Consider the following 487,587-nt stretch of genomic DNA (forward strand, 5'->3'; position numbering starts at 1 on the left):
TGACGCGTTTCTTTGTTGAAATATCTGTAATAAACGTAACTTCGATGAAAATTGTTGAACGAAGGAAATCCTCGTACCGCCTAGCCGTTTAAACCTCGTCAAGTCTTCCTACCCGAATTAGTAAACTAATTTAAAAAATCCTCGCTTACCTCTCACCCCCTACAAGTCACGGTGTCACAAATTCACTACACACCCAACACACGGGGGAAACTCTCTCTCTCTCTCTCTCACACACTTAGGTACTCACGTATCTCTAATGTGTGCGCCTCTGTGTGCGTGTGTGCGTTCTTCACTCACTCGCGGCTGGCAGTCAGGCAGGAGGTTTGGCGTGCACGCACGTACGCACGCACGGACATACACACAGTCACAGACACGCGTGCGCGCACCACTCTTTATTATTATTAATATATAAGGAGTAGTGGACAGCAGCTGAGCGACTGCCGATTATTTATGTAAGACACATATTTGGTTATACTTGTCAAACGATTCGATACGACGTGTGATCACACGCGGACACTCTCGGCGATATTTAATACTAAATTACACCTCGGTACCAAACGGACAAAATCTCTTCTCGCCTGCTCCATCAGCGACAACAACAAATATGGCGAGTGAAGTGAGCGGAGGAACGAACCTCCTGCCCGAAGAGCAATTATCCGGTACGCTTAGCAGATGGCGTCACCTACGCGTCGCTTAGGGACTGACTGCTACTCTGGATTGTCTGGATTCACACGAGTCGCAGAAGCGCGGCTCTGGTGAGCATTCATTCAACTACAATCGATACGTAATATCGATTGGTAGGAGAATTGTTTCAAATAAAACTGCGGTGTTTATCTTTTAGATATTCCCGCGCAACAGGTCCGTAACCAACCCCCTGTGGTTCGCAAAATATCCCTCGATACTGCCGCCAATTTCCACCACTAGTGGCGCTAGTAGTTACCTGACGAGCTTGCGCGCGGTCAGCGAGGGCAGCGAACGTGTCAGAAGTCTACCAGGAGTCTACTAGCGCCACGTAGAGGAACTAAAAAACGGACAAGGCGCGTACAATTTTTTAGTATACGAGCAGTGGTCAGTGTCAGGGGGCTGTCCGTAACCTTGCACGTCTGGATTGAATGCGTAATACTATTTTACACCGTTTTTTAACAACGATCTGAGGGAGATCAGAGGTGAATATTAACGATTGGAGAATATGTCCGGCACAATGAATCGCGGGGATGATAGACCCGAGGAAGACGTCTTCAAAATTCTAATTGCAACCGACTGTCATCTTGGTTATGAAGAAAAATCCAACAGAGGTTTGCACGTGATTTACATGCATTTTTCACGTCGATTGATACAAGCATGAATTATTTCGTCACAAGCTTACAAATTATAGAAATTAACATTTTTGCGTAGCGGTGAAATGTATTCACGCTTTTACAGATTGACTATGTATATGCTGTCCAAGCACCGTGCACACGTGTAATTTTTTTTCTTCATTCCATAGGGGAGGATAGTTTTACAACTTTCGAGGAGATTTTGAAATATGGAAAACTGCACAGTGTAGATTTTATTCTACTTGGTGGTGATTTATTCCATGATAATAAGCCCTCTCAAGCCACGGTGATGAAATGCATGAATCTACTGCGCAAATATTGCCTAGGTACAAAGTGCGTAACCAAATATTCGTAATCCTTTTCACTGCCCTGATAAAAATGTTTATTGATGTAATACCAACAACAAATCGTCAATAAGTACGTAATTTCTATTACAGAATCTTTCTTCTTTCAGGCCCAACAAGTTTCAATTCTTAAGTGACCCCAAGATGATTTTTAAACACTGTTTGAACAAAACAGTCAACTTTGAAGATGCTAATCTTAATGTTGAAATACCCGTGTTTTCTATACACGGAAATCACGACGATCCAAGTGGTAAGACTCTACTAAGAATTGCGTATCTAGAATCTATCAAGTAAAAATTTGCACCCTCGCACATAACTTCTAAACTAATCTTCAACAGGACCTGGTCAGATAGGAAGTTTAGACTTGCTATCGGTCACTGGACTGGTCAACTATTTTGGTAAATGGACGAATCTGAACGAAGTCCAACTAGCCCCTTTGTTATTCAGAAAAGGATGTACCAATCTAGCTTTGTATGGCCTCAGCTACATCAAGGATCAAAGACTTTCAAGGCTCATGAGAGATGGAAAAGTGAGTAACGGCAGTAATCGTTGCCATAATTATCTTCCATATCTATTTTTGTCCAACTTTATTTATGTACAGCGATCGTAATCACTGAATTCTTTATTAGGTGCACATGCTTCGTACCAATGAAATCGATGATTGCTTCAACATATTTGTACTCCATCAAAATCGTGCTAAGCACGCAGAAAATGCGTTTGTCCCAGAAGAAGATTTACCAAATTTTTTTGATTTCGTATTGTGGGGACACGAGCACGAATGTCGTATCGAAACAGAGCAAGTTGGAAAAAAACACTACCACATTTGTCAGCCTGGTATATTTGTTGTTCTTGTGTTTTGTAAAGCAAATAAACTTGAGAATAGCCTTATTATTTTGTTTGATTATTCGCATTTAATAATTCAAAATATAATTGTAGGAAGTCCTGTTGCAACTTCGCTATGCCAAGGTGAAGCTGTTCCCAAACACATAGGCATTTTGAAAGTTTACAAGACAGGTTTTCAACTACAGAAACACAAGTTGAAAACAGTGAGGCCATTTGTCTTTGATACAATAAATGTTGATGACAACAATGACATAAAAATTCAACCGTTGGAAAAACTTTGTAATACAATCGAATACTATGTTGACAATTATATCGAAAATGTTATGATGCAAACAGCAGCAGCCCAGCTATCTGGTAAGTGAAACATACTTTTTATTAAATGTTCACCAAGCTTACATTAAAATGAATATTAAATTAAATTTAAAAATTTTCTTGTCACAGGAGATCCACGTCAACCAACACTACCCCTACTGCGACTTCGTGTATTTTATACAGAGGAGGAGCAGAAGTTCGATACGTTTAGGTGAAGTAATTTTAAGTACCCTCTGTTTTCAGAGACCCAACATGTGTCTGGAATATTTCTGGCCTTATTCAAACTCCAAATTACTAACCATCTACAGATATTGTTTATTGTTTCTTGTACATAGATTAGAGCAAAAGTATGTTGATCAAGTTGCTAATTCAGGTGAGATTATTCGTCTGCGCAAAAAAAAAAGTGGATGGGCCAAGAAAGTAGACTTTGATGACTGTGATGATGATACTGATGCTATTATGGAAGAAGCTCTAGGATGTGATGAGGTAAATTGCAAAATAATATCACATATGTCAAATACCGACAAATAAAATGATTGTCCAATTCCTAATTGAAAAAAATGTTCTCAGGACGAGCCTGAATGGAACAAAACAGTTCAAGGAGGAATACGAAAGTATTTTGCAGCAGGAAATAAAAAACACAAATTAACTGTATTGTCTCTGACTGGTCTCAATGAAGCCTTGTCCCAGTTTGTAAATAAAGGAGACTCGAATGCATTCGATGATATAATTGAGTGAGTTGAGAAAAAGAAATGGTGATGATCAAATCTGTTTGTGAAACGAGAGAACTATCTGTGTATCGAGTTAGGCAGAAAAGGATTTACTTCTGTACATTAAAGAAATAAGGGGAAAAGTTATGGGATTCTTTGTTATCCACATTCCAATTGTTAAACTGATGCATGAATACTTTTTACAGGCATCAAATGAAAAAAACTCTTGAATATATAAGCAGTAAAGAGTTAGAAACCCGTGAAGAAATAGCGGATGTAATTCAAGAATTTCGAAACGAAAGGGACAACACAAATGAAAATGAAGAAAACCAGGTTGGATTTTTGATGACTGATTTTCAATTTGAGGAAAGATTGTGTCCATTATCTGTGAATAATTTCCTAGCAAATGCAATAAAATATATCTGGCGTGGTCGAAGAAACAAATCACAAGGATTATGTTTACTCATTTTTAATGCAATGTACCTGATGATAGGTACGTGACTTCCTGAATTCTTCGACTCGTCGGGTTCGTCAGCCAGCTGCTAATTTAGATGTCGACGATACAGCAGAAGATGACTGTGCTACCAAAAGTAATGAAGACAATGCTGTCAGAGGAAGAGGTAGGGGAAGACGAGCAAGAGGTCGGGTAGGTGCTGCTTCTGGGAGGGGCAGGGCAAAAGCTCCTGCAAGTATATCAGCTAGTAAAACTGTGCTTATTGACAGTCCGACAAAATCTACTAGAGCAACAAAGACAAAGCTGACAGAGAGTGCAGTGAGTTTCATTATTCCTGAAAGATTTCATTCTGAGTCATTGAGATCTGCAATTTTAAAATGTGCTTTAACATGAATTACATTTGTCATAACACGTATCTTTTCAACAGATGCAGCCTGCAAAGCAGACAAGCATAGCTGCTCATTTTCCAAAAAGTCAGAAAGCTTCGAGTAAACCGATATACATATCCGATTCGGATTCCAACTCCGACTAAGCTTCCATTCAAGTTGTTTAAGTTTTTGTATTAACATTTTTTAAATTTACTGTAAACTATTCCAAGTAATTAGGACTGTATACTTATCATCAACATAATAAAGAATTTTACATGTAAACTATTCTCCTTGGTTGTGGAATTCATTCGTCGTAAAAATTTAACAATAATTTTGCGCCTTGAAGTTTTTCAACGAAGAAGAATTTTCTGAATTTGCATTTTAGGCAAAGTCAAAAAGATAGACATCAGAGTCAGCCTGGAATCGCAATGTCAAAGCAAAACAAAAGAGTCACAAATAGTAGATAATTTCACATACAAAATTTTTCTGACACAAAACCCAAAATTTTCAAGTCAATCATTTTGTCATTAAAAGTAAATCCTCAACAAAATCAAAGTAACATAATTTGGAAACGAAAGTTGTGCGCAAATAATTTCTCACAATGTGTTCAAGTGACAGAAACGTAGCTCTCAAACCGAAGAGCCTGTGCAAACGCATGCCATGGGTAATGTGTTACCAGTATTCTCTTATAAAATGCACAACAGTACGAGTTTATGTATTCACTTGCTATATGCAGATGATGCGATTGGAAGATCAATTAATCCCTGACAACCAACTTGGCGCAGCTTATCAGAAAACACGTATAGACCATGAAATGCTTTTGAATGTGAACAGTGATCCAAAGATCGCCAGACTAACAGGAATAATGGTAACTCTAGGTAATTTTCGTAAGTCTGTAGTCAAAACAGTTGTAACAGTTCCAACTCATACCTGTACCGATATTCCACTCTACTTGCGTTAGGAGAGAAAAATTCCCATCCAATGGGAATAACTGATATTGTTTTGTCGGGGGCTGACATGGTGAGAATGAACATGTCGCACAAAGAACATACGTGGCATGCTGTAAGTGTACAATCTATCAGAGAAGCTGGAAACAGAATTCATCGGTGTCGTCGCGAAGTATTTCCCTTAGCTGTTGCAATGGATTTACGTGGACCTGAAATACGTACAGGGCTTTTTAATGGAGCGGAAGACTCGATGGTGAAGATTTGTATATTATTGGATATTTTCGAAGTGCCCCTAGTGCATAGAGAGTAATCGACCCCCTCTAACGGGTCCTAATTGTACTTAAAATTAGAGGATCATCGACTATTACAGGGATATGCAGAATTCAAAGAAGGCAATTTTGTGAAATTGCTAGTCGAGGATAATATGAAACGAACTGGTTGTGACAAGTGTTTCTGGGTGTCTTATCCCGATCTGCCTAGATTTTGTAAGGTCGGTGATAAAATTTACATCGATCGAGGTGCAGTTATCTTAGAAACTACTTGTGTAGGTTTGTAATCTTAGAAATTAATTCAGTGTCGATTAAAGATGTATTGGTTGATGATAATCACGTTACATTAATATTTACTATTGCAGTGGAGTGTACTGTAACGTGCAAAGTAGCGAAAGGTGGAATTGTCAGGAATGAGAAGCTGGTGCAATTAGTCGATGGAATTCCAGAGATACCTCAAGTGTCCGGGCAAGATGATGCCGACATTGGTCTAGCCCTGGACTTTGAATGTGATCTTTTGATAGTGTCTCACGTGCGAAATGGACAAATGATATGCGCTGTCAAAGACAGAATAAAACAAATTGGTAAATGAATTATAATTGTCTTCATTTATTCATTAGGATTCGCAGTACGTACCTTATACACTGACCGCATTCTCTTATATCAGGAACACGGCCCATTTGTGTTGTGGCGAAAATCTCATGTAATCAAGGTCTTGAGGCTTTCGATGATATCCTAACAGTAGCAGACGCAATCATGATTGATAGAGCTGGAATTGAAGTAGATATCCGACCTGAGAAAGTGTTTTTAGCACAAAAATGTATAATTTCAAAATGTAACAGAGTAAGCTGAATTGATTATGTTCATTTGCTACTCCTATAATTAGTAGATAGATATTCCTTGTCTTCTCAGTTCATCATTGACGTTTGCATCTACAGGTGGGCAAACCAGTTATCGTAGCCGTTCGCATAAAAGGAACTGAACCATCGTACACAGACATGAATGATATTTCCTGCGCAGTTCTTGATGGTGTTGATTCCATATTTCTTGCAACAGGAGCACTGAGTGTGGACGAAACTGTGAAAGTTGTTAAGAACGTTGATATCGCTTGTAGAGAAGCCGAGTGCGCCCGATGGCAGAGACAGAATTTTGAAGAACTCAGTTACAAAGTTAGTCTTTTTAATCCAGAAAATTCATCTCATAAAAGTGTTGAATCCCTGATCACACGTTTTCTTTCCCTCGCCTATGTATTGAATCCTTCCAAGTTTTGTTATTATTTGCACTTGTAATTTCGTGAAAAAAGGCTCTGATACCCCTCGATCCCACGCATTCTATTGCTGTCGCTGCCATCGAAACATCTATGAAGTGCAATGCAGCTGCGATAATTGTTACTACAACAACTGGACGTTCGGCAATGATGCTGTCTATTTATCGTCCACGTTGTCCCATCATTGCTATCACTAGGTACGGTATTGTGGCACGCTGGCTGCAAGTGTATTTTGGGGTACACCCAATCCATTACAGAAGTGAGTTACTGTATATTTCACTTTTCCCAAAACAATTATCGATCAACCAGTAATTTATGCCGATAGTATTTATATGACATTAATATTTCAGATCCACCATATCCAGATTGGAGTAAGGATATGGATTACCGAATACAACATGCAATGAATTACTCTCGTAGTCATAAATTTGTGGAAGTTGGAAATGCAGTTGTAATAGTTAGCGGATGGCGTCAAGGCTCAGGGTTTACAAATTGCATACGTATCGTTTATGCTTCACCTGGAAATATCCCAAACTTGTCTGAAGACTTTGAGGAGTCTTGGTGATAACGTCGTTTTTGTGTACTGTCAAATGTCATTGTTAGCAACAAGTCGTCATAATATTTAAATCCAAATCATACTAACTGATTACGTATTTAACGGTTTTGAAAGACTCACTTTTTGGAACCATGTGCATACATTATAACTAAAGAATAAAACAAAACAAATTTTCACAAAGAAGATATTGAAAGCTAAAATCCGAATTGTTTCATATCTATTTGCATCGTAGATTCATTGCAATAATTTATTCATAGACTATAATTATAATATAAGTTCTATGTTCACAGCTGGTTACATATACATTCTAGGTGCGTGTCACTTTTGTAGTTCCACTACAGTACGGATTTTCACTACAAAATCTAGCGTACGCGAAATAAACACCGGTAGTAATAAAAATAGTAGTGGTAGTAATAGTAGCAGCAGGTATCCGAAGTGCGAAGACACTGTTATTTGCTCATATGCGGACAGATACACGTAATTGAAGTAAGAAACTTCCCGGAGCAGATGGATCTCAACTCCAACGCGAATCGTAGCAACAGGATACCTAGTGACCAATTCTGCGATGATCAAATGCTTAGTCCACCTTCCTGTAAGACAAAATTAAAAAAAAAATACTAGCTGAAATTAGAATTGCGCAATATAAAGACAGAGAATCCATTAGAGTGACAACAGGATCAAGTATAGGTAAAGCTGGAAGGTAAGGGAAGTGTAATAAGCGGGATAAATTTGCATGCAGTGTAGTGGATCTTGCGGTAAAACAGTTAATTAAGTATAACAATACAGCTATACTAGTAAAGACTTTGTATAACTGCCCGATCAGTGGCGTCACTTCCTGGTAGACTTGAAACTGTATTAATACGAAAAGTACTCGTAATTTACAAATAAATATGGTCAAACTATTTCAACTGTTTCATTTAAATTTATGAGGTATACTTTGATAAATCGGGATAAATTAAACATTGAATACTGTTGTAGAAGAAAATCTGTCGTAACATACAGGTTCGATAATAAGAATGAGTGAATAATTTGAAAACGAATGATCGTTAACAACATGTAAATCAGGTAACACGAAAATTCTGGAACCAATAATAAAGGAACAACAACCATTATATTATAGGTAAGTTTCACGCAGAGGATCAAATTGTGATATCTTCATAGGAATCGGAGTCACTCTCAATGGCACAAATTGGTTTCTCGCTGGTAAATTCCGGTTCTACATACACAACACGAAGGGTATTCGTGAAACCAGAGCCCTGTTTCCAACCAGTAACAACAACGACAGTGTCGCCGGTCTGAATAAAGCCACGACCTTTGCCAAAGTTCAGACCGTACTGTACACGCACATCGACATCCTTCAACCAGTCAGGAAGTGGGGATTCTGCAAAAACATCAATGTGTGTAAATAAGAAATCACGATATAAGTTGGATGAGTCATGTTGCAACTGATCTAAGAATATCACAAAATATTTTTAGCCGTTTTAACATACTGCACTTGTTAAATCGAATTTCAAATACACTTTACAAAATTGTTTACCTGAGTAGTGAAGTGGCAGAATACCACGATACAGATGGCCTTGCCGCGCGACTTGTTCGAACCTGGTGACAGTAATAATTGGACACCTTGGTCTGTACTTGGAGATTAAATGTGCCGAGCGTCCTGAGGTAGTGATGACGATAATTGCAGAAGCTAGACATTTGATGGAAGCTTCGACAGAAGCAATTGCAACCGAGTGAGTAGCGTCGATGGGTGGTAATACATTTCTGCAAAGATCAGCGAAAATCTGGTTATGCCAGATTGCAGCTTCGGCCTCCTTACAGATATTGGCCATGGTCCGGACACATTCAAGAGGGTAGTCACCCTTTGCTGTCTCTCCTGAAATCCAAAATAACGTATACTGAAGTTCATAAGTGGCTTTATACAATGAATCAATTTAATGAGCAAGGTGAGACATATTTGCTATTCAAACTAGTTATTACGCAAGACTGGAGAGAATGTCTTTTACCTGAAAGCATGACACAGTCTGCTCCGTCCAGAATGGCATTTGCAACATCTGAAGTTTCAGCACGAGTTGCTCTGGGCTTCTTGATCATCGATTCCAACATCTGAGTGGCGCAAATTACAGGTTTTCCCTGCCTGTTACACCTGCTGATCATGCTTTTCTGTGCTAAGAATACTTTCTCTGGTGGTATTTCAATACCAAGGTCACCACGTGCCACCATGATACCGTCGGAGGCCTCTATGATCTCATCCAGATTGACCATGCCTTGCTGGTTCTCGATTTTTGAAATAATCTTTATGTTCTTCCCTGCTTCGCCGAGGATACCACGAATTTCTGTTAGTGCAGCTCCGTCGCGGATGAATGAAGCGAAGATCATGTCTACTCCCTGATCAACACCAAACTGAAGATCGGACTTATCCTTCTCTGAGACAGCTGGCAAGTCAACGGGAACTCCTGGTAAGTTGACTCCCTTACGAGAGCCCAAACTGCCGCCATTTTCAACAGTGCACGTAATCTGGTTGGAGCCTGAAGGAATGAGTCATTGTAAATTGATAAGGAATGTTTTTCGCCTTTATGTGGTTAGAAGAAAGTAATATTTCCGCAATTACTTACTGACTTGGGTGGCAATAAGAGAGATCAAGCCGTCGTCAACAAAGATGCGGTTTCCAACTTTGACTACTTTTGATATATTTTCATAGTCAACCCACACAATCTGTGCATTCCCTTTTTCTAAGTAAGCTTTGTCGGTGGTGAATTTGAATGTCTGTCCTTTCTGGAGTTCCACTTCTGCAGAACCACCCTAAAGAATGAAGGATTCAAAAATTAGAGTAATAATTATAGGTAAAATGTTGGGGAATTCTGAATCATACGGCTGTGTAAAACCTGCTTAACTTACACCCTCCAAAAGTCCAGTACGTATTTCGGGTCCCTTTGTGTCCAGAGCTATGCCTACTGGTACACTTGTCTTGGTGCGTTCCGAAACATTCTTCTGAGCCTGTCTCACATTAGCAATGGTTTCAGCATGGTACTCATGGGATCCATGAGAGAAGTTCATACGAGCAATGTTCATTCCAGTTTCAATCATTTTCTCAAGAGTTTCAACAGACCGGGATGCTGGTCCGATGGTACAAATGATGCCAGACAAACGGACGAAGGAAGCATGGGGCTCGATGTCAAGGGCACACATGTGCTCTAAATGACTTTGCGCATTGAGTGCAATGGTATTTGGCTTTCCTGCCATCTAAGTGTGAAAAAGGAAATATCTTTAGAAAAAAAAATGTACACTACTTTCACTGTAGCAAAATTGAAAAATAGTGTTTACGTGTTATAATCATAATTTTGCCGCAACAACGTGCTGTAGCAATTAGCCATCTTATCTACATGAGATGATAGCGAGTGTACAATCAGGTCAAGCTGGCAGTACTAACGAATGCACCTATCGCTGATTATTGCATTGTGGATGAGTTTTCAAGCAGCTTCCATGTAACGATCATGCAATGGTGCTGTTCGTACATGAAGCCATACGAGTTTAAATTTCATAACTCCTCTTTTTAATAAAACTGAGATGACCTCTGTTGTGAATTATTTAATGAAGTTTTGTATTTGCAGAGTTTTTTTCATGTCGGGCATATTTATATAAATATCAGATTGTTTTCAAAACGACGAATTCTCATCCACTGACAGATGTAAATGCTAAATATATACATCATCCCGCTTTACAAAACATAGATACATTTGAATTATCTCCTCTTATACTTCTTAAACCTCCTTACCCGTTCATGGCAATTCTGGGACATAAAAGGAAAAAGAAAAGCTAGACAATAAGAAACATCGATGTGAATTTATACCGTGTATGAAAGCAAAACATTTACTACAACAGTGTGAATAGTTCAATTTAATTGGCACGTTACCCAAGGCTAGTTCATTACACCGGTGCTGTAATGATTATATTAAAGGTTTATTTTTACACATGCACATGTATATAAACGTACATCCTAACTCACAATGAGCTGTCGTTGATCTAGCAATGTATCATTGGACCAATAGCATAAAAATGACACCAAGACTCATTGTTAGAGTGGGTTTGCTAAAAGTTGAATGAAAAGCGCTACAAGACAGCTGATTACATAAAGTAGGTGACGCTTTGTACATAAATGCATACTAAGCCTCTATGTATTTATAATATATAAAAAATTTCAAAAATTTTTAATCAGCGTACCAACTTGCACAAACAAGCGTAAAGAAAAGATTTTGAACTAGAAGAAAAAAAAAACTTTCCAATCTGCCTGTACATACAATTGTACATGTATAATGTACTATATATAAACTTACATCGTAAAGTTAATTTGTATCATGCTCTCATCTACATATACGTATAATACACTGAAAACCGCGTAATTGAATGATTGTTATCGTAAAAAAATTTAAAAAAAAAAAAATATATATATATATATATACATAAGCGTTCATCTCTATAAGAATAAACTATCCATGATCAATCCAGGGAGACGGTACGAAAAAATTATACCTTATCGTCGTCGGTACTCCAGACCATATCGGTGCGCTGCGTGAACAAAGTAGAAGCACGAATTAATGATAAACTATCAGTCTTCGGATATCGAGTAGGCGAGAAGTGTGCGACGAATGTAACGCGATGACGGACTGGCGTTGTGTTCCAAAGGCAGGTGATAAACGACAATCGCGTGAACGCAGACCGGAAGCTTTTCTTGCAATACAACACGAGACGCATCGATCTTCAAAAGGAGGGTCGCGGTAACTTCGCACAGAGAATCGTCGGCGCTGGTAGATCAGGGTGCGATATACCCGAGCCGTAGCTGGTGCTCGGATGGCAAAAATAACCGATCAGCATCACCGAAATTTGGCCGGAGGTCCACCCCGCCGCCACCACACTTGCAGGCATTGAGCTGTCTTCACTTTGAACACCTCTGTCATTGGAACACGGCATATTTTTACATAATTTCATTGCGAATCTTCAGCTGATCTACTCGCGGCGGCACGCAGTCGTCGGCGATCGTGCATCGAGGACAGTATTTTCTAATCGTTCTTCCACGTGCGGCACACGACCCTCCTTTTTTACATCGCATATGCAATGTACGATCGATTGAAATGATAACGGTGAGCGGAATGTCGTGTGAAGATTCTTTCTTCAAACCAACAAATTTCGGAACTGACAGATTCATCGTATTGGAGTTATTAAGGTTATCGTAACGACGATTCATGCTGAGGAAAAAGCGTTATTTCGTGATTTTCGAATTGTCTGAAAATCAGTAAACCGTAATAAAACAAAACACACTCATACTTCGAAATCTTAGTCTAGTTCCTTAAAAATCATTGTAAAATTAGGAAAATAGTGATTTTTCCCTAATGTTTCGTTACGATAGCATTACTAACTTCAACCTCGTACAGATTCGCCAGAAATTGAAATAAATCCGTACGTTTGTTCTCCAGTTTTCAATTTTCTTAATTTCAAACCCAAGTGGAATAGGGTTCGTGTATTTCGCGGTCACGTACTCAGCACGTGAACTTTATTTGTTTTGGCAACGTCGCGTTATTTTAAAATTTTTTTTATCAGATTTGAAAATGAGCATACACAGAAAAAGAGAAAAACATCGAACCACTCCGAATCACCGAATCAAAGAAAAATCTTAATGCCACGCCGAAAATCTGAGTATCGTTGCTAGATGTGAATTGGTGATCTTGAAATTAAATACGTCAGTTTAAATTTAGCCTCGATAACAAGGAGGCAATGGCATTCGCATAAGAAAATACTGCCGGCGGAAATTGACCTAGATTATGGCGGTGCGCCTACAAACCCTATGTGATAGAGTTAATTGTTACTATAACACGCTGCATCTACTAGTGATGTAACGAATATTCGCGTTCGCATTCGCATTCGCATTTGGAAAAATTTTACGAATATTTTTAGAATGTAATTGTCACAAATACTTCATATTTTGATTGTAAAAATTGTGAAAATAATATTAAATAAGACAAAAAACATTATATCGATACTGAACATTTGTTATAAAAGTTTGTCGTCACGTTTGAATCACACTCTAACCTCGAAATAATTTGTTTCTGTTATCAATTTATCGTTGAATAATCAAACAATCGGTTTAGTTCGGATCAGCTCGGCAATTTCCGGAATAAGATGCAAACCACGAAGTGACTTGAACAGTGTACCTGTCAGTCAATCAGTTGTCAATTTTTAGCCATAGAGAAATGGTGCTATGAATGGATTTAAAAATCTATATTCACATTCTCATTCGCGAATTCTTCAAAATTTACATTCGTTAGATTTCTAATATCTACTGTAAAATAGCACGTCGTCAGGATTTCGCCTCTTGATTCGGTCGGCCTCTAGATGGCCTCAGGATTGAGTCTCTTACTATGCATATAGCAAATTGACTGGATTTCACTGGTGTGTTGTGGATTGTAATAACGGTACAGGAAGAAGCTTGTAACTGCCTAATCTCAGACTTGTTATATGACGTTAGCGGGAAATAAAAGAAGAACATTTTCAAGCTTTGGGCTGATTGTAATTATATCATACCGAGAGGATTCCTTAAAAGGAAACGACCGTGCATTTAATTTTTGGTATATTGGTAATCATGGGGCCGACTGCCGCTGACAGGGACTCCGAAAACAGAGGATACAGCTTGCGCTGTCAAAAATTAAGCTTTGTAAAAGTGTTCATCGAATCTGGTACATTTGGACATGATTATCTTATGGTAAGTCGAATTGTAAATCAACGTTTTTATTACAACGATAAAGTACTCGGAGAACTTGTTCCTGTGTGGATCCTACATTATTTTTGCAGCAAACTGCGTCGCAACGTGAGCTAGGTCAAAACCTGTCCTAAGAAATTCACCGCTGGAATTTGCAAAGTTATGGAGATGCCACACATAAATCGCTGAATGATGTCAAAATGCATCTAGCTTTATTGGAATTTTGGATTTGCTTGTTTTTGGGCAAATACTTGTATGGCGATTGCGAATCTTGCAAGAGAAATAAAAACCGAGTAGGGGTACTATACATGTATATATATATATATGTGACCACGATAAGTTGTATCAATCCCTGCATTAAATATGTGACCTGTTCAGCTTCTTGAAAGTAATTTTGAGATTATCGGTTATCACTCTTACATACCGACATATCAGTTGCACGCGGAATTGATAAAAGCATTTTTCTCTTGGCAATTCACGATAAAATTGTTATACGCATAATTTCCTTGATCGTAATAACGTCAGTATAATTTTTGCCCACTTTGTACAGAAAAATGATAGTGTACTTATAACTGTATGCAATACTCTCAACAATCTTGCACAATAATGTGTCGTGTTATACTGGATTGATTTTATTGCCTTTCACGTTTGTACAGGATCAAGTCATTTGAACTCTCGACAGATTTGTATTCTTGACTAAACTTCAACACAGAAGAAGACTTTTGAGTTAATAGGGTTAACAAGATTACCTCTTTTATTAACAGTGTAGCACGTTTGCTATACGCCTCGTCAAATTTCGTTTATATACAGATATCATTTAACGCATTTCAATACCGGTTTCCATACACCAATTCATTCCCAAATTAAATTATTCAATTTGTCTGCATCTTTTTTCACTGTAATAATTTTGGCCTTTCGTTTCCCGATTATCAATATTTAGATTTGATACATAGTATAAATTAGTGTTGAACAGCGTTATCGATTCCTAGGAATTCATTTCTGGGTGTCGAATGTCCGCTAACTACAACATAATGTGTGCCGTGTAGAGAAATTTTACTCTTCCACCAGCATAGTAGTTAATTATTGTTAACACAAATCTATGTAACTATACATTTAATCAGTGTAGCTGATGTCACTCACACCAAGAAACCATTACGTTTCCCTTACGTGTAGATAAGGCGCACTTGCATGGGTCTTGACACTCAATTTCATATTGGTGTTAATAGATTACAGGGCCACTAAGGGCACATCGATGAGACAATTAGTCTTCGATATCTTGGCACATTACGAGAAGAACCAACGTAGATATTACAAATGGAATAAAGAGCTAAAAGCGTTCAGCATCGCGTATAAGAAACTGTTGGCAGCTAATCTTATTAGAGATATAAGAAAAGCCTCGTGGTGAAAAAAAAAAAATACATCATAGATATTACTATCGATAGTTGATATTGAATTCTAAGTGATGTTGACCTTGGCGACAATTGGTTAAGGTCACTGAACGGCACGAAATGGAGGCTATGATAAGTGAACCCCCATTCTGCTGAGTGTGTGTGCCGCAACTTTGTGGTAACATTCATCGAAAAGGGAAATAATGGCATGTAAATTTGTATCTGTCCCCATTTTCTTTGTTTTGAATTCGCACGTGGCAAATCACACTTTACATAACGATTCACCCGTAACAAAATGCATCAACAATACAATCATCATAGCTAATTTTCGTGTATACACAGCATAATGTAAACCAATTGCGTTGACTGAAGATATCGTAATATGGTACCGTTTAGTGGCTGGTATTATTTAGCCAGAAGTATTTTTGTTTGAAAGAGTGTTTTAATGGTTGCACAAGTGGCTACCTTGTATCAATGGAAACTTTGAATGTGACCACAAAGCAGATGCCGGCTAATCGTAAACGAATTCGAGATGATGGGATCGCAGTAACAGGTAAATTCTTTCCAAACGGATGTGACAACGTGTATGGACCGTCGGTTTCGTCAGCCGGATAGGGCCGCCGAATAGTTCAGATTGTCGTTATTCAACACGAGGAAGACAACGTGATTTTCTGTCAGACATCCGAATTCCTGTTCGTGCGCGTATCTGAGTTTGGTAAAAAGCGAATCGGCGTGCCGCTTTTCGCGGCAGCCCAATAACGTCTCGAATAAATATTTTCTAAACCGCCGATGAATGAATGAGAGGTGATGGACGGTAATGCGTTAGAAATCAAGACGTCTTCTCCTCCGATACTCCGATCGAGAAATGTATCGGTGCGTTACAATGAATAGAACAGTAATTGCGAGGGAATTATTTCCTCGACAATGATCAGAAGCGGAGATTTATTTACCTTGGGTTTCTTCGGGTCCGTTGAAGCTCGATGAATCGGGGAACGAGAGAATCGACGATTTCACGGGGCCGTGGCTCGTGTCAGACTGAAGCTGAGGACACGGAAGGTCACCACCACTTCTACCGACACCGTTCCGTGTTCAACGTGACAACCGACAGCGCCCTCTCCTACACGGTGACTCCTTGCCGCTGCGATCGATAGGGAGGAACGTGGCGATAAGAACGCAGCTAGACCTGAAAAGTTCAAAATCCTGTTGGAATTTAGAGATTTGCTTCTCACCGACATCGCATGTATTTACAAAAAGCCTAGTGTGAAAGCTCGCAGATAAAAGACGCTTCTACGTCGCCCTGGATTTTATAAAAAATTTCGAAAGACGCGCTATTTGATTAGATATCTCGTAATGGCACATTTTTTTCTTTTTTTTTTTTTTCTTTCATTCAACATCTTACATCAGGTTTAACTCTATAAGACTGATTTATTATTTAATTCTCTTTCCGCAACTTTACGCATGTTTACTGTTATCAGGGTCGGAATCTTACCTGTTACTGCTGATCTCTATATATTCGATATATCTGCAGCAAGCGAATTTTTAGAAGTTTGTTTGAATTCACAGTTATCTCTGGTTATACGAGTAGGGCAGCTCGCTGATTTGAAAACTACAATACTTGCCGGGTGGCAACGGCCGACTGAAAATCATACGTGTGTGCGTGCAATGGGTAATAAAATAGACGACTCGTACGATGGATTATTGGCAGTGAACATAATATATGTATATGGCTTCTGAGATTAAATATATCGATATTTATCATTGATCTTTCACGCTAGTCTATCGTGCGATTTGTGTCATTTTTTGTCCTCGATATCAGCTGTTTCGCAAGCGAAAACTAACTCGTAGAGAAAATTCGCATCTAGTAATTGGAAGTAACTTTTCTGTGTTCGTACGCCGCGCATACCTATGTATATTTCGTCTCAACTCTGTACACATGGATCGTATAATTGATTTACATGCGCGCGTAGGTAGTCACTGTATATATGGACTTGATACAAACGCAAGGTATAGCTTTACGTAACAGGCCAGGAGGGAGCGTTTTTTCTCACGACCTCACGTGAGGATATACAGTGACGTTAACGATCGGTGAGATCCAATATCGCCCTGATAAGAATTATACTGGTTCGCGATCGACAAGGGTCAAGCCTTGGCGAGTAGTTACTAGATGCGAATTGAATTAAGCGATCTGTTACGTCAAACTACGTATATCTATATGTGATATTCGTACGTACGTAAGCAACGTATGAGAGGCGGTCGGAAAGTTCACTGGCGGTAGAGGCGTGATGAATACAAAGCCTCTCCTGTTGCCGCTTCACGATCTGATTACGCAAATCTAGCGTTCAGCTGCAAACAAGGTTTAATCCCAACCTAACAAATTGAGTAATGGTGTTCAAATATCGTGCAACGCAACAGTTTATTTATCTAACAAACGGCGCTTCACAAATTACGGTTGTTCCCTACGCTTATTAACGCTCTACTCGAGATGCACGTGCAGCAAGTTGACTGCAAGTCTTCTATACCGACTGAGCATAACCTCCTTAGGCTGAATTTTCACGGGCGCTGGATTGACGCTACGGCAGCGCCACGCCGTCGGCGGCAAAAAGACGCTCACAAGAATGGGTACCGACGCAACGGCAAAATGCCCCGCATTGGAACCCACATGATTAGGTCAATAGATCTCAATTACATTGTTATTCGGAGAATTTAAAAATCTGGATGTGTTTATTGGGAATGTGAAAAAATGAAGAAAATGAAAAAGCAAAATGAAGCAGCTTATGGCTTATTCGAATCGCTCGCAATCGATACCTTTCGTAAAGTTACGTCGATGTAGTGTATCACAAAATCGATTCCAGGATTGTTCAAAATCGTCAAAATTTTTAACAAAAATCCGAACGGGTTGGCATTACTCTTTTCACGATTTTTTAAGCAGAAAACTTTTCATCCCTGAATCTATTCATACGACTGTTTCTAGATTAATCGGTCTTCAAGGATTCCAAAAAAGGCGTATAAATCCTCGTGTGACCAATTGCGGACAAAATGCAAAAAATTATGCGAAAGTTCAATAATTTATACATTTCAATCCAAGTTGCATAAAATATTAACAATATTTTTCATATCCTGCTTATGATAATGTACATCGCACTCCTGTGTCCTGTTATAATAATCAGCATTGTTATGTAATGTTTCGTCATACTTTTGCATTTCTTTTTGTCTTTCCCTTTTAGACTATTTAGTAACTTGTTAAATTACAACACACTGGCACACAAACACTTATACTAGAATGAAGGCATATTGAATAAATAGCTGAAACTTGGTAGCTATAAATTTGTGATCTATCTTCCCCACCTTTTCAAAAACTCTGTGTAAATTTCATGTATTTTATCCGTAACTCTTGATCCATTGTTGGAAGTTAGCCTTACTTTTATTTGTGGGCAAAAAATATTTCGTCTCGGATTCGATTTGTATGACCCTTTCGTGAGACTCATTGGACCATCAGAAACGCAGAAAAGACCTCAAAAAGAGCTTAGGACCAACAGTAATGAAAATACGAACGAAGTCTTACATTGCTCAGCTGTAACTTTTGATAACTTGCTCGCAGCATATTCCATGGAGCTTGTCTAATACGTATAATACATAATATGACTCAGTCAACGTATTTTATTCGGCTAGAAGTCACCGGAAAATTTTAACCTATTGACGCCCGACCCGCGTGAAATTGGCAATTCTTTGAACTCTTACCGCGTTATGCGCAGATCGCATAGCATTCCAAGCTTTGACTATTCGGGACATAGCCGAGCATCGATATCTTATGATTAAAAAAAAAAACAGCTGTGTAACGCTGTTCGATCAGTGTATTTCCACTAAACTCACAATGAATAATAGACGAACGGCATGCAGCGTATGGCCCATGAAAGTTCCAAGTTACTGAAATAAAAACAGCCTGCGAAATGGAAGAGGAGTTTTGTGTTTCAAACTTTCATTCTTTAATGCACCTTCAGATCTTAGCGATTTCGATTCTCGACTCTCTGCATCGTGTATCGTTTGTTATTGTTTGTGCGGCTGACTTGCGATAAGTGCCAGCTACAACACAAAAATTGCGAATGGGCTTGGAATCGAGTATAATTATGACGCTTACGATTCCAATGGTGACGTGATTACAAGTTAGAACTCAATAATGATACCCTCTAATTCAGATGTATGAACATGCGTTTTACGTGTTCTTGATTAAGTAGCGTTCTCTGACACGGAATAGGTTATTGGAACTGGTTTTCAAGACGCCTGGAAGGTGAATGCACATACGGTTGATATAAAATCTTCCTATCAAAATACGACCATTTCCAAATCTACATTCGTATACATAGTGATGTACAAACACGTAATCAGCGATGTTATTTTGTTGTTTCAGTACTATGTTCATGCATCGACAGAAGAGGAGGACGGAGATTTTTCTCATATTTCCTTTAGGTTTGCGGATATTTTACGTTGACAGAATGTATCTTCAGTCGATTGTATTTTATTCGGCCGGAAGTTACCAGAAAACTTCAATTGTCGCCGAAGGCCGCGTGCAACAGTAATGTTTCGACCGGTTGGGCTTGTCTCCGAGCGCAGCACGCGTCAGTCGGTTCCGAGCAGCCGTAGTGAAGCTATACAAGCAGTAAGTCAAGAATTCAGATTGCCATTTACAGGCTTTGTACTTATTCGGGACGTGGCCAAGCACTGATACGTTATGGTGAAAAAAGAAGGCTGTGTGAGGTTATTCGATCAGTGTATTCCCACGAAAGTGATTGCGAATAATATACAAACGGCATGCAGCGTATGGCCCATGAAAGAGCGGAGTTACTGAAAATCAGCCTGCGACATCAAAGGTAAGTTTCGTGTTTCAAAGTTTCATTCTAGTGTGCAACTTCAGGTTTTAGCGATTTCGATTCGCGACTGTCTGCGTCGAGTGTCGTTTGTTATTGTTTGTGCGGCTGACTTTCGGTAAGTGCGTCGTTGCATTGATAGCAAGTTTAACTCAGTCCATTTAGGCAACCAGCTACGACACGAAAAATGGGAATGGGCTTGAAATCGAGTTGAATTATTCCGCTGCAGATTTTTAGAATTTAGCTTTCCAAAACCCGTTGAACAGGTTATTGACAAATTGAAATTGCTCTTGGGCAGACTTTTGACTCGTCGCAAACGTTTTGTGGCAAGAAAATGCTCCGATAATCTTCCGTTGTGGTTTTCTTTCTAACATTCTGAAAACTCGGGCCTTGCGAGAGGTGACCTTCGTGCGAGTTGTCTGTGATTTCGGTTCGCGGATCGCGTCTCTTACGTAGACACGTTTGTGAAATGAAATGAATGTTACTGCGTAGTGAATTTTGGTGTCGTTTCTTACGTAACAAAAAACTGTAAGTGGTTGCATCTGTTTCCGAATTTTTTTTTCTGAATATCAAGCGGTAGACGGATCCTCGATTTTGTAATTCTTTATTACCATGTAACAAAAGCTAACGCATCACGGTGTTACTATCGTTTCGAAAGTTCGAGTGAATCTAAATCGTCAACTGTTATTGATTCCTCAAACCTGTCATGTTTTGGACAGCTATGGGGAATTTTGAATACTATTGAAATTGTTATTAAAGTTACATTAAGTACTAACAAAATATTGTGTTATCTTATCTGATTGCAGAAAGAAACTGCAACAATGTTGATTGCCGTTAGTGATTACATAGATCGAAAGTTCCTGTCAATAAATCTTGGAAGACATCAGTGGGTAGCAGAACTGATGAATTTATTGCATATAAACAACAGGTATAAAACAATCCCAATCATTTCGCACTTTTTTATGTGAGGGATATGATTTTCCAAAGTTTGGCATAAAACCAAAATTACACGTGTTTAAAAATTGAGTAAATGGTTGTTGAATTAGATCAAATATTGACAAAATTTTTCACCTGATTACAGAATTGAACTACTGCATAAATGATCGAGGTTTGCGAGTATCCGCATTAAGTGACCCCGGTAATACAATGTTGGAAAACTAAATGCAGAAGCTGAACAGGCCGTAATTTTGTAGAAGACTAGAGAACAGGTACACATTTGAAATCATTCTAGATTATACTTTTGGGTTATTTTAAATTCAAAAGATTTGTCAGTCAATTGAAATTAATAGGTTTTCAGTTTTTCATTATGTTAAAAAAAAATAATAGTAATTTTTCAACGCCTTATATATTATTTCTGCAAAACAAATACTAATAAAATGTTATTTCTTATGTGTTTACAGGGGCACACTACATTGTAGCACTATCGACCACATTAAGTGATGATCCAAATAATGTAACCCAATCAATCGATATCTGACAAGAAACTAAAAATTAAACCACATGCTAGGCAGTGAATAGAACTGAAAGGTACATATTCGATATGATTTTTAATTACCATATCCCTTTTGACAGTAAATAATTTTAGCTGGTCACTAATTTTAGGCATTTTTTCAGTATCTGTTCTTGTTTTGTTAGACCCCTAGTATTTATTTCTGCAGATCATTTATAAATGAATCAGAAATCACTGAAATATCATCCAAATAACTTATTTTGACACAGACAATTTGTAGTGACATAAAATCTGATCCAAGTACATTGTGCGAGTAACATTTTATCATAGTCTTATTGCAGTGTGAAAAGTGTGTCCAACCACCATACAACCTGAGATGCTACAAGAAGTACTACACATACATGCAAAGTGCGGAGCAACCCGGAGGAGGTGAGAAAATTTATTTTAATTATTGTTTGATAATTCAGTATGGTACATTTGAAACCTAACTTTTGTCATTGCGTAGCATGTGTTGAATATATATAAAAATAGACAACAACAACAATTTATCTGAGAACTAATAAACCAGTTTGCTAAATTAATTCGAGCTTCCTTTTTCGCTTTTTCAGAGTTAAGCAGAGACATCCGAGTAACTTCTCCATTACTCAGCAACATTGGTGAGTTTGCATGTGTTAGGTTACGGGTATTTCCCTGGGACTCCTCCATCCCGTGGCGTGGCGGTAACACTGTTACACGAATCTGCGATTTCTTAGATGCATGGATAGGCTCATTCATGATCGCAACGATGCTTGACTTCAAGTTGAATCGTTTTTTCTTTTTGTGCAGTAGACCTATTCTACCATAGTGACTCAATGTTAGAAATTTTGCACGTTGCTGAAAGTGGAATGAGCATCGCGGCAGGTTACCATCACTTACTCGGTGTTCGCGAAAACATGTATGTTTAGCTACAAATATAAGTACCTACCTGTGTTTGAATTTTCAAATGACGTCGTTTAAGTGGTGGATACACCTGAGGCTTAAACATATTCCAATGATTGTTTAATCAATAACATTTCAAAGTCTGAAAGAACGTAACATATTCAACTTGCATGATATATTTTGAATCATTTTCAATTTTTTAATACTCTGCAACTGTCGTACAACCACAGGCTTAGCCCGCTTAGAAAAATGCTGATTAGCATACAGGATGTCTTTAATCCGTCTTACAAAAGGTTGATGTACCGGTAGTCAGCCAGCAATCACTAAAATAGTACTTTCGCTGACTTACGGTACAAAAACATTTTTCTCCCGACAGATAACTAATGAAAAAGTAAGTCACAGTGACCACGGCGCAAATGAGGAAGAATGATGTGTGTTGGAAAGAATGGAGAATCGTTTAGAGCGAATATAGGTAATCGGGTAGGTAGGTGGTCGTTTTGATATCCGTCGTGGGGTTTAATGTAGATGTGCGTGTGAATCTCTTTTCAACATTTCCGTTGGGTGGTTCCGTTGGGAATCAGGCAAGGGTAGGAAGGTCGCGACGTACCGCGATGTTTCTAACTTTTGTAATCCACAGCGTCAAACGATCACAGTAATTTTCCTCCAGAAGCACGTGAAATACTCGGTATAAGAGTCTCCAAACTATTAGTGAGATTTCCAATTTTAACGAAGTTCAATTACCCATTTTTTGTCGCTCTGCAATCATTTTCCAGTCGTTATTCAATTTAATTACTCAGTCAGCATCGATAACTAAACCAATCAATTGATCTCTGTGATCGTCTGAATGGGCAAAACACATCTCTGGACCATCTATCGCGTTCCGTGGTACGCTGGATGGGGAGAGATGCTGAGCTCGAAGACTTCGCGTCGAAGAGGACCGCCGACCGTCACGCCACACAATAATGCATGTCCTCCAACCTCCCTCCCGGACTTGACTCGCATCTCAGAAAAACAATTCGCATCGCAATGTGTCGGATGCAAAAAGACGCAGATGCGGATTGGGTTTCTACCAAATTTTGCGACAGGTCCTAGATATTTAAGGTTTTTGACAGGTTAATCGGTCGCGCCGTTTTGCGCGTAGATTAATCACGGAAATCGGACGCGTCATTTGCTCGATGATTGATAATCAGGGTGGCAACAGATCGGGAACACCGGGGAAACCGGGAATAGTCGGGGAATTTTTTCCATCGGGCAAAATCAGGGAATTATGATGGACCGTAGGGAAGAACGCACTTTTTTATAAATTGCTTTCAAACTCCAGCAATTCTTCGTAAATTCAACTGAGCTAACCGTCGGAAATGGTATTGTTCAATTTCTAATCATTCGTGTGAAACGAAGCAAAGCTGTGTTTATTAGATCCAAATTTATATATTTAAGGTGCACAACTTCTGGATTTTTTGGCTGTAAAGGCTGCCCATCATTATCTAAGTTTCGTGGGTAAACGTCGGGGACTTCTAAATTTTTTGACGGGAAAAGTCAAGGAAAAGTCAAGGAAGGAATATTATACTTGAGCAAAATTGTCGCCACCCTGATAATGCTAATCGAACGATCGCGCCTTTTGCTTAGCGATTTCGTAAACGATGTATAAAAAGTGTGAAGTACTGTCGATGTGTTAAGCCTGTAACTTTTCAATCACTTTTTTTTACCATCAATCGAGTTTTCAAGTTTCAATTCATCGCGCCTGTTGCGCGTTGACTTAATACTTTTTGGTTCTGAGAGAAGACGCGGCATTGTCAGGCCGGCGGCCAATTCACGAGGATAAAAATCGCGGAGTGTATAGTGATAATAAAGAACCTTATCGTAAGTATGTATAAAACGTATCAGAGGTGTACAAAAGTATATATTTTTTTTTAGTGATTGTCTTGGCTCTTGTTTCAGGGCAACGGAATAATTTTTTATACAAGTTTATCGACAAACATTGAGTCTTCACCCAAACGTATTTATTTCAATAGTTCCAGGTAGAAAATTTATTTTTATTGAAAAAATGTATAATATTTTCTTCAGTCATAAGAATGATGGAGTAGAAGACTGTTTTCGCAATGTTGACGTTGGGTTCGACATAGTTTTCGTCGGTGCACGTACGTTTGTCATATTGTGCTAATCGTAATTTCGTCTGTTTCAGGTAATGGAACCTTTTGTTTGTTTCAGCCTATCAAACCTCTTGTCTGTTTCAGCCAATCAAACCTTCTGTCTGTTTCAGCCATCCAGTCCGTTTTCTGTTTCACCTAATCAAACCATTTTTCTGTTCCAGGCAATCAAACTTTATGTCTGTTTCAACCAACCAATCCTAGTGTGTTTTAACTAACTAAACCTATTATCTGTTTCAGTGAACCAAATATTTTGTCTCTTTCAGATAATCAAATCTTTTGCCTGTTTCCGCTAATCCAACCTTTTGTTTGTTTCAGCTAACCAAACCTTTTTTTTATGTTCGAGGCAACTAAACATTTTGTCTGTTTCAGCTAACCAATTAATTGAGTATTATTGTGTCAGAATGACGCGATTGCTTTATTCGTCGCGTACGGAGAAGCGCTTGTACGTACAATGAAAAACAATGAAAATTTCGCAGTCAATTTTCCTCTTAATTATTCTTGCTGCATCATCATTTGTTAATATATTTGTGATTTATGTTGTTACGACCACTACAGCGGCACTTCGCCATGGTAACCACGTTCTGTATTATCTACTGAGCTACAGTCTGCTACAGTGAGGCCAGAAATTAGTTGGAAAAATTTATGTCCTGTTGTTGGACGTTACAACATCGTGTTATACCAGAGAGAAACTTTTCGCACGCATTGCATGCAGCAAACTTCAACTTGTAGCAGAAGTAAACAAATCCTGATTAACCGTCTTCACGATATAACACCGTGCATGAAACTGATTGAAGGGTAGTGTTCACATGACAGTTAATGCAAATGCGTATAGAGCAAATTAATATTGAATCGAGTCATCAAACACAAACCCACTAAAAAACGAAATGGAAATCGATTCCAACTGCGGAATAGTCAAATCACTGCAAATAGTGTCCAATCCCGACTCGCACATTGTCAATCGTGAAGTTGACGATACCACAGTTAAAGTCTTACTGATTTCACGAAGGAAAACGCAAACACTAGTTACTCTTAGTATACACGATAAAGATTGCACTATGCTGGATCTGCTAATTAAGGTAGCTTATTTCGCTGTAGAAACAGTCTTGTAAACTTCAATTCTCTGAACGTATCTTCCATAACTTATTCAGATGGATATATCACCGAATAGGCCTTCGAAAATTTATCTTGTAAAAGACAAGTCAGTGGATTTGGACTACATAGTTGAAGATTCACAGCCAGGAAATTATTTGAACTCTGATCAAGGGTACAGTCAAGAAAGCACAAATCAAAATTCTACAACTCATGTATCTAGGCGAGTACATTGTCGGCAAAGGATTATTTTCTATAATCTGTAATATTTTTGTGGTAATCAATGGTACGGTGATCGCATACTCTTTTAGCTAGTATTGTAGAGCACAACAGGATGAAAGTTACCTGAGAAAAATGCTTATTCTGAGTCATTCATGTTTTACAGTGAGTTTGAAGAAAACCTCAACTGTTTCAAGAAAACTCATAAGGTAGGCTGAAACGATGGCTTGACGATCAAGAGACAAAATCTTACAAGCTCAACCACGATTATCTACAAAGGTCTGGGCACTACGTCTCTAAAACCGTGACGAAAGTAAAACCGATGTTGTATATTTTTGTCACTAGCGCTAGTGAGGGGGAGGCGTACTGCCCTGTTATTCTTCTTTGTTGCACATTGTAGCACACCAGCTTCCGAGATTGCAGCACACTGGTCTTTGGTGCACAATCTAAGAAACACAGGCTTTAAAATCGTTATGCACTGTTCCATAGTAAGGGGATAGGAGTGCCCAGACCCGTGTAGAAGACTGCTCGACTAATGACATGAACGGTATTTCATAATCTTTATCTAGAAAATCAAAATCAAATTAAAAAGATACTCTTTTGCAAACTTACCAATTGGAAAAAAAGTTGTATGTACATTCATTTTTATACCTAGATGCTGATATCTTTCTATATGCTAATACCAGGATATTGTATATTATTAATAGTTAAAAAAATGAACTCAACTTTCTAATGCTATTCAATGAAGTATAACAATGTAGCTTTATTATGACTTTAATATTTCCGCAGCAATTTTATTCAAATAATAATGAAGACAACCAGTCTCTGAAATCTGAACGAAATGAATCGAAAGCTTACAAGAGAGACAGAAAACAAGATTATCAACAGTTCACAGTCAACACAGATCTTATCGATGAGTCAGGTAAAGTAGTGAAGTATGTAAGAATTGATCTGGACCTCGTGAAAGTAGTAAAGTAACGAAGAGTGATGAAAATATGTCAAAATAATATTAACTACGATACACATTAATCAAGCCTAATTTAATCTATGATGAACTTTTTTTCAGATACCTCAACAGATTCATCGAACGATGAGATATTTCCAACACACAATCTATGTAAAAGTAATTTCACATCACTCAAAGTTGTGAATGCCAAAGAAAATACTAGAATAAAATTAATGCCAAAAAAGGAAGTAAACAGTACATGTGATTCTATTTGTAGTGGTAGCAACCACAAATTTGGCAACAATGAAAATGTTGAAGGTACTTAATGTGTATACCCTAAAAACATACTGTAGGTTAAATTTCAAGTTCACTGACATGCCTAGAAAGAAAAGCGGGTAACGAAATTGATCAAATTTTACACAGTCAATATTCTTTATTTCGTTTTCCCTTTAAATTTGTTCACAATAGGTAATAAAATCGCAAGACTAAGAGAATTTCATTTCTCTAATTCATTTACAGATGAAAGCGTGGAGTCTGAAATTGAAAACATGACAGATGATTCAAATCAGGTACCTTGCGTATCTCTGATGTGTAAAAGAGTGTTCATAGGATCTTATCATTACGGTCCCAATGAAACAGTAATTATATCGCAAAAAGGGATGGAAATGCGAGTTCCACTTCCCAATGACAGTGAGTACACTTTAATTCGAATGAACACATCATTGGCTGCATTTTCGATAAATTAATAAATGTTTCTTTTCATTTAACAGGTACGACCATTATTATGCTAAATATTAAATTCGAACATCTTTTAAAAGTACTTTTCTATTCTGGTGAAACTATACCGTCTCTGATTTTTTGGGTAGCGTCAAAAGCAGGGCATATTGTTCGTGAAGAGTTGGGGATGAAAGATCCAAAAGGTCCTTATTACAATTCAGTTGGCAAAGGTAGATTTTTTCCATCTCTGATAATGAAAGTGTGTACCACTGTCTTATTGTTAATACTGACTGGTAGAATTCTTTTTATTGTGCCAGATGACAGATGTCGACGGATAATACTCCTACTTCACAAAGTAACCAAGGAAACAAAATTGATATTGGAGTCCTTATTTACACCAAATAATGCCTTACTTGTGTTGAATTTTTCGGATACCAAAACCATTCTTGGATATTCATTACCTGCAAAGGTAATTAGTTTCAATATTTCACACCTATTCAAAATTTATACAATCTGTCTATAAATATCATGATTCAGTTTTACTTTTGTCATCTACACAGATTTGGAAACCGATAAAAAAATCACTGCAAACGACCAAAAAGTATGCATCAAGAGTCAAAAATTCTGTGACCAGTAAACTGCAATCATCCTTCAAAGAGTCGCAAAATCATATAACATTGTCTCTACAGACACCATCATCAGTTGAGAAATCAATAGCTAATAAGATTAAAACACCTAAACAACTTCCAAGTTATGCAAATGAATCTGTGGCGAAAATATCAGCAATCGCAAATTCCAATAACGAAGATTCTGAGAATGACGATTCTGCACATAGATCTATACAAACGTAAGTAGTAAATATATTTCTGTGATGGTGGTTTGAAATTTTAAAGCCTTTAGAGTTAAGGAAATGAGTAATGCTCGATTGATAAGAAAAACATGAAATCAATACCAAACTGTGCTGGCTTCTTTCACTTTAAATTTGTAATTATGTAGTTAAGTGATAAATCAATACGATAGCTAAGTGGATGCATGGGCCATGGTTCGAAGAATTTAATAGTTGAATATCTTGACGTTGGCTGAGAAAAAGTATATTTTTGCAGAATATTAATTTACCCTCCCGCACCAGCCAGAGATGCGATTACAATAAATGACCGAGATTGTGCTTGCCTTGGGAAAGATAAATTTCTAAATGACGTTATCATTGACTTCTATCTGAAATACCTCTCTCTGGAGGTTTTGTTAAAGGAGGATCAGAAGAGAACTTACGTGTTTTCTTCCCATTTCTATAAAAGATTGACACATTCGCACGTGTCAGATGCAAACAATCGACTTCTCCGAGCTACTAAACGACATTCCGGCGTTCAAAAGTGGACGAAAGATGTGAATATATTTGAAAAAGACTTTATCATTATTCCAATTAATGAACGGTATTTATGAATTCAGTTAGTTTGTAACGTAATACAGACCAAGTATTTTAATGGACGAGTGGAATGAACAGGGAAATCAAGGTTGAAAATGAATATTTCAGCTCACATTGGATTGTGGCCATAATCTGCTTTCCTGGCCTTGCTGGCGAGGTGGATGTTCATCGATCAGCAGCAGATGATGGCATGGTGGAAACAAGAAGCTCTAAAACTGAAATTCCAATGACAAGGAAGTTACAAAGTGCTCGTAAATCAACGCAAGAAGTCTGGAAACTGTGAGTTTTCAGAGCGTACTTTTCCGCACCTGCACAAAAAGTTGATTTACGAAATAACAACCTCATTTATTATTATTTGCTAATAGCACTATGAAAGTTTCACCAAGAGTTGCCTATTAATATACATTGAGAATATGTTTCAGGCCTTGCATATTGATTTTTGATTCGTTGCACGGATTCGGAGGCTACACCAAAGTTTTATTAGCACTGCAAGAATACTTGAGTTGTGAATACTTGGCTAAAACTGGTATAAAAGATACTTTCTTCCTAAACATGACAAATGCAGTGTGTCCTGAAGTTCCACAGCAGTCTAATTCCAGTGATTGTGGTATCTATCTGCTGCACTATGTTGAACGCTTCTTTCAAGTAAGCAGCTGCTATGTCTTACACCAAATTGTTTGAAACAATCGAAAGAGCAATGCCAATCCCATGGAAAAAATTAGCATCACCATTTAAAAGCAGAAATTTTTTCTCAGGACCCCATCAAGGACTACAACTTACCGATAAAAGGGCTGAAAGAGTGGTTTGACAAAAGTGCTATTGTTCATAAAAGAAAAGAAATTTATGATTTAATAATGAGTCGAAGGTAGTGTATATCTGTTTCAATTCCCATATTGTTCCCAATACAAGTCAACGGTTTTTTGTTGCTAACATGATCCCTGAAAATCATCCTCGACTCATATGTGGGGTCTACTTATATTCAGGATTTTTAGGAAATTTACCTTACAGACTAAAATTGTCTCTTATGAATAGTTCAATCGTCAAATTAGATCAATGAAATTCACGCTGCGATATTTTAATCCACCTAAGTTCTATTAATAAATACACCTACTTAAAAAAATTGCAACTTATCAGTTAGTATGTAAATATAATTTTGTAATATCAAATTTGTCATAAAAGGCGACTTACGTTCATTACCTAAAAAAAAAATACGTCTGAAATGCAAACTGAAGACTAGAGGTCTTACTTAAATCTTGAATTTATGTCAAGGGTCGACTTATCTGTGGAACAATACGGTAATTGCTTCATCATACACTCTCTTTCTTTGCATTCTCCACTACAATTTTCATTCAGCGTATTATATAAACCTGTGTATTAAATGGCATTTATTCGGCAGTTCTTATTTTCATTCATTGATTTTTTCCAGTCTAGCTTCTCAAACTCTCACACTTAAATTGTGCTGGGACAATCATAATTATCAGTTTTGCAATAATTCATGTTTCATGATTGTTGAGTTTTGAATATTCTTACTTGGGTAAGTATATGTACACTGAAAGAGATTGGTCGAACTAAATTTTCAAGGATTGAACTCATCGTTCCACATCTTACTTTTCTTGCAAAAGTTGAATGTATCTGTTTGAAATGTTACGTTTTATTTATGATCTTTGCTTGATTTAGGAGGTATGAAGTCAACTCACATACCTATGTATCTCATATATTTATAGAATAAAGTATATTTATTTTAATTTTCTGTTATAAAATATAAATATTTTGAAATGCTGGACTGTTATCTATTGGTTTTTAATCATCACAGGCGATAAAGACCGAACCGTAACATATCTCAGTGGCACAAGTAAACTTTTTTCAGTTCAAAATCACGTAGTTGATAAAATTCCCTACCGATGTCACTGATCTCCGGGCGTACAACTGAGTAACCGCGACGTCATTGCCACGTGCCACCAAACAGGTAGTTTATGACGATCACGTGTTTACACGTTTCAAATTTTTACATAAATTGTAAAATCATCATCTCTTCAAAGAAAAATATGAATTTCATATTTATTTCGGTCTCGTTCTACGGAATCTTTTTTTTATTCTATTCACGGGATTATAGATAATTCAAGTCGTGTCATATGTATTTTAATATCGCGTATAACCAATTTCGCGCAGCTATTTCACCGTATAAAAATCTGTAATTTACGGGATTTGGCTACAAGATGCAGGATTAAATTATTTTAATGTCATTCTATGTACAGGATTAATTTTTTCAGCGACTGTTTTTGTTAATCTCGATCAACCCGCGGTATCATAACTTTGTATACCGATTATACAGATGCGGGTGGTAAGTAGTTGCGTGTACGCGTATCTGTAAAAAATGAAAACAATATCGCCTGCGCCGGATAATTAGCTAATACGGTTCACAGCGTCAGGATGTTATTCTCCGACATATCGCGGGACATACTTTCAGTGTACATGAGTTTGGCAGAGCCAATCATCTGTTCAGACCCATTCACGCGAAAACAGCTGGTGCAATGCACCGGGGGGGGGGGGGGGTAATAGTTGCAAGATTAAAAGTGAAATGACAAATTGAATTGAGTCTCAGTTGAAATTATTTGATACTTAAACGAACCGTGTTACCGGCGTATGCCTGTGGAACACCCTGGATCATGGATGTACTACACGGCTGCAGCTGACTGTTTTTGAAACTGGAAATTGCATTCCCTCCCCCCTCCGGCGTTGCTGCATCGCGCTTGCGAGAGGAATAAAAAAATAGCATAAGTAAAAAGTGACGACACGCACGCGAAACGTCAGAATTCAGGCGTCGCCTTTCGGCTTTGATCGGCCTCGCCTGCGAAATACTTTGATGAGCTAATCGCGTTTTATATTCCGTATCGAAGTCGGTCAGGCAGCTTGCGCGAATTTAAACCTCTTTTTTTACCTCTTCCGTATCATTTGTGCAAGCGTGTTGAGCGGTAGTCGAGACCAGGCATTGTCAGTTCACGAGGCTCATCCACAGCACAACAGCCAACGATGACGGACACGGCGAATAACTCCTCCTCTGGTGTCATCAACTTCGGCGCAGGCCCAGGAAAACTTCCGCGAAAGGTACCATTTATTCAATTCTTGCGAACAGAGGGTCGTGATATTGTTTGGGTTTAGAGAGAATTGCAACACTCTTTTTTGCCTCTTCGGAATAGTCATTCGGTACCGACGGAAGAGCGAATTTTAACGGTGGACGATGTGCAATTTAGAATACAATATTTATTATCAAAGACAATTTTGTTTTGCTCGGTGAATCTGTACGTACAATTGTACTAATACGATGCGAATTTTCAATCAATTGGGATTGCCGCTGGCGTTGATTTACCGTCTGAAAATGTGATTGCCTAACGGGCTTGTTGCGACACTCGGAAGATAAGTATACGTATATGTATGTATTGAAGTCACATTCACGTAATTCATACGCATAGAGTATTACAGTTTAGTTTTGTTTTTATTTGTCGTAAATAATCCATGATGGTATCAGTGCTCGGATATTTACTTCTGTTCTTACAATCTGTTGGATCATGAAGAAAAATGAAATAAGAAAACAAAACTTACGTAGGCGGTCAGCAAGCTAAGCAATAGTAATAAGTAATAAATAATTATACATTATACGTACGTATGTTATATGCATCAAGAGAAACTCGATATGCAAGCTGCACATAGCGAGCTGGTCAGAGTTTGAAATAGTATTGTAATTCATCTGACTGGAACAATCAAAACACAATTCCCAATAGAATAAATGATCACGTTTTTTCTTATTTTCCAGTTTTTTGTCTGGCATATTTTGAACACCAATGCGACGTGTGCCTTTATTTACTTTTTCAATGCAATGAAGAAATAATCATAACATCATATCAACTTCAAGCTCAACTTTCAGTTTTTGGATTCCAGCTTTTTACCTTGAGTTTTCGATTATGTGTATAACTAAATCAAGCTGGGTCAATGTTTGATGCAAATAAGTGAAACCAGTTCTTTGAATAGCTGACGTTATGTTTTATTCAAATCTAGTGTTGAACAGTATTACATGATTATATAAGTCAAAGGCTGTATGATTAAAATTCATGCAACAGGAAATAACCTGATACCATCCAGCGTTGCCAACGATTTATATCAGAGGCATTAAACTTAGTTGCGATTACTGCCGAGGAATGGTAGAAATAATCATGTAAGTCTCTATGAATCTGTATTTCTTTATAGGTACTGAAAGACGTGCAAGACGAACTCCTTAGCTATGCCAACACTAAAATCAGCGTTCTCGAGCTCAGCCATAGGTCAGGTGATTTCAAGAAAATCATTGAAGACGCTCAAGCAAGCGTACGGGATCTCTTGTAAGTAGCAAAAAAATTCATTGATATGAGAATTGGAATTGTTTGCCATTTACACTTTTTTGGAGAAGTTTCAATTTTCCTGATAGATTTATGAAATAAATGAATTTAAATAAATACTAATATCACTATACATACAAAGATTTTATTCACTTATGGCCGCTGCTATTATTTAAGTATAAATTTTCAAACGCACAACATGAGTTCCTCTAATGGACTTAACTGGTTAGTTAACATTTTCAATTCAACCTTGTTAACTGCCAATTGAAAGTCGTAGCTTTTCTCCAAGTCTGCAGTTAGCGTCATTCGCAGTGCATTATTTTATTGTAAAAACACATTTAATAATATTGTTGATGTACATCAGCGTATAATGCAGACGTAATGTGTAAATATGATTTTTCGAAATCGAACAACACAACTGTAATTGCGAAACAAGATGAAAATAGCTGGAATATAAATATCGTCGAATAACATATTTGTACAGAAGCTGCGTTATGTGCCTCAAGTTTAACGCAACTCCAACTTTCCACAACAAAAATTTTTATTTCTCAAATATTTTAATTCACCTTTATTTCAGTTATTGACAAACAAGCTTATTTTTTAACATTCGTACACAGATAAGCAGCTGTATACACTGCTCAATTGTTTGTTCAGTCATTGAAATTTACGAACAAAACTAGTTGACTCATCTTATTTGATTTCATTATCATAGATGTAAAAAACAAACTTTTAGTTAATAAAACTTATCGCGTAGATATCATTTATATCACCAGCTGCAATCAGAAGTCACATTAAGTACCAGCCAAAACTGGATTCGTTGATCACGCAAGGCCTAAATACTTTATCTATATCAACATGGCTTTTATTGAGACACTCACATTATTCATGATTTGGTAAATTAATGATAAAACATCTGAATTAGAGATACCAAATGAGAGTTGATGGTACGACATAACGAATTTCAGATAAGAAGTGATGGAAGTTTGAAAACTTTCCTGAATAACGCATGCACATTTTGCATCAAAATTACAGTAATGCTTGCAAAGTATTTTTATTAAAATTAAAATGAATTATTTGCCAAAAGCAAGCAATCCTTGCTACGCTATTAAATAACATAACAATTATTTGTTGCGAAAAAATTATTCACAAGAATTCGGGAAGAAAACAAGAATTATAGCAAGTGGAATAGATTTTTTACATACTTGGTTATCTCGGTTATGAGAATAATAGTCAGAGCTACATTTCACCAGTTTCAAAATTTTTTTTTTAAATTTCATTATTCACATTTCCTGTCTAGCTTGTAGTCAATATCAATAAGGTTATCAGTTATTAGATAAATAGTGCAACCAAAATTCATATGGTCTTGTTGAAAAGATAATTCGCATTTTAACTTGTGTGGCAATTAGCCGACACATTCATTAATGGAGATAAATTGGATGAAATTTACAGCGAGAATTACCTTTCTTTGATAATCTTTGATTTGATTACAACTTTTGTGAAGTGATAACTCGCGTTTCTATTTATGTGGCAGTCACCTGATACTTTCATGAATGAAATTAGATTGTGCCAAATTTACAAGCATGAATTACCTTTGCCTGATAATCTTTGAGTTTATTAAAAATGACTCCTCTAAACCAATGTTGAACTCGGTCATCACAAAATCATCAATGCAGGAGATAAACTGATAACTGTCAACTGAATTGCTGAAACATTGCATGAATACGCAGATTTTTGTCGGAACTTTTGATAATATCTTATTGATAATGCACAATTGATTTTACATGAATGGAACTTATTTTCACAGAAAAATTCCGGATAACTACAAGGTCTTATTTCTTCAAGGAGGTGGAACTGGTATGTTCGCAGCTGTGCCTTTGAATCTACTAAACGAAGCGGGAACAGCTGACTATATTGTTACTGGTAAATTATCTGTGTTTCAAAACTGATTGCGAGGTGCAAAAAAACATTCTGAAGACGAGCACCAGGATAATATATATCCTACAACCTTAATTTCAGGTTCGTGGTCTGCTAAGGCAGCCAAAGAAGCAGCAAAATATGCTAAAGTGAACTTGGTACTTCCCAAGGTCAACAAGTACACAGATATCCCCGATCCATCAACTTGGAATTTGAATCCAAAAGCTTCTTACGTTTATTACTGTGCCAACGAAACGGTTCATGGTAATAAAAAATTTTATGGACTTTACTTTTCTCCATCAAATTTCAGGCACTTACAAACTTCATATAGATAATTCTTTATTCCTGTTATCCAGGCATCGAGTTTAACTACGTCCCTGAAGTTGGGGATGTTCCTTTGGTAGCTGATATGTCCTCAAATATGTTGTCCCGTCCGATTGACATTTCAAAGGTGAAAAAAAATAGGGAATTCAAATGAACTAATGCTACGAAAATTGCTGAAAACTTTTCCATAGCGTAAACATTATTAGTATATTAAGTTAAATTCAATCTTCTCATTAAAGTTTGCAGTCATATTTGCTGGTGCTCAGAAGAACATCGGACCAGCAGGTGTTACTCTTGTCATAGTCCGCGATGACGTGCTTGGACATCCTAAATCAATCTGCCCATCAGTATTGGACTTCTCTATCATGGCAACGGATAATTCTGTCCATAATACACCACCAACATTCCAGTTAGTATTCATAGTGTAAACAAGCGATCGCATCTCCTTGCAGTTCAATAAAGAAAGGGTGATGAGATCACGATATATTATAATTTCATTTCTTTTGTCATGTGTTGAAAAATATTTCTCCGACAACTGTGAGTCAGAATCTAGGTCATAAATTCCGACTATTTATTACAGAATATACGTTGTGGGTCGAGTTTTCGACTGGATTAAAGAAAACGGTGGAGTCGAAGGCATGGAGAAACTGGCGATAGCAAAGAGCAAAGCTATATATGATGTGATCGATAACTCAAATGGATTTTATCACTGCCCGATAAGACGTGATGCTCGTAGCCGAATGAATATTCCATTCAGAATTGGTGGCGATGACGAAGACTTGGAAAATACTTTCTTAACTGGGGCTTCAGCTCGTGGAATGCTTCAGCTCAAGGGTCACAGGTTAGTCTTCATCGGACAAAATTGAGAAAAACGAAGCAACAGGGAACGTCTACTGAGAATTAACGAACTGCGTTACAATTTGTTTATCGCAGATCCGTTGGTGGTATACGTGCCTCATTGTACAACGCAGTGACTATGGAAGATGTCCAAGCATTAGTAACCTACATGAATTATTTTTACCGTCTACATCGCAAACAGAAAGACTAGAAAAAAGGATTAGGTATGATCTCACGATTACATAAATTCATTCGCAAAATATATTATTTTATGTTATAAATTATATCTGTGATTTTTTGGCAGTTTTTCATAACGAAAATTAAACTTACGAAATGTAAATAATCTCTTCGCTTGTGAAAGTTTTCTTGTGATATAGTTTATATTTCTAATTCAGTGCAATTTTGCAAAAGAATTCTATAAACTACAGTCTCTATCTTCACTATACCAGTTTAATATTAATCGTTAAATTAGGTGGCTAGATTTTCTAGTGCTGCATAACAGTTTCAGAGCTTCTATAATTTCTTTGTCAGATTGTGGAAGGTTAGCAGTATCTTTAAACTCAGGTCGCTTTAAAATCTGACTGCGAAGACGCTCGATAGTAATAGCCTGAGGTATTTTTAAAACTCGCAACCAATCAGCCTGCATATAATCAACCAAGAGCTGGAAGCAAAATTGGTTACAACATTAAGTTCTGTAATACTAAGAAAAGAACACCCAATGACAAAGTCAAAAAACGCGTATATACCTGGTCAAATGGTTTACTTCCAATATGAAACATCATGTGTAAGAGAGGCTTTGGTGCTGGCGGTTTTCCAGGCGAATTTGGAATATACTTTGGAGCCTCAGTCATTGTCGACGTTTCTTCAATTCCCAAACAATTTAATATCCAATCAGAGCCATGGACCACGTATTCATGTATCACCTGCAAATTGTGATATTAATCATGATACTTTACCTTTGTTGAAATTTTACCTTTATGGCAAGCCGGCCTTCAGAAGTGAGTAATAGCTCATCGGCGTAAGCTTGGGCCACAACATATGGCATACCTTCAGGATCTATCCCGGGCCATCTTAGATCATCAGATTCTAGCCTGGAGATGAAAGAGAGAATAATGTTGTACCAAAATGATGAGTTGACTGAGGGTTAACGCAACAAAAAAAAAAAAATGAAAGTACCAGTGTTATGATTTGATAATTCAACAGCTTGATGCTGATATCGAACAGATGTGAGTTAATTTTACCTCTCGTTGATTGAACTGAGAAGTGAATTTATTTGCAGTGTATGCTTATCATCTTCATCGATGCTGCAGATAGCTTCACCTAAAGCAATCGCCAAGGAAACAGTATCATTACGATCAAGACCAGCAACCAACTGAGGTTCGTTCGACGAAGTAGATGCCGTAGAATTAGTACTGGGGTCAGCTCTCACTTTTGAGAAATTAGTGTACAGAGCAGCGCACATGATTTGGAGAAGGACTGAACCACCTATGGGGTGGCAGTTCGCAGGAATATTATTGTTTATCCTCGAAGCTGTACGCAGTAAGCCTGCCGGTGCGCAAATGTACAATTCGCTGAAGCAGGCGAGGGCCAGTGACATTGTTTGGTAAATACTAGCTCCTGTCTATCAAGTGTAATAGTGTATGGTTTAGGTAACGATGAGGCACTTCAGATGGGTAAATCATGCATAGCACACTTACCTTGATTGCGTCCAGCAGAGTTGTGATAATGGGTACCATGATGGGATACAGAGGTGTAATAAGAGCGTGTAGCCATGGCGGTCTGATTTGATTCCAAACCTTGAATGTCCCGAGAAATGACCGATTAACTGTGAGCAGGATACTATCAGTCAATTCTTTACAAACATTACCTGATGTCTGTCTAAGCAGTTGGACCAGTCAGAATCTTGTAGCAGTGCTGGAATAATAACAATCATCGCATCCATGTCTGCAATTATTGAGATATAGGTAAGGCTGTAAGCCCACAAAGCTGGACTACAAGCAGGGCGAGAGCAGGTTTGTCCTGAGCACAAAAAACCTCCGCAACCCTCCTGTTCTTTTGCATCAACTTTGCTCTTTTCTTTTCTAGTAAAACTGTCATCAGATTTATAGCCATTGCTCTGTTTGACAAATTCTTGAAATAGAAGCGCTGATATTTTATGTTCCCGCATCAGTAAGATCTGCAAAACAGAGGTCTCGCTTTTGTAAAAGTCATACTGTAGAGTGCAGTAACGATATATGGAATCACAGGCTTTCGCGTTACCTTCATCAACTGACCCCAATCAGGCTGCGGTTGTGCTCTGAGTATTTTTATCTCAAGCGCTATCGAAGGGCCATCAGCTAGTTGTTTTAAATTATCAATATTTTCCGATGAAGGTGGCAGTAGATGTGGGCTACTCATGATGAGCCATGGGGCAGGCCCTCGACGTGGCAACAATATGTTCAAGTTTTCTAAACCATTGCGGAGAACCTGGATCAGCATAAGGATTTTGAAATTCGTTAGGTTCAGGAATAGTTTTGCAATGTGTTTCTAATTTATACCTGATATAGTATGTTTAATGGCGTTCCTCTTAGTAACAGAGAAACTAGCAATTCTCCGCACTTTGCATGTATATCTCTTGAAATAATTGACAATCTGGTCACATTGAACCCGACCAGTTCATTTGCATTGACAAATGTGGCTAGCGACAAGTTTGCCGTGCAACACAAAACGTTGAAAACATCTGCCCAAAATTGTTGACAGCGAGCAAGACTGGGACGACCCTAAATAGCGTAATTGGATGTTCTTGTGTACTTGAATGGAAGATAAAGTTATAATTTAAGAGAATTTTTTATTATTACGTGAACAAAGCGGACGGTAAGGATAGTCAGGGACTCGTCCAACATTCCTGAAAAAACGCGCTGCGCCATTTTTGGAGGAACTGTGTTCCACAAGTCTTCTTTTGTGCCTAAAATAATGGATATGCTGAAAGTCATCACAAGGACTCTGGCGTTCTGCTGAGTATTATGTGTACCTTGCATATACAGCCACCACATTTGAATCACATAAGAACAGCGTTCTTTTTCAAAGAATGGCTGATTGGATTGCCAGTCGAGGGAATTGGCTTCAGTTAAAATATACAATGAAATTAGTCGGCAATGTAGATCGAGTAGTCTCTCAGCCAGTGCTTCGGCCATTTCTTGATACGATTTGAACCATTTGTGTAGTTTGCTGCTACAAATTAAAGAAAATAGATCCAATAACTCAAGACGGTTTCGATTAATTTACTCTGAAATATTTTCGTGTTAAGTTAATTTTACCATGCCTGTGCTGAAACCACTGTTTTTACTTTTTTGTTGTAATTCCATAAACAATTTCGTACTAGAGCTGCGGCCCCCAACGTAGCCGTTAGGACAGTTAAATCAGCATGATCTAAAGCTTCCTGAGTCAAGGTGTGCAGGTGTTCTGCAATGTATAGAAAAAATTGTTGCTTTGTCGAAAACCAGATGAATAAATTATGCGGGAGTCACCTAAAAGTTGTTCCGATGTGTCAACTATCATGGCAACAAACTCGGACGGCTCTGAATGCTTGACTACTTCCGTGCAATCAGCTGCTTCCGTGTGTTCTTTAGATGTAAAACTGAGTCCAGATGACTCTTTAAATGTTGTAGTAAATTCTGCTTCCCACCATGCGACAATCTTAGTTGACGCAAAGGAAGCGTGTCTTGGAAAGTCCAGTTTTCCACCACTTATCCCTACGCATATAGGTTCACTCAACACCATCTGCTTTTCCTGACACACAATTTTTGAATTACTTCCTGAAAGGGTCTGGTCAATAATTCTTAATCATTGAGCACATCAAGTAATCCTTCATCTTTCTGATACTGACAACGATATAAGGTCAAATTTATTCCTGTTTATTACCTGATAGTACTTCATGTCTCTTTGGAGCAATATTCGAACTCTATCTACTAAATTTCCATCTTCCATAATCTCCATCTGCAATACAATAGTCGAGGTATTGGAATCAGATAATTGTATTGTTTGAAAATTTTAGGTCAGTGAGAGTTGATGTGCAGTGACTTTAAAAGTGTAGACATGGAAATTGTTACTCTGAAAATGCGTGCAGTGAAAAAAAGAACTATCAACTTGTGTTATACTCTTTTACTCGCTCATCTTTTTGTAAATTTACATAGAAACAAATTAACATATGTGTGGAAAAGTAATTTAAAAGTATACAGGCAGGCAACGTACGTTTATTGCAATATAAATATCGATTTGAACGATGTGTATACAAATAAGATTCACAATGAAAATTGCTATTTCCCAGAAGTGCAAGGATGAAGATTAGTCAGGAATAGAACTGGGTAAGCCTTTATCAGAATATTGTTCTTTCCCGCTATAAGAACATCGGTCGAATGATGCCTGGTTTCTTATAATTGCTGGTATTTCCTTGTTTAGGAGATCGTGCAAGGTTTTTCCGTCGTGCTTATACACCCATTTCCCATCAACGAAATCATATCGTTTCGGTCCAGACTTCGGAGAGGATAGCCAAATCTGTTTATTGGGAGTTTGGCGATTTATGACATAGGTCCCGTCCTTCTTTCCAAATTTCACAGTCAGCACACCGTCCTGAAAAATTTGAACTTACTTAAGCAATCGAATAAAAATGCCTGCTCACTTGGAGCTAAAAATATCAAGAGACGGAACTCACTCCGTATGAAACGTCGGCATCTTCCAAATGACCCGCCTTTTCTATCAGCTCATCGAAGTACTCCGTAAGCGATTCCAATGTGTCGCTGCTTATCTTATCAAACTGCACAGAATTGAGTTCCCTATAATAGTTACGATTCTAAGGCCCCAACGGTACATATTGTAGATATAAATTGTTAATTAGTGTTGCGAAGAGGGGTACCATAAGATTTAATCGAACGTCGATTGGCTGTCTCGATAAATTATATGTGGTAAATAGAGTATGATGTCTAGATTTAACTTATTAGAATTATAGAAGTGTTGTAATATTTTTGGAAAAAAAATTGCAGGTTCAACTTACAATTCAGGTTCGTACGTTGGAGGTGTTTGCGAGGAATAATGAGCGTTAGTGGATATCAGTCCCAAAGTCTTGTACCGAAGACTAGAATATCTTCCAACAGTTTGTTTCACATAACCTTCAAATGAGTGAAAACTCTTTTGAAAATTTGAAACCTCTCTCGCACATGTACGATGCGTAATATTTGATGCAGTCTTGATTAGTGTCTTGAGAATTGGTTTGCTTCTCACTATTCGCGATATCATTGTAAATTTGACCTGATTTTCGTTTTATTGATCAAACAAGTCTTTCGGACGTTGCGTCGTCTGTAAATTACAACTCATAATAAGTGATAATCATAATATCGTTCACGGATTATGCGATCTCTGTTTTATCTACAGACGGTAACTAAAATGATAACACTGCATCCAGGATTAAAGAACTGCCGAATTCATCAACGATTTGATTTGAATTTCTTGAATGGCATCATTATGTAAAAAACAGATACGAGGGCTCTTCCCCAATCGGGGTACCTGGCTTTGTGACATTTACAACTCAATGCTGAAAAACGTTAACATATATTCGAAGAGTAAGCACAAATACTTTGTGAAATTATGCATATTATAGCTATCGTTGTCCCATACAGCCATTTTTCGATAGGTTCCAAATTGAATATTGTGCAGAATATAAGATAAGAAAGATATAAATGATTTTTCCCGATGTGATTCGATTGAATTCCCCAACTAATATCATTTATAGTTAAAAATCCTGGAATAACGGTTCCACCGCAATTTGTAGTTTCGTTTATCAATTCATTATGTCAAAGTCGGATATATAGCCTCATCCGTGTTCTTTAACGTTACACTATGGCGGCAAAAAACATGTCCATTATTCTTTCAGAGCATTCGACCGGTGGTCCGACTGTATGGATAATATAACGCGGATATACGGCTATTGTAAACCAGGAGGTATAATCGAGTGAAAACCGCTGTGCTGTTGTTACGGTAAAAATTTAATCCCTATACATTTTTAAAGACGAAGGTTCCCGAGATTTTCTGCCGAATACCGTTAACATCGATATTTCACAATTTCGTTTACTCAGTTCATCAATAACAATCTGAAAATTGAAATCACGCAATTACGCTTTCGCTGAATCGCAAATTTCTGCAATAGTATTTTTTTCTTCCATTTTTAACACATTCGTCTGACAAAAAATATCGTAATATCTCACCCACGCATCTGCGTTATATACGTACTAAATAATTTTTCACCCCACTCGCGATATGTGATCTTGCATGTATAACTTTATACGCATAAAGGATCAGAGTTTTCGACGCGTGATGCATTATCGTACAATTTTGCGAAATTCTACTGGCATACATAACAAACCCGTCGGTTTTTTGTAGGCGAACTTGAATCCATTGTGTGAAAATCTGTGGCATTATGCTGAAATTCTCACACCCTGACGGTAAATTCTGACTTTGTGCTTTCCGTCCCTCGCTCGAACTTTGACCCGAAATTAGCGAGATCAGTTATTATTCAACTAGGCACCGTGCAAGTTCTTGCACGGCTCTGAATTTCAAGTACCGTCTATACCAACACATCGTTATTATCATACCTCATACGTGCACGCATATGCGGGGGAAAATTTTGACGATTTTTTTTGTCCGGTATGGTAAATGTATAAACGTAACGCAAGCATCGAGTAAATGATTGATTTTAGAGACCAGCGCGTTATTCGGTGGGACACAGTTCGCAATTATGTCTGGCTTATCAACATAATATCTGCGCAGCTTATATATTGCCGAAATGAGTTCGCAAATACTTTCATTCCATCAACTGATCGGCGTGTCACGTTTCGTTCCGCGGGTGAATTAATATTTCCATCACTTTTTTGTTCCTTGCACGTTTCTGACAACCCATGTGGCGTTTAATTGATGTTCGGCATCGTTACGCAAAAGTGTAAACATCTGTCCTTTCGTATCGACTAAATAATTATAAATCAGGATTCGGCCATTTTAGCATGGGTATGGGATGAAAGGGTGATTTTTTTCAAACACGCACGCGAGAGCAAGAAATCGGTCGAAAGACGGCAAACTCTCATAATTTGCATACATCCTATCGATCTGCGTTCAGTGCAAGTCAACATTTCACTTTCATCTTCGTGTTCAGATCATTGTTAGGCGTCGGGAATAGTTAGTCGGTAATATTGCCGCAGTAATTAAACTGCGATTGAAATGTAATTATCAATTCAGAAATAACAAGCTAATCACCCCTTTCTCTTTCTCTCTCTCTCTCTCTCTCAACGCAAAAGCTGAATTGTGCGTTACGATCGTCCCGGTCATCTCGTTTAACGTATCAACAATATGTGTCAGTACGGATATGTCGTAACAATATAATGCGAATATACCCTTTTCAAATACCGATCCTGAAACCTCCGCAAAATTGGCTTATATAAAACCATCCCTTGCGCGCCTTTACTTTTATCCCCCCCTCTTCATTCAATCCTCGTCGACGTTCGCGACGATTTAATGATATAATAACAAAGGCAATACCATGAAAAAGTATTCCGTTTGTATAATCTTCGAATGAAAATACAAGTAGCCGTGATTGAGAATGTATAATATTATATACCTCGTCTTCAATTATCCGCGTGGCTGATGGAATACATTAGCAATTAGTCGATCCTCCGCTTCCCAAGCAAAAGAGAATTACAAGTGTCTGTTATACCGATAAATTTTCATACGTCTGTTAATTCACAACGAGCGGAACAGGATTCCTCGAGTTTTCCGAGGCTGAAATATCTGCACAGTTACGAAACATATTAATACGTCGTCCTGCAGATAAACGATAAGGAATTAGAGAAAACACTAGGTATAGAGACCTGCAGCAACAGCGGACACGGTGATAATGTTGTCGGTTCAGTTTCACCTAATCCTTTAATATATGGCTTAAGCTATTCGTTAAACACTCGAACAGGGTGACTGATACGCGCGGTTGATCGCTGATTAGTGTTAATCTGATTTTTTGTTCGTACAAGGCTCGTGCGGATAATCCGTCGTAGTTCCTGCTTGCACGCCCAGCTCTCGACGCTTCGCGGCATGTGTGCAAAACTTTACAACGCATGGAGTTATATGTACCCGCAAAATCCCGTATACTGATCAATTCTCCTCCACATGGTGCAATTTAACGTATGTTTTTATATCCGCGAGGGCGTGCCGAGCACAATTTATGCAGAATCCATAACTCCGATCCCTCGTCCCTTGCTCGTAAGTAATAATCGCTGAGAGGAAAAAAAGTTCCCATCACGTACACGAGTAGAACAAAAAATTGTTGTTAAAAATTGCCGTTGTGGAAATTGTAAAATAGTATTTTTGTCCGTTTGTTTTGAAATTTAGCACCAGTCAGTGTTAAATTGACGTCATATTGTATCCTATAAAAAAGTCTCTATACCGATATTTTTTTCATAGTGTAGCGACGATTTTGTCGTTCGAAATTAAAAAAGGATTGAAATTTTCTTCGAATTTATTCCAGTTTTTCAATTTTTTTTTTTTCCCCTCTCTTATTAACGTATAATGGCGTTGCAGTTGATTTGTCGGCATCGGTATCGTAGTATTAGTTCTGTGAGAATTGATCAGAAGAGATTGAGTGCTGTGATCACAATTCAACAACGAGACGGTAAACAGTTCGATACATAGAAAACGAACCGCGCTGCCTAGAAGATATTGACTTAAGAAAGTGCAGGGAAAATGTTTGCCAAAGGAAAGATCAGACTTTGCAAATCAGCCATAATATCCTTTTGCTGCAATCGAGTATCACTGGTGGAAAAAAATTTAACCGAACATAATGTCCCAGTAGATCCAGTTTATATTTGCATCATTTGTCACATTTCTGTTATTGAATTTAATACTTTTTTTTTCACTTATTGTTAGTCATACAACAAAAAATGGTTAAATGAACCCAAAAATTTTAGTGCACCTATTGGGATATTTTTTTTTTTTTTCGATCTCTGTATGGGGCGAAATATCCACGAATAGGCGATGAACAAACAGCCGTGGCACGATTATCGATTCAACCTTCGTTCCGATCCGTCGAATTTACGTCAGAATTTGATAAACGAATGCAGATATCGTCAAAGGTGTGTCCGTGTTTCGATTGCTATTTGACAACGTGACCGATATTTTTTTTAAATCTTTTCTAATTATACTCGCCGAGCGGATCAACAGCATTTCACAACTTAAGGAAGAAAACAATCCTTCGTCATTTCCGCCGGGTGAATACATGTCCATCCCTCTATACGCTGGGTCCAATCATCCGATTGGAGGCAATTAAAGGCGCGGTACTAACGCTATTCGACCCGCCTAATACAGCATGATACAGCTCGTGAATGTTTAAACTTTCGTGCAATCGCGGCGTACGTCTTGACCATGCAGGGCTCGGAGTCACGCAGCTCATCAAATAGTCACGAACACCCTGAATCCTCGACACCCCAATTAAGGCGACTTGCCTTCTTCCTAATTCTGGAGTCCGGCTAGGCGACGTTATGCATCTATGCAATGCAATCTACCGTGACCCGTGTTAATTATAATCACGCGTCTCCGACGTCGCGGCATTGTTATTGCCGTTCATTACAAACGAAGTTGCGACGTTACTCATACGGTCTGTACGGTGTATATATATGTGGTATTCCATGCGAACCCAACCAACGTATGATCCTAATCAGTTTTGATTTTGTTGAAAAAGAATTTTCTGCAAATGTCCCAACTCCGAAACAGTATCCTGAATTTTTTCAGATTTTTTATACGACTGATCGATTGTTTATAAGTATTGAGAATAATTTTGACAACGACCTTTTTTAAATTTCTCGATATAAATTTCGAAACTCTTCGAAGTCTGATTGTGAAGTCGATAAAATAAATTGAATGTGCCAATAAAATAGAGGAAAATCGCTCCATGGTGGAATCGGTCTAGAAATGTTCTAAGAGAAAAACAGAAGTTTTGAGAATTTTTTGGGAATTTTCAGACCGTCCAAACAATGTTTTAGTTGACCAAAAAAATAGAAGGTACGAAAGATGGAAAAAAATGGAAAAAAATTGGCCCATCATGGGTCCAGTCTTGAAATGTTTGGAATAGAAAATAGAGTTTCATTGAGGTTTTTGAGATTTTTGAAAAAGGTTCCTTTCAAAATCATTTCAAATATTTATAAATAATTGAGCAGCTGTATAAAAAATCTGGAAAAATTCAAGGTACTGTTTCAACGTTGGGACTATTGTAGAAGATTTTTTTTAAACAAAATCAGAAATGGTGAGGGTTGGACATTGGTCGGGTTTGCGTGGAATTCCCCATATATACTTAAGTTACATAATTCTCTTGGCGAATTATCAAGGGTATATAAAATGCGTTATTTCCCTCCTTACACTTTGTAACTTATACGTAAACTTTTACCCTGGCATCCATCATACTCTTCGACGTTATTTCTTACATATTGACGTATGTACAACTTTCCTCATCAAACGAACACGTATGGATTACTCTGATATCGCAGGGTACGTCCTCGAGTTTCCGCATGCTTTTCATCTTTCGTCTTATCAGTACGGAAACTCGTTAAGATATTAATGGAAGTATAAAAACCGAACGAAATTCGGCGAAAAGAAACTAGTACAAAAAAATCAGGCAGTGAATAGACTTACGTATGGTCGAATCGTACGTTCTATTCTTTTTTTTTTTCGTTGTGAGTAATAATTAATTGGAAGGACCTAATTCTTTTCCCTTTCATCCTCCCTCCGCGCATAATTATTTATATCCTGTAATACGTAATATATATATATCATTTGGTTAATTAAGAAATTGCTTTAAACCGCGGGCAAACAATTACATACGCGTATTATATACGGTCGTAATGTATAACTCAATATGTATAACGCGCACCGTCATTAACTCTTTGTCTATATTTATCCAATCCAATGATATACGTGTTATATGGCAATTAACACAGCCGTCAGCCGTCACTCGACTCTCGACTCTCGACTCTCGTACCTACATCCATTATAGGTGTAACGCATATACGGATGTTTATAGGAGCATTAGGGATAACTAGGGCCAGCGAGTCGAGTGGAGGTTATTTATATTGTCCAAACACGGTTTTACGCCGGCAAATTATTTCCCGATTATTCGTATTATATATATATTAGGGTGATTCAGGCAAAAATAATTTGCGATTTTCCATCATGGTAGCTCCTGAAACGATTATTTAGGTTGAGTGAAAGGTTCTGGCAAAAGATGAGAGTTTTACGTTATGTGGAAGATCGCGATCAGTCGATTTTATTAATTTTATACATGTTTTTGAATTTATGAAGTATCGTGAATCAAAATTTTTTTCTTTTATTGCTCACATCAATCATAATATAAATTTACGTCACTGAGAAGACCCAGACTTGTAATATCGAGTCTCCAGTTGATGTTTGAGCAGTGGATCTGACGAATTTTTCATTATTAATTCAATCTCATCAAATATTTATAATTCAATATGAACTTTTAATTTAGGAGAACAAGATTGCTGGATAACATATCGTTGTGTTATAGATCGTGTTCTTTATCTTGAATATAAATTTCAGGGAAGAAGTAAGGATTGAAGTGCTATAACGTGTTTCTTCAGAATTCCAAAAAAATGTGAATAAAAGTGAAGAAACAAATGAGCGCGATCTTCCCCATAACGTAAAACGCTCATCCTTTCACAGAATCTTTCTTTTAACCTAAACGATCTTTTTAGAGGGAGCCACGGTGGAAAATAGTAAATTATTTTTTTTATCAACACTCTAATATAAATTTATACACATTTGCCTGGCGAAATCAATCCAAAACCTTGGCATATTACAAATCACAAATGTCTGATTTTTTCTTATTCATGTGTACTCATAACCTGTGTCTGAACTTCACATTCCAAGTTCAATTTTCCTTAAAACATAATATATAGTTGATGATAGCTCGAGGGATAAATATTAAATTTTCTGCAGATTTTCTTTCAACTGTTGAATAATCGTACATTTTAAAAAGTAAAATGGATTCGAAGGTGCCAGCTGAAACGTTTTTTTCGATTTACCAATTTAAAATTTTCCCAAAATACTGGAATCAACTTTCCATGCTGGAGCTAATATTCACTCACAAACTACAAAGCTTGGCTTTTTTAGGTCGTCGTTTATTTCGTTCAATTATGCAAAATTAATCCACGTATATGTATAAAATACGGTACACCCCGTTTCACATTACAATTGATTTACTTTTACATGTAATACGTAATATAAAAGGCCTCACACGAACAAAGAGAAACTCGAGGATACCGTTTATTTATTCATTAACCAGAAAAACAAAATTCTGCACTAATCAGGCTAAAAGCGCACCCATGCTTGCGACTAATTTCACCTAAGTACTTTTTTCGTTTCTGTTGACATCGCGGAAATGGAATAAGAGGAAAAAAAGAAATTCAAACTATCCCTACCATAGCTCAAACAATTTCTCTTCTTTTTCTTACTCAATAAAAATTCAACACTCATTGACTCGAACTTCTTGACGAAATCCGCGGGAGGTAAAAAATGTATTCCAGTATTTCGATTCACAGCTTATTATATATATTAGGGTGGTCCTTAATAGGCTCGTTTTTGAATTTTTATGCTCACAGGGGTTTAAACGCTTTAAAATTAATAAAAAAAAAAAAAAATTCTCTAAAAATCTGAGCGCTCTGTATCAACTCTAAGATAGTTCACTTTGTGATCGAAGTATCTTACCGAAAAAAAATTGGGAAAAACTTTTTTTGATTTTTGAAATTTTACAATTCGTTGACAAATATACCGAAAATTATGAGAGATACATATTTTTGTACATAATTGAACGCTCTGGACAAAATTTCCGATGCATAAAATTTGTAAATAAAATCGTTCACATGTAAATTAACGAATTCGATTAAACTTCGAACGTTTATTAAGAAAAACGTTTGTTACGGTAGTGCCAGATTTTTGTGCGGAAATTTAGCGTATCTTCGGTGCTCGCAGGGCTCGAGATTTGAGTTTGCCGAGGAGAAGAACGCGTGCGCGTAGCGAAAACGTGCGTCCAACAGCCACCTGTGCGCCCTCATCCCCTAAGCCGTCTGCCTCCTATTTATATAAAGGGAGCCGAGCCTTCGCCACAGTTCATAATAATACCATCCCGGTGACTGTGTGCAACCCCCAGATCCAGCTGACATCCGTCGAGAAGTTGAAGGACCTTATAAATCCCGGTTGCAAATTATTGCAGTCAGGTAATCCTAACCATTCGCTAAGTTTTTTGCCAGTATATATTTATACAATTGTGCTTGTTGTAAAATTTACGAATTTCTTCGTCGCGTCAAAAAATACCACCGAGATTTTTATTACGTTGTATGATACGATATGCGGTGAGATTTTTCTTGTATTTTCTTGTTTTTTTTTTTTGAAATTCTTTCACGTTTTCTTTTTCACAAAGAATTACGAAGAAAAATGCGTTGAATTTATCGAGGGATGTGTTTCAGTCCCCGGATCTTCGTTGTTGTCAAATTTATAATAAATCGTGAAATTTATACCCTTCGCAGTTGAATCTTTATCTTTATAAAGCGTCGATGTGTCGAAGATACAGAGAGGAAATTTGTCAAACGTATAACAACGCTGCGTCGGGTCGAACCGCGAATAACGAGATTATAATCAAATTATATGCTACAAGAGCGAAGAGGCGAGCTTGCGGTTTGGGTGAAGTTCGCAGAATACACGCTGCACATTTGAAATAATTACGCGGACGATCGACGGGAATAGGGATGAGCTGAAATCGCGATGAAATATTAATAGGCATGTAAACTACAGCCGAGGTTTAATTTTCGGTTAAATATGGTACGCGTTCGATCGTAAATTTCGTCACAGCGATGAAACGACTAATTTATACGCTAACGCGGTTTCAATTCACCTTTGATAGTTTCGGAAATTTTCAGCGTCGTCGACTCGACTTCGGATGATTAAAATTTCACGGTGACATTACCGTCCGGAAAATGCTCGTCTGATTAATTATCATATTATCAGCAAGTGGGCCGAGAGATGAGGATGGGGGGTAAAAGGAAAAAAATGGTAAAAATTAAAGTGCCGAGGTCTTTTTTTTTCAAACGCTCTTATTTTCTTGCCGTTCACGTTGCAGAGGCGAAATGAAAGTGGCTAATTTCACTGTCGCTGAAAAAGAATAGGAGAAGGAAAATAAATAGGGAAAAAAAACCCGGTGAAAACAACGAGAAGAACGAAACATGATGTACAAATTATTTAAGCGGATCCTTCGTTAATTTTTAATACTCGAGATTAATTATTCAGCGTCGACCTTGGCAGGGTTAACTTTTTTTCATACTTTCTTCCGTTTCTTCTTTTTCCTCTCTCTTTCTCTCAGTTTCTCTCTCGCATATCGTTCGATACTGAACATGATTCAGATTGAATGATCGTGCGCTGAAATATACCATCGAATCCTGAGGTCGGGGGCTCTTGTTCTAACTATTTACACACTGTATGCAGCATTGAAACCTCCGTAAGTTGCACGAGGTTCTTTTGTTTTTTTCTAAGGGTAAGGGAAGTTGGTTCGCTCATAATTTCCGGCTCGCTTTAATTTTTTACAACAGGTTCACCTTTCGGTACTATACGTACCGATATGAAACTTGATATACACGTTTTAACGCTTCGTCTCAATGAATTTTCATAGCAATGTATGTATCGTACATCGTACCTATGTATATAACGTCGTTGTACAGCGTATACTTTAACGCACGCCAGGTAACATTATTATTACGCTCAGCGTGATAATAACGAAAGAAAAGAAAGTGAAAAAAATTCATAATTATATATTCTGCATAAAGTACAACGATAAGAATGACGATAATAATAATTATCATTATTATTTATAATGATAATAACGCGAGTTTTACGGTGCCGTATTTATTTATTCCACTCGAGTTTCGGAATTTTATCACGTGACAAACTCAGACGTGACTAACGATGAAAGATCCGTGCGGAAAATGTAACGGGACAAAATGACACGGAAGTTTGTTATACGTATAATAACAGGAGGGGGGGGGGGGCTGAAATGAAAAATTTTTACAATTCAAACAAAATTCTAATATATTCACAGCATGTGTACATATGAGTTATTGTATGTTATATTATACGCCATTCTTTTTAAGCATTGCAGTAACGTCGCAGAATTAACAAATACGAATGACAATCGACCGAAACAATAACCGTAAACCGCGAGGCAATTTTCAAATGTGTTGAATTTCGCCGGGAGCCGAGAAACAAAGTTACACGAGGATTAGCCAGCGGTATTCGAATTCATCGGGGTTTATTTGCTAATGCCGAACGAGCTTAGGTGTACTTAGGCACGGTCTCATAGTTTCGAATATTTCTATGCATTATCTTTTGAACAGTTGTTAATACTTATATGTATGCACATGTATAAGCGTAAATTTGTAAATTCAGCCTGCGTATTAACCCGACATAATATCCGAGGATCTAGTATAATTTTTGGATGGAAAATATGAATGTAATTATATATGATTTATTCATATATATATATATATGTTTCCGGGTGCGTGTGACATTTTTTCCCCCTGCATTAGAAAGAGAATGTACCAGAGGAAACAGAGAAACGAAATGGAAGAAAATGGTGAAGAAAGTAATTATACAAGTAATCTAACTGCGTTTCAATTAGTCCCACGCTTTGATCCACCGATTGGTACGGATGCAAATGCCCAAAGAGTTGCGAGTGTAATACGTGCGTTCAAAGTATACATATACGTAAAATCTCCGCGGTACGTGTACATGCATACAAACACGGTGTATAAATTCCCTGATTGAAAGACTTCACGGTTCGAAACGTGTATCAGATATATACATATATATATATAGGTATATATATATATAGGTATGTAGGTATACACAAGAGGGTGTTTCTGCACGATAACGAACCTGCAGAGTATGAAAGGAAGAATCCCAGGGGTCTCATTCCGCGAATGTCTTTTGAGTCTAATGCCTTTCGCAAAGTAGAAAGACAAAAGGGAAAAAAAAACCCGGGGGGGGGGGGGGGGGAACAAAAATAAAAATAAAACAAACGAAAAGTTGAAAAAGATAGAAGAGAGCAATAGAAACCTCGTCAGCAAGTAATTCACCGATTCAATTAGTTACGCATTAATTTCGTAAAAGAAGCTCAATCAACCGTGTAGCAAAAGTTTGTTTAATTTTATTGTAAATTTTGTTATTGTTTTCTTCTTTGGAAATTCAAGGAAACAGTAGCTAACGAACGAATCAAACGCTGCTTGTTTCTTCTCTCCTTTGGAACTTTATAACCTTTGACATTTTCTTTCACACTGTCCGATTCTCGGATCTAAATTTCTCTCCAAACTTCATTTCGCGAATGCATACGTTTAACATTTGCTTGATACATCGTACGCGTGTCTACACACGTAAGGCTTACCTGCATACGCGTCCCATTGAATCCAGTCGTATGTATGCATGGACGTGTCTGGCCTGAGAAACGCTGTTACTACTTGTCGAGCGTCTTTTCATATCCGGGATGAATCTCCGGCGATTGCCTGCTTAGCCGGTGTTGGGAGATCTTTGGACGAAGATTGGAACAGAGTTCGGTTTGTTAAGGGGGACGGAAAATTTGCGGCTCGTCCGAAGGTTGGTTGAAAGCGACGGTTAACCTATTTTCGTCGCATTTTAGAAGGTGGAAAGACTCGTCGAGCAGTCGCTGTGAGGCGTGAATTAATACATACACACAGACATGCCGGAGGTATTACACACCGTCTTCTTCGCGTGCAAAGTTGTATAATGAGACCTAATAATATATCCCGCTGACGTTAATTATCGGATTATGTTATTGAAAAGGAAATAAATTCGACGCGTTGTTTAAGAAATTTTTTCACCTATTTCATCGTTTCGTTCCTTGCGAGCGTATAAATTTTAAATTAAGCACGCGTAGTTTTTCCGTTTCAGTTCATAGCGGATATTAGTGCGACGGAAGAGTGGAAGTAACGACGAGGAGAAAATAAAAATTGAACGTAAAAACACAGGATACCTAGCAACCGTACACGCGTTATAAAATTAATTAAAGTAGATGAGAATGTAAAGGCGTTGATTAAAATGATTTCTTCTTTTTTCTTTTTTCCTCATCCTTCTTCCAATTCCCGTTAGATTTCTCATTAGCAAACGCGTTGTGCGTGTCTATCGATTGATCGGTGCTGCATATTCTTATCTATGTTGGTATATATATATATATACGCGTCTCCGCTCGATGATGGCAACACTCCGATATGCTTGAAAATTTACACTCATTTTTCTACCGGCCTGTGTGTAATGCCTCCATGTATTATGCACGCGTCGGTAATAAAAACCGTGGCCTCAGATTCCTATCATTTGATTAATATTGAACGTGCAGGTTTTCGAGAAAATAGGTGAAGCTTGTACCTGGCTATTAATATCGTGTGTGCAATTTTATACGTATTCAGGGAGATTAATCGCAAACAATTATTAGCTTCTCCTTTGTTTAATTCGGGTCTTATTCATTTGTTCAACTTCTTCACGCCATTGCCGTAAAAAGAAAGAAAGAAAAAAGCAATCGGTGCTGTTTGAAAATTGAAGAAAATTCTTCTCCACCCCGTTTCGTTACACGATAATAATTATATTCATTGAAAACAAACTCCTGTCAAAGAAGATTCATGGAGGGGCCATCAATCCTCTACGTATCGTGTACGAAGTTTCGTGAAAATGCGGTTAAATAATTGGAAACTTATCACACGAAGAAATAAAAAAAACAAGTAAGAAAACGGGAAGATACGAACCTCCTCGCCAGTAAATCAATCAAATTATTCTTACGCATACACAACGAGAGTGATTACAATTCCACGCGAATTGAACAACATTCGGAATACTTTCCATGTCAATCTATCTGAAAATCTGAAGAACTTTGAATAGGCCGGGATTTTCTATTTAACATAGAAAAAAATTATGAAAATGTCTATTATATATTATATCATTTTAACCATATACCGAACATACCTGCATAATAATTAGTATACGTGTACATGTATTATACACGCGTGATTCAGCTTCTAATGAAAAACTTGCACAATTTTTAACACAGCGTTTAATTTTCTTGTGCGTTATTTTATCTTTTATGGATACACAAGGTATCCGGAGGAATACAACATTGTGTTTGAAAAAACTGGAGAAGTCAGGAAATTCAAAACGTCAACTCTGCCACGTCAGGTTCTGTTCGTCATTATTTTACGACTGGTTGGATGTGTTGTGCCGGTGTAACGGGCCCCTTGGCACAAACGTCACGTTTTATCATTCGCAAATGTATATCCATCCCATCCGTTGTACGGTCTATGCGTGTGAAGGGGCGGATGGAGATTTGCGATCAGGAATAAATAGTAACGGCCCGGCACAGTTTTCGCTAATACAGTTCGGCAGTTATACCCATAACGCAAAGTATTCATGGTCCTAAAATTCGCTAAAGGCCGAAAGCGTGTAACGGACGGGCTGCACTATTAGGCTGTAAAATAAAATATTGTAGGTACTTTTTTTTTTATTCACCCGTATATCGGGGCAAAGGGACCGTCGCTAAGCCAAAGTGGAACCCTGTGTTATTGAATAGTAATGTATGCGTTGGGCCACACATTTGCTTGTAATATTTACCGCTATCGTAAATAGGTGTGATATATTTAGCGATCATTCGGGGATCGAAGTCGCAGTTTATAGAATTTGGCGAGAGAAGGATAAAAATGTTTTTATCACTGTTTCAACGAAGCGGGTACAATGTACCAGATTTTTGTTTTTTTTTTGATTACATTCTTGTACGATTACAATAGATTCGCGGTTTAACGTGATTTCAAAGAGTCCTTTTATTACTATCAGGTACCTATAGGCACCTATACGTGTACGTACGTACCGCATCGAGAATGGCGGAAGAGTAATTTCCGGTAGGTAAATAAGCCGTTCTGCCGTGCAAGGTAGACGTTCTTATTATTCTTCAAATAACATTACTCGCGCGTGAACGGAAATTGGGTTTACAGGGCGATAATATTTACCTGCCTAATGGAACTTCGAATCTAGCCTAGGCGTAAGAAATGTTATACATGTATATATATATATGTATACGCGAAATATGAGCTAGCCACGTTTTTCTTTTGTTTTTTCTTCTTCTTTATCATGCAGCTGTCACGTACGTCTTCATTTATATAATAATATATACGTATGCGCGCGTGTGTGTCTGTGTCGTGTGTACTCACATACCTAATGCAATTTGCTTCGAACCCTTTCGTTCCAATCTATATGCTATATGTACCATTAAGCGTATATCTATAATATAAGAACCAATGGAATGAATGTTTTTTGAATCGCTACAGTTTTTAACCACAGCTCATCTGGTTCACGACGATACGTATACTATATGCACGAGGTGTAATTTCGTTGAAAGAATTCGTTGAAAGAATTCCTTTCGAGTTCAAAAGGATTCGCGACATAAAAATTACAAGCTTTTTTTCCACCGAACGTATAATCTCGTATGCTTTGAAAATTTTCTCTCCAATTTTTCAGACTCGTACGACTGTCCGCACACATATACGGTGTATAACATACGTTTTTGAATATTATTATTTTTATTATTATCATGATTATTATTATCATTACACGTGTCTTTGAATTTTTTTCTCATCGTTCTTTTTCCGCTCAATTTACGAGAATGTGAAATTTTTCGATTCTGTCAAATTCTGTAGTGAGAGAAATTTTGATATGTAAAATACTTTTTGCAGCACTGTTGGATCAGTTCAATTTGAAAGGTTTTTTTTTTACAGAATCAGTTGCGTCTAAACACGCGTACAAGGACTGATTTTGATTTTCCAAGATTTGTCAGAATTGGGTATGCCGGTGAACTTTCACTCCTCCAACCTCCCCGTGAAATATCTCCGTAGGCATAATCACGCGCGAATCGTAGGTTATTATACCGCCAGAAATTCTCCTTTGACTGACTGACTTCAGACCCAGAATAGGTACGAGGAATTAGATTATCAATCTCAGAGAAGCCGAGTATACAATAATAGTCACTAGCAACGCGGATTCGCATACGTCAAGAGAAATTTCTAGTTGCAACGGATATACTATTCAGACCTTATAAATTACTTTAATCCTTTATCATAACCGAAAAATATGACTCTGCAATTCGTGTATACGAAGAGAAATTGAATAATATAGTTCATTCTTTTTTATATCACGCGGTCACTTTTACTTAACTACTCACAAATATATTCTTGTGCAGCGATTAATTGGTTTTGAGGTCTTACTTGACTGTTAACAATATAGCCAACTGGACGAAAATATTTAATGTTGTAATACCAAGTAGAAAATGTACGGTAATGACAATTATAATTACCTGAGTGTTTCAGAACAAAATAGTTTGCAATTTTCCATCATGGTACCGCCTAAAAAGTATGGTCAGGCTAACAGACATGTTCTGTGATTAGATGAGTGTTTTACGTTACATGGAAGATCGCGATCAATTGATTCTTTACTTTTATACATTTTATTAAATTTGTGAAGTATCGTGAATAAAAATTTTTCTCTTATTGCTCACATCAATCATAATATAAATTTACGCCTCAAAGAAGATCCAGACTTGTAATATCAAGTCTCCAGTTGATGTTTGAGCAGTGGATCTGACGAATTTTTCATTATTAATTCAATCTTATAAAATATTTATAATTCAATATGAACTTTTAATTTAGGAGAACAAAATTCCTGGATGATATATCGTTGTGTTTTAGATCGTGATCTTTAGCTTTAACATAAATCTAGGAGAAGAAGTAAGAATTAAATTGCTACAACGTGTTTCTTGACAATTTGAAAAAAATGTGTGAAAAAAGTGAAAAACCAAACGAGCGTCATCTTCCACGTAACTTAGAACGCTCATCTTATCGCAGAATCTTTCTTTTAATGTAAACGATGTTTGTAGGGGTTGCCAGGGTGGCAAATCGTAAATTACTTTTTTCTGAAACACGCTAATAACTACACTGTAAATACAGTTATTTGCGTCCACGCAAATTTTCCTATAAATTCATCAATAATAAAACAGATACGAATATTAAAATACATTAAAGATACAAATTTCAATTAGTGCATTTTGACACCCGTTATATACCAACTTGGGCCATTATTCGCAATCGTTATACGCGTTAGCACCTCGTTCATCATCGGGTCAATTGATAAATTCACTTATGTTCATATAAACGAGTGTCCCACGTACCTTATGCCTATGAATACACCATAAAATATCTGCAAAATTTGCACAACACGTACGGAACATCGACAATCTGTGAACGTATGACGGCTAAAATCCCGACTGTTACGTACAATATCCCTGATCGATTTTTAAAGATAACGAGCCGTACGCTGCGGCCGTAGGGAAAATCGTAAACGCGTGTGAAAATGTGCGGGTGAAGTCCGAGAAAGATTCGAGGTTATATATAATTCTTTTCCCAACCCTATTATCGTTTTATAATAATTTATATACAATGTGTTCTTGACCCAAGTTTAATTAAACATTATTTCAGGTCCCACGACCCGCTGTCTCAATTTCCTGTTAACAATTCTCCGTTTCTTCATTCAATTACAGTGCCAATTATGACAGCCCCCAAAAGCTACGTTGCCGCGATGTTACTCGTCGTTGTTATCGTCTCGGATGTTCATACAGCCGAATACGCCGATTACGACGGTAAGCTGACCCATACGCTTCGATTCTTCCCATAATACCATTTTTTCCTCTTTTTTTCCTCACTCAGTTTTTTTTTCTTTTTTTTTTTTTTTTTACCACAGTGTAACGGGTTTTCTTTTTTATATTTTCTTATCGACTTTCCTTCGTTTATTCCCGATCAAATTTACATTAGCTTTTTTCCGTTTTTATCACCAGGGCCGTTATATACTACTTAATTAGAATATTTATTTCACGTGTATATAATACAATATGATACCCGAAAAAAATTCTCATACCGATAAGGATCTTGTTCATTAAGTCCAAAGCCCTCTTTTTCTTATCGCTGAATATTAAAAGGGGAATTTTGAACATTGTTATATATTTTTTCGAAAAACGATACCTTTTTTTTTTTTTTTTCTTCTTTCTTTTTAATCGACAAAAAAGTTAGTTCAACGTTCACGTTTCGTTTTTCACATTTATTTTTTGTCGGGGGTGAAAACTTTCGATAACTAATTATTGCATATTCCCCTCATGCACATGGAAGGTGTTTCTTCTTCGTTATCATCTAGTTCCATCAATCTATTTCTCATGAAATTCGTCTTCCTCCAGCAGCCCTGCACGAAATTTCATCACCAGCAATCGCTTTGCACGCAGGGCAGCGAATTCCCCAGCGGCCATTTCATTAATCGTTTCGGTTGCCCTTATATACCACTGTGCTGATGTCCTTTTCAACCGCGTCCCGCAGAGTTAACTTTAGGCAACGTCAATGCACCAACGTTAACTCTCTCTCTCTCTCTCTCTCTCTCTCTCTCTCTCTCTCTCTCTCTCTCTCTCTCTCTCTCTCTCTCTCTCTCAAGTCGTCTTGGTGTTTCATACATTATAATATTAGGGTTTGCGACGCGACGAGCCTTGGCTAACAGGTATACTCGTAATAAGCAAAATTAGCACCACGGCTGAGTGCCTGGTATACCTACTGAGTTTCAAGTATTATAATTACGACTGGAATTGTTCAACTCGTTGGAAGGATCGCTCTCTGTTTTGCAAGGATCTGCTCCTGCGGTAGGAGATATATTCGCGTCTAGATTCTAGATGTGAGAAAAGTTTTTTGTCCAGGCTATAAAAACCTGTAGGCTTGTACGTTTGGAAGGAAGTTTATATTTTTCACTTACACTTGGAATTTTTTTTTTTTTAAATTATAGTAAAAACGATCTCGTAGCTGAAGGATATTTGATCAGAAACTTAATATAAAAAAAAAAAAATCATCCTTCAATACGATATTTTCTTGCTTGAACAACGTGGGGAAGAATTCAAATTTTTTTTTTCGAACTTTTGTTTTCACCGGACGCTTTTAATGATACGTAATCGATACTGGAAGCATTTTTTACAGTGAATTAAATTCTTTATGAAAATGTCACGTAAATATTTCCTGTAAAGTCAACAGCTTAGCCACTACAGACATCAAAAGGATGACTTTTTGGGTTACGTTGGGTATAAATTTTCATTGAACCCAGTTTGAGCTCCAGTTTTGCTGAATCGACAAATTTATATAAAATAGTATAATTCTCTGTTAAATGATTCCAGTATCAAGTTGGTACAAAATTGAATGGGGCTGAATGCTTACAATTTAAAAGACAGAAGAAAAACCAATTCTCCTCACACGTATTATTTAAATAGGAAAACTCGCAAATTTTGTCGACCTTTCAAAATTGAACTCAAAATATATTCCGCAGAATAGTCTCGTTACGTAAAAAAAATTCCTAGAAATGCTCTTCCGATGTCAAAAGTTGAGTCACGTCGACCTGAGTTCGGCGAGTTGAGTATCGACGACGTCCCCAAATGGGGATGAAAAGAGAAAAAAAAGGAAAATAAGAACTCGAAGGTCTCTCTCAGCTCGGCATGTATTCCTTGGCTGAGGGTCTGCAGGGCGTCGTATGAGCTATCCATCCCACCCTAACTTGCTTATGCAAAACCGGTGGACTGTGTGTTCTCTTGGACGTGGGTCGTCCTCTCAACCCTCCACTGTGCTCTTAGCGATCCCCTGCAGTGTACCTACGTTATATGTATATATATATATATATATAATGTATACATATACATATACATATACATACATATATAGATATATATATACATATATGTATATATATATCCAAGCTCGTTTTGAACCTGTTACCCGGTTTACACCCTGGACAAGAGGAGTTTGGAAATGTGAACGTTTAGACCATGATCGGAGTTTGTTGAGGTGTAAATCGTTGTGTTTTTTTTTTTTTATCTTCATTTTTGCGGGTTCGTTTAAAAGTTTTTTCATTTGTCACATGGTAATTATTTTTGCAAAGAATTTTCGTTAGCCCGTTCGATAGTAATTATTATACTCGGACTGCAACATATTATTTGGATTGTTTATCAGGGATGAACTCGAGACTTCATTCAATTTTCTTTTGTTCTTTCAACAGTATTAATGCGGCGATTAAATAATGGTTCGCCCCCTTTTCGTTCTCTCATTGTTGAAACGGTTATCGCAGAATATAGTAGCTTACACTTAACTCGATTCCTACTCACTGTATTTAATTGTTTAGCACTTTCATTACATTTGATTTCAAACCCGTCCTTAAGGGGCGAAAGAGTGATTTCAAGTCACCCTTTTACCCTTGGAGAAAATTGGGCTTATAATTGTCACGGGGCGAGAACGGGGTGTAAGTTCGACGAGGAATCAGAGTGTTTCTCATCCCGATATTTTTTCCCTTTTTTTTCACCCCGTTCTTCCGCCTCATTAAGCTCGATAAAGATGCAACTCAATTATCTCACAATCATGTCATTTTCTTGAATATTTTGCTCTCCTCGCGTTATTCTTCTTAAATGGTTGCAACGAGGATAATATTTTTTACCACTTTTTCCACGCAATCGATCATTGAGCTTCATGCACTTCCTTTCAATTTCTTATTCGCACAGCTGGCGGAGACTCGATTCTGCTTTTTTACATCAAACTTTCATTCAATTTTCCTTCCATTTGACACTGTATAGCTGGTCGAGCCGATCCATGACTGGAAAAATTCAAGGCGAAAGCTTTTGCAAGGAATTATTAATACGTTCAGCGGAGAGGAACTTGTATCGTAAAAAACCTACAAAGCTTTGTCGTTCATCGCAGGTATGTCGTCGGATTCCGATGGGCACGATGCTCGTGACTTGTACAACGCACTCCAGCAACAGGAGGACCCGAATGCCGTAAAATTATGGAATATTCCAATCCAGCATTTAATGGTTCGCAAATCTCAGCGTTCACCTTCGTTCCGACTCCGATTTGGCCGCCGTTCCGACCCTCTAATGTCCGTAAGTCGAATTCACATTTTTCAATGTGTGAAAATTCAACCAAGATATATTCAACTTATTGACACGTTATTTGTATTTGTTTTTTTTTGCTTTGCCAAAACTTGTCATTTGTTTCAAAACTTGTTCGTATTCGCAGAACGATATTTCGGGCCAAGATAATTCCGTTGAGAGAAAATCCGTGAGGTCGCCTTCTTACAGGCTACGATTTGGTCGGCGCAGCGATCCTGAACTTTCGGTAACCGTTTACACGATTATTTGAGATATATTTGCACGAAGCATGATTTACCTTTTGCACCAATTATCAGGAAATTTATTGGAATGTTTTACGCTGACGAATGGTTTTTCAGGAGGATTTTATGGCGAGAAAACCAAGCAGGTCGCCATCTTTTAGACTGAGATTCGGACGTCGGAGCGATCCCCTTATAAATGTGCGTGAAATGTCTTTGGTTTGATTATTAATATTTTTCATCGGTGCGTGAGTTTATTGTGTCTGGTAAAAGAAACTATATTCATAAATTACTTTACACGGAGAGTTTAACAGATTTTCGATGTCCACTAATATTACCGAAACGAGTAACAAGGTGGAATAAAATTTATAGTAAACCACGCTCGGACCAGTTAAATTGAATTTATTTATTGACAAATTGACGGCGGGCAAGTTGAGAATAGTTACCGAGAATGATGAGTTGTTCACTTGAAAAGATCGCGCAGTATCTACTTGCGATGTAAAATCAATTAGAAATTAGAGGAAAATATTTATCTTCGAAAAGTTCGTACAAAGTCAATTTCAAGCACTGATTCCATTTCTCGGGAGAAAAAAGCCTCAAAATTTATCTAACAATTGCAGCATGATCTTGCGAGCTCGTTTCCCGGCGAGGACTACTTAGACAGAAAGATAGTCAGATCACCGTCTTACAGACTTCGTTTCGGCAGGCAGAGTGGCTCGGTTGATTCGGTACGTCAGAATTCGAAATTGTTTTTTCCCAAACAGGGATGAATGGCCGTTCGTTTTTATTTTCTTCTTTCATTTCGATTCCCTTTATTTTTTTGCACGTCCGTTTCGCCCCGAATTTCATTGCTTTTACAGATAGATTTTGGTATTTTAGTTCTCATTCACTTTTGTCAGTGACGATATTGTTTCACAAAGCATCGATCGTTCGATATGTGTTTAGACGGAAGTTCAACCTGGTACGACATCAGAAAAGGAATCAGCAGCGGTGGTTGAAGAGAATTAATTGCGCAACGTAAAGAAAGAAAATTATCTCCGTCTTCTAACGTTATCATTATATATTACATACCTACACATAAACATTATAATGCAGCTGCAGAAACTTTGCTATTAACGATATACTTGTCTTCTTTCTGATCTGCATATTTTTCAGCCGAACATTTATAATAATAATAAGGATGATAATGATAATAACTACATTAATAATACTAATATATACAAACACATCTATTACCTGTGTGCAGTGCATATAATGTTGATGAATTCAATTTGTTTGTAATTGAGAAAAAATCAAACTATACAGATCAATGTAAAGTTTATTTACTTCAAATTCATTTACGCTATTCCTGGGAATGTTTTTTTTCCGTATCGGTTATTATTTTTTGCCTGTGCAATTATTATTTGTCCACATGAACGTATAAATTGAAAAAAATTGTGCCAAATTAATCCAAATATAAATTTTTGTGTACATGATTCATTGTCATAGTATGAATTATATGTAACGCTCCACGTTTTCACGCATCTGGGTTCAAACCACGTGGAATTGATTTCACACTGTATTGTATATTATAATTTCGTGGAAAAGTATTTTTGATACATATAACGAACTTGCTTTGAGTAAATGTATTATATTAATTGTATGTCAATAAGTTAGCACGTTAAATGCACAAATAGGATTCGTCGCAGACGGGAGATAGTCTTTTTATGCAATTGCAATTTTTCCTCGTCTCCTTGCACTGTTTCGCAAATATACTATCAAGCGTATTTTCCAAGGCTGAATTTGTTCCACGACAATTGTCCACGACTTTTTTTGCCCACTGGAAACAAGAATATCGGTTATAAAAAGATCCAAAGACCACGATAAAAAAAAAGCTACATGCACACGAGAAAATGATCGTTAAAAATTTGCACGGATAGAACCAGTAGGGTAATATTTACGTAAAGCAAACGGTGTCGATTCCCAAATTTATAAAATATGTTTATAATAGCTCAGTCGCTATGTAGAAAAAAGATACCCGAAACTGCAATTTTTCTACACCACTATTGCCTTTCTCTAATTGTTAGGTGGGAAGCGTCATTGATAGTCGATGGTCAGAATTTCGACAAGATTTTGCAGTAGTTTAGGCTGCCATCTAGAATTTATGGTTTAACAAGTCGGAAAGTATCGATCGTAGACAACAAATTTTCATAACCAAAGTTGTAGAGAATTAAAATTCCTACAAGTTTAGTCCAACCAGTTTTTAGTCAAACGTTAAAAATGGGCGAGTTATTTGACAAAAACAAATACCCTCATAAATTCAAGATGGCGGACGAAGCTACTACGGAATCTGGTCGAATGTCTGGATTCAGATTACACTTGATGTGAAACCTCCCCTCCCATCGATTCGAAAGAGGAAAAGAGTGGTATCGACAAAATTGCAATTCCGACTGGATTCTAGGCTGCACCTGAAAGTATTCCCTGACTCTTATATCGCTCCATCCTAGCGGCGGACTCTTCTGAATATCGCGCAAGTTGTAAATCTTATCGGCCAACGTGACCAGTTTGGCTCGATCGCTTCGGCTCGTTGCGTTTTCAATTTGCAAACGTTTCCTCTCTGCCTTGGGAAGACTTTTGTCGTCCGTCACCTCGGCGACAACTTTCCGCACCGTTTCCCCGAACTCTTTCTCTATCTCTTCGAACGAAGTTTCCGTGTCTTCGACCGTGTCGTGAAGCAAAGCTGCGAGTATCACGATCGGATCGTAGACGCTTCCCTCGTTTGCCAGAATATTCGCGACCCCTGAAACAGCGGAATTAAGGATCGGACGATTAATCCTCACGATCGGTAAGGAAAAAGATTAAAAGATAAAGGCGTAATCCGACGAAGATAAAAATATCAGCCCTTTGAACGCTGCAACAACGTTTGTTCCTTCAAATTTTGATTTTTCTCACCCAAGGGATGATTTATGTACGGTGTTTCAGCGGCGTCTTTTCTCCTTTGATTGCTGTGCTTCTCGGCGGCAAAATTCGCGCACTTCAACACCATCGACAGAAGTTCCTCTTTCGTTGTAGGTTTCAAGCAGGATCCACACTCGCCGGGTATTACCAGCGGATCGTTGATCGTATCTCTGTCGGCGTTGCAGCTGTCTTCGGATTTTTTACACTCCTCTTCCGCATCTGCGGCTAATTCCTTGTCCGCGTATCGGTTCAGGAAAGATCCTTTGTCAACGCGGAAATTCATCGCTTGATGTTAGAAGAGTGAAATATCGCAATTCGCTATCCGTAACGGATTACGAAATTTTATAAATAAAATATGCATACACCGCCTTGTGCAAATGTCACACGACACTAATATTAAACCGCGTGTTACGAATTTCAAGCTTTTGCATCAAGAGCGAACACTCTGTCAAGAATTTTAGGCGGCAGTATATGTATAACTCACAGCGTCATCTTGCCAACGAAATATCGCACTAGAGATTTAAGATAAGCTGGCCGATTTTTCTACCCTCGGTAAAAACTACAGAGCATTCGTTAACAACGAATATTTGTAATTTCTGGGAGAATAAGCCGCGAATACAATATAGTATAATTATTATCAAAGAAGAAATTAACACTTGTACAGGGTATTCGAAAAAAATTTGAACTATCATCGTTTCTATCGTTTTTATCGTTTTACAATATTTCTACGAACGGTTATAGCTAGACCTTGTGAACAATCAGGTGTTGATAATCTACTCGATGGATAACTAACACGTTGCTGGCATCTGACCGACGGTCGAATAGTTTTCTGTTTTACCTTTTTGTTTCTGTACGACTAGTGTAATCAGCAATTGAATTTGTTGTTTGATATGGAAAAGAATTGAACAAAATCTTATAGTCAAGTTCAGATTCGGCTTTTCATTTATTTTTCATACCGTTTTTGTCGCAGGCATTTTTTAATCTGTATTAACTTGATTAAAAAAATAAATACCCTTTATATAACAAATTATTGGCGAAGGATATTATCAATGCGGAACATGCGAATGCGAGTGTATAATGTTCGTAATGCGTCATGACGCGTGTCTCATGTTTCTGCGAAAATCATGATACGAGGGGGAGAAATTAACCTTCGCTTCGATGAATTTGAAACTAATCACCAGTGTCAATAAAAGGCGGAAGACCTGCACGTTTTCGATCATCGTTCCTGCTCTCCACGTTCATTGAACCGACTTCGTACACTGCAATTCCCTAGGGAGATGCAAAAAGCTGGCGAAGAAAGGGAGGGTTGGAAAAAAAAAAACTGGAGGTGGGGACGGAATAATTGCGTTATAAATAATCATCAGTAATTACAAGCAAGTGATACAAAGTACAAGATATTCCACAATTATTGAATAAAAACAAAAAAAAAAAAATTTGGCATTATTTTTCAATACAATTATGTAATTGTTTTATAAAAATTGTCTGAAAATAGAAGTACAGAAAGATAATTTACTGATTTGTTCCGAACTTTCTGTAACAAACTGCTTCGAATTGTCTCTATACTAATTATAATTAGTTTATGATATATACTGATTTGATGCGATAATTTATGAACTGAACTGCGTTATTACACATAGGTTTATTAAGTTGCAGAATTTTACGAAGGCAGTAGAAGGTTCCCACCCTGCACCCGAACGCGATCAATTATAGGTGGTGATGATGATGATGCAGTGCCAAAATCCCCAGCGTACTCACTACCGGCCTGATTAAATAGGCTTAATTCAATCGTCGGGGGTCTCGAGTGTCGAACGTGGATCGCCGCATGTCGCGTGCCCCGATCTCGAGTGCGTTTCGCTTCTTTAGTCCTGTGCCAAAAAGAGAAATAGAAGGGGAAATAGAGGAAGAGAGAGAGAGATGCGATGAAACGTTTCTATTATTCAGCTGAGCGGATTTCACTCGTAGTAAACAAGCAAATCGATTTAGACACCGCGGCACGCGCATGATTCGCTTTGTCGAAAGACCGGCTTATTATTCGACTCGGCTGCTCTTTATTATAATTCATGTCAAATTAATCCATGCATTCTTGATTTCGAACAAACGGAAACGCGTCGTCTATACTCGAGGCATATTATGTTATACGTCTCGATTCCCTCGACGATCATGTCCGACTGCACAAACGGCCTTGTTCGCTTTCGTTGAAAATGCCGTGTGATGTATAATGTAATTCTGCGGGGGAGAACAACTCGGCGAATTGGCGTGTCAATTTCCGGTTTGATTATTCACAACAATCCCGAATTGTTGAGAATTATCTCGAACGGAATGCGAATCGATTTGTTGAATTAGTGTCGTAGATAATTTCTTGAACGATGTGAAAATTTTCAAAGATCTCTCCACAGTATTATTACAATGTAACAAAATTGATCGAATCGGGTAAATTGATCGAAGTAAAATAAATTGAGTATTATAGGTTCGTCAGCTGAAAAATAATACGATTTGAGATGGTCAGACGTTGATTGTTTATCAAATTAAAACATTCGATAACTATCCTGATTTCTGTTGTTTATCATGTTGGTATCGTTGAATATTTAATTTTTCAAAATTGTATAGACATTGATTTTGATCGAAAAAATTTAGCAAAATATTGAAATATTGAAAAATGAAAGAATATACGATTCGGTGTATTTGTGAGAAACAATGACTTTCGACTGAAATTTTACCAGTCTGTTTTTGTCGCCGTTGAGCGGTTTGAAATGAAAAATCCACATCGATAAAATCTCAGCTTGAGATATTCTTTTTTTATATTTACATTTCTACATGAAACGAGAATAACCGTAACTCACGGATGTTTTGATTCGATACCAGTATTGATTTTCAAGTCTAAAACCACGAAATCGGGAGATTTTTAATTTTAGGCAAGAATCTTCCGCCCATGTTAAACCCCGGCTTGCAAGAACTCGAATAAAAATTCTGCCATCACATATGCGCGACTCCCCATCACATGACTAAGATTGAAAAGAGAACCGAGCTTAAAAAGCCGGAACAGAGAGTCCATGTTTCTAATAATATCCCCCGGGATCAGAGGCGCACGTTGCCAGTGGTTTTTACCTGGGTGTAATCCGGGTGTTTTCGCGAGGACATGCAGCCCGTGCTATTAACTCGGGAGTTCTCTTCGACCCGGAGTTTAGGGGTCTGGTGTTTCGGCGAGCTATTCTTACTCTTGAATCGAGGAGTCGATTTGGCTCCGTCGGGCTCAATAGACTTCCGCAAGACCACCCCGGTCGCCGATCAAACAGACCCATTCTGCCCCGCTTCCACGCCGTCGTCGGGAAAGGTATTCCCTAAAATCCCGTTGGCTATTCTGTCCCCGGCGTGGTTTCTTCCTCCCGAGCAGCGTGCGCCCTTCGCTAAACAACGGATCTATATACACCATAAATAAACGAGTCGAGACGTTGCGAGCAATCCCATTGTCATGCGTAAAGGATTTACGCGGGCCGCTTTTCGAAACGGGCCTGTAACACGAAATCGGACAAATTTATACAGTCGCACCTTCGCTATCTCCGAATTAAACGGAAGTTTGTTTAATATACGGGACGAAGGTTTTCAGAAGATTCTCGTACGGAATTGTCTGTATCATAGAACGATAGAAATTTTACAAATTTGATTTATATATGTAGTAAAGTAGTTTTCGCTCACATTTTCTTGTTAATCATTTTCCGGGATCGAATTGTCTTCGTGGATTTAAGAAAGCGTGTGATCGGCTCGTACATTTTTTCTACTATCCTTTTTCCCCGCCATTCCTGGCGGTATGAATGTAATACGTATAGAAGTTTATCGACAGCTCGCCGTTAATTGCTGGACACCTGTCCGAAGATGATGACTCGGTGTGATTGAACTCATAGATATAATATTATAAACGCAGGTAAAATCCGTTAACTTATACGATACCCGGAAGAGCATATGGTCGAGGATATTCACCGGAGTTTAAAGCTCAATTTTTCGTCTTATTGTATAATTTTCATAACGCAACGAAGAACGGAGATATTTGTGGTATCTATCGTACTTACCGAGGCGTGATATCGGCCGGTAAAGTTTTTCAAATTCTGAATTTTTTGGTGGCAAAACTTAAAGTAAAGAAATCAAACTTTGACGAAACATCAAAAGTTGGAAGTAATTCGGAATCAGGCATTTTCTTAACTTTTCAAATTCGGAACTTAAACCTCCCCCTCCCACCAATCAAAAGGTCCGCGCTTATTCTCACAATTGCGGGACGAACGTTAGAAACGACAGACGTTATCGAAGCTTCGGGTTTTCCACCGTCATCGAATCAGTCACAGGCGTCTTTCGGACGTCCGAATGTCGGCATACGTCTGCTGCGACGGAAGGTTACATCTACGTTTATACCTATTATACCGAGATGGGGAGTTACAGGTGCATCGTTGGCGCAGGGGCTGAAAGTGCCCGTGTTGAATGTGTGCCTGACAAATTTCGAACGAGCGATTGTATTTATCGGTTGATGCGGCTTTGGAGATAGGATTATTTCGAGCTTCGCGTTATCCCAGAGCCTTGTTTCACCGAGGTAAAGAAAGACGCCGAAATATTTGCCGCGCGTGTTTAACGAATTTAAATAAACGACCAATCTCCACGATCTTTACCTCCCCTCGCCTGTACCTTCTTATACCACTCGTATGCTTCATTCCACGTATTTTGACAGTGCTGCTGCTACTTCGGCGCACTAGGCACGCGCAAAGATCCCTCTTTCTCTCTTGTTTCTCGATCGAAAAATGAACAAGAAACAACCAATTGTCCCTTATCTTGATCCCGCCTTCATCCCGGGTTCTGCATGCCTGCCTCTTCCCAGGCTCGAACTAACTGCCGGAGACAGTAATTCTTCTCTTATCTCATACTCCCCGCTTATTACCCGTAAAATTCGAAAAATCTTTGAGAACATTTGTGAAGAAACCTTTTCACAATTCAGGGACTTGGCCGAAAAGGGGCCTTTCGGATCGAAACTTCAATTTGCGTCAATAGCAGTCAACTTTGACGAAACATAAAATGAACAGAATTTTTCACTTACACCCTTTTTTTTCACTTATCGCGATTCTCACCTGCGAAATTAATCAGCATCGGCTAGTCTGTGCAGGATAGATTAATTTACAACTCTTTAGCAATATTCGATTAATAGAAAGACATGTTACTCTTCTGCTCTTTCGTGTAACTTTCAACGATATTAGCCACTTTGAATTCCTAGGCTGGAAAGGTTGCAGCCAATGTCTGAATCGGCACCTCGTTATACCCTAGTTTTGTGGATCCTGCAGGTTTGCATTCCCCATAGTGGAACCTTTCGGCACCTAAATACAGCGGAAGTTTACCATCCCGTGGCTGCTGATTTTTACCGCACACCTCGACTCGGAGAATTTCAAAGTCCGCAGATACGGTGGGAAAAAAAAAGAGTAAAGGAAAAAATTGGTAATACGGGCAGTTCATAACACAATTAACGGGCTCTGAAGATCGGAGATTATGGAAACCAAAGCGAATACATTCGCTGTATAGGGAGTAAAGACGCAGTTCCGAAGACGAGCAGACAACAAGCTCTCCGGCATAGCGTGTGTCGGGCAAGTAGGTAGTCGTAATAAAACGAGAATGCATCCTAGGAGAGGGCATTGCGCCTGCCTTTGTAGGTATACGTACACTGCGGAGGTAAAAGGGTGCCGTATACGTACCCGAAGCCCGTTCAGGTGTTATTAGCGTTTAAACCGCTCCGTCTGAAGATTTATACCGCAACTTGTCCGTAAATTTACTCGAGGCGTAATTTGCCCTAAACAATCCATAAAACGAGCAAAGGGTCCATCCGCGGTTGAACGGGGATGAGGGAGAAGACGACGAGGATCACGGATCCTCGGATTTTGGACCTCGGGAAGACGAGGTTTTGTCATCGCATCCCGTCTTCCTATTCTGTCTCTTCTCACCGCGTATTAGCATTTTCGCAATCCCTCCTTTTGTTCTTCCACTAGATACATATAACATACAGATAATCAACGGCAGATGCCCGAGAGATTTCGGGGACCTTCCCGCACTTTTACTATACTACCTCGGGAGGACGGAGGACGGATCGTGCGCTACTAAATTTATGGTTGGCGCCCCCGGTCCCTCGTAGGGCCCCGACCACCGAACTTCGCTCTCCCAGACCCCTGCTGCACGTCTCTGGCGACGACGTTTTCTCTCTTATATATACCTACCAACGATCCAGACTTTTCACGAAGGTGCGGGGAAGAAGGGAAGACGATGGAAGAACCTTCGAGAGGACGGGATATGGTACAAACTCATCTTCCTAGACGATAATGTATCGAACGAGTTGACATTTTTTTTATATCGTACATTGTTTCGTTTTGCAAGTCTTGCTTCTAGGGTCCAATCAACTGCTTTTCGTTCCATCGCATCGCGGTATATTTACCTTTATTCCGCTCCTGATCGAATAAATAATAAACTGTCTAATCAGATATTTAATTACTGTGCGCACGACTGTTGTACTGTCGAAAAATAAATTAAGCGCCTGAATCCGCAGTATCAGAAGTAAGTTTGTGAAAAATAGACGCGTTAATCTTTATCGTCAGAAGCAGAAAAATGAATTCTTGGAGTACGAATTAATTAGAATGTATTTCGGCAACGAGTAATTAATTTCTATTCTTTATCACAATTCGTTGTGTAAGAAAAATGTTTTAAATTCCGCGAAGAAAAATGTACATGAAAATCGGATCTGTAAATTATTTAGATAATTGAACACTCTTCTGGATGTGCCGTACGATCATAATTATCGATTTGAAAAATTGACTTATTTTTTTTTCACGATCAATCTTCACCTGTATTTTCGTAAATAGTTCGAATACATTCGAGGAACAACCGAACCACCGGTTGAAACATTACGTGTCACGAATAGACGGGAATGCAGGGAGCAACAGCCCCCTGCGGTGTGTCCTGAAGGGTAAAGCCACGCACGCAGCTACCGGTAACCAATCACCCACAGTTTTTCCTTCTCCTTGTAAGAATCCGTCCCCCAAAGCAGATAGGAAACGTATTTTATACACTTGAGTAATATCTGAGATGCCGGTATACAAGTATAAATATATGCGTGGATGCCCGTTTGTGACATAATGGCTGCTTTGCCAAGCCACCTCCCGCGGTTTGTTTTGAAGGGTGATGACTACGTACTTAACGAACAGCGGATCTGGATTCTAAACCCTCGTAAAGGCGGCAGTTTATTGAACGCCATTTGCATTTCCGTGGTTGTTTTTTTTTCCTATTTTTTTTTTTTTTTTTGTTTTTCATCCAACTCAAAGTTTTCCATCAATCTGCTGTAAGGAATTTCTTCTATCTCCGAGTGCAAATGTCGTCGGTAAAATTTTGTGCTTGTTGCGTATTTGATCAATTGTACAATTTGCAACTTATAGCTTTTCGCAATTCGATTCCAAAAGGCTTAATGCGAACCTGCGCATTCAATGATATTGTTTATCTCGTCCTAATGCTCGTCGCGAGAGAAAATATTCTCTTCAACTCGAAATGAGCCTCGCGGTTTCGAGTGTACGTTCTTGGTCTTCTTGCAGGTGATTTAAATCTGTACCAATTAAGTGAATGGAAATCAAAGATCGCGCGCTCAGCGGGTTCCTCGCTTTATCTCAGATCGTGGTTAAAAGCCGTCAGGACGGGGGGAGAACGGTTCCTGAAGAACAGGTAATCCGATTATATCTCTTTAGGGTTATCAAGATTCGGAATTTTCACCGCGCTGCTTATCGGTGAAACGATCATCTTCCGAAAAGCCGGAGCAAAAATATGACGTAGTTTGTTGGACGGTTTTCGGAGAGAAATAAGAAAAAAATTCAGACACGTCCGCGCGAGCTACGCGATCCGCAAGAAATAAAATGAGCGTAAAAAAAAATTTGCACGCCTTGACAAATTCACTCGCATAAAATACCAGGCAAGTAGAAACGAATACGGGAAGATAAAGGGAACACGAGTTTTCATTGGAATCCCCGTAAAATCGAGGGAATAACGCGCGGCCAGGTGGAAGAGAAATTATTTCGATTTGGGGAGTGAGCGGTGATATATGTATCGTCAAATTGGAACCGGTTACGAGGAATTAGCTTCCTGCTGCGTGGCGCTTTTCAAAATCTTGCGAACCGAATTCACGCACGCCCGTCACTATCATCCCGAACCACGTTGCGAACCGTTTCCTCTTCCTCGGCTGTCCGCGGGACTCCCGATGCGTGGTTCGTATTTCGCTCGAAATCCTGCAGATCCCACGGGAGGACAGGGACCCCCGTCGGCGCATCCCGCCTCGATTCATTGTCCAATCTCTGTGTGTTGCCGTCGTCGAGTACATCAAAGCTTCGTGTGAGTTCCGACCGGGTATTTCAAAAAAAAAAAAAAGAAAAAATCATCCACACACACACGTAAAGAAGTGTGCAAGGGTTCAGGAATGGTTACTCTTCAAGTTTCACCGAAACGCAGAGCTTGTCGTGTGTAACTGAAGTTCGCTACATTCAAAATAAAATTAAAATAAACTCACACGACGTAGTTTACTCAACGAGTGGGTGTGAAAAATCAGAAAAACCAAAAATCCGAAACAAAGAAGGATCAAAGTGATGCAATTTCACCAAGTCGGAAATTTACAAAACTGGTAATCATCGATCACTCGAAATTTCGATGTTACAGACTTTTAAATTTTTTCGTTTTCGCATTTTCGGAACTTTGACTTGTCGGAGTTACGTCCTTTCGGCACTCTGCACTTTCGGAATTTTGAGCTTCGGGTTTCGGACCATTCCAAACTTTGATGCGTCGTCAAAGTTTGATTCCTTTACTTCAAGTATCAGCACGAAATATTCAAAATTTAGCGCGTTCGGAACGCTTGAAACTCGGAAATTCAACCCGCCCCGTTTGTTTTGATACGGCAGAGTCGAACCTTCGGACAGTCGCTCGTTTCTTCAGTCGAATATTGACCGTGAACAGTTTGACGTCGGTGACGTTAGTTTAGTGATGGTGCCGATCGACGGAGGCTTCGAATTGGCAGCTGCGTCGGAGTTTCCGGTGAGTACGAGTATATCGCATATTACAGTGGCTGGCTCGGTCTAATTGTCGATGGATTCAATTCGGGTGCAGGGTGACTGCTTCCATTGTTCATCTAGTGTGTTATACGCCTACACACTATGTCTTCGTCAATTAGGGCAGTGACGTACGCGTCTGACAGATTCATACAGGTATAATGCCTAGCCGTTGCGCGGAATAAAATTCCCAGGTTTCCTTCCTTCGCGCGATGATAGGACCGAGTTAATGCCTCTGAGAGATGGGAGGAGGACGAAGCAGCGCTTACCTCGTCAAAATATCAATAGGCACGCTTAGAAATAACCGGCCGATCATCGCCGTCCTCGTCGAAGCCTCTGCTATTAAGTGGATCAGACGGATTAGGGTTTTCTGCTCGCGCTTTATAATTATCGGTGATTAAAAGCTGCCTGCTTATGGCTTCAGGTATCCCGACGCGCCGTTTTCGGCCCATTTTAAAAAGCTCGCAAGTCACTCGACGCCCGGGATCTTCCCCGTTCGTTTACAATTATTTACTCTCACGCGGAGCGGGTCTTTCACTATTTGCAAAATCGAGACGAGATTATTCACTGCGCTCTCAATCGCGGAAGCTGCAATTCCGACGATGCGATGCTCGGTTATACCGCGAGTCTTTTTGAGAGAAAAAAGTGGAAAATCGGGGAAAGGATTGGCCGGTTGAAGGCTCTCGCTGAGTGCATCTTCCCAACATCTCGGACCGACTTTTTTTGTACCCTTGTCTAAGGTAATAGCCGACCCATCCTGCTCGCCTTACCTGAGTGGGTCCTTGGACCGGCGGTTGAACTTATTCGCATCTCATTAACCACGGCAAAACTTAGGTACCTGGAGTATTGAATGCGCCGGATCAAGCCTTTGAAAAAACGAAGTAAAAGACCATCGTTTACACGCGGTAATATAGTTGCTTTTTCAATATTTAGCTCCTTTCTCGTCACTTATTTCGTATTATGAACTCTGGATGAAAGAAAAAGAATATCAGGGCACAGGAGTATGCCAAAATCGACTTTACGACGCGATGGAGGAATCCTTGAGAAATCACATTGTGAGAATTAACCGTCTGTGAGAAATCGCGGTGCGGATCAGGGTTAGTACATCGCGTGGTGACCGATGGAGGTCATTCGGGTTCAAGGGTCAAGACGTTAAAGTCACTCCGAGTACCGGTAAAACGATTTGTAAACGAAGACTTGAGAGAGAACGCCCATAGTCTTATTCGGGAATTGTGGTGGAGGAAAAAAAAAAAAGAAAATGAAAAAATCTCTCCGCGAACGAGGAAATTGGTATAATTTGAGGAGATGCGCGTCTGTAGTGTGAACATCTATAATACAGTTTCGGAACCTATTCACGCGTGGCGAAATAGGTACATACTTGCATACCTTAAACCAGACATGGAATAATGTCTGAGTAGTGAATTTCACTCGACCTTATGTGCGGCAAGGATGTTGAGCCTGCGGATGAGATAGTAAAACGGTAATAACCTAGAAGCAAATGTACAAAAAAAGGCGGTAAGGAAAGGTAAAGAACCGAGAACTTGGAGTTGAAGTATGTGCTGCAGAAGTGTCGGACGAGCTTAGAAACTCGACTATAACTATTATTCGGTTCACGAATAACGCATTACGGGTAAAGCTTGAACCACTTTGCGACGCAGCGTGAACGTGTATCTCAGCGATTTCTCGGGCCGTAACTTTACTCGTAAATTTACTAATAACTCCTCGAGGTGAAGTTCACTCCTTGCGGCAACTATCGTGCCCGCGATACGTGGCGCCAGATAAACGAATTATCGCCGATTTCAATTGCCCGCTAAATAATTTTATCCAATATTATCTGTGCTACTGGTTCCCACTTTATTTTTTATCCAATTTCCACGCATTAGACGTTATTTTGTACTTCGGTTGAATTCGACAAACCCGTGTTGGATTAATTTTGTGCTCAGTTTCGGAGGAATTTTTTCACCAACATTTATAACCACGCACTAATTCTTCCGTATTTGACCTTTACCGCGTTCTAGGAGAACTTGACACATTTCTACTTGCAGGGTTAAATTTTAAACAACGGTCAACTCGCGCTTGTCCAAATTCTGGATAGAACTAACCAACTTCGCCCCGAGCTTTACTCTGAAAATTTGCACGACTTCGTTCCACGCGCATTTTCAAAGTCATATAGTTGATTCTCGGAACGGAATTGCTTGGTTGAGAAATTTTTCCCGAAGAAATCGCCGCTGCGTGTTTTCCAGCTCTAGAATCTAGATTATAGCCGGAGCCGGGTGGGCAAGACTCGGACATTGTAACGACGAAGATTTCCTTTATTGCGCAAGGTTGAATTAGAGAGTAGTAAAGCTTAATTTCTCTCCTAATCCTCGGCATCAGCGCGTTGCATATTCACGTGTAAATCTGCAAATCGCTGCAGCTCTCATGCGCCGCGCTACGCTCAGAGACTCTTCCTTCCGCTCTTACAAGTTCCATTCAATTAGATACTGCACGGAACTCGTAAAGATGCGTGCAGTTTCACGACGAATCGTAAATGTTTCGCACCCTGCACCGCCGTATTAAACCTCCTGTTACTTTGCTCTCGAAGTAACGATTCTCCACGCGTTATACATACTATACGTATGTATAAGCGTCCCTCTTCTCCCGGGAAGATATTTTACTCCTTAAAAGGATCATTTTTCCACTACCCAGATTATCTCTCACGGTCATGGATGTTTCCAACGAATTATCTTTCACATAGAACGTCGAGATTTTGACTCGAATTTGGAAAAATTTTACTACTGCAAAAATTTGGGAGATTTTTTAACAAAATGGTAAATAATTTACAGCTTAATTTTCATTGTCTGTACAGAATGGAAATCAATTGTACGATATATGGGTTTTGAGAAAAGAGAAAAAGAAATTCTCTGATACGATTGAAGAGAAGATTGAATATTCTCAGGAAAATGACACAATGTTCGGGCTTGGATATAAAACTGACTAGAATTCAAAAAACGTCAAACCTGTCGATGAAAAATTCAAAGTTTTCGGTGCCCTGCGTAAACTTGTTTCTTAAAATACGGCAATTTCCTGGGGGTCGGTAAAGCATTCGAAAACCTTTTACGCGTAAGGATAGTTGTGAAAACGGAAATGATACAGGCGTACGAAGGAAAAAGAGAAATGTGAACGAAAGCTGCCGCGGGAGGTGGTCTATGGTTTCCATGCTGGAAGTGGGAACTCTTACAGGACTCTATAAGACACGCGGCTACGAAGATAGAAAATAACACATCCGAGGAAGTTTTTCCGGCTCGTTTAGTCACGTGTCAAAATTTGTAAAGGTTCGTGCGGTCAAGAGGATCCGGACTCGGGCGATCTCGGTTGGCAGTCGTCTCGAATTTGTGTCAAACGGTGGGACGAATCGACGTGCGGTGCCGCAAGGTCTTCGACGACGAACTTGAGGAAGAGCCGGTTCGCTTGCGGTAAGGACTGGAGGGTCCTCTCTACACGGGGAACCTGTAGCACCTCGACAGGAAGCGGGCAGCAGAGTTCTTAATTATAATATCTGACCTGCACGCTGGGTGTTACTTAACTTTCGATAAATACTGCTTCTCCCGCCGGGCCCGCGTGTACGAGGCGCGTTTCCTATACTCGAAAAATACTCACTGCCAGGGGGATTTCAGGGCGGGTTATAACCCGCGGGGCGAAACGGGGTGCGGGAGACTTGTAGAGGCTCTCAAATTGCGATGAAACCTGGCACCAATGTGTCTCACCGGGTTTCGGGTGACAACGGGACCACCGATGTTGCTGCTTGTCTTTCAAATATCCTTCCTTCTTAACTCAAACGGCCGGCGAGCTACGCTGGAAATATACCCTATCCCCGCGCAATATTGGAGTACCACTTTATCACTGCGTGGATTGTTCCGGTAATTGATTATCCAGAATTAAGAGTCCTCCGTGTCCTCTTATAATTCTCGATTGGCAAAAGTCGGAAGTGGAATATTAACTCTGTGGTAGGAAGGCCTAATTACAGTCCTCTCGGTCAAAAGATCCGCTCCAACAATGGAGAACTCCAGGTATCCAGAATTCTCCTCGGGTCCTTTTTTTTTCTCATTTCCGAGACAAGGAATTACGACAGCTCCTCCAATTTTCGCTCTGCGAGGAAAATTCAAATTGCGACGGAGATTGTACGATGTTTGAAATTTTTCTGGGATAAATGTATCATCGTACGACGGGATTGTAAAGAGACGAATTTCACCTTTGCCTTTTAGTTATATGTTTTATTTCTCTCAGTCTCGTACGGAATGTTGAAAGTTACTTTCGTCACGTTATATAAATATACATCTAGCCTAGGTCGCTTATTTCGTATTTTACTCAATCATAATAGTATGTTATACATAAACGCTTGAGATTTTTCCTTATAAACTACGTTACCAAAATAATCTGCGTATACGCAAAAACGATATGATACAATATTTACACCGCTGGTCTGGACCGGCCTATGTTATACTTTACAGATCAGGTATTCTATTTACATAAATGGCTTATATAAAAAATATACATACATATATATATATCCATATATCGATTTTCAGTGCGTTATCATTAATTTCAAATTCCGCGTGTCTCTTTTTCATTTTATCTTGCTTACACTCTAAGCAAATTACGTACATATACAATAATGTACGTAAAATACGAATGGCTGAATAATTGTCAGGTGCAGTTTTTAGCGTATCACAGGAGTCTTAAAATAAGAATTTGTATATACTGGCACTACGTACTGCGTATAATATAAACGTACGTCGAACGTACGCGTGATCAAAAAAGAAAAAAAAATGGGAAACCAACAACAAGAACAACAACAAACTCGCGCGAATCGTGCTATTGAAGCAAGTCGTAGAGCGCAGTTATGTACGATTGGGCCATCTGCAGGGTCTCGTACTTGGAGAGTTGCCTGTCATTTCCGAGAGACGGAAGATAGGTGCGAAGTCTGTCGAAGGCCTTGTTGAGGTTCTGCATCCGGCGTCGCTCCCTGGCATTCGCCGCGAGTCTTCTCTTCCGAACAACCGTCGTGCTAACGTCCTTTCCTCTCCTTGCAGGCTCGCTGCAGGACTCTTGTTCCATGTCGCTGTCCTCGGCGTCGCTCTCCTCGAGGTCCATCCTGTCCGAAAGACCGCCACTGCTGGTGCTCACGACGCTCTGCCTCGAGGACGACATCTTATCCGTTTCAATTCTCGTCACGGATCTCTCGAGCAGATCGTTCGTCATGGTCGTAGGATTTTTAGCCGGAACCAACAACGTCTTGTACTTCTTGTCCTGCTGCGAGGCGCACGTCTCCGATTCCGAGGATACCGATGTCGTGGCCGGGCTTATGGACCTCAGACTCGCCGCTGGACTCGGTGTGTGCCAACCGTCGCTGTTGTGGTCGTAGGCGAGACACTGAGACGTCGATAATGCGCCGAGGGTGCTCACCGGTGGCAATCCGTTCTTCTCCTTGATGTACGTGTAGCTTGGAAGCTCGAGGTAAGTCGCGAGGACGTCTTCCTGGGGTGGGAAGAGGTATCCGTATCGGAACATTTCTTGCAATTCCATGACAACCACTCGCACTTATCTCCACGACTTTGTTGTTTACGATTGTATACTTATTGGTCTTTATGTAGTTGAAGTGTCCTTTGTACGATATATTATCAGATCCAAACGTCAACTCCGCGCACTGGCTTTAAGGACATGAGACAAATATCTCGCGAGCTTTATTCTGGCCGACTTAGGTACGGTGGAACAAGATCGAGCTTATGCTCCAGTTTTTACGACGACAAGGTACCGACTACTACTATACTCAACACCGCAGCTCGACTAACGAAGGGATTCTGAGCGGCCTCGGGAGTCTCGCCAGGATTTATGCGATCCCAGGACGAGGCACCCTTACGCAGCACGTGCCGCAGAACCAATCGGATGCCACGATTTTCCCCACTTCGTGTTCCGTCGAGTTTGGGGACGCCCAGAGGTAATGCAACAGGTGGTCTGGCGCCTCGATCCTCTCGCGCCTTGATCTTCACTGCAGGCACTACGGCCACCCTATAACGCCCATTTCTATCCATACACCCATGGCATCTATGTCCCCCCCCTGCTCTGTGCACTTGCGCGAGGAAGTCGATCGTAGGTAAAAGTGTCGGCAGGTACATTGAGGAGCTCATTCAAGGCCCGAGACTCCGCTACCTGTTCAGGGTGCCTTGTTTTTTACCCTTACATCAATCGACGGGCACCCCTGTCCACCTTGTGCGATTCGCATCAAAATTCATATGTTCATTCGTACGCGTATGATTGATTTTCAGTTTCACAGTGTGAAAAATAAAGGACCAGCTGACTACATCCAGATTTCGAAGGGATCTTGTGACCGAAACTGCGGAGCAATGATCAGCTTGGACGAGTGACTTCTAGTGCCGACAAAACGAACAACCAACAAGGTGAGTTTTGAAACCCTGAATCATCGTCCGTGGATGTTCTCATTTTTTTCTGATCAAGTGCCGAACAACTTTATTTTTGCAGGCCATTCACCGTGATGGGATCAACTGTCGGAGGATACGAGGTTGAACATTTGTTCGATAACCTTTCGTATACGCATACCTAAAGTCATAGGTGCGCAGCACGTGTTTGAACCTCGTCTTCCAAGTGCTTACACGACGCGGTCGCAGGTATCCTCTCGGGTCAATCGCGATGCGTTATTAGAGAGAAGAACGAGGCGCGGAATAACACTTGAGAATTACCGCGAAGGTGTGTATTATGTGGCTGTGTAGATGTGGGTCTATTTTAACCTGCAGTCAGCCGAGAAAAAATCGAGTTGACTGTCTCTCGGACCTTGCGGGATGAAAGAATTCGAATCGTAGGTATACTTCACATGAAACTCCATTTTTGAAACAAGTCGTAAGCGTTACTCTCTATGTTTTTATTCTTTTCTTTTTCATACTGCGACTTGGACGGACCCGATGCGTCATCGCCTGATAACATCCTGCGATTCATTATTTCCGCGAACACCGCTTTGACGTAGACAACTGTGGGAGGCGTGGTTATAGATATATGTAGACGCTTTTGAGGTATGCATTTCGAATCACACACCTATAAAAATATTAAAAACTCTTCAAAACCCGGCCCCAACTCGACCCTCGAAATATTGATTTAAAAAACAGGAATTCTTATAGCAGATTCACGATGTTACTTCCATACATTGTGATCCGTGACCGGTTTGAATTTAGAGATTTTTCTCACGGTTACGTATTTCAAATGTCCTTGCAGGTGTGTTTTTCTTGTTTTTTATATCGAAAATATCGAGAGGTGGACGAATTCATCCGAGGACAATGCGACAAGAAGTATGCCTGTCATAAGTAGATTCTCTGGTCTTGTAATGAATGTGCAAATATGATTCATTGTCAAATTTCGCTACTGGAACAGATGGTTCCCGATGTTTGACTGCTCGATCCACTGTAATTTTTCAGTTCCGTACTTACCATCGAAGTAGGTTTGATGTTCCCGAGAAAGAGAAATTTACGACCACGGATGGAACCGCACGGAGTTAATCATTCCGGAATCTTTTGTGTAAACAGTCGTTTGGTATGACTTTGGGGGAGACGGCAAATTTTGTGAAATTTCTGTTTCACCCTAAATTATCTACGTGAAAATATTTTCGTCAGTGTGTTTGGAGACGAGCTATTGTGAGGCCGTACTTGCGGGACGGTTAGTAAATTACGAATTAAGATCTGTAGGTGAAATCAGAATGATCCCAGAGGCGTAAGAAAATACTGGACAGCCATCTGTCATTAGCATATACGCGACGCCAAAGATCAAGAGAAATTCTTGAAAATTCCGTCATGCGAGCTTGCTCGTCGGTCCTTTGTGGTATAAAATAATAGCTACAACACAATGCACATCTCGCCGCGAAATGACGAGAGGCCCGAGTTCGCCGCTCTTCCCGTAGGCATCTTATTAGGTCTATTGTGATTTAGATCAATCTCCGAGGGCATTTCTGCCCACATCTTTACCTACAGTGGCATTATATCTTACATGTGTATGTATATATATATACATATATATATATATTTTTTTATTTTTCCGTGACACCGGTCTCTTTGATTCCGAAAAATACTAAAATTCCATGGTGTATGGTATTCAATTTGCGTTCCGCGGCACGTGCGAATTCCAATTTCTGCTAACGAGCTCCTGAAAGGCTTCAAATTTACGGCATGCGCTCCGCCGCGCTGCATTTATGTACTTATCGACTTTGCCCGCGTGTTTCGGCCGCTAGCTGGCCATACCTTGGCGTATTTCCCGCGATTCTATGCACGATCTCGCGGGCACGTGTATATCCAGACTTCTCCGCAAATTGTTATACCCGGAGACCCTTCTTTCGGTCCCTAATGGAGTCCGCGGGTAATTGGTCCAGAAGAGCCTAATAGAAGGAAAAAAGAGCCCGAGCGCAGGCAAATTTATACCTATACCTACGTATACGCCGTAGAGGAAGGCTAGTAAACACCCGGCTGTAACAAAGGGAGGAAAATAATAGATCTGCGTTGAAATACACTTTGAGATACAGAAGGTTATTTGAAGCGAGAGGAAAAAAAAAATACACTCCGGCTACGAGCAACGGATTAACCTGGTTTAATCCTCTGTCCTTCGGAAATATAATAGAGGAGGTTCACTCTCCGTGCGGCTCCAGACAATGCAAGTGAATTGACTACATCTGCAAAAAGGGTGCAAATACCTGGGCAGAACCAAGGTCCAGTTACATCCTTACTCGCTCAATTAGCGAAAACAGGCACAGGTATAAGGGCTGAGGTTCTCCCCGTTGAAATGTCGCGACGCTACGCTTATACGGTGGTCCCTCCTCCTCCTCCTCCTCCTGCACCAGGGAACCCGATCTCTGTCATTCCCGAATATCTTCGTCTCTCTCCCACGCCTCGTCTTGGGTTTCGCGATCGCCTCGTCCTTCTCAAAACCCAAAAACTCGCGCAAAGTAGGCTGGGTTTAGATCAATCAGATCAGGGGATCGAGGAAGAAGCAGTGCTCCTGGGAGAAGAGAGTCCGAAACACCGAGGACGAAACGGATAACTAAACTCTTTTTCCGCAACGCGTACAGATTAGGATGATTAAGCCTCGCTCGACTTACGAATTTATTAGGTCCATCAGTTAAGTTTCGCCCATAGAAGGATACAGGATTCCCGTATACGAAACCGGCAATTATAACCCGCAGCTCTGATCCGGCCCACTTCGTTCAGACCGAAGCCACCATGGCACACGGAAATCTTTCTACAAGCGTTTAAACTGCATTATATATACATATATATAATACGCCGCGGTTTGCGAAGTGGGCAGAGCGCCAGGCTGTTCACCAAACTCCTGTTGTATAGTTACTAGGTACTACATCCCTATGAGAAACGACGCTCTTATACGCCTTTAAGCTTCTCTTTGACCGCAGGTCGGAGCATCGCGGCGGTCTTCGATCGTCCGTGCAGGACACGCCCTGCTGGGCGTGAGTTGAGTAATTAAATAGAATGTGAACTCATTTGTGAAACGCGGTGGCAAATAACACAGTACTTGGCAACGATTCGTTATTTATTATACCGCGTGCACCGCCGCGCTTATTATTCACGTCCTCCCGCAACGACTCATTTATACCAAAGAAAGAAACGCGGGTATAAAGAGGCAGGCGTTTGGAACCTCGAGGGAAAAACAGGGAACAGGGAAAACGGTCTTTCTCCCGCAGGTTAATTGAATACCGAAACGCTGCCCTTGATCACCTTGAAATGAGAAATCCGACTAGGATCCTAATTATATGAAGAGTGTATATAGGCATGATATAGAAGTTCAAATCCGTGATCGAATGGAAAATAAGAACTGATCTTGCGTAGGGTGGCCATGTATACCACACACGCGGCTCGATGGGGGATCTCGGCATGGGGTTGGTTTTCCAATCCATTCTACCGACCTGTTTTCGTTAAATATTACGAATCATACAGTTTTTAATTGACAGCTATTATGCGACGGAGTGCAGCGGTGCTGAAATTAGAGAAGAGTCTTAATACCTACGGAGATGTCTTCGTGCCCAATCGATGATTTCGTCGCTTCGTTCATTCCCACGAAAGTTGAACGTCTTTGTCTACTTGCAGCGTATTACTGATCTTGCAATTGGAGACTCGTCGTAACTTTGGAAAGCTTTGTTATTGAACAGGGTTTTATATACCTGTAGTCCCAAGCTTTGTACCAAAGGACTCCGAGGTCTAATATTCTTTGGAGAGGGTATCAGTCGAAGTTTCAGTCTAAAATTTTGAGATACTTTACGTCCACCGAAAGCCGGTCCATCGCAGCTTCCGTTCCACAGGTTCTAATCACTTTTAAATTGCCACACCGCAGGGCTTGTTGGTACCTCGTGTTTTCTATGGTTCGCAATTCTCAATGTCAAAATGTCGTCGAGGTCGTTTCAGGATTCACCGATAGTACCGATTTTTCTTTCATTCGTCAGAACCTACCGCTGTTTCGTTACACTGAAATCTGCGATAATTCTTTTTACTAGCGATGACGCATTCGACGCGGTTTCGATGTCGATCCCGTTTGTCATTTTCCTTGGACTACGAGGTGCGAGTTTCTGTTCTGTGAGATGAAAAAACCCTTTCAACATTTGCCGCGTGGTTTTTTTTAGTTTCTCAGTCTCCTGAAATTTCGAGCAGCGACACCTCGACAGTAACAACCCTCATTAGCCACGGCGGAATTTCTCTGAGCTAGAAAAATCGTGATCCCTTCTTGATCCTCTGTGAAAAAATAGTGACACTGAAACGTGGAATTATCATCTCATCGCGTTCCCTTGCTGGTTCGAAAAAAATAACAAACCTCGTTGGAGAGTTCGAGAGCTTACGCGGAATTAGAGTTGGTACCGAATGTCTGCTCGTCATTGTATCGACGACAGTGCGATTCACGTTATAAGAGACATCAGCATGTTTGAGATTCAAAGTTTATCGCAATCCAATTTTTGTGTTCACTGGGAAGCCCGATGAAATTGTCATTTTGGTTTAAGATACGGGCACAAAGATCAAAATGCATATCCGTCAACTCGAATAGTCATTGATTAGACGGTTGGGGAAACAAGAAGCTTGCAAAAACAAAAAAACCATACGAGAAGAAATGGGCCGCTGCCGAGGTCCCCTAATAGTCGGATCCGCAGGGTTAATGGTATTATAAATGTTTGACGCTCTAGTTTTTGATTTAAGTGTAGTGATTTGATTGTTCAACCGTAGCGAGTTGGCGACTATGTAAGCACCGCACACTGGAAACCGGCCGTCAGTGTACGCATATAGGTGCAGATGAAAGAGTGGAGGAAATAAGGTGGGAAAGATGAGAAACGAAGTCAACTGCCGCGAGACGTTGCCTTGAGGAACGGATGCGATATACGATGCGGTGTGAGAAAATCAAGCCTTGTTATTACTGCTCTCTGACTTTCCGACACTTTTTTTCAATGCTTTTTTCCACGAACCTGACGCCATTTTTTCTTCAATTTTTTCACTCCTTGGCCTTTTTTTTCCCTCCCCCCTCTTCAAGAGTAGACACCGCGTACCAAAATATCAACCCTGGATTGACGGCGTTATAATTGGGTGACCGTGATCTGTGACTAACGTTAGCGTGATGCAGCGTATCTGGGTCAAGTCCAGATTTTAATACGTGTACTATAAGAAAAATAGTCGTATCAACGTCAGTGAACAAGATCCTGAAATGTTGAAAAATTTCATAAAAGTGAAACTGCAGAACCGCAGGCTGATGGTTGGCTCTAGGCTGGTTTTCAAAATTGAGGTGGTCTAGTTAGCAAAATGATCCTCACGGCCTTGTCGCAATCGGTGTTATTATGCTTCAGGTCCACGCGCGGCGAGCTTAAAAAGCTCCGTGGCTAGTTAAACGATTACCTTCCACCCTCGGTCGGACTGCCCGCAAGCCGAAACGGAGCTCTGGTCATTCCCACTTCCACTTTCCTTTCGCTTTCCTCTTCTCGCATAGTCGCATCCTTTGGTCCTTGTCGGCGGCGCGTCTTCGTGGTGGTCATTGCCACACGCGTGGATACCCATTTCGCATTCTGTCGGGTAACGAAGACGAGGATTTGAGCAACGCGATGGGTACTTCAAAAGCTTTGCACCGTAAAAAATAGTCGCGTATAAATTCACCAAAATCTACTTGAAACCATTTTTATAGTCAATGGGGAAATTCAACATCACGTAGCGTTAGATAGTTGACACCATAAAGTATACAGTCTACATCGAAGTTCACACCTTTTTTCCTTACAGTCTACTTCAAAGATGCTTCTTTTTACCTTCTCAAATCCGACAAACAATACCGGAGTGCCGAGTTGAGGATCAGGAAAGTGTTAAGAATTAAGACTACGTATAAATTCTGTTCGATGAACTTTCATCGAAACGTCCATTCGCGTTGAGCTTTTGTAAGGGAAACCGTAGCGGATAATGGGGTTCGAAAAAATAAATTTCAATCCTCTTGGAGATCGTTACAACTTCCTTTGTTGGATACATTTGACTGAAGCCGTTTGGTCGGTGTTTTAAATTAGTAAATCGTATTCGAGCGGATGTGCGCTGGTGTAGGCGGGAAGAGCCGCCACGCGGGTTGGCAGAAGGAAGGTTTTACGATCGGTTGGTCAGTCTCAGTTAGAGTAATCGCCTAAAGTCTTTATTCCGTACGTAAACGAGCTCTGTTACCTACCACGTATGAAAAAATACAATACAACGAAAGAAGATTGGAAATGAATTTTCACAGCTTTGCAAACACCGCAAAGAGCGGGCAGACGATAATGTCAAAGTTATACGTTTTGTACACAACGACGTGTATATCACTCACCGATCATTATGCGCCATTATCCTGGACCACACCGTAGATATCTCGTTATAATTAACTTAAGGCTAATAGAGCGTTTAGCGTGTAGCGTTTTGGGTAGGTCAGTTGCATTAGCATAAATCAAAAAAGGCCAAGAGTTTCGGGTATGCCTACCTACGGTAATGAGATGCGGTTCATCATGCCAGCGGAACTATTAAGTGGTTTATAGGTCATCACGTCAACTATATGTTATGCAAACGCGCTGGCTACTACGACTTGTTTAATCGGTATTTTTACTCACGGAATTGAGCACCAAGTATCATGTTCCGAGTTCCGCGGTACGTACTTATAAAAATGCGAAGGCTGCGGCGCGCACATTACAATGTATGATCGACCGGGGAATTTATACATGTATTCGCGCTGTTTGATATTCGATCGAGAAATTGAATATGATGTTACCAATGATTGCAATGCACGGGGAGGGCAGCTCTTATGCAAAAATATAATATGGTGATCGACGTCTTGTGTGGTCTCGAAAATTCCCATAATAAACAACACGACGTGCACGGACGTTATGCGTACGCATATACGTGTTATATCCAGCGTTGATGTATACCAGGCCTCGGTATATCCGCAACTTTTATGTAAAACGTTGTATAATACCAACATAAACGGTTTACCTGTATATAAAAGTGAGAAAAAAAAAATCAAGGGACGCTTACTTTTCAATTTCACGTTAATTCGTTTTCAGATATTGTAATTCGAACGTGATTACGCCGATTTCATTACCGACATCCGCCAACTTAACTCACGATCGCGGTCGATTGTAGGTCCGAATGTTTTATAGTTTAACATTATTTTTCTTATTCCACCCTACTTTCCAAAGAATTTTGAAATTTTTCTTAACGATCGCACGGCGCTATCAATTTTTATAGTTATTCTCATCGAGCCGAATCGAAACGAAGTGTGACCCAGTTTTGATTGAAAATTGGGAAAGGTTCGTCGTATCCCGAGGGTCTCAGTCCAGGTATCCCATAATACCAGGAAAAGTATATCTCTCGAAGCTCGCCGTTTCTGTTTCACCGAAAACCATAAAACGGAACCGCTTCGAAATTAACCCTGAGCTTATAGGAATCCCGAGGTATATAATATCTCTCTTTCTCTCCCTCTCTCCATATTTATCCATACACGTAGGTATAACGAAACCGCTTTCGCGTTTTGTGGAAAGCTGAAACGTAATTAAATTTAATACTGCGCTTTTCTCAAACCGAAAACCCAATGTAATTTATATTATATAATTAGCAGTTCTTTTCTCATTTCCGAATGGCTTTTCACCCGTGCGAAACAATCATTCGGTATCCCGGTAGAACAATCGATCCATTGAAAGTTTTAAACGCAGCATCCGTAACATCGTTATGCCTATACATGTGTGTATATGTATAAGGTGCAGCGATACTGTGCCGTATACCCATAGGCAAAATACAATGGCCGACAGGGCGGGATAGAATTGCCTTCCGTGGTCACGTGCACCGTGGTATACATAACTACAACGTGTGTCTATATATACCGCGAAAACTTGACTAAGGACCGACCAATTTTCACTCAAGCCGTATACCACAGTAAAAGAAACACAATACCGCAGGCAATAACTGACACTCGGTTGGGGGATTCATCAAAGAAACCGACCGTCTCTCTGCGTAACTACCTGTAATTTATATTACCCTGTATTGTATAAGCGTATCTATACGCTATACGTCCGCCTGACTCGTCGTCGACAAACGGACGAATTGCTCGTATATCATTGTAAAATCGTCGAAAATCCATCGGATCTAATTGGAGCCGACAGGCGTAATTGAGACCAAGAGAATACGGCGGAGGTTAACACTGATCGTTGCGTGCGTGGGTTTTATTGACCTTATTTTTTCTCGTGTAAGAGCTTCTTTGGATTTACATGTCAGGAGAAATGAACCGATAAAAGCTCATACACCGAGGATCGTTATCTTCAAATACAATAACGGGATGGTTCCGTCGCGTGTTCATAGTCGAGGACACATCATACACTTTGTAACTTGAAAGTTCCGTTCGCATGGGAGTATACATAATACCGTAAGGTAGACGCACAATGCAAATGGATAAACTGCGCTAGTAATGGCTGGCTGTCCGGTAAACGGTACGGTTAGCAAACGATGACCAGTGTGTTACTTGCGGTACTAAATTGCACGTTATGTTGCGGCACCTTGTATCCGTCGTGCGTACAGAAGTAGCCGATAAAAAGCCTCGAGTCGATTCGCAAAAATCGCCGTCGTCCGTCAGGACCTGTTCAACGATCGTATAACTGCTTCGAAGCAGAGTCGATAAACCAGGATTAGTTGGTCATCGTTGCGAACGAGAGGAACGAGAGAAGGACTTTTCAGCGAGGAGTATCGACGAATCGCACGAACACTTTGGAAAGCAAGTTTGCAAAGCAGGCTCGCCTTATCATTCGCGCATATCCTTGGCTCTTGGCAATTACGCAATTACGCTTTTACTTTGAACGGAGAACAGCGAACTTGCGGTTGAATAGACTCAACCGGTTTACTGCGACAGGTAGGCACGTATTATGCACCCATCTTCAGGTAACGTTTAGATCATACGTTTATGATCACCGTTTCCCGCCGCATCGTAACGGGACGCTATTGTATAATCTTTTGCCGCACGTATGACTCTTCAAGGTGCATTTATCCCATAAGAATCGTTTGCAAACCAAGGATCTCCGTTATTCGCTATCAGTTCTCGACGGTGAGAATGGAATTTGAAAAGTCAGACGGGTTGCAGAACTCCGGTGTACACTATGGACCAAATCCGACAAGATCGCTTGTGATCTCGGAAATTTTTGAAATCATACAACATCTTTGGAGATCATGCAATCTTAAGATCATGTGCAGGTACACACACGAACTGTTGATTGGTCAACCCTTCGTCCGGCGGTTTTAAAGGGCGTAAAAAATCGGATGAAACCTTGCCACTGCCTTTTAGTCGGGAATTATTTCTGCGAGGTTGAGTTTGTCGGGTGTGTGCAGTCGTGAAGTGTATCGTTTTGGTTGTGGCGTTGCAGTTTACCGCTGAAACCTTTCAAGCGCAGTGCCGCTACGCCGGGGGATTTTGGGTCGTTGAATCGAGGCGTTGGCTGTTTGAAATACGCGGTATTCTTCTAGTCGCTAGATAATTTGACGAGGCTCGCTCCCCCATGACGATCACCGCTTGAAGAGTCTTAAGGGTGCCTGGATCGGGAGATCGGTGGGAAAATTCAACCCCAGCTGCGTCCCGCCAACGTAGGTGGAATCAATATGCATATAATACGAGCGGAGGTTCATGCTTTACCAATTACCGGTTCACACCTCGTAACCTGCACCTCCGACCTCTTTGGGTCGGTGAATTTCTCCTAAATAGATACCAAGGGCGAACTTATCCCACTTTAATAACCGTCCAGGTTCTTTAACCAGGATGATATATGCTCGATCCGGAGGTGAAATTTACATAATTAGTTTACCTCGTAATGCGACCTGATTTATAACCCGGGTTTCCTACTTCGTCCGGTTACTCGCCGATGCAGGTATATTTAAATATCGCCCTGGGTCAACACGCATGCCCTAAAAATCGATAATTAATATATACCTACCCCTGCATCTTTACCCTTCTGTATCAACTCGTTTTTACCCATGAAAATTACCCTACCCTGACCGACTCTGATTTCCCATGCAGAGATATTTCTTTCTTCTCACAAAGCAGACAGATTCGGGACTCTCGAATTCTCGTTCGCTATATATAAGTTGGTTGGCTGTTAGTGTAGTTCGTACGTTTTAGCAACGCCTAAAAAGTATAAACTACTTTCAAAATCGGAATAAAATTTGACAAATGAAACGAGTTTCAGCCTCCTGACCCTCGACACGACGTCGCAAACAAAAATGGGCATATCTTCGGACCGTAGCTTTCCCGCTTGTCCATCGTGGGCAGATGGATAAATTTCACTGCAACGATTCAACAACGTTGGATGAAACGCTGAAGAGACAAAGGAACATTTGAACTCCTTGCTTTCCTGTGAAAAGATAAAATCCAACCAACAGGTACCGTATAAACTCCGTGCAACGCGCATCGAAATTTCCGATTCGAGATTCCAAAACAGTCGAGGAAAGGAGGAAGCGGTTCTTCTCGATTGGTCCGGATAGCCAAGAGTACCTGTCGCGTATCGAGACGTGACGCGTGTGAGGGCAAATGCGTGCACACGGGTCACGCAAAGCGGAGTGTGTCGATGGAGAGGCGAAACGCGGGGCGTAGGGCTTAGGCTCGCATGTTTACAAAGCGTAACCAAGCCGAACCAATGATCGGTGGCAGTGCCAGGGCTACGGAAGGGCGAGAGAGGACCAGGGGGAAGACAGCACGCGCCGGCCACACTCCACGTTCCACACTCCACGCTTCACTCCTCATGCGCACCTGGGACAGTTGGCAAGCGAGGGACCCTTCGTTTCTCCTCTTCTTCGCCGTCCGCGTATCTCACTTTTACTTTTTCCCTTTTTCCCCTGTTTTCCGCTTCTGCAACGGCGACTATCCTTCCGTTTCTCGTCAAACAAACGATTAAAATCTCTCGTTCTTTCATAATACACGAATAAGAAAATCCGACCACTCACTCCTGTCGTCGACTTTTACCTGCAGATTTTTCGCCCACTCGATCCGGCCTCCTTATGATTTTTTCTCGCTCCGTTCATCGGGACTTGCGAACCGATTGGCCGAGGTTCGGAAATACGTTAATTGGAACGTCCGTCGACAACGAGGAAATCTAATTTCTTATACTCGGCCACTGGTTTTACAAGCCGTTGTAGTCCTGGATTTTTACGCATTTGTTAAACGAGAGTTTCGGTCGACCGTAACTAATGCTTGAGGGATGTGAAATAAGTATAACATTGATGAAAATATACGGCGCAACTAACCATTACAACCATCACCTGTAATTGACGGATGTCCGGAAGTCAGGACTTGAAAATTCCAGGTAATATTGGGAGAAATGTAACGCTTTTATCGGGAATTGATGTATCGGTGAGTGGAGCTGTTATGAACAACAATGGTGAGGTAATGTATCAACTAAGTCCGAATTCCATTTTGCTCGAAGAGAGTCGTCGACTTTTGCCACGTGCTAATACGTCAACACAAACAGATTGAACAAATTCTCGAGTTTCTTTTATACCTTTTCCTTTTACGCCATCTGTTCCTGTAATATCAAACCTTGGATGGATTCAAAGAAGTTCCTAACGTCAAAAATACATTTTCGAATTCTGTGAATGCGTGAAACAGCAAATTTCAGAAAGCGGTAGAATTTTGCAGCATGCGCAGGGTACATATTTGTCTTTTCAACGAGTCGAAGAATCTTATTATAAATCGACGCGTCGCTCTTTACAAAATGCCTTTTAAATACATAACTCCAGCGAGAATTGTAAAAAACAAGCTACACTTTTTGAACACTTTTTTGTTCGACGAGGACTAACTTCCTGTTACCCAGCGGTGATTTGTGATGCTGTGCTAGTTTAACCGAACTATAAGCATGCAGCGGAGGAAGAAAGTAAGAGTGAGTGATAAATTAAACGATTAATTTGAATTTGAATCAGAGTATAACCACCTTTGTTTCCGTCCTATTAATCAGCTCATTATTACATCGGCACATACAGCCGTTCGCGTAAGCTTGGATAAACATTTTTAAAAAAATGGAGACTAATCTTCTTTCTATCTAAAAACTCACCCGTCGACCATGTGTGTGTATGTCTGCGGAGTGAGGATGCAAAAAAAAAAAAATTTAAATATGTAATACGTATACAATTCCACCAACCTCTCTCACGTGATATTATCTCAAGATCGAAGCACACCTCGAGAAACGATAGCCGTGTATACCGTGTATAGGTAACTTGTTATCCATATACGTATATTTTCGTATCTGGTAGTATACGTATAGTCGAGTAATGAGTATGGTTTGCGCAATCGAAGGTCTTGCTATTAACGTAAGTAGAGGAGATTTTTGGTAACAATGGGAAACAATTGTACTCCGTGGTTGCGGGTGACTTGGACAATGGGTCGAAGAGAGAATTCAAGAGGGGGGGAGGGGGAAGAGAGACAGGGACACCCCCTTTGGAAAGCCGGAGTGGTATAAGACGCAAATAGCCACCTGATTTTTTCGACAGTAGTTTGTCAGTAGATTAAACCCTTGAGGGAGAGGGAGTAGTCTGCTCGCCGTATGCTCCCCATATGGCGGCCTCCCTCTGATGCGGCCCGCGCGCGCCCTCGACTATTACCCACTTTCTGCCTCCTTCTTCCTTCTTCTTTTATCTCCTCACCTCGGGCTCGCTCTCCTTCTTTTGCGCTCATCTCGGCTCCCGCCAACCCCCGACAAAACCACCCCAAAACACACCTTCGTGGATGAGGAGGAGGAGGAGGAGGAGGAGGACTGTCGGTTCGTTCGATCAGGAAGACCAACGCCATGTCGTATCAAACTTGGAGAACTGTCAGGGTTTGTTGTACGTATACGAGGAGATCGGAAACTCTGTCTACCAAGCGAACGACGGAATGAAAACTATCCGTTTGTCTGTCTGTTTGTTTGTTTGTTTGTTTGTTTGTTTGTTTGTTTGAGGTAAAATCGTAGGGGATAAGGGGGAGAAGGTCTACCAAGTTTCCGTTTTCGTAATGGGTTTCTTGTGAATTAATGAATCGCCAAGGAGTTTCTATACGGTCGTTTCGAGGAGCACCGAACGCGTAGCCTTCGCCTCTATTCAGCCGGGATGAATGGACAACGGTACCGATGCCAGTTGGCGCGCAATCCGACTGACAGCTTCAAGATTTCATCCCTGCCGCTGGATGATCCTTCCGAAGGATGCCTGCCTGGTTCCGATGACGAGATCCCATGTGACGCGTGACTTTCCAAAAAGTTAATTTTTTCACCGTGGTGAATCGACCCCGCGCAACCCTTCTACGAAACCCGCGTCGAAACGATCGCTGGGAGAGGTTGAAAGAAAAAAAGAAAAATAAAAAAAAAATAAAGAAACAAAGGTATACGGTATATTATGACAATATGTCAAGAAATTTTCGACCGGAAGTTAGGATATCGTAAAAAAAGATCTTTCGATCGTTTCTGTTTTCACGATGCATATAATATATCCATATAGGTATATATGTATGTACCATGTACCCGTTTCGTAGATCGGTTACAGTTCATTCGGGGAGAATAGACTATCGCTTTCAATCCTGTCGGATGTACGTATAATGCGACCGCTCATCGATAAATCGATCATATTCGCGTGGTAAGTGTTGAGAAAAAGTTGGGATTAGGCGAAAATCGGTACGGAAATCGAACGAGTTACACGGTACGAGGATCATCGGCATGCGACAGAGAAGGGCTGAATGAACTTGCATGAATGAAAGTTACGGGGAGGGGGTCGAGTTACGTAATGGAAACGTGGACCCTTGGGAAGAGGAGCGTGGTATACGCATTGTGAGTAGTACGGGACGAGGCTGTACGCCGGAGAGATTTTAGTGCGGATAAATGAGGCGGGTTCCGAGACTTACGACTCAGAGATCCGTTACCGCAGCGTGGTTTTTGGAGCAGGTTATTCCCGTATAGAAAATTGGCCCCGCAGACGATCGGAGATTTATTGCAGCCCAATTATGATAGCGAACGGATCACGGGCCGGATCACGCGGGGGTAAACGGAGTTAATTACGTCAGTAAAACCAACAAACATTTACCGATATATGGCTGACGCCCGACTGGCGGATGTGGGCGTCCCTCGAATCCGGAGCAACCCCGAATTCGACAGTTTACCCTCGATTAAGCCATTATCTCGATGTATACTCGGCGCCAAATTTTTCGGGAACGGTGCGGCTGATGATTTCTTTCTTTTTTTTTCGTATTTTCTTTTCATTCTTTTTTTTTTTTTATACACAGTTATTACGATCCGGCTGGCTATCCGAAATAATATCGTATATTTTCCGTTCGTCTCCTCTTCGTTGAGAACCTTCGCAAATTTTCCGTAACGCGGTCAGAAGTCGCAACTGATTGCGGCTAATTTTTAGCACGAGGGTCGGAGAAACTGACCGCGCAGCGTCGGGAGGGAACGATTTTCTACGGTGTTGAAAAGCCTCGTTCAGGTTAATTGTCTTGGCGCAAATATTGCCGTCTCATTCAGGAATGAAAACAGCGCGGTTACTGTTTGCTCAAGAAATTCGGAAGCACTTGTGAACTTTAGAAAATTCACCGCGGCTGTCCGGCTCTCGGGTCCGAGAGGTACTTGAACGCGGTAAAAGACTCTCGTCTTTTTTCTCCTCTTATAATATGCCCCCCCCCCCTCCCCGTAAATATCAATTACCGGTCAGAGCGTTTGTGTGAACCGAAAACTCGTTTCGTGGGAATTCCCGATGGCGAGAGCGAGCTCCTTCGGTTCGGTAACGAATTCCAAAGAGTTGCGTGGATTTCGCTCGTTGGGGAAAACTCGAGGAAAAAAAGATGGAAGCAAAGGGGGAGAAAAATGATCACGTCCAATTTGACGCGAGTCGAATTTTCGGATAGTATCGTTCTCCCACAGTGTAATATATGGTTAAACCTCGAGGAGGAATGTCGCCGCGATATTGTGGAAGCATTTATCGCACCGTGTAAAACACGGACGGGTCCTGTTGTAAAACAATTAATGGTCCAAGATCCAGATCACGGTCAGACCGTTCGGCCCTTGAGGACGGGCGGGTGAAATGGTGCCTAAAATCCTCGTTTAGGAGACAAATACCGGCTGATTCGATCCTCGATAAAGCCGTGTTGAAATAGGTGCGAAGACGAGGCGACCGAATGATAGTTTGGGACGACTACGGTGTTTACCCATCGTGTTTCTATGGTGTTGCCACAGTGTTTTTAAACCTGATTAACGTGATCAGATTACCACCGCATAATGTTCGGCTACAGCCAGGACTAAAAAGAGATTTACCATTTCCACCCTCAACTTCTTCGTTTCCTTTCCTTTCCTCAGCTCCGTGTACAAAAGTGGAATTAGGCACTGAATATGCATCGGTTTAACAAACTGTCACTAACAACTCTCGGATACCGAACGGATTCACCATAGCCGTGGATATACGTCCAGTCGCACCTTCTTCAGGATTCTCGAAAGTTCAACAATTTTCACACACAGAGTCGATCGATTAATCAATCCTCCAGGTTTACGCGTCGATCGAATCGAGGTCTGGGTGGTAAAGTAGCGCTGCAGCTTCCTAAGCAGGCCGTCGTGTAATCCGTTGTTTCTTAATTCTGTGGGTAAATAATACGGCATATTTTGGATAGGCTGAGGCACGCTTGAATCAGGCGCAGGCTTACTCGGACAGCAACGGCAGCGGCAACAGCAGCACTGCCTAAACAGAGCGTGTCTACCATTAATGCTTACAGGTGTTAACATTCCTCCTTCGACACTGGACACCGCAGGCGCGGCGTCCTTCCAATCACCGAAGGTGTATACCTACGTACCTCCAAATACCGCACGGGTGGTCCCAGCTTCCTTATACCTCCTTATCCGCTGCACACGATCTCACACCGAGAGCCGATCTCTGTACCAGAAGCTTGTTTCAAGGAGCCGTAATCGCCGGAATTCGGTGACCGGGGTCCAAAGTCGGGCTGAAGGGGTAAAAAATCACGAGTCTACAAAGTCTGTTTCTCTCAATTCACCCCCGATCAGAGCGCGGTAAGTTCCGTTCGAGATGAGCCAGCTAACGACGCAGGGAGCCGGACTTCATGGGTGGGCCTTGTGCGTCCAGAAAGAGGGAAAAATTCATGTATAAAACCGCCTTCTGTATACATGAATTAACGCGGGGAAAATTTATGCCCTTCTCTCTCGGTGGAAAACAATGGATGTGGCTTGGAACGATTAGGAGGAGTGGCTAATGCGAAAGTAAATGCGGTGTGACGTTTTACAGGTTAATTTAGAACCGGGATGTCCGCCAAAATCATTAACTCACGTGCTTCGGGTAATTAAGAACGAACGGAAAAGCGTTTCCGAACTTCGCCACCTTCGGGCAAAACTCTATTCTCACCATTCTCCGGCTGCTTTCCACAAAAATAAGACACACGAGCTCGCCAACGGCTATTTTGCTGCTGGAATAATGACCATCGTGCTCTGCGGGTTTTCCGGGTCGTGAAAATATCAACGCAACGTCGAGTATAAGAAACAGGAGATGGAAAAAGAATGCCAAATTATCGGCCGTTTGCCGGTGTCTAATATACTCTGGGAGACCATGTAATTACTCTATTAATTGATCTATGCGAAAAAAGTCTTTGTAGGCTCGAAGAGACTTGCGGGAGAGAAAATGGAGGAAATAATAATTGGACGGATTATGGCACAGGTACCTGAAACCTGGTAATTATACATCCAGCGGAGACAAGAGACAAAAATTGAGGTTTCCCTCTTTTTCAAAATAGCTGGTAATTGGTTGAAACAAGTCCGAAAGGTCATGGTCTAGGTACAAGTCTCTTCGGTTATTAGGAGCGGATCCTAAAACGGTCCTTTGAGGTATTAGCCACAGTCTATTAAAGACAAAGGCTGATTCGAGCCGCGAGTGGGAAGCAGAACCGATCTTGGGGTAAAATTTTTTGGAAAATGTGACAAAACCGATGACCCGAAACGTCACGGTCAGTTCGCCGGGAAAAAGCCGACAAAGGTTTTCCCCACTTTTGCCTGACACAACTCATAAATATAGCTGAAGCTAGACTCGTATTGTCAGATCCTTTCGACGCGTCTATATAAAACGAAACACCTAGACTCGCGAACGAGGCGCGTTAACCCAACGCAGACGGGATATTTCGCTGGTTCGCTTCTCTCATAAATACACATACACCGAAGTAAAAAATTCACACTGCAACCTATCACAAGCTCCTCGGTCATTAGATTAGCCCTTTCGGCTATTAGACCCGGTTTGATTTACGGCCAAAGATCCAAATTAGGGACTTGATGGCGGAAATTAAGGAATAGGGGTGAGGGGGAGGAAATTCGGACAGAAACGATTGAAGAGAAAAGATATTTTCACGCTGCAAACACTGAAGGATTATACTTGTGTGAAACATTAAGTGACACGGACCTGGCGCGGTAAAATGAAACAAAATAATTGCGCTTTTACCAATTAGCACGCAGTGTTGGGCAAAATTGTAATAAAAAATTAACAATTACAAATCACTAAGGATAATTTTTAATGACATCGAATTCCATTAAAATTATTTTCAGTAATAATAATTGAATCGGAGTTCAGTGAAATTACTTTTGATAATTGTATTTGACTCAGAGTCCATCGAAATTATTTCCAGTAATTGTAATTGAATTGGATTTCATTAAAAATACACTGAGTAATTTGAATTTAATCAAAGTTTATCAAAATTACTTTCAGTGATTGGAATTTAATCAGAAATCATTTCAATTATCCTCAGTGATTGTAATTAAATCAGACATTATTAAAATTCTTTTGAGTAATTGTAAACCACACGATGTGGTCCAATTGAATTTTTTTCTCTAACGTTATTCCTGTGAAATAATAACAAATAGACAAATAAATTTACTCCGTTTTTGGAGTATTCAAATGGTGTGATCGGAACGAGTCTTTTACAGTCAATATGTGAATGGGCTATGGTTACCAAAGTTTTTTGGGTAGCTGATCAAGGATTTCACATTACTTTGAAAAATTAATTTGTTTAAATAATTTGCTTGACCAGTCAATGTGAATATGTAAGCTCCATGAAGTTCCCGATGTTTTCGGAATTTGAAATTATGTTGAGAATTCGACATTACGTTTCCAAAGGTAATTTGTTTAAATAAATTATGAAAAACAATTGAAATTTGAAAAAAAAACATAATCATTTCCATTAATTGTAATGGATAACAGAAAAATTACAATTGTTCCAAGTAATTGTAATTAGTAGCAAAAAAATTACAATTTTTTCAAGTAATTTTAATTGACAACAAAAAAATTACAATTATTTCGAGTAATTGTAGTTGATAATCATAAAATTACAATTGTTTATACTAACTGTAATTGGTAAATCAAAATTTATAATTATTTCCCGCAATTGTAATTAGTTACTAAATATTACAGTTATTCACAGTAATTGTAATTTACGGGTAATGAAATGACGAAAGTAATTTCTGCTGCCCAATTCTGTTAGCACGAAGCTCGTCGGTCTTTGAGAGGCGAAATCGCCCTCGGATGCTTCTCCGGATCCCTTCGAACACGGTCTGGCCGAACGACGATCCTTGGGTTCCGCAATGTCTAACGGCCCAAGGCTTAAGTCTTCCTTGCGTCTTACGGAAGGTCGGTATTTGTCTATATGTATATATAAGAGCGGCGGGTGGTTCCGGTGAGCAACTCATTTGTATAATCAAGCGGCAAGCAGCATCTGTGCGATCCGGCGATCCAGCAGGTGCCCAAAAGCCTTTTGTCGCGGCGCTATGTTATACGGCTTCCTGTCCCATATGGACCAAGCGCTCCGAATTATGGCCAAAGTCCAGTTTCGACTTTCGTTCACCGGGGGAGAGCGAGAAGACGAAAGAGCGTAAGAAAAAGTTTAAAAAGGCAAACGTTAACCTCGGCATGCCGCGCACCCAACGCACACGTACACGCTCCATTATCAACGACACACTCGATTGACTTTCGGTGTTAGGTATTATAATAAAAATTCGACACCATATCTTGCGGTTATTCAAATTAACATTTTTCTACTCGCTTACTCTCCGCTTGTTCACGCTTATTCACCTGCTGTAACTTTATCTCGCCATCACCTCCTGTACGACGCATAATTTTTCATTTAATTAAACAATAATATAACAACGTGAATAATACCGGGCAACGAAAAATTTCATGAGTATTTATTTGTTTAAAAAAAATATTGCCTACAATTTCTTCTCCTACTTCGCCATTGCACGACGTGCCTCGCGAGGTGGGCAATATCAGCGCGTGCGGTGGGCGAGGTGGGAAAATGAAGACACCCAAGTATAATTAGCTGCGAATGAGAAGCGGTGTAAAATTCGTAACCCACAGCAATTTGTTTCTGGTCACAAATCACGCGAACTCGTAGCTCGGTGGTGAGTTTGAACCGAGGTTTGAGTAACACGTGTATACATACAGTATTAATGCACGTTATGTTTCAACGGTGGAAATAAAATGAAATATCGCACAAGGCGTAAGGACGAGGCGAAACGCCTACGTCGTTTACGACATACTTTTAACGGTTTGCCTTGTACTGCTGGTCGGTACGTTATACAAAATGTTCAATTCAGAGTACAGCTCATAAAGTGACGATGGTCGAACGTTAATTTCTCAGCGAATTATGCGATGTTACGCAATTCACTGTATTTTAATATTTGCCGATTATTAATCGATGCTTTAATTGCTTAAAATTGAAGTTTGTATCTTTATTGAATAAGTTGATTAGTTTTTTTTTTTTTTTTAACTATGCTTATCGCTTTTACAAAAGTACGGAATTCCGCTGGAAATGTCGGACTCAATTAGTATCGGCACCTAACGTTTTAATTGCGTGTAAACTATAGAACGGTTCAAATTACTTGAACACCGACTACATCCTCTCCGGACTGAACGTAACTCGGCAGCATTCGATATCTTCCTAAATTCTTGCCGTGTACTTTTTCAATCCCAAAGGTTACCGCAGTGTCAACCTCATGGTGAGAAATTGGTCGAGGCCAAATTGAACTCAAGTTGAAGAATGTATCTATGGTCGGGATCGCTGCTGCGTATTGTGTATTTATTATATTGTTGAAAAGCATGTATTCACGGTCACGCGAGCTTAATGCATTATCGTATAACGCATCAGGTAAAATTTGAGGCAGACGGTGCAAGACGACTCTGGGTTTGGTTCGCGGAGAGGTGATCGGCTAATCTAATAAAGCAATTAAGGTTAAGTTGTTGGGAGAAGGCTGTTATTATATATTCCCTCTAATTATACGAAGCTAGATCGAGTCGGCATCAGTGTTATTTGATAGTCCGATAAAACGCTTATAAACCAACAAAGGGGCGTTCCTTCGTGCTTTTTCATTATCTTATTCTTTAACCTTGGATCCGATGAACTTGCGTTTATTTTCGTCCTGCCGGCGCGTAAAGTAAGAGGGAAAAATTTCGCACGAATTATAATTCCCCTCGAAAAACCGTCTCGGTGAATAATTCGTTCGAGTATTTTCCTCCCTGCTCTCCGTTTTGACGAAACTTGAATGAGGATCGATAATTTACGAATCAATAAGAGAGCTAATCGGTCGAGTACAAGATTACGGTGGATAATTGAATAAATATTTGATGATAGCTATAACTGGTGTATAATACCGTTTAAGAATTGGCCCGAATGCAGAACGAAACGATACCTATGCTGCTGCGTCCAGGGCGTTGGTTTAGTAAATTGGGGTGCAGCGTTTGTATTAGCATTACAGATTTCTCCCCGCGTAGTCCCTACGAGTTATTTGTTTTTCAGCCGGTTGTTAACCCTGATTATAAACCGCCTTAGGCGTCGCCAAAACCCGTTCAGCTCTTATACATACATATATGTATAACACATTGTATTATACGTACCGAATTGTCGTATCGACGTCGCACTTCGCGTCTGATTATACAATATGCATGAAGCAACTTTCGCGTTGGATGAAAAAAATTATCAAATTTGTCCAACGATATAATTTAATGCATTTATAATAAACCCAGCACGTTCATTTCGGCACGTGTTTATACACAGGCCTGCGGGTTTAATTGTTCGCTCATCATTATACCTGCGTGTAAACCGGGCACTATGACAGGAATGCTTTTCTAGACCACGTGCAGCGGTGAAACCCCGAGATCCAAACACGTGTCCGAATTATTTCAGAGCACTGAACGAACGGCAAATATCGGAAGTCTCGAATGCTCGACGTAATTAGTTTCGCATCTCCCTCGGCCTTTCCAAATTATTAAACCGTTGCTCGTTGCAAGCTCGTGTGGCAATTATGAAATCTTGCTGCAACCGAAGACGCAGTTCGCACCTTGAAACGCGATACTTTGCTCACGCGTTATACGGGCGGCTGCATATCGTACGCTGATTACCAGGTAATTGGACCACTTCCTCACGCTCAAGACGAGTCCTTTTGATTAGTTAATTCTTGTTTATTCACGTTAAATTGGTTGCACATACGGTTTTCCCAGTCTGCTTAGAATTTACTTACTTTAATCATCTAATGAATCTTATCCCGTGTATTGTGTATTTTGTAATTATCATATTTGTTGTGTTTTGTCTTTGGACGAACTTAGCCCAGTCCTAAAAATTATGGTTAGAGTGTAAATGGTTTGAGAGGAGGACAAGGAGAAGGGGAGGGTCCTTTTGATTCTGCCTCATTCCGAACGAATTTTGGCCATAACTTTGTTCCATTGCGTGTGAAAGAGAATATATGTATATAATAACGTTAAACTGGCCAACGGCCAGATGCTTATGACGTTGTTAATATAACGTACACACGCACGAGATATAACGAAGCAATTAAATTTTCTTAACAAACAGTTTTTTTTTTTTTTTCTTTTTTTCTGTTTGCTTTTCATCGCGTGAAGAAGGTCACCCTTGGATCTGTGGCTGTATACGCTTTCGCTGCAGCCTGTTATTATACGCGTATAACGAAAGAATCGAACGCGTTTAATATCGGAAAAAGGGTATACCGCGATATTAACTTGTCAAATACGTGAAATCTCACGTCAATGGGTGATAATTACACTGTGTTCTCCGATAAGTTATAATGGTTTTCAGAGCTATGCCTTCAGGATTGTGAAGGTGGAAAATGGGCGCAACTTTGTATGCGAGATCACGGAAAGAAACGACGACGTGTCTGATCGCGGAGAATTTTGGGCGAAAGTAGTTCTGTGTTTGGGCGGGTTTTCGGTATAATTAAAAATAGAGCATAAACTTCTTTCTACGTCCGTATAAGGTATGGTACCTACACCAAAAAAATAGCTGCGTTCTGACCGAAACTCAAAGTTATTTATGAGATAGGTCAAAAACTAGTTGATGATTCCGGGGGCGGCTGCCTGCTAAGATTTCAGTTTGCAAATAGAGATGTTATAGCGTCTATGCTTATGAATTATTAAATACCACGTGGGTGGCCAGCGCTCAAGGGAAAAAAAACTCTTAAGAATCACTCAGAATTTTTGATTAAGTGACCGTTGACCGTGTCGTTATATCGATGTTCGAAATTCGCGACATCGGATGCTTCGAGCAAATTACATACGGACCAACGTAAAATTATTACACTGGGACATTTTTGCAACTCTAAGGCAAAATTTTTCGCTCCTGCACCGCCGACCCGATCGATTATTAATTTTTAAATCAACGAAGTAGCTGAGAGTCGCGTAACTCGGTATGTTTTGGGCTGATTCTTGCTAAAGCATAAATGCATGGTACAAGTAGAATTACCCTATATTACAGAATTACGGATCGAGTCGATTTGTCACCGTGAGGTACATAGGACAACGCTAGTATGAAACTCACCTGCTGTTTCCGACAAATGTATCAAAAGATAAGCGAATATGTTAGCATAATTTTGCATGATACGCGCAAGCTTTCATCGTTGAATTAAAATACAATGCCCTGGGTCCACCTGCTATTATATACCGAAGCTGTGCAGTGCTCGAGTTACGTTCACAAATTATACATATTACGATAACTCCGAATGTATTCGAACCTTTCGGAATCTCCGACGCGACTTTGCTCCCGATTATTTATCAGATATGTTCATAATATAATTAGTTGTAACGTCGGAACCCGCGTAACGCACGTAACTCATGCACTTTGACGTATGCATATAATAAAGGCAACGGTATTACAAAAACAAGGATAACACGGAACGATTCGGCGCATTAGTCACGTTAAATTCTAATAAAATCCATTAAACTGTACAAATTTATAATACGCGGCTCGATGACAAACGTGTGGTGAAAATTATTACGGTATATTATATCGGTTTCATCTTTACAACGTTCTTTTATTTCGTTAATATCGCATTCAGGTTGCTTCCTGAATTATTACCTCTCCTGCAAGAAAAAGAAGCAGCCCTTTGATCGGAGCGCCACTGACTTCGAGACTCGCATATTGTTAGATCCGGATCCTTATAAGTCCTATGATTTATGCAGATGCAACTAATAATCCGTTCACACGGTTCAGCTTCTCTCCTGCACCCTAAGCCGGTTCTTCTTATGTCCCACCGCTGACCCCCTTCTATCTATCTCTCTCTCTCTCTCTCTCTCTCTCTTTCTATTTCTCTCTTTCACTCTTCCTGGACAAAGAACTTACGCTACAGTTGTCGCCAGGAATTATACCTTTACAACACTGTCTGATTATCCGGTAAAAACGAGTTAATATTCAGCCATAGAACTGTGGTCTGTCGGCTAAGGAGTGAGATAAAAAAAAAAAAAGTCAAGGGCTTTAAGCTCCGGTCAATTTTCTTTCAGATCACTTAATCACGGTATATTTTTATCCCGTATTTCCATTTCACTCCAAGGTACACGTACGAGTTGCGAAATAAAAACGAATTATGAAACCTGACGATAATTCGTAAGAATGAAAAAACCCGATGATCCCCGTTGCCAGCGATCAACATCCACTATCGCTTTACACCCTCGTCACGTGGTACCAAAGCATCCCCTCGTATCGACACCCCTTCGCTCCATTGTTCCGAAGCTAAACAACGGGCAGCGAATAATATTTGCGAACGCATTGTTGATACAAGGGTCGAAGAAATCTCGTCACAGAACAGAGTACCTTTGGTACAAATTTTCGTATACTACACCCATACCTGTGCAACTGTGCAATATGTGTTTGTTATCGAACATGCAGTCCGGTGGCAGAACGATGGTGCTCTCTCTTTATTTCTCTCCGTTTATCGAGTGCCGGCAATTACGCCACTCAACGCTCCGGCCATTGTTCGTATAACAGATGAGAAGGTGGTAGGTCGTTACTTTCAACCGAACGTACATCGTGCCGTGATTCATTCCATGCATGCACTCACCTCAATGGTCCAATTTTTCGTAACACGCTCGCGATGCTTCTGCCTCCCTTGTGCTCGTGCACGTATCACCAGCTATGTACTCGCATGCGAAGGCACCGCGGTGTGCGTACTGGTTCGTTGAACACTTTGTACAAGTAATCGAGTCGCGCGTACAGGTAGTACCTACATATAACCCAATATGCCTGCGAGTTTTACGTGCGAACGAGCTTCTTGAAACTCAACAATCCCTCCTCACAGGTATTTTCCCAGCGATGATCAATCGGGCGTTAACCATATCGCGTTGAGCAAAGAACGCCACTTACGGTGCAAGCACGGTGTTAATGAACTCGGACCAAGTTTGGTGCACGGGTACCGCGAAGAAAGCTTCTTAATAACACTTGAAGAATTTTCTCACCCACGGTCGGCTGGAGCTGCGTTTGTAAAGGCGTTTGATGCCAAGGTGCACCGGGCAGAGTAACAGCTACGTGTAGAAAGAAATGGCAAAAGAAATGACCGTCAACGCGATCGACTCATTCGAATCCAAGACCAGGCCCGAACAATGTACCGATTTTATCTGACCTTTATTTACCCCGCAGTCCGAAGGTGTATTCTGGAGTTAGAGGTTTTTGGGGTCATGTTCGCTCGGTTTCTGGTCCAGGATGACCTGGGTTGACTTACTTCTCATTGAGATACGATCTCACGGTTGTCGACCACCCGAGGACCACCCGCGATATTTTGGGCATCGATCGGCTCGGCTACGGGTGGTGTGTCGACACTGGAGGGTGTTGGGTGTCCCTCTGATCAAGGAATGTCCGAACTTGAAACAAACTCTCTCGTCGTGTAGTTTAGAAGCTGACACCGGCGGTCGCATAGTGTTACTGACTTACTCGCTGGACCAAATAATCGACTCGCCGAGAGGCTCGCGGGGATGAGAAGAGAGAGAGAGAGAGAGAGAAGGAGAGAACCACGCAATAGCCGGCGAACGTGTAAACGAGAGGGAAGAAGACGGTACGAGGAATAAAAAATCTCATGCCAAATTCTTCGCACGTCTTAACGCCACTGAATCAAACTCAGCGACAGAACTAAAAAGAAGAGTTCTTGTCTGGCCCTTTTTGTTGGATGTTCGGGTCTGCTCGTGACGCGATGAGTCCCGAACACCCTGCAACCTCGGTTTGAGGATCGATTCTAAAATGTTAAAAATCATCACTGCGGGAGAAAGGAAAATGAGACGGTCAAACGACGTCTAGGTATGGGTCGGAGCTCGTAAGGGGGTGCACACTGGACAACCTTTCAGCACCGGTGCAGCTTCTACAATTCACAATATACGGCGTTTGATCGATCCTCATTCGAAATGCGGTGTATATTTAGCATATCCCATAACTGACAGCGTGTTATTTCAACAACAAATAACAAGCAAGCGCCATTATGAGGTAGTCAGCGATCCCGCGTATAACCACCCTCAAAACTCTCTTCTATAGATACCTGCAAAAAATACACGGGGAAACGGGTGTTGGCCGATGCGTAAAGGATCCGAGCGACGAAGAAGAGGAAAAAAGAAACTGGCGCGTCTTTGGCTACCTGGAAGAAAAATAATAATAATCATGATTATTCCTTCTCCGATACAACGTCTCTTATTGAATTAAAAAGGCACACGTGATCTGTGCGAATTGAAAATCGTTTTGTGACGGGTGAAAAACGCGCGTGCGCCGAATGAAAAGGAACGGCGGTAAGGTAATTTTGTAAAATTTTCAACCGACCGCAGAAGGACACTAACGTATCCGTATCGCGGGGTTCGGAGAGATGAGAGAATAAGTTATAAATAAGGGTTGGCCAGTGGCAATATATCTGCTGGACCGCTGGCCGCACGAACAGATATATATTACAAGATCTGAACCAGTGGGCATTAGGGAACCATTTATCAGAAGGTGCGCCTGGCTGCCCCCACATAAGTCAGCGGCAAGCGACCTTTGATAGATCGACCCACCGCACTTCATCAAATAATGAACGCGATTTATTAATAAATAGAGAGAAATTTTTTGAGAAAAAGGAATGGAAGCAGCGAGGAGTCAGGATATAATAATGCACTCGGTCAAGGGGTGAAATTAACCCTACTCCGGACCTCACGGTGATAATTATAACACCCTGCAGGAAGGGAATTGAAAACCTTGCTTTTCACCTTGCCTTTAGAAAAAGAAGCACGCGTATACGCGTGTAATATTCACATGTGTGCGCGGTAGTGGGTGGAATACAATCTGGTAGAAAAGTTTAACGCTATGGCTGGGAAACGACGAGACTCGAGGAGACTTATTGCTGGGTTTTACCATAACGGAGACATAATCGTCAGCGTGACTCTTCTTATCTCGCGGCATCGACGTCGCGGGCCCCACGGCAACCCATGAAAGTTTCTCAAATTAATCTCACAGTGTGGCGGCGGTGACTTACGTCGCAAGGCGATGTCTTATTTAATGTCACCTCGGTAGTCGGACAATGATTAATAAGAGGACCGGGGGGGGGGGTGAACAGCTTGGAACGAGTCGAGATTCCGACTTCACCCCTTCCTCTGCGTCCGTTTCGGATACGTAAGAAAAACTCCACCGGTCTTCGGGGAAATGTTTCCGATTTATTTGACGAAATTTCGATTTAATCCGCTTAACCCCTTCCCCCCCCCCCCCCCCCCCCCCGTCAAATACTTCAGCTATTTTATATTCTGGATTTTACCAGGGTACATAAAAGCGGTGCGGACTTATCTGCTCATCTTAAATTGCACGAGTCCATGGGAATCGTCGGTTGGACTTTGTGCGTGATGTTGCCTCGGAAGACGGATTTTGCTTCCTCAAAAGTAAAAAAATATAAAAATAAAAACGACGAAGAGGAGTGAAAAAGAAAAAATGGGGACCTGCCGCACTAAAACTCGATCACTGCGTGAAGCTTCGTGGGAGTGTCCGTCGACTATAAATAAAAGTTGCGTGCGAAATCTTTGGAAGGGTAGAAACGCACAAAGGACCGAAGGGGTGGAGACCCCGGATTTTGTGGGAAGGACCAGTTCAAATTTTACCACCAAATACTATTAATTTTCACTCGTCGTGGGTGATCCTGTTGTGCCTACAAACTTTTGCCTGTACAATTATTCACCGCTTTTATTTTTACATCTCGCTGCGCGATTTCAGGGGTTTCAATGTATCAGGGTTGCAGCTTCGGTTCCAACGTTTAGCATTTCAATCTCGTTATTAATATAAAACTGAATACAAAATGTTACAACGCATCGTGCCAATATTATCCGAGCAAATGTTTGGCAACATGCAAATCGGAGATGGAGATAATAATGAGCTGACGGGCAGAGTGAGCGCCCATCAGATCAATGAAATATTAATGAACCAGCTTGATACGTGATCGTTGAATTCCCGCGGCATTTACTCAGGCGAATTATGCGGGTGATGTTAATTCACGAAATCGGAGCATAGATCTGTGTGAAAACTTTGAAAGGTATGCCCTAAATTTATAACACAGCGACGAGGGAAGACGGGCAGAAAGGAAATCCGCCCCAGAAAACGAGATTTTTGAAACTGGGAGCTACCCTTTGAGAAATCACTGGTCGAAGTTCGAATTAGCGTTGGGGTAGTGATTAGGGTTGGTAAAGTGCAGCTCGAAACGAGGGGGTGGGACCTTCCCTGGGAGCGCCATGACAGTTACAGATGTTCACAGGAAGTCGCTTGCTAGTTACGACGGAAAGAAGTAAATTTTAAGAGCAGGTAATCAATTTCCCTCGTCTTCTCTGTCTCGGACTCGAAGCAGCAGAACGCGTACGAATATCGCATACCTAAGACAGGCTTAGATTTACATCCCTTTTAGTCGCGCTCCCAGCTTCCCTCAAAATTCCCGTCGGGATCATTATTCGTCTTGAATTCCCTGCGTAGTTTCATTTTTTTCATCTTTCGATGCTCCGCACTGTACATAATGTTTATACTTGTTTATACATACGTATACCTACACCGAGATAAATTTTTCGTTCCGGTTACCGCTTAGTCCATAACTATTTTCATTTTTTACCACAATCGAAAAATATAGTTCTAGGTGAAAATGAAAATTGGTTTTCTAGCTGTTATCGGAAAGTCTAGTATCCGTTACTATTCTTTCTCATTACGATCATTGTTACTACATTTTCTTGCAACTGTTGCTAGAATTTAACGGTTGTGCAACAATAAATTGACGTTAAAGCCTTGTTTAACTAAAAAAGTAGAGTAAGCCGAACAAACTGATTTTGCATTGCAATCACCAAAAAAGGATCGGTAATAGCGCAAAATGGTTACGCGTACCTCGTTTTTCGTAATTTTAACAATATTCAAACAGTTTTTTTTAACGATACCTGTTTTACTGAATTTTTTTAGTTACTGTAACAAATGAAATTTTTCTCAGTGTACTATGATTTTTAACAGATTGTATTTCTGCCATGTTTTAAAATACGGAAAGAAAATTGTGAACAATGCTTTTGTTTGACCGCATAGAATTTTTTTTTTTTACCAGTGAAATATATCGCACACAGCTGCGGGTGATCCTTGACGAATCGTCGAGTAAAAATTGAAGAACCACCGCTTCTATTCGACGCGCACTTATCAATTTAGTATACGATTTATAAAGCTTTGGAAATTGGATCTCCGAAACTGTTTCCGCAAAATTTCTATTTCTAGTCTCGAAAATTATCGATCGATCCACGTAGAATAGAGGGACAGCAACGCACGTCGGCAGAAAAATTCATCAATTTCAATTCGGTTTCATTATAATGGGTGGCAGAAAGCGAGACCCCCACAAACAATTTTTCACCACCATTTTTTTTCCGGCGAGAAATTTTTCACCGCTTCCGGTGCCAGTGCAAAAGAAAAGATAATCGATAATGAACCTTGTGACGCAGTAATTCTTCTTATAAAATAACATTAATCCCGGCAGAAGATGATTTTTGTTCAATTGAAATTCGAGCATCTCAATTGATAATAAGAAACAAAATTTGCCAATCAGCATCAACGTGTCGTCATCGTTTGTACTTTATCTCGCAGGTAGATTTTCACCCTGCGCGTGTATTATAATAAAACTACATAGCTGTAACAAATTTAAACACTCCGACGCCCAATTGCATCCGCTCTTTTTTTTCGGCCTAATCATAACCTTCGGCATATTCATCGGTGCCTCCTACTATCCTCATCTGTATACCTTAACACGTGTTGCATACAAGCATTTGTTAGTACCTGGGTAAGCTGAGCACGCAGCGTACGGTAATTGGGCACGAGAAATAAGCAATTACTATATTTTGGTTCGGCAAATATTATAATAACGGGCTGCGAGGGTTTACCGGTTTTATCAGCCCCGCGATCGACGGTCCTGGCGCCTTCAACAGCGCTAAAACCATCACCATTTCCCCGATATTACTAATATCTTACCTCTAGACTCACTTGATGACCTCCCTCGTCTTGCTTGTGTATATATACACACCGCCTCTAATTGTGAGCTTGTAATTTTACCGAAAACGGCGGTAAGCTTAAACGCGTTTGCTCATACCCGCATACGCAACTCTCACCTCTTAAATTACCCTAATTGCAAGGGCATGACGTAGCCCCTGCAGTTTTGTTCATTTTTTTTTTCTTTTTTAATCTTCTTTTTTCTCTTTTTTTCACACAATTTTCCGACATCTTCTGCGACCTGTAATCGACGGTGGAAATAATGACGCTATTATCAAATAAATCAGGAAAAAAATGGTAGCATCTTGATGATTTTTTTTTTTTTTTTTTGGAAGTGGCTTGTTCGGACGCACGTATTTCCGAGAGATGCTGGGCTGGACCGGTGGGTTCTTTTTCGGGAACCTCACAATTCCCACGTCGAGTTCTTGCGGAGGATGAATGAGCCCAGGGGAACCTTTACTTCCTCCCATATATCTAATGCGACTTTAATGTCATTTGTCCTTTTTCAATTTCCCAACATTCCTGGAGGCATTTTCGTTTGTTTGGTGCTCAATTATGTAACCCCCCCCCCCCCCTGACTTTGCTGTCTCCTTTGCTGCAGTGTCATTCGGTAGAAAATAGGCTTCGGGGCCTCTCGCTGAACCGTCTGGTTATAATTGAATTAGATTTGATTTGACGTAGGTACCGTTTCCTAAATGGCCTTCGATAAATCTTGGATATTATTTCACACCCTCGTAAGAGAGAAAAAATAAAAATAAGAAAACTTTGCTTTTCCTGATGATGTTTCTCAGAAATTTTATGGAGCGGGAAAAATGATACGCACTTAATAGAGATATTAGGTATAGGTCAGGTGACTTTGCCGGCACGGGGTCGAAATTTGAGAAAATGGAAAACAATTTTTTTATAGACTGAAAGAGGTGTTCGTACATATCAATTGAACGGATCTAATCAAATTGATTATTATACCTATAAGCTGTATATTACGGTTGTGAGACGAAGGCTCGGGGTAAGCGGATATATTGAAATGGAAGGTGATTGCATCGCTGATTGCTGCCATGACCTACCGCAGCTTCCGACGTTATACCTGCAGACACTGTTATTAAATGAACGGTACCCGTCTCAATATCCCCGTGAAATAAGCCGGCTTTCATTTCTTCACGGCGTCTACAAAGCTGCAGGTCTCTGCCGAAGATCAACTTTCAATTTCTATTCTCTCTACCCTTTGGCTCGGTGTCTCGGTTAATTTGAACAAATTTCGGGCTCCTATTACTTCATTCTCAGCTAATTCGCATCGCTGTAATAATTCCATTTGATACAGAATTTCTATTTTCGCTTCCCAAAATCGAGAACGAAAGTTAAATTAGTCCGCATTATATTTTGCAATGAAAAATATGAAATTACGTTTCGAAAGTGTTTCGCGAAGCCTGGTTATTGAAGGAACTGCGTGTCGCTGGTCTCAGCTGAGGGTTCCAAGGACATCCGCTCGATTAAATTCATTTCCTAAGATGACGTACAAGTTTTATTTCACCATATCGTCATGGACTCATAGCTATCGCAGTCTTCGCGATCTAGTAAGGCTTCCACTTTGACGCCTTTTTCATCCCAAAGTTCGAAGTGAAGAATACGCACGCCTGCAGGCTAATACCTGTATATTAAGAATCCATATTTTTTGCAGTGTCAACACGTCGATGGATACGTTATATTAAACCTATATCACTTGTACATTGATATTGCGACTTATCAATTCGCACGTCGTAAAAATCGACTCGCTAACAATTAATCTATAAGCTCGAAATCTCACACCAAACAGAGAGGCTCCGCGATAGCGACAGTTTTTCACGTATAACGTGCAAAGTAAAGCAAGTATTTTGCGAAAAGCCAACGAGGTACGTATAAGGAAAGCTCAACTTGAACACCGATTCGCGGTCTTATTGATGGCAAAATTTGCTTTCCGGATTTCCGGAATATCCTCAATTTCGCGGTCATAATTTGTTAATAATTGTGCATTAGCTCGTTGGCTCCCTCGCTGGCCAACTGGCCCCAACTGGCCCAGGTGTGCGCTCGAGAAGCGTGGCCGACGCGTGGCGTGGCTTGGGCCACACTTTGGGTCTCGTTGGACTTTGGCTCTTTGGTTTTTGATTCCGCGTCTCTTTCTTTCTCGCCTCGCCCGCCTAAGGCTCGCTTCGAAGTAACGAGAAAACCGCCAGCTACATGCCGTATCCTCTCCGCATGGCAATAACTCTTCGAAGAAGACACGAACAAACGATGTGACCTTGCTAAAGGTCAAAGACGATGACGAGGGGTGAAAAGAATTGAGTTACGGAAAGTCGAAGGGAAACTTTTGTGATGCAGGATATTGCGAAGAAGCGATGCGATACGTACGTACTTTTGACGTAGGTATTTGAATATCGAATCTTCGAAATGTCTAAAGAAATTTGGCGAGAAACAAAAGTTTTATCATAATACGTAATTCTTTAGCTTTTTAAACACCGTACCGTACAACTGCAGTTAAAAGTATACGTGTACGTATATGCAAAAGTTGTGCCATGCTCGTTGCGTTGGAGGAGAAAATTTGGGAACTGATTCGCGTTGATCTTTGAACTTGGTTCGGGAATTTGCATTTATAGAAAGGTAGCAATTAACTATCCACAGAATAATATAATTATCAAATTAACTCTCACACTCCCACACAATTACTTGCAGCTCTGGAGGCATTTAAGTGGATAATTATTGGGGAGCGTGGGTCAAGCGGTCAGAATTTGGCAACGTCACGTGGCGTGTACCTCTACAGTGGCACCATGTAATTTATATGGGGGCCAAATTCTCGTCGATACGATCAGGTACGCCTTAGACAAGCCGATCAGGGTACCTACGTACTTATCCAACGGAGAAAGTCGCTTTGGAAGATGCGACTTGTTTTTACCGAACGAAATTCTAACGGCAATGCTTGCGCGATTCCACGTCCGTCTCTTCCATACCATTTTTCGCGCTTTCCATCCAGCTCGTAAGATTTTCGAATCCGACATCTCTCGCAGATACCTGCATCCCACGTCAATTGAAACAATAAGAGAATAGTATTTCGGCCTGCCGCGTTTCATTGAGAACTGTTTGGACGCGCTGTCGGGGTTCCGACGCGGTGCGGCTTTTTTCCCCATTGTCCCGACGGCTGGATTTCATTATTCAAATTGTTTTCCCGGCTTGGCCATGCCGCGTTTTTATATTCTTTCCATTGTAATTGGAAATTAGCAACGCTGACGTAAACATCCAGCGTTTGCGATTTCTTTCAAAGTTTTCCCGAACGAATTTTTTCAATATTCTTTCGCAATTGACCGTGAAGATCCGAGTAACGAGCCAGATAATCAAATTTCGTTCGGCAACTCGGATACATCAGATTTAGTCGATTTGTTAAAGGTTGAAAAAACTCTGATTTATATTGAAACTATTAATTATTCTTTCACTAGGAGTCTAATACCTGCCCGCCGCTAATTGTATTCCATTATTCAACTTTCATGAATCAATTATTACATACAATACATTAAAAGATTTCGGCATTTTACCTTTTCCTTTAATTTATAAACTGTATAATTTTCTGGTTTCGGCTAATGAGACCTCTGAGTTTTCACTGCCTTTCTTAACTTCGTAATCACGGAAAAACACGAACGGTTAATGGTACCCCAAATGATTCGAGCAGAATATACGAGAACGCCCTGTCGACTTCCGGTTCTTAACAAGCCGACCGTGTTCACGGTCTTGTTTGTCGGGAGTGTCACCAAGACAATTAGAAAAATTGCTCGGATATTTTCTTTGATTTGGACCATGAGATCCATCTCGTCCACTCCACTGATCTCTACGCTGCTCAGAGTAGACTTGTACCCTGATGGGTATCCACGAAAACGCATGGTATGTATAACCGTTAACGGAACATCCACTTCAGTCTTATAAGAAGAGAAACATGTAATAGTTTTGAAATATCAATAGGTTCATGTCAGATGAGCAAAAATTGGAATTCACCTGCTACTTCGTTCTTCGGAAGCCATCAAGTTGAATTTCGTTCGAAAAGTCTGCGGAACATTTCCATTTCTGTAACTCCAATCAAGCTCTGACTTTCTGGTTTTCCATGAATGAGAAGTCCGCCGGGAAGGTCGATATTTGATCGGAATAAAACTGTCATGTTTCATTTGGCGACCTTTCGGCTGGACCCAGCCAGCCATCATCAGAGTTAAAAGACATTCCTAAGCGTTTGGATGTTCATAGTACGATTTTCTGGTTTTCCCTAAATTCTAAGTTTGCCGCAACAAATTATAACACAATTGTTCATTAGATTTAAGAACATATGATTTAATGACCTCATGGTAGAATACATGGTCGACATATGGAATATGCATTGATGGGGAGTCCGCTCGTTAGTTTATATCGTGTCTGGAATATGCCTATTTGACTTCGGCATAAGAAGGGTAATCGTACAATTCAACAATGCTTATGTTTATATGAAAATTTACGGTTTCCACAGTTTGAGAAGTCCGTCTTCACTGTATGAGCAGAGCAAGTTTTGATGCGGATGATGAGCTAACCCGATTACATCTTTTTCATGGATCTGCGAAAAACAATATTGACAATAGTTTTATCTCTTGCAAGTTTAATATTAAGATAAATCGAATAACAGGGCTTACGTTTGAAATTTCTAGGAAACGAGGTATTCGTTTCAATAAATCAATGACATTAGTTGTACTCACGTTGAGGGTTCGCTCAAGTTTTCCCGACGAAGTGGAGAAACAATACAAAACGAGATCCTCTCCAACACAGTATATGAATTCTCCACGCGGGCTAACACAGGCGCAAACGAAATCTCCACCTTCTCGTTTTCCACTGGAGAAGGATCTGACTATTTGTCCTTGCATGTTCATTATTACCACAGTGTTTGATCGATTACAAACGACAAAATGTTCCGGATTGCGAGGTAACGGATGGATACTGTTGACAGTAAGATCTGCAGCTCCCAAAGATTTGTATGTGCCTATGCACTCTGTTGTTTTCAAGCCCCAGAGCTTGACTGTTCCATCTGAGGAAGCACTGCAGATCAAAAATGTTTATTAATTTTCAATCAGTTTGAAGAAGCAGACTATGTGTTGGGAAAAAACTTAATTTTGTCACATAAATTTTTCACCTTATTATGCTGTGACCGTCCGGGGTGAAAACTACTTCATTGACAAATGAGATATGGCCTCGGAATTCTTTCAATGTCTTTCCAGACTTTAACCCGTGTATCCTGCAACAAAAAATTGTCAAACGTGAAAATAAATGTAATGGTTATGCGAAAGAAATTCTGCCAAAGTTTATCATTTCTATTTTTACAAAATGACGTACCTTATAGTGGTGTCGAATGATGCGGATAGTATCTGACTGTTGTCTCTACTGAACTGAAGACAAGTGACACCTTTGGCATGTGCTTTTTCGAATCTGCGGAGGCATTGGCCACTTTGAACACGCCAAACTTTCATTTTCCCGTCTTGGCCACCACCGGCAAGCATTTCGCTATCGCGGCTAAATGACATTGATAAAACGGCTTGTTCCATCATCATGAAGTTATCCTGTGCCTGGTACTTCAAATCTTTTCGTATTTTTCCAGTAGTAAAGTTCCACACCTCTATAAACCCGTCGACGGAGCCTGTTACCAAATATTGTCCATCTGGTGAAAATCTCGCACACTCAACATGTGACTTTTGCCCAAACTTAATTTGCTTAGATAACTGAGTTGGGTATTTTTCATCTTCCTGATCTCGAACAGCTGCTTTGCCTCTGAACAAATCTATGGTTGTGCCAGGAGGCAAGAGCCCTTGGTGCTGCTGCCATTTCAAAGCTTGTCCGAGCAAAGCTAGCAGCCTGCTGGATGGTACGACTGATACTTCACCCGCCAAAGCAGTTGCTATATGAGCTCTTCGCTTTTCCTTTGTACTTCCATCAGGGTATGCTTCCCTTGGGTCAAAGTAGGACCGTGCCAAAAGATTTTCTGGAGAAAAGTGGAAGGTGAGAAAAATTATTCAATTGAAAATTAAATAAACATCTGTAGCTTGTCAGTTAAGAAACTAGTTATGAAAGTTGTATTAGTTATTCTGTTTTACCAAGATGGATGTATCTTTCAGGTTCCTGCTGCTTCATCATTATCATCGGGTCAGTTTGCCTCAGCAGAGATCTAGCTGCGCCCAATTCTCTTAGTTCAATTAGTTCTAAAACAACCTGTGAATAAACATTTGTGATATCGGATTTCTGTTATAGGTTTGACAGTTCACCTGACTTTCTACGTCTTTGAAAACATATGTAAACAATGAAAGTTGTTAAATACCTGTTCGTACAAATCAATGAGTTTTTTATCAGGCAATTTGAGGGACTGTGTCGCTTTAAGCACAGTATCCCAATGTCCATTGTTAATATCCGTAACAAATCCGTCAACGCTGTCAACTGTATTCAACGAGACACCAGTTTCCTCCTGGTTAAGTATTTAGAGGATTAAATTAACAGTTTGATCAATTAACAAGGAGTATTTCCTCGTAGGATTATGAATAAATTTAATATTACCTGCAAGGTTTGTAGTGTTTTTACAAGATTAGACTCCTTCAAGTACTGTTGAATCAGTCGTATAACACTGAAATAAGAAGATATTGTAGTTTGATCGGGACTAATAATTAATTATGTACAGAGTAGATACGTACTCAGCGGATTCAATTTCGATTGACATTTTTACGAGCGAACAACTATTTATTTACTTGCTGTCACAATGTTTACTTCGGTCAAAAGTTTAATACCATCCTAACCCTAAATAGCAGTCGGTAATAGAATGGCAGGCACTTGATATCGCGGCATTAAGTGCGGAACAACGTAGACGAGCGTTTCAGTAGTTGCAGAAAATTCCGCTAGGAAGACAATCATCAGTATCTATCTAAATATCTAGTCAATGACTTCGTTCCGTGGAAATATTATTATCAAGTTTATTATCAATTTAGTTTTGAATAACCCACGGTGTTCTTGTTGCATGTTGATCACGTTCGAATGAAAACACCTGTCTTCTGTCCTTCGGGTGACAAACGTTGATGTATCGTTCGAATTCGAGCAATAAACAAAATCTGTAAATTCGTAAATAAAAACAGCAAAAATGAGTAATTCAACTATTTCAGATCAATCCCTGATGGATAAATCAATGCGGAGTGTTTTTGGTAATTATGAATTAACTTTTTTTTAAATTATGACGCAATGAATTGTTAACCGGATAATTCAGTCGCCCAAAAATACGATTGCAATTAATTTTCAGTCGGAAATATTCCGTATGAAGCAACAGAGGAGAATTTAAAGGACATATTCAGCGAAGTTGGACCAGTTCTCTCATTCAAGTAAGTATGCTCCGTAACGTTCTTTACCCTAACCTCAAACAGTCTTTTATTGTGAAACAAAAAAAAAAAAAAATACAATTACTTTACAGGAATTGGCAGGAAAAATCCATTAAAAAGTTTTAATTTATCTAACACTTTATTAGCATCTCATTATTTCCATAGTGAAAAATACTTATTATTGATTTATTTTGAAACTTGTGTATATCTTCTCGTATCTTTTTCTCAGGCTGGTTTTTGACCGAGAAACTGGAAAGCCGAAAGGATATGGATTTTGCGAGTATAAGGATCAAGAGACAGCGCTTAGCGCAATGCGTAACCTGAATGGCTATGAAATAGGTGGAAGGACACTGAGAGTGGACAATGCTTGCACAGAAAAAAGTCGGATGGAAATGCAAAGCCTGCTTCAGGGACAGAACACTGAAAATCCTTATGGCGAGGCAGTTCAAGCAGACAAGGCACCAGAGGCTATAAGCAAAGCAGTTGCATCGTTACCTCCTGAACAGATGTTTGAATTGATGAAGCAGATGAAGCTATGCGTGCAAAATAATCCAAACGAAGCACGACAAATGCTACTACAGAACCCGCAGCTTGCTTATGCCTTGCTTCAGGCCCAAGTTGTGATGAGAATTGTCGACCCTCAAACTGCAGTCAATATGCTACATAAAGCCAACCCGATTCCTGGTGTTATTTTACCAAATGATAAGCCACCGCTGCATCCTATTGTTCCAAGAATCGAAGAACCCTGGACTCCTAGACCTGCACCAACACCAGTTAATCCACCTGCTCCAATTTTTGCAGGTGAATATAGCCAGATTTCCTGATACTCATTTCAAATATTTATTCTCAGAAAGTCATTCGTCGTGACCCAATTTTAGTGGAACTTAATTTTTTTCTGTAATTTACCCATCGAGTATCGACTTTTAGGTTGAAAGTTCAATTATATGATTTCTAATTATTCATTAAATTTATAGGGCAGGATGTGGATCTGCGTACTTTAGATAGACAAATTGATCCAAGGCTGGCTAGAATGGATCAAGACTTACGAGGGCCACCCCAAGTCCCTCCTGTTCCTGTCAGCGCTCCAGTTATAGCTCCTCCATCAGATCCCAGAGCTGTATCACAGAGCTTTGCTCTTCCAGAACCGTTAGTATAATTATAAATTGGGTTCTGTTTCCAATGGGATATTAAATAATCAATAATTTGCGTTCTTTTACAGCACTCTTCCAGCGGAGGGTATAGAGAGGTGTTACTATTATACTTGTCGTGAATGTAGCCCAATAACTTATCATTGTTCGGTAACTTCAATATTCGTTCTAGTTTCGGTCGTGATCCGAGAGCTGACAGATTCGGACGAGAACCACGAGACCCACGTGACCCTAGGATGCCAGTTGATCCTCGAATTCCCAAAATTAATCGTAAGCATCAAATCAGAGTTTTAATTTCCACTATTAACTTATCAGAACTCAGTGCTAGCAGTAACTTTTGTGAAAAAGTGATTTTCTAAGTAACTGTCGAAAGTTGCATGAGAATTTGAAGATGGTTCCTGGTTATGCATATCTACTGTAAAATTTGAAACGATCACGATTAGATGAAGCGATACATTCTCCTCATTCATATAATTTCATTCTGAAGAGTTTTTTCATATAGTTTGTGGATTATGATTAAAAATCGAACGCATAGAGATGTATAATTTATTTCATTCTTAAAGAAGATTTTAAGATTCGCTTGTACAGTATCGTTCGCTATTGCGGCAATGCATTATGCTATGCTGTTGACTTACCCTCGCCACATTTCATGAGATAAATTTAACTCTGATTACGATTTAGTTTCGTGTTCCTTTAACGAGATTATGAATTTTTCCAGATCAATTCTTGTTTGTGATGTTACAGCACCGGCTCCTGGGGTCACGTCTGTCGCACCCAGACCCATTGTGGCAACACCGGTGCCACCCCCTACAACAAGTGGTATTAACCCTACTAATCCACTGAGTCTCTCAACACCCAGTACTGCTACCTCAAGGTTAATGGCGGGGATGTCGCCTGCTGGTAACATTCCAAGTGGTGCTTCTGACCAGGAAAAGGTACTAAAGACTTTCCAATGTTCAAATTTACAATGTCATAGTATGTGATTTTATGAAAGGCTCCTGCTATGTAAGCCTTCCCTGCACTCACCAAAAGATTAGACTGTTGACCTAACTTCATCTAAGACGTGAAGAATATAAACATATTACAACTTTTTGTGTCTTTACATGTATATAACATTTCTTGAAATTGTTTTCATTCTATGTTACAGGCGGCATTGATCATGCAAGTGTTACAATTATCAGATGAGCAGATTGCTATGCTTCCTCCGGAACAAAGGCAGAGTATCCTAGTGCTCAAAGAACAAATAGCGAAAAGCACTCAACGTTGAGAACATCTTCTCACGGAATGATAATAATTGTATTTTACACGAAAAAAACTCATCAATTTTAATATTTAAGTATGTCACTGAACATTATGTTGGGTGTACTAGGTCTAGATTGTTTAAGATTCAATATGTTTCATTATATTACTTGACTTGTCTAAGCAGAGGGTGTGAAAATAAAAATTTGATTAACTGACGTGCGATTTTTTGTAAATATCATGATGATTTTGTGAATACGAAAACTCTGTATACACCACTTGACGAGAAGCACAGATTTTCTGGCAAATAACGTCTTGAAATTTCAAAACGAATTAAAATAGTGGTTAAAAAAAGGTTGGTAGAACCGGCCTTATGTGCGCAGAAGGCCGATGATTTCTAGGTTTAGTTGAACAGCGTATGACGTTGACTCCTGTCTATGGATTCAATCTACTACGAATTTTTTTCAAAATAAACCAAAAACTGGTTTTTTTGGTCACGAAATCTCTTATTAATCAATCCGATCTCAACCTCCGATTGTTGCACTGATCTGCTGAAACTTGGAAACCATTGGTCGCAGCTTACCGGAACTATGTGCAATTATGTTCTCTCGCAAGGTTGCGTCCAAATGGTGCATGAAAGATGGAACATTATTTGAAATCTGCCACATTTCAACGGAAAAATTTCAAGCAGTTTTTGAAGACAGAATGTTCATTCTCAAATTCGATTCAAAGGATCCTTATAAGACTAATTGCCACAATTAATTTATTCCAGCACTTTTCAAAATCGCGAAAATTTTCGCCAAAAATACAAAGGGGTTAGCCTTCCTTTTTTTTTGACCAAAAAATTTTTCGTCTCAGAATTGATTCGTATGACTCTTTCCCGACCAATCGAACCCCAAGGAACTCAGAAAACGCAGCGAAAAGAGCGTGGGATCAACAGGAGAGAAGATACGAGGAAAAAAGCACCTGCTGAAAAATGTCGAAAATTCAGGTTTTCGTTTTGTGGCTGTAACTTCCGATGCGTTGATCGCAGCGTATTGGGACTGCGCCCAATCGATTTCTCTCGCAAAATTACGTCGGAATAGTGCCACTATTAATTATTTCCAGCACTTTTGAAAATCGCGAAAATTTTCGCCAAAAATACAAAGGGGTTAACCTTCCTTTTTTTTTGACCAAAAAATTTTTCGTCTCAGAATTGATTCGTATGACTCTTTTCCGACCAATCGGACCCCAAGGAACTCAGAAAACGCAGCAAAAGAAGCGTGGGATCAACGGGTGAGAAGATACGAGGAAAAAAGCACCTGCTGAAAAATGTCAAAAATTCAGGTTTTCGTTTTTTGGCTTTAACTTTCGATGAGTTGATCGCAGCGTATTGGGACTGCGCCCCGTCGATTTCTCTCGCAAAATTACGTCCAAATAGTGCCACAATTAATTTATTCCAGCACTTTTGAAAATCGCGAAAATTTTCGCCAAAAATACAAAGGGGTTAGCCTTCCTTTTTTTTTGACCAAAAAATTTTTCGTCTCAGAATTGATTCGTATGACTCTTTCCCGACCAATTGGACCCCAAGGAACTCAGAAAACGCAGCAAAAGGAGCGTGGGATCAACGGGTGAGAAGATACGAGGAAAAAAGCACCTGCTGAAAAATGTCGAAAATTCAGGTTTTTGTTTTTTGGCTGTAACTTTCGATGCGTTGATCGCAGCGTATTGGGACTGCGCCCAATCGATTTCTCTCGCAAAATTACGTCGGAATAGTGCAGGCAAGAATTTATTCCAGCACTTTTCAAAATCGCGAAAATTTTCGCCAAAAATGCAAAAAAATGCCTTACTTTTTCTTCATTTTTGAAGCCGAAAATTTTTGGTCTCGGATTCGATTCAAATGACCCTTACCTGAATAATTGGACCCTCAGGAACTAGGAAAACGCAGCGAAAGGAACGTGAGATCAACAGGAGAGAAATGGCGAACGAAAAAGCACCTGCTGAAAAATTTCGAGAACACAGGTTTTCGTTTTTTGGTTGTAACTTTGGACGCGCCGATCGGAGCCTATTGGAACTGCGCCTTATCGATTGCTCTCGCAAAATCACGTCCGAATAGTGCATGAAAGAATTTATTCCAGCACTTTTCCGAATCGCAAAAATTTCCGCCAAAAATGCAAAGGGGTTAGCCTTACTTTTTCTTCATTTTTTGAGCGGAAAATTTTTTGTTTCGGATTCGATTCAAATGACCCGTACCTGATTTATTGGACCCTCAGGAACTCAGAAAACGCAGCGAAAACAGCGTAGTGATTTAAAGTCCTAGAAAGGTGATAGGGAGAGAAAGAACGACGCTTCTTAACACTTCGAGTGTATTTTAACACACATTTGAAAGATACGAGCGAAATTTTTCATCATCCAACTGTCGCAGAACGGCAGCGTTATTAGCCGACCCGTTCACTGAAGAATACATCTTCAGTCAACGGCTGACGATCGAAGGGCCTGGCCGCTTGAGTCTGGAATCGGCAGGAGAGATAAAGTGTGTATTTCTTGTATGAAATGTGAAAGCTAAAATCATTATACATCATATCATATCATCATACATCATACATCATACATCATACATCATACATCATACATCGTACATCATACATCATCATACATAGTATCAAAGTTCGAAACCATAGTTTGGATGTCGGATGTTCAGAAAGTGACGTCACCAATTCAGAATCAGCTAGCCGAATTCCTCAGTCGGGAAACAACCGCGCAGTAGAGCGGACGGATGAGAGTCGAGCTCCGCAAATTTCGAGTAAGGGTTCTCAACCTCCCGATCCCGCGCTTCGGGTCCGCTACGTATTTCGAGTACCGGGTTCTCAACCTTCCGGATCCCGCGCTTCGGGTTCGCTACGCGGTGAAACTCGACTTCCAGGATAAGCGCTCCGTGGTTCCTGGTTCATGTTTACAATAAATTATTTCAATTCGTTTTTCGTGCAAGCCCATATTCAGTAGCTGTCAGTCCGCTAATAAAATTTCTCGACTTCCAGGATAAGCGCTCCGTGGTTCCTGGTTCATGTTTACAATAAATTATTTCAATTCGATTTTCGCGCAAGCCCAAATTCAGTAGCTGTTAGTCCGCTAATAAAATTTCTCGACTTCCAGGATAAGCGCTCCGTGGTTCCTGGTTCATGTTTACAATAAATTATTTCAATTCGATTTTCGCGCAAGCCCAAATTCAGTAGCTGTTAGTCCGCTAATAAAATTTCTCGACTTCCAGGATAAGCGCTCCGTGGTTCCTGGTTCATGTTTACAATAAATTATTTCAATTCGTTTTTCGCGCAACCCCAAATTCGGTAGCTGTCAGTCCGCTAATAAAATTTCTCGACTTCCAGGATAAGCGCTCCGTGGTTCCTGGTTCATGTTTACAATAAATTATTTCAATTCGTTTTTCGTGCAAGCCCATATTCAGTAGCTGTCAGTCCGCTAATAAAATTTCTCGACTTCCAGGATAAGCGCTCCGTGGTTCCTGGTTCATGTTTACAATAAATTATTTCAATTCGATTTTCGCGCAAGCCCAAATTCAGTAGCTGTTAGTCCGCTAATAAAATTTCTCGACTTCCAGGATGAGCGCTCCGTGGTTCCTGGTTCATGTTTACAATAAATTATTTCAATTCGATTTTCGCGCAAGCCCAAATTCAGTAGCTGTTAGTCCGCTAATAAAATTTCTCGACTTCCAGGATAAGCGCTCCGTGGTTCCTGGTTCATGTTTACAATAAATTATTTCAATTCGTTTTTCGTGCAAGCCCATATTCAGTAGCTGTCAGTCCGCTAATAAAATTTCTCGACTTCCAGGATAAGCGCTCCGTGGTTCCTGGTTCATGTTTACAATAAATTATTTCAATTCGATTTTCGCGCAAGCCCAAATTCAGTAGCTGTTAGTCCGCTAATAAAATTTCTCGACTTCCAGGATAAGCGCTCCGTGGTTCCTGGTTCATGTTTACAATAAATTATTTCAATTCGATTTTCGCGCAAGCCCAAATTCAGTAGCTGTTAGTCCGCTAATAAAATTTCTCGACTTCCAGGATGAGCGCTCCGTGGTTCCTGGTTCATGTTTACAATAAATTATTTCAATTCGATTTTCGCGCAAGCCCAAATTCAGTAGCTGTTAGTCCGCTAATAAAATTTCTCGACTTCCAGGATAAGCGCTCCGTGGTTCCTGGTTCATGTTTACAATAAATTATTTCAATTCGTTTTTCGCGCAACCCCAAATTCGGTAGCTGTCAGTCCGCTAATAAAATTTCTCGACTTCCAGGATAAGCGCTCCGTGGTTCCTGGTTCATGTTTACAATAAATTATTTCAATTCGTTTTTCGGGCAAGCCCATATTCAGTAGCTGTCAGTCCGCTAATAAAATTTCTCGACTTCCAGGATAAGCGCTCCGTGGTTCCTCGTTCATGTTTACAATAAATTATTTCAATTCGATTTTCGCGCAAGCCCAAATTCAGTAGCTGTTAGTCCGCTAATAAAATTTCTCGACTTCCAGGATAAGCGCTCCGTGGTTCCTGGTTCATGTTTACAATAAATTATTTCAATTCGTTTTTCGCGCAACCCCAAATTCGGTAGCTGTCAGTACGCTAATAAAATTTCTATAACTTCATAATCTTCTCATAATCTTTCTGGTAGATTATATCGATAAAAAAATTATATCAAACCTTACACATTATTTTTGATTTGTTCTCACGCTGAAAATATTTATTAGTATTCGGGGTACAACTCGAGGTGGTTGAAGGTGGTCGGAGGTGGACGAGGAGGAGGACGAGGAGGACGAGGATTTGTGCTGGGTGAGTAAAACACTTTTATAATATTTGATGGCAATTATAATTATATTTCATCTGAAATATTACAAACTTGTCACGTTTACAATATATTATTTCAATTCATTTTTCGTGCAAGCACATATTCAGTAGCTATGAATAATCTTATACAATTTATTATATTATTAATTAATTAATTAATATTCTTATAATATTTAATGGCAATTGTAATTATATTTCATCTGAAATATTACAAACTTGTCACGTTTACAATAAATTATTTCAATTCATTTTTCGTGCAAGCACATATTCAGTAGCTATGAATAATCTTATACAATTTATTATATTATTAATTAATTAATTAATATTCTTATAATATTCAATGGCAATTGTAATTATATTTCATCTGAAATATTACAAACTTGTCACGTTTACAATAAATTATTTCAATTCATTTTTCGTGCAAGCACATATTCAGTAGCTATGAATAATCTTATACAATTTATTATATTATTAATTAATTAATTAATATTCTTATAATATTTAATGGCAATTGTAATTATATTTCATCTGAAATATTACAAACTTGTCACGTTTACAATAAATTATTTCAATTCATTTTTCGTGCAAGCACATATTCAGTAGCTATGAATAATCTTGTACAATTTATTATATTATTAATTAATTGATTAAATACATTAATCCTTACACAATATTTTCGATGTCTTCCTATACTAAAAATATTCATTACTATTCCAGGTATTACCCGAGGTGGTCGGAGGTGGACGAGGAGGAGGACGAGCTGGACGAGGAGGAGGACCAGGTGGACGAGGAGGAGGACGAGGTGGACGAGGAGGAGGCGGGGTGGGTCGTGGGAGAGGACCTCTCCTCCCCTCAGAGGAGAGGAGGGGGAGGGGCAGGGAAGGGGGAGAGGTGGGCGGGGAGGGGGAAGGGATGGGAAGGGGAGGGGAGGGCGGCGGGGAGGGGAGGGTGGTGGGGGGGGAGGGCGGCGGGGAGGGGGAAGGGGAGGGGAGGGGAGGGTGGCGGGAGGGTGGCGGGCGGGCGGGCGGGTGGGAGGGAGAGGGAGGGAGGGAGAGGGAGGGAGGGCGGGAGGGAGGGAGGGAGGGAGGGAGGGAGGGAGGGAGAGAGTGGGGGACGGATGTCGATGCGAGCCCGTTAGAGTTAATAGAGCAGTACCCCCCCCCCCCCCCTCCTGCGCCCTCCCTCCCTCCTTCCCTCCCTCCCTCCCTCCCTCCCTCCCACCCGCCCGCCCGCCCGCCCGCCCGCCACCCTCCCCTCCCCGCCGCCCTCCCCTCCCAGCCGCCCTCCCCTCCCCACCACCCTCCCCTCCCCGCCGCCCTCCCCTCCCCTTCCCATCCCTTCCCCCTCCCCGCCCACCTCTCCCCCTTCCCTGCCCCTCCCCCTCCTCTCCTCTGAGGGGAGGAGAGGTCCTCTCCCACGACGCACCCCGCCTCCTCCTCGTCCACCTCGTCCTCCTCCTCGTCCACCTGGTCCTCCTCCTCGTCCAGCTCGTCCTCCTCCTCGTCCACCTCCGACCACCTCGGGTAATACCTGGAATAGTAATGAATATTTTTAGTATAGGAAGACATCGAAAATAATGTGTAAGGATTAATGTATTTAATCAATTAATTAATAATATAATAAATTGTACAAGATTATTCATAGCTACTGAATATGTGCTTGCACGAAAAATGAATTGAAATAATTTATTGTAAACGTGACAAGTTTGTAATATTTCAGATGAAATATAATTACAATTGCCATTAAATATTATAAGAATATTAATTAATTAATTAATAATATAATAAATTGTATAAGATTATTCATAGCTACTGAATATGTGCTTGCACGAAAAATGAATTGAAATAATTTATTGTAAACGTGACAAGTTTGTAATATTTCAGATGAAATATAATTACAATTGCCATTAAATATTATAAGAATATTAATTAATTAATTAATAATATAATAAATTGTATAAGATTATTCATAGCTACTGAATATGTGCTTGCACGAAAAATGAATTGAAATAATTTATTGTAAACGTGACAAGTTTGTAATATTTCAGATGAAATATAATTATAATTGCCATCAAATATTATAAAAGTGTTTTACTCACCCAGCACAAATCCTCGTCCTCCTCGTCCTCCTCGTCCTCCTCCTCGTCCACCTCCGACCACCTTCAACCACCTCGAGTTGTACCCCGAATACTAATAAATATTTTCAGCGTGAGAACAAATCAAAAATAATGTGTAAGGTTTGATATAATTTTTTTATCGATATAATCTACCAGAAAGATTATGAGAAGATTATAAAGTTATAGAAATTTTATTAGCGTACTGACAGCTACCGAATTTGGGGTTGCGCGAAAAACGAATTGAAATAATTTATTGTAAACATGAACCAGGAACCACGGAGCGCTTATCCTGGAAGTCGAGAAATTTTATTAGCGGACTAACAGCTACTGAATTTGGGCTTGCGCGAAAATCGAATTGAAATAATTTATTGTAAACATGAACCAGGAACCACGGAGCGCTCATCCTGGAAGTCGAGAAATTTTATTAGCGGACTAACAGCTACTGAATTTAGGCTTGCGCGAAAATCGAATTGAAATAATTTATTGTAAACATGAACCAGGAACCACGGAGCGCTTATCCTGGAAGTCGAGAAATTTTATTAGCGGACTAACAGCTACTGAATTTGGGCTTGCGCGAAAATCGAATTGAAATAATTTATTGTAAACATGAACCAGGAACCACGGAGCGCTTATCCTGGAAGTCGAGAAATTTTATTAGCGGACTGACAGCTACTGAATATGGGCTTGCACGAAAAACGAATTGAAATAATTTATTGTAAACATGAACCAGGAACCACGGAGCGCTTATCCTGGAAGTCGAGAAATTTTATTAGCGGACTAACAGCTACTGAATTTGGGCTTGCGCGAAAATCGAATTGAAATAATTTATTGTAAACATGAACCAGGAACCACGGAGCGCTCATCCTGGAAGTCGAGAAATTTTATTAGCGGACTAACAGCTACTGAATTTAGGCTTGCGCGAAAATCGAATTGAAATAATTTATTGTAAACATGAACCAGGAACCACGGAGCGCTTATCCTGGAAGTCGAGAAATTTTATTAGCGGACTGACAGCTACTGAATATGGGCTTGCACGAAAAACGAATTGAAATAATTTATTGTAAACATGAACCAGGAACCACGGAGCGCTTATCCTGGAAGTCGAGAAATTTTATTAGCGGACTAACAGCTACTGAATTTGGGCTTGCGCGAAAATCGAATTGAAATAATTTATTGTAAACATGAACCAGGAACCACGGAGCGCTCATCCTGGAAGTCGAGAAATTTTATTAGCGGACTGACAGCTACTGAATATGGGCTTGCACGAAAAACGAATTGAAATAATTTATTGTAAACACGAACCAGGAACCACGGAGCGCTTATCCTGGAAGTCGAGTTTCACCGCGTAGCGAACCCGAAGCGCGGGATCCGGAAGGTTGAGAACCCGGTACTCGAAATACGTAGCGGACCCGAAGCGCGGGATCGGGAGGTTGAGAACCCTTACTCGAAATTTGCGGAGCTCGACTCTCATCCGTCCGCTCTACTGCGCGGTTGTTTCCCGACTGAGGAATTCGGCTAGCTGATTCTGAATTGGTGACGTCACTTTCTGAACATCCGACATCCAAACTATGGTTTCGAACTTTGATACTATGTATGATGATGTATGATGTACGATGTATGATGTACGATGTATGATGTATGATGTATGATGTATGATGATATGATATGATGTATAATGATTTTAGCTTTCACATTTCATACAAGAAATACACACTTTATCTCTCCTGCCGATTCCAGACTCAAGCGGCCAGGCCCTTCGATCGTCAGCCGTTGACTGAAGATGTATTCTTCAGTGAACGGGTCGGTTAATAACGCTGCCGTTCTGCGACAGTTGGATGATGAAAAATTTCGCTCGTATCTTTCAAATGTGTGTTAAAATACACTCGAAGTGTTAAGAAGCGTCGTTCTTTCTCTCCCTATCACCTTTCTAGGACTTTAAATCACTACGCAGCGTTAAATACTGTCTCATATACGAAGCATCCATTTCATCTTGTTCAGAATTAGCGCATCCGTTATGTATTGCAGTTACTCTGAATTTTTTTCCATCCGAATACTTTTCGAAAAACAATTCCGCTTCTCCACCCAACGCAGATGCTTCACTTGCGACCAGCTAAAACAGCGTTTCGATTCTATGCCTATGAAAATTCAAGATCGAGAGAGCAAATGAAAAGTTGTTGGAATAATTGTGAAGACTAATGTTATGGAATACATCGAGCGCGCGTCGAATAGAATCCCATTTCGAAATGAATAATTCTTCTCTTTTCATATCATAGCTAATCTAGTAATGTAGGTAAATAGGATGGTTGGAGGTGTTCGGAAATGGTAGGACATTTCAAAAGTTAAAGTCGACGATGATCCCGTGCATCAGTTTTATCGTTACAGATTTTCTTTTTCCATGAGGCATAGAGTATTCAACAACGATAATGCAGTCCTTAAAATTCATCATTCATCTCTGTCTGGAAAGCTAATTCGCAAGGCGTGGTGTTCTATTCTATTTGCATTATTAGAAAAATACCCGTACTCTACATACACTGTTTCTAATCTTTTGCTACATTTGGTTTAATCCCCGCACGAATAGTCGGAAATGTTTTTGATTATCCATAATAAAATAAAAGAAGTAACAAAGCTTAAATTTATTGTGAAAGCTCTAATGAATACATCAAACTGCGGTCGAATCAATTCATTTATTATTTGCACATGACCTCTGGATATTTGATAAATTATTCCTCAATACATTGAAACATACGTATTTATAATGAAATATCATGCAAAGGGGTTAACCTTCCTTTTTTTTTGACCAAAAAATTTTTCGTCTCAGAATTGATTCGTATGACTCTTTCCCGACCAATTGGACCCCAAGGAACTCAGAAAACGCAGCAAAAGGAGCGTGGGATCAACGGGAGAGAAGATACGAGGAAAAAAGCACCTGCTGAAAAATGTCGAAAATTCAGGTTTTCGTTTTTTGGCTGTAACTTTCGATGCGTTGATCGCAGCGTATTGGGACTGCGCCCAATCGATTTCTCTCGCAAAATTACGTCGGAATAGTGCCACAATTAATTTATTCTAGCACTTTTGAAAATCGCGAAAATTTTCGCCAAAAATACAAAGGGGTTAGCCTTCCTTTTTTTTTTGACCAAAAAATTTTTCGTCTCAGAATTGATTCGTATGACTCTATCCCGACCAATCGGACCCCAAGGAACTCAGAAAACGCAGCAAAAGGAGCGTGGGATCAACGGGTGAGAAGATACGAGGAAAAAAGCACCTGCTGAAAAATGTCGAAAATTCAGGTTTTCGTTTTTTGGCTCTAACTTTCGATGCGTTGATCGCAGCGTATTGGGACTGCGCCCAATCGATTTCTCTCGCAAAATTACGTCGGAATAGTGCAACAATTAATTTATTCCAGCACTTTTGAAAATTGCGAAAATTTTTGCCAAAATCCATAGAGGTTCCTCAACCACAGGTTCAGAGAACAGCATAGAACAGTTGTATATTCATTTGATATCTCTTAAAGTGATCTACAAAATTTCTTACATGTATTACGTCTTTTTGAGCACTTTTTTTGGATATAATTATCATGGCAGAACTAGTTTAAGTGGAGAAGGAAAAAATAACTTCCAGTTGGCTGAAGGAATTGTGAAAATTGTCATGTGCGCTTTATTCAACATAATCTTACACGAAATAACTAATGTCTTGAATAAAACTAATAGAATATCATAGAATGAAAGTAATACGATTATATATTATAAATTGTAATCGCACTTATGCAAATCTGACTCATCTGAGTGAACATGTCCTAGTACAGTCCTACTTTGGTGGGCAATGAAACTAAAAAATCTGTCACAATATCTCAGTCATTGTGTAATCATTCATATATCATGTCCGGAAATAAAACTCTGTTGTTACTTAGAAAAAAACTAAAAGATCACAAATTTGTTTGGCCTATCAGAACTTCTGAATTACTCCTGCACTATTTTAAACACACCGTCTTGTATTAGGTTTTCGTAGAGCAGCCTATTGCATTCATCATCAGAGTACAGCTCCACATCCAATTTATTAGAACAACGATTCTGGAACAGCGATGAGTAAATAGTTATTGCAAAATTAATCATTAGTTGACGAAGCGTCAAGTAAAAAAATAAACATAGTTTATTCAGCAGTCAATCAAATTCGGGATCACCTTACGTACCTTGACTTTAGCTTTTACAACTCCGCTATAAAATACATGTTCAACTTTCTGAACCATCACCGGTAGAGATATTTCCGCATCCTGATCTTGATGAATATTCCATAATTTACATCGATAAGTCATGACAGGTACATCCAGCCAGTCTTTCTTCAATGAATGTATTCTGGGGTAATAAAAAATTGTAACGATTATTCAAGTGTGTAATTCAGAAAAGAAAAGAGTTTCTCACAAAATGTCATTCAATCTTTGATTTACAATATTAATGAAAAATTATAAAATTATTCAACTACCGATTAAAAAATAATGATAAACTAACTTTCCAATGTACTGGTGTTCCTCGTCTCCATAGTCCATGTACATTACTTTGACACGTTCAGTATCAGGTTCAATTTCAGTTATAGAAGCTCGGTACCATATACCATTACTTCCATACTTGGCGCAGCACGGAGCACCTGTAATAATATGACAGAGTGACACTTGTTGCAGTTCAGAATCGGGATGGAGATAATAAAAAAAAAAAAAAATAATAATATTGTGCTGTCCCAGATTAGAAAAAAAAGAGGTAATCATTACAAGTGTAATTACCTAATCTTACTTCTTTGAGCACTGGTTGATCACATGCTTCTTCTTGCATATCATTTTCAACACGTTTGAGTTCTTGGTGACACATACTTAGAAACTGTGAAAGATTAATATAGTATTTGGAAAATTGTTATTAAGGTATAATTTGCATAGAGTATGTTCAAGAACTGCATCAGAGTGGGGCGAAACAATGTCTAAAAATGTGACATATGAGGTAAATGACCGTTAAATGTGATTTTAGAAACGACTTTTAATGAGGAAGAATATGATATTCACAAAGATAGCTTTGCAGGAATCTCACAGTTTCAAGTTTTGTCAGAATTAACTTTTTTCAATTTATTTTCCGTGAAACATCATATTACGAGTAAGTGTACCAAGAAAAAAAAGTGGGAGATATTAAATTTTAATAAGATGCTGTTTTGACCGATAGAAAATATGGAATTACTATACTTAGATACCTCGAGTTCGGAGGAAGGGTGGAGCTGTGCACAGAACTCAGTGGCGGTTATCATATGGCAGGGATCAAGATTTATAATTTCTACATGATTTGGAATATCGAACATATAATAATTTTGAGGGCAAACGTTATTATCTTCAGATTCTTCGTCATGACCGCCATCATCGACTTCATTTTGTGGAGTAGAAGATACAGTAATTGATTCTTTAGAATCCTGTAAACATAAACACAACGAATGATTCGTATATTCCATTGATATTATATTTGAATGAAGAGTCATTTATAAACTAACATTCGTGGTAATATGGTTCTGTATTCCAGAGATGTCAAGCGAACCAGAAATTATTTTATCGAAATTTGCAGGTTTCATTTCTGGAGATTTGGATTGAAGACTCGTAGACAGTTGAAACATCGGCTCTGAAGTACTTCTGGGATCACAGCCTTCAATGCTTCCTTCAATAATCACATCCGCATCATCCGAACTGTCGTGACGAGAATCTACGTCCAATTCACGGATTCGGAAATGCAGAGTGTATCGTAAATAACAAATTAAATCTATTCCTTGGAATTCTCTAAGGTTTATTGATATCTGCAATGTAAATAATGGAATCAAGGAGACGTACATTTAAAAAATTCATTATTTAATATTATGGATGGATGTTCACTAGCTCACAACAAGGTGATCCGATTTTCTATCCAGAATCGTAATGTCGTTCTTTTTGTCAACTACCAGTGCGTGGATTGTATCTAAATTGGATATACTCCACTTATCGTCGGGTGTATCCTGAAAGTAAAATGTTTGAATAAAGTGCATGGATTTTAAAGATGCATACCATATTTTTCAAAGAAATTCGCCGCCATCTATATATTGGATACAGCTAAGAAGTGATACCTGTCATGATTGTAAAATAAAACTTACTGGGATTAGACCGTGTACCACACATTTTGTAGCTTGAATTGGAATGTGTTCCATAATCACCCGTTTTCTCAATGTACCAAGTTTGCATTCATCTACATTTCCATAATCTACAAAGACCACCTGTGAAAAGTAGAAAAATGCAGTAATGTTTTGTAGAGTGTTTAATTCTGGATAAAAAAATATCAAAAACATCATTCAACTATGATAAATAACTGAATGGAATACCTTGACTTCATCATTCTCTAAGAGTTCAAGAACTTGAGCTCTGTACCACTTCTTGTCAACATGATATTGAGCAATACAAAGGTCATTTGGTGCCCAAAACATGTCACATGCCTGCGGTTTTGAATCTTTGAAGTGGGCTTGCAGCGCAGCATCGATATGTGCCAATGTATAGCCATCTGATGAGTAATTAGAAATTAAAAATTAGAGCGCATAGGTTTAATAACTGGATTACACCAGTTGCAGCAGTAAACATGTATCGGTCAGTTGTGTTTCTCAGCAGAACTACAGTCGTTATTTTGATGGTAACAGCAACGTACTTTGTTTTGGTGAGTGTAGATATATGGTGCAGTTAAGGTCCACATAAGTGGAAAATGCACAGAATTTATCATCTATGATCGGAGATGCTGGTATCCAGGCTGAAAAGGGGGGAGGTATCGGATATTCATCTTCAGATTCGTCATTTTCTTCTCTGCTTGCAGTATCAGACTCTGACATATTGATTGAGAAAGGGGCTACTGATGCATCACTCATTACATCTGAATGGGAACCGTGCATTCTGTTTTTTGCCACCCATTCAACATCGGTGAAATGTTGTTTTTCATCATTTTGTTGCAACTGCTGTCTCAAGTCAACAGCCAATACTTTCTCTTCCTCATCTTTGTATCTAAGAATTTCAAAACAATAAAAAAAACTTTATTATCTTGGGCACGAAGCAAGTATGTTAATAGATTGAGAAGAAAAAGCTGAAAAATAAATTGAATTAATTGATTCATATTTGAAATTTGTCTGTAGTGTCTGTATTTGAAGTATAAAATACCTAAGCTTAGAATTACTTTTTCTTTAAACACGTTTTCGTACGTCTGCAATACTCACCCTCTGACTGGCAGAGCAACGCCTTTCTTAATCAGCATTTGATTGACTGAATTGATTTCAACAATAGTTGGAGCCAATGCCCCTTCCAGTCTTGTTTCTCGAACCCAAAGCACAACGCATATAGCATCATCTTCTATGCCTGCCTGAACAATGATCAAAATAAATTTCATTACATAGTTTTGGAATGAACTGATATGTTTGATTACACTTTGACAGTAAAGTTTTTTACATACCACTTTGGATATATAAAATAGCGAATGTTGATTTTCGTTTATAATATCAGTTAGCACTTGGCAAGACGAAGAAACCCATGTTGCTGATCCGCCACAGGGAAGAATTCCAGCTAATTTAACTTTAAATGCCCGTGATGGTATATTTGCATAGTCTGGGTGTAAGGTTTGCAAATCTTGAATTCCCACTGTCTCTGTAATGCCGATATCATACAAGAACACCACGACTTTTGTTGGCGAAGCAATTTCGATTATTTTCGCACGGTGGTAAAATTTATCCTTAGCAGAATAAGCTACACAAACGTCGTTTTGCTTCCACTCTTCGCTTTCTCCAGATTTATACGCATTATAAAACTGTTGCAATTTTTCCATCATGTCTTTTATAACTTTTGTACAGCTCACGTCACCAACATAAATGCAATCCGGAGATACCACATGTAATACGTTTACACACATTCTAAATGGATCTGGTTCTGCCAGATCATTTGCCAAATATTCATCGTCAACATTCTCAGAAACTTGACTGTATTTTTTAGCCTTATTGCCTTTTTTCTTTCGCTTTTTTGTCACAGTTTTTGGCATATTCATAAACTTTGAGCTATTTGCAAATAAACAAGAAAATTAGTAATATATTTAACTAACGCCAAAAACACATGTTTTTGTAATACAGTGGCCTTCCAGAGATAATCTGCTTCGAAATGATATGGTGCCGGAAACATTCCTGGCAATGCTATCCCCACTCTGTTCGTACGGACAGTGTACTGTGATGTCACACCCAGATAGTAGGGAGTTGAGGAGTAGGATGTAGTGCAAATTGCAATATGTACACCATATGAAATCCGAAACTGAGCGGCTAAGCTAGTCACTTTCAATCAGGATCAGGTGTCTTGGAATAGCAACATCGGAATAACCAAGTCCAATAGTTTTGAATATTGTTTCTACATGCTTAAAGTAAATTCAAAAAAATTTTCATGATACTGCCTGCCTGCAGGGAATAGGAGACTAAAATAAAAATGATCTATCTATAAACTTATGGTAGTAAGCTTGTTCTTATTCATCTCTTTTGTCATTGTTCATAAAAATATTCACAGCGTGCGACAAATTTAGCCCAGCAAGGAATCAATTAAATTTATGTCCTAGAATAGCCTCTTCTAAGATGAGTTAGATATTGTGTTATCCTTGGAAGACCAGCACTTTTACTTTCTGATAATAGGAGTATAAAAAACGTACCTAGTCCCAGTGCTAATGGCGTATCCTTTTTCAACTAACATAGCGTTGAAGTTGACATCGTTATTTTCCATTGGGATGTAAAGAGCAACTTTAAAGCAATCACTTTCCTTTGAGAATACAAATATTTTTAACATTCGAGATTCCAAGGTTTCGATCATAAATTTCTGTGTCTCCAAGATTGTTTCGCTGTCATTCACAGGTACGACATCCTTCAGTGATATTTTGAATGCCTAAGACGTAAAATTTCTTAATTCCCACAGAGTAGATACCAGAAAGGAAATACTTTAATTGGCAGAAATTCCGCAACAATTTTCATCGATATAGGTTCACTCACCAAAGCAGTGAGAGACATAAATTGATTATGGAGCCTTCTGATTTGGTCATACTCATATTCACGTTTACATCCAATATCAACAGAGAACACTTCCACTTTCCGATTTCCAAGTAAGTTAGTGACTCTTCCTCGATACCACATACCATCATTGGACAACACAGCACAAGGCATACCTAAGAAATGTTAGCATAATTTGACACTTATATCAAAACAACATCGACTCGAAATGTTACAGAGATTATCAATTAATTCAAACCATAAAGTTTATTAATACCTATTTGTGGTGTATAAATTATCCCTTTATTTATTCCGATCTTTCCATATTCGATCGTCATGTCGTTAGTCAGTTTTGTCAAATGCATCTGACCATCGCCGATCTGTAAGATATAACTTAAAGTTGAAAAGGTCTCATAAATAAAATAAGTATTTATAAAATCTCATTGAAACCTGAATTCACTTAGACAAACATCAATCAAATACAAACCTTTTGTACGTATAAACAATCTGGCGACTCTATATAAGTCGCATAAACGTCGTAAGAATTTTCAATCGCTATTTCTTCTTCAAAGAATTTCCTCAATGATTCGGGATTAGTTCTCTGTAAATTGAAAACACATGTATTAATTTTACGAATAACATTATTTTATGATTTGGTTTTTTTCCCCATCTTAAGAGTATTGTTAAATAAATACTGCAAACTTTACCTTCAATCTTTCGTTTGTTATGAAACAGCCGTACTCCAGAAAGATAAGAGCATCCCGAATCGAAACAGGACGATCCCCATCACCTGCCGATATTTTTGTAATGTCGACATTACAAATACCGTTGCACACTTTATACACGTGCATGACCGTATGCGATTTACTGAAACGAAATTGAGAAGTTTTAAAAATAGTGAAATTTTAAAGGACATACACAATTTTAAAGATATTTTCTAATCGCAGCAAATATTCACGTATACTTTCAGTATACACAAAGTTGTTCACAGTTGGAACTTATTAGGGCACAATAATTGATTAAGTGAAGGGATGCAGTTGACGACATAAAACAGAAGCATTGAAAACTTACCCGCCGACCATTTCGTACATAGCTTTGTTAGCATCTATTGACCACTGACCATCTTTTGGGACAATGTCGTACAGAGCGCACAGTCTGGCCATAACAGGTACGAGGGAACTTTGTACCGTCATATTTCTCATTCTAGAAAGGGGAACTAAAATTTCCGTATTCCCATAGTCTATGTAAAAAACGTCACCGACCTGAGAACCATTTTTATCCAAATACAGCTTTACGATACGACCCCGATACCATTTCATATCATTTCCGTACTGAACCAGATATAATTTATCTGTAACAGAAACAGAATTAATGATGTAACGCCTTATGCGTCTTAGGCGCATAATAACGTCACTAACATCATCCCTCACTCGACCCGCACAAGCTATCAGCTTATAGGGACATACCTGAAACGGTATGGCGGTACTGAAGTGTTTATTGTTATTATCATATTATCATTATAATATCGTGTTCAATTCTTTTCAAAGTTAAGCTTGGCAATTTCTTACTCAATTCTAATTCTGCAGGTAAGGCTGAAGTAGCTGCTTGTTTCGCGAGTGCTTTGTGCAGTTGAACCAATTCTGAGCTACGGGACAATGGTTGAGTATAAAAATACGATGGATCCTTGATGTACGGAATTGTAACATTCTCACTAACACCTGAAATATATTATTATTTTCTCTTATCTAATAATCATATACGTATTAGAAATACCGATTGATACAATAATTGATTTTGAAATATAATGCATATCGACACGATACCTTCCATAAGACCGTTGTTCATGTTTGGATCAGATGCTAATAGTGAAGAAGTACTGATGGCTGTTAAACTTCTATTCAAACTTATCGGAGACGATTTCAAAGTAGGTATCCCAGGCTCTGCAAAAAAGAAAAGAAAAACAGTAGGATCAATACATACAAAAATATGGATGACTATAATTCAGAATTGTTGACATAGATAGCTGTGACATTGCCAACTACATTGCCAGATTTAGTACACAGTTCTTAATATATGAGAAAAAAGACAGAATGATGTAAATTTCACCATCATGTTCGAATACGAATATTTCTAAAATGTACTGTAAATAATTTTTGAACAGTTTACTTTTTGGTAATGTGATTTCCTCGCGATTAATCGGTTCTATTTCGTAGTCTTCTGGCAATTCTTCAGTCTTTAATAAGCAATAATTCGGAATAGGTGGGACTTCAACACAGCAGTGTTCCTTGAGAGATTCAGTTATGGTTTCGTCGATATGCAGTCTAGAAAATGAGAGCGCAAGTCAAATTTACAGCATACAAACAAGACAAACAATAACAAAGAAAACTCATCAAGAACGTATGATATTGAGGTCAAATTTTCATCTTACGAAAATTTCTCGCCGGGGACAGAGTTACGAAAAAGATGACAAGGCAAATCTAAAATCTGCTCTAGTTTATCGATAATTGCTGTCATATTTACGGCAGAATCACTTTCTTGTAATGCTACTGTTCCTGCCTGTGAGAAAAAAAAAAGTAATTAACAAGCTTGTAATGACAATGATAGCTTGACTAGAGTAAAAAGAGAAAGGTAAAATAAAAATTTCTTCAACAACAAGTAAAATAAGGCAATTTCAAGTAAAACCTAAACGTAAAAGCGTACATTCAATCCATTTTCAATTTCATTTTTCTGTTCTTTTAGTCGTTCCTTTATCGCGGCAATATTACTTCCAACAAAATTCTGCTGCTCCTGTAGCTGGTTGATCAAACGGTGTTCAATATTTTGCAAAACACCGTGTAGGTAAGTAAAATGTTGGATAAGTGCGGCTTCGACTTTTTCTCTATCCGTATCACTGCCGTATGATGTGTCGAGGACGGGTAGAGGTTTCGACAATTTCTGAAACAGAAAAAGAATATACCATGTAAATAATTTTACCGTCTTCTTCACTGAAACATGGGGATAAAAAATTTTGGATACAGCTGTGTCAAAAAGTGATCGCAAAGCCCTGCTGCGGAAATCGAGAACCGCGATTCACGTATAATTACATATTTCATCAGTTATTTTATTTTTGTACAATTTAAGAAGTAAAGTTACGCCGACCAATCTCCTGGGAATAATGAGAATCCTGAAACTTGCGAAAAAGGGCGGAAGAAAAGATGAAGATAGGTATATACAAACACAGGCACGCATCTGAGGAAACGTAAAAGAAAGTCGCAGAGAGCAGCAGGTGAGTTGGTACCTTCTTTTCAACTGGGTCAAGTCGCGCCAGCAATTAAATGTAGTTGAAAAACTATCTCGTTCTTAACGGTACTATGAACAGACGTAAATCATTTAAGACGCCACAGCCTCCTCACAGAACCGTTTACCTCGCACGTCGTAGATGCGACGAGAAAAGCATTTTTTTTCACCAAGTGCAGCAAAAAAGGAAAGGAAAAAAAACCTTGATAAAAAAAAAAAAAAAATTGTTGAAGCATTTTTTTCTGTTGATAAAATCAACGGATATTTGAAAGAAAAATCCCTACATGGGAATTTAAAAATACTTGTGAAGTATCGAGTTACTTCGTAAGCACGATGTTGAAGTAACGTGACGAACTTGAATCTGGTGATAATTGAGACAAAACGAGTGTGGTAGTAGAAAAAGGTAAAATATGTCGTAGGAATAGTTATAACGATAGAAACGATCGTCGCGAACAGAAAGTGACATTCGTTAAAGCCGGCTGAGCATCGAAGGAAGCCGCGTTTAATTTCCAAGGCGATTATAATGATAAGAGTAAATCGTGATTCGTATCGAATCCTCCTCCCAAGGAGCCTGCAAGGTACGCACACGGTGTAAGATTCTTTCGATCGTTGATCGAGACCGAGGAACAAGGCTGCTATTGGAATGCCTCGGTAAGGTAGAATGAAACGAACCGTACATCGTCGTGTCTACCTAACGATGAAAGAGGAACTCGGAGGCCAGCAGCACTCCCTCCAATGCATTCTGCCGGCCGATGAGCGTTCAGCTTCAGTCTTTCTCGTTCCTACAGGCAGCCAAGACGCGGTTTTAAAACGAATCAAGCCGAGAAGAGGCTCTGAAAAATATTTCGCGTAGATCGTTATAGAAACGACGAGAGGGTTCCGCGATAACGTCGAATAGAATACGTGATTGGGGTTGCTTCGATTTCGAGGAATGATGCAGCGTCCGATCGGTTCGCGAAAATCGTGAAAATCGCACGAATTTTCATACGATTCTCTCTTTAAGTGAACAGAGAGAAAAACCCGTCGCCTCTACGCAGGAGAATCCCAGTGATCATGAGGGTTTTAAGCACCGTAGTAATTTTCATCAGTATTGATATTCTCCTACCTGCAACAGGTGAGTTTGGTACAAAAATTCGTCGACGTCAACAAATGTCAAAATTTTGGTTCTGACAACGTTCAAACTTCCCAGTCTTCCGCTGATCTCGTATGTTTGGTTCCACGCTTTTCAAGCTCTACGACAAGTGAAACTGAAAACGCGTAATTCCAATTTTCGTATGAAATAGATTTTGAACAGTCATATAGATTAACTAATACCCGACAATTTTTTTTTTACTACGATACCATTGTCTTATTTACAACGGTAAAAATTTCGTTGCGCGAAGTCGGTTGATATTCTATTTTCCTTATACATACGAATCATGCGGGACATTCCAGATTTATCCAAACACAAAATCGGAAAAATACCGTTAACGATATGAAAATATTTGTAGGAAAGAGTTAATAAAACGTAATTATTATTCCGCGGAAGCTTCTACGTATACCTACCAATGCATACGGTAAAGAATGAAGAGAAAAAAAAAAAAGCTCACAGATTTACTCGGCAACGAGGTAAACAACGGGTAAAGCTCGACTAGCGCGTCCCGGAATGGTGTTACCATGGCAACCGAATTACGGGATTTCTCTACCCGACAAGAAATAACACGGTACTTTGCAGGAGCCCATTTTGAAACTGTAAACTTATTTCCACGAATCCGGACAAACGATGAAAAAATATTTAATAAAAAAAACATTAAAAAAAATAAAAAAAAGGAATGGAAGGATACAAAATGCGTTGAAATTTAAAGGATCGTCGTCCCTGCACTCGGCACAGTTTTGTGGGCGTTCGATGCTCTCTCATATTTTTACACAGGCTAATGAACTTTGTTACCGATTCGTGCATACGCCGTATATGTATACCTATATGATACCATGGGCGGTGATCGGAGAAACACATGGGGATTGTGTCGTGTCTCTTAAAATCCTTGTCTTCGGGCCGCGCCTCGGGGTAAGAAAGCAAAAGTTATTATCACTGGGAGTGGTGTTTCGATTTAAAGCTTCTGCACCACGTAGAATAATGAATATCACATATTTGCCATTTAAACTTGTGCTGAAAGTTTTGACAAAGGATTGTATCAAGAGACAGGCTCGGTTATCCAATCCGTAACAGCGTTGGAGAACTAATTGTAACATGTTGCAAACATTTTGTTTTTTACATAATTCGTTTTGCAAATAACAAAAAGATACAAATAATCAATCCGTCAAATCGCTTTACCATTGAAATCGTAGCCTCTATAAACTGTTCTCGAATTATGAAATGTGCGAAACACGAAATTAGATTGATTAGCACCACAATTAATCCTTAACTCGATTGAATTGGATATTGAAATCGTTTAGATGGTAAACAGTTTCAACGTTTTTAGGTAACAAGTGGACGATTTTATTATGTATAAATATATTTTTTTTAATGTTCTTCAACGTTAACTTCGAATATCTGTCACGACGTTGTAAAGGTTACGTAATCCGATCTTCGACCGGAGCTAGCTGCGAAAGTATAGATATTGCAGCACGTGCTTTTTGATTGCAAATCTGTTTCGATGATTCATTGTCGGTAAGATAGAGATCTCGGTTATACCGTTATTAAAATGAATCGACGATAAAACGATGAGAGAAAAGTGCCGAACTCATTCATTTTAATCTCACATTCGAATATCGAATAAAAACACATCCTAGGCGAGCTTGAACATATTTTCTTGGTTAACGAGAGAGCGCATGTACCTAATCAAATACTCGAAAGAGAAAAGAACCCTCGGAACCTTCCAGCTTCTCTCCTCTCTCCTCTCCCGCTCTCTCGTTGTTCAACAAAACCGAGCGAATAGTCGGGAAGAACGCCTGCGGCCTGTCGGTCTACCAAGCACATTAACACGGTACGCGTGTGTTAAAAGTCTGACGGAAGGACGAAATATCAGGCACGATAACACCGCGGGAGTAAGTTGCACTTTGCGTGCAGAAAACACTGCATCGGTCACGGTTACGCGGCTAAGCGTTGTTGATTCAAAGGACAAACAACACGCGGAGAGGAAGGGATTTCGAAGGAGGGCGAGGTTGTCCGGACGACAAGGACTCCAAGAACAGCCTGCCAAAGGCGTTACGCTACGCAGCCGAGGGATCTTAATGGGATAAAATAAAACTGTCCGATACACACGTCCGAAGTGACAAATAAACAATGAAAATTAGGTGCTAAATTGACGCGTCTCGCGATACTTGGCGCGATTATCAACGCTGGATGAAATTGGTCCGTAAGAGATACGATCGTTTAGCCTGTATACTCGTATAATAGTTGACTGGTTGTTGATTACCTGGTAGTACATTCAAATTGCGCCATTGATGATCGGGCAGGAATTATTGCGGACAATTGTTGGTAAATCATGAGTAGTATACGGAGCGTTAGAAACAGACGTAAAAGTTTAGGCGTAAACGACCATAAAACAGCTTGGTAAGACCGGCGTCGACTTCGTCTTGTCACTTCGGATATACCAGATCTTTACACCTCAGCGGTTTCCAGCATTAAGACAATTTCGAGTGAATGTGCGTGTACGGCATCTTAGCTACGATTTCTTAGAGATTCGTATAAAAATTTCAAACGGCTACTCTTATTTCTAAATGTCTGCAAAGAGCCCCGAAGCGTTAAGATCATCGCGACTTCCCGTGAGTTTCTCGGTAATTTTTTATCGCTGAGAAGATATGTCCTAGCCCTATAACACAACAGGGATTTGGCTTTGAACAAAGCGAAGCGGAATCCTTTGAAACTCGGCTATAAATTGCACTATTTATTAATTTTAAATTATCCAGGCTAGTAACGCGCACGTTTCAAGCCGCTGTTTCGATCGCTGTATTGTACATAGACTCGTACACAAGCTGAACGGATGCTTGGAAACTGAGAACACCGCATGACTCACTCGGAACAACGACGTTTGAGAGATTAATCTCATGATCTATGAGAAACAGGGATTATTATGTACGACGTTAAGCTCGTTACGTGTATACTGTATATATGGTGTATATATATATATATATCGAGTGACTCGTAGGTTCGCAAAACTTTGCAGTAGCAACCCATTTCCTCGTTTGTTTCACTATAGTTCATCACCTTGGCCTATTCCTTAAGCTGGAATAAATTGTTAGGAATTGGTTAACGGATTGAAATAACGGAAATGTAGTTTCGAGACAAACGTCCGTTTTATAATTACATTATCGCAAGTTTGATAACGAGCGACGCATTTAAAAGAAAATTTAACTTTGTCGAAATTAAAGCTGTTATCTAACGTTTCAACTTTTATATATGAATTTTACCCGTTAGATAGATTTCAATCGCCGTAAACGTTGTTTCCTCGTCGATACCACGATTTTTTTGTTTTTGTTTGTTTGCTTTTTCTCTCGCTTGAACCATTACGTCATACTTCAACGATAAGAGATGTGTATTATTAAAAGAACGCGGAACTATCGAGAATTCTCTAATGATGAATTTGCTAGCCTTGAATTCGGTTTTTAGCCTCCGATTCTTAGCGTACGTACGACGATAGGTCTTGCATAACACGTCTACGAAGAATAACTTACAGCCTCGCTCGATCCACCGTCGCTTCGTCAAAATAACTTATATTACTAATATCACAGTGTGTAACTAACAATTATGCACTCGTAACGAAAGGCAATTAACAAGTCGACGCACGCTCGTACATCATCAAGTGTGCGCTTCTTGGCAAAGTTTTGTACGATTTGCGTTAAAGTTTAAACGGATACGCAGAGATACATGCATATACCGTTGAAATTCGTTGCGACACGCAGAAACGAGAAGTTAGCACTTGGTTGACGACGGAGTTGCCTCGTTAGATAATTTGCAGTAAGACCTGGAACTGTAGTTTTGTCAAGTAAAGCTGTGTAAACGATGAATTGTTTTTTGTAAATATGCGCGTACAATTTCACTTAGTTGTTATGTAACAACACTACAAACTACGATAGTAACAGTTAATCGCCCAACAATCAAACCGAATGATTCCAGACAGCTGAATAATATTTACAAGCAATTAAAATACGGACAACGATATCTCGGATCTCTGATCAAAAGAGCCAAGGCTAAAACAGCGGCATGTTCACCAGCATTGTTGTACGAAGGCCCGAAACGGAAAGCGGATCAAAAAAAGAGACATAAGAAAAAAAGGTCGTGGGAACGAGTGATTTGACTCACGTATAATAATTATCGAGTTATTGTATAAGGTATAAAGTACTCGACGTGCCTCGAGTTTCAGAATACCGAGAGACGACGTGATTGGATTCTGTTATACCTAGAAGGAGAAAGAAAGTACCGAAAATTTGAGAAATAAAAAAAAAAAAAGAAAAAGAGAAAAAACCGCAGTCTGTTCCTTGCGGCATGTTTGATCGTCGAAAGGAAGAAACTTTTTTGCCATGTTTGGTGATATTTTGCGTCACGTAGACCAACCGAGAAATTTACAATCTGAAACAATTTTTGTTTTTTTTTTCTTGTGCGGAAGAATATGAAACTGAGAAACCCTGTTATAATGGTTCTGCAGGCCCGACGACAAGTCGAGGAGCAGGGAGAAAAAAAGGATGTAAAAAAGCAAACTGTAGAAAGAACAAAAAAGGAAATCGTGCACGTAGGTACACAAGAACAATAAACAATGCGAATACGGACTTGCTGGCTACAAGAATGAGTCATTAAGTCATTCTATCCCCATCATGTACGAACGAAAAACGAAAAGTAACCGTAGCCCATTTGCTCGCATGAGACTTAATTGCAAGTAAAATATTACAAGCACTTTTTTTTTCTCTTTTCCTCTCTTCTCAGGTAGAAGTTTAGATTCTAGTCTCAAAACTGACGTGGGAATTTTTTCGATACGGACAATTACATGTCCAGGTCTCGTAATTGGCAAATTAAGAGAAACTGCACGAAAGAAAAAAGGTCCAGTCGAGAGCCAACTTCTCCACTAAAAAAAAAAAAGTATTACACATACTATAATCGAAATCTTGATCGATTAATGATATTATGCGCGAAAACATAGCGTTTTAATAACATAAACATACGGAAAGAAAATTACTTATAATCGATGTACAGAATATCAACGGTCAAATATAAAGCGAGCAATGAGAAAAAATTAGCACAGTTTTTCCTCGATATCTGTGAGTGTTTGTAGCAGTAAATCGTAGTTTTCACGAGTTGCAGCCAGCCTGCATTTGACCAAACTGCAATACAACGCGTGACTGTATAAGAATAAAAATCGGCCTCGTCAGAATGCGGATTTGTTGCGTACGAAGGATGATGAAGAAAAAAAAGAAAAAATAACTGGACAATCGAGGGGACGAATTACAAAGATGCACCACCTTAACCCAGAAATCTCGCAGCAAGACGATTTTCAAGGTGAAGTCCGGTAACGGCGATACAGCGTAAACGCCTCCGCCTAATACGAGCCGCAAAACGTGCGCACTTTCACTATTGTTTATTTCTTACACAACCATTAAAGTCTCCGCTTTGATATTTACCACACAGCCATTCGCGTCAAGGGGACTTATCAAAAGTCGATAAAGACGAAGGGGTTCTTAAGCCACGTGCCGCAGGCGTGTAAACTGTAATATTGAACGCCCATTGCGAACACTGCAAGCATTATTCAAAACGCGCGGCGTTTCATTGTGTAACGTTTACAAATTTGGACCGAATTTTATTATTATTACACAGCAGCAGCAGCAGCAGCACTTTGCGCAATATTCACTACGTTCGCGACTAGACTAATATTATTCAACCTCCGATTAAGGTACTCGCATTGCAACGCATATCGTCGTTCGTCAAACGCGAATTCGACAACGTGGTCTTTGATTCGTCGCAATGTAATATTATTCATGCACGTCATTTTTACGTCGCATGTGCGTCTAAATTCCTAGATGTATGAATTAAAAGAATGGCCAAAAATAATCGATTATATTTTACCGATTAACCGAGTATGATACATTATTTTTTAAACTCGCTTATTTTTCCCAACAATCAATTTTTGTTTTTTTACTCCCACGAACGAAGCAATACAATATCAATTCTTCTCAATAAAGTATCAATTGTTATCATTGTCATACTTACCAAGTACCTGTTTGATACAATAATCGACAGATATATGCACACTTTCACCTGAAACTGTAAAATATTTTTAACGAAACTGCAAATTATCAAAAAACTTTTCCGCTACCAAGACTACGTACTGATATTTACGAAATTTTGGTTTAATATCAATCGAGTCGTGTTCCATTATTTTTAGTTTAGTTTAGTTCAGCGGCCATTGCTAGTATGAATTTTATACGGCTCAGAATTACCGAAGAATTCAATTCCTCGTATTTATCACTGAAACTTCGCTCATTGTCGGTAATTTTAGTTCTGTTTTTTCGATCCGTGGGACGAACAGCGTCATTTCGTATTAACACGCACGTCAGCTGTATTTGTCCTACGAGCTAGAAATTCAATCCACGCACTTGCTTGTATAAATATAAATCCAATTAAATTGAAGCTTTTTCAGGGCGAAGCGAATTTAAAACGATGAATAAACATAGAGAAAATCTAAACAAAAAATAAAAATAAAATTAGAAAATTAAAAAAAAAAATCAAAATTACCGTCAATTCAGCCTCCGACTGCGCGCCGGCGGCACGAAACGGAGTTGATTTTCCTACTTAATTTAATCAAATCGATTGACCTGTGCACGACTGTAATCGTATTTACGCAGCGAGGCATGTAAAAGCTAAGCCGCAGATATTCATTTTCCATGTACATGCGTACGTACGTACCGACAAATCGTGATTATTCGCCTGGTATCCGGAAGTGCCGAAGCAGCCTGATATTATGTAATGGTCGATAACCCGGGGCACTGATTGTAAGTATTAATAAATATGTTTAGGTTGCAGGAGCTGAACTTGTATGATCATCGTCGTGTTATAAAATGAATCGGATTCTTTATCTCAATAAGTTTTTTATTTTTCGTTTACTTCTTTTCTTTTCTTTCTTTCTTTGCACAGCGCTACATAATTTACGAACGTTTTACTATTGCACATACGGGAAATGCACACATGTGTGTGTATATATATATATATAGGAAGAATTGCCGTAAAATAAGGATCCTTAACTCCTAATGCGTCTGCAGTGTGCAGGAGAAAGAAAGGCGAGGGCAGCCAAGCTACTGCGCTCAGTTATACGAATGCGGTAGTAAAATCGGAAATTGTTACAACCCCCGGTTCAGTTTTAGCGTCGGATTTACGACACGAACTTTTCTAACAATTTCTTCTCTCTTTTTTTTTTTTTTTTTTTATTTCTTAGTCGTCTTAGTCGTCTTCGTCGTCTTGCTTCCTTGTTCCTTCTTGTAAGTTTTTTCTACAATTCATTCGTGAACCAAGTTAAATCGGCCAGCCTGCACGTAAACGTTGTATGATAAATGAGACGTTGCCTTATTCTATATAAAAAAAAAAAAAAAAAAAAAAAAAAAACTTCAAAATAATCGCAATTAGTTCCGCAAATTTTTGCAACGCGATGTTGTTTCAACGATTAGCAAAAACCTATCGATTACACGGTATCTCTGTATATATATATATATATATATCTATCGTTTATAATAAAAATGGTTTACTTTACACGCTGTCGAAATCGTGCCGACGATGAGAGAAATTCATGGCTTATTGATAGGTGAGGTGGAGGGGCGTTAGAGATTTAGATGAGTAATTATTTGATACGCAGGAAAGATTGGGACTCGGTTTGACACATCGGCCTGAAAATCTCTGTAATAATTACTTGAATATAAAAAATGACGGTATCAAGATGTCGGTGTGCGTTACTCGATTCCCTGTTATCGTCACGGCAAAGTACTTACGCCGTGTGATGATGTAGAAATAGACACATGAGCCATCGTCTAGGGCATTAATAGGTACAATAATAGTAGGTGGCACATATATATATATGTACACATACTATGTATGCATACATGTGTCTAGATCGACAAAAGCAGCAGACGCGAGAGAGCCAACAACAAATGTCTTTGTACGGGCGATTTTATCAGGAAATTTATTTTTATGAAAGTTATTTTCATCCTAAACGTGGTGTAGAAAAATTCGTAAGATCTTTGAAGGCGGTGGTAAAGTAAGAGAAAGATAAAAATAGAGAAAGAGAAGGAATGAATTGAAAAGGCGTAGCCGAGTGCATATATATGCGTGTATATATGTACACATCTATCTCTGGCATAACGAAGTATGTATAATAAGTAGGACAGGTATTAAAGAAGAAAAGTTGGAAAAAGTTGAATTCATACAGCTTCTTCGACAATTATAATCATTTCCCTTCTAACTTGAGAGAACTTTTTATAAGATATTATATTTTCTTCCATCTGTATAAGATTTATCGGAACTTTTACATATTCCGGGTATAATCGTGTTCGTTCATTGTTTTTATCATTATTATTATTATTATTATTATTCTACTCATTTCAGCCGCAATCTAATTAATAAGCAAGCGATAAGATATAAGAAAGTTTTCCCCGTTAGATGAAGCTTTCTTTTTATATTCGCGATGAGAACGCTTTAAAAGATACTTACATCTGCGGTAACGTCACCAGAGATTCACATTGTGCGTGTGTACTGTTACATGACAACGACTGTTTGTCGTCGTCGGCTTCGGAGGAAAGTCAAGTTACACGTAATAAGAGGTGAAAAAAGCTTTGCAATTTGACAAGGTTTCGAGAACACAAAAAAAAAAAAATTCCCGGCGCATATTCGTGCGAAACGGAACGGTGTATATTATTGAATGAATAAATCGAGAAAAAATGGTAAACTTTTTATTTTCCCGTAACGTATGCATGCGAATGCATCAAGATATGCACCGTGCTGTACACGGACAATGAATTATATTGATGGCTATTTGTTATTCCTACGTCAAATTGAGAGAGCCTGTGATAATCTTCTAGGTGTACATGTACGTATTCGTATATGTATACGTATAACACATCCATACGTGTTCAATCGCTAAATTATAATAATGATATTCAAATAAACGCAGACAATAATACGCGACTGACCGATCAATTAAATATGCATTAATTTTGTTCGATTGTAGACTCATGGCGCGAAAAGCGATATATGCGAAGGATTCCTAGTTGAAATTTCGACGATATTACTGAACAAAGAGGGAAAATGAAAATAAAACAAACGACACAATTGTACCGTTCGACGTTTCAATTTCAAAATGGCATATTTGTGCAGTATTGCGAAAAAAATATTCCCCTCGAGGTACGATATAACGAAATAAGTATAATAAACCATCCAATTACATTTATCGATTTAATTAACCGGTCAATTTCCACGATCCATGTATCAATTAGTTATCAACATCTGTACTTACGCGACGTATCGGACATTATTACATTTCTTTCGAATTAGTAACGCGTCTTTCATCATATCGCTGTACAGTGATTAAACTTAACAACGTGTTTTCCAATGGGGCTTACATCCTTGCAGCATAGACAACTGCATAGACAGCTTTGACACACGAAAGAGAAAGCAGCACCAGCAGCAGCGGCAGCAGCAGCTCGAGCCTAGGAAAGGTTGGAGCTAGAAAAGAGCTGGTAAATCGTGACAATGCTGTTGGCAACGTAGAAAAATTCCCACTCAATTAAATAAGACGCGTGTATGCATGTACGTGTTTATGTACAATGTAAAAAAGGAACCTCGAGTACATCGTACGGAGAATTTTGAGATTACGAACTTAATTGGCCCGCGTCGGTATTTTTCGTTTTCAAATCCCCCCGAGTCGAATTCGCGATATTTCGCGTTTTATGCGAATTTCATGAGGAAAAAAACGAACTGCCAAGATTTCATCGTTTCACGATTACCGTTGTAGCTGCGAAGCGTCAACTTGTTGCATAAATCCTTGTACTATACGGATGAAAGAGAGGGAGGGAGAGAGAACGATATATGTAGGGAAAGAAGAAAGGTTGACGCAGCATCGGAGAGGGAGAAAGATAAGAGACCTCTTCGACTACAGAATGAGCAAGATAGAACTCGCCGCGCCTGGCATTGACCTGCTTGCCGAATACATTGCATACATATATAAATATTCTGGATATCACAGCTCCGCTGTAATATTCGTGTGTCCCTTCATTCGTTCATTCATTCATTCGTTCATTGTTAAATCGCGAGTCTGTCGATTGTTTTATCCATACCTGACCCGCGTGTATACGATACATATGAAATATAATGTTACATTCGATATCTATCGGATGTGCAAATCTAGCTTTTACAAAAACTCACGAAATAAAAAAATTATACAATATAAATGAATATCATAAAAAAAAAATATATTGGTCACTCATTTTATTACGAAGCAAGTTTCAACCGAGGTCTGCGGATTCTACGGACGATTTTTTTTTCCCACCGCGGTAATATACGTACTTTTTATTTCCCTGCAGGTTAAAATTGTCAGGGCGACACTCTGTATAGATGAAAGAGAGATAAAAGAAAGGAAAAAAACCACCTCGTGTGGGATAGACACGCGTGTTCGTGTGTATGTATTTATGCATGCGCATCAAAAATACACGGACACGGAACGCGTGAGAACGCGATGAGATTAGTTTTACAAATTACAGCCGACCCGCCGTTACTGCAGTAGGAAAGTTATATACGTTCGTACAATAGAGGAAATGGAGGGGGATTTAGACACAAAAAAATTACGTGGAAAATGTGCCTAGGTTTGAATGTTCGAGGACTTTATTTACCCCCTCTACTTTCTTTCGCAGTCTTTTCGCTTCCCGCTCTCCGCAAATTTCCGGTTCCCATGCGAGAGAGAAAAATCGAAAGCCTGATTTTAACAGATCGGTCAAATATTGAAATTTTTTCGATTTTATTATCAATCGTCGAAGTAACAAAGATTTCAGAGTATCGGCCACGAATGAAATGTGTACAAATATCGATAATAGTGCAAATTCACGAACGCGTGACATACCCTACGAATAATTTCGTCGTTTCTAAGACGCGACGGGAATTCCAAGGGTGAATGTGAAACGACGCAACAGGTTAGAGCGAAACTGCCGCAGAGACAAATTGCTTGAGCCTCTTTTTCTTGCGGTCGCGTGTTTGCTTTGGGGTGATTCTTTTATTCGCATTTTACCGCGCGTATAAGCCTCGGAGTTATAAAAGTTTCACTATTCAAGGTATTCAAAAGATGCTACTCGAAAGGTTTTGACTCAGTGAAAAGCCTTACATGCATTTATGCATGCACACGGATGAATAAAAACATTTTTTCAAAGATTTGTTAATTTGTTATTAATTGTTTTCTCTCATTGTCAGCCGATTCGAACAGCGATGCGGAATTGCAAACATTCCGCTTTTAAAATATCGCGAAACACCGACAAGAACAAGTAGTGAAAAATTCTACTCGACAACGTATATATTATAAGCTTAAATGGGCACGCATAGACGATGACCTTGTTCAGGAAGTTGTTCTGATTTTTTTCATCCTCCTTCTCTCTTTCTTTGCCAGACATTTATCAAGTCTAGAGCCTTGGCTGATCTATCTATGCTGTATAAGCATGCATTTCTCTTCATATAAATACGTCCACTTTATACATGTATATATATATATATATAGACTTAACCGCAACGCGGGATTGATTCTCAACGATTTTTCAATCGCCCGCATGCGGAATGGAACAAAAAGCGCCAAATATCGGATCGAAATGTACACACAATATACATGTATATTCACTGATAAATTGCGTTGGGTAAGCCGGTTAACTGAACCGGTACATCAGAAAGTAGTGAATTATGGTTTGGAAGATAAATTTCAATTTCTAATGAATCAGCGAAAAATTTAAGATCGGAAATAATCGCGAGGTGAATCGAGGCGAGGAACAAAAAATGAGTTATTGTAACTCGGGGTATAATTCATCAACTCAAATCTTGAAATATGCATTTAGCTATACGTAAACATTGAATTTTCCGTTTTATGCAACTGCACAGTTTCGCCGAAAGGTTCAGCAATTAACGTGGATAGTTTCTTTCCGAAATAACCGTTTGGTCCGAGAATATTTACAGCGCAAATTTAAAACAAATATAAAAATAACAACATTTATGTCGAGTAAAAAACAAGTGTGATTAATTAACGAATTTTCTACCGTTCCATAAGACGAAGATTGCTTCAGTCATGGCATATTTCAAAGTGATAAATGCTGTATACATTTCTATAAATGTATGAACTGGATTTGCAGATAGAAAAAGTATAAATGGCAATCCTTAAAATGGTCATCTTTCCACAAGCCTCGTGGTAGCTAGATTAAACCTCTCGTTAGAGTTTCACAAGCCAGCTTATAAGCAGCAGCTTAATTCGTTAATTGGACACAATGAGGAAAGAAATTTCCTAAATGAATCAACCTCTGCAGCGTAACAAAAACTCGCCTCAAGATACTTGCATCGGTAAACTCGAACAATTAATTAAACCGCGCGTAGTTCGCGGCATAATCGTTGAAACGATATTTTTTTTTTTTTCTTCTTTTGTTTTTTATATGACAAAATAAAGTTGCAATAGAAGACGAAAATGGCAACCACGCTAAAGGAAAACCTTTTGTGCAAAGTTTCTCAAGTAGATTCTTTCACTCGCAATATATGTAACGCGTCAACGAGAATCGACGTACTCTTGTGTAAAACTGACAAGTTTTTTGGTTTAAAAACTTGATAAAAACTTCAAGGATCAATCAGCCCCGAAATCAAGGTTAGAAACAGTGGTCAACAATTTTTAACAAAATCTTTACCAATGTTATTACTTACTAGTCGAATCTCAGACAATCCTAAAGCTGCGAAGTAACGATTATTCTAAACGTGCATCGTGTTGAAGTAACGTTACCAACTTCAACCTCATTTATACCAGAGAGAGTTGAAAATGATTGGACTCTGGTGTATTTCTGAATTGAAGAAAAATTTGATGCAGGTACAAAAAAAGTCAGTTCAAGCGCCAAATTGTTTTCTCGACGAAAAAAAAGTAAACTCGTTGGCTCAAAAAATGATTTCCAATTCCCAGGACAGAAAATTGATATTTTCAATTTTTCCATGACCAAATAAAAAATCCCCAACGACCTCCTTTAAATACCCCGACATGTCCTGGTTCGTGGCCACCCCGTCTCTTCCCAACTTTCGATTTACACGGTCCAGTCGATCGATCCTCAAGTCGAGTCTCTCGACGGAGGGAAACGGACGACGATGACGAGTTGAATGCAAAAAGGTGACCGGGTGTCGACATTTGTATGCATTGCATCGAGTGCAGTATTTCCTGGGTCGGTGGTGAGCCCGAGCGGTTCCAACCCTCGGCCAACACACTCGACATCTCCGAACCGTCATTTCTCCTCCTTCCCAAGTATCGGCGACGACGGTACCTGCAGAAGGAGCAGCGACAGCGACAGCAACAGCAACAGCAACGGCAGCCAGCACCAACCGCCTTTCGCGTCCTGATTACTGTTTTCCTTCGACACGGAGTTCGCCACCTCGTACGCCCGGGGGACCGCACTTTGTCGAGGCAACCTATCGGAAAATAGGGAAACCAGCTTGACGGTTCCCCGCACGCTCCTCTCCTCTCCCCCCCCATCTTCTCTCATAAGCCGCGCCCGCACCGCGTGGCGTTAGCCGAGGATGGAATGAGATTCCACTTCTAATCACGTTTTCCACCAGCGGTCCTGCAGGAAAGTCGTTACGTAGTTGACACCACGCGACGGCCGTGACACCGTCCGAGTTTAGAGCATCGTCTCCAACGGCCTTCCGCCGCCTCGATAACGCCCCGACGAATTTCCATATCTTGACCAATGTCAGAGTACGGTATAGCCGCAAAGCGACGTGGACCGAACGCCGGTCACGATTCCAGGCTACCTTGAAAGGTGTCTTTTGCGCGATTCGACGACACCGTTAATGAAACACGTCGCAGGTACCTCGCGTATCTGACGCACGCAACTTTTATAGGCAAATGCACGGAGAAGGAAAGTTTTCCAATTCTGCAGGTACCGACTTAGGATACGGCCGAGCGCTTCTACCTTGGCAACGATGCGGAATCTTTACTCCCGGGATGTTTTTTTTTTTTTTCATTTCTTTTTTATTTTTTGTACATACCCTTCTTTTCAATAGCTAGTCATTTTTCTTTATTTTTCATTCGTAGTTATTCTCTTTCAATTTGACTACACGGAAAGTTGGGATTGATTGTGAAATGAATATACCGTCTAGTCGTGGTCGGGTGATCGTGTTTGGTATGTGAATGAAAAGATGCGAGATGAGGTAAAAAGTTGGATGAAAAGTTTGCCGCAAATTGAATCGTGACATTTATTCTCAAGTACCTATACATGTCTGGTATTCCTTTCAATCCGCACTTTCTAGCGAGAATTTCATTTCGACTATATGATAATAAAGCTGTCATTGTTACATTTTTAGTGTCAATTGTTCAACTGTACGACAAGATTATAAGAGAGACGGTATACCATTGTGAATTTCTAAAACGACGTCGATTAATGAGGAAGTAATCAATTAAACCGTGTGCGTCGAGTTACGGAAAAGCCGTTCAATTTGTACGAAGAGATAACCATGAAGAAAAATTTTAGATGCATGTACATGTATGTGTATATAAGTACGTATACGCAAAGCCGTTCGAATTGGAATTACTAATGAGACCGTGACTTCGAAGTCGAAGCCTTCTTAGGTGTGAAATAATTGGTCCTGAGATTGAAGATGGTGCGAAACGGCGCCGAGGTTTCCAGGTACCGATGCTGGTATGTCGACGAATTTACTAGCTGAAGTGAAGAGCGCAACAAACGCTCGGCGTGGAAAAAAAACAAACAAAAAAACATTTAACGCGAGAATAAAAATAAGAAGCGAACGTGATCCACAAAAGTAATATCAACGGTGTCGTCTTACTTTCGAAATCAGAGACTGGACTGCTTTGCAAAAAACAAATTTGAAAAAAGAAACTCGCAGAAAACCGAGGGAATTCAATCACCCAGTTTAACGATCCTTTTCAGTCTATAAAATTGAAAGGACTTTAGAAGGAATAAATTGAATTGCACCAATGGGAACAAATTTTCCGCGTTCAATTACACAAACTTCTGCTATACCGCGTGACGCGTAAAGCTGAGGAAAACTGTATTCCGCTTGCATTTCGGAATGCCGATGATACGGTGATTCGTGCCGACGAGTTTCCTACACTTTTTCAACGACGCTGAATCGACCACGTGTCTTACGAGGAAGGTATCCCGTTCTAGTTTTTGGTCTACTCTGACATATTAAAAAAGAAACGAAATCGGAGTGATCGACCTGGGACAGCTCCCTTGCGAGTCCCGAACGGGATGGATGGAGTAGGAGGAGGACAAAGTGGACGAGGAGGCATGCACGATACCTGGACGTTCGGAAACAGAAGTGGATTCGCGGGACGCGAAACGCGGCACGTTCCGAACGCAAACGCAGAGATCCGGACGTATTATCGTTTGCGGAATGCGTGACCACGGGGGGTATTAACGACCCCAACCAAAGGAGAAAGGGGTCACGCGTGACTCCGCCGTGTGTGTATTTCACTCGTTTGCCTCCATCCCTGCAGCGTGCGGGATATTAAACTGCACGCCGTGCAGGCGTTCATAACGCGAGCGATAATAATTGTTTAGCAATGCATGATCGCGGTGAGTATGATCCGTAAACATTTTCCATTCTCGAATAAATAAATAAATAAACGAATGAACGAGTGATACTTTTTTAACATTACGTACGAGCACAGCTATGTTATATCATAATTTTCACAGTACGCATAAATCAACGATTTGCCTCCATCGCCTATAACTGTATATATTCGCGTAGGAATAAATTTGAATTATTGAGTGATCCCTTATCCCGGGAATTTGTCACGTGCTTTCCCACATTACGTTCAAATTATTATTCATCAATATCGTCTGATTTCGTTTGTTTATTTGCTTCTTTACCCCCTTCGTTTTGTTCCTTCTTCGTTATTAAACAAACGTATTCTGCGTAAGGTAGGATATCGTAAAAAGGAGGTGGGAGTATTAAACTGAAAATCATAATAACGTCACTACGCGCCTTATACTTGACTTCGGTATCGTTCAAACTTTGCTTTTCACTAGTGCCCGTGGAAATGTACTTTTTCCGTTTACAACGAATCACTGCACTTTGCATGCTTCGTAACGACAAACACGAGCCTGATATATAAAACGCGATGATGCCACGCGGGATAATCCCTTCTTGCAAGAGCAAAACCTTTCACCTGATATGCAGCGTGAGGCACGCACTTAAAACAATTCGAATTCGAATATTTTTCATTGGCACTCGGCCATAAGTCAAGGAGAACACCGCCCACGATATTACGTCAAATCGATTGCATCGTCTTGATCGTTGCGCAGACAATGGGTACGTATGCAGGTTGTAGATACGAGGCTCTCGACTTAAAAATTTGCCATTCGGTACGTGCGTAACGGATTCATAATCTGTCGACATAATCAACGATACATCATGACGAAATTTTATTTTGCATTTACCGCCAATGCAAGGTGGAACAAAACGAAGCCTTTGTCTCTTGCATTCTTAACAGGCTGCGGACCCAATTCACGATCGTCACAGTTTTCATCATACGTATGCGTGTATTTCTCTCTGCATGTTCGGCATTGAAAAGTATGAATTATTTATATTACCTTTTAAAACATAACACTCTGTTACTAATCAAGAATGAATCAGAAAAAGGGCAATCTTTCTATAATAATTTAGCAAGTTAGCGAGATTAAAAGAATTTGCTTTGTACCGTGGATGAACGGGGAAAGAAAACTTCGTCATTACGTAACTATTCGATAAAAACTTGGAATTCCATTGCAGAGAGCAATGCGTGTGTAAAAGTATAAAAGTATAAAGTATACTTAGAGCAAAGCGAAGGTATTTCAATGCGAATTAATAATTAGTTCATTGCTAACGACGATAAGTAATCAATGTTACGTTGGCTTTCTGGTGAAAAAGAGGGAAGGTAAAGGAAGAAGAAAACGAAGAGGTGAGAGCAAAAAAAAAAAAAAAAACTTGCTCCCAGTAATCAATTCAGAAAAATCCAGGGACACTTCCCCTCGTTACGTCGACTGTATAACGAAGTCAATTATTTGAAAAGCTTCTGAGAAGTTTTCATCGCTCTGTACATGTAAATCCACGTACCTATATATATATATATATATGAATTTTGCCAGGTTAATAATAAATTTGTAGGCATAAGATACATCGTACATGTATGCGTAATATGTACCAAATCTACCAACCGTACCTACCAAAGCACGCGTGAGGGCTAAACAATTTTTTCTCGATCATTAAAAACAGTTTACACAAATATTTGCTCGGAAATTCATAACGTAGGTGTTATGTGTAGGTATGTATGAAACTTGACGCAATTATTCCAGACGGAGTCGAAGATCGAGGCCAGAGCGGATCGAAGATCACTAAAAGGACGAAGCCTCTCGACCCGGAGGAGGAGGATTATTATTACGACGATGTAGACGAGCGGAACAATCCAACGAATGGAGCGCCAGTCGCGCCCCCAGGATTTCTGAGTCCTTCGGTGAGAGAGTACCTGGATCTTGGTAAATCTATACCCGGTAAGTGAATAAAATTCTGGCAAGACGTTAAAAAACCTCCCCCAACAGTATCCCAATTATTTATCCGTCACGACGGACACCCCGATCAGGTGTCATGAAAATAACTATCATTAGTTAGTTATCGTCCGCTGATGCAGAAACGAAACTAAGGTAAAATGTCGAACGAGTTTCGTCGTAACGCCGTATGGATTTAATTGAAAAAGAGTCATATCAATAGTCTCGGACGTCTTATACGGATCGGCGATTGAATCAATATAGCAGCCGGCATGTCTAAAGTTATCTCATTGACCTGACGATTCTCAATCTCCTGAAGGGTTATGCTATTCCTGGCAGTCTGGTATAGGATAATGAAATACCTCTCCCTCCAGACTAGATCAACGTCGAGGAGATTCTGGTTTCGCGTCACGCCGGGACACACGCGGAAACATGCACGAACTTACACATGCACACACCCCTGTTACCGCCCACAAGTATCACGGATGCATCACCGCGATGCAGAGCTGCAGCTTGCGACGTGTGTGCGGCCTTGCAGGGTTCACCACCACCACCACCACCACCAGCAGCAGCAGCAGTTTCATCCGCTTCACTGATTTTACGATGATGGGCGAGCGGAAATGTAAAAGAGAAGCTCTAAAGCTCAACTACGGTCCTTCATTTGCCAAACATGAGAAGTAGATTTTCATGCGAGATAACCTTTCCCGCCTTCCTACTTCCCATTTACCTCTGCTGCTGCATCTTCCTATTCCTATTTCTATTTCCATCTCTATCTCTATTTCTATTCCTATTCCTCTTCCTCGACGTTTTCTCACCTGCCGCACCTCGGGCATTAGGTGACGGCCAAGCTTGCCGCCCGTCGTGCGTAAAAATCGAGACCATTGCAACCCCTGTTGCCGAAGAAGGAGTATCTCTCTCCAGACTCTTTATAACCATACGGGAATGGCTCCATCATGTCATGTCCCCGAACTCGCGTAGGCGTTCCTCCTCTTCACGCAGCATTTTCATCCTGTCCGGGTGTGCCGGTAGTGTGTACATCGATGCCGATGGTATGGTTAGTGGTGGTGGTCGTGGCGGTGGTAGTTGTGGTGGTGGTGATGCATACCTACTGCCATTCACCTAGTGCTCTTTTGTTTTGGTTGTCATAGTAACCGGTGGTAACGTCAAACGTCGCGGTATTGAACGGGATCACCGCTCTATCCCACAATGTTTTACAGCTGCAGGTGCGGATGAAGGAGGAATGTTTTTTTACTTTTTTTTACTTTTTTTTTTTCTTCTTCCTTCTACTCCTTTCTACTTCTACTTCAGTCTTTCAGACTCCATCGTTCATTTCGAATTGTACACTGTCCCAGTAATCGGACAGCGATGCCATCAAAGTTTTGCATAGTTGATGAAGTCTTTGGAAAACTTTGACAACAGCTGTATTTTCTGTTTTCGAGTTTTTTTTCTTTTTTTTTCTTTTTTGAGGGCGGGAGGGAGGGAGGGAGGAAAGGCGAAAGGCTTTTGTTTCACAAATAACCCCCGATCTCGATCACTAAGAGAGATACAAGGTACCACAAGAGAGGAGGAAAAGATGGAACGAAACAAAATGGCAACAACAGTAATTCGAGTTTTCAAACTGAACAGAGAGGTTTGCCTGCCCCGAACCGCGGAGGAATTTAGGTACCTACCTCGGTGACTCGAAATCGCTGCCGGAGTTCATTTTATAAAAATTAGAACACATAACTCCAATTAGGGTGTGTGCATGTACTAATTGCCAGATATTTATCTGCATTCTCCGCTCTCTGTTGTACATATCCGGCAGCCTGCCCACTGCGGCCGTTGTATAAAAGCTTGAAACGATAATAATTCGAACAGCGCGCGTTCGAACAAACAAAATACACAGAATAATAAAACCGAGTTCACGTGAAGTTTTGAAAAATTAACGTTATATACGCACGTTTATACACTGGGAAATCATTGCGGATTATTGACAAAGACAATTCCACGCCACGTGCAAAAACAAAAAAAGGAGAAATTTTTAAATACAAATTAACGTGATTAAAAGACCGTCGCGTTCGGCCCGATTGAAGAAAGGTTTTCTCTTCCTCCCTCTTGCAATAATTAAAGATTAAAAAATAAGTTTCACTTTTACGAAACGATGTTAATTATTCATTTTACAGTCATAACTCTACATATAATTGCACTACGCACCGCATGTACAAAACTGTTTGCTTATACGTGTAATACTAAATGGAAAAAAAACAAAAAAAAAAAAAAGTATCGCGTACCCTACACAAGGCGCAATTTAACTTTTAATACTTTGCAAAAGTTGTGTATGTAAAATAACATCGAGTAGTTTTCCCGTTCAGTTTTGTACTCTATTTTTACTTTTCTTCAATTTACCTTCGATTTTTTTCTTCTTCTACTTCTTCCATACCCGTGCCGCAAACGTTTCTATTTCGACTGCATCGAGCAGTGCAAGCTGCAACCTCGATGCGACGATTGGCGTGTGCAATAGATGTGTATGTAATATGTACGTATGGATGTATACGTAGGAACGGAACATATACGGAGAGCCGTCACTCCGCGGGGAAAATAAATTTTGTTGACAGGTTTATACAAAATTGCAAAGTTTCCTCCCTCCGACCAGCCCGAAGTACAGCAGCGAACTGAATTTACCCTTCGTGGATCCAAGATATAATTACTTGGAGCTAACTTGCGAAGATTCTGAAGTAGTTCACGTGTATCCGTATTATACGTGTATACGCTGGGTATGTACCAAGAAGCACGTTGATTACCGAATCAAACTCCGCTAATTTCAAGGCTCTTCGACTAGCGGGAAGAACGGAAACAGACCGTGCACTGCTTCTCTATATCTTGCGGTCGCTGACAGAGATCGAATCCCTTCAGCTAATATAGTCTAATTCTACCTCTATATCGATTCGAAACGCTGTTGTGAAATTGTACGATGCTATTGTCCGTCTTCAAAATCCCAACTTCCCGCACGTTATAAAATGGTCAATCGTAGCTAACGACATGCTGCATCGTTACCACTTGTAGAACGATTTACGCCGTATACCACGAAGTTGTCCCAGGAAGTTGAGAGGGAACCTGATTAGAGTATACACGTCGAACTCGCCATCTGAGAACCACTGACTCGTTTATTCATCGACAGTATTCGTATCCCTAATCATCTCAATTTTCGAATTACACAAGTAAGCAAGGACACGCGCGCGTTAAGGATACAGTATATTACAAATCATCCGTATTCCATACTTCATCACGTATACATTCGCTTGCTGGTAATCGGCTGAGAATGCCGTATACGTTGAACGGAATAACGGGTGGGGGTCAAAATCCCTAAAGACCAAAAAGTCGTCTGGTCGAAAACCCGAAATTTTCAAGAGACGAATTTTAAAACGAACCATCAGCGCACCGAAGCTGGGATTTTTGATAAAACAATTTTCCCGAAAGTTCATTTAACCGAACGCTTTCTTATCCGAAAATGTATTTTCCGAGCAGTCGGCGTTCCGAATAACCGAAGCACAGATTGTGGAGATGCAGAAAAATGAAAGTTCCGAAATTGAAAATTGAGAGAGGCTGATACTTCGGACACCCGCAAAACCGAAAAAAAATTAAATGTCGACGATCAAAGTTCCGTAGGAGCAAAATTAAGATTCAGAAAATGCAGAAGAACCAGAATGCCGAATTCAAACTTTCGGCATTTTCTGCAATTCTGTCGTAGCGGGTTTCGGGATTTCGACCTTTCGAGTCTTCGGTCAGTCGTTTTTGATAAATTCAGATTCGTAAATTTTCGACAAAGGCACGAGTCTGACATCTGAAAAGTCGAATTTTTAACTGTTCGCTGTTTTCTCAATTCAATATTTTGCCCTTCGTAATCTTGGACAATCTAGAAAAAAAAAAAAAAAATGTCGGTATAAATTTATTTATACATTTTTGCGTTCTAAATTTTCATTTTTCGACAGATCATCTTTTCGTGTTTACGGTCTGTCCACATTTTTGATCGTCGGTAATTAGACTTTCGGGATTCCGTCCCGTCGACTTTTTGATCTTTCGTATATTTGTAACCTACCCCGATTAATAACGATTAACTTTGTTGCAGGAAGGCCAGGAACGGATTACCCGGTCCTAGGGACAGTGCCATACACGAATTTTTACTGCGACGATCAAGCCTATCCCGGTTTTTTCGCCGACGTTGAAACAAGGTGCCAGGGATGGCATTACTGCGACATAGACGGAAGACAGGCGAGCTTTCTCTGTCCGAACGGTACTCAATTCAGCCAGGCAGTATTCGTCTGTGATTGGTGGTTCAACGTCAGGTGCGAACTAAGCCCCAAGCTTTACGCCATCAACAGTCGCCTCTACCAAAGGCCGACGGAAAGCCCGACGAGGCCGCATCGTGTCATAACCAAGGAGTTGCTCGAAAACATTTTCGTCAAGCGAAAATGAGAGGAAATCGAAGACGATACGAAAGAAGGGAGAATAATTTGAACAAAGATACGCCTTTTTACGAGAGGGTAAAAAACGGAAAATTCAAAATGGACAAATTACTATTCGATTCTTGCGGTGAATTATTACGCGTAACGATGTAACATCCTCAGTACTTAAACCGTATATATGGGGTAGTCAAAATAAACGTGGACAAGGTTTGACCTCGACCCCCATCGAATTCGTCGCCGATTTATTTCCTACTTCTACTCTACTCAAATATAAATTTTAAATTCTGAATTGGTCGTAAATAATTTTTGTCAGAATTTTCCGACAATCGCAAGTCATTGTTTTCGACGAAAAATGTACAAAAATCAATTTTTCTCAAAAACTACATTCTCGAAAAATTTTCAACTTTTTTTTAATTATCTTTTGACTAAAAGGAAAACTTTCTTTTACATTTCACGTAAAATCGCCCGGCCGTTGTTTGGTAGCAAGTTTCTTTTTGCACATCAATATGCATGTTATTCGGATTGTAACAATTGGCCGCAATATTTCTTCGATCCATTATTCATCCACTCAGTGAAAAAACGACGACTTACGATTTTCAGAAAATTCTGAAGAAATTGTTTTCGACCAATTTAAAAAAACAACCCAATTTTTTGCCAGATGCACAGTTTTCGAGTTCTGCAAGATGAGATCTAAAATACCTACTCCTAAGCGACAGGTGGAACAAAAACTGAAAAAATTAGAAAATTTTATACTTGGTGGAGTAGAAATATGAAATAAATCGGCTACCGATTCATTTGGACTACCTCGCGTGCATGCACAACGAATCGAAAGTATTTTACTTCATTTCAATATCAAATTATTTTTCGGCCCTCACGTTGTTCGTACAGGTTGTAAAAAAAAAAAAAAAAAAAATTAGGGCATTGAACTTTTGTAATACGTCACGAATCTTTGCAATTCACGACATCTGTTGTTGAGCGACGAATGATGAGAAATGTAAATACACGGATACGGTATTGTTACAATAGCTGTAGCAACTAACTAACGGTTAATTTAAAACATATTTTGTATTGTCAATATATTATACGTAAAGTTGAAGAAAAGGAGGGGGAAAAAATACGAGGAAAAAGTAAAAACTCTGTTGTTATCCTGGTTACGTGGATAGTTTTGCGGTGTATAGTTATAACTTCGTATATAGCGTATATTATAATAATTATAATTGACAATTGTTATTTTTGTACATAGAAAATTCTGTGAACTAGCATAACAACTTTGCAACAGAAAAATTCATTGATATATAATTATATACTCCGATGAAAATACACGCGAAGCAGTGTGTTAATTAAATTGAATCTCACCGTTTTGAGTGTACGCCGTTTAATTTTACTTTTTCTCTTCTTTATCGTTATTCGTAATTTACTTTCACATTTCGCATCAAGATTTTACGAGATCGTAATCCGACGAAAATTTATAAACGCAACAATACACGTTACAGAACCGTCTTGGGTTATTTTAAAGACGGCGCACCAGGTGGCTGTTTTTAGTTAAACGAATTCACGGAGGCTACTTTCGCACCAACGAAGGGGGACAAAAACGTTTACCTGATACGCGGCGGCTATACGCAAGGCTTGCGATAAAATTTGAAAGGGGTGGAAAACCAGCCTGACAAAGAGGTTGGCGACACCGAGACGCGGGGCGGAGAAAGGGGAGAATCCATCGGGGAGTTGTCGGGTAATCTCAGGTGCATTGCGCCTCGAATTCGAGACAGAGCTCGATATTACCGATCCAATTTCGCCACGGCGATCCGAGGCTCTGCAACAGGCTACAATGATGGTGCGGTCGGAATAGGTCTGAATTAAAAATATTCGAGATACAGCTGCGTTTTTGTGTACAGGGATTTTCGACCTTTTGAAATTTAAATCTGAAGTGATTTTTGAGCGGCACGATCGGCGTTTCGAGAAAACAGTTCGTTGATTCGACTCCGTTTCCGACATACGAGGACACAATTCGATGCAGAATTTCCCGCTCTAGACGATGGTCGAGTCATTTTTTATGTATTCGTAGCAGTTTTTGAGGAAAACGCAAAAAACTTCAAATTTTACTGTTTTCCTGAAACGCCGGCTATGCAGCTCAAAAATGACTTTAGATCCGAGTTTCAGAGAGTCGAAAATCCCTTTATAGAAATATGTAGCCATATCACGAATGTTTTTAATAAGATTCGAAACTCCCGCAACGATTGTTTTTAACGACGAATCGGTGCGATCGTCCGATTAAAAAATTTGGAAAAAGTAGATAGCCGTTAAAACTACGTGTAGTTTGTGATGGTAAACAAATCAAAGCAAATTTGAATAACACAAAATATTAAAAATGATTAAATTCTGGGATTTTTTAGCCAATTCACATGATTTTTGGGAACATTGTCCTGTCTCGCCAGATTATCACAGATAGTCTAAAAAATATTCAAAAAATCTGTACACACTGTCCTTTAATTCTAAGATAATTTTTTACGAACATCTATTGCACCGTACTTACACAAAACTATTTATATCCACAATGGAGACAACTATTTATACATTTTCTAGACAGTGAAAAAGAATTTCTATGTCGAAAAAGTTAAGCTCAAAATATCGAAATCAAATCGAAAACACCAAACTTTTATAATTTTTCACGTTCTCGTGATAAAAGTTTCAGTCAAATTATCATAGATTTTATCTTGTGTTATTCGAATTTACTCTGATTAATTTTCAACACGTATTAGGAATGTTCTTTTTTACGGGTTCACTGATTTTCGCAAACAGGACTTCTTTACTTTTATCTTGATCTAACTTTAGGTTCAAATAATTCGGTAGACTCGTACTTGAAGAATTATCGTCGTGTTTTTCGTAACGCTAATGGTATCGATTGTACAATTACATCCATTTTGAGAGAGATTTCCATTTGACAACACATCAGTACCGACTATTCTCGGAATTGTTTATATTATTCTTCGTATACGTACATTCGTTTTCTTTTTATCCTGTTTTTTCCCCCTTGCAACAGAAACGTTGGAATTGCGAAATTAGGTCGAGCATGATAATTTCATCGTTGGGGAAGAAGTAGCAGGTAGGTACTCAAGGAGGGTATATGCACATATCCAGACTTGGCATACAATTGCGCGGAAGTGTAACCGCGTTCGCCATAAATGAGAAACAATTTAAGCGACGAGTTTTGCAGCAAGCACTCGTCTAGTACTTATTGTTAGGCGCCAACCGAGCTACCCTAGGCTTATTTAAAAATTGTTGTACATATTTTTCACAGTAAATGTTACACAGGCGATACGCATACGTATGAGTTTTTTTTTTTTCCATTCTTCCAAAACTTTCAGCAGCAGCTATTTTTCGTACTCCATGTAGTATAATCGTGTTGAAAAAATAAAATAAAATTGAAAATATTTAGAGGTTGCTACCAATTATTGTAATACTCTTTATTCATTTCTATGTGTATACCTTAAGGATTTCTATTCATATATAAGTGGTTTATTTTCTACGTATCGTGGTTCAATTCATCATTGTTCGCAACGATCAGTACTGAAAACGAAATAGGGACATCAAGGTGATAGGAACAACAAAAATTGTTATCCAAATTTCGTCTAGATGATCAATCTTTCGGATAAAAGACGTGAACAGCCAACTGCAGAATCGTTAGACAGAGTTTGCTTTTGATCGGTGAACGATTAATTGGACCATCATACAAAAAAAAAAAAAAGAAAAGGAAAATAAACTAATACATATAATATAAGTCCGTAAGGTGTATCCAAAAAAAAAAAAATAAATAAAAAGTATGGCAATAATCGATAGCGATCTCTAAATATTTTTCTACCTCTTCCAGGTTTTACGATAATTTTTTTTCAGTATTTGTCACCAATTTTTCCAGTGGCGTATATAGAAAATTTGAAAAAAAAAGTACAAAATGAACCACCATAGCGTACGTGTACAATAGCGGAAAGTTTAGAATCGTAATACTTACGAAGGAAAAAAGAAACCGGTTTACAGTAAAAATCCTCGGCTAATCTAGAAGTAAACGCGAGTTTAGCGGAACGTAAGCAGCTTCTACCGTATCACTGAGTAATCCCCAAAGTGTATTTAGATGAGGCAAGAGCCGATGCACTTATACCGGTGAAGCAGTTAGCCCCGAAGCTATTTAATCCAGTGGTTTGAGATGCACGCGCGTCCGTCCGTAGAGGCATGTACATTGGTACTCGCCGCAGAGGTTCCTTACAATTAGTTTGAAGAAATCTGTTGAATCGGCTCTTGGTATGGCGGGCGTATAAAAGTTGGAAAGTAATCCTTTTAGTTACGGGTTGGAGCCGTCGCGAGACGCAAAACGTCGACAACGCCTCCCAAACGTTCACTTTTAAACTTTTTTACCGACACTGAAACGTTTTTCTATCGATCCCCGATCACGTTTACATCTCTCCTGACACTTGAATCAGAGCTAATAAGCTTTAACGAAACGTGTGTGCGTAAAAAATGTCGAATTTCCAAATTTTGAGGTATTCAGTTTGCTTACAATTACACGCGCAACGGGAATATACGCGCATAATCCTATAAATGGAATAAAAATTCTCTCCCGAGTTTTACGGTCCGTTAATGCGAGGATTGTGAACACGGCGAAGCGTGACAAAGGTGGATAGTTGTTCGTCGGAGAATCCGTTGTTGCCCTTAGCCAAGCGAATGTATCGGACAAGAGTTAATCAATGAATCGCTCGAAGCTACCGCGGCGGCAAAATCATCTTTCCTGACAGACGCGAGCGCAATGCCCGGGGCGTGTAAACTAGTATGAATAATTAAAATATCCCTTTCAAGTTTTGGCTTTGTTTATACAAACGAAAATAATTCGTTCTGCAACCGATATGAAACCGTGAAAAGCAAAATGAAGCTTCGAGCCAGTGACTCGATTTGATCGAATCAGTACTAACAAACGCGGAAGAAACGAAAAACAAAAAACCGAAAAAATAAAAATAAAAAAAAAAAAATAAAAACGGAGGGAGGGAGAGGGAGGATTATTCGCAGTGTCGCGTGTGCAGATCCGTATGTAAAAAAACAATCCTTCTTCACTCCGTAAAAATCGTGTACGATACAAAAGTTGTAGGTACCTACATATGTAAGTATCGAAATAGAAAGAAAAATTTATCGCGAGGTAAAATCGAATAGGGAAAAACGCGGATTTCCGTAGTCCGCAAAACACGAGAGCGCGTGTTTTGAAATCTTTGAGGGATTTGCAGTTTCAGTATATACTTGAAAGAGTTTTACGTAAGTATAGGATGTACATTGCGGACGTATACACGTGTAGTGGAAGAATAAGGAAAGATGAAAGAGAGGCCGTGGACGAACGATGTTTTCCTCGCATTGTATGCTTTCCGCTGCATCAGAGTCCCGCCCAACAAGTGGGAAAGAGAGTTTCCCTTTATAAATACGTTTCACAGTTGTTTGCGCACGGTCGTCGATTTGCGAAAAGTGGATTTAAATCCGCGAGTTGAAAAATCTCCGGCATTTCGCATTATTGTCTTTCAGTTTCCAACCCCATGCCGTACCGTTCCCGTCTTCTGACCCGATACAATATTACGGCAATAAATTGTCGAAATCCGGAATACACGGATCGTTCGATCGCTAATTTCGTATTCGAGAATCTCGAGAATTTCCATCGGCCTTTACAGACGTATAGCTGTATTTTCTCGATTTGAATATAGAAATCGGACCGAGAACGGCGCGTCTATAACAGAGATGCGACTCGACGATCGACTTTGGGTCCGGTTCGTCCAGCTTTCACCTCGGGGAACAACGTCCACCTTCACCGTATAATATCTCGTTCCCCCGAGGTATCGAAGGCACCTCAACCTGCCTCCCTGCCTCCGGCACGGCTTTGGCCTCATCAACCGCTTCTGCTTCACGGACAAGGACGTAACGCTTCCTGTTCGTCTGCGGTTGGCAACGCCGTCAAGGCCGTCTCATCAGCTCCAGGTTGTAATCGAGATACACCTTCGCAATCTGTCAGAATTAACCGATACCTACATCCATTTCCGAAAGTGTCGACTCAACGACGATCACTCGTATAAGATGATAAAAGTGTTCGAAATGTTCCGTGAGGAAGAAAATTTTGTAACAACAAACCGTCGGGAAAAAAGATTAACTTTTTATCAATCGTTGAGCGAAACATCGAAAGTCGAAGTGTAAGTATAATATCGATTTTCTAGCAAGGAAGGTTTTTTTTTTACTGAGAAAATTATATTTTCCTTGCTCGTTATGAGAAATCTTTTCCAGTTGGGTTGGTTAAAAAATATTATATTCTTGAGGGTAAAACTGCCAAATCACACCTCGACCTGCCTTACTTTGGAGGGTGGTTTTACCCCGTGAAAATGTTTAATGGCAGATGAAGAAAAATACGTGTCGCTTTTTTTGTAGTCTACTATAACGTATTACAAAAGAAATCAAATCGGCGAGATCGACCTCTGACAGCTTTTTTGTAAGTATCTTGCACGTCTGATGTACGTACACGTGTACCATTACTTCCACAAATAGCGCGTTACTCCCGTTCACACCGTAATTTCTAAATATCGTGAGTAACGCGTAATGTGAATGTAATTGTCCGTCGGTACGAGCGTGGTCTCAACTATTACAGATCTGAGTGTAATTGGTTGAGAAAGCGTTCCAACGCACTTGAGGGATCAACAACTTCCTCGAGTACCACGACGACGATTTTCTTTCCTACGTTATCGTCGACGCGACCAACTGGCAGTCCGTAACACCGTCTGCTGACCGTCCTCGAAATTAATCGTGAGCACTTTGGCAAGCTTGTAGGTACGTACATACCTATATATAAGTACAAAGAACGGCTCGGAGACACAACAAGGACTGTGTAGTATCGAAATTCGGTGATAAAGACAGCGACGAGAGCTGCACGCGAGAGGCGAGTTGTTATTATAGAGCGAAGCGATTGAAGCATCTGCGTCAAAAGCTGAAGCCGTCCGGGTGCTCATTATTGCACCGTAGCATTAAATCCGCTTTGGCGCATTCCGGCGAAGCGAGAGAGTCGAAGAGGTGTAGAGGTGGGCGGATGAAGAATAGTTAGATGCATCGACGATAATGCATCGGGTGCATCTAGGTACGCGTATGATGCAGTAGCGTCAAGGTGGCGTCGTATGCCGAAGACGTACGAATCTATTCGCACAGATCCGACTCTGAATGCAGGTAGAAACGGACGAAGGTGCAGAGGAAGGAAGAAAGGAAGTCGCACCCAGGTCGATGGGTCGGAGGATAAACGTCGTCAACGCAGGCAGGTGACATCGTTTGACAACCGTGAGATGCACCTCCTCCACCTCCTCAACTCTCTGATATTCCTGCAACATCCAACGGAGCAAAAGATTGTTTTATCACGCGTTTTCGCTCCGACGAGTTCGCGTCTGCGTCTCGTTCGGCGCCAACTTGTTACCACGGAGATTGAGAGGGAAGATAATCGCAGGAAGCATCTTCGAAAGAGCTCTGTTGCTCTTTTTGCACCTAGTACCTTTCGGAACCTCGTCTTGAGATGATTACAATTAGGGCGAAGAAATTAGAGAAGAAACGAATGGAAACTGCGAGGAAGCGAGTAGAAATCGGTTCGTAGGATTCGTCTCGCTGTCGTCATGCGAAAAGGCGATACTTGTGCCAATTGGCGGACAAATGAGACTGGATTGTTAATAATGACCGGGAAGTTGAAGTTGATCGTGTGCAGGTCTGATTGCGAGTTCGCAAGGACGAAGAGAGTCGACGTTGTATATATTCAACGCGCGTAATATTTCGACGAATGTTCTTCTAGATCTTCTAGTTAAAAACGTATAATATTTGCCACAGCTGACATTGTTTCTTTCGTCTTTGTCCAATGATAGATGTTATGTTACAGATCGAGTTATTTCCCATGTTTGTTACGTAGAAAGGGGCGATCTAGAGGTGTGAACTGTAATATAACATTCTCTAGTTTCGTGAGACTTATTTTCTAATCCACTACTCGACGGCAAGACTTCGAATAAGAATTGAATCGAATAATGGAAATGAAATTACTGAATTAACGTTTCTTTCAATTTTAGATTCCCAGACTTTCTTATTGTACCCGTAAAACGGATGGATTAGATAATCAAGAATCATTGTATGGTCCGTGAAACGGGGAGAGAAATGCAGAATAAGAAAGATCGTATCCTGGTTCTAACAACCGAATCCTTTTATTTCGAAAGCCTTTCACGCACCGTAAACTGTACTGATCGTTATTTAACCTTCCAATTTTTCCTTCCACCTAACTGACGAAGCTGCTGCTTCTGCTTCTGCTTCTGCTGCTGCTGCTGCTGCTGGTGCTTCTGGTGCACCAGCCACTTTACGTCTTGCATCAAAAGCACACATGTTTGTACTGTTCCTTGGTCATAATGCTGTTTGCCAACAATCTATCGCAGTATAAGCCCAGGAAAGACGCTTTCCAGCACGTAGTGCCCGTCATCGTTGAGGAGGTATCAACTTTTGAACTGTACGAAGCGATATCGTGTCAACTAATTTTCATCGACGATTTAAAACGTAGTGAATTTTTCATCAAGACTTTTTTTTTTACGATACCCAGAAATAAATTGTACAGTACTGAAAATCTGAAAATTTGATGGTAAAAATGACGGTGAATTTTTTCTTTTTCAATACGTGGGAGTTGAAAATACGCTGCAATTGCAGGGAGCTATTCGTATATAACATAATACCCACTGGTAGGTAGAATTTCGAAACGGAAAGGGAGAGAGAGAGAGAGAGAGAGAGAGAGAGAGAAAGAGACGAGAGTTCAAAGCGCGGAATTTCATTCGATGATTATTCAACGCTTCAAAATTACGGTCATGAAATTCTATTAATTGTGCGTAGTCGGTGATTGTGCATTGTTTACAAGAATTGAAAAAGCGTTACATTAGCAATTACGAGGCTGTAGTCAGCGAGTATAACGAACCTATTCAGGTTATTTCTATACGTATTTAGGTCAATTTACAATCATCCCTCAGGCGTTCTAGGAAAAACATACAAGTTGTCGCATAGAACCTGTTCAACCGACTTCCACAACACGATCTACGTCACATTTTTGTCACTCTGTAAATCGAATTCGATAAATTTTTTCACTATTTTTTTAAATCACTTTTCACAATATGTTACAAGTTGAAACTTGGAAATAGAAATGTGAGAAACACTTTACTGGCGGAAAAGATTCCGATTACCGCATAGTTATACAGTAACTTTCGAATAATATCTTCACTCACAATGGGGCTCGGAATATTACATTTATCAATAATAATATAACCCGTGCATTGAAAGGAGAAAAAAAAATATCAAGTTTTTGATATCGTCTTCGAGGCTTTCGATTATACGTATATTCTTCGTTTCAAAAAATTCAGTTCATTTTTATCAAAACCAGGAACTGTCATTTACACATTTCGTATAACATTACTTTGCAAAACTCGATTTATAAATGACATATCACGATATACCTACACAAGCATGTACCTTCTCATATCGCAAAGTTGTTGGTTTTTATTTTCACTCATTTATATGTATACATGCGGTGGATTAGAGTTAAAAAGATTCGAAGACAGAGAAGCAAGCAAATTGAATATATGAAGAAAGAAAAAAAAAAAAAATGACGAAAGTATAATAACATGGAGCACCTGTAGTGGCATCGCAAACAGCAGTAGCTTCGAAGAGAAGTAAAATCAAACATAAAACAGTTTTCTGTTCTCTCAATAAATCCTGCACTCCCAAAGAATTGCACTCACAAACACCTGCGAATCTATATCACGTACGTATATTACATACATACATACGTACGTACCTGTAACGCGTAGCGTATGAAATAATCGATAGCTCGTATCCAGCGATTTCCCCAATTAGGTACGTACGCGCAGCTCGCTCCCCTCCCACAAACCACCCCTTCGCTCTTGTCTCCCGCTTCGATTCCACGGAAATTGGCAACTCAATTACCCGGCCGATGAAGGGAAGAAAAAAAGAAAATGATGGAAAAAAAAAAAATTGAGAAAAGTAGCGGTAATAAGTGAAACGAATGAATGACTGTTGCGCGGGTATAGCCAAAAACGACAGAGCCGGATGCTTTCAACGTATTGCAGCATCGTCGCACCTGTTTAGATGTGCACTTCCAAATGAGAAGCTCGTCAAACTTTGGGGTGCAACCCCAATCAGCTAAGAGATGGTCGCAGCTGAGCTAATTTGCATACACAGCTACGTAGGTACGAACTGCATATCTAGAAATTGCGAAGCCTGTTGAGAGAACTTAACACTTGAGCGTGAAATGCGTGCGTACGAATGCATATACGTATGTAATACATACGATGTACGGTGTGGTGTACGCTTGTTTACCAACAACGCAGAGTGTGTCTCCGATGGGGAGGGGAAATAGGGAGGACAAGAGAAGAGAAGAGAAGAGGAAGATGAGAGCAAAACGAATCCGGAGGTATTAGAAATTTGTTTCAATTATAAAGTACAAAGGCAGCGAGACGTACGTGAACCATAGAACGTGAATATCGGTTCACAATTTTCTCCGCATGCACGAAGCTGTCCATACGGCTTTGACGTGCATGAATAATATCTATAACAATATGTACGCAACGTTTGCTTTGTACTTCATGCGAGTGAGGATTTTTTTTTAGTCTTGATTTTTAATTTTTTTTTTTTTTTTGGTGTTTTTCTTGCAAATAAATGTTATTTATGCCCAGAGAAATTTCCAATAATTATATAATCAGTTAGAAATGATCGGAAAAATTCGTTGGGATCGTCACGCGATGAGTATATTTAAATAGATAAAACCTACCGCGGTGTAAGAAATAGATTTTTCTCACATGAATTAATTCAGCAGCTTTCGTTGCACTGGGAATTCGGTATTTTGTTCTAATTACACATACCTATATTCATGACTAACGATCTGTACAAATAAAAATTTCGAAAGTAAATTGGTATGTGTAACGTACGTATTCGGTTACTTTCGTCCCTGCTATACTCGACGAATTATCGTATATTAAACAGCTGTTAAATATTTTCACTTTAGAAATTTTATTTACCACCAAATGCACGCGTTTTAAATTGATAATTGACTATGTTCGGTTATAACGTCGTTCTCGACACCTCGAGAGTTTTCTTCAAATGTAAAATACGTCGCTTGTTAAGTTGGACCAGGAGTCGATGTAACGACGATAAAAATCTGACGAAAGATGCGAAACGTTACATTCAACAACGTTGCCCAACCATTATACGCGGGATTTGGTGAAAAGCAATAAACCGAGCTCCGAGAAACATATAAAATATCATATACGTATTACATACAAAAATTTTCATCGGGACGAATTTTTTTTCTTTCATCTTTTTTCCTTTTTCCACAACTGCAGCCGCACAGTTTTCACCGCATGCAGTAAAAGAATAAAAAAAAAAAAAAAATGTTATAAAAAACGGCGCAGGGGGAATATAGGAAAACGTTCTTTGATCCTGATTGCCATTTATGCCAAAGTGTGCCTACGTGTATGTATATACTACGTACGACAAACGTGTGTAGGCGGCACATACGGCTGCTGAATGCGTAAACACCAAATCGAAATGAACAGCATTAGACTGAAAACGCTAGCAAAGTGACTCGGAACTCGCATCCGATGTACACATACCTACAGAGAATGTAAATACATACATTAGGGTATATATGCATGCATATATACACACTCTGACAGAAACAGCGGCTAGCAGGTGGATATTCGGCTTTGGGAAAATAGTGTAAACCCCGCTTACTGATTACGCATCGGCTATCAACAGCCTGCACGAATCTATATATCATATATATATACATATATCGTCAATAAAAATGACATTAAACTTTTAACGTGCCAAGTTGCGAGCGTTGTAAGAAAACATCGAGCAAACGTTATTGCTACGTATCCGATCCTCTCTCACCTTCCAGTCATTTTTCACGACAAGGATTGTTCGTATCGGATAATACGATAATGGATACGCACGATTTTTGTATAAAGAAGCAAATTATGAGGACATAATATAACGATAAAATTGTAAATAACTTTTACACTTATCGTTTGTCGATAAGACAATTCTTCGCGATATAAATGAATATTTTATATGGATATATACATGTACGTGAAAAAAAAAAAATTTTATCAACGAGAAACAAATATGCTCAGTTTCTCCTCAATTTGCCAATTTTTGTGACCGTAAAATCTGTTCTTGTCATCACGCATATATGTGTATACATATAAAAGAAAAAAAGGTCGTTAAGTCTGCGACTACAGTGATATTACTATTGAGTAACAGCTCCTTGAGTATATGAAAGATTGACTGGAACAGACGGCGATAAAACTTGTATGAGTGAAATAACGAATCGCGTGTGTAATTTCTGCATTGGACGGTACAAATTAACGACCAAATTAAACCGTAATTTTATGATCTGACCGAGTATAGCAAAGAACTATAGACTTTCGCTGACGAGAATCGTTACAATATTAGGTATAACCGTTATTGCGAACTAATAATCGCATTAAAAAAAAAAAAATTTGACCGAATAATTATGGCAATAGCGAATGCGTTTCGAGACTCTCGATTCTCCACATTCGGTTGTTGCACTTGCACGAAGAAGAAAACTATGTGAAAAAAGTGAAAACACCTCATGCAAATCCTGTCGTCACAAACTATTTGCTACGGTAGCTTTAGGTGTATAGGTAATGCTTGTGAAATTTTTGTCAACCTAATTCATACGTAATACCGATCCTTTACCTTAAGCAACGTCAAGTTTTCTGTCCTATATACAAATCGACGTGTGATAAACATATCATAAAAGCGGATTGTAGACATTTAAGACACGAAATGAGATGCAAAATTGACAAATTATACAGAATTGAAATTTTACACCGTCGAATATACAAATCGTATACATATTATAATGTGTGTGTATCAAAAGCGCATGTTTCTGTTTATCAAACGGTAAAAAGTCGGTTACGAAATTACAATAATACATAAATAATATGAATGTAAATAAATCGTTACATAAATTACAGATCTAAATCGGATATTTTGCTGCACCGTATATGTACCGCGGACAAGTGAATATTCATTAAACTGGGAATCGGATATCATAATGCACAACGGTAAGTTATAATATAACAACAATGATAACAACGGAAAATATTTAAAACAACAAGACAAAGCGAAACGTTGAAACATTGTCAACTCGCTGTACAAACTAGAATGTTTCGATATAGCAAAAGTTTATATACCTTATTAGCAGAGTTTCATTAGTTATACACATACCGGACGGTCGCGTATTACGACCTTGGATGAATTGTTAATATAAAACCAAAATTCTATTTAATTAGCAGAACTTGGTCATAACCCGTGTTAAATCAGAATATGAAATAGGAATCCGCGCTCTGCGGAGAATAATTAATTATATTCCTCGACAAGCAGTGAGCACATGTATAATATATATATATATATATATATATATATATATATATTAGAGCGGTCCTTAAGAGTGAAATCGGATTTCGATGCTCGCACCCCTCAAATTAGTTCAAAATAATTTTTTTTTAAATTTTGCCTTCCGCAAGAAAAAAGAAATTCTTATTCTCATAAGGACGGTCGGGTGATCGAAATTTTTGAATTTCTATTTATTATTTTCAGCGAAGAATTTCCTTTCTCTTTAAGCCCAATCCCATTAACTTCCTTGACCGCTCAAAACTTTGTATTCACTGGTCGAAATTTCTTGCCGCCCTGAAAGACTTAGACAGCGGAGTGAAAAATAGAGATAGCCAAATTTCCCAAACGGCGTTTCAAACGGAACAAATTCGTTTTAATTTTGCTTTTATAGAAAATTTGCCTCGTTTTTCGTAATTCCAATAATATTCGAACAGTTTTTCTAACGATACCCGTTTTACTGAATTTTTCTAGTCACCATAAAAAATGAAATTTTACTCCGTGTATATATATATATATATATATTAGAAACAAACGTAGAAATTTCGCATTCGCAGTCAAGTACGTACAACAAGTCGCGAAACTACAGGAAACAAACGAAACGCCCGGAACGTCCAATGCAGCAGACACGTCAATGTCCCATTGGTTGAAATTTCCCCGACTCGTATACTCGTTGCGTCGGTCGAAGCGGGGTTTTTGCGCGAACAATGGTTATGCAGCGGAACATGCTCGCCATAAGCTTATTAGCAAATACGAGCAGATCGTTCTTAACACGGGGCTTCGACTGTGCTCTCTATCTGGGAAAACAGTGGAAGCATGCAGCGCAAGGTGGTGAAACACTGTCCCTTTCCCACGGACCGAAGCCGAGACATTCGAATTGCGAATCGGCAGTTGGTAGATTTCGCAATACGAAGTATTCCTTCTACGTATGCAGGATGTAACGTACGGGCGATACTGCGGTTGGAGTTCAGATGTTGGGAAACTTTGTAACCGCTCACCGATTCAAAGAACTTACGTACGAGCTTCGAGGAATTATAAGTTGAATTAGGATGAAGCTGAAACTAGCAGCCAAACGTGTTGAACTGTTTGGAAATAGGAGAGTGCAGTTCGGTATTGTCCTATTAATTTTATCAAAGTATTCGAACTTTTCGAGGTATTTCACAAAAGTTTCCATTTTCGGACTTCACTACTTTATTCGAATGAACGTTAGAACGTTTTGTTGCTAATTCTGGCTGTCAGCTTCAGCCTCGTATCAGGTTGAACGGGAGTTTGATTTGTTTCATACTTTTAACGAGTGTTTCCAAAATTTCATCGTAGTGGATGAGAAATTGTACAAAACCAAATAAAAAAAAACTTAAAAAAAAAAAAAAAAAAAAACAACACCATTATTTTCAAATAGGATGGTGATTTTTGCTACATTATCCGGCTTGCGGTTTACTGCATTTTTTTTTCTTTCTTTCTTTCCGTTTTTCCAACATACATGTATAATCGGCTTCGTACTTCCGCCTATAATTCTTGATAAAAAAAAATTCCACACGGGCATTAATTCAACCGACTAGCATGACAGAGTGAAGGAAATTCGTGCGTCGATCTCCTTTCAAAAATCACAAGCAACGTCGAATCGTAAAGTCTGACAAATGAAGTTTAAAAATTCAGAGAACTTGATAGCGCAATTTTACATATTTATCGCTGCACAATTATATAAGACAAATCGTAATGAAATGTAAACTACCGGATGGATCGAGTTTTTCTCCATATTTACTCATTCAATACCTTTTACAGAATGTATTCAATGACCTGACAAGTAGAAGAAAAAAAAAATAAACCAACAACGTCGCGCGAATAGCGAGAATATGTAGTCTCGATTCGATTCGTCTTGCTTCACTTCACCGGTATCTTTTCAATCTTTGATTTCGTCATATATTTCTTTCAGCTTTATACGCATCGAGACGAGTTTGCACTCACATACCGTCATCCGTAACTAATCGTTGATCACCGTGACCGGAGAACGGCATGAAGATTTCTTACTTTTTTCTTTACCTTACTTTTTGTCCGTTTAAACAGAACATCGCGAATGCGTGCAAACTGTTGACAGTCGCGTCGTTCAGTAGTTTATACCTATTGCCAAGGAGATGTCGAGGCCGTACGATTTCCGTTCGCGACGTCCGCGATATTCGACCTGGAATCTCGCCTTTTACCACCGACAGCGGTGCACGGAGAACGTGGAGAACGTCCCTTGAGTGGCTTAACGGGCTATACGCAATATTGAATATATCCGACAGGTACACGTAGGCAAGGCATACTGTAATTGTATGCAGAAATCATGCGTGCCGGATCGAAAGTGGAACGAGATGAGCGAGAAAGAAAAGGAAGAGAAAAAAATATTAACTTTTTTTCTGCGGTTACAGTCATTGCACGTAATTAACTGTATACGGGGCATTCCGTGATATCTCGATCAAGATTGACTTTTTCAACTATTTTTTTTTTTTTTTTTCTCGTACGAAAGTCAAAGTACACGACGAAAAACGCAATCGCAATTTTTTAAAAGAATTTTTCTACCCAGCGTATGTGAAGAGTATAATTAAAAAATTTGAAAACAAAACTCACTTTATAAAGTCTGGAAAAAAATTTTTTACACCTGTTGGAAAATGGATATTTCATAACTTGGAAAGATGAAATAGAAAAATGAAAAAAAAAAAGACAATTATTATTATTCGATTGCATCTGTGACATAAGAATAAACATAAAAGCTAATTGTAATATGAACTGAAAAATATCTATTTGGAGATGTTTAATCGTCGATTAAACCGTGTGTCAAATTTTCGTTCAATATTAGTTTAGCATTTATACTGACAAGAGTCGGAGTTTCAAATTCGACCTGTAAAAGTAAAACTCGATGCGAAGTTGAAAACTACTTAGTATGGAAAATATTTTCACACATCGGGTGAAATTTGACCGACCAACGAAACGGATTGACATCTCTAAATTGGCTCGGTGAAGTTGTATTTATTTTCAATTATTCATTGTTTTCTCTTCTTTTTTCTCTGTACATCGTACATCTCTCCTTCGTTTGGTTGTAAAAAATGATTTTTGGTTCCAAATTTTTTTTCTTTTTATTTCAACAATACCGATACGCGCATATACTTTTTGTTGCATAAATATGAAAGGTAGAATTTCGTTATACATGTAATTGAAAATCCCTGCAATAAATTTCGCTTCGGTCTGATATTCGTATTTCGTTGTTATTTCCAGCAGATGTGTATTCGGTAAAACTGGAATCGGCGTAAAAGAAAGTTTTACGCGAGTCGAGGAATCTGAACTAACATAAGTGGGACGCGTTACAAATGCATATTACAGGAACTGAGTCGTATGGGGGTAAAATATAATATAAAATAATGACACTGATAAATAGTTTACTAATAAAAACCTGGATTCAACGCATATTTCGTGAGAGAATTTTTTTTTTTTTGTTTCTCGTTCTCGTCATTCTACGCGGCTCGTGTGTTATTACACACATTTTACACTTGCCTATAATCGGCATTTACGACTGCGGAATATCGTACGTACATAGAGACGTGTCTCCGCACGTAGAGAAGCTCGTGAAAACCAAAATCAACCAACACGCTGCTCTAATAAAAGCCGAATAAAACAGCGAGTATTACGATCACGCCCGGTTTCAGCTACAGCTGATGACAGTTTTTGAATAACGTACATTTTATGCGTGCAATGCCGAGCTTGCGGCACGATTCTGACAACAGCAGGACGAGTATGTTATACACGTACCTGCCTGGTTCATAGATCGATATTATGAAATATTCCGGCGAATGTGAAGAATCAAAATTACGCATTTTATAGCTATATTACATATATTACAGTCAGCCAGACATACGCGTTTTTATCGAAGTACATGCTGATAACGGGGAGTCAGCATTTTTCGAGGAGAAAAAGCAAGACGAGTTTCAAATTATAGTTAGGTACGTTAAATTCATTGAGAATGACCAAAAATTAATCGACTCGATTATTTTCCCTCACAATCTGTTCTTCTTTTTTATCAATATCAATATATATGGTTAGAGTAACAATTGTTATCATTGTCCGACTTACCCGAGTACCTGTTTGAAATAACGAGTAAAAAATAAGTGATTATTTTCACCTGAAATTGAATAATATTTCTAACGAAACGATAAATTATCGACAAAACTATTCCGCCAATTAAGACCACGTACTGAAATTGTCGAGGAAAAAAAACAATAAAAAAAAAAAAAAAATAAGAGCACCAACAACGCGATAATCGACGAATCGATTAATTCTTACCTACGCAATCGAGTCGCGTTCGATTGTTTTTTCGTACTCGGTACATCGATGCATCGATTACTTTTAGCCGCAGAGGTACGACGATGACCACGGGACGCGCAAACGCAAAGACCAATTCAATGCGAGGGTGTGAAATGGAAGCGAGGGGGTGAACATGGCACGGCGACAGAGAAGGAGAGAGAGAGAGAGAGAGAGAGGAGCGCGTTTCCAAAATTTAATGGGTGTCGGATGGCCGCTGCAAGCACGGGAGGCGCAGGGCTCGGACCGCAGCAAAGAGTCGGGCATAGCTGGTTCATAAATAGAGGATCGCGTTGATTATACACCGCCTGGTCCTGCAGCAAGCCGCGCTATCTGCACTCCGCACACGTCCGTCAAACAACCCGATCGTAAAATCCTTTCAGCACTTCAACCGGGCCGCGACACCCGGCTCTGTATTATTTGGCAAAATTTTACCTCTCGCCGATCGGACCTGCGCGTGCAATTTCACACCCTTTCGATGGATCGAATTAATCGTCGAATCGACCGGGCGAAAGATCGCGTCCTTCTGATCCTCCTCCTCCCCCTCCTCCTCCTCAATTTTAAACGAGATCTATATCTTGTAATACGGTCGAGGATTCACCTTGATATACTCGTTTCAGCGCGATTGATTAAAACCGACCTCGAAATATATTCCCTGCTGGCAGATGTGCGCGTGTGTGGATGGTTAGAAAAATAACGGAAGAGAAGAGTCAAGGAACCGAAGACACCGATCGTTTCGATAGCTTTTAGATCGCGGTCATCTTTCGCTGCGAACAACATCGTTAGCGCGCGTTGAATGATTTACTACCGTGGAAGATTTGAGAAAAAAAAAAAAAAGGAAGAAAAAAATAATAATGTTTTTAGCAAACACACACACACACATATATACACAGATATACCGTGAAACGACCGCGTCTCCGTTTTCTGATTGACACTCTCGGCAACTCTCGAATGCGTGTCCTTGATTTCGGCAGAAGATTGAATTGGATATGCGCGGAAGAGAAAAAAAAACAAAGAAGAAAAAGAAGGGGAAAAAAAAGCGATAAGATTTCGAGATAACAGTCCTACTTACAAAGAGTATCTGATTGATTTACTTGCAACGAGTGTAATCGCAGGTAGAGTCTTGGTTAATTTTGAATTCCAATTAATATCGTACTGAAAAACATTTGGAAAAGACTCTTGAGATAACCTCGAATATCGCATACAATCAGTTATAGCAATTCGGTATTTTCAAAATGATATTTTATTTCCGATACACGACGTTGTCGCGTACAGTTTATACCACCAACAGACAAACTCTGTGCACGGCGAATGGATATATCGTCGATTTTCCGCAACTTCCGGAGAGTGCAGCACCGCAGAGAGGAAGTCACGACCCTGTGTATCGGGCATTCCATGTCAAATCGACCGATGATTTTCCTTAAAAAAAAATTTTCATTCGTTTCACGATTTTTTATACGATTCTCCGAGCTCGCAAAAGCGCTCTTAAATATTTTGCAAATTTTTTCCTCCAACCATCAACTTTTTATCATTATTCGAACCCATCTGAGAGAATCGGCCTTTTTTAAAAATCTCGGTAAATATCCAAAAACATAATTTTTCGTTCCAATCATTTTAACATCCGTCCTACGATGAAACGATTTTCTTAATCTCTTTTTTTCTTAGCACTTTAAAGATTTTGAACAAACGAGATCCCATGTTTCAACGTTTCGAAAATTCTCGAAAAATTCTGTGTTCTTGCGTCAAAAGATTCCGACTTGAACACGCGACTTTTGGTCATTTATTGAGAATTTTTGAAACGTTGAAACATGGTATTGCGTTTGTTGGAAGTGTTTAAACTGCGGGTGTAAAAATGATCGTAATGAAAAATAAGATTTATTTAGAATTTTTGTAAACTTTCAGACAAGTCCGAATAATCATGAAGAATCAACGGTTGTAGGGAAAAAATATTTAAAAAATTGAAGAGTGCGTTTTTTGAGATCGGCAAACTGTATTAAAAAATCGTGAAGCGAATCAAAATTGTGAGTAAAATCATCGGTTGATTTCACATGGAAAGCCCCATATACATATGTATACGTATACAATAGACTCCGTCCCTACCACCTCAATATTTTCTTCTTTCTTTCTCTCTCTTTTTTTTTTGAATAAATTATAGCAATCGATATTGCATCGCGTGCAAACCGTTCACCTTCACCTCGAATCGCTGTAGGCATGTAACAAATGTCAGATGTAACACATTGAATGTCGTCACGTTAATACCCATGTATGTAACATGCATACACCAACTGTACGCCGAAGAGTAAATAGTCCCAAAGTTAAATTTCCCACAAAATAAATTTCATAAAAAACAGGACTCGGATAAATACGTATGGACTTGAAAAACCTAGAAACCATGAAAAACAGAAACTATATTTTCTGACTCCAAACATATAAACCTTATATACGAAAACCAAATAAGTAATGCAAATGATGAAAATAAAGAGTACTTATCAACACATTAATCCGGGCCCTAGTAAAAAAACGGACAGGGATGAAAAATGGACGAAACCAACAAAAGGATCGCGTCTGCAGCCCGAATCGCAGTATTCGCTGATGCAGGTATAATATTATATTTCGGTTATTTCCGTGCCTGTACGATATCCGCGAATGTTCGGCCGTTGCAGAATCGCGGATCTTTTTTCAAGGACTGTACGCGATGCAGCCCTGCAGGAGTCACGGTTTCGAGTGGCCGTGCGATTACCCGAGTGCAGTATGAAGTATGCGATTACACGAAATTGAGAGAGTACGAAATAGTGCGGGGGTGCGGCAATTCCGAGCCTGGTGCTCCGCTGCACCTTGGCAGTGAGTGTAAGCAATACCTGCACACCGTGGAACTTGGAGACAGCAAACGTCACCAGAGCCGAGCTCTATCGACTTGCTGGCAATTTGTTTTATCAGTAGGGTAACGTGAAACTTATTGCACGGAACGGAACGGCGTGAATTCGCAAATAGAGAGAGAGAGAGAGAGAGAGGGAGGGAGAGGGAGGAAGAAGCCGTCGCTCTGCGCGTGTATTACGTAACTTCTGATGAAAAGAAGTTTGCTCAAGAGAGTGGAAAACGCTTCGCGTTACGATCTTCGCCTGCGCTGCGTATTAGATTCTAACTCGAGAAAGAGGAAAAAGGAGGAGAAGGAAATCTTCGCCAACATTCCAAAAACATACTCAACTCCATTACGCTCCTGCAACCGGCGCACGAGCCGTGCATCCGCCTCAAGATTCCTCAAAGTCACTTAAGCTAAGCCTGTCTTACGTATTCTACTTAAATTCTACGCGCGATCTTGTAACTCGATTACTTTTTTCCTGCACTATACGAACGGTGTGCAATATTGATTTTGTTTTTTAACGATTTTCCAGAGACACGTATACCGCGTATTGAATAATTGTCATGGTGTACGAAACAGGCTTAAAAGTTTTTGGCAAATCGATTGCAGCTATTTATTTTATAGAATTATTTTCACTTGCGAGGAAAAAGAGGCAAAAAAGAAAAAAACTACTCCTGAAACATGTTCAAAATATCTCAAAATCGTCCAAAAAGTGTTTCTTCAATCAAATAAAGACATTTTGTCTCAATATTTTCGTATTATTGTTTTGTTATAATACCTGCGTTACCTATATTTTATACATCGATGTAAAAATTATGTAAATATACGTTTGTAAGAATAAAGTTTAAATTATCCGAAAGCGCGTACAGTCGAAATTTCATTTATATGTACATTGTTCAAGTTTTCATGAAACGTACAGAATTTTCTGACATTTTTTTGCAGATGTTAAGGTAATTTACTCGGTTTAAATTCGGGTAAGCGTGTGGATCAAATTTTTAAAGAAATTCTCCGGGGTACATCCGGTTTTCATTTGGCCCCGACAACTTTCGCAGGGAAGCCAGTTTTTATTTCTTCCACAAGTTTCTTCCAAGCAGGCGATATTGTACTCGCTCATGCCTCACGTACGCCTCGTAGATATAGCTGTACTCTGGCTTTAGAATCGCTCCGCGTGGTTGTGTTGGATTTTATTTCTTCGACTATTGAATTTTCCTCTCAACTGAAATTCAACGTTGCACGCGTTTGACGCAAGACTATATCGGTCTTGTTATTTTTATCGTTTCTTTTTCGTCAAATTTCACACATCAAGATGCACCGATTTTCCATCGATTTTAATAATTCGAAATCTTGTTTCCTCTCCCCTTTAAAACTCCGGAAGAAATTAATTTGCGATTTTTCACCTCGGCATCCCCTGAAAAGTTTGTTCAGGTTAAAAGAAAGATTCTGTCGAAAGATGAGCGTCGTTTTACGTTATACGTTTTTTACATTTCTTTGAACATATGAAGCGTCGGCAATAACAAAAAAAAAAAAAAAATTCATTCCTTGCAGCAATCATATCAGTCTACGTCACAAAGAAGACCCAGACTTGTAATATCAAGTCTCCAGTTGATGTTTGAGAAGTGGATCCGACCACTTTTTCATTATCAATTCAATCTCATAACACAGTTATGATTTAATATGAAATTATAATTTACGAAAATAAGATTCCCGGATGATACATCGTTGTGTTATGGATCGCGATCTATCGGTTGAATATAAATGTCGGTAAAGACATAATAATTGAAATGCTACGACATGTTTCTACAGGAATTCAAAAAATTGCGAAAAATAAATTGACCGCGATCTTCCACGTAAGATAGAACCTTAATTTTTTCACAGAATCTTTCTTTCAACCTTAAAAATTTTTCAAAGATGTCCCACGGTGAAAAATTGTAAATAATTTTTTTCTGAAACGCCCTAGTTTACGTACTCAGCATCGATACCCGCTCCCAAAAATTCGTCCTAAAAACAGAATAAAATATCCTTCTTCCCACCGCGACGTTCCAATTATGCTATAATAACAATCATTTTCACTTCCTCGTAATTAGTATCTTCAAAAATTTTCCAACCTTTCACCAGGGTGTAAAAATTGAATACTTTACCCTAAAGTAAAACATTATAAACACATATATTTATACAATAAAAGCAGCAGATCGCGAATGCGGCAACCGCGAATCGTAATTCCTTTCCATGCAACTAGGTTTCCGGGCGGATGAGGTCCTCCCCCTCCCTCCTCCTCCTCCTCCGCCTCCACCTCCTCTTCCTTATCCTTCGTCTCCCTTCCGCCCCCGTTTCTCGGTAAGGATGTTAAGTTGGGATTCAGGATACACGAACGAACGTCGGTTTAACGCCACCCGATACGCCGCTTCGTGGCGGCTCTCCCGGTTTTATGTACACACCTAGCCGAAGAGCGTGATGTAATTCGAGGGTGGCAAGGGGATGAAGGGGAAGGAGAGGGGCGGTAAAGAATCTCCAGGGGAATTTCTAAACGAAAGCATAACGTAACTTTTACAACTTGGAATAAAATTTAAGCTTCATCCTACCTGGTCTGCTATCCCCGTCATAATACCTACGTGCATGCATTCTGCAGAGCATGAGGGAAGAACCTTTTTCTTTCACGCTGCATATAATGTGCAAGGTATTTTTATCACACGAACACAACTAAGATTTACCTAGGAATTCGCTGCTTCTTAAGTCTTCGAAATTTTCAAGTTTTTTGCTTAATCGGGGAAAAATTGTTCGTCAACAACTGGACAATACAACGGCGAGTAAAACAGGGACGGAAAAGAATCTTTATAAAAATTGAAATCCATGCGTCAACTGGAATTATACATTTATATTCTATCTGTTGAAAGGAACAATTGTTGTCCACGTTTTCTTTTACATCCGCTATTTGCGAGAACAACGATTTTTTTTTTCTTTTTAGAAAATAGATTCTCATTATCGCACAATTATACATAGTCAGTGATCGAATCGCCCATTTCACTGAAAACCTGATCAGTTCTATACGGCGAATGAAATCGATACATCGAAACAAGTTTAAGTAATCTAAATCACGCCCGCGAAAATGCACGTAATTTCTTTTATCCATGGGTAGAAAGAACCGGGAAAAGAGTTGGAAAAAAAAATCGGTAACTATTTGCGAAGTAACGAATTGGCGAATCGCGAGATTGATTTCGTCAAGTGTAATAATCTCGCCGATATTCGGAGAAGAATGATGATTGTGACACTATTCGAGAGTAATTTGTTAAACGACCGGACACAAAGGATGGATAAATGGATTGAAGGGTGCTTTAAACACCGTTGAAATTACGGCGGTAAACGACCCTTGTTCGCGTTGCCGTAATATATTGATTTCGAAAAGCGTCCGCACCTCTCGGATGGAATATTATCGCCTCATACCTTGTGTATAAGGGGAATGCCGTGCAAATTCGACCAACGTCCGACCCTCGCCATTTCTGATTTTGTTTAAAAAAATCGCTGCAACCGTCCCGACTCTGAAACGGTACCCTAAATTTTGTCAGATTTTTTGTGCAACTGCTCAATTATTTATAAATATTTAAAGTGATTTTGAAAGGGACATTTTTTAAAACTCTCAACAAATTGTCAAAAACTTTATTTTCTCACGTGTCTCTTTGGCACATTTAACTTTGTTTTTTCATCAACTTCGTAACGAAACCGGTTTATAAATGTTCAAAGTAAAAAACAAAAGTTTTACGAATTTTAAAAAAGGTTCTTTTCAAAATAACTTTAAACGTTTACACATAACTGAGCAGTTGAGTGAAAAATCTGAAAAAATTCAGGGCACCGTTTCAGATTTGGTACAATTGGAAAAAATCTTTTGAACACAATGAAAAATGATAGGATTCGGACGTTGGTTGGGTTCGCATGGAATTCTCCATAAATATTTCCATACCCTTTGTATAAATATTATATGTATAATTGTATACGTACGTAACGTAACGACGAAACAAATTCAGATAACCGCTGACGCGCAAAATTTTCCTCCAAACGATGAAAACAGTTATTGGCATTTGACGGTTTGGTATATGTAATTTATTTTGCGGTCATCGTCGAAAATTCCCATTTGACACAGAGGATTACTAGCTACCCGTACCAAGATAGGAAGTGAGGGAAGGAAAATTTCATGATCGAAATACGATCGACCACCGATTCGTCGGTCTTTGTTCATCAACGGCATTAGAGAGAGAATCTTAAAAACCAACAAAACGAACGGATTAACGTAAAAGAAGTCGTCTAACCCTCAAAATCAACGACTCGATGCGGTTCGGCGCAACGTCGAAAATAACAACATGCACCACCGAAATCCGGGTTAGCGAGAGAAAGAAAAACAGGAAACATTAGCTGACAGAGTCTGACACGCATCCGGAAACAGGTGTAACCAAAGTCTGGAAGCAAATCTGAGCTGCTCGTAGAGAGAAATCCGTGCCAACAAAATAATTCAACTCATTCCGCGTCGCTGTGTTGCAGTTTCTAGGCCAGGCGGCACGTTAAGGTTGTTACACACGTTATGTTAGACGTATTTGGTTATGGAAATGCAGGCAAAGTTTTGACGTCGCGATGGAAAGAAAAAAAAAGATAGATATATATATATATACATACACACATATACGCAAATTTTTTGTAGAAAAAAAACACCACTCAGGTTTGTCCTAATTTTTATACCGTATGTCAAACGAAATGAAAATAGTTTACCTTTGAAATACTTTTTTTTATTATACATCGTATCGTACAGGATGTATGTAGGAGGAAATCCACCGCAGTATAATTCAATCGTTCGTATATGTGATGCAATAAAAACGGAAGAGGAGGTAAAAGTTAAAATAGGTGATATTTTCTTGCGAACCGATCCGAGCGATAATGTTACCAAGGATTCGTCGGCGACACGGAATATGGATTAGAAATAATATATTCCGAGTCAATTTGAAATTTGGCCGTAGATATATGGATCGGCATGGCATTTCGTTCCGATGACGAAGTATATTAGTATTCTGAATAAATTCCAGAACGGACGTCGTGGTTTTCGCTCGAAAAAAAAAAAAAAAAAAAAAAAATGAGCGGAGAGAAGGTCAATCAAGACTTGGCAAATTTTGCTGGGATAGTTATTTGCCTGCAAACATTCCTACGGAAATATACCGAGATATAAATCTTTGGCCAAACTGCATAATCCCTGCAGCAACAACTAAGAATTACTAAAAATAATCGATTCTTTTTCCTCACAATCGATTTTTGTTTTTACTCCAATGAACGACCCGATGCAATATCAATTTATGTGATTTAAGTTTCAATTATTATCATTGTTTTACTTACCGAGTACCTGTTATTACATTACGTACTGAAATTTACGAAATTTTGGTTTCACATTTTTACCTGCAATTTTTACTACAATTTTTACCGATTCAATCGAGCCGTGTCCGATTATTTCTTTGTACACGATTGATCGATGCATCGATCATTTTCAACTCAGTGGGCATGGGTAGCAAATCAAGCCGAGTGTCGGAGATGACCGAACGATTCGAACGTTATACCTTATCCTGTAGAAGACTGCTGGTAGCGTTCCTGCGATTCACCCTCTACCTTCATCGAACCCTCGTTACTTCAATTAACGCTCGTTACAATTTCGTTAACAGTCGACGAGCAGACTGCTGCGACGCCGAGGTGCGAATGACAGTTACAAATTACCGCATACACGGTGGATCCAGCGGCCGCAGTCGCATGCGGAAAAGCCGCGAATTACGATTCTTCCGTTCCATATCCTGTCCGTTATTACAATTTTCATGCCGCAGGTCTGCGATATTGTTAATTATTCGCCTTAGTCATATTTACGGTAGCCGCATCGCGTGCAGGGCGTTTCCTATGATTGTTTATAACGTAAGATTAGTTATGTAAACTCTATCCGTATATAATATCGATGAAGAAGAAAAAATTATATTCGAAATGTAAATGCAATCGATAACAGGTACATAATATGATCGAGAAAATGATTGAAAAAGTTTATAACTGTTCGGAGCGTTGATTATTGTCAAATAATTAATATGTTCGCTATTTAAGGATCGGTTGATTAATTAATTATTGATGGATTTTGAACCGATTCAACGATATTAATTAATTAACGAATTAATCGAGGAGTGAGACACGCGTGCGAGGAATATAATTCCGTGAAATCCAATCCAAGTGTATACGTGCGGAAGTTGAGTGGATGTCTAAGGTACGAGACATGGAAATAATGAAAGATAAAGGTACGACACGTTTTTACCTCAAGACGCGCGTATTTCGCCTTTCACTCGTGAAGTTCGATGGTATAATGGATATACGTACCCACTTATTTTCTTATATTACGAACAGTTCTGTGGGAAGAGACGCGGGTGTTACGTTAACGTCGGTAGAAGAAAGAGAAGGGAAAAGAAAAGGAAAAGGAGATGAAGAGAGAAAAAAAAAAAAAAAACCTGGCAAAAGATGAACGAGAAAAAGAAGAGGATGTATCAATTTGTATACCTGCATGGTAGAAAAATGAAGGTATTACCAAGGATTGAAATTGAGCCAAACTTTCCACGACGTAATAATTTTGTCGCGTTGATTCGTTCTGCCGTCGACAAATTGATTGTTGTTCTATCGAAAATAGGAAGAGGAGAAAAAAAAAATTAAAAATTACTAACGTTATTGCTGTACGCAACATTGCGTTGAGCGCAGTTACGACTCGAATAAAATTCTGAGACAAAATTTAACAATTCAGAAATAGACTCGAGACTTAGTTTTAGAAAAAAACGATGGAGGATGTGGGAGAAATTCTTGAATCAAAAAATGTAAAACAATATGCAATCTCTGAGACTTGTGTCGTAATGTTTTTTCAATCATTCTTCATTTTACTTGCACGAACATTCCTGATTCAAGCACGCCGAGCTTAAAATTATACGTTAAAATTTGTTCCGTAATCAACTGGATCCCGTGTCAGTGACTAGGACAATGAGAAAAATATTCTTCCGTTCGCTTGTTCATAAGTTTATAGGTACCGTTAAATAATAGGGTAATAATATCCAGAGCTGATATAAGTGAACAGGCAAGTAAACCCGTCGAATTCAGGGTAATTACAAAGTAGCTTCGGTATGTTAAATGCATACGGTGTGTAAACAATACACATATACATATATAAATATATTTATACGTATAAAAAAATAGAAGCGGACGAAAGCGTAAGCGGAACAAGTGAAACCTGTGGATTCTAGCCTGTAAGACGTTCTTCCTCGTGTCGTGCGGTAACTACAAATGCATGTACCTGTGTACGAGATGTAAATTATGTATATAATACACGCAAAATACACATGCACGTGGCATACGCATAATAATAATAATGACAACAACATCAACCGCCTGTAACCTTAATTAGATAAGATAATTAAAATATTATTGCACCGCAATGCTTTCACCCGAAGCGTTCGCACTTTTGCAGACCAATTACAGATCGATATATATTATATATTACAGTAAGCAAACGCGTGTATTATTATTGCTGCGAATCGATTAGGTTTGAAAATTTCTGCACGTTCTTCCGGAATGACGGTAAAATTTATTTATCTTCTTTCAAACCCAAACATAAGTTATACAATCAAGTGAAAAATAAAGGTGGCAAAAGAAGGATTCAAAAAGCGCAACTGACGCTGATCTTGTTTATTTATAAATCAATTTTTTGAGAAGTTCCTGCTATCGAAAAGATGAAAAAAAAATCTCTTCAAAACAATGACTATCGACTAAAATGAGATAGAAATTTTTACAAAAAACGTTTATCGAAAAAGTTTATACCGTAATACGTTCAATTCTATGAAAACAAATAAATAAAAAAAGAAGTGAAAAAATCGGGGCCAACTCGTAAGTATTTTTCTTTCCTTTACGCTCAACGATGCAGAACTGTCATTAATCATCACGATATCGCGTATAATGTACACTTATACGCAATAGAAGTAATCGTGCGTTGACAGAAGCGTCCATCATCCGCATATTTATACATGCATTTCAAATAACTGCCTGTATTACGTATTGTACTGTATGAATACAAGGAAGTGGTTCTCTGATAAGAGCGGAGATAAATTGTCAATGATGGTGATGGTGATGATGATAATAATAACAATGACGACATGCCAACAGGTACAATAAGAAGCAATCGATTCGCTTTACGATGAACCTCGCGTTAAACTAATGACACATCTGCTTCGTTAATTCTGAGAAAAGAGACTAAGTAATTAAACAAGTAAATAAAGGTTAAAATAACGAAGCCAATGTAATTGCGACGCAATCAAAGCAGGTCGTTTATTACATGGATCAGAATAATATTGAGAGGAATTTTTATTCAAAATTAGTATCAGAGCACAAATTCCGAATGCTATCGTTTCATTTCACCATGCAAGTTACATATCGCAATATAAATATCTACACATACGAGGCATTCCACCCTAAACCAACCTACGTACGAACCTAACCACCAGCAATTATTTATTTTTATTTTCGAAGTACGGTGTAGAATGTACAAAAAAGATCATCTTTCGTCGAGTTTCTAATTTTTTCGACCACTGGTTTGATTTTTACTGCTCCGAAAAATTCGAAAATCCAACTTTCGTACGAATAGCCCCGATAACAAATTCTTTGCTAACAAATGATAATTTTCTCAAACAAGAATGGAAGCGGGCAAGCTTTTGGTTTAGAAGCTAGAGGCGAAAACAAGTGGTTGAAAAGTGAAAAAAAAAATCGAATTGAATATAAATTTACATTACATTTGTTTTTACTTTATTTCTTTAGTTTTTTTTCATACATTCGCATGTGTACATAGATATATATACGTGTGCGTGTGTGTGTGTGTGTGTGTCGAAGATCGAGAAAGGAGATCTAGAACCCGAGCGTTGCATTCCGTAATGCCGCACCCGCAATTTACTCAACGATTATTTATGCCCAGGATGAGTTTCGAGATATTCTCGAATTGGATGTGTCAGGTATAATAAATAATCGTGTAACGGAATCCCCGACACAAGCGATTATTATCAACGTTACATTATCATATGGCAGAACGCACTAAAATCGAACGAAATTTAAATTCATGGGCGGATGATCTTGGATCGTAAGGTTATGCAACGATAACATTAAGGCCTGATTCTCGGACTGTTCTTTCCGTTCCGATGTCGTGATTGGAATTTAAATTGGCGTCGAAATTTCGTCAGTAAGAGAAAAAAAAAAGGGGGAAAAAAAAAATGACATCTTTACTATTTTTATTTCTCCTTATCACTACCGGTTATATTATAATTTTAACGAAAAATTTGCGATCTATTTGGCACGCTGAAATACGGAATCATTTGGCAAAGTTATTAAAACGAGATCGTAATACGCGGCACGTTCATCGATTACGTAACCAAACAAGAATCTCGATTACTTTCCATTCGGTGGGACGTTCCGAGTTTAAATGAAATCCGTGAACAACGTCGCATGTTTCTATAATACACGAGAATTCGGGATAAAGCCGGGGGCGAAATTCTTACAATCCGAACCATCTCGTTCACCTAATTTATAGACCGCTTAGCCTGCCAACCGAGCTATGCAGATGTCATTTATTACGATTACGAGGTGACGAAACGTCTTTTAAACAAATAATGTCACCGCAATCGGACGACGTTTCGTCCCTGACTCAATTTAAACTATTTCTTCTCATTGTGTAAGTAATATCTTTTTCTTTTTTTTTTTTTTTTCCTCTCTCCCAAATAATATACTCTCCATTCATACTTCGATACTTGTTGTCAGGTGTACATGAATTAACTTTATCAAGCCGAATAATTAGTCGATTATAATTAATTCAAAGAGGCGCATTAAAGTGCATTCGTAAACTCTGTATTACGTGTACGCGAATCATAATGTTACCGCGAAATGTAGCTCATAATTAGGCTGAAATTATTAACGTTATCGTAACGAAACATCAGGAGAAAAAATCGTCATTGCGTAATTTTAGAATAACTTTTAAGGATTTGGTTTTTCAAAATAAGAATATATCTTTTTTGTTATCATGGTTTACTAAATTTTGGACATCGCTAAAGGTGCGGAGTAAATATTTTTTCTAAACCTGCATGGTAAAATATTACAGTAACGTTACTAACTTCATCTTCATGGTTCATAAACCTAAATTCCCAGCGCGTACAATATAACAAATAAAGCACACGCATACATGTGATATCTTTTCACACGTTGTTAAATAAAAAATAAAAAATAAAAAATCATTTCCTCTTTCCAGCGTTAAATTCTTCGACTAGAATAATTCGATATGCCTCTACAATGATAAGCATCTTAAAGACACGGAAATGTTCTGTACGTAAATGATTCTATCTGCGGTATAATGCATTCTCAAAGTTTTTTAACCCGTTTCTTTTTTTTTTTTTTTTTTATCGAAGAATGGTATCCGTCGTTTCTTCGCCGTCGGGATAGAAAACGAGAATGAGAGAGAGAAAAAAAAAAATTACGGCGTCGTTTCAACGACGACGCAAACGTTGTAACGGTGTCGCTTAGAACTTGGTAAAGATAATTTACATCCGTTATACGGGAATAATTCAGTCGATGGTGCAAAGAGCGGATGGAATTGTTCTACAAGGAAAGTCGCGGAAGGAAGAGAAAATAGATATAGACTTTCTTTAACTTTGTCTATTTGTTTTTTTTTTTTTACTATTGTTATTTATATATTTTTTTGTACTTTTCTACGAATACGCTCAAAAAATCACCCGACAAATTGAAAACCATTCCATGTTTTTACCGATCGGAGGGGGAAAGAGAGGAATAAGAAAACATTCTTCAATGGAATTTGAAATAAGTTGTTTTTTTTTTCCCCCCAATAAATGTGCAATAAATTGGTTGAAAACCTTAAAATAAAAAAAAAAATCGACGTTGTCGGGCATTTTGGCCAAGTTCGAGTGAACAGAAGGCAGATTTTGAAATACATCCCACGCTGATATCGTAATCCGTACGTTTGGCAAAAACGGAAGTCGTCATGCATGCAGAGCGAAAAAAGCGGCGAGAGCATTGCCAAGATCAAACACAATGAATGAACTTCTCTGCGAAACGACCTTTGCCTATTGTTAAATATAATATGATACAACTGCAATAAGGAGAAAGTCTATTCGGCATTGCCGGCGTATTTTGTACTCGCGGTGTATTAAAAGCGTTGCATATTACGAAACAAACGGGGAGAGTGTGGTGGATTAGTTCGACACAAAAAGTGACGATGTGGCGAACAACAAATCGAGAGCATCGGGAGCGGGGAAAAGTAGCTTTTTCATCATTAACGAATGCCGAAAGTATAACGCCAGGGAATTCAACTTGAGAATGCGGTGTACAATTTCTTATAGTACGGGTCAAGAAGTAAGGTTTGACCATGTTCTAAAAAGTTTGAAGTTAATTAATTAGTCCGAAAAACAAAAAGAAAACAAAAATTCGATCTCCCGCGAAAGAAATTTTTTCGCATCGTTGTACGGAATATTTGGCGAAATATTTTTCATTTGTTCCGAAAATAAAAAGAAATTAAAACGCTCTCGGTATAATAAAAAATTGTAAAAGGACGTGCGTTCTTTTTGTTCTTTTCAATAAACTGATTCCGATGTCGGAAAACCGTAGTATATAATTAATTTAATTTGTAATAAACGACAAGAGGCGAATTGAAAATGTTGCATAATTGAGGAGATCAGAGAAGTGCGATCGCATTCAACAAAGTGAGGATACTAGTCGCGGAAAAGGTGGTCTTTCCCCGTGAACGAGGATAGGGATGATACCGCGAACCGAGACACAACTGCGGATAGAGCCATGCTAATAGAGTCGCCGCGGTTCTCCTCCCCGGCAGCCGGTAATTATCCCCGAAGCGTGTGAGTGTACCGAGAGACAGTTTACGACAAGCTGAGAGAGGCGACTACTCTGGCTGGCTGCTCGTTGAAACGGCAAGAACTGCAAGACCGAAGGTGCATAAGAGGTGCGGAGAGCGAAACTCTACTCCTTTCAACCAGGTGCCGTAGCTCCGACATCCACATCCACGTCCACATCCACGTCCACATACACATCCACATACACATCCACATCCACATCCACATCCACATCCACAGCCACAGCCACGACTCGACCTGGCTACAGTCACAAATAATACCGACACCGTCAGAATTTGTCAGACAAAGTGGAGAAGGAGGAGGAGGAGGAGGTGGTTTGTGATATTCCGCGAAGCCACTAATTAAACTCTCTTCCATGTCACTGCGGAGTCTCTTATTTTCCCCTAAATACAGAGAAAAAAAATTTCATTTATCGTTACGGTTGGTACGAAAATTCCGCTCAATTCGATATATTATACATATAATATATTATTGATGAAATAACAAGAAACTAACGACTGTTTAGTGTTTAGTCTAATTAAACTTGTCAATAATACATTTTACGGTTACCGTAACACTGAATTCGTTTCTTTAGTTTGCCACATTTATCCAATAAAACAAGACCGTGACATGAATTATTTATTGTTCCAGAGATGGAAGAAAATATAGTAGAAATGGATGTACTAGAATTTCTCGTTACAGGTACAAGACTCGAGTCATTTAGTATCCACAATTAGACATTCTGGTTTTTCTGTTACGGTGAAAAAGTAAAAACGGTCGAATACCGTGTATAGTAACCACAATTATATGAAAAATTCCACTCGTTGTAGAATTAAAAAAAAAAGGATAATGATGCATTATGTATATACGTATGTATATGAAAAATAATAGTAATAATAATAACAACAACGAAGATAAAGAAAGGAGAAGAAAGAAGAAGAAAGGAAAAGCACACGGCTCGTACGACCTGCGTATAAAACGTACGGTATATAACCTCCTGTAATTGCTTGTGCAACGGTTTGAAAATTATAAACACGCCTACACCAAAGTATCACATGTCTCAACGCTTTACGCTTCAAATCTCACGTTGGATTCTCTTTTACGCCGCAGCTACGCGGTATGTATAAAGAGTGTTGTTACAATCCAGCTCACTTTTATGCTTGTACCTACTTCTCACACGTCTCGTTTTACCTTATTTTACATTCAGGCGAAGGTCGTCGTCGTCGTCGTCGTCGCCATTTTCGCGTCCTATCGAAAACGCGTACAATTCAATCCCGTTTCTATCCTATAACCGATTAATCAACCTCGGTTAAAATTAATGTTTTCTGTTAGTTTACCGTTATTTTAGAAATTTAGCAGATCGGAGTTGCTAACGTTTAACGTAACGAAATATTGAAAAGTAGATCATCGAAGGAGTTCGGTTTCGAAAGAATCTGAACATGCGCTCTTTACTTATTTAAAAAATATAAATAATCACTCGATTTCAGACAATTATCCTATAGTTGCGAAATGATGATTTCTTTCTAAAATTGAATCCTTACTAATAACGTTACGAACTTTGATTTCCAAAGATTCTAATTGCGTTGTAACAATTTCCTACTTCTTACATCGGGGTTCGATAATTCAAACTTAATATTTTATCAACAATAATTTTTCCAACTATTGTTAAAACGTAAAACAAATCATAATAATACGATTTTTTCTCTCACCTGCAAAACTGCTACTAATTGAATGAAAAATGATGTCAAACTGACTACCATCGACACTTCGATTCTCAACTCCTCGATTATACAAAAATCTACGCAATGCCAAAGATCAGAAAATTATACTATAAAACTCCACGTAAGATTTCATCTCGAGTGTCGTACCAAATATCATTTCTTTTTTGCTCCAAGTCTGGATAAAAAAAAAATAAAAAAAAATTCTCCCGTCAAGAAGCCGGATATAAAAATTCGTGTACCTTACATTAAATTCTGCATTTTGTACGTTATTAGTTCGACGTATACGCGCAATATTGGAGGAAGCAATCACCGCCCCGTAAAGCACAGAGAGGTGAAGTCTGACGAACGTTTTATATCTAACATCAGGTAATGTCGTGTAATAATAATAATAATAATGATAATGATAATGATAATGATAATGATAACAACCGCAACGACATATAATATAAAATTGCGGCGCGGTGTATAAGCTCAACGTCCGATGCAAACTCGGTCCCCTTTGCGATAAAATAACGTGATTGAAATTGATAATTTATTCCCTCTCTCGTCGCAAAGACTGTAAGCTTTAAGATGAAAATATATTTCCCAGATTAAACGGTTGAACCGCCGTTTTGATCAGCTGTTATAATTTCGATAATAATTACTTTTAATACAGGTACACAATCGTCGAGGAAGATCGTTTTTCTTTTCTTTACTTTTCGCAAGCGAAAATTAAATTTCATGATAAATAACCCCGGTCAACACGTATTTTGAGTATTTGGATGTTAAATGTTGCTTTCTTCTACGTAATTGATAAATGAAAAAATATTTTCATCAGATAAAGTTTTTTTTTTTTGTTTTTATTATTTTTCGTTCTTTTTCGTCGACCTGTGCAATGAAAATTAATTTTTCCGGCTGACGAAGTTATCGCGTTTGCTGAGGGAGGGGGACGAGAAGAGAACGGAGGTTCCGAGGCGAGATCCATCCCCGTTTATTTGCTGGCCGCATAAAAAAAAAGTGAAAAAGGTGTACAAGTCGAACCAGCGGCATACAGAAGCGACGACACATTGATTCCCCCACGTTACCGTCGCCTGCGAGAAGGCAAAAGCCAAAGAGAACTTTTGCTCCAGGTAGTAGTGGTGAGACGGCGTCTCCCTTCGTATCGCCTTTCCTCGTCGAGACCTTCTTTGAACAGTTTGCCCGAGCCGAAAGTTGTAGTTCGCTTTGCTTCGCGGTCAGAGTAATTGTACGATAATCGATGATCCAGGGAGTGCGTTTTTCACATCTAACAATCAGGATGCCACGTTCGTCGAACCGCAGGATCGTAATAACCGCTCTTCTCGTCGCCGCGGGTGAGTAGAAAAATTCTGTGCTCGTATTTTTTCAGAAATAAAAAAGCAAACTCGCGTATATTTTGTAATTTTTCTTTTTACTTTGAATCTGGTCAAAGAATGAAGAGGAAAAAAAAAGAGAGAGAGAGAGAAAAATTTGAATAAACAAATTGCTTTTACAATAACGTTCACGTTAGTTAATCACTGTAGGATTAAAATAATTCATTGAACAAGGTTTCTGTGTACAGTTGGTAAAATATCAATAAGTAAATACAGGTATATAAAATCGTTGGTACGATTACAATTTCATTGTAATTCAATGAAAAATTTATAATGTTTTACCGAGATTGGCAGCATCGTGTTCTTATAACGGTAGTGGCGAATAAATTTCATTATGCGACTCGAAACGTTTGTAGAGATGATAAATCAGTGATGGAAATCAACGGTCACAGCCAGCGCATTTATTATTTCAAGAGAATTACGACCGCGCTCGAGTATCTGCGGAAATTTTTTATTTACAATAAGTATCAAGGACAGGTAGACGATTTAGTTTCGTATAAAAATGGATTTCTAATCCGTCTTTATATTTATATACCATTTGGCATGATTGTGCAAGATTTCAGCAATTGTATTATTTAATCAACGATGTGGAAATAAAAATATACCACACTATAGTGGACTTGTTATTCGAAAATATTTCATCGATAATAATAATAATTATTATTATTGATATTATTATTATTATCGAAGATGTTGGATTTCGTAAATTTGGTATTCGGATAGGCGTTTCAAAACACTGGTCTACAGTCTTATTATTATATAACTTTTCGTAAAATCTTCGATCTTTATACTCGTGCGGTATTTGTACGATTTTATCTGTTGTTAAATAACAACGTATTTTCCTTTGTTTAATAATGTATGAAAAAAAAATAAAATAAAAAATTTGCATAAGAGTAAAACCAAACGACAAATGAAAAATACTATTCTATATATCCTTATTAGTTATGTCTAGTACAGCGAATGGAAATAAATATTTGAGTACGAGTTTGATGAAAATTGAATTCAAAGAACCGTAAAGAAGATTGCGACCGAAATTCTGCGATCTCATTTTTACGCCGGGCTGGAGAGAATTGAACGAAATTGAGAACAAGGAAATCTTTACTCACCCGGCGCCAATCTCGTAAAATCGACACCGATGAAATTTGTCGACGATTCCAATCTTTCACATATATTATACCATAATAATACCGTACCTAGTTTGTATGTAATAAAGTAATTAACTTGAAGTATAGAAGGTGAAAAAAAATGAATAAATAATAAAAAAAAAAAAATGTAGGAAAAAATAAAAAGCGTATCACATCGACGAGAAATTTTATCGAGTCGTTGATCAACGGATAAGACGAAACAAAGAAAATAAGACGAGACGATGAAAGAATAATGATTTCTGCGGAAGCTTGCGGTGAAAAAAATGACAATTTTTAGATAAAAGAGGTAGGGAATTATAATACAGGCGTATTTTGAGATGAGGATCGCGGACCGAGAAGACAACACCAGGGGAAATCAAGCATCCGCGGTGATTTTATTTGCATAAAGTGATGGAACTTGCGGGTATATATCACGTTTGACCGACAGCTGTTCTGCATATAAACTATCACGTCTGACTATGCGAATATAATCGTACGTATAATTTCGCTTGTGCATCGGATAAGTCGAGCTTTGCCGTAAATGATATTCCAACTTGTTTCGCCGATGTGCAGATTTTGTTTCCGTCGAGATTTTTTCCACGATCGAAAAATCTACCGTAAAAAGTAGAGGTAAAAAAAAAAAAAGAAAAAAAAAACAACGATACTAATCGTGTGACGCGTCCGGATTTCTAGAAATTTGAATTTAAAAATGCAAAAACTATTCACTATTTTATACTCATCTCAGAAATTATGAAGCGCATCCGACGGATCTTGATTAACTTGTACTTGAAATCACTTCACTTTTTTCTGTAAGATATCCTTTCTTTTTTCGGTCACCAGATACATTTTTCAATTCTACTTTCCACACCAAAGATCGTAGGAAACGAATGATATATTTTCCGCTGGAATCGAATTGAGAATGCATCCAATAGACGTATAGTGCATCCTTTTCTATGCACAGGGTTATTGGACTTCCGATAGATACGTTGACGCGTCTCAACAATCGGAACAAATTTTATTAAAGTTGTGGAATAAAAAAAAATAAAAATATCAACAGAAACGGAAATGAAAGATTATAAACAAAAAAACCCCTAATAAATAACATTAAAAAAATTGAAGTTCTTCGCTGTAAACTTACATAAAGAATTCAGAATTCAACCAAATTTTAAGATCCTCGCAGGTGTACACTGAGAAAAATTTCATTTGTTAGAGTAACTAAAAAACTGTTCGAATATTGTTGGAATTACGAAAAACGAGGTACGCCTGACCATTTTGCGCTATTGTCGATACTTTTTTGGTAATTCCAACGCAAAATCAGATCATGAGGTTTACTCTATTTTTTTAGTTAAACAAGGCTTTAACGTCAATTTATCGTTACACAAGCATTAAATTTTCGCAACAGTTGCAAGAAAATATATTAATAGAAAACAAATTTTCATTTCGTATCTAGAAATATATTTTTCGATTGTGGCAAAAAAATGAAAATAGTCAAGGACCGAGCGGTAACCGGAACTAAAAATCTTCTCAGTGTATAATCCGATAGAATAATAAAAATTTCTTGAAATAAACGTGAATAATAAAATATCACAAAAATCATAATAATTTTTTCTTTTTCTTTTTCGTTGTCGATGTCAAACACACGAAAGAGAAAAGGCGAAAGTAGAGCGGGAAAAAAGAAATCACAATCGAACGATCAATCAATTTTACAGAAATATAATATACTCGAAGATGAGAAAATTTAGGTAGAGAGTAAAAAGGCGCGTGCGGCACAAAGCCGGAAACGTTTGTTCGGCGATGATCCTCGCACCCTTCCGGGCACGGTAATCGCGTTTCACCCGGTTTTCCGTTATTCTATCGCAACGCTTTCCTCGATGCAGCGTTTCAGAGTTCCCTGGCTTTCGAGCGTATCCTCTTTTTATTTCCGCCCCTTTCCTCTCGCCGATTTACCAACGACGTACGGAATTCCAGCCACGTAGGTGGAAACGTAGAGTTTCGCGAAAAGAGTGGATAAGCATGCGTGTATATACACACACGCCTTGAGATAGGTTGCACCTACGATACGTCCGCAACATATTATACTTGATCACCATAAAAATATTTCCATCACTTCGTAAGCGAACAAATTCCATCATCGTATAGAGGGTGTACGAATATATATATATATGTGTACACGTGTACGTACGTTACACACATGGCATTATTATGTGTGTGTTTCATTGTTTATCTCCGTACCGTATGGAGTTGTAGCTTTCCTAGTCGGTTACTGAAATATCGAATACCTATAACGAAACCCCATAAAGTCTGTCGGACGATCGGGATGAACGTTTCGAAACAGCATAACAACAGCCGATGGAAATGTATGTGTGTGAAATTGCGTTTCGTGCGTCGTATATGTTTATTATTATAGGGTGTTTCGGGAAAAAAACATTTTACGATTATCCACCGTCGCATTTCCCTAAAAAGTTTGTTTAGGTTAAAGAAAAGATTCTGTGAAAAGACGAGCGTTCTACGTTATGTGGAAGATCGCGATCAGTTGATTTTTAACTTTTAAACATTTTATTAAATTCATGATGAAATACGTTGTAGCATTTCGATTATTATTTCTTTACTGACATTTGTGTTCAACCCAAAGATCGCGATCCATAACGCAACGATGTATCACCCGGGAATCTTATTCTCCTAAATTAAAAGTTCATACTGAATTACAAATACTTTATTGAGATTGAATTAATAATGAAAAAGTCGTCAGACACACTTCTCAAATATCAACCGGAGACTTGATATTACAAGTCTGGGTCTTCTCAGTGACGTAAATTGATATTACGAATGATGTAAGCGATAAAATAAAAATTCATTCACAATTCTTCGTAAAGTAAAAAAAAAAAAAAAAAATGTAATTAGGTGAAAAATCAACTGAGCGTGATCTTCCACGTAACGTAGAACGCTCGTCTTTTAACAGAACCTTTCTTTTAACCTGATCAAACTTTTCAGTGGCTGTCATGGTGAAAAATCGTTAATTATTTTTTTCTGAAACACCCTAATAAATGATATACATGCATTTTGTCATTGTATAGACTAGAGATACTAGAATTACTCATCGTATTCTCGCTGTCTGTTATATTGTATAATTTATTTTATAAAATTAACATGTTTGGAATCAAAAATTGTTTCATTAATCCTAACCCAAATCGATTTTACCCAAGTTGTTCTTTTCGCTCAATCGAAGAATTGGATAAAAGTTTAAGTTCCAACGACTTGCAGATAATCCATTAACGCAACAAGAATGAGCTGTGATTTATTGAATTAGACATACGTCGTTCTTTTTTTTTTACTATCATCGTTACCATTATTACTTTATATAAAAAAAAAAAGAAAAAGAAAAGAAAAGAAAGTAGATTAGAAGGGTTTCTCAAAAATTGTACTCGATACATCCTTAAAAGCGGAACGGAGCACAAGATGATAAAACGTACCGAGCCAGATACGCGGAGTGTGTGTGAGGAAGAAAAAAAAAAAATAATCTGCAGAGTCGTTAATTACACAGCATTTTGGTTAACGAACCGAAAAGATCAGATGCAGTACCAAGTAGAGACGTGCATCGTGCGCTCGTTTCGCAGGCTGCATATTATGCAAATTTAAATGTGAAAATAAATTGTGGGATTCCAGTTTTTCTCATCAAACTATTTATTTATTTATTTTTATTGTTGTTATTTTTTTTTTTCAGTTCAGCAACTTTATTTTTCAATCGTTTCAGTTATTTTCGCTCTTTCTTTCTTTCGCTTGTATCTTTTCTTTCTTTCTTCATCTCTTCCGTTAATTTCACTTTGCACCACGTGTGCATACGTAAATAATAAAGAAGAAAATATCACAGAGAGAGGTGGAAAAAATAAATAAATAAAAATTCAAATGACGAGGATAGCTTCCGGAGCAGCATCATTACCACTGTAATCTCGTCGCGTTAAACGTGAGGTATATTTTTAATTGGTGGTAATTCGACGAACTCGTGTGCATAATATACATATATATATTATACATTTATATATATATATATATATATATATATATATATATATATATAAATTATACACGTGCGAACGTTTAGTAGATATGTACACATATTTGTCTCAATTAAAAATTCGCCGTACATATACAGAGAAAAACAAATTCCAAGTGATACATAGGTAAATACATCAAGTGTATTATACACACACATATATATCTGATATAATGAAAAATATAATACAATCAAAAGTAGAAATATGTACTACCTTTGTTATTATCTTCAAATGTTTCTGTATACGTTGTATATTTTTATGTGAATATTTATTATACACAGGTATTGTAGAAGAAATTTTAAATATTGTAAAATTAAAAACATACTTATACTTTACTTTCGACATTTGAAGCAACGATTAATTATTACATACATACAATGCGGACCGATAGCATGTAACAGCCGCGTGCAAAATGTACACCGTATAAATTGGCAAATACGAATTTACGTCACGCAATGAACGGCGTTGCAATATCGTTTTCATCTCGTTATCTGTAACGCGTGACAATAACGCGTTTGAAAATCGTTGGGGATTATAATGAAAACCCTCGGGGGGTAAAAGATTGGATCAATTTTGATAGTTGCGTCGTGCTGCGGTATAACATTCGTCGGTAGCTATTACAAAATATCATACCAATGCGCGTATATAATCCTCGCGAAATATGATAAATAGGTATAAAAATGTGACAGACAATCGTAAAAACCTGCCATGTCGAATGAAAATAAAAATGTAAAAACGGTAAAAGAAAAAATAAATAAAATAAATAAATAAACGGGAAATTCACGCCGCGAAACGAGTCGCGCGTGAGAATTATTCTGCATTGCTGTTTTTTCTCTCAGCACTATCGAGTTTGCCGGAAAATGCTTTCTTCGCGAAAGGTGCAGAGGAAGGAAAAGAATGAAAAGAAAAAACTATGCTGACTCGAAAAAATGCTCGGTGTACCATCTCGATTTATCTATACATACATATTGTATATATATATGAATACATTTTCCTACGCACTCTACGATATATTCCACCGATTCGTCGGCGTAACGTTTTACACAGCAACTTTTTGTAAAAATCGACTGATGGGAATTGCGAAATTTCTTCCGTTTTTTTTTTCTTTTTCTATCTTTTTTTGCCGCGTGAAATTACGAATATTAAATACAACTTACTCAACTAAGACGAATAATTACAACCGCATCGTTCGTTTCTCGCTTTTGAACAGGTGACGAAAATTATACGATTTTTACACATCCTTTCAAACGATAAAACGTCATAATTATCAAATGACACGCGAGGCGATGATGATTAGTGTAAATTACACCTTTCACGATTATCATGATTGCGACAACAGAGCCTCAAGTTCATTAAACAGCGCGGTTAAGATAATGTGAATAAAAAAAAAAAAAAAAAAAACAGAAATCTGCAAGCAATTATTAACCTCGATATATTGTCTCTGAATTGCACAGCGAATTCGATTTATAGATACCATAATATATAATATAATATATATATATATAGGCATAAAATCTGGTTAAAAAATTAACAATTTTCTAAAGAAACAGCAGCTTAAAACGTTATACGTAGAATTGTTTCTCGTTAATTTATAGATGCGGGAGATTTTTATTCCCTGAATATTATCCCGAAAATCTCGACTTTCAGTGATATTAATATAACGAATAGGGTTTTTTTCCTCACTATTTTTATTATTTTTTTTTCTTCTTTTTTTCATTCAAATACCTCACTATATCAAAATCAAACATTGCCACGACGAATTCGTTTGACGTTGCATCCGGGGCTACAAAATTAAATGGAAATACCCGTGTCATCTATCTACTGGGCAGAAATATCTGCGGGATAATATAAACCGATCGTTTCTTTCGTATTATATACATAAACACACACACACACGTATGTATACGTATGTATTTATAAATATGAATGTACATCCAGTATCAAATTTCTACTATAAACCCGTACAGTCGGTAAATATTTCATTGGTGAATTCGTATAAAGGTATACACGAGGAGAGTATATACATGTATTACACATACATAATGCATGTGTATAAAAGTGGACATATTTTTCACATTTCAATATAGCTTTTGAATGGCGCGGGATATGGTGATACGTTTGTCACGAAATATATGACATATACATGTGTGTCCGTGTGTGTGTGTGTATATATATATATATATATATATATATACACCATATATATATAGGGTAAAAATTAAAATTCATATCCTCTCGAATATCAAAGTCTAAAATATAATGTAAAAGCTTTTCCCCAAATTCTATTCGTTAAAGACATAATGAGAATAGGAATTGACACTTGGTAATTGTTGTCAAATCGGATGAATATGCGAAAAAAAACAAAAAAATAATTCAAAAATTGAAAAAAAAAAAAACAAATCAAGAAACAAAAAGAATGTAGAATTGAAAAACTTGCAAATTTATTCGCAACAGAAATGTTTGTACTATGAAAATTCCTTGTTTTTTTTAAAGATGTGTAAAAACATTGCAAATGAATTATTAATTTTTGAATGACCGTCACGATCATTGTTGCGAAGACAAGAAAGATATAAATATTCGAAACCTAGCAATTCCCGTATAAAACGAATTTGACGAATCTTACGAAAAAATACCTCGATACAATACAAAACTCGTAATGAATGTAATAGAAATCTGCGTAACGTGCAAATTTTACCAGGTTTGTTTGTATTCGCTCATTTTCTCCCCGGGGACGGGAATAAATTCCATTGTTACATATTTCACGTTAACCGTCGTAACGGATGCAGGAACTGCAAGCTCGGCTTCTCCGTCGGCTTCGGGTTGGGTGTGTGAAGCAAGTCGTTTAGAATCACGTCTCGGTAAGCCGGGGAACACGCAGAATTTACGATAAACTTGAAGCTATAAGGTAAAACTTGAGCGGTTATCAAACGAGCTCTTCGCCAACGTCGACGTCGAGTACCTGCGCGTGTATAGATATATATGGGGCATTCCACGTCAAATTAGCAACCCATGTTACCTCGCTCTCTTCGAATTCAATCATTTTTAGCATGATTATTATACCCGAAAAGGACTCGGAATTTTTGTCAAATTTTCTTAGCCACCTGAGAAATTTGAGAAAAATCGTAAATATCGAGAAATCATAATCGCGTGGTGCTCATAAATCACATTTCAAATCGTAGAACCTGTGTGAATTTTTTCAGATTTTTAAAAATGGAATTTTCGGAATTGGTTTTACGATTTTTTTCAAATTTCAACGGTGGCTAAGAAAATTTAACGAAAATTCCGAGACATTCTTGGGTCGGTATAAACATCATAGAACGAGAGAAATTTTGACTACCGGTTACCGCTCAGTCCTTGACTATTTTCATTTTTTTCCACAATCGAAAAATATAGTTCTAGGTAGAAAATGAAAATTACTTTTCTAGCCGTTACCGGAAAATCTAGTATCCGTTACTATTCTTTCTCATTACGATCACCGTTGCTATATTTTCTTGCAACCGTTGCGAAAATTTTTTCTGGTAACTGTAACAAATGAAATTTTGAGCTACTAATTTGACGTGGAATGTCCTATATACGTACACATACGAGATGGAGAAAATCAAGTAGGTACAAACAGATCGAGGCACGCCGGATGAAAGACGGAATCTCGGTGAGATTTAGGTCGATATACGCATTTGCTCCAGCGATCTACTCGAATAGATACGTCAGGCTGACGAGTCAGAATGAAATAATGTCCATGTACCAAAAAGTGAAAAATATCGCGAGAAAAAGATCGACGGTTGTCAGAAAAACACTTTCAGTCACAGTGGGATGCTCAGCGTCCAACGTCGAAAATTTCCATGTCCTAGCCTTATCGCAGTTTATTTACAGGTTGGATTAAAAAATTATCAAATTCCGACTTTAAATCCGTGATCAACGACCCCAAAAACCCCCGAGGAATGAGTTTCGGCCAGAATCATCGAATTTTGATAGTTTTCTCGATCTTAAATCCGCCGTATTGGATCCGCCATCTTGGCTTAAGAAATCATCAAATATTGATTTTTGATTCGTGATCAGCGACCCCAAATACTCTCATGTAACAAAAATTAAACAAAAATATTTACCGTTTTCGTTTCCGTTACCGTTTCATCGAATCAGAATAACGGACACTGGAAATTGCGATCTTGTTCCCAAATTTCGACGAACAACAATTGATCAATAAATTCGAAACATTCATAATTTCATTCAAGTTTAGTTAGTCGAAGAAAAATTCTGGATATATATACATATGCAAGAATTGTGATTTGCCGCTGAGTTTGAAAAAGATAAAGTCGATGTTTGAGTTGCCTGAAGTTTGTAAATGGCATCCGGTTAAGCGAGCCCGCCTTTTTTATTTCACGTATCAACAAACTAGGTTCCATTTATTAAAGTTATATCAAGATAAGTAAGCGTTTCAGAAAAAATCAGAGTTTCACGACTTTGAGACGGACTTTGAAACAGTTCCGTGTTCGAAAATATGCAGATAAGTAGCTGTTTAATTATACGTTGGTAATTGCAATAATTATTGTGATCACAGGATGTGATAAAATAGTCAAATTTTTCTTTTGGTTTAATTTTGTTTAAACTTAATTACCAAACATGTGAATAAACTCCAATTTTAATAAACTAACTTAGGATTAGGATTAGCCATTCTTTCGAAACAAGAATGATAGAAAAATCGATCTGAAAGTATTGACTGTTTCTGGTTCTTGTTCATGTTATTCATAAATTTTATACGGTGCTCGACACGGATTTATCACTTTTAAAAATTCTCCCAAAAACCGTATTTTTACACTATTGAGAAAGAAAATACAAAAATCCCAGGAAACATTCCCAAATTCCGTGCGAATTCCCAGTTTTCCAAATTTCCCCAACATGCGACAGCCAGACACCCAAATCCGATCAACCGAATTTCGTGCAATCAAAAAGTTTCGAAATATACCGATCTGTCAAAAAAAAGTCCCTAATCTCACATCACAAATTGTCATACCGTACATTTACATTTCTAATCGTGAATACATTTTACCTTTTTTCGTTTTTAACTAGCAGTCCTCCAACTTTGCCAAAACAATTCCCGAGTAGAAACTGCAACGGTATCTCTCGCCAACGAACAACGTCAAGTAAAGTCAAGTAAAATACGTTTAACGCACACACACAGAGACAGTGACAAGGTATTAAAATAATTTTTCCACGGCGTGAAATTAGCCCGACATTAGCAGATTTCTGGTAAACTTTCAGCAGCAGACGACCGTCAGTCGCGTTGCGGAATTAACTCCGCTTTCGTTATAACTTTGGATTGTCGCGTATTAAACACCGCACGTTATTACAAGTATAACACGTATACCTAGATAAACTTGCGAGGGTAATTTTTCCGGACACTGGACCCTTTGCGTGTTGTTGGTTACACGATCACGCGCCTTGTCACGGGCTGAACCTCCTCCCCCTCCTCCCCCTCCTCATCCTCCTCCTAGGGTTTTCCACCACAAAGCTGCCGACTTTGGATCGAGAAGGCGCAAAAGGGACGTAGGTATCCAGATATATAACTCCCGGCATGGTTCGACGCTTCTATAAAGTTTTTGACGCCGTTGCAAGAGTACACTGCAGAGGTTGTAATGAGATTAGGGCACACTTCGCCTGTTTAACCAACGATGCAAACTCGGGATGCTACGAGGATGCGGTTTATTATGCATACCTACATCTAGGTACCGCATGCTAAAATATTATATTACACCGCAAACCCGCGCGATGTATAATTTCAAGGTACGAAAATCCTTCGAGTCTCGCGTCAACTCACTTTTATCGCGTTTTCCAATTTTTAACGCGAGTCCCGCAGTCGATGAAAAAAAAAAACCGCTACCTACCCGACGCGTTTTTTTTTTTTTTTTACAGTTCTTAAAGATCTATTTCAATGTTCGAAACATAACGAGTTCGTTCGTGATCAACGTATTTCTCACAGAGGGTATAACAACATTTATAGATGAACAAATTGGTAGAATTTTCATGCAGATAGGTAAACGAGTGTGAAAATTTGGTAAACCATCCGATACGCGTGCAAATAATTCCGTAGACAGAAATAATTACAGATACGAATCAGCGACGTTGAATCGAAGGTGAATTTCCGGTTCGGATTTGCGAATTCGGGCACTCTTTTATAATGCGCCACGCGTTTCTCTTCCGCAAAGGGGTGCGGGGGTGTACCTCGTACACCGCGTCCACGATATAATCACGGATTTTCGATAGCGCATAGAGCAGAGATTTCACACCACGGGTATGTGTATACACATACATGCATCCGCATATAATACACGTATATTATATATAAGGTGTGCATAACGGGGAAGAACGGAAACACAGACGCAGAGAGAGAGAGAGAGAGAGATCGGAGATGCATAGTTTCGAGTAAAACCTTCGGTTATTGTTCAACACCAAGTATGCATATCCGATACCTCTATTCGTGTGGAATGCTCGACGTGCGTGCAGAGACAGAAATGCTGCGGTTACGGCCCGCAGGATTCAATACCTCGCTATTAGTAGGATTAAGTAAGTAAGTGCATGTGTACACCCTGTTCCGCGTATGGATCGCTACAGGAAACAATTCGCAAATACAACCTCATGTCCTCCTGCAGGCAGCTAGCTATGCACGTATATATATACATATATGTATATGCTTTTATAAGCGCCGCGTCGCTAATGTTACATTATTCGACGACCGACTCTGTTTATAAAGCGACTTAAGAATGTGACCGTGAACGATTGATTTTTGATTAAATCGAATGTTTTTTACCGATTAATCGAGTATAATCGATTGTTTTTCCTCGCAGTCGGTTTTCGTTTTTTTACTCCCGATATGCAATATTGCAATATCGATTCATGTGATCAGAATATCGATTATCATCATTGTCGTACTTACCAAGTACCTGTTTGATACAACAAGCGAATGATAAATGAATATTTTCACCTGCGGTTAAAAAATATTTTTACTGAAACTATAAATCATAAAAAAAACTTCTTCGCTATTAAGACTGCGCACTGAAATTTACGAAATTTTGGTTCCAAATATACCGTTGAAAAATAAAACGAAATAACCGCTTAATTTTTGCCAATTCAATCGATGCATCGGTCATTTTTATCACTGCGTCTATCGCTAAATTTTTAACTCCGGTGTGCGACGTGAGGAAAAGAAATTAAAGAATTTTGTTTTTCAACAAATCGATTCGATAAGAATGAAAATTACCAGAAATCGTAATATCAACTGTAATAACCGCACGATATAATATAATACTTGTATCAAAGTATCTCGCATGTAATTTGCAAAAATATCAAAGCAACTTTTTGAATAGACTAATCGTTATCTAAGCAATCTCACTTCCTGCAATCACCGCGTTACGTATAACGTAAGTTATAATTACAGGTATATAACAGACAAGTTTGAAAAGCAGCTTGTTAACGATACCTGCAACTATACGCATATATAATTTCCAAGTGTAAGGTGCTCGATACCTTCGGGTAAGAGGTGCAAATTAACGCTGGATCCTGCAGCCGGACAACAAGGGAGGCGAGCAACGCGTGCAGCATTATTCTACGTTCTAGGATCGGCGTAGAAAGCTTGAGTTTCGCGAACGTGGCACGTACTCCCCGCGCTTTTGCGGCTTTACATGTATATATATATATATATATATATATAATTATATATACGCATGCACGATATACGTGGATACTACGCCATCCGTCGTTTTTCTTTCGCTTCGAATACCGTTAAACAACGTGTAAATATAATGTTTATGATACTTGGTTGTGTCGTTAAGCGGGTTACCTGCTGTACGTATATTATATCAATCGTATAGATCAATTGTGCAAAAGTATATACGGATATTTTGCAGTCGCGGTTTCGACTGAATAACAATTTATTCATATTTGCTATTTTAGAGATATTATGAAGCAGCGAGGAAGAGAAATGATAAAAGTATAAAATAGATTCCGGTGCGGAGTAAATGTGGATAATTTACGATTTTTATAACATATGATATTTGTTTTATAATACGGGATATAGTTTTACGTCAGGTGGATCGAGCTTCTATTTAAATGACATTTTTTCATCACACATAATTAACAAATTCTTGGAAAATCACGCATAGATCTTTACCTGACGTGACGATATTTATACGATCGGATTAACGTTACTGAGTTCAGCCTCGTTGTTTACAGATTATTTCAAATTCTCCGAGAAACTAACTCCGATGCATCTCCAAATTCCAGAACTCGTTGTAAATGAAATTAGCGGAGCAAGGGCGATAGCGAGTAACGTGAAGCTGGATGAAGATTTATAGGAAAAGATAGATACTATTGATGAGAGAGTCAGCAAGTAGGAACAACGATAGACGAGTGGCCGTACGCCGAACGTAACAAATAAAAAAACAATAATAGTATTTTATACACCTGGAATAACTGAACATACAAACAGAAGCCCCATGATAGATTTGTTGAAATAACATATTCGTTCCGTGCGTATTTTATCTACATTATTTATTTTTTTATTCTTTGGTTTTACTTAAACCGCAAAACAAGCGTGCGATTTTTATAAATTTTATTTCATTTTGTTCCGTTTTCCCGGTACAGAGTAACGGACAAAATTATCAGTGGAATATTGCAATACCTACAAGTCGAAAATCGCCCGGCAAATAGTAGCTCGAAATAATTCGCATTTCGTGAATCCGTTTTTCCGTTCGCACAGTAATATATAACCCCCGAAATATATATCTCGTTTTACACATCTTGGCTGCTATTTTTCGCGCTTATTTTAAACACTCTTACAACTGCACCATTCTTAACGATTATTAATGTCCCGCAACGGATACAAATTTTGCACACGTTTATCCGCATAACTCGCATAGATGCAGCGATATGAATTCCGCAATGGAAACGAAACGTGTAGATGCAAACGGATAAAACAAAAATACACGTTCGCAATGCGATATTATACCGTCGTAAAATATATCTGTATGTGTATAAAATGCACATTTACCAACTTCACATACAGGAAAAACGTATTTGCGTATAACCGGTATTATACGTATACCTTTGAGTAAATATATTCCGTTTGATGGACGAAATTTCATAAACTTTTGAGCATTGAAATTTTTACCGTCCTTTCCGTTACATGTATAAGGTTATATTAATAGTTACGTAATAAGGTACTTGCGCAGATGGCTGCGTTTCGCCGCTAAAATACAGATACATAATTATTGTACATCGTGAGTTTTGCAGCGTGGAATGGTGTATATATATGTTACAGGTATACCTTAGAATGTATAAAAAAACATCGACTATTTATAAATTACTTTTTTTTTTTCAAAATTCGAGTCGAAAATATTGTTTGAATTGAGAAAAAAATTATGCTGTCCAAATTTCAGCGATTAGTATTAACATTTAGAGATGTCTCGTAGCGATTTTCTATTTCCCATTTGAATAACATGGAACATTTTTTTTTCATACTTTGAAACGTCTCAATAACCCGTCGACGAATTAGTGTACCGATAAGTCCAGAATTGATCCACATTTCACAACTATTCAATACGCACGACAACCTCGTAATAAAATGAATAGATATTATCGATTTTTGGCCAACCAACCTCGTTAAAAAATCCTGACGTCAATTTTGTGTAAAAATTTGCCATCGTGAATTTCAGATCTTACGGTAAAAGAGAGAAAAGAAAAAAGTTGCAACCACCTCGACACTAGTCGTGCAAATAATAAAATTTCAAACGACATTTGCAGAACTCTACCGTTAAATTAATTACTTTCTTTGATTTTAAAAATTTGTTACTCTGAACAAATGAGAATCGGTACCAAAGTTTACAGCAGCTAACGTATTGTAAATTGTCGACGACGTTCTATTTGTACGACTATTTGTACGTGTATCATGTATATTTGTATAGACGTTGGTGCAGCGTAGGCGGGTTGAATTGGAGAGGGTGAGAAATCGGGAACGGATTGGAAACTCTGTTCAGGGTGTAGAGCTAGGCAGCTGCACCGTCTGTTGCAGGACGATCCAATTGTCCCTTGCTTTACTTAGCGAAAGCAAATCCAAAATAACTGCCAACTCCATTACCAGCCTCAATTAACACAAAACCCCCGGTGCCCTTTCAATCCTGTAATTCGAATTCTCAAAGTTGCGACTGCGGTGCTGCAGCCTCGGACACTCCCATACTCCGAGCTTTGTTTCGGTGAAAAATACGTTTCTCTCTCTCCATTTTCTTTTTTTTTTTTTTTTTTTACAAAAAGAAACCGACTCAGGGTATCCAGCGTCAATGACAAATCAAACTCCCTGTCATTTCTCAGTTTTACAAACGAAAATAAACATTTTCCAGAACTCTTTTTAACCCAACGTTAGTGAAAAAAAAAAAAAACTCTCACTTTTCATCCAAACTAGTTAAAAATTAATCATCAGATGTCTCCGTCGTAAGTTAAAATAGTCCAATTTTTCTTTCGGTTTAATTTTGTTTAAACTTAATTACCAAATATGTGAATAAACACTCCAATTTTAAGAAACTAACGGAGGTTTAGGATTAACCATTCTTTCGAAATATGAATGATAGAAGCATCGATCTGAAAGTATCGACTGTTTCTTGTACTTGTTTATATTTTTCATAAATTTTACACGGTGCTCAACATCGATTTAGCAATTTTCAAAATTCCTCCACTTCAAATGTCTCACTGTGAGTAATTTCCTACGTTTTTAAGAATCGTACATCATAGAGGAAAAGAATAGAAAAATTTCAGGACCCATGACCGGATCTCCTGACAATTCTCGGTTTTCTACGTTTTTCCAATAGCCCGACACCCTGGGTCTGTAATAATAATACGAGAATGATGAAAGGAAGTTTAAAAAAAAAATAAATAGATAAATAAAAAGTGCGGCGATTAACCAATTTTCTTTGGATCGATACGCTTTTGGTATCGCGTCACGAATTTCACTCTACGACATTGCATCATTTCACCCTAATTGCATTTTGCGATTTGCGGAGTCGGAAGACGTGCATGCCAAGGCAGCAGCCAAGATTGGATCGTTAAGACACGGTTCGAAGACTGTGCAGCATGCGATTCCCATCCCTCCGGCACCTTTTATACCCATCAAGCATAGCGGGAAGGCATGGCGAAGGGGCAAATCAAGAGTAAAAGAGATACTGCCAAGGTGCATGCGGGATTTCGGAGGAGGAAGATGAAGAAGAAGAAGAAGAAGAAGACGATAAAGAATAAGAAAAATAAAAAGAATAAGAAGAAGAAGAAGAAGACGAAGAAGAAGACGAACGAAAGCGAAGGAAGTAAAACGGAGAGCAGTTAACTTTTACGGCGGACTCAGGATGTCTTTTGACAATTAAGTATCGCCGTAAACTCTCTGCTAAGAAGAGAGACGAGCGCACCTACAACTCTATGTGTACCTACACGCACACACACGCACACATATATTATACGCGTTACGTTGTAGATGTGAATTAGAACGCCTCTATTGAGTATATCCAGGATCAGATTTACGATTTTATAATGAAGAAATGCACCTCCAGACTGCTGCAGCATTTATAGACGTATCAATCCCGAGGACGGTGTTTCATTTTCCAGTATCTGATATAAAATTAAACTAACAATAAGCCTGCGGCAGGTGCACAGCTTGTTGAAAAATTAATCACGTTGTGCGGTAGCAGGGACGCGGCATCAATTCCGCAGGTCAAGATACGACTTACACGCTTCTTAACCTGTTGCGTTTCCGATCATACATATGTATACACACACGTAATACATATATAATACATAGGTACGTGCATACATGAATACGTGTGTACTTGTTTCTCAACCTCGGCTACAGTAATGTGTCATAAATACGTGTGCATCATACGCGAGAGTTTATGCATATAAACAAATGTATAAACGAAGTCTGAGACTGTATAAAATAGCGTGTACGCACACACGCGTATATATACATATATATATATACATATACAGGCATGTTATACGTACATAATTAAAGAAATTAAAGTCGCCGGCGTTCGCAGATATAACTTGAGATGTTTGCGAGCGGATTATGCGCCGGTTTTCATCGTTTTCACATCGCGTGTGTGTATCCAAGTCACGGTAGTAGGAGAGAAGAAAAAGAAACAAAAATAAAGGTGGACGATTTTTCTTTTCTTTTACTTTTTTTCCTCAAACTCGAGGGTAGGAAAAACTAACCGACTTTGACACGGGGTCGTTATGTTAATTGCGCTCAACGTTTTCACCATCGTGCAAAATTATTTTTCCAACTACACTTGACGCGTTATTACGGTCACATGTGCAGCTGTGTCGTATAACCACGTGTATGCATATCGTGCCGGGTAACGTCACATGTATCACACATATCCGCGGAGACGCTGTCACCGCAATAAACTTGCCGCAGCGGCACCCCGTCTCTGTCGAAATGATGAAAATATAAGAATGAAAGAAGGGGAATAATAAAAATAACAATAATAATAACAACAACAATAACAATACAAATACAAATACGCTCGACTTGATTCATTCCTCGAATATATTATATTATTGTTAATTGTAGTACGAGTAACGATGATAAAACAAAAAAAAAAACATAATGGCAACAAGCGTGAGATTTTTTGATTACAGTTAAGAAAACCATAATTTCCATTCCGCTCTACTGACCAGAAGTAGGTACTTGTAACAATTTTATTCGGTTACCGATAGAAAATGAAAATAGTTAAGAATTGTACCTACGGTAATTACCATGATATACGTGAAGGTATATTCGGATAAAATGTAGCCTGCGAGGTGAAACTGCATGGCACGGACGACGAAGTGAATAAAGAAGCTGACTCGAGGAAGAAATAAAAAAAGAAGAAGACGAAGAAGAAGAAGAAGAAGAAGAAGAAGATGATGATGAAGAAGACTTGCGATAGGAATAATTAAAATTTTCCAGTAGAGAAGAACTTAACTTTTACTATACAGCGAGCGCGAAAAGACGACGAGAGGAGGAGAAGGAGGAGGAGGCCAAAGGCATGGCAGAAGAGACATCATCTTACACTCGGCTACGTTCAACGTCCTTTCAGTTCCAGCTACTGCGACTAACTATGACCATCCCAATCCATCCATCCATCCGTTCCATCCGAGCATCTCCGAAGGAGAAATACGGAAAGTTTACTTTAGACGGTGGATTTTCACACTCGATGTTTTTCCGCGGATTAACTTTATAATCGTCCACGTTGCGTACAAGGGGATGATATATATATATATATATATATATATATATATATATATATATACATATGTGCATATATAATTTTGTACGACTCACTGAACAGAATTTCTTCAATTAAAAGCTAGAATGATGATAAGAATATTATACGTGTACCTTAGGGTGTTTCAGAAGAGAATAATTTGCGATCTTCCAATGTGGCGCCCTTTAAAAAGTTTGTTTAGATCGAAAGAAAGATTCTGTGAAAAAATTGCGCTCACTCGATATTTCACTTTTTTTTCACAGTTTCTGAGTTAAAATTTCATATTAAATTATAACTATTTTATGAGATCGATTAATAATGAAAAAGTCGTCAGACACGCTTCTCAAATATCAACCGGAGACTTGATATTACAAGTCTGGGTCTTCTCAGTGACGTAAATTGATATTACGATTGATGTAAGCGATAAAATAAAAATTTATTCACAATTCTTCATGAATTAAAAAAAAAAAAAAAAATGTATAAATATGAAAAATCAAATGATCGCTATCTTCCACATAACGTAAAACGCTCATCTTTTTCCAGAACCTTTCTTTTAACCCAAACAAATTTTTTAGGAGATGCCATGGTGGAAAATCGCAAATTATTTTTCTTGACTTCGTTCTTCGTGTAATTTACCAATAAATCATGTAAATTTGACGCCCCATTTACAAAGAGAGAGAGAGAGAGAAAGAAAGCATTTTACCGTGTTTAGAAATCGTTCAAGTGTAGCGGGGTAGTCGCCGGTTTATAAAAGGATGGCAAACAGAGTCTGCAAGCTGATCCAAGAAACTTACGCGTTTGGCATAATCTAGTCTGCCTGCAATAACGCAGCAGGTGCGAACAGCTGCAATTGTTGTTTGATACGCCGTGATATAACGGATCGGTTCGTCAAACACCCTCTATGTTATTTTTTAACCCTCGTAGCAACTTTTAATGAAAACCTTCGCGTTATACTTTCTTCAAGAAGTTTAAGAAGTCCAAGAAAGCAGCAGCAGCAGCAGCTCCGGATAATTTACCCTTTGCAGTTTTTACAGTGAATTTCCACAAAACGCTGCATTCGCTTCATCGTTTAATTATAAATATATATATATATTTATTGCAACTTTCGCAACTGATCGCATCGACTAACTTATCGTTAGTCTCGATAAATCGAAGAGACGTTGTAACCCTACCGCGAGAATTCCGCACCTCTGATTCCGCGTGATGCACCTACGTTTCATACTTGCAAGTCGGGGCATTATTTACCTAACGCTGCGTGACTCCTGCCGAGTTCTCGCACCTAGTCTAAATTAGTAGGTAGAGTCGAGTAAACCCAGCCTGACCCAAAGCACGGATCTGCATCATATTATTCTGAATGTTTGCACTACGTCCACTAATTGGATCTACTGCCGTATACCCCCCCACATGCATATAATATACATATATATATACATACATATATATGGTATACGAAGCAATCTCTCGCCCGGCAATTCGCGTCACGCTTGTCTTTTCGAGCTTGCTATCGCGTTCTGAAACATTTTTTTTCCGCATCTGTGTTAGCGGTTTCTGATATTTATTTATTTATTTATTTATTTATTTATTTATTTTTTTTTTCGTTGCCTTTCTCTATTTGTAATAATAATTGTGTAATTGGGACTTTACGAAGGTAAAGAGAGTGTAGACTTTCAACGGATTTTGAAAAACTTTTTACTCCTGAAAAACAGGAATTCAGTCTCGTTGTTTTCTATACGTTTAACCGTATTTTCGAACGGTTTGTTCGTCGAAAGGAGAAAGGGAAAACATTTTTTTATAATAAGAGAAGAAAACAAATCACAACGCGATGACCAAATTTTGAGAGAAACTTCAAGAAACCAGATACGAACAGAATTCAAAAGTTGAATGATTTAAACTGACTTGTCGTTTACCCAATAAAAAAAAAAAATAAAAAATAAAAAAAGACCGAATGAGGTTAATTATTCCTCCACAATAATAACATACCTTATACATCGCTATATTCGTACATAGATAACATATGCATATGTGTGTGCTTCATATTATTATACATACCGTGGAATATAACGCCGCTAAGCACAAATAGAACTAACCGCAAACTACCTGTCGGCATTGCTAATTAGATATGGGATCTCCGCGACTGAATTGTCATATCGAGTTTAGATTATAGTAAGCTACGCGTACGGGGGGTTCAGGATATAATAATGCCTGGAAATGCATATACCAGCTGTACGAACCTTGTTATATTACGTCGTAGTAATAAGGACGCGATACGTTATATAATACTTTTCAGTTTCACAAATTAGGGTGTTTGAAACTGAGAATTAAGAAAAAAAATATGCAATCAATCAATCAATCTTTTACCGGATTAGTTTGTCTCGTCTTTAACTCTTTGAGTCACACATTATCGTGCTCAACTTTTGTAACGAGATAGTATTCTCATGTTTTCGGGCTCGCCGATTAAATTCGCCGTACTGAATTTCCAAAATCTGATTTCAGATTCGTAATCGGCGACCCGGAAAACCCCTGGATAGTGTTTTCTCTCTGGATTAGATCAAATTTGAAATTTCCGTCGACCATATTGGATCGGCCATCTTGAATTTTTTAAATCCGTTTTTAGATTGGTAATCAGCGACCATGTATTATATATGGGGTGTAAGGGGGTAACATTCTCGAAAATGAATTATTCCTCAAATTTTCACGGTTTTTGTTAATCAATTTCTTTCTAACATTAATAATTTACATTATATCGCAATAATTATTCTCGAGTATTGAAAAAACCTATTCGTATATTATCAGAAACGGCAAAAAATAAAAAAAAATAAAAAAAAAATAAAAAAAAACGCAAAGAAGTACGTTAAAAAGATCGCTTACAAAAAATGGATACAAATGCTACTGCGACTGATAGGGTGAAATCGCTCGTTAACAAAGTATTAGCTGTAGATATGCGTATAAATTTTTTTTAAAAATATACCCATATATATACAATAAATAAGATTGTTCGCCGGGTGCACATTTGTATAATAATTGGCAAAGTAGATCTGCGTTGCGGAATTGTAGCAGTACAATAAGTAAGCTGCGGCGAGTTATTCCCAATAGGGGTGGTGGTCGCGAAGGGGTGGCGAAACTCTGTAGCAACAATTTACAATAGACTGTAGAAGATAACAAGTTTGTGCGACGGCGGCGGGGCTAACTGTGCAAGAACCGAAGCCCTTGCCAATATTGTACGATTCGAACTCCTGCAAGGGAAGGAAACAAGCAAGCGCATCGCTCGCCTCCCTGATCTACCCTACACACACGTACTTGATGTTTCGCCATTTTCGCAACTGTATGCAAAGTACAGAATCCAGCCACTAATTTCGAATGCACTCGATGCACGCATGCCTGCATGTACGTACATGGATGTACAAACCCCGAACCCGAACCCACTGTGTCAAACTGAATTTCTCCGCCTGTCTGTCTCTGTGTACTCCTGGAACTCCTTACCGCAGGTATATCTCAATTTCTAGTATCTATCCCCTCCTCCCCCGCCCTCTCCCTCTCACTCTCTCTCTCTCTCTCCTCGCGCCGTGCAGTTTGAAATCCCACATCACCCCGGGTCCCATGGTTTGTTCCTTCCTATGTATGTACGTACGTACGTATGTATGTATGTGTGTCGAGTTTCCCGCATATCAGAGCAAACTGCATCGGAATGATCGAATTACTCGTTTCAAATTACCGTTCCGCCTTATTCTTCTCCCTCGTGCCGTCGAATTTTAAAAACCACGTCCATCTGCGCGATACACGTCGATCGTGAAAATTTGTTGAAACAAAAAAAATAAAAAAAAAGGATATTATGTAAGGGGAATTCCATGCGAACCCAGCCAACGTCCGACTCTCAACAATTGTGATTTCGTTAAAAAAAAAAAAAATCCTCTACTAAAGTAAATCATTTACCCTACAAAATCGTTTCTAATTCCAACGATAGTAAACTGATATTTTCATTTTTTCCACGAGACAATTAAAAATCCTCCAACAATTCCAGGTTTTCCATGGCCTTTTTTAAATACCCTGATATTGAAAAGTTTTTCAGATGTGTGTCCACCCTCTAAATCTACCTTACGAAAGAATGAAAGAATTACCGCGTGTTGGATTGATTGAATTTTTTTACAACCGGATGGTACAGAAAGCGGATGCAAAAACCGTACCCTGTACAATCTACATCGTAAACTGTGACCAATGCTCGTAAAATAACGATAGGAAAACGGGAATGCGCGGCTAGATTTTGTTACTCGTTCAAAAATATTGCTGCCGCGACGTGAAAAAGGAGATTAGAAAAAAAAAAAAAATAAATAAAACTAAAAGTAATCAGAGCGTAGGTACAGCGACGAAACGTAACCGAACGTGACTACATTTCTTTCTCTTCTCCTGTTTCCTCCTTCTTTCTATATTTTTTTCATCTTTTCTTTTTTCCATCACCGTCGATTTTATACACGGCGAAGTTAAAACAAAGAGAGAGAGAGAGAGAGAGAGAGAGAGAGAGAATAAAGTGTTCGGTGCAATTAGTGTAACGTAGAATGGAAGTTTCCCGCTTTCGACTAAATATACGTCACGTGTAATTTCTGCGCAATGCACATGCACATGTAACCGACGATGTATCTACGTGTATGCAATGTGCATGGAATACAGCGTCACGCACAAGGCGATAAAAAAGGCCGACGAAACGTTGCACCAGCAACTGTGAGAATTGCAATCAGACTTTGCCTCAGGAGTTTGCAACTGTTGCGATTATATGACAACAACCACGGCACGCGTTGCGTGACATGCATATGTGTGTGTGTGTGTATATATATATGAGGCAAGTTCGAATGCACGTTAACACCAATATTTAATTCGTGCAAGTCCGGCAAATTAATCGAGTCCAACCGCTGCTTGCCTGCTTCCTTGCTCGGTATTAACAGAAAACACGTTTTGCCTTGCGTGCGAAAATTAAAGAGCGAATTATAAACTGATGCTAAAAATTTGGAAAACCTATTTTACTTGGATATCGTTCATCTCTTATTTTATCCTACTTTCTGGATCATTGCCGATATTCGAATTATACTGATCTGGCGATTCTGTAATAACTTTTACAACCATACGGGCATATTCGGCACTTTCGATTTTTATTTATTTATACCCTAATTTCGTTCGTATTATTAACCCTGCAAATATGACACGATAATCAATGAATGATTATTAATCTTTACGACCTTTTCTTTTTTTATCGATTGTAGATTTTTTATTCTTACGGCGTTGAAATGAAAAGAAAACTTTGTTAACAATTCTTTTTTTTTTCCCCCCAAAGAAACAGGTAGAGCATAAACTATGCGATTATCAAATGTATTATAAATCTTTTTTTCAACACGCAATAAGGATTAACTCTCGGGTCCCGATATAAAAAACTTTTTAAGGTTGAAATCGTGAGGAAAAATTCGGCTCATGTTTTTAGCACGTTCGGGTCTTGAATTGTTGTGCAAATTTCGAAGGGGAATCAAATGTTTACACATAGTATTGTAAAAAAATCTCGTCGAGCCGCGAGTGTACTTAACAGATATAGGTAATGCAAATTCAGAATGAACTCATCGCTACGATGATAACGTAATTTTTTACCGTATATGGAAGAAATAGAAGAAATTGAATCGTCGAATATTTGAACAAGGTGGATTAACGGTATACAGCGAGAGAATAGAAAGTCCGACTAACCAACTAACCCAATACGGGTTTAATTTCACTCAAATGTATGCGCGTACTCATATATACAAATGTCCGTGATACGTACGTAATGACCGTCGTAATTATCCATCGTAAATTTGCCTAAATACGTCGGTAAAAAGTACGTGAAAATATGAAATTCTGATTAAAACATCGATTAAATCGAAGCTATTGAATTCGATCTTGAATTTATATTTATATACATCAACGGAGGAAAAAAAAACAAAAAAAAAAAAACAAAAAAAAAAAAAATATAAAATAAACCACGCGACTGTTAAAAACGTGACGAAAACATGTTGGTTGTAACACTTTAAGGATCGACTGTATTCTCGGTTAAGGTCAACTCGAGGCTTAATGAACGTTAGAAAACAGCTTTGAAAGTACGGTATAACGTGTATAAAAAAAAAATGCAAGACCTGTTTTCCCGCATTATAAACTTGTTGTACAAAGAATTGCCAGTCACGCTGAATGGGGAAATTATAAAAACACGTTCCGACGAACTGGACATACGAAATTGATTAAATTCGTCGAGGCGAGGAAAAGGGGGAGGAAACAAATCCGTCGCAAGAACCGGAAACAAGAACTCGGTCTGCTGCAGGAGCGGGGAAATTTTCAGTTTCGCAAAATTGGACCGTGGTAATATACCTTGAACGAGAGAGCTTTCCAATGTGAAAATAACAACCTGAATAATTCATGCCGTTGCCGCTGCCGCTCCTGCTGCTTCTGCATCCTCGAATCGTGAATTTCAGCATGAAAATAGAGGAATGTATAAAGGAAATTTTGTCCAGCGATAAAATTTGGATAATTCGAAGGGAAACTTTTTCCCCGAATGTTGATTAAATATATTATAAATATATAATCGAATTACTGCGACTTGATTTCTGGTTTTTCGACAGAAATATGAAACTGGTTTTCTCCGAGTACAATTTTCTACCTCTTTGTATACGTCAACTCGGAAACTGGGCCTCTCGCTTTATATCGATCAGGGATATTATTATATTACTTGCTGCACGCGTTTGCGTGAAAGCGGTCTTATTGTAAGAAAGGTCGTAACCGGAAACTATGATCGCGCGTTTTTCTCCTCTTCACTGCTACGGCGATACGAATTATTATTATTTCCATTCAAATATTACGAAAAAATTTGCAAATACTGTAATAATATACATTATCTCAAAAACTGCATGGCCTCAAGTGAGTCTATAATTTATATCTAACTCTCCGTTATATTCATTTTGTCAAGCTCTATTAGTCGCTGAATTTGTTTCAGAGAAAGCGGGGTTCAGCGTAATTTCTTACATAATTCAAATATGCGTAGAGGAAAAAAATAAATAAAAAATTATGCAGAATTTTTTCACGGAAAATAGAATTGGTCTTTTCTTTGTTTAAAAAATATGTATATGTGAAAAAGTCGACCCGGCCTAAATTCACGGCAGAGAGTGGGAGAGAGAGAGATTGCAAGAGAGTTTCTATGTTAATTTCTATGAACAATTACAACATAGAAAATCAAATGAAACCTGGTACAGGACCGATTTTAAAGTTTTTATCCGTCAGCTCGTCGAATCACCAATACAAAACGTTCCTGAGTTTACAGAAATTGAACGAAGGCGAAAAGTGACAAGAATTTCTCCTCTCAAACTCGACAGGTATAAATTTATCAGCTAATTGGAATGAGAGATACTTGTCGGAGTTCGGGGGTTGCTCAATTCTTTTTTTACATACGTCGACAAAGAAAAAAACGATAAATTTCCTTTCACGAGAGCCAGGGAAGTGAAATTAATCCACAATCTCGAATCTGTGTCTCATTTCTCTTTCGATATGTCGTGTGTATACATATATGTATAACACAAATGAGTGCGGATACTCAGGCATCGCACGAAGTGAATTGTCGATAACAACATAACGTGCTTATAAATTAACAATAGCCTAGTTTGGCTGTTCACCGAGTCGATATATTGTTTCAATTACGAGACCGTGTCTGCGATTCAAGGATCGAAGACGAGGAAGAAGATTAAGAAGGTGATCGAACTGGCAATGAATGACCAAAAATAATCAATCATTTTTCAAACTCGATTAATCGACGGACTCGATCATTTTCCCGCACGATAGATTTTTGTTTTTTACTCTCACGCACGACGCTATACAATTTCAATTCATGTGATTAAAATATCGATTATTATAATTGTCTTGCTTACTAAGTACCCGTTTGATATAACAAGTGAAAGATAGATGAATATTTTCACCAGAAATTCAAAAATATTTTGAATAAAACTGTAAATTATCAACGAACTTTTCTGCTATTAAAACTACGTATTGAAATTTATAAAACTTTGGATTCACGTGCAAAGTTTAAAAAAAGCGATATAATCGATTAATCAATTAATTTTTGCCGATTCAATCGAGTCGTGTTCGATTATTTTTTTTAACTCGATTAATCGATGCATCGATTACTTTTAGCTTAGTGGCCATCGCTAGAACTGGTGGTGCGGGAAAGTTCGATAAAGATAAGAAATGAAGAAAAAAAAACGCAATGAAAAATAAAAAAGAAAACAATGACGATACACGCGTGACCGAAAAAGAATTTTTGTGAAAGAATGAGTTTCATCAATCGATCGTTTCGCGATTGCGAACATGCAGGAACATTAAATGCATCGAAGTAATTTGATCCGACAGGTAAAGACCGAAGCGCGAACTGAATCTTCGCGAATTGTTCCCTGCGGAGTAAAACGTAGTAATTTAGTCCCGCAGACGGGTCGGGGCAATTTAATCAGCTGGTACAGCGACCTATACATACGTGCCTAATGTACCTAGAGGTCTATAACGTGTGTACAGGTGGCGAAAATTTTCACCAATGCGATGCAGCGAGAATTTCGTTAAAATTGAGGTACAAGCAATGGTTTTTTCATTTTTTCCCCTTCCGCGCTTTAAACTCCTAGCAAAAATGCATTCAATAATGGAAAATTACCAAATTTTTGCACCCGCGGTTTCTTACAATATTCATGGTATTATAAAGTGAAAAAAAAGTTTATTTACTTTTAACAAACGTATATTTTCATACGACAAAACAAAGGTTTCGTTATTAGCATCAAATTTTGGTTGAGTCAAATATGATTTGTCAACGATTAACAAATTTTTGTCGAATAAAATTTGACAATAATAACGAAACATTTAGTTCGCCATATCCAAGTATACGTTTATTAACGATAAATAAACTCTTTTCTCGGTGTACGCACGTGTTTCGATCCTCCACAGTAATCTGCGGAATCACGGTTGTATATCGGTATGCAATATGCATACATTGGAATTCTTTTTAACGTGTAACCGCAGAAAGAGTATCGGACAATTTGTTACGCACTCTTTTTTACAGATTGACCCCATCGCGTCATCTGTTTATGAAAATTCGCAAAAACTTAGGCTCAGCCAGTTACACAGTTTTCTAGTTATTCTAATTTTATACTCAAACATTTTAGCGGTTCAGCACAATTCGAGCTATCGGAAAATTTTCTACCTATTTTTCTTACCCTTTATTTATTAATAATATTTTTTCTTTCATAGATTCTGCACAATAAATATTATAAAATAAGATATAAAAAAACTGAGACAAAAACTATCCTAAAATCTCGAATATTTAAACGGTTGAAAGAAGGTACGACAAATTTTACGAATTTTGATTAGAAAAAACTTTTTCTAGAACGCGGTTGGTGTATGAGATTCAGAGCGAATCAAGAGACATGTTAAACTTGAAAGAAATGTACGAAGTTAAAGTATACTTGAGATAAAAAAAAGTTTGCCAAAATATTATTCGTCGACTCAAGAACTATGTATCGTACTTAAATTTAGAGATGAAACAAACAATAGTACTAATTTTTATATTCTCTGTTTTTTATTCCACAGTGGCGTTGCCGATGAAGAATGTGGCGGCTAACTCCACAACGGGGTTGAACCTGACGGAAACAATGTTTTCGGTTGGCGATGAAGGTGAATCGTCGCCGGTAGATGAGGATGCAGAATTCAAAGATCGGTACCGAAGACTGATACCGTACATGACATTTTACGTCTCGAACAACAACGTGAACCAGCAATCGCAATCGCAGTCGTCGACTCCCTACAAGGGAATGATGAGAATTTCACCAAATGTGCAAAGAAGACCGGTACCTCCAGCTTCTCACCTGCGATACAACAATTATGGAACAAGAAACAACCACCCAAAGGGGGTTGGAAACGGCGTAAAACAGACCCAACAGTACTACGTGAGTCCGCCGACAGTTCCTCATGAAAAATTCATACCGTCTGTCCAATATGACCCGAAAGACACCGATAACGAGGAGTACTTTACGCCTGTGCGATACACCCAGAGCCCCAATATTGAAGACTACCAATCGTCCCACTACCAGAGGCCCAGTTACCTGACACCGAGGCCGACGACATCCTCGTCGACTCTACGCGTCAACGAACATCAGCACCAACAGCGACCGCTTCAGTTGTACTTCACAACGCACAGACCAACGACGACGAAATTCACACCTGCTGGATCGTACGCCGAGATCTTGGTCAGGAAGGAATCGCTGCCTAAACGACCCACTCAGAGACCGCCTTACGTCAAGTATGACCAAGGAGAAACGATAAATTATCCTGGGGCTGAATTCGAACCTCAGCGATACGTCAGACCGCAGCCCTTCAGACTCCCGGAACAGGCTTCGGCATCTTTGCAGTCTTCTCACTTTACTTCTTCTGCTCATCAGCTTGACCAGAGACAGCGAAATCCGTCGACACAGGCGACCCTGAACCACATAGTAAAAAGTCTTCAACTAACTAATCAGCTCCCAGAGATGTTGAACGCGGATAATATTGACGAGAGTATTAAAACCCTTGTGGAAATACTTAGTCTGTTGAACAATGGAAGGAAGTACGAGCTGCCGCACTCTCAGCAAAATTCAGGGTCTGTTTTGCCGGTTGTCGACTCCTCTTCGAAGTACGTTCAGGAGTATCAAGACGCTTACGAAGTTGTTCAGGCCAGGCCCAAGCCCTCTACGAAGAGGCCGTTCAAACCGACTCGAATCAGACCAATCGTAGTTCAAGATAACACGAGGCCATCTAACGGACCCTATCACGTCAATGTGATCGACATTATAGGGAGAAAATACTTACCGACAATTTTGCCGGAGAATCAGAAAGAGGCTACCGGGCTCTCGGAGCCACCGCGAATCGTTGAAACCACAACGTCGCAAGGGTATAAAATAAATGAAGAAACTCCTGGAGATCCTCCGGTGGACGACAATGTCGCAGTGACGATCTTTCCTCTGACAACCGAAGAACCTGCGGCACAAAATTATCCACCACCCGACGGAGCCTCGTCTCATGTTCAAAATTTTCCACCGACGCCACTGAAATACGGAGCAACCAGAGGTAAACCTAATGTCGATTACCCTGCATACGCTACGATACCAAAAACAGGATTCAGCTGCTCGACCCAACGGTATAAAGGCTTCTTCGGAGACCCCGACACGGGGTGTCAAGTAAGTTGATCTTTTATTCGATTCATTTTTATCGTTATCAGATTGATTGTACAGGAATCGTGGATTCACCAACGACCATTTTTTGTTTGTTAGGTCTGGCATTACTGCGACTTGAACGGTGGAATGTCCTCTTTCTTGTGTCCAAACGGTACGATCTTTAGTCAGGTAGCTCTGACTTGCGACTGGTGGTTCAACGTCAAATGTGAATCAACGGCACAGCTTTACGTGCTCAACGAACGATTGTACAAGTACATACTTCCAGTGATGCCCAAGTTTCCAGAAGATTTTAGTGGGCCGGAAGTGGATCGATACTTGGAATTGAAATTTAAAGAAATAGAGGCAAAAATGAAGGAGAAGAAGCTTAGAAAACAACAGATGGACAAAAATAAGACAAAGAACAGCACGCAGATTGAAGACAATATTAAGCAATAGATTGACGATTCGATATTCCCTTCTTCAATATTTATTTTCCTCTGCTAATAACCGGTAACAATTGACACTGCAACGAAACGTTACGGCAGTCCATTAATATATTTTTATTTGTACTGGGAAATGATTCTTTTCCTGCATTTCAAATTTTACAATTGCCTAATATGAAATCTCAACAGTCGCGTGCAAATGATAATTGCTTGACGGACTTAAATCTTAAATCTATAGATGCAATTAATGGATTTCAGTGAAATATTTTCGTCGCTTCATTGTACGGAGATGATATACGGTGTTTTGTAAGAGTTTGCTTCGATTCCTCTAGTCATAATAACTTTTATAAGTATGTGTAATAAATATTTATGCGAGACTGTGACAAACCCATTATTACGTATATTCGGTGCTATGCATATTGTGTAGAAAAGAATTTTCAAGACTATAGATCGATTTTTACCAGCGATGGGTATGCAGGAAAAAAGATTTTTCTTTTTTCCTCGCTGTCATTTTTTCCTCAGATACGGTATTTATGGTGAAGGTTACATAAATATTATATATATATATATATATATACTAATCAAATTTAACGCTCGGAACTATGTTCACTTTAGATTGTGTTTGACTCATGAAAAAACGTTCACTTGTAGTAAACGCACAAATACGCTGAACATATTTTGTTCTTATTAACGACGAAAGAAACTATCGTCAAGTTTTACAGTCAATCGAAGATACGAAGTAAAATGAGATTATAGCATTAAATTGATTCTACAAGAGTACCTAAATCTTTTTTTTTTTTTAGTTTTGTTATATTAAAATTATTGAATAAAAATATTTATTCATTTTTCTATACTTCACGCACTGATTATTTGCACACACTTATCCCTCGTATGTTGTTTGGTCATCAGTTGCAAATACAGAAAAGAACAGGTACGTGTTAACAATATGATTAATTTTTCTTACCTTTTCAGTCTGTTTCACCCGCAGCAACATCTCAGTTAATTTCTCGATTACATCCTGAAGCTGCGGTTTCAACTCCTGATTCTATAAAATAAAAACATATTTTATAAAATTAAATTTAGAAGCATTGAGGGTTTTTCCAAAAAGTTTACCCAAGCAGTTTTGTGAAGACTATCTAATTTGGTTGAAACTAATGAACGAATTAAATCATTCGGCGTTACTTTTCTAAAAATATACCTTTTCAAGGGTAGAATATATTTTTATAATAAAATATGAAATATAATATGTAAATATTTTTTAGAAATTTAGAAAGATGTCTTTTCTTTGTTATTCACAATTCGATACGCTCGAACTTACAACAGGTAATGTAAAACTAAATACAGTCAAATTGGAGATAACCTATAAATAAAAAAATAACAAACCTTCTCCGACTGAGTGACTATACTGTGATCTCGATGAGAGAGAAGCAGGCAGTGTGTGCAGGCTGATACGTTACATTTTTGACAATGAAATTGGACGCTTTCTTTGGGATGGACGTGACACTCATTTGATAATAATTTCCAGAAGTCGTGACTATCTTCTATCAAGGACACTTTCTGATGACTCTGCAGAGCTCTTCCATGAATCTGTTTCAGTTAAAGAAGCATATCCGATTTCAAAACGTAATGCCAACCATCTTAAGCGAAGTCGCATAATAAATAGTCGAATGAATTCTGCATACGGAAAGCGATTAAAAGAAAAAACACAAAAATTATTCCATGAAATATTTAACACAAACCTTTGTGTAACACAAGTTGCAGAAAAAAACGTTGCACTGCCGACATCGAAAATCTGCCTTGAGTCCGCATTCTGAACAATGCTCTTTAAAAACAAAAATAAGTTATATCAAGCATACGCGTAAAAAGCTAGTCAATGAAATGCAAGAATGTTTTTTTTTTTAATCTTCAATATAAATGTTACTGTACTTCTCTACATGGAAAGTAAAAAGAAAATTAACTAGACTCTGAGAAATTACTCCTCGAACTTAATCAAGTTTCTCTCAAATAAAAGTCAAAGTAAAAAATGTGTGTACATATGCTAATGCAAAAATATCTACTCTACATCCTCGACAAAGTTTCACAAGAACAACTTTTCATATCAGAATTAACCAACGTTAAACAAAACTGTAGCACAACCAGAATGGATTATCGTTTTAATACATGACATACTGAATTTAAAATTTTTCTGAATTTTCTTCAATATTTCTCGTTTTTACAATCAACTCAAAGCATAGATAAGCCGAAAGTCAGACTGTCTTCGCAATAAAATTGTATATTCTTATAATTCATTGTTTCCATAGGCAGCCACGCACCTATATTTTCACTCAAAGATTTTTTGTGTCGAGCCGCCGCCGATTGCTGAAAAGTAATATTTGGCTCAACGCAATTCAATCCTGCGGATTGACTTGCAGTAATTAACCCCAAGGTATATAAGTTAGGTGAAAAATTGGCTTGCTCGTTGGTATTTGGTTGAAAAATTGTGCCACAAATTCCACACATCTTTGTCGTACAAGTCTTGACACATATCTCGCATATCGCGTGTCCACATTGTAGTAGTAGCGGAGTCTTTCCGCGAAACTGATGTGTTCCTGTAATAAAAAAATTAAATAATAAAAAAATTGATACAAGATAAATTAAAAAAGGCAAAAATCAGGCAATCAATGCAGTCTGTACTTTCACACAAGAGCAAATCAGGTATATTTAAGAAATCAATCTGCATGACCCATGCCTCAAGAAGCACTAGACTTAAAGTAAAAAATTGTGCTTTCTTCGGCTTTGCCATCTCGCCGTTAGCTTTTGGTCTCTTCGTAGAGTTTAGACTCGAAGTATTGCCTTAAAAAGTGTCGTAAAGAACTGAACGCCAATGACATGTATCATGATTGTTGGCGACTGTAGATTTACTTCAGAGGGAATGAATCGTACAACTACAACGAAAGGTTGATATAAAGCGAACAGAAATGGTCTAATATCGTACAGACTAGGTGATCTCGAAAGATTGGTTGGTGAGAATTGTGCAGGATAAATCGTCTTACAGCCTGTGAAAGAAAGAAACCCATAATAGCGAAATTTGTATCGAGATGCAACAAGCGTGGACGACAATGTGTCAACACGTGCTCCATGTACGAGGTACGTCAAAAACTGCACGTCAGATTAACGCGATGCATAAAGATAATCGGCCGTTATCAGGTCCTGCTCTCCAGTTTCCTGTAACTTAATTATTCTTCTTTCTCTGTATGCGAAAATCTATGCCAGGAAATCCTCTTGCGTTAAGTATCGAAATGAAGCCGGCACGCATGCAGGATCCATCCTCGAAACGAAAACAATAAAATGAAAAGTGTACGTATAATTAACTTACCTCGAAACGAGAAGGTGTGTTTGCAGTTGGCACATGTTGAGTATTTCAGTTTTGTCTGAAGAATCGAATGCATTTTTATTCGCAAATTAACACTTTGATTGTACTGCATTTACACGATGTACAATTACTCTTTCAAACACTTTTGCACTCGTGGTCCTACATCGTCTCGCGCAATGCGTAGTGTTGGGGGTTACCACACTCAACGGTAGGCTTACGGACGTACATGTTAAGCCACTGCCATCTGAATCCCGAACTTAAATTTTTCAAATATTTGTCCAGTTCATTCAACACTGTTCACACGATCGGAAATGTTCGTAACTGTACGGGTACGCGGTAGTTATCGTCTTAAAGCGCACACTTCACGCTGCTTACAGCTGATTTCACGGAAGGCATTCGCTGATGTTCGAATTCTAAACAGACTGGACAAATATGGCTGAAATAAAATCGATAAATTGTAAGTCTGATCTCCATTACCGACCGTGCCGACCGCAAATAAAATCAATTATCTGATGGTGAGAGAATATCAACGGTATTTCTGAACCATGTATTCTTTTCTCGGTTTCTAAACACGTTGCTTGGACAGTCAGAATCGAAAGTACATATTTTACAGTAGTGGTATTTACCAAGCGCGGTGTTTCGCTCAAGCATGACTTGACATCGCAAGTGTCGGTACGGCAGATTCTTCTGTCATGAGAATCTCGGGTATCAAGAATTTAAATCGTATTTTCAAGGCGACAGTGTGCTAGAACTTGTTATGAAAACAAGTGAAAGACTTGCCACACGCCGCATGTACAAAAATATTACTTTTACCTAAGGCTACTGACTCATTAATTTTTCTTGCTGAGACGCTAAATCTTTAATAACTCGATGAACTTAATTCATGACGGGTAAAAGCCTGCAAAGGAGTAAAACACACGGATATAAACAGTCAGAGGGGTTGATATATGGCGTTCAAGTAAATAACCACCCATAATACGTGCTGACAATTGATTCGTTTGGAAAATAAGAGTTTACGCGTATAGTATATAGGTAGGGGCAAACGGTAGATCTAACGGGACGGCCGTTCTTGGTATTTTTTTCTTTAGTATTACATTGCTGGTACTTATTCGTTCCACTGCCCGCACCCAGCGTCGTGTATAAGTAATCATTACGAAATTAGAATCACAAGCGTCGATCCGAATGTCGACGGTCTTGTACAACCGCAATCACGGTATAAACGTTAGAAAAAAATCAATTAAGACAAGAATCTGACGTGTATTAGCCCGTAATATTACAAGGACCTTTACATTCACTACTCCGAGAACCAGACGATAAAATTTTTGTTTTTGTTCTTGTTTCTATTTTTGTTCGCGGGATCAAAACTGGTCGTCCCCAGAACGCTTACGTCGCCTTTCACGTATACACGAATTTATACGTGTACGTATAGGTACACATATTTAAATACTGTTATACGCTCACTATCAGCCTGCGACAGACCGGCACGTGATGAGTCTAAAGTATGTACTCCGAAGTAAGGAACGAGAGCTTTGTATGCAAGGCTCGTTAAAAGTTGACGCGTTGCTCCCGGCCAACGAAGCCGTCCACGTATCCATCCGCCTAAATAATATAAATATTCTATAAATACCGGAGCCTGAAAAAGGTGTTGTACGGTATCGCGCCATCTACACACGGTAAAATCCGGTGTGCTCGATCGCCTCGACGATAAGACTCGCGCGGCTTCAGCTTCAGCTTTAGCTGGAACAACTATTTCCCGGGAACCATTGCATTAGCACTTGGAGCTGCGCAAATCGAGCTTTCAGCGATCCTCAGCGATCCTCAGCGACGCTACCCTGCAGGTCTAACAATAAGCGTGGCGGCAGGCAAGAGCCGTTATTAATGTCATAATTCCACTCCACCAGGTCTTTATCCTACTGAAAATAACCCGCGTGTCTTAAATCGTACGATATTATGTACCGAAATCAACCTGCAATTTATTACAAGATTTATCTTCTAAATTCGAGAAAAATATACCTATATGAAAAATCACGAAAAACGCGTTGATCTCGAATCACGTTGATTTCGGTCACAACATTACACGATTTAAAAAATTGTTAAATTTCCGTAAGATATGCCACAATCGCTTATTGCAATTGCGGCACAAGGTCTAGGTTGCCATCGTTACATGCGCGCCGATGTATAACTACGTTCAGGCCACACGTCCATACGTATATAGATTATACAAGTAGGATCTATAGGACATGCATGCACATAGTGGATGCATTTTATTTCCGCATCCTGTACGCGTGCGTGTGCACGACGTAATGGTTGTAAGGGTGTTCGTTCGCGAACACACGTCGAAATCGCGCTCCTGGACGCGGGACGACGTCCGTGTGTGTCCTGCACACTTGTTTTCGCCGTTCAAGGTCGTATGCTGAGCGCAAAGCCCGGATCCGCGCGTCCCTCCCGTCCTCCCTCCCAACCGTCATCCATGCACGGCTTGACTATCGGCCCTTACATTTCGCTCTGCACACAGTGCACTCCGCAGCATCGATTTATCCATAAAAATACCGTGCGCTTCAATCTATTATTTCCCTATCACTCCGACTCCCGCCCTCCTCGAAGCTCTTTACGTCGATGCAACTGAACCTACTCGACAATTACCTATTTCCTATACCTGCGACTGCATGCAGATTATAATGGTTGATAACTGGTAGCACGCTATTTCCACCCTTTTTCGTATATATATAATAATTATATATAACGTATAATCAGTGGCAATAAATACCGCGCGATATTATCTAATTTGCTGCAGTTTTGTTAAAAGAGAGACAAATTTCTACAAGAAATTGTACGATCGCCCCCCGGAGGGAGGACAACAAGGATTCAAGCTTAATATTTATCGATGAATTCGGCATCGGGCGAATGTACAAAGAAGGGCTCGCTTATGTAATTTGAGGAAATACGGCGACGCTGGGAGCCGCGGGTGTTGTGGTTTGACTTTAAAAATAAACCTCATCAATTTTTCATTCCGCAAAGACTGCGGCGAAGGTTTATCGCGAATTGAACTCTCGGATGGAATGAACGGTTTTTTTTCCCCCGTCAGTTATTTTTTCTATCGATCCAGATAGAATCGGCGCAAATGATAATAATAAAAAGGGTATGGACGTATACCTGTGAGTTTCTTGCAGGTACTCACGTACTTCACGAACGGTACTCGACAGGAAGCAGATCGACTAAAGAGAAGAACGCGTTGCGCTGTTTGAAAAAGTGCGTTAGGGATGGGCAAAATATGTCGATATATCAAAATTTCGACATTTCTTCATAAAATGATCCATATTTCTAATCTCAGTATCCAACTTCATGCCTTACGCACTTACATTGGATGTAACATATAAAACAGAGTATTCTTCCGATATCTATATCAGACGAACACTGGTTCGATTGATCGTAAAAATAAACAAATTAATAAAACTTTCTATAACTTCTACATGTGTATTTAATTTTTCAAATTTTACTCAAATATTTCAACACGCTTTGAGAATACTTTTAGGTAATTACTGATTTTGGGGTGAAAATATCGATGTTTATCTGTATTTATTATTATTGTTATTATTGTTTTTTAGTCGATCAATATCGATACGATATATTTATCGACATATTTTCTTGATTCGTCCATCCCTGCAACTCGTGTCGCGGGTGTGACCCGACTCGACGCGACAACGTTTAGGTATAAAACACATTTTTCCTCTGCACAGGTATAATACGTAATGTACCCGTAGGAACAACGTGCTGTGAGCGTACCTTCGCAGCCCAACGAACAATGCGCCGTGACGTAAGAGGGTCTGAAATTGCACGCTGCTGAATGTAGATGTAGAGTGGCAAATGTAGGACGCGAGGTAGGAGGAGAGCGGTTCACTGGAGAAGAAATGGAATGAAGGAAAACGTGTGCGATCTGTAACAGTGGGTACATACATGCTTGTTTACATACCCGCCTATCCATATATATGGACCGTCGTGGATGTATTTACGTGGACGTGTCTACCCGAGACCGGGATTTTGCGAAGTTCAAATAAACTCACTGCACACCCCGTGGATCCAGAAACTAAAACGAACTACGACATCTGCAGTAAAAATATGTGAATTAGCTGTGGTCTTTTTTCTAGCGGAGACTGTACGATAAAAATCGACTATTTTTTTTTCAGAATTCAAGTCCAAAATATTGTTCCAAATGACGAAATAAATATGCTGCTCAAGTTTCGGCGATTAATATTCAGAAGTGCATTGTTGAGATTTTCTATTTCCCATTTAAATGATATGGGAAAGTTTTTTTTTCACACTTTCCAATCTTATGACTCGTCAACGCATTAGTGTACTGATAATACCAGAACGTATTTTTATAGCGAATCGAACGCTCTGCAATTAAGGTTCCTTACAAGTTTATGATGAATCTACTCTTTCAAAAAATATTCAAGGTCCTTAAATACCTGTTCACCTTGAATAACTTTTCAAAGAATACATTGATCATAAAATAATAAGGGACCTTATTTATACATCGTTCAATTCTCTACAAGAATACATTCCAGTCTTATCAGTACACTCACGCGTTAACGAGTTATAAAACACTAAAGATCGAAATAAAAATTTCTCGTGTTATTTAAATGGAAAATATAAAATCGCGATGAGCTGCCTCTAAATATTAATATTGAGAGATGAAACTTGCACAGCATATTTTATTTGCCATTTCGAACAATATTTTGGAATGAATTTTGGAAAAAAGATTAGAATTTTTCCCGTTCTGTAGCCCATTAATTCTTAAGGTGATAAAATCAGAGATGCGTAATGCATTTTACCTTTCTGTAAGGTTCGAAGAGAGACTCCTGAAATTTCCATACCAAATTTCAGGAGTGTTCATCTTTCCAAGCAAACAATCTCTATGTACATACAAAATCCCGGAAAGGTTTTCCGGTACGATAAGGAACGTACAAAATTTACATGACTATGATTAGGTCCTTGACGAGCATTCAAGCAAGGGAAACATTTGCTCGTAAGAGTAAGAACCCACGCGTTGAATTCATTACGCGCTGGGTGTAGGTCCTGAAAATCTTCGTCCTTGTACACGTGCCTCGAACCAAGTGGTCAATTACTTCCCTACCCGCGGCATTTGATCCTGGTGATTCTGGGAACGGTGGAAAGAAGAGGAAAATGGGAAAATGGGAAGACGATCCGCCCTCTAAGCGTGAGGAACACCGAGAGAGAGAGAGAGAATGAGGAAAGAGGGAGAAGCTTGGCACCTATCGGAACCTGTCGGCCACCTCCGCCGACCACCCACGAGTACACGGATACAAGGAACTACATGTTGCTAATAGCTCCCGTGAGCTACCTGTCGCTCGGAGCTGCCTCGACTCTTGGTTTGAAGCCCTGGCTGCAGTCGCTAACATTAAGAGGAGGAAACAATGGAAATCGGTGGAAGCCGAATTGCAAAATAACTCTGGGTTACCTGGGTGAATAAATTTGCCAGGTTTTATCCTGTCTCCGGTGCAGAGAATGAACTGGAAATGATTCGTTTTTATTTCACGTGAAAATTCTACCGTAGGAAAAGACCGCGGAATCTTATTCCTTGTTACCTTATTTGTTTTTTTCTTGTTTTTTTTTTCTTTTTTTTCCGACGTTTCGGTGTATTAGAGATCGAACTTTACAAGTCCGCTGACCAGGGCTATTATTCGGAATTTATCGTCGCGTAAAAGCTATCCTGGAAAGGTTAATTGGTTGCGATCGGCAAAATTGATTTAACAGCTAACGCGAAATCGGAATAATTTATGTAACCGCAACGAACTGGACACAAAAATCCGACTACAAAAACGGTAAAATTTTTCTATTATTAGCAAATCGATGGAATTTTCGTCTCGTCTTTTTCTTTTTTTTTTTTTTGTTATCAGGGCTGATTTAATATCTAGATTTAGAAAGTGGAAAGTAATAACATTAAATCCGATATAATGTGAACGAAAATCAATACATTTGAAATTTATTTAAATATAAGGGTTTTAGTTCAATAAATTTCTATTAGGACACTTGTAAAATAAATATGAACATTATAGTCATGTATAAACCATAGCAATTGTTTGATATCTGACGTCGTTACCTACATGTATACATATAGGTATGTATAATGCAAAAGATAAATTCAACGGAACGTACATGTTACAAGGTTTATTCTCAAATCTCGATATAGCGAGAGTTTTTGACACTCGCACTCGGAATCACCGATCAATAAATACATTATGGCCGTATGTAGAACACACGTGGCAATTTTCGCATTACATTAGATTCAATCTGATGTGCGGTTTCGTTTGAAACAAAATAGGAAAATCCTCGAATTCGTTCGATATATTATACCTACGAAATGACGGAAATAGGACCCAATAATCAACCATGTCGTTATTATTAGTTCCTCAAAAATAGTCCGACTTTTCGCCGTGTATCGAATCTCTTCCGAACGTAATCTCATTTCACACTTTGATTCCCTGATTGAAATTCAAATTCACGCCATTTTTTCCAACTTTTCGAAAACAGCGTTGATCGCTTCCAGACGGCGGTATGGGCCTCACATGTCACCACAGCGACAACTTCACGCAATTCCCACAGAACGTAGTTGGCTGTGACGTAACAATGGCGACAATATCTAGCTCTCTGATTGGTCTGACACGCGTGACGTAACGCAAGGTCACTCCGTCGTTCAAACGCTATGCAAATCTCCTCATTTGATCAACCAATCGTTTTTACCGCTTTGGTGTATGAAAAAATATTCATTCCTAAATATACATACTTGAGAGTCAAACACCGGTCAACACGAATTATCAGTCCGGGTTCTAGATGTAAAATTTGTATTCCTTCTACGTAACTGCTAAAAGAAAAAATATTTACGTTACGCGATAAAAACTTATTCACATTGTAAAAAGGACGAAAACAAACTTTATAAGTAATAAATGTAGATTTTGGTTATAACACCATTTATAGAATCAAAATTTATTCAATTAAGTATAAACCCAAAGGCAAAATTGTAATCCATGGTATCCTGAAGGCGAACGCGTTCTCCGTCTACCAGCTTACTAATGCTTGGGATTTCGTCTCTTAATTCCTTTATCCTCGAACTCCCGCGATTTTTGAATTATACATACTTTGTTACAGGGGGGTGAAAAATTGCTCTAATTACGGACTGATTACTTCAACGATACAGCGCAGGTTGTCCTGTACGTACGTACGTACAATCGGTAGAAATTATCGAGTCGATGGGTTGTACTCAGCCAGGAGTGCTGCAGGTATACACGGATACACGTATACATACATATATATATATATATACCTGTACGTATTTGCAGAGTAGGAAAATGTCAAAGGTAATGAATACCAGAGGATTTCGAGCTGCGGTAATTTTAACCGGGAATTAAACAGGTATTATACATTCCTCTATCCAGGAAAAGAGCCCATCCGAAATACCGTAGAAACATATTTTCAACCGTTCTGAAATGAGATTGCGGTTGAAAAATATTTTTTTCCACAAATTCTGTCAAAAAATATCATCAGCGTAATTGGACGAGACGAATTCAACGCTAGTTGAATACTGTTTTTCGTATCACTGATGGACGCATATCATAGAGACAGGAATTAAGCATAGAGACATCCCAAATCATTGTTAATAATTTGAAGCGTAAGGGATGCTGGGTCGTCTACGTTTATATGTCTGCAGCTTTAACCCAGGCACCATTGCATTTTTAACCGTCTTCGACTAGTAGACACGTTTTACTTGATTACCATATTAAGGGGGTATTCTAGTGTAGAGGCATGAATTTGAGGTGTTTTTTGAAGTGCTATAAACAAAAGAATAAATTAAGAACGTTTAATTGAAGAATAATTAAATGAAAAATCAAATATATGAAGGAATGGTAATAAAATCGTACGAATGTGTTTTTGAAAGATATAAAAAGAAAGAGAGGCAAATGTAGACGTACGCTGTGAGAGAGCGCGCTGCGGCCCAAAGTATAGTTGTACGCTGTAGGAGAGAGAAAGAGGGGCGAAGTATAGTCGTGCGCTGTGAGTGAGAGAGACCGCTGCTGCCGTCTCCCACCCCAAGCGCTGAGACAGAGAGAGAGAGCGCGCGCACACGCTGGAATAGAGAGAGAGAGAGAGAGGGAGATCGCGCGCACTATAGCAAACGAGCACTATAGCCAAAAAGTGTCGGTTTTTTGGTGTCGTTTTTTTCCGCCTAGCCCCTACGGTGAACGAGCGATAAGGAACTTCGTTCCAAAAAAAAAAATATTTTTACCATCCATTTTTTTATCGGGCGTTTATTATTATTTCACGATTACAAAAAAAAAAAAAAAAACAAGTCAAAAAATACAAAATTGAAAGTGCTGTGAGTTGTTGAAGTGGGGGGTACAAAAAAAATGGCGCGCCAATGTTGTCACGATTGCAAGCATTTTCAAAATCAGAAAAAAAAAAAAAAAAAGATTATTAATCTACATAAATGCAGCTATCTTACTAACTAAAAAAAAGTCGAAAAAAAATTTTTTTTTGCCAAATTACGGCTGTCCGAAAAAATAATACGTTTTTTTTTACTTTTTTGGATGTTTCTGAATTTTTTAAAAATAGTAAAAATTATTATTTCGTTATAATAATAGTTCGTGCGATAGAGACATGTATTGAGAAGATTCTCACCAAATTTCAAGTAAATCGGTTCAATAGAACTTGAGAAATCATGTCAACCGTTTTGAAAAATGTAGTTTTGAGAAAAACGCGTTTAAAGTTTCGAGTAAAATTCGTTCCAGCCGAGCCAGTATTGAAGACGTGTCACTAAAATAGCTATATCTCTGAAAATAATTGAAATTTTGACTTGTCCTTTTAAGGACACATTCTTGAAAGGTTAAGCTTTGAAAATATAAAAAAAAAAAAAATCGATTTTTTCAAATTTCTACACTAGAATACCCCCTTAATCGCTATGTATACGTTTCGGGAAATGAAGGTAGCGATAACATCAACTTACATTAAACGCGGTTTGCACCGATTGTGTAGAAAATGCATTGCGAAATAGTCTTAAAACCATGTTTTTCCACGCCGAGTGAAAGCTGTGGCGCCAAAATTTTTGGCATGCAAAGTTTTTAACTTGAATTCGACGCTTCAATGCTTCCAATTACCATTTTATTAATTTTTTTTTTTTTTTGTAATTTTTATTATTTTCGGTACAAAAATCTTAATCTTTTTTTGCAATTCCAGGTAACTGAATTGCGTGACTACTGTATACTATCGTATAGGCTATTTAAAAAAAAACGCTTCTCCACACTTTTCTCATCTTATTTCTTTATCCATGAAAGTTTATGGTTTGCCCAGTATGGCTGTGGTTATTATTAAATTTCTGTAAATCTGTTCAGTAAAAACTCTCCAAGAAACGCGCTTGATTTGAACGTCGAGTGTTCTGTACATCGTTTCGCTTGAAATTTTCTCCTCGAGATGATAATCTTCGTTAAAATTCTATTATCAAGAAGCTCAGGTGAAAAAAAATGTTGATCACTTCAGTCTGTCTTCTGAATGGCTGTGTAAAATTTTTCTTTTTATTCAAATATGTATTCGGAGAAATAAGAAATGAAATCCCATAACAGCTGGTCGCAATGATTTTTCCGAGTATCTGGCGAGGTCGAGATTTCAAGAATTATAATAAACCTAGCTGAGCCCGAAGTTTACCGAACTGCAGGCTATCTACTTATGGACAGTTTTTAAATTCACAATTTAATTAGAAATTAGAAAATAAAATTATACCACTCCGCGTTGTTCAGAATTAATTGTTATTTGCGAGAAATTCTGCAATGAATTATTGCGCGCATCGATGTACACATAATTATGGGATTCACCCGGCCTACAAAATTTTCCGTACACAGTACGGTTGAAAAATAACAAAAATATTGCTCAAGGTTTCGTGGTAAGAGCTAGTAAAAGAAAATAAATATTTTTGTCATCAAGCCAGCAGCTCTGCCCAGGCAGTACCGCCCACAGCAATTCGCAGCCCTAGAACTCTAAAGCGAGCTCTAAAGGTACCTAATCGATGTTGATCGTGAACGTATATACACCTATGTACGAACGGTACGTCAAAGTGATGAAACACGTATGCATACATTATTATGTGTACCGACTTTAGCAAGCTAGGCTGCACAACGTACGTGTGATGTACGTTTCAGTCAATCAAGCAACAAATTAAAATCCTTTTTTTACCTCCCTCTCATAATTCTCTTTTATACAATTTGCTCGCAAAGGGCAATCAGCGATGTAGTTCTGCAAGGCAAATAAAAGGCAGAAAACATTTTACAAAATTGATGTGAAAATGAAGTGAAAGACAAGAAAAAATAATATCCACCATTGAACTGGATGGCGGATACAAATATATACCTCAAGTCGGAAGACGAAAGTCGGAGTACCGCAGTTATCGGTATCGAGGAACGCACTGTAAACGTGAACATGAAGGCATGTACCAATCTCCTATGCAATACTTAGGTATATAACACTAGAAGCGTGACTGAAGATCAACTGTTGCAGGATCAGTTTCGGCAAAAGTCGACCGACGTCGATGTGTGTATAACGGGGGATATATACGTAAATGATATACAGGTGCCCGTGGGGTTTGAATCCGTTCTCTTGATGCTTAGGCCCGATTCCTCCAACGTTTATCGAAGTTTAAACCAAGTTTAGCCTATCTCCGAACAGAACATGAATTACCTGACGTTTGCTACAAAATTTTGTAAAAAAGCTTGCCTGCTCTGTCGGTAATATGGTAAAATCGGCGGTTGTTTGCAGAACGTATAACTTCGTAGGTAATAGAATCTACAAGTCCAGGATGCAGAATAGACCCGATTCTACACAACGTCAAAATTCTTCTACGAAGAATGGAAAGTCAACTGTAATGATCCGTTCAAGGGTTACCCTAAAACCGACAATCGCGGTAATTTACTCAATCGTATAATTATGCATCAATAATCAACCCGACCTCAGACAGCAGGGCGTGTTTGAAGGGTCGCATATCGCGCGATGACGGGCACAGCTCACCCTTTTGTTACAGACATCCCCTCCACCCTCTTCGACCACAATCAAACACGAAGACACGATCGGATGCGCAAAGCGATGCGCGGGGTTCGAAACTTCATGATTTTAGGTTAGGACGGCCGGCGTTTCGAACAGCTGCACGCAGCACGAGCGCCGCGAGCTTTTGCGGGAGATTCAAGCTTCACTTAGCCGAACACCTCGTAACGTCACGGGCAGCTACCAAGGCAACAACTACGTACCAAGGCAACGGCGGCGGCTAGGGCGTTGCGAGGGGTGTATAACGTGCTATATACATATGATCGTTTACCGGCGCTAGATTTTCTGCTCGAGTTCAGATCGCAGGGCGTAGAGCGTAGGGATACAACTGGTGGAATCCGTCGAGAGTTAGATCATTGTTGGCGCTTTAATTTTGGATCGGCAGATCGTTCCCACGGCGCGTAATATTTCGAAAACATTTGAGAAACATGAGAGGTTTGACAAAAAATTTGTCATATTATTTTTGAAATTTTTCTCAACTACATGCCTATATGTCGCTATGTATATAAACGCGTTCAAAACGTTCTGGAATAACTGGCAAAATATTTAAAATACAGTGTAAAATTGCCACAACTTTCGATACATATACATACATACACATATATGTACGAGATATTTGAATCGCGGTGTAACGTATGAAACGTTCGAAAGATATCGCCAAAAATAGGCAGGATGTCAAATTTTTATACAATATCCGGAAGATTTTGAAATGTTCGGATAAGCTCTCTCAAAAATTTGTACAAATATATTTCTAACATATATTCCGAGCACGTTTACATAATTTGTACGCTTCTGTTATGTTGCAGAAATATTTTCATTGCGTGTCGTGATATGCAGTGCGATGATCGACTTCTGAAACGAAACATTCTTGAAATATATATAATATATGTATATAATAAGGTGCCGTGCTGGTAGGGGTTGGTTCGGCCGGGTGGGCCGGAGGGTGGCGGCCGCGGTGGAGGTGGTGGACATAAAATCCTTCGCACATGCCTGGTGCATTCATTAGAGGGGATGTGCGGCTGCAGCCAACACATCCCTGCATCATTCCGCGGCGTGCACTTCGTGCGCAACCCCGTCCGTCGCGTATCAACCGATATCCGGATATACTCTGCCCGACGCACCCTGCCCGACTTCCAGAGCTTGCACTCACTCATTTTACCAAGTTTATCCGCAAGTGCATCACCATGTCTACGTGCACCGAATTTCAAATTTTATTCACGATCGTTATCGCATACAGCCGAGGCTTGTGATCCTGGCTGTTATTTGAGCAAGCCCTAATTTTCGAATTTCATGATCGTAGTATTTTAAATGCGGTACGGGTCGAGTTTTGTTCGAGTGATGTAATCAATTAATAATCATAATAATAGTTATTGTTGTAGTTATGCCGATTGCGTCGTTCTTTCAAAACAAAAATAATATCTATCGTAACGGGAACCCGACAATAACGCGATAAATTTATGTTAATATTGATAATGTAAAATTGTGAAAAGAACTGCGAAATCAAATAGTGCGACATTTGTTGATAAATAAATATTTCGTATGAACAATTTCTTTTAGAATTAAAAAAAAAAAAACAAATTTTTTAATAAAAAAATTAAATCATCACGGAAGATTCAACACTGAAGAGGGTTTCCAGTACGACAACCAGGTTGCCGCCAATTTCAAGACCGGCGTTCATCATAAAAGGGTCGCGGCTTTAACCGGCCGCCAAAAATTTCATGTCCATGAATTTGAGTAAACCAGGTAACAATGCGCTCTTCGCAAACGGCGTGCGTTGCTTACTTTATTATGCATATAAATGTTTACATATACTAGTTTTTCGAGACAATTTTGAGTCCCGGAACGCTGGACATCGATCTACGGTTTCTTTAACCTGCAGTGTCAGAAGTATTCTTCGAACGAAACGAAAGAAAAGACAGAAAAAAGTAAACATTTTCACCCATTGTTCGATTTTGCAATTGACGTTTAGGTCATATTCATGTGACTATCGAATTTTTCCTATTTACGTAAATTTCAATACCTATACAACATACAATTTGTATGTTTTAATGGAATTTGTGTTTGCACGTGTATTTCGCAACTGTCGCATCATTTTCACTGGGTTATGATATCTTGCTCAAAAGATATCGTTGATGGAAAAAAAAAAAAAAATATATGAAAACAAAAATATATCTCAACCTGAATATTATTTTCAACAAGTCACGTTGGAAGATACATACTGAAAATATATTCAGCGCAACGTGTATATTATTGAAAAAAGATTGTTGAAAGTTATACAATAATATTCTGTAATTTAATTTAACGATAACTCATCACGGAAGAGATCAACAACGAAGATCATCAACGAAGATCAGAAGATTATTTACTTGAAATTGAATTATTGATTAATTAATACCTGAAATTGTACGAATTGAAGTTGATATGAATCCCGAGTACGTTGTTAAATTACTCTAAATCATTAATCCCACGTTCAAACGGTGGAAATACAAAGAGAAATGATGCGAGGATATATTTATTAAACAATAAAAAGAAACGGGATACAAATCGATAATGTCCCGTAAAAACTCTGACGACTCGTTGTCACGAATCGGGATGTCGCGTCAAATGCGGCGTTTGAATTTTAGCGCCCTTTCCACTGGCTGGTTCGGCAGATGCACGAAGGTCAAAAGTATTTTAAAAATAAGGCCGTAGGCATTAGTAGATTGATATGGCAGTGGATGTTAAGGGTCGGGTGGCGTTGTAATGGCAAAAAGTTTGCAAAAGGTGAGTAATTCTCCGTATATCAACAAACCTTCGATATTTCTTAATACACAACTGGAATTGCCTCTACCGCATACACGTATTCGTAACATAAATGTCTTATCTGTACACGGCGTATAGTTGAAAACGACAATACGAATCAAAAATTTTTCGCGAATGAGCGTACCAGAAATGCACTGGCGACAATGGCGACCAAGCTTCGCGAATAGTGACATTGTCGAAAACATTTACTCCGAAATATACGAATTAACATATTTGTGGGTGGTGTATATTGCGACGCAATTTCCACTCTAACCTCGTCGATAGGCTGACTAGTGGCATTTGAAGGAATTCGCAATCGCGTACCGCGTAAACTCGAGGTCGAGTTGCAAAAATGTTTTTGACACGTGTAGTAATTTCCTGAACCCTGAAGGGTTTTACAGTTATATTGCAATGTGGCACGTTTGCACAGTGTGGAAGAACTAGATATTGTGGAGTGAGTGGCTATCGAGTTTTTCTAGTTTTTAGTATTGATACTACAGAGTGCAAGGGTTGACTGGATAAGTCGCTTGGTTTCATCTTTTTTCTCTGTCTTGTTTTTTCCACCAAAGACTCTGTACACATACTAAGTACATACATAAACCAAATTCTTCCTTTTTTTTCTTGGATTGTTGTTTTATCTTGTGTTTCTCTCTTTTTTTTTCTCTCTAAAGAAAGAAACAGAAAAAAAAAACAACAAACAAACAGAAGCAGGGCAAGGAAGTTTAGCGCAGTTAGTTTGATTGTAGGGTTGGGACTGGAGATAGACAACATGGACCAACAGTATTGCCTCCGGTGGAACAACCATCCTGCCAACCTGACAGACGTCTTAAGCTCTTTACTCGCACGCGAAGCGCTCTGCGACGTTACGTTGGCCTGCGTAGGCGAAACTTTTAAAGCCCACCAAACTATACTATCGGCGTGTAGTCCGTACTTTGAGAACATATTTCTACAGAACACTCATCCTCATCCGATAATATTTCTAAAGGATGTTAACGACACGGAGATGAAGGCTTTGCTGCACTTCATGTACAAGGGCGAAGTTAATGTTAGTCAACATTTGTTACCGATGTTCCTCAAGACTGCGGAAGCTTTGCAAATTAGGGGACTCACTGATAATAGTGTAAATAATAAAACTGAAGAAAAAAGTCCATCGCCCGAACCCGAGACCCAGACCAGTACGAGGCACACCGAATCGCCGAATCTTCAATCCCATCCAGAAAAAAGGAAACGAAAGATTTCTACAAATTACGATGTCTCTCTCACCGGGCCTCCGAGCGAAAGATTTTTGTCTGATTCTCAAGTAAGTCAATGTTGTTGATATTTTATTTCTTATTCATTTTGCTTTTTCAACATAATAAATTCAGTTTGAAGCTGATTAAAGGTTTGATTTTACTACGCACGAAACAATAGATTGAAAAAAAAAAAAACAAAAAAACCTACAAATATGATGAATAATATAGAAAAGGTACTATTTTTATTCTGCAAGATACTTTTTTTTTTTATTTAATTTAAATTCATGATTCGAGTGCGAAGTAGCAAACATGTAATATTTGCAGTGAAAATTCCATATGCTTGTACTCAATTCTTCGTTTCGGATCTTCGATCTTGTGCAAACATGATTGGCACAGTTTTAAAATCATTGAGCCACGTGTAACATTAACCATTGGCCACATATGATAAGATTATCTGCTTAAGTTTAATAAAAAATCAGACAACGAATGAAGTTACTTTTAAAATTTTCTAAAAATTGACTAATTGAAAATTATATGAATATAATTTTTGAAAAATCTATTCTTGAATTCAATTTGATTAAATACCGAAATAATTGTACAACCAGAAGGTATTTCCTGCAACTTTTGATAGCGACATCAAATCAATGCGCGTATCTATGCTATATCTGGTATTGAACTTTTGCCTTTCATCACATCTGCTTGAAGTTGTAATAAAAAAAAAATATAAAAAATTGAAATGAACGAAATCTTATGTAATTTCAAATTACCTCATTATTTATGTCTTAGTGCTACTCTTCAGATAAGATTAGTTAAAATATATTCACATGCGTGAAAATATTCTCTATTATATTATTTGGCTAGTATGAGTATGAAATGAAAATTTTTTCAAATTACCCTAATATTTTTATATCGACATTTGATGCCAATGAATTGATTTGTTAAAAAAACTATCTTCATTTGTCGAAACTAGGTGAAATGTAAAAAACAAGCTGGAACCTTCGGGACAAGTATATGTCAAAAGTAGCGATTCTAATACGTTTGTCTATTTCTTCAAACCTGCTGTCAATTGCAAAGAAACTCGATTAATGCAGCAAGTTTTTCAATTTCAGACTTCGTCTCAATGTAGTTACAAATCAAGTCCCCCGATAATTCCGAAATTAAATAATACAATGGGGAGTGATGTGGAGGATGGTGGAAGACCCATCACTCCGTCGTCTCAGCCTCAGCCTCCTATAAAACAAGAAATTGATCACCACCTATCTGAATTTCCCGAAAACATCACACTTCCCGTAAGTAATAATGTTTGTTTGTTGCATTTTTCATTACTATCATCAGTTAAAAGGCGTATGTTGTTAAGAGCGATACCAATGCTAAATTTCATTATTGTTTTCCTCAAGACTATGAAACTTTTCCAACAATTGAAAATGTTCGAGCAGTTTGATATTTGAAACTCTTATGGAAATTGTATTTCATTTCACTATTCTCCCTTGCTATGAACTCAACAACTCATATTCAGCATTAAAACGCATTCCCATTAATAAATATTGTTATACTTGATGCAAGAGTGCTTATCGCCTGAACTTTACAGCTGATTTTCCTTGCCATCGTTTCACGTATTTCATCGTGCGATGCCTTAATGTTAAATCCAGATTTGACACGTTGTTAAAATGCTCAATCTCAATATTGAACAGGTTATTTGATTTTTTAATAAACCTTTAAAGCGAACATTTGCATGTCACGTGCATGTCGTACAAGTTTTCTGTTAGCGAATATCATTAACATAATTTTGTACTGACATTCACCAGGCCTTATAATAATTTCGTGCAATAATTCGTATTGCACAGTTATGGCGAAGAAGCCTGAACACGGATGCGTGGGATTCAGGTTGCAAAAATTATTATTTGACATTTATTAGACTTTAGTCAAACGATACAGAAAGTTCATTTTTATTATAGATGAGGTAGTACCTCTTTTCCTTCGAAGAGTTAGACTATAAACCATTACCGAATGAATATTTTAGAATCAAAGAGCAGTTGGGCGAACTAGAGTTAGAAGTTTTTATTCACTCGCAATTTTTTTCAAAACCATTCTATTCGTAGCAGAATCGTAAAATTTACATTCAGCTCTTTTGCAACGCCATACGAATCCGTTCATATGGCCATTGTGTGTAGAATTGAGAAAAGTACATCGCATTAATCGATCGCCAAGTGAATCGCGAAGTGAAAAGATCAGTATTCTCGAGTGAGGGCACAGACTGTTTAATCACAAAAGTCCACTCTCTATTCAGATACTTTGTACGGATGGTAAATATTTCTAGTGCAATATATTATACTCCATCAATTGCGAGAAATCTTGGCATTTTCATGATAAAACAACTGTACATGGCTCACTTATGTTGGATTAAGCAGTTACTATCATTTGAGGGTTTATTCAAGTATTCGTTTGTTCTCTAAACTGCAAGGAAATTATTATTATTCTGAGACATCTATACATGGATACGATTGTATGATTTCAGCTAATACGAGATTGTTCATGGGTGTGCAGAGCATAAATATATGTTTAAATGTTATAATGTTGCTCCAAGGAAAGAACTTCTCTTTTAGATATGTACTTACAATTTCAATTGCTTTTTTTTTTATCAATTTTTATCATTCAATTAAAGGTGCGTTTATCATTCAATACATGGTTTCGTTACTGTTTCCTGAATGAAAATCTATCTAGGCACAAATAATGTGCCCGCTAATTGCCGATTCTTACATTGGTCAAATGAAACATTTGAAGGAAGGGATTGTTAAGTTCAGAAAAGAAAAAAAAAAACTTTTCTTTCTTTGCAAAAAAAATTTCAAAGTATTAGATGTGTTTATTAAACACATGTCCTTTCCTTCTCTGTTGACAGACTAATATGGCGTGGGAGGTTCAAAGTGATGGGAAGAGTGAGAATACCATGGATGGTCAGAACGCGCAAGTTGATCCTAGCAATCGTAACTTCCTTCTGAAGCATGTCTCGCTCAAAACAGCCATCATGGCTGGGGGCTACCTTTCAGTCAGAGCGCCAGAAGCCCTATTCAGTAACCATGGAAAGAAAGAAAAAATGACGAAAAATTATGTATCACCCCATGAACAATCTTATCCGATTAAGTCTCGTTACGCGATAAAAGCTGAGCCTAAGCAATCTCACAATTTTGCTTCACAAGTTAGCCCAGTAAGCACTAAATCGCAGGATGATTTTAATTCTGTAATGAATTTTGGTTCAGATATCCTGCGACGGGAATTGTTAATGCCTCGGTCAAGTCCAAGCGAATTGTTATTTCGTTCTCATTCAGGGAGACGAGTAGGCAAATTTAGGCCAGGCTGGTTGGAAATATTTCATTGGTTACAGTACGATGAGAAATTGCATACAATGTATTGCAAGTATTGCAGAAAGTGGAGCGAAACTATTCCAGAAATTCGTACATCCTTCGCAGCTGGGAATGGAAATTTTAGGCTCGAGATTATCAATCATCACGACAAATGTAAGGCACACAATTTATGCGTTGCAAAAGAGGCGGAATCGAAGGCTGATTACTATTATCGTCACGTGAAATAACCAGCTAAATATGTCGATAATACAAATTTCCTCATATCCATTAACATTCCTAACTATGGCTCGAGCGGCTTCATAATTTTAATAGGATATTATTTGTTACGTTTTATGAAAAATTTTTAATGTATTTGTTATGAAAACTCAGGTTAAAGACACACCATTACTAAATTGTGTAGATATCAATATGATATTGGTTGGGTCTTTGTTTTAATTTTATTGCGACGCGCTCTGTAGCTAAAATATATTGTAGTATTTTCCAATATTGTGATGTATGATCCAGCACGCTCTGTCATTTTGACTTCTTGTAGATCTAAATATTTTCTACTAATATCTCAACGAGAGTGCATTAGTCAGTTTAATACAAGTACTCTTGGTAACAATAAAAATAATTTCTTGAATATCAAATCTATTTTTAGAAATTTTTGTGATATTATTGTTGCAGTGTACAGTAAAGCTACGTAAAAGTATCTTAAGACATTCATTGATCTGGGATTTAAAGTAGATGTCATACGGAAATTGGAACTTATCAGTACTGCAGAGTCAACATTTATTTCATTAAATCATTACTCAGATATTTGCTTACGTGCCAAGACATACTGTGAATATCTCGCAAAGGTGCTCAGACAAAACACCCAAGGTGATTCCATGCTTCGCGTGGACCACCGAATTTCGATTTTCAATATAAATCTGAATAGACGCCTTCCAGAAATATTTTTATAACATATAATTATCATGAAATAAGAAAAAATGTTTATATGGGGGCAAGTTATTAAAGTTTTTATTATATTTTTTGAACTGTTGAAATTATGCTTAATTTATAATAATGTCACGATTATGTTAATAATTAATATGGCATTTTTATATAAAAAAAATGTTTATTTTTTTATTTGTTACTATTGTTGAACAGTATCATTATCCACATGTAATTATTGTTCACTGGATAAAAAGCATTTTAATAATTGAATTATTATTATAATACAGAAAATTTTTCCAAACACCACCAACTCCTGACTAGGTTTTTTTCATTTTCGTCAAACAATAGCAAGAATTTTATTACATCCACAGAAAAATTTGTCATGTCTTATCAAAAGTATAATGCTGAATATAAGAAATGGGTATTATACATTGGCTGAACAATGATTGGCATCAATTCCACCATCGGTAAAGATCCTTGTAACAATAGTTGCAAGAAAATTCAAGCTGTTTATATACCCTAAATAGTAACAGCCATTTTCAATATGACACTAAATAATTGCCTCATTGTCATGCACAGGGACATCCTGTAAGTCTCTTAGGAGAGGATGGAGGGCCAACCACAGGTACCCTCAATGACGGCGTACCAGGAACAGAACCATCTGAACACCACAACCCACATGAAATTCTTGACGGACTTGATGGTAAGATCTGAACTCATTAAAATAACATTTTATCATGATCTAACATATTTCCTACGCTATTAATGAAAAGCAAATCCCTTTCTCAGAGAAACTCAATGAGTAAAATATTTGATAACACACATTTTACCCGGTAGTATGCATTAATTATACTTGAATAAAATTTACAAAAACTCGTGTGTACAACTTTGAGGAAACGTTGTAAAAGAACTTTAAACCTTAGATTTTATGTTTTATTTATATCAGTTACGAAATTTAACAACTCAATTGGCTCTGAAAAATCAGATCTTATTTCTGTGACGGTTTTCTCTTATTGCGTAGATTATCTGATATTTATTATATCTGTTTACTACGACAGAATTTACATGTACGAGACTGGATTTTATTTGGATATTTGTTATATGATTTATTCGGTAGCTGGTTGATGGGAAATATGTTAGATGAAAAGAAATCGTGGGACTACTATGCATGTTTACTAAAATTAAACTTCCAAATAATATGATATAATGTAAAAGTATCCCTCGATTTCGAATGACGTGAGTAGCCAAATGTATATTATAGGATCCAGGTTATTGTGTAAACTTTAGTATTGTGGTGATGGTATTGTGCATTTGCTGATTCAGTGTATTAGAATTATGCAAGTGTGTTATCATGACAGCACCTAACAATTTTCGTTTGTTAAAACTATAAGCAAATGGACCATACTTGCGAAATTTCGATATAGTGTGTGGGTTGCTAAGTAAGTTTGATGATTCTGTTGATTACTGCTGTGTCGAATACGAGTACAAGGTGTTCTTCGAAGGTATCTAACCACTCCATTTTCAAGCGTTCAAGGAGACCCAGCGCTACGAAAGGAGGAAAGCAAGAGTATAACCTGTTTACTTGTTTCTTTCTCATCGAAGGATTATGTAAGTCTCCTCATATTTTGATAGACAACTTTCGAAGAAATGTAAATATTAAGTTGAAATAAAGAATTACAGTGCTGTTGATCATTATAACCGGCAATCAGTTTTGTTTTTATCTTTTTTTTTTTTTACTTTACTCACTTTGGTATTTATGATTTTTGTATCTACGAAAGTTGCATCTGTCAGCATATGTCGATACTTATACAATACTTCCTTGAATAGAATACTATCATTGATTATATTGTTGTTTGATGAAAATAGTTTCTTACGCTTGGTCTTTACCGCGACGTTGAAGATGTTGCAATGTGTAATAGATCCTTTGAAACAACCTCCTGTACCTGAAGACATAGGAATGTGTGCGTGTCTATGCAGTAGGTTCGTGTGATGTGTGCGTGGATGTATGTATGCAGAGATCAATTGCTGACTTGATACTTCGGTATAAATTGGGGTTTTCGGTGCATGTCTGTATTCTACTCTCTTGCATTCCTTACCGTGTCTACAACAAGTACCTAGCGAACTCGATCATCATTCTCATATCTTATATGCTGTTCATTTGCTGCTGCATGGTGTTACCATTTGACACTGTCGATTTCAAGGATGAAATGCGTTTTTTAAAATGCGAGTGCAGAAAAAAAAAAAAAAAAATGAAAAAAAAAGCTGAACGATACAGAATAAAAAAAAAAAAAAATGTATATTCACTGTCGTGATGCGTTTGCGTTCTATTTAGCAACAGTCTTGACAATTGTAGTGTGTGAAATAAGTAGAAGAGCCGAAGATGAAATGACGTCGTCAGTTGGCAATTTACGATGTTTGAGAAACGTAAGCATAAAAGTATTGCTATTTGGTATTCTTTTTTAATTTACCTTTACAAGTAGGTGTGTGCTTATATAATATATTTGCTAAAGTAGGTTCGGTATGTTGTTTCAATTGATTAAATGTATTTCTATACTTGAAACAAGTGATAATAATAATATTGATAATAATAATAATAAATAATTGTAGAGCCTGGACTTTGTTAGATTCAATTGTAATGTTATATTAAAGATTCAAAAGGGATCTTGTATTCCAGGATCGACAGGAACTAGCAAAAAAGAAAAGGACGTAAAATATGACAATTATAAAATAGACACACACCTTGGTTTGGAATGTTGTAAGATGTGTGGAAAAACTGTGGCCAACGTTAAAAAGCACATGAAATCACATAACCCTGACAAATATCAGTGTCGCATATGCTTGATATCATTGACCAGATCCGACAATCTAAAGAGACATATTAAGCTGAAACATGGAATTCGAGAGGGAAATCATCCCTCGCCGTTCATGCCTTTGGATACGAAACATTTTTTAGGAAAAGATAACGCGGACTATCTCACCTAAATACAAGGCATCAATACCTAATCGCTAAAAGAAAAAAACTGAACGAAATAAAATAAAAATAATATATACATATATATTTATATACAATTTAAAGACTCACGTACACGATATTATATTCCCTTCCCAGAATCCAAAAGACCCTCCCCTCCCTCAGCCCATCCCTCTCATAATTAATATATATTTGCCATTGTTGTAATTGCCATTTTAGTGATTTATTTAGGGAAACAGTATTATACGAAAAGGTTGTGAAAAACGTCGAAGACTGAATATGAATTTAGAGTCATTATTATTGTGGCTCAATTAAGTCATTGTAACTAGTCTCAAGCCCATGGGCTAATGTAAACAGGTTTTTAGGCTTTCTTGTGGTGCCTTTTAGTACAAGACTAATCAATATGTAATCTTTAATACATATAATTCATAACAGTACATACCTAGATAAATGCATGTCTGATCAAGTACGTTCCTTCGCAAATCTCTTCTATTTAGATGGTCATTTTTACCCTCGCTTTTCTCTATTTACAGATTCGACATTTTTTACTCCTCCAAGCATTGAAAGTGTGCCGATATCGGATATAGAGAAAGTAAATGTGTCTGATTTTTATGAAAAACTACCGCATACATATACGAGTAAATGTAAAATATGTGGGAGAATCGTATCGAATCTACGGAATCATTATTTGACGCATAATCCAGGGAACTATGTCTGCCCAATGTGTGGCTGTCATAGGACAAGATTAGATAATCTAAAGGATCACATTAAACGTAAACATCCCAACATACAAATAGTTAGTAGCAACACATTCTTTGGCTGAGTTAAATTTCACATATTCGAATTATTTTGTCAAAGATTATTAAAAATTCGGAGAATTTTGCTGGGCAACAATTAATACATTTCCTAAATTGCTGTTCAATTTTACTGTACTTTTTTTCATTCTTATTATACGCGAATACTAGGACATTGTCACGCAACTATATGTTTGCCCTGAGCAAGACTACCTTTAGAACAATATTTATGGAATCCAAGAAAAATATTTTTGGCTATTTGATATCAACGGCAGGGATAGGAAAGAAATTTATAAGACGAAAAAGTTGAGTAGAAAGGTATTTCTTAAGACTGACATTGGCAAAACGGACATTGAATCGTACTCACAAGACATAGGTCCTAGTATTCCCAATAATCCTAAAGTATATTTTAATATTATAGATAATTAAGCTATGTGTGTGACTAAATTTGATTTAAGGAATATTAACGTTAATTGAGAATCGCTACTCGATAAGAAGGTCAAGGATATCGAATAAGTAAGTGAATGATTGATGGAAGTGAATGTGAGTGGTGAGATTGTAAAGATTATGTGTTGTCAAGGGCTAAGGGGGATCTCTCCTTCTCTCTCTCTCTCTGTTCCAGTGTTGGCCAGTGATGTCTCACTGAAGAGAGAGGAGGGGATTTCCCCTCTAACTCAACCAACGGAGCTCCGGCTTTCCTGCTGGATGCCTCCTCCCTCGCGACCCCGGGATACATGGGTAATGAGAGGGCCAGAGGCAACTAACGGGTATAACATGTTCATTCCAATACCCGGTGAATCCAGTCCTCAATTATACAGCTGTCGGCAATGCGGCAAATCAGTCAGTAATCGTTGGCACCACATTCGATCCCATCAATCGCAGAATTGCCAGTGTCCATTTTGCAATACTGTATTCACTCGAAGTGACAATCTTAAGGCACACATTAGAAGTAAACATTCGTCATTTATGTAGAATAAATAACTCGCAAATTAATTATTTGACAAATTTTTTCGCTTAGAGCATTATTCTAGCTTCGTAAGTAATACAAGTATGTCGTTTATATCTCGATGCTTGTTTGCGTATTAACCAAAGGCGTATGCACTAATATCAGTCCATCTATAATACTATTCTCGTGATCTTTGCGCAACATGTCAGGAAGACACCAATTTCATTTACACTTTCTGTGCTGTTAAACGCTATTTCGCCCGCCTCGAACATAGATCACCACTTATACTTGGCGTCGATGAGCATAGTCTTACCAAATGCTAACTTGTAGGTTCAAGTTAAGAAAACCCCCATTGTTACCTGTTAAGGTACCTCTTTTGCCCCCCTTCAACGGTCAGCTAGTATTTTGTCGAGGTTTTCGAATTTCGACCCATTATGTATGATTTATACATGTTTCACCGGACGTGAATTGAAAACTGTAGAAACGAGTGTGACACGAGGCAGCATATTTTTTTTGCTAGTATGTGCACCTAATAGATCTAATATTATATTCCATATAGGAGGTATTTCAGTCTACAACATAGTAGCTTGTATTCAATGAGAGAATCTCCAATACGCATTAATCATTATTGTACCCCTCATGTGCCATACAGATTACATAGTTCGTTAAGTATTTAACTTTTTGCTTTTGAAGCCATAATTTATATTTAGCTATTAATGTTTAGACGATAGAATATTATAATGTAAATTGTAATATTTTTGTACTTGATATTTGTGAAATAAATGATAATTTTACTTTATATAACAGGTATGTCTTTGTTGGTGGGGTGGAAGGTCGGGGATGGGAGGGGGCGGTAAAGGACGGAAGGGTTTGATAAAAACTGAATTACGTGTTCCCAATAGTTAGGTATTACAAGCCGATCTTTCTGATTTTAAATCAAATGAAAATAACAATCATCATTTTATAACAATGTATTCCCCCGTCTATCTTTCTATTCTATCTCTTCCCTATCTGTCGCTCTCACAAGTAATTACATGCAACTGACACTTAATGAAAATCTAATAAATCTAACAAAAGGATCCTACTTTAACAAAGGTACTCTTATCGTTCCCAATTTTGTGTGTGTATATATACGTATGTTTATATATATATATATATATATAAACATACACCTATACATACATATACGTGTATATATTTATACATAATGTATATATATATATACATGTGTGTGTGTGTGTGCGCGTGTATATATGCATACATTTATGTATATGAATATAAACTGTTACCATTCAAAATAATCAAGATGTCAACTACCGAGATTTAGTGTGCTGTCATGAATAATAAGTATTACTTCAGGTTACGATACCACAAATGATCAGTGGCTAAACTAACTTATGTATCAGGTCTACATTAATCAGGACAATTGATCTAGTTTAATTGACATTGCATTTATGCGACAGTGCTCGACACATAAATTCATTGACATCGTCACTGTTGCGAAAGATGTTACATACTATTTTGTACAAGCAATATTATTCCTATGGATAATACCCATAGAATTCAACCAGCTTCAATCGCCATGTTGACGATAATTTTTTCACAATCGAACCATTGACATTACGCAGGGAATAATTTGAGAGAACTTTGTTGAATGCAACAGGATACTGTCGGTCGTTTTTTTTTCTGTACATATCTTTGTTGTTTTCAATTATAACATATCGTTAATTCAGAGGTAACAGTTGGCTCGTCCGCATAAATGAGTAATAGACTAGATCAATGCAGTATAAGGGAAAAAAAAAAAAAAAAATCTAGCGAGCATAGGTGGGGAAGGTGCAATTGAGTGACTTGTCTTGTGTTGATGTTGCAGGTTCAAAAGCCTGGCACATGCGGCTGACGTTTGACCGGGTGCCAGGCGGCTGCAACCTTCACAGGTGCAAGCTGTGCGGCAAGGTGGTGACGCACATCAGGAACCACTACCACGTCCACTTCCCTGGCAGGTTTGAGTGCCCTCTCTGTCGTGCCACGTATACTCGTAGTGACAATTTGCGCACACATTTTAAATTTAAACATCCCGAAGCGAGAAAGATTGATCTTAATGATTTCATGGCTGGTTCCTTGGCACTCGCTGCGAACAATGATAGTATGAACACTCTTTCCTAGACGCTCTAGGAAAAAAAAGATTGTTTCATCATTTTGAACACCAAATTATAGGTTCTACGCTTACAAAAAAAAAAAAATAGTGGAAAAAAAAACACAATTAATTGTTGAGGTAAGATCTAAGGACAATGTATAGGACAAGGAGGGCAGCCTTAGTTTTGGTCCAAAAGTCATGGCAATTGAAAACTATACATAATTGGGAGCAAATGTGGTGCCAATTCCTCCCTTAGTTGCTGCTGAGTAGCATTGGCAAGTTGGCAGCCAGGAAAAAAAATTATTAATATTAAATAAAATGACGGAAAACGATGAAAAAAAAACAATAATAATAATATTAAAAAATAAAATCGTATAAACTAATTCATTCGATTTGCAGGGTGAAGTCATCTAGTTGTTGAAAGTTTTTAGTTGAATTTCATATTAGATTGTGAAACAATAATTTCCATTCAATAGCAATATTAAAAATACATATACTACACCCTAAATGTAAAGACGGAAAAAAAAAAAAAAAAAATGAAATTACTAATCCACAACGAAAATTCTGTCCTACATGTCGCCAATTTTGATATGTATAAAAAAAAAAAAGGAAAAAAAATAATGAAAATAGCATAAAATAACTAATATGTCTGTAAAGAAAACTAATTTCTTTTTCTCTAATATGAACTTTGACTACAAAACGTTACTTGTTACAAAACACCTAAAGTCTATATAATGATAAAACTGCACACCGCAAACTATAATGCAGCAAATAGTGGAAATTATGAGACATTCCACGATTGGGACTTAAATCTGTAGGCAAGAAAAAAAAAAAATTTTTATTATTATTGTATTGGATGATTTATAGTACTATATTTTATACTTTATATAATCTACTGTTATATTCTACATTGGTTGGAGATAGTAACGTTAAAACACAATTTATCCAAGGGGTGGTTAGATATTCACAACATCATTGCACATTGATATTTAATTGGTTGAGGTGCAATCCTATTCTTCCCGTTTTGTTTTTTTTTTTTAGTTTTTTTTTTTTTTTCTATTCACATCAAAACACGTATCATATAACGACCTATATTGTAACGATGACAAATACACAGTCGAATAGCTATTCAAAGGGCCATGTTAAAACTGGTCTGTAACTATTTATCTTACCTTCGATATGTTTCTTTTTTCTCTCTCTTTTTTTTCTGTTTTGTTTCTCGATTATTCTATCATGTTCTCTAAAAATAGCACTTTGCATAGTTACGGCTACACACATACCTATAATTTAATATATATCTAGAATATTAATATATTATGCAGATTATTAAGTATAATAATATATTGATAATTTATTTAATATTGTTTTACTGTTTTATGATTTTATATATTCTATTACTGTTTGATGAGAGCATGTATACAGCTACACATATTAATTTATTAACAGTGAAAAATGTCAAGGTGCACCGTAGGCCTACCCCTGGCAGACCAGCCGCTGGTTCTTTATTATTCTTTCAAAGATACGATCGAATACAAGGCTGTAGATGTTCTACAGTAGCTCATACTTCAGCTTACCAAATATCCGCCGGGTGTTTAGCTAAAATGAATTTATTATTATTGTTATTATATTATTTTTTTCTAATTTTTTTTTTTTTTTTTCCCTGGAATAACGAAGAATTAACCACTTATTCTGATCCATATGTTGTTTGTTTGATATTTTTTTCTCGCGAGGAAAGAAAAACTAATAAGAAAAAACAAAGATTATGTTTCATACTACATACATGTCACTGCGATTTATTTGTCAGCACTCGTCAGTACTATCTGAAGTTCATAACTTTTTCGCAACGAAAAATCACTTGAGATAGTTCGCTCGAACGATTCATAATTCATTTTCCCGTAATGTTAACTTCGAAGGTTTAAATTTAAAGGAAATTAATGTTTTTCAAAAAATACTCGGCACAGATTTCACAAAACAAACAGCTTGCACTATCGCAGGCTCCTTGGCTGTTATTGAAACTTCTTATTGATTAAAATTACTACTACATATAGGTATTTATATATTTACAACTGCGTGGTGTGGAGTGGAACATTGTGATATAATAGATTGGTGCTAACACCTTATTGAAATTGAGAAGAATTTAAAGAAATCGTGCAATATTGCGATAGTATGGAGCGAGGGGTTATTTCTCAATAACTATATTAAGTTTTCAATTGTCAAAGTAAAAAAAAAGGAGAAGAAAAAAAAAACTAAAAATACAAGAAAGGAACCGAGCAGAGGCTCGTCGAGTTCTTGAAATTTGAAATTATTAGCGTTTTGTGTACATAGGAAATGTGATACTACGACAGGGGTCGGGGGAAATGGGAAGGGGAACGTAAGGAAAGAGAGTATTACCTAGGTAGAAAGATGTTAAATAGTTAATGACGGATTAAAATTGAATTACCACAAGACAAGCTACGATAGTGCGAAGAAAAAGAAACTATGGCTGTGCAAGAGAACATTATGAGTGTAGTTAAATAGGATAGGTGTAACCTAGGGACTAGGCTTAGCTGATAGGATAAGGGTACGTTAATGTTTCATTTTAATGCGTAGACATCTTGTTGAGTGATAACACCTAGCTCCTTGTACATTATTATATTAAATAAAAAAAAAAAAAATACTATTATTAATATCTCTTTATATAATAATATATACAAATTACAATTAATTATAATATATCTTCATATTATTATATATATATATATATATACAATTATTATGTTATTTTCGGGGAAGTTGTATATCTCGCGTCTAGGACTATTCCACGGCGCAAAAGAATTTTCATTGAAAATCTGTTACTGCAATATCAGAACGAATTGTTTGATTTCTTCTGTGTTCCATGGAACATTTCTTAATCTGAATAATCATTTGCCGAGACCATATTTGCATTTTCTAACGCAGTAGCAGAAACGAATCTTTACTTGAATTTTTTTTTTTTTTGTTTTTTTTCATACTTATTTTTTTCGTTCGTTTATTTATGTCTAAAAATTACTCTGTCGCCTTCTATTAAAAATCAATGACAATTACAGTTACTTACCGGACACGTGCTGTATTGCAATTTGACAGCAGCAGCGGCACACTGCGGCACTACACATAACATAAACGAACTGCTGAAAGTTTGGAGCTACTACGCTACATTTATACTATTGTACCATACCCTAGTAAACCTTAAACCATTTATCAAATCTTTTATTACATATAACAGAATAACGAACATCGTTTTACTATACATAAATCATTATATAACTTTGGCTCGAAACGTACAATAGGCACATATTTCTGACCATGCAGATAAAATATATTAAACTAAGAATAACCGATTTTATTACAAAAAAATATATATATATATTTTTTAAAAAATATATATATATATTATTATTATTCTAACATAATTCTTATGTTATATTATACATTATACATTTTAATTATAATGTAGATAATATGGATGAAAAAAAATTAACCACATGTGCATTTAATGTATTTCTACTAATTTTTTGATTAAACATAATTGTGTGTTAACGGTTTGTTTTATTTTCCAGCTCTTGTAGATCTAATGCGTTTACAATTGATCTAAAACTTTTTTTTTTCAAATCATTCAATAGGTAGTATAGTTAATTAAGATTTAAAGTGTGTTTTATCTATGCGATATTGTGGATTCGGACCCCAGACGATTTTGTAAAAGTATTGCTTGCAGGGCTGGGGAGAAGGGTGACCGGCTCGTATCTACGCGTTGCTGACCAAACGCAGTTGTTTTTCAAGCTCCCCAAACCTTACACAGACGCTCCCACCCTCTACGTCTGTACAACGTGTGGCAAAACGGTTCGCAACAAATGGCATCATAATCAGTTTCATAATCCAGTACAGTTCACTTGTCCTATATGCAATAAAATTTACTCGAGATTTGATCATTTAAAATTGCACGTTAGGACGAAGCATTAAAGCTGTAGATTATTTATACTCTGCAAGTACCAAATAATACATGAAATATTAGCACAAACCTTCGAAGAGTCGCTTCTCGTCTGACACTTTCTTCGTAGGTCTGTGTTAATATTTTTCTTCTTTAAATAACTTAAGTCTTCCGTATCAATTTAGTCAGTACTGAATAGATTGGTGAGGATTATTTATAAGTTTGTAATGATAACAAGTATCAATAAAAATCATCTACAAGTACCAAGATGGCTTTTGTGTGATTCATTTTTACGAAAGAACAATGCCATGCCATGATTTTTGTTCTTAGAAATGTGCCGTTTTGAAGAACATGCAAGTATGAATGGAATATAAGTATAGGTAATGACAAATCTGATACGCCCATTATCCTGCTAACTGTATGAAAATTTCACACTGACTTTTCTATTGTTTCAGAGCTTAAAAACTGGAGGATATCTCAGATATTTGAGAGAGTGAGTAACTCAGACGAGAGGAGACGATGTTCCTTGTGTGGTAAGGTCGTTACTAACGTGCGAAACCATTACTACGTTCATTATCCAGGGAAATATGCTTGTCAGCTATGCCCAGCTGTTTATACGCGTAGCGACACTTTGCTGACACACACACGTGCCAAACATGCTCACGTACAATAACATCGAAAATACTTTCAGCTATATTAATTCAATCAAGCTAGCAAGGAACTTCTTTCACAACAGAGAACATATCTTCTCCATGTTTCTACTACCTCCTAACAATTAGCCTGGGAGCAAATTAAGAAAAACAAGTAGGGCACCGAGCGCATATTATTTCATATTGAGATTAAGGAATTATAAGGCAAGTTATATAATCTAACTTTGCATATATATATACATATATATTGCAGAAGTTCTAACGTTCACAAGATTAATCTAAACGTAGGTTGTATAATTTAACTTACTCAATTGTATACAATCGTTTTGACATATTTCGAATTAGATACTTTGTGACGTCAGGAAATATTCGAATTCAGAATTAAGTCTTTCGCCTTTTACTCAAAGTATTTATGGCACGTATTATATTTCCATATCTATTATATATTTTCAGTTGTGAAAAGATTCATTTCTAGTTAAATTCGAATGCTTCAAGTGTGATAAAAGTGCCCAACTTATGAACCTGCGTTTTAACTGATTTCGAAAACTCAAGCATTTGGCGCTAAACGTAATTAACGTGATCAAATCGATCAAATAGAAGGAAGAAAAATTATTTGGGGAAAATTATTTCCACCCTACAAGATGACTAATTTTGATGTTTTCTGCAGTAGCATGTTTATATTGTAATAATCAACGCAAGTCGTTTAATTTAATTGATTTGGTGTACCAAAGAATATTTTATTCCAATTCACCGATCATTGTTAGTAGGGAACTAGGTGGATAATATCATTAGTATTGCATAATACTAACGTTTTTTTACAATATGCCATCTTCTTTCACAGTTGTGCGCGTTATAGAAAAAAATCAGACTGATAAAATTGTTAAGCTAGGCTCTTTCTTAGCAGCAATAACATAGTATAAACTTATTTATCATAAGTTGATTTTATACTGTTAGTGTTATGCTATTAAGTTATTATATTCTCATTCCATGTTAATAATCCGCATTAAGTGGAATGTAAACGTGTAGTGACTGATTGTGAAAGGAACATAGAGGCTCTAATGATATGTAATATATTTATATTCAAAAGCATTCAAAAATAATGTAAAGACTTCTTTGTAATAAATATTGATTTTTTTTCTATTATCAACCGGAATTAGTGTAAAAGTTGACATGAGTGAGATCATTCTTCAAACGTAAGATTCACGACCATCTTACTTCCATTTTTACATTGAGTAAAATAAAAATTAAGATAGAAAAATTGTATTCAATTAATTGAATAAATCGTCAATACTTGTTGGCATGTATGTACCTATAGTTCCAGCGGTATTCTTTCACGCTTGCGATGCATAAAAATCGATGCTACAATTGTAAAATATGAATGACCGTGAATATGAGAGAATCGATTTGTTTGAATGGTGTGTTCGGCAGTGATGTAAGTGAGATAAAACTGTGCATGGTGTAAAACTGAATGAGTTTTCTGAAATGCATATACATATATATATATATAAAAATATTTTTCTCTTCACATGGTATTATCTGTATTCTGTGAGGTGAAATTTTCGAAAGAGTAAAATTACTAATAGATTGATGAACAAAAATACATTAGAAAGTTGGGGGTTTTCAGGTCCACTCCCAACCATTACGGCTGGACTTACTTATCACGAGATGTTCGCTGTATCCGTGAGCAGTCCAACTCTCTGGCGCTGCAGAGCATGCGGGAAACAGGTAACCAACCGATGGCATCATTTCCATATCCACACGGCTCAACGATCACTGTGCCCTTACTGTCCAGCCACGTACAGCCGAATTGACACGTTACGCTCCCACATACGTACCAAGCACAGAGATCTTCTCTTCACAAAGGCGTTGATGTAAAAATTAGCATAAATAACATTCATTCTTACAAAAGCATATTGCTTAATGGATTCAATGATGGAAAAAACTGATGTAAAAAGTTTCCAATTTGAATTAATACACACAGTTTTCGATGCATAGGAAAAAGTATTTACTAAAGTTACTCGTTTGACAAAGCCAACAAAATTAAAGGTATAACGAACAATTATATTTGTATCAATGTAATACAGCACACGATATCAGGGGAGACTGATATTTTTATGTGGTTAACTCCGTTACTGTTTTCCAATTCATACATGTGAACAAAGCAAAACTAAAAAAAGTTTTAAAAAAAAATACAAAAAAAATATACATATTGATAATCATCTTGTGTAACATTTGTTATTGTTGACAGAACTGATTGTTTCGTATTGTTCAACTACTCGGTGTAAATCGCATGTGAAAAGATTCGATACATCTAATAAACAGCCATCTACCACGCTCCGCATAAATAATGTTGAGAATGACAGAATGTATTTCAATTACTTACAATTTTAAGAATTTTTATTTTTTCGCCGAGTACAAATTTAGGGCACCTCTTATAAATGCATTAAATTATATACTTCAATTGAAGAATGAGGCAGATTTATTAGTCACTACTTGAATTGTAAATAATAACCAATACATTAAATGAGAAAAAATTGTTGTTACAGACATTGGATAAGTGCAATATTCCGTTTAAGGTTTTTTCTATCAAAGTTATTATAAGTGTTCTAAATTCTTGCTTTTACATTAGAATGTACAATAAGGTCCCTGTTAAATATACGTAGAATTGGACGGTATCGTACAACAACGAGGCCAGTTAACTCATCCTGATTTTAATTTACTTTCGCTAGTGAATTTTTGAACTTTTAACCATCACTAAAACTTTTAACACGTACTTTGAGGCAGAGAGAAAAGGTGTTTGCAATTTAAGAGATTCTGTCCTTAGCTCTGGGAAAGTACGAAATTGAATATGCAGAATGCGTTTACTCTAAATAAGTTCTTATAAATTACTGAATTACTGGATGGTACTCTCCGATAGATACTAAAAACAGGGATCAACTCAATATATTTTTAAGATGAAAATCCCAGTTTAAATTACATTTATCATAAGATTCACATGCTGCTTGAAAACATATTTGAATGAACTTGTGAATTTAGTTTTATACTGTTACTGCATTTCTTAATCATTCAAATTACGGATTTTCTGTAAATAATGCTAAGTGTAAAATTGATTAATTATAATTTTGTTACAACAGTGCTTCTAACGATAAGGACAGTACTGAAAATGGTTATCATTGTAAATATTTAGTTATAGTGTAACTTTCGGAAGAACTGATACGTTATTTGATTCATTCATTGTAATCTATACATTCAAAAAAGTCGGCCTGGTTAAAAGAATCTTTTAAAAAAACCGACCAAAATCCATCAAAACTGTATAAAATTTAATTAGATACAATTAGGTGGATCGGTAGAGCCATGTAGAGCTTTGAATTGTCAATAGAAAATTGACGGTTTTCACTAGTGAAAATTCACCGTAGCTGTTAAATAAAAATTTCTTGAACAGAAATCGGAATAAAAATTCTTGGACGTTTTATACGATATTTTTAACTACGGTTATCTCAACGTTCATATTAAATTACTCACTTGTAGTTGTAATATTTATAACATATATGAAAGGTCAGTTTCTTAATCTTACTTACGCAGCTGATTTCGAGTTACGTATTATTTGCACAAAGTTTAGTACGAAAATTTGTACTCGCTTTCAACCTATTATAATGTTCAACATTTATTTCAAACAGTATTAAGAAAATGTGATTTTTAATTAAATTGTACAGATTTAATTTACTTTCGGGCAATTTGAGATGATTTTATTTTAGTAAATGAACAATGAAAGCGTACTTCAACGGAGTCGTCACGTTAATATAATGGAACAAACATTATTTTTAAGTATGTAACATTAATTTACATTATTTTTAAGTATACAGCATTAATTTACATTATTTTTAAGTATACAGCATTAATTTTCAATGCCAGCGTTCTATCGTGACGTTTACTTGCTAATACTTTGCGAAAGAAACAATATTGTTAATTACTTGAGAAATTTCATCAACAACAAATTTGTCCATCAAGATCACTGATATAGGCAGATAAAAAACTTGCAACGCAAGTAATGCTAGTTGATGATGTTGAAATTGAAATTAAAAAAGAAAAAGAAAAAGAAAATAGTGAAAGAATTAATGTGATTACAATATAAAAGTGTTAAATATTGTCATGTTTTTCAATAGTACATATAATAAAACTATCCCAGGGGCTGTGTGGAACGAGGCAAAAAACGAACATTAGCAAAATACATTGTCCTAATTGCAAGCTCATCCTGTGTACGGTTGTAAATGAATGTTGTATGTTTACATAATTGTAACTCATTTGTATCATGTATTTTTGTGAACAGTATTGAAAGTGTTTTAACTCTACTGTTGTACAGTAATTCAATTTATATACCAGGATGTACCTATAATGTATATAGATATATTTAATTAAAGTGAATATCAATTTGTGTATATTTGCCAGCTATCGACAATCACATTTACCATTACGGTTAACAGCACATCCCGCCTGCTATCCAATCAGTCTTACAATACTGAATATGCAATCTTACTGCACATCCTGTAGAGATAATATGATCAAATTTCTACAATCTGAAACTGCTAACAGAAAAACATCATTAGTGAATTCAAGTGTTTCACTCCTCAATCCAGAATATCTCGTTTCTGTTATGTCTGAAAAATGATTCTGATTCAGTCTTTTACAAGTAAATTACTGTTCGCCAATTGATCGTGAGTAGAATTTAACTGTCTTAGTGATTGATATAAATTATGACTATGTATGGAAACGAGTCTTTAACGGTTGATGAGGATTGTCCTATTGGACCAATTTTGGCCACCCCGTCAAAAGTGGCAGAACGTCAAAAGCAACAACGTACTCTCGAATATCTATTAAAAATGAACAGACATAAACGATCCGATAAGGTGAACATAATGTAAAATAAATTTCGATTTAATAACGTAAACAAATGTAAAACTATAGTCATTTCCGCACATCTAACGCATTTCTGAGCATAAAAACTAAGCAATATAAATCATACTTTTATTACTGTTGCACAGGTTTTGCCTGAGGAGCTTTTTGATACGGAAACTAATCATGTATCTATATCAAATTCTGAAAATGATGTGATCTCCTCGAAAGTATTGAATACACTTTGTCAGGAACACGATAAATCGGGCGATTGGAAAGACAACGAAGCTTGGAAAGTGCAAGGACACGTGCAGCCGAAGGTGCCTTCTTGCAAAATAAGTACTGCTGACTGGAAATGCAGAAATTTATATAGCATGTCGAATTCACATCGTTACAGTGGTTGGAACACTGGTTATGCGGACGTAACAGGTGAAGATGTTAATTTTTTTCATTACTAGTAAAAATTTGAAACAACCATTCTTCCAGAAAGTCTACAAGAGGAATTAGCCAAAGACCGAGAGCAAAATCTGTTGTTTAATATTCGCGATTATTTGGCTGGATATCAAGAAACCCATGGCACTCCGCGAACAGAGTATTCCTTCGCTGCACTGATAAGCGTGATGGGTCAAACGACAGGCCGGGCTTTGCTTGCTCTATTCTATATCATAGTCAACATTGCCCCAGTTGCTGAAGTAAATGAACATGAGTATCGTTATGTTGTTTTCCTTAGTATCTTATCATCCAAACTCTTACTATGAAACTGATCATCGTATATAATTTTTTAATTCCAGGTGTTTTTGTATATCTTGCGATTTGTTCTGGACAAAGTAATCAACATCATCTATACTCCAGACAAACAACAGATATTAGTCAAATATTTAGTTCTTGGATTACAGCTACTAACAATTTATATTTGTCTTATGTTCATATTTGGTTTCATTATCACTCCGATTATATACATGGTTATTGAGATTCTAACGAAAATCATGTTGCTCAGTTAAACTAGGATCAAATTTAGGAATTAGGAGCGTGGGGTGAGGTACTTGAAAATAACTATATCTTTTGTATTTTGTTCACGCCATTTCAGGTTTTTTTTTATTGTTATACATATATTTTGTGACAGTTTTATTAAGCATTTTGTTAATATACATTTATATATTTGTAATTATATGAAAAAAGAATACATCCATTGAGATATAATTTAATTGTATGGCATATTAACTTTATTGTAATTGTATCAAAGTCAATGTATAATTTCTCAACTATCAACGCTGACGAAAACAATTCGTGAATGTTATATTTTCTACTTCTGAAATAATATTTTAAAACAATCATTTATTATGGCGGTAACATTGTGCTGAAAAGCTAATATTTAAAATATCGGACTTTTTTTTTTGGGGGTTTTTTTGTTTTTATAATATATATGTTTGATTACCGAGCAGTATGCATATTTCACACATTATTTCAAAATCGTTTGGAGGCAAATTATAAGTTGAAATTAAATCGTTTGTCCGCTAATAAAAATTTGTTTAGTCCGATATAATATCAATATCTAGATCTAATTTTTACGCACGACATATTTATTTTAGATCATTATTATAATACATGAATGATTTGATTTCACTGCCCAAGATGCTGTTAGCTGATTATTGGTACTGGGTATTGTTTGATTTTTTAAATGGAAATGAATAATGGTTCTCATCGGAGTGGGTCTGAAGTGTAAAGTTTTGCCAATACGATTACTGTCTATCATGATATTAGTGCATTAAAATAATCTATTAAGATTTAGAATTCAGAACACATTCACCATAAGGATTGAAAAGACCACTACGGCATTAGTTAAAATTGGTGCATTAGCTGATCCCCAGCCACATTCAAGATCAGTTTTGAGTGCTTCCAGGAGAGAGATATTATTTTTATTCAGGCAAAACGTCTCACGAAGATCGTCGTCCCAACCATTATCCCAGCAATTATATTTGTCATTTTCGTCAGGTTCAGAAATATGATCAGTATATGTGCCGCACTCATCTTCGTAATATTGCCTCTGCTTTCGCTGCCACATCTCGATCCACCTGATAATAATGTTGAGTAAGGTGTAAATTGTATCGAGCAAGACAATTTAAAAGTCATGTATTTTTTGATCACTCACCCAATTTCACAATCACAATTCAGATGACTTCCAGATAATCTAAGCTTTGTGAGGAAAGTTTTTCCTGGTATACCCGGTTTATGGCCAGACGATGGGTTTCCGATAGATCCAATATGATTATTATGGAAATCAATTGATATGTTCCTTACACTCCCTGTGTTAGTGAATAATTCACGAGGGACTATTTTGACGCTTGTATTATGTAGTGTAAAGTGTAGTTGTGAGTTTCGAATACCCTGAAAAAAAATTAAGCTATTGCGCAAGGAATTAAAATAATAATAATAATAATAATGACAACGGAACTAATATGATGGCTACATATTACAGGACCATATTACTAGTTCAATATGAGATACTTACCTGAAATATATCCTTATGTATCGTTGTCAGAGCTTTACCGCTAAGAGTCATATTGTACAGCTTGGCTGGGAATGTGCCCCTCATTTCTTTTTCTAAGTTAATGTCGTGATCAACCTAGAATCCGAAAAGCATATCTTTACTGTTTCATATCTATACTTAAGATTCCTTTTTGTAATCAATTTTAGTTATTTTTTCATTATTACAAGCTAAGTGGTACAGTATTGTTGCTTACCTCAACATGTAAACTTCGAAGACCATGATTGTAATTTAATATGTTAGGTAAATTAAAATTCTTCACTTTCTTAAACACTGTTATGTGTAAGTTGCGAAGTTTGGATGCTTTACACAATGCTCCTGCCTATAGAAACAAATTCAGTTACGAATGTAGATTTGGTAAGATACGCTGAATTGTTTGACTTGAAACAAATTAAAATTACTTACTTCAAACACATCGAGAGGTAGTCTTCGGATTTCAAGCTCTTCAAGGCTATCGGCGAGACCCAAGAAACTTGTATTCGTAATGCTAGTGATAGGATTTCCAGCAAGATTTAGAGACCTAAGCTCAGGAAGTGTGTGAGTTATCAGTGGGACAGTAGACAGTTCGTTGTAACTAAGATCCAAGTGGCGGAGCGACGTCATGTTGGCAGCCATATCTGACTGTATAGATGAAAGTTTATTATGTGCCAAATACAGTGTCCTCAAACGACGAAGCGGCAGTTCTGGAACCTTAGCATCATTGATTATATTTACTGTACTTAATCTAGACTCCAATCATACAATACCAACCATACAAGAAGCATTACCTACTTAAATTAATAATTTTATGTCTTTTTTTGAAGACCATAAATGACAAACGAAAATTTTTCAACAAAACTCAAAGTGAATAGCAGAAATAATCGTATTTTGTAATATCTTTGATTGTGAACGTTGGGAAATTTCCTATTCCTGTAAGCAATCATCATCTGTACAATGATGTAGTTGTGAACTTACCATGTACAGGGACATGTTACTAAGTCCAAGAGTCAGTAACGTGTCTTCTAAACCGTGAAAACTTTTGCCATGAGATTCCAAAATTATTTCTTTATTATGACTCAAATCGAGGTAAGATAACATGGCCAACTCTGAGAATACTCCATCATCAAGCCTCACTAGCCTGTTGTATGATAAATCCAACCAAGTCATGTCCTGGGAATATTAAGTAAAATGTCTAAATATAGCAGCTCGGCATAAGTAATATCGTAATGGATATTTCACCTACCCTAAATCTGAATATAGCATCGGTATTGTGCAGTCCAGCTAATACGTTCCACGACATATCGAGTTTGGACAAGGATGCAGCAGCAGACGGAGACATACTCTTCATTGGGAGTCGCATGAATTGATTGTGAGACAAATCTAAACTCTCTAGGTTTCCTTCGGTGAATAAATTATCTGGCAATGCTCGCAATTTATTGTGTGACAAATCTACTATGCGTAATTTTTTTAGGGATCGAAACGATTCCACAGGAATCTCGGTGATCTCATTCCAAGCCATCAGTAGAATCTAAATGAGATATGTTGCTGAATTATTTTATTACGCCATAAAACATCTCTATTTTATTGATGAATATTGATGAATTTCACATGTATTTGATTTTATTAGAAAAAATCGAGCTACTTCAGATACGTTTCTTTGCATTTCAAACCTGGAGGTTTCTTGTATTTTTGAAGCAGTCGAAGTTTATGTCCATCAAGTCATTAAAATTTAAATCGAGCCATTGAAGGTGTGGCATATTTCCAAAGACATGCTGAGTAACGTTTAGTAATTTGTTATGACTCAGGTATAGATGCGTGAGTGAAAATTCAACGGGTCTGAAATAGTACCTCATTATGTCAGAGATGTTGTTGTGACTCAAATCGAGAACTTTTATGTTCGATTGTATAATTCCTCCGACTGCAAAAAAAGCACGATTTTGATTTCAAGGGTATGTAATTATTCTCTAATACATAATAATACTTACTATTAGTTTGTGGTGTGAAAGTCGTACTGTTGATCCACAGTTTTTGAATTTTATTGTAGCTAGCATTCACTTTGAACGACGATAGCGTCCCTACTTGATCAAAAGACATGAAATCTAGTTCATGTAATTGGTTGTAAGCCAAATCCATTAATTCAAGATCAGGCAAGTTCTGAGAAAAAGAAAAATCCCATCATGAGCAACATTTATAATAAAAATTATTGCGGAATTTAACATTGCAAATAGAATACCTGAAATGCTTCATCTGTTATATCCTTGATTTTGTTACCCCGAAGATTGATGTATTTCAATCGGTTCATATTAATGAATGCCCGCCGTTCAATTTTATCAATGGAATTATCTTGTAAATTTAAAAATGTCAGGGAAGGTAGATCTACGAAACTGTTACTGCCGATGAATTTGATTTCATTGAACGCCAAGTTTATTTCATCAAGGATAGAATGAATGTCACCCTGAAAAAAATGAACCCAATTTCGCTCAACTGATAGAAATCACTATTTAGTTACCAATTACGTCAATAGTCCGAAAGCTTTCCTTATAATGAAAATTGGACTTTGAATTAAGTCTTCAATAGTTTTTAAAAATAATAATTTTTGATTTTACCTGGAATGTACCCTTTTGTATACTTTGTATTGTATTATCTTGCAAATCAATACGCCTAATTCTTTTCAAGAAATGAAAAGCTGTTTCAGGCATATTTTGTATTCTATTATTACTAAAATCAAGGTGCTGTAGGTTCGTCAAAGATTTCAGTGGGTTTGCTGGAAGATTTGTAACCGACGAAGAGAGGCCATGTGAAATTTGGAGCGTTAGAAGCGAATGCCCTACCTGTGAAAATAAAATGATACATTGTAAAGTAAACCATATGAGTTGGCGGTTTGACTTTGAATGTTTTTACCCACTTCGGCAAATGCGTCATCCTCAATAGTCGAAATTGAGTTTTCCGAAAAATCGAGATATTTTATTCCTCGAACATGCTTAAACGCATGATTTTTGATTGTATCCAAATTGCTTTGAATTATTCTGAGTTCTTTTAAATCCATTCCAAAGTCTAAGAAGTCTTCCGGTGACAATGTAGACTTAGGCATTCGGGACAAAGATATGAAGCGTAGATTTCTCATTTCCTTCAAACTTTGCAAAGATATTATGCGATTTTTCTTGCCGCTTAAATCCAAGTTGTATAACGAATATTGAAAATCGTTGAAATCTTCACCTGACAGATAGATGAAAGTTAATTGATACAGATTCACTAACACTTTCCACATAGTTTCAAAGGATATTGGATCTTACCTTGCGTAAGTGCATCAACTTTGTTTTCCCTGAACATAAAGGTTCTCAGATAGTCAAAATCTCTGAACAAGTGAACAGGAAGTTCCGTAATGTTGTTTCCAGTTAAATCAAGTAGTTCTAAAGAAGGTTCTAATCCCATGAAGACAGGACTCGATACCTCCATCAGATCACAATCGCCTAAGTAGAGTTCACGCATTTTTGAATCTTTGAACGCTCCTTCCTGTGAGATGAAAGAAAGGATTAAGAACAATTAAATCATTTATAATAAATTATTTCACAAGTGAAAAGAATATACCTGTATGATAGTGAGTGGATTACCGTCAAGGTACGTTCTGTTAACTCTACGAAAATGCTGAAACGCGCCTGGTAGAAGGTTGTTAATTTGATTGTAATCCAAGCGTAATTCATCCAAAGACATTTGCATCCCACGAATCTCATTTTCAATCTGTGGATTTAACATCCTTGATATTCTATTGTGACTAAGATCCAAGTATCGCAAGTGTTTTAAGGTAGAGAGCTGTGCATACGGCACATTATTCAGTTGATTATCATTCAGATAAAGGTGCGTGAGAAAATCAATTCCATCTTTGAACACCGTTGCATCAATTTCTAACAGGCTATTTCCATGAAGATCTAAAACTTCCAAGGCCGACAGGCCACTGAATGCATTCGCTGGAAGTCTGTCTATGAAATTTTTGCCCAGTCTAAGGGTTTGAAGCGACGTGTTGAGACCTCGCCAATTATCAGGTGTTATTTCAGATATCCGATTGCCTACAAAATTAGATCATTCTTTAAAATCTTAGTAAAAACGAAATTAGTTATGTTGATTAATTTAATGCCAAATGTTTCACTTATTGAGATTACGTGAATCCTGACTGATTACCTGTTAAATCCAGCTGTCGTAATCTTTGCAAATGTCTAAAAGATCTGCTAGGCACGTGAATTAGGTGATTATATGGCAACTCTAGCTCCCATAATGATCTCTCAAGCCCCACAAATGCATCATCTGGTATATCTGACAAAAGATTGTGCTTGATCTGGAGTTTGTATAGACCTGAAATATGATATCTTGCTGAATAATATCTTCAATAGTAGCCGGGTTACACTGATTTTGTATACATACCCGTATGAATTAAAAATTGTGGTTGCAAAAAGTGCAATCCATTGTTTTCTAGTTTGAGTATAAACACTTTTGAAGAGTTAATGGGTTGAGGGATTCGAGGCATTGGCACGTTGTGACAAGATACGATGCCTAGATCAGGAATCGCTTTGGAACAGGTGCAGAGCGGGTTAAAAAAACACGGCGGATATTGCACCTGGATTTCGTGCATTCTGACCATCGCAGACCAGAACATCAAAATTAGTGTAACAATCAGCATGATGTAGCCGAGTTTAACGAATGTTCCCAAATTCTGGAAAAACATACAACGATTAGAATGCCTATGCAATTCACGTCGTGACTTTTCAACTTTCAAGTAACTCGAATTATTAACAAACTTTTGATGGTACAATCCGGTTGATCTTTGTTCAAAATTGTTACACAATTTATTTTAATCCTGGGCTACACATATTAATATTACAGTCATAGGACTTTTATTAGCGTACGATTGTATTACTGTGCAGTATAATTATACACTTGGACTTGGTGAGCGATTATCAAAACTTCTAGCAAGTATGAAATTACCATTCTTTATGTACACTGTAGTTGGGATAGAAGAGGGACGACTGACTCTCGAACAAACCGGAATGTGGGCCATTGGAGAATGTTTCACTTACAGGGCTTGAGGATTAGGAGCAGTTTTTGTGCTTCCCTTTACACGATTAGAACTGTGATGTCAACCTAATGTGAGTAATATTCCATTACGACCGATATCAAATCAGCTAATTCCAGTCACTTTCATTATATATCAATACGCAGACGCATTTGAGAAAATAGATGACAAAATATTATTCACAAAATTGGTTGACCAACTACTTTACTTGAAAGATATCCTCAGAGTGAAAATAAAAAGTAAATACACCTCTGAATGCCTCACTGGAATCAGTTTTTAAAGTCTGGTACAAATTGCTGAGAGCGCTGATCTCATTTCTACGTACCACATAAGCCAGGAGTAAGCTCAAGGCTTTACATACCCCAATAATTGTATTCCTAACACAGACTTGCCCTACAAACATGACCCAGATATTTGTCTACATCTTTCCAATGACATTTTTTGAAAATTAATCAAGTCGTGCACTAAGAACATGAACTTCTAGAGAATATAATCCACAGCTCTGGAAAAAAAACTTTTTCGACTTATTTTACTAAGAGAGTTTTAAATAACTAGTAGAGGTGAGTAATGGGTTTAAGCTGGAATTAATTTCAATAAAATATTTTATTTTACTTATTGATACAACAGCATACATATGACTAAGCAGTTGAATTTAATTGTACAATTAGTAAAGAGAAACGTTTAAATTAAATTAAGATTCCTGTTCTTATAAAGTATATGAGAAATACTTCGTCGAGTTATACTTAAGAATGATTATAATGATTAATATGGTTTGAAAATCATATTAAAACATTCAAACCTTTTTCCTTATCATAAATGTTTTCATTCGTGAGTTGGGTATGAAGAATGAAATATTTACTGTTCATTGAGAATCACTCGAGGAACTGCTGGATGAATCTGTTGACATTACTTCAACGTCTTCCGTTTCTTGTTTATGAGTATTCATTGCTACGCTACCTTGTCCACCTACGGACATGTGGATTTCTCCTGACGGGTGCCAGGCAAATTGATTCGCCTGAGATACTGGAGGCTCTGAAATGATTTATTTTGAGTTACTTTCAAGAAATCGCTGCGATGACTTTGAGTAGATGAACTTTTTTTTTCATTGAAATATCTTCTCCAGTATATTTTCAAAGTCAATGGCAATATTCTTTTGATAAGACTAACCAGTAGCAAACAATATATTGGATAACTTCTCCAAATGATTTGGAATTGAATCGCATAGAAGAGTAATGATAAATCGAATAAGCTACTAATGTATTCTCACCACCTGCTGGATGTCCAGCTCGATGCAATTCGGCTGGAATGCCGGGATGAGATCCGATCATTTGTCCGTTCAGTGGAAGATCGCTGAGTCGCCCCAGAACGCCCAGCCTCATCTCAATATCTAGGAGGCATGAAATAATTAACATACACTAAGAGAAAGGGAATGATATCGCTGTGAAATATTTTTGAAGTTATTCGACTCAACCAAAGAGGTCATTCCAAAAGTGTAAGATTGATAATCTGATGAGCAAGAAAAATGTTTCTGTGTAAAGTTTATTATTTGAAATAAGCATTTGGAACATTACTGCATAAATCTATCGTATTCACCTGTTGGATACGGTCGGCGTGGATCGCCTTGCTGCCACGTTAATGGAGCACAAACAGCATTAGATGCGCTAATCCTATGAGCAAATTTAATGAGTTCTTCAGAAGGAACAGGCCTTTTATTGGCCCGAGATATGGACTGGAGTTTTTGTTTAGCCTGGTATATAGCAGTGGCAAGTATTTGCTCTGCTTCTTTCAACTGACGTTGTAATTGTTGAATGTCTTGATCCTGCCTCTCAACCTCTTCCTTTAACGAATCCATTTTCTGGTTTATTTTTGCCTGTTCCGATGCCAGTTGTAAAGTTGACTTGAGCTCATTGTCTTTGGCAACTAATAACTCTGTCAGTTGAGCGTGCTCGCTGCTGGATAGTTTCAAATGCTTCTGCGCTATCGTATTCTCGATCAGTTCTCTGCAGAGAATAAAAATACAGGTATGAAATTTGAGGTCTGTGAATAATTGACATAACGACGAGCGTACTTTGCGTTTTACTTTAATTTTTCCGACCATTTTATTCGACGTATGAAATCTCGGACTCTTTTTAGCACTGGTGAAAATACTTACTTGGCTATTAATTCCATGTCATCGACAAGGGATAATAATACTTCACGTGTGCTGCGATTTGATGCCATTTTACACCTTTATGTCGTTCCAGATTTTGTATACAATACAATTATCACTTTCCAGTCATTGTTTATCTTTAAACCCGCTACTCGCTGTGCTACGCTTGGGAAACGTAACCTGTGTCGATACACACATCCAGCAGTGAGTAAGCGGCAGTCCCAGCAGCCGAAGCTCTCATTGGGAGAGTCGTGCTATCCTGTAATTCGATTGGTTGAGTACCTAACCTAACATGACACAGCTATTGCTGAATGGATGCACCTGACTAGTAGTACCAATGATAGTACTTGTATACATCGTAGCGTAGATCACATGGGTGGTCACGTGACAAAGTTACATCGTGCCGCCAGCATCCAGCCGATCACTTCATTCGTGCGATTGTTGTCAGTCGAAACGTCAGTTTAGTTCGGTTCGTTCGGTTAAGTTAGTCTAAAATTATCGATCGTATCTCCTTGTTTATTCAGAGAGCGTGTAACTAAACAGTGATGTCTGACTTTATAGTTGGGACGTGTTTATTTATGTGCCCTGAGAAAGAGAGATGGATGTAAGTTGTGTGTATATTTGAATATTTTTATTCCGGCATCAGTGAAGAAGACCAGAGGGAAACCTCACTTCAGTTATTTTTATTAATTTATGTATCAAAATTTGTGGATATTCAACTGATTCTTACTCAGGAGAGAAAGAGAAGGCTTACTGCATACCTTCGAAGTTGACGAGAAAACAAAACATCTAAAACGACCAAAAGCAGATCCTTCAAAGATTGTGAAATGCTTCAGTCGACCTGCAGCCGGACAGCTCATGCCAGATACAAGCGAACTTCGACCGGCTTCTGTTCTTTTATCGACTATAAGATATTTGTTCACTAAGTAAGCCATCTGACAAGGATTTTCATAAATTCATAGCTCGCGCATGCTATATAACAAATTTTTTTGCAGTGTTGTTACGCGAGTCGATTATGACTGGGTAATGATTTATGATTTTGTATTTGATCGACTGAGAGCTATCAGACAGGAAGTTGTTATTCAAAGAATACGAGGACCTCAAAGTGTTCAAATCCTAGAGCCAATTGTTCGATTTCATGTTTACGCAGGCCAAAGGTAAAGAGACGAATACTTTCTTGCCAGTTAATTGTAATAAAATTAGTTTTCAGACTATGTGAAAAAAACATATCTGTATTTGATACGAAGATAAATAGTCAGCACCTTCTAGAGTGTCTTAAACAACTGTTAGTACTTTATGATGAACTTGAAGAACAATCCTCGATGTGTAATCCTAATTTTGAAGAAAATATCGAAAGACTTTCAATAGGTAATAACCGACCTCAAATGGAAGCTTTGTATATGCTGTTACATCTCGGTGATTCCTCGGCTCTAGGAAGAGGCATATCGCTTCCTCATAAGTACAGGTGAATTACAAGATTGTAATTACTAAGATGATACAATGCTACTTCTGGATTATATGGAACTATTATATGTGCAGGGGCAAGAACGTAAAGCTGGCCATGAAGATATCTCTTGCGTGGTTTTTGAAAAATTATGTCCGAACCTTAAGACTGATACAAAAACTTCCACTTTTGTTAAAATTCGGTGTTCTAAGTAATTTGCGGCTTTTGAGAAGGTACTTGTGCTTCAGTGCTTAATGAGATTACAAATTGTACCAAACAGATCAGGTTAATATGATCTGTTTTTAGGGATACGTTTCAAATAATGAGCGCAGCATATAACAGTAAGCTCTTAACGTTTCCTGGTCTGAAATTACAAGAAATATTGATGTATAGAGATGTTGAGAAACTTTCAGCAGATTGTAAACTATTCAACTTGTCGTTTGCATATGAAAACGTGCAATTTGATGCAAGAAAATTTAACAAGGGAATGTTATTGGTAAGTCTTGAATGGGAGTTGCATATCTGCAGATCAAGGAAAAATTTTTAAAGACCCTGTTAACATTTAACAGTTTTTTGACTGCTCACTTGACCTATAATTACAATTGTTACTTACCGTACAGTTGTATTATGTGTAAAATCCTCAGTCATGTAATACGCACTATTCATTTTCAGGCGAACCCAGATATGTATTTTACTGTTCAAACACTTCAAAAATATCTACCTATAATTCTATTACAAGATGATGATGCAATAAACGACGATAGTTCCTCGTGATTAAAAGGTATGTTCAGGTAGAACTATACATCCCTCGAAGATTATCCTAACTTCAATCACGACCTTGTATTCGAATAAAAAAATTCCTGTTCTTAATAATCTAATACAGGAATTATTTTGTGAATCATTTTGATAATCACACTGCTGATTTTGAATGAAATTAAATGCAAATTATAAATTTAGTTTGTCCTCAATACATTATGTCACAAACAATATATCAAGAGTTAGCTACCTAAGATTATGATAGGATTGGTTGAAAATTAGACGGATGATAAAAATTCTGGTCTTAGGTGCAATATTTTTTATTGTAACTTGTTAATACGAATACATGATAAATTGTGATGTTAAACACATTAAAACAACCAGTACCCATAAAATCATGTAGTTTTTTTTTTTTTGTAATTTTACAAAATTTGCATATGTGTAAAAGTGAGTGCCGTATGTATACTTGCACATCTAATTTTGTTTGATCATGTACTAACTTAAATGTTGCACGAATCTGATTTTGAATAATTGATTGATAAAACTAGGTATTCATCTATAGCTAATAAATGTGGCATGTGAATTGATATACAGACAAGCAATTTATTGCTTTTGGTGTGCCAAAATTTTGTGTTTTTACTGAGATTTTACACTGTGTTAGTAAGATTATTCTCGGATTATCATTTAATGTTATTTGAACCATAATTAACTCATAAACCCTTTTATTAAAACTAAATCATGGCAAGTCACGTTTATATGTGTATATATATATGTATATATATGTATAATTTTTTTTTCTTTTTCAATTTTCTCCCTCGTAAAATTTGGATAACTCACACGTGTTTTTATTACGTATTGTCCAGTACTGAGACTTTTAAGATTCCTTCTTCAATGCAAGTTGCAGCAACGTTTCCCGCATGGCTATTACTAGTTTTTCCAATTCTTTTGCTTTCATTTTCAAAATTGCGTTGGCTTTCTCCAAATCGTTTGCTTTCTTCATCATTTCTGCTTCTTTCACTTTTTTGTTGATTCTAGACTTTCTTGAAGCTTTGTTATTTTTTTCTCGTAATTCTCTGTAGCTATAATCTGATGTCTGTGAATCTGAGTCAGTATCTGTGTAATTTCCACTTTCTTGATCTACATCTTTAGATATCCTTCGTTTTTTTATTGGCGATTTTGTGGCTTTTAAACTAATCTTGAGCGGTGGTACAACAGGTTCAGTTTTTGCTTTGACATGAATGGATTTATTTTCTTTGCTCGACTTGCGTTTGTTAGTATTCACAACTTGGGATGGTTCGACAATTTCTGATGCGGTGGTTTCTGATTTGTTCATGAGTGATTGTCCGTTTTCCTAAATTAACAAACAAAAAGTAAAAGCAATAAGTATACAGTTTATTTTAGACTTAAATGATACTGTTTAATAAAATAAAGCCAAAATGTCGGAAGTTTATAATTTGCAATAATATAAAATAACTTACTTCGCAAACATATGTTAACAGATCGAATGATTGAAATTCAAGATCTGTTAATAAATTATCTGCCAGTAGTTGCGTTTCTTGTTCTTCAACAGTGGAATTAGCAGAAGTTGATTGATAATTGTCTAAGGTCGTAGGATTATAGTTGGGTTGATTGATGTTTACTAAATCGTTGCATGGAAAGTCGCCAACATTTGTGGTTATTGGAAACCAGTTATCGAAGTTTTCTCCGTTCATTTCAAAGCTTGAATCTGGTATGCTTTTGTTTATGTTTGGAATAAACTTTGTACTATTTGCGGCTTGCTGTTCATATGTATTCGTTGCTGGTGTCAAATCCATCCAAACATTTGATATGTCCATTGTGGTATTAAATTGGTCTTGCCCCAAGGGCTGAGACCCTCCGAAGGACATCTCTGCAGATTCGATGTTATTTTTTACAGTCCAGCTGTCACTTATTTCCGTGCTTTCTCCAAATTCTGATTTTATATTAGATAAATTGTAATAATTATCTTTCACACCTGCAATGACAGAGGTAGGCTGTGATTATCTTGATCTTTTTTCATCTATTGTCGCTTAATTAATCAATGAGGAATATTATCGACTTACCTGAAATCTTCGTCTTAATATCTTCACCTATAGGATAATCGCGTTGTCCTTGAGGAGAACGTGGTATATTGAACCGGCTTATACTTTGCGGGTCCACGCACCAGTCGCTTAAGTCCTGAAAATCTTCTTTCCAAAACGAGGGGGTAGAAACCATGGGAGTACTGCCTTTGGAATTCTTTAGGGGGGGCCAGGGCTCGAGTAGCAATTCTGATTCCATCACCGGGCTCAGTAATGGATAAGTTTCCTGTTTTAAACATGAATTTTCCATCTTTTGCAAAGAGCATCGGGATTTCTTTATTCCGCAGGATCTCACGCCACGAATAGCAGATGACTTCTTTAGCAACGGATTCCATGATTGTGGTAGCTGAAAGTATTCAAATTGCTAATATTTATTAAAACTGTAGTTACTTGTTGCAAAAGTAATTGCTCTGTATATTTCTCTAACTAAGAATCCTCATTCTTTTAAATTATTCAAAGTTTACAGAAATGCAATGTTTGAAATACTGTTTTTAAACTTTCCAATCTGACCTCAATAATATTGAATCACCAATCAAATGAAACTGTTCAATGTGACTAAATATATATACTTTGTTATTTAAAAGCATATAAATTACATACAGGTTTTACATTTTAGTTTGTCATGTAACTAGCTGGTGAAAAAATAATGTTATTATTAATAGAATTTTAAAAAAATATCATAGACTCAAATATTCCATTAATGGTTATAAAAGCTGTTTATGCTAGAACTCACTGAAAATTCACCCGCTTCCTCTAATGAAATGTTGCTGCCTTCTGGTTGCTCGGGAATAGGAGGGATTCTGAAAGCCTGTAATTACACATATTTTTAGATGATTATCAACGCATTCGTTATATCATCCGGTAATACAACGTCTGCAAAAACTTCATTGTTTAGTAGAAATATGGAACCTACTCCAGTTAGCGGTATACTACGAATGATTCATCACTGCACGTCCGAGGTTAAAAGTGTACAGAAAATGCTAATTCTGAATATTATACAAGGTAACAACCACGCCCTATCATTAAAAACCTATTACAACCATAAATGGCTTATATAATCATCCGATCCAAAAAAATATCTACGGCAAATGTTATACGGGCGTAAAAACGTGACTAATATACATATATGCATTCTTTTATATACGTATACGTACGTTATATATAGATAGAATAGAAAAAAATTAGGTAAAATAATAAGTCTTTTGTAAATACTTCAGCCCGAAATCTGTATTTCATTTCTAATGTACGAGGACTTGTTATGTAACAACGGAACATTTCAATTACGTTAAATATGTTACAATATGGTAAAGAATTAATATTGCTTACCCTCCTTTGCGATGGCAAATTCTTAGTTACAGCCTAGTAACAGGACTTAAAGGCTCTTTCACGGAGATTGAATGAGAGATTGCCGTTTTTTTTAACTATTTAATCACAACTTTCGGCGTCACGGCCGGTCGGGCTTCCTCCTCTCTCCGTTACTAAAAACGATGATGACACCGTACTGCCGAAGACTTTCGTATCAAATACACCACGTCACGAGGCTCCAAAGCCTTTTGATATCTTCTATTTATCTCTTGCGTCAGATTCAACCAATCAGTTACAACGTGAGGTCATTTTTAGCGAATCAGTGCATCGGCATTGAACTTGTGCTGTAACAAGTAATGAAAGTCTGAAATTTAAGGAATAAACTTAAGGATTGACCAATCGTGCGCCAGATTTTTGTCTAGTTATTCCACACGCCTTGACTTAAGAATGTATCTTCCATAACTCCATATCAGAAATGGAACACTAGATGACAGCATAGCTTACGGGTTATAGTCTATGTTTGCATTCGATTATTTGGGCTGTAATATGGCTAGAATTGATATAATGCTGTATCAAAATTGAGAAATGGTACTTTTTCATTGGGTTTAATTCACTTTACGTTATTTAAAAGTTTTCTTTCCTGCAAATATGTGATACTGTGTGAAAGCACCCCACAAGGAAGAGCCCATACTAGCGGCATCTGGTGGTAAATTAACAGACGGAATCAGCTATTCATCGTGCTTTAGTTGCTAGTTATTCCACGACAGATCGAGAGACGAAGGTTTCAGGAACGCATGACGAAAAATGATTACTTTGGGAAGGCTCGGAAGTTAACCAATCGAGAAGTTTTAGGTAAATTCAAAAGAAATACGTTTCCATGTACGCCATGCAGAGCAGCTTTGGTAACCAGCAGCGTTGACTGCCAGTAGTAACGGTGAAATGTGGGCTCACTGCTTCAACGGATCGCGTTAATATATAAATGTTAAAGGAATTATTCGATATTTTATACTGTTGACAGTTATTTTAAAAGATATATTCTATTACTTAATAATATTGTTTTAATTTTATTCTTCTGATCAAGATCAGAAAAAATGGAAGATTCTCCACTTTGGTGAGTGAAGTTCGTTGTCGCCTTTACCAGCCAGCTTTAATACGGACAAAATGTGTCGTTCAGACGTTTTTAGAACTTTTTAAATCATTCAATGCATTAATTAAGATTCAACCCTCATGACAAACATTTCGGGAATATGTCCTTGCGCCTAAAAAAGTTCCGAGACCGCTGCATCAAAGTTTAGACAATTTCAACGAGTTTGGACGCTAGACTTGTCTGTGCGATGGCTGGATTGACTCTTGTAAAAACAATACGAAATTGATACGAGAAAATATTTCGTTGATTTATTAATTTTGATTAAAATATTTATCAGTTTATCATGTTCTTAATGTTATGCATCCTTAAGGGATCTCGTCACGGCCCTTTGCCGATAAATGTTTGCAGAGGCTACAGGTGTATGCCGCGACGCCACAATAAAAACAAAATCATAATTACGGGATTAGTTGGAATGTATGATTCAAGACCAACTTATCTTTTGTAGTTTGTTTTGATTCTCATATGGTAGCATGATAATTCTTCCACCGTATATGGTAATTGTATTTGACGAACCAAGGTGAAATTAAGGTGAAACAGCTCCGGTTTGCCAAAATATTAGTTAGGGTGTTGCTTGGAAATGTGGAAAAAGAACACACAATTGAAAAGTAAACTCATTTGAAACCTTTTTATTACAAACGAAGGTATTTTGTACAAAAGTAAAATATAAGTCAATCAATTTGGGTAATCATTGTGGTTCAGAATGATTGCTGAATGTTAGAAATGTACCAGACCTTCCAGTAAATGAAATTTAACTAATTTAGATCAGTTGTTTTGCATAATGTCACTAGAAACATGTTTCACCGAAAAATATTACTGCTCGTCACTTCTTTGGGATTGTCTATCATTTTAAAATGTACTCTCTACTATAGTTGCCATTTTGGTCAAGCAGGATGTTTTCTTGCAATACATAATAAAATTAAAACTAAGGAAAGCGAATATCGGTCTTATGAATCCTGGGTAAGCTCTACTTTCATAAATTTGGGGGAGTGCATTTTTGATAATACAAAAAGTGAATGAGCAGACTATAAGCAAATTATCCGCACTGAAAGAAGTTTGAATTTAAAAAATGGAGTGGCTTTCTTCATAGAGATCTGAACTTGAGCAATGAAACTTTCTTATCACACCACTGTCAAGGAATTGAAATTTTATTTTTCACCGATCCATTTGCAACGCATCCATATTAAAATCTTCTGCAATTTTGTAGTCAATCTTCTTGATTAATCCTGCCTCTGATATAGCCAAGTTTTGATCCTATCTTTGGGTTCAATCGTTTTTCAAACAACAAGTAGTTGATGATATTTCATGTGTCGTTGATTATTTTTTACCACAACATTGAGGTACAACTTATATTTTTAGGGAGCCAGTCGCACAAAAGATCTCTGAATCAATTAGGGATTTTATGGCTAAGGTCACAAATATTTGGGATGAGATGGGTTCTCCTCTTGAAACTAAGGAAATTTACTTGAAGCAGGTCTTCGAACATGTTGAGGTAATACTTTACATTTAACGTGTCTACTATCCACCGCCCTGAAATATTGTCACTTTATTGATAACTTACATTTAAAATGATGTTTGATATTACCTGTGTTTTCGGTTATTTATGTATGCAGGTAAAAAAAAGTACTCGAATGCGAGCCAAAGTATAGTTTTAAGTATTAGTGCTAATTTTTAACGGGTGGATCATACAACAGGATCTGAAAAGTGCCATGCTTGGTGAAATGGAAGAAAGAAGATCATCGCTGGCGCAGGAAGTGGACCGGCTGATGAGTGAGGCAGTTAGCCTTAAAAAGGTTCAATTATTCAGTATTATACATTTGTTTTCGTTCTGTTGCAGTTTTATCAATCGTTTTATTAACAATAGTTATATATCAACTACAGTCATTTAATTATACCCAATTTGAATTACCATTTACCTTCAAACTTTACTGATTCTCCTCAATTCTGTAAAAAAATGCATAGTCATATTGACTAGTTTTTGCCATTTTAACATCTACCATATTGTAGGATCTACAAATTGAAGTCAGAGTTGATGGATACGAAAACTTATCACTATATGACATAAGAACAAAGATTCAACATCATCTACAAAGGTTACGGTCAGTCAAACAACAGAGGTTGAACTCTACCAAGGAGCTTCTAAAAAAGGTTTTTTGTAGTCGAAATTCACAATAAAAAATTAAAAATCCGTCATTTACCTGCTGATGATTGGGTCTTAAAGTGTTGGATAAATGTCCATTTAATGTAAATAATTTATGATATTGTTAATAACTCATTTTCAGGAACTAGATGTTTGCAAGGTTCTTGGGTCTGAACCTATTGGAATGGTGACAGAAATACCAAGTGAAACTGAATTGAAGAGTTTCAAATTATATTTGGACAGAATTGAAGCTGAAAAGGTGAATACTGGATATGATATTTTAGTCGCAGTTATTTCAGTAATATTTGTTTTTGAATTGTTCTATAATGGTTTGATTTGAACAACTAATTTTTTTGATTTTCTTTACTTCTTGTCGTTTAATTGTAGACGCGCTTGGAAGGAACATTCAAAGATGCCCAAAACGGTATAATCGATATAATGGATGAACTGCGTCTTACACCTGAGAGTGGCTTTGAAAGCCAAGTTTACAATGGGGAAAATTTTGTGTACACCACCGTCAATATGACGAAATTAAGAGAATTTCATGATAATTTGAAGAAAATGCTCATAAATGCGAAGCAAGAAGCAGAGGAAAAACGAGAGCAACTACAAGATTTGTGGAAATATCTGGAGGAGCCGTCTGAAAAATGTCAAGAATTTCTGGATAGAAATAAAGGATATACTGTCATTACCCTAAAAGCTGTGAGTTTTTCTTTCAGATTTTAATCAGTATCACTTAACTGTTACGTGTTGTCAAGTATCGTGTCTAGCCAATTTTTGGTGAACTTTCAGTTTGACGACGAAATCAAAAGATGCAAACAGAAGCGAAGTGAGAATATTGCAGAGTATGTAGTAAAACTGCGCTGCCAAATCGAAGCATTGTGGGATCAATGTCAAATTGGCGACGAGGAACGTCGAGCTTTCAAACCCTTTACATATCAAACTTTTACGGAGGACCTACTTATCCTTCATGAAATTGAGGCTGAGACGTTACGCAAATACTACGAAGATAACAGGTATTGTTTTTCTCAATTTTTGTACTATTCGCCATATACGAAAACGATCTGCCCTTAATAAGTAATGGTTTTTTTTGTAGAGTAATATTTGAACTTCTTGAGGAACGAGATAACATGTGGCAGCAAATTGCTAATTTGGAACAGCGTGCAAATGATCCGAATCGTTATCAGAATCGAGGTGGTCAGCTGCTTGCAGAAGAAAAAGAGCGTAAAGTCATTCAAAAGGTATTTATACAAGAAGTAAATTTGATAAATTAAATATCCTTTCCGAAGACAATGCTTTGTACTGATAATTTTGCATTAATTTGAACAAAGCCGAGAATTTGTCATTCTTTGTTCATACTGTTTTCATACTTGTGACAAACTTTGCAATAATATCATCTACCTGTGATGATAATCTTACAGAATCATATTTTAATGAATTAAAGCAGTGTTCAGTCGGATTTACAATTCAATTTTTATGCGTTCAGAAACTACCCAAGATAGAGAAAGAATTGGAAGGTTTGCTTGAAGATTACCAGTCGAAGAACGGGAAACCGTTTACCACACACGGAGTACCATTGGCCGAAGCATTGAAAAGATCTTGGGCAGAATACATCGCAGCTAAACAAACTATGAGTATAGCTAGAGTAAGTAAGCTAGTATATACCCGTCATTCGTTTAAAAAAGCAATTGTGGTATAATACAGATGAAAAACTTTTCTTAAGTACATTCGTTTTCATTAATCAAAGTCGTCGTTATTACTTATTTACGTAAATGTCATGGGCATAAAATATACAGAAGCAGGCAAGAGACCACCCTACAACTATAAAAAAAACACCTTTGAGCGTTTCCAAACGCACACCGTCAGCCATGAGTATACGGCGTCCATCTCCTGCGAATTCTACACAGAGGAAACAGCAGGGTGATCTAACACCTTTCAATCCCTCCCGAAAAAGAGGTTATCGAAGTAGCGATTCAAACAAAAAGACAGTCAGTGCATCAAAAATTAAACGCGGAAGGGTGAGAGAGATTTATTTTATATAGTTTGCATCTGCAAAGAAACGTGCATCTCTGCGTTTTCAACTTGGTAAAATAGAAATATTCCAGCATTTTAAACATTGTACATGTTCCTAATTTTCAGGTTTCAAGGAGAATATTCCCTCGCGGAGATAAGAGCGTCCTTAAGGATAACGAAAATCGTGCGATTAGTCAAACACCTTCCACTTCGGGCACGAGCATGTCGGGATACGATGAATTTCAGGACCATCTAATGGACAAAGAAGAGCTGCGTAGCTCGATTTTGCCGCGAACAGTACTAAAAAGTTCAAATCTTCAAGCGAGTACTTCTACTCGAATTAAAACCCCAATGAAGCCTACTAGGAAACACGTAAAGACTCTCGGTACACTGCGCAGAGCTTCGCCGAATAAATTGCCGTCCACCCCGCGCTCAGCATCCCGGAGTCCAAAAACAACGTCGACCTCACGCCTCGCCCCCGCTCCAGGCACTTTACCTTTCATTTTCTGATTACCTTGACGTTTTAATTTATTAACCAAGAAACTATAATATTTATGACCTGCGTATAAGAATTTGTTCCCGGTTTTGCATATCGGATGTGCGGAAAAGTTTATGACTTTTATTTTTGATCAGTCTAGCGTCGAGAAAAATATTGGTTTTGTTCAAAAAATTACTCTTGTACATTTTTGAGATATCTTTATGTATTATGACTAAGGAAGCAAAAACAGGGTTTTAGAAAACTACCGGACTGTCGGTTTGTCATACTTCTGCAAACTTCTTTTGATTACTCATGTCACATTTGCGGACGTTTTTTTTTTTAGTAAACTACAAAATCGTCTTCAATCAATCATCCGTCAGCATCAAATGTCTATTTATTATGTCGGATTAGTTATTTTTCATTGTAAGTACTATATAAAAAACGAAATGACTATCAGATGATTTCGATTCATGGACGATTCATATCAACGCTGAAAACTAAGAGATAATTTTATTACTATGAGCATAGCTAATTGTAGATACATAAGTGTATGTGCATTATTTGATATAACAGATAGAATTAGCAACAAGCTATTCCCTTTTCTAATCTCTATATAAGATATAATGTTCATTTTAAACTTGTATAATCTACGGTACTTAATAGTTTTTCGTTTGATAATCTATTAACAATAAAGTACTGATAATATTGCAAAACTCTTCCGAGATTATTGTTTTCATTCGGTGCCGTTGAGTAATTGAACTTGGAGATCCGTAAGGTCAGTACGAGTCTATTTTCCGAGCACATGGCATTCTACACCGAACGTAATGTTTGTAAATACTAGAATGGCTCACGGTACTGTCGAGTTGTTGTCAGTGTCGAGTCTGCTCCGCGACGGCGAGCTTGTCGGTTTGCGATGTTCATTTATTTCTCCGTTGTGTTAATTTAGTAGAGTTCAGTCTGTCAATCATTCTAGAATCAAATAAAACTAGCGCGCGTGTTCAATTTCCGCAGGTTGTGCGAAATCTTATCTAACCCAATTTTCATCGAAACTTTAACCATTCGACCAATTCACCATTTTATTCGTCTTTTGGTCAACAACATTGCCGGCTCCCGATGTTTAAGCCCAGATATATTCTCGAACCGATGAACAGTAAACTTTCCTGAACTATTGTGTGACGTTGGAAATAATTTAGAGAGTGAATATCCAAAGTGCATCGCTTATACAGTCCAATGGTGGTAATTGATCGTTCACCGTGCAACAGTGAGAGGTAATTATTTGTATATTATTTTTCCGAGCTTGATTACATTTGCTTGCCTTTGTATTTGAAGCTTGTCGACAGCTGTGTTCTAATTTTTTGATAACAAAAACTGTCGGTTGCATGATTCACGAAGTGCTTTGAATACCGTGATTTTCCCTGCAGCCTGGTATTAATGTTTATAGTTTATTGTGTGCTTCATGAGATTTTAATATAAAATGAGGCGCAGCGGCCTTAATTGTACAGAGGTTTATTTCTTAATGTATAAAAAAGTACAACTCGGCAGGAATCAGGCTTGTAATTATGAGTTTCGAGTAACCAACCAAACAGATTTGTTTTTAGTTCCATATCAGCTTGTGGTAATTTGTTTCAATTTTGTTCGCAATACGGCAGGAAAAATATTATATTTGTAATCTCATCTCATAAATTGCGAGAAAAAAAAAACACGAATTCCGCGAGTCGTCTCATCGGCAAACGATCTATGCTCTTATTTCCATTCCGTAAATATTTCATAACAAGTTATTATACCTATGGTTATAGATTATCGATCGTTACCTGCATAATACAAAAAGTTGTTTGCTCTTATTCTCTATGCTTAGCGGTCATGGGTTGGCGATTATACCTCTGGGAAGCATATTGGCTTCGCCGTAAAGGCCAGGCTTGTTAGGTAATACATGGATCATATGTAGTGACTGTACACGCATAATCCGATCGAAAGTATTGAGATTTATTAGCGTTAGATAAGCCATGGCATGCGCTGGTGTGTTTAGCTGAAATTGATCTCTTTACGTAAGGATGACAGTTCCGTTGATATCGTCCCTTCAGAGTTTCCCTTCGATACGTATTTTACGAGGTATTTTCTGTACATTCATCCAATTTTTCTCCTTTCCCACCGAATTGTTGAGAAAGATGACATTTTATCGGATCGAAGACCTCCCACCTTAATTCACTGTATAAAAGTAGTACGCAACATGTGCACTCTCATTCGTACGCGTTCATTGATTATGCAAATTATATAGGAGTGTGCGAGTGGATAGGAGCCGGTATACGAACATATTCGACTAACGAAGAGTTGACTTTATAAGTGACACCTTCGCCGATGCAGACGTAGAATTTTGAGAACTTTATACTCGGCGTATATATCCCCTTATGTATAATTCATATGGATTATTCGGGTACACTTCGTACCGGAAAGTTTGCATCTTTATTTCCATTTCTCGGGTAAATTGTGAAAATAGTTGAGAGATTATACATGCCGCGCATCATTAGAATTATTCGCGACGTTTTTCACCTACGGATAGGGTGCATACCTACTCTAGCTATACGTCATCACTATACTTGAACGAGTCGCGGGGATGCGGTATTTCGCAAACTTCGTATTCGCTGCTTAAAGAGGAAAGTATCGCTTCACGTTTTACAAGTGGTTCAAAAAAAAATTGAACGCATTATTTTCGAAAAAATTGTCGAAGTAGTTTCTTGGACTATGGTAAAGTACGCACAATAATAAGTGATAAAACGAGTCACACGTGATTGGAGTAAGCACGAAGGTTGATGCTTTCATTCAAATTTCAAATTAACAAAATAATATTTTTTCCGAGTCGAATAATTCTTCTTGAAAAAACAACGATTGTTTGCAATTTTTAACACGTTTCTCTAAAAACAGGTCGAGGAGGGGGGGAGGGGGGGGGGGGGGGTCTTTGAAAATAACGATATTACTGTCAAATGAGTGGGCATTTGTTTTTTCTTATCTGATCCGCCTTCATACTCCGCAATTTTTTTTATCATAGGTAGTTACATAGCCACATGGCTATCATCTGATTGTTTGGAAATAATTACATACTGCGATAGCTCGCCGAGCCAAGTCATCCTTGTGATTCTGTATTATTTTTTTTTTTTCTAACCCTTACATTTCCCTTGAAAAGTATGACAGTCATATTTCATTTCTTTTTATCCGTCTGGTATTTCTTTACCTCGGGTCTTGGATAAGTTAAACACGAAACGGACTCGGAGTAAAGAGACGTGTAATAACGAAAATACTAAAATGAAATGACATGCTTTAGGAGGTTTGTCAGTTTAAAGTTCATACTTTTTTGCTAATTTACAACGAGATGATTGCACCTTGAGTGTTTATCAAATTAATGATGAAAAATTTTGTAATGTTAACAATTCGCCGCAATTCCACTGTTAATTTGGTTTTCTGACGTTGGTATCGTTAAATATTTATTTTTTCAACACTGCAACGATATATAAAATTGGTCATAAAAAAAAAGAAAAAAAAAACAAGATGGCAACACTGTATTGACTATTGCGGGAAAACAACATCTGTTTCGGTAAATTTGTATGAAACAGTTTTCGAAACACAATAAGCCACAATGGAGTGGAATTGAACGAGTTTACCAAATTTTTTATTATTTCAGAGCCATTTACGAAGTGAAAAACCGACATTGAAACTCGTGTTCATAATTTTTGTCTCTTCATTTATTTATTTTTACTGACATCTAGAAGAATGATTGTAGCTTGAAAATGTAATAATTTTATAAATATTAATAATACGTGAAAAAAATTACGCAATATTGATTCTCAACTGCCCAACCTTCTTGACTCGTGAAAATTAACTGCATTGAAAATTGTGGCGGGTGTTTTTTCGCTCGTTTGACTTCATATCACGTTGTACTGCACACTTTCAAACTTATAGATGGGGCTTTTTGATTTCATCAAGGATTTTTTTCTATGTTAATACGATCCTTGGAAACCTCTACCAGAAATTTTCAAATTTTTTGCACCACTCGTCTTTACCCTACGAATTTTTAAACCCATTTCAAAAACCACCGGAATCGATTTATTTGAAGTGAGAGAAAAAACCTTTTCATCCAGAATTCAAAGCGGAAGGACGTTCATTCTATTTTCTTTTTTTTTGTCACATTTCCTATTTTTTTAATCGTTTAAAAATGGCGAGCGGAATTTGGATTACAAAAGAAAAAAAAAAAATTGTGAAAAACGTCACGGATGTGTGTTGAAAAATCAGTCATCAAATGGAAAATACGGTATGTATTATAATAGATATTGAAGAGGTATAAAAATAGAAAAAATGATTAATAGAATAGTAAAAAAACATCCTTCCGCATTGAATCGTGGGTGTGATTGTTTCGTCTCGAAAACGCAATATCTTTTTTTCTGTTCCAAAAATTGATTTGGCTTTTTTTTTCTGAGGTGGGTTTAAAAATTCACAGGGTAAGTGCGTGTAGTGACCCACAAATTGGCGATGCAAATTTTTGCTCAAGGTTTTCAGGGCCCGTACTAATACAGGAAAAATCCTCGATGAAATGAAAAAATGTCACGGTCAACCGTTTAACGAGTTCACATGGACAGCCCCATAGACGTATAATAATACACGCATGAACGTGCAATCAGATCGCTTAATTGCTCACTCGGTAGTTATTAGCGGCCGAAACCTGGCTCCACGGATGACACGGCACGAGGTCTCTCGCCCACACATTTACACGCGAATGTGGATCAAGTGGAGACAATTAACAGCAGGTAGGCAAAGCGGAGGAGCACCATGCAGCTTAATTGTAAGGGCGAGGTATAGGCAATGCCGCTAAGCCTTGATCCTGCGCTTCAGCCTAACTAAATGCATCTCTCGAATTTCTCTCAGGTTTGTCGGAGGTTTCCGATTCTCCGAGGACTTTCAGAGACCTGGTTTCACGGTCAAGAGACTCCTTGAGAGAGCTGCGCCGATTCTCTATCATTATACTATCGAAACTCCCGCATATTCTCGGATTCTGGTTTTCTCTGGAAATCGTTATAACCGTCTGACAAGTCACGAATTGTTCTTTGTAGTTACAGTGCCGGTAGAAATACGAAACATTTATCAAAGTCTGTTTCACTGAATTTTCTCGTTTCTACGTACGACTTGAACGACTTCACAGCGAGACGTCCCACGTTTTGTGTAATTTATGACCAAATCCCATATACATAGAAGACCCGAAAGGTTTAACGGTTTCGCTTGTTGGTTCAGACTTCGAGTTTGTCGCTGCGCGACTGATTTGCCTAGTTTAATTAATTCCGAGATTAATTCCACTGAGTTTTCTTTTTTACGGCTTGTTAGCCGTTGGCCTGAAAGTGATAGGTAGTAGCTGCAAGCTATAAGTTTCGCAAAGTTCACCTGTAAAATAAAATGCCAAATCGATACACGCGGTAAGTACCTGTTGAGGATTATTTACTTAGGTTTCGGGCCTGTTTACCTAACGATAAACGCGTATATATGTACAAGGTTCGAAACGGATTTTCTCGCACGTGTTAATTGCCTATTTATATTTCTGCTCAATGAGCTCATACAGCAGGACTATAGGGTGGGACTCCCTTCCGGAACCCCTCTTTAATACCTGTACGGAGTAGGAAAAGACGTCTGTCGACGACGTTCGGAGAAACCCTAATTAGTAAATTGATTGTCTGATTGAATCGCGTCTAGAAAATTCGTATACCTAACATAATATTTGCCGATTGTAGCACGTTTCGTGCTCTGTAATCCAGTTGAAATAATGCGCTTTGACGATGTGTTTAATTGTCGAGATAAACTTGAAGCGTGAAACCCATTATTCGTATCCATGACGCGTATTATACAAATTACGATATTACACATTGAATTGATTCACGGGCCAAATTTGTGCAACCAGAATTTTCACCGAATTCATTAAAACGCAGCATATTCCTGCTCGTCACGACGATTTTTCCGACGACTGTGTGTATGTTGAGAGGTTTTTTCTACACACAGAAAATTAGGCCAGGCAGTATTTTATACGGCAATTTCGCTGGCTTGTCTTGTCTTGCGGACGCAGGAAATCTTGCGGGGGCGCAAAGAGCATTTTGACGTGCGGCACAGTACTGTATTTGCCTTTTTTTTTTCCTACGTTCATTTCGGCTTATTTCGCGGCCAAATGACGGCTTGCGAATACTGTAGGAGCCTGGGTGCTTGCGCGAGCTTTATTTTCCGGTTACTTGCGGGTAAAATGGAAATTGGAACCGTCGCAAAATTACCTAGTTTTATTAGATGTTCCAATTCTGGATTCGGGTCGTCATTAGATTTTTTTAAGAGAATGTGTTAATATGATAGATGAAAATTGAATTTTATTTACGAATTTTCAGTGCTTTAAGTTCTATTTGAAAATGGGGAGAAGGCACAAGGAAATTTACCACGGTTTCATTTTACCTTTAAGCACAGACGGAAAGTAAATTGTCCATTTTCGCCGCGAAACGTTTCGTGGAGAAATCCGATTGATGATAATTCCTTAAAGTGCTAAACTGTCGTTTGCTTGCCCAATTTCGCCCACCTAGGGTGGATGAATACTGGAAATTATTATACGCCGAGGTGCTCATTACGCAACTTTTGGTAATATTGATTGGGGTTAATTATACACAGGGACGTTTCACGGTGCGCATGTTACTGTATATTAGATGCGTAAGAAAAGCACGGTAAAGATCGAAGTCTAACAATAGGTTCCCTATTTTGCATAATCGTATAAGATATCACCCGTCATTATATGTATCAGGATGGGTATACACAGTAGCTAAGTAGAATCAATCTTTTAGATTATGTAAGCGTAGATAGATCATTTGGACATTTTTATGACGCATGGAAATTTTCAGCTTCCATTTTACTTACGATTTACAATTATTGGTAATAATATAGGCTTGATTTGCATTCGTATTACATACAGGGTGGGCAGTAATGAAAAAGAAAAAAATGAGACCAATTTGAAACGTGAATAAAATACGAACGAGTTGACCGATTTCCGAAAACTCTTCAGTCTCCCAGCGACATTTTCAGAACCTGTTTTGCAAAAGCGTTTATCTCGACAATGAATAAAGATTTTTCAGACTTTCAAACGCGAAACGAAAGATTCGATTTTCTACTTTCGAGAAAAAACAAGGTTTTCGAAAGTTGGTCAATACGTTTGGATTTTATTCACTTTTCGAATTGGTCTCGTTTCTTTTGGCCACACCCTGTATGATGCAACCAAAAGAATTCACCTCGCCTCTGGCAGTGCTTCGATGTACGCATAATTTTATCATTCATATGCGTAAGGATTCGGAGATTTTCGTTGCGGATTAATCAGTACTCGCTGTACCGAAATGAATTACACATCCTAGCGTCACTGCTGTACCGTATTGTTTTTTGTCTTTTAAAAATTCAAATCCAGAGATGGATAATACATTTTTTGCCAGTGAAGTTGCGCAGCGAGGCTTTGTGGCTTTAATCATTGTAAGCCGTACTAATCACGTTGGCTAATGAGATAATGAAGAGATCGCAAAAGTTCCGAATATTCTCTGCACGTGTTAATATCTCTAAAAAAATATCATGTATATGAAATATCTTGGATAGTAACGGATTATACCCAGATAAATTTACGATTTCTATTTTATTGCGAAGCGTAACGATATTTGAAAATTACCAAAGTTCCTTTTATGTCCAAAACTGTAGTGCCTAGTTTTCATTCCCCGCTAAAGTGGTTAGATGTATAATAAAGTATTTATCTGTAGCTTGAAAAGAAGTCGACGGATTCTTTGAATAGTAGCCCGGATAAAGGACGGGAGCTGAAAAGCTGCTTTGAACTGTATACGGCATTCCTCTTTGAGTCAGCTCGAGCTTTCAACGACTCAGCAACAAATAGCTTTGCTTCAAAGTTTTCTCGAAGCGTGCAAAACGGAAAACAAGACCAGGCCTGAAAAAGGATGGTCGAAATAATTTCTCTATATAGAATAAGGATGTCGGACGAAGCAAATGGTTAGGGACTTGATCAGCTCGATTGAATTTCAATTACACGTTCTATTGCTTATAATATACGTTTATCTCCGAGTGTTTTCGACGTGAATTAACCGTCGTTCTTCAGGTGGATCGGTTTTCAATGTACTGCGGCGAGTTTTCGATCATCACAGCTGTTTATGTTGTCCTGCAAATGAGCAAGAAAATTTTCACGTTATATCTTCGATTATGCTTCAATTATTCCATTGCATATCACAGCAAAGCTAATTATATTTGGAGCGACATTATTTAGCTTACGGATTCTACGTTGAAGTCGGGTTCATTTTGACTTGATGCAAATTGACTCGTTATAAAAAAAAATAGTCAAGTGAAACTTTAAAATTTCAAGAATTATCAAATTTTTTTCATTCTATCAGATTCACGGTAAGGCGAGTTTTATACGGTATTAAATTATTATTTTTTATTAGATTCGTCGACATGTGGTTGGTACAGCTTCCTTTCTTTTGACTTATTTATACTCATTAGCGCGTCTCGGGCGAATAGTCATCGTTTTGCCGACATTACGTCTGCTTTCATTAGTCAAACAATGGTCGACAATATTTCGGCAAGTATGCTACCTGAGAATTTTCATGGTTTATGCAATATATATTATATGTATATACATAGATTCTGTTAACTCGTGTACTAGCTGCCGGAGGGCCGGTTGATTTTTATATTCAGATTCAATTAATTAAACTCTATTAGATTCAACAAGAAACATGGAATGCGTAATTAAGTGAAGAGAAGTATATCACGCGTTTATACAACATGACAATATGAACACATCGTCTGCAGACCGTTCAACTTAGAAAAAATTTAAATAACAAGAAGGCAAAAGTATTTATACTGTGTCAAATTAAAGCGGTTTCGATATGGTGAAAAATGTTGAAGTTGCGGTTGGCACTCAGTGAGAAAATTATTTACTCTTGGAAAATTAATCCTAAGTGTAATTTATTTTAACGTTAATATCATTCTTCCCTTGTTTTGTGAGATTTTAAAAAAGTCGCGTTAGTTGCGGCAGTAAAAATTTTCATCCTGCACGTATCCCTTTTCTGGTTTAACAACCTCGACTTTGAAGAAGTACTACTGTAAATGATGTTGTAATTAAGCCACGCGTACCAGCGAAGCTCGCCTCAAGCTACAGTTTTAACGATCTTTATTTTACAAGGCTGCCGAGAACCCCGAGATTATGGACTTTCCATGAGTTTTGATCTTTCACACTGCAGCACACGCAAAGAAATCATTCTAACCCCAGCGGTGCATTTTAACCGGGTATTTTAACCATTCTCCTGGAAAACATGGAAAACCGATAAAAGACAGAATTTTATCAAACACTTGAAGGTGGTCTTTAAAATTTTGCGAAACGTGGTGCTTGATGCGATCTATGAATTTCCCAACCATTACCGACAATTTCAACTAGTCTTACACGCTCGCTCGGAGGTTTTTTAAACTCTGACTTGACTTGCTGCGCTCGAATATTTATTTATACAAATATGATAATTGTGATATTATAACAATGCGAATACCTACGTGCAATAACCAAATTCCACACTTGCCAGACATCGACACCGTTTATTTCTTTTTTATTCGTGACCTATTCAATTATTCAATATTCTTATAAATCCATAAAAAGTATCGGGAAGTTCGTTCGGTCGGAGAAAAAAGTTTGGGAAAAATTATAATTTCAATCATGTAGAAAAGGGAAAAGTCGGAGGATTTTCAAAACAAAATTTAGTCGTCTCCATGGATTTTTACCTCTCACAGGTCTGCCCATAACCGTGTTACGGTATCTTGTTTGGTGAACGGGCATGAAGCAGAGGCAACGAAAGTCTGTCACTTTCCTGATTTTTACTTTGATCGGCAATTAGCAGATGCCTCGGTAATGTAATGTCTGGTCAATTACGGAGGGTGGCTGCAGGCATCAAAATTTACGAACAACCATTCGCGATCTTGGAGTGTAGAGTTCACGGCGTTGTCGCTTTATTATTACAGAGCCACGATGCAACGTTCCATCACATCCGTATTCATATTCATATAGACGGCGGAGAATCTGGGGCAGGCAAAGGTGCACGGAGAGTGATATTCCCTCTTCTCTCACCCCTGCACAATTTTCTCTATCGGGAATTCCACCACCGTCCCCCCACTTTTAAACTGTCTATTCATCGCTTCACCACCACCACCACCACCACCATCGGCACTACCCTCGAGCCAGAAGCCGCTTTCGATGTTCAGTCGCAACCAGCCAGTGATTCGGTCGGCACCGCGCAGCTTTCTCGTCGTGTTTTTTGCCACGTGCTTCATCGCTTCGTACCTGGGATATATCGTCCTTGATTTTACATAATTTCGAGTTGGACGCGAGAGTGTCGAAATAAATAAAAATCCTTTGCTCATTTTTTATTTTTCACTCTGTCACCATTTTCTATGACCGTTTGTTAAATCGTAACTAAAATTCAGTTCTTCAAAATCTTCTCGCGAACGTTCCAAGGATTAATCAATCATTCGTCTGCTCCCTCTGACTCGTGTTTACACAGACTGTGCGACATAATTCGTCACCAAGTTCTTAACGTCCGTGTTTAATTGAAACAGAATACATTCCGATGCAATTGAACGCGAAGGTACGTTTGTTGTACTTCACATCTCGCACATATTACACGCTAATTGTATAGCTACTGTGCAATTATCTCAACCACAAGATTGCAATTACATAGCCTGCGGTGTTCACATCGTCCATCGGATTGCGGATACGGTTACGCGTCGTTTCTCGTGGAAGTTGATCAATTTCCATGGAAAAAAAAAGCAAGTTTTTATTTTTTTTTTTTTGCAGACAAGGCTAAAACAGGGCGAATCGCGAACTGGGCCAATTTCTTCCTGAAGAGTTTGAACGGTTTTTGATTGGCGAAGGGTCTTCGGTGCTGATTCGGCACTCTTGTTTTCAAGCCTGCTCAGCGCCTTTGGCGTCAAGGCAAGCTCAAGAAGCACTCCGCAGATCAATCGGAACTGTCATTGACGTCTGTCCCAGATATCGTCCAGCGGTATGCGTGACAGAAGTCGAAATCGTGTCAAACGTCTGCATCGCAGTCTCGGGAGGAACTGTTTAATCAGGCCGTGTCACGTGTACGAGTAGCTTAATGGACTCGAAGTATTTTTTTTAATTCATTTTCTCGACACGCCACAGCTGTTCACAGATATACCGCAGCGCGGTATGCATTTCGGAAATTAAAAGACGCCTCCTCGTAAGTCTTCGCGGTGGAGAAATGGAAAAAAGTCATTTGTCGCTTTTAGCTCCGGTATGCATATCTTGGAATGATTTTAACGAGAGTGTCGAGCGTCTGTGATCGTTAAGACTTTTTATTCTGGCTTAGGTTGAACCGACTCGTATGTACGGGTAAATGGATTCGTTGATTTATTTTTATTTCAATTCCTGCTTCGCATAGACGGCTTAACTTTTGTGTTTGCAACGTGTCGGTGTAGATAAGTTATAATTGAGATGATGCCATGCGAATATTATACCTGAGGAACCGAGGCTTGGACACTGAGTAATTGGCTGTGATCGTTGTCTCTACTATCATTCGTTCTCTACGTTTTCAGGCGATATTCTTCCTTGGATTCTTTTTTCCTCAATAGCTCTAAGTTGGTGCCTCGTATACACCTAATGTCCAATATACACGTTCGCACCTCGTTCATTCCGCGTGTGCGCAAGCGGTACACGAAAAGTTGAGAAATGTCAGCAACTGGGTTAAAAAATAAACTCCGATTCATTCGAATTTTATTTACCTCGCGGTTCCACAGCAATTCGGCAGTTCCATCGCCCTCCTATTTTTTTATAAACGCATAAAAATAGCTTGAAAAGTATTTTCCGTCGTGATTGCTCGGTGTGCGAAATTATTACCGGTATCTTGACAGGGGGAGTTAACGAGAGAGCGAGCGAGATAGAGATAGAAAATCACCATAAAATAGAATATATAGATTGTATTTTACAGTTGAATCTTTCGTTGAAATCGAATCACTGAATTCTATCGGCTCAGTCGTTCCAACTGTCCAATATTATTTTCAAAAAAAGTTCCTCCGAACCGTCTATAACCCTTTTCCGAACCGAACTTTTCGGTCGGAGGCTATACATTATGTATATACTTTACACATTGGTAGTCAAACCGCGTTTTCTTATATACTCGAATATTGAGTCTTCGGAACATGTAAGTCACAAATCTGTCGTAGCATCGTCCCAAGTAGATACCGGTGTGTATAACGCTAATATCCCATCTCCCGATAGCTTTATATCTATATCAAAATCTCTGCGAAGCTCATCGGCTCTCCGCTCTCTCGGTTTTCTCCCTCTAGCAGCTCACAATCAGTCCAAATTGCTCATCGTATCTCGCATTTTCACCTACACCGCGTGATACCAGGCGTGGGTTCGAGCAATTAAGGATACTTTCGTGAAGTTCATTTTGACCCCGGAACGCCGAGATCTTCCTAATTTTGATAAGCATCACGGCTGGTGTAATTTAATGCGCATAAAGGTGAAGGATTCGAGTCACGTATATAATCGCCGTCTCGAGAATTACAACGGGGACAAATTAAACTCGAAACTTGCATATTAGCAAGGGAGGAATCAGCGGTTCAAAGCTGTCCTATAATTATACCTACAAGTTGTAGCGTTGTACTTGGAGCAAACTCGATACTCATTACGCAGTAAGTTGCTAGTTGTACCGATTCTTTCTCTGCGAATTCTGTAATTCAACCAAGTTACACGTGGCGACAACGATCCCGAACACCAAGAGACCGACGGAAAACCTGATAACCCTGATTATTCTCCGTATGACCTTGCCTACCAATTACTATTTGATATGCAAGCGTTACGAAGCTGCTGGCATCTTTTCTTCTCTCGTATCTCAGTTATCTTTTTAGTTGCACCGTGTGATACCGATATCTTTGTGAATGATGGTTGCGTTAAGCCGTCGAGTGACTGCATGATTTCGTCAGTTAGTACCGTATCGCTGAGCGACTTTGTATCTCTCGTTTATCTAAATTTCACTAATTTTCTCGTAATATCCTCTCAAACTGATTCCATAATTTCCATCGTATTTTGAGTTATCCGTTATCTTTTGTTCTCGTAATTCCTGTACCGGTAGAGCTTGCTACATTTCATTTGCCGTATCGGTTATTATGTTTTATTCGCTATCGTGCATGAATTTGTATCGTTAATCGCGTTCCTTGGAGTACATCTTACACTAAGCGTAGTTTAAGCCGCCGAATACGACCGTATATTTTTCTATTTTCTTGTAGCGATGTCGTACTAATCATTATCTGATATATTTCTGCTATCCTCTGTACTTTCTTGGCTATTTTTCTATATTACCGTATCTTTCCGCTTAATATTATCTTTAATTTCGCTGTAATATTTGCTATAGTATTCGGTGTGTTTTCTGATATCTCTGATATCACAAAACCTCTCATAATCCCTCGCAGTCAGTCTCTCGTCAAGATTTCTTCTGCAAATTTTCTCTCGTGTTTTATTATCGTTATTTATTGCGTTCGACTATTTATCGACAATTCTCTCTGGTAAATTAGCTCGTAGCGTTACTTTGTAGGACGTGTAAAAACGTCCTACGATTATATTTTGTTTTTGTTTAATTAAAGTTAAGGAATCGCGCCAAAGTGTCAGAGGTAAGTCCTCCACTGAGGGTAACAGCAGTTTAACGTTACAAGGTATAATATTCGGGAAAGTTTATCGGGCGAAAAAGGGCATCCCTTGTTAAGAGGGGCCAAGTATCCCTGTTTCGGAATTGTCAAACTATCCGTTCAGAAACGTTTTCTTGGTCAGAAAAACGTCTGCCCAGTGGTCCATAACTGAATAACCTCCTCCACCCTCTCCGGGGGAGAAAAGAAAACGACATTTTATGTATTCGATTTTTTACCTCAATACTCGATTCACGGATCCTTACCAAAAGTCCTTTTATGTAAATTAATTTTGGCACTTTCTTCCACTTTTTTTGCCATTCTTTCACTATTTTCGACCATCTATTCAGAAAAAGTTGTCGGAATAGCTTTGTAATATCGAGATTTGTCTTTTAAATATTACTATACCTAATATTGAGCTTTGAGTTGATGAAATATTTTAGCTCAGGGCTAAAATTAATAAGTCGCAACAATTTGTTGTTTTAATTTTTTTCGTTTATCCGCAAGTCAAAGTCAGATTTCCTGAATCTATACTAATATTATAAAAAGGCAAAAAATTTCTGATTTGTTTGTTTGTTTGTATGTAGAGGGTAATCTCTGGAACTACTGAACCGATCTTCAAACATTTTTTTCACTAATAAAAAGCTAAACTTTCCCTGAGTAATATAAGCCATAACTCAGTTTGATAAAAATAAGTTTTTAGTTTGAGTTCTAAATTGGTGACTTAAGTCGGATGAAAAAGCATTGTTTGACTGCTTTATCGGCGTCCTCTAACCAAATGGTTCGATATATGTGAAATATAACATCAGTGCGATGTGATAGATAAATTCATACGTTTCGGGGTTACAAAGCCATCTTTTGTGAAAGTTTCAAGCGGAGAGACACTTACGTGATTAAATGTACATTTAACTTAGATTTGTCTATCGGCCCGAAGTTATTAAAATATAATACTAGTGATAATTGTGATACCAATATACGGGATCGAAAGATTATTAAAGTCACTATTTGGATCAAATATGTGAAAGAAATCGCTTCGTGCTCTTATCCATAACTCTGTAAAGTTTCTATGGAACTAAACATTAACAGTGGAGATGATATTTCGTCCTCGTTACCCTTTCTTAAATATTGTAATAACTCGACGTACGAGGACCGCGGAAAGCTAATGAAGCCGAATAACTGGCCACCGGAGTTTATGCGAAAGTTACAGTATACTATTCTCAGTTTGCGAGTAAGTATACCTACCCTGGATCGATTACCTTCGCGAAGTTTCAAAAGTTGAGTATACCTGAAAATCGAGACGAAAAGTTGATCCTCCAATATCTATTTCGAACAACGGCTGCAGCCTCTTGTTCGGATGCACGCGATGTGTGGCCTTGGCGTCGATCTCGCTTTACCCAACATCTTGTTTGGTCCAAAGCCATTTTACCTACAGGCTCTGATTTGTTTGACCTTCTATCGCGATACCTTGCCGAGGATTTTCCTCTTATCCACGGCACCTGCGCATCGATCGGCATTTCAAATCTTGTTCCGTGTTTATTGGTAATTGTACACACCGTGCGCTTTGGGGAATTTTCAGTTCTTGAAACTTTGCTCCATAAGTACCGAAGGAGATTGCCAAGAGGCTTCCTAGGGTTTCACGGCTTACAAGTTTCAGAAGTTGTTCGAGTAACATTTGAGCGAATCAATTTGTTTACGCCTCACAAGAAACTTGAAACGATTTCGAAAGTAATATATGCACAGTCACTTGATATCCCATGCCGATGTTCCTCGTGACGTGTTACCGATGGTGCATATTTCTCCTGATTTTTATGCACTCGTTACGTATCCTCATTCCTTATTCAGACACGGAGAGTGGGTGTCAGGATATTTCCTCGCTGCTCAAGGATTCAATCTAACCGTATTTCACTCCGCTATAAATAGTTTTCTCAATGATATAGTTCACGGTTCGTATTTCCGTGCGGTATTTCCGATGAGGTAGTACCTTCGATACCTCGTCATATCGCGGTGGTCGGTGATTAGTAAATAATAAATAATGATCATCTTGCGGCGCGCTCGTGTTCTGGATAATAATTCGATTAACATTAGCCCTATACATATATATGCAAACGTCGTGTCTCTTCGGATTGTATTTCATCGATTACAACTCATTGCTGCACGAGTTCTAAATAACCTGTGAGTAGAATTTCTTCATGTGATTAAGTTCTTCGTTGTTGGAGCTAGGCCTTGATCGATCCCACCGATCGAAGAGAATTGATCACTAAGATCAAGACTACCAAGATCACGTAAGAGCTGACGGAGCGTTCGTTTTTTCATTTCATTCTGCTCCTCGTTTCCAATTTCTATCGTTTTTTTTCTGTAATATAACTCATAGAATAATTCAGATACCCAGTTATCGATTATGTCGGAATTAATTTTCTCCGATTTATTTTTGTTTTCTTTTTTAAGGATTGCGGATACACGTTTATGTTTCATCCCTGTGCTGGATGTTTGGTTTAAATAACTCGCCACTGTAATCGCCGAAAATTATTTCACTCCAGGTCAGCGCGTTGTGACCTGGATTTTTATTTCTAATTATCTCATCTGGACTAATAATGTTCCCTGCTCTTGACAGAGAAGATTTTATTCGAATCCAACCGATGCGCGTTCAGTGAGGTTGAAATATCTAAATACGTATAGTGAACCGTATTATACAGCATCTTCGCTCATCGATCGGAAGCCTTCTGAAATTTTATTCAATAAATCGGAGGAGAGTGCAGCGACGAGTTTCCGTCGATAGGGGAACAAAGGAGACCGAATTAAAGTCCCGACCCTGAATTATTCAAGGTTATTGTCGAAGCTCAACGACTGTGCGATAGTCGATATTATCCTCGGTTCAGATCCATCGAGCATTGAATTTCTCAGCTGCGGAAATCGAAGAAGATTTGGACGTGGGTACGTATCTGTCCGATGATGTGTCAAAGTGGCCGAAGAAGAAGATTATAGATTATACGGAATTGCCGCTTTTACGAATGGATAGATAAAATAGGGACTAATTTCAGATACACGTAAGCTGTTCGATGATACTGAAAAGTAAAATATATCGCCTGAATAATTTTCAAATTGTCACAGTGACTGATGATTATTTCAACGAAGACAGAGGTAATATACGCAAACTCCGAGTGGTATTAAGACACTTACAATAGGATTACCAAAATGGTGATTAAGTTACCCAAATTCTGAATCGATCAACGAGGATAAAGTAAAGTAGTAACGTTGTCGGTAATGAAATCTTGGAAACGAATTGATGGTCAGCTTTGAACTTGAGTTTTGCAAACAAAGACTGTATGATGTTTTCGTAATTTCAGACACTCGCCGTGAAATTTGGAAATAACGATTTTACCTGAAAACGCATCGTTTTAATAACGCTAAAAATTCCAACATGATGCTGAGAAACTTTGATTTTATTTTCACGATGACTTATTCCTGATGTCAGAGAGAATCGGAAGTAATCTCATTAGATAAAGTTCATTTTATTTCCGATTCGATGTAACGAGTACGAACTGCGTAATAAGAAGAGAGGAAGGAAGATAAGAAAAACGAGAAAAGGAAGGACTTGAAAGTTTAATAACAAATCGGCAAAGCATTCTGCAGAATTTCCCAGATCCAATTCCAAATCAAGAAAGTAAAATTTACACGAGAGGATTCCGGAAGGTTCCGATCTAGTTTGCTCGCAATATTATTTTACCTACCGGAAATTCGCTGTTTGAACTTGATTTTTGGAGAACGGAAACAATTCTGGATAATCAACAAACGCGTCACATTCTGATTCTACAGTGAGAGAAATTTTTAGTTCCGGTTACCGCTCAGTCCTTAACTATTTTCATTTTTTACCACAATCGAAAAATATAGTTCTAGGTAGAAAATGAAAATTAGTTTTCCAGCTGTTACCGGAAAGTCTAGTATCCGTTACTATTCTTTCTCATTACGATCACCGTTACTAGATTTTCTTGCGACTGTTGCGAAAATTTAACGCTTGTGCAACAATAAATTAACGTTGAAGCCTTGTGTAACTAAAAAAGTAGAGTAAACCTCACAAACTGATTTTTCGTTGCAATTGCCAAAAAAGGATCGACGATAGCGCAAAATGGTTACGCGTACCTCGTTTTTCGCAATTCCAACAATATTCAAACAGCTTTTTCAACGATACCAGTTTTACTGAATTTTTCTAGTTACTATAACAAATGAAATTCTTGTCAGTGTACGTATATTGTCGTCTAACGCGTGATGCGAAGTCAACGGTATAAAGCTTTCATTGCTAATTGGTCCTCGTATTTGTGCTCTAGCGCTTATGATTTCCCAGGCAGCACTTCGCGCTGAATTGATTCCGTTGAGATGACTTTGAGGATCGTTCGTACATGAATTATATTTCACGTAGCAGGTAGTTTGTTTCAGATCGTTATTTTCGCACCTAACGAGCATGCCGCGCTCTCTGAAAACTGAGAACAATTTTCCGTGCATAACGTTCGTTATATAAAAGTCGGAATTATAATAACCGTACACCGATGTATAATTTCTTTGTAAATCATAATTGTTCCCGGTACCGATGTACTTTTCCTTCCGATCAAAAGCATTCTCGTGCTTGGCGATTCGTCGTCGGAGGATTGGTCAGCTTACGGCAAGATCCTGAGTCAATAAAACCCCTCGCTTAAGTAAACGAATGCCTGGAAGCCAGTCGTCGAAGACTGTACGAAATTTGCACTGAATCGAAACCGTTAATTGGAACTGCTTACTCGAGATTTCCAATAACCCTTGAAAGCTTTAGTCACCTTCCGAATACTCGCATACCTTCAATCCAATTTTCTATAACCACTTCGACATTTGTGGAGATGAATTGTATTTGCTTACAGGTAGTGACTTTATTTACATATTCCAACTACTCAACTCGCATTATAATATTGCGCAACGATAGATTTACCTACCTTTGAAATCACCTTTGAAATCAGCATGATTAGGTATCGTAGGGAATTTAACCCTTACCCTGACACATGGTTTTCGGTACACGTTGGCTGTCACACGAGGCCTTTCGCTTCTTACCCTTATTTTGGATGTTTCAAGTGCGCCAAAAATTCTTAAAAAGTTGATGCATGTTCATTAAAGAGGACCGCGCGCCTTCTAGTTTACAAAATATACACACAACAAGAAATCACGCGAAGACAAAGGTCCACGTGATACAGGGTAAAGGTTAAATCCAGACCATTAGGCGAAAGGTGAAAAACGTGTAAAGTGGGCGTCGGTAACAAGTGCCCAGAATTTAGTTACTTCTTTGTCTCTTGCAAAAGGCTCGCACAAGGGCGTATTGTTATATGAAGCATCTCGTATTAATTTGACCTTGGACACCGTGATGCTGTTCGTAGAAAGTTTCATTTATCACAGTACGATCGAGTTACCTTTTCGCGATCAGGAATCACTGCCAGCCAAGTACGCAGCATAATAAACAATGAAGGGACTTCTTTGCAACCGTGTTATTGCCAGTTATCGAATATCCGTCCTCTGAATAAGGTTTGGCAATGGTTTTCAAACCGGAAGAAAAAAGAAAAAAACAAATTACAATCCGTACAGCGAAATGATTGATTCTGTTTTCTTATTTCAGACAATTTGTGAGGGTCAAGGCCGAGCCGCGGACCCGATGTAAAATTCTAAAGTGAATGTGGGAAGCCAGGAGGAACAGCCACCCATGCCTTCGCTTTGGTTACTTCTGATACTGAATTTAGCGCCAATAATGCCATTGACGTCAGTCGGTCCAGCGCTTTGCACAAGCGACGATGCGAAGAGCGATACGTTTGTGTTTCGCGATCGTTACGGGGACAGTCCTGGCTTCCAAGAGATGCATTTCAATCTGAAATTTTCCTGCGTTTGGTCCGCCGTCGATCCGGAATCTGCGAAAAATCCTCCCCCGTGTCTGAACGCGGTGAAGATATTGCCGAAAAGAATTTCCGGAGATAAAGAAAACATCTATATGAAAGCCGAGGAATTTATAAGCGAGATAACACATCTCATTCCCACCGTAAAGCTCAACTTTACCGGCAATTTTACACAAGATTTGTGGAACGGTAAGAAACATAGGAAAAATCGTCCGAGGCTTGAGAAGAGGCTGCAGATCGGTATTTATCGTAGTCACAGTATAAATCCAGAAGAGAAATTCAACTCTTGGCAGCGCAACGTTCCTCGCGTCGAATCCAACGTCACGGATACCATTGAAATATCAACGTCGTCGCGCAACAACACTCGTGGAATTCACGAGGACAGGATTACGAGAGAAAATTGCACTCACAAATATGCCGGAAGCATAAGCTGTGCCGATGACGTAATTGACCATTTCAGGTACGAGGATTTGAAATTGTTCGATAAATACACCCGTTATTCGTTGTATGATTTTTATTTTAATTACTTTTTTTCCTTTTTTTCTTTTAATTTTTATCCCATAACACCCGATCCTCCTTATTCTTCGTTACTCCTGTAGTTTTACATTGTTATTATTACTAGTCTTATTGTTATTTGCGCCCTGTTTACAGTATAATTACAGTATAACCGTATATTCGATGCTTGAAGCTGCGAGAGGAAACGTGGCCAATCATTTTTACTAGCAAAGGTCAAGTGCACTCAGGTGCCTGTACGTAAAACCAGAGATCAATTTCACTCGTACGCACGATAAGCGAACAACGTGGTTTAGTTTTTGGGGTTCGAGAGCTTTGATGTTTCGCAAGCCTTTCACACTCTGTGAATTTTCATCAAATTCTTTGAAACACCGCGCGTCCACCGATCGTTACTCGCTATACGGCAAAGGATTATTATAACCAACCTCAGCTTGTTCAAAATGTGGGGAGAAAAAAATGCCGTGTATTAGAGAGACGGTATTTTTTCTCATTTCTTCCCCTCGGTTGGTTCGCTTTTGTTACGTTACATCGAATTCTTGAGAAAAAAAATTTATAGTCACGCTCGTCGTGAGAGTCGGTATACAGTGAAATAAACGAAAAAATAGAACATAGAAATCAAAGTCAGATAAATTATATGTCTTATTAAAGTTACACGCGATAAAATTATTTTTTTTCCCTCACCGCCGCAACGATTATCGCTAATGCTCGGTGTCTCGCTGTTTAATTGGGGTGTTTCACCCCTGATAAAACTCTACCTGACGACGTCGATTACTTCAAATTGACCAGATCAACGTGGCCGGTTCACCTGTGGCTGGCACAAAATTTCTCATCCTTCAACACCCACTGGCTAAAATTTCCGCCACCTTCTCCGGCCGCTTATTACACTCTGGCTGTTCTTTACGCAATTATTATGGTGTTCGGCATTTGCGGCAATGCGTTTGCCATCTACATGTTCTTAAGGTAAGTTGTCTTTTTGCTGAACCTATCGTAAGCGTTTACGGCTTGATTGAAAGTTGGAAAACGCCGAGGGCTGTACAAGGATTAACGATTTCCACGCATTAGTACCTATTTCCGTTTTTTTTTTTTCTTTTTCTTGTTATACCAAACCATTGCCAAAAACTTTAATTCGCACAGAAATCGCAGTCGGAATTTCGGGATACCTTTGAATGTTACGAAAAGGAAACTCTTGGAAGTAGGTACATTGACTTTAATCCCGAGGTTTTTTTGAAGTTGAACAACTTCTGGCAACGCGATATTTACGCTTTGTTTTTTTCTTCTTCATTTTTTCCCGAAGGAGATCCATTTCTGCCGTTGAAACATCGACGGCGAGCTGCTTTGCAAAGTTCGGCTTTCGATGTTACGATCAACTTTCCGAGTATCAGGTCTTCTGTGAACAAGATCAAACGTTGTTTCAAACCATTTCGAATATTCAAATTCACCCTGATGAAACGGATCTGATTTTTCAACGTCGGAAAAGAAATCGAGGAAAATTGTTAAAAAGAAATTCTCCGCCCCTTATCTTTCTCTTCGTATTTGAATTTACTTTCTTTCAATCGAGAATGAATATTTATCACCACAATACCGGTGTAATTTATAAAGTTGTAACGAAAATTTGAACAAGTTTTGTATAACCTGGCAGATGTCGATCCCTGCGGACTCCCGCCAACGTTCTGGTAATGAATTTGGCTGTCAGCGATCTTCTGCTACTCAGCAAAATGCCGATATTTATCTACAACAGTATCTACCACGGACCGGCGCTCGGAAATTTTGCCTGTCAATTATACGGGTTTCTCGGCGGTCTTACTGGGACCGTCTCCATCATGACCTTAGCGAGTATCGCTGCGGACAGGTGAGATAAGACACGTTTCCGATTGTTGCCGAACAACACTCTTACTGGAACCTGAGATACCGGTATCTGGAATCTGTATTTTCTTGTCCCTCCCCGTCTCTATTCGGCTTTGTTCATCGAACGGAAATATCATACATTATTTAGCCGCGCTCGATTCACCCTTGCGAATGTAATTCTACAGGATCATTTTTCGCCCTGCGAGGAGGAATCCACGAAGGGGAAGGGCGATTAAATTCGCGAAACAGGAATGGAAAGTGAAAAATTTTTTAAGATAAGATAAAATATTCACCCACTGTATTTTTGGCAAGGCTTGGCGAGGATCGTTACGGACGAGACAAGACGGGTTGCAGACTCGTGAAGCCTGCCGGGAATAGCCGGTTTATCAACCCTCGATATTTGATGACAGGTACAACGTCGTCGCGGAACCTTTCAAGCGGACGACTTACGCCAGAGCTCGGGTCACCGTCGCCCTGACCTGGGTCTACGGGGCGACATTTGCCGGTCTTCCGCTGGTCGTTCCAAGCCTCGGAAGATACAAGCCCGAGGGCTATTTGACCAGCTGTAGCTTTGACTACCTCACCCCGGAACCGAGGGTCAAGGCGTTCATTTTGTGCTTCTTCGTCGCAGCCTGGCTCCTGCCCTTCTGCCTAATATCCTTCTGCTACATCGGGATACTGCGAGTCGTTATGGCCGCTCGCCATTTGAATGTCGGCGATCAGGTCGTCGAGACTTCCAACAAACACTGCCGGGAGGAGGAGAAAAGGCGGACGGAACTAAGGTGCGATTATTGCCCTTCTTTGTCGGTCTACGAATAACGGAAGGGGAAAGTAACGACTGTAAAAATTTTAGTCTTTAAGTTGATCGGAACTATCCGGTCTGCGATAATATAGAACAATTTTTTCGGTTACTTTGAATTTCTATATCGCATGAGTAGGATCAGATTGACGTCGAATTATAGGCTGCAAAAGTCGACAGCGGATTTTTATTACGGTATCTAAAATTATCTCTTCATACCTCGGATCAATTTGCCAAAGTCTGGCCAAATCGATTACCAAAACACCGTTAGAAGCCTCCGAGTTATTCCGAAACTTATGGCCGATATAAAACAGCGACTTGCCTCTCTTCCTTTTCTTATTCGTCTCGCTGACGCGATCCGACAGATTGGCGTTCGTAGTGATCGGTATAATCGGGATGTGGTTCGTCTCGTGGAGTCCCTACGCCGTGGTCGCCCTCCTCGGCGTCTTCGGGCAGAATCACCTGGTCACACCCTTGGCCAGCATGGTCCCAGCCCTCTTCTGCAAGACGGCTTCCTGCCTGGATCCCTACGTCTACGCGGTCGCCCATCCTCGGTTCCGAAGCGAGCTTCATCATCTGACGAAACGTAGCCGACGCAAACGATCCGCCAGGCAATGGAGCCCTCAGCACCGGAGTCAGACGACCTGTCCGCGTCTGACGCGGCATCCGGATGGCCTCGACAACGGCGTCGAAGAGGTTGTTTTACCGATAAATTCCCGGTAGCTTGTTTTTAACTTACGTCTAGTCATTATATCAGAGCAACAATCACGATCGTTCACACTGAGAAAAAATTTCATTTGTCATAGTAACTAGAAAAATTCAGTAACACTGGTATCGTTAGAAAAACTGTTTGAATATTGTTGGAATTACGAAAAACGAGGTACGCGTGACCATTTCGCGCTATTGTCGATTCTTTTTTGGTAATTGCAACGCAAAATCAGTTTGTGAGGTTTACTCGTACTTTTTTAGTTAAATAAAGCTTCAACGTCAATTTATTCTTGCACGAGCAATAAATCTTCGCAACAATTGCAAGAAAATATAGTAACGGTGATCGTAACGAGAAAGAATAGTAACGGATACTAAGACTTTCCGGTAAATACTACAAATTTTTATTTTCTACCTACAACTGTATTTTTCGAGCGGTAACCGGAACTAAAAATTTCTCTCAGTCCACATTTTTGTTTCCTTATTTGACTCTTCATTCTCCCGGATACGTTGTACGTTAAATTGATATTCTTTTTCACATTTCAATATATTCCATTGCGTACACCCTCCTCATCCGCCGAATCATTTTTGTGTTGGTGCATGTTTGTGTGTTTTTGTACCTTCGTCATGTGTATAATAACTTATAATGTTTTTACGTAGACTGATATTTGCACACTAATATAATCAAGATTACAGAACAATCAACTCAACGGAGTTGAAGTAGGACGTAGCAAGTGGAGAAGAGAGATTTGATGAAAACAATATGATTTTCAAATAATTGTATATACGTACAGTTTATACGGGTATTATTTTGTATCAATGTTCGCATATGGTAGGTTATTATTTTTGAGAAAAATAGTATTTTCCTCCCAAGGAGATTCTGGTATATGAAGTATTTTATGCCATCTAGACTCGGAATTTTTTTCACAACATCGTTCCACATTTACAGCGATATCACATTTGTTTTTCAGCATTCTTTTCGAATTTCAATCAAATTCCAAAGCTGAAAAATTGATGACCATTTCCGCTTACCTGAACCATATAACTCGGAAATTGTGTGTTCGATGTGTAATTTCATTTTGCCACCCGCAAAAGAGTATGATTAATAAATAATATTTTTACGGGGAATGAGTCAGGTAAATTGTTTATCTATTCAGTTCGAAATTGAATATTTTTTATGGGTACCTAAACGAAATATCATCAGTAACAATTGAACCATATAAGAAAAAAAAAAAAAACCGCGAGGCAAATATTGTTTTTTACAGATAAATCTACTCTCGGAAACGGCTGATTCATGAATAAATATCCGTTGAAAAAAATCCGGTAAAAATGTGTGACCGTTTTAAGTTGCTGATATCGGTAGAGTGATATGAATAAAAGAACGTTGATCAGATCTGAGACAGCCAGCCTAAAATGTTAACCAAGTTGGCATAGAATGCTCCCTACGTAGTATAGTAAAAGAGCTTGTAGAACTTAGACCTACCTACGTATATGTATATATGTGTGCATATATATATGACATTGTATACGTAAAAAAAAAAGCCTGACTAGATTTTAACCCTCTTGGAATCACTATAAAACTGAAATCGCTTACGCAGCACTGGATATCGTTGGGACGCGTCGTGCATCCTCGTTAATGTAAGTCTTGTATTGCTGAAGGAATTTCCAAGTGTGTAAAGATTCGTTGAAATTTTATTTGCAAGATAAGAGAAAAAAAATTAAAAAAAAAAAAAAAAAAAAGACAGACACACATTGAAGACGAATTAAATTCAAAAACTAAAATTTTAAACATTTCTGCTTTCTTTTGTAGAAATTGCTCCGTTGTTGTAATTTTGTGAACGTACAGAAGAGGCTTATTCATGCACTATTTCGATTAAATTTTTTACCGTCGTGATCCTGTTTTTACAAAGTTAAATTTTAACCAAATACCTGATATCAGAGTTGACCGATTTTGCAAGACATATCTTTTCACCGCTTGTTTTTTTTTCTTTTATTTTACTCTTTTTTTTTGAGGGATCTACGTACAAGTTAACGGGGTTTGAATACATACACCGGCCAGTCTTCATACAATTCAGATCACTAACAGTAGTGCAGTGATAAATATCAAATGCACCATAAACACATATATCTCGATTTGATTCACGAAATGCAGAATAACATTACCCCAAAAATAAAGCTTACTGTACATTTACGCAACATTTCGTTCTATAACGTCCCATTTTACCTCAGAACAATATTATTCGTTTCGTATATTAGAATAATTCAGAACTGTTGTAACTGTACGCTTAAAAGTTTACATCGACTATAACAAATTGAACTGAATAACCGTATTTTTCTGTTAATTTCTCACGGCTTTGAGGCGATTCGTAGAGCAGTTTTATTTTTGATTGCTTAATATAGATTTCGTATGGGTTTGCAATAGCGGTAGTGACTTCGGTATTGGTTCGATCGAACGTGAGTTCCAAAGCTTGCTTAACAACTGTCATGAAATGTTAATAACGATAAAGAAAGCTTAGAAATCGAATTTGGCCAAAAATCTGCAGCTTCTTCTTTAAACTTTGTTAATTTTTTAGTACGTTAAAATGCTTTGTATCAGATTTTGTGTAGAAATTAGTGAACAGAGTTGTGAATTTTACTTTCATTATGATACGCAGTCGTAATAGTACGTAATTGTTGTCGATAAAAAGAAAAGAACGAGAAATGACGTCGCGTTAAAACGACGCTAGACGTTTGTCTATTTCTTTTACTGTTCGGTAGGAAATGCAGTGCCTCGGAAGCATCGAGATAATATCGATGGCATCGCGTCGATCGGTGTCCAGAGATACAGCAACGAACTTCAGTTCTTCGGTCAGAACTACGAGCTGCTCTTTTAACCAACCCAAGGCTGCCCTAGCGTTGTATACCGACTCACCGGAAATCGGTTGATCAAGACGAGATTTTACTTTACAGGATTATTCCGCATCGGGATAAAAATCGTTGTTTGACACAAGTATTTGATAGAATACGATTCGCGTTTATGAAATAATTTGCGAATTGTTATAAAACTTTAAAAAACATAAAGAATATGTCCTTCTCTCATATATACATCATTTCAATTTATGTCAAACTTGTATAAATATCAATGCTCCGATAATCGATCTCTAAAAAAATACCTTAGTCGTCTACCAATACACCAATGTGCGGTGTATTTACTTATCGAAAGATATGAAGATGATGTTAAAAAAAAAAAGAAGAAAAAAAAAGAAATGACAAATAAAAATATGAACGAAAATAAAGAGCAACGGCGCAACAATCAACGGAAAAACTATCACATGCTGGGGCCTCGTTTTCAATCCGGATCGTAGCAGGGGTATATTTTTATATATTGTACCTACAAGCGTGTATATTTTATCGATGTTATGTAATAATATAGTCTATATAGTGATATAGTATATTGAATATTTTGGTATGAAACTCTTGACGTAAGTATGTTATAGACGTAATAACGCCGTGGATATACATTTTCTTCAAACGCTAATATAAGATGTGAATTATTTTTGGAAATAGTTTAACGCTAATAATCAACTTGTAAAAACCGTTTAATAGGAGGTTTTTTTTTTTTTTTTTTTTTTTTTTTTTTTTTTTTTTTTTATTTTGTTTTCATCAAACTCCTCGGCTTCGTTTCAAATCTGTAGTTACCTCATATTCGTGTTAGGAAATTTTAGGATTTAGTTTGTTCACAGCTATTGAACAAGCATTGCGGTATTAGAATTGAAATAAAGTCGGGAAGCTTCGGAATAAATCGTGTAAATGTCGGTGTGTCTTAGTTGTCTATACATTGGTAATTGTATATCATATATGCTCGAATTTTAACAGAGAATTAGGTTATATTATATATAATAGATACAAATGTTTTGTATTCTGCCCTGTTTGTCAACGAAATATTTAGAAACCATTGAAACTATTCATCCGCGAGATCATATCCAAGTAGAAAAAAAAAGAATCGTTATTTATGTACATGGTTCGTGTGGAATAAGAAAATTTTTCTTGTCTGTTAAACAATGTAAAATGTAAACAATATACGTATAAATAGTACGTAAACTGAAATAATATCATACGTGTACCTAATCCTACGATCAAGTATAACGACACACGTGAATACAATAGTTATTATTGTTCCGATTACATAATCAAGGCTCGTCTCTAAAAAAATTTTAAAAATCGCTGATCAAAACACATTATCATTATTGACGAGTGAAAAATTTTTACCGTCAGACGGTAGAAATTCTGTACTTGTAAGATTTTATTTACCGCGGCAAATTTTCTTGCTTTCTTCATGTCCGAACTTTTAAATTGAAAATTATTAGCTTAATTGACTTATAAATTTAAATAAGAATTTCGGCCCTTGCAAGGTTCGTATCGGCGCTGGTTAATGCGAGTTACTTGTAAAATAAGCGAATGAAATTACAACCTTTCCGAGGCTTTGTCGAGGGCGTTCAAAAAACTGATTAGTAAAATCTCGGGAGCGAAGGTAACTTGCAAAAAACGGAGTCGAGACAGTGACTCGATCTTGGCTGTGCCAAGACTCACCCCTTGATTATTCGTCGAAATGTAAACATCACGGTTGATCCGATCTTGAATTGATCTTGAATGAATTCGATTTGTTCGAAGGTTCAAGGTTCGATCCGAATATTTTCGACCTCTCTGATCGAGGACAATTTGTTATGGAAGGAAAGCTTCGCTTTACTTACCCGGATTCGTTTACAGTCGAGGTTTGTTTTTCTTAGAATGGATTTATACAAGATTCAAGCTATACGATACCGAAGAGGGTGAAATTAAATTCGTTGAATAAAATTCATGGAATCGAATTCATTCTGGAATTCAATCGTGATGAAAGTTCAACAAAGTGGATACGAGTCCCGATCGATTTTTATAACTGTTACCATAAATTTTTGCACAATTTTTAACTCCACGCTCCTTTTTTCTAAGGATAAGAAAGTAACGGAAGTCATTATAACCTCACCGTCAATGGGAAGTTGTGCTTTCACGAGAATATATATTTCGAGAGTGGATGTAAGAATTTTAATGACTTCGGTATCAGTTGGCGCAGCTGTTCTTTGCTCGGAATCGAGTAAAATTTTGGACTTTCTCGGTAACGTAATTTTTGGGTCATTTGAATAATAAAATAGAAAAAAAAGTATCATAAGAAATTTCATTTGTTAATGTTTTACGTGTTTAAAAACGCATCCCAGAGCAAAGTTTTTAAAAGACCGGTCGCCTCAAAGTGAGCCAAATTAATCACTCGTTGTTATTTGTATTTATTTACAACAAATGTTGCATTAAAAATTTTTTCTAATACGTTGGCGAAACTTCGCGTCTCTCTACGCGTGGAAAAATCCCATAAGTCAAGATTCAAGCCACGATTTGACGTCAGGGAGACGAGTATAATCCCAGGCGACGATAAAAACATGCTTGGCATAGGAATTGCGGGAAACATCCTTGTCACGCTGTCACCCGAGAATCTCAAGATGAAAGATCGCTGCAAGCGAGGAATGCGATCCTTGATCGGCTTATGGGGTGTCTCTGGAACTGAGTTACGTATTCCCGTGGGATCAATACACCCGGCGTCTTGTCTTTGAATTCAAACTGGAATTCAACCGTTCGATAACTCGGATGAAACGAGTACAACCCTTGATTCCGCCTGCTGTTATCATTCGGTGGTGAAAGTTTACTCGTTGTCAGTCTGTGAACGACCGGTGAACGGGAAACACGCCAAAAGTCGCGCGTATCTTACATCCGATCGTTAGTTTACCAATGCGCCGCGCCTCGAGTTTTCGCAATAAACGATACGACATTTACAATGACAAATACGACAGTGATTGTTTATTCAATAATTCATTGGGGTAAAAAAACCCCAGATTCAAACCAAAATTCATCAATAATCGGACACTAAGGATCAATGAGAGAGAAAAATAATAAAATAAAACTATCAACAAATGACACGGGCGAAGAATCAAAGAAAAGCATTTTTTTCACCAATTTTTTGTTTCATTCTTGTCATTTCGAACGGTGTGAAATTGTTCGGAATCGAATTGAATTGAATCGAATCGTTGCGTTTGCCCGAAAGTTTGACGCGACGTAAATTTTCTTCTCTTCCGCTTTTCGCGACCTGCAGCCTCGTCTCTCACCCCTACATCCTGTTGTGATATATCGCTGTGCGGTGGGAAGCGTACCCCGCTTTCGCAAGGGACGAGCGTGCTTCCTGTTGGATAACCGAAGCTAAAGTATCACTGAATAGTAATTATAGCCGTAATGAGTGTGCCCTTTATTAGCGGAATTCCAATTGCCGAGTTAATAAAGTCCTCCGGTGATTGAACGGCGTTATCGTTGATTAGCGCGACTACTTGCAAGCTTTGCGCACGATGTTTGAATTGGATTTTTGCTTTTCATATTTTCTTCTTCGGCTGAAATTAACCGCGCGTGAAAAGGTGTTTTCAACCAGACGACAATAATTTTCATCTAGGTGAGTTTTTTTCCTATCCTTAAATTAGTACTTGAGCTGAACCGTGTTTCTTGAAACGCTATGACCAGACCAATTGTTCTTACCCAGCACTAAGAAATTTTTTCTCTTTTGATAAAAATTTTCTCTGCGTAGTTTCGAGCCTCGTGATACTGTCGATTGTTGTTTTCAGAACGTGATTGAGAAAATAATAAGGAACCATTTAGCCGGAGGATTTAATAGAGAAAAGAAATTTTCTTTCGATTGTCTGTATGTATTTCACGATACGCATCATGTATTACAAATCTTATAACGTATTTAAATACAGTATTTGCGTTCAGCCTAACGTTCGAATTACATTTATAAACACATATATTCGGTTTTAGTTGCGTAAACGTTTTATGCCTGAATACGTTATTCTCGCCGCGTTGTGAAACGATCCAACGTTTGTAAATTTCAGATCCTTTCCGCCCTTTCGAATCCACTCGACGCGCGCACCAACGTCGTTGTCCTCCTTTCGTTACAGCAGCTAGCATTTCCTATCTCAAACAAATTCCGTTCGTCTGAACAATCTTTCCGTCCGTGGAGCGATATAATTTTGTTCATTTGTTTGTTACGTTTTTTTTTTTTTTCTGTTTGTTTTTTCGTTTTCGTCATCGCGAAGCGAACGATTCTCACATTTCGGAAATTTCCTTAAGCCTAGTGAATTTGCAAAAAAATTTATATGCCAAGCATACAAATTACGCCGCGGCTGCATAAGGCGAGTCCAAATAACGAGAAATATATTTTTGCACCCGGTCATCTCGACACGATGCCGTAGCTTTCGCGATTTCAAGGGGACCTCGCGCCCTGCATCAGCACCGAGAAAAATCCAACGATAACGAGGAGCGTTTTCGGAATCTGAAGATTATGCGCCGACGAATATCCCTCCAAATGATGATAAACGGTTCTTGATCCAAGATCCTGCGTCGGTCTGTTGTTATAGGCGAGAGTTTCGTTGTTGGAATTAACCACCTTGCGAAAAATCTCGATCTGAAACAAGGGAATAGATTTTATTTGAAAAATGTTTTTGCTCCCATTGTGACATAGGTGGAATTCGTATCCTCTCAGCGGTTCTGATGGAAAAATTTCATCGGACGACGGTGGAAAGTTTTTACTCAAACAACAAGTTCGGATAAAGTTTTCCCTTCGATATTCTGTAATAAGGTTGCATGTTATCGGAATCCGGGAGACCGGTATTTTCCCATATTCGCGAACTTTGACTCGTCGTTGCCACGCGCTCACCTGAGACACGGAAATTGGCATCTTGTTGTCCAGCACGGTCCATATAGCTGCCTCTTGGCATTCCGGGGTGGTCAGCGAACCGTAATACCTGTAATACGAGCTGTGATCTTTCGGCAACAGAAGGGAGGGTATCAGCTTAGTCTGCAATTTCGTCGTTGCCGTCGAGTTTAGAGACGACACGGTTTTCACAGCTTCCAGAATTTGTTCGAGATAGAGGTTATCCTCGTTGCTCACCTGAAAAACGTCTCGCTTAGTCTCAAGATTATAATCAATAACGGCAAAAAGTCCTCCAATTTTCGTCTTCGTATAAATTCCCACTTTGCAATTTTGCTCCGTATTTTTTTCATTTACCTCGAACAATACTGCCACCACCGCTAATCCGTTCTCAAACTCGGAGGCGTACGTCACGTTGTCGTAATCCTTCGAATAGTGGACGAGATGCAGCTCGAGCGCTTCTTGTTCGCCGTTTATCGTGTGCTCCGAGCCCCAGTGAAAGTGCATCTGATCGAGAACGTAAGTCGTTGGTAGACTTCCGCCTTTCAGGTGAATCGGCACCCCCGTCAAACCGACTTGAACTAAAAACGTTACCGAGAAATTTTCAATTTTCCGCGGATCATCATTTTTGGACAAAGCATCTCGGAGGGCCGCTCAAGTATCAGCTGACACATGTTTTGCAAATTATTCCATACCACCCACAGTGTGAACGATTAGTGAGGTTTGCTTGTTTGTAAACGCTTTTTGAAAAGTTTATTTGCAAATCGATTCATCACTCGGGAATGGCAGATTTGCCGTTTATAGTCACATCCTGATCAATTTATTCCCACTTTATCAAATATTAATTATTGTTAATTTTTAACACACATTAACATGTTCTGTAAAACGTGAATTATTTATTATGTTTCGTTATGTATTAAATACATTATATATTGTCTTTCTTCTTGAATGCCTGCAATAAACATTATGTTTGCTGGGATATTATTATCGAGAAATTCGTGTATTATCGACACATCCTTTTAAAGAAATTTTTTTATTATTCCTAAACAGACAGCGTGTTGGCTTTGAGCCCGAATTTGATACCGTTTTCTCGAATGGCAAACCCCTGTATTAGCGTCAGCTAATACTTAAAAAGCCCCCAAGTCGCGATATCCCAGCGATAAGATTTTTTGAGTCCAAAATTTGGCGCTCCTTTATCCCGAAAATTAAGGATAAACCTCTCTAATGCGAATGCTTTGCGAAATTACATCGAGCGGGGAAAGTTACGATCCTTTTTGACGGTTGAAATAAATCCTCACAGAGCAGAAAGCCGTACACGGTCGGTGAAAATTCCCTGCCTTTGTAATAATCTACCCCATGAAATCTTTGCCCCGTAATCTTACGTGTGCGAATGTGTTTCTACCGAGCATTCACCCCCGTTTTACAAGGTAAACGAAATAATCTACGAAGCGACAAACCTGGGCCTCGTAAACAAGATAAGAAAGGTTCTCTGAAAAGCTCTCCTGTACCGATTCACCCCAGCCCCGAATTTCAGCCAGATTGCATCTGACGGCAGATAATTCATGCACGAGTGATCTCCAAGGGCATTTGCTCCGTTGAAGATGAATAACAATGAAATAATAATACATCGAAAGAAGAAGAAAAAACAAAAATATGACTGAACTTTTTTTATTCCAGATTTCGTTTCGGTAATCGATTAATTTTCCTCGCGAACGGTTTCTGTTTTTTACTCCCATGAACGACGCGTTGCATTATTAATTTACGTGATTAAAGTATGAATTATTATCATTGTCTTAATTCCTAAGTACCTATTTGATATAATTGGTGAAAGATAAATGAATATTTTCACCTGAAATTACTAAAATATCTTGAATGAAACTATAAATTATCAACAAAACTTTTTCGCCATTAGGACTACGAACTGTAATTTACGAAATTTCGGATTAATCGTTTAATTTTACCCATTTAATCGAGTCGTGTACAAGTTATTTTAAGCTCAGTGTCTATCGAAAATTATTTTAATTCTCCATTCCTGCGGTATCTTAAATTTTTTTTTATAAAATCATGCGCTTGTAACCGTATCGAAATAGCAGGAATTATACTCACTCGAGTGGCCGGTGTTAACAACGTCGGCGCTGAAGGCGAAATCGTACCTCGTAAACTTGAGAGAGCCAAGATCCGTTTTCACGGCATCGTCGGTGATTATATCGATCGGTGATTGATTTTCACCGGTGTTGCAAATTCCGGGCCAGTGTTCGGGACCTTAAATATCATCAAAATCAATAACAAGAACCGACGACAAGGATTATACGAGTAAAAATTTCTTACCGTTTTCACCCCAGTAGCTCCAGTCGTCGGATCCGTGAGCCAAGAACGCGTCTGCAAAAAGGAAAAAAAATCGAACGATGAATATAACAAATAAAGGTTGAAAAATTCACCGATACTATCAACCATATAAAAATAAAGGGAACTTTCCCTGAAGCTCAAGTCCCATGGGATCGTTGCTGAAATCAAAGCGCCATCCAGTGGATATATAACCTTTCCCCTATCGCCTTGTATTTCCGGTCGATGAACGAGGCATGAAGGCATATGCCTTCGGCCCCTCGGACTAACCAATTACATTTAATGTAACTTAATATCACGGGCAATCCCAGCTGCTTGAAATATGTACTCCCTTAGAGATGACGCAAGTCCTGACTATATATAAATGCCCAATTCTGTACGACGATGAATTGACGATTATAATGAAAAATAATATGAGATGGAGCGTGGATGAAAGAAAAAAATAGAAACGTTTCATCCCCTTCGATTTATCGAGGTTTCGATCACCGCGTACTTAGCGAGGAACGATAAGCGCGGAGCTTGCAATTAATTAGTCTCATCGTCGGTGAGTATTGGGTCGGATTATCGTGTAATCGCGGTAGCGGATTAACCAAACCAAGTACGTTTAATTGACGTGTATTATAAGACACGGTGGCCCGCTTCTCTCTACTTGAAGATCGTACCGGAGATTATTTGGACAATTTAAATTGACGGATAAGTGTATCAATTCGCTGACTGGGCATTTATAAGTCAAGTGCGCAAAGCCTGTATTTATAACCGAGCTCGCTGAGGGCTTGAAATCTCTATCGGACGGTGATACTTGATCCTTCAACGCTTATGAGAGATCAAAATTATGTAATGCTGATTGCAATTCATATCGCAATATGAGTCGAGATCGTTTTGCTGAATCGCTCGAACAAGAATCGTCGGAAGAGAATTATTTCCGCTATCTACATCCTGTCCTGATAATTTTTAATCACGGGTAAATTGATCGATTTGAACGAAAAAGACAAAAAAAAAAAAAAAAAAATTTAATTAAACTCTGAGATAAATAAAACGAAACAGAAAAAAGAAAATAATCAAACATTCTCGTCGAGAATTTTCGGTTGCATAACAATAACGAACTATTCATTATTCTTCTTGCTAGTCTTATCAATCTAGCAAATCATCGTTGCATAATCATGATAATTCGAAGGCGGTACTGATTCTAATCGGCAAAACGATGTACTGAATGTCTGAATGCGCAGTTGTTTTTTTTCTCCGAAATTGAGGCGCCGGTGTTTTGCAAAAGTCTTAAATTTCCATTGACAGCTATGAGACACCGTATTACATACATATATATATATATATATATATATATATATATATATATTTATCACTGTCAACTTTTGCGACACGACGATTGGTTTCATCCTCGACGGAACGAGGCGATCGAAAGCTTAATTCGTCAACCGACCGCAAGAACACGCTTATCTCGGATGAGCATTTGACACCGCAGGTGAGATATCACACCTTGAATTGACGCATGTAACATTCTTCGAACGACTCGTCTAACAATAAACCGCAAAAACAGCAAATCATTATACGTAAAAACCCTCTTACGGTACAAACAAGTCGATGGTATTTCGTTTCTCCGAGTATTTTTCCCGTCATTTTTCGACGCTGTCGTATCGATTGATGTACCTTGTGTGCGTGCACAACGATCACATTTGTCGGCCTCTGTACGGCTATGATTTGGCCCAACTCGAACACGCTCGTGAAATGTCACGATGACTATCGGACAGGAAGAGAGCGAGATAAGTCGTAAGGCGGGCTATTAAAGCCATATTAAGTCGAGCGACGGCCGATACTTGTCAATCAATTTATTTTACGTTCAATATATCATCGTCCGTCCTGTTTAAACTGTTTCAATACCGACGGATTAGTTCCGAGATGTATAAAGGCCAAGTCCCAATCCACCTGTTGCCCTGAATATGCTGTAATAGTTGATTTACGAGGCTCGGAATTTTGTCGCTTATTCAAATTGTCGCCAAATTTTTATCTCCGATGTTATTAGAATACGACTTTTACGAAACGGAATGTTTTCTCGCAATTTTTCAGTTATTACAGATTCACCTGCTACAAACGTCCCCGACTATCGTCCACATTCAAGTGCTGTCCGGCAATTTATACCTCCGCAGAATTGCATTGCACGGTTGCACGTGACAATTTATTAATAACAATGGGGCGTCCTTGTTGTTATTAATACATAAGTAAGCCATCGCAACGAGGCTTGTAACCGTGTTAAGGAAATAAGGAGGCGTGGTTTATTCCCTCGCTGGTTTTGATTATTTCGACACTTGGAGACCGGGGGTGAAAAAAACGGATCTAAGCTTTTTGTGCGAATTTTTCAAAAGAATTTGGTCAACGGTGTTTTTTTTTTTTCTTTCCCAAGACTTTCTTCTTCCTTTCTTTCTCCTTTTCTCCACCTCGTCTATTTTCGGCGACAACTCGTACACCCAGTTTCCGTTCCGAATTTTCGACGAATTGCCGGAGGACAAAATTGTGCAATACCAACCAAAAGCTCGATAATAGCTCACGCCGAGTTGTGCGTGCCAGAATGCAATGTGTATAATTTTGTTAGTCTTTCAGCGTGGGTGGAAGTCTTGTATCGTTTAAGATACTCTTTGCACTGACAGTATCTTTGGCACGTTCTTATGTGGAGCCATGATGATAAGGACGTGACCGTTTTCGCATTTTTATTACATAAACAATTGGTCGCGGTCGAGTTGACAATGGAAGTACAAAAATAATTTCAATGAAAAATTTAATGAGACACTTCTCTACGTGCTTATTATAAATTGTCGCGTTTTCGCATTATCTTATAGACAAGAGTGGTGAAATTTAAATTATACCGTTCGCGTAATCGCGGCCAATTATTGCCGATCGTGTTCGCAAAACAAGCGCTTACTTGCGCAATTGGAGAATTGTATTACGGTGATAACGACGTGTTTACGCGTTATTGTTTATGTTGCAGAAAAAAAGATGCAACGCTATTATTCTTGATTAGAGCGTAATGTCACGGGATCGGGTTCACACTTCGTGCTCCGTGAAACTCTTAGCAACGATTTGAACGTTTGAACAACTCGAGAAATTTCATTTATTATATATCATAAGTTTTATGCAGAGCGTTACAGCGGAATTTTAACCACAAAAATTAATAACTTTGAAATGAGATTTCGAGATAAGCTCATTGACGGAACAGTGACTTTATTTTTGACATAATTTGAAACCTGATTTTCGTGATTGAGATAATCAAGCTAAAATCGGCCGCTTGTGTTTTGAATGAAAAAAAAACAAAAAAACATAAAAAATCAAGTTATAAAAAAACGCTGACAACCCGTTCAGATTTACGTATGAAGTGGGATAAAAAAAAAATTGACAAAAATAAGCAAAGAAAGTAATTAAAGAATATTATAATCGTAGCGCGTCGTTTGATGGTAATTAAAAAAAATTTACCTCGGTCCAGCAGAAATACGGCGGCAAAGATGAGGAACTTCATTTTCTCCTTGTAGATTTGTTTTCGAAATTATGAGTAATAGTTTCGATTCGAAGTTGAATAATCGTTGTTTACAGATGCGGTAGTGGGAGATGAATTTGATGCCACCGGGAGGACGACGAGTTTGCGACTGATACTCGAACAAATAACGTTGCCGGGCACATAGATATTGCAGAAGATCACTTCCTCGCCCTGGATTTAAACTCGCACACCGTTCGGACAGCGCTTATAATGTACTGTACACTGACCAATTGCCCCGTACATCGGCGATCTACATTGAAAAACGTCAGTCCGTCGGTGAGACTCGGCCGGCAAGTGTTGGCCCGGGGCATATAAATTGCTACCTCGATCTCGTTTAAACGGTGGGCACAGCAATGGCGACATTCGGAACTCCAAAACTTTTCTAGTGATAATTTTTATCTTTATTGTACTCGAAACTTGTACGAAAGGCGCGCGTTCAGAGGCTCATTAATTAATACGTCGGATCGAGTTGCTATAATTGTCTACAATTGTCGTGAATAAAAAGTGCCGTATCAGCATCGGATGCGAGAGAATACACGCGAATGTTGGTAATTTAACGGCCATAGCAAATACCACGAAATTTCGATTTCTCTATTTTCGTAACGTTCAGAGCATTGTGCGGAACTCGTAAGCTTGAAATTATTTGCTTGCGCATTACGTACAACGACTGTACAAAATTAGACGTATTTGCTAAGGCAGTATGGATGTAAGATCTGGAGTAGTTTTGTTTGGCAATTTTTCATTTTTCAAAATAACGAGGGGACTTTATTTTATTTTTTTTTTTTCTCATCTTTACTTCAATCCAGTTTCTTGCCGTCACTTTGGCAAAACGCCTGTAAAAGGCACTTTTTGAATTTCGTACTTGAATGCATTTTTGTTTTTTTTTTTTTTTTAGTTTTTTAATTTTTTTTTTAATTTACCTACCATCCGTACAAAGTCTCCTTGAAATGAATGTACAAAAATAACTTTGGATTCGATTACTGTTCATTGGCTGTATCTTTTTTAACATTTTTTTTCAGTTTGCAGAAGACAAATTTCTCGAATCACAGTAACTCATTCGCTCTATAACTTTGAATTAGTCTAGAGTAAATAGTACTTATTAGATTAGAGGTGCGGGTTTGAATTGGGTCGATTTAAAAGCACATTATAACGATGTTTGTACGTTCGAAAGTAACGAATATTTGCCGTGTGAATTGAAATACTCGATAGCTGAGGAATGAATATTTGTTTTGCAAATTTTGTTTGCATCCAATATCTTTTTATCACAATATAATAATATAAATAAAATATTTTCGTGACCGCGACTATTTTGTTCTTGCATATTGAAAAATTTTGCGTGCAGGTATGTATATAATCTCGGCCGAACAAATGATTCGTTTTTTTATTTCGCAGTACAAACCCGTAAAAAGTATCGTCCTTTATTTACACAGGTGTACCTATCGATGAACATTTTGCGTTCAATTTCATCGGTCGATGAAACGATCCCGAGAGAAAATCTCCGCTGTTTTTACCCGGAAGCCCAAGACCTTGAAGCCCGAAAATGAAAATCCGAAGGGTATTTCATCGATATTAAAATAGCAGGCAAAACAGCATCGTGTGGATAACCCGCATCGCCCTAAAAACTGCGTTTCATCACTTTCGGCCGTTTCTCGACAAGCACAAAAATTGTGGTTAAATCTGAAACCGGAAACTACGCTACTAAGGGTGGTTCGCCTTGGGCGAAAATCGACCTTTTTTTATCAGCTGCATGGAATCTGCCCGCGCGATTTCCAGCCCACTTTACTTTTTCAAGTACCTACTCTATGAACTCACCCTCTCCTCCCCATCTTCATCCCACCTAAACATATATACTTACCTAAATTTCACGGAGGATGTAAGCTCTTTGTAGAAATTTCATTCGTATACTCTTCGCCAGGGTTTGCATACCGGGTAAGCATCCTGAAATAAATTTAATTCCTTGATCAATAGGAGGTCTTTACGTTGTAAGGCTGTTGAAGGAGCCCCAGTGGTACAGAGGATATTCGCAGAGACATTCAGACACCTGGTAATCATTTTTGACTTCTAAATTCGTTGACTTTAGACTGATTCGAAACTTGCGTTTGCGATACAATTATTCTTACAGTGCCTATCAGCTGTTAGGAGTTTATTTTATTGACATTTTATCCTTACTTCAGGCTCATTTTTGGCTAACCATGCGAAAATTTCCCGAACAATAATTGTATCCAATAATTGTACCATTCCCCCCCTTGACCCTGGCAACGTGATCGAAATTTTTTTTAATTATTGAGAATTTGGAAAGCTAAAATCATCCCTGTCGCGGGGACCTCGTCAACAGCTTTAAAAAAAGAAATATTCCAATTTTTATATTTACGTGTTTAGATGTGTGTTTTTTCTATTCCGTTGAAAAAAGATTATTGCTCATGTTACATGCACTGATTATTTGAGATATATATTATTATAGAGGTACTTTAGCACCGATGATGTCGTTTTGACATTTTGTTGTGGTTTCCAATCAGCTGATATTTCTTTCCATTTTTTCATTTATTGAAAATGGAAAGAAACCCATCTAATTTTTCGAGCTTTCTGTACTTTATACGCATGAGTAGAATTATCTTTTTTCCAAAGAACCAATTAATTTGCACACTTGCAGTGGGGCTCCGGGCCTCGTGCGCACGGCCCTGCGGTCAGATTTACTCCCTCGGTCGTTCTGGGTTAATAGCTTGACATTGACACCGTTGCAATTGACATTCAGACCTGATTTTATGGCCCGGTCTCTCCCCTCGTAAATTTGAGTTCAGTTTAACTCTCACCGAACCCTAACTTTGAGCCGTGAATTTTTTTCAAAATATTATAGGACGAGTTGGAACTGAAAATGCTGCCCACCCTTAACGAGAAATCCGTATTTCTTTACGCCCAGATTTCGTTTCTTGATTTTTGAATCCAATTTTCCGTGAAAACTATTTTACAATAATTATCGGAACACTTTACATGCAGAAGTGGGTTTCAATTTTCGAATAACGATGTTTATTTAAATTAGTTCTCACGTTGGCCAGTAACGAAGATTAACGAGCTCACACTTGGTTAGTCTGGTTCGAAGTTTTCTTGCTGCAGTTACTAAATATAAATTTAAATAGCCGAACGGGGTCGCGTGAGAGCAATAATAAATAAAAAAAAAAAAAATTCCAACTTTCCACGCTGCTTTGCTGGTCTTGCAGCCTGCTCGTTATTTGTTTATACAACCGTGTGATAAATGATCGTTTATAAACAGAACTGAGACTTTTGTGGAATCATATTGATTCGTCGTCGATCACACGACTCGAGCTTCATATTCCAATCGACCTTGCTCTTCGACACATACGTAATTCCAATATAAATCTACTTACGTGTACATATTCATTTTACGACTAACCTGACATTCGCGTATCGCAGCTGATTAATGGTCCTCCAATTCGTTTCTGCGAGTTCTCAACACGTTATCTAATTTGTTTACACGCGAATATCAGAGCTCATTTATTTATTATGTTATATATGCGAAAAAATTTATTTATACACGGCAACTTCCGTGAAGCCAATCGGTAACAAAAGGGAAACAGTTTTTCACCTGCGTACCACTAGACATGTATAATAAAAAAATTCTATAAACGTTAAGAATATATACATACAGGTATATGTATATATATAGGTATATGATATGTAAGTTATATTTCTAGATTTAAAAAAATCGTTCATCGACCGTTCGATCTCGGATTTGGTTTTCTCACGTTCGTGTTCAGGCAACAAACTTTCCTAGGCACTAAAATTTCATATCTTTCCAACGACACGTCCACATTTCTATAACCAGCGAGTTTATTCCACTCGCAGCTTGAGTCACCTTTTTTGAATTGAAGAAAAAAAAACCTAAGGAAACGAAAAGGTCAGACGAACAGTGTACGATCGTCTGTGGCAAGTGAGACCGTTGAAAATATCGAGTGTCCGACGTGTCCGGTAGTATTGGACGGCTTACTCGTTGACGGGAAAGTGGCAGCAGAGCAAGAACTTGAGGCGAAGCTCCTCGACCGTCCTTTTGAGGAATTCCCTCAGTTCCCTTGCCTTGACACGCACGTCTTCGCGCATGAGGTTGTAGCACATGGCGATCAGGCCCATGCCGAGTAGCAGGAAGACGAAATTTATGACGAGCTTGGTCTGACTGGAGGTGTGACTTCTGTCGCGAGATCCGAAGCCGGTTACGCCGGGAACGAAGTCCCCCATACCGATCTTGCATAGCGATGTAACGCAGAAGTAAACGCTGTCGAGAAATCCCCAGTTCTCCCACTGGGCGAAGGTCACGGACCCGGCCAAGACGTAGCCGAATATCACCCAGAGGCAGGCCGTCGACGGTACGATTATCCGCTCGCCTTCGGTTCTCTGCTTCCCGGCGCACTCGTGGGCCCGTCTGTAAAGCCACCGAAAGCTCTTGGCGAGGACCTTGCCCATGTTCATGAAGTAGAGAATGTAAAGAGGGATGCCGATCACCGCGTACATGACCGTCGCCCAACGGCCGAGGTGCGTCCTGGGCACGATGTTCCCGTAACCGATCATCGTGAACACCGACATGCAGAACATCAGGGCAGCCGGGAATGTCCAGACGTCCTTGACCCCGCGACCGTCGTACTTTTTGACCTGGGCCATGTGGACGAGCTGTTTTTCGAACTCCTTCAGCACCGCCCTCGTCCGCAGTTCGAACGCCGTTTTGTTCAACGTGTTCACCAGGCTGTCGCCAGCCGTCTTGACCCAGAGATTATCCGCGCAGACGTTCCGCGCTTGGGCGACGCGCACCAATTCCGGATACTCGGACATCGTCTCTATGTGGATGAAGCCGAAGGCTCCGACAACCGCGTACCCGACTATCAGACCCCCGACGCCGACCTGGGTACACATGAAGGCCACCAGCTTGCGGCAGCAGTCCTTCACTCGCTCCCTTGGGTCCGGGCCCGTCGACGTGCTCGAGGAGTCGCGGCTCCTCAGCGACGACCGCATCGCTCTACGCGACATTTGATCAGACCAGGAACAGGAATATGGAAACGACGGACGTGGAGGCCGGGCTTATGGACGCTCGGAAACTGCCGCTGAAAAGATATTTGGATTCTCACAGCCTCTCCGGCTCTTCTATTTCTGTACCTTTATTGCTCCGTTCCTCCCCTCGTCTCGAACTTCTAGCCGCGCTTCCGCGCTCGGCTAAATGCTCGCGAATCGGAACGTTGAAAGAGTCGGTGCAAGTTCTGGGCCTTTTTATTTTTTTTAATTTTTTTTTTATTTCATTGTCGAAATGTAACTCGAACCATTTATCTCGGTGACATGTTTTCCGGTGCTCGTGATATCCTAAAAACGTTTCAAACCCATTTACTTCAAGTTTTGAGACGGTATTGTTGTATTATTTATCTTCTTTGTTACGATCCCATCTATTTTTCAATCGTCTTATTTTGTCTAGTTGAATAAAAAAATTGTAAATGACAAAATTCCGACACTCGCCAAGAAGATAAATTATGCAAGAATACAAGCTGTTCTGAAAAATTTCAAGTGAATCAGTTTCAGATGTTTTTGCGATACCGTTGGCACTGCAAACATACCGCTCAGCCAATACGGCTGACGTTATTTTCAGTGACAATGCTTCGTACTAATTGGTTCTGATCAAAAAAATTTTAAAAAAACATAAAAAATACTCCGACGGAGTTCGTTCTACGCACTTTCGAATCAAAAAAAAAACTCCATTCTATAGAATAATTGACTGTCAAGGTATAAATTTCGAAAATTCATTCTCCTTTTTAGCGATATACTCGCACACTACATTCTCTTAACGGAGGAGTTTTGTGGAGGATTTTACCGAGCTACAAATGAGAACGATTTAAACGAATTCGAATCACCCGGTCCCATCCGATAATTCTTCACGAATTTTATAATATACACAAAATTGACGTTCAGGTGACCTGCGGTGTTAGTTAGTTTATTATTTGGAGTAAAACAACACAGTCAACTGTTGGCAGGGATACAAAAATATCGTTTTAATGGAGTTTGACGGAGTTTGATCATATCTAACGCGGGATCAAATCGCCGCGTCTCAGACCGCCGGTTGTTCAACTTCCTGTCAAATTCTGGTATTTAATGACAGAGAGAGAGAGAGAGAGAGAAAAGGATTTATTATATATCTTCGGACACTACGATCCCCTAAGGATTACGCAACAAGTACACAAAATAGAAGTTAAAAAAAAAAAAAAAACAACAGTAACAAAATGAAGGATACATCATTAAAAATAAACAAAGTGTCGAGTAAAATAGGTAAATTGATGAGTAAAAACAAAGAGCAGTTGTCAAATAAATATTAAAAAATAAAAATAAAAGTAAATACAAAAACGAAAGAGAGAGAGAGAGAGAGAGAGAGTTAATTAAATATCGCTGAACAACTTCTAATTACCAATTTTACTAGGTATACATCTACACGCGCATTTCGTTTTCTCTTTGGGTAATTTTACTTCACTGCTTTCCAATTGCCGCAGTCTTTTCATGAAACAAGTATTTCAGCATGTTATTATTCTTTCACTATCTTGTCCGACACTCCGTTATAATTCCATATCGCCTGGTTGTCTGGATAGGGTACGTTATACTCGGTTTATACCGACCATAAATTTACCCGCAAGCTCAAAACCTCCGCGAATATCATACAGCAATATTTTATCTCCTCATTTTTCAACAGCAACTGTCGCGTTTTGTCAATCTTGTTATCCGCGCACTGGATCAAACGATGTAACCACCCGTCCACTCTTGCAGATCTGATAAGAATGTCTTAAACGCGCAGTACGATGCTATCTTTACAATTAGTATAACTAAAGCTGTCACGTTTATTGTGACATAATTGGAGGAAGATTCACAGCTATCGGAGGACAGCCGGGGGTTGCGAAATGGAAAATATGTGATCATTCCTCCCACAGAACTTGGATGGAAAAATTGCGAACGATCGAATACCTGATAGGCCTTATCAATGGTCAGACCTCTCCACAGATCAATATTTTCAATGTTTACACGATCAATCACACTCATGTTCTTCGCAATTTTCTCATGATTGATTAATATCATCCGAAACCTTGAACTGCGGCGCTCCTTCTTTAGGGTAAAAATATTTCTGTATAATCTAAAAATACAAGCGATCCAAGTTATATATAACTCGCAATCAGTCGACTCTCGAAAATTCTACGTTCATTCGTAACAACAATGCGGCAACAATCTCGGCTTTGTCTTCGACGGTTACACGAGTACGTGAAAATCTCACGGATGCGGTTTTCTCTACTTGCGTTTTCACGCACTCGTTATACTTGGCCGTGGGTGGGAGGAGGCGTTATGTAGAATGTCGTAATACACCGTCAACAGCATATGCACAACGCCCCGGTCCGTCTACATACCTAATTATCATTCCCTCTCTTATTCCCAAGTGGTTGTGCGAGGTTCGTTACACTTGCGAGAGGCTGTCTTATGAAATTAATTCTCACACTCCAGTCTCCTTATCTTACTCATCTTTCACTTTTATTTATTTAATAGTTTGCATAATAACGTATCATCGTTTATTATTTATTTACATACGAAAATGAAACGCAAAAATACACGCTGGCAACACTCGGTATGACGGTGAATATTCAAAATCAAAACCTCAATTTATAATTTCGGGAACCTGTTTCAGATCGATTCCTTATACATGCGATCGCTGTCTAGACTGAACGAAGTCAAAAAATTTCAACCTCCGAATGACGAGTGATCAAAAGAGAAATCATATTTCTACTAATTAAAACGTTTAATCGCGTTAAAAATAAAATTACATAAATAGGCGTACATCTAACTTTTTATAATAACGAATCTACGTAATGTTATATAAATTCTCACGTTTGTATTCATCTACGATCTAGTTCCACTCTTTCAAAATTATACATACTCCCAGCCTTGTGACCCCGGCATTATCCCCAAAGCTAACGACGAATCCAATTAACCGGGTATCGCGCAAGGCCCATTGTTTGTACCGTATTTCTGCGAGCAACATCCAACTGCGGGTCTGCAAAACGGGCCCAAATATCTACATCCCTCCTTTACCTTGTCCAAGTTCCTTCTCCTCCTCGGAGTCGTCGGTTATTATTTGCACGCTTCTGACCGGTCCAATTTTTCTGTACCGATAGGGATTCGGGACCGGAGTAGCTGCAGCCATTACACCCGGCGCCATGACGGGTCGATCGGGGTTGATGGCTAGCTGCAGCATCCTGAGCAGAAGGGCCTCTCTGACCGGCGGTGGCAGGACTTCCTCGTCATTTCCAGGACTCTCCGCCTCCTGAGCGTAGAACTTCTGTCTGTAAACCCGCTTCCCGTACCCAGCAGCAGGCTCCTGGTAATCCTCGTACCTCCCGGGTTGGTAAACGGGATTCAGAATCCTCGACAACCCCGGTCGTCTTCCTGACGCCGGATGGACGGCGAGTCGTTCGCCGTACTGGTTGGGCTGCGGGGCCTGTTCGAAACCGTTTCGAAATAGGTTTTGCCGCGGAACCGGGGCCTGATAGTCGTTCCGGTAAGTAGGGAAGGTCTGCTGGTCGTAGAGAGCGTCCTCGAGGTAGGTTCGAGGGTGGGCCAGGGCCCGGGCCCCGTACTGACTGATGAGGAGTCGCCGGAGGAGGATCTGAAAGTCGCGACGACTGAGGGGCGGTGTTATGGGTTGCAGGGGTTCCGGGGGTGGAGCGATATTCTGGGCCCTATAGGGGTAGTCCTGGACCGGCGAATAGTCCGTCTCGTCAATTGGAGACTGCTGATCGTCCTCCGGATACGGAAGCGGACGAGGAACGGGTCTCATCAGGGGCCGTAAGAAGTTGGGTCCGACATGAATTCTCGGTTTGGGTCCTTGTTCCGGTGCCGTCGGCTCCCCCAAGTACCGAGGCTGGCTCTGCTCCTGCGTGTCGGGAAAAAGTTGGTTCGGAAGCGGGCGGAATATGATTCTGCTCAGCGGAAGCTGCCGGTATGGCGCAGCGTCCTCGTCTTCTGGCACCCTTCGAGCCTCGACGATTATACCCTCGGGTGGAACTTCTCTCAGGTACTGTTGCTGGTCCGGATGTTCCCTGACGTAGACCGGCTCTGAGCTCTGCCTTGCGTAGTCGCGACTGGGCTGAACGGGCGCCCTGAACAGGACCTGCTGCTGGGGCTGAGCGTTCCTTTCCTGGTCCTGGAGGTCCTTTTCTCGCGTTTCGTAAGCGCTTAGGCCCTCGTATTTTGTATTCGGTTCGAACCTCGCGGGGCCCAGGTTGTTCTGGTTCACGTAGATCGTCTTGGGCCGCTCGGCTCGTGATCCTGCGATCCTCTGGGCCACTCGGGGTGGCGTCGAGGTCGTGAAAAGCGGCCTCGAGAGCGACAACGCGCCACCGTAAACGTCCCCGTGCTCGTCGACCGCCTCTTCCGTCGCGCTGTCGGTCTTGGTCGTGTCCTCGTTGAGCTGGCGCCGCAGGGTGTTACCCGTAGTGATCTTCACCTCGTCCTCCTGGTCCTCGAACTCCTCCGTGATCGGACGCAGTGAGTGGCTCGACTCGATCGGCCTCTTCGCGAATATTATCCTCCGATGAACAGGGGCTCGTTTGTCCTCGACGACCGGCCGCGTTATCTGGGAGTCCTCGTCCTCCGCTTCCGTATCCTCTTCGACCACCAGTGGTGCTGGACGTTGGTGCGGGCTGAAACGGGGCCTGTTTCTGGACGACGACGACCTGATGTAGTGTCCGTTGTAGGTCGGCCTCGAGGACGGTGGCTCGGTCGTCGTCGTTGTGCTGGTCGTCGTTGTCGAGGTCGTAGTCGTCTTCCTCAGACGCGGGATCGTCTGGACCACCGAAGACCTTGCGCTGGCCTCAGTCGCGTAAACGACGTTCGGCTTTCGCGTCGACGTCGAGGTCAGGTTCAGACGAGGGATGCTCTGGACCACCGAGACCTGTTCTTGGAGCGGTGGAACCGTGGTCGCCTTGAAACCAGTCCCGTTCGACGAGGAGTAGGACACCCTCTTGATCTCGCCTTCGGCGTCGACGAAGCCAAAGGTGCCCTTGATGTTGCCTAAAACATCGCGGCTCTCCACCTGTCGGGGTTAATTAGTGACGATGATCGGTAGACGATGGGCATGCTGTAAGGTATGATCGTTCGAACTTACCTTGAAGGAACCATCCCCAGCCTCGTAACCAAACGTGTACGATCCGTCCTCGTTAACCTTTCTTATCTGCTTAAGGATCGCCACCTGCTGGTCGTTGCTCGTCTCGGACGTTTGCTGATCCATCGGGTTTGTGCAGCTTGCCGTCACCAAGCAAAATATTGCTATTAGCCATGGCGTCATCTTGGAACAGAGAAGACGGTTCGTCATTCAACTTGGGTATACGGTAAACGTCTCGACTGGAACAGTCGCAGGAAACAAAAAAAAAAAAAAAAAAATAATAAAAAATTCCGTCATTTACTATGTATTCTACAATTTTAACTATTTGGCACACTTGAATCTTCACATTTCGACTCGAGTTTCACGTTTTCGACAATGCGACCGATTATCTCTTTCTACGAAAAATCTATAGAAACTGGATGTCAATCACTGGCCGACCGAGGACACATCCGGGATATCTAATCGTTGATGGAAAATGATTGGGAGAGGATCGAGGGCCGATGGAAACGCGACAAGGAAGACCCACCTTGCAGGTAGAACCCATGTTACCGCGAATGCGGCTGGTGTTGACAATGGGATGCCGAGTTTCCCGGAGCTGGTTATATAGAGTGACACAATGGCTGCCACCGTTCACCCTGGCTTCGCCGGAGACGCGTTCCCCTCTTCGTGGAGCTGTGCGACCTTGATGACCCCCAAACATTCGCCAATTACAATGAGACGACTGTGTGTGCCGGGTAACTGGTTGACCTAAAACGCGTGGCTCAGGAAAGTGAAGTAAACAGAATGTGTAATGTGCACCCTTTTACAATTGGAATTCTATACCTCTGTTACTTTCTTACAGTTTCTGTGATACGTAACCCACCAATCTTCTCGCGTTACGTACACTTTTGATAATTCATATCCATACCGCGGTATTTCTCTGCGACTTTTTCACCCAGAGGTTCAAATTTTACCAAGAAATACGTGTTCGTCATGGGAGGGGAACAAATTGGCTTCAACGGTTCGTTTGTACCTGGGCCTCGATTCTTAGTGTGACATGTATCAAAAATTCTTGTCCGCTTTCCAACGCCCAGTGAGAAAATCATAACGACTAGAACAGCTTGTGAGATTCAAGATTGTCCGAAAATCTTTTTACCTGATCATTAAATGACTCACGACGTGGTCCGAATCACAACCTTGATGACGATCGTGTATTTTGATTATTTTTTTTTCTTCTAAAAGCGTTTACACGATTGCCCAGGTGTCCTAGCATGGAGCACAGTTTTAATCAAGATCGATCTGTTCGGTAGCACCGATTGTACGATGCTTATCCATCGGTGCCGAGATCTCTTATCGTGAGATCTGTAATTTAGGTTTCCGTTGAACGATATTTGATTATTTCGCATAGTCCGTGAGCGATAATCTTGAAAGTTGTATATTATAAAACATTCGTTTGATCAAGCTGGAAAAGAAAAAGGCTGATGCCAAAAATAATAAGGAGACAATACAATGGCGGCGGGGCCAGGTGAGAGACCGGTATACAGACCTGTGAAAAGAGATTAAACGGATGAAGAAAGAGTGAAATAAATGTACATAAGTAGGAATTCAGAATTGAGGATTTAGACGCTGAAAAGTTGCGATGGGGACAAGTGAAAGCCACGTGGGAGTCAAAGCTACGCTGTATATAGCAGAGTAGAACAGTAGTAGACTAAAATCTGTAACAATAGTTCCCATAGTGTGCAATACTCTTATTGTGCCGTAGTTCTTATACCTAGCAAAGAACCTTAGCAGACCTCAGGCGCTACTCCCACACGACAATTATTATATCACGCAATTTCCTTTTCGCGTTTCGTTATCTCTTTTGATCTTCGTATGTATCGTGCTGGATACACACTCTTATACGCAGCATCTCCCGTCACTTGATACATGATACAAATTGTATCTCGAGTACGTAAAGCAAGCCATTGTCCCCGGATTTTCCTTTGGCATGTCGTTTGGACAGCGACTTTATCGACTTTGGCCGCTTCATACTTCACGACAGAGAAATTGCTCTTTTCCCACTTCCTGTGCCCGTTGTTTTTACGCTTTTAACGAGTTCTCATACGGAACTGACGATTCCAAACACATGTATTTTTTTTCCTCGAGTCCCGAAGTGTGAGTGCCTTGAGTAAGCTTAGCAGATTTGGTAATAGATAAATACAAAAGAGAAAAAAATAGCAACAACATATGAATGTTTATTTTTCGTGGTACATTTTTAATTGCAGAACGTTATTCACACGGTTCAATTGTCGTCTGGTCCGATCTCCTTTCATTCTTCTTATTGTCCATTTCTATTCTTCTATTTTTTCACTTCCTACAGTAGTCGATGTCTCTTTGCCGCGGTGGAGAAATTTATGTTACGTTTTCTGCGTCACAATGCTTGCTCTGTTATTACAGTACCTACCACGAGCCGTATTCGAGTTGTAAGCAGTTTCGCGAGCTCTGTAACAGTAGGTTCTGGTAGGTACTTGGCGAAACCGATCGAAGGTTTCTTTTCCTTCCGAATAAACTCACGAGAATGAATCAATGCTTCCGAGTCGAGTGTTTACGAAAGTTGGAACTTTTATCGCTTCGCGATTTTCGATGTTTGTGCAAACATTTACTAATAAAAAAGATTGATCGTCTTGAACGGAGTTCTTTTGATATTCTCGCGGATTTTTTTTTTTTTTTTACATCTTGCAGGCTTTTTTTTTCAATTCAATTAAATTTCTTCGGGCATTACGCAAGCTTTAATTATTCTCCGGGCAAATTCACGGAGGCATTCGTTATTAGCTTCATCATAACCACAGAAAATGCGTTATTACTGGAGTACGAAGGCGGCACACCTATTTAATTGCATTCATTCGCGTTGCCTTGTACCGAGCTGCCTCATATCTACTTAAAAACAAATATGGTGGCCGACATTCCTGCCCGTTTCTCTGGGAACTAGAATCCGTCTCTTCCTTCTTCGCTCTCCACTCGTAAGTCACAACTGAGTTCACCAAACTTACATGCGACGAATAACGTATACTGTAAGTTACCAAATACAACGTTAATGTCGACTACTGAATTACCCAACGATACAAATATCCAGTGGAATAGTTGAAAGACTCGAGTTTCCGTTTGATATTTTTTTTTTTACACTATTTGCAATATTTTACTGGATAGAGCGTTAAAGTCGGCAGAGTGATTGAAGTTATGAACTTATTACTGTGTTCTGTGAGAGAAATATTAATTTTTTTTGTTATTATCTTTCCTTTTCTTTTATTTGGAGAACTGTTTAAGAAACAGCGATAAAAATAAACGAAACAATTAAAGTCCCCGAAGGCTATCGCGATTGTTATAAAGATAATGTCGAAGAAATTTGCATCTGGTGAGAAATACCTCGGCCTAAAATTAAATCACTTTTGAAGCAAATCGTTCCTCCGGACCTTGATTTGACTTTGGTTGATTGCGAGCTTCAGGAAAATTACCAACCTTCCATTCATTTGAATTCGGAGCGACTTCGGAACAATCGTTTTTACCACCCCATGAATTTTTCTGTACACAAAATCTTTCGAATAATTTAATCGTGATAAGAACTCCCTCCGATTATTTTCACCAAGAAATTTAGTTACCGGAATCGTTAATGCTCATCGGTGTCTACGAAAGGAAAAAAAAAAACGCACAGATCTTAAGAGTTGAATAAATTTCACGTATTCGATACATTAAAACAGCGAGTAATGACGTCACGCCGATAATCTCTTGCAAATGAATAAATATTGTGACTCGTGGATCGCTGCCCGCGTTACATTCGTGCCAATTGGGTTGCCTAGAGTAAGGAGATTAGTGGTAGGGCAATAGAAACGTGAAAATCGCATGAAATTAATAATTATCCCTCTGGCATCTGGACGTTAAACCTTCTTTGCAATTGTCGGAACATCGATTCTTAGATTTCTTGATCTGACGATTGAATAATTGCAATTTGATTGGCAGAAAGTATCAATTAACTATTCGCGTTCTTATAATTGCAAAGACGCCATGTGTATTAAGGTTTTGAGTAATAGGAAAAATAATACAGTCACGGGAATTTTATTCCCTTATTAATTACTTACTAAGATCGAATTCTTGCTAATTTTTCGTTTCGCGAAGACGGCGATCAGTGAGTATCGCAATGCACGCGTAGGTATGGAAAGGCTTTCTTGCACGGTACGTGATTTTTACGACCGATATCTGGCGAGTCCGATTCTCCTTAGATTAGCATGCTTATACGCACACGACGTGATCATATGACATGACGATCTCGACGACGTATTCGGGTCACCTGCACGGATACTGCACATATTAGTTGTCCCTGTCTCGTAAGAAGGAGCATTCACTTCCGCTCAACATTTACCTGCGGCCAAAGGATGTTGCGTTAAGAGTAGCTGTAGGTGTTACAACTAATGCGAGTAGCGAAGCAAAGGTTGCAGAAAAAAAAGTCTACTCGATACATCAGTCAAGAAAAAAATTCCCTTCTAATCAGGTCCGGTTGAAAAAATTTGTCTGGAAAATGAAAGGGACAGGTTATCTTTACAGCTTTCAAACGGATTCAGAAAAGCGTGAGAAAAATTTGAACTATTGGTCATAAATCTTTGAGGGAGTTTTGTTTTTAAACCCAAGTCAGAAAGGTCCCACATTTTGAACGGTTGGAATTGATTTTTATGCAAGATGTCTGTTAATTTTTTGCAAAAACTCTACCAGTACCTGTTAAAGTGTTGAAATTCTTAGGTGGAAATTTTACGGAAAATTTGGACACCCACGTTTTTTAAGATTTTTGAAAAGAGTCCGTTGAATTTCTCGTTATTAGAAATTTAAAAAAATTACAGTACCGAGTTATGCAGAGTCTGAGAAAATTGCTAAGCGCTATGCGAATGTATATCATTTGTCAAAGAGTAAATTTGCAAAAACAAGTTATGCCCGAGGTCAACAAACGAGAAAGTATTCGCAGAGCGTGCATTTGCGAACTGGATACCAGTTCTGTATCGCATATCTGTTGGTAACCGCAATAGCAACTTGTTGGTTCCTCGGAAGAAAATAACTAGAGGAAAGATGTCGTTTTGGGAATAACACGCGTACGAGATAAACGTGAAACGAAATAACGCTGAAGTTTAGAAAGTACAGACGACTGTCGGTATAAACGTTGTGTGCAGCTTTCGCTGGCAATGAAATTGCGCTGAGTGGATGCGGTTCAACAAAACTTCCATATATACACCACTTTGCCAAGTCTTCTGCAGTCACGCGTGCCTGCTGCTGCATATTGGCCTACATTTGCCAGATCCTCAATGTCAAGGTTTCCTCAACAGCTCGACTGCTTTGTTCAATTTGCAATCGGATTTTCTCGCTTTCTCGCATAGACCGGAGAGTTCCATGAGTTGCAAATTGTCAGCTTACTGGCCAGCTGATTTATTCAATTCAGCAGACTAATCTCACGGTCAATAACTAGATTTCAATTAACAGTCGATCGTGAAACGCGAAAGAAATCAACTTGAAGTTCATCGATTCAACGCGTATTAGCACTGTGAGGATTAATCATTCCGTTATGTTGACTTTCGAAATAAAAGTTACCAGTCCCCTTTCTTCTTCGAAACTTGTGTGTCAGACCAATTTGAAATCTAACTTGTCTTCTTTTCAGCCATAACAATCTTGTCTTTCTTCCCAGTCTGTCAAGTCGCAATTTTTCACTCTACATTTGCATTGCAGGCCAATCTCCGAACGAGAAGTTTTCTACTATTAACTTCACCGCCTCGTCAAACTTGAACCTTTTAAATACAAACGTGCAAAATGCCGGGAGAAACTCTAACGACGAACCGTTACGTTTGATTAACATTCGTTTGTATACCGACCGTATCTTTTGGCCTAATTAAGTTTGTGAATCACGTAGCTTATTACGGTGACAAAATTCACTGTCCGGATCGACGACCCATTGTTTCACTTGTGGGACGAGCGGAATAATTATCACGTAGCCGTTTCAATACGGGCCTAACAGGTGTGAACAAATGGTAAGAATTTCACTGTGAAGGAAAAACAGGTGCAGATGTGAAAACGGTGATTAATTAATGAAAATCTGCCTGTCTCTATAAACATTACTTTGCAGGGAACAACGATCCATGAATTCATGTAACTGGTTGAACACAACTAGAAATCGGGATTATGGAGGTGTTACATAGCAGGAAAAATGCTAATTACACAATCAGACAAGGATCGAGATACACATGCACACGCTAATGCAGCGGCAGGGTAACGAGGCAAATTTCTTTCAGGTAAAAGCGCCAGCGTACTTCCGAGGGTGGTAACCAAGTGTTACGAGACCCGTTTGTACGATGTGTAATTAACACACGTAAATCATTTTCCTGTATAATTTTTACACGATTTGTCTGTATCGACAGCTGCTTAGCGATAATTTCCTTTATTTCAGTACCATTTTTCACTTTCTCTCTCTCTCTCTCTCTCTCTCTCTCTTTCTTCCACATATACATATACACATATAATTTTGCGAAGCGTGCCGGAATTCGTCGTAGAATTACGAGGCGACTCGGGCTTCGCCTTGGTCAACGACCATTTTACGTAATTCATAATTGCTCCGAGGTGTTTCAGTGGGTCACGCGATCAGGCCTCTCCGGAGCAGAATAGAATTGGCAGAAATGAAAAACGCTAACCCGTGTAATTGCTCGAGTGGTTTTAAATTGGGCGTGTTTAGGCCAAGACAACGACGTGAAAAATGACGTCCATTAGCAAACGTAATGAAATCCGATTCGTAGGCTGTTCGAAGAATGACGCCCCCTGCAAATTGTTCACGAAACTTGTTTATCGGTTCGGACATTAGACTATGACTAGTTTCACTTTTGTTTCGAACGACGAGGAAAGCGGACCCCGTTCGATAACCAGAGCGATGCCTGTGGGCCCCCTAATAAGAAATGACTAGGTGTCAGATTAGCGGCACGCTCTATAACTTGCTCGACGACTTTCTTATTTTTCTACCTTGTTATCACGGAAGTAACTTCCGCATTATGCTGCACCGTCGAACACGTTCATACCGTCTATCGATTCCCGGTGCTCGATATACTGTTTTTCCCTTTTACTCGTGCGGTTGTCGATTCGTTCGTTCTATTTCGACAACGCGGCGATCATGCGAGGGAGTGAAACTCGCCTCCGAACTTTCGCTCGTCAGTAGCGAAAATGAGAGATAGAGTAAAAATAATTTATTTTAATGGAAACGATAATCAGGATCTGTACATTATGGAACACGTTTCTTTCTGCAAAGCATTAATACATAGTTACTGCTAATTAACGGATCAATTAAAATCCAGGTTTACACTCTCACTTACCTTGTTTGCTCAATTTTTATTTTTTTTTACCTCTAACTGACAAGACAGCGCGAATGGTGAACTGTATCAACCAATTATTATTCTGTACGTTACGTACACACATATAACGCGTGTTCTCAGATTTGTAATAACATTTTATTCACTTACGATCGTAATACATACAAACAGTATAAAAATAATAATAATAACATTAATCACCATAACGCGCAAATTCGTTCAAAGCTATACAATCATCGAATATTCGCCATAAGTTCGCGTACGTTTCTTTTTAAAAATATTAACTATCACTGATGATAAAAATAATGGTAATAATAATACGCTGTGTATAAGAGAATTAGGGTGGACCTATTATTAAAAATTAAAAACTATGTACAATGTAGTATGCGGATGACAAAAGTGCATACATCGTTGGAAATTGTTATATCAGCTTTGTCATGTTTGTATAATATATATACAGGTGTATAGAAAGTCGATTAAATAAAGCCGTAAAGTCTGGTGCTGCGTGTGAGATGAAGAGAGAAAATAAAACCGACGAGTAAGGGAGTGAAGGAAAGCAAAAGAAATGAGAAAAATCGATGCATGGATGGACGGATAGATTAATAAGCGATAGTTTTTGCGCCAGGAGAAGGCAGTTCCGTTTCATTCGAAGGAAAATGCAGCAGCTGCACCGTTTCGCATGGAATTGAGCCGCTGGCACGGTTCAGCGCCGGTTGCGAATCGTTGTTAGAATGTTGTTTAACGAGCTGCAGCCACGCCAATGAAAGTGATTGCATTTGTACCGTGGGTATTATAGGGTACACAGAGCGGGTTCTTTATTCCCCTGTGTCCGCTAATAAAGGCAGCCAAGCAGGCAGAGTGGCTTGCAGATAGCGTTCGCGACGCGAATTGTATATTGCGTAAGATCGCGGCCAACGCGTCTCGGCTTTTTAGTTTTAAGTCGAGAGTCCAGAGATTGGATCAGAGGAAGTCTGTGAGTATGTATGCGCCTATTATAATTGTTTGGAAAGAGGACGTAATTCTTTTGCAGAGAGGTGCATGATCCTGAGGCAACAACCGTGACCCACATCCACTATTCGGCATGTATTACGTAGCTTCGTGTACGAAACAACATCCCGAGAAATTAAGAGGAGGAAGAAGAAACTGTGTGGATTGTTGAGAAAAATAAAAAAAAAGTTAAAAAAAAAAAAAAGAAAACTCGGCAAATTCTTTTCGGATTTAATTCTCGCCCCGTGAGAATTCTTATCGCTTAGCGGTGCGTAAATTATATTACCGCACGTCGGGATTACACGGATATATTGCCGGAATTGTTGCTGTTATACCTGTAATGTAACAAGGAAATCGGTTTTTAACGTGATCTGTGCCGCAGCCGTGCATTGCGTCAGGTGAGAGCTTTCACTGCGTTTGTTCCTTATACGAGAATTTACGGAAACACTCGTCACCGATCGTTGGATTCCATCACGTTGGCTGATTCCATAAATCGTGCTAAAGATGATCGCTGGAGAATGTTTCAAATCGATTTCCGCAGGTCGCGATCGGCTCGCGTCGATAATATTTACCGGCGAAGCTTGACTCTGTTTCGCGATCAAGATCACAAAGTTTAGAGTATCAAAATTATAATGGAGAAATAGAATCATATTTTTATAACGTGTATATTATATATAAGAGGTTTCAACTCATCGAACGCTCCGCATGAGAGCGATCGACGTCGATGCGTCGTTAGTTCACGGTACGTTAAAGATCCGACGTAGTTCTACCGTTGCATGTAAGAAAGAAAGAAAGAAAAAAAAAAGACTGAAATTTTGTCAAAACGCGTCAGTTAAGCGGCCCGAACGCGACTAAAACCCGGCGGAAGCACCGCGCAAGAACTGATCAATCTGTCCAGCGGAAAGTGAGGAAGAATCGCTACCAGCTGACGGGGACGGCGAGATGTAGTAAAAGGGTTGAGAACCTTCCTGGGACTCTAGAAGTTGAAACCGATGAGGCTGCTGCTGTCTGCGTTGTTGTTGGGCGTAGAGTTGCTGGGACTGTTGAAAAATTTGGGCCTGCTGCTGCCTGAATATGGCGGCCTGTGGCTGGGGGGCGGCGGCGGCGGTTTGCGGCAGCTGTTCTCTTTGCCTGTAAACCGACGCCGCGGAGGCTCTGGGCTCCTGTTCCGTCTGCTGTCTTTGAGCGAGCTGTTGCCGCGCTACAAACGGTTGCAGCTTGTGACTCAAACTAAAATCTCCGACCGTCTGCGGCAGGGTCTGATAAAGTTGTGTATTGTACTGACCGGTTGCCGGGTCAAAGACCAGTTCCGACTGGTAGATGGGGTCGGCGCGCTGCGCTTGTTTCGGTTTTTGGCTCTGCAGCGGGACGGGTTGCGTGGGCCTCACGGGTCTGGGACTGAGTCCCACGGTGTTGACGTACCGCTCAATCTCCGCCGCGAAGTCGTCGCCACCTATCGGTGCGGGGCTGGTACTCCGGTGACGAACCGTCTGGGGCCCGGGCCCAGGGGCGTAGATCACGCCGGGCCTCTCAGTCTGCGCGACGGGGGCGTACTGGGCCGCAACCTGGGCCGCATGGGGCCTCGGCGTGATGGCGACGGCGGGCACGAACTGCGGCCTGTAGGTCTGAGGCTGGGGGGCTGGGGTGGTGGTCGCCTCAAGGGCGCGATAGATGGTAGAGGCGGGGGTGGTCGGGGCCTGGTATCGCGGGGTGGTCGGTTGATAGACGGCTGGACGTGGGGCGGGGGTCGCGGGTGGTTGGGTAAAATGCTGCCGGCGAGGAATCGAGACGACGGGGGGACGGCGCTGGGGTGGTTGGGGCCTGACGTCCTCGAGTTCCTGGCTTTCGTCGTCGTCGCTGATCTGGTACTGGGTCTGGAAGATGGTGGTGGGGGCCCGCGTCGTGGGGGCGTAGGTGGGGCGCGTGGGTCGCTGGACGGGTCTGACGGAGGGGTAATTTGCGGGCCCTGAGACGTCGTCCTCGGGCTGTCCGCGGACCGGCTCCTCGTCCTCGTCCTTGGGGGCGTTGGGGTCGCAGGGGTTGCCGGATACGTAAGTAAACTCGCGCTTGTTGCCGTCCGGATCGACGTACCCGTACTTTCCGCGCACCACGCAGTCCGTGCCCCGGGTTTCCTCCTTGAACGAACCGTCCGCCGCCTCGTAGCCGAACGTGAAGGAGCCGTCGTCGTTCACCTTGTTGTAGTTGCGGATGGTCTGAACGGGCGGCGGTTTCGAGGCGCTCGTGTCCTTTGAACGTGGCGACGGAAGCGCCCGGGTTCGGGGCTGGTACACGACCGGGGATTCTTCCTCCTCCACCCCCGCACCCTCCTCATCCTCGTCGACGTAGTACACCTGACGTTCCTCCACTCGCTGTCGGCTCTGCGGAACGCGTCGCGCTTCCGAGAGGACCAGGAGGCAGACTGGGATCACCTGCGGAAAATTGAAAGGATCAGTGTTTTGAGAGCGCAAAAATTCCTGACCGGCACTGCCGGCCGATCCACAATTCTTCATACTCGTGTAATAACGAGAATCGTGACCGCGCAATGTCGGCCGCATACTTCCTGCGGTGGGAACGCCCTGCGCCAGTTTGCCTCGTGGTTGCGTAACAGCTTTGCTCGGCTGACCCGAATCCGACGGGGCACCTCGAGACCGGCGTGAGATTCGGATCCGGCGAACTAGATCGCCTTGAACCGTCGTGGCAGTCTGCGGATCGCGTTCGCAGTGTAACATCCAATTATGATCGAATTATAATTTCTTGCGGAATGAAGTTTGAGTGAATTTTCATGAGCTTGATCGCAATTTGTACGAATTGAAGTATAATATGCGGGAGCACGTATGGATTTGAAACGAAACGATAATTTTTTACAGTGCAAGTGGCACTGATGCCGAACGATCAGAATTTACCGGTCGCGATTAAACGACGATAAGTCATCACCCGCGGTTTACACACCTAATTTGTAACCGCCAATTACAAAGGCTCAAATTTTGTATACAGAGCGAAATCTCGATCGACGCCTTGCGGCACGTACGAAGGAGGCCAAAAAAGGCTCCTTGACTACTAATGGTCGTTTGTTAAATTCAAGTCAATTTACAAGCCGCCTCGAGTTTTTTTTTTTTACAAGCACCCGCAATTATGACGATGCTCAAATTACAATGAACCATTATCGTCGAATTTGATCTGTTTGAAAGAAGAGATCTTGACCGTTGCTCGTGGTCATCTCAGGCTAACCTTCGGAATATTCCCAACTCATTGTTAACTGACGCGAAGAAAAAGCGAGTCGGTGATATCCATCGATTTCGAACGAAGGGTTCGACGACGCGTTCTTTCAGTTTAGTCACGTAACCAATCACTTCTAATATTGTTTCCTAATCGAAACGTGGCGAAGAAGTAAGAGGAATGTAAAACCGGGGAAAATGTAACCGGTAAATACGGAGACCGTTGTATGGGAATCGTTTGAAAATTGAACGCTGGATATATATCGAGGATGGAAAAAGAGGTCCGGCGATTTTATTACAGGTATAATTAAACCGGGTACTGCCTGAAGCAAGCGAGCAAAATGCATGTTGGTGTGACCAACGTTGGGCAATGTATAGTAAAAATCGAAGCACGACGACCATTGCGCACTTTTACGGTCAAGAAATGATCGTAGCCAATCTGAGATAAATGAGCTCTGGAATATTCCTCGGCAGAGTTGGGAGCACCAAGGTATACGGTCTCGGTGTCGACCGACAAGGACGGTAAAATGAAAGTGAAATAGACGGACCGAACACGCCTTCGAGCAGATCGGCCCAGCGATGATCGTTAAGCCTCTTGTATTTCGCGCAATTGTTCAGCGTCTAGAACAATCTTGTGTAAATAGTATGATCCGAGTTAGATCCAGCAGTGACCTCGAAAAATCAGTGATCAATACGCGATCAAGGTTGGCTCGTGTTCACCGTCGTAACCGATCGATTGCGGCTTGAAAATCGAACGAAATGCGATGCATCGCAATGCTGTCAAAGTGACGGAATTATTTGAGGACAGTGAAACCGATGTACGAATATATATTCAAGGCGGATAACTCCTCGCTATTTAGTTCACGTCGGTATGTAAAATAATAAGCGAGAGTCAAGTACTGAGTCACATTGCCGGTGTTACGACACAACCGATCGTTGATCAAGTTAGCAACACTTCGGGTTTTGATCGATAGGAAATGCGACTCGTCGAAAGATGAGGCTTTCCAAAATTATCTTGTTGGAAGAATCGAAAGTTGCTATAATTGCGGCGCGTCAAGTTCAAGCGCAATGCCGCCGATCCGTTCCCCGTGATTGCCGATCGTTTTCCATCTATTGATTAACAATAATTCGATGGAAAGTGCAGATGAAACCGCGAAGATGAGAAGCCGCGGTGATTTTTTGTCGCGGTGTGCGTTTAGCGGCAAAGGAAAGTGCCTCAACAATCAAAGGACCGGCTGTAAACCCTGATCGGCCAATTATAATGGCGTGAAAATCGCCGTTCGATTAGAGGCCGGGCTGCGAAGCGTGAAGAATAGTAAACAAATACCCTGGGATCACGTTAAAAAGAGATTGAGATATAAATCAAGGTGATCCGAGGTGCATTACTGCGGTGTAATTCTGCTTGTCATTGAGACTGGAAACGATACGCCGTGATCAATACAAGCATCAGAGGTCGTGCCGATTTTCAGGTAACCCGAACCATACACAGTGTGAATTCCGGATCACAACGTCAAAGGGTCAAAGGGTCAAAGCCCTTCAACGGAAATGCTTTCGGACGTCAGGTCTCAAGGTTACAAACCACGCCGATTTAGCAATTTATCGTTAATTGCTATGTCAATCGGTTGTTTGGAGCCTTGATTTTTTGCAATCTGTATTCCAGGTCACCCTTGAATCACGCAAAGTGCCGAATGTGAAACGGATCTTTTTGCGACTGGTATGATAATCAATCACCGATTGTTCAGCCCCGATTCGGTGCGATCGTTGATCGGCACGAGTGCCAATTACCGCTATTTACACTCCGTATTATAGCCCTCGACAAGAGATTTACGAACTGGAACCACTCGCCTGTGGTGCACTTGTCCCATTGTCGGAACACGGACGATGTCGTAGTAGCAGCTACCAGATGAAAGAATAATTGCCTCGACTACTGTTTACCCACAGATTGAAATCTAATACCGATCACTTTGAAGCTGCGGGCTGTACAAGAGATTCGAAACGGAGAAAGAATCCATCGGGGAACACCAGTGGCTGTGTTTAACCAGAGAACGATTTTGACAAGCATTGTTTCCAGTGTGAAACACCGCGTGAATTGACAGTGGCGCGAAGAAAGTCGCGAGATAGGCACAAACAGCTTGGTATTGATGTCGATTTGTCGCGATGCAGGTTGCTATTCAAGAAAGCATTTCTGATATTAGCCTCGCTTTCGCAGAAAATGTTTCACTTTTCTCCGTGGTTAGTTTCTAAGATGAAACTAGGCCTCGTTAAAAAGCTTGCCGATGTGTCGCGACGATTTTCTGCGATCGACACGTGTTCATAATACGCGTGTTGCTATAATTTTAACTAATTCTAAGTGGTGCAAATTTCAGCAAACTCGGGGTGTGTGCACCCTTTTAGAGTCGGTGAAAAGTTTCAACTGTTGATACAGCTATAAGAACTCCCTTATTTAACAAAATTAGTCTGGCCTGGATGTATATTTCACCGGGGAAATTAAATCGGCGAAATTACATCGAGTGAGAGGTGAATCGATGAAATGCGGCAGACTTCGTTGGTATGTATTCTTTAATTTCAACTTACTTGTATCGAACATACCTAACCGCGCAGTTGCGCAATTAGACATCGAATTCAATTTGCATAAGATATAAGAATTGTTTTAAATTTATCACGAGTTCTCTTATGCGTGAAATAATTCATAGTATAACTTTCTTTCAGACCTATATATGGGACGCGTTATATGAATGCTTATAAATATCAATCGATTTGAAACTCGACGTTTCTGCTTTCAGCCTAACGGTTTTCACTCGATTACGACAACAAATGGAAACCAGAGTATCGATGATATTAGTTAAGGTGGAAGGTGATTGCGTAATTACCAAGTCTTGTACCCTTCGTGACCGTGATTACGAATGGAGAACAGCGAACAGTTTCGCAGCGTGGGTTGTATTATAGTTTATTTCTCAACCGGTTCTATATTATTTCATTCATACCCTTATTTTGTATATAAAGCACAAAATATTTGGCGACGCTTTTAATTAGCGGCAAGAACAGGGGCAATCTTCTGGCACGTTTATTACAGCTGACAGGCGCGACGAGGTTAAGCTGTTTAACGTTTTAGAACTCGAGCTTAAAATATAACGGCAAAAGTCTCGTCGCGAGGCACGATAAATTTTGGTGAAAAACTTGAATATGGTCGACAATATTGTCCGAGGCAAAGACAAAACGGGAACGAAAAATACAGAAGAAAAAATAAAGGAAAAAAATGAAAAAGATGAAATAACGAGGGAAATGAAAAGAATTTCAACCCCAAGACGGGGGTACTCACCAGTAGAATAATCCTCATGGTGGTTAAATGGGCTCGGGCAACGGGTATCTGAGAGTTTCACTGAGTAAGTGCAAGCGGGAAGTCGCGAACCTGGTCCTTTATAACTTACACGAGCGTTTTGCCTCGAGTGGGGTAAGGTGGAGGGGTATTAATGCTCCGACACTCGTGTACCTTGCCTTCCTTACCTTCCTGCCTTCGCAAGCACCGTTGTCCGTGGCTTATGCCTTCTGCGTTTACGTTCCTCTCGTAATCCGGCTTGTATCATCGTTTTTTAACCATGCAAACACATCCGCACTGCCATGGCAGGGCCATTGCCAAACCCATCCACGCGCATTGCCAAATGCTTGCGTCGACTCGAACGAGCTTTGGGTATCAAACGAGGACCATTGCACTCCTTTGTGGGTTCAGGTGCAGCTGGAATTCATTCGCATGGCTCTCACCCAGTCGTGGTAAATTTGAAGACCCGATTGAGGGGACCAGATGTAATTGTTTTCTGAAAAGTACATTTTACGCGAGTCATGCTTCCGGGTCTATGACATCAGTCTTTAGAATTATAGGTCGCCTGTCACAATTTGTCATATTTATGTGCTGTACATATACCGAGAGAGAACGAAAATCGTCAATTATCGAGAAAAATTAACGAATCTGGTGACTTGCAATAAAAGCCAGACCAACGATTCTTTTGCCATTTGGCAATCACCGAGTTATTCTGGTTTGTCAGCAATAAACAACTGTATCGTCAATCGCTTGTGATCAAGAAACTGGAACGAGGTTCGGACAGTTTATGATTTTCTTTCTTCAGGCTATAATACGAAATCCAGTTCATCTAGTTAAAATAATCACATCGCAATGTTACGAATGGCGTCGTCTTTCTCCGTAGTGAACTTTACCCTGACGTGAAGGGATAAGGGCTAATTTTATTTCAATTTGACCGGGCTCAAATTTTGTAGAGCTGTAATAGGACAAAAAATAAAAAATAAAAATACCTACAGTGATTGCTGCAGCTCATGGGCAATGTCAGTATGTACACGTTGTCTCACGATATTTGAACTACTACAATAGTATAATGATACGAAAAAACGGCGACAAGGCCATGATGATGATTTTCCATCGTTCAGTCCTAACCGGCACGTATTAAAATATCCTTGATAATATACGTTGCTGTTATTTTTGAATTAGTTACAGATAGAGGCGGGTGTCAATGGTATCGAAGATAGGATCGTGAGAAAAGTGGTAGGCGTGTCATCGGGCTGGGAGTAAATCTGCGCCGAGTGTACCAGCTACGACCTTTCAAGGTTTTTTCTCATACAACTATCCCATGCGCGTATGATCGGCGGCGGCATGTATCAGCGTCTCATTTCACGTGCCCACATTGAGTCAACCTTCTTGCAAAACTATCTATATTACACATCGTGGAATTCCGTGTACATATGCATATACAAGGAGTTTCAGATTCAAGCGATCGACATTCGTCGTCTTATCGTTTAAAGACGATTGGTCAATTAGCCACTTTGGGATTCGCTAAGAATTAGGAAAGCGCGGTTGTGATGTATAACTCGACTTCTGAACCGAACCCGTTACCTTGCAGTCGCGTAATTGGGCTGTTCACGTAATTTTTTACTTCTTTAGACAAAAGAAATTACGAAACTAGACGCCCGCTAACCTGGTGATTAAATTCTATTACACCTTCCACCGGGGCAGATTTACACGGGGAGATGCGTCAGCTGACAATGAGCTTGCTCTTCGCTTGTGCCGCTGCTTTCACTGTGCGCCAGCTGATTTTACAACGCCGAGTTCGTTATAGACACGACTATCGAATCACGGCGCTTCGACCCGTCAATGAATACTCGATGTGAATGAATGTGGAGATGCTCCCTCTCACAGATTCACCTTTCAGGATCAGCTGTTCCTCGCCTTCGGCTGCCGCAACCGCATCGATCTTCCTCTTTCTCCTCCTACACCTCTCCGAGAAGCACGTCAAAGTGTTTGTGACACTGACATTTTTATACAACGATATCCTTAGTTTTTTTTTTTTTTTTTCTTAATAGCTCAAAAAGTGTAAATTACGCAGGTCAAACATCTTTGAATAAATCATTTGAAACGGTTTGAACACTTTTTTTGCCTTTTCAAAGTCCGCCTTTAATCTTTCAAACGAAGTGCGAATCTGCTTATTTCACATTCCGCGTTTGGTGGAGTCGAAAATTGCTTGCGGAGTATGAGAAAAAGCCTCAAGGCACCGGCAGACCCACGTCCGAATGTTATCCAAAGCTCATAATTCATTGTCTTTTTTAATACCGTTTCGACTAATTGGCAGGATGTGATTCCTCCTCTGGCCTTGGACATATATTTAGTCGCTGTCCCGTTCACATAAGCAAAGCGACTCTTCGTTATTGAATCTAACCTCGTGATTAAACTAACATTTGTATTAAACAAACAGCCTACGATCGAATAACGACGGAGTTCAAAGGTCGAGTCACGGTTTTACCCGCCTCTTTAACCCGGTCATAAACCGATATTTCCGGATAGAAAATCGAGCTTCCGGGTCTGACGATTTTAACGAAGGCACGATATGCTGAGAGCCTAATCGTACTGCCGGGCCTGGTTTTTCTTATTCTTATTGTTGTTATTTTTTTTTCTTCTCTCTTTTTACCTTTGTATGCGAGCGCACGAGTCGATGCCAAGAATCCGAGTTACATCATGGGCGGCAGCCCATCGACCTGAATAACAGAACAGGATACAATATAGCGCGTGCTTTATGTGTACGTACTTTGTCTGATAGTTTATCATCGATCGTCTTTGTTTCGACTTTTAACTTCTCGGATTGTTCACGCAGAGAAAAAATTTTACTCGTCATTGGTGGTTGATTCAAATATTGTTGAAATTACGACAAAATTCAATACAAGTAACTATTTATTTATTGTTAGTGTGAATATCGTTGTCGGTACTAAATTTTTTGGCCATTCTAATATCGAATCCGTTCGTTTAATTTGATAATTGTTTCTTCTTCAAGTAAGATCTCAACGTTAATTTATTGTTGTACTAACAAATACCGAATCATCAGTGGAGAATTCATTTTTATTTCGAACATCGAGCGGAATTTTTTCGGTCAAAGTAAAAGATGAAAATATAGTCTAGAACTGTGTAGTAACCAGAAATAGTAGAAATTTCTTGCAGTGTTATGTGTGTATGTTGCCAAATCGCACAGTGCATGCAGTCTTAACTGTTTATTATGTTCTTTCAACGAGTTTCCTACGCATCGGTATAATATAACAAACAGCGGGACACCCGTGGTGTTGAAATCCTTACGCTGTAGCTATTCTTCGATCCAAACGATCCTCCGCCTTCATCGAGCATAGATCACACGCGCTGATTTACTTGCTTAGGATCTAAATTTGGACTTCTTTCAGAGACGCGGCATTTCCCTCTCTGCGCCGTACGGCCGTTCGAAGCCCGTGGATAATCTGATTGATATCCTCGAACGGAAAGATTTATACACCGGAATTATGATCCATGGGCGGAATGAAAAAACTCAATCCTGTTCTCGGCTTTGGAACGTGGGTGTTGAGTACTCGGATTTGACCACGAAAAATGAGAAATCGATTCCTTATGCCTCGTGGAGCAAGTATTGGATTGATGGAAAATATGGAAAGATCCATAATGCGAGTAAAATAATTAAGTAGGAAAAATCAGAAGCGCTCAATATCTACTTTCGTATTATGTCATTGATTTTTATCTTTCATTAATACGTTATTGATTTCAGGAATTATTGAATTTTGGCTACTCGGATCAAGTTCTGCGAATTGGGAAACTGTTTCTTTCGCAGTGCTTCAGGGCTCGAAGTCTGAACATTGAGGAGTTTGAAATTGAATATTCTTGATTATGCGAACAATTTCCAAAGGTACGTAAATCGAATAAAAATTCAGGATGAAATCAGATTCCGAGGTTGCCAGAAAAATTTCGCTTCTCTCTGATACGGTTAAGCTTTCTCTGCAATCTGGCTAGCAATTGTACTCTCGTATTTTCTGATTCTTGTAAAATTGTTTTTAACAACTGCTCGCAATTAGGTAATCAGAAGATCCTGTTTGCGAGTTTCTCGAGGTGTCAATTTTACGGAAACGAAGTCGCCGAATCGTGCCATACGAGGCTTTGACTCGATGCCAAGGATGCAGGAAGAGAAGAGAATGAAAGGGAAAAAATGGTCGCACCTCATAACTCAGCATTCTACGGTAAAAGTTGTGAAAACTCTTTCTCCGGTATGCAAACTACGCGTTTCCGAGCGACCCGTATGTCGACATCGGCTCGATTTCAGAATTGAGAAATTCCCGCAGCTATATATTCCGACAAAAAATGAAAAAGAAAATTGCACGGAGAAATTGCTCTATCTGTAATATCGAGTTGAAGCCTTTCAAACTCTTTGCGTTGCATGTAGTATAATTTCGCAATTTAATATTACGCTTAAAAATTTGTTAATTAACCGATTTATCCCACACCAATGAGAACCGGAATGGCGTTAATTATCGTTCTTTTAGGCGATGCAAAGTGTGAGAGCTTCGTTCATTCGGTATATAATTCAGGTTTTAGGCAAACCTGTGTACATAATATGTGTATTTGAAAATTAAAACAACTCTAAATATACACATACAGGTGGGTAAAATTACTCGAGGTCAGAAATTCGTCGTGGTGCAATGACATTTAGTCGTGGGAACTTTTTGTCAGTACTTCTTATATACCTAGCCGCACTATTATTGCTCGGTAATACGGCGTTGCGTCACTTTTTGAGACATTAGGCATTTAGCGGAGTACAGTAATTTTAGGCGTTGATACTCCTTTGCGGATGCAACCAAACCTACGTAACTGTAACTTCAGTTGTTTATATGCAGGCGCATTAGTGATTGAGCCAATTTGTAACTATTTTAAGAATAAAATCGAAACTTTTCTCAACTCGTTTTAGTTTGTCAATAGGTAGCTAAGCAATAAACATTTTTTAGCAAAGTAATTGGACCGTGGTTATGTCCCAAGTTTATTTCTATATATGGTTTAATTTTTTTTAGCAATCCCACGCTTCAAAAAAGTAGATTTTATAGAATTCAACCAATCGTTGAGCAGAGTTTTCGTAGTTGGGCTTAGGAATATAAAAGTATGGACGAGTATGGGAAAAATAGCAATTTGTCGGTTGCTGTAGAACTGTTATCAGTTGTTGATCGTCAAATAACGTGAATGAAAAAATGCATTGACGCATTGAAGAGGTCGAGTTACTGAGAAAATGTCCACCTCCAGGGAATTCATGTCTGCCCTGATGGTGAAACGAAACTTGTATGGATTTAAAAAAAAGCCAATTCTGCAATAGAACATAATCCAGCATGCCGAAAATCGGATAGCTACAAAAATTGCAAAATGAAATGAATCAGGGCCTTGGGACATATTATTTTGGTCGATACGTTGCGTAATGAGTAGGTATAATTTCGATTTCCCCATTTCTTTCGGTTACCAGAGTGGTTTTACCAGGGGCCGACTCAACGTGCCTGCAGACGATAAAATGGAGAGAATTTCCAGGGCGGTGAAGGTGAACGTAATCTGGTTTAGCTTGAAGTGTTTGCGTAGTATGCCAGATAGATTTACGCGTTCATTTCTCAGCTCGCAGCGGGCCGACCACACCCAAACACCTTTCTCGTATTCTCTATAATCCGTACCAGCTAAGATCGAGCGAAACGCGCATATCAAGCCGGATAAACAGCGTGGAGCGCCGCGATGACATAAGTCCGAGTTGCGATAAGTTTTTGCTCGCCATTAACTGGTAAGAATTGTTTTCAGAATAAAAGGCTGTAGTAATATAAATGAATTGAGAATTATATCTTTTTCTGCGTAACAACATTCCCAGCTTTCGCCGCTGCTGAACTTGTGCGTGAAACCGGAACGTCCGTTTGCATATGCATCGTTTCAGTTTGCGAATAATTAAATAAGTCATACATATTATGGCGCAGGAATCAGCCTTCTTAAAGTCGCAGTTGCGTAATTCAATTTCACCCCATTCTCAGTTGTAAAATATTTTATTCGGGAAACGGTATTATGGTATACGATAAGAATATAATTACTCCTAACTGTTCTGTATGTATGTACATACACGATCATGGCATGCAACGAAGCCAAGATTTTACACGCGTATAGACTATCCTTGTGAGAAAGCTGGACGCAAAGAGGTGTCGTTGTGCAATTCGCATAGCTTGTCTTAGAAATTTGTCTGAGTCAGAATATCTGCGATACAGTGTGTCTTTACGTCTGAGAATACTTTTTGCAAGTCTTACCAACAAGCGATCTAACACGCGATGGATTCTCAACATTTTATTAATCGCACTATCCAGTCATTGATATGGGGAGAATGAAATAGAAGTTGTCGTATAGCTATGCTAATTCCTATCAACTGCAAAGGGAGAAAAAGGATAATGATCATGATTGGTACTCGGAAAATACGTTCGTTTTCTCTTTATTTAGATTTAATTAGACATTAAAATAACCTAGTGACAGACGGGCGAGCTCTGCGAGTATTTCGGTGACAAGATCGCGAGAAGTAGTTAGCGGGGTTTTCGCCATCCGTACAAAGCTCCAAAGAAGCTTCCCCTTTGGCTCTCATCGACGCGAGCCCGTCCTTCGTTTCTAGTAATAGCCGAAGCTGATGTCGTGAAGCGGAGCAGCGCCTCCCTGCGGAAGCGCGTAGTCTCTCGCGAGTTGGTCGAGGATACCGCCGCCTTGGCTGCGAGCCTGAGGTTGGGGCCTGGGGGCAGAGACTGGTGCGGGGCTGAACTGAACGGGGCCCTGAGAGTTGAACTGCGGGCGAGCGGGTTCAGGATCATCGTATGCCTGGGCCTGGTGGACGGGGGCGGGTCTGGTGGCGTAGCCGATTTCCTGACGGCTCTGGGGCAGCGGGGCGGGGGCGGCGTGGGCGAAGACGGGGGCCTGGGGGGCCTGATGGGTTGGGATACGGGCCCGAGGGTTCTGCTGGGGTGCGTAGATCGCCTGGGTCTGGGCCTGCTGAGGTTGGTACTGCTGGACCGGGGCCTGGGGCTGGGGGCGGTACTGCTGTTGGGGTTGGGGCTGGGGGGCGAACTGCGCACGTTCGTAGGCCTGCTGCTGGCGAAGGGAGGCGGCGGCGGGGGTGGGTCTTATCTGGGGCCGAGCGGGAGCGGGTTGCTGGTAGTCGGAGTAGTCTTGGTAGTTGGTGTTGACGTTGTGGAGGCCCTCCTTGTTCGTAGTCTCGTCGACGAGGGTCGGGGGTGCGACGGTGATGCCCTCGCCGGAAGGCTGGAAGCCGTACTTGTTCGCTCCGTACTCGACGACGCGGACCTTCCCCGTGTCGTCTACGAATCCGTACTTGCCCTTGACCTCGCCTGTCGGCAGCTTAGTCTCGATCTTGAATGAGCCGTCACCACCCTCGAAACCGTAGGTGTACGAGCCGTCCTCGTTGTGCCTGTTTATCTGCTTCAGGATCGCAACTGGCGTCGGCTTCGGTGCAGATGGCGCTGATGCTCTTTGCGCAGGCGCCGGCGCTGCTGCGTAACTTCGCGGCGTCGGGTGCGCCGGTCGCGGCGATTCGTAGTCCGCGTACTCGTCGCCGTATGCGTTTCCACCCTGCTGGTACTGCTGGCCGGATACCAACGCCACGGCCAAGGTCACCACCACTATCTGGAAAAATAATGAGACACGGGTTATTGTTTGAGTTGTAGTTCCATGATCTACGTTTGTTCTTTTTTTTTTCACTTTTCAGTGAAGTAACCGTTCTTAATCGAAACGTTATAATTCAGGTGACTTGAACCTGATAAACCAACACGTGCAATTGTAAACAGTTTAGGATTTTGAAATTTCACTTTCCACCAATTTGGAATTTCAGTTTTCAATAACGCTACGAGTCGTCCAATCGATTTTCAACCAACGCTAATCCTACAATTATCATCGCACTGTCACCACTTCAGACTCGTGGCACAGCTGCTAGCGCAGTCAGCGTTTCTCGAGAACGTGTTCTTCGTCATCGCATGACCTTGCGAGGAAGCCATGGAGAGAGGACCGCGCGCACTTCCCAGCGGACCAGGATTCATGGGGGATTGTAGAGGGTTTTTCATCGAGTTTGAAAAGCTCGGCGCCTGAGGCGTTGTGCGGCAGCAGATTTTCGGAGCTATTGGAAGTCCGCAGTTGTCGCGACCTTGCTGCGCCCTGGGGCACGAGGCCTCAAGCTTCCGACGCTCGGACACGAGATCTTCGAACCAAAGGTCTCGGCCGCCCTTCAGAAGCAGGTAAGAAACAAGGACCAAAAGGCAGTACGTCATCGTCGACGTCGGGGAGAGGAGCTCCCATAGGAAACACGGGATGCTGGTGCTCGTCGGGCAGCATAGGCGGGTCAGCATGCTGCCGTTTGGGTTGAACGTATTTCGGATTCTTAAGTGCAACTTATTTTTTTTTTTTTTCTATTCTTTATTTACCCGGAAAGTTTTTGCCACGTAAAAATTTACAGGTTCGGCCGAAGACGTGTCGCGATGACAGAAGAGGGTCTTGCTAATTTATCAAAGCTACTCCGAGCTTCTCTCCTCGCGTGATTGGGCTTCGTTTATTTTACTTTTTTTTGTTAATCACGTCAACGGTGTTTTACCCCTTTCTTGCGGTCACTTCCATTTTCGAGTTTGAAGGTTACCCGTTTTTGGCTTGCGAAACGCGCTTTTTCACCCGCACCTCGAACGCTCTGCAATCTTGTTAAAACTATTCCACCGATAGTCAGCGTGCACGCGGTCAGCACGAGGCATTGCAGGCCATATTCGAGGCTGACAATTTTCGTAACCAAAAATACGTACATCCAACCCATCGTCGCACCGTTGTCGGGATAATGGCAACTGCCGATAAAAATTTGCCAAGCAAACGGTTTTGACGAACGGTTATCGTTTTCTGGAGACGCCTACTCGATGTCGATTCAAGTGTCGTGAAACGGTCTTTTGTCATGAATTATTTATTACCTCAACGCTGCAACAGGAATAACTTGCTCAGTGGATAACACGTTTGAATTTATTTATTGAGAGATTTATAGCGCGCCGTAGAGATTCAGTCTGATTTATTTATCCTCACCCGGTCATTGATTCACCGCGTTTAATTCGTTATTCATCGCGATAGCGATGTTACTTTTACTCTTGTTTTACTACGGTTAATACTACGTTCCACGGTGCTAGCGGTGATCATTCAATTGCGGGTCTTACTCGGCGAACGAACCGGGGAGCTTTCGTAGCCAGATAAAATAATATATTTAATCGTAGGAGTCATGTACTCGGTACACGGAATGTAAAAGCGAACGAACTTACGTAAGCTTGTGGTCGTGCGCAAGACCGCGACCGATTCGAAGTAAACTACAACTTATCGTTTTTGCCCATATGTACGCAAAGAGAAACACTTGGACTCGATTCGTCGTGTTAAATTAACTTTCAATCACTCGTTTGCTCAATCATTACTCGAGGAACATAAATCCTCAATATCATCGTCTAATGATAATTTTCAATTAATCGGAAAATCGATGTGATCGGGTTAAACAAACTTTGACCAATTCAGAAAAAACGTCAGATTGAGACAATTTTTCAGTCATTGAAATCCAGTGGTATTTAAATTCAATATTTCGCGGTATCTTATTATATTTAGAAAAGAAACCGATCATCGAATTAACAGAAACAATTTGTGTGCAAACAAGTTTTTAAAACAATGATTTGAATCTTGTACGACTAATTCGATACTGCCAAGAGTTCGCTTAAAAGTCATACAGGCAGAGACGAAATCATTTTAGAGAAAATTCATCTGTTCACGAGGTTGAGGCTTGATATACCGCACTACGTCGTACGTCATACTATTTTGGATTCCCTGTTGTTTTAGAATCGAACATTACAAAGCGTCTGAATTTCTACTCTTCTCACTCGTAACAAAATTCTCCATACCGATCACCTCAACGTCTCCGGACCGTTCCAACATCATCACTGTCCTCCGAACGGTAGCATATTGAACGTACGTCGCTCTGAATATTCCGCACAATAATTTTGCACACTCACACGCGGCGGTTACATATATATTATAGATGGCGAACATCTCGCAAGCGTAAGACGTTGGCACACGCGATTAATTATAATTCACGCTGAGATGGATATACCGGCGACACTAAATTGGTACGTACCGTTGCAAGGGCCCGCATGCTGTCCAGTCTGCCTGCAGTGTATGTGTGTGTTTTTGTGTATTGGCAGCCAGGCTGGTGTATCAGCCTGCAATCGGTCGGGGTCCCCTCATATATACCCTAGACTTCTCCCTCGACCCCGCCATTCCCGCCATCCCCGACGGCTCCGGGGACTTTCACTGTTGCTGTTGGACTCCCGGTTTTGCACCGGCTGTCCGCCCGCTTCGTCACTTCGTAACCACACTTCGGGCCCTCAATTTTGGCCCCATATTTTGGTTCGCGCACCTGCCCGGCTCCAGGGTAATAAATTCGTCGTACCGAATCTCGATGCAATGTCCCTTTTTCCCCCCCTTAAAATTAAGCCGAGTCATCTCTAGTGGACCGTTCGTAATTAGTTGACTAGGTGAGGAGGAACAGCTTCGACGATTACACGGATGACTTGGCATCGATGCTTCTTCTCGGTATCCGAGGAAGCCGTCTAATTCCTATGACCTTTTCGACTCCGTCGAGAGGTGATAATTAATAATTATACCTCGGATCCGCAATTGACCCCGATGAAAATCACGGCTGGTTGTTGCTCACATCGACGGTTCATCCTTGAGCCAATTATTATCATAACGACGATGCTGAGAGCGAGAGGAAAAATTACACCATGTAATATTTTACCGTACAGAAAATACCGGTTATGTATTTTTTCTTCTAATGGTATTATTTTTAACTTCTATCAAGAATTTGCCAGCTGCGGTGACCAGCCTGACATCGATATACTCAAGGCTTATTGTTACCTGACATTCATCAGCATACGGAAGAATGTAAAATCTATACTCGATCTGAAATCGGTGAATTTTTTCAGCCGCCACCTTCCACTTTCTACACACCTTACGCCCATCGCTTATCGTCTATCGCTTTTCAATCCACCTTATACCCCATAGTTTAAAAATTTCTTGCAAGGTAAGGTCGTCGCCTCTGAAGTAGAAACCACTTGGACGGTACGTAGTCACTGCCATTTGCTAAGTGATCTAACAAACCGGATTTTAAGGCGTTCAATTTATTTAGTTCACTAGCCGCTTCGGTACTTGCAGCATATATCAGGCGTATACTTCCGGCCGAGTGCGTCGCGTCTCTACGTTCGTTATTGTTCCACCTGAACAACCCTAAGTAATTTCGGTCTCATTTTCTCCTTGTCGTTTCCGGTTTCTCCGCTAAATAATATGGCTTCTTGTTTGTTCTTCTTCATTTTTTGGTTCACCACCGGGTTTTGGTGCTCGTAATTACCATCGTGAAAATGGACAGCGGACAGAGACTGATCGTCCGACCGGTACAGAATTCATGGAAGAAAGTAGAACAGGTGAAAATCGAGCACGGTGGGTACCTGTCCGCTTCGTAAATAAATGGTAAAATTATCGCTTTTTTTCGTTTTCCTTTTTCTCTGAGATGGCGAAAAAAGGTTACGCAAAAAAAAGATTGAAAAAAAACTGTTTTGGCGATAGATCTATATTTACATAAGACAGATCTTACGCCTTCGATATGCGGCCTGGCTTTGATCGGGGCGCGGAGTTAGCGGTCCAAGAAAGAGAAAGGACGCTGATAAAAACACTCGGCGATATTCCACCGACTGACTCGACTCGACAATGCAGTCTTGAGCTGAGCAGCTCGTTGGGCAAAGGTCGGCTCGCCTGCTTGGCAGAATGTAGCCTGGAGGGCATCAACGGGTCTCCGTGCCAAACCAATTGCCGAAACTAAAAGCTGCACGAACTTATTACACGACGGATATATCACGTAACCGCTCTTTGCTACTCAGATAACGCAGGTACCTTACAGCTGTTACATAGATCGGATTCAAGCCCACACTTTCTTTGATCGATGTCTTGTGTCTTTCAGCGCCGTGACGCTGACTCGTTTTTTGGCCACGGTACCAAAGAAGTTACGACAGAAAGAAGGCACAGAGGCTAAACTCTTGGTGGCTACGCGACACACCTCAGTGACTATCGCAACAATGGACGTCCGATGACTGTCTATCATTTCTACTTGCACTTTGATTATTCCGCGTGCAAGTGTAACCCGGTTTTTGCGGTAATGCTATAAAAGTGTTCAGAGTCTATGGGGCCCGCCAGCCACCGGACGAGCGTGACCGCTGCTAATTATCTATTGTGAGTTTTGTGCGATTGGTCTGACGACATTGAATGTCACGGTTCCTTCGGCGGACCAGGGTGATCGGTGTAAAATTAGATTATTAGATCTGGCTGGGATTCGGATCTAGTCTAATCAGAACATTAGTTAGAACTTTGATTTCTTCAAATCATGACTGGTCAACTTGTTTCAGCTGATTGACCACCATCAAATGAAAGTATTTATTGCAAGGATGCATAAATGACTATTGTTTCAGGAAATTTGCATATTTGCAGAACGGTTGTAAGTTTGCGAGTTCGACTCATTTTCATTAGAGTTATCAATTAGAGTCTCAAGCGTTCTCAAATAGGATTTTTCTGGAAATGTTGATCAGTCTGACTGACAAGGACGTTAAAGGGCTTTGCGTAAGGCCATTTTTATTCCGCATACACGACCGTCTAGTGGATCGATAGGGCACTTTTACCTTTAAGGCGCCAGACTTTCCCCACTTTCCAGTGGTAATATTGAATGCGATTACATCCTAGTTACGTTATGCATATACCGGTACTTGGATTGACGCTGTTGACTTTCTTCAGAATGCGTAAGTAATGCGCACAATGCTGTCAGTTTTAATGAACTCTGGCGTAATGATAATTGCAGCAATCGTCGGAGCGCGACATTCGTGACGGCGCTCTGGTCAGTTATTTTCCATAAGTACTTTTTCCCTGCACACTATCATACGTACTCACCGTCGAATTTTTCGAATAAAAATACACCGAGTGGAAATAAAATCGCGAGAAACACTGTCGCCCCGCCTTTCAATCACGTGTCGAACACGGGTCTGGTCAAGCCAGGAACAGCGCTGACGACCTTGATCCGAATTACTCCGGTTTGCAGAATAAGAGTCTAAAGTCACTCCGGGTATACACACATGCCGCATATTTATTTCTCCGTCGTGCTTCGCCATGCGATACTATGGTGTAAATTGAACTCTGGTCAAATTGTACATTCTACCTATAATGCGACTTCGTAACTGAAGGGTTTACGTGAAAATTGAAATGTTCGTGCACAGTGTCCAGATGAAGGGCCTACGCTTTGGTGCACGAAGGGAATAACAATCGGCCGATTTCACCTCGGCGATTCTGGATCCTTGTATTAAATCTCGTTTTATTGAATCGTCGGGAATATCCTTCATTCCCTTGTCGCAGTCAAGTCGAGCCGGTTCAGAGCACAACGCGCCAGACAATGAGCATGGAATCAGGATCATGAGAGTGCATTTTGCGATCGTAGGTACATCCTGTTCAAGGCGTGGTGAGAGATCATCGAGCCGCAAAAAATCGGCTAAAATTTTATGCCGAGTGAATTAACCACTAGGGCAGCTCATTATCACCCTTTGAGCAAACGGTTTCATCTTCAGCGATTCAAGGTACTCGAGTCCCAGTCTGGTATGGCAATTACGGAGCTGCAGACCTCTCGAGTTTATTTGCTCTGGATATCCGCGTTGGGGAGTTCAACCCGGCCAGTCCTCCGTGACGCAGACCTCGCGGTGACATTGAGAGGAGAAAAATGAAAGGCAGATCTTGGTGTAGCAACTTCGATTCGTTTCCTAGAGACTCGTCCAGCGGCAAGGACGCCACCACGCCTCCAGTGGCATATCCGGAGTGGGGAGAGAGCGCGCGGCTTGCGGTAGCTCGATAAATCGAACCCCCTTTCTGACTTTTTTCCCAAATTAATACCGGGTAAAAATCTGTTTTCAATGGATAATAGACATTGGACGGTAACCACGCTGTTCATCGTAGCAAAGCATCTCGAAGTCGGATGCTTTTTTAAAAATCTAGTCCTGGCTATTCTTTTACCAATTCTACAAGGAATGGAGGAAGCACTAGTTGTCTTTTGTGTCATCAGTTCCATCAGCATAGGGAGGAGAACTTTAAGTAATCGTGTCTTGGTACTTCTGAGAATTACTTTCACTTCTATTCCATTTAACAAGATCCATTAGGGCAGATTTCACAGATCCTGATGATTCGGGTCACGTTACACGATTCGTGTATTTCGCTCGAGCGAATAGCCGAATTCTTGGAAATTTCCTATTATAGATCAGACATGAGTTGCGAAACTTCCTGTACTGTCTGTAGAATGCAAGGCCTGCCCAGCCTTTCTGACACGTTAGATTCCTCGGGCCTCGGGGGTACAGCTAACAGCACAGCATAGCCTCGTAAAGTCTAGACAACCCTGACATTTACTTATATAGAGCGACTTGGTTGAATTTAGTATAACATATATTTGATGTATGGAGAAACGTCGGAGCATTCTGATCATATGAATCTCAGTCGCCTTCTGGAACAGGCGTTGCGCCGCTTTCTGCTTTTATGTAATATGCACGCACGGTGTTTGTTAATTCGCCTAAGTTGCCACCCCTTTCGTACTTATAGCGTAACTGTAACAATGTTGTTACGCGATTATTTAAACCGCAAAGAAATCTTTCAGATTGTCTGACATTTCTTTGCTGCAATATTATACACTGTGAAAATCGCGGAAGAAAACCGACAAGCAGTTGGTGCAAAATTCTTACTCTCAAGCAAAAGCGGTATTGCCTGTCGCACTTGAATACTCGGGTGATTTTTTTGCCTCCCGACAAAACGCACTAACCCATTAATGTGATAAGCAGTTGAACCTTGACTATCCCTGGATACTAACGAAATCCTTTTACTGCTAGAAAAAAATTTGCAATTTACTTGTCGGTCGCAGACTTGCGATACCTGTTACGGACGTGACTTCGAGACGTTGCACAGCAATTAAGGAAGTACTAGAAAATTTATCAGCCTTTTGGCTGTATCTTCCAAGCCGCTGCTAGCAGCGACTCTGGATAGCGTAAAATCGATTCCTCCCGCAAAATTACGTTGATATAGAGCATAAAGGAATGAATGCTAGCATTCTTCAAGATCGGTAAAACTTACACCAAAAATCCAAAGGAGTAAGCCTTGTTGTGTTCAACGAGAAAATTTTTTTGTTTCAGAATCAATTGAGATCATTTTTTCAAGACAGTTGGATTCTGGAAAGTATAGAGAAGAAATCCGAAACAGGAAACAACCAACAGTTGAAGAAACGCGAGAAAAAAAACCGGTAAAAATCGATGTTCTTTTAATGTTAATACACGTTAGATAAAATAAACTCAATGCAATATCAAACATCATACATCGTTCCTGCAGAGGGGTGTTGTTGCTGTACGCAGGCCAGAACCTAAAACATATTTCAAAACTGTGACAATACAGTGAAATTTCCAAACAGCGGATATCTTCGTGACTAAAAATATTGACCGTTATTAAGGATTGTCCGGTATTCAGAACAATATTGACGTGTACTCATGGAGACTTTTCATCTGTTCGTTGTGAGCATAACTCCGTTGTTGGGAGATATCCGTTAAGAGAAGTTTTACTGTAAGTATTTCATTTAGTATTTTCCGTGTCCACTTGAGACAATGTATATTAAAACTTATTTGCACATATAATGATTAGATTTCTTGCATAAGGTTTGATCGAATTCGTGCAGGCCTCTATGTTTTTCGCTTGATTTCTATTGGTCAGTATGTTGAATTACTACACACTTACGCCGAAACATTTGTACTATAATAAGAGCATAATAAATGAATAGAACTTCGAGCTATGCAAATGTGATTTTTCTTTCCAACCTTTTCCAAAACATATCGTAAATTTCATGTCTGTTGGCCGTATGTTCTGATCTATTGTTCAAAAGTTGATCCTTGCTTGTGTTGCAATTCTTGAGGATGAATCAGACCCTCTGGAATGCGGGATAAATGTGTAGAATAGCAGAGAACGTACAGCTGAGGATATTCTGAGAAGAATCGTCGTTTTTCGGCGGCAATTCTTGATTCAAGCCACACTTTTGATTGGGCGAAAAACTTTTGGTCTCAGTTTCGATTGATATGGCCCTCTTTTGGTTAATTGAACCTTCGGGAACTCGGGCACCGTGGCTGAAAAAGCATCAGACCATCAGCGGTAAGTTGTCGAACAAGAGACCAGCAGCACAAAGAATTACGGAACGTAGTCTGTCGTTTTTCTGCTATAAATTTTCAACCGTTGCCTGCAGCGAATTGAGTCTGTGCCTAGTCTATTCCTTTCGTAGTACGACGTCAATATTTGGAAATTTGCGAGAATTTTTAGTGATAACCCAAAATGGTTGACCTAAGTTCTTTGGTGACGTAAAAACATTTCCTGTCAAATTCAATTTGTCTGACTCGTGTCTGACTAGTTCAATTGCGAAAAATCTGAAAACGGGGCAGTAAGAGCATCGAACGATCAGCAGGAAAATGATGGAAAAACGACCAGCAGCAGAAAGAATTACAATATGAAGTCATCAGTTTTGAGGCTGCAACTCTGTATTAACTGCGCGCCGCGTGTTGTAACTGAACCCAATCAACAATCTCTCGCAATATTACGTCTGACTAGTGCGACGATTAATTTAATCCTAAACTTTTCAAAATCGCGAAAATTTTCGCCAAAAATACAAAGGGGTTAACCTTCCTTTTTTTGTGACCAAAAAATTTTTGGTCTCAGAATTGATTCGTATGACTTTTGTCCGACCAATTGAACCCCAAGGAACTCAGAAAACGCAGCGAAAAGAGCGTGGGATCAACAGGAGAGGAATGACGAAGGAAAAAGCACCTGCTGAAAAATGTCGAAAATTCAGGTTTCCGTTTTTTGGCTGTAACTTCCGATGCGTGGATCGCAGCGTATTGGGACTGCGCCCAATCGATTTTTCTCGCAAAATTACGTCGGAATAGTGCCACAATTAATTTATTCCAGCACTTTTGAAAATCGCGAAAATTTTCGCCAAAAATACAAAGGGGTTAACCTTCCTTTTTTTTTGACCAAAAAATTTTTCGTCTCAGAATTGATTCGTATGACTCTTTCCCGACCAATTGGACCCCAAGGAACTCAGAAAACGCAGCAAAAGGAGCGTGGGATCAACGGGCGAGAAGATACGAGGAAAAAAGCACCTGCTGAAAAATGTCGAAAATTCAGGTTTCCGTTTTTTGGCTGTAACTTTCGATGCGTTGATCGCAGCGTATTGGGACTGCGCCCAATCGATTTCTCTCGCAAAATTACGTCGGAATAGTGCCACAATTAATTTATTCCAGCACTTTTGAAAATCGCGAAAATTTTCGCCAAAAATACAAAGGGGTTAACCTTCCTTTTTTTTTGACCAAAAAATTTTTCGTCTCAGAATTGATTCGTATGACTCCTTCCCGACCAATTGGACCCCAAGGAACTCAGAAAACGCAGCGAAAGGAGCGTGGGATCAACGGGAGAGAAGATACGAAATTTTCGCCAAAAATACAAAGGGGTTAACCTTCCTTTTTTTTGACCAAAAAATTTTTCGTCTCAGAATTGATTCGTATGACCCTTTTCCGACCAATTGGACCCCAAGGAACTCAGAAAACGCAGCAAAAGGAGCGTGGGATCAACGGGAGAGGAGATACGAGGAAAAAAGCACCTGCTGAAAAATGTCGAAAATTCAGGTTTTCGTTTTTTGGCTGTAACTTTCGATGCGTTGATCGCAGCGTATTGGAACTGCGCCTTATCGATTGCTCTCGCAAAATCACGTCCGAATAGTACATGAAAGAATTTATTCCAGCACTTTTCCGAATCCCCAAAATTTCCGCCAAAAATGCAAAAGGGTTAGCCTTACTTTTTCTTCATTTTTTGAGCGGAAAATTTTTTGTTTCGGATTCGATTCAAATGACCCGTACCTGATTTATTGGACCCTCAGGAACTCAGAAAACGCAGCGAAAACAGCGTAGTGATTTAAAGACCTAGAAAGGTGATAGGGAGAGAAAGAACGACGCTTCTTAACACTTCGAGTGTATTTAACACACATTTGAAAGATACGAGCGAAATTTTTCATCATCCAACTGTCGCAGAACGGCAGCGTTATTAGCCGACCCGTTCACTGAAGAATACATCTTCAGTCAACGGCTGACGATCGAAGGGCCTGGCCGCTTGAGTCTGGAATCGGCAGGAGAGATAAGGTGTGTATTTCTTGTATGAAATGTGAAAGCTAAAATCATTATACATCATATCATATCATCATACATCATACATCATACATCATACATCGCACATCATACATCGTACATCATACATCATCATACATAGTATCAAAGTTCGAAACCATAGTTTGGATGTCGGATGTTCAGAAAGTGACGTCACCAATTCAGAATCAGCTAGCCGAATTCCTCAGTCGGGAAACAACCGCGCAGTAGAGCGGACGGATGAGAGTCGAGCTCCGCAAATTTCGAGTAAGGGTTCTCAACCTCCCGATCCCGCGCTTCGGGTCCGCTACGGATTTCGAGTACCGGGTTCTCAACCTTCCGGATCCCGCGCTTCGGGTCCGCTACGCGGTGAAACTCGACTTCCAGGATAAGCGCTCCGTGGCTCCTCGTTCATGTTTACAATAAATTATTTCAATTCGTTTTTCGCGCAAGCCCAAATTCGGTAGCTGTCAGTCCGCTAATAAAATATCTCGACTTCCAGGATAAGCGCTCCGTGGCTCCTCGTTCATGTTTACAATAAATTATTTCAATTCGTTTTTCGCGCAAGCCCAAATTCGGTAGCTGTCCGTCCGCTAATAAAATATCTCGACTTCCAGGATAAGCGCTCCGTGGCTCCTCGTTCATGTTTACAATAAATTATTTCAATTCGTTTTTCGCGCAAGCCCAAATTCGGTAGCTGTCAGTCCGCTAATAAAATATCTCGACTTCCAGGATAAGCGCTCCGTGGCTCCTCGTTCATGTTTACAATAAATTATTTCAATTCGTTTTTCGCGCAAGCCCAAATTCGGTAGCTGTCAGTCCGCTAATAAAATATCTCGACTTCCAGGATAAGCGCTCCGTGACTCCTCGTTCATGTTTACAATAAATTATTTCAATTCGTTTTTCGCGCAAGCCCAAATTCGGTAGCTGTCAGTCCGCTAATAAAATATCTCGACTTCCAGGATAAGCGCTCCGTGGCTCCTCGTTCATGTTTACAATAAATTATTTCAATTCGTTTTTCGCGCAAGCCCAAATTCGGTAGCTGTCCGTCCGCTAATAAAATATCTCGACTTCCAGGATAAGCGCTCCGTGGCTCCTCGTTCATGTTTACAATAAATTATTTCAATTCGTTTTTCGCGCAAGCCCAAATTCGGTAGCTGTCAGTCCGCTAATAAAATATCTCGACTTCCAGGATAAGCGCTCCGTGGCTCCTCGTTCATGTTTACAATAAATTATTTCAATTCGTTTTTCGCGCAAGCCCAAATTCGGTAGCTGTCAGTCCGCTAATAAAATATCTCGACTTCCAGGATAAGCGCTCCGTGGCTCCTCGTTCATGTTTACAATAAATTATTTCAATTCGTTTTTCGCGCAAGCCCAAATTCGGTAGCTGTCAGTCCGCTGATAAAATATCTCGACTTCCAGGATAAGCGCTCCGTGGTTCCTGGTTCATGTTTACAATAAATTATTTCAATTCGTTTTTCGCGCAAGCCCAAATTCGGTAGCTGTCAGTCCGCTAATGAAATATCTCGACTTCCAGGATAAGCGCTCCGTGGCTCCTCGTTCATGTTTACAATAAATTATTTCAATTCGTTTTTCGCGCAAGCCCAAATTCGGTAGCTGTCAGTCCGCTAATAAAATATCTCGACTTCCAGGATAAGCGCTCCGTGGTTCCTGGTTCATGTTTACAATAAATTATTTCAATTCGTTTTTCGCGCAAGCCCAAATTCGGTAGCTGTCAGTACGCTAATAAAATATCTATAACTTTGTAATCTTCTCATAATCTTTCTGGTAGATTTTATCGATAAAAAAATTATATCAAACCTTACACATTATTTTTGATTTGTTCTCACGCTGAAAATATTTATTAGTATTCGGGGTATAACTCGAGGTGGTTGAAGGTGGTCGGAGGTGGACGAGGAGGAGGACGAGGAGGACGAGGATTTGTGCTGGGTGAGTGAAACACTTTTATAATATTCGATGGCAATTATAATTATATTTCATCTGAAATATTACAAACTTGTCACGTTTACAATAAATTATTTCAATTCGTTTTTCGTGCAAGCACATATTCAGTAGCTATGAATAATCTTGTACAATTTATTATATTATCAATTGATTCATTAATATTCTTATAATATTTAATGACAATTGTAATTATATTTCATCTGAAATATTACAAACTTGTCACGTTTACAATAAATTATTTCAATTCATTTTTCGTGCAAGCACATATTCAGTAGCTATGAATAATCTTATACAATTTATTATATTATTAATTAATTAATTAATATTCTTATAATATTTAATAGCAATTGTAATTATATTTCATCTGAAATATTACAAACTTGTCACGTTTACAATAAATTATTTCAATTCATTTTTCGTGCAAGCACATATTCAGTAGCTATGAATAATCTTGTACAATTTATTATATTCTTAATTAATTGATTAAATACATTAATCCTTACACAATATTTTCGATGTCTTCCTATACTAAAAATATTCATTACTATTCCAGGTATTACCCGAGGTGGTCGGAGGTGGACGAGGAGGAGGACGAGCTGGACGAGGAGGAGGACCAGGTGGACGAGGAGGAGGACGAGGTGGACGAGGAGGAGGCGGGGTGGGTCGTGGGAGAGGACCTCTCCTCTCCTCAGAGGAGAGGAGGGGGAGGGGCAGGGAAGGGGGAGAGGTGGGCGGGGAGGGGGAAGGGTTGGGAAGGGAAGGGGCGGGGAGGGCGGCTGGGAGGGGAGGGCGGCGGGGAGGGGGAAGGGAAGGGGCGGGGAGGGGGCGGGTGGGAGGGAGGGAGGGAGAGGGAGGGAGGGAGGGAGAGGGAGGGAGGGAGGGAGAGGGAGGGAGGAATGTCGATGCGAGCCCGTTAGAGTTAATAGAGCAGTACACCCCCCCCTCCTGCGCCCGCCCACCCTCCCTCCCTCCCGCCCTCCCTCCTCCCCGCCCTCCCTCCCTCCCTCCCTCCCTCCCGCCACCCTCCCCTCCCCTTCCCTCCCCCTTCCCCTCCCCGCCACCCTCCCCTCCCCGCCACCCTCCCCTCCCCGCCGCCCTCCCCTCCCCTTCCCATCCCATCCCTTCCCCATCCCCGCCCACCTCTCCCCCTTCCCTGCCCCTCCCCCTCCTCTCCTCTGAGGAGAGGAGAGGTCCTCTCCCACGACCCACCCCGCCTCCTCCTCGTCCACCTCGTCCTCCTCCTCGTCCACCTGGTCCTCCTCCTCGTCCAGCTCGTCCTCCTCCTCGTCCACCTCCGACCACCTCGGGTAATACCTGGAATAGTAATGAATATTTTTAGTATAGGAAGACATCGAAAATATTGTGTAAGGATTAATGTATTTAATCAATTAATTAATAATATAATAAATTGTACAAGATTATTCATAGCTACTGAATATGTGCTTGCACAAAAAATGAATTGAAATAATTTATTGTAAACGTGACAAATTTGTAATATTTCAGATGAAATATAATTACAATTGCCATTAAATATTATAGGAATATTAATTGATTAATTAATAATATAATAAATTGTATAAGATTATTCATAGCTACTGAATATGTGCTTGCACGAAAAATAAATTGAAATAATTTATTGTAAACGTGACAAGTTTGTAATATTTCAGATGAAATATAATTACAATTGCCATTAAATATTATAAGAATATTAACTAATTAATTAATAATATAATAAATTGTATAAGATTATTCATAGCTACTGAATATGTGCTTGCACGAAAAATGAATTGAAATAATTTATTGTAAACGTGACAAGTTTGTAATATTTCAGATGAAATATAATTATAATTGCCATCAAATATTATGAAAGTGTTCTACTCACCCAGCACAAATCCTCGTCCTCCTCGTCCTCCTCCTCGTCCACCTCCGACCACCTTCAACCACCTCGAGTTATACCCCGAATACTAATAAATATTTTCAGCGTGAGAACAAATCAAAAATAATGTGTAAGGTTTGATATAATTTTTTTATCGATAAAATCTACCAGAAAGATTATGAGAAGATTACAAAGTTATAGAAATTTTATTAGCGTACTGACAGCTACCGAATTTGGGCTTGCGCGAAAAACGAATTGAAATAATTTATTGTAAACATGAACGAGGAGCCACGGAGCGCTTATCCTGGAAGTCGAGATATTTTATTAGCGGACTGACAGCTACCGAATTTGGGCTTGCGCGAAAAACGAATTGAAATAATTTATTGTAAACATGAACCAGGAACCACGGAGCGCTTATCCTGGAAGTCGAGATATTTTATTAGCGGACTGACAGCTACCGAATTTGGGCTTGCGCGAAAAACGAATTGAAATAATTTATTGTAAACATGAACGAGGAGCCACGGAGCGCTTATCCTGGAAGTCGAGATATTTTATTAGCGGACTGACAGCTACCGAATTTGGGCTTGCGCGAAAAACGAATTGAAATAATTTATTGTAAACATGAACGAGGAGCCACGGAGCGCTTATCCTGGAAGTCGAGATATTTTATTAGCGGACTGACAGCTACCGAATTTGGGCTTGCGCGAAAAACGAATTGAAATAATTTATTGTAAACATGAACGAGGAGTCACGGAGCGCTTATCCTGGAAGTCGAGATATTTTATTAGCGGACTGACAGCTACCGAATTTGGGCTTGCGCGAAAAACGAATTGAAATAATTTATTGTAAACATGAACGAGGAGCCACGGAGCGCTTATCCTGGAAGTCGAGATATTTTACTAGCGGACTGACAGCTACCGAATTTGGGCTTGCGCGAAAAACGAATTGAAATAATTTATTGTAAACATGAACGAGGAGCCACGGAGCGCTTATCCTGGAAGTCGAAATATTTTATTAGCGGACGGACAGCTACCGAATTTGGGCTTGCGCGAAAAACGAATTGAAATAATTTATTGTAAACATGAACGAGGAGCCACGGAGCGCTTATCCTGGAAGTCGAGATATTTTATTAGCGGACTGACAGCTACCGAATTTGGGCTTGCGCGAAAAACGAATTGAAATAATTTATTGTAAACATGAACGAGGAGCCACGGAGCGCTTATCCTGGAAGTCGAGATATTTTATTAGCGGACTGACAGCTACCGAATTTGGGCTTGCGCGAAAAACGAATTGAAATAATTTATTGTAAACATGAACGAGGAGCCACGGAGCGCTTATCCTGGAAGTCGAGTTTCACCGCGTAGCGGACCCGAAGCGCGGGATCCGGAAGGTTGAGAACCCGGTACTCGAAATCCGTAGCGGACCCGAAGCGCGGGATCGGGAGGTTGAGAACCCTTACTCGAAATTTGCGGAGCTCGACTCTCATCCGTCCGCTCTACTGCGCGGTTGTTTCCCGACTGAGGAATTCGGCTAGCTGATTCTGAATTGGTGACGTCACTTTCTGAACATCCGACATCCAAACTATGGTTTCGAACTTTGATACTATGTATGATGATGTATGATGTACGATGTATGATGTATGATGTATGATGTATGATGTATGATGTATGATGATATGATATGATGTATAATGATTTTAGCTTTCACATTTCATACAAGAAATACACACTTTATCTCTCCTGCCGATTCCAGACTCAAGCGGCCAGGCCCTTCGATCGTCAGCCGTTGACTGAAGATGTATTCTTCAGTGAACGGGTCGGCTAATAACGCTGCCGTTCTGCGACAGTTGGATGATGAAAAATTTCGCTCGTATCTTTCAAATGTGTGTTAAAATACACTCGAAGTGTTAAGAAGCGTCGTTCTTTCTCTCCCTATCACCTTTCTAGGACTTTAAATCACTACGCAGCGTTAAATACTGTCTCATATACGAAGCATCCATTTTATCTCGTTCAGAATTAGCGCATCCGTTATGTATTGCAGTTACTCTGAATTTTTTTCCATCCGAATACTTTTCGAAAAACAATTCCGCTTCTCCACCCAACGCAGATGCTTCACTTGCGACCAGCTAAAACAGCGTTTCGATTCTATGCCTATGAAAATTCAAGATCGAGAGAGCAAATGAAAAGTTGTTGGAATAATTGTGAAGACTAATGTTATGGAATACATCGAGCGCGCGTCGAATAGAATCCCATTTCGAAATGAATAATTCTTCTCTTTTCATATCATAGCTAATCTAGTAATGTAGGTAAATAGGATGGTTGGAGGTGTTCGGAAATGGTAGGACATTTCAAAAGTTAAAGTCGACGATGATCCCGTGCATCAATTTTATCGTTACAGATTTTCTTTTTCCATGAGGCATAGAGTATTCAACAACGATAATGCAGTCCTTAAAATTCATCATTCATCTCTGTCTGGAAAGCTAATTCGCAAGGCGTGGTGTTCTATTCTATTTGCATTATTAGAAAAATACCCGTACTGTACATACACTGTGTCTAATCTTTTGCTACATTTGGTTTAATCCCCATGCTTCCACAGCACGAATAGTCGGAAATGTTTTTGATTATCCATAATAAAATAAAAGAAGTAACAAAGCTTAAATTTATTGTGAAAGCTCTAATGAATACATCAAACTGCGGTCGAATCAATTCATTTATTATTTGCACATGACCTCTGGATATTTGATACATTTTTCCTCAATACATTGAAACATACGTATTTATAATGAAATATCATGCAATGGGCTGTGTAAACTATAAACTATAATTTCTATCGAATAGCTGCTTTTACATCAACAGGGCTTTGAGACTCAGTTCCGTTCGTCCTCCTTCTCGTCCACCTCCGACCACCTCCAACAATCGCCAACCACCTCGAACAACCACCGATAACCACCTCGGGTTGTACCTGGAACAGCAATGAATATTTTCAGTATAAGAAAACATCGAAAACATTACGTAAGGATTCATATAATCACAGGTTTTGTTTTTTGGCTGTAACTTTCGATGCGTTGATCGCAGCGTATTGGGACTGCGCCCAATCGATTTCTCTCGCAAAATTACGTCGGAATAGTGCCACAATTAATTTATTCCAGCACTTTTGAAAATCGCGAAAATTTTCGCCAAAAATACAAAGGGGTTAACCTTCCTTTTTTTTTGACCAAAAAATTTTTAGTCTCAGAATTGATTCGTATGACTTTTGTTCGACCATTTGGACCCCAAGGTACTCAAAAAACGCAGCGAAAAGAGCGTGGGATCAACAGGAGAGAAACGACGAAGGAAAAAGCACCTGCTGAAAAATGTCGAAAATTCAGGTTTCCGTTTTGAGGCTGTAACTTTCGATGCGTTGATCGCAGCGTATCGGGACTGCATCCAATCGATTTCTTTCGCAAAATTACGTCGGAATAGCGCCACAATTAATTTATTCCAGAACTTTTCAAAACGTGAAAATTTTCGCCAAACATGCAAAGGGGTTTCCCGTACTGTTTTTCAAATATTTCCAGCCGAAAATACTTGATCTTAGGTTTGCAACGTCAATAACGTGTAGGTTACAATAGAATTCAGCATTTTTCACGATCTGAAAAATTTTCATCTAAAATAAAATAGTCAGCCTTTTACTTTTAGAGGCATCAAAGTTTTTGTTTTAGATTTAATTCGTATAATCATCATATGGCTAGTTGGTATTGTTCGAATCCAGGAAACTTACCGAAAATCGCGTGGGACCAAGAGTAGCAAAATCACGAACGAAGGATCAACAGTGAAAACGTTACGAAGGAAACCTCTCGATTTTTTGCAATCAGGGCATTGAGGTCTTATTTTAAGAATTCCCTTCACATCTTTTTTCGCGACTAATTTTGTTGAAATCTCAACAAGAAGCATCTATTACTCGTTAAAACAACAATGACACATGTTAGAATCTCAGGTTCCTCAACCACAGTAGATTTAGTTACGAGGCCGACTTGGTCATAATGTATCCACTACATTGTTACGCAAAATATCTTTTTATTCATTCCATTTGTACATATTTGCTAAAATAATTGTCATTTGCACCAACAGTTTGTGGGCTGCGACGTTTTTGATTGTAGAATCGATCACTGAGGTACTGAAATGATCCCTGTCCCTGGTACCGATAGTCCGCCGAATGATCCTGCTGCTGGTACTGAGACTGGTATTGTTGTTGTTCAGCGGGATGATTTCTCGACTGGATGTTGTAGACAGAAGACTGTGTGTCGTATCTACGGCAGGAAAACCAAAATCACGAGTATAATAATACATGGCTCGTTCTGCACTAGCATCGAATCCAAATTCCTAACTTATTCAAACGTTTTTACATACCTTTGCGGCGCTGGATTGTAGACCTCTGGAGCTTCATAATTCGGTTGTTTCGCGTAGTTCGTCCTCTTCGGTATCGGCCTGTAGTACTCTCCATTGGTGTACTTGGGGTCAGTATAATAGACGGAAGGATCCTCCCTGTACTGTCCGTCGTCTTCGGGGTCGTTGGGACCGGCGACAGTGTTACCCTGGATGGTGGAGGGAGGAACGTTGATGTCGGTTCCAGCAGGCTCAAAACCGCGTCTAGAGGCGCCGTATTCGACCTCTCGAACCTTTCCCGTATCATCGACGAACCCGTATTTCCCGTACACTTCCCCCGTGGGGTATTTCGATTCTATCTTGAACGAACCATCGGCTGCTTCGTACCCGTAACTGTAGCTACCGTCCTCGTTGTGCCTGAGGAAAGAAAATCCTTGTTTCAGCATGAAAATTTCCACAGATCACCGATACGATGTCGCAATCGCTTCCAGCATCAAAAATGCGCTGTACAATAAGAGGTACGAGACATTACGCATGGCGATTACCTGTCAATCTGCTTGAGTATGGGTACGGGAGTCGTGGTTTGGTAAGGCTGCTGGTACTGCGCGTGTATCAGCCTGGTTGAGCTCAGAGTGCAGAGCACAAACGATACCTGTAACAAAGGAATACAGTCAATGGGCAAGGCAAATGCCGTAGCGATCAGTAGAGTGGGCGTTGAGCGTGGACCACAGCCTTCGATCACGTTCACAAAGGTTCACTTTCATCGACACATGATCGGTTCGTTTTATTCGCATAACAGGTGACCGTGCGATTCAATTTCTCGTCTATGCTCAAGGTTCAAAAACGCGAAACTAACGAAATCGCAAATGCGGATGGCCCCCGGTTTTCACCTCCTTGTTTCTCAATCACTCTTCTCGCTGTTTTTCTACTCACTATAATGAGGCGACCCATGGTGTCTGCCGTTCTGGTTCACTTCAAGTCGGTTGTTCCCGGTGCGCGTCGAGTCGCTCGGCTTATATACTCCTTGCTACCATTAGGTCACACCCATCGTCGTGAGTCCACCTCTTCACCTCGTCTTCGCCAGGTATATCCATGCGCACCGTCTTTGAAAATACCAGTGAATCACTTCCTCACGATCTTCGTGATTCGCCAAGCCTGATTCGATTCCTCTGTGGAATTTGAACGTTGTGTGAAAAGGATACAAGTTTCTTTTTTCAAATTTGAAATGCGAAGCAAGTATTATGGCAACCTTGACCTTGAACGTCGTGAAAGGATTCTGGAATTCCGATCTAGTCGCCTTAAGAACTGCGCACTCTACGCTTCGCGCCGTGTTTGCATATGTAGATCATGATCCGACACTTTCGTATTTTCTCGTTCAAAACACGCAAGATTCGTGAACGAAACTCTATCGCCCTCCTTTCCGCTGCGCCATGTGGGGATAATTAGTGTTACGTGATCTGATCTGATCTCGTTGGAAACGCGTTTCTCATATAATACCTGCAGTCCTTTACGTAACACCGAATTCCACCGAATTTCTCCGGTACGTGTGATACATAATCGTGACGAAAAGCCCCCCTGTTGCTTATTAGTAACGCAATCGAATTTTCGGCAAGGCTGTGGTATTCAATGCGTGACGAAATGACCTGCAGGGAAAAATCTGTTCTATAAAAAGAGTAGATAATTAAGTAGTTCTACGACATTTAACTCCCAGTCCACGAATTTTTCTTACAGTTTTGGTACAGACGTTCGAAATTTTCCTTCAGAGAAAAGCTAATCAGTCTCTGAGCTCAACAATTTAGCAAATCGATCAAACAATCACCGAATTGCACGTTGCGCACGTAGAAAATGCCACAGCTCGATCCATGGATTTAACAGAGATTGTACAGTCAACGAAACGGCCTTGGAGCTTGTCCATCGAAAGCGAAATCGCTCCCGATTCGGTCACTGCCATCGTCACGACATTGGTCTCCTCCCATTTTTTTGCTCTACCGTGATCCGTATATTTTTCGTAGATAAATAATGATCCACGATGTCAGCCAGAGCAGTTAAACTGGAGGATGAATTTCGGATACTGTAGACTAACTGTGGCAGCCGGTATACGCCAAGAATAGAATTCAACATCAAATCACCGAGACTAGTATAATTTTATTCGTTTTATGATGTGGGTATAGCTTTTACACACCTGCGTTAGTCGCAGAAATGGCCTTCATCTGCTCGTTTATTGAACGCCTTTATTCTCGTCTCATCCATATTGCCTGGACATTTTTCACTGGTATAAATATATGCATCAGGGTTTTGGGTTCGTAAAGCAGGTCGAGGTACAGTGAGATCAGACCGTATGTACCTGTGCTCCAGTTTATACGGGGTATGCATATTTTATACATACAAAAGTCGGTCGGTTGCATGTCAGTCAATTTCTCAAATTGAACCCGCTCGATTTTCGGGGTTCAAAGAATGCGTTCTGCCTCACGATTTTTTCCGGTGCGTATTATACCAACCTTTCACAAGTGACGTGAGCTCAAGCGGATTCTTTGTATGCAGAGAAAAGCAAAGAGCCATTTGTGTCGCAAGAGTGTCGCCGTTTCACGCCTGAGTGGAGTAAGTACCCGCGGAAAGCAGAAGCACGTGAGCTTGTGGTAAAAAGCCGCACATTTTCAGCCGGATGGCATGATAATTGTTTAGGAAATTATTTTTCGACGAGAAGCAAGGTGTACAATGTCAAGGAGAGTTTCACACCACTCTGTTTGATTGCTATGTTTCACCTTATACGAGAAAGAGGGTGAGATACAGAACGTATAAGAAGCGGGCGAACGGAAACAATTCACGGGATATTTCGTATAAAGACCATTCAGTATAAAGTTATCGATGGAAACCGCGAGGATATCTCATGTAAAAGATTTCTTGGGGCCGTCTTTCTTATTTGTGTGGTTCATCGGAGTACCGGAAGTCCAAGTTTGGCGGGGCTGGAGGGTTGCTCATCCTGTGATATTCGTACTGTTCCTTTTCGTTTTGAATTGTTACACCATCGCAACCGAATACATCCGATTGTCTCGTCTAGGGTCAAATGACGGTGGATGTTTCTTCATAGCGGATATTGCTCTGTTCATTTCCAACCTCACGTTGATGGTCGTTTGGGTCACGCGAGGAGCGCGTAGTGTACACGAAACGGTGGTAAGCCTCGTTGCCGTTGACGAGGACATGAAAGCCTTCAAATTTTCCGGGAAAAGCGAATGCCTTGGCGGACAACACCCTTGGCTATCGGGACTGGAAGTTTTTCTCTCCATGGCAATGATCGCTTGTACCACCATTCTCACCTTTTCAACTCGGCAAACTACTCCGCCAGGTGTGCTGATTGCTTGGATTATCTATGCGATGAAGATCATCGTGTCTCGCATTCAGCTTGTGATCGCCGACATCATTTTGTCAGATCTTATTCGCCAGATCCGAATCAGATTCCAGAGAATCAACAACGCGTTGTACGAAATGGGAAATATCGTTGATGCGAGTGTGCTGATGCTTTCACGATTTTCTCTAATAGGGGGACGAGATCGTAAACTTATGGGGCTTATGAACCGACCACGACTAATGGTGCGCAATTCATTGCTCTTCCGATTATCTCAAGTAGTCTGTATAAATTAACGTGATCATATCGTGAATTGCAGAAATCACAAGTGGAGAAAATTTTGGCGGATGTAAATTTCTTGTGGCAAATGCACAAATCTTTTTGCGATATTGCGACTGATCTTAACTGCGCGTTTTGGCCTCACTTGGTCTGTACGCTTTTAGTCACGGTGCCGTTGTGTATGCAAAATGCGTTTGTTCTAGCTGTGACAAAATTTACCCAATACGAAAATGATCTGAACCGCTACATAATTATTGCCTTCCACTTCTCAGCGTTCGTCCAAATTATCGTTAAATCTTGGTTGATCGTGTCAAGCTGTGACGATCTAGCAGCTGAGGTATGAAACCGGTCTCCCTGGGAAGTTATTACTGATAAAAAGTTATTGAATTGTAATATAGACATGTTTTCTTATTATTGTACATATTGCAGGCTAACAAGTTTGGCATTATGCTGCATCGGATCAATATTTCTGACGCAGGTTTCAATCGACAGGTCAGTAAGACTAATTGTTTTGCTGAATGCAAGCTGGATAATATTCTAATTTTTGATCTGTAAGTACATGTATCAATTCGTCGCATATTTTCAGCTGCGAGAGCTTTCAGTCAAACAGTGCCAAAATAAATTCACCATGTCAGCGGGCGGATTATTTTCTATCAATATTCCGTTTATAACATATGTAAGTAAAAACCGTTTTTAACTGATCAGATAAAAAGAGTTTGATACCGTAACTTTTACTTCTAGATATTCTGCCCTGTAACGGCGTATACAGTTTTTGTCTACCAGTTGAACAATTAACATAAAATACATGTAGAATTGAGTAATATTATATTATACATATGTTTACTTCGATACTATTGTCAGTTATTCTGCGAATAGTTCAGCAGATCAGTAGATTAGACACCCAACCGTACCAATAAATTTAATTTAAAATTGAATCACGCCTTTACACTAGCAATATGAAAACTGCGCTGTATGTTGGATTGCCTAAGTGTTGGCGCCACCAGGTATCGCATAAGTTAGACAATTACATGTATACCTGTGTATAAGTTTTTGGAATCTCCCAATTGAATAAAGATAGCGGTTGTAATAAATAAATTGAATTGAAATTAAATGCATTATTTCTCAAATACCCGCCATTTACCTATACTCCCAAAATTGATAAATTTTATACAAGCATATTATACGAGACAAAACCTGCAATCACAATGCGTACGTCCAGGTATAGAAGAATTCAATTTACATTCATTCATAATGTAGATGAAATTTAGTGACAGTTACCTGATTGCATGCGTGCAGCAATTATTTACACAGACGTACACTAATTAAACAGTGTACAAAAAAATTTTAGTTCAGCTTGTTAGTCAAAAAGTTTTCAAGACAAGTTCAGTATAGTCCTGGCTAATCGGTGGTCGTAGATTAAAGCTGAAAGAAAACATATTTTACATGAATTTTTTTCAAAATGAACATACATATGGCATTTGAGTATTAAAGTTATTCTTGCCAAGATAAAAAGCCCAGCAGCTTGTATAATATTTTCTGCCAATTAAGAGGTGCATAGTCAACAAAAAACGATTTAGATATAAGTATACAGAACACAAAGTTCCTAGCGAAGAAACTTCCATTTAATATAATCGTGACTTTATTGATTCTGTATTATAAATGTATTCGGACAAACGTGAAAACGAATTATATTTACACAACGCAACGAGGAGCATTAGCAAAACACATTAGGGCGTTAGATTGATTGGAGTTGAGACGCTTACCTCTGAATATTACGGCAGACGATTGGAGTTACACTGGGTTGATACTAGTGGAGGCGTAAAGTAGTGTAACGATGAGCATATTCCAGCCTCGAACGGCTAGAAGCTCGTTATGGCCGTTCTTTGGAATCGCTTGGATATTCGGCGGGAGGGGTATCAAAGCTGGTCGAGTATGGAGGGTTTTATATTCGACAACAATCACCGTGATCGCCATATTCGTTTGCATCTCTGGACTGGCGAACGAGATTTTACCACGGAGCCAAATAACGGAAATACTCGGTTACTTCATTCAATTTACAGAGTGGCACAACGTACTCGTGATTCTCGTGTCAATATGGTTGTGGGATTCGAAAGGAGCTCGAGCGGTAGAGAAATCGATAAAAGAATTGACCAAACTGGATGAGGAGCTGACAAATTTTAACCTTCAAGTGAGCCACGAGACATTTCTGTGGAAACAATTGGTTACAATTTGTGGATTTTTGGCTTTCTTTATTTTTGGTGTAATCTTACAGCAATACTCGCTCGGCAAAAGTGACGATACTAATATCTCGGGAAATAGTTATTGGAAATCTCTAGCGATCGTCCTAGCTTTCTTCATGCCATATTTCTTTGCATTAATAGCTGACCTCTTATTCGTCGTTATGTTAGACGCATTCCAAATCAGATTCAAACTTGTTAATCAGATTTTCAGACAGATCGCAGAATCGAAAGGAATCACGAGAATTGCGGTACTTCCCGCTTCTTCGCAGCACTCTCGCAGACTAAATGCTGCGGCTGGAATATCCCAAAAAATAACCGCCGGAGGTGTAAGTATTCAATGACCACGTTTCTCGTTCACGTCATCAAAGCCTGACCAGGTCATCTGATTTTCTTCCAGCATCCATCGTCGTCGTATCTTATGATGGAAAGGGTTGACCGAGCTTCAAGAATACATCGACGTTTATTAAAAGCGGTCGAAGAAGTCAGAGATGCATTTTCTCTACAGCTGTGTACAGACTTTCCACTATTAATTTTTCTTCTCGTAGTCGTGACGTTTTCCCTGATCTCATTTACCTATGCCACGGAAAAAGAAGTTTGGCAGGCTTGCGAATGCGCTGTAGTGATTCTTTTTCTCGGTGGGAAATTGCTGCTCGTTGTTATTTCCTGTTCGAAGACCAGCGACGAAGTGCGTATCTGACATTTGTATTAACTGCTGGAGGTGTCGATTTTCGTATACTGAGTCAATTTTATTACGACCCTTCCAATCATTACAGGCCAACGAATTTGGCATCTCACTGTACCAAGTGCCGATTCAGGATTCTGCTGCACACAATCAGGTATCGAAAATAAACTAGTAGATTAGCCCTGTTAACAATTCTCGGTCTAACGATATTGTGTATTTGGTAGCTGAGAGAATACTCAATACGTATTATGAAACAGAAGCTAGTATTCACTGCGGGTGGAGTTTTTACCGTTGATCGAAAATTGGCAATATCAGTGAGTATGGGTCAGTTTTCTCTTTTGTATCTCCACAGAAACAAAAACTACGTGCTTGGTCAATATTTTCACAGGTTTTCTCCAACCTCATTAAGTACCTGATAATCATCTATCAACTGCGAAGAATTTACTAGTGCAGAACTCCTACGCCTGAACAATTATACTTTGTAGTCAGTCGTGTATGTCAAGTTGCCTATGCGCAGGGCGCATTTTATGTGTCCACTACGAACACCGACAAGATTTATCATTTAAATCTGGTTGATACTAAGTACATGTGAATTCATTATAATTTGCACAGTATCGAAATTTCGTTGCCTTACCGTCGAGACCTTGAAACTTGAATGTAAGGCTCTTTACCGCGGTACGTCCGCATAGATACAATCAAAGTTTACAATCTTGGCTGTCCTGAATTTATGCATCGTACATACGATAACTGCACAGAAGAACATTGTAACATGCATAGCTGGTTTGAATTAACCGCAGCGAGACGGCAGCGATATCAGATTATAAATAAAGATACAACGGGTCCAGACGAAACAAGTGTTTTAAAATAAGAAGAGTGGAACCGCACGAGCAATAAAAAATTGTTTTGATCATCCGTATGCCCGTTAGGCATCCAGAGGAGATCAGACTTGGCGCCTGGGTTATGCGTTATGGCTTATGCAATCCAACCGCCCGTCCACCTCGAATGCAATCAAATTTTAGTCAAGAATCTACCCAAGTGTCAAGTGTTGTGTTTCAAGTAGTACTCACCTTGAACGGAATGCCTGTAATGTCGTTTTTTCTTGCGATCTAATTAAACTGTACATAAATTGCCTCGTGGTTCACCACTGCTCTTATATGTATACTCCATGTTCCTAGTATTCAATTTTTTCCACAAAATTACCCCGGTGAAAGAATACAAACCCGGCTCATACATCAAGCTGACAAAATTCTTATTACCCGAAGAAGAGAGTACGCGATGCGAGGATGAAGTGAAGAAAAAGTATAATGAGTGAAAAGATCGCCCTAATCCGCTCACTCAGGCTCAGCCTAGAGCGTTTGATCCAAGAGTGTTTGGAATTGGTCAAGTGATGCAATGGTCCTCACAGACCGGCGCCCGAGTCGCATTGTCCAGAGTAATTTAAATATTTAACGCCCAGTTGGTTTTGCTTAATTATGTGGTGTGTCCGAGCTGACCATTCCAGCACCTTTGTCCGCAGTCCATGATCACACAGCATTTATAAAATACCACCGGTAGACCGTAGTCGCGAAAAAATTATTTTCCGACTCGGCATCAGTTCATTATGAACTGGAATATGGAGAACGTGTGTAAATTCTAATAGAAATGTGCAGCAGTTATCTGTTGAGTGAAATTAAAACGGCACTATGGAAACAAAAGTATGAGACCGCAATACTCAGGGAACATTAGGATACCAATGGTGGCGGACTACATTATCACTTACCGAACCATTAGCATGGAAATTGTCCATTAGGGCGACCAGGCACAGTGGTTATTTGACCAGGCGCAACTGATCGGCAAAATAAATCATCCTGCACATCAAGCTTTGTATTATCGTCGAAAACCATGAGGCTTATCGCGGAGTCTGAAAAGATCAGAAGGTCTTTGAATCCAATTTTCATCTCTTCTTGGATATTCGGGGTGCCACGTATCAGTTACAAGTACACTCATCGCTTGATGTACTCGGTATTAATCGCGGCAATTTTTGCGGCAACTTTCATCGTGTCGTTAGACGTTCGATGGAACGCCGCCATGTCCTACAATCATACGTACGCCACGTTCTACGGCGTTTCACAAATTGTCACATTCGTGGGCGGTATTGGTACGATCATATTTTGGGTTGCCAGTGGCGCAAAAGCTTTGGATGATTCGATCGTGGAGCTGGGAACGGTGGATGTCGAATTGAGGGATATCGGCATCGAAGTCAAACACCGAGACGTATATCGCAGGCAGATCAGATTGCTCGGTTCGTTCTCAACGATATGGCTGGTCATCATCGGTCTGCACGAATACATATTTACTGCTATCGGGATCAACGATAAAAGCTTGATATTAAAAACTTGTTGCCTTTCGTACAGCTCCCACGTTCCTCACTTAATCACATTATTCAGTGATCTGGTATTCTCCACAATAATGTTTACCTTCTATGAAAGATTCCAATTGATCAATCGTGCTTTGACCGAAATTGCGAAAGACCGGGAGCAATCAAACGATGGAATAATTGCTGTTCCCAGTATTCAACCTCTGAGAAATCGACGTGATCTTCCGTTCAGCAATAAGGTACGACGAAACGGATGACAATCCAGAGTTGGACATACTAATATCTAAAGATTGATCGTCAATTGCATTTTCAGGTGAATCGGAATTTGCAGGAATCGTTAGAGAGAATCGATCGGCTTTACAAGGTTCATCGGCAGCTTTACCTAATAACGGAAAAGCTCAGTGTGAATTTTTCATGGCAGCTCTACTTTACGGTTTCGACAACCTTTTGCCTCCTCGTTTACAGACTCCTCGCATTGTACACACTGGTTTTCGTCCCGTTGTCGGTGCTCGGAAGTAGGATCGGTCTATCGCTCCTCTGGGTCTTCTATCTCATGCTCAAATTCTGGGTGATCACGTTGAGCTGCTGCAACACCATCACCGAGGTGATTCGAAGTCCAACGTTTGACGCGTTGTTTGGTGTTTTACAACGAGAGTAAAATTGAAAACAAAAAAATTGATCACGTTCCAGGCAAATACATTGGGAATCATTCTCTACAGAATTACGATCGATAGTGAGTCGTTTCACAGGATGGTGAGCTCGATGCAGATTTTGAAATTTCTTTAACTGACGCGAGAGTAAATTAAGCCGATCATTTACAGCTGCACAGATACTCGGCCCACCTCCTTCAGAACGAGCTTCGTATCACGGTTGGTGGTTTCTTCACGATTGACAAATCTCTGGTTGGAACGGTGAGTATAGAAGAGTCATTATTTACCCGTTTCGGTGAAAGATTAAAACAGAATTGGAATAAAATTTCCACCTACCTCTAACAGCCTTGTGTCTCTGTGGTTTCCCACAGCTCTTCTCCTGCGTGACAACCTACATGATATTCGCCGTCAACGTCTGGAAGGACACAGAAGCTAATTCCGCTGAATCGACGACCGTCTCATCTTGACGGAGGAGTTTAAATCGTTCCTTGAACGCGACATTCACCTTGCTATTTCGATTGCGGTAAATTTCGATCCCGAGTTGCAGCGGGTATGTGCGGTTCCCAGAGTGCATATGACGGTGTTAAGTCCTCGCTACATCCCACGGAATGTAAAGATCCCCGGGTTGGTCAGAGCGCGTTGTACTTGAGCGCTTCGAATTTACAAGCATACGGCTTGTCTTTTCGCAACAATAATGACTTCGCGATGTGTTCGGCACTCGATCAGCTCGATTCGCAGGACCCGAAGGACCGCGTGGTCGCCTGGCTCTTTGGTAGATACCTAATCAAAGTCCTGTGTAGGAGAGCCCGCATAATCGCTCTCTGACACGATGACACATATAAGCCCAACTCCTCCTCCAGTCTTGGCGTTGGCTCCAGCCGAGGCTGGCGCCTCGGATAACGGGGCTCGTTTATTAATCGTCTCCGGATTATTTACTCGGACAAAGAGCCCCGGAATTTCTGACACGGGATGCCGTGCCTGCCCGCTCATATTCTCGCAACGTATAGTTGGATTTTATTCCTACGAGTGCCGCTGAAACCTTCCGTCACATGCTCATTAATGCTCAGGAATTCAGAGTCTCGATCGAAGAATTTCACGGAGGACGGAGGGGAGATAATTGATTGCTTCATCAACGGCCGAACCAAGGAATATTGGAACGTCAACGAATCTGCTACAATTACGGGATGAGAATCGATGTTGTACCGATTATTCCACCCTGCATGTCCCGTGTGTATGTATGCTCGTATTATACAGTGTACCTTGTAATCGCATAGCAATTACAGTGCGACGTTCTATATCTCTGCACTTACAATTAGATGCGGGCGAATAATTGATATGCACGTGTATATACCTGTGTAACTGACTGCCTCGCAAGTGGATGTATAAATAACCACCAAGCTCCTTTGTCAGCTCTCTTCATTTGTACCTGTATTATCATTATCTGTCACTATACCGAGTAAATAAATTCAACTACCACGCGATCGAACGTTTTCCCTGCAAATCAGTCCATGCATGCATAATGTTGTATACGATATATTCAACAGCGATACGGATCGCACGTATGTGCACTCAGAGAAATTTTTAGTAAAACCTCGCTTTTCGTAATTCCATAAATATTCAAACAGTTTTTTTTAACGATACCTGTGTTACTCAATTTTTCTAGTTACTATAACGATTGAAATTTTTCTCATATCGCAGGTCGAATTCGAATTAATCCATCTTAGTTTCAAATTCTTGTCAAAACAAATATCGGAATCTGCAACGCGAGGAAAGAGCTCAACGAACAGCGATGCGATACTTGGCGGGAGTTTTTGGTTCCTTTTCTTTATTCCATTCGTTCGACTGACGATGAGCGGTCGAAGAGCTTTAGCACCGGCGCCAATTCAAGGGCGTCTGACATTGTCGCGAATCTGAAATATCTCCTTCTGATTATTATAAGTATAAGAATGAGCTCTGGAAAATCACGGAACACGCGCTTCGGGTCGTTTTATCAAGTTTATATTAAAACCCTACAACGTCGAGGTCCGAATATATAATCCCTGCTTCTATGTACGGGCTCCGATTCAAGTCTACTTATTGTACCCACGTACACTTCGAATAAATCCTTGCAAACTGCGCGTACCTCACAGATAAATGCGACAGGATTATCCTCTGCTTTCGTATTACGTACCTGTTCAAATGTCACGCGATTTGATGAACGGTCAGATTTAAGTCAATTAAATTTTTCTTTTAGTTTTATTTTATCCCGTTCACTATACATTATTCGAAATTGAATATGAGAGTTTATGATGATTTTCAGGGCATAGCAAACTCGGATACGATCATTCAACTCTCAAGGAACGATTTATCCGAAATTAGAAAGGGGCACAAGTGGAAACCGAAAATGGGTAGGAGCTTTTTTTTTGCGGTGTAGATTTGAAAAAAAACTGAAAGTAGTCAAATTCGTCCTCTTGAAATCCTGCTCCCTGCTGTAATTGCGGATTTCAGGATTGACAAATCTTCTTACCTTTTACGTCTTGTCATTAACTTTCCGGTTCTCGTTCGGCGAATTGTACAAAATAATATCCTTGATCAAAATTTCCGATTAATGGATGATTGTATTTAGGAATTACGTTTCTCCTACTCACTTTTTTTTTTATTTCTCTCCTTTTTTCATATCGATCTGATATTACCAAATTTTCATAAGTGATCACCGAACGTCTGCATTTATGCAAGGAACGAATCAATTGTAGAATGAAAGAAACGATACGATTTACCGTGAAACTTATGATGTACCCAGGATCTTGTTTTGTACCTGTATTTCTTGTTAGAAACGTGCAATGCAAAGATCGTGCAATGCGCGAATCGATGTCTGTGCGTGGCCTCTGTTTACGCGGACGCGACGGTATAAAGCGTTTGTATATACGTATATAATGTAATTAATCCGACACGGTAAATTGAAATGATTTATCATTATACCTCCGGGAGGAGTTGTTGACAAGATGCCATGCACAGACGGGAAAAAGAGGTCCTGCAATCCCGGGGATTATAATAAATGCGCGCGACGTTTAACCATCACGTGCAAAAACTTTGCCAGCTGCTTTGCGGCCGTGCAATTTTGCTGATTTATGGCTAGACAGTGTCGCACGCTCGTTATTGCCGGTTATTAAATTGACAGGCAAGTCGACTGCGAGAACATCTTCCTTTTTTCCTTTTTACTTTATTACCGCTGCGTTGTATCAACGATAATAAAATGTTGCATTTTGGAAAAAATTCACATTCCAACAACGCGCACTTTGATCGATATCGCGCATCCTTTACTTAATTAATGCTGCGGAGCATGCGTCAATTCTTCATTGTGCCTGCATACTTTTCAGCAGTTTTATGCAACGGTGAAAATTATTCATCGGACTCGCGTAGCTGAGTCTTGTACCGTGTCGTGTTGTGCGAAATTATTTGATACGCCGCGCGCGCGAAGACGGATCGAAGCAGTTACCCTTGCATACCGGAATTCGAGGAGATATTCGCTTTTGAAAAATGAGAAAACACGGCTCTCGTTCTACCAAACGCCACGCTGTCGGGGTATCGTAAATGTGTTAAACTTCGCAGCGCGATTCAAAATCCGCGACAGAACAACTTTCGGATTTTATTTCGGCAGGAAAGAAAAATACCACAATTTGTTTATCCGCTATTGTACTTTACAGGCACCTGAAAAACGTGTAACGCGTGTAGCCGCGGCGTTATTTTTGGAACACATACGCACCATGTCGCATTCACGCACTTTACTCTTCAATTATACGCTTCGTTTCGGATGCCACTCGGATTTATAGCCGGTCACGGTTTACTACGTATCCCGGTGATGGAATTTATGCTAGGAAACTAAAACGCCACCTCGATCCGATCTAACGACTCTCCAAACGCCACGCTATCCCGTCAAAATACTGTAAATTAATAAAGAATGAGAAAATTTTTAAACCGTGGCTCAGACAGGATCGTCTTGCAAAAGATTATGGAATGCTTTTGTTTATACAACCTAAGGTTTACAAACTTTTGTTGTTCATTTTCGCAGATTACGGCTGTTGCGAAATATTATTGACAAGACGTAAGTCATGCAATTTCATGACTGTATCAACCGGATGAGTCCGCAAGTTGCCCGTGACTTTTTCCAGGAAACTCGATTGATCAGCGCAAGGTCGATCTCCTTTGGAAAAAGGATCGCACACTAACATGAACATCTTTTCGAAAGACGAAACGGTTTTTTCGATATACCTAATACAATTTAGCGCCACCTTGACACGAATTTACACCTTCTCGTAGCTTGACTCATTTCAATTCCCGTTAATGAGACTCGTTCGCCGAACGAAACGGGCGTAATTAAATGGTCATTCGGCATATCTAGTCGGCATCTCTGATTCGTTAGGATTCTTATCCCAGGTCATTGCCGGGAGATCGGTGTAGCTAATCGTCGTTTTTCTCAAACGACTTGAGAGTTATTTGGCGATAGTATTCTTACCCTTAGGTCTGTTTGCATTTCCTTTTCTCCTGCAGGCCGCAGGTCAATTGCGACGCGGAGTTTCTGGAAAAGAGTCGAAGGGATCGTTTCTCATGAGTTTTGAAAAGCGTATAGGTAGTTGCATACATACTTGCCGACTCTGGCGGAACAATCAAGTCGGTGGTAATAAAACAAACCGGTGAATGCAGAGATACGCAGCAATTTGTCTGTCGCAGGACGGCAAAATTCTCAAGAGTCGACTTTGCTGGTTGCTACGGTGACTCGACGGAATTTAACTGCGAGCACTCCTCGCTACGCACAGCCTTCGCATACCTGATTGCAACCGGTCAATTACTTGTTGGATTTTTATTTTCCATACGGACCGATTTTTCCCATTAAATGTCGTATATAAACATAATAATATACCGTCGCGGGAAAACGCCCTGCGCGATTTATCTCCGAGATGCGCTTCGCGCCTTGTTCTTTTGCATCTGCTTCTCAAACTCCGTTCGCCTCTCGTTTTTAAATTCATTTTCCCTCGCGTTGCGTATATACAATATACCTATATTACGTCTCGTAAATGAGAGAGGGCAGCTTATTTAATACCAGGCAATTACGATCCTGCCCACTAAAACGATACCGGTCCGCAACCTTAGACACAATTACACGCTCGTCAGATCCGAGCATAATTCAAGGGCGATTAATCAAACCGCGATTTACGAGACGTCGAGACACTGGATACGCGGTATACGAATTGAATTCCCAAGCGGTGGAAGGAAAAAGGCAGGCGTGGAACGAAGCATCCCGAGATTACCCAATTTTTTGAAAGTCGTTAGAGCCAACCCTCCAACCGCGTTGAATTACGGCGCCACGCGAATTGAACCCTCGTGACCCCGAGAAGACGCTGGCGGCGGTCCGCAAGCATTTCAGCGAGTGCATGCGCATCGGTGCAGCGATGCAGATGGTCATTCCTTGCGCGTGTAAGGAATACCGCCCGCAAAGAGTCCGAGATATGTGAAAAATATCAGCTGACTCGTTTTATATGCACGAAGCCGGCGGTCGAGCCGATTAATTCTCGTACTCCCCGCTTTTCGATTACCGGATGTTACGGCCCTCGACGAATTCCAATATCACCCAACGACTCCGGATCGGTTATTCGGAGGTGGTAAAAATCACTCACCGCGATATTCACCCTCTGACCTCGGACTCCAAGAATGCACAGTATACAATAACTTCACAGATTTCGATATTCGGCCCATGATCTGGATCACCTAAAATCCCGATTAAGATTAGAAGAAAATACATGCGAGGCACGGTTTTCGTTGCTTTAGGGTACGTCTCACCTGTCTGCGAAGGCTGTAAAGTCAGTCGAATTTTAGTAGTTTCGTAAGCATGACTAGGCCGCGATACGTTGATCAAAAATCTTCCAAAAACCCGCGAGCAATGTTCTAAGCGATTTTCAATGTCACCGATTTCGGGTCGATGACATCCCGAGTGGGTTCAAGATCGATTCACGATCAGTTGCAGCATTGGAAATGGTTTCGTAATTTTTTCGCCAACGGTGCCGGTTAACGATCACCACAACCAGCTACAAACGGTGACAGACCGGAAAAACCCACCGAGCTGTGTCATTGCTACCGAAATGATGTGTCCCGTTGACCAGTAACACGGTATAGCGGTAATTGATCAACGATCCAAAGGGTAGAGAGAAAAGAGAAGAAGGTTGACTCAAAGCCGCGTCCGTTCGCTAAATGCAGTGGAGAAGCGAGCAGGAGGTGTTCACATCACACACGCACACACGTATATATATATATCCTCGTGCGAAAGATCGTAACCTCTAGTCTCCGGAGAACCGCACCACCGTTCACCAGTCAGTCTCTAGACTTGGAACTCGGCTCGCCTGAAGTGTAATCAGGGTCATTCGAAGCCAGCGACTCGTCGTTCTTCTTCGATGCGGTGAAATCGTTCGCCCCGCAAGTTCGATTGGGTTTGAAAATCGTTGGATCGACAGGACCTGACAAGAGGGTTGAGCTTCGACGAGTTCCGGTGCTTTTCTCTCGCCTATCATCCTTCGAGGATCAGTCGCCTCCGCGGTAGCTCCGGACCACGCGGAGAGAAAGAGAGCCGGTGATAGCCAGGGAAAGAGAGCGAGGGAAGTAACTTGCCAAGGTGGATCAACCGTGGGGCAGACGTAGATTGTGGAGCTGGTAGAAGCCGCCGAGAACCGCGGCGCCGTGGGCCTTCGCAGCTGTGACCCGCTGTCAGTTGTCCGAGCCCTGTGCTACGGTTAGGACCGCTCACAACCAATCACCACTTCCACTGTCACCATCGGCCACTCGGGGATCATCCAGAGCTGGCCTACTCCGGTCCCTGCTCCGATTTGTGTCGTCCTCAAAGTGCGTTTCGGTTAACGATAGATCGGGGACATCGGCAGTCGATGAGTTGAACGAGACTGGAGAAAGAGGAAGAAGAAAATTGGGGAAGGGGTCAGGTTGCCGTCTTCTCCCCACCAGAAGCGTTTTTCAACATGAAGTTTTACATTCTTGTCAGTGGCTCCGTGAAAAACGCGTTTTAGTCGAGAGACGAGGATCCTTTGAGAGGCTGCTAATTTTACTTTCTTTCTTTCGTTCTTTCTTTCTTTTATTCTTTTTTTTTTTTTTACCTCTCATCGAAGGGTACTGCCTGCGACGTGCGTTGTTTTTTTGTTCAGTGATTGTACGCGCCAAAGTGATTATTCGATCGATTGTGCGGCATCGTTCACACGCGCGGAAAAGCGGACGGTCGCAGAATGATCTGAAGGATCTGAGAGGAGGCGGTGATTAGTGCGAAGTTGCGGAGAAATGGCAGGAAGAAGAGTGTCCTTCGGTCAACATCCTTCGGGGGCTATCGCTACGGCTCTTGTCCTTCTGGTGAGTTCAAATTCAATCAGATTTGCCAACCAGTTCTAAGCTTCAGCTCCTAAGTCGCTAAATGGCAAGGTACCGTTCAACCAGTTGAACTGAAAAAAGAGCACATGATTGTTTTTTTTTCTTTTTTTTCTTTCATACACCACGTGTCAAAATCCAGCGTTACGAATAAATTACACACACAGCAGTGACCAGTCACGAAGCAGGTTGTTGACAAGCCGTGTGCGCACTGCCTGGTCACACTTCATTGAAACTGTTCTCTAAAAGTGCGAGGTGATAGTTATCGAACTGGTTGTTGGCACTCACCTGTCCCTGTTTCGTAAAATTGAAATAAAGAAGAATATTGTAGAAAAAAATATGAAAAGCTTGTATTTGCTTGAAGAAAAAGTATCCTTCAGAAATTTTTAAATCCTGAACTTTTCCCGTCAGATCCTCGACGACTGTGTTATTCAAAACCGTTGAAAACCGGATTTTAATCATCCAGAAGCTGACCGTTTTAAAGGTGAGAAAAATATTTAAGACACGAGGCGCAGGGAGGAATATGCAAACCTATCCGCAACATCCGCTCTGCGGATTGTTTGCGTTATAAGGTGGCTTGAGTCGAGGACAAAACGAGCCGTGTTGCGTCCTTTGGCCGGCAGTCACTACTGGCGTATATCTATGAACACTGTGTACATAGAAGTAGGAGCGACCGACTGCACTTAATCCTCAGACAAATGCAACTCTCTTAAGCAAGTCGCAATCGTTATCTGACAAACCGATCGAGTCGTTCTCCGTTGGTCTCGATGTCTGGTACGATTGCGCTTTCAAAATTAAGGTCTTCTAAGGATACCTAAAAGCAAAAAAACGTTACGGACTGTCTGAATTGATTTTGGCAAATTGACTGTCGTAGCTTCTAAATTTGGAAGTTGGCCGTGATTCTCTTTCTCTTGGGTAAAAAGTCTCGTATCGTGTTGTGTATTCAGAATAAATCTGATTCAATTTATATTCGATAGAATTAGTCTTAAAGATTTTAACAGAATTCAATCATCTGAATTATTTCTATCTTAGAATATACTATTTTCTTCGACAAGTTGAAAAATCTGAGTATTTAAAAAATAGATCAAAGCTTCTCTATGTGACTTTAACGATTCGCTGACGACTGTTATGAAAAAGTGAAAAAAATTTTCAGCAAACCTGAACGTCGGTAAATTGCGTTCTTCCGGAAGATTATAAAAAAAAAAAAAAAAAAAATTGAAAAAAAACGCCACTATTAATCGGTGAAGAAATCCACAGGGAAAAAATATTTTAAATCGAATAACCGTGTCATTCGATTCGCTCGCATAAATTCCAGAGAAAACGGAATGCACCTTAAGGTACGGATACATATGGAGTTGAAAGAAGAAAGATTTGTGGAATTTAACGATCGCGTTGATCTTGGCCGTCGTGGAATATAAGTACACGTCGGCGCTCATTAAACGATAATTACTCGCCGGCACGAAGAGGCTCGCGAACACCGATGAGGAATCCATTTTTAGACACAACCGAAGGAGCTTAATTATATAGGAAAGCAGGTATAGATTACAAGATCGGCCGGTGCCGCCTCGTTGAATTGATAATCACCAGCTTTAACGACAATGAAGTTGTTAGTAATTAACTTACACAAATGTTAAACGGCTGGAATGAAGTTTCGTCGGATTGAAAATTTACCGTGAAATTATCCACACGTACATCTCCGTAAATGAAATCACAATAGCATCCCTCGTCAAACGTAAGAATGCCACGCGATTCTTAGACATCACTTATCGCCCCGCGATCAAAATTCAATCAACGAATCGTCCCTCGTAAATTAAACACACCGTACAGCCGCCCGAGGCGAATAACGCGCGTGAAAGATGTAGAAAAATCAGGAAGCTGCGAGGCTACGTCAGACGTCGAATACGAGCGCGTTAATTAAGAGATTGCAAAGATATACCGGTCTTCGCGGCCTTGCACCCTACGCTTCCTAATTTGAACACACAGAACCCATAAGAATCTCTGCTGCCCGAGTTTCCCCGCTCGATCACTCCGGATTAAGACGCCTCGAGAGATCTTTGATCCGCAAAAAATAGAGAGAGACCGAGAGTCTCGAGTAAAACCTGCTTCGCCTACTCGTCTCGTGTTTTGGCGTCAACCGCTCGCGAATCCCGGCTGCAGATCGCGTAACGCGTAGTTGGCGATTAGGATCGACGGCTGCGATCGCGATCTACGGTAATTTTGACGCATCAACCAAGGTGGTGCATCCGATAGCGAGAAACGCGGTGAAGCAATCATTGAGCGTGCAATTTTTATCTTACAAATACCGTAAGCCGCCTCACTTTGGCTTCTAATTCCCCGCGATAGACGACCTTCGCCAAATCGCCCCAGGGTACGTTCACCCGCGCAATATACGACACGTATCCACACCAGAGATTGCCCGTGCAATAACCGCCAAACACCTGACAGCCCAATGCAGCAACTCAGCCTAATCGACACAAGGTAGAGATAATGATAAACTCTCTCCCTCTCTCTCTTCACGCAGTACTGCAGCTCCAATTTGATCGCCGCACCATCGATTTCGTGGATTCGTTGAAACTGCGCGATTTTTATTTTTACTTGCCTTTGTTTATACCGGTAACAGGATGTACCGATTAATTTGACGAGCAAAGAAAATGAGAAGTTGCGTCAAGGTTAAGGGCTTAGGAATGTCCTTGCAGTTAACCGATCGTGAAAAGATTGTCAAAATTATTGTTCCATCGAACGAGGTGAGTAAAGTTTGGAAAATGTTTTCAAAGGATTTTGAAATATGTCAATTAGAGAATAATATCATTCACTGCAATTGGCTTTCTCTTCAAGAATAAAACTAATTCAAATCGTGATTTTGCGTTTCTCGCAATCGTCAATCGCGGGATTACTGATATTAAACAAACCTACCTCAACTTGATTCCATATCGCAGCTGACGGCATAATAAACCGGTAAATAAACGATGTCCAACCTGACCAAGGAGGAAATCAAAGCCGCGCGTAAATCTCTCAGTCATTGGACAGTGAGCCCCGTAAGGAACCGAGATTCCGAGTCCGCGACCACACCTAATAAACGAGAAGCGACACGAGGATCAGGCGCGTGGGTGGCTCGGTAATTTTCATTTATTTCCAGGATGACGCCCGCATCCTTTTCGGTCCAGGCCGCGGATCTGATGGCTTGTTACCGATGTCGGTGCACCATTTGCGTTTAGTTATTGCCCGTTCCGAAGCGATTACGAGTACAGGCGCTAAGCTGCGATCGCGTTTAACCGATAGCGTGGGCCTGGCTCGACTCGAATGGCCTCGATTCTCCGTCCCGTCCAACGACACTTTATACCAACCTCGGCTATCAAACACGTAGAAATGTAATGTCACACCGAGCCGCTTGGCGGAAATTACGATGGTTGAAATCTCACCGTGACCCGGGGGAAGAGCCTTATAACCTTTTCTCGAACGTAGTCCCGATACAGCGCGCAACTTCACTCACTTTTCACGCTTCGTAATACGACTGACGAATTTTTGTACGTAATAATCTTACCAGAGTACAATGTGACAGATATAATTACAAGGATGTTCGCTTGTCATCCGGTATACGTTCCGTTTAATCGCAATTCTAGGGTTTTGTATCATTTGTTTTTACAAGTTTTTGTACCAAACCACGAACATGTAACATCGATTACCGCTCTGGGGTTTACTTGATGATTCTCGAATTATTATGTAAATAGTTTTGGTTTAATAAACTAAATAAATAAATTTATATACGTGCTGGGAAGGTTGGTTTATTCACCAATGTCACTTGTTGGTTTGAACGGGAATTCACGAGATATAAAAACGGCTGTTAGAGCTTCTTCTGTGAAATCCTTCGTATTATACGATTAAAACTGACGCAAATCGATTTTTAAGCGACGAATGGATTTCCTCTGAACTCCACTCAGAGGCCGAAATGTATGAATCATAAAGCTATGCGATCGAGATACGGTTCCGACTAGAATATACAACTGCTTTTACTTTCACTGTCTCGAACCATGAGCGATATACACGTTGCATCAAAGGTGGCTGCAGATCAGCTGTTGCAATTCAAGAATGCCATTGTTGAGAGATTCCAGGTCACGAGATTTTCACGCCGAAAAATATACACCTATATATGTACAGCCTTGTGAAATTCTCCGCTTGCTTCTGATAGAACTACGAATTTAAGAACGTGATTCCGCTACGCGGGGCAGTGTGAATAAAGAAAAAGAGAAAGAGAGAAAGAGAGAGAGAGAGAGAGAGAGAGGATGATGAATGCGGTGCGACGAAAAGACAGGTAGTTTCTACACGCAGCAAATAAATCAGGCGGAACCACGATGCGCCGTAAGTTCGTCTCGCTTAAGTCCCGCCTGTAAATCATTCCTGCTTTGGAATATACTAGGAGGAGGTAAGATAAGGAGGAAAAATAAGAGGAAAAAAGATATTCGCGACAGAGATGCGCGCGAGATGTTCCGCGGCTAACAACAATGAGCGAGCCTTAGACCGCAAGCATGTCTCAACAAATAAGGGACTCGAGTGGATGCGCCGGGCAAATAAAGCTCAGCGTCGTGTCGAGCTTGCGAAAAAACAACGCGAATACGAGCTCCGATGCTATCCGTCATTCTAACACCTCGACAACCACCAAGATCGGCGCTGCTATTTTCGTCGAGCGGAACGTCAGGCTCTTAGTCAGGATTAGCGAAAATCGACATAGAATGGTGAAAATTTGTCTTGAACGCCTATTTGCGACAAAAGTTCTTGACATTTTTTAAAGGAATTTTAGGAAGATAGCTTCAATCTAATCAGAATTAAAGTTCTGCATTCTTAATAGAATAGAGATGGAATAATGCGTTACTCACCTGCAGGAGTAGATTATTCGATTTTGAGGTAATATTCGGAGCTTCATATTCGATTTCAACTCGTAGACGAGATTTTTAAAATTTCTCAGGTTTGAAAACCGCTCGACTTATCTCACTATTTGCATAAATCGATGAAAGTGATTTTTTTTTCCAAATTTTGATCCGAGTTGAGAATTTTTATCTTTTATTTTTTATCTATCTCTCTCTCTCTCTCTCTCCGAGTAACCTGACGCAAGAGCCTCGAGCGCGTTTAAACGTCGACATCATCATCCGCAGCCGTGTAGAATAATTCCGGGTGTCAACAATGTCTTGCCATATACGAATAAATAATTGACGAGTAAATATCGTCGATCAGTAACGTTTTGTACGGCATACCTGCGGAGAGTACGAAACGTTTCGAAGGACGCGCGGAAGTGTCTGATGTATAATAATGGGCGGTGTGATTTTATTGACATTTAAATATAATTATCGCGGCAAACTGGAGTTGATCGCGGCTGAACCGAAATCGTAGAAATTTGTCAAATACGGAGAGTAATTAACCGTCGGGAGAAAAAGGATGAAAAAACATCGCGTTGTCTTCTCCGCGCGTATTTTTACACGCAATTATTATCGGATTAATTGACTAGGAAACGAGACAGACAAGTTGAAAAATTGTCCCATTAGAAGTCCTGTAAAGGTTGCGACCGAAGCAAACCGAGCAGACGCGCATTTGCTGGCGCGGGATTGAAATTCGGAATTTGAAAAGTTCCGAAAGCGCCAAATTCCGACTTTTTTTTTGGTGGCAAAACCTGAAGTAAAGAAACCAAACTTTGCCGAAACCCGACACTCAAATTTCCGAAAGGATAAAATGTCAAAAGGGCGTAACTCTGACAAGTCAATGTTTCGAAACTGCGGAAGTGAGAAAATGTAAAAATCTGAAACATCGAAATTCCGAATAAACGAAGATTTTTAATTCTGTGAATTTCAGGCTCTGCAAAGTTTCACCACTTTGGATTTTCGACGTTTTTACGATCGGAATCTTGGTCATTTTAATACGCGGTTTTTTTGATTTTTCACACCCACTCGTTGGGTAAATTACGTTGCGTAAGTATATAAACCTCATTTTTCGGTATTTTACTCAATCGTAACTTGAATTTTCGGAATCTTGTACTTCGGAACTTGGATCATTCGAAACTTTTTTGTTTCGTGAAAGTTTGATTTTCGTACTTCAAGTTTCGCCATCAAATAATTCGGAATTTTTCTAATTTGTGCCCCGACTTGCAGTGGAAGGACGAAAAAAAATTCCACGCTTTACGTAATTGCACGCACAGCGGGCGTAGGTATCGCGTTTAACGCACCGCCGCCGACTCATTAAAGTCGTATTAGGCGGCCGGTCTACGATTAATGCACTCGTCATTATATCTTCCGTTAGCCGATTCCATCCCAGAGAGCGTAAAAGTCTCGCGTGGCCGACTGCAGAGGCCGAGGCACCGCGTATTATATTCACTTCCCTGGATGATCGATGATCGCGGTGGAACTCGGACATAAACCATACCGAGAATCGCTGTCGTCGTAGAATAAATCTGCTTGTACGAGGTATATCTTTGAGAAATTTGCGGAAGAATTGAATTCCTGCTCGCAGTTTCTCTGCCAATGGATCGAGCGTTCAAATTTATTTTTAGCAGCTTTTCAATCGCGTCATCTCTAAACCGCAGGGAAACAACCGACTCGCCATTTCTGATCGGTGTTGGTAACCTGTTTAGGATATACGCACGAACAATCGGACGATCTAGACGGAACTGTGGATCTTGTTTTAAACGCCGGGGAATTCAATCCGGGGAACTCCCAATAACGTATTTCAGGATCTATACGACGGAAATTTCTGAATCAGCATAGATCTCAAGAATTTTCAAACTAATTCATTTTCTCTAATTTTACATTCTCTAATTATGTTCATCATGTTTCAATTTATTTCATAGGGGTAAATTTCGTTACTCATTCATTTTATTATGGTTACGAATATTGAAAAAATAATGTCAACGATAGAAATTAGAAAAAAACAAAAAAAAAAATCAAGACTGAAAATTGAGAAAGTATCCTACAAATGAGATTCTCTGCATTCCTTTTGCACGTTTAAAAATCCGGGTGCATTTTCGAATTCGCATGTAAGTTCATAAATTTTGAACATTGTAGTTTTAAACTGTGCAGAATCAAAAACCTGCTGCTTCCAGCGAAATGAATTCTTCAAGTTTGTAAATTACACGAAATTAACCTCAATTTCAGGAACAGGATAAATACCGACAGTCGAGGCTGACTGAGATTGACTGAGAATTTCTCGCTATAATTTTCAATCACAACTTTAGAGCGACGCCTCTTACGACGTTTGATATGCGACCGCGAATTTTCGCTCGCTAGATTCGTTGACTTGAGATGCAAAACAAGTGCAAGCATTGAATCGCCGTTATCAAGGGTCGTTTCGGCCACCCGTAGAACAGAGTAGATAAAATCGAGGCTAACATCCGGTCCGGGGAACGAGTCACTTCCCGTTTTGCGACGGGGCGTCCCACTTGACGCGTCCGATTTCCCGTCATTGAGCAATTAACTCGTCACTGAAATAAATTGAGCCGTTCATCCGAGCGTGTCGAGTGGCTGTAGTACAATAACATTGTGAACTCGTCGGTGAAAGATGATCGGTGGGATTATCGCCTCCGAGAATCGAGCCGACTTGAGGTCGCCCGATCGGTTTCGAACGGCGCCTTTTGCCGACCGGGTGATCGTCGAAAAAAATACGGCTAACAATTTTGCCCGACTGGAAAAGAGAGAGACTGCCGTAGAAACTTGACGCCGGATCGTAAAGCATCGGATCAGACCAATTCATTCGAGGATTTTACCAAAGCACCTTGTGCGAGTCTCCGAATCCGGCTTGATAAGCTCACGCCTGTCAGCGCTTGCGGGCTTTATTTCTGGGGATTTATCATACACGATGGCCATTGGGCGGGATGTTTAAGCGCCTCTTTTCAGACGTTATTTCACGATCGCACAACGATGCACCCTCAGAAAAGCTAATGACTCGTAATAAATCTGCGCGTTCCTTAACTAGTATTATAAGAGGTGGGGAAAGAAAATAAGAAAAAAAAGGAAAAAGGAGCGAAATCGTCCTCTGCGTGGATGACAACGGCCACGGATCGGAGCTTAATGTAGTGGCGATTCTGAGCGTAGCCGTGGCGGTGATAAAACCGTTCACCCGGGAGGTCTCAACCGGTGCACAGCATCGTTGTGAGAACTCCGAAGCCGGACCGAGGGGATCGGTAAAAGAAAATAATACACCGCTATAAATAGGACTGAGCTTATCGCTTCTGGAGTCTATGTATAGCTAACGATGCGAACGGCTGGGAAGATGCCGGGGGAATTTCTACCGCCGGTTTTGCGAATGGCGTACGTTTCGCGTACCCCGTTAAAACATTCTCCCGTAAATACCGGTGAAGAAAATACCCTCGCGATAATCCTCGAGTCCCATGGATTCCTTGGATCAGATTGGCTCGTTGGGTAAAAAATTTTGCGAATAGCCACGATTTTATAGGAATATAAAATCGTTGGAGAAGCAAAATCGATACTAAGTCGCACAGAAGTGAAAAAAGGAAACGTTGCGATCAGTTTTGAAAAATCGGTCTCATCATGCCTGCGTTGCGTACAACGTTCGGCGTGCAGAGACGATCTACTTTCGATTGTGCTTTTACGTACGATCGTTTTACCGATGTTCGTGAAAGTGATCGAACGAATGAATCGTACGCTCGAAAAACAGGCTGCAATTAAAAATCGTAACCGTAGATCGAATTCTTTTTTCGTCCTTTTGAGCATGTGAAAGTGACAGGCTGTCAGAGCTAAAATTGGCATTTTGGGGTTGTATCCTGACCTGCCGATGATTACGAGGATAATTGCATTTCCTCGAAGCGGAGTTTTTTTGCGCGATCGGTAATTCGCTGGTCAGCTAAATTCGGTAGTAGCGGAGAAAAGAAGATGCAAAAAAAAGAAAAAAAACACCCGTCGAAATTACGCGAGGCTCCGCGGTCCTGTGCGTCATATCCGAGCTCGTAAGAGAGACGTTTAAATGGAGGCCGGATCAGGGTGTAAGAGCCTAGGGACGACCCGTGGCGTCCTTGCGAGGCCTTCTGAATATATGACGCAAGTCTCGGAGAGCTCGACCCGACCGGTCGTAAAGCTTTTCGTCGGAGTTCCAGGAGTCATCGCCTAGGCTCCGTTCTCCGCGGATTCTCGTATGAGATCGGCAAGGTCGAGGTGACTAAAAACCGTGAAATACGTACCAGGGGGACGGTGAATCGTCCTTTATGCCGAGTGCATCCTGGCCGAGTCAGGACGGAGCTTACGAGCCTTGACCGTGGTGTTTATGGCTCTTGGATCCGCGTGGTTACGTCGCGTACGCCGCGTTGCGGGACGCGATTTCCCCGGCCGAAGGTCGCGACGGTCCCCGTTTTTCACTCCGAAGACTCGCTGAGCCGAGCCGAGCACTTACGGAAGGTTTATCGGTCTCGCCCTACGGCTTAATTGCCTCGGCTTGCCGCAGCTTCAACAGTCGTGAGGATACCTCAATTTGACACAAGTCCCATTCCCCGGGGTTGGATCGCTGTTTTTTCTTCTCGATCGATGTCGCCTCGACGATACGCCGGGAACTTTTTTTTTAACCTCGCCTTCACCCCGCGTTGCAGATACTTCAGACCAGACCCTTCGAGCGCCTCGCGCAGCTAATCGGCGACAGGTTCAACCTTTCCCATAAAAATGATATCTTGGAGCGATTAGAACCTGAAACTCCTCGATGGATATCAGACGTGCGGCAGTCTCTAATGGCGCGATCCCTTCGAGATAAGTCTGACCATTGAACGGAAATTTATGATGCTATCGATTTGGGAACCCGCTGCCTCGGCTCTTTGCGATTTTTCCTCTCGTTTCCCTCCTCGAAGAGGATTTCTGACGTCTCGAGCCTCGGAGAATGGCCGATTGCGAGTTATTCGAGCGCTCAGCGAGTTCGCCCGAGGCCCGATTACACGTCGGGACCGAAGTCGTCGAATGAAGAAACCATCGAGCCGGTTACTCGGCAGCTGGCAACCAACCGACGGCATTGAACGACCTTCGCGCATCGGGTCCCTGCACTGTGGTACCAGGAAGAGCGAGCAGAGCGCAGGCGGATTTCGCCCGCAACGACGTTCCCGAGAGTAGTTGGAGTCGGGTTTTTATCCCGCGGGACATCTCCGACTCACGCGGAAAAATTGCGGAAAAATTGTCGGACCGATATTCTCGGCTTTTGTCCGGCAGCTTCAGGTTCCGAGAACCAAGTTGCGTGACTCTCGTTGCTCGGGTAAAACGTACGTGCCGGATGCCCTCTTCGTTCAAAGTCGCGACGCAATCGAGAGGCGACGATCTGTTAATTAGCGAGTACCTGTGCGATTTTTCAGAAATTTCCTTCTTCAGATACCACAGATCGCCTCTGAGTAATGGGTTTCGCTTCCGAGTCGCTTTACACCGCGATTCATCTCCGCGCTTATGCCTCGTCGAAGGCCAATTTTTTTACCCCAATCATTAATGAAAAGAAACGAGCGCGACGTATTCTATTATATTTTATACTAAAAGTGGTGATTGCACTACGTTACGAGTCAAAAAAAAAAAATAAAAAATTAAGTACCATCTTCCAAATTTCCTATCTACCTATTTATTTGTACTTTTCGCTTAATAAGAATATGTACCTATTTTTTTTCTAGAACGTACTATTTTTTATAACAGGACCCGGGGACTGATCGCATCTCATGCAATTACCTATAATTCGGATTAACCGTGATTTCACCTATCCGTGGATTATATTTGTAGGCATAAAATGAGGATCGTTACAAAAGTTATTGACGAGTACCTCAAAAACAAGAACTGATATCGTGTACCGCTCTAATTGTAGCAATTTCCTTGCGTCAAGTTCCGCAGAAGCTCGCGCAAGAAAGTATGAAGCTTCCTTAATAAATTACAAGGCCTCGTCGATACTTTAACTACCCACGTTTATACGCGAACCGCGTACTTTTATTCACGACATGCAGACGCGCAAAAACCGCCGTCACTCGATCCGGGGCGACTTTTACATTCTTTCGCGTCCCTCAGCCTTCGGCGATCATCAGACGTGCGAAAAAAAGCACCGTACGCCTTTCGTCTATATATTTTGAATATCTGAAAATGTGAATTCGCCGTAATTTAACAATTATTCTGTCACCGACATTGAATCATCGCAATAATTGAAGAAGAATAATACTCGACGACTGTACGGTAAATTTTTCGGGAAACATTAATTAATCAAGTTTTAATGTAATTAATCCATCATGTATCAATGAAATAAAAATCGGGAGAAATTGTCGATAATTTCTAGAATCGTACCTTTTTCAGCGTCGAAAATTTCACTGCTCAGCAATCGTTGGGACTCGATGTTCGATGCATCCGGGTGTCGCTTTGTGGTCGTTGAAGCTGTTAGGTGAAGAGATAAGAGCTTGAACACACGGTGTTTCCACTTATATCCCACGGTACTCTGGTAGACGGTGCCGTGTTAATTATGATTTATCAACGATCCGTGAGGCGTCACGACGCCTACCTCTTCAAATACCCGCAGCCGGCCCTCCTCTCCCTCTGAATCTTGAATCGTATCTTCCCATTTCGCGACAACAACTCAGTCCCGTATCTGATTGGAGCTATTTTCAGCCAGCGAGCAGGAAATACGCACCTTTCTGCATCGGGCGGACCGCATTTCGATTAAGACTTCGATCCGTAGGCTGCAGCGCGTGTCCTCGTCCGTCTCTCTTGGAAATTCCAAAGCATCCGTATGGCAAGTCGGGCAATTAAGGATGCAGAAATAACACAAATTATCTACTCCAATTGCGGCGCTGCAGGCGATAAACTGTTTAAGTGCAACAGACAGGGATATCCTTGCAGGATGTGAGCAGCTTCTACCGAGCTTTAACGTTTCATTAGCTCATTTTCGATCGAGGATGACGATTTCGAAGAATAATGAAGGACGATTTTTTCCCGCGGTTATACACAAGGCAATTTTCAACTCTGTGTTATATTTTACAGATACAAAGCTTTCGATTTCATTCGAGTAAAAATATTTCGACGTCAAAATTTCAACGCTCTAAAAACAATTATCCGTAATATCTGAAATTCGGCATTCGTAAAATGGAAAGTTTTTCCGATATATGAATTTCTAAGGTATGCAGAAGTAAGAATTTCTCTAAGAGGATAGGAAGAAGATGCATTGTGCTCAGGTTTCGAGCGGAATGAGAAGCACGAATATCGCGCTCCGGCCTACGAATGAGCCTTTCACATAACTGAGCGTAAATGCCAAGTCGTACGGGTTTGTTCTCGACTCTGTAAGAGAGAAGAGTCCTCCGCGCCCTCGCCGGCAAGGCCATAGTTCCATTTTACTACCTGCCAACAGACAACGAATAGTTATTCGTCACCTTGTGTCGGCGGATAGGATGCGATTATTGCCCACACAAAGTCACGAAGCCTCTCGGCATTACGCCGCTGGTTTTCCCCACGGAACGAGATTCGCTCCAGAAAAGCTAGAAGCATTTTTTATAATTCGTGCTTGCGATTGGATTCGTCTCTTCGATCATTTTCCGGCCCGAAAGATTTTCGGTCACGAAAAGCTCGGCTGCGAGTCTTCCGCTTTGCAGGACACGCACGTCTGGGCTTGCAAATATTTGGAATTTCCTCCCGCCGAGACATTTTCAAGGATTCCCAGACCGTGGCCGACGTTCGCCGTTTCAAGCTGACTGCACGACAGGCTTTCTCCCACGATCCTGAAACCTTTCGACCGAGCTGAAAGGTTGCTCAAGAGTCTCAGCGCATGCAGGCACATGTAATACTTGGATCGACGCGTCGTCACCCGCTTTTCGCGAAATCCAGAAAGAAACGTCGGAATCGGATTTACGACCCACGGAAGATGGGACCGAGTTCACCGTTCCGCGATTTTTGATCTATGATGTATAGTTCGTTGATTATCCTAGCGGGAATTCCGTCCGATCCGCTATTTATTGGCAGCAGTCACTTGATTAACCTCACGGTGAATCGACGGCGAAACGCTTCGCGTTCGGCAAAAAGGGAATAACGGTGACCGAGCCGCTCGATCACCTCATCGATCTTTCGACGAGCTGTAACGTACCTTCGGTAATTCGACCTTTGCACGTGCCTCCGATATAAATCCGATTCTCCTGATATTCTCGCCTCGAGAATCGCGGCTTCCGCAACGCTATTCTGGCACCCGAAGAAGCGATACGCGTTATCGGATTGCCCAATGGGCCAGAGGCCCCGGCGTGAATCGGGCCCGGTCGCACCTTCCTACGCAACGCCGAATCAACGACCGGACAACCGTTGTGAATTGTTTGTTGATCGAGGCCTCGAGAGGCACGCAACCTTCAAAGTTAGTGCTGCTTGGCTTAGGAGAAAGTTAGGTAACTATCGCGGGCAAAAAACGGTAATTGGTATGGGTCCGTGTAAATGTTTGAGCCTATTTTCAGACGCGGGCAAAGATCGTTCTCGACCCTTTCGGACATTTCTTTTTACTTATCGGTAGTCAAAATGGATTCGATACTCGGTACTGAAGCCTCGATATCGAAAAACAACGTTATCAAATCAAAATCAAACGTCTTTATAATTTCTCGGACAAGATCCATCGTCGTTTTTCAAAAACCAAAAATTCAACGTGCGACAAATTTTACCTGGAGCACTCAAACGAGGTGCAGAAATTTGCGGAATCCAGAACAAAAAAAAGACTCTTTGAAAATACGTGTAAAAAATTCCGTGAGTAAGAATTCTAAAAAACGATACGAAGAAATTGAATGCCCGAGTCTCGTACCATGAGAAGACAATTTAAACATTATTCGCGCTGCTTCTCATATTATATCCGATGGCGCGTCCCTGCGCATTTCGCGATCGTTTGATAAGGAGGATTCGCTTTCGCTTCCTGACAAAAATCTCATCGACGTTAAGCAGAGGGCTAAGAATACTTGTACAAACAAATACGCTCGCCGGTTGAATACGTTGGCCGAAAGTGAAACTGGCCGAGTGTCCGGATACGCTGCTCGACGTTGTGGTCCTCTTGTTGCGCAGGTCGTTACCCACCAGGTCGCATATCCGAAACCCGAATAACATTGATATTGCCGTACGTACGAGACGTTGCTTTGCACCCACGCGGAAAGAAGCTGCTAAATAACGAAAGGCGCGATGCACAAACACCGAACTGCGAACGGAATCTGCTGACCTGAATTCCTCAGCTTTTACTTTCGCGGGACGGAAAATAAAGAGAATAAAAAAAACAACGAAGAAGACCGAGAACAAGGACGAGGTTTCGGATGATCGGATAAAATTCGTCAACAAAATTTTTCGAATTCTCGCCCACGGTGATCCATGCCCGTGTTTGTCACTTCAACGTGTTTTGATTTCGTTTCATAATTTTCATCTCGCTTATTAGGCGGCAGGCGCGTGGCTCGTGTGGGATTACATATTCGAAATTCAGTGTACGTCATTATTAATATGTCAGGCAGGAACAGCTTGGAATTTCTTGAGAACTTCCATTCCTCCACCTTTTCTTTTCCTTTCTGTTTTTTTTTCTTTTTTTTTCTCGTCGCTTGGTTTATACTCCGATCTCGCACCTATACATGTAAGACGATTTTGCACCGAGTGGGTGCGGATTCTTTCCAAGTTATCCAACGCGCGTGTTGATGCAGTTTCTCAAGCTTATAAGTTACGTCAAAAATTCGCGCATCCCGTATTCTTATTAAAGTGCCAGACGCGTCACCTTGCTTACGTAATCGGCATCTTCTTTCTTATACATGTTATACTCGTAATACCTACTCGTAGATATAAGCGATGAAAGTTAGCTTCGGTTAATTGATGAGGGCCTGATTCAATTTTTTGGCATCGCTACCGCACCGACTCTTTCCTTTTCTTTGCTTTTCTTTTCTTTTCTACCTCTCAATGTCTCAATATCATGCACTTTCTCAAATAGAATACTATAAATGATCTGATTATTCAGACACATCAAGTTTCAGTTCACTTGTGACTGTTATTGTTGACTTCGAAGAAAATCTTGATAACTTATTATAAAAGTAATAATTTATTTTCTGAATCTGTAATTATTTTTTTTCTACACAAGAAACCGGTTTGAAATTTGAATTTGTATTTAAATTAATGCCTGAATTTTTAGCAAGAAAAATTTATCTCACGGTATGGATTGGTTCTTTTACATCTTTTTTTTCACTATTCATGATTCTTAGATAAACGGTTATAAATCACTGCATAATCGTTATATTAACTCATTAAAATTATTCAAAGTTTGATTTTGTTGCGTTATTTAATTTAAAAAAAAAAACCGATGACGTATAGGCTGATTAGGGTGGAATTGTACATTACAATCAGACGCGGGTACGTCTGCGATCTGAGTGATGAAAAATAGCTGATAATGAGTCTCGAAAAAAAAAGAGAGAAAAACGTTTAAAGCATGAAAAAGTGTATCACCCGGAATTTCCTACACACGTATCGATCATTATGCACAGATATTATTATTAGCACTGTCAATAAGATTGTGGGAGGACAGAATATTCATATAAGGTATACGCTGTCCGTATACGCGTTGACATAAAAATTGGCACTGGTAGAAAAAGGCCGTAATTAAGTATTATAATCCAATACGACTCGCCTATTTCTTAACTGCCGCTGATTGCCGGTTTCCTATATCAAATATTTTTTTTAACGACATTCCGCATACTTACGAACAGACATACGTATAACGTACCGTGTTACATACGTGCGTATACGTACGTGCACAAATTGAAATACCTCGGGAGGTATCGACGTACTTCGCCACACCCAACGACGACCTTGCTCTCTCGATCCCTCTTTCTTTTTCTCTTCCTCCTCCCCCCATTATTGCAAATTCCATAGAACCTGATACATCACGGGATTTCAAACTCGAATGACACGAGCATGTATCTTGTACACTGGATCGGTAACTCGGGCAGGAGCAGAGCTTGCAACCTTGGTTTCGCAAAAAGAAAAAAAAAAGAGGACAAAGAAATGAAACTGCTCTTCAAAAACGCTATTTTGCTAAGCTTGTTCCGTTCCTCACTAAATTTATCGAACAACATAAAGTAAAAGCTTTTGCGAAATTCTGTGATATTGGACAGTCTCACGATGAGTCGAGACAAAAAACTTCGAAAGATCCACAAACTGACGTAGAATAATTTTAGCCGAAAAAAGAGTCGTTAACGACTTCGCCAGCAGAAATTGTTCGTTCTATAGACCGTAAATCACAGCGACTTTGTAAAATTTGAAATAAAATTTTTTTACGACGGTTTTATGCAGCGTCTAGTCAGGCCAAGGATGAAGGAGATAAATAGAGAAAGGATAGTCCTACGGCCGGGATTGCAGACCAGAATTCTGCAATTCGAGTTGACGATGAGGTGTAACGGTAACCTGCGCACACATACAGCATATGCAACAGGAATATCTGCGAACCCGGGTGAGAGTTGGCGCGAGTATGAATAACCGCGTGGCATTTTAATACCCTTTGTAGTCCTGAAATTAACGGCAATCGGGTGGCCGCATCGCGGAGCCGGTTCTAATAAAGTCCGAGGATACAAATTGTCGGGAAGGATCGAGTCGACTGGCGTAAATCGGCGCCATCAGCTACGGGATGAATGTGGCCTAACTTCGTTGCGTCGGAGACGCGTCCGGGGCACTCCTGTCTATTGTTGATCACACCGAAGGCATGCGGTCTGACGTACCAGTTATACCCGATGTCGTATTGAAGTTCTAAAATTGGTCCGAGGCCTTAGTTCCGCTTGCCTACGCCAAACCTTGGACTCCGTTGATCGCCGACGGCTGAACTTCCTCCTCGGGTCAAGATCCAGGCTTTCTGGTCGTTCGCTCGGCCCGAAAACCATTTTTTTCCGTCTTCGATGGGTGCTTGAACTGGACGAATGCTGCACCGTTGATCACTCGTGGTGTAAATTTGAACCATGGATAGTTCGGACGACGGTTTATGGTGCTGTAATCCGAGTTGCGCCGGGCGAGGATGAAATGCTACAGGGTCGATAGTGCGGAAGGTGATCAAACTAGTTTTGATCGAAGTTGGTGTAAAGTACGAGATTTGCTAATGAAGCTAGTCGTCGTCAACTAGTGGAACGGTTTAGGTACGTAACGAATGAACAAACAGAAATCAAGGTCGGTAAAAAACGTCGTGATCCATTAGGAAGAATCATTGAAAGAAAGAAGAGATTAGCTGCGCGTTAAGGCCAAGGCTGGTCCAGCCTCCTCGATGTTCGATTATGTGACGATCTTATCGGTAATTTAAACAGAAGCGTTTTCAGCCAGCTCTAAAGCCAAGAGCTCTTGTTCTTCGTCCCGTGATGCTTCTCCTTTTTTTCTGCTCTACCATAGGAGTTGATACGCAGATTAACAAGACGCACTGCGTATTCAAGCGAGTGATCATCGCTCCGCAGATTCGACCATGATGATTGGCACGGTAGCGGATACGTGGCGAATTGGACCATTGTTTGCAAATTGATAGTTAACTCGGGATGCGTAATTGCATTCATATCAGTTCCAGTCGCGTAGGTGTTCGCAACAATTGTCATAACTGCGGAGGGGCACAAAGATACTTATGCACAGTGGTGTCACACCGAGCAGACGAAACGGCTTATCCCGTTGCTCAATTTTCTTTCAGAGACACATTCTGTTCTCCTACCACCCGCTGATCTGATCCTAATTCCAGCAACTCTTCTTTGAGATCTGAAGAGACACAGTTTCAGCTACATTATAACGTATTACCGATCAGCTACATTATAGTATACCGATGACACTATCAAAGATGACGGTTCTGAATCCACCGAAACTGGTCCGCGTGGACTACCGTCGAACAGTTTTTGTAGATTCAAACAGTACTGGTCCACAGAAGTCCCAATCACATGTTCCGTACGGTAAATATCTATACAACAACAATCCATCCCTATGTTCCAGGTTTTCCTCCAAGCGACGTTGGTTTGGAAAGAGAGTACATCAGCTCCAGGTAGACGAGACGACGTTCTGGCAGGAACGGAGTTCCTCTCAGTCTTCATAAACGGAGCGATGGCGCAGCCGCCGATAAGACGTCGAGGTTCTCGTCGAGGCGGTACAACGACGGACAACGTGGCGGCGGAATCGCAGCGTCAGGAGGCGTCGATATACAGGATATCTCGAACGTCGCGAACTTCGAGCGCAGCGCCGCCACCGCGGGAGGATGAAAACGAATCCCGGGTTTCCCCGATAAGCCAAAAGTCCGTCGAGAGTTCGGCGAGCCTTACGTCGCTGCTGGACAACCTCTCGACGGCGAGCGAGATCGGCTCGATGCTGACACCCAGGTCGGAGCCGGTCAGCCAAAAGGTGATCGGGGTCAGTGTGACCTCGACGGTCGAAGCGACCCCGTACAAGGTCAGAGTGGAGCACCACGTCGACGACGAGATGACGACCGCGAGTCGAACGGCCCCGACGACGACCCCGATCACCTTCGTAACCCCCCTCCCCGCCCTGACGGCCGCCGACGAGCTGAGCAACATCGTCTCCGAGTCCAACCGCAGCGAGTTCTCCGTCGACGAGGGCACCCCGCGAACCAGCTGGCGCCTACGACCCAGAACCACGACTCCCAGGACTCGCGGCTCGCGGCCCTCCCACCGCCACCACCGCAAGGAGGCGAGCGAGTCCGTCGAGGCGACGGGGCCCGACGGTAAGGCCCCTCACCCCCAGGGCCGCAAGGCCGGCCGGCACTACCAGACGCTCCTCTTCACCCAGCACCCTTCGCGGCTCTACGCGGAGGCTGAACCGGCGCGGGTCTATTCGGAGCCTGCGCGGGTCTACTCGGAGCCGGCAAAGGTCTACAGCGAGCCGGCGAAGGTCTACGGAGAACCGGAGCGGGTCTACTCCGAGCCTTCGAAGGTCTACTCGGAGCCCGCGAAGGTATACTCCGAGCCTGCGAAGGTCTACTCCGAGCCGGCGAGGGTCTACGGAGAACCGGCGAAGGTCTACGGGCCTGACGGACGCCCCGTTAAGCCTTCCGACGAGCCGGAGGAGCAGAATTACGAGGTTGACGAGGCCGTCAGCGTCGGGAGTAACGGCAATGTCCACGGACTGCAGGCCGTCACTGAACCCTCGGGACCCCAGGAACCCGACGATGGTCACAAGGTCGGCTACGTCGTCGAGGGGAGGAACTACCGCAGGTACAGGGTCGAGGAACGCACACCCGACGGATTCATCGTAGGCGAATACGGCGTCGTCAGTCACGACGACGGATCGCTGAGAGGCGTTCGATACACCGCCGACAGCAGTATCAATCCTCAGCTCATTCATGAAACTCTTATGAAGTTTCTCGCTCTCTAGGCGATACTTGGGATTGTCGATTTTTGTTTATTTTTTTCCAAGTTTTTTATCGATCATGCTTGATAAAAAAATCTTACAATAGCAAACGAAATCAGAGATGAATGCAATATTTGGACGGTCAAATTTGCACTGTTTGCTAATCGTAAATAACAGACTAGGATTTACTCATCCCTTAGAAATCTAGCAGAAATCTAACATCGGAACTCAAAATTTGAAATTTGAATCTTCCGTTAAGCCTGATCGATGGGAATTCTTCAGGTACGTTATGTTTTGTCATGTTTGAAACTGCGAGCCCACGAACCTCGCGGATATTCAAATTCTGCAAATGAGAAAAAAAAAAAAAAGAAAAAAAACGGAGAACAAAAAACTTTGTGCCGAATCTTTAGCGAGTTCTTTGCTGATCTTGCCAACTCAACTGCCTCACCCTAATTTTAAGTTTATATAATAGATTCTACACCCGTCCATTGACGTGGAATGAATCGGAGTCTTTTTGCTTCTTGTGATTTAGCGATCGAGGCGGTTCTCGTATTAGCGATTAGAATTATTTATGTGCCAGCCGCGTCTGTAATCGCTGCAAAAATTAGACAAAGGAAATGTACGAATGAGAAGAAATTAAAAAAAAAAACAAAAAAAAAAAAGAATAAAAAAATACGAGGAGGTGTGAATACCGTCATTCTAGTAGGCGTTCTAGTATTTTCAACCAATACGAAATTGACTATTGATAATTGCAAGAATCTGACATTCGTATCCAAACCGCAAAACCCAAACCTCTCGCGATTATGAATAATTGCTCATTTTCTACGTGCGTGCGTTTTTTTTTTATCCTATTTTTTTTCCTACTCGCTCACGAGCAGTCAATATAATCGTGCATCGATGGATGTAATATATACATGTATGGGTACGTGGATAACATAAGTTGTATGGATACAGAAGATTGCTAAAAAATAGCAAATGTTAGATTAAAGAAAAATCCTGCTTCCTCGAATTTTAATCGTAAAATGATTTGCTCACGACGGAAAATCTTTTGCACATTTCATAATTTCAATTTACATGGATATAATAAGGACGTATTTAGTAACGTATTATTATTAATAAATGAATTCACCATCAGCTAACTTGAACAAGACATTGTTTTTTTTTTTTTTACGTAGTTATTTTTAGGAATATTTTCACCGCATTTCATATATTGCCTTAAAGCGGTGTAATTATTTAATTGGTTGATTATTTATGATGAAAAAGAAAACGTACGAATATAATTAAAATAGTTTTGTGAGATGGTCAATATTGCATCGAAGTTGTGGTAATACTGCACAAAATTAAAAAATGTGCGATGCAATGTACTTTTATTGTAATTCTAATCTGATTGAAAAAAAAAACGATAATTAATAAAGTAAAAAATCACCGAGCACTCACCCTGCAAACTGACGATCTACGAATATTGACAGTCTCTCGAAACTCGTACGGCGGTTAAGGCTTCTGTGACGAAGAAGTTTCCCCGATGGATTGATCGGCGGTAGCCAGAGCCCTGAGAATTTAAGCGTGTAATTTATCCTGAAGAATAATAATCTAGGTAAACTAGATTAATTAACGACGGGCCTCGCTACTGTGGATCCGAACAAACTTGTCACGGCAGCAATTCCGCAGCCCTCCCCTCTCCCATCTAGCTCGTATACGGTTAACTAATTTAAGGATGTCACACAATATGTTATAAAAATTTCAAACAACGTACGTCGTGTAATCGAAATATCTCAATAATCGAATACTAAAGTCTCTTCGATAATATTGTAAGGATAATTATCTAGAAGCGTAGTTTAATTTGACGTAATAAATTGTAAGAGCAATACATTCTTGCATAAATCACTTGTAGTCTTGTGTTATCACTATAAATTATAAGTAGTCTATTTTATCGTATATAATTACCTCATTCGTTGAGACAGTTCCTCTTGCGGTTCGGATGATGACCATGTGACCAGCGCCCTCAAAACTATGAACAAAAAAAAAATAAATAAATAAAACAAAGTACTCACCTCACTGATTTCACCACATTTTTTTTCACCCTTTACATTAAATCTGCTTGTGAGATTCAAAAGAGTGAAAATCAGCAAACGAATGGAACAATTGGGGTTTTGTGTCGCATTGATCACTGCGAAAACTGAATAATGCTCATTTTTGTACCGCACATATATTATACGTAGCATGTAATTATTGTGAACGGTTTTAAGCCCCGCATATACGGTATCGTATATAGTCTCAGTATACGACGTTGTACGTGTACCAAGTTGAAACCGAGATATAGTTTTATAAGCGACACTTTTATATGCAATATATAATACGAGTAAAACGTACAGTGTAGGTAATATTTACTGTCAAATCTATACATATATATTGTAACGATAATACGATATAGTGCTGTGCCTTGGCCATTATTCAGATGCCGTTTTACAATAAACTCATTGTCGTATAAATAAATATGAGAAATTATTACACACACCCTGCAAATATCCTCCGTTATATCCTCGCCTTTGTGACTCTGCTGATCGGAAATCAGGCCACGGTCCTTTTTCCGGTGGGAATCGCGGAGAAAAACTTTCCACGATCCGTAGGTCCGCGTAATTTGGTCAAGGGAGTCCGCTGACCAGTCGGAATATCAGTCCCACGATCAACAATCCGATTTCCGATGAAAATTATCATCCCAAGAGGCCGATAACAATTTCGCCCAGCCTTTGAACCGCCTCTCATTCCGCGCATAGTCTCATCATTTATACGATTTTGACCGAGCAATGAATTTCACGATAATCGTAATTGAAGCTGATAATTGCCTCGAGTTTTATCGTTGTATGCACTTTGTTCGATAATTTACTCGTACTCAAGATCACGATCATTCGCGTGAGCTTGAATCGATATTATCTTCTTGCGGCAGAGTTGATGAGTAAAAAAAAAAAGGAGAAAAGAGTCGGAGAAAATAGGTGAAAAAAATAAAAAAAATAAAGAACGAGAGGGAAAGAAACAGGCAGCGAAATTACCAATCCAGCAATCGTTTCGATAATCTACGAATGTGCAGCGACGCGTTAAGCCGAGTTGTTACGATTACATTTTTCTTCGCCTTTTTTTTCTCCAAATTTCTCTCCTCTTCGTTCCGATCCTTGCGCAATGGGCCCGCTCGTATACACCCGGCAACACATTAAATTGCATTACATTATCCACTCGCGTAGAAGTCGTTCAAGAAGTCGATTCTACTTAAAAGCAGCCTGAAAACGATTGTCGGTTGCACAACTTTCACAATGAGGCGCTGGCTGCTCACACTGATCGTCACTATCTCACGTGTTTTCTTGCCCGACGATGATCTCTGCTGCAACAAATTCAAACCACCGAGAATCACGGACTCGAGTTGCCGGCACTAATCGGTCAACGAATATCAGCAGCTCTCGGATCCTCGTCCGAATTCCTAGATCACGAATTCGTGTCGTGGAAAAACTTTTCCTCTTCATTTTTCAAGCTTCTATACGAGACTTGAAAGTAATCGATTAATTCGATTTGAAAGGTTTTGCTTGATGTCTGATTTTCACACTTCGGTTAAAATCGAATCTAAATTCCTTCAAAGACACGAGACAAAGATGACAAGTGGAAAAGTTGGCGATCGAAGAAACGCGGTTGTTTCAATTATATTCCAGGACCTCGAATGGAAAATAAAAAGCAAACAAAAAAAAAAAAGAAACCCACGACGGAGAAGAAATATCGTAATTTACCGGCACTTTTAAAAATGAGGGGTTAAACGACGCTGAATATATATCCCAAAGTATCCATTTGCTCGTTTATTAATATTTCCCGCCAATTCGAGCGTCTTTACGATCTCGAATAAAACGTACAACAAGAAGGCGATATCTCGACGAAGCGAAAGCCGTTTACAACCTGACCTTTGATCACCGATAGTTATTAATTGATTACCCTGTATATTCACGCAACTGTCGTGTCGAATTAGTCCCGATATTAGATTATAATCGGATATATTTAGCGGAATATTACTTATGCTCGTAACGAAGCGCATAGTAGGCAACTACGTAATTAAGACTCTTTGGCAATGTTTTTTGCATGTTTTACAAAAGACCTGCATATAGCAGACTTGTGCCTTCCATATTCAGAGCAACAGGTTCGCCTGCTTTGTAATTAACCCATAAGAACACCGAGTCTGCGTTCTCTTGCGCTGTGGTTTGCTCGAATTTACGATTTCGTAATTATATCGCAGAACTATACGTACCGGCTATCGATCGCTATATTACTAGGAGTAAGATCTTTTGTCACAAATAGTGCCGGAGTCTTGCCGTAGAAAACATAACGCAGGATATTATTCACTGCCGCAAATTGCAATAGTGATAGGGCGGTTTTGCAGTCTATTTATTAGCACCAATTGGGTCAATATTGCGTCGTGAAATTATTTTCATGGTTAGAAAATTACAGGAAAGTATAATATTGCAAAAACAGGAAAATGTGACTACGTTGAAATAAAAACAGTAAAAACGTACGAAGTAAATTCTGGTTACTCGCGTGATATTCGGCTTTAATTTGTCCGAGCGGTCGTGCGATTTCGATTCAATTTTCCTTTCAATAAATTCGCGCATTCGGCGATAATATTCGGAGGCCCAAGTAAATTTGGGCACGACGTAAACGACGCGGGCACGTCTCGTTGGCACGTGATAATATGCGCTCGGGATAAAACGATAATATAAAATCGACCCACGGCTCAGTCAATAAATAATACATGGATATGGTAATCGAAGACAAGCTTAAAGATGAAAAAGAGAAAAGAAAAAACAAAACAGAAATAATGTAGAACTGGTTCGACCAGGAAGTTGAAGAGATACTTGGTATAAGCTTGCAATTTTATCATCGAAGGAATCTCCCGTGGTACTAGCGTCTCGTGAAAATATGTATTCGCACAAAAAATATTGTCTTGCACGGCACGGTATGTATATAAGCTTGAATTCCGACGGGAATTACAGACGCGTTTATATCGATGCTGCCCACTTTATCTTCTCGGGATATTTATCGCCTCTTCAATCTGCACACTGTTGAGATTAATTTTGCCCACTTTAATCTCGCGTTATTGCTCGGATTGATCGACCTAATTTGACACTCGTTAGCCACCAGATTCCTCCATCGAAACCCATATTATTCCCCTGCCTCCTTCTCTCAGATACCTTAAATTAGATTAGGGCACACACGCCGAGGACGCTGCGTTCGTTTTATGAAGTCAACGGCCACTCGACATTTCTGCAGTTTCTTCACCTGTCAGACAAGGCCGATGAAACCTGTTGCAAAATCCGATCACGCCTTGGAAAGAGTGAAAAACAAATACACAAACACCGATGAAAAGGGAGGTAAAAAAGATTGAGTCGAAAAAAGCGGACTGACAGTGAAAAATCGTCCGAGTATATCTGTAAGAACTATATGGATACATTGCATCGACGCACGTTACATCGATTTATACATCCTTAATTAGATCTGGTGAATCCGCCAGAGACAAAGGTCGTTAATTAGCCACAATAATTCGTCACGATTAAGTGTAAATGCAAATCAACGACGTTGAAAAAATTCTTTATGTTAAAGAAGCACGTGGGATTATAAAAGGTGTAAGGTACGAAAAAAATTATCTATATTATAGCAGAAATCGAACTTTATATGATCAATAGTTTTCAAATGTCAAACATTTACTTTGCCCATCTATATTCGAGGTTAATACCTATCGAATTCCTTCGATGGTCGCCTTTCACGGAAATGAATGAGTTACAATTTTTTACTCTAGCAAAAAGTTGAAAAATTAATAACTTGATTTTAATTATCAGCGCCTACGATTCACTGGAACACAGGAGCCTCAATCGGATGACGATAGGAATCTTGGGTTATATTTTGTTTTGCATAATCAAACAAAAGTAATTTGTTAAATTCTCCGTCCTTTTTAAATAGTTGTAAAAAAAAAATATCTTATATTTTTCGATATCGATTTAAAAACAAAGGAATGTTCAAATGGCTTGGAAGATGAACGACAGAAACGGCGCGGCGTTCAAAATTTTATACATATCGGTGTTTCACACGCCTGATTGTACGCAGCCGTCGACTCGCGACCGCTCCGTCGGTAAGCTAGAAAAATAAGTTGCCGGTAAGAGCCACCGGCATCGACGAGACGTGAGCGGTAGCTGTTACGGCGGAAATCCCTGGTAGGCAACTGTCAACACCGGCACGTGTCGCCACTCGATATTGCAGGGGCGTCATCTTATTGTGCAAATAATTGAAACCCTAATCCCCGCGATTCACCCCCGCGACGTTTAAAGTGACGACCGGGTTCGTCGGTCCGTGAACAATGAGAAGGCCGAGGGTTTTCTATTATCTCTATTTCCAGGTCGCAAGTCCGCAACTCTTCAACCCCAAATTTAAAATGGCGATACGGCGGAACTCCCGCTTGCGCACGTCTCTTATTGCGGACTTTACACACGTGCCTCGATCCACATTCTAAGCATCTATTTATCAGCCCTCGAGCAAGGATTTTGACGACGCTTTAACGCGATCTCTTCACTCTAATCCTCCTGTCTGATGTTCGATTCACTCCATCGGAAAGGGGTACGAGTAAGAGGTCGAAATTCAATTTCGAAATTGCCTGAACAAATGGGAAGAGACTTTTCACCACGCTGCTTTGGAGGAATTATTACTGCTACAAATTGATGCAAGAGCTACAATTTTTGTACAATTCTATGAACGAACGAAACGAAAACTGAATTCCTTGTACACCAGTTATCATTACCAGGGGGTTGATTCCGGTGTCTTTTAATTAATATATTCCAAGTCTAGCGGCAAGTTATCAGTTCAGCAAAGGCGGTAATTTTCGTGCAGCCGATAAACGGTGCTGAATTTATAAAAAAAAAATTCTTACCGATTTTTTGGTTACTTTGCTTTTAAAATTTTTTAATCCAACAGAATAATCACCAGAGACGAAGATGCCTACAGCTTACACAAATAGGGGGTGCTTTTTTTTTTGTTGCTTTCTCTTGACGAGTAAATAAAAATGAAAAGAAAACTTAGAAGTAGGAAGAAGAATAATAAAATGAAAAAAAAAAAATCACCAACTAAAAGAGACGGAGACGTCGTACCACCTGTACCTGCTCTTCACCTCTGCAAGTCCAGACTCCCGCAGGATCAGCCTGCCTCGCTGTCCGTAAACGGACAATATTCCCCGGAGGCATTCAGCGAGCATCAGAGATCCTCGATAAAACATTGAATGCTCGCGGGTCCCATTCAGTCACACATAATACTATCTGGCTCGTTCATTTGTGCTCGAGCAAACAAAAACCGAGCCGGAAAATGTCACCGTGCAGTGTGCCTTATGCGTGATCCCACACGGGGCTTAAACCTCTCGTATGACAATCGCTAAACGTGTTTCGACGATTGTTCGTCAATCGTTTCGTCCATCGTCTGCTGCAGCTAACTCAACGAGGGTTATAGTGGGAGCCTCGAATCGATCTTTGATCTTCCTTGTCGCTTTCGAATCACGTTTGTTTGCCGCAAACACGTTTCGGGTTATCCCAAAAGATCCTCAATCGAGTGCACGCCGTATGAGAAAGGCAAACACTTTTACCAACGAATTGCATACGCTTCTCTTTATTCGAAAGATTTTTCACCCTAAACTCGGTAGGTCTGAGAAACTTTATGCACAAAATAGTGAAAATACCATCATAGAGAATTTAATTCAAATGGAAGGATACTGAAGGGGAGACGAGACCAACGGGAAATCAACTTCTACAATTGGAATCAGAAGTATTGATGTTGCCAAAGCAATATGGCGACGCACTGGGCAATCAGCTGACCGTACATTTGAGCGAATCAATTGAATATAACGGCACGGATAATCCCGCGTTAGTTTAAAGACTTTTATTTCGTTGCGCTAAGTTGGGAGGTAATAAAATCCGAGACGAAAATCGAGTTTCCTAATGAAATGCATCGCGGTATTTTCTACCACCCTCAGAATGGATAAGGAAGAGCCGCGACCTTATCGGTCAGATTTGAAAGTCCATATTTTATCCGCGAAGACATAGCCCGGGGTTGAAGGGGGTGAAGAAATGTGAAGGTGGGTGATAATTTGTCACTTTTGAGGGCATCGCCGAGTGCCGAGAGGGGCGGAACTCTCATATTCACTCCTCTCCTCACCCTGCACCTCGGAAACGCAAGCATTCGGAGGGCTGGTGTGACGTAATCACGTTAAGTGATCCGTCGCTCGCTGTCAAGTGAAACCCAGCCACCACCGCCATTAGACGTTTCACCCTGCAGCGAGCGATAAGCGTCTACATTTATACCTATGTGCAAATGTACCTACACTTTATGTATTATAATATATATATACACAAAGGTACATGGCCCCCGTTACGCCCTGGGTGCCCACCTATATTTATCCACCCAAAGCGAGCCCAAAATTTTCTTCAATAACACTGAGAAAAATTTCATTTGTTACAGTAACTAGAAAAATTGAGTAAAACAGGTGTCGTTAAAAAAACTGTTTGAATATCGTTGGAATTATGAAAAACGAGGTATGCGTAAACATTTTGCGCTATTGTCGATCCTATTTTGGTAATTGCAGCCCAAAATCAGTTTGTGAGGTTTACTCTACTTTTTTAGTTAAACAAGGCTTTAACGTCAATTTACTGTTGCACAAGCATTAAATTTTCGCAACAGTTGCAAGAAAATATAGCAACGGTGATCGTAATGAGAAAGAATAGTAAGAGATATTAGACTTCCTGGTAACAGTTACAAAACTAATTTTCATTTTGTACCCAAAACTTTAGTTATAGTGAGAAATAAAAATGATAATGAATTGTAACCATAGCTGGATAATTTTTCTCAGCAACATGGACGATTCTGATTACTTTTTTTCCTACCGCAGTAAATCCTCCCATCAATACGCAATTCTTACCTTAAATTGAAACGATCTTTTGAAATATATTTCTAAATACTCACCCGAATATCCGTGGCATCTGTTCGATTTCTGGCACAACACACGCCGACTTTCCGTAAGTTAAGAAAATATCAAATCCTACCCGTAATAGATGATTCGAGACTGAAGGATTGTGAGATAAAAGAAATGAAATTTGGAATAAATTACACGTTGTGCGCTCACTTGCCTTTCTGTGTTTTCAAGCACTTGCTTGTTACGTGCATTGCGCGGAAACGTGTGTATTATATTGTTATGTCTGGAGAATAGTTTCCCACAAGTTATGAAAGACGTAGAGATATGCGGGCTGACGTTGCCCGCCGCGATCACGTTATTGTTTTTCAAGTACCTTTCATAGGAGGCCTTCTTCACTTCAAGAATGGACCAACTTCTTCACCGGTACTCTGCATCGTGTGCGTGTCCTGCTTTACATCCACCCATCCACGCACGAACTTGAGTTTTAGTACAGTCTTGGCCAAATCGTGAAAGGAAATCATCACGTGTGTTGCCGAACATGTAAAGTAGAAAAAGTGGTTATTATTTTACACACAGAATAGTAAAAGTTCACCGAATAGAACAATTCACATCTACGCAAAATTTGAGAAAGTTTTTGGTATAACGTAAAGAAAAATATCATCGGCTGAAAAATATTCTATAATGGTTGAATTTCTTTCTTTACAATACCTTGACACAAATTTAAGACATTCGCAACTCCTGCGTGAGCTATTTTTTTACAAACCGTGTCAAGGACCGATAAAAATCGGCAAGTTATTAGAAATTACGTCACGTTGAATTTTCAGAATCAAAGAATGGTCCCGGAATTTTGGAGAGATTCGGAATCGCGGTTTTCATTTACGGATCATCGATGCACGGATTTCTGTAAGGAGAAAATCGACGAGCAATTTGTGAATGACTGTATAAGGTACGAACACAGGTAAGCAAGTCCCGTCAAATAATGCCCCAGCAGCTACTCCCGGACTGGATCCCTCATCTTTCACTCCCTTTTCCTCCATCGCACGCTCACCCTTGTTGGCCAAAAAGGGCCCCCAGCTCACGCCGCTCCCACTCACGAGACAAATATTTATATCGCGAACACCCGCTGCGCCATTGTCGAAGAACTTGTAACCACGCTGCTTTGCCTCGATAATTTCTCTAGGGTTCTCGGCGACAAGTGTTTCGCCAATTGGTACAACGAACCTATAATAACAACGTCACATCAAATTTTGAACGCGTGATAAAATTTGTGGGAAAATTAAAATCTCCCGGACGATAAAAAATTTAGAGAATAAAATTCAAACGCGAATGGCAAATTCTATACTTTGATTACCGCGGGAAGGGTTGGACGTGAAAAACCTGTTCAACGGGCAAAAATCAAGAATCAAAGAACAAAAATCACGGACAACAAACGAGCGAGCAAAAAGGAGAGAAAGGACACGAAAAAGAGACACGGTTATGCTGGCAAAAGGGCAGCCGAGGCCGAAAAGGGAATGAATACGCATGCGGGGGTGGCCCTTTCGACGCGATGGGCGTAGCTTCGGAGACCCAGAAAAAATGTAATGGCTCATTGGCACCTGGTCCTGCAGGATCACACGGATGTGCGTTGTTAACGCAACTCCCTTAAATGCTACGTATTTCCACTACGTCAATTCCGCCCCGTCACCCATTCACGGTTAATTAACGTGTTATTTACAGGCCGACGCAAATTTGCACTCGGTTATCGGAGAAACTACTACATTGAAACATTATAAGTATGTTAGTTTTTTAAAAACTTTTTAAACAGTTTAATTGATGCAAACGATTAAGTGAGAATTTTATTTATTCATTTTTTTTTCACCAAAGTCTTCTGTACTCGAAGTAAATCAACCCTATGAAAATGGAATTGCGAATGCTTCTTATTACGAATAATTTGCCAATTTTATAGGAGATTCGGTACGATAATAATTTCATGTAAGATTCACGAAAGAAAGAAATTAATATTACATCCGCTACTAATACAACCCTTTGAAAGATGAAATTTAAAAAAAAAAAAACAGATATCGAGTTTCATAACTCTTCGTAAAACGAGTATATAAGAATGTGGAAACATCAAAAAGTAGAAGGATGGCACAATGGAATTTTTTTTTGCTAAAATTTAGAAAAGTAGGAAGTCACAATTTATAAAGGTAATACCAAAGTAAAGAATAGTGAAAATTTTGATGATTTTATATTTTAGCTTATTATATTCTTATTCGTCTCTCGGATTCATGTATTCTGGATTCCTCTACCTCGAACCTTTCTACGTTTTGAAATTCCCAGTGCATATAACAGATTTTTGTCTTCTAAAATTCAATACCACGATCCCGCTATCTTCCGATCCTTCCTCATTTTCAATCTCACAAGACGAGTAGTTAAAAACCACAAGCATAAATTTCAATCCATCTACGATTCGAGGATCGTATTTCGATTCCACAAGCCGCAGAATTACGAACGCGGCAAAGGATCGAGGTAAAATCGAGATAAATAAAGTCCGAATCAAAGACGTCCATAAATCGCAGGGTGATAATGGAAATCTCAGCGGGATAGGGAAGGAGTCGCATTGATAGGGAGCCGCGACGTTCTCGTCGTCGAGGTAAACAGATCAGCGACGGAACGGCGCTGCGGGGGTCGAGGGGGAGACGCCATACGTCAGGACGACGACGCCCGTGTGATTAGATTAGGGCAGAAGTAGGAGGACGTATATCTCGGCTGCCGTGTGAATTTTCCCATAGAGGAAACACGTGTCTCTCTTCGCGTAGTCTGTGCTATGCGATGGCCTCTTTCGCATTAGACTCGCCACCACCCCGTATATATGAATCACTATTCATCACGGCGGTTGTCGTCACCGAACACCCAGTCTACCACCTTTATCCACCTTTCGCCACACCCTGATCTGCTCCAGTAGATGAGCATCCGTAACAGGAATCGCCTTGATAGGGAAGTTTCACGGATTTTTTGAATTTCTTTTTTACTATATTCTTCGGTATAGTTCGGGGAGAAATAATTTGGTCGTGTGGTTTAAGTTTTTTGCACTTGAAGGAAATGTCGATGCGGATAAAATAGTAGGTTCGAAAACGGTCTGAGGTGTGTCTATACGTATAATTTCATCAAAGACATGGCAAATTCAATTATGTATTATTTCTGCAATTATCGCTTTTAACGAAAATTTAAAATGTTGGATCTCATTATCTTTGACAACGTTACTCCTCGGACATTTAAAGGGGTTGATTTTTTTTTTCGTACCTACAAAACTTCCCTACGTTGGAACATGGAATCCTAGGAATCCAGGGATATTCCTCGGATCTTGGAAATCACGATATTTGAACGATTTTTGCTGAATTTATTTTTAGCACCTAAAGACACTCACCGAATTTTTTTTATTGCAATTGATGATTGACCGGAATGGCGCAAAGGTATTTTTTTGTTCCCGCATCGCTTCTTCAGTGTCCTCGATTATTGTTCTTCTTCCGTTCTGTCAAAAATACGAAGCACATATATATATACACATATATATAGTGTTCGTCATTAGTGCCGAAGGAATTAAGATCGATTGAGAAGATAGTTACGGCGATAAAGTAAAGCAGGTACAAGATATTCCGGTTGGCGAAAGGATTGCCAGTATGATTTTTCCTAGGTGAACAGTGTTGATGCCTGAAACACAATAAACCATCAAACTCGATTTCGGCACGATTTCCGGGGTGCAAAACAGGCGGCATGTACTCGGAATTACAGCTTAGTCCGGAAGTAATCTGCTGATTTTCGCAGCTTGAAGGTGTGCCGTACCTGCTTACCGTTCTTTGAAGTATAACCGATCATTTTCGCTGATAGTAATCGCGCAGCCACGGGAAATTCCGCAATTCGATTGGCGCCGGTCTTTACGACAGGAAGAAGAGCCCGGGACTATTGCGTTTTTTTCTTCTTCTCGTACCTTTGACCGGTACGCTGTGCTTAAGCCGACAATTTTCGTTCCCCCCGCCAGCTGTGTCCGATTTTTTGCGAGTACGCAATAATCCGTTAATCCTTCGCATTGTCTTCCGCCACCATTAACGGATACGAAAAAAATACAAAAAAAATTAAAACTAATAAAAATGTGTATATAAATAAGGATGAAGGCGGAACTTTTTTGTTTGGAAAAACCAAGAGAGTTTGCGCGAAATTGCAAAAGAGTGTGTTCGACTGTCTTTTACCCTCGTCGCTCTTCGCGAAAAGGCTCTTTCAATTTTTGACTCGGTAGATCGTGAAAAAAGTTGCGGTTTGCAATTGAGGAAGTGTGGAAAATCGGTGCATATCAATATTGTCGGGAAAAATTCGTGGAAACAAGGTCAATCTTTGCAGTCTTCGATAAATTAGTCGGTAAATTCGAGAGGGGTCGTGGCGCGTAATTATATACACATGACGCAAATACTCGTGTGATTAGGTGCGGGGAGCAGGTTTCGAGCAATCAGTTTGAAGCTGTCTAAAGTTGGGAAAAAAGTAAATTTCCACCGCATCGCGTGAAGGTTCACCGGCGCTGATCGCGGCAATAAAAAAAGATAACGAAGAACCAACCAAGCTTAGAGCCGTTGAACAAGTAAAAACCGGACATAGTTGTAAAGTTTCGTTGAGAACACGAAAAAGGGCGGCTCGGGATTCTGATTGGACAGGAAATCGCGGCTGTAGTACCTTATACCTAACTTCGAGATAATCTTTACGATTTGCGAAAAAATCCACTGATAATCGGACCGACTTGCACGACTGGTTCTAATCAACTTTGATTAATTAGCAAAACTAAGACTTGAATAATTTGACAATTTTTACTGATAAATCACACAAATTTCTTAAATTTTTTTTTTTTTTCGCTCATCAAAATGACGAAAAATTTACGACCGTTTTATGTAAATAAAAGAACAATGGTGAATTCTCGCTAGAGTGTTTGAATTTGAAAATGTTAGGAAAAAATTTTACACACCGTTTTGGTAATAAGTCTTTCAGAGAAAATTCGATAATTTTTCTATTCAATATTTTCTTTTTTATCGCTGGACCCTGAAGCTTGATATTGGGAGAAAAATCATGTGGAAAATTTGAGCAAAAACGGTGGAACGTTGTCTAAAAATAGTAAATCGCTAATTTCCGTCTAACCAGGATGACTCGCTGACGACGAAGCAACTAACAAACCTAAACCGTGAGCTGAGCTGATTTTTGAGAAAACGTGATGGAGGCATTTCGTGAATTTGACTGATTGTCAGCTCGAAGGGGCAAAAAGCACGAATCACATGTGGTCTCACCGTAGAAGCAAGTCACACGCGAGTCGAGGCAAGAGCTACCTGCTCCAGGGTAATACTATACGCATCCGGAAGTGCATTGTGGCCAGGGTACCCACGTGGTCATAGACGGCAGGGTGAATGGCGCGGGATTCAAACGAAAGAAGCACCACGTCAAAAGGCGAAATACATGCGCAAGGTTATACCTTCATACGTCAGCGTATAATGGAGTCCCCCGGTAATAAGGAAACTCGAGAAGATCCCGCGGCACGGCGCAGTGCGGGTCCTGCCTCCTACTATTCGCTTCCTCCTCCTCCCACTTCAATGGCACAAAGACACCACTGACAGCACTGACAGCACTGACAGCACTGACAGCGGTCTCATGTTACGTCACTGGCTGCTCTGCCTTTCCTGGGCGGGCATTCAACGTCGGCACCAAGAGGCAACCATCGGAGGATCCACCTACGCTTGGTGTACCCGTACAATAAAGATGCGATGGGATGCGATGGGATAATTAACCGGGGAAGGTTCTCGCGACGGCGAATCAATGCCTGTTTCTTTCTTCGGCAACTCACCTGATGCTTAGAGGAAACGGTGTGCGTTCAAATATTCACCTCATTCTTTCGTATACCAACGATCGGGAGTTGACCAAATCTGGCGTTCTGCCTGGTTCGTACCAAAGTTGTCCGCCTTGAAGACGAAGAATATCCGATGATTCTTGACGGTTTGAACTCGTCAAGATCAACAGCCAAGTCTCTTCGTCTCTTCGAAACGATTATACTTCCATACTTTCGATGGTCAAGATTTTCCTCAGGTTCGATCGTAATCAGTCCGCTGTTTCCAACGTCATTTCCAACCGCCAGTACGATAAATACACAGGTGACGGTGTAAAATTGGAAGAAACACATTAACAACAAAAGGCGACCCGAACAATCTTATTTTTCTCCGTTCGTTTAACCAAAGTCACCAGACACACCGGTTCTTTCGGTTTTCCGACAGTCCGAGACATCGGAGTGTTCCAAACGAGATGAAAATGGATTCGGAAAGAGGAATTGCGGGCAGCTGGTTCCGGCATGCATAATCGAGAGCTTAGAAGTTCGCAGGTCGCACCCTGACGGTTTTTGGAAGCAAGAACTACTTTGTTCTTCGGGTTCCTCGCGGGTGCTGGAAGGACCAATTATACCGGGATGGTGAGAATGGAGTAGAGAATAAAACCGGGTTCCTCCGACTGAAGATGAGTACAAAAAGTTTCCCACCGTTTTCTAGTCCTTCAGTTTGCCAAGCCTGAATCTCGACGTCGAGAAACGAAACCTGAAGCCGGATGTCCACGCCCAGATTTCAGCGCAATCGCAAGGTGAAGAGGAGACCCACCTTGTGCGTACCCTCGTTGCTCTAGCTCGATGAAAAAATACGTCTTCGTTACGCCTTCTTCGGTAACGTCTTCAAGACTAGTTTCGGATCGTACAATTCAATGGCCCGTAGAGAGAGCTCTGATTTCTGATCTGCCGCTGCCGGTGCGGCAACTTGTCAGTCCCCGGGAAACACGCCTTCGTTTCGAGGCCGTTTTGTAGACTGAGATCGGATTCGTTGGCCGCATGAATTTTAACCGACGAATTTCGCGTTTCTTACCGTACCGATTTTCATTCAGACGGTGAACTTCCTGTCGACTAACGAACCTTTCGCATCCTGCGACGTAACTACCGTCAAAGCTTTCGTCTCCCGGTGTGATCCTCGAGGCTGCCGAGTAGAGGAAAGCCAAAACTAACGGACAATCGTCATCCCCTCAAACTCTCCTTAATGTTTTTCCATGTCCAGGTGAAAATCGATCAGTGCAAACCACGATTCATCCGGTACGAACGATTTTAGTTCACATGCAGGAGTGAAATTCCCATGTCAAATCGCCCTCGGCATAAGCGGTGGAGATGAGTAAATTCTCACATCACCTATGTGATAAAATTCACATATGGTTTTAAGTACGAAGAGCGTCGAGAGCGGCTCGCCGCCCTTGCCATCGGGTAAAATTCGCCTCTGTATTACTTCGTGTAGCCCCGCATACCTGCGTGCGCTGGACGCTATCTATGACTATGCCCAGGTATACACACCCAGTGTACAACCACCCGCTGATCGCGCACACCTTTGTACATCACGCGTTCTGGCGCCGCAACGCGATGTATAAGGTACGAAACAAGCCATATGGCTTAAAGTTCCCATACCGCCGTGCCTCGCTGGTTCCCCCATAAAATCGTACAGGCACCGATACTCCGCATAGCCACCCACAACAGGTTGCTCTGTGTCATCGTTTTAAATGCCGGATATACTCGGTTTTTTTTGTATTTTATTTATTTTGTCTTTGCGTATATTTCCCCGTACATTTAATATACGGCGTTTAGTTTATTTCATGTGCTTTTTTTTTTTTTTTACCTTTAACTGAACATATTATTTATTGTCTCTTTTTTTCGTTTCAAAGGTAATAAAAATGAGGGTTAAAAACCGGAAATACACTGTTAAGAAGTACTTATATCTGAGTACGGATTTGACGGGTGATTTATTGGTCGACAATTATTTGTTCGTTCATCGGATGGATGAATGAAAAAATAAGTAGTACAGTTGAAAAAGGTACTTGATCGAGCAATATTTCGTCCGATTTTGAACGAATGTAAAACTTTATTTTTGTCGTTAGAGAGCTGTAGGAATTTTTAAAAAATTTCAAATCTATATTTTAACAACGCGAAATGAAAATTTTTCACGACTAGGTGGCAAAAAGTATAACAGCTGTACAATTGACAAAAGAATCGAGCAATGTCGAATTTACGGATACGTAAAAATATAATTCACACAACTTCGCGGCTGGACAAAAAAAAAAAAACAAGAAACAAACAAACGATAAGCATTAAGAAAAAATGTTAAGCATCAAACAGGTTCGTACCGAAAGGAATCCGTTTCTCATTGTAACGTATATTTGACGAAAACCGGTGCATCGTGAGTACCTAGAGTGAAATGGAAAATGCGGCTAATCCGATCGGTTAAACTGTTAATCGGTACAAAACTGGATTTGCAGAGGTTCACAGTGATTTTTACCTGTGGTTTAAGGGTCTCATCCCACTTTCCGAGGCCGGTGCCTCATAATTAGAACACCTTGCTCATCCGGGAGGAATTAGGGAACAGGTGATCCTCACCGCACGAGCTGGGTTGAATCCGCACAAGGAAAATGCATCACTGGTATGGAGTCACTCCGGAGTTCGGCTTATCCTCCATTACGTGGAACTTGGTGTCCTCCACCATTCCGGCACTGTTAGGACCCGAGTAGTTGCAGCAGCAATCCTATAGTGGGGAACAAGTCAAGCGTAAGGTAGCTCCAGGATTACACCGACTTGTTAGTTCTTATTGTCCGATGGGCTGTATGCAGGCAGGCGGAAATCGCCGTTCAAATGTCAACCTAATTTTTGCAAGATCCTTAGATAAGATTGTGTGGATACAACGTGAGAGCCATTCCTCATACCCGGAACTTGGATAACCTCAACTTGCAAAATATACTCCGTAGCTACTCTTTTTCCAATCGAGCCTTTGGCCAAAGAAGCGCGGCATTGTCTGCTTTTTTGCATAATCGTGGCGAAAAGTAATCCGATTCAAATTCCAGAATTTGGTTTGACCGATCAATAGTGGGCTCCAATTTGGCGATGAAAATTTTATGTGAATTCCTATAAGCGCATGATTTTTGGAAACACGCTTCACCTTGATCATGTTCTCAAGCATTTAGGTTCAACGGTTAAAAATTGTTGGATTATTTTTACAATAAAATAAATATTTCAAAGTCTGACGCTTGTCTAACAATATTATTTACGCATGTGCATAAATACTTATTTTGTGTTTGGAGTATTTTTTGGCCAACCGAAAGAATGATACACGTTTTTCCAAAGTTTTCAGCGTGGAGCTGTTGAAACGATCTTATCCTCGTCAGGAGTAAAAACTGTTATCAGGCATATTGAGAAAACAGATTGATTTTAATACAACAATTTGTTGAATTATTATCCACGTAAATGATGAAGTACAATTTCAAATGAATAAATAAATTTGCTAATGACAATGTATAATTTTCATTCCCTTCAAACGAACACTGCGACCAATTAGTTCAATCAAATACGTTGATTTGCTTCTATCAAATCCTTTTTCACTCGCAATAAAAAATAAATCGTCTATCCAAATTTATTCAACTCAGCTGCACGCGTTACTGTAAAAGTGTCAAAATAAAAAAGTATTTAAAAATAAGAAATACCGACCGATTTACTTTGCCGAAATCTATTTTATCATCTAATTGTAAGACCAAAAATTTCAAATAAAGCTACTGTAATAACTGTACGACAATAATCTAAAATTGGACCGATGAATGATCCCTTGGAAGAAAAAACAAATAGTACGAAAAGTATCCAATAAGATGGACGTTGAAAATAAACATTTGGGACAAAAGAAGGGCGAGTTGTGGGCCTTGTTAAATGGAATACCATTAAACAAGGGGCAAACAAGGGAAAAAACCCATCGAGCTCATCAGGCATCAATGGAGGGCGGGGATTCGCCTAAACTGTAAGCTTACCCAAAAGAGGGAAAAGCAGATTTCGGAACGGAGATAGCGGTGACATAAGACGGAACTACCTGGCTAGCTATAGCCGTTCTTCCATGCCGGGAGTTGGAAGTTTTAATCCGAGGAAACACGAGGGAGCGTGAACGACCACCCGTTGACCGAACGGGCTACCGTTGATTACCGTCTACCTGTCAATGAATAGCGATTGCGTGATTGCCGACTTATACAACTAATCTGGGTCACCTCGATAATTAAGTTGTATTGGTTGTGTTGCCCCCTCGGTAAATGGGATTTATACGATCACTTAGGAATACTTGGTGAAATCCAGACGTGTCATAAATACGCATAATTACTCGACAGGACCTGTAGATTTTCATGAAAATTAGTATTTATTTTCAGTAAAAAATCTAAAAACTACTACAATATTTAACGGACATTAACAATTCTTTATAAAAAAAAAAAAAAAAAAACTTTGCATATTTGCAATTTTGTGGGAAATAATACGTAGTGTTACGTATACGTACAATAATGGTAGAAATTTTTACCGGAGTTGGTAATGAATTTGAGTAATTTTAGAGTTCTCAAAAGAATGCATCATACTTTGTAAACTGAATACGTTTTGATTGAATTTCCTTTCATGTTGGTTTTGTCGCGAATATGTTTTTTTCGTACGTTTCAATTTTCGGTTGGTTTTTTTCTCAGCCTGCACGCGGTTCGAATTTGTTTCGAAGAGCCTCATGCTCAGGATGAAACTCTCTATTTAGGTACCAGGTTTCTAAATAACCCTGCTTAAAAATATATACCTAGTCTACAATATACTAAATTACCTTGTACACGTGTATTGCCTTTGTGCGAAGCTTTTTCGCTCAGTTTCGCCCGTAATATCCTTCACGTGTTACGTCAAAGCCCAACCATTCTTCGAATCGGCCTGCAGTCCGATGCTCGAACTCGAGTGGCTGCATCGATTCGTCTCTACGGAAAATGGACCGATAACACAGATCTGTAACAAAATATTTTATTCAGCTGCATGGGATGTTTTTGGTAAATATTATGATTAGGAATCCAAAAATGACTTCCATTTCCTTCCATCACGCACAGTATTCTTGCAAATTACGATGTGTTTGCATGAAAAAATCATAACAATAGTGAAAGAACCACCATTTCATTACGATAAACTAAGCAATATTTTTTATGAAATTAAACAAAACATTTCTTTATGAACTGTACTTAATATTCCGTGCTTATTCTTTTTGCCTATGAAACCTTTTCTTCTTGTCTTTGATACTTTTCCGAACACGCCTCCGCTTTCCATTTTCTGTTTCCTTGTTTGTATTTAATCTTGAGTTTCATTCTAATACATATTAAATGAAATTAAGAAATTACTTTTGCATAGGATTTTTAGAATCAATAATAGGATACCAGATTTTCAGTTAAAGGGTTATCCTACTGTAATCAGAATTCAAACAAGCTAATTTTTGAGAGTTAATTTCGAAAAAACTACAAACACAATATTATCAATTTTTTCACACGTGAGTATGTACGTCTTAAGGAGCAAAAGCGTCCGCAAATATTTTTGATCTAACACAAACAGAAAAAAAAACATCCTCATTCACTACATGGAATTAGCTATGAAGTGACGGACAATTTTGTCAGTATGTTTATTTTTTTTGCAATACATATTAATAATAATAATACGCACTATTGTTTCAAGAATTGCAAAAAAGTTGAGGAATTTTTTTTCGTAACTTAAGACGAAAAAATAAAACAAGGTCCTTCACTTTATAGCTAATGCTACACAGTTAATGGGGATATCATTTTTTTTTTTTTTTTCAGACCAAACACGTTTGCGGAATTATTGTACACACCGACCGATATCACACGGGAAACATCAGCCGTCGCGAAGAAGAATAATGTTTGAAAAATTGTATATTTTTTCAAGAAAATTTTACAATATTACTAATTTTTATACATAAGAACATGTATAAAAATTGGTAATATTGCATTAGCAGTTTTTCCAAAATAAAATCCTGAAAATTAGCCTGTTTAGACGCCGGTTACAGTAGAATAACGAGAAACCTTTAAACGAGAATTTCACCCTAAATGAAACAACAAACACAAATTCAAGAACAAACCCGAGGTGGCGGAACTTTTTAAGTATTTTTTCCCGGTTTCAGTGGTTCAAAATCTATAAGAAATAGCATAAAAAACCTGTGCAGTGTTTTGGTTACAGAGTTCTGTAATCTTCCAGGAATGATCGTGGGTGTATCTTGTACATAATTCTCCACGCATTTCATCCCTTTTCAACGAATTTAGAATCATCGTTTTTCCGGAGAGCGAAAAAGTGCGTCGAATTTCATTCCTGAACTAATAACAGCATCTATGCAGTTAGCGATTCTTCGGTATTTCGGTCCCTCTTTTAAGGAAACAATCGAGTCGATCGTTCAGCGAAACCAGGGCATCCCTGAACCAGCGATCGGCGTCTTCTTCAACCATCCCTAGGCGATTATTTTCCAGGCAGTTAAAACGCACGGGTAAATAAATACGGTACGAGGTCTTTTTTCCTACCCCAGTTTGAATCGGAGTCCCGGGGATCCGGGGGAGCCGAAGTGGGGCTAAAATAGGGATAACAGTCCGGCGCTGAAGCGGTAACGAAACGTCAGATAATTCAAGATGGAGTCACGTAGTCAGGAGCTGCAGCATCTGCCTCCACAGGACGAATCCGCGTTCATGTTTGGATGATCTCCCTGAATGAGCCGAAACTGGGCCTTGGCAATCTCGAGTCCTGCAGGTATGATGCGTGTGTATTGGGTATGCGTTGCTATGTATGGACGAACCCGTGTTCACACTCGCGCAAGGCAGGCACATGCGTGAATTTACCTGAATTCACCTTTGCGTACGCATCAACGAACGTCAACCGCACCGCGTAATCCAGATTCGTAAGGAACGATTCTCACTTTTCTATTGCAGGAGCTTGCAGGAGCTTGCACTCGGTCCTCACAGGCAATGCACGAAAAAGGATAAGCGTTATACCTACGCCAACTCGATTTGTTCCCAGAGAAAGAATGAGAATGACGTCAAGAATTATTCTTATTGTTAGTCAGAGTTACTCGTTTTTTACGTTCATGGTACAATCCTCGCTTTTGTTCTACAGGTTTTTTTTTTCACTCAAGCAGAAACTTTGTTTGCTTATCTGAACGTATGAAACAATCAGCAAATTTTGTTTTTTGGAATAAAATTTTACTTGATTGTAAATCGACTTCAATTTGATCAAAATAAAACTTGCGACTTCGATTCTATACGAATGTCGCGACAATGACTGACGATGCAGTCGACTTTAGAGAATAGGAGTGATTATCACACAATTCGTATAGACTTGAACTCGCATTTTGTTTCGGACCGAAAGCAAGTTAGCTGGAAGTTTAAGGCATTAATGAATATTACCAAACGTTCCAAATAATAAATTTAACAGACGATCGTATAAAAATAAAAAATTCCATTGCATCGAGCAAACTAGAATTTCTATTTTCCCGAGCGTATTTTTAGAAGAACCGGATCAGATCGAAATTGTAACGTTTTATTCTGAAGTCTGAAATTCTTTATCAAGACAAACAAATACTGTGAAATATCGCAGGATTTTTTCAACATGTGCGAGAAAGCTATTGAAAACACAATCGAATCTATCGAATGATTCTCGGTGGATTTACACAGACGGCGGTTGTCTATTCGATGACGATACTATCCGAAGTGCCCTGCCGACATATGGGCAATTCATTAGGCAAATCCGTACAAGAGGGAAGCTTGCAGTCAAATTAGCCTCGTGGTGACGAAAGGCGTACAATGAGAGGAGATAATTGTCCCAAGGGCGGTTACGGATGCCTATGAATGGAAAGCTCGACGCCGTTTGCCGCTTCGTTGAGGAATGATCCGTTCTCTACTCGGCGTGAATTCATCCCTTTTTACGAGGGGAGGCTTGTCGGCCAAAGCGCCGCCCCTCGAGCAACGGTGAGGGTAAATTTCGGCCAATGGGAGAGAGGTACGAGCTCGAAACTCCGGCAACCGGCCCATCAAAAAGTCTAGTCGACGATCAGTGTCAGTCACAATTCGTTTAAGAGTTACCTCGGAAGCAATAGAGGTTCTTTCGCCTTCGCACTCTGACATCGAATGTCAACTCGCGCGTGTTTTTGTATCACCGGGTGTTTTATTTATTTTTTTTTTTTTTTTTTTTTTTTTCACATCCGTATGTTTCGATAACCGAAGTTAGCCGTCAAACTGTGCTTCGAAATCGTCACCGACACGGTGTCGAGATCGTTTTAATGAAACAGTGCTATGGTACAACGGTTATTGCAGACTTGACAAGTGCCGGTGGAAAAATTTATGAAGTAAGGAAATAAAAAAATCGTGTTATCGGAGTTCCTCAACATGCAAAACCAGGAGAACCAACTCGGCGGCCACATGTCGATGGCAAATTTATCGTCACCGCCGCAGCCGAAAATGCCTGCCTCGTCAAGTAAGTGATGAAATAGTAATGACATTTTTGTTGTTAAAAAAATCGTCGACGATTTTTCACGCCGTTGAATTTTCATCCGTGACGCAAGAGTGGAAGTGTTTTGTTTGATATTTTGAGAAAACAAACGTCAGGGAATTTCGCTAATCCATCTGTTAAAGGACCGGTCTTTGAAGATGGTGTAAAATGTAGATAAAAAAGGTTCAGGACTGCAGGGTGCCGAACGGTAAACGATAAAAACGTGGGGAGGAAATTGCGTACGGGGTTGAAAAATTTTCTCCGTTTCCTTTTTTTTTTTTTCTACTTTAAACACGCAAAAAAAATCACTTAGCTGCTTACGAAGGTTTCACAGGATTTAAGCTTACGCTGCCCCCTGCTGTGGGTCTTGTCTTATGAACTGTGATGGACGGAGATAAAAGTGCGATTAACACCCGTGTTTGCCGGACAGATTAAACGGACCTCTCGTTCATCCTTGTCTTGGAAGCAATACGTGGCATTGTAAACAGCTGACGATGAGGTGCGGGAAAATAGAAAAACTAGAAGCAATGCCGACAAAGAGAGAGAGAGAGAGAGAGAGAGAGAGAGAGAGAGAGGAGAGGAGAGAGGGAGGAGAGAGAGGAGAGAGGAGAGAGAGAGGAGAGAGAGAGAGAGAGAGAGAGAGAGAGAGAGAGAGAGAGAGAGAGAGAGACGAGAGAGAGAGTGAGAGAGAGAGAGAGAGAGAGAAGAGGAGAGAGAGAGAAGAGAGAGAGAGAGAGAGAGAGAGAGAGAGAGAGAGAGAGAGAGAGAGAGAGAGAGAGAGGATGAGAGAGAGAGAGAGAGAGTGAGAGCGGGAGGGAGGTGAAAACCGTCGGACACTCGGTAAACGTCAGTAGGATTATAATTGCCGGAGTGCCGGTACGTTCGGGAAGGTGAAATCGAGGGACTTTGTTGCCAAATAAAACGATACCCAAAAGTTATGACCCTCGTTAACGACAAACCGCAGTTGTAAAGTGCTCTTGTTCGTTTCACAAGAGCTCAAACGTTGTACCACCGCGTCGTAGATCTTTAAAAAAATTCATCGCGATTATATTAATTTTGCTCCAATCATACCGCATGCGCAATGCCGGATGTTGCTTCCGGTGATGAACTTCGTCCAATCGCAACGGCAAAAGAAGCATAAAGTGAAAAACTCTACCTTCGAATACGTGTTCGTAAAATTTATTCGCACGTGCGGTATAAACAATTTCTCTGATCCAAAACACGTGTCCCGTTGGATCATCTTCAATGAAAACTAATCAGACCGTGATACTGCAAATCTGGGGGGATGTTGGTAAGGGCGTAGGTTCCAGGTGAGGAAGGTCGATTAAGGTGAACCGGGAGGGGATCCTCCTCTCCCCCGGTAGGTCATTACTCGATCTCGTGTGAAATAAAGCCCATGTGGTATTTTAAACGGCATAATTCATTCGCATGAGAAAATAACGCCAGATGTTGAAAACAGTGCGGTATGGTCAGAATCACCGCTCAACACCCGCCAACAGGTTGACGCCTCGTTCGAAAAGTGGGCTTCCGGCGCCCTTCGTCTTGTCACGGTTCACGGCGCCCCACTTTTCCGATTTTCGGATGCCATTCCACAAGTTTACCGAAAATAGTACAATTTTACTCTCGGTAATGCTCAACCCTTCGACAACGTACCGTGTCATTCTGACCGATACCTTTTTTTTTTGAAAGAGTAATTCTTCAAGAATTTCTCTTTTCCTAGGCTTTTTTTTTTTTTCATTTGTGACCAATATTTATACTTATAAACTACACCATCACGTTCCAAGACAGTGACGGTATGCCCCTGAATTTTTCAGCTTGATCGGACACCTACATTTGAAATGGTAACACGTCGAAAATGGGAGAGAGTTATTTTGTCCCACAGTGTTCTCCATGATCGAAAAAATAAGTGTGTTCCAGCCGACCGACTTCTCGAATCATTTGCATAGCTAATTGTCCTGTTCAAATTTACTCGGATTCATATCTATTAGCCAGCAGCTACATGTCTCATTACTGCTGACGTTGACTATGGGTGTAAATGACATTGGTGGATGTTTTTTTCGATACGTTCTTTTTCTTTTTCTAATTTTCGATCGAGGCGGTAAGTAATAAAGCTAAAAAGGTAGCGACAATCCGAATCGTACGTACGGTACAATTCCAGTTTACCGGTTGACAAAGCAAATGATCAGGTGTCGTTACAGCGAAGCATGGGAATTTCGTGACATGTGCTGCGAACTGGCCGGTTTGATGTAAACCAGACGAACTTGCACGCACGTGGTCTGTGTCATACGTACCACTCGCGCATCTGCGTGCGCCGATGATAGCGGATGGCATGGCTGTCCGCCCCCATTCCTCCCCCGAAATCATCATCCCCCTCTCGCTCGGGGTGCAGGAGGCTCGAAACCTCTGCGTGGGGTTGGCAGGGCAGATGTACCGAGCTTGTGTTTTGTTGTTTTAACTGATGGACTCATTACCTGGGGATTTGGAAAAATTAATGCAAAATATCCCCCGGCCGATACGCCCCGCGGGGTTGACAGAGTTGTTTTTCAAAATGCGTACCTTCCTACCTTCTCTATGTTTTTTTAAATTTTTGTTGTTCTTTATTTCATTCGGGAACGTGGTGGGTTATTGCTTAGGTAACGTTTCACGAGTCGGGTCAACAGTTTCAAAGTTCTGTTTGTCTGCCGATCTCCTTCTCTCCTCCTTATTCCGCTTCGACGTTTTCAACTTTTTCTCACCCTCACCGTGACCTAAAAAATAACGTGAATATTGAAAAAAAAAAAAGAAAAAAGCTGAAACACAGGGAGCAGTAATAATTGCGAGGGGGATACGCGATGCATAGTTGATACTATCGAAGAGTTGGTGAAAGCAGCGGGAAGGTACAGAGAGACAGTATGTAACGTTTATCCGGGTGACGGGTGAAACTTTTATATCGTTTGCGACCGCAGGTTCACCCTCGCGTGATTCTCCTCAGGGTTAAATTCGCCCTTATCTCCTCCCCCTTTGCCAAGTTGGCGTCCATCCGGTTCGCCGTGGTCGCGTCCCTCGAAGCTCGTTCGCCTATTAATAAACGGCTGAAATATGCATGTAAGGGATGGCCGGTGCTCAGTGAGCGGTGAATTATTGACCGGTAATAAATTGTTACCTTTGGGTCAAGCGGTGTAACTTTCCTCACGCGATACGATTTCTCCAGCCACCGATGAGGGAGCGGGAAGCATCGGGAAGAAGCGGAAGGGTGCGAGGATTGTCGGGACTCAGCGAGGTCCGGTCCAAAGATTTGGGCACAATCTGTCACAGAATGAAGTATTTTGGTAGGAACCCGTTTACCGGAGGAAAACACCCCGCGTGAATGACGTCCCGATGAATGGATCAATTTGTCGCCAACTCGCAGCGCCTTAGCGTTCCGCTTCCAGCCTCAGCCAGCTCCGCATTATGCGCGAGCATATTGTAATAATTCGGGGCCCGTTCCACCCTCGCTCCATTCATCCCCGTCAGCGGGCGAATTCCCGTTCCACTCGCTGAATAGACGGACCGGACGTTGCCGCTGAATTCATTGAGCGCCGTTCAAGTGAGCAGCCGAAACACGACACTCCGTCCTGTATCGCGATCTCTTGATCAGTGCCCCATTATTCCGGGGTTTAAGGTGCAGGGCCTCGAGCCTCTCTCGCTCGAAGGTTAAACGCTCGTTGACGGCGAGACGGATTTCCAAAGTTACGCCTCTCGCCCGCCCCCTGCAGTCCTACAAACTCATTGTCTTCGTCCCGCAGGCAGGATCCTCTACGACATTCCGTGCAAGGTATGCCGAGACCATTCCTCCGGGAAACATTACGGGATTTTCGCATGCGACGGATGTGCCGGATTCTTCAAACGCTCGATAAGACGCAACCGACAGTACGTGTGCAAGGCCAAGTCCGAGGGTGGCTGCATGGTCGACAAGACGCATCGGAACCAGTGTAGAGCTTGCAGACTGGCCAAGTGCATCCAGGCCGGTATGAACAAGGATGGTAAGCGGAGAAACCACGAGGCGACGACGTCGTCTCATCGAACACTCTTATCGAGACCTAATTTTATTCTCCTTTCCTCCGCCACAGCCGTCCAACACGAACGCGGACCCAGGAACTCGACCCTCAGACGGCAAATGGCTCTCTACTTCAAGGAGCCTGAGGCCATGATGTCGGGAACGTCGCAACCAACGCCGGCCGCCGCTCTGGACTTGGCGCTCCCCAAACCACCGGCCGAACCTCGCGTATCCATCGCTGGTCCATCGCCCCATCATCCGATGCCGCATCCGGTATTCTGCAACGGAATAACCATGCCCAAGGTGAGAGAAAACTTTACGACCGTTTCATTCAAATGGTATTCGATGTGTTTGTTTTACCGAGAGCAAGTTTAAGCCACTCGAAGTTAGATTTCTGTGAAACTGTTAAAACGACGACGTCATGGACGCGTGTGGAGGAATGAGAGAACGTGACTGGAACGCGAAATTCTTAATTAACATAAGTTCCAAGTGTTGAAAATTGACGAAAGTTGTAAAACAATCTTATTGGTCTATCCGATAATCCAACATGGCACATGCCCTTAGATCGACGTAAAATACTTACGAGTCCGTACCAGCCGATCACTTTTCTTACAACATTCAAAAACGACGATCTATGCTTGCGTGGAAAATGCCAAACTCTTCCACCCTCTATCTTGGATCAAACCTCGTTTTCCAGCTCCCGTCGACCTTGGGCGCGTTGCCAACGATGCCGATGGTTTCTTCGATAACGGCGGAATCCGTCTGCGAGCAGGCGGCTCGTCTCCTCTTCCTGAACGTCCGTTGGGCCCGAAGCGTGGCGATCGGCACGGGCCTCTCGATGGAGGACCAGTTGACGCTGCTGGAGGCATCCTGGCGGGAGTTGTTCCTCCTGGCGGCGGCCCAAATGTTGCCGGGCCTGGACCCGGGGCCGTTGCTTCCAAGCGGACCCCAGGGCCTCGGACTCTCGGTGGAAGTGAGCCGGTTCCGGGCGGCGCTGGGCGGTTTTCACTCGATGAATCTGGACCCCCACGAGTTCGCCTGCATCCGTGCTATCGTCCTCTTCAAGGCCGGCCTCGACGGCGAGTCCGTGCCGAACAGCAGCAGCAGCAGCGGATCCGCCTCGCCCGGAACCGTAAATCGGCTAAGAGACGCCTCCTGCGTAGCCAGACTTCGCGACGGTGCCCAACTCGCCCTTGGTCAGCGACTCAGCAGCGCGCCTCTCGGCGCCCTGAGGTTTGGTAAATTGTTGCTACTGCTGCCAGCCCTTAGATCAGTATCGCCACACGCCATCGAGGAGCTATTCTTCAGGCGGACTATCGGTATTATACCGATTGAAAAAATCATCTGCGATATGTACAAAGCGGCTACCGTTTGAGCCGAACACGAGAGCTGAGCATCTTCCCTCGATGTTTAAGGAATTTTGTCGCGAAAAAGAGGAAAGAAAACTCATCGGAGTTGAGTTCTCGACTATTTTTTTTTTTTTTTTATTTCACGTATCGGATGAATAAATTCGTGGAGCTGAGTTGAGTCGATTTTCAACAAGCTCGGGAGAATATTCATATCGAAGTACGAACTGTCGATTTTCTTTCATTATTTCTGATCGGTTTTTTGATTTCGTTTCGTTATCATCGAGCAAAATTAGTGCTACTTTGACACCGTCGCACGATTTCGTGTGGATAAAAAATTCACGAATAATTGATACGAAGCGTGAGAAATTGATCGTTGTAAATGAAATGTTCGTACGTGGATGTGAATCCGATATAACTGATTAACCGGATACAACAGACGCTAGATAACCGTGTATATATATATATATATATATATAAGTATCTAGCTAGGTATATATCAAGTAGATATATTATCCAAAACATCAGTGAAGCGAGGGTAGACGAAAATATTTATATCGCACGGGGTGATAATCGGAATAGCAAATCTCTGTGATGCAAGCATATCACGTACAACGCGTATATAAATTATTGTAAATGCCTTGACCGTGTATAAACTATAGAAATACAGCACTGAAGAGAAAAGAAAGAGAAGAATAATAAACACAAGAGGCAAACGCATGGTTACAATTGATTGATTGATATTTTTCTATTAAATTTTAATATGGGGAAACGCACAAGGTGCGCTGATTGCAATAATTCTGCTACCTTTAGTATTATATAGTTATAATAGTCGCTAGTTAGATTCGTAAGTTTATAAGTCAAGAGGATGATCGATACATGTAAATTTGTAAATAGTCGCACACATACACGGACACATGTTAAAAAACATAGCTGTGAGTTGAAGTCACAAATATATCTACTATATTATAATAAACATATATATTGAATAGAGATAATAACCACTTTGTTCAAGAATCAAGACCTTACCTCTTTACCGTATACTAAAGGGAAAGAAACTAATCACGATAACGTAAGCCTAAGTTTATTAGAAGCATATATATAAAGTTTTCACTCGGTGGAAAAATTATGGCGCTTTTTGAGCTCGGGCTGCAGCGTCGATCTCGATAATCGATTGACATCGACACTGCGGTCGGAAAACGAAGCTTTAAACCCACACCTATCTATGTAAACAGAACGTATTATGAATAAAATAAAGAAAAAAAAAGAAAATCAACTTCAAGTTAACAACCTACATTGACGATTTTTTACCGCATCACTGTACCCCGAACTAACGATAACTTCCGCATTGTGTATCTCGAAGATACTTTTCACTCAGGTAAAATCGACCGCGAAACATGTTGCAGATGAAGTGATTCGTGAGTGGCGTGCATCGGCTTGAAAGAGAGTGGTACAAATTTTTTTTCCTCCAACTTTATTCCTCTTCTTTTCACTGCCCCAGTAGTCCCAAGATTCCGTTTGAGGCAAAGACGTGTCTTGGTAGCTACGTTCCAAGGGGCCGAGATTCGTTCTACCTGCGGAGGAGAACACAATGGTACTTATTTTACGGGGCATTTCATGGTGATTTGCGCGCAAATCGCCGCACAAAGCGTCTCGCAAGCCCCACACCATGTCCGTCAGTATATTTGAGGCATTTCTATTTTCCTCTTCTCCCTCTCTATTATAGGCCAATGCGTAATCACCGTCGTCAGGTTTTGTCCCGCCGCCGGATCTCCGTCTCGTACCCTCCGCCACGGTCAAAATAAATATATCCATCCTGCCCCGAAAGGACTTCTGCATCCCATCGACACGCCGCAGTTTGCTACTTCTCGTGTTTTCGTCAATACCGCATTGTACGAGATCGTCACCCACGCTAAAATACCTCCGAGCGACTGTGTTATTTTTACCGATCATCCGCCAATTATTATTAACATATAGACCCGTTACACCCGACGAGATAAAAAATGCTGATAAAAAGCCACAACTGCACCCAGTTAAAATCAACGGTCAAAATTTGCGGACTTAGAAATACCTCGGCACATTTTTTCGTCTCCTTTTCGTCTCCGAAAAGTTTCAATGTACGAATTTATTCCCGAACAAGGACTTACCGATCATGCGGGAACGACGTTGGCCATTGTCGACCTCGAGTAACACTCGATCACACATGACTAGCGATAAAAACATATTGGCACTCGGTCACAGCGTGTCGCTGGTGTGTATACTCTTGGGAATAAACTCGTTACCAGGCTTTTCTTCTATGTATGGATATACACACGCCTTGTACCCTGGGGTGTCCAGGCGTGAAAACGTGCTACAAATATATCGGCGAGTAGAAAATAGGGGATGATTTCTCGACGATGGCACTTGATCCACGGTGTTTTTATGCGATACACGTTGCATTGGACGAGAATTTTGCGGAAAGTTTCTTTGCTCCATGATTGTAAGGACGACGAGAAAAAAGAGAGGAAAAAAAGATATATATATACATGTATATATATATATGCAGTAAACGTCGTGTCGGAAACATTAAAGGGAGAATTGTTATACAGCCGCTGGCAAAGACTTTGCGCCGCATCATGGGGTAAGATCTTTCAAACCCCCGACAAGGTTTCGGGACTTGGTCAGCATTATCCGCGGACAAATTACTCAGGTAAACAGTCCGCCCAGAAGTAACACCGAGCGTTCAAAATCCGCACCAAACTGTAGGTTTCCACTTTCGTAATCCCAGCCGCAGCCCGAAAAAAAGTTTGAAAAACAAGGACCGAAGTTGCGACGGTTAAAGTCTGGAAAAGTTTCCACGTAAAACGAAATATGAGCTTCATCGCCGCCAGTGGTGATCCGAAATATATCCGAAAAGCGTGAACGGGGCTGAATCCAGCCGACTCGTTGTGTCGGTTAATTATCGTCTCGATTAGATGAAACGAGGAGAAAAAAAAAAAAATAAAAACTAGAAGGGAACTGAAGTGACCGTATGCCGCGCGAGTCTTGTACCCTGGGCCTTAAAAGTCCCTCGATGGCTTCTGCTCCCAGCGATCTGCAAGGCAATGCTGTAGCCTTTCCGGACGAGTGAATGAAAATCTCTCTCTCTCGTTGGCCTCTGGGCCATTGTGATATTTTTCGCGTTGAATTGGTCCCCGGTTCGGAATTCCGCCGCTTAAGATAAAGGGAGTTGTAACAAATGTCGGGCCCATTAAGTGGTCATCGAGTAGTTCCCACCAGGCGTACCGACGCCATTGCCGTTCCAGCTTCTCTGCACCTTGCCTGGTCCACCGACAAAACCCCGTCGAGCAACAGTAACAAAACACTATCGATGACGCCAAACAAAGCTCAGGATGTAATTGCACCTCTGTTAACAATGCTCTCTCGATTGTGCTACATCGATTCAATGCCCGCCGCTGCTGCAGCCTCGATTTTCGACGACGACGAGGACTCCACTCAAGATACGTTCGGGGCATTGACCGCATTGTTTTGAGGTAACAAAACAGAAAAAACGTACTCCATATGCGCCGCCGCGCATTGTAGTCAATTAGTGGTATCGACTGGTTGCCACTTATCGCCCTGATTTCGTGTTGTTCACGTATACACGCAGCACGAGTACATAATCAACCTTGTACTCATTGTATGCCTTGGACTTCTCGCCGTGAATAATTACCGCCACCCCTTCGCCCCTTCGATTTCGGGGGGATACAAAAAATAACGGGGTGAAAAATCACCCCCGAATCTCACGAGGGTTGATAATTAATCGTAGGTCTACGCTTAGAGCAATACGATGTGCAGTGCAAAATGATGGCCTTGGTACGTCGAAGGAAGTCGAACGTTGTTTGTAACAGGTTTTCTTGAGCTTAAATTCTTAACGCGGTAGCTGGAAATTCGTGACGCCGATTATCAGTCACTGTATCGGGAATCGAATTCCATTCCGCAAAATTCGCATAGAGAATTTCAAGCACTCGCGGATTGAGTTCCATTAAGATGGTACAGGTATGATTCGACGCGTCGTTGCGTACATTATTTTTAAATACCGCGAGTTTCGAGGTACGCTTGAGTCATAAGAAAAAAGTGAAACATTTGTGAATAAGAGATTAAAACCGCCAAAGAAAGCATTTCAGAAGCGTGAATATTACGTTTCGTTTGAAAAATATCTCGAATATTTGTCACCGTGCTGCCGAAGAACGCAAACTCAGCAATTCGTTCTTCGTTCGTCTTTTTACAGTGGTTAAGCGGTAAAAGGATCAAGTACGAAAAAGAATCACGCTCTCGTAGGAAAATGTCTGGGAAAAAAATGCTTTCCAATTGCAAGATCATTAAATCGAGTAGCACGTGTGAATCGCATCCGTTGACGAAAGAGTTTACGATCCTTTGCCGAACAGCAAAGTGAAAAAATTTGGTTTGGCGGAGCGGATTTCGTCGACAAACGTTACGTCCACCTTGTTCGAGCGAATTTCTGTGCAAGTATAAAATATTTCTAGTAGAGCGGAAATTGAGTTATCTAAGTTGTAAACGGGGGTGGGCAACTCGGCGTGATTGCTTCTTAACCCCACGTTGTATTATTCGCACGTGAGGGGTTCCTCGCGTCAGGAATTTAATATACCTACCCACCCACCGACCGACACTCGTAATGTTCGGGGTGCGGTGCAGTCGAAATGAGCGAAGCGTCGAGACGGTTAAAGAACGGCAGAAAAATCGTCCGAGGTATATAAAACTCCGTCGAAACATTTCACCCCCCCTCCCTCATAACCGAGGGTGTCGTTTCTGCTCTCCTATTGTCGGAACTCCGGTGATGCACCCATTATGTCTGGCTTGATGGGAACAGATTATGTTGGTTCCTGTCACCGAGGGGCTCATCACCGTCGTGACACTGAAGCTTGGGGGATGGATGGATCGCTTATCCTGCATTCGGACATGCTTATTATTCGTATAAATTACCCGCGGAAGCTGGCCAACGGTTTGGCTCGATTTTACATTCACTTAGGCGTTGATGGTTCGAGGCGAAACGTTACCGATGAATTAAATTTCTTACCGTGAGTTTTTTTTTTTTTTTTTTTTATTTCCAAAGCATGGTATCCGGCAACCCAGGACCAGAAATACGGTTCGTTTCACCTGACGCAGGTTGGCCTGCATAGATTAGCGGGCTTCTTTGTGCCCGAAGGAAAAACTCGAGCAAGAACCACGCCAATTACCTATTCCGGACTTGAGATTTCGTTTTTCACTCGTTCTTGTTCCACCGGGTCTTCTCTCTCGCCCGAGGATTAGCCAGCAGGAATTTTTCTGGTAGAGGCGGCGGCAAGGACTAATGCGTCTCCGGGTCCGGTGGTTTTCTCTGCATACCTACCGAGACTCGGGATCATTGATCATTGAGGTGTGAAAATAATATGTCTCACAATAAACCTGACTTTAACTGTCCTAATTGAGAGCCTCGTTTGCATACCTGCGGCGTGCTTCAAAGACCGGGTGAGCTTCGGCTGTTACACGAAGATTGAAGTTACTTCGAGCCCTCGTTGGCGAACGCTGCAATCGTCCTAAACAAGGTTCGGATCCGACCTCGTTCCTCGATGGCAAAACAAAAAAGAAAAACGGTAAGAGGAAGAAAAAAAAAAAAAAAAAAAGAAACACAGAAGTGCTGCAAAGAGAGAAATCAGGCGTACCTCAATGATGTAGGCAGAAACGCTTAAGGCGGGAGGATGGCTCGGCATGGTGAGGCTTTGTGGATGAGACTTCGACCCTCGGGGGCCACACGTGATCTCATTGTTGACGGTAAAGCAGACTAGAGAAAAATCCAGCATGGCCGTCAGTAAGGGCCGGCCAATCACTGCTCTTTGGATGACAGCTGCTCATCGTTTTCCTGTACCTACATGTACACGATCAGCGCGCATTCACCCCGCTTTTACCCATGCTGCGGCTTGGCCCCTAGCTTTCTGATTTTTGCCTTACGGAGTCAGCCATTGTCGAAGACTGGTTTCTTGGACGCGGAGGCACGCACCTCAAATCGGACGGGATGCTGCTTCAACGATGCACCTGGAACCAATGCCGCGAAACGTTGAGAGAACAGGGAATAAACCAAATTCTGAGCACAGTTTTCCGAGATTAGTTCCTCGATTTCGCCACTTGAGCTTATGCAACGACGGGCGTACTAATCCGTGCATATTGCTCGGCACACGGTTTCTTGTTATTGAAACAAATCCCGTCATGTTATCATTAATGCACTGGAAAGCGGGTCGCGTTCGAGGGGACGGAAGAGGATCACCGATATCTCAACTGCAGGGGTTGACGGGCGTCGCGACGCCGCCGCCGCCGCCACCGCCGAAGCCACCGTCCCAGCTTGCCGCGTGCTCCAACCCCCCTCATGGGATTAGGCGCAATTATTGTAATCACACTACAGACCGCAGAGCAGTTCACACGGTTCTGACTAGGTGTTCCAGAATCCGTCTCCAAAAAACGCGGGTTGACAAAAACTTTACAGAGCTCATTGGCGTGTCTTCGGTAATTGAATAAAGAAAAGTACGATCAATGGATAAAGGCGAAAGACAGAGGAACAAACGAAAACACCAGAATTCCGTGTTTTTTTTTCCAATTCTTTTAGATCCATGAAGGATAAGTGAAACGGTTAATCACGCATATCGTTCCTCGCTTACGGTACGAGAATCCCGTATACGGCAGCAATTATTTATTTGTGGCTATAGGTATCGAGGACGCAGCTTGGCTTGTAACTCCCATAATTATGTTAGCAATGTGACGAATGACAAAGAGATCGCTCTCCGCATCGAGAAGGACGTTCGGCAAACCCGCGAGGTTTGAGATGACATGGCAGGCTGGTGCCCCAGCTGCCGGTAATCCTCCCTTTGTAATCTGCCTCCATGAACCACGAGCATTGGCGCGGGCTCGCCGATATTTAGACGAAAAGAAAAGAAAAAAAAAAAAGAAAAACTATCAGATCTGACAAATTCTCGATAAACGTTCATTGCCCGAGGTTTGATTACGAACGAATCGCGTTTATCTTCCTTCGGATCAAAAATATATGACATATGAATCCCTCCTTAAAACGGAACTCGTAAGATCGTTAAAAGCCTCTCCACTTGCGATTTTTCGAAATGTATCTCACCGGATTTCGTTCGGGGTTTTGGGCACGTGCCCCGGGTCGGCGCCGCTGGGTAAGAGCGGTTGATGTCACGCTGTTGGGTACCCCGGTTAATAGAGTCCACGACTTTAATGGACTCGCTAATCCGGCTGCTGTTTGGGAGCAGGGCAGAGGCGGCCCGAGGACCCGGTGGCAGGGTTTCGGTGGCTGCCACATCGGCGAATGCCACCGCGGAGATACGCCCCTTGTGCAAGCCCAGCGGTGCGATGATACCTTGATTCCGGGAGTGACAAATCGACCCCCCTCGGGTGGCTGGAAACCAAGGTGAAGTGGGAAGGGCGAGCGAGACGGGGGATGCGGGGGTGGGGGTAAAAACTAGAACGGTCTATTCATAGAGCGACCGGAATGTCGGATTTTCATACAGGCGAAAATCGTGTTCGCAAAAATTTAAAAACGTGGATTGTGCAAGTACGGTAAATTGTAAATATGGAAAGTTGAAATACAGAATGACAAAATATCGAAAGGTCAAACATAGAACGGCAAAATCGAGAATTTTTAGGAGAGGAATTCTGATGATTCTACAGTTTTACATTCTGTATTCTGACTTTTCTATTCTTTCACTTCTCCATACTTTTACTAGCCAAAATTTTTAAATTCTATAAATTAAGTTTTCGCTTCTTTGAAAATTTCATACCGAAGCCCTTCAAGTTTTTGATATTTATACATTTTTATCCCCACCAGGTTGCGGATTTGCCAACTGCAGGGTGAAACTCGGAGTTTTTTTACCCCACGGAAGGAATCCCGAGTAGAATTCGCTCAAAAGTGCCGCTGGAGAATTAATATAATCTAATAATTTCTCCGGGGGTTGAAAGAGTTTCTCCGCTCCAGGCTGCGCGGAGAGATAGCATGAAGATTCTTTGTCACCGGAGAGTGATAACCCCCCGGTGTGCCGGGCGAGGTATATCTATTAATTCTGATCTCTCCATTAGCGCGAGAACCCGGATTCGATGGTATCGCAGCCCTCGCAAAGTTTGACAAACATTTGTCTCCCCGCCACTTTCGAGGCAATCGCTTGAGCCGCCGGGTGACACAGATTTATCGAAGATCCCGCGACGCGACGAGAGAGGCTCGATATACAAACGGAATAAATTTCTGCACCCCCTGCGGAACTCGGCCGATGTATTGTCAGAGAATTTTTTTCATTTATTTTACTCTTGTTCGTTCCCTGGGCGCTGCGGAACGCAAACACTTATATACTGAAATTATTGTTCAAGTTCCTAGTACAAGCGACGCTGATCGGGGTAAAACAAGCCGCCGGGTGGCTGCTGCTGCTGCTGCTGCTGCTGCTGGTGGTTCCTAACCACCGAGTTCTGCGGCTGACCCTGCTGATACGGATGGGGGTTGAATTGGGCCTGCGGATTTACTCCAGGATTGTACGCCGCCTGAGGCTGGGCCTGATACTGCTGGTGAATGGGTTGCGATGCTCCGTATTGAACCTGAGGGTTGTACTGGGGTCGGTTTTGGCTCGGGGCCTTAGCCAATTGGGGCGGCGGCTGGGCCGGGATGTGGGTTATCGGTTCCCGAGCCTGTTGGAACTGCAGAATCTGCTTGATGTCCGCTGGAACTTGGGAATAGGGTCTGTAGTTTATGTGCTCAACTTGCGGCTGGGCAACGGTCACCGGATTTGAAGCTCTGGCTCCGCGGACGCGTCCTGGAACGAGAAATGTTGAGTCTAAGAAACGGTTTTGGATCAATTGTTCGACAATGGCAGCTCACCGTAAACGTTGATGGCTTCAGAGGCGACGAGACTTCCGGAAAGGGCCGTCAACGCCATCAGAAGAACCTGCAAATTTGAATGCTTGTCAGTATCTGCTCCGCTATGATCCGTAACGGCAGGTAGACATTTTTTCCTGCGACTTCGCAGGGGTTATATTTCGTATTTCATACGCGGATGCACGTTGTTGCATAAAATACGCACGCACAGCGGGAAAAACGACTGCGTTGGACGGAGCGGAGCGATTGCATTAGAAAGTAATGCAGCCGGGAAATGATTGGCTGCACTATCGTATACGGATACCTACTTGACTGTAGGGCGTGGCAAAGGTCACCGAAGATGTTTCTCATCGTTCTTGTCAATGAAGACGAATGCGTGATTTTTTTTTTCTACATCAAATGGAAAATCTCGGGAAAGGAAATCGGTATAGACTCTGTGTACGAAATTTTCTTAACATCGATACGTGTATGTGAAAAATAAAGAATCCATTTATTTGAGAAACTACTTTGCAATTCATTGATACTGTCATAACTCCTGGTTAATAAGCAATCGAATACCGTTTTAGAAATCGTTTATGATTGATTTGAATTTGAAAAAATATATGGACCAGATTTTGCGAATTTTTTTCTTTTTCAAAAATGGTATCGTGACAAAACTGATTACACTTTTCTTTCGATTTCACGTATAATAATCGTTAATACGAGGGCAGATAATACTCACTGGGTACTTCATCTTGCGAAACGGAACGCGTTAAACTGAACCTGACGAACTGACGGTCGCCGCAGAAACTGGGCCTTATGTTGCTCCGCGTTTCTATAATACGGGCGAGCCTCGAGTACAGGGTAAAATGTGAATGACCACCTCCGTGAGGCGAAGGCGTCACGGTTAGCTGGCGACGAATATTTATACATACTTTATTAGATCCCGGCTTCGAGTCGACGTGTCCTGCTGCATGCACGTAAGTCTCTTTACCTGGCGCCGTGCAACCGGGACGCGGAAAGCTGCGCGACGTGTTTAATAAGAGGAGATTTCATATCGCAGTTCCTGTATTCAGGCCTCATAATTTATCAATCTGGATCATTGACTGCTCGAAAACGTATTTCAAAGTTTTTTGTTTTTCTTTCATATTACTTTAATCAAACCGGAGCTTACCGTTACTTTTTTTTTCTAATAGATATCGGAAACTAGGGAGCTGAATCGTTCCTTTTCGTTGTTTTATGCGGAAGGAGTAAGGTAAAATTTTTGTCCTATTAGTTACTAGCTGTGATATGAAATCTCTCGATTAATGAGTAGCTACGTATATAATTTTATTCAAAGCACTTATCATCGGAACAACCAGTTATACGAGGATGATTTTTTTATTTCTCGCTTGTTATTTTTTGCAAGGAACATGTCAGATTATAGACATGCGTGTGACTGCTTTCGTAACCCAGAAACTTGGAACACGATATAGGTAGACATATATCGATTTCTTTTATTTATATCTGACATAATTATTACATAAGATTTAAATGTCACGCTAGACTTCCGGTCAGATAAGTAGGTTTCATGCTGTAAATATGACTTTCATTATTGATCCATTTTTTCCTATACAACATCTGAGACAAGTCAATAATGCTGTATATTTTTAGACTAGATTTTAAATTTTCTTGTAAAATTTTACCAGTCGTTATAGATGATGGATTAATTTTCACTCATTTATTATAACCTAATTTTGTGAAAAAATATTTATTCATTTTCACAGTAAATCAATAGATGATGTAAAAGAGGTGTGTACAAAATTCAGTCACATGCATATTCTTTTCAGGATTTAATCTCCCCACGGTTGGAGAATTATTAAAGCTACAACACTCATATTGTAAATTTAACCAGTAAAGAATTACACAGTTACTCTTAAATCAAACGTACGCGAAACGCGACGAGAACTCGAGCCCAGTTTTCGATAATTAATTAAGTCTACATCTACAATAGGATTCAAAATCGAATACTGATCGGACGATCTATCCGACGTAATGAATATTCGGAGAAAGAAGGAATTAACACAAAATCCTCGCACAAGGAACGCGTTACGTATACGACAAAAAAAACAACATAAAAATTTAAAAAAAAAAAAACTACGCTATATAATTTAAGTGGAAGTGAAAAAAACAAAACTGCATTGGAAAATTTTATTGTCTTTCAGTAACGGGCTTAATGTTCCCTTGAGTTTGGGCCTGGTAATTAGGCATCGGTAGTGAGACCGGTTGAGGGACGTAGGGCTTATCCGGACGGTAGATTATCTGATTAGCTATAATATTATAAGGAGTCTCGGCCTGAAATTTGAGTATCTGTTGGATACCAGGAGGCAGGTTTGCAGAGTATTGGGGCAAGGCTTCAGGAACTGGGTGTGGAATTCGTTTATACTGCTGTTGATTTTCTCCCTGAAGATGTTGCTGAGCCTCGCGTTTACCCCGCTGATGACTCTGAGCCCCGTTCTGAGGAGCGTGCTGAACGTTTTCCAAGTTGTATCTATAAGATCCGAAAGCTTAATTAAGATCATCGAACAAGCAAACGAGCTCGCGTCGTCGATCGATCGACTACCTGAACTGTTCCGGAATCGCGTTAACGTATGGAATTTGCGATTGGAATTGAAGCAGCTGTTTTATCTGGGGAGGAACATTCGTCGAGTACTGAGGCTGCGACTCTGGAGCCGGCTGAGATATCCTTCTGTACTGTTGTTGCGGTTTTTGTTGGTGCTGAGCCTGACGTTTGCCTCGCTGATGAGCACCTTGTTGCGGATTCTGGGCAGGAACATTCTCCAGGTTGTACCTGGAACGTCGAGAAATTTGGACGTGTCCTCTGCTACGAACCGTAACAACAGACGCACCTGAATTGTTCCGGAATGGCATTCATGTACGGGATTTGTGATTGGAATCTAAGGAGTTGCTGTATCTGCGAAGGAACATTTGTCGAGTAGTGTGGCTGGGGCTCAAGAGCAGGCTGAGGAATTCTTCTGTACTGTTGCTGCGGCTGTTGCTGTTGATTCTGATGTTGTTGATGATGAGTCTGGCGTTTTGATCGCGCGTGGCCAATTCGCGGCGCGTTTTGGAGCGGAACTTCGGTTTTGAAGGGTTGAACGGGGGCTGGAGGAGTGTCCAAGTTGTACCTTGATGTCCAGAAGCCGTGTTAAAATACTTCGACGCGTTACCAAGAGTTGATGTTTGAGAAGAAGAAACCAGCTACAGCCAGAAATTATCCTCGCACTTCGCTTCAACTTACCTGAACTGTTCAGGAATCGCATTCTGATATGGGATCTGCGACTGAAAGTTGAGTAACTGCTGTATCTGAGATGGAACATTGCTTGAGTACTGAGGCGTGGCTTCGGGAGATGGCTGAGGTATTCTTCTGTGCTGCTGCTGTTGGCCCTGATGCTTCTGGGCCTGACGCTTGGGCCTCTGGTGTCCACGTGGGTCCGGTCGATATCGAGAAGGCCTCGGATCCTCCTGCGGTTGTTCCGGAGCTGAAGTCTGAGGCTGAGCGTAAGCGATAGCGTCGTACCTGTACGAATTGAATTGGCGTTGGATACAGAGAGAGAGAAAAAGAAACGGAGAGAACAGAGAAACAGACCCTTGGCAAAGGGTAATGACGCCGATACGAGAGTAGGTACCTCAAGTGTTCCGGAATGGCGTTGAGGTAGGGAATTTGCGACTGGAATTGAAGCAGCTGCTTTATTTGGGCCGGCGCGTTGTCGAAGGGTCTGTAGCTGATCGGTTGTTGAACCGAAACTCGCTCTTCACCCTGATGAGTGGGCTGAGGTGCCGGTTGGGGTGCCGGACGAGGCGCTGGTCGCGTCGCGTACTGAGTTTCCGCCTGGCTTTGAGTGTACCGTACAGGCTCAGGTTGGGGCCGCTGCTGTTGAAGTTGTGGCGAGAGCTGACCGTGCGCGTACGATTTCCAATTGAGCTTAAAGCCTGGAAGGGTTATCCTTCTTCTGATTGTCTGTCTCACTGTAGGAATGTTCCGAATGAAAAGACTCGTTAACTCGCACTTACCGTTTGGATTGTTGTACTGAAGCGACCGCTGGCTTCCTTGATTCGCATCGTACTGTCCTAACTGGATCGAGGACTGCTCATTACCACTGGATGGTTCCTGAACCTGGTAGTTGGCTTGTCCGTCTGTGGCTCCCTGTATTTGAAAGTTGGCGTTTCCGTCCGTGGCTCCCTGTATTTGAAAATCGGCGTTTCCGTCTGAAGCCCCCTGGATATGGAAGTTCGAATTGCCGTCCGAAGCACCTTGGATCCTGAAGTCGGCATTACTGTCTGTGGCGCCCTGAATCTGGAAGTCGGAATTTCCATCCGACGCACCTTGGATCTGAAAGTTGCTGTTCCCGTCAGTGGCACCTTGGATAGAAAAGTCGCCGGTACCCAAGGAGGCTGAAAACGTGGTATAGGACGATTAGCGTAATGATCAAAGAAGAAACTTGAGGAACTTCTACTTGTAGTTAGACAGAGACTGAGTTGAAACTACAGTCGTCGACTCCTTCCTAATTCCATTTCCAATTCCTCTCTATTCACACTCACCACTTTGGTCGCTGTACTCGATCCCTTTCTCCTCGCTGTATCTGAGACTTTGAGCTGCACGGTTTCCGTCACTCGGGCCCTGGATGGAGAATTGGGCCAGGCATAAAGGAAGGGTAGATAAAATCAATACCTGAAAGAAAAAAAACTACGATCAAACAGGAACGAACGAGTTTATTGCTTCGCTCCGATGGTCGGTTAACATGAATTAATCATCAAAGGCAGATTGTTTTATCTAGCGTATCTTTACCAGTTACGCTGCACATTTCAACGGGGTACACACACACCATTGGCAAAAGAACAAGTCGTTAGACTTCGAAGCGAAAGGTAAGTGGGCTATATAAACATGTCTGCAGGATTGTGGATACCTGGATTTGCAGGCACGATAGTCGTGCAAGACAGATACGAGCAGGTGTACGTACGGATTATACACAGTCAACTACGCTCGAATAGAAAGTGATATAACCGCCTGTGCAGCCGCTTACTTTGCTGCAACGTTTCCTCGTTCCAGTTTTGAGCGAAATATAGCTCGCTACACCAGAAGCTGTGCTGCTGAACAAGACCAGATAAGCCTGACAAAGAATTTAATTTGTTCTTGATGCGTGGGAAACCAAAAAGTACTTTTCACGAGTGTATTAAGGCCTTTGACGCTACGGGGTGGTAAATAATATCCACTACACAGATAAGATACTCGATCTTGGGTCGAATGGCTCTTCCCCGTAGAACCCTAAGTCCTGACCATTAGAAGGCTGATTTTAAACCCTTCTACAGTGTCGAAAACAACATTCTTTTGTTCTCTAGTAAGGACTTCAACCCGACTTTCAACACTGTTTCACGTTACAAGACATCAAGATTATCAATTCTGATTATCGTTACCCGGGGGTTTTTACACGGAGATTCTTCGCCATCCGATAACAATGCGAACTAAACCCGGTTCCCCGCACCTCGAGATGTTGCACAATCACTATGCGTGCGTGATTGCAAGTGAGTGGCAAAGTACTTACGTGCAATGGAGCCATGTCGAGAGACCCGCGTCGACGGAGTCGAGGGTGGAGTTGATCTGAGAAGGCCGCGCGATACCCTCAGCTAATTTATAGCCGAGGGTTGCCTCGAGCCACCTCCAGGCTCTGGTTCTACCGTGGTCCGGTGGCTCGGAACTTTTAAATTCAGCCTTTTTGCTCCCTCCAGGATCTTGACTGGCAAGGGGGCGCCAGCAGGCGCAGAAGAACCATTTCACTCCCCACCTCGAGTGGTCATCCCAGCCTTTCGAATCCTCGCGACTATTGTATCGTACACAAATCAGCCACAAGTAGATATAAATAGACCAGGAAGTCTCACACCGTCAAAAACGAGTGAGACCATGGTGTGAGAAACCGTACAACTTACGATAGATAGCAGCTTTTTGATATCTACCTCTCGTCTTGTACTTTGCAAATTAATTATATCTATGATCAAATTGTATCTGGCTATTTTAAAATTTCAGATCAATCCTTCCTTAAAAATTTAGACGTATAATGAGGTTTTTTCAGACTACGCATCGTGACTTTGGTTCCGATCCGATAGCTGGATTCCCATGAACCATAATCATGCTACTTTGGCGAACGGTGTTTTTATCCGTTCGTCATTTTCGGCCCACCAACATTCGCGCAACCCGTTAAACTTGGGCGATGGATTGAGAACCTGTTTCACAACTAACTGCGAGAAGTTTGCTTCATCGGTTATACTTTCCGGGCTGTGCGGCTGCAGGGTTACGTTTCCGTGCGTAAGAACGTTGCGCCTTAACCTCGTGCAGTATGCATGTATATGGAGTATCAGGAAATTGACGAGTTACCTGAACGAAACCACTTTCCTCATCCGGAGAAATGTACGCTTATATACTCGAATCCCGGTGAAATCCAAAGCGATCTGCGTTAGATAAACGGCCCGCGTAGGATTGCGTGTCTCGCATCACGACAAACGCGTAACGATTTAATTTATGGTTACGAGTTAGCCTGGGCAGTTTTTGTCGGCCAAGAAATTGAATAGAAACAAATTAATTGACGTGTGTACTTCTTCGACATAAAAACTGGCTTTCATATCACAAAATACCTGAATATACTTTATTTTGACAATTTCTTCGAACTTTAAACTATCTTTACTTATCATAGGAGAAATTGAATATCAGTTGAGGCACTGCAGTTAATCATTTGTGCGATTGTTATTCATTTTCAAATTTAATCATTATTTTATTCATAAATAATTCCGATTCCACACGTACCGAACGATCAGAGCTTGATAATTGGGAGGAAAAAATTCTAATAATAACGAATAAGATTGAAAAAAAAAAAAACTGCACCTCAAATAACTTTTCTACTTCACGGCAGCACCTAATACGAAGATTTGCGACCAGATTCTTCAGAGACAGGCTTAACCTGATCCTCCTTGCCATTTCCTCGGTACGCGTAATAAACTCTGCTGCGATACTTGTACGGGCCACTTTCGTCGTCGGGCAAAGGTTCGGGCACGAAGGGGATTTCGGGTTTATAAATTATGTGATTAGCAATAACGTTGTACGGTATCTGAGCCTGGTACTTCAACAGCTGTTGAATTTCCGCGGGAACGCTCTTGTCGAAGCCGAAGGACCGATGCGCAGCGGACGTTCCCGTTTCCGGGATATTTTCGCTTTGCTGGTTACGAGTTTCCGGCCTGACGATCTCCGACTGGTAACCAACTTCCTGTCTCTCCGGAGGAGCCGTTTCCAACGGGACCGGAAGTCGGTGGAAGAAGGCCTCGTGATCGACGTAGGGCGCCTGGGCTTCGTAGGACTCCATGAGGAGCTGCTTCAGCGGGTTTGGAACCTGCGAGAAAGGCTTGTACCGCACAGGCTGCTCCTGTTCCTGCTCCAGAAGCTCGGCTCGAACTGTGGCTGGATTTCCGAGCCTCCGCTCCTCTTTCGCCGTCGCTTTTCCTCCGTCCCTTCGTTCGTAGTGACGCTGAAGTTGGGACTTGAACTGGGCGTAAGGAGCGTACAGCTTCCAGTCAACTTTGATCCCTGAAACGTTACATCACCACGCAATAGGTGTGAAAGAAGTATAAAATAAAAGCATTCGGTGGAACAGGATTTTAAAAAGATTTATCCACAAACCGTTGTCATCGCTGTACTTGATGTGTCCTGGACTTAACGGCGCCTCCGCCAGCGCATTGGAAACCAGAACCAGGACGAGTAGCTGTAATAAACGACGAAAATTCACAGTCACTTTGTGAAATTAAGATACTGCTCAGCAGCGATCAATCAGACTCACCCGAAACATGTTGAGCCTATCGCAAGACCGGGGAAACTTGGCGAAGAACGAGAGTTGAGGAGTTCTTTATAGGCGGAGACCGGGGATCTGGGTACAGACGAGTTGTGACGGACTTAAAAGTACAAGTCGGTGGTTGTGGCTTCGGACTCGACGAACCAGCACCACCGTGAGCAATACGTCAACTCCGAGATCGCCGAGAAAAGGCAAGTCTTTCTTTCCTTCTTTCCAGCATAATGTCAAGTCATGAACGTAACAACGTTATAAAATACTGGGCAGGAAATGGGGGCACCGGATTCCAGTCCCGTGGCATGCGCATTTGATTACCTAGCCAATTAACCCGCGAGTCAACAGCAATCGGCAAGTCTCAAGTATATTTTGTCAATGAGAATCGATACGGTTCTTGCCATTTTTATTCACCTTATTACCTACTTAACGTTTTACTAACAATGGATTATACGTGATATTTTCCTTCAATAATTAGCTTCGGGAGACAAACACCACGCAAATTATCTGTATTGCGAAGTATCGTTATTACGATAACTGAGCTTCAATTTTATGTATGTATAATAGTACGTCTCGGGTAAAGTGCGCATCGTAAATTCTATTACACATCGAATCGTTCGAAACTGGATGGATTATTTGTGGCGCGGTACGTACGCCATTTCTGTACACGATTTATCGAGGGAAAGCGAAGCAGTTCAATTTTTACTTTACCTTATCTAGACACTCTTGCATAATAATAAACAAGCAGGCGTTGCACCAATTTTCCACCGCTTATTACCGGCTCAATGAACGCTCAATAATCGGATAGTTTTCTTTCAAATTCGGAACTCTAGTCTCAAGACTCGTCATTGTTTCGGTGATAAATTCGCCTATCAGATAAAGGCTGAAAAATATCTCCTCGACTTCGATTGGCAATTAATTTTTTCTTTGCTCAATGTCACGAATTCAAAACTCCCGCGTCGCTTTCGGTAACGCGTCGACACGCGATTCACCTTTTTACGACCTTCTTGCGGTAAGGGGATTCGTCATTTCAGTTAGCGACTGAAGATAATGCCGATCTTACCGTCGATGCGAACTCAGTCAACGAGGCAGGTTCCTTTGTTAAAGACAATCGTTAAAAAACAATTTATAGATGGTTTCAGGGCACGCAGTTTATGAGTATACGTAAGTATACTTGGGAAAAGTTGTATACAAAACAACATCTAATATTCGCATTAAATGGACTGGTGTAACCGCGAGGTTTATCGGATCACTATAAAGCTGAGTTATTTTATAGATATGGAATTTATATAATAACGCAGCTCAAAAGTATATTCAGTTAATTTTTGGGGTCACAAATTTTTTGGGAGCCAGAAATATTCTCTCACCAGTAGCAAAAATATTCCCGTAATCCTTAGTTCCAGCATTCGAAAAACTCTCCAGCTGAAAATTGGCAATAAATACATCGTATCTCATGGTCAACAGATTTTTTTCAGCAAACCATATATTACGTATACTGTAAGAAATTCGGCACTTTCAAGGTCCGAAATAATGAAATAAAACTAGAAAAAAAAAAAAAATTATAAAAATCGGGTTTGCGGTCAGGCTAGTTTTTTATTTTATTACTTATTCAAACCGGGAATTAATCAAACTATCTCTTTTTTTTGCATTGCAACGCGTAGCTGCTGCGCGACGACTGATAATGCGACGAGTGTGTGTTGGCCGAGTAAAACGCTCTTGATATCAATGCCATTTAATCGGTCATTAAGTCAGTCACTGGCCAGCGCGACGTACCATGCGGTTTCCTCTGAAGCCCAAACATCGAGTTCTAAGCCATTCGTCCAGTGAACAGAGAGTGCTCCGGGTCTTCGGGCCATCCGCGAACCTCAGTTAACGTTCTTACCTCCAAGAGCGAACTACTGCGAGGTCCTCGACAACTTACTTCCAAAGTACCTAAAATAAACCGACGTCGCGAGGAATTTCCTGGCCGGTCACTCTTATCTGCGATCGCATAGCACTTCGTCAACAATTAGAGGCCCCTGCGATATCTCAACGACTAGTGTATCAAAGTAAGTGGACCGCACTACTTCCAGTTTTTCCTCCATGGCTTAGCCACGTCTGTTAAACGAAGCGCAACGAAATAAGTTTACTACATTTATAAACACGGTATTACATCCTCGTTCACGAAGATTATAGAAACCGAAAGTTTTCACGTGGTTGCAACTTTTCTTAAAATCAATATTCGCCGTTCAAATGTCGCATATTCTTTCGAGCGGTTTAATACCGAACGTAACGCAATACTCGCATGGATTTCCAAGTCTTGTATCACCATGTACTTCGACGTCGTGGACAGTGATCTGTGGAAATTTTGCTTGCGAAGCACTTAAACGCACGCCGGAGATTTGTTTGCTTTTAAGTATATAATGAAAAGAACCTTGTGCATATATGCAACGTCTGAGTAGAGTAGTAAGAAATGTTGATTTTGCAATGCTAAATTTTGTCGAGTGGAAGTTGCTGTACGATACTTGACAAAATTTGATCATTATCGCACAAATGCACATACGTTATTAAAAATTTCGAGTATCTTCCGTGTGAAATTTCGCACGTTCTTAGGGCAGAACCATAAATTTTTTTCACTCAATTTTCAGTCCGTACGCGTTCGTGCAAAATTTATACCAAACCGTGTAAAGGTCACGCGAGTTTTTTTAGTGGGAGTAAAATTCGTATAAATTTACACGATTTCAAGTAAAACTTGTACGAGCCCGCGTGGGCTTCGAATTACACGAAATCCGCATGACATTTTCCAACGGTATAATACGTACGATACAAAACTTGCTTATAGCGTCGTCACACCGTTCACGAGATTGGCCTAGAGGCTGCTGTTTCTATTTTAGAAGCTTTGATTTTCCAAACAAATTTGTTTTTCAAATATCTCTTAATTACACATGCATATATATGTATCAATACAGGTATATTATTCGTACGCGATTATGCGGAAAATAACTGTGCAACGATTATACCGGGCTTCTCGTATTCATGCGGCCAACCGCGTCGAGATGTGGGACACGGAAAACAAGCATTGATGAAACAACAAGTCTCAATGTCAAGTAAATCTTTGAAGGCAACTTGCGAGATCTTTCTCACACTAGCCTCTGTAAAAACTGTTAATTAATATCTGTAACGTAGTGTTATCGTCGCGAGACGGTGAAGAACGTCGTCGAATCTTGACCGAGTTCCCGACAATCTTTCAGTGTCATATAACATGGCCAACGCTATAATGTTAAACATTACACAGATGAACTTACAGTTTTTTACACATTTACTTGGAATAAAATCGAAAGTAGAGATGATTATCGGGTCGAGAAGGTTCTCTGATACCGATGCTTCCAATTTACATGCGTTGTGCAGTTTTTTGGCCCGTAATGAATTTGCTACACTTGTTCTCGACAGTTAAGTATAACATAACATGCAAATTAAATAAGAGGATCGGCGAATTGGCAAGTAAGCAAGTATGCATATTACACGAGTAAACCCTGATGATCGCCAACTGAAAAATAATTCGAGACGAATTTTATCGCGCACCCGAATCATCGTTTGACTTGCTATTAAAGAATGCAGGAAAAAAGTTGACCACCTAGTCGAATGTCGCTGAAAGGTTGAAACGGTTGTCGATACTTCTTTACACGTTGCTATCAAAGGCAGTCGAATCACCGTGAGGAAAGAAAAAATAAAAAAATGTCCGCTTCTGTACGAGGTGTCAGCGACACGCAACGAATACGTAATCCGCCTTTGCAAACCACCGTAAAACTCATTCCCTTTCATTCCATTCCATTCTCCGCAAGGCACTGCAAACGCGAGTAATTTTAGCAAATTGGATTCCTAATATGGGTTGCAGTTTGTACAGCGGACTCGAGATGCATTCGGTTTTACTGCTGCATAAACCGTCGGTGTTTGCGCTAGTCGGACGATTTAATGGGCAGCTCACCGCAAGGTGAAGAAAAAAAAATCAACATTGCACAAAGATTGTTAGAGAATACGTTACACATACTAATACACCTAAGTTCCCAGGAGAAATATTAGATTTCTCAATTTCACGTTGAAGGCTAGAATTCGCTAGCAGTACTCGAATCGTTTGACGATATTTAACAATGGTCAGCAATTTTTCAAGGTTAAAAATCTGACCTCACGTTTGAATCGTCGTTCAAATGTTTAACAACTCGCGATTCTCGTGACGATGCCGAATTGGTACGATAACATTTCCTCATTTCGGTCACGCGAGTGTATTCATTGCAAGAATACCATTCGGGCAGGTGCGTAAGTTTGTTGAAATGAAAAATTCGCTGGACAGTTTTCTCAGTATAACCGAGCCATGATAATTTATGGCAATTTCAAGCGATCCTCGCAATGCTGTGCGTGCGGATCTGTTTGTCAACAGAATGCAATCTCATGTTACGTCAGTGGTCGTGAAGTAACTAACTACGCGTAATTTTCTACAGGCATTTATCGGATAGTATTACTTTCGTGTTATACAAAATTATTGATAACTTGTCATTTATTATCGCACAGAATGCTCGCTCATATCCGCGTAAAACTAATGTTTTGTAATTAATCGTTCAAATCTTTCTATACAGACCTCTGGTCTTCGTAACGAACTCGGACATTGTTGACAATGAATCAAATTGAGCACTTCCCACGTCGTGATATGAAAATATTATAGACAAAAGTTCAAGGCATACACCTACTGCTTATTTATCGTGGCTACGATCGCATCTCATTTACATCGTTCGGCTACTTTTCATGAGAGCATATTCCGCGTATATACAACAGAGTCAGAAAATTGTCCGATCTAATTCAGCTGGCCATGTAAGATGTGTAGTTGAAACGACAAAGATCTGAAGCGAAAGAAGCATATTAAGCAACGGATGCGAACGCAAGGTTTTATTGAAAATCAACGCAATCCAGGCGGAAGAGTATAAATTATTCTTCTGCGAAGCTTCTCCTCGAGCTTTAAAATCGCAATACAATATGTGAGCTAAAGATTTCCGATAGAAATTGTTGAACAATATTTTCAAGTACTGCGAAGTTGTTTTGAATCCAAAGAAAAGTAAATCGTCTCATCAAATCGAAGATTCGTACTTCTTATAATTAATTTTCTGTGTTATAACGATAAGTAAAACACAATATCCCGGCGGTTTCTTTGTACAATTAATTGGTTAGTCTAGACGGTCGAATTGGATGAAATGCTGATTACTAACAAACAGCATATTTCTGAGTCACGAACCGAGCTCGGAGAATCCTCAGAGAATGCGATCAACGCAGCTGCGATATCAAGAAGCTCTAGATCTGAATCTAGGTATCTAGGTTAGCTCGTTCTTAGGAGTCTGACTGTGAGGTGAGCTGTGGGCGACTACGCATACGGATAGACCCTGGTATCAGAAAATTGGTCACGGCGTATTGCAAAAGGTAATTCGAGACTTCGGTGTCGCTGGAAACGGTTGGAAAGAAAAAAAAATCAAACAAATAAATAAAAAAGAAACAAAAAAAAAAAAGAAAATAAAATCAATTCGCGATAAAGCCAAGAATCAAAACCCCGCTTGAAATTCCTATTGTAACGTCTTTAACGAGGCAAACGCTCTCGGTAATGCTAAGTAAGCGTTTGTTTAGCAACCTCCCACTCAAGACGAATTTAACTATTGCCTAACGTTTTCAGGGCAGCGCAACTTGTTTTCGGTTATAAACTTGAACTACATACGCGTACAAGGGCCCTTATGATCTACGGCAATGAGAAAGAATTTATCTTCAATCCGCTAAGTTGAACCAATTTATTTTTTCCTCCCCCCGCTCGTTTGTAATGTGCAGCGTATTTTTTATTTCCTTTCTCGGCTTGCGCACGACACTTATTCGCGACTGTGAGTTGAGTAAGTGCTGACATCAGTTATCCATTTGCACGCAATGCATCGCGTTATTAAAAATAGTGTCGCTGATGCGCTTTCAAAAATTATGTCAAGCTGAAGAAATTATTGAGTATATTAGTATAAAAATCGTCACGACACTTTGTGAATAATTAGTTCTTGTACCGAAGTTGTTCAATATACGTTCGTAGGTTGTATAAGTTTTGATTGAAAAACGAAAACAAAAACATACACAGCATTTGCATGGTCAGAAGTTAAGTAAGTGAAAAAGGTTTGAAGATCTTCAAGCTTAGATGAACGTCGTTACAAATGTAGTTTTAATTTATTCAACTCATCCAGTATTAAATTCGACGGTCGTAATTAACATGTGTTTCATAAAAACCGGCTACTTGACCTTCAAAATTGCTTGGTCACGAAGTGAACTTCGAGTGGTTGAATAACATTCATTTGAAATTCGATCGAACGTTATAAGTAGTAAATCCATAAGTCAAAGTTCAGATTGACTTATCTAAACAATATTGCATGTGCAAAGAAACTGTAATAACTATGAATCAAACAAAATATGGTTGATAGCTTACTATCTTTACCATTTATGACGCACAGGACGGGCAAAAAATCTGCCGGAAGTGTCGGTTTAGTTTGCAAAGTGCCGCAGGGACTGAATGAAAACAATTAAGTATCGAGACAAGAACGAGCAAGCTGAATAGATTGTAATACCGATTAATTTATGCACCGCCCCGTGACCTTTGATTTATACCGTTCATTGGCAAACACGAATTACCGATTCATCAACGTTTTGCAGGATGGAGTTGGTCATTCGATTATTTACCTTTCTGTCGAATATACTCTACCACATCTTGCGTCCATTCTTTTGGTACGCGAATCGTCATCCAGGGTCGAAAATATCGGCGGCAAAAGATCCGATCCTAAAACTAAGCGCTGTGGCAATAGCCGAGAAAATAAGACAACGGGAGGTAAGTCGGAAATCAAATATTTCTAAATCTGCGGAGACGACCAAGCGTAGACCAAATACTCGAAGCCCGTCAAATATTGGTAAAACGAAATAGGGCCGAATAAATTTCAGCTCTCAAGCGAGGCTGTGATATCGGCGTACATAGCGCGGATCAGAGAGGTGAATCCCTTGCTCAACGCGGTGGTCGAGGATCGTTTCGAGTCGGCTATACGCGAGGCAAAATTATGCGACGAAAAATTGGCTACCGGAGAGGTGACCGCCAAGCAATTGGAGGCCGAGCAGCCTCTCTACGGCGTTCCGGTGACGGTGAAAGAAAGCTGCGCGGTGAAAGGTATAAGTCTTACGATTTGCATGCAAAGGCAGACTTGGGTCGATTCTACGCCCGATAATAATTTCGCAACATGGTTAAGGGTCCGATAAGACGAAACAGAACCAAAAGCCGAAACCTCTTTATCAGGTCTCAGTCATACCGGATTCAGCCTTGCCAGATCCGGCGTCAAAGCAAACTACGACAGCGAGCCCGTCGTGAGGTTGAAAATCGCCGGTGCTATTCCTCTCTGCGTGACAAACACACCGGAATTGTGCCTAGGATTTGAGACCCAGAACAACGTTTTTGGCACCACGAACAATCCCTACGACACTCGGCGCACAGCCGGCGGATCATCGGGCGGCGAGGTGAGTCCATTGCAACCAAGAAGAATCACCTTTTTTGATGATCAATGCCACTCAACAACCAGTCCTTCTTTCAGGCCGCGCTTCTAACCTCCGCAGCCTCCGTAATTGGGATCGGATCAGACATCGCTGGGTCGATTCGACTACCGGCTCACCTGAACGGAGTCTTCGGGCACAAGCCAACGCCTGGTAAAATACCTGCGAACTATTCATTCGTCGGTGTTAAGTCAATTTTACTGATTGGTACTCGCGACTGTGCCGCTCTTCTTTTCCAGGAGCCATTTCGATCGAGGGCCACTTTCCTTACGTCGACGACGCCGAATTCTGCCGCTACTTGGTCATCGGACCAATGACAAGGTACGCCGAGGACTTGGCATTGGCTGTCAGAGTGATGGCTGACAGGAATTGCACGGCAGCCCTTCGCCTCGATTCTCCGGTCGACGTAAAGTCCGTTAAGGTTCGGTACATGGAGGAGGTCGAAGCCTCGTTCGGCCTGGTCCCCGTCCACGAGGACGTCAAACGGACCATCAAACAGGCTGCTGAATACCTCCGAGTCGCGGGTGCGGATGTCGAAAAGGTCCGTTGATTCGGCATTCAGCTGAATAGAGTCTGAGAGTAAACAACACTGTTCACTGTCTGGAAAAAAAACTTGGCCAAGTTAGTAGCAAAGGTTCTACGGTACGACGCATATCGGACCTTTCACTACCAGCAAAAAATATAATTCTCGAGTCCAGGTTCAAGGCGATCAAGTGGAATATTACGTACCATGTTAATTTCCTGACTTAATTCAGAGTCCGGCCTTGAGAAATTTCTCATTTGATTCGGACGGTCTTAACCGTTTGTTTACCAATCGTTGTTTAAGGTGAACATCGGGCAGCTGAAGGACTCTCTTGAACTTGGCCTGGTGCTGTTCTTCGGTATGCACAAAATGCCGCAGATCCTGTTGAATCCGGACGATCCGAAGGTGAGAATTACGCTTCTCGAGGTTTTAACTCCGACGTCACTAACCGTTTTTTCACATGTTCTCCAACAGCACGAGAGCAACACCCTGTCAGAAGCTGGAAAAGCGATCTTTGGACTATCGAGACACACGAAATCGGCGATATTTTTCAAGTTCATGAAAGACGTGAAGGTGTTGGTCCCGCGTTCAAGGCGGCCGTCGTTCAGGATGGAAGCGCAAAAACTTCAGCGGACATTCATGGTAACGATTTTCGTCAATTCATCGTGTTCTGACCATTTACTGTCTGTTCTTCCGCGTAAATGAATGCTAGAACAAGAAAGAAAAACAAATAATAATAAATTGCGTTCACCTGCCTCTGCTCTCCAAGGACCTTCTCGGTGACGACGGAGTCTTCCTCTTCCCAACCTTCGTGACCTCCGCACCATTTCACGGTCAGCTTAGTCTGCAGCTCGCTGGCACGCTGTACTGCATTATTTGCAACGTCCTTGGACTTCCGTCGACACACGTACCGATGGGATTAGACAGCGAAGGTCTGCCGGTCGGGCTACAGGTAAGAATTTCCACTTAAACACGTGCGCCTCGTTAATTAATCATTATTACATCAGATCCACGGAGTGTATGATGTCATTTTTGAGCATGAGGCTCTTTTCAAACCCGCCAAAAAAAAAACAAAAGGTTGCTCCTGTCGTTCTGACATCATGCAGGAATAAATTCCCCACGTTTTCGACTTCAAAAACGTAAAGTTGAGGGTCGTCGAACCGATACGTTATTCTACAGAGTAATCAAATCTGAGCCGGTTCACTGATTATGAATATCTTTGTGAAAACAAAACGGTATAAATAGTACTCCGAAGTAAAAATATATTTTCAAGACTACTGTTGGGCGTGGAAATTTTTATTTAAAACAAAAATATAAAAACACTGGGTGTTGATGAAGGTGGCTCTTGGATCATTATTTCGTACCTTCTATCATTTGTTAGTCTAATGGGTTTTTCGATCGTCTTTACAGGTGATAGCAGCCCCAATGCAGGACAGATTATGCCTAGCTGTAGCAAAGGAACTGGAGAAAGGCTTCGGCGGATGGATACCACCGTCTGTAGTCACAGCCTAGTGGTACTTACAATTAACGGAACACGACGAACATACGTTGATACGCGACATACGCGGTGTGTAATTATCGGACCGTGTTCACTTCCGCGTCCCGCTTCGGCGGAATTTTCTAGCGAGATACGAGCGTAATTTACATGAAAAGTGTCACTTCTACCGTGCTTGACGATATTTCATTACACTTCACGATCGAGAACATGCGGATTACTCCGATTGCATAATCGCGTTGAATTTCTACCATCCTCACTTTGGAACCACAATTTCAAACTTCACCGTGCTGACAATTATTCTTAGTAAGTATGTTTTACATTTTGAGAAATATTCGCGAGCACAGGACTTGTGAATATTTCAAAATGTTTGTTTAGCCTGAATCTGAGAAGGTGAAATTTACACAGAGTAGCTTTATATTACGATGACAGGGTATGTTTTTTAAGACGTTTCTCATTCAAACGAACGATGAAAAACTTTAATTGGCCTTATTTTGCACAGTGATTAGAGATTAAATAAAATTATAGTGATATATTAAGTCTTTGCACTACGATGAATAAATGATAATATTATTGTTAAATAAATTATAATATGAAAATTTATCATAAAAAATCAAAAATACGTACCTTTGACATGTCGTATTATACAAGTCGGTAGATAGGAATCGATATTATTTTGCCGGGATAAATTTATTTAAGACATAGTATATATATACATATATATATATACATATATATATATATATATATATACTATTATTGCTACTCTCAAACTCGAGTAGTAGTGATAATAATAATATTAATAATAATAATAATAATAATTTTTAAACAAGACTTAGAATGACGCGTAAATTATAAATACCTAATATTTAGAATGTTGTTTTTTCAATAACCCAAATTATTTTTATAAGTAATAGTTGAATCAACGAGAGCTTCGAGGCGCTCATCATTTGGACGATCATTCACTGATTTTGTTTGCGACAAACAGGAACGAAATAAAAGAAAAAAAAAGCAATTAAAGTTAACCGAACGTATCTCAATTTATATGAATATATTTATTATAATACATGGTATTAGACCGGTTCAAAAAAAAAACAATTTTTTTTCTCGGTCCGCGTTCCTTATTAAACTGTTTATGATGAACAACAAATCCCCTGCAAATTTCAGCTTGATCGGAGAAGATTTAGAGGTCCCGCTATCGACTTTTCGTTCTTACATTGAAATAACACGTAAAAAGAGGTTTACGTTAACTCACGGTCGATTTCGCGTGAAAATATAGACGTGAATGAAAAATATCAAGAGAACTTTTTTGTGCGTGATAACATTTAGTACAAATAAGGTCTCTTGATATTTTTCATTCACGTCTATATTTTCACGCGAAATCGACCGTGAGTTAACGTAAACATTTTTTTACGCGTTATTTCAATGTAAAAACGAAAAATCGATAGCGGGACCTCTAAATTTTCTCCGATCAAGCTGAAATTTGCAGGGGATTTGTTGTTCATCATAAACAGTTTAATGAGGAAGGCGGACCGGTCTAATATGGTATGTATGCAAGTAAATACTGATTATTTTCATCGGCGTTTTCTCAATAAGTTTTAATATACGCCAATGGCAAGGCACGTCTTGAACGATTCATGTATATATATATTATTCATTATCACTTAAATTACTGCTATCATAATGATTTATTTTATTGCCCTTGATATTATCGTCGTCTGTAATGAACATCATCGAAAGAGCAGAGTTGAGTCTACGGAATTAATACTGTACCATTTCGCATCTTGCTTGCTATTAAATTAGCATGATATTATGGCAAACATGTTTGTATTTTGCGTAAACGATCTTTAATATTTTTACCATTCCACGTAATTTCAAACCACACCTAAGCTGGCAATATTTACGATAAACGAAGAGAATAAAATAAAAGTGAAAATCCGAAAGCATAGAAATCATTCTTACGTACATTTGTAGTGAAAAGAATTGCGAGCTTTTATCCCGTCGAAATTTATTAACCCCGTAATATCGCAATCGGATTCGTTAATCGACCGTCAAAATATTACTGTGACCTCCATTGTCAAGTTCATCTGTCTCTTTTACCAATATTCATATTGTTGATAGTTATTGTACTGAAATACAGATACGATAAGTCTAGTAATTTGTGATAATCGCTAATCTTTACCGTCATTTCTTTCACTTGAAAAAACAGTCGATGAATTAATTATGCAACGGTCGGATTTTTTGATAATTCTTTTCATTATTTCTTTGCCTACTTCTCTCCTTTTCCGCAATAAGTTTTCATCCGTTAAATGCATTTCACTTGGTACGCTCACTCGGAATCGTGTACGGTTTTCCACCGTTTCTTTCCCACTCCTTGTTGAACTCGTGTTCGAGTATTTCAGCACCACGTTTTCGCGTCAAACCCGTTTCATCGAGACTTAATTCGCACATCTGCATATCGTCGACACCTGTGAAATTTCAAGCCCATTCATTACGCGATCCGTCGCTCAAGAATAAAAAAAAGAAAAGAATCCTTCCCGAAAAATTTACCTAAAAGTTTGCCAATTTTGTTTTATTTACGTTAGCTACTACCCTTGAGTTTCTAAATCAAAATCGAAACTACTCCAACAAATGATCGCGAATGTTTCAAGATTTCAAGGAGAATTAGCTACTCGAAATAAAATAGTTTAGATTTTATAAGAGAATTGAGAAAACATTCCTTCAACAAAGATGCCTCTGATCGTGAGTGAAGTCATTCAATGATTCGTAGGCAAGTATCTGATACAAATCAGCAGTTTAATTAATTCACGGTACATCATATTTTCATCCGGGAGATGTTACGCAATTTTCATGGTCAATAATTCCGTGACTTGTGCACAGTCGTCATATTATCATAGTAATTTTGATCCCAGTGTTAATTGTGCTTCACTGGTAATCTGAGTTTGCAACGACTATCATTCATCACAGACGCTGTTGATAACCGGTTCTCAGTAATGTTCGTTGATACATCTTCGAGGAGCGGATCAAACGATGAATTTCTTACTCTTTTCCGGTCAAATTATCGCCTCAACTACCCATAAAATAAAAATTTCAACATACCAGCAACAAGGAGAATCGGCGGCTTGTCGGGGTGAAGTTCCATCTGCCTAGCTACGTACTGTCCATCGAAATGGGCGTACCACCATCCGCGTTTTCCGGCACTGTACGGATTTTCCGGCTGTCCAGCAGCCTGCGGCCTGACAAACGGGATGCGGAAAAATCTCTGGGAAGATTCGGTGATCGCTTGCTTCATCGGGGTCCTCGGAGCCCTCGCCGCAGCGTCCATTATTGCCTTGGGCGCTCTTTCGTTCTCGTCCATAGTCGTGCGTCTGCGATTTCTCGCCTTCCAGGCGTGGTATACCTTCAATCTGCGGTGAAACTCGTGACGGCATGCCTGCGATTTTATGGGATGGGAAATATTTTCATTCGAGATCTTTTTCTCACGTGGATCGCAGGACGATGTTGCTGATACTAACCTCGAGGAGTTCTATGTCGCACGAGGTGTTGATCGTGTCACGTAACTCGGAGTACTTCCACTTGGAGAGATCGTACTTCTTGTTGCTCATTGCTGCCTGGTGATTTCGCACGTTCTCCGATCTGCGGATGTTGTAAATTTTTTGGTAATAACTAGCAACGAAATTTTCTTACGAAATGCGCTGCGGTATAAAGTACAAATTGTTAGATTTCTGAAAACTGTTTTGTACCTTTAGAAAAAGAGACGGAAAATGAAAATTAGTTAGATTATGTTGTAAGTATAAAGTAAATCACAACGCACACAGTTAAAAACATGTTCTAATCATTAGCAAGCAGAACTCGTTCATGATACTATCAATCGTAGATGATAATTCGAAGTAAGGCCATTTTCATCACTCCATCAACGATGTTAAAGGAAATAAGTATCTGCATTCATAATAATAGCGTGTAATTTCTCAACAAAGGAAATATGCGAGAGATGAAGTTCTGAATTTGACTAAAAAAAAAAAAAAAAAGGAGACGAGCGATAGAAGTTACGTGATAGCGTGAAACCGAGAAAATCTATAACAGAGTTACACAAAAACTACAAGAGGAAAAGTCAAATCGGATGCAACCAGCTGTTAGTGTTGTGTTAGAAGTCCATGCTATAAAGTCGCTGAAAACGCTACTAAATATACCTTATAAGTTTGTTGTTGTTGATCGGAGGTCCTCGTACATCTGACCCGCTAAATGATTTCAATAAAACATCGTTAAAAACCGGAACAACCATTAACGATCAGCATTAAAAATCATTTCTTTCGATCTCCGCCACACAATTATATGAAGTCTCGTTGCAAGTAGACCTCATTTTCTATTCTCGTATCGAAAATGCACCGATACATTGGCGAACGTTCGATGATGGCTTACCTTCGGATCGGCGGCGGAGAGTCTTCGACTTGGCCGTTGGACTCCTGGGCCAATCTGACCGCCAATTCATGGTCTCTTCTCTCTTGTTCAAGTTGTTCGCGGTATCGACTTTCCTCCATCATTTCTTTGTCGATTTGGGCCTGCGGCAGAGAGCGAGAGAAAATTTGGGTCTGCGTTGAGGTTCGATTTTTTAAAATTAAATTATTGTAAATTGAGAATTTACCTGAATGGCTGCAGCAGCCTTTTCGTTCTCCGCTTCCTGCCTCTTCCTGTCCTCCTCCTCGGCCTTCCTTCGAGCTTCCATCTCCGCTTTCTTTCGCCTGTTTTCGTCCTCCTCGCGCTGCTTCCTCTCCGCTTCCTCCTTTCTTCGCTTCTCCAACTCCATAGCCTCCTGAATTTTCCTAAGCTTCTCCTGTTCCTCAGCGATCTTCTGCTTCTTCACAGTCTCCTGGAGTCCCTTCATTTGCTTGTCCATGAGACTGACGAGGTTTGCGACCAGTTTGTCGATCTCCTGTTTCTTGATTTTTGTATCGCTCTATCGGGGTGGGAGGCAAACCATTTTTTAAGTCGACATGTTACTTCCGTCAACGAACCGAAGCTCTGAATCTTACCTTGATCTTCACCCTGGCAGCTTCCAGCTCAGCGTTCAATTTCTTAATATCCTTCAAGCTGCTGTCCTTCGACGACTTGAGCTGATTCGCCGTCTGCTCCATGTCAGCCAGCTGCTTGGTTATGTTCCGTATCTTAATTATTCCCTCGATTCTAGGCTGGTGTTGCTTTTTAGCGAGGTACATACGGACCGTTTTTTGAATCATAATGAGATGTTGTCGTCGGTAAAGAATCTTATTTTTTACTGCGAATACCAATAATAAAAGGTACAATCTGGCCGGGCACGATTCTCGTTAGTTCAATGCTCATGAGGGATACTCACACTTGATGACGGATAGGGCGCAGAACTGGACCTTTATCCACCTGGACTTGACGAGCCACTTCTTGACATTCGCGACGAGCTTCTTCAGGTTCTCGGGATCGGACTTCATCACCCTGTCAAACTCCGCGAATTTTCCCGGTTTGAAGAACACTCTCGTTATCCCGAACTTGAAGTCCTTCTGGTTCAGCTTCAGGCTGTACAGCAACGCCTGGAGAGAGTCGTCGTTTAATTTCTCACTGGAGAACTTGAAATGACGACAAACAAACGTCGTGGGGTTTCAACCAACCTCGCAGAAGAATCTCGGATCCAGCTTGACCAATTCCGGAGGCAGATACGTCTTGTACATACTGTAGAGTTCCTGGAAAGGTACTCTGCTTGGGTAGCCATGCTCCATGAGCTCAAGGACCGATGTCATTCCGGAACATCGTAACTGGCCGAGAATACTGTTGCCATCGAATCGGTGGTCGACCATCTCGTTATTTGGTTTAACGCAACGAACGAAATTCGTGCCCTGATAATCGATTCGCAAGGACATTGTTAACGTATTGAAATTAATTTTGTGCACGTTTCCAGCGAGGTGCAATACTCACGTTGTTCTTGAGCTTGTCCATCAGTTCGCCTAGCTGAGTCTTGAACTTACTACCGACACTGATGAAGGTTAATTTACCCTTCGGGCAAGTGTTGTTCGCAAAATTCGTCCTCAGGAACGTGTTGCTGCTCTCCTGGATCAGACCCTCCAAAGAGGCGTGAAGAGCGTCGTTATTCTTCTCGATAAATTGATTCTGAAATCGAAATTTAAAAACAATTGAAAATTTAGTGAGCTGGGTTAAATTGATAAACCTCAACAAATAAACTACAATTAACGGAAATAAAAAATTGTTCAATGTATAATGATCAAGATAGCTACTTGAAAGGAGTTTGTCAAATAAAGATGAAATCAGTTCCGGAAGCCGTGATAAAATCGACCGTTTCATCTACAGCAATAACTGTTTTATAGTCAGATGACTTCATCGGCGATTACTGTAAGAACAACAACTGATCTCGCGAGATAAACATTACATGAAAGTTGCCAATCGTGGTTGCGAAAACGTGGGAGATGTACATATGTGATATTCACGTGGGCGAAGAAACGCGATTACGTGCCGCGTGAGATTTGCCCACGTTGAAGAATTGCTTGGTCTCGATTCCACTTGTGAGTCGCTTATTTTAACGCTGAATCTAGGTCCTCGGAAAAATAAAATACCCCGCTACATTACCGTTTGATAACAAACGCCACCGGCGTAATGTCTGATCACGAATCCTTCATCGTCTCTAAGTTCCCTGTGAGCCTTGAGTCGCGAAGTACGAGGCAACGTGATCCTGAAGTGACCACTCCAAGACCTGTGAACTTCGCTCGTGAAGTGGGCGAAGCTGTGCTTCGGAAGCTTCGATTCCTCGTCGAGTAGACTGAATATTCCACCGTTCTTCGATTCGATAAGATCTGAAATGTGCAAGATGAGCATAATCGCAAAACAGATGGTGGCTAACTCATGTCAGTTCCTGACAGTGAGCTCACCTATGCAATCCTGATTGTCTACGTAGGAAATCTTTGGTACGTTGAGCGCCTCTCTGGCATAGAGATCCTGTTCGTACTTGAGAATTTTTTCGTTAAAAAATTGCTGAAGCTTCTCATTGCAGTAATTTATGCAAAATTGTTCGAAGCTGTTGACTCGGAAGTACTCTGAAAATTTGCAAAATACATTGTTCTCAACAATGAAAACGACCCATTGCTGCGTCGTAGGGCTACGAAGCGTCGAATAAGAGAACTCACCAAACCCGGCAATGTCGAGTACACCAATGTAGTAGCTGGAAGCCTTGAATGGAATGCTCTTGTTTATGCGCGAGACAATGTGGTCGAATAGTTTGCTGTAAATCGCTTTAGCAAGCGCGTCGCGCCCGCTGCATGCCTCGTAGACCTTCAGTGGCACCCTTGGAAAAGTCCGCAAGGTTATTGATAAACCACCCAGACACATTAAAGAAGCAGAATCATCAATGCTCACATGATAACCGTTCCCTTGATGCCGCCGCGGCTGGTTTGCATCACTTTTGAGACCAGAGCCTGCCTCAATTCGTCAGCGTCGACGCCGAGTAGAGTGGCTGTGGTTACTACGGACTTTTCAGAGTCTGCTGTAATCCTCGAACCGCCTTTCGTATCCTCCGGATTGTCCTCGAATGTGATATTGCCGAGGTGAAGAACGGCCGCCACCATCGTGTAGATTTCCATCCGTTCAACGTCCGTCAAACCCAGTCGCGTCAAAGCCTGGTTTCAGGGAAACAATAAAAGACAGAGTAAAAGACTCAGCACCGATTGGAATGTCGATCGCCTCCAGGATTCCTACTTTTTCTAGAAAAAAATTCCATCCACTAAACTCGCTAGTCGTCTAAGACCTACGGAGTGACGGAAGTCGTTTGTTACCGTTGCTCTCTCCTATTTGACGAGACAAAATCCATATCCAGCGTTTTAAAACAACAAGAACATGTTAGTGGTGATGTATGATTCTCAAAGTGCCGATGAAAAGGGAACCAGTAAATCGGTGCTAGGAGACTTGCAAGCTCTTGCAAGCTCTTGCCAAATGTGAGATCGATGGCGCTGTTGATAAAATCTAAGAAAAAATGTATACCTGGTCCATTGCGGTGAATCCCTCAACGTCGTCGAGTATCGGATCCCTGAGACTGCCCTTACTGATCTGGTCCTTGCTCTTCTGAGCGTTGTTCAATTTCTTCTCCGAAGCGGAGCTGCAGAAGTACTGGCCGCAACCATTCTTCAGATATTGAAAATCGTCAGGCTTAGTGATGCCGAGTTTCGCTCTGAGGTCAGCCGGCGCTCCGGCGCACATCATGTAAAAGACGTGGTAGTTTCTCTCGTCCGAACTCTGCAGACAGACTCGTGACTTCTCTAGTAGATAGTGAGATATGTAGCCACCCACGACCTGACACTTGGCGTCGAAGTGAACCTCCATGAATTTACCGAAACGAGAACTATTGTTGTTCCGCTTAGTCTTCGCGTTTCCAAACGCCTCCAACACCGGGTTTGCTGTTCATGAAGAGGATGAACAGGATTGGGTTGTAACTCTGATCGAATAAGGGTAGAAATGACTGTTTTCACGGTACGTAGCTCGCCACTCACCGTCAAGAATTTTCTGTTCAATAGGTCCCGCGGTGGAACCCCAAAGGTCACACAAATAGCGGAGCAAGTACTTGGTGGATTCAGTTTTTCCCGCTCCAGATTCACCGGACACTATGATGCTCTGAGATTGTTTCAGGACTTTCATGTCCCGAAAGGCTTTGTCAGCTGCAAACAGAGCAAGGTACCTGTGAAAACCCTTCGGGAAAATAGTCGACGATAAATCTTACCGATTGCAAAAACGTGGGGTGGAGTTTCACCCAGGGATTTTCCCTGGTAAGATCTCAATGTCTTTGTGGAGTAAAGATCTTTCATTTCGTAGTAGGGATTAACGGCGATGAGAATATTGGCGACGTAGGACTGAAACAGAGTGAATATTCGACGGTTTCAAAAAACTGTACCGAACTATTACAGAAAACTGATTGTTAAACAATATTTAAAACTCACGTATATCTTGTCCTTGAAGTATCTCGTGCGGATATTGTTCAACAGTGTTGCCTCGTTCAGATACATCAGAGCACCTGAACAACGGTCATATTAAACCACGTCGAAGTCAGTAACGTTAACGTGACGAAACATGATGGAATCAATCGTTGTACAATTTTGGAACCACTTTCATAGAGTTGGCTTTTCAAAATATGAACATGTTTTTTTTCTCATGATTTAATAACTGAATTTCAGACAATCCCAAGGCTGCGAAGTAACGATTTTCCTAAACGTGCATCGTCAATGTACTTGAATTGACACTTACAGTTGTCCTCCACGTCCGCTGCGTACTCGCCAGCCGGGTAAACCTCGTCCAAAGGACATGTCCGTTGGGGAAGCTTGGCGTCCAGAGGCTTTATCAGAGCGTCACCATCGACCATGTCGACAAATTTGCCGATGATGAAACCCTCCTGTGGGTCCCTGACCCATACCTGCTGGTTCTCCATCCCTCCCGAGCTAAAGATAGACGAATCCTTTTACAAGAGACCTTCTACGCTTTTCTAGAACAGATTCCTCGCGTGGCAAGGACACGAGGGTATCTGTCATCGCTGATGAATGATAAGAAAGGCGGTATAAAAGCGAGTCATGTGATTCTCGACATTTACGTGCGCGAATGTTGTGTTATAATCTCCGTCTAAATATAGCGGGTGAAATTCAATGGCCATCCGTTAGATCTGGGTATTCCATTATCGGGATTGACCTGGATTTCATTGTGTATGTACCTATGTGCCTTCGACGACGCGGTTTTATACCTTCGTCTTTCCTAATCAGCGAGCTTCTCTGCTTCAGGCTGAGTTCGAAAATAACTTTACTTCGATCTATTATATCTATCGCAATATAACGCGATGAGATCGAAGCCTAATCAAGATGCTTACTTTACTGGGTATTGAGCTTATAGGCCTTGAAACCTGATTCTAAAAACACCCTTATCTCGCCGTTTCTCGATCCCGTTTTCTCCTTGTTTGCTTACGAACCTCTTCAGGATAACTCTCTCACTAATGTCGCTATCGAACTCACAACCAGCAATTAATTATCGACGGTATCACAATTATCAGTCTATCAAAGAATGCTTAATACCGTTAATTGGCAGCAATCGATACATCGATTATAATGCAAGTCACAAGATTCTTTTCGCAAAATATCCCAACGTTACAACGTGGCTGAAAACCTATGACAAATGTGCTCCGACACACGATAAAGTAATTTCCTTATATATCTGGGTTGCTGTCCTTCTTTTCCAGCTTACACTCGCAAACAAGCATACGTGCATGAAGACGGAGCGCTATAAGTACTATCGACCGAGTAAAAGTTTAGCACTAGTGCTGCTTCAACGTCGACATAACGGCACACTTCAGAGGACCGTCAGACCCTGATTTTAATATTTAAAATTTTGCCTTGTTTTTTATTTTTATTCCTCGCAATTCTTTTGATAATTGTGCGTAATTACTTTCACTCGTTGCCGGCGAACGGATCGGATAATTGTATTTTACGGTCGCGTGACCCATCGGTTTGTCAACATAATATTACACCGTGTTTTCACTTTGTTTCTTAATGCCAATCCTCGCTGTTTACGCTTTCCTAATTTATCATCGTTACAGTAGCTGGTCTTTTCTGATTGGCGTAAACTTTGTTCTAAACTTTTTTTTCTTATCAATATTCAATTCGCTGTCACCATTAAGCGTACTACTTGGACTTTTCTTACTTAACGGTTAAGCCGTTAGAAACAGTAAGACGAGGAATTATTCCCAGGTGTTAATTACAGTCTGCAAAATCGAGACTTCGAGAAAGTGGTAATTTACAGTCAAATTAGGGATAGTGTTATTACGGGGGAAAAAAATTGTTAGCTTACTTGACGGCCGAATTTTTCGGAGGCATTTTTTTCAACCTCCGCGTTTTAGCTCCGAAACAGGAAACTTGGAACACTCGAGTATTTGACACAATCACGACCTGCAGCAAACTGAAAAGCACTTCAAACTAGTCGACGGGCGTCGCCTTGCTACCGCAGAGTGAGAACAATTGAAGCGATATTCGGATAACGCGAGCCGCTTATCTTATTATCGCATTATCAAAGTGGCTGCTCAGCAACCGGTCGGCGGTCCCAAAGAGCCCGTAATGCTTGCAGAATGATCGTTCAATTTTTCGAAACAAAGAAAACGATCGCGAGTCTCATTGTCCAATCCATCGGTAATGACGAATCGCTAAAGTGAGAAAAACACGAAATGGCAAATTTTTCAGGTCAAAAAACAATTCCGCGGGTATTTTGAGGCTTGATCTTTACTGGCTGTGATATCGCGCTGTTTTATTTATAATAGGGATGAAGTAATATAGAAGGCACGATGAGATTAGAAACCGCAGAGGTTTCGACGACGCTGTTTCAATATTATCTTTCATTTTTGACAAGTACTCAATGTGATTCGACAGTAATTTCGATAACACCGACCTTCGAAAGGTATAATACATGATTACTTAAAAACAGATTTTTATTTATAAACGAATCTCACGCTGATATTGCAGTCCCAATAAACAGCAAACGAAGTGTCCTGCAGTCAGATTACTGCGATAGATTTTAATAACGGAATATCTTAACTTTTCCCTGATCAATTCATATTCACGTAACTCGATTTAAAGACCTGGGCAGTAAATAAACCACGGCTGACATTATTCGCTGGAGTTATTTCACCGTTTCATCGAATGCTTGCCAAGCTATTGCGTCAAATTATTGCCTAGACTCGTATTAGCGGTCGTTGACTGCTGCGGAACATGGATATTTCGCTTTGCCAATAAATTCGTAAAGTCAGTCGGCGATAACGTTTGAGTATTCAGCGCGATATTAATTTTATGTACGAATCTGTCTTCTTTTCTTAGAAGGAAAAATTTTTCAGTTTTACCTGCAGGTCAGATGGAATTTGCAACAAATGTTTTTTAACCAGGTACTCGCAAATTATCGAATCACTAGAATTCACGGACAAAGTGAATCTCCAACGAGTTATAAATTTCTCAACATCTCGAATACAAAGTTACGAATAGAACGCTTGACATTATCGAATTTAGGTCAGAAAATATCGCGCTGACATTTGTTGGCGTTACGTAACGTACCGCACCAATGGCAATTTAATAAAAAAAAAAGTGAAACTGCTAAACTGCAGAAATGGAACTTGGTAAAATGTGATTTAACAGTTCAAATATCGAGGGTTTCCACGTACACGTATAAACACGAAAAATCTTCAGTCAAAAACGGATGTTCTATACGTATTTCAGTCATGCGGATATTCAAAATGCCAGAAATATACGTATCTGGTGGTCGATGATGTAAACGGCGAACGCTGCGGTATCTTGGCGTCGGATAATGTTTTGATAAGAAGCTCCGAATGACTGCGTGTCTGGAATATTCCTTCGAATACCAGAAACAGGGAGCGTTATTCTCGTCTGCAGTTTCAAACGGGTTACTGTCTGTCAAAACGAAACGTTTCGACGGAGACCGATAGATGCGACCAAGGCGGGTATAAAACCGGTTCGAAAAGAGTCCAACAGTAAATATCCACTACGTTGCTGCTTGCGACCGGCCGTTAGGGAGATTAGCTCAATTATGATTATAACGGAGCATCTAGAATGCACATGTACGCCGCTCAGGCCGGCTGAAATCGCCTCAAGAACTCGAGCTTCGCAATACCGCGTATACATATATATACATCACGTTATCACGTTACAGTCAAGAAGTAGCGATAGTTTCATTTGGTAATTTCTGTACAAGTCGTAATCATCGATAAGCTAAGAGGGACTCACAAGACTCGATTCTTCGGAAAGGTTGAGTTCTATTCACGAAAGCTCCCTTAGATCCGAAGATCGATACGCCGGCGAAAGGCGTGGGCTGTTCAATATCGGAGTGACGGGCGGATATTTCCTACCGGAACGTCGATTTCCTGTGGCAGGAAATGCGGATAATGCCTACGTACGTATTGTCCTACGGTAGTGAATAGTACAATGGGTTAAAAGCGAATGGTCAGACAGGGGGCCACAGGAACTTGGGAGACACGGATGGCTAACCGCGAGTGCGTTTTTCGTGGTGTCAACAGCCAGCCGGAGGTGCTTTCGACGTTGAGTTGACCCGGGCGGTGCGAGTGGCGTGAATTACATTCGAAAGAACTTCCGTGAACGTGAACGTGAACGTGAAAAGGTCAAGAATCACGAGTCCGCGAGGGCAACGGATTCGACGGATCGAGATCGCCCCGTCTGGTAGTCGGAAAGGGTTCGTTGACCATGGCGAAAAAACGTGGGACCGAAAAGAAGGTACCGGAGGAGGAAACCACGCCGTGTGCAACGACGGCAAGAGTGCTGAGTTTGGTGGACGCGGTTTATGGTCACACCTCGAGCACTTCGTCGACCCGCGGTGTAGAGAAGGAGGAGGAGAACTTATCTCGTAATCATCCTCGGTTTATTGCGACAGTAATGTCTGCCCTCGTCATTTCTACAGTTATATATAATAAAAAATATCCTGTCGCGATTGTCCGCTCGGTCACGGAGTGCCCGCACTTTTTTTTACAGTTAAACCCACGCGCGCTACGAATCGAACAGCTGATCGTGGAGCGGTCTGTTTCTCGACCATTCACTCGTCTACGTCTTGTATATACACGTGAACGGATTTTATTATCACTCCGATGACTCATGACACGCTGCGATTACATCGTATGTTAAACGTATTAGAAAGTGAGAAGAGACGGAATTGCCGCTGGTCGTGACCTCGGGGAAATACGTCAAATAGACGGTCACGTGTGTAGGAGTAAAGATCGAATTCTGGACCTGGTTTCCACTTCACGCGTTGCAGTTTGGGACACGGAGGAGTTTTAAGGACTGTTGTAACGAGTGCAATAATTCAGGGTTATAGTTTTAATGTCTTTTACCGAGTCTTTTCAAGTGCAATTACGTGGCACTCGTTTTCTTTTTACGCGGCTGGAAGCAGTCGCGGTAAAAACATTAGTTGCAAAGCATAAATCGAATCGAACGTTGTCTTAAAAATTTCGTCGAAATCCGTTGAAAATTGTCGAAGCTGGAGCGGATTCCGGGAAAAATTAATTCGTGTAGAACTTTGGTCGCTCGCTTCTCTTCGACAATTTCGTTCTATGCCTAAATCCAGTCATTAAATAACTAATGGGGTTCAGACCTTTCTAACACAGTTGCTAATGTAGTCTTAATCCCCAATTGAAAATATCGATAACCGATCGCCCGAGCAATTCCAAAGACAGTGGTACAATGTCCTGTGATAATATAGGTTGCAGGACCCGTCAGCTGTTCTCAGGACTCGGAGAGTCGAAAACCGGTTGAATAAGTGGGCAGGTTCTACTTTAGGTAAGGGCGTAGGAAGGTGCGAGGGAGCCAAACACTGACGTAAGTTCGCCGCGTTTTGATCTACACAAATTTAATGGGAAGGGTCTTCGTGCGAGGAGCGATTGAACTTGAAAATTGACGCTGACCATCCACCACAAGCGGAGTAATCGTCGTGTGTGGGGATGGAATGAAATTGGCCTCGGCGTAATCGACCTTAACTTGGTGTAATTTTTTCATGGGCTCATGCATAGTTGCACCTACGTAACGTCGAGGGAATGACAACGAGTATTACACGACTCGGTAAAGATGGTTTAATTGCACGCACTGCGAGTTCGATGAGCGCGTCTGCGCCAGGAAATAACCAAGTCGTTTTCATGCGCGGCTCTGATGTGATTGCGAAATTTTTTAAAAAAGCCTGAACGAGGTACCGTTCCATTGTTTGGAAACAGAGAAACTGTTTCTCTGGTATATATACGAGAGAGTTTCACACGAGTGAATGAGTAACAAGCTCGTGCTAATTACGCTGTTTTTTACCGTGTAAACAGACAATTAATAGGTGAGGTGAAGAAAGGTTCGCCAGTCTTATACTTGCAATACTTGCAAGATGATATTCAACGTCAAGTCGCGTTAAAAGTTGACGCGAAAATCTCTTCAACGACCAGGAGATAATTTTTTAATACTTGATATCCGGATCGCATGATCGAAGGAAATTTTCATCAGCATCGAGAGATGGAATCGGCTCGAACGCTGCTGCACCTAAGCAACCGTACTAGCTCCGGTGTAAAAAAGACAAAGAAAATTGTACAACACAACCAGCTCCAGCGGGGCAAAACTACTTTTAGTATCCGGTGGACCGACTAGTTTATACATTCAGGTAGCGTCGTTCGTGTTCCATGCAACCGTGTCCATCCATCCCTTTCACTTTCTCTGTGAGATAACAAAGGAAACGTGGCTGGAGTTGCGGGCATTGTAACCAACGCCAGATACCGTGCATCGATCGAATCAAACCCAAAGTTACGGTAAAACAAAGCTCATAGATCACAAGATTCATATATATGTCCGTAGGAAAAAATTTCCAATTCAACTTTCGCGCGGTAGAAAATAATTTGAAAAATGTATATAAAGAAATGGATTTCAGAACGACAGTTTCGGAATGAAGATTCTCTTTCACTTCGCACTCTCTTGGGACTGCATAATCGTGTGTTCTTCTGTTTCGCGCAAATTGGCTTCCTATATGCCCTGCAGCGCAATGTCTGTCTGCACGCTAGCATATGGCGCTTGTGCAAGACAGGTGCAAAGAGAAAGACGGAAAGACAGAAGTATATGGGTAACGCGTGTTTATCCAGCTATACCTAATCGTGTAGAGATGGTCGTTGAACGGTATCGTTAGCAATGGGTTGTGCAGAAGAACGGTGCGTCCTTGCTATGACCACAAGACTTTCTACCTGATCTGGTGCTTTCCTGCAGTTTCGGGTGTCGTTAAATCGCCCGCTGTTAATACCGGTGAGAAAAAATATCGCCGATCAGATATTGAGAACGGAAAATGTCGCTTTTCCGCCACGAATTGCCCGAATTTGTTTGATAAATTTTCCACTGTCAGTTCACCGTTATCACACGAAATTTTTTAGCATGCCTGTAGCATCAGGCAAACGGTGTTGAGTCAACGCGTTTGCACAGTGACGAACTACATGCTTTGCGCCTTTTATAAGCCATGCATGATGATACACGATCGGTGATAAAAAAAAAAAAGACGAAACGCACGAGGAAATGAATCGGATCTGTAACTCAGGCAACGCTTAGTTTATTGTTAGTCGGCAATAGTGAGCTCAACGATCGTTTGAAGCTTGTTTTGTCTTCAGGTGCTATAAATAATTGGAGGAAAAATTTGCTTTTCATAATTTTCTAGCGCAATGCGTACCTTTGACGTCTTTAATAAAGTTCTCCATACGCTACTTGCGTAATTGCTTTTTAATTCTCGGGTAATTAGCCGTAGTCGGTTCTTGTTTTCACTCTCTGTTACGCTCAGTGAGTTTCCCTTTAGCTACCGTATTTCGTGATCCGCAAGCGAGTCGGGAGAAATATGAAAGGCCAAATAACGGGTCAAACTACACGCTTACAGGCAAAACTACGATTCAAACAGTAGTTGTGCACTTTGAGGAATTTCGTATTTTTACTACCTCAAGTAAACATCCGGTACATCCATACAGCTTAATAATGAAACATTAGCTTCTCGGTATGGAGGACCTATCACGGTTTGCGTAATGCATTGTACGAAAAATGAGCTGCAGGATTGTATTTCGGCTTGCCGGTAGAAAGGAAAATTCCATTTTTTTTTTAATCGAATGACGTCAAACGAGACTATGATTTTAAATGCACGAGATACTCTCGCAACATTATCATTTTCAATGCATACTGCAGTAATTGGTGCAAAGTGATCTAAATTTTCGCTCAAAGTTTCTCCATCAAACAAATAAATTCTCGTTTTTTGTACTATGCAATAAAAGTAAACGCAGCCTGTGTAAAAATGTGATCCTACAATCAACGAATATTTTCACCACACATGGCGACGAGTTCCGGTCACTGAAGATCTACGGTTTGAATCGATATGCTAACGTCCGCCCCTTTCAATTGCGAACAATGTCGAGCTATTATATAATCACCGTACTTCCTACAATATTTTCGATAAATCAATAAATTCACTGCCAAGGCAGAGTAGTTTTGTGTTATTTTATTAATGGAAAAACCAGCACGATTTTTTAATTTTCCGACTTTCAGGTACCTACGGCAAATCATCCCCGTAGTTTCTAATTTCAATTTCACTTGATTGAAAAGAGCTTACAGCTGCTAGTGGAGATCAACCATATACTCACGTCCTAAGTACACCTCGTTTATGACCAGGATGGCGTGTCCTTGGCGGAAGGAGTCCCCGTCGACGATCAGTTCCACAGTGCTTTTCGTTTTTCTTTCAATTATTATTCCTACACTTTTTATATTTCACTCCAGACCGGCGTCCATCCCTACGGAACAGGCTCCGCAGCAATAATTATCGCGCTGACTGAGTAAAATAATCGGTATCACAGTTTAGAATCTCACGAGTCGCGCAGATATATAAGAATTGTCGAATTGCCGAACGATTGTTAAATATTCGTACGACTCAAAATATTTTTCATTCCCGCTAGAATGTCTTTGTTCGAAACGTCGGCACGGAACGAGAATTCTATTTTGGTTAAACAATCAAATAAGTGGCTATGACGAAATGTCGCAGGTACCTCACCTCACAGTTTGCACTCCCGCAATTCATACTTCGAACGACTCGAAACGTACGCGAGCCGTAGCAAACTGTTGTAAAGGGGATTAACAGTAAGACAGCATTAGGCCGCCATGTCAATATTTACTTTCTTTGCGTGTACCTGAGAGTGTACAGGTAGAAGCAGCAGTGCTCTAATCAAAAGTACGTCATCTTACTTTCACGAATAACACAGTCCTATTCGTAGCGATTTCCTACAAAAACTGCGACAAAAACTCTTTATCACTAACGCGAATATCGGTATATAAAAAATGATCAAACAATCAGGAAACTACAACCGAGCGTTGAAACCTCAGTGATATTACCGATTAATTTTCGTTATTATAATAAATCGAATAAATATGAGCGTTTCACAGAATTTCAAAATTTTACCATCAATATTCCAGTTAATATTTCAATATTAACCAGCAGTGTCAATTGGTCGGATAAAAAGCAATTCCACGGTTAAACGTGACGTTTGGCATTTCGGGAAACGCGCTTTTTTTTAATCGAGATTGCGCAACAACCGAATTGAGATATCGGCATTCGATCAGCGATCTCACACACAGGCACACATCGACATTCGCAATCAGACAGTGGATATATTTCGTTTATTTTTTTCTTACTCACCGTGTAGATTGTACACACAACCCGGTATCACCGTATCACCTTATCACAACGAACCGCACGTACCGAGGTGTGTCACACAACTGCCGAGCACCGCTTCACACGGGTTTCCTTTCCTCGGCTACTCTCGGAAATTGTCGGCTTTGCCACGCGGCCGGTTACCTTAGATCTCCCCGGATCTCGCGCTCCGTTTTATCTAGATAACTATCTCGAACAGGTGTCACAACGCGCTGCCTTAGGAATGATACCCGGAGTTCTCCCTCCTCCTCCTCCTCCTCCCGCTGCATCTTTCTATCCCGCCGAAAAAACCTCTTTCAATTTTTCATTTTCAGTGTGAAAAGCTGGTAATAATTATTCAAAATCGTTCAAACATTTGAGAACCGTTTCTTTCCTCTAACGACATCACGAATATCATCCGTAAATTTGAATCAATATATTGTAATTCGCGTTTCTTTGCACGGTTCGAGAATTATCGTGGTGGATAACTGAAAATTTCACGCATTTTCTAACGAATGCAAAATCCGATGACTAATGTAAGTTTTACCTAAAAATCAAATTGAAATCGAACCAGCTGCTGTTACGCGATTCTACGATTCCAATTTCTGACTCAGCCGAAACGATCGACGTGAATTAATTTCAAGCATTGTAGGCGGTAATTGACTGGAGGAAAAAAAGAACGCTAAAAAATGACTAGCTACAATGCCGGAATAATATGAAACCCTATTGTCTCGGCTTTAAATATGATCGCAGGGTTGGTGCAGAAATGCATACGCAAGTAATTGC

At 40.0% G+C, this 487,587-nt stretch overlaps 38 protein-coding genes and 5 long non-coding RNA genes across 103 annotated transcripts; 21 read left to right on the forward strand and 22 right to left on the reverse strand.

Annotated features, from left to right (window-relative positions):
• The first annotated feature begins 614 nt into the window (after positions 1–614).
• mre11 (double strand break repair nuclease mre11) lies at positions 615–4,632 on the forward strand. 2 transcript variants are annotated; one of them, XM_046635113.2, is made up of 13 exons: positions 615–755; positions 842–1,295; positions 1,487–1,649; positions 1,771–1,910; positions 1,999–2,189; positions 2,290–2,494; positions 2,597–2,857; positions 2,945–3,026; positions 3,151–3,301; positions 3,386–3,549; positions 3,732–3,858; positions 4,019–4,297; positions 4,407–4,632. In XM_046635113.2, the coding sequence occupies exons 2-13, from the start codon at positions 1,190–1,192 to the stop codon at positions 4,509–4,511; spliced, it is 1,974 nt and encodes a 657-aa protein (XP_046491069.1). In that variant the 5' UTR covers positions 615–755; positions 842–1,189; the 3' UTR covers positions 4,512–4,632. The 2 variants fall into 2 exon arrangements, with proteins under 2 accessions (XP_046491069.1, XP_046491074.1); XM_046635118.2 differs by having other exon boundaries at positions 1,487–1,642.
• Positions 4,633–4,948: 316 nt separating this feature from the next.
• Positions 4,949–7,769, forward strand: LOC124218023 (pyruvate kinase PKM). The gene is made up of 9 exons (XM_069135275.1): positions 4,949–5,011; positions 5,084–5,225; positions 5,309–5,512; positions 5,645–5,842; positions 5,929–6,147; positions 6,231–6,406; positions 6,502–6,732; positions 6,867–7,089; positions 7,181–7,769. Exons 1-9 carry the CDS (start codon positions 4,949–4,951, stop codon positions 7,393–7,395), a joined length of 1,671 nt encoding a protein of 556 aa, XP_068991376.1. The 3' UTR covers positions 7,396–7,769.
• LOC124223301 (pyruvate kinase) lies at positions 7,593–17,978 on the reverse strand. 3 transcript variants are annotated; one of them, XM_046635125.2, is made up of 9 exons: positions 17,757–17,978; positions 16,476–16,708; positions 11,917–11,952; positions 10,285–10,629; positions 10,002–10,188; positions 9,393–9,914; positions 8,924–9,262; positions 8,611–8,767; positions 7,593–7,976 (listed from the first exon to the last, which is right to left on the reverse strand). In XM_046635125.2, the coding sequence occupies exons 3-9, from the start codon at positions 11,941–11,943 to the stop codon at positions 7,964–7,966; spliced, it is 1,590 nt and encodes a 529-aa protein (XP_046491081.1). In that variant the 5' UTR covers positions 11,944–11,952; positions 16,476–16,708; positions 17,757–17,978; the 3' UTR covers positions 7,593–7,963. The 3 variants fall into 3 exon arrangements, with proteins under 3 accessions (XP_046491081.1, XP_046491087.1, XP_046491097.1); XM_046635131.2 differs by lacking the exon at positions 17,757–17,978 and adding an exon at positions 17,015–17,122; XM_046635141.2 differs by lacking the exon at positions 11,917–11,952.
• LOC124223345 (uncharacterized) lies at positions 11,935–14,979 on the forward strand. The gene is made up of 3 exons (XR_006884274.2): positions 11,935–12,524; positions 12,982–14,140; positions 14,230–14,979. It is a non-coding gene; the product is annotated as an uncharacterized lncRNA (long non-coding RNA).
• Positions 17,979–22,971: 4,993 nt separating the features above from the next.
• Positions 22,972–31,044, forward strand: LOC124223247 (uncharacterized). 9 transcript variants are annotated; one of them, XM_069133011.1, is made up of 13 exons: positions 22,980–25,347; positions 25,461–25,981; positions 26,054–26,217; positions 26,380–26,422; positions 27,003–27,135; positions 27,280–27,477; positions 27,679–27,849; positions 27,930–28,345; positions 28,437–28,723; positions 28,980–29,306; positions 29,408–29,578; positions 29,722–29,944; positions 30,055–31,044. In XM_069133011.1, the coding sequence occupies exons 2-13, from the start codon at positions 25,790–25,792 to the stop codon at positions 30,166–30,168; spliced, it is 2,439 nt and encodes an 812-aa protein (XP_068989112.1). In that variant the 5' UTR covers positions 22,980–25,347; positions 25,461–25,789; the 3' UTR covers positions 30,169–31,044. The 9 variants fall into 9 exon arrangements, 8 of the variants coding, with proteins under 8 accessions (XP_046490999.1, XP_046491017.1, XP_068989112.1 ...); XM_046635069.2 differs by having other exon boundaries at positions 22,982–25,981; positions 28,026–28,106; positions 28,194–28,345; XM_046635053.2 differs by having other exon boundaries at positions 24,660–25,981; positions 27,930–28,106; positions 28,194–28,345.
• Positions 27,573–32,095, reverse strand: LOC124223351 (uncharacterized). Its single transcript, XR_006884275.2, has 3 exons — positions 31,929–32,095; positions 29,413–29,514; positions 27,573–28,337 (listed from the first exon to the last, which is right to left on the reverse strand). It is a non-coding gene; the product is annotated as an uncharacterized lncRNA (long non-coding RNA).
• A 48-nt stretch (positions 32,096–32,143) lies between these two features.
• LOC124223313 (probable phosphoserine aminotransferase) lies at positions 32,144–41,265 on the forward strand. 2 transcript variants are annotated; one of them, XR_006884269.2, is made up of 10 exons: positions 32,144–32,404; positions 33,542–33,672; positions 35,474–35,589; positions 35,686–35,847; positions 35,940–36,034; positions 36,147–36,316; positions 36,488–36,748; positions 36,841–36,968; positions 37,730–37,970; positions 38,055–41,265. XR_006884269.2 is itself a non-coding variant. In XM_046635160.2 (9 exons), the coding sequence occupies exons 1-8, from the start codon at positions 32,330–32,332 to the stop codon at positions 36,953–36,955; spliced, it is 1,125 nt and encodes a 374-aa protein (XP_046491116.1). In that variant the 5' UTR covers positions 32,144–32,329; the 3' UTR covers positions 36,956–36,968; positions 37,730–41,265. The 2 variants fall into 2 exon arrangements, 1 of the variants encoding a protein (XP_046491116.1); XM_046635160.2 differs by having other exon boundaries at positions 37,730–41,265.
• Positions 36,520–53,623, reverse strand: LOC124223211 (uncharacterized). Of its 6 annotated transcripts, none has more exons than XM_046635012.2 (14): positions 53,252–53,618; positions 40,645–40,719; positions 40,251–40,512; positions 40,041–40,185; positions 39,755–39,951; positions 39,582–39,688; positions 39,282–39,503; positions 39,004–39,210; positions 38,612–38,920; positions 38,442–38,540; positions 37,986–38,365; positions 37,718–37,835; positions 37,491–37,667; positions 36,520–37,405 (listed from the first exon to the last, which is right to left on the reverse strand). In XM_046635012.2, exons 1-14 carry the CDS (start codon positions 53,255–53,257, stop codon positions 37,208–37,210), a joined length of 2,502 nt encoding a protein of 833 aa, XP_046490968.1. In that variant the 5' UTR covers positions 53,258–53,618; the 3' UTR covers positions 36,520–37,207. The 6 variants fall into 6 exon arrangements, 5 of the variants coding, with proteins under 5 accessions (XP_046490968.1, XP_046490961.1, XP_046490949.1 ...); XM_046635005.2 differs by having other exon boundaries at positions 39,755–39,954; positions 53,252–53,617; XM_046634993.2 differs by having other exon boundaries at positions 39,582–39,951; positions 53,252–53,619.
• On the reverse strand, positions 40,961–42,099 carry fh (frataxin). Its single transcript, XM_046635182.2, has 3 exons — positions 41,774–42,099; positions 41,435–41,555; positions 40,961–41,352 (listed from the first exon to the last, which is right to left on the reverse strand). The coding sequence occupies exons 1-3, from the start codon at positions 42,013–42,015 to the stop codon at positions 41,068–41,070; spliced, it is 648 nt and encodes a 215-aa protein (XP_046491138.1). The 5' UTR covers positions 42,016–42,099; the 3' UTR covers positions 40,961–41,067.
• On the forward strand, positions 49,935–63,557 carry LOC124223338 (short neuropeptide F precursor). The gene is made up of 7 exons (XM_046635195.2): positions 49,935–50,039; positions 58,451–58,549; positions 61,674–61,855; positions 61,992–62,090; positions 62,203–62,283; positions 62,703–62,810; positions 63,028–63,557. Exons 2-7 carry the CDS (start codon positions 58,459–58,461, stop codon positions 63,088–63,090), a joined length of 624 nt encoding a protein of 207 aa, XP_046491151.1. The 5' UTR covers positions 49,935–50,039; positions 58,451–58,458; the 3' UTR covers positions 63,091–63,557.
• Mesh1 (Metazoan SpoT homolog-1) lies at positions 63,383–65,427 on the reverse strand. The gene is made up of 3 exons (XM_046635170.2): positions 65,014–65,427; positions 64,530–64,861; positions 63,383–63,901 (listed from the first exon to the last, which is right to left on the reverse strand). The coding sequence occupies exons 1-3, from the start codon at positions 65,300–65,302 to the stop codon at positions 63,743–63,745; spliced, it is 780 nt and encodes a 259-aa protein (XP_046491126.1). The 5' UTR covers positions 65,303–65,427; the 3' UTR covers positions 63,383–63,742.
• A 13,500-nt stretch (positions 65,428–78,927) lies between these two features.
• ato (atonal) lies at positions 78,928–79,676 on the reverse strand. Its single transcript, XM_046612364.2, has one exon. The coding sequence runs from the start codon at positions 79,674–79,676 to the stop codon at positions 78,966–78,968; it is 711 nt and encodes a 236-aa protein (XP_046468320.1). The 3' UTR covers positions 78,928–78,965.
• A 35,055-nt stretch (positions 79,677–114,731) lies between these two features.
• Smu1 (Smu1 spliceosomal factor) lies at positions 114,732–117,273 on the reverse strand. Its single transcript, XM_046622527.2, has 8 exons — positions 117,122–117,273; positions 116,988–117,054; positions 116,755–116,898; positions 116,534–116,648; positions 115,779–116,421; positions 115,579–115,680; positions 115,148–115,484; positions 114,732–115,008 (listed from the first exon to the last, which is right to left on the reverse strand). Exons 1-8 carry the CDS (start codon positions 117,145–117,147, stop codon positions 114,910–114,912), a joined length of 1,533 nt encoding a protein of 510 aa, XP_046478483.1. The 5' UTR covers positions 117,148–117,273; the 3' UTR covers positions 114,732–114,909.
• Positions 117,274–117,420: 147 nt separating this feature from the next.
• Positions 117,421–120,398, forward strand: CstF64 (cleavage stimulation factor subunit 2 CstF64). Of its 4 annotated transcripts, none has more exons than XR_006882797.1 (8): positions 117,421–117,622; positions 117,718–117,796; positions 118,023–118,594; positions 118,768–118,939; positions 119,013–119,039; positions 119,114–119,211; positions 119,660–119,876; positions 120,089–120,398. XR_006882797.1 is itself a non-coding variant. In XM_046622540.2 (8 exons), the coding sequence occupies exons 1-8, from the start codon at positions 117,562–117,564 to the stop codon at positions 120,206–120,208; spliced, it is 1,320 nt and encodes a 439-aa protein (XP_046478496.1). In that variant the 5' UTR covers positions 117,424–117,561; the 3' UTR covers positions 120,209–120,398. The 4 variants fall into 4 exon arrangements, 2 of the variants coding, with proteins under 2 accessions (XP_046478496.1, XP_046478508.1); XM_046622540.2 differs by having other exon boundaries at positions 117,424–117,622; positions 119,686–119,876; XR_006882798.2 differs by lacking the exon at positions 119,013–119,039 and having other exon boundaries at positions 117,422–117,622.
• A 10,354-nt stretch (positions 120,399–130,752) lies between these two features.
• On the reverse strand, positions 130,753–232,166 carry qin. 2 transcript variants are annotated; one of them, XM_046611940.2, is made up of 28 exons: positions 231,764–232,160; positions 230,721–230,996; positions 230,148–230,230; positions 229,792–229,995; positions 229,373–229,453; positions 138,855–139,088; positions 138,583–138,710; positions 138,321–138,475; positions 137,978–138,094; positions 137,723–137,872; positions 137,226–137,505; positions 136,862–137,021; positions 136,642–136,755; positions 136,432–136,534; positions 136,158–136,330; positions 135,824–136,053; positions 134,597–135,191; positions 134,364–134,506; positions 133,808–134,154; positions 133,491–133,666; positions 133,266–133,385; positions 133,020–133,130; positions 132,639–132,935; positions 132,348–132,560; positions 131,893–131,986; positions 131,624–131,759; positions 131,308–131,470; positions 130,753–131,188 (listed from the first exon to the last, which is right to left on the reverse strand). In XM_046611940.2, the coding sequence occupies exons 1-28, from the start codon at positions 231,870–231,872 to the stop codon at positions 131,078–131,080; spliced, it is 5,103 nt and encodes a 1,700-aa protein (XP_046467896.1). In that variant the 5' UTR covers positions 231,873–232,160; the 3' UTR covers positions 130,753–131,077. The 2 variants fall into 2 exon arrangements, 1 of the variants encoding a protein (XP_046467896.1); XR_006881590.2 differs by lacking the exon at positions 130,753–131,188 and having other exon boundaries at positions 131,330–131,470; positions 131,903–131,986; positions 231,764–232,166.
• Positions 140,195–163,558, forward strand: LOC124212384 (uncharacterized). The gene is made up of 3 exons (XM_046612327.2): positions 140,195–140,544; positions 157,953–158,147; positions 162,247–163,558. The coding sequence occupies exons 1-3, from the start codon at positions 140,484–140,486 to the stop codon at positions 162,591–162,593; spliced, it is 603 nt and encodes a 200-aa protein (XP_046468283.1). The 5' UTR covers positions 140,195–140,483; the 3' UTR covers positions 162,594–163,558.
• On the forward strand, positions 198,046–229,200 carry LOC124212169 (uncharacterized). The gene is made up of 3 exons (XM_046611993.2): positions 198,046–198,257; positions 226,368–227,989; positions 228,083–229,200. Exons 1-3 carry the CDS (start codon positions 198,164–198,166, stop codon positions 228,419–228,421), a joined length of 2,055 nt encoding a protein of 684 aa, XP_046467949.1. The 5' UTR covers positions 198,046–198,163; the 3' UTR covers positions 228,422–229,200.
• An 11,685-nt stretch (positions 232,167–243,851) lies between the features above and the next one.
• LOC124212234 (longitudinals lacking protein, isoforms H/M/V) lies at positions 243,852–267,008 on the forward strand. 15 transcript variants are annotated; one of them, XM_046612176.2, is made up of 6 exons: positions 244,631–245,623; positions 246,313–246,941; positions 247,983–248,162; positions 251,730–251,853; positions 257,732–257,861; positions 261,726–261,909. In XM_046612176.2, exons 1-6 carry the CDS (start codon positions 245,512–245,514, stop codon positions 261,766–261,768), a joined length of 1,218 nt encoding a protein of 405 aa, XP_046468132.1. In that variant the 5' UTR covers positions 244,631–245,511; the 3' UTR covers positions 261,769–261,909. The 15 variants fall into 15 exon arrangements, with proteins under 15 accessions (XP_068994347.1, XP_046468070.1, XP_046468074.1 ...); XM_046612138.2 differs by lacking the exons at positions 257,732–257,861; positions 261,726–261,909 and adding an exon at positions 253,825–254,647 and having other exon boundaries at positions 244,628–245,623; XM_046612157.2 differs by lacking the exons at positions 257,732–257,861; positions 261,726–261,909 and adding an exon at positions 264,213–267,008 and having other exon boundaries at positions 244,629–245,623.
• Positions 267,009–267,203: 195 nt separating this feature from the next.
• On the forward strand, positions 267,204–268,818 carry LOC124212369 (uncharacterized). Its single transcript, XM_046612298.2, has 4 exons — positions 267,204–267,492; positions 267,628–267,907; positions 267,965–268,170; positions 268,270–268,818. Exons 1-4 carry the CDS (start codon positions 267,340–267,342, stop codon positions 268,477–268,479), a joined length of 849 nt encoding a protein of 282 aa, XP_046468254.1. The 5' UTR covers positions 267,204–267,339; the 3' UTR covers positions 268,480–268,818.
• Positions 268,819–268,830: 12 nt separating this feature from the next.
• chp (leucine rich repeat containing G protein-coupled receptor chaoptin) lies at positions 268,831–275,044 on the reverse strand. Its single transcript, XM_046611956.2, has 17 exons — positions 274,980–275,044; positions 274,419–274,707; positions 274,179–274,349; positions 273,591–274,066; positions 273,296–273,515; positions 272,908–273,218; positions 272,609–272,833; positions 272,236–272,457; positions 271,988–272,156; positions 271,673–271,920; positions 271,246–271,530; positions 270,978–271,172; positions 270,429–270,713; positions 270,220–270,345; positions 269,988–270,101; positions 269,628–269,863; positions 268,831–269,550 (listed from the first exon to the last, which is right to left on the reverse strand). The coding sequence occupies exons 1-17, from the start codon at positions 274,980–274,982 to the stop codon at positions 269,271–269,273; spliced, it is 3,855 nt and encodes a 1,284-aa protein (XP_046467912.1). The 5' UTR covers positions 274,983–275,044; the 3' UTR covers positions 268,831–269,270.
• A 658-nt stretch (positions 275,045–275,702) lies between these two features.
• Positions 275,703–277,444, reverse strand: MED4 (mediator complex subunit 4). Of its 2 annotated transcripts, none has more exons than XM_046612318.2 (4): positions 277,220–277,444; positions 276,661–277,067; positions 276,338–276,454; positions 275,703–276,099 (listed from the first exon to the last, which is right to left on the reverse strand). In XM_046612318.2, exons 1-4 carry the CDS (start codon positions 277,285–277,287, stop codon positions 275,930–275,932), a joined length of 762 nt encoding a protein of 253 aa, XP_046468274.1. In that variant the 5' UTR covers positions 277,288–277,444; the 3' UTR covers positions 275,703–275,929. The 2 variants fall into 2 exon arrangements, with proteins under 2 accessions (XP_046468274.1, XP_046468268.1); XM_046612312.2 differs by having other exon boundaries at positions 275,706–276,099; positions 276,335–276,454; positions 277,220–277,442.
• Positions 277,445–277,641: 197 nt separating this feature from the next.
• Positions 277,642–282,984, forward strand: LOC124212339 (germinal-center associated nuclear protein). Of its 2 annotated transcripts, XM_046612253.2 has the most exons (8): positions 277,642–277,820; positions 277,951–278,142; positions 278,212–278,373; positions 278,427–278,681; positions 278,756–278,893; positions 278,967–279,156; positions 279,333–279,441; positions 282,346–282,984. In XM_046612253.2, exons 1-7 carry the CDS (start codon positions 277,762–277,764, stop codon positions 279,432–279,434), a joined length of 1,098 nt encoding a protein of 365 aa, XP_046468209.1. In that variant the 5' UTR covers positions 277,642–277,761; the 3' UTR covers positions 279,435–279,441; positions 282,346–282,984. The 2 variants fall into 2 exon arrangements, with proteins under 2 accessions (XP_046468209.1, XP_046468200.1); XM_046612244.2 differs by having other exon boundaries at positions 279,333–282,984.
• On the reverse strand, positions 279,758–282,981 carry LOC124212324 (uncharacterized). Its single transcript, XM_046612219.2, has 5 exons — positions 282,842–282,981; positions 282,249–282,323; positions 281,498–281,861; positions 280,895–281,409; positions 279,758–280,767 (listed from the first exon to the last, which is right to left on the reverse strand). The coding sequence occupies exons 3-5, from the start codon at positions 281,763–281,765 to the stop codon at positions 280,291–280,293; spliced, it is 1,260 nt and encodes a 419-aa protein (XP_046468175.1). The 5' UTR covers positions 281,766–281,861; positions 282,249–282,323; positions 282,842–282,981; the 3' UTR covers positions 279,758–280,290.
• A 587-nt stretch (positions 282,985–283,571) lies between the features above and the next one.
• Positions 283,572–289,262, forward strand: LOC124212176 (protein regulator of cytokinesis 1-like). Of its 3 annotated transcripts, none has more exons than XM_046612014.2 (11): positions 283,572–283,672; positions 285,324–285,456; positions 285,659–285,757; positions 285,972–286,112; positions 286,247–286,363; positions 286,492–286,806; positions 286,897–287,120; positions 287,201–287,345; positions 287,591–287,749; positions 287,901–288,122; positions 288,244–289,262. In XM_046612014.2, exons 2-11 carry the CDS (start codon positions 285,367–285,369, stop codon positions 288,625–288,627), a joined length of 1,896 nt encoding a protein of 631 aa, XP_046467970.1. In that variant the 5' UTR covers positions 283,572–283,672; positions 285,324–285,366; the 3' UTR covers positions 288,628–289,262. The 3 variants fall into 3 exon arrangements, with proteins under 3 accessions (XP_046467970.1, XP_046467962.1, XP_046467979.1); XM_046612006.2 differs by lacking the exon at positions 283,572–283,672 and adding an exon at positions 283,701–283,931; XM_046612023.2 differs by lacking the exon at positions 283,572–283,672 and having other exon boundaries at positions 285,334–285,456; positions 285,578–285,757.
• A 185-nt stretch (positions 289,263–289,447) lies between these two features.
• LOC124212188 (opsin-2-like) lies at positions 289,448–316,053 on the forward strand. 12 transcript variants are annotated; one of them, XM_046612079.2, is made up of 9 exons: positions 304,540–304,611; positions 304,941–305,260; positions 307,742–307,867; positions 307,959–308,689; positions 309,529–309,702; positions 310,382–310,591; positions 310,998–311,369; positions 311,752–312,082; positions 314,849–316,053. In XM_046612079.2, the coding sequence occupies exons 4-9, from the start codon at positions 308,043–308,045 to the stop codon at positions 315,014–315,016; spliced, it is 1,902 nt and encodes a 633-aa protein (XP_046468035.1). In that variant the 5' UTR covers positions 304,540–304,611; positions 304,941–305,260; positions 307,742–307,867; positions 307,959–308,042; the 3' UTR covers positions 315,017–316,053. The 12 variants fall into 12 exon arrangements, with proteins under 12 accessions (XP_046467997.1, XP_046468006.1, XP_046468026.1 ...); XM_046612050.2 differs by lacking the exons at positions 304,540–304,611; positions 304,941–305,260 and adding an exon at positions 298,901–299,268 and having other exon boundaries at positions 307,723–307,867; XM_046612070.2 differs by lacking the exons at positions 304,540–304,611; positions 304,941–305,260 and adding an exon at positions 298,901–299,268.
• A 3,080-nt stretch (positions 316,054–319,133) lies between these two features.
• Positions 319,134–325,902, reverse strand: LOC124212357 (carbonic anhydrase 1). Of its 2 annotated transcripts, none has more exons than XM_046612278.2 (6): positions 325,668–325,902; positions 322,176–322,226; positions 321,954–322,109; positions 320,205–320,428; positions 319,854–320,087; positions 319,134–319,601 (listed from the first exon to the last, which is right to left on the reverse strand). In XM_046612278.2, the coding sequence occupies exons 1-6, from the start codon at positions 325,708–325,710 to the stop codon at positions 319,401–319,403; spliced, it is 909 nt and encodes a 302-aa protein (XP_046468234.1). In that variant the 5' UTR covers positions 325,711–325,902; the 3' UTR covers positions 319,134–319,400. The 2 variants fall into 2 exon arrangements, with proteins under 2 accessions (XP_046468234.1, XP_046468243.1); XM_046612287.2 differs by lacking the exon at positions 325,668–325,902 and adding an exon at positions 322,323–323,125.
• Positions 325,866–330,831, reverse strand: LOC124212332 (TWiK family of potassium channels protein 7). The gene is made up of 3 exons (XM_046612232.2): positions 329,732–330,831; positions 327,584–327,666; positions 325,866–325,978 (listed from the first exon to the last, which is right to left on the reverse strand). The coding sequence occupies exons 1-2, from the start codon at positions 330,757–330,759 to the stop codon at positions 327,591–327,593; spliced, it is 1,104 nt and encodes a 367-aa protein (XP_046468188.1). The 5' UTR covers positions 330,760–330,831; the 3' UTR covers positions 325,866–325,978; positions 327,584–327,590.
• LOC124212396 (uncharacterized) lies at positions 325,931–337,076 on the forward strand. Its single transcript, XR_006881633.2, has 5 exons — positions 325,931–326,069; positions 327,159–334,303; positions 334,454–335,891; positions 335,987–336,134; positions 336,321–337,076. It is a non-coding gene; the product is annotated as an uncharacterized lncRNA (long non-coding RNA).
• On the reverse strand, positions 333,815–336,469 carry LOC124212164 (uncharacterized). Of its 2 annotated transcripts, none has more exons than XM_046611979.2 (3): positions 336,435–336,469; positions 335,912–336,091; positions 333,815–335,839 (listed from the first exon to the last, which is right to left on the reverse strand). In XM_046611979.2, the coding sequence occupies exons 1-3, from the start codon at positions 336,450–336,452 to the stop codon at positions 333,821–333,823; spliced, it is 2,217 nt and encodes a 738-aa protein (XP_046467935.1). In that variant the 5' UTR covers positions 336,453–336,469; the 3' UTR covers positions 333,815–333,820. The 2 variants fall into 2 exon arrangements, with proteins under 2 accessions (XP_046467935.1, XP_046467923.1); XM_046611967.2 differs by having other exon boundaries at positions 335,912–336,147; positions 336,435–336,464.
• A 4,352-nt stretch (positions 337,077–341,428) lies between the features above and the next one.
• On the forward strand, positions 341,429–366,702 carry LOC124212398 (uncharacterized). Its single transcript, XR_006881634.2, has 6 exons — positions 341,429–341,925; positions 342,021–342,186; positions 354,177–354,445; positions 354,530–354,667; positions 354,834–354,995; positions 366,078–366,702. It is a non-coding gene; the product is annotated as an uncharacterized lncRNA (long non-coding RNA).
• LOC124212299 (proteoglycan 4) lies at positions 343,185–350,825 on the reverse strand. Of its 3 annotated transcripts, none has more exons than XM_046612208.2 (3): positions 350,770–350,825; positions 345,521–346,664; positions 343,185–345,425 (listed from the first exon to the last, which is right to left on the reverse strand). In XM_046612208.2, the coding sequence occupies exons 1-3, from the start codon at positions 350,785–350,787 to the stop codon at positions 345,154–345,156; spliced, it is 1,434 nt and encodes a 477-aa protein (XP_046468164.1). In that variant the 5' UTR covers positions 350,788–350,825; the 3' UTR covers positions 343,185–345,153. The 3 variants fall into 3 exon arrangements, with proteins under 3 accessions (XP_046468164.1, XP_046468156.1, XP_046468149.1); XM_046612200.2 differs by having other exon boundaries at positions 343,185–345,436; XM_046612193.2 differs by having other exon boundaries at positions 343,185–346,664.
• Positions 357,235–361,113, reverse strand: Cpr97Ea (cuticular protein 97Ea). The gene is made up of 2 exons (XM_046612265.2): positions 360,956–361,113; positions 357,235–358,446 (listed from the first exon to the last, which is right to left on the reverse strand). The coding sequence occupies exons 1-2, from the start codon at positions 360,971–360,973 to the stop codon at positions 357,421–357,423; spliced, it is 1,044 nt and encodes a 347-aa protein (XP_046468221.1). The 5' UTR covers positions 360,974–361,113; the 3' UTR covers positions 357,235–357,420.
• Positions 366,703–376,989: 10,287 nt separating the features above from the next.
• Positions 376,990–378,400, reverse strand: CPR27 (cuticular protein 27). Its single transcript, XM_046629355.2, has 4 exons — positions 378,252–378,400; positions 377,864–377,970; positions 377,343–377,735; positions 376,990–377,242 (listed from the first exon to the last, which is right to left on the reverse strand). The coding sequence occupies exons 1-4, from the start codon at positions 378,267–378,269 to the stop codon at positions 377,014–377,016; spliced, it is 747 nt and encodes a 248-aa protein (XP_046485311.1). The 5' UTR covers positions 378,270–378,400; the 3' UTR covers positions 376,990–377,013.
• Positions 378,401–379,471: 1,071 nt separating this feature from the next.
• Positions 379,472–382,015, forward strand: LOC124220458 (uncharacterized). The gene is made up of 6 exons (XM_046629377.2): positions 379,472–379,916; positions 380,377–380,661; positions 381,144–381,277; positions 381,370–381,432; positions 381,527–381,616; positions 381,682–382,015. The coding sequence occupies exons 2-6, from the start codon at positions 380,442–380,444 to the stop codon at positions 381,733–381,735; spliced, it is 561 nt and encodes a 186-aa protein (XP_046485333.1). The 5' UTR covers positions 379,472–379,916; positions 380,377–380,441; the 3' UTR covers positions 381,736–382,015.
• A 3,553-nt stretch (positions 382,016–385,568) lies between these two features.
• Positions 385,569–388,296, forward strand: LOC124210914 (putative gustatory receptor 28b). 2 transcript variants are annotated; one of them, XM_046609352.2, is made up of 5 exons: positions 385,569–386,457; positions 386,532–386,822; positions 386,909–386,971; positions 387,040–387,129; positions 387,240–388,296. In XM_046609352.2, the coding sequence occupies exons 1-5, from the start codon at positions 385,744–385,746 to the stop codon at positions 387,333–387,335; spliced, it is 1,254 nt and encodes a 417-aa protein (XP_046465308.1). In that variant the 5' UTR covers positions 385,569–385,743; the 3' UTR covers positions 387,336–388,296. The 2 variants fall into 2 exon arrangements, 1 of the variants encoding a protein (XP_046465308.1); XR_006881332.1 differs by lacking the exon at positions 387,240–388,296 and having other exon boundaries at positions 386,532–386,951; positions 387,040–387,087.
• Positions 388,297–393,204: 4,908 nt separating this feature from the next.
• LOC124210765 (uncharacterized) lies at positions 393,205–415,622 on the forward strand. The gene is made up of 2 exons (XM_046609090.2): positions 393,205–394,248; positions 412,179–415,622. The coding sequence occupies exons 1-2, from the start codon at positions 394,180–394,182 to the stop codon at positions 413,568–413,570; spliced, it is 1,461 nt and encodes a 486-aa protein (XP_046465046.1). The 5' UTR covers positions 393,205–394,179; the 3' UTR covers positions 413,571–415,622.
• LOC138191078 (uncharacterized) lies at positions 394,015–394,544 on the reverse strand. The gene is made up of 2 exons (XR_011177369.1): positions 394,427–394,544; positions 394,015–394,337 (listed from the first exon to the last, which is right to left on the reverse strand). It is a non-coding gene; the product is annotated as an uncharacterized lncRNA (long non-coding RNA).
• A 21,169-nt stretch (positions 415,623–436,791) lies between the features above and the next one.
• tll (nuclear receptor subfamily 2 group E member tailless) lies at positions 436,792–442,688 on the forward strand. The gene is made up of 4 exons (XM_046609091.2): positions 436,792–436,879; positions 440,659–440,895; positions 440,983–441,212; positions 441,607–442,688. Exons 1-4 carry the CDS (start codon positions 436,792–436,794, stop codon positions 442,282–442,284), a joined length of 1,233 nt encoding a protein of 410 aa, XP_046465047.1. The 3' UTR covers positions 442,285–442,688.
• Positions 442,689–450,546: 7,858 nt separating this feature from the next.
• On the reverse strand, positions 450,547–451,983 carry LOC124210768 (putative uncharacterized protein DDB_G0294196). The gene is made up of 3 exons (XM_046609094.1): positions 451,861–451,983; positions 451,143–451,209; positions 450,547–451,077 (listed from the first exon to the last, which is right to left on the reverse strand). The coding sequence occupies exons 1-3, from the start codon at positions 451,870–451,872 to the stop codon at positions 450,644–450,646; spliced, it is 513 nt and encodes a 170-aa protein (XP_046465050.1). The 5' UTR covers positions 451,873–451,983; the 3' UTR covers positions 450,547–450,643.
• A 1,311-nt stretch (positions 451,984–453,294) lies between these two features.
• LOC124210763 (uncharacterized) lies at positions 453,295–457,107 on the reverse strand. The gene is made up of 8 exons (XM_069133114.1): positions 456,701–457,107; positions 455,700–455,829; positions 455,172–455,552; positions 454,783–455,090; positions 454,399–454,673; positions 454,007–454,285; positions 453,721–453,948; positions 453,295–453,648 (listed from the first exon to the last, which is right to left on the reverse strand). The coding sequence occupies exons 1-8, from the start codon at positions 456,713–456,715 to the stop codon at positions 453,309–453,311; spliced, it is 1,956 nt and encodes a 651-aa protein (XP_068989215.1). The 5' UTR covers positions 456,716–457,107; the 3' UTR covers positions 453,295–453,308.
• Positions 457,108–457,728: 621 nt separating this feature from the next.
• On the reverse strand, positions 457,729–460,449 carry LOC124210767 (uncharacterized). Its single transcript, XM_046609092.1, has 3 exons — positions 458,978–460,449; positions 458,821–458,902; positions 457,729–458,727 (listed from the first exon to the last, which is right to left on the reverse strand). The coding sequence occupies exons 1-3, from the start codon at positions 458,984–458,986 to the stop codon at positions 458,063–458,065; spliced, it is 756 nt and encodes a 251-aa protein (XP_046465048.1). The 5' UTR covers positions 458,987–460,449; the 3' UTR covers positions 457,729–458,062.
• Positions 460,450–460,724: 275 nt separating this feature from the next.
• LOC124210764 (fatty-acid amide hydrolase 2) lies at positions 460,725–470,105 on the forward strand. 2 transcript variants are annotated; one of them, XM_046609088.2, is made up of 10 exons: positions 460,725–461,028; positions 465,674–465,845; positions 465,956–466,175; positions 466,302–466,519; positions 466,594–466,705; positions 466,792–467,093; positions 467,379–467,480; positions 467,550–467,717; positions 467,845–468,027; positions 468,486–470,105. In XM_046609088.2, exons 2-10 carry the CDS (start codon positions 465,675–465,677, stop codon positions 468,585–468,587), a joined length of 1,578 nt encoding a protein of 525 aa, XP_046465044.1. In that variant the 5' UTR covers positions 460,725–461,028; position 465,674; the 3' UTR covers positions 468,588–470,105. The 2 variants fall into 2 exon arrangements, with proteins under 2 accessions (XP_046465044.1, XP_046465045.1); XM_046609089.1 differs by lacking the exon at positions 460,725–461,028 and adding an exon at positions 464,921–465,129.
• Positions 469,466–486,915, reverse strand: jar (Myosin heavy chain 95F jaguar). 5 transcript variants are annotated; one of them, XM_046609083.2, is made up of 21 exons: positions 486,808–486,915; positions 477,835–478,025; positions 477,531–477,604; positions 477,314–477,443; positions 477,087–477,251; positions 476,581–476,993; positions 476,376–476,387; positions 475,960–476,219; positions 475,731–475,888; positions 475,476–475,640; positions 475,177–475,400; positions 474,511–474,702; positions 474,207–474,431; positions 473,921–474,128; positions 473,601–473,842; positions 473,213–473,524; positions 472,990–473,129; positions 472,761–472,808; positions 472,086–472,206; positions 471,670–472,003; positions 469,466–471,038 (listed from the first exon to the last, which is right to left on the reverse strand). In XM_046609083.2, exons 2-21 carry the CDS (start codon positions 478,013–478,015, stop codon positions 470,887–470,889), a joined length of 3,756 nt encoding a protein of 1,251 aa, XP_046465039.1. In that variant the 5' UTR covers positions 478,016–478,025; positions 486,808–486,915; the 3' UTR covers positions 469,466–470,886. The 5 variants fall into 5 exon arrangements, with proteins under 5 accessions (XP_046465039.1, XP_046465037.1, XP_046465040.1 ...); XM_046609081.2 differs by lacking the exon at positions 486,808–486,915 and adding an exon at positions 479,419–479,577; XM_046609084.2 differs by lacking the exons at positions 472,761–472,808; positions 486,808–486,915 and adding an exon at positions 479,419–479,577.
• Between the last annotated feature and the right edge of the window lie 672 nt (positions 486,916–487,587).

This window comes from Neodiprion pinetum, chromosome 1 (genome assembly GCF_021155775.2).
Source record: "Neodiprion pinetum isolate iyNeoPine1 chromosome 1, iyNeoPine1.2, whole genome shotgun sequence".
Lineage (NCBI taxonomy): Eukaryota > Metazoa > Arthropoda > Insecta > Hymenoptera > Diprionidae > Neodiprion > Neodiprion pinetum.

What these genes read in the sequence shown, in the direction of transcription:
- CstF64 (XM_046622540.2), top strand. Translation starts at nt 117,562, where the DNA reads ATGAGTAATTCAACTATTTCAGATCAATCCCTGATGGATAAATCAATG. An exon ending in ATCAATGCGGAGTGTTTTTG is followed by an intron (nt 117,623 to 117,717) that starts GTAATTATGAAT and finishes ATTAATTTTCAG; the next exon opens with TCGGAAATATTCCGTATGAA. An exon ending in ACCTGCTCCAATTTTTGCAG is followed by an intron (nt 118,595 to 118,767) that starts GTGAATATAGCC and finishes TTAAATTTATAG; the next exon opens with GGCAGGATGTGGATCTGCGT.
- LOC124212169 (XM_046611993.2), top strand. Translation starts at nt 198,164, where the DNA reads ATGATCCAGGGAGTGCGTTTTTCACATCTAACAATCAGGATGCCACGT. An exon ending in CGCTCTTCTCGTCGCCGCGG is followed by an intron (nt 198,258 to 226,367) that starts GTGAGTAGAAAA and finishes TTTATTCCACAG; the next exon opens with TGGCGTTGCCGATGAAGAAT. An exon ending in ACCCCGACACGGGGTGTCAA is followed by an intron (nt 227,990 to 228,082) that starts GTAAGTTGATCT and finishes TTTGTTTGTTAG; the next exon opens with GTCTGGCATTACTGCGACTT.
- LOC124210768 (XM_046609094.1), bottom strand. An exon ending in TGAAGCCATCAACGTTTACG is followed by an intron (nt 451,078 to 451,142) that starts GTGAGCTGCCAT and finishes TTCTCGTTCCAG; the next exon opens with GACGCGTCCGCGGAGCCAGA.
- LOC124212339 (XM_046612244.2), top strand. Translation starts at nt 277,762, where the DNA reads ATGTCTGACTTTATAGTTGGGACGTGTTTATTTATGTGCCCTGAGAAA. An exon ending in CCTGAGAAAGAGAGATGGAT is followed by an intron (nt 277,821 to 277,950) that starts GTAAGTTGTGTG and finishes ATTCTTACTCAG; the next exon opens with GAGAGAAAGAGAAGGCTTAC. An exon ending in TCGCTTCCTCATAAGTACAG is followed by an intron (nt 278,682 to 278,755) that starts GTGAATTACAAG and finishes TTATATGTGCAG; the next exon opens with GGGCAAGAACGTAAAGCTGG.
- LOC124212164 (XM_046611967.2), bottom strand. Translation starts at nt 336,118, where the DNA reads ATGACGAACCGTCTTCTCTGTTCCAAGATGACGCCATGGCTAATAGCA. An exon ending in CTGGGGATGGTTCCTTCAAG is followed by an intron (nt 335,840 to 335,911) that starts GTAAGTTCGAAC and finishes TAACCCCGACAG; the next exon opens with GTGGAGAGCCGCGATGTTTT.
- MED4 (XM_046612312.2), bottom strand. Translation starts at nt 277,287, where the DNA reads ATGGCATCAAATCGCAGCACACGTGAAGTATTATTATCCCTTGTCGAT. An exon ending in GACATGGAATTAATAGCCAA is followed by an intron (nt 277,068 to 277,219) that starts GTAAGTATTTTC and finishes TATTCTCTGCAG; the next exon opens with AGAACTGATCGAGAATACGA. An exon ending in AGCTGGACATCCAGCAGGTG is followed by an intron (nt 276,100 to 276,334) that starts GTGAGAATACAT and finishes AAATCATTTCAG; the next exon opens with AGCCTCCAGTATCTCAGGCG.
- chp (XM_046611956.2), bottom strand. An exon ending in ACAATTTTTAATTCATACGG is followed by an intron (nt 274,350 to 274,418) that starts GTATGTATACAA and finishes ATCATATTTCAG; the next exon opens with GTCTATACAAACTCCAGATC. An exon ending in TTTCACACCACAAACTAATA is followed by an intron (nt 271,921 to 271,987) that starts GTAAGTATTATT and finishes CTTTTTTTGCAG; the next exon opens with TCGGAGGAATTATACAATCG.
- LOC124212234 (XM_046612114.2), top strand. Translation starts at nt 245,512, where the DNA reads ATGCACGAAGGTCAAAAGTATTTTAAAAATAAGGCCGTAGGCATTAGT. An exon ending in TGGCAAAAAGTTTGCAAAAG is followed by an intron (nt 245,624 to 246,312) that starts GTGAGTAATTCT and finishes TTCTCTCTAAAG; the next exon opens with AAAGAAACAGAAAAAAAAAA. An exon ending in CCGAAAACATCACACTTCCC is followed by an intron (nt 248,163 to 249,769) that starts GTAAGTAATAAT and finishes CTCTGTTGACAG; the next exon opens with ACTAATATGGCGTGGGAGGT.
- LOC124223301 (XM_046635125.2), bottom strand. Translation starts at nt 11,943, where the DNA reads ATGGTCTGGAGTACCGACGACGATAAG. An exon ending in GTACTGGACTTTTGGAGGGT is followed by an intron (nt 10,189 to 10,284) that starts GTAAGTTAAGCA and finishes TTCATTCTTTAG; the next exon opens with GGTGGTTCTGCAGAAGTGGA. An exon ending in TCTGCCACTTCACTACTCAG is followed by an intron (nt 8,768 to 8,923) that starts GTAAACAATTTT and finishes ATGTTTTTGCAG; the next exon opens with AATCCCCACTTCCTGACTGG.
- LOC124218023 (XM_069135275.1), top strand. Translation starts at nt 4,949, where the DNA reads ATGTGTTCAAGTGACAGAAACGTAGCTCTCAAACCGAAGAGCCTGTGC. An exon ending in AGGAATAATGGTAACTCTAG is followed by an intron (nt 5,226 to 5,308) that starts GTAATTTTCGTA and finishes TACTTGCGTTAG; the next exon opens with GAGAGAAAAATTCCCATCCA. An exon ending in ACACCCAATCCATTACAGAA is followed by an intron (nt 7,090 to 7,180) that starts GTGAGTTACTGT and finishes TTAATATTTCAG; the next exon opens with ATCCACCATATCCAGATTGG.
- Mesh1 (XM_046635170.2), bottom strand. Translation starts at nt 65,302, where the DNA reads ATGAATTTCCGCGTTGACAAAGGATCTTTCCTGAACCGATACGCGGAC. An exon ending in GTACATAAATCATCCCTTGG is followed by an intron (nt 64,862 to 65,013) that starts GTGAGAAAAATC and finishes CCGCTGTTTCAG; the next exon opens with GGGTCGCGAATATTCTGGCA. An exon ending in GAGTCAGGGAATACTTTCAG is followed by an intron (nt 63,902 to 64,529) that starts GTGCAGCCTAGA and finishes TCTTGTTTCCAG; the next exon opens with TGGGCAAAAAAAGTCGTGGA.
- mre11 (XM_046635113.2), top strand. Translation starts at nt 1,190, where the DNA reads ATGTCCGGCACAATGAATCGCGGGGATGATAGACCCGAGGAAGACGTC. An exon ending in CTACCACATTTGTCAGCCTG is followed by an intron (nt 2,495 to 2,596) that starts GTATATTTGTTG and finishes ATATAATTGTAG; the next exon opens with GAAGTCCTGTTGCAACTTCG. An exon ending in ATGAAAATGAAGAAAACCAG is followed by an intron (nt 3,859 to 4,018) that starts GTTGGATTTTTG and finishes ACCTGATGATAG; the next exon opens with GTACGTGACTTCCTGAATTC.
- LOC124212324 (XM_046612219.2), bottom strand. Translation starts at nt 281,765, where the DNA reads ATGGAAAATTCATGTTTAAAACAGGAAACTTATCCATTACTGAGCCCG. An exon ending in TATTAAGACGAAGATTTCAG is followed by an intron (nt 281,410 to 281,497) that starts GTAAGTCGATAA and finishes CTGTCATTGCAG; the next exon opens with GTGTGAAAGATAATTATTAC. An exon ending in TGTTAACATATGTTTGCGAA is followed by an intron (nt 280,768 to 280,894) that starts GTAAGTTATTTT and finishes TTGTTAATTTAG; the next exon opens with GAAAACGGACAATCACTCAT.
- LOC124220458 (XM_046629377.2), top strand. Translation starts at nt 380,442, where the DNA reads ATGGTCGTTTGGGTCACGCGAGGAGCGCGTAGTGTACACGAAACGGTG. An exon ending in GTGACGATCTAGCAGCTGAG is followed by an intron (nt 381,278 to 381,369) that starts GTATGAAACCGG and finishes TACATATTGCAG; the next exon opens with GCTAACAAGTTTGGCATTAT. An exon ending in ACGCAGGTTTCAATCGACAG is followed by an intron (nt 381,433 to 381,526) that starts GTCAGTAAGACT and finishes GCATATTTTCAG; the next exon opens with CTGCGAGAGCTTTCAGTCAA.
- LOC124210765 (XM_046609090.2), top strand. Translation starts at nt 394,180, where the DNA reads ATGGCAGGAAGAAGAGTGTCCTTCGGTCAACATCCTTCGGGGGCTATC. An exon ending in CTACGGCTCTTGTCCTTCTG is followed by an intron (nt 394,249 to 412,178) that starts GTGAGTTCAAAT and finishes CCTATGTTCCAG; the next exon opens with GTTTTCCTCCAAGCGACGTT.
- LOC124223211 (XM_046634993.2), bottom strand. An exon ending in GTGGTTTCAGCACAGGCATG is followed by an intron (nt 39,952 to 40,040) that starts GTAAAATTAACT and finishes AATTTGTAGCAG; the next exon opens with CAAACTACACAAATGGTTCA. An exon ending in ATTGGGGTCAGTTGATGAAG is followed by an intron (nt 38,921 to 39,003) that starts GTAACGCGAAAG and finishes TCTGTTTTGCAG; the next exon opens with ATCTTACTGATGCGGGAACA.
- LOC124212176 (XM_046612006.2), top strand. Translation starts at nt 283,912, where the DNA reads ATGGAAGATTCTCCACTTTG. An exon ending in CTGTCATTACCCTAAAAGCT is followed by an intron (nt 286,807 to 286,896) that starts GTGAGTTTTTCT and finishes GTGAACTTTCAG; the next exon opens with TTTGACGACGAAATCAAAAG. An exon ending in AGCGTAAAGTCATTCAAAAG is followed by an intron (nt 287,346 to 287,590) that starts GTATTTATACAA and finishes TTATGCGTTCAG; the next exon opens with AAACTACCCAAGATAGAGAA.
- LOC124212357 (XM_046612278.2), bottom strand. Translation starts at nt 325,710, where the DNA reads ATGAAGTTCCTCATCTTTGCCGCCGTATTTCTGCTGGACCGAG. An exon ending in CGTATTTCTGCTGGACCGAG is followed by an intron (nt 322,227 to 325,667) that starts GTAAATTTTTTT and finishes TCCTTTTTGCAG; the next exon opens with ACGCGTTCTTGGCTCACGGA. An exon ending in TGTTAACACCGGCCACTCGA is followed by an intron (nt 320,429 to 321,953) that starts GTGAGTATAATT and finishes TAACGTTTTTAG; the next exon opens with TTCAAGTCGGTTTGACGGGG.
- Smu1 (XM_046622527.2), bottom strand. Translation starts at nt 117,147, where the DNA reads ATGTCAATCGAAATTGAATCCGCTGA. An exon ending in AAACACTACAAACCTTGCAG is followed by an intron (nt 116,899 to 116,987) that starts GTAATATTAAAT and finishes ATACTTAACCAG; the next exon opens with GAGGAAACTGGTGTCTCGTT. An exon ending in AACTTGAGCGAACCCTCAAC is followed by an intron (nt 115,009 to 115,147) that starts GTGAGTACAACT and finishes TGTTTTTCGCAG; the next exon opens with ATCCATGAAAAAGATGTAAT.
- fh (XM_046635182.2), bottom strand. Translation starts at nt 42,015, where the DNA reads ATGATATCGCGAATAGTGAGAAGCAAACCAATTCTCAAGACACTAATC. An exon ending in CCAACGTACGAACCTGAATT is followed by an intron (nt 41,556 to 41,773) that starts GTAAGTTGAACC and finishes TAACTATTATAG; the next exon opens with GGAACTCAATTCTGTGCAGT. An exon ending in ATGCCGACGTTTCATACGGA is followed by an intron (nt 41,353 to 41,434) that starts GTGAGTTCCGTC and finishes CAAATTTTTCAG; the next exon opens with GACGGTGTGCTGACTGTGAA.
- LOC124223313 (XM_046635160.2), top strand. Translation starts at nt 32,330, where the DNA reads ATGACGGACACGGCGAATAACTCCTCCTCTGGTGTCATCAACTTCGGC. An exon ending in GTCCGATTGACATTTCAAAG is followed by an intron (nt 36,035 to 36,146) that starts GTGAAAAAAAAT and finishes TTCTCATTAAAG; the next exon opens with TTTGCAGTCATATTTGCTGG. An exon ending in CTTCAGCTCAAGGGTCACAG is followed by an intron (nt 36,749 to 36,840) that starts GTTAGTCTTCAT and finishes TGTTTATCGCAG; the next exon opens with ATCCGTTGGTGGTATACGTG.
- LOC124210764 (XM_046609088.2), top strand. Translation starts at nt 465,675, where the DNA reads ATGGAGTTGGTCATTCGATTATTTACCTTTCTGTCGAATATACTCTAC. An exon ending in AGAAAGCTGCGCGGTGAAAG is followed by an intron (nt 466,176 to 466,301) that starts GTATAAGTCTTA and finishes CCTCTTTATCAG; the next exon opens with GTCTCAGTCATACCGGATTC. An exon ending in TGAATCCGGACGATCCGAAG is followed by an intron (nt 467,481 to 467,549) that starts GTGAGAATTACG and finishes GTTCTCCAACAG; the next exon opens with CACGAGAGCAACACCCTGTC.
- CPR27 (XM_046629355.2), bottom strand. An exon ending in ATACTCAAGCAGATTGACAG is followed by an intron (nt 377,736 to 377,863) that starts GTAATCGCCATG and finishes TTCTTTCCTCAG; the next exon opens with GCACAACGAGGACGGTAGCT. An exon ending in TACAATCCAGCGCCGCAAAG is followed by an intron (nt 377,243 to 377,342) that starts GTATGTAAAAAC and finishes TTCCTGCCGTAG; the next exon opens with ATACGACACACAGTCTTCTG.
- LOC124210767 (XM_046609092.1), bottom strand. An exon ending in CAAGTACAGCGATGACAACG is followed by an intron (nt 458,728 to 458,820) that starts GTTTGTGGATAA and finishes GTAACGTTTCAG; the next exon opens with GGATCAAAGTTGACTGGAAG.
- LOC124223338 (XM_046635195.2), top strand. Translation starts at nt 58,459, where the DNA reads ATGACAGCCCCCAAAAGCTACGTTGCCGCGATGTTACTCGTCGTTGTT. An exon ending in CGAATACGCCGATTACGACG is followed by an intron (nt 58,550 to 61,673) that starts GTAAGCTGACCC and finishes CGTTCATCGCAG; the next exon opens with GTATGTCGTCGGATTCCGAT. An exon ending in GTTCCGACCCTCTAATGTCC is followed by an intron (nt 61,856 to 61,991) that starts GTAAGTCGAATT and finishes TCGTATTCGCAG; the next exon opens with AACGATATTTCGGGCCAAGA.
- LOC124223247 (XM_069133011.1), top strand. Translation starts at nt 25,790, where the DNA reads ATGGAAATCGATTCCAACTGCGGAATAGTCAAATCACTGCAAATAGTG. An exon ending in AGATCTTATCGATGAGTCAG is followed by an intron (nt 27,136 to 27,279) that starts GTAAAGTAGTGA and finishes ACTTTTTTTCAG; the next exon opens with ATACCTCAACAGATTCATCG. An exon ending in ACGCAAGAAGTCTGGAAACT is followed by an intron (nt 29,579 to 29,721) that starts GTGAGTTTTCAG and finishes AATATGTTTCAG; the next exon opens with GCCTTGCATATTGATTTTTG.
- LOC124210914 (XM_046609352.2), top strand. Translation starts at nt 385,744, where the DNA reads ATGAGGCTTATCGCGGAGTCTGAAAAGATCAGAAGGTCTTTGAATCCA. An exon ending in GTGAGTCGTTTCACAGGATG is followed by an intron (nt 386,972 to 387,039) that starts GTGAGCTCGATG and finishes GATCATTTACAG; the next exon opens with CTGCACAGATACTCGGCCCA. An exon ending in ACAAATCTCTGGTTGGAACG is followed by an intron (nt 387,130 to 387,239) that starts GTGAGTATAGAA and finishes GGTTTCCCACAG; the next exon opens with CTCTTCTCCTGCGTGACAAC.
- LOC124212188 (XM_046612041.2), top strand. Translation starts at nt 308,043, where the DNA reads ATGCCTTCGCTTTGGTTACTTCTGATACTGAATTTAGCGCCAATAATG. An exon ending in GCGAGTATCGCTGCGGACAG is followed by an intron (nt 310,592 to 310,997) that starts GTGAGATAAGAC and finishes ATTTGATGACAG; the next exon opens with GTACAACGTCGTCGCGGAAC. An exon ending in TCGACAACGGCGTCGAAGAG is followed by an intron (nt 312,083 to 314,848) that starts GTTGTTTTACCG and finishes ACTGTTCGGTAG; the next exon opens with GAAATGCAGTGCCTCGGAAG.
- jar (XM_046609081.2), bottom strand. Translation starts at nt 479,444, where the DNA reads ATGCCTCCGAAAAATTCGGCCGTCAA. An exon ending in ACTTCAAGGACAAGATATAC is followed by an intron (nt 477,444 to 477,530) that starts GTGAGTTTTAAA and finishes ACTCTGTTTCAG; the next exon opens with TCCTACGTCGCCAATATTCT. An exon ending in CTGCCAGGGTGAAGATCAAG is followed by an intron (nt 473,525 to 473,600) that starts GTAAGATTCAGA and finishes CCACCCCGATAG; the next exon opens with AGCGATACAAAAATCAAGAA.
- LOC124210763 (XM_069133114.1), bottom strand. An exon ending in TTCCGGAACACTTGAGGTAC is followed by an intron (nt 454,674 to 454,782) that starts CTACTCTCGTAT and finishes TCGTACAGGTAC; the next exon opens with GACGCTATCGCTTACGCTCA. An exon ending in GCGATTCCGGAACAGTTCAG is followed by an intron (nt 453,649 to 453,720) that starts GTAGTCGATCGA and finishes CGGATCTTATAG; the next exon opens with ATACAACTTGGAAAACGTTC.
- LOC124212369 (XM_046612298.2), top strand. Translation starts at nt 267,340, where the DNA reads ATGACTATGTATGGAAACGAGTCTTTAACGGTTGATGAGGATTGTCCT. An exon ending in GACATAAACGATCCGATAAG is followed by an intron (nt 267,493 to 267,627) that starts GTGAACATAATG and finishes ACTGTTGCACAG; the next exon opens with GTTTTGCCTGAGGAGCTTTT. An exon ending in ACATTGCCCCAGTTGCTGAA is followed by an intron (nt 268,171 to 268,269) that starts GTAAATGAACAT and finishes TTTTAATTCCAG; the next exon opens with GTGTTTTTGTATATCTTGCG.
- LOC124212384 (XM_046612327.2), top strand. Translation starts at nt 140,484, where the DNA reads ATGAGGGTTTTAAGCACCGTAGTAATTTTCATCAGTATTGATATTCTC. An exon ending in TATTCTCCTACCTGCAACAG is followed by an intron (nt 140,545 to 157,952) that starts GTGAGTTTGGTA and finishes CAATTATTCCAG; the next exon opens with ACGGAGTCGAAGATCGAGGC. An exon ending in TCTTGGTAAATCTATACCCG is followed by an intron (nt 158,148 to 162,246) that starts GTAAGTGAATAA and finishes ACTTTGTTGCAG; the next exon opens with GAAGGCCAGGAACGGATTAC.
- LOC124212332 (XM_046612232.2), bottom strand. Translation starts at nt 330,759, where the DNA reads ATGTCGCGTAGAGCGATGCGGTCGTCGCTGAGGAGCCGCGACTCCTCG. An exon ending in TGCCACTTTCCCGTCAACGA is followed by an intron (nt 327,667 to 329,731) that starts GTAAGCCGTCCA and finishes AATTTATTTCAG; the next exon opens with GATGCTTACCCGGTATGCAA.
- tll (XM_046609091.2), top strand. Translation starts at nt 436,792, where the DNA reads ATGCAAAACCAGGAGAACCAACTCGGCGGCCACATGTCGATGGCAAAT. An exon ending in GAAAATGCCTGCCTCGTCAA is followed by an intron (nt 436,880 to 440,658) that starts GTAAGTGATGAA and finishes TTCGTCCCGCAG; the next exon opens with GCAGGATCCTCTACGACATT. An exon ending in ACGGAATAACCATGCCCAAG is followed by an intron (nt 441,213 to 441,606) that starts GTGAGAGAAAAC and finishes CTCGTTTTCCAG; the next exon opens with CTCCCGTCGACCTTGGGCGC.
- qin (XM_046611940.2), bottom strand. Translation starts at nt 231,872, where the DNA reads ATGCAGTACAATCAAAGTGTTAATTTGCGAATAAAAATGCATTCGATT. An exon ending in TAGTCACTCAGTCGGAGAAG is followed by an intron (nt 229,454 to 229,791) that starts GTTTGTTATTTT and finishes TTTATTTTATAG; the next exon opens with AATCAGGAGTTGAAACCGCA. An exon ending in ATTGTTTATACGTACAAAAG is followed by an intron (nt 136,535 to 136,641) that starts GTTTGTATTTGA and finishes TATATCTTACAG; the next exon opens with ATCGGCGATGGTCAGATGCA.
- ato (XM_046612364.2), bottom strand. Translation starts at nt 79,676, where the DNA reads ATGGAATTGCAAGAAATGTTCCGATACGGATACCTCTTCCCACCCCAG.